Source organism: Mauremys reevesii, linkage group 12 (genome assembly GCF_016161935.1).
Source record: "Mauremys reevesii isolate NIE-2019 linkage group 12, ASM1616193v1, whole genome shotgun sequence".
Classification (NCBI taxonomy): domain Eukaryota; kingdom Metazoa; phylum Chordata; order Testudines; family Geoemydidae; genus Mauremys; species Mauremys reevesii.
The window spans coordinates 15,284,433-15,794,490 of NC_052634.1; the positions used below are offsets into that span (position 1 = coordinate 15,284,433).

At 48.5% G+C, this 510,058-nt stretch overlaps 2 protein-coding genes, 2 long non-coding RNA genes and 1 pseudogene across 21 annotated transcripts; 2 read left to right on the forward strand and 3 right to left on the reverse strand.

Moving 5' to 3' along the window:
- Positions 1-44,079: 44,079 nt before the first annotated feature.
- Positions 44,080-306,189, forward strand: KIRREL3 (kirre like nephrin family adhesion molecule 3). 4 transcript variants are annotated; one of them, XM_039496138.1, is made up of 14 exons: positions 44,080-44,205; positions 119,466-119,623; positions 127,289-127,439; positions 150,194-150,299; positions 213,555-213,703; positions 217,185-217,312; positions 229,640-229,766; positions 245,419-245,519; positions 248,669-248,867; positions 250,455-250,490; positions 261,923-262,030; positions 276,378-276,487; positions 302,153-302,239; positions 303,611-306,187. In XM_039496138.1, exons 2-14 carry the CDS (start codon positions 119,582-119,584, stop codon positions 304,052-304,054), a joined length of 1,788 nt encoding a protein of 595 aa, XP_039352072.1. In that variant the 5' UTR covers positions 44,080-44,205; positions 119,466-119,581; the 3' UTR covers positions 304,055-306,187. The 4 variants fall into 4 exon arrangements, with proteins under 4 accessions (XP_039352072.1, XP_039352075.1, XP_039352073.1 ...); XM_039496139.1 differs by lacking the exon at positions 44,080-44,205 and adding an exon at positions 110,777-110,908 and having other exon boundaries at positions 303,611-306,189; XM_039496141.1 differs by lacking the exon at positions 250,455-250,490.
- LOC120375490 lies at positions 285,018-326,676 on the reverse strand. Of its 2 annotated transcripts, none has more exons than XR_005586574.1 (4): positions 326,195-326,676; positions 296,422-296,562; positions 292,898-293,124; positions 285,018-285,650 (listed from the first exon to the last, which is right to left on the reverse strand). It is a non-coding gene; the product is annotated as an uncharacterized LOC120375490 (long non-coding RNA). The 2 variants fall into 2 exon arrangements; XR_005586575.1 differs by lacking the exon at positions 285,018-285,650 and adding an exon at positions 285,891-286,126.
- Positions 326,677-328,864: 2,188 nt separating this feature from the next.
- On the reverse strand, positions 328,865-486,763 carry ST3GAL4 (ST3 beta-galactoside alpha-2,3-sialyltransferase 4). Of its 14 annotated transcripts, XM_039496147.1 has the most exons (15): positions 486,635-486,716; positions 439,709-439,756; positions 395,015-395,090; positions 392,111-392,432; positions 388,264-388,367; positions 352,808-352,886; positions 349,183-349,264; positions 348,031-348,111; positions 347,720-347,817; positions 343,593-343,653; positions 339,661-339,756; positions 336,823-337,012; positions 336,552-336,695; positions 333,451-333,594; positions 328,865-331,271 (listed from the first exon to the last, which is right to left on the reverse strand). In XM_039496147.1, the coding sequence occupies exons 5-15, from the start codon at positions 388,297-388,299 to the stop codon at positions 331,185-331,187; spliced, it is 1,098 nt and encodes a 365-aa protein (XP_039352081.1). In that variant the 5' UTR covers positions 388,300-388,367; positions 392,111-392,432; positions 395,015-395,090; positions 439,709-439,756; positions 486,635-486,716; the 3' UTR covers positions 328,865-331,184. The 14 variants fall into 14 exon arrangements, with proteins under 14 accessions (XP_039352081.1, XP_039352082.1, XP_039352083.1 ...); XM_039496148.1 differs by lacking the exon at positions 392,111-392,432; XM_039496149.1 differs by lacking the exons at positions 439,709-439,756; positions 486,635-486,716 and adding an exon at positions 422,906-423,058.
- On the forward strand, positions 399,034-401,672 carry LOC120375492. Its single transcript, XR_005586576.1, has 3 exons — positions 399,034-399,575; positions 400,381-400,630; positions 401,398-401,672. It is a non-coding gene; the product is annotated as an uncharacterized LOC120375492 (long non-coding RNA).
- On the reverse strand, positions 435,899-469,667 carry LOC120375488 (annotated as a pseudogene).
- Positions 486,764-510,058: the final 23,295 nt, after the last annotated feature.

The window sequence follows — 510,058 nt, forward strand, 5'->3', positions numbered from 1 at the left end:
TTACTTCTATGGGCTTTATATATTTAAACAGTGTTAGATATTTTAGATAATTCCAACAGATAAATAGCTCTGTCTTGTTTGAGAGAGAGAGAGAGAGAGAGAGAGAGTTTTCAGCTAGGTGCTACCTATTCTAGTTGGCACCTTGTATTTGGAATGTAGCAGAGCTATTGAGTGAACAGCTCCTGGGGCTATCCTCCATTTGAAGCCACCAGACACTAGGGATAACCAATAGAAGTTAGCAGAAGGCATCTAATATTCCACTAATAACCACCCCATCTATTTTTTATTTACATTGGAATATTTTCTAAATACAAAGATAGCAATGACCAGCATGGCCTTGGTGTTGTGGTTTGGGGCTGGGATTGGGAGACAGGAGTGCCAGCTTCTAAGCCTTGCTGTGCTGCTGATTTACTGTGTAGCCAATACCGCTCTCAACTGCTAGGAAAGACCCCAGTTCAGGAAACCATCCAAGCATGTGCCTAACTCTAAACATTGATTTCAATGGGACTATTTTCATGCTTAAAGTTTGTTAAGTACCTTCCTGAAGTGGGGCCTATGGTAGCAAGAAGTGAAGATTCTCAGCCTCAGGATGAGGTACTATGTGACACTGGACAAATTGCTTCTGGGCCTGATCCAAAGTCCACTGAAGTCAATGGAATATCTTCCTACTGTATTTTCCACTGCATGCATCCGATGAAGTGGGTTTTAGCCCACGAAATCTTATGCTCAAATACATTTGTTAGTCTCTAAGGTGCCACAAGTGATCCTGTTCTTTTTGCTGATACAGACTAACACGGCTGCTACTCTGAAGTCAATGGGAGTCTTTCTATTGGTTTCATTGTGCTCTAGTTCAGATCGTCAATGTATTTAGATGGCGAACTCTCTATCGAATCACTTGCAATTAGGCACCTCAATACCACTGAGAATCTGTGACTTGGTTTCCTCTTTATCATCATACCTGTCCACCCACGGCACTGTGAAGCCCAATCAATTAGTGCCTGGGAAGCCCTTTGGATACTTGTACGGATGGTGCTGCATAAGTGCCACGTATCACTATGTACCACAAGTAAATGAGAAAGGTGCCCCTCATGGGTCGACTCTGTGATCCCTACCCAGGTTGCACAAGTCCAATGGGTTTATACACATAAGTAAGTGCTGCTCAGCAGGAGCAAGGGTTGCCTGTAAAAGGGGGATAATATCACTTCCCAACCTCAGGGGGGTTATGTGAGCATAGTGCATTAAAGATTGTGAGGTGCTCCAATACTACAGAAGTGGGGGTCCTGTGAGTACTGTAGGTGGATTGCTGTGTATAGTGCTCTCTGCTGTAAAGCTCCCAGCACCTGCAGCCATTGCGCTTTGCTGTCTTCCCTTTCTCATACCTACATCACTTTTGTGACATCAGAAGTGCTCTTCTGGTGACAAATGGGAGCTGTATGAAGGGACCACAGAGGCACTAAGTAAACATCAAAGGGGCTTTGAGCTGCATGGCTCTGTAGAATGGGGGAGCCCCCAAAGGCTCATGGTACCTTAATTTTCTCCACCGTGGCGCAAGATAATTTCTTTGAAGAATGAGGGCTTTTTGCTGTGCGGTGAAATAGACACATGGGGAGAAATGCACACGCACACACACACACACACCACAGTTCTGGAAAATCCATGCTCAGATGTGCTTCTCTGCTTTTTACTGATAGTCAGTAACCCCCTGTAAGAAATTGAGAGATCAAAGCAACAGGCTGCCTGGGGCCTTGGCATTGAGCCGCTGTGAGGGCCAGCTGTTTGTTTCGAAAGGGCAAGAAGCCTCAAGTCAGGTTTATCTCTCCTTCAAGGCCCCACGTTGCATTTTATCACACGGTTTGCGGAGCGAAAGGGATTAAGAGGCCGAGTCCTCGTCACTGCTGCACGTTATGGAAGGGCAGAGACACGTGGTACATTGCACCCAGCGTAGAGATAGTGTGAGAGGCAAACACCTGAGAGATGGGATGTGGAGGGAATGGTTTTCCCATCAGGGACGGGACGCTCAGACCCTTCTCTGGAGAAACTATTCAATCTGCTTTCCCTGGCCGCTTCCTTCTTCCACAGGAGATCTCCGCCTCAACGACCCCTTTGCATTGCACTGACGGCGGGGTCGGCGGGTGACACCCCCTTTGCCCTGTCCTGCCCACCGTGGGCACCTTTGGCTCTCTCCTGGCTGGCCTGCCAGCTAACGAGGTTGTTGCTCTTTCACTTTTAGAACTGGGTCTCCCGAGAAGAGGATGCTGCCTGGTCCTGGGGTTCATGTACAAGGAGAAGTATCGGAGAATGACTGAAGGTAAGTGACTGCCCCACATGGGCTCTCCCCACAACCCCTCACTTCTTGCACCTCCCACCTCTGCCAACTTTCTTTGACAGCTTCTACTTCTCCCCATCTCTTCCCCTCTCCCCCACATTATTATCCCCTCCTCTCCCTTTATTCCCCTTTCCCCGACACATCTTCTCCCCCCCAACCACTTCTTTTTCAACCCTTCCCCACGCAAGTTTCTAGATGAGTGATACAAATGCTTTCTGCTGTGTATGTTGCTATGCATACAGGGAAAATCCTTGTCCCCTCCTCAGTGATGGCAAAGATTCCTGACAGCAGCAGAACCAGAGCCCCTTCATGACCCAGTGCAGGAGGGCAGAGGGCGGACCAGTAGAGGAGTAGGTCTTCCACTCCACAGATCTACTGGTTGTGCTCTCCGCCCCATGGGGAGGACATGCAGGTGCCACATGGGCTGGTGAAGTTCTGAGATTGCAGAAGCAGAAACCAGATGGTTTGCTGCCATTCCACATAGAGCTTGTGAATAACAGATTTTTCAGTCCCCTGGCAATTCCAAAAAATCAGGGGAGGGGGAAATCATTTCAGAGGGAACTGAAAACAATTTTTTTTGTGGCAAAACAAAAGTCAAACAAAATATATTTTTCAGGTTGAATGAAACATTTCATTTCAATTTTGACCATTTTTCATTCCTTTTAAAAATAAAATTAAAGAAAGTCACTTGGAACAGAAAAATTAAAACATTTCATTTTTAATATGTCAAAACAAAATGTTTTGACTTTTTTGGAATTTGTTAAGGTTTTTTTTCTGATAGAAACAATTTGGCAGACCAACATGAATTTGTGAAATGTTTTGGTGTTGCCGAATCTGCATTCTTCATTGAAAAATGCTTTGCCCAGTTTTAGTTGCACAGCCAAATGTGGGGAATTACTCACGGACACTTACTTTGGCCAGATCCAAAAGATTTGGCTACACACTGGCATTAGGATTCATTAGATTGTGTCTTCTGAAACCCAAACTGTGACGATCCTTAGCCCTTACTAAGGCTTACACGTGTTTTGAGTCCATCAAGGGCCTGAGCCAGTGCTGACAATGACAAAGCTTATACTGATTTCTGTGGTTCAAGATTTGTTTTCTGATGTGGCAATCCAGTCTAGTAGTGAGACTAGGAAAGCGTGATATGAGTTCTAGTCCCAACTCTACTACTTACTCACTATAACCTTGGGCATGTCACTTTACATCTCTATGCCTCAGTTTCCTATCTGTAAAAGGGCTGCACTGATTAATCATTGTGTGTAAAAAGTACTTCCCTTGTGGAAAAGACAATAAGTGTGCTTAGTATTTTTATTTTATTCATACATCCCATTCCTGGAAGAGTCCTGTGCATAAGATGGCTGCTCTTCTGGGTAGCATAAGGACTTCTGACTCAGGAGAGCTGGGTTCAGATGACCCTGGGCAAATCATTTAGGATGCAATTTTCAAAAATGCCTGAATCCCATTTTCAAAAGCACCAGGCTAAGTTTCATTGAAAGTCAATGAAATTTAGGATCCAAGGCCCAGATCTTCAAAGGTATATAAATGCCTAACTCCTGTGGAAATCATAGGGGAGCTAGGCACCAAACCTGCTCTGGTGCTTTAGAAAATCCCACCCATCTGCATCTGGAGGCATCTAAATACCTTTGAAAATCTGATTCTTTGTGCCTCAGTTCCTCATCTTAAATTGGGGCTAATATTGCCTCCCAGTGAGGATGGCTTCTTTAATACATGCGAGGTGCTTGCACACTGCAAGAACCTAGAGAGAAGTGTAAAGTGTTGTTGTATATTCCATCCATCTCCAAAGTGCTGTTCTAGCAATGCTTAATCCATCCAAAAATGATGAATAATTATGAGTAGAAATGATTAAATAATAAAAAATATTTACACTCAAAAGTGTGACCATCCCAATTTCTGGCAGCTTCCGTGCTTGAGTTGTTTGTGAAGCACCCTCTGTGATTTATGCCAGGTCAGAGAATCAACAGAGAGGGATTAAGGTTCCTAAAGCAGCACCAAACAGGAGACTTTGGCCATAGCAGGATTACTGCTAGGGAAGGGATGGAACGGGTTGGGTTGAACAAGAACTGACCCAAATCCTCAACCTGCTAACTTGTGTGGAAATGACAAATTGCCTTGTCTTCACTAGGATTTTACATCGTGTTAGTTACCGTGTGTTAGCTAACACCTTTTTCCTTAGTGAAGACGCACCCTAGGGGCATACTCTATGGGAGTAAGGGTGGCAGAATCCGGAGCTTAGTTTGCCTGATTTCTACAATATTTTCATGCGACTTGGCCTTTCATACTAGTGTCTGGAACCAGAATCAGCAGTATAGAAACATTCTGAGAAGTATTTGAGGTACAACGGGAGCACTCGGGAATCTCCTAGGAGAACCTGATCCTGCATGATCAATAGTCCTCTGGATAAGCATCCAACTTCCAGAGAATTCCAGTTATGTTTCTCCCTAAGCAGCTAGCTAATTTCGGCCTCAATGTGGTTTTATGTTAGACTAAGAAAAGAGAAATGTGAAAGAACAAAAATAAACTCTTTGTGGGGGGGGGGGAGAGAGCACAGTGTGTTTGTCTCATTCTGCACAAGCAAATAGTTACCAATGTTTGCAGACAATAGGCTCCTTAGATTTAAAGATGCAGTAAAATAAAAACAAAGTCATAGGCTTTCCATAGCTACATACTCCACCATTGATCTATTTGTACTGAAAATGGTCCTGGATGAAAATTCCAGACCCAAACACCCCTAAACTTTGGTGAGTTCCAGATCCAAACTTTGCAGCTGGTTCCCATCTCTAATCTGAACCAAAGTGGACTTCTGAGATCTGGTCATCTTTACTAGAGCAGCTGGTACTTACTTCACTGGTCTCCAATTCTGATAGCTTGAGCCAGACTCTTTGGACCAAATACACCATAGGGATACATCGAGAGATGCTTTCCCTTTTGAATTTTGCCAAATAAAATATCTTCTTCTTTATTGCATTAGAACGCTAATGAATAGCCCTATCAATAATTATGGGGTGTCCAAAGGAATTAAAAACAGACACAGACAATGGAGCAATCTGCTAATTATGCTTCATGGGGTCTCCATCATTGTGGAAATGGGTAATTACATCCATCACTAGAACCATGCTGGCTCCTAACGATAATGCTTTTAAAGTGCAGCTGTAGTCAGAAAAATGTAGCCTTGCCTACACACAACAGTTGTATCACTTTAACAAGGCTCATAGGGGTACAATGCCCCCTAGTGTGCTCACAGTTATAAAAGTGCTTATACTTGTGTAGTTCATCCTGTGCAGGATGGGTATAAGTGCTACTGGCATAGATACTTTTATATTGGAATAACTGTGTCTACACTAGGGGTTGTACCAATATAACTAAATCAGTAAAAAAAATTACAACTCTAACTGATATAGTTATACCAGTACAAAATCTGCAGGTTTTACTCCTTCTCCCCCTACGTCAGCTCTAGAATGAGTATTCTATGGATTTGTCTAGACTAGAGTATTAATAGTGTTATAGCACATGTTAATTGATTGTCAGGTAACACATGTTAATTAACATGATTGTAAATACAAATGTAGATGCTTCTGAGATGTTTGTTCCCATCTGACACTCTAGAGTGTCCATGAACACACATTTGTGGAGTGTCTACATTAGCATTTCCAATGTTGTTAGTTAGCATGTGTTAACTGGCAATCAGTTAACACATGTTACAAAAGCTCCAGTCTAGACAAGGCCTTGGTGTCCCCCAGGAAAAGCTGGGAGCTTGGGATTCTGTAATGCAACCCAATGTCTGGCATTACAGAATCAAGTTTCAGTGCTCCTAACACCTGCGGTGATGCACAAAGAAGACTCAAGGGCTCTGATGCACAGGGCAGAAGAGAATCCAGCTCTCTGCCTCCGGCTATGTCAGACCTGCAAAGCTTATGTCAATAAAAGCCTGGTTGAGTTGGATACAACTCAAAGGCGTATGGGGAGCATGAGAAGGTGCCATTCTTACACAGTCACTTTCTGATCGTCCCCACACTCTGATTAATGATAGAGTGTTCTTTGTGCCTGGATCACTAGGTGGCACGTGGCTCTGAGTTGTAGTGGGGAATTAAGCTGGTGACAGTTGTAGTCAGAGAGAGAGCGCTGAGCTATCTGTAGTGACGGCCTTGCAATAAAGAAGCGTTAGAGTTAATCCTCTACCATCTGTCTTCATTCTGCTAATAACTCACTCAGTCAAACACTGCAGACTGTTTGTTAACATTCAGAAACAGATACATAATCAAGAGGAATGTGCCATTTAGTCATTAAAGGCCAGATCCTTTCTCCGGCAGAACTCCCCGTTGGCTTCAGTGGAGGTTCTGCCCGAGCAGGGACTAGGGGCAGCATTTCCAATCTTGAGTGCATAAAGCCAAGCACCTAAGCCATTGTATAGCATCCAACTGAATGCCCTGCAGCTCAGAGGTTCTGTGCTCTTGCAGCTTGTATTGACTTCAGGCCACTTACTTAGGAGCCATGATATGGACATAGATGGCTGATGTTAGGGTCCCATGTTTCAAAATTTTGGCTTAGGTAATAAGCTCCAGATCTGCCCTAAAATTAGAAAAACTGAATCCTCTCCCTCTGTTCAGTCCAACCCTCTTCCAAAGCCAAAGTTCTATAGTAAATCCCCAGTTCCAGCAATGAGGGAGCCCTTCAACCCAATGGCTGGTATGTGAGACCCCCTCCTTGGTTATGCCAGCAACTTATTCCCACATCAGCCTGGCATTATTCCCAACTGCCCCCTCCCTGTACTTTCCTTCCATTCACTCCTCGCCGGTCAAAAGCAGAAATTCAGGAGTGTTTTCCGCTCCCACTCTCTCTTCTCCTGCTTTTGTCATCTTGCCAGATCTATACTGAGTCATTAGCGGTCGTCGCTGCAACAATCATGGCATTTTTTGGCTGCCATTCATAAAGTGACTAGCGGGAGCTATTAAGCACTAGGAAGTGTCAGCCTACTCCTCCGCCACCTGTTCCGTCAAGCCGCTGGCTGCTAGATGGTGCCCGGGACTGCTTCCCATTTGCAGGAGAATGCGTATGCCATGCTCACTCTCCCGGCTTTCCTGTCTCATGCTCTGCTCAAGCCTTCTGCAGAGGGAGGCCTGTACGCTCCCTTCCGTAGTGGGGAGGGGAACACAGCTGTAGAAAGGCAGGCCAGGGCTCTGCAGAGGGCAGCGGCAGCTATGTGGAACCCTCCCCATGCTGTGAAGCTGCTGGCACCCCCTCGGCAGAACACTGTGTGCAGCTGACAGGCCTGGTGGTAAAAGGAGACGTGGCCGGGGAGAGAGGCAGCTAGTAAGTCAAGGAAGAGCCAGTCAGTGCAGCATGTTCCCCTGCCTGTGCAGATTGATTTCCATGAAACAAAGGTGCACACAGTAGGATGGAATACTGCTGCTCGGAGGAGCATGAACTCCTCCTCCATGCCTTGCTAGCCCCATCTCTAGTCAGGGCAAAACCTAACCATGTTGCTGTACAGTTCCCTATGAATCAGTGACTTCTAGTTAGAATATCCACTAGCACATCACTGGTGATCCCACCGCAGAGGTATTTACATTAGGTGCACAGGTCTCCAGCAGCTTTCTTCCCCCTACATGAAAGCCATGTAAAACTTGGTTTAAATAGCATCTTCTACACGTAAGGTATCTGAATGCACTATACAGAGCACTGAGTTAAACCGGGGCATTGCAGCCAGAGGCAGTCATTATGTGCTGACCAGTAGTCCCCATGTAGCAATGTACACTGCACCCTGTTTTACTGAGAGAATGAGGCCTATCAAATATTACCCACTAGCAAACATGTAAAGCAAGCTCTCATACTGAGGGTGTCATAGCCTACCAGAAGGGATTGTCACTAAAGACCACTCAGATATCATGGGGCTACCGGTCAGATTTACAAGTGGGTAACTAGTGATGGGAAAATCTCCAAAGATTGTGGGGTGTCAAGCACCCAGAAGGTTTAACTCATTATCTGAAGTCAATAAAACTCTCTCAGTTTGCCAAGATGGGGTAGATACCCAACCCATACCACCTGGCTCATGAGATCTGGAGTTCTTTCAGCAGGCCCCATGAAATACAGAGCTGGAAATCCCAGACTAGCATTTGCAGTTGGTTCCAGCTGGCCAACTACATTTAGGAATGGAACAACTGATTTACTGGGGTACAGATTTCTGGGATTATTGGTCCCCCAAGAGAAACCAATAGAGAAACTGGCAGAAACCTATTGAAGGTTTGTAATGGCATCTACTGGCATTTCTACCAGAATGAAAATAAAAACCGATTGGGAAAAGCAGTTAGCAGAATGCAGAGTGTGATTGCATGTGATTTTCGACATGGAAAGAGCGGCAACTTCAGGCTCAGCTAGAGTTTTGGGTGAAGCTTCAGTGTGGGGGAAGGATCTTATTTTAACTGAACTCCCCGCCCCAGCTGAATGCACACTGATGTTCCAGTGTAACGCTTTGAGAGGTGAATGACATTTCTTTAAAAACAACCTCTTGCCCTCTGTTCGCTGAGGACAATGAAGAGAGTGGTGGGGAGCAATCTGCTGTTGGCACGTGTGTGTCTTTTCAATCTGTCTCCGATGTTTTCTGGGAGCTTGTCTAAGGGGTTCAGATAACTAGGAGAGGGAGAGCCAGGGAAATAAACAAATTAAATGCCTCCTGGAGCCCTTTCTGGAGATAACCTCGTTTCGTGGCATTTCAGTGGCTGGATGATGTGCCGTGAGAAGACCACACTTTCTCATTTCCAACATTCTTACTGGAAGCTCCCAAACATGGCAAAAGAAGACCTGTGAAAGAAAAAAAAAGAGAGACAAATCCTTAGACATTTGGGTTTCTGGGGAGATGCAATGAGGTAAATTTCCACCCCTGCTAACCCAGGAAAATAGCTAGAAATCGGGACCCCACATACAAATTCATTTTGTGGTCTCATATCTTCATCTTAATTAAATATCTAGACCTCTTGAGATCCCTTCCAGTCTTACGATTCTATGATTCTAATTTTGGCTTTTTCTAGTCAGGGTGAGTGCAGGGCTCGAATAGCAGATGTGACTACAGGGCAGGATTGAGGTGCACTGGCAGAACTGAGGGAGGGCCTGGGACGGGAATAGCAAAGGGGCTGCAGATCGGGACTGAGGTGCATTCGCACCATTGCATGCTGGTCCAGAATTTTAATAGCAGAGGGGATGACAGATCAGGAATAAGGTACATTGGGCAGAGCTGAGTGAGTGCCCAGGACTTAGAATAGCAGTGGGGGTTATAGGTCAGGACTGAGGTGCACTGACAGACACCAGGACTGGAATAGCAGGGGATAGTACTGCTCAGAATGAAAGGAACATTGGCCAAGCTGCTCAGGATAGGAATAACAAGTCTGCTTCAGTTCAGGATGGACATGCATAGACATGGATGTGCAAGCGCCTGGGAATAGCAGAGCTGTTACAGATGAGAATGGAGATTGCCTGCCAGAAATGTGCAGCTGCCCCCGCTGCTCCCGTTTCTGGCTGGCATTATCAGCTCCACACTTTCATGAGCACCAAATCCACACAATGTGTCTAGATTTGCTATTTTTTTTAAGTGCATCATTCTGAACTCCTGCGTGTCTCCAGTTTACAGATAAGATTCAGATCCACAGCGGAAAGAAAAAGAAGGAAAAAAACCGAATTGTGCATGCAGATGAAAGCTGTTTTTATGGTTTATAATTATCTCATACCAGTCGTCAGAATAATTATAACTCCTGCGTATTAATAATTGAATTGGAATCTCAGCCTGCACCATAGATCACAGAACGGAAAGAAAGCTCATAATGCACCTTGGTCTAAATTGAACAATTGGTAAAATAGTAAAAAGTCATTAGTCCCCCTCCCTGATGCTGGAATTAGTGAGATATTAGTGCAATTAGTTGATTCTTCCATTTGAGGCTTCCATCATTTTATTTCTAATTTAGAATAAATATAAAAGCCCACTTGTGCTGCTGAGCAGATTATCTGTCCTGCTTAAGGGTAGCTAATATGGTGGCTGTCATCAAAGAGAGATACAGCTTACTCGTTTTCATTTGTTTCCCTGTTAATTTGGTATCTTTTTCTCTATGTACTTTTTTTTTAATTAAAAACTTGTAAAGGAAGTAAATGCACAAGAGAGACCAAAAGAGAGACGGAAGTGAATGGGAGCTTTATAGATCCAGACTTTATCATAAGCCAAAGTAACCTGAAGTCAAGGTTGCTCAACTGCACAAAGCAATAAAAGGAAAACGCTATTCAGAGATCATTTAAAGGGCCAAGTGGCTTGTCAATGAAAGGTTGCTCTATTGGACTGGTGCTTAATAGCTTCTCAAACAATCTGCAGCTCTTGCAGGAATGAAGGTTGCAGATAGCTTTGCAGCTCCACTCTGTGCAGGGAGAGGGATATTTGTGCCTGTTGAAGCTGGGACGTTCCAGTGTCAAGGACAAGAAGAAGAGGCGAGATCAAGTGACAAGATTCTGATCCAGAATCCAACAGACCAAAGTCCAAAGGGGGTTGGCTCCAAAGAGATTTGGTTTGGCCCATTGTAAAAAAGCAACCTGGAAAACTTGGATCTACCTTTGGGTTCTGAGGGCACTCTGACCCAGGGTGTGGCTCAACCCATCAGTGGTTGGCTGGATTGATTATTACGGCTCGGACTTGCACTGTGCAATAATTGCAATAAGTGTTTCCCAGCGTTTGATTCCATCCCATTCTGCTTCCCTTTATTCCGCCATGTACCCTCGACTCTCGGCAGGGAGCTGTGCTGCCAGAAGGACAATCAAGTTGTGTTCTGTAAGTTAAGGCATAAGTCGCCCATGGGGAAGTAAGCAGTTGGGAGAGGTGGATGATGTTGGGGAATTCTCAGCATGGTACAATCATAGTGTTCCTTTGTGAGGGCTAGAAGGTCCCTTCTGTGGCGTGGCCAGTCTCTCTCTGGTCTCAGGTCTCAGACACGTCCTGTCCGGCTGCCCCATGACACTGGGATTCTGAGGAGTCAGGAAAGGAACTTGCACTATTGGAGAGAATAGCTGGTTCATCCAGAAGGAGCTGGCTGTTGCTACACACCAACCCACGCACTCCTCTGATTAGGCCACAAAGCAACTGGACACAACCCCTTCAGCTTCAGCAGATGAACCTCTCACAGGGAAACATCCTGCTCTGATAACTGCTCTGGGACTCTCCCCCTCCACCTAATGTGCCACAATTTATACAGGCCACCAGCACCCGCCCTGGAAGGCAGCTACTCACCTCAAAGAATTATATGGCTTCATAGGGAGCATTGGCCTGAACTGGAGCCTTCTGAGCAGAATTCCATCCTGAAGAGAGGCAGTCTGGGTGGGAGTCCCAGCCCAAACCTCATGGAGGGATGACCTCTGGACAGTCAAACCCACAGCCTCTGCGATGCAAATCCCCTCAGCTCTAAGGGTCAGGCTGCTGGCCCCTAGGCACATGCCCCACAGCTGCAGGAACCTCAGTTCAGTCCAGTCATTGGGCACAACAGGGAAGAGTTGTCATTCATCACTAGTAACCTGAGTGTTGAAGGAATCAGAGCTTTTGTGTAGCCTCTACATTAAGAGCCACCAGGATCCACTGTGCTTGACCTGCTTTTAGATCTAATGGAACCTACCATGTCTGACAAAGAAGGGGCCCCACAGGAGCTGGTCTGGTCTCATACCTAAGCAGGTTAGTCACTCAGAACGTTCTTCATCCGTTTATGAAGGAGCAGGATCCGTGTGCTCCGTCTGCTGACGGGGGGTGGGATTCCCTGCAAAAGCAATGGGAACCCTAGCACGCAATCTGCTTGGAGCCATATTGTTCACAATCCCTTCATTAGCTGATCTCCAAAGCCAGCAGCAGGGCACAGTGCGAGCTTTGTCTATAAACCTTGCCACTATCATCAACCAAAAAAGGTCTGCCTTCTCTGCAGCTTGGCAGCTTCGTGATGGGAGAGCTCGCTTTACCCCAAGCATTGTCGCTTTCATCTTGCCGAGAAGACACAATTGCAAGTGATTAGGAAAGGCATCTCCTGTATAAACTGTGCTGAGCCTTTTGTTCTTTATCCACCAAAGGCATTTGCAAGAGGAGAAGAAGCAGTAAGCGCCAGAGAAGTTGCTTAAGATGCATCCTCATCTGTGGGGGCCTCACTGAAACATCTCTGATGCGTCCCTTGCATGTTAGGCAAATGAGGCAGTGATGGAAGTTAAACCTGAGAACAAACAAACAAGCCTGTGTTTTGTCAAGTGTCAGGCAGACATTTTGCTTCTGTCAGGCCAGCTGGAAAGCTGGGTAAAAAGCAGGCACCTCACTGGAAAAACAGATGCTGCTTCTGAGCTAAGCTTAAACCAATTACACACACAACTTACCCATGTGCACTTGCAATATATGTGCTGATGTGGGAGAGAATGCATGTGTGCGCCACTGCCATCTACTGGATAGAATTGGAACTGCTCCATTTTGTTTCATTGCACCTATAATGTTATTAGCATAGCAAGGTAGGTAAAAGCAGTAGGGACCTGTGCTTTTTGGAGCAGAAGGATCTGAATTTTATCCCTGATGCTCCTGAAGAGTGGACATGGTGTGCAGTATAGTGACACCTGTAAAGTCCTAGGGTGGCTACAGAATTGTTACAATATTTATGAATTGTATACATTGATTTGAGTTTAGGTTCCTCCGAAAATACAGAAAAAGATAGTGAACTATCTCTTAAATAATGTAATAGAATTTGATCATTTCCCCGTAATCTTAGATCCACAAGTATATATACGATAACCTGTGATCATGCAGTTAAAGGTTGTAGGTAAAATTTTTAAAAGGGACTTAGGAAACTACATACTATTTACTGTAATGGGACTTAGACTTCTAAATCACTTAGGGCCAGATTTTTAAAGTGGGATTTTCCAAAGTGTTTAAGAATGGGACTTCCTTCACGCCTATCTGCATCTGAGGTGCCTAAATACCTTTTAAAATCTGGCCTCTAGTCACATCTGAAAATGGGAGTTAGGGTCCTGAGTCGCATAGGTTATTCTGAAAACTTTACCTTGTATCATAATGCATACAAAAAGGAGGCAGAGTTAAGGTTATGTGTTCCACCTTAACATTGACACTTCCTGACTTTTAAGTGTTTAACTGTCCTTAATATTGTGTTCTTGGGGCTTTGGGCATTTAATTTCCTAGTTTAAAAAAATGTATGGGAAAGGGAAAAGAAAAGTGTGAGCCCTTTGTCAGACTAGCTACTCTTGGCACTGTAGGTTTATCACCAATACCCTGCTCCCAACCTACCTTCAGAATTATCCCCAAGAGCACGTTTATGGATTTCTCCTCTCCCTGAAGAGAGCTGTTGCAACGGACCTTAGCATCCTTTTGACATGTGGGGGGGATTCTACTTTCCCTCCTGTGTTTTTATGGGTATCAGGACAAAACATTTGCCAGCAGCTAATATATCATAAGCAGTGCAGGTCACTTCACTGACACAGTCTCCGCTAGACCAGAACCCAGCCATGCCGGTCTGTTTATACCATTAAGCCAGCTTCAAATGATGCCATAAATCCTCTAGCAAGTCCTCCGAGCATCAGTGATAGGACATTACTGTGCTCAAGCTCCCACTTCAGTTTCTTAATTTACCTTGAAGACATTGCTCCCAAGAAGGGAACTCCAGACTCTGGCTCATAAAGCTTATATATGCATGTGTGAGTGGGTGCATGTACCCTGTGAGAGACTGGGAAAGGACACACCAATTTCTCCAGAGTTTTGCAGGCCCCAGTGGGGACCAGCAATTGCATTGCAATGGAGATTTCCACAGGGTACTACAGCACCTGCAAACCTTCCCACCACAGCAAAAGAACTTCTAGCTTATGTCTGCCTGCATCTTGTATATATTCACTATGGCCCATATCCTCCTCTGGTGTAAATCGGTGTCACTGAAGTCAATGGGTATATGTATGTTCTCTCACACATACACGTAGAGATATACAGAGCAGATGGGATTGAAGTCACTGGAGCAATACCAGCTCGAGAGCTGCACTCAGAGACACCCCCTTTCTAGTGATAAATAGCAGGTGGCTCATGGGCCAACTTAAGCAAATCTACCTTGCAGTTGTGGCCAGAAACTCACTGCAGAATTCACACATATACACTAATAGAGTAGGGGTCAGCCAAAGCTGGAGGAACAGCAGCACTGGCAACAGCCGCACCTCTTCCTCCTCCTCTTCTGGCCAAAACTATTCATGTCAAATTCAAGAAGAGCTTTGGATTGACCGGAACTACATTGTTCATCAAATAAAATGTTTGTCCAAAAACTTTGCCCAGCTCTAATTATAAGGATAAAATCCCTATATCTGGAGGTGCCCCAGGATTAAGTTGGAGAAGGCCACATGAGCACTTAGCTGGCAAGGGGGCAGACGTGTAAGAAATGTAAATGATAGGGAGCTGGTACGTATGGGGATAGATGGAGTAAACTTCACCCCTGTTCAGAGGATCAACACATGCTTGTGCAGTAGTTAAGTCCTGTGCATACAGGTGAATTTAACCCGCAGAGAGTAGCATTTAACTATAGTGCAGCAATCCTGCCTCCAGTGCCCTATATGTGGGGGTGCATCATGTGCAGTATTTGATCATGTAGGTATATAATAATTCTATAAATATATTAATGGATCTAATACTGAAGCATATCAAGATTCATAACTTTTGATTACTTTTTCCCTTTGCAAAGACCTGGGTTTTATATAGATTGTGGGAGGAGGAGGGAAATGAAATATTCCATGACTAATAATTCTCATCAATATTCATAAAGGATGAGCTGCATGGCGCATGAGCCTCTAGCTTAAAAAAAAAAGGAAGGAAGAAATTGATATTTTTAGAAGCAAATGCTAAATGAAATATTTAGGGTGAACTGGAAATAAACGTCCCTGGACTTCCTCACCTTCAGTTCAGACCAGGATGTGCAGAGGAACTTTGAAAGAGCCACAGCAGAGATTGAAATTCTACTTGGAAGCAGAGAGGGCATTTTAGTTAGGGACGGGGTGTCGTGGTAGAGCTGGGACTGCTTTGCTGGAGGGGCTGGGCAGATCATTGTTGTTGTTAATTGTATTACAGGTGTGCCTAGTTTCCCCAACCCCAATTGTGCTGCGGGACACTGTCCAAACACACAGCTCCCCTGCCACCAAAGAATTTACCACCTGAACACCCAAGATAGGGAATGCAAACCAGAGGCAAAGTGGTTTGTCCCAGGTCACCAGCAGAGCCAGGATTAGAAGTGAGATAGCATAATTCCCAGCTTAGTTTCTTTCAGTCACAGGCTCCCATGTCCCTGTAGCTAGACTAAACTTAGTGTCCCTGGACCAATACAGGTGAGCCTGGTCCAGCCAATTAAAGAGGCAGGGCTACACCTGGGCCTATAAAGGGCTGCTGATTGAGACAGGCTGGGCCTGGGGAGGGAAAACCACATTGGTGTGGTGCTAATTCCTGTGGTGGTTTCCCCTCAAGCAAGGAGGGTGAGAGCTTGGGGAGATGCCCTGGGGCTGCTGTCTAGATAGGAAGCTGAACTGACCAGAAGTGGGAGCCTGCCAGAGGCTCCTGTGAAGGGTAAAGCTGGAACCTGAAGGTAAGCGGGGAGTGAGTGAGTGAAGACTGTTTGTTTTTGTTAAGAAAGTGACTGGGCCTGGCAGCTGAGCAGGAGCCCAGCCCATGACATTTACTTTCTAGCCTATGCTGCCTCTCCCACTACCCTCTTTCCACAAAACTCTTTCTGCTCCATTAATCCCCTTGGCAACTAGAACCCCATTTTGCCAAGGGTGATTCAAAAGCTGTAGGTCTGTAAAATGCCATGCACGTTGCTGGGTCCCCATTTGACTCTTTAGGTAAGGTCATGCAGGTGGCCCTCTCTGGTCCCCTTTCCATGTCATTAATCAGTATCACAGCTGGTTAGGCAAGACTAGAGCTGACCAGTTGTTGGCTGGGAGATCTCTGAGGAAAGCCCAGATGCTGGTATTTTAACATGAAATGCTTGTCCATCAGATTCAGCACTGAGCTAATGCCCCAGGATGATACATGGCTTAGAGCTGATCAAATAAGAATCCCAAATAATGAAAGACCAATCACATCCTGTTAGTTATCAGATAACTTATCTGCCAATAACTGTTTCCACTTTTTGTTCAGGTAGTCCAATAGAATGAATCAAATAAGCTACCCTCAATTCCTTTCCCCCTTGGTCAGTGAATACATTATCAAAAAACGTTTGGCTCCATTTGTTTGACCTGCTCTAGCGGTCACCTTCCACCTTTGTAAACTACCAGTACAATGTCCCCGGAGATGCTATTCTAGCAGAGTTGGGGCCGTGGTTTGTGTTGTGATGCAGGAGAGTCTGTGGCTGGCAGATGCTCAGCATGTTGTCATTGCGAAATGTTGTGCTGGGGATTGTGGAAATATCACCTGCCTTCTGAAGTTGGGTGAAGCAATTTAAGCCCTAGGAAACTAGCTGATCCCCAGATGCTATCTGATAGCTTGGAATAGAGGTGGCCCACTGTGGGGGAGTGCTGTACCAGATGGGGAGGATTGGTGGACATGGAAGGCTGGGCAGTACAGGAAAAACATATCCCACCTTGCCTCAAGCCCCCTCCGTCTCTCTTGCCTACTGTCTAGGCGTGACCAAATTCTCCTCCCTTTGGGTTCTCAATCTGCCTCACAGCCAGGGCATGTCACGAGGCCGGGCTGGGTGAATAGGGTATGGAGGCAGGGGGAAGGCTGGGCAGGCAGGACTGGAAATTGAGAGGCTCTGTGCCTGCTCTGAGCTAAGGCGGGGAGGGACAAAGACATTGTGGTGCTAAGCAGTGCGGCTAGAGATCTGAGGGGGCTGGGGAGTATGGAAGGAGCAAGGATGTGATTCTAAGAGGAGATGATTGTGTGGTTGGTGTTAGATTGGGGTACAGGAGATTATGAACTCTCCCACAGAGGTTCTGTCTGACTTTGGGCAAGAGAAACATGGTGAGAGGAAGGTCCAGATTTCAGAGAGATGTGAGCACCTGCCATTGGGGCCTGATCTCTTAAAAACTGAGCCCTTAGTCTACCTGTGCCTCTGTTCCCTGTCCGGGGCGGATAGTGACACTTCATACCCTGAGTGTTAGGGAAGAGGATAATGTCACTCGTGTCTGTGAGGTGCCCAGACAGTACGGCCATGGCAGCTAGGTACGTATGTACATAGGCTGAAGGTTAAGAGGCAGCTCAATAGCCTGAGGTAGTCAGGACAAATGGGCTCCTAAGAGTTAAAGCTGCTGTGTTGGGGTTCGGAGTGTCCCAGGTGACAGTGTTTCTGGTGGCAAAGGGGATGCCCAGAGAAAGATGTTCCCATTTTGTTGCCGTGAGCATTTCGCTTCAATGGATTCTGAGGCAATAAGGCATCAGTAATTTTGCTGCTCTACACGAGCTCTGGTGCAGCTGCTCCTGGAGTGGTGTGTGCAGAGCGGCTCCCCACAGTGTAGGGAAGATGTAGCAAAGCCAGAGAGAATACTAACAATGGCAACAGCAATGACACGAGGATTAGAGGGTAAGTCATATGAGGCGAGGCTGAGGGAGGTGAATGTATACAGTCTGGAGAAGGCTCAAGGGGAGACACGCTCCAAGTCTATAAATACCTGCAGCAGTAGAAATGAAGGGAAGGAATTATTCACGGTCTCAGAAGAAGGGAGGGCAAGGAACGATGGCCTGGAGTGAAGGAAGGAGTTTAGGTGGAGTGGAGTGGGGCGGGGGGAGGTGGGAGTTTGGAAGAGCCAAAGCTACTGAGGCCGTGGCATGAGCTCCCCATGGAGCTCATACCCCCAGCCCCATGACACAACAGTGCTGGAGGTGCAGAGACTCTGGAGCTGATGTTAGTGAACAGCCCTGCAGGGTGCAGTGGGTCAGGCTAAGTGACCCATTTGGTCTGCACTGGCCCTGTCTATCTGCAGTGGCATCCTATTAAATCCGTTGAAGGATGTGGCTTTCAGAAATGTAATTACCTGGTGATTTGTTTGGAGAGAGACAGCATTGCCAACCCCAGAAATCAAGGGTCAGCCCCCAAAAATCCTGAGATTGGCCCAAACTCCATGAGTTTCTCCTTAAGAATTATAAGGCTGACTCAGCTAGAGGGAAGGCCATGATGCACACTGGGAGGTGTAAGCTGGCTTTGGCACCAGATCCAGAGAGAATGGGGATACAAACACCCAATGCCCACAAGGCATTGCAGCGGCATTTCTGAAATGAAATTTTCAGCTTTTGGCCAGAAGTTTTCAGTTTTTACTTGACACTTTCAATGGAAATTTTTCTCTCATTTTTTTTATTTGTTATGCTTTTTTGGTCAACGTTTTCAGTGGGGGGGGGGGTGGAAACTTTTTTCCAAGCCTCTCTAGGAGGGCAGCATTTCCACACATACTGCTCTGCCAGAATTGCTCACACCCATACAGGTGGAATTTCCTCTAGGGGTAAGTGGTGTCATTTAGATTCTCTGGCCTGTGCTGATTTTGGCCTCTGTTCTGAGTATGCCAATTAGTGTGAGGCATGGTGTTGAGTTTGTCACGTGGACCGCGGGAAGTGTTAGTTTTGATGAATTTTTTGTTTAGGAAAAAAAAAACTGGGGAAAAGAGTTTAAAAAATGTCCCATTTCAACATCTTTGGAATGAAATGTTTTGACTTTTGATTTAGAAATGTATTTACAAAAAAATGAAAGGTCAAAATCTAAAAGAAACATCTCTAATTTATCAAAACAAAATGTTTTGATCGACATGAAACTATTTTTTTTTCTGGATCCTCATTTAGTAAAAAATGTTTGAGATTTTTTTCATCCTGATTCAGGATGCAGGAAAAAATTTAGAATCGTGAAATTATTCACAAATTGCAAAATCGCTTTCCTGTCCAGCTGTTTTATATAATGTTTGTATGGTACGTACACAGAGAGGCAGTGTGGCCCAGTCGATAATGCACTGCACTTGGACTCGGGGGACCTGGGTTGAATTCCTGGTTGTGCTATTGACTTGCTATGTAACCTTGGGTAAATCTCTCTCCTCTGCCAGATCTATTTTGACTTGAAACTCTTTGGGGCCGGGACAGTCTCTTATTTGTGTATATGCAGCCCCTAGCACAATGGGGCCTTGTCCTCATTTGTGCTAATCTAATATAAATTACAACAATGCCCTTCACAGTAAGCTCAGCACGTTCAACTGGCCCCTTCTCTGAGCTACAAAAAGTCCCCTCTTTCCTCCACACAGGTAGCATCAAGACCTAGTTTCATTGCCTGGCTCTGTCCGTCCTGGCATGCCTTTCATATAAACAGACCTAGAATTCCTCAGAAGGCTTAGTAAAACAGATGGGGTGGAATTTGGTCTTATGGCTTGACAACTAGTTCCCCTTGGATGGAAATATTTGCTTCCAGTGGGTGACAATGCTTTGAGCTCATAGCCTTAGGCTCTGGAGCTTATTGCTAGACCTCTCTCCAATGAATAATACAGAGACAGGAATATCTCTGTGCATACATCTTCCATTCCTACTGGATAATTTAATGTTATCTTTGGGCATCCTGCTCCTGAGATGAAGAGATCACTTCAAACCTGCAGCCCCCAAGCATAGTCATTGGTTTCAAATGCCATTAAGTTTCATTATAACAAATAAACACTGCAATGACATTTTTATAAGTTACCGAAGAGCCCAGAAACACAAATATGAGGCAGATAAAGTGCATTTGATCAAAATAATTACTGCAGGCAATATCGAGCTTAGTCTGAGCTGGCAGCCGGGTGCCAAGTAATTTATAGGATTGCATAAGGCAAAAGTAGTGCACGTTCCTTTTTTTAAATTATGATGCTTATGTCTTTCCTCTGTGGCCAAAATAGGTTAGGTTAGCACCTTGCTGAAGGCAGCAAACCTTTGCTGAAGCCAAAAGCAGTGGCACCACCATCTGAAAATGCTACTAATGACTAGTGATGGGCCAAAACTGGACACACTACTCCAGGTGTGGCTTCATCAGTGCCGAATAGAGGGGAATAATCACTTCCTTTGATCTGCTGGCGATGTTTCTACTAATACAGCCCAATATGCCGTTGGCCTTGTTGGCAACAAGAGCACATTGACTTGTATCCAGCTTTCCCGTCCACTATAATCCCCAGATGCTTTTCTGCAGAACCGCTGCTTAGCCAGTAGTCCCCAGTCTGTAGCGGTGCATGGGATTCTTACTTCCTAAGTGCAGGACTCTGCACTTGTCCTTGTTGGACCTCATCAGATTTCTTTTGGCCCAATCCTCCAATTTGTCTAGGTCACTCTGGACCCTATCCCTACCCTCCAGCATATCTACCTTTCCCTTCATCTTAGTGTCATCTGCAAACTTGCTCGGGGTGCAATTAATCCCATCTTCCAGTTCATTAATGAGGATGTTGAATAAAACCGGCCCCAGGACCAAAACCTGGGGCACTCTGCTTGATATCGGCTGCCAGCTAGACATCGAGCCATTGATCACTACCCATTGAGCCCGACAATCTAGACAGCTTTCTATCCAGCTTATAGTCCATTCATCCAATCCATACTTCTTTAACTTGCTCGCAAGAATACTGTGGGAGATCATATCAAAAGCTTTGCTAGAGTCAAGATATATCACATCCACCACTTTCCCCATATCCACAGAACCAGTTATCTCATCATAGAAGGCAATCAGGTTGGGCAGGCATGACTTGCCCTTGGTGAATCCATGTTGACTGTTCCTGATCACCTTCCTCTCCTTCAAATGCTTCAAAATGGATTCCTTGAGGACCTGCTCCATGATTTTGCTGGGGACTGAAGTGAGGCTGACCGGTCTGTAGTTCCTGGGTTCTCTTTCTTCCCTTTTTTTAAGTATGGGCACTATACTTGCCTTTTTCCAATCGTCCGGGACCTCCCCAGGTCACCACGTAGCCTCAGGAAGGGATCCTGTCTCCTGGAAGTGCAGTCCTTTCCCTACTATTCAGGGCACTGGCCGAATGCCCCATTTTACTCCTCTGAGAAGAGGGAGGCAGACTGGCCTGGAGCTCCAGAGACCTGGGCCAGACTCCTGGTATGGCTTTAAGCAAGTCCTTTCATGTGTCATAGGTTCCATGGTCAGAAGGGACCACTGTGGTCATCTAGTCTGACCTGCCATATAACACAGGCCAGAGCTTCCTAGAGCAGAGCTTTTAGGAAAACCTCCAATCTGGATTTAAAAAGTGTCCTGTCCTTTGGGTCCAAATGGAGCGATACCTCTATATCTCTGAGTCCGGGTGTAAAGATAACACCCATTAATGATTGACAGGTGTGTGTGGGGGGGGTGAGAGCAACATAGGGACATGCTGTTTGAACCATAAACTTTAGTGATGCTCAGATAGGATCCCTGAACTTCACTCTGGGCAATTCAGAGTTGGAGTTGACATGTGCTGTGATTTCAGCATCCTTAGACAAGCCAGACCCTGCTGCTTTTCCCCAGGCAAAACCTGCTTTGATGTTAAGCACAAGTGAAGGCAGAATCAGGCCTGCTGACTTCAGAGAGCTCACTCTTGAGTGACACTGGTAAGGTAGAGAAAGAGGAGAGCCAGGCCCCCCTCCTCGCCTTGCAACTCCTAGCATTACCCAAGATTGGTACATTAAGCGTGGATGCTCAGCAATCTTTCTCTAGTGCAGCCATCTGTAACTCTTGTCAGGGAAATTGTTGGTCTCTTGCTTGAACAGTAAGTGAGCACAGACAGCTGTCCTGGAGGTACAGACCCAGCAGGCAGAAGGGTATAGGTGCCATGCCAGTATCTGCTCAACCAAAGAAAAGCCACACATCATATCATCCCCATACCGTCTGCTGCACAGGGATGGCTTCAGTGGTTTTGTGCATTTGCAAAAGTTCCAGCAGGGAAGCTGGAAAGTGAGACCAAGGTGAGAGAGGCTCCAGGGGCATTTGTAGCTGCAAAGCACTCTCAGTAGAAAGGGGAGTGGGGGGTGGGGGGGGGAGGCAAGCAAAATCCACTTATCTCGCTCAGACCCAGCAGACTCGTGGGAGAAGCTTGTTTCTCCCAGAGCTGACAAGAGGGTTTGGAACCACCGTGCGAAGAGGGAAGAGAAACAGAGTTGAGCTTTTCTTGCTTACAAGCTGGGATATAAGAGCAGGGGTGCTGCTTCTCCTCTCTGGGATTTGGGACCACACTCTCCACTTGTGTAACTCCATTGATGGACTTTGCACTGGGCTTGCCTGCTACTTATTTGTATTTCTGTTGCCCCTAGAGGTCCCAACTGAGATCAGGGCTCCATTATGCTGGGCGCTGCATACACAGTGAGTAAGAGAGAATCTGTGCCCCCAAAAAACTTGTATACCGAGTAGCCAAAATAAATATCGCTATCACTAAATACAGACAAGAAACTGGTGAAATCCCTTCCCCATGGAGATACAGGAGACATGGGAACTGACCTCCAATCTCCTGAGTCCTACTCTAATGTTTTAGGCCATTCCCATTCTTTACCACTAATTTGGCTTTGGATAATGCTATCTTGTTGATTCACCTTAGGTTGCTGCTCACCCAAACTTCTCATAGACATCCCTGTTTTTCCAGTTCTTGATACCATTATGGTGACAAGGGGTGTGCGCAGGAATTTTAATTTTACCACTGGGGGGCGGGCACTGGTGGGGGATGCAGAACTCTTCCTGCTCCTGGGCTGTGGCGGACACAGCTCCTCCAGCCCCGGGGCTGTGGCGGGGAGGGTGGAGCTCGCAGCCCTGGGGCTGGAGGAGTTCTGCATTCCCCACTGATTACCCCTGCTTGCCCCCCTCCCCCACTCATGCCCCAGTGGTAACTTAATTTTAGGGTTTAAAAATGCATTATTCCAAAGAACAGCCTAAGCATGAAGCCCCACATTTAAAAAAAAATCACCTATTTACAATCATTTCCACTTGGAAAAAACACAAAACAATAAAAATCGCCGGCCGAGACCTGCTGCTGCAGGTCCGGGGTAGCAGCGGCAGGTCTCCAGCAGTGATTTATAGGGCCCAAGGCTCCCTGCAGCAGCCGGAGCCCAGGCCCTTTAAATCGCCGGCTGAGCCCCACTGCCGCAGCTCTGGGGTTACCGTGCTATATGCGAACCCGTGTTATATCAGGTCGTGTTACATCAGAATAGAGGTGTAATAGCAATTTGCTAATTCTCATGTTGCTTAACCCTCAAACCTAATGATTGTCTGCCTCTCTCTCTCTCTCTCTCTCTCTCTCTCTCACACACACACACACACACACACACACACACACACACACACACACACACACACACACACACGCGACTTGGAGCAATCTCACCCTACTCCTCAGCGTGGTTAAGCAGCAGGGTACTGCAATGACTTCTCTGATAATAATATTTCATTGCCTTTATGCTGTGCTGTAACTAATCCCTTTAAGGTTCCACTAGAAACACGCTTGAAACTTTTGCAAACTATGGCCTCTCAAAATGTAAATACATCAGCCAGGTTAGGTGTTGGATCCTCCTGCGTCAGCTCAAGAGGTAGGCACCTACACATCTGAGACAATCGCTGTTAGCAGGGCAGGACTTATAATACACATTGCAGTAACTTCTGATTCCATCCGGCAGAGGGTGCAGTGATGGTCTTGTAGCCTTAGAGTGAGTTAAGACACTGGAGCATGACTTGAGTCTTAAGAGACCTGGGTTCTCTTTCAGTTCTGCCACAGACTTCCAACAAGTCACTTAGTCTCTTGGTGCCTCAGTTCCTCACCTGTACAATGGGGATAAGAGCCCTGCCCTCCCTCTCAGGAGCACTGTGAGGATACATTCAGGTGAGAGGCTCAGATACTATGGTGGTGATGGGGGCATAAAAATGTCCAAAATCTGGAACTTGTCCTTGTCTTTTATCTGGCACTTCCTGCTCTTCCATAGATAAAGTCCTTCTGGTGTGATGCCATGCCAGAGTGGCTACACCACCCTGACTCCCAGGGATCGCATCCTTTGCTAGCAGTTTGAGTGCCACATCTCATCCAGGTTCAGGCCCTCAGAACTGGCTGTTAGCTAAGATGTTCAGGGATACAACCCTATGCTCTGGGTGTCCCTAGCCTCTGAATTCCAGAAGCTGGAGATGGCTGACAGGGGATTGATCACCTGGCTTTGGCCACTGTTGTAAGACAGGATATTGGGCTAGATGGACCATTGGTCTGAGCCAGTATGGCCATTCTTATGTTCAGGAGTTGCCATCTGCCCCTTGAGAAAGGAACAGCCAGTTAGGGTTAGGTGCTCCAAAAGCCATAGGAAATTTTCCCTAGGGAAAACTGATGACACATCGATAGCCAGCCATTTTTTAGAGGAAATATCAGGAACTTTTCCCACCCATCCATACAGACAGATGGACCTGTGGTCTGGCCCAGTATGGCCATTCTTATGACAGCAGCCAGATGGATTTGGGGCAGCCTATACTATTGACAAACCTTCCATCTTAAAGCCAAGGTCTCTGAGAGTTAGAGATCTAACATCTCTTAGATGAGCACTGCTGCTCAAGGGACTAGGAATGGGCTAAAGATGCTACAGAGCATTCTTTCAAATACAGTCCCAGCTGAGGACATCTGTGTGCAATGAGTTAGGAAGAGGTCTCAGCCCAATTTCTAGCAGACTGATCTGCATGACCCTCAATTGGGCCTTTGTTTCAGGCTCAGCAGAGGCACTGAATGGCGTCTGAAGAAAAAGGTACTGGGGAAAAGTCACCCAAAGAGATGGGCACTCCAGGTCAGGATGGAGGCATATTGCCTGGGGAGTCCTAGGAGACTGTTCTCTGGGAAGCTTGCATCACAGCTGTTTTCATCTTGTGAATGTCGAGCATGCCCATTCCACCAGTGCTTGCTTATTTTTTTTTTTAAAGCCTCTGGCTATTATCTTAGGGGGGAAGGATAGGGGTTGGCATATGGCTGTTTCCACTCCCAGATGTCTCTGAATGTCCTTGAGATGAGAAGGCCTTGCTCAGAGCTTCCAGGTACTGACTCATAAGCTAGAAACCCTTAAGATCAGGAAAGTGTCTGTAGCAGAAATGCAGAAGACCAACTTAACTGGAGTTATGGAAATAGCATCTGTTCTAACCCTAAGCTTCCAAGTGAGCCCTACAGCCTGGGAATTGTGGCATCCTGCCAGAATGGCTGCACTTTGACAGAATAGCACATGGTAATGTATTAGTCTGGGAGAGGTTACTTATGAGCACTGATGGCAATGACTGTAAAAAAATATTTAGCCAATTTCCAACTTGAGAGAGGGTTGTTGACTGAATCGATGTGAGAAAATATCTTCCCTTGTGCTAATGAGACAGAAGCATCTCCTCTTTCAGGTAAGGGATGCTGATCAGCATGATGCACAGGATTTATAGTGCCTTTGAAGTCACCCTGGGTTCCTGCAGCACCATTGTTTTTCATTATCGGCACAACAGGTGTGACCCATGTTCTCCAGGCAACCTTGGAAGAAGGATCATAGCCTGCTAGGCGTGCAGAGCTCAGAGATGCTTGTCTCTCCATGGAAAAATAGCCTCTCCCTGCCATCCTGCGATGACCAGGGAGCCTTGATGGGGTTACCGCAGTCTGAGAGCTCCTCCCAGTTGTGCTTCATCCTTGAAAGCCTGCATTAGCCATGATCCCTAGCTTAGGGAAGAGTCAAAATGAAACTGGCCATGAAAGCTGTTCACTGCAGATGCAGCCCCTTCCCTGCTCCCCATCTCTGCTCACTGTGTATCTCCCACTCCTACATCATCTGTATTATCGGAGCACCTAGAGGACCACCAGGTGAAATCAGGACCCATTGCACATACACAGATACTGTCCCAAAGAGCTTGAAGTTTAAATAGCCAAGACAGAGCAAAAGAAGTATTATCTCCATCCCCATTTCAGAAATGGGAAAGTGAGACAGAGAGGTTAAGCAACTCACAAGGGAACCATGAACTATTTCTTCAGTCCAGTCCACCACAAAACTACCCTTCCTGTCCTTCGGCCTTACTCCTGACTTTACTATGACCGACAGCCTTTTCCTCCAATTAAAACTGTAGTGCATTCAGGGCATCATATGGACAGCATAGCTGTGGGACAGCAAAGCTATGGAAAGACCATGACCACCAGGCCCTAACTATAGGGCTGGGGTACTGGCTCAGTGCTGACTCTGAGAGCAGACTGCCACCAAATGCATATAAAAGAAGAATAGGCTTAGATAGCAAGGCACAATGGTTTTTCAGCCTCCCCCTGAATTTCCAATGGGTGTTTTTGTCTTTTAGTCCAGTCCCTAAGGTCACTTTAATGTTGCTTTTGGGGGACTGGTTTATTTTTTTTCCTCCTGTGCAGCACATTAGCTTATTTTCTAGCAGAGCAGGTACAACGGAAACAGGCATTTAATTTCACAAGAGGTAATTCTCCAGGCCTGTGCTGCAAAGATGCTGGCAATAAATATCCCATGGTAAGTGTACTCCTACACCTTTCCCAATTGGTAGCTAATAACAGAGCGGATGATGACATTTAAGCCCTTTCTGCATGGCTGATCAAACTACTCACAGTGACTTTGAAAGCAGTGCTGGGACTCCATGCAGGTATCAAAGCAAGTGGAAGACTCAATAGTTCAGATCTCTTGCCTGTGTGACTAATAGATAAAAATATTTCTAAAAGGTCTAATATCTTATTCAAAATTTCCCTTTCTCATCTTTGAAGCAACTTAACAGACACAGTGGGATACTGATGTTGCTTCTGTAAGCACCGTTATGCAAATAGCTACCATCTTTGTGGTGTGATCATAACAGCTCTTTCAAGCTAAGTAAGGCTTGGTGGGGTCAATGCTTGGATGAGAGACTGAGTAGCTGTGTAAAGTGGAGCCCTTGTCAGAGCCCAAAGCTAGGGGGTGCTGTCTGTAGAATTAAATATCTGCTTAATTTTGGTACCCAGAAAGCTAATGGAGTAAACAAGCACCTAGAAGAAAATAAGGTGATAAGTAACAGTCAACATGGATCTGTCAAGAACAAACCATGTCAAACCAACCTAATATCCTTCTTTGACAGGGTAACACCCCTGGTAGATGGGGGAAGCAGTAGATGTTATATATCTTGACTTTAATAAGGCTTTTGATATTGTCTAACACAACCTTCTCACTCACAAACTAGGAACATGTAGCTGAGAGATGAACCTATTGTAAGGTGGGTGTTCAAGTGGTTGGAAGTGTACTCAGTAGTTGTCAATCAAGCTAGAAGGGCATATGCAGTGTGGTCCTGCATGGATCTGTGCTGGGTCTGGTGCTATTGAGTATCTTCATCAATGATTTGGATAATGGCATAGAGAGTACACTTGCAAAGTTTGTGAACACTACCAATCTGGGAAGGGTTGCAAGGGCTTTGGAGGACAGGATTAGAGTTTAAAATGGCCTGAAATATAAGATGAAATTCAATAAGGACAAATGCAAAGTATTCTACTTAGGAAGAAACAATCAATTGCACAAATACAAAATGGGAAATGACTGCCAAGGAAGGAGTACTGCGGAAAGGGATCTGGGATTGAACAAAATCCTTTCATTCTAAATTTTTAGCAAAAAAGAAGCAATTTTTCAACCAGCTTGACTTCTCAGCTGTTACTCTGTCTGTTGTCTTAACCAGCTGGGCCACTCAATAGCCCCAGTCAAGCTCCTTGCTCTGTAACTACCAGCTCCCCCTTTCACCTGTGTGACTCACCTGCTCTTGCTGGAAAGTTAGCATTCTTGCTTCTCTTGTCTTCTCTTTTCTTCCCAGTATTTGTAGTGTTAATCCTTGCTTTATAAGAAGGTTTTCCTAGCCTACTGACCTCCCTCAGCCCTCTGTTCCTATGGTGCACCATGCCTTGGATATCTGAGATAACCATGCATAGTGACTGCTGCTGCAGCTTACAATGTAGTGCACAATCAAAGTTGCATTTGGTGGTACTTGGTTACTGTGCAAGGTAATTGAAAGACTGAGAGGCAGGAGGATAATGTGAGAGGGAGAGTGCTATTGCCATCCACCCAGCTATTACCTGCTCTGCTCTCTCCCTGTTTGCACCATACTTTTCTCTGACGATTCCATGGAGCATTGTAAATAACGTACCATCTTTGTCTGCTTTTCTTTTCTGAGTCATCTGAAAAATTGATGAAGGCATATGTCTTAAAGTGCAACAGACCTTATTTGGGGAGCTCATTGTCCTTGGCCCTAAGAAAAGGGCTGATTTGATTGCCTCTAGGGAATGAGCCCATTCGTTTATCAGGTCCATAAAAGAAGACACACCTGGAAACCCAGCCATGAGTTCCTTCTCTCCTATTGCTGGAGGAGAGATGAGTCCAGTAGTGATCTCTTTCCTCCCCGGTCCATCTGATGGGATCTGCTCCTGGGAGGTGCAGCGCAGCTGAAATTTAGGGGGAGTCCCGGGTGCTTAGCCTCTGCCCGAGGAGAAAGGAGATACAGTTCACATAGCATGCACGGCCACATGCAGCTGCTTGTGTTTCTCCTGGGTCTTGCATCTAGGATCCCCCTCTTTCAGTTGGCTCATTCAGATAGTGGCCTGGGGGACATCAGCCTTGCTTTTGCCTGCCATGCAGTTTGCTCCGAGCACACAGCGCATTCCATCCTTGCACCTGCCAGAGTGGCCCACAGAGAAAGCATCACGGGGCTGCTCCCACCCATTTACTTCAGTTGGGGAGTTTCTACCATCTCTTTCCCTCGTGTAGGGCTAGATTCTGCTGCCCTGCAGCACACACAGGGTTCAGGCATGTCCTTACTCATCTAAACAGTGCCTCACGGTCTGCACTGCTATTTATCCCTGTGCTGGGGGGCACGCAGTGTACATGCTCCCTGTGGCCCCCCCCCAAGGAGTGTGCAGTGTAGACGTACCCTTTGAAAAGAGTTGATGCGTTACCAATAGGTGGTGCTCAGCTTAGTTCCTGGGTTTTGTAGGGCCAATAGCCCTTGGTAGTGTACTGCCAATGTACTGGTCCCCAGTAATGCCACTCTTCCTGCCCTCCAGAAGGAAGAGGTCCCACATGTGGAGGGGGGCCCCTGGCTAGTTCCAAACTCCAACCCCTCAGTTTGGATGATAGCCTTTGGGGAGGCAGAAGTTGACCCAGAAATCACCTCTCATCACGCGCAATCCCCTTCGGCAGCAGTCACCTTGTGGCACAAACACTGTGCCCCCGGCATCAGCCCTTCTATCTCTGATCAGTTGCCTCCTTCCTTCTGGGCTCTGGCCAATCCTCAAGTGTTGTATGGTCTCACAGGGGCCACATGCACCATTGGCTCACGAGGCCTGTCCCCCAGCCTGGAGCTCAGACTCTGCAGGGCCTGTGTTTGCAGTGGCACGTGCTGCTTTCTGGAACCCATGCAGTCTTTTCCTGATGGCATTCCCATCCTCTAGCTGGGGTACAGCTGGCAGCAGAGGTAGGGATGGGATTTCCTGCCAGCCTTCCTGGAGGAAGAGTGGAGAGGCCCGTTCCTCTTTTCTTCTCTTGATCAGGACTTGGGAGAAGGGCCATCGTTCACAGCACTGCTGCTGATCTCTGCAGCTGGGGCTTCCCATCCATTCAGCGGCTCGGTTTGCATGCCAGGATGTCAAAAGCTTTAGGGTAGGACAGTGACCCACAACACCCACTCGCCATTTAATTGTGTGTTTCTAAACAGTCCTGTTTAAACAGGAGACCCATCATCCTGCCCCCTTACCTCCACCTCCACTCCTACTCCCACTGGAGAACTGCTGCTTTTCAAATCACAATGAAAATTCAATGCTCCGCTCTCATCAAAGGAACCCTATTGTCTCAGTTTCTAATGAAAAATTGTTCCCTCTATAAGTCACTTGCTCCTTATTACAACCCCTGCTCCTCTTGAGTAATGAAAATTTAACTATCTGCTATTGCTGGCTGCCTGGCTGTTCTCTCTCTGTTGCTGACTGAAGCTTGGCAAGCTCCCCTAGCACATCAGATTCAGTCCATTCCCTCCCTCTTTCTCTGCTCAGTTGCCTTCATGCAGGGTGGTGTCAGGGGGAGGGGGGCAGGGGGGTTCTTACTTAATTTTTTTTTAAGTGTCTGTCCAAATTTTTCAACTAAGATCTCATGCAAGCAGACATTAATCCTCAGAAGGAGGGTCCTCACCTAAATCCTCAGAGGTTAGGGCCCTTACCTAAATTACAGGCACCCTGTGGTCAAATCTGTCATGGAGTGACTGTGGGTAAGTCTCTCGGTGCCTCGGTTTCTAGATATAAAAATGGGGCTTATGGCCTTACCTCACAGAGATGTTGACTAGCTAACTGCCCTGAAACCTTGTGAGGTGCTCAGATGCCCTGGTAACAGGAGTTGTAGAAGTAGCTAAGATGGCTAGGATTCCCACTTGCTGTGTTCACTAGCCTTAATTTTCTAAACTGACTCATTGTTTTGGGGCCTGACTTGAGAGGCTGCAGGCTTTCAGAAAGCAGGTGCTCAGCACTTTCAGGTCCTTTCGCCTTTAACCCCTAGTCATTGCAGAGTGCTTGTACGTACGTACGTACGTAGCCTGACAAGACCATCTTCTCCTCTCGTTCAAGTGGGACCTGTCTCCCTCCCAGAGTATTCCCTTTCTCCAGCCAGCTGTGAGTGCAGGGAGGCCCCCAGGGAAGGGAAACAGGTGGTCTAATCCCCCAGGCTCCTGGGGCTGGAGCCCTCTTTTATCTCTCCTACTTCTGGTGAGAAGTGAGACCGGCTTCCCCAGCCAAGCTTGTCCCTTAACACCACTGCCATTCATCTTTCATGACAGCTCCTTTGGGCGTGATTATATCAGTGCCTAGAAGCTCCCCTGTCCCCAAGAGCAGAGCCCTGTTGTGCTAGACACTGGGTCAGAACATAGCAAGAGATGATCGCCGTCCCAAAAAGTGGGAGGAAGAAAGGAGGTGAAGGGACTTGCTGAAGGTCACACAACAGGTCAATAGCAAAGCTGGGGCTAGAACCCAGGTCAGAGGCTAGCACTCTTGGACCTCTTTCATGCTCCATCTTTCCCCGCCCCACCCTCTCCCTTTTTACCTGCCTCTCCTCCTCCCAAGATGGCTGCCACACCACTTCCACCTTGGCCTGAATCCAGTTTAGTTTTATCACAAGGCGAAGGCCAGCTGTGAGCGCATAATTCATTTTCTACGAGCATCTGCACAAATCAAGTCTGTCTCACGCAAGCGTTTGGGAAAATGTAGTGCAAACTGGAGCAGGGAAAATGGAGAATCAGAATCGGGTTGCCATTCGCTGACATGTTCATGAACAATTGTTCCCTCAATTCACCCAACTTGAAGTTTTAGTTCTTCTGTTAAGAGTTGAACCATTTTTTTTTCCCACAAGGCAACTCAGATCCATTTTGAACTGCATCCTAGGAACTAGAAAGAATGTAATGGTGTATTTGCTCTTGTTAATAGAAGAGTTTATTCTTCCTTTTGTTTCAGGCATTTGGGATTTCAACAGTAGTAGAAAGTTCTGCTGATTTTGGTTTTATAGGGGCTACTTTCCTTAAGAAGGTGGAAGAACACCAACAGAGGAAGCAGGTTTTAGAATGACATGACTGTATAAATAGCTCTGCTGAGAAGTGTGCAAAGCCTACAAACAGGATAAGATGAAACTTGGATCAAGAGCCTCTCCAACTCTGACACCAAAACACTTCCTGCAATAGCAAATAGACCCATTCCTGACAACTGCACTCATCAAAAGGGCAGCTTGTGAGTGCAGATACCACATGGGCGCTGTGTTGGAAACTTGCCAAGCAGCATAGTTAGCATTACATTTGCATGTTGATTTGCATATTTTTTAATCCTAAACAAATGCACAAAATCCTAATATTGGTTTCTGCTTGCATCTTTCCTGCTGGATGAATTGAAATGGTTGGTGGTTCAAATTGTCTCTGGGGTCAGGTTGACTCCCAACTGTGCCAGCCAAACTTAAGCTAATGAAAGCTTATTTAAAAGTTTCCCAGCCCTTTGAGTTGTGAAGAAAAATGTCTGAATGTGGAACTGGAGCAGAACTGCTTATCAGTTTCCTGCCATTGCAGGGGCTTTGGCATTTTAGTCTCTCCTGTCCTCTGCCTGTGGCACACAACTGTTTAATCTCTTGGGGACTGAAATACTGTAATCTAACTGAAGTCTTGGGGCTCACTATAAGGGTATCTGGGTGAAATTTAAATGGCCAGTGATATAAAGGAGGTCACACTAGATAATCTAATGCTTTCTTGTGACAAACTCTAGGACATTATGAAAATGCCTTTCCAGGCTATAATGGTAAAAGTGCCTACATCCTATCTACAATGTCTTCCATGGTTGCTTCCATGGGTGCAGAGAGAGACTCTTGGGAACCCCTGCATAAGGAAGCAGAATGTTTTAGCAGTGACAATGTGGTCTGCAAGATTGATTGTTGCTTCTGAAAGACCTGGGACTGGATCACCTTGATTTACATCTGCTGAGATCTCCCTTGTCTTCAATAGAGGTATCCCCTATAGAAAGGTCTTAATTGAGTGCAGAAGAGCTACCCTCATTTAAACCGGTTGAGATCCTGGCCCCCAAACAGAGGGAATTCTGTCAATTTTAAGAAGCTGTGGCAATGTAAATAGTTTCGAAAGAATTAGTTCAATGTAAAATTCCAATTTCAACTTGAACTATTGTTTAACATTCCACTCTTTAAAAAAAAACAACCAGTTAGATTAGAACACATAGACAAGCCCATAAAACCGGACAGTTTTTTTCCAGCCCAGGGCTATAGAGGGAGATTGCCAACAGGTCCAACTGCCCTGTGTAGATCCTGTTGGCTCATGCTAAAGGTCCCAACATCACATTAGGACCATGTGCACAGCATTTTATACCCACTTTGCACCAGTGTAAATGGTGACAATCCAACGTACAGGGTAGCACTGAACTGGACCTATAGAGTGCTTGGTCCTCCATTTCCTAGAGAGGATTAGGGTGTGTTGTATGAGGGGCTGAACAAAAAGAGAGACTTCCAAACATGAGGCCACTTTCTAGCTGTCTTCAAAAGCCCATGGCATTGGTCTGGTCTCTCTTTGCTCCCAGAACACTGTCTACACTGTAGCTTCTACTGGTGCATAGCCCAGGCCTCTGAGTCTGCACCCAGCCAGCCTGAAGCAATAGCCCAGAGAGGTGTGGGCTGCTCCATTTGTTTCAGGGGGTGATAACTCTGGATCCTAGTGATGGCAGTATAAATGGCAATACCATTAAAACTTCTTCCACTGCTGATGGCTTTAATGGAAACATTCTGCTGAACCGAGGTCCTGGAGATTGGGGACAGTAGGAGCATATCTCTTCCTTGCACATCTATGACACACTGCCTTTGTCTGATCCTGGAGTTCACTAGCAATGAAACTAATCAGCCTTATCCCCAAGATGCACTGGCTGGGAAAATGCATCTCATTTTGAGGACTCTGCAGGCCACACTTGTTCAGTGGCTTTACTGGAGGCAACGTTGGCTTAGGCTCCATCCACTGAAGGACTCAGAATCAGGAAATTCATTTACAGCACACTTGTCACCTTGACCTTGTTAAAAGCTGTTATGTGGACTGGCCCCATAACCCAGCAATAACCCTGGACTGACCCCTACACTTTAACCTGCTTAGAGAGATACAGTTAAGTTCCATCTACCCTCCACCCTTCATCCATGTTGTTGTAACTGAATCCGTGAGTTGGTGATATTTGTAGTGTAGATGGGACCTTGGAAGAAAATTGGTTTCATGTAACAGTTTATCTGCATCAAACAAAACAGAAGGAGGAAAGACAGGAGCCATATGCTGAATTTTTCTCTCTAATTTTCCATGGATGTCAACCACCCTCTGAAACAAATCAAGAAACAAAGGGGTGGGGGAAGTGCTTCGTTTCTGATAGCAATTACCAAATGAAGTCTATGCTTAATGGACATTTTCAGAGGGCATGAATACCACTTTGTGTTTCTGCTTTCTCATTACAACTCTGGCAGCTCCCAGCTGACAACCTGATAATTCTTGCTGATAAAACAATCTTTTTTTGGTTATTGCCACGCTCCAGCCTATCCCCGGTCGACCGAGTTGGCTGGCGAATTGTTGAGATTAAGGAGCAAGCCATGAAATCGCAGTTAGCAGTGGGGAAAGAAGGAAAAAATTGCAAAACTATCACTTCCCTCCTCTCTCTTGCTTCCTCATTTACCCCCTTTTTTTTCCTTTGGTGCCAACGGTGCTTTTTCTATTCTGACACAGAAACCCAGGGAATAAGGGGGGGGGGGACAAAACCCAGAGCTGATTACAATTTCCTATGAAATCAAATTTGTAAAGCTTAAATCGGAATAAAAAATGTTACTAGCAGGATTCAAGGCCAATCTGATTGTTAATGAGACTCCTCGGAGACTGAACTGGAATCTCATCAGGTCAAGGAAATGTGATACTGTTGTGCAACAAATTTTCTGCTTCCTATTATGGGAGGCTCAGAAGTAGTCAAAGAGGTTTGTTTCCAAGGCCGCAATCTCATCCCTGTGCTCTGAGGTATGCTTGGATATTCCCTTGTCCCCGGGCTGCCAGCACTACAGATCAGCAAAGTCTCTCTCTCTCTCTCTCTCCCTTTAGAGACTCTCTGACTTTCTCTTGTAAAGGAGACTAACCACCTCATGAACTTCTAGGGAAAAACCTCATCTGATGATTGGCCTGCAGCAGCCTCATTAGAAAGTGAGACCGTAAGGAGCCTCTGGCTACCTGTACAGACATCATGGTTGATCAGCAGCCCAAATACATGCAATGCAGCATCAAGGTTAGAACCCAAGATCTTTGCCTTTAAAAACACAGGCTTGTGCAGTATGAGCAGAATAAGAGTCTCCATTAGGCATGCAGGTACCAAGGTGATATATGCCCTAGAAATACCTTGGAAAAGATGTTACCAGGGTCTTGTCTACACGCAAAAGTTGTACTGGTGTAGCTGAAGCCTTGTCTACATGGAAAAGTTGCACCAGTATAACCTAACGTGTGAAAATAAAACAAACTCCTGTGTGGATGGTCTGATTTTCATCTTGATGGTGGTTTTTATTTTTTCCTGTTTAGCTTGAGTCCATTGGGAACATATTTAACTTAATTTAAACAAGCTGTTTTTAAATTGAAATATCAGCAGCCACACTGTGGCTGTCACTGGCTTAACTATATCTGTTTAAAAACAGATTTGAATTAACTGATGCAGCTTTCCTCTGTAGGCAAGGCCTAAAAGCAGTTTGAAAACCAACTTAGCTGCAAAACCCTTGTCATCCCACTTAAATCTGGTTTATATAGATTTACCTGAAATCCTTACTGAATTAAGCTAAATCGATTTAAATCAATTAAAAACTGATTTATAAGTGTCCACAAAGAGGTTTACCCTGGTTTAACTAAATCAATTTAAAAAAAAAATCCTTTGTTACCCTGATGCACACAAGGCCTACAATTAGGATTTGTGTGGGCTTTGCCCTATGGCCTCAGGTCCATAGAGGGTAGTTTTGTATATTTCCTCTAGTCCTGGTCCATATAACTTCCAAGTAGACATGCAATCCACTCTGTAAGCTGGTCTCCCTTGCTTCCAGTCAATCTTCCTTCAGGTTATCCAGGCAACTTCAGTCCACCCCGCACACCAGCATTAGCAAAAAATCATAGAACTGGAAGGGCCCTCGAGAGGTCATCTAGTCCAGTCCTCTGCATTCAAGGCAGGACTATTATCTAGACCATCCCTGGCAGGTGTTTGTCTCATCTGCTCTTTAAAATCTCCAATAACGGAGATTCCACAACCTCCCTGGGCAATTTATTCCAGTGTTTAACCATCCTCACAGGAAGTTTTTCCTAATGTCCAACCTAAACCTCCCGTGCTGCAATGTAAGCCCATTGCTTCTTTCTCCTTCCTCCTTGTAACAACCTTTTACGAACTTGAAAAAGTATATTATTCTTATAAGTTGTTGTTATTCCTGATCATTTTTAATGGGGTAGTGCTGAAGGACCCCACACAGGGGCCTAGGGCCCTTATTGCTGTACAAATAAATAAAACAAGACAAATTTCACAATAGAGGAGACAGACCAGAATCTCCCATTGATTCCCATAGTGCAGGTTCAGGTCCCAGGTGAATAAACAGACAACCAAGAGAAGTGGGGAATGGCAGGACAAGGTAACAGCAGAGACGGGTGCATTGGAATAAACTGGCAGTTACTAGTCCATGAATGCCAGCTAGTAGCAATTTGTAGGTATTGTGGCAAAGGTAGGCCTGCTGGAGGGATTTACAAATAAATGAGGGAGGGAAAGTGCCCTAAACTAAAACTGTGACATTAAGGAGCTGTGTGCTGGACAGCACCACTCTCTGCTGCTTCCTTTCTATCTATTTAGATTTCTGACATGACAAGTGGCACCTGTCTGGCCACTCCAGGCACCTCTGACAAATACTGTATTTTAAAATACATCGACTCGGTATATCACCCTTAATCTATTGCCTGCCGAGAGTTGGAAACTGCTCAGAGCACAGACCTTGCATTTACATGTCTGTGAAGCACCTGGGCAACTTTCTGCACTCTAGAAAGAATCCTAATGGTAGACAAAGTTGATCCTCAAGCATATAGAGTTCACAAGAGTATGCTCCAGCCATCAGCTGGTAGTCCGTAATTGTGCTGCTACATAAATAAGGGGGCCTGATTCTCCCTGGTCTTCTATCTTGTACAGTCATTTACAGGCTGTTTTCTGATCTGGTAGCAATTTATACTCCCACTGAACAGATTTTGCACTGGTGCAAACCATTACACACAGTGCAGACTGTACATGTGTACCATTTGGGAATGCAACTGAGACCTCTTCCCATTCTAGTCTATTGTATTCTATATAGGTTATTATTTAGCACTAGTGCTGTTACCATAGTGCCTAGGAGTCCTAGTCATGGACCAGACACCCGCTTGTGTAAGGTGCTGTACAAACAAAGAATAAAAAGATGGTCCCTGCCCCAAAGAGCTAACAATCTAGATGGGAGATGGATAGAGACTGACGGAGGAACATAAGTAAACAAAGAGACAATATTGGTCACCATGACAGACAGTGGACTAACACAGTAGCAGCCTAACCATTGTCAGGGTTTTTGGAGGTATCACACCAAAGGAGAGTTGGGGCGAGGAATTTGGAAAAGGATAATGAGGTAATTTTGCAAATGTTTACGGGGGTGGTGGGCTCCACCCAGGTGTGAGGGGTAGCATGAGAGGAAGCTCCAAGGGCCATGTTTGAAAATGTAACATGGGTGATGAAGGCTGGCATCATGGGCCAATTAGAGGTGAGCATCGATAGCTCTCGTTTGCTACCAGGCTGATGGGTCGGGGGGATTGCCCATGAAGGGCCTTTAAAGTGAAGTCAAGCCATTTGTTTGATGTGACAGGGAGGAGGGAGCCAGTGGAGGGATGCAAAGAGAAGGATGATGCGGGCAAAGTGGCAGTCCAGGTGAATGATCTTTGCAGCAGCACTCTAAGAACACAGCTAGAACTCATACTGTCCTCATCACCGTAGTACCTGGAGACCTTCCAGAGATGCAGTAACCAGCATCTGTCACATGTGGTTTGTTCGATCATCATTGATTTCACTGGAACTTGCTGGCCTGAGTTTCGGAGATGCACTTGCATCTCCTGTTAAAGTCAGTGGGAGGTGCAAGTGTCCAAAACGTTTGAAAATCATGCCAAAAGCTTTGACCACCTTTGTAGACCTCCCTGCAGAATGATACATAAACACACCACAAACCCTGTCAGTACAAAGTCCCAAATATAGATTCCATTCAGGTCTACTTTGTCTGAACTTGTTTTTATTTTCACTTTTCCAATATGTTTTTTTCTTGCTCATATCTGGAAGTGAGACATGGTCTGATCCAAAACACCAAATGGGTGTTCTAATCTGGACCTGAGTTTATCACCAAAGGACCATCTGTAGAACCAAGCCATGCAACATTGTTACCATAATAATCTTCTGGAAATGTCTAATAGTAAAGTGGGTTTTACTAATAGGGCTCAATGTTATATAGATGGCCCTGATTCAGCAAAGCACTTAAGTGTGTGCTTAGCTTTAAGCATATACTTAAGTTCCATTAAAATCAAAGCACCTGAAGCTAAACCCATTCCACAGAAGATACGAGTCTGTTACAGCCCTAGTTATAGCGCTTAACTCAAACTATAGCAGCTTGTGCTATTAGCTCTGGAACTGCCCTGTTCAACATGGTGGCTGTCACATGCGCTAAAGTCCTCTGCTAAATAGGGAGAGGATTGTTCACAAATTTAAATTTAAGCACTTGCTTAACTGCTTTGTTGAACAGGGACCATTATTTCGGTCTGATTTCCGGTGTATGCAAAGACTCCAGCAGATGCTGATAGGTTCCAATCTGAAGCCAGCAGAAAAAGAGAGGATCATTGCTTAAACAATGGTGGTAAATTAGGGCTCTTGGTAGCTTTATTCCATAATTTGGTTCTCAATTGTGCATCCTGAATTAGAGAACAAGAGAGAAGTGGGAGCCTGGTATCTGCAGCAAAGATGACCAGGGTCCTCTAATATTAGGTATCAAGGTAGCTGCCTCTAATAATTGAGCGTTTTTTGCATTTATCTCTGGATACAAAGGGATGCTGTCTAGCTGTTAATGAGGCACTTATAGTCTCCCTCATGCATATTATCCCAGCAGTCCCAGTGCCTGTCAGGCTGAGCAGGGAGAATGTGTGCCGTTTTCTCTGCCCCCTGGTGATGCCATAGAGTGGGGTGAGGCCTCATTAGGCTGCTGAAATCTTAGCAGATGCCAACAGAGCATGTTCAGAGGAAACATTTCAATTGCTTTTAACTTTGGGATTTGTAATTATTCTCTCTGCTACTTCCCCCCCCCCCACACACACACACACTTTACCTGTGGGGTTGTGCCTCCAGGAAGTGCGGAGTGCTGGGTGGCTTATTTTCGGTCAGCCATTTGTGCAAAAATAAAGTTGGATTTATTTTTGAAGCTGAAAAAAGTGTGTGGTTGGGGTTCTCTCCCCCCACAACTCATTTCCCCTCCCCTTCTTTTAACGCAAAAAGAGCTGAAGAGATTTTCCTCCAGCCTTCGGCAATTAAAAAATACCCTCCATTGTATGCTGAGGCTAAGCATTAATTGTTCATGCCCATTGGAAGCAGTTTGGTGATGGATCCAATTAAGTGGAAAGAGGAGTTATTCTAATGGATGTAGCAACAGAATAAGGACAGTTTTCACTGTTGTGAAAGCTCTTGGATTGTTATGGCAATGGTGCTAATTCATAGATTCCAAAGCCAGAAGGGACCATTGTGACATCTAATCTGATCTCCTGCATAGCGCAGGCCAGAGATCTGCCCCCAAATGATTATATGAATTATGAAATGCCAGGTGCTGAATCAATGGGAGAAGAGCACAGTAAAAAGCAGTGGGCCCTAGATTTTTTTGTCTATAAACTTCCCATTAATTTCAGGTGCCAAGTTGAGTTACCTTGGGCAGTACTCTCAGATCCCATTGAAGTGTGGATGCCCAGCAGCTCAGAACATCAGATCCAAGGTGTCTCAAGGGAGAAACTCAGAATTAACAGGCACATCTTAAAACATAGAGCTAAATGCATTGAGCTGTGGCTAACCCCCCAATCTCCCCCCCCACACACACACACACACCTTTCAGAATATCGACCCAGAGCTGGCAGTCAATGGCACTTTCAGCAGGAGTTCTGAGTGCTTCAGTAGGTCTGAACATCTTTTTGCCTGGGTACCAAATCCAGACAAATACTCTATGTGGGCCAAATGGTTTTGGCACTGGATGAAATTCTTCTCTGTGCATAGGTGCCATTAAATCCTGAATGGAAAGCTAAAATGAGATTCTTCAAATGGTGCATAGGCCATGTGGGAGGTAATGTGTCTTTGGGCTAGGGATTTAGGGGGTCAGAGGTTCTAGAAGCAGTGAACAGGGTGCGCTGGCAGCAGCTGGTGAAGAGACTGGAGAATGGGTGTCATAGCTGGGGTTCAGTGAATGGAATTACCTGGGGAACTCTTTGCTGCTGGGTTTGCCAGCTCTGTTGAAAGTGAACAGGATGTGTGCAAACACTGAATAAAACAGGCCAGGAGGATACACCATGACATGAATTTCTCTCCCGCTCAGGAGCCAATCCATGCTTAACTCTGCCTGGGATTGTAAGTGGTTTGTACATAATCACAGCAGTAAGGGTCGCAGAATTTAGCCCTGGGTTGCAAATGAAGAGGATACATGATGTTGCATCCCAAGCCTCTGAATTGCATTTTAAACACAATACATCCTTGCAGGCTTTTGGGTGCAGCATGTGACCTTCTTGCTGTTTCTTGTCTCTCTTTCCAGGCCAAGCATCTTCCTTTACGCAGCAGCCGCAAGATCAGGTGGTGATAGCCGGACAGCCCGTGACTTTGCTGTGTGCAATCCCCGAGTACAATGGCATTGTGCTGTGGATTAAAGATGGACTCGCCCTAGGAGTAGGCCGGGATCTCTCAAGTAAGCCTTCCAAGATTCCTCTGTCCTCTTCCACTCAACGGATGAGCTGTCAGCACAGCCACCCACGGCTGCCCCGTGCCAGCTGACAGGCTAAGGGGACTGTTTAATTGTGGGGTAGATGTTTGGGCTCAGGCTAGAGACCAGGCTCTAGGACCTTGCAAGGCAGGAGGGTCCCAGAGCTCAGGCTGCAGTCCAAGCATCTACATCACAATTAAACATCCCCTTAGCTCAAGTCAGCTGGCATGGGGCTTCTGTGGGTGTCTAATTGTAGTGCAGCCATACCTTAGGCTCTTAGGCACTTAAAGCCTGGATGCACAGAGATGGTTAGCCACCTAACTCCCATTTAAGAATCCTTTTGAGGAACTGGGCCTAAGTCTCTTTGGAAAATGCCACTTAGGAGTCTTTGAATTTTTTACCCCTTCTTTAAATAGTGCACATTTCACCCTTGCATCAGTCTCAGTTTCCCCCTTGAGACACCTTGGGTCTGATGTTCTGAGACTTAGGGTATATATACAATGCAAACAGTCTTTCTCTACTTCCACAAGTTCTTGAGTGAACCATCCAATGACCACAAGCTCCGTTAAGGTACGAAGGCACCCAGCCAGTTTTATTGTTGATGAAGCATGGTAATAGCACCTGGCAGACTCTACAAGGATACTAAGACATGTATGCCCGTGACAATGGATGCAGCTCAGTCAGTGGCAGGACTTTCCACAGTACCCTAGATTGACCAAAGATACTCCCTCTTAGATGCATCTTTATACCCTGTTATGAACAAGTTACGTACTGTTATCCTGACCTTACCTTTTAGGAGGGATCAGTGTGTTTCTGTTATCCCTGGCAAATGCTTTTGTACCATCCTTGATACTGGGATGTGTTTGCATGAGTACTCTGTACTTCGCACTTAGGAATGTGTATTTCTGCAATATCAGTCCTGTTTTTGCCAGATTCTGTGAGTAGGTCCTGCCTCATAGCAGGCGTCTGATACAAAGGTTTATGTCTCAGGCTCTCTTCCTACTACAGGTGCCAAGAGAACTTTAACCCTGAAAATGCAGGCGCTGAGTGAGTTTAGATGCCTACCGGGTTCAGCAGGAGTTTTGTTGATTGCAGTGGAGCCAAAACTGAGTTTTTTGGCACCTAAACTCAAAACTTAGGTGCCCAAGTACCTTTGTAGATCTGAGCCCAAGCGCTTAACTTTAAGCATGGGCTTAAATCCCAGTGACACACAGAAATTACGCATGAGTTTAAAGTTAAGCATGTGCTTAAATGCTTTGCTAAATCAGTAGATAGTGCTGACCACTTTCTCCACCCATCCCTGACCACTATTCTCCATCCCTCCCACCCTCCAAGTAGACTCATCTGGCTGGGGCATATGTCTGACGTGCAGGTGCAAACCACTGCATCTTTACAAGCTGCTGCTGAAGAAAAATGAATGTTTATCCAGGTGTTGCCTGTAGCACATAGTGTTTGGGAAATATATATGCAAATGTTGCAAAACTGGCTGTCATTCATGATATCTGCATGGCAATTTCAGATACTGCCTATTTAAATGTTTTGTGTTTTTCCCATCAGTGTGTATTGCAAACACTGACCCATGTGATAATACTGAAAACTTTTCACACCAGAGAACACCATAAACAAAAGCAGCTAGTGATTTCACGTGTCTCCATTTTTGCATGCCAAATCTGAAACCCGTAGGGCCTGATTTCCAGAAGGGCTGAGCACCAACAGTTCCCACTGAGCTCCATGGAAGCTGTGGGTGCTCAGCGCCTGTGAAAATGAGTCCCTGGAGTGCACGAAAGCAGTGGCCACTTCTCATACTGGATAATCATTTCAGAGAGCAAGTTAGTGGAAGAGGTGGGACGCGAACCCACATTATCATTTTCGGTGACCTTAGACTAAGGTCTAATGCATGCTCCCTTCTTTCCTTAATAGCTGTTCTTTTCTCAGACTTGCCTGTGTGTGCAATCCCTTTTTTAAAAGCCATTTCAGAGCTTGATGCAATAGATTTCCATGTACATTAGAGATCTGTACTTTCCCTGCAAGACATTGCGTAGTGAACTGGTAACAACTCCACTGAAGCTCCCGGTTCGTGCGAACAACTTGGACAATTAGCAGATCTGGGTCTGCTTTAGCAAGAGAAATTGCAGCTCACATGATACCAGCTCAGCTAGTCACCTAATTAACTACAAACAAACCCATCATTTGTATTTCTTACAGTTCAGGACAGCAAATCCTGCTGTTGAGAGCTTGCAAAACAATGAAAACACAAGAGAGTGCCAAGATGCCTGCACTACATAGTGCATTAATCATCATCAGCTAGGGAAGACCTAGGCAATAGAATCTTTCACTCCAGCATAGCTCAGGCCACCAGCAAAATGAAGTTGGTGATGGTTATTACTCTCAATTCCTTACTAGGCCCTGCTCCAGCAAGCTCGTTAAGCACATGCTCCACTTTAAGCTCATTGAAAATAATGGAATTACTCGTGCTTCAAGTTAAACAGGTGCATCATTTGTATTGCATCAGGGCCCTTGTGCTTGCTGCTTTTAGCACCTTCAGTCTGAGCGCTTTGGAGACATTAATGAACTAGGTCACACAGCGGGGCAGCGGCAGAGCCAGGAACAGTGGGATTAGTGGAGTTGCTCACCTTGGAAGCCTTTTGCAGCATGATATTTCTAACCAATGCAAATATCAGGGCAACGACAGCAAGAGACAGAGATCATGGGAAAGGACTGCCTGTTACAAACACGGCACGCCCCAGGTTTGATTCGTTCCCATGTTTGGTTTCAATGACCTGAAAAGCACGAATTTGCTTCACTTTTCTGCTGAGACCTTCCTTCTCGGATACGCATTAAGTGTGATCCGTGAACCGATAAACTTCCAGTGTGGCCCTGTAAACAGCCATACTCGCAACACAGCTCAGTTGTTGCTTAAATCTCACCTCCTTTCTGGGGTGTTCCATTTTATTCCTTAGCTTGAGTTCCTTCCTGAACTCCCTGCAGCACCTGCTGTCCCCACATCTAGCTCTCCTTCATCTTAAAGGGATTCTCAATCTCCTACAATGAGACCCACGTGATCTGGCTACCAGGATGAGTCGTCAGAATGGCTCTGCACCTCTGTTAAGGTGCCTAGAACCTGATAGCTGGTTGCAGGCCCTTTGCTGGGGGAAGTCTGGGAATCCTGGTTTACATTACAAACTCTTCATTCTGTAGTTATTACTGCCTGGCTACAGCCTTACTTGTATTTTGCATTCTGCAGGCTATCCGCGCTATTTGGTTGTGGGGGACCATTTGTCAGGAGAACACCACCTGAAAATCCTGAGGGCAGATATCCAAGATGATGCTGTTTACGAGTGCCAGGCCATTCAGGCGGCCATCCGATCCAGACCAGCCCGGCTGACTGTTCTTGGTGAGTCCTCTCTCCATGCTGGCATGGGCACACTGGGGAGGTTTTGTTTTCTTCTTTGGGATTGTGCTGAGTGGCTTTTTCAAAATGTGTTTCTTTGGTAAACCAACTGGTTCAGAAAGGAACCCGTGGTCTGAGCTATCTGTGCAGCGTATTGATCTGAAGGGGGGAATGTATAAGGAGCCCATGAGCCATACACCACAGAAGTAATCTTAGGATAAATGACACACACAGGGCTAGAACCCTGGTATTTCAGCTCTGCAAATATAGGTGCCAGTTCAGCAAAGCACTAAGCGCACATATAACGTTAAGCACATGAGCAGTCCGTGACTTCAGTGAGACTGTGACAGCGCAAGGTCCCATCCTGTCTTCTCCTCTGTCTATAGAGACTATTCAGTTGTTAAACTACACAAAAGTGTTTATTTGTATTGTTCCTCCCACCACCTTTACTGATCCATACATCACATCTGCCCCTCCTCAGTCTTCTGTCCAGGAGAGGAAAGGGAAGAGCTCTTCCCACCCAGAGATCCTTCTTGGTTCTGGCTTCACTAGCTTGCCTCTCTCCCCACTACATCCTTCCTGTGCTGCCTTCTGCCCTCTGCGTTAAAATGTTAATTAGCTCTTTAGTCTTCTGCAGCCCATTCTAATCTGCTAATTAGGTCCACTCCCAGAGGAATTAATTGCTGTTTAAGTGATCAGAGTGCTGGCTCAGCTGTTGGTTCCCAGCGCTCTGTCACAGGGATCAATCACCTGCTTAAAGTTACATACATCATGCTTACCTGCTTGGCTGGATTGGGCCATAGGATTCTACCATTTCAGGTGAGAGATTTCTCAAGACTGGTGGTAGTAGTAGGTTCTTTACCCTCAGGTAATTCACAAGAGGTTGATCTCTCTCCCCCTAATGCACAGCCCACTGCTGAAGGGAATGTGCATTGTGGGATTGTAACGGAAGGACTTTCTGTACTGGTTCACTTGCACTGTGCCAATATACTGTGCTGGTGAGGGACTTGTGTTGCTCTGGGAACGGTAATAACTGCTGGTAAAAGTGGAGGGTGTTATTGGCAGGACACACAATGAAGTGTGGATGTGTGTCGGGGGAAGGTTTGCTAGTAAAACTTTCTAGTGCAGACTAGGCCTTAGTGACGCTGCTGAGGAAATGTAAGTATTTTGCCTGAAACATTTCAAAATAAATGTTTTGATTTGCCAAAAAAAAACCCAGAATGTTTCTAATTTTTTTCCCCAATGAAAAACCAAAACATTCCCAATTTTTTGGTTAAAATTTTCAGGTTTCAAAAACCAAATGCTTTTGGGATTTGAGTTGAAATCCTTTGGAAATTTTTCCTTTAGTTTTGGGGGGGGGAAAGATAATTTCTTTTTTTTTTTTTTAAAGCACTTCAATGGAAATTTTTTGATCAGCCCTAATTATTAGTGAACAAAAAAACTCACTTCATTAATAATGTTTGAAAGTGTGCATCAATGGAGTATATCTTCCAGAGAAAATTAGTTCTAATTTATAGATTATAATTTCCAAAGAATAATTCTTTGAACTGAAAAAGCCTCTAAAGCATGAAAGAAATCTGGAAATGAACAGGAAAGTAACACAGTCCTATTATTTGTGCCCTATAGGCCTCCTCCATTTACTATTCCCCCATGCTAGCTACTTCTCCACATCCTCCCTAATCTGTGTCTCCTTCTTGTGTTGTATAATAATAATATGTTACAGAAGACATACAAAAGAAATAATATGTTATTTAATTAGAACTAAAGATTCCAAAATGAATTTAGTCCCAGGGTGCATAAGCGTACGTCAGAACTGAGAGTTATTGCAACGTGTTGATTTGAGCAGTAAGATGTTTTTATGGATCAAAGGGAAATCGTTATTATCTGTGGGGTTATGGAATGTGTTGGATAGATGTTTAAGTGAATATACATAGTACTTGCTAATTGGTACATTTACCTAAGCTGTTCAGCCACTCACATTTGTAGTGTCTTTTTTTCTTGTAAGTACATTAAAGTTATAGCACATTGGAATATGAGATTTGCAAACCCCTGGCAACGTGTTCCTCTTAACTTTACATGTATTTATGCAGGTGGTCAGGGGAAATGTAAGGTTGACTAGGGAGGTGTATGTGGTAACTCTGGTGAATCATTAGCGGTTCAGGGACAACAGTTCGCATACCTTTGCATTAGGACACCCTATCCATCTATCTGTCATCACCAGGAATGAAGATGAAGCTAGCCAAAGGCTACATTTAGTGACTCTGGCCAGCCCTCAGTAGGGAAAGTCAGAGGGTGTGTAATGAGCAGGAGCCCTGTGTATTGAGAGAGAGGTCTGCTGCCTAACAATCAGTTGATAACATTTGGTGCACTGAGCTACAGGTACAATATACTGTACATTAGGGAAGCAAAGGGCATATTTATACAGGAAAATGGAGAGAAATTTCAGGTAGTTACCAGAGTGTGTAGTTACCAGAGTGTAATGCCACCAGCTGTGCAGATATTTCTGTTTAATTCGCATCTTGTTCATGCAGACTCAACTGGCCTGCTTTATTTCTGAGTTAAGTGAGCTCCACAGGCATCTCCATGATGAGATGGGTAAAGTTTCCCTCAATTACAGTGCACTGGGTGAGGGGAATGTGACAGGCTACATAAGAACAGCCAGACTGGATCAGACCAAAGGTCCATCTAGCCCAGTATCCTGTCTTACGACAGTGACCAATGCCAGTTGCCCCAGAGGGAATGAACAGAACAGGTAATCATCAAGTGATCCATCCTTTGTGACCCATTCCCAGCTTCTGGCAAACAGAGGCTAGGGACACCATTCCTGCCCATCTTGGCTAATAGCTATTGATGGACCTGTGCTCCATAAATTGTCTAGTTCTTTTTTGAACCCTGTTATATAGTCTTAGCCTTCACAGCTTCCTCTGGCAAAGAGTTCCATAGGTTGACTGTGTGTTGTGTGAAGAAATACTTCCTTTTGTTTGTTTTAAACCTGCTGCCTATTAATTTCATTTGGTGACCCCTAGTTCTTCTGTTTTGAGAAGGAGTAAATAACACTTCCTTATTTACTTTCTCCACACCAGTCATGATTTTATAGACCTCTATCATATCCTTCCTTAGTCGTCTCTTTTCCAAGCTGAAAAGTCCCAATCTTAGTAATCGCTCCTTGTATGGAAGCTGTTCCATACCTCTAATAATTTTTGTTGCCCTTTTCTGAACCTTTTCCAATTCCAATATCTTTTTTGAGGTGGGGCAACCACATCAGCATGCAGTATTGAAGATGTGGGCGTACCATGGATTTATATAGAGCCAATATGATATTTTCTGTCTTATCTCTCTCTTTCTTAATGGTTCCCAACATTCTGTTCACTTTTTTGACTGCCATTGGACATTGAGTGGCTGGTCTAGTTACTGCTTAAGTTGATGTAATTTACGTCATTTGGGGGTGTGAAAAAGATATCCCCCACCCAAGCGACATAAGTTACATCGACATAAGCACTGTCCACACTGGCACTGTGTCTGTGGGAGACCCTCTTCCACCAACATAACTTCCATCTCTTGAGGAGGTGGAGTAATTATGCCAAGGGGAGAGCGCTCTGCTGCTTTGAGTGTAGATCAGGGAGTCGAGTCTTGCTCTGACAAACAGCATGATCTTGGCTAAGTCACTAAGGAAGGAGATTTCAAAATGGGTGCCGTTACCACGTAGGCGAGCATCATCTCTGACAATCAGATCCCTTACTTAAGTGTTTAAATATGGATTAATACACCTAATTTTAATTTGTGAATGTTGTCCATAACTTCTCTGAGACAAATTCAGTGGGGTTGCACAATGGCTGTAAGTTATGGCAAAATCTGAAGAATCCAAATATCCCGCTCTGTAAAATACATGTAAAAATAGCTTCCCGTGTTTCTGTGTGCTTTGGGATCCTTACGTGGCAGACGCTATGGAAATGCCAAGTATCACAACTGGCAGTGAAGACTGCTGATTTGCCTGGTTAAGTGGAGGCAGGATGGAGAGTGAATCACTTTCGCTAGCTCTTTCCTGGTCCCTGTGTTACCCAGCTTAACATCCTGCCTGTAGAGGGCCCCATAAGGGCCAAAGGAAACAAAACGAAAATAGCATCCTAAGCTCGGAGGAGACTGGGTTGTGGGGAGAGCCAGAGGCTGCAAGGGAACCGGAGCAGTAGACTGGAGGCAGCAATGTGGGCACTGGGTGCAGAGAAGGCTGGGCCTTTGACAGCTATAGGACTGAAAGCCAGGCAGGGAAGCAGCCTATTGTGCTTTCTAGCAGGAGACCAGCAGTATCAGCAGCAGGAATGTAAAGGGAAACAGCTGCAGGAACTCATGGGGTGCTGTTACCATATTCCTTGTACTGCGCTGCCCCTAGGGGTTGGGAACTGGTGCTTTGATCTTTTTTTTTTTTGGTAGAGTTAGTTGGAAGATATCTTTATTTTTCCACAGAAAAATTCCAACGAAAAGGGGGGGAAAGCATTCAGGTTTTCTTGCTTTGGTTTCCATTTAACTGAAAAACAATTTTCTCCATTCCCCCCCCCCCCACACACACACACTCTTTTCCCCATTTTTTTTACACTTTTTTTTTAAATCAGAGAACTGGAAAATTTCTACCAAAATGATTTTTTTCCATGAAAATTGAAAAGCCATTTTTTGGTTGAAAATTTTTTGATGAGCTCTAGTTATTTGTAACTGAAAAAGATTGTGGCTTGGGGTATTTGCACCTTTTAGTTTCTGGCTGTTGTTTATAAAGGAATCCTCTTTTATACTCAAAGTCTGTGAGTGTGGCTGGGGGCCCACTAAGGGCAGGAGTCACAAGTCCCCAGTGCTTGGAGCATCTACAGCACCTGCCTCCCAGCCTATGGTACACAAACCGCCCTACCAGACATGTAGCGGGGATGGGAATACCACTGACATCCCACTGTTATAGTATGTTTACTTGCAGTATATTATTCAGCCACTAGATGTCTGTGTGCTATATAGCATTCCAGACAGGGTATGGTCTCTGGTAAACAAAGTAAGCACATCTGGGACTTGAGCTGTGTGGAAGCCTGTTTGTTGGTGTCTATTATTTTCAATTTTTGTTTAATAAATGCCTTTGATTTAAGATCTGTGATTCCATATACTGGAACACAGAGGTTACAGTTCCTACAGTACATGAGACCACAGATGCAAATTTGTGTTAGTAGATCCCTCCTACATTCCCAAACCCTTGACATATTTCAGCGCAGGTAGATCCTCGTTTGGGATTGGTTGTGCCTCCCCTTTACCTCCCAGATTGCAACATCACATGCCAAAATACACCAAGTAAATATCCTTAAATCAAACTCCAATAAGCTCTCAAGCAGCATTTTTCTTACAGTGCCTGTCTGCATTCCCATTATTATCGATGGAAATAATTTTGTGCTTGGTTGGGGGTGTGTGTGTGTGCAGTGAAATCAATGTCAGCAAATGTTTATTTCACTGGACACACACAAACCAACCACAAAATTATTTCCATTGATGATAATGGGAATGCAGACAGGCACTGTAAGAAAAATGCTGCTTGAGAGCTTATTGGAGTTTGATTTAAGGATATTTACTTGGTGTATTTTGGCATGTGATGTTGCAATTTTTTTAATTGTTAAGTTTTAACTTTTTTTAATCTCAGCATCTACTACTGTCATCAAAAATTGTCTGACCTTCCTCACATTTTCACCCAGTTTTGAGAGTTTAAATTGAAAAAAGTAGAAAAAAATGCTTAAAAATAAACATCAATATATGCCAAAATTCTAAAACAAAACTTGATTTCGGCCGAGCCTCCTTCTTTTCCCCCACTGCTGACCCAGCAGATCCACTCCACCAGCTTCCAGGCCTGTATTTCCCTTCAGACTTTTCTCATTGATCCGAGAGGTACATAAGTGTAATGAGTTTATAAAACACAGAAGCTGGAGCCTTTCAAGTGTATTAATAGTAAGCAGGCAATCTCTAAAAGTTGGAAGAAAGTTACCCTGAGGTTTATAGGAAGTGGTTGCCTTGGAAGTTTTATTACTGTTTATCTGGCTGCAGAGTCCATGATGCACTCCAAGAGATGTATTGCTTGGGCTTGCCTAAGGAAATAACCATTAACACAGTCACATTAAAGCAACAGGGTCCGGGTGGAGCTCCGCAGGTGGAGTGTTGAGAGTGAGGCTGGCAGTGTCGGAGAACTAATTGTCTTTCTCTCTGCTGGTGGTGGTGGTACGGACCCAGGCACCATGTGGGGACTGGTAATGAGACCAAGCCATTCGCTTCAATGGCAGTGATTTCTCTTTATTTACAGGGGTGCTTGCTGCATTTATAGAGGGAGGCAATGCTATTGCAGCTATTTTTTAGGCTTGCAATCCAATAAAACAGTGTACACAGCCACTATAGAACTATACCACTATACAAATAACCGGCAGCTCTGTACAATGACAAAAGACTTAGGCCGGCTCTAAAGCTCTTCTAAATAGTTTCACTGTACTGTGGTGACCCTTCCTTGCAGCGAGCTTGCCTCTGAATCCTCATCACCCCTGGGTTTTATACAGCTGTATCTCCTCCTAGAGAACTGTTCCATGATGCCAGGGGTGGTGCGTTTCCACACGCTGCTGGCATGTTTTACAATTTGCAGTACTGAAAGGAAAGGTGCTTCAAATTCCTTCCTAACTGAGAGTGTGGTGGTGCTGCATCCCACCTGCAGTGCACCTGATAGATCTGGATGCAGGGTAGTGGGCCAGATCTGCAGCTGCTAGAAATCAGCATAGCTCCATTGAGCTAATTTACACCAGTTGAGGGCCTGGATCATTATGTTGTAGTCAACTGGCTACTCTGTGGCTGTAGCAGTGCCTTCCATGGAATAGAATCCAAGCTGCTCAAACTGTGTGTCATAGGCCCTATACTGGTGACAGCTAATGGAGATTCACCTTTAGCTCAAGGCCCCTTAGGCCAGTCAGTTAGACTCCACCATGTGTCCCCAATCCCCCTTTGATTAGCCCATGCAAATAAGGTGAGGATTTTTCCTAAAGCTACATGGCCATGTTCTGTGATATGTGAGGTACTGTGTGCCCCTTGCTAGTAGACTGGATTACTCTACATACGTCAGTGGAAATCAATACAATCCCTAAAAGGAAAGGAAGGGAATAGACCTTTCCAAGATGTTTTGTGCCCACTCCCCTGAGCTCCTGGGATCTCTCTGGCTTCATATCAGGGGGCTGGTCTGCTCTAAAATTTTCTTTGGCTTCCATTAACCCTGGGCTGAGTTCTGAGGTTCAAACCAAGCCCATTGTGATGCTCGGCCCCCAAGCCTCTCAGTTTCACCTGGTTTTGTGCTGAGACTGCAGGTTCTACACAGCCAGGAGCCAGAACCATAAATCCTCCCCAGACTTGTGTAGGAGACAGGGAACCTGTTTGTTTGTCAGAGCCCCATCTGGGCTGAGTCTGTACTGACTCGGGCATGTATCACATCGTGCTGGGTTTCCTTGCAAACCCTTAAGATTGTCTCTCAGTGTCAGTCAGTTGGGGATGGGGTTTGCAATAATTGTCGTCTGTTTATCACCTCCACCATCATCTGGCTTTCTAAACTCCAGTCTCCCTCCATCTTCTGCTTTGTGAGCCATTCTGCCCTCTGAAAGTACTCCTGCTTGCCCCCTCCCATAGCTCAGCCTTGTATTTCCTGCTCGTGCAAGTCTGTGCTGTCTAATTCCACACTTAGAGGCTTTAACTTTATGCATCGTTGCTACCAGGAAATCCCCCAAATGCTGTCTAACTCATTTTTTAACTGCTGTCACTCATGTCTGACAACAGCTTTACGGGTCTGGTGCCTCCTACTTTCCCAGCTCCGCTGAAGAGCTTACACCATATTTTAATTAAATATTTAAGATTTTGTCACGTTGTTTTCAAATCTACACTGTTAAATGTAGTGGAACAGATCATTCCATAAGACTTGGAAGTCCAAACACTCAAACAGATGAGCCTGTTAGTATCACTTACTGCCACTTGCTTCTGGGATAAGAGTTTAGCTCCCAGAGAACGAAAAGGAAAATTTTCCCTACTACTCCCACTGATGCATCCATTCAAATACCTCTCAGCCCCTTATGCACCATATGCCTGTGTTGAGGACAGATGCCTGCACTGTGTTTCTGCAGCCTTACCTGGAACAATAGGGAACACTTCTACAGCACATTTCACCCCATTGGCTCCCAATGGCTTTTTCCAAACTTTACATAAACAGGAGTCATGTTGCTGACAATGATAGGGGGATGCTGGGCTTACTGGGGGCATCGCCTAGTGGCTAGGTCTCTGGGCTTCCACTTTCCTCCATCTCTGGTGTGTCTTGTCAGCAAGCACTCTGCCCCCATGGTGGCCCAGCTTGTGGTAGTCAGCGACTTGGCCCTCTGGCTGGGTTACCAGTTTAGTTTGTCCCCTTCCAGAGTAACAGAGTCCAAGGAAATATAGGCAGTAGCTTTAAAACCAACAAAAGGAAGATTTTTTCACCCAACACAGTCAACTTGTGGAATTCCTTGCCAGAGGATGTTGTGAAGGTCAAGACTATAACAGGTTTCAAAAAGAACTTTGATAAATTCATGGAGGATAGGTCCATCAATGGCTATTAGCCAGGATGGGCAGGGATGGTGTCCCTAGCGTCTGTTTGCCAGAAGCTGGGAATGGGCAACAAGGGATGGACCATTTGATGATTCCTTGTTCTGTTCATTCCCTCTGGGGCATCTGGCATTGGCCACTATCATAAGACAGGATACTGGGCTAGATGGACCTTTGGTCTGACCCAGTATAGCTGTTCTTATATAAAATCACATGTCCTCAGAACAGGGAGTGCCTTTGGTACACCTCCTGGTCCCTGTAGGTAGCTCACTCTGTCTCCAGGGCTTCCGGCATCTCTGCCCTCTTCTTACAGAGATTTATGCCCCCTCTGTAACAACAGTGGTTGGTAGGGGAGCCAGGGCCCTTGCATTCCACCAGGCTCCAACCCAGCACCCCATGAGAGGCAACAATGTTAAGCACGTTGGAGTTCTTCAAAGCTGCCTGCCTGGGCACTTCCTATCATCCACCTCCCCCAAAATGTCCAACATCAACATAAGATAGAAAAGAAAAACAACTCAACCTCCAGCCTGGCTGGGCTTAGCTGCTAGCCCCTTCCTGGCAGCGAAGGCTTCTGCAGCACCCTTGTTCAGGAGCTCTCAGGGTAAGTCTGTCCTCCTCTATCTGCCCCCTTCTGAATTGGCTGGCTCCCTTTTAAGCTCGGTCCGAAGCAAACTCTGCACATGCAGGGCGAGTCATCTGGGCCCAGAACTGCTCCTTAACCCCTTCAGTTCCAGTGTGGGCTTTATACATCCTATCACGCTGAGATGCAGCCACCTCTGCAGGGGAAGGGGGGACGGGACACAGCAGCTGTTTAATGGTGCACGTTACACAACACCTAGTTTAGGACAGGAAGTCAAGTCTCTCAGATCCAGCAGAAGACACATGGTGGAATGTATGATAGTAGGACATAACAACCCTAACAGGACCCTGGCCAGGACCATAATCTAGCAAGAGATGCCTCAAGATCCTTCATGAGTGCTAAGGTTCAGGACTCTGGTTTTAGCTCTCATCTGAACTTAGCCACCTCCCGCTGATCAGTCTTCCTAGACCTGTGCTGGATTATTAGGTCCATATTAACAGTCTAGAAGAGTGCCTCCTGCTGAGTCACAAATCCATGCGCAGGGCTCTGGCACCTTTGAGAACATGAGACATTAATTCAAACAGGGATCCGGCAGCCTCTTTTATTTTTTTTTCTGCTTTTGGAATATTCATGAGGGGGTTGTTGTTTCTGCAGCTTGATTTGAAAATCATAACCACTCCAAACATTTTGGCACTTTCTTTTATTAATTCTATAGATTGCTCATGGCCAGTTCTGTGCTGCTTGATCTGTATCCGGGATTTGCAATAGGTCAGATAAATCACATGGTATTTTTCTCTTCCTTGAATGGCTGAGCCCCCATCCAAACATTCGTGCCAGTAAAATGTGATCCCGCAGACAGTCAGGGAACGTATCCCCAGTTTGATCATCTTGCAGGTTTGAATTTGGAACCTATGGTTACAGGCTGAGCCAAAGGATCAGCTCTTAGCAGAAATTTGGAAGCAGCAAACTCATTAACACCAGTATGTTATCCACCCATTAGACAGGGACAGAGCCCCCCACTGTGTTAATGTGGGTTACACTTGCATGGTGGAAGCCAATGCCTATAAGTTCTTAGTGAAGTGAATGTTGGAGGGAAATTCTCTCTGTTTTGCGTTATTTCAAAAGTACCGGGGTTACTTTCCCCTGAAGCCTGGGGCGTGCATCGCCTGCTGGTATCATCTGGGCACATCTCACCTAATCAATTTGGTTCTAGCTCTCATCTGAAGGTAGCCACTTCCACCTGACCAGTCCTCCTAGCACCATGCTGGCTCATTGCAGGGGCTCAGGCAGTCAGGGCATCTTGGTCTCTCCTGGTCGCTGGCTGGGGCTAGAGTCTTTGGGGTCAAGATAGAGGTACCTGGGTGCAATTTAACGGCCTGCTCTATACAAGAGGTCAGACCAGCTGATCTAATGAGCCAAAAACCAGATCCAGCCCAGAAGATTGCATTGAGAGCACATGGTGCGGATTCTGGGTCTTGGGGTGGGTCCTGTGTGCAGCTGGAGCATGTATAAGGTGTGGGGGCGAATTTCCCTGGTGCAGGAATAACACAGAGCAGCTGTAGATGGTGGGAGCCCTGACCCAGGGGACATGCTGGGACAGGGTGGCCCGTAAGCCTGGCACTACAGGGAGTTCTGAGCAGAACCATGGCCTATCGGCAGCCTTCTGGGCCCTGTCCTAGATGAGAGCTGCTGTAATTTATGCCTGTGGCCACACCCCACCCTGCAGCAGTGTGTGGATGGCATAAAATCATTTTAGTTTTCCCCTCCTCCTGCCCTGTGCTTCCTCAGAATCTCAACCCGTCCCTCTGCTTGCGCACGCTACTGCTGTGGTGCTCTCTCCGTTCCCCCACTCCTCTCTTTAAGCCTCAGTGGCCCGTGCCCTACATCTGACACAGACTGGAACAGGCACAGGCGGGGAGGGAGGGGGGCAGGTTACACAAAATGAGGGCAAAAGGCAGCTTGATTCGCTGCTCATAAAACATCCCTGTAGTCTGCATGTACAAATCTGTACATTTGGTAGGAGGACCCAGCAACGCAGACTCCTGCAAGCCACTGGAGGGCTATTTGCTACCTGGCACATCTTTAATGTAAGAGCTTCCTAATTCATGATCTATTTAACTAAGATAGGGTATTAATTAAATAAAGTAAGAGCCTGATTAGGACTCGGAGAAATTTAAAAATAAAATCAGACGGCAATCGGGCAAAATTGCAAAGCAAACACTTTGGCTGTAACCGCTGGAGAGTTCCCTCCGGTCTTCCATCAAAGCGCAAAGCAGGGAGGGCAGATACAAGAGATTATATAGCCAACAGATGTGTGTTGTTAAAATATGCATCTGCCAGCCGTGCGGTTTAAGGAGCCAGAGGGCTAGCTTGTAGATCCTGCTGCACTCAGGGGACCATGAATGAATTCCAGTCCCTGCCAGCCCAACTGGGATTTGCAGACACATTAATTAGTGTTGAGTTTCCAGATCTCTAATGCAGCCAAGCGAGGAGAAACTTTGAACAGAGCAGTTGCTGCCCCAGGAGGAAGAGGAAGGGGGATGGAAGAGGCAAACCTCAGCTTGCTCCACTGATCTGGCAAAGGAGTTGTGAAGCATTAGCCCATGCTGGCCAGGGGCGTACCCAGAGCCTGTGGCAAGAGGGCGGAGGAATCCAGGTCAGGCAAGCCACGTTTCCAAATGAGTGACTAGACTGCGGGGAGCCCTGATGTTAGTGCTGCTGACTTCCTTCGCTGGCCTCATCAAAGGGACGTGGCAGGCTGGGAGAGGATTTTATTATCCCTGGCTTACATGAAGTTGAGGCTCTACCCATGACACATCCAGACATCACCTCCAAGTCCCGCACAGCGTGGGAGAACCAAGGATGAGGCCATTAGAAAAGGGAGCACAGAAGGGATGGTGGCAAGAATGGGCACTAGGGGATTATTACTTTCAGGAGCTCCTGTCTCTTAATTAGGCCTCACATCCGTGTTTTTCAGAGAGGTAAACTGAGGCATAGAGTGAGAGGAAGTGATTTGTCCTGGGTCATATCACAACTCCGTGACAATCTAGGAGTAGAACCTCAGGAGCCCTGGCCCCAGCCTCTCCACTCTGACCAAAGTCTGAGGAGAATCATGCTGCCCTAGTCAACAGCTTTCTTTTCCTTCTGACAGCAGATATTTGACAGCCTCAGACTGTGAGAGCCAGATCGCATTGAACTATAACGTTGCCCCAGTGTGACGGCTGCAGTGAGCGCAGCACAGATTCACTGCATTGGCCTGGGCAGTCGGAGAAACTCTCGTAAAAGGCCCCCGCTGATACTGGTAGGCCTGAAAGTAGATCTGCTGGCTTTGTCCTGTGCACATGAGCCCCCGTAGCCTGCCACTCTACTGCCCTCCCTGGGTCTCTTTTGCGAGCCAGTGGGCTCTTTTAATTGGCAAAAAGCTAGCCCAACTTTTTTGAAGTTCAGAAAGTTTAATTAAGGCCTCCATTGAGGCCACCATCACCCAGCCAGCCATCATACAACCTCCCTTCTCTGTGGCAGAGAGTCCCTGTCATGGCTTAAATTCTCATATAGCAGTTCCTGGAGCCCTGGGCCTCAGGGCTTCTGCCCCGCAGGAGGCACCGGGGCTTGGGGCTTCTGCCCTGCAGGTTTGAAAATATTTACTGGAGCTCTGCTCTGGACAACTCCAGCTGAATTTAAGCCTTGTCCCTGTAATGAATCTATGTCCTACAAACAACAGACATCAGTGTATAAACAACACACACAGCTGAGGCTAAAAATGAGCCCTGTCCCTTCAGATCCCATCGCATCGGCCTTGGCTATTTCACTGAATGGAAACTCCCCTAGTGAATGATCGTAGTAGGTCCCTTACCCTCTGGAAGGTGCCATCACACACACATACACACACAGCCCTCCAGCGTGGGGGCAGGCAAACAAGCCACATGTTTCATGGGGCTTTCAGGAAACAACTGGGTATTCCTCTGCTGCTGCAGGGTGGGAAGTGTCCTCTTTCTTGGATGGATCACTCAATAATTTCTTAGGAACACTCCCTGCCCTGTGGGTGGCACCCTACAAAGAGCCCTGATGCCAGAGGGAAAGGGTGAGCATCTCAGACATTCCCTGAGGAAGGAGAAACAGCCAGAAGGTGCTAGTACCCCGCATCCCAAACTAACCTAGTGCCCTGCCTCTGCCATTGGCTGTTGGCCTAGTGGACAAGCTGGGATCTTACACATGTTCTAGCCCTTGTTTGTTTAGACCCCTGCTTCATTCCCTGACCCTCCATTGCCAGTGTGGGTATCTCAGGAGAGCATCAGGCAGGGAGAATGCTGCCTTGGTCTAGGCACTCACAGGAACAAAAGCTTTCCTAGCTAGCTGACCCCCAGGTAGAGGTCAGCTGGAGACTGGCTGCTGAAAGACGTGTGTTTGTGGGCTCTCTGAATGACCTCTGGCCACTGGGAAGTGGGACTGTAAGAAGCACACTCCATCCTCTTCTTTCCCTCTGCTCCAGCCACCATGCAAGCTGTGCCAAATCCTGCCCACTCCAAGCTAGAGAAAGAAGGTGGCAGGTTGGCCCGTAGAAGTAGCTGAACATGGGATATCTGCCCTCGATTCTGTTACTGTCTTTTTTACATCATGTCCCAACGGGCTGGGGGGCAGCAGGTTGTGAGGACTAGGGAGTCATGGGAAGTCTGTATTTGCAGAAGGTAATAGGGGAGGACACAGGACCTAGGTGGGGGTGATGCTCATTTTGCGAGAGGGTTAAGGAGGAGAGGAGCCAGAGCTGGATCCCTCTGCCAGCCAGTAGTGCAGGAGCTCAGCATCTGGTGCCCATCAGCCTATGTTCAGCTGCGGTATTATAACTAATGAGAGCCACGTGTACTGAGTAAGGTCAAAGGCACCCATCCCCTTGGTCTCCAGTTGCCAATTCCCCCTTGATCAGTGATCCAACAGCGACCAGGAGGCAAGGAGTAATATCACAGTCTCCTCAGTAGCTCGGATAGCACATGTGAGATCCACATGAGCACCAAAGGATCTGCACTGTCAGGGACGGAAGGACTGCTTGCAGGGATCCCAGGGATTGGTGCCTCCAGCTCTGCCTTGTAACTAATGCTCAGCCGGAGACACAGCCCTGTTTGCAATGTTATTTCTGTGACTAGGAACAGGGAGAGGTTTCCTCTGGGTGAGGTGTTGCTAAGGGACTTGGCTAAGACCAAGACAGGGGCTGAAGAGGTCTGCTAAGGAGGGGAAAGAGTCAGTTTCAGAAATGTAGTCTTAATAATTGATATACAATTAATTTTTACATTCACCTTTTCTCATCCATTCCCCTGCCTCCCACTCCAAGGTCTCTTCTAATATTAACTCTGCCTTCTTGCAAGTCCCACTAGAAATAAAGCTTTCCTAAATCAACATGAATTATTTAATGCGACAGATTAAGTCAATTCAAACACGGAGCTGCTGTCTTTTAATATGACATCTAACCAGAAGCAGGCGAAGAAAGCGAGGGCTGCATGGGTGGTCAAGTGATTTCAAGTTAAACCGTGTCATTTGAATGTAGCTTTTTATCGAAACCTTAACAGGGTACTATGCACGAAGCATGCTGTTACTAAGCATTATTAGATTGATCATAACCATATATGGTGACGTTAGACTTCTGCCTTTTTACTTTTTAATACATCCGCTTCCTATCGATTCAACTGAATGTAAAACTAGAGTGGATTGGAAAATGCAATTTCCATCCCACGGCAAAGTCAGATGTTTCGACATTTGTTTTGTCCCAAATTGGGAGAAAATTTCAAACTATCAAATATTTTCACAGAATGAAAAAGTCAGAAAAATTTCCATTTGGAGATGTTCAAATGAACGTTTTGGACTGAAATGAAACATTTTGAATGAAAATTGTGACTGAAAAATGCCAGTGTTCGTGGAAGTAGCAGTTCAAAGCAAACATTTTCATTTTGATTTTTCCAGTTGGAAAATCAAAACTTTGCATTGAAATTGACATTTTATTCCCACAAAAAAAATTCAGTTTTGATAAACCACATTTTCCAGTGGGACAATTCTCCAGTGGAAAAATGTCAATCAGGTTTACTCAGAATGAAACTAAAATATCAAGCAACATAAAGACCGAACCCAAATAACTTCAAAATGTGATGCCCCGTCAACAGTGAAGTAGCAGTGAGACAATACTGGTCAGCATGTTCAGAGCGCCGGAGAACACACTGTAGGGAATAACTCTCCATTGGCAGGGGATTACCTGTGGCAGTGGGTGTTCTCCATTCCTTACATCTATGGACGGTAGCTTTGCTTTCTGTGCTGCACAGTTCAATCTGAACAAGGGCATCTCGCAGCCAGTGCGTTCATTTCTGTGCTTCAAAGGCCTGCTCCCTGAGAAGAGGATGAGAAGTGAAGCCAGCACATGCACATGCTCTGCTTTTCTTCTATCGGAAGAGAGAGATGAAATTGATTTACTTATATCCCTATTAAGTGCATCTTAGCCGGCCACATGGTACAAGCATGAAGTGCCATATTTCATTTATCCGGCAGCCCTATTCCCTGCCAAATTCATTACTGTGCAATAACACTTTACACAATGAGTGTGCAGTAAGTAAACTGGAAAGGAGGAAAGTAACGGAGTAAGGAATAAATGACAAAGATGGGCCATTTTCCAGCTCTGCTCCAGCTTAGGTCCCTTTTTGTTTAACATTAAAAATCCACCCTTCATTCTCAGGGCTGCTCCTTGCACCGTTTTACTTATTGCACGTGCAGTTCCAGAGCTGAGGCGACAGCAACTAGCATGGCGTGTCCAATTGCCATGAGAATGCAAAAAGCACTTGCTTGGAGAACCCCAGAGGGGCTTTTCCAGCATGAGATAGGGAAATCTGGAGCCTTTGCAGATAGAGACCAGCCTACGGGTTGCTTCCTACCGCACTGTGATGGGAGATAAAGATTGTCCTAGTCTGACAGTGAAACAGCCACAGTTAATCTGTCGTGTTTATGACTCAAAACTAAAAAATGGCTCCCAAGATCTTTATTAATCATATTAAAAAAATAATAAATTCCCTGCAAGGATGTCAGGGCGGTATCTAACATGCACCAAGCCAGCTGATCCTTCAGAGGGATGTTCAAATGGCTGCCCCACCATCAAGAGATGGAGGATATCTTGAAAGTAGTGATCCTGGAAAGTTTATAAGTGCCAAGCTGCAGGAGTCCTGGAACTCAGTTTCATTGTTGCTGACTCTTGTGATTTAATTGCAAGTCTTGTGATATTTGATGCTTTTCTTAAAGCCCCAGCCCCTGGAGTCATGTGATGATGAGACTCTCAGCTCAGTTATAAGCAGAATAAAGAGCCTTTCTGATTCTCATTTAAATAGTACCTTAGGACACAGTGGGAGCAGCAGCTCTTATCTCATTAATCTCTTCAGTTCCTACAATTCATCCATCCTTCCAGGTGGCAGGCATCTAGTTCCTGTGCACACCCTGGCATCCCTCGAAAAGGGGCTGCAGGGCAATTCTTCCTAGTGGTGATGGATGTGGTAGCTCTGCAATTAACTCGTGTCACCCTGTGCACCAAGTGTGAATCTAGATCTGTCCATGTCGGCCCTCACCAGCTTAAAAAGTGTGCTGTTTCACTGAGCTGGGAGGAGTCAGTGTGGCTGCCGCTGGTGCACAGATCCTGAGCTATCTGCAAGTGGTGGTGGAGGATCCGCTCACCTCTTACCCACTTTGCTCTGGAGGGGCTGGCAAATCTTTAATGAGGTTGTTGTGTTTTTTTTAAATGTCCATGACCGATGCTGACATTTTAGATCGTCTGGGCCCAGCTATGCTGCACAGCTAGAGGGGAGGGTGATTGAAGGCTCAGATGGGGGAGTATTTGCAAACATAAATAAGGGCTCCAGTACTTCCAAATTCACACAGCTTTAGCAAGAGAGAATCATTTACCATCTTGCATGGAAAAGCAAGAAGGAAGGAAGCAGGGGCTTCTAGCTGTCTGTGGAAATCCCTAAATCCCTTCTGTATTGCTCACTCAATAACCCCCTGCACTCGCACATGCAGACACAGGCAAGCCTTCCCTGTTTGCTGTGGACTACAGCATAACACGTCTGTGCGTCCCTGAGATTTGTGGAGGCCATAACCAGGGATCAGTCACTGTTAAGAACTTGGTGGGTTGTTAGTGACCTGACAGAAGTATTGACTCCCTCTACCCTTGTCAGGTGACAGAGAAGAATGAAGCCCTTGAAGTGTGACATCACCTGAGAGACAGCCCCCGCTTTCCTATTGATCCTGCCTAATGAAAAATGAAACAAAGGCTCAGAAGGGGCAGGAGCCGCTATGAAAAAAGAAAAGTAAATGGGACTAGGAGGGGCCATCACTCGGGCTTTTCTCCCTGGAAGCCTCTTTGCAAAGGCCTCCTGCTCCTGATCTCAGCTCTTGGCCTTTTGTGGGGGTGAATCTAGTGTCTGTGAAACTAACAAACTAGCAGCAAACTCGTTTCAGTCAGATGCAGTGAGGGCTGGCTTTGGGCAGGCTCTGCAGGGGCAGCTCTGCCAGTGCCGCTCAGTCAAGCTCCATAGCCCTGGGCCTCCCATTCAGCGCTACCCTGACCTGTAACCTATGTGCTGGTCCAGTTCAGGGCTCCACATACACACACAGCTCCACCAATGCTCCTCAGTCATCGCCTGCTAATCTGGTCCCGATGCCCACTCCTCCAGCCACAGCTCTGCCAATGCACCTCAGCCCTGGTCCCCCTGGCTATTCTAACCCATTAAAAAAGCTACTACAGTATTCTACAGTCATTGCTGCCATCCCCTTGACATCGCTGGGACTAACTCCTTGGAGCAAAGGACTCATATGCCGATGTTTTTTGTAGGGTCTGTATTTTATCTGAATCCTTCCCTTGCCATCCAACATTGCTTAGGGCACAAACAAGGCTTCACCACCCGTGTATTGTGGGCCATTCTTTGTACATCCTCTATATTGTTAAGTCCCGTACTGTTCCTGTCTCTGAGCAGTGTTCTTTCAGTCACTCTTTTTGCATGTTTCTCCAGCTGCTCCCTGGAATCCCTGCCACGGCATGCCAGCCTGACTTCATTTTGAACACATGTGCCCGATACTTCCATCCTCTTTTCTGGATAACTTTAGAGTGTTTGCTTTTGAAGGCACTCAGCTGTCTGTCTGCATCTAGGGTGGGTTTCCAGCTTTCACGTCCATAAATTAAGGTGGAAATAATATTTGCAATGAAGATTCACAGTTTGGTCTTTAATTTGTAGCGTTTCAACAACCAAATCTTGTTTAAGCTGGTGAATGAAGTTGCTGGTTTGCCAAATTAGGGCATTATTTCCTTCTGGGTATCCCTGTTGGCTTGCACACTGCTACCAGGGTTATGTGAATTGAATGACCTTTTGTATTCCTTTGCTTTCTCACATAATATCTGAGTTGGGAGTTGCTGGGCTTCTCATTAGGTTTGTTTTTTTCATACCTCATTATTAGCCTTTTTCGTGATGCTGGACAGTCTTCCAGTATTTGCATGATGGTTCAGCTGTCACTTAGAAGAGCTCTGGGGTAAGCAAAAGCTAGATCTAGTGTGCTGCTATTGCTGAGCCATGCAATGCCTGTGTTGTATCCATCTGTGCTTTTTTTCATCATGAAATCAATGGTAATGCCAAGCAGGAGAGGCGAGAGAATGCATCCTTGTTTGAGGCCAGTGTCTGTGTCAAACCATTCACTCAAGTCTGCGTTATGCAAAGCACAAATCTCAAGACAGTCCCAGCCTCCAAGAGCTTATGGTTTGGACAACAGGCCTGGAGGGACAAGATCAACTGCTCCTAACTCCCTACTGCCCTGCCCCACGTGCAAAGGGAGTGCAGAGTGCATGTGAAACATGACAATTCTGATCTGGGAGCATCTTGCACTTGCCTTGCATGGGTGTAAATTACAACTCAGGATGCAAGGCAGTGGAGGATCTGTGTGTGTGTGTGTGTGTGTACGCACATTAAAACTTGCTTTCTAGTTTCTAAAGCCAAGTCTACATTACAAACTTCCACCCGTATAGTAATGTCACTTAAGAATGTGATTTTTTTTGCATATTTTTATACCAGCCAAGACCTTACTGAAGATCCAGTTACAGCGATAGAAATTATTTCACTCAGGGAACCAGTATAAGCTATACCAGTAAAAGCACTCTTGCCCATACAAGCTGCATCTACACTAGAAGAGTTTGTTGGTATAGCTGTACTGACTAAGCTGTTCTAGTGCAGGCCTGACCCTAGTTATTGATAATGATTTCTATTACAGTAGCACCTAGAAATCTACCTACATAGTCTGTGGCAGTGAGCCTCCCAGCCTGGATTGATAGACTGAAAATAGCTGTGTAGTGGTTTGAAGTTGCAGCTTGGGCTGGAGTGAGGGCTCTGAAACCCACCCCTCCCTAAAGGGGGCCCCCTTCAGAACCTGAGCTCCATCCTCAGCTTCAAAGAGCTGTCTGCACAGCTGTTTTCAGAGCGCTAGCATGAGCCCCACAAACCCAAGTCTATCGACCCAGATTGGGAGGCTCACAGTCATGGGCAGGGTAGACCTACCCTCCAGTCTGCAAAAGATGATGGGGGTAGAGCTGAGCAGGAAACATTTGGCCCATCCCAGGATATTTTTGAGAGCTTGAAATTATTTTCTTATCTTGACTTGGGATGAAAAGTTGAAATCTAAAAAATATTTGCAAACCGAAAAACCCAAATGTTCCATTTTGATTATTTTGAACCATTTCATTTTGATTTCAACCTTATAGACTCATAGACATGAAGGCCAGAAGGGACCGTCCAATCTGACCTCCGGCACATTTCAGGCCACAGGACGTCCCCAATCCACTCCTGCAATAGACGTTTTTCTCTGTTTAAAATTAAAAAAAAAATCAGTCTAATTTGCTTGAATTTCAAAATGAAAAGTCATTTTGAACTGGAAAGCCGGAATGTTTCGTTTAGAAAATCAGACTTCCTTAACACACTCAACTCTGACCTCCGCAGAGAGAGAAAGAGAGAGAGAAGTGATTCATGGCAAATTATGGATTTAAAAGCTGCGATGAATCTCCATTACAGCATGAAATGAGAAAGGCAAACACAGCTAAATGGAAGACCTCCCCTGGGCAACAGGAGGCTGCAACTTACCAGAGTCTGGGGGGGGAAAAAGGAAAAGGGTTGTTTTATTTAACTAAATATTGCCGCAGTTTAGCAGGTGCAGGCAGGGTATGCTGCTCGTTTTAACAGCAACGCAGATTAAACGGGCAGGTTCCATTACCATCAGGTGGGGCAGCAAGTCCCACTGCTCTGCCAGAGCTCTTAGATTTCCAACACCCCCCTCACATGAGCCAAAGGAAATAGAACACGGTTAGTTAGAAGTTTTTGAACTGCTGTGATCTTCCTGGGCCATGTACCGGGGGCTGCTCATCCCCACAGCTGGAGCTTTGAGGCTGAGGTATCCTGAGCTGTTTGTCTGGGACTTGCCTTCAGTCCAGGTCCCATGGTAGGGCCGCGTGGTGGTTACCTGGGATCAGAAGCATTAGCTGGCATAGTATGGGTTTGCTGATAGGTGGGGCCATGCCTGGAGCTGCATGGCACTCATCGGGTTTAGTTGACAGTGGGATCCCACAAACTTTTTTACTAGGCTCAGGGGGTGGTTCTGAAGTGAGCGTTTGGGCCATGCAGTGAGGAGAGGCCTCGTTTAGTCGCCCGCTACCATGGAATAAGGCGTGGGGTCTTCAAACCCTTCCCATCCCCGCACCACTTAGCAGCAGTGGCATTCGTATTAGAGCACCTAGCGATCCCCGCTGAGATTGGGGGCCCATTGTGCTAGGTGCTGTACAGAGCCATAATAAGAGGCATTCCCTGCAGCCTAAGGGGTGAGAAGAGGAACAGAGGCAGGAAGTGACTTACCAGAGGCCAGACACAGAACCCTGGTGTCCTGAGTCCCACCCAGTGCCCTACTCACCTCCCTCATCTCTAACTGCTCTTCAGCTCAGTGCAGCATCACCCCTGGCAATGACTGTAGGACGTTTAAGCAGATGCATTTGTGCAATAGCCCATATGCTTGTGTGATGTGCTCCTGGACCACGTACTGCCTGTGAGTTGCAAGGTAACACAGTGCCACGGACAAGCCTCTTTGTGCTGCTCTGCCACTGGGCCTTATCAGCCTTCCTGCTTTCGGGTGTGGGGGCTGTTTGTTCTTCCGGGTTCATTCATTCTTTGACCCAAATGGGGAGAGTGTCACAGACTCAGATGTTGGAAGGTCAGAAGGGACCATTGTGATCATCTAACCTGAGCTCTTATCCCCATTTCATGAGGAACTGGGGCAACTTGCCCAGAATCGCATAGAAACGTGTGGTGGGGCTGGCAGTTGGATCCAGCTGCATAGGGCCTGTTCTGCAACCATAAGCTCATCCTTCCTCCATGAGGCACTGCCAATTGATTTCATTTGCAGATGTCGCTTTTGTGATGCGGACACCTGTTCAGTAGGCATTGGATTGAGACGGTCGCCACCCATCTAACTCATTTCACACCAGCTACTGCGCAGGCATCCTAGGGTAACAGCGCCTTCTAGTGGCTACCAGCCAACCCTGGGTTTGGCGGAGTGACTCAGGTAAAAGGTGCCAGTCCCCTGACTCATCCACTCTCCTGTTGCTGTGTGGCTGTCCTTCCACTGCTTGGGCTGCCCACATTCCAGTTTGGTGGCTGGAAAGGTGTAGATTTCAATGAGCTAGTCAATGCAGCCAGCTCCGCAGCGGTGACCGGAGAGCCTGTTGATATTTCTGAGGCTGCTATTAAGCTGTACACTGGAAGAGGAGGTGGTGCCCCAAGCAAAACCCTCGTGCTTGGCGTGGTGTGGCCTGAAGTTTGGGCCGCAATGGTGGAAGCGCCTCCCCGCTGAGACGACGCGCCAGTGTCGAGAGCAGCTGGCAGCAAAAGCCACCTGCTTGGAGAGAGAAAAATGAAAATCAGACTTACCGATTCAACTGTGAACGGGAAAACCAGGAAGTGTAGCCATGTACTCGGCATGCTGTCAGCATCCCCTGCCCATTTGATTGCAGGAGAGGAAGGATGGTCTAGTGGTTAGCACTCCAGCTTGAGGCTTGGAAGAGCTGGCTTTGTTTCCCTGCTCTTCCCCAGGCTTCCTGGGTGACCTTGGATAAGTCATTTGGTTTGTGTGTGGAATAACAGCACTTTCCTACCTCGCAGAGTTGTTGTGAGACTCTCTGGTACTGTATATAGATATGTCCTGCACCTATCAGCTCAGTTTGCCTTCACAGAGCTCTGCCTGGAGGTGGGCAAAGAGTAGCATTCAAATCTGTAGCAGCAGGGAAAATAAAGTATTTTATGCTATCGCATTTATTTGCTTAGAAAAAAAAGAAAAGAACAAATCCCACCTCCTTAATTTGGTTCAGTGACTAAATACCGGATACCAGCTGCCCTGCTTGCATTTTATTCCAACTGGTAGATTTTAAAGATGCAGAAGGTATTTAATGATAATGATAATGATTTACATTTATATAGCGCCTTTTATCCACCAGGATCACAAAGTGCTTTGTGTAGCTATCGATACAAATACACTGTACAGCACCCACGGCAGCCACCTCTCGAGCCAGACAGCAAGATGTTCCAGAGTACATCATAACTGCATCTATAAAGTACCCTTTCCTTCTCGGCGCCGGGGAACTTCGGGTGCTGTACAGTAATTTTGTCATCAAATCAGACGGTAAAAACACTTTAAAAACAACAATGCCGTAAAGATAACTGCACGGTGCTAAAACGACACACAATGCGGGGTAGGGGGAGGGAATTGAAAGGAGGAAGGTATTAAATATAAGGGGGATTGTAGTAACAGAAAAACAACATTGGAGGATGGAAGCCCTTTAGCTCGCGTTGTGTAGGAGTAGGGAGGGAATGAGCCGGATAGCAGAGGAGACAGCGCCACAGCCTAGGGCCCACTATAACAAAGCCAACCTCAGGGTCAATGGTGGGGTCCCTAAGAGGCATGGAGGGCAGAGCCCAAGTGCCCCCTTGGGATGGAGCCCATGAAGGAGGTCTCCAGGCCTTGCTGGTTAGCCTGGGAGTCAGAAACTTGTTTCTTTCTCTCACCCCCTAGGGAGATTTGAATTGAGCTGGAGAGTGGGTGAAGTGCAGGGTAGCATGAGCTGCAGAAGAGAAGGTTCTCATGCCAGTGCTTCAGTGAGCAGATGGTGTGGAGAGACTCCAGTGATGGAGGGTCCAGCTGTATGGACTCCATAGAAGCTCCAGTCTGAGCTGCCGCTTGACTAAATTGGGAGCCAGCACTGGTGTTTGAAGAAGGGGCGCAATGTGGTACATACGAGGAGGGCAGGCCCAGCATCCTGCACGTGCTAAAGGACCTCTGCTCAAGTCCTCCATCCCCTAGCAATGCAGAATCATTCCATATAGTAGGTTAAAAAGGTGTCTACTTTCCTCCACACTCCTGTCTGCCACAAAGCCTTTCCCACTCACTGTGGCCATGGAAAGGTCGTGAGGACTCTTTAAAGTGTCCCACTCTTCTGCAGTTCCTAAAGGGCCCCTCCACCTGCACTGAAGGACCCATGAGATAAGTGCTGTGGTCTCTCACAAGGCCCCAGATTTTATTCTAAATCCAGTGTCTAACTATCTTGACAGAATGACATTTCCTGCCGGGCCCTGAATGAGTTGGTGTCTTTTTTACCACTGGGATCTACTAGGCTGGAGAAGAGAGGCGAGGAAGGAAGAGAGAAGGAAATTGAGTCCTCACAAAAGGCACTTAGCGATATTCATTCAAAATTCATAGGCACAAAATTGCAGTCTGCATGGATTTGTTTCCTTTCGGAAATTACAGGAAACTACAGTCACGGAGAACTGTTATTCAAAGAGCCACTTTAGATGATTAGGCTTGCGGGAGGCTGTACTTACACATGCAGCCCCAATATAACCAGACTCATTCTGAAACAGGGAGGTGAGGCCCTGAAAATAGAGAGCTGGAGGAGCATCAGCAAATGGCAGGACGGCTCTGACTGAAGAGGCAAAGGGGTTGAGTCTAGCACCATTCTTGCAGTCACAGCTGGGTTTCTTCTATTAACTCCCCTCCGGCTGTAAGGCTAACAGGCCTGGGTCGAAGGGCACAGACAACAGAGGGGGCGATGTAGTTCAGTACCATATGGAGGAGAAGCATTGTCTGGGAAAAAAGACCCCATGCCTTTGTTTCTTCTTTTTCACGCTCTCAGGAGTGCTCAGTCCCCAAAATCTCCTTACGTTTAGGAGGATTTTAGGGGAATCTGCATGTTCATGCCATGGAGACACAAACCAACACACACACTTGTCTCCCTTCACACAAATACACTTATCCCCCCCAACACACACAACCTCATCTTCCTACACACATATGCTCCATCACTCACTGGCCAGAACCATGCACTGAAACACATTACCATTATCATCATGCAGTCCATGGAGTTTTACACATCCTCACACCAATCATGTGAGAAAGAAAGAAAGAAAAGGCAGGCAAGATTCTTTCTGCCTCCTTGAATTTGTAAAAAGCAAGAGCAAATGAGTTCTGGCCTAGGAGTTAGCAGTGAGACACTTGGGGTGGGATCCATGGAGGGACTTAGGTGTTGCAATGCTGTGTGTGTCACGGTGCCTAAATTGTAGGCCCCTAGAAAAAGCCCAAGAACAACTCTGTGATCCACAAAGCTTGCACTAAGCCCCATGGCAGTGGGTGAGTGCAGCACTCAAGAAGTGCCAGAACACGAAAACTGGAAGTACCATGAGACGCCGTTCCATCTCCCGTGGCATCCCAGCACAACTCAAATGTTGCATCTAGGCTTCTACACGATAAATGGGGAGAGAGAGGCATCTTAGACTGTGATCCAGCTAGGCAGGGAACTGCCTAAGCTAGCTAATGGCAGATGCCAACCAGAGGCAGATGTGCTAAACCCTGAACCTCTTACAGAGATAGGCACTCAAGTCTGGGCTGCAGGGAGGCACCTAGTTCTGCGGGAAGATGGGCATTCAGCCACCTACATTGTGTGTGGGGGCTGTATCAAAACGGCTAGCAGGCTCTCCCTCATAGCTTCCAGTTTAGTGTATTCAGCTAGGGTATAGGGGAACCCCAGTTCAAGTCCCCTCTCTGTCTGAAGGCAGAAGGGATGCTAGAAGAGATCCACCACTGCTCAAGGGATCACCCTACCCACTAGGCTACAGGTTGTTCTAATTAGTGCTCTGGTTCAATAATATCTGAGTATTCACTTGTTTAATTAAAGTGGAACAGCTTCGGTAGGGGAGGTTGAGGGCACCCTGCATCAGACTATTGCATAGCACAGTGGTTAGAGCACTCAGCTGAGAGGCAGCAGAAGCCTGTTTAATTCCCCTTTTCCCTCTCAGGAGGAGGGAGGACTTGAACTTGGGATCTCCCATAGCCCAGGCGAGCACCCTAGCCACTAAAGGTTATGAGTGAGGTTTGCCTTAGCCCCACCAGCTGTTTTGTGTGGACTCGCCTGAGGGACCGATCCAGTAGGTAGCCTCTGAGCATGCCTGCCGAATCGATCCCCACACACAACTTAGGTAGCTGAATGCCTGTCTTCCCTGGCTTGTGACTTGCACTGTGGCTTAGGCGGGAGATGGGCATCTCAGTGCCTAGAGAGGGGCAGCAGTGGGCATGCCCAGAGGCAGAAACATAGGCACCTAGGGATCCGTTACTGCAAAAACTTAGCCACTGAGTGAGTTTAGGGGCCTCTACTGGGTTTGTCAGCAGCCGAGAGAGAGTTTTGTGGATTGCAGTGGTGCCCAAAACCAGGATTTAGGCGCCTAAGCACCTTCGTGGTTCTTATCCTTGCAAACTGCCTGAGCTACTGAAGAAGGGAAATCTTATCCTACAACTAGACTCTGTGCAACAAATGCATAGAGAGAGAGAAACATCCTAGCATCTAATCCAAGGAGCTTTCTAATCTGTTTTTGAAATATTTACATAGACTATGTTGCTTTGCACAGGGCAGAATTACAAGGCACCAGCCAATCCAGTAGCAGCTCTGCCTCTCTTCTGTCCCCCTCACGCCAGCATCCACAGCCCAAACAGATCCGTTTTCCATCACATGAAGTCTCATTATCCTGGGGATTGACCCTTTGTTTTACTCTCGTCCACTTTGGGCTTGGTGCATTATTCTGACTGAATCTGTTCATGTTTTTCTTTTTGAACGGGAAACTCTTAGAAGCAAAAAAGGAACAAATAAAGAAGTGACCCCCCCACACACACACACACACAGAGCCGGCTTCCAAAAACCTGTTGTGCATTCACAAGTCGATCAAGGTGTTTGCAAATGTTTGTACACAAGCAGGCTTCCCATATGCAGGCGTGTGGGGCGAGCGTGGGCAGCTGAGAACATGCTGCTTGGCAGGGATTCTTCAGGCACTGTTACAGCAACCAGGGCCCCAGATCAAAGAGCTCTTGGCCTCTGTCAACATTTACACCTGGTTATCAATGCAAAAATGCCCCCTTTTATCTTCAACAGACCACAAAACACACCCCAAAACACAAACTCCCACCTCCCCCATCCAACTTTGAGGAAGGCTGGACCTGAATTTAACATCCAGCCCCTGTCTTTGTAAATGGGTCTGTGATAAGGCATCAAACGCAAGGGCACTATGTGGAGCTGCAGAGCTCTTCTGCTGACTCTACCTGGTAACTGGAACAGATGGGTCTCATTACCATCACTTAGGGAAAGGAAAAAGCCGAGTGGGTGGGATTTACAAGGGGCACTTAGGTGCATAGTTGCCACTTCAGGGGCTTAAGTCCAATATTTAGGAACCACCGGCATTCACAATGCCCTTGCTCACTGCCACCTAACCCTGTGGGTGGCTGAAATCCCTAGGCACCTACATTTTAACCCTTCCACTGGTAAAGTCCCCAAGGTACCTACATTTTAGCACCTGGGCTTGCACTCAGCTGCCTAAGTCTGACACTGGCTGCCCAGCAGCTCAGCATTGAACTCACACCTAAGCCCTGGAGGGGTTCACCTACTAGGCATTCCACTGCCTCTCTTGCCTTTGGGGCCTGATCTAGTAGGTGTGCTCTGAGCATGCCTAAACTAGCACCTGAGGAAAAGAACAGGCTGCCCCCTTGTGGTCTCCAGCCCAGTGGCTAGTGCGCTGATACAGACTGTGGGAAACACAGGTGCAAATCCTCATTTTGACTTATATGGTGAAGAAATTTGATTTTGGGTCTCCCACCTCCTAGCCAGGGCACTTTCCTATAGGGTATTCTGGCTCACATCTCTGTGAAGCTCTCCTGTTGGAGCTCTTCTACTGTGTGCAAATAATTAAATAGCTGGGGGGACAGAGAGGGAATCTATAGCCCAGTGGTGGTGGAGAACCACTCTGGCAGGTAATTATTCATACTCAGTGGAACAGCTCCAAGAGGAGAGTCCTGGGGCATTCTGGAGCTGGAGTTGACTCTGGCTCTGGCGTAACCCAGCAATTGGGGGATTCACCTGGGAGGCAGGAGACCCAGCTACAAATGTATGCTGCATAGCAGGCAGAGTGTGGATTTAAACCTGGTCTTCCCACATTCTGGGTGAGCGCTTTAACCATTGGGAACCACTGCTTGCTTTGTCTTGAGAAAGTTCTGTCTCGGCTTAGGCACCTAAGTCTAGGAGAAGGTTCTCTCTGACAGCTCTGATTCCTGAGTGGAAGGAGACACCTCCCTCCAGGCTGGACTTAGGTGTCTAACCTTTGAAGGGGAAATGGGGAGCTTAGGTCAGTGGTTCTCAAAGTAGAGCCGCCGCTTGTTCAGAGAAAGCCCCTGGAGCGCCGAGCCAGTTTGTTTACCTGCCATGTTCACAGGTTCGGCCGATCGTGACTCCCACTGGCCGCAGTTCGCCGCTCCAGGACAATGGGGGCAACAGAAAGCGGTGCGGGCTGAGGGACCTGCTGGCCGCCATCCTTGCAGCCCCCATTGGCCTGGAGCGGTGAACTGCGCCCAGTGGGAGTCGCAATCAACCGAACCTCCGGATGTGGCAGGTAAACAAACCGGCCTGGCCTGCCGGGGGCTTTCCCTGAACAAGCGGTGGCCCTAGTTTGAGAACCACTGGCTTAGGACATACCCCTCTCTGTGGCATTTCCTGCTCGCTAGCTTAGGTGGCTTCCAGCTCACCATGCTGGCTTTTGTGACTCCCATTCTCAGGTCCCTCTAGCAGCAATTCAAGAAGGAGCTTGGACATCTCATGTTAGCAGGGACAGCCCTGCCATAGGGTTTTCTGCACAGAAAAGTTGCATCACTTTTAGAAACCCAATTAATTAAATCAGTGGAACCCTCTGATATGGACACAAGTAAATTGCCTTATCAATGTCTGCAGTGTAATTGTAGCTGGGTCAATCCCAGGATGTTAGAGAGACCAAGTGGGAGAGGTAACAGCTCTTATTGGAGAGAATGGTCCCTTAGAAAATGTGCTAACTGCTTATGGTAAACAATCTGCTCCTCCTTGAATTTAGCTGGGATGCTCGGAAGAAGAATTTTGTGTGACTCTAAAGCTTGTCTCTCTCCAACAGAAGTTGGTCCAATAACAGATATTATAGCACCCGCTTTGTGTCTCTCATAGCCACGTAGCATAAGTCAGAAAGGAATCAACTGCCGAGCACAACGGAGCCCGGATCTCAGTTGGGGCCTGTAGGTGCTGCTTTAGAATAAATCTGAAAAAAATAAGGCAAAGTCCCAATTTTCCACTCACAATACTTGTTGGCATTGAAATAAGGATACTCGGGCCAAGCGCAACAGCGCACAGCATTTCTCTAATTGCTTTGGGCACAAATTTTGCAGCCTGTTTTTTTAATTGTTTTGTTTTCATGTTCATTAGTATTTTGCAAAACTTTACAAGTTCTGAAGTCCCAAGTCCGCTGCTGAGAAGCTGTGAGCAAATCCAGAGTAGATCTGAGAATAGCTTAAGTGCCAAATTCTCTTTGGTTACATTGGAAAAAGCTGCTTATCTGCTTACTAGAATAGAGGCCACTGCTCCTTATCCACGCTGAAATCTTATCTAAGCAGGTTCAGGTGGCAAGGCTGTAAGGGAGAATTAATTAAGGAAGAGACAGGTGAAATGCTGACATTATTATTACTTAAATGTCCTGAACCTTTTCTATATATTTTTAATGCCGGTGACACATAACAAGAGGCAAATCCGCTTTCCCAGATTATCTTCAACATGCACACACAAACCTGAGTCTTTTCATCTCACCAAAATAAATCGTGTTTAACTGGTTCCATTGGCAAGACAGAGAAATAATTAAGGTAAAGATGGTTGAAATGTTGATGTTATTACTATAATGCAACAGCCTGTTTAGTTTCTCCGCCGATGAAATGCAACCGGGGGGAAATCAGTTTTAAAGATTACCTCCCAGAGATGCAAATTGGGAAACGGAAACCATGTAGTCAGGAAGAAATAGTCTCAAACTAGGAAACATTTCAAAGTCAGCGACAGTCTCTTAGGGGCTTTTAAGACCACAATTTACCTTTTGACTGCATTCTATTTTCTCTAAAATCCTTTCTTTCCCTCTTATTTATTGACTGGAGAGACAGCACAAAAACTAGAAAGTGATTCTCCAGCCGCTGGTCGTAAAAATCCATAGAAGAAAATTATCCTCAAGAGGATTTTATTTTTCTCCCCTGGTTTTTAGCACTCTGTATGAACCAGGGTTTAATTGAATCACTTTACCTTGGAGGGGCCTTGAACTGGAGGGTGATAAAGATGGCACCATCTAAGTGATAGAGGCCCTTATCAGAGCAGGGGGAGCTGCAGTGATAATGCACTGGGAGTTGCTTCACCTTGAGAAAGTGCATTTAAACCCAGGCCACAACTGGAATGAATTTGGCGGGCCTCAGCTTGCTTGTTTGTGTGCAGACCCTATCTCGCTGATCGCTCTGTAGCAGTGTGCAGTTAAACCTGTCGATCCAATTGCAATGACACATGCTTCTCTGTGAAGACTGCCCCCTGGACCTCTGAGTAAAAAAAACACGTCTTTATTGCTTGAGCTGAAAGACTCTGGCCCTCTAGCTTGGAGGCAGCAGCAGACTTCAAAGCCTCTATACGTGGTCTCACCACCGGGGGGGACAAAAAGTTGTATTATGGGAGCGTAGTACATGTCTGTCTATATACTGGAGCTTATATTGGAGCTCATCACCATAGTAACTGAACCTCTCCATTGCACGAGAAACAAGAGGAAAGACGAGTGTCCTTTAGGAGGACCCTTCCCAGCAGGATCTTCAAGGCAGGGCTTCCCAGCCACTGCTAAGGGAATCAGGACTGAAAGGATGCTGCTTACGTGCCATCGAATACTGTGACTTAGTCCCCATCACAAGCAGGGCCGCCCAGAGGATTCCGGGGGCCCGGGGTCTTTGGCGGCGGGGGGCCCTTCTGTTCCGGGACCCGCCGCCGAAGTGCCCCGAAGACCCGCGGCGGGGCCCACTCCGCTGGCGAATTACCGCCGAAGCGGGACCCGCCGCCAAAGTTCAGCCCGGTCTTCGGCAGTAATTCTGTGGCGGGGGGTCCCCGCCGCGGGTCTTCGGGGCACTTCGGCGGCAGGTCCCGGAAGGGAAGGGCCCCCCACCGCCGAATTACCACCGAAGACCGGGCTGAACTTCGGCGGCGGGTCCCGCTCCGTCTTCGGCGGTAATTCGCCAGCGGGGGGTCCTTCCGCCCCGGAGCGGAAGGACCCCCCGCCGGCGAATGACCGGGAGCGAAGAAGCTCCTGCGCCCAGCCCCGCAAGAGTTTTCCGGGCCCCCCGGAGCGAGTGAGGGACCCCGCTCCAGGGGCCCCGAAAAACTCTCGTGGGGGCCCCTGTGGGGCTCGGGGCCTGGGGCAAATTGCCCCTCTTGCCCCCCCCCCGGGCGGCCCTGATCACAAGTCAGGCACATTGTCACTCAAGGCTAGGTCGGTACTTGAATAGGAAACCTCCATGGTGCTGCAGAGCGCAATGGGGTTGTGTCAGTAGAGGGCGCTCTTCTCTCGGTTGGCAGTATATAAGAACGGCCATACTGGGTCAGACCAAAGGTCCATCTAGCCCAGTATCCTGTCTACTGACAGTGGCCAATGCCAGGTGCCCCAGAGGGAGTGAACCTAACAGGCAATGATCAAGTGATCTTTCTCCTGCCATCCATCTCTGAAGTAGCCATGTATGAATGAGCGCTATGCTGCTAGAGACACTATCTTTCAAATCAGTAATAAAGTTGAGGTCCCTGACTCCTTGTGGTCTCCAAAGACCACATGGAACTTCCCGAAACAGTCCTGGTGTTAAGCCCATGCGGTGGCCAAAGTCCAGGACAAGTAATTGCCTTCATCTGGTAAAATTGCCTCATGTAGCTTTTTCACATCCTGTTCCTACACTGTTGTCTGGTATTGCCCTGTGCTGATGGACTGCTGCTTTGTTTTCCCCCAGAGGTGGCTGCGTTGGTAGGTGAAATGATCCTGTTGTACAGTTTTCAAAGTAGTTATTGTATTATTTTGCTGCTGGTCACCCTCCCCTCCTCTGTGCTTTACCATACAGCCCCTTTACCCTAGTGAACTCATGGGCACTTCCACTCCTGACCACCCTTGCACCTGGGCATGCTTTAGCCATCACTGGAGCTGAGGCCACGCCAAACCGCACAGTGGACCACAATGAAGACAGCTAAGGTTTGCAGCAGCTCCGGCAGATGACTCCTTGCCTTCTCTCTAACAGAGCATTCACACTCTGCTCCCTTTTACGCCTACTTTCCCTGCGCTCATTCATTCTACTCTGCTTTGTACCCTCTCCACCCCTCTCCTGAACCACCCTCTACAGAGGTTCCCTGTAACCTGCACCAACTAGTGGGATTTGCCTGACTAGACGGTAACCAGCTAAGACGTGTCTGTGACACCCATGTGAACATCATGGGCACTGTCTGCAGGGAAGTAATGCGAGCGCAACAAGAGACAGTGGAAGTTTAGATGAAATAAGAATGTGGGTGTATCCAGCTGAAAGTAGGGTGCTCTATGGACCTGGTGGGGGAGTCCCCTAGAAATAGGAGAGGGAAGAGAGCTTTTAGGTCACTTAGTCCATCCTCCATCTGGAACGTGATTATTTCATCATGTCCATATCCTGGGCTTTTGTCCCATTTTAAATATTCTAAGGGATCGGGACTCCACCACTTCTCTGGAGAGACGACTCCTCAGCCTGATCCACCTCAAAGTCAGCCAGTTTTCCCAGGCGCTCATTTTAAATTCCCCCCTTTTTTAATTTCAACCCATTCCTCACCTAGTCTGACCCCCTGTTTCACACTAAAGAATCCCTTTGCTTTGGTGCTGCCACCCTTCAGCTGTCTGCAGACTGTTATCCTGTGCTCCCAAACCTTCCCTTAGCCAGGCTAGCTGTATTTAGCTCTTTTTCATCTTTTCTCATCAGTCAGTTCCTCAGCCCCCTGATAATATTTTCTTGCTCTTGTCTGAACTCTCCTGCGTTTGTCAATATCTTGCTGGTTAGTTTCAGAGACAGTGCTAAAAAAACAAAAAAAATCTGTGTAGAGCAATAGGCCGACTGACCTGCCCTGTCCAACTGAGATGTCAGGTTTGCATGAGCAGTGAAAACTGAGCCGAATGTCCAAACTCCTCCTCCTTCTGGATGCCTTAATACTTCAGGCCATGTTCTGGCCTCAGTCCGTGACTCAGAATCATAGAATATCAGGGTTGGAAGGGACCTCAGGAGGTCATCTAGTCCAACCCCCTGCTCAAAGCAGGACCAATCCCCAGACAGATTTTTGCCTCAGCTCCCACTGCCACTCCCAGAAGCTTCATGCACAGCAGAAGGTCCCTTAGAGAGGATGTTCAGTGATTCCTCCAGCTTCTCCCAAAAACCCAACCATGCCCTCCTCCACGCAGCCCCCTGGGTATGATCTGACTTCCTGCTCTCCTCCACATGGCCCTTTCTCTGCTCGCAGTGGGAGGGACTCCCTTGTGCATTTCTGCCTACAGCTTGGTATAAACCTGAGCCAAAGCCCACTGAAGTCAGGGGGAGTCTTTCCGTTGTCTCCATGGCCTTCGGATCAGGCCTTGAGCGCAATTGAAATCTGCAAACCCAGTGATAGTAACTCAGAGTTGCACGAGTGGCTCTGCACACACAAGCCCCTTAATGAGACACATCACAGCCCCAGTACACAATCTAGCCCGCTCATGACAATGGCATAAAAGACTATTAGAAGAACTATGGGAATATTTAACTAAAAACAATTTCTAGACGAGATTGGTTATAATTACTAATTACATCTGATTATAATGATCTCTCTTTGCAATCCCATACCTGACACACAGAATAGCTCTGGTTCCTCCTAACAATTAACAGCAAAAGTCTTTTATGATACACTGGGTGATTAGATTGCAATTGCAGCCTCTGTGGAAAATTCTGACTTATTAAAGAAGGGCTGATATTTACAGAAGAAAGTTGTGATCAAATTAAGCTAAAATTAACTAGAGTAAATTAAGAATAGCATTTTCTCCCCCCTCCCTCTATTTCTCTTACTTTTCTTGCCTCTGGGTTTATTCCGAATACTCTCTGCTGGTTGCCTTCGTTTACTGGACAAGACCTACGGAAGCGATGGCAAATGGTTTATCAGCTTTGATTCACCTCTGTTTAGCTAGACTAATCAACATTCACCTTTCACTCCCAGTCAGCTCCCTCATTGGCTTTCCTCAGCTAACTCGCTAGCTGTTAAGGTCCAGAGCCACAAAGCTATAGGACAATATCCACCATGCACACCCTTATTCTGCCCTGAGCCTTCATAAACCCCTCATTCTGTTGATCTTCAGCTTTAATTAGCCTCTCAAAGACTCTGGCTGCAATTCATCCGTGTGCAAAGGGCAAGCTCAAGGTTTATGCACCACTTAATTCCTATTTAATACTTGGTGCATAGGACTCACCCTCGCACTCTGAACAGGAGTGAATTTCTCCCAATACCAACTACAATCACAGCAGTTTAGGGTAAGTTAGAAGGGCAATCAGTCCTAATGCATCAGGGTATAAACTGATCACCAGTGCAGGGCTAGGAAGAAATTTCCCACTCTGGAGCTAGAATTAACACGATGAGGTGCAATGTGGAGGTTTTACACTAGTTTTCACACCCACATCAATTTCCACTCGGTGGTGCCCAAAGAAAATCACCTCCCAAGGAGAGAAAGGGCATTAGGTTACTCTTATGCGATGGTTTGCAAAGAGATTTAAGGGAAGGAGGTATTGTCTAGTGGCTAGAGCACGCAGGCAGTGAGATCTAGGGTTTATTGGTGGCTCTACAAGCAGTTCACTATATGATGTGTCAACTGGAGAAGCATGTAGTTTGATATACTGTCTTCTAAGGTTTGTTTTGCTGAAGCCCACACAACCCTTTCTAGGAGTTCATTAATAAGCAACCCTACAATAACAAACCTGTATGTGCAGCCTAACCTTCCTGAACTACTGCATTTAGTATCTAGAGTGCATGGACAACAAACTAACAAAACAGATTTCACTGCCAAATGACTGATGGTGTCCAGGGACTAGTCCCCTAGGATTAGACTAATTGGCCACTAGGTGTCACCAATGCTTTAGGCAGACGGAACAGATAATGACATTTATCTGGCTGTCTCGCACATTAATTTTGCCAGGACATTTTTGGGTCCAGTGGGGAAAAAACCTTTTTGACTGAAATAAAATTTGTTGCAGAAAATGTTTGTTTTGGTCAAAATTTTATGGTTTTTTTTCCCCTTTTGATGAACAACTGAAAACTTTTGAAAACTTTTCAGTTGTAGGGTTTGGGTTTTTTTTTTTACCTTCTCTCCTTTTTTCTCCCTTTCCTTCCCCTTTTCCAGTGGAGAAAAAAGAGGGGGTATTGAAATGGATGGGGAGGAAGGAATAAATAAAACCCTCCAAATATGCAGTTTTTGTTTATTCAAAAAACAGAAAAAATTCATAAAAATGTTTGAACAAAATGATTTTGTTTTGTTTACTTTATTTTTTTCCTCTTGAAAACATGTAGCATCCTTTTGACTAGCTCTTCTGAACTTATGCTTTGTGATTCCATAATAGTCAGGTAAAACTTAAATGAGACTAATCTTGAGTTATTGGGACTGTGCCTTTAAGAGCAGAAATTCACCACACCTCATCCAGACTCTCTCCCTCTCTCCGGGATCTAGAATTCTTAAAGGCACAGACCCCAATACCATATCTTCCCGCCAAGCTAAAATTGGTATTGGGGACTGTGCCTTTAAGGGCTGAGCATACCAGAGTGAGAGTCTGGACAGGGCTCTGTGAAGCGCTTGTTGTTTCACACAACCAGTTGGAAATGGATCCAGAACAAAGCAGATTACTTGCAAGCTCTTAAGCACTGAGTGATCACTGAACACCAGGGATCTCTCATCTGGATATAGTGGGTGAAATCCTGCCCCCTTTGAAGTCCATGGCAAAACTCCACATTGACTTCAATGGGGGCAGGATTACGTCCGTTCTAAATAGGGGTGCATCAGAGTGGAGCTTATGCAAAGAGACAGCTAGGTGGTTAAATAATGATCCAGACCAAGCACCAGATTGAAATGCCCTTTGAAATGAACCCCTGCTATGGGTGTGAACCTCTTGGAAAGAACACATTTCCAGTGGCATCAAAAGGGTTAATACAGCGGTGAGGTGACCTGGTCACTTTTTTATCCAGATGCACCATTTGCTGTGCCCCACATCCCAGTTTCTTTCTTAGCTGGCAGACCCTGGCAAGACCAATTAAAGAGGCAGACCTCCAAGAGGACTGCAAATCATGGCTAACAGCTTTCCCTTTCTCAGAAAATCACAATCACACCACAGTGCCCCCTCACTTCCAGAGGGAAGGTGTCTGCTTACCCCCCTCAAAATTGTAGTAATTTTCCCATTTTTGTTGCCAGAAATAGCCAAATCCCTATGACAGCCAGACTGTCTGAAGCAGAGAAACCTCCAACTGTTTGTCTGGCTTTCAATCCTTCTTGCTTTTTGTGCTTTTTTATTCCACACTTTTTCTCACAGATATTTTCTTTCCTGATTTGTTCTCCTCTGGGTTTTTTTTCCTTTACCTTTAGAGGGTTTTTTTCCCCTCTTCTCTTTTCCCCAGCTGCATCTATCTGTCTGTCTGTGCCACACATACCCCTCTGTCTGATGCCATAGAAGCTCATCTATCTATCTATCTATCTATCTATCTATCTATCTATCTATCTATCTATCTATCTATCTATCCCTGCTCCGTTATGCAAGGAGTTTTGCCTGACTAATGTGGAATAACTTAAAAGACCAGGGTTCAAAATCCCAAAGCTGAAAGGAAGTTAACCACCTTTCAAAGGAATGGCTTATCCTTTCAAAGGAAAGGCAGTTGGTAATTCCAGAACCAGCTCCTGGCATGTGCAGATCCGGCCCTAGGAGAAGAATGGATCAGATCTGGAGAAGGGACGTGTTGGATTTGATATCGAGTAATAGTAGAAATACATTGCAGTTTATAGAGCCAAGTTGTGCCATCTTTACTAACATTGAGTAGTACCTTACCCTTCAAGTTGTCTTATTGAAATCAGTCGCAAATTGTCACTATTTTCTGGTTTGGCGACCTTTTTCATTGATTTCTATAGAAAACATCATTCTCCGATTTTTCAATGATCAAAAACACAGTTTTCAATCTGTAAATGTGAATTTTGGTGAATGAAAACTATTTCAATCTGAATTTCTGAAACAATTATTACCCTTTTGAAAACACACAGAAAATTGGTGATAAACAGGGCTGTTTCAAAGCCTGCAATACAGAAACAATTTGGAATATTTTCATGAAACCAGTTTCCCATGTTTCAGTCAGCTCTCCCATGAGCACATTGCATTTGGCAGGCATTTAAGAGTTAACTGAGCTAGAGTAAATAAGCTCAAGTTGAAGGCAGCGTGATCCTTTTGTCATTGTAACGAGTCACATGTTTTCATCCTGCAGTCCTGTTCCTTCTGCCACTGCCCTGACCTCTCAGCATCCTCAACATCCTGCTCCCAGTTAGGGTCCCCGGCAGGTCTTCATGGCACATTGTCAGCCTTAATTGCTTTCTGCATTGCTCTATAAGGTGTATCGTTCAGCAAAGCAGGGTGAGTAGAGAACAGAAGGGCAGAGAAATCAGTGTATTAATCCTGGTCTCTTTACAATACACACAGTGCCCGGCACTCCAACAGAGTTCATTGACATTTGGCCGCTTCCCTATGGAATGGCTTGGCAGCCAGAATGGAGGAAATTCTGAGTACCCGATGGTTGTGTTGGGCCCTTTCCATTCAGGAGCTGAGCTAATGGTTAAGGCTGAACTGATCGAGGAGAGGAATAGTTCTGAGCCAAGTATTGACTTGTATGGAGGTAGCAGCTCACAATCAAGGGGGTTCTGCTCCATTCTGAGCAGATAGATGTCTCTGAGACCTTGCAGAGAGATGCCAATATAGCCCTGAGAGCTCCATTAGCAATAATGTATCATGACACTGAAGCTACCAAAAGAGCCATTTACACTAAAGGAATGAATCCCGGGGCTTTTTCAGTTTCCTGTGTGAATAATTTTGTTAATTTGGCCTCTTTGTCATGCATCATGTTTTTGGGCTTTTGCAGGTTGAGGGGGTCTGTTTAAAGGAAATTGTGTGGGTGTGGGTGTGGTAAAAGGCTAGAAGACTTTTTCTAGGAATTTTCTTCCCTGGAAGAAACTGGCGGAGGCATGATTTTTCGCAGTTAGTTATTTGACTCGCTGAGATGTGCTTCTCCCCTAGATCTGCATTAACAAAGCTCAGGCACTAGACTCAGAATAACGTGTTTATTGTGACTCATCTAGTGTCAGAGACGCTGGTGAGGGGACAAAGGTGAGCTAGTGTACTGCATACATACAGTACAGCCCTCCGCTATTCTGCAGTGTGACTACATGGACATGCCATGTATAAGTAGAGAGAGAGAGCTTTCTACATGCAGACAATCCAGAAATAGAATGCCACAAAAGTGCGCATTCATGGAATTCTCCCACACATTCTGTGCACGTATTTCAGCTTAGGGTTCATTCACGAACTATCTGCCTACAGTGAACTTCACCTCTGTGCCAGGCTGACACAACACTTACGTTTCTTAAGACTTAAATTGCTCATAGGCCCTTTGCACAGGGGTGAACTTCACCCAGCGGGAGACCCAAGTCACGTGGTGGTGTTCCTGGTCCCTGACTGGATGATTGAGACTTGTATAAACAAGAGGAGGGAAACACAGGGGATTCCAAGTTGGCTGCCTATGCATATCCAGTACGAACCTTTCTGCAAACACACTTTGTTCTGGCTTGCCAGCTTCCAGCTCAGAGCAGTTTAGAGCAGCATCTTCTGAGATACAGCAATAATGTGCACAGTGGAGAGGCATATAAACAGTGGAACTGGCAACCCCAAGTGTTCAAAAATCATGTGATCATCTAGTCTGGCCTCCTGTAGAACGCAGGCCAAATAACCCCTTTAAGGTTCTTGTTATTTTTCTACCGATGTTGGAGCTGTATGGAGCCACTTTCTCAAGCTTTCTTTCCCAGCCATGAGGGCCAGAAACGTCCTTTGTATTTTCAAGGGAAGCTGAGATGGTCACGTAGCCACTAAATTGCTTTAAGAAAATTGCTTATTGATAACAGCTGCCTCTATTTGATCTGTTCATCTGCATGTCTGAGCATTTATACCACACTCCTCTGTGTAGTATCTCAGCCTGTCCGCCTGCATGACCCGCTGGAAGCTGAGCTAACCTGGCTTGAGCTGGATGTTTCCTCTGCCTAAGCCAGTCTGAAGCCACTGTAATGCAGCTTCTACTGGCTCAGCAAGGGGAGCTGAGACAAGCTCAGTGTAGCTCCTGCTAGCTCAGCCAGTGGAAAGTCATCTCAGCACAGCTCCAGCAGGGAGATGCAGCGTTTTGCCTTCCCTGGTAATGCTCCTTCCTAAGGACCAGGAGACCCCCCAACTGCAGGATGTGCACTGCAGAGTGATGGGGCCTTGGATGGGAGCCGTGGTGCTCTAGTCTGCTGTAGTCTCTGGGCCCGAGGGGCAGACACATGCTGCTGATCAGGGCGGTCCTGCTGTGTCTAGGATTAATTACTCCGACACTGGAGTGATGAGGGCCATGGAATAACCTAGATAGAGGCTGGTAGCCTGAAAACCAGAGGTGAGACTTGGGCTTTCCTGGCCATGCCTAATACAATCCACTCCTTGGAAAGGAAAAGGCTGGATAGCCCAGTGTCCTTAAGAGCTATGCAAAAGGCACAGGTAACCCTGACACTAACCCACCACTTTGGCTTTGGAAAGCAGGACCCAACTCGGAGGGGCTGATCAGACAGATTGTTGCTGTTTGACAACAGCCCAACATCATGCATTCGGCTGCTGCTATAGACCCTGAATGCCAACCTCTGTGAGTTCCTGGCCACCAGTCACAAGGGCTAGCACAATGCCTTGTGCTAGCAAACAAACTGAGAGCCAGCAATGTCGTGTTGAGCTCTCATGCAGCTGTAATCCAGCCCTCCCCACCCCAGCCCCTTCCATTCCATCACCCTTCCCCACCCATCCACCTCCCAGTCGGCAGGAGCTTAATGAAAAAGCAGCAGCTGTTCCTTTGATTTCAATTTACTTGAGACTTTAATCTAATGCAAAAGGTATTTTACATCCAGCTGTGCTGAGACAAATGCTATCAAGCACACGCACAGCTGCATTAGGGGTTAGGAAACAGCCCTGGGGTGGAATATTGCAGAAGTCCCTCCAGCTTCTCCAGGATACTGAAGGAGTTTCAGCAATGAACAGCTGAGTTTAGATGAAATCAGGTTACTGCGCTGCTCTGAAGTCCTAGGCATAGCTAGCCTGGCTCTGAACGTATGCACATTCTAGTGGTCCTAATCCTGAGCTCCTCCTCGCTTGAAAATAAAAGGATCAAAGTATCTGGGAATTGGAACATCATCTACAAATATCTGAAGAGTGTAAACAGTCAGAGGGAAGAGAAATTGTGTAGAGGGGATGGTTAGGAGTAATAGTAGGAGACTGAGCAAAGGGAAATGGAGGATGAGTATTGGGAAATATTTCATAATGGGGAGATCTTTCATGGGTGCAGTGTCAAGGGTGTGAGATTGAAAGTCAGGACTCCTAGATTCTCTTCTGAGCTCTACTACTGACATTCATGGGGTGACCTTAGAGGTGGAGTGACCCACCCCTGTGATTACACTTTCCCCTTTGGTAAAATAGGGATAATGCTATTACCACCTTTCTAAACCTCTTGGAGGTTCCCAGGTGGAAATTGCTCTAGGAAGCATTGCAGTCAGGCTGTGGGACAGTCTCCTAAGGGAAACAGTGGAGATCCCATTACTTCACTCATTTAAAACTAGATCAGACCAAGTAATGGTGAATACTACTGCAAGCAGTCCTGCCCTGGTCTGGGAGGTGGGAAAGTGATGGAGAAGAGAGCCCTGAGCAGTTTATTGCATCTCTGAGGCCCACGATCTGTTTCTACAACATAATTTTTAGAGCTGCCTGAAATGTTTAAAATTTTGCAATTTCAGCAGAAAGGAATAATTATTGAAAAAGTGAACAATTAGCAATTAATAATTCATCTAGCAGATTTAGTTTCATTTTTTGCCTATAGCATAGCAGTGATCCAACTGCAATTGTCTTGGCCTTATTTCTTATTTGAACAGATCAAAAATATTTTTTTTGGCATTCTTTATTCTATGAGTGGGGTTGCAAATATTCAGAATTGGAGCTATGCTGTTTCATTTATGACTGGTCAGACAAGACAATGGTGTTTTTCTCATTGCATCACTGGATTGGGTCTCCAGGATTTTTGTCAGGAATCCTTCCATTCCCACAAAGGCTTGAATGCCCAAGTGTACCAATTGGATTTATATTGTTTGAGAAGTTGCTCAGATCTGAAGGAGATGAGCATTGCAAGTCCAACCCACACTACCACTGTGTCTCTGTCCCCCTCTAGTGGTTAGACTGAGCATAGAGGTTTATGGATTTAGTACCTCTATTGTTTGGGCTAAAGGAGCACATCTGTTAGTTCACAGAAGGTAGCCAACTCATCAACCTCTACACAAGATCTAGTCTCTAAAGCAGGATAAAGATGTACTCTGTCTTAGCCTTAGTTACATAATGGGCACTTAGATGAGAGAGGCTCTAATTTCACATAGGCCACTGAATGGTCATCAAAAGTAAATTACTGCCCACCAGCTTGGATCATGTTTCAGTTGGCAGCCTAGAGGTGGAACATTCTATAGTCCATCACCAGATCTCTGAACCATGGATTCTCAAACTGGGGGGCATAGGGTATACGGTCCCAAGCAGGTTTCAGTGGGTTCTGACCATCGTCCCTTTTGTATGGATAGGTATGAGAGGGGTCCAGAGCCTTTGTTCTGTCACATAGGGTCAGTCTCTGGCATTGGTTGAGAACTTCAAACCATCTAGACCACCCCATAATCTTCTTGCTTGACCTTTGCCGCAGTCAATACACTAAGAAAGAAACTGCTCTTAGGGACGCAAAATCTCCAGAGAGGCCATGCCTCCAACATGCATTCAAGAGCATTGTTCCTTTCTCATGTCACACTTGCCACTCATATTCTGCAGCTGCCACTCCATCTTCCTTACCATGAAAATAATGGGGGGCGGTGAAGGAAATCATAATTTACTGGGAAAATATCCCAAAATTCCCAGCGGGGTAGGGAGTAGCAGGAAGAAACATAAAAGTTGTACATCCCATCAGAAATCACAGCCTCTCTGACACACAGCCTCATTAGTAATGCTGATCCCCTGACACACAGCTGTAATTTACAGGCATCATTAGCCCACGCTGGAGACGGAGGCAGAGAGAGAATGTTACATTTTCTGCACCTCCTGCGTGCCATACGGCTCACTAAGAATAAAAATAATTAGCCAGAGCAGCTCAGCAATGACTGGCAGACTATGAACTTCACGTTGAAATGCTATCTTATCGTCCCAAGTGTTTGAGAGAGAAAGAGAGAGAAAAAAACTTTCCCAAGAGGCAGGCTGAGAACTAGGGTGGCTCTGAGACCAAGTCTACACTACAAACTTTGGTTGACCTAAGTTATGTTAGCTGCCCCAGTTAGTATATCATTTGGGCATGTACATACTTGGTTGCTTGTGTTGGTGCTGCTCATACTCACCAGGAGTGCTTGGGTCCATGCAAAGTGTGGTGCACCATGCGTACATATCCCAGTGTGCCATGAACCACCATCCCGCACAATGCCTTTTGGGGAAATTTTCATGACGTGTTGTGAGATAGACAGGATTCGCTCTGAGATTTAGGGGTCAAGTTCCCAGAATGCAATGTTCTCCATCCGAAAATGCCATCCATAGCCCATAATTTTCGCACCTTTTTTTTCAAAAATGTTCCAAACCCAGGCAGCACTTGTTTCTGTCCTCCATCTGCATCTCCAACAGAAGCATGGAGTCCAATGAGTTCTGCACTGTTCTCATGAACGTTGCAAATACAGGAGTCCAGTTTTTCTGTATTTGCAGACCTGCAGGAAGTACCACACCAATAGGCGTCATGATGATTTCTTGAAGGACAGATTGCTGAAAGACATAGCAAAAAACAATTCAAGGTTGGTCTCAGTGTTGATGGAGCAGCTGCATATGGTAGAGTACTGCTTCTGGGCCCAAGAAATGAGCATCAACTGGTGGGATCACATCCTAATGCAGATTTGGGTGATGAGCAGTGGCTGCAGAACTTTTGGATGCGAAAGGTCACAAGCCTGCATCTGTGTGCCGAGCTCACCTCAGCCCTCCAGCACAGGGTCTCCAGAATGAGAGCTGCATTGACAGTGGAGAAGCGAGTGGTGATCACACTCTGAAAGCTTCAATAAAGTTAGAGAACTGGTAGGAAATGGTCCATGGGAACAAAATCTAAGGGGTAAAGGAGTTCAGGAGAGCTGTCAGTTTCTCAACGAGACGAAATTAAAGGCACAACTGCAAACTATCCTGATGCAAAGGAAAGATCGGAAGAATAGAGCTCTTTAATTACCTAAAAATCAAAAAGAAATCCTACAGAAAGTGGAAACATGAATGAATTGCTAAAGAGGAATACAAAAGAATAGCACAAGCCTATAGAGACAAAATCAGAAAGGCTAAGGCACAAAATGAGTTACTCATGGCAAGGGACATAAAAGGCAATAAGAGGTTCTTTGAATACATTAGGACAAGAGGAAGATGAAGGAAAGTGTAGGTCCTCTATGGAGCAGGGAAGGAGAGCTATAACTGATGACTTCAAGAAGGCTGAGGTATTGAATGCCTATTTTGCTTCAGTCTTCACTAAAAAAAGGTTAATGGTGACCAGATACTCAACACAATTAATGTTAACAGTAAGGGAGAAGGATCTCAAGTCAACATAGGGAAAGAAGAGGTTAAAGAATATTTAGATAAGTTAGATGCATTCAAGTCATTGGGGCTTGATGAAATTCATCCTAGGGTACGTCAGGAACTTGCTGAAACAATCTCAGAATCATTAGCAATTACCTTTGAGAACTCTAGGGTGAGGTCCTAGAATACTAGAGAAGGGCAAACATAGCACCTGTCTTTAAAAAGAGGAACAAAGAGGACCCAGGGAATTATAGCCCGGTCAGCCCAACTTCGATACCTGAAAAGATATTGGAACAAATTATTTACACAATCAATTTGTAAACGCCCAGAGGATAATATGGTTATAAGGAGTAGCCACATGAATTTGTCAAGAATAAATTATGCCAAACCAACCTAACTTCCTTCTTTGACAAGGTTTCTGGCCTGGTGGGTGAGGGGAAACTGTAGACTTGTATATATTCATTTTAGTAAGGCTTTTGACACAGTCCCACATAACCTTCTTATAAGGGAAACCAGGGAAATGTGGTCTAGATAAAATTACTATAAGGTGGGTGCCCACCTGATTGAAAGACCATACTCAACGAGTGGGATGGTGTATCTAGTAGGGTCCCACGGGGTCAGTCCTGGGTCAATATTTTCATTAATGGCTTGGCTAATAGAGTGGAGAGTATACTGATAAAATTTGCAGACGAAACAAAGTCGGGATGGGTTTCAACACTTTGGAGGACAGGATTAGAATTCAAACTGATCTTGACAAATTGAAGAGTTGGTCTGAATTCAACAAGATGAAATTCAATAAAGATAAGTGCATAGCTGGAGCAGAGAGAAACAATCCCGAAGTTGGGACTCTCCTTCCAGACGATGTCGTGGTTTCCTCTTGCATTCAGGATACCCTGACAGGGGAAAGGACCCCAGTTATTAGGAAGAGATAGGCAATAGTAATGGGGGATTTGACTATTAGAAATATAGTTAGTTGGGTTTGTGATGACCGGGAGACCCTCATGGTGAATTACCTGGAAGGAGCAAAGGTTGCAGATCTCTTGAGACATCTAGACAGACGTATGTTCAGTGCTGGGAAGGAGCCGGTGGTTGTAGTACATGTAGGAACAAATGACATAGGGAAACGTAGGAGAGAGATCCCTGGCGTCTAAATTTAGACTACTAAGTAAGAGATTAAAGTCCAGGACCTCCATGGTAGCATTCTCTGAAATGCTTCTAGTTCCACACTCCTGGCAGTTTGGAACTAGACAGGCAGAATTGTGGGGTCTCGATGTGTGGGTGATATGATGGTGTAGGGAGGAGGGGTTAGGATTATTAGGAAATGGGGAACCTTTTGGGAAAGGAGGAGTCTACACCAAAGAATGGGCTTCACCTACACCAAACCAGAACCAGCTTGCTGCATGTAAAATTAAAGAGGTAGTAGAGGAGTTTTTAAACTAAGATGTGAGAGAAAGCCAACAGGTGCAGAGGAGCCCACAGTTCAGATAGACACATCCCTTAGGGGAGGATTTATTAAGGGGAATACTCTACATCCTAGTAAAGAGGAGAGGACAGAAGTTGATGTAGTACTGATAGGAACTGAAGAGAAACAGTCACATGAAAAAGAATCCTATTCAGTTATATCACATGAAGTCAGACAACTAAATATTGACAAATTTTATAAGTGTTTGTGTACAAATACAAGAAGTCTAAATACTAAGATGGATGAATCTAGTGCCTGGTATTAAATGAGGATATTGATATAACAGGCATCACCAAAACTTTCTGGAACAATGATAATCATTGGGAACCAGTAATACCAGGGTACAAAATAGATAGGGTTGACAGAGCAGGTTGCACTAGTAGAGGAATGGCACTAGATGTGAAAGAAAGCATAGAATCAAATATAGTAAAAATATTAAATGAATCAAACTGTACCATAGAATTTCTATGGATAGAAATCCCATGCTTGAATAATAAGAGTGCCGCAGTAGGAGTATACTGTCGACCACCTGACCAGGATGGTGACAGTGATTGTGAAATGCTCAGGGAGATTACAGAGGCTGCAAAAATAGAAAACTCAGTAATAACAGGGGGATTCAACTATCTCCATATTGACTGGGATCACATCACTTCAGGATGGGATGCAGAGATAAAATTTCTAGACACCACTAATAACTACTTCTAGGAGCAGCTCGTCCTGGAACCCACAAGGGGAGAGGCAATTCTTGACTGAGTAATAAGTGGCATGCAGGGTCTAGTCCAAGAAGCGAATATAGCTGAACTGCTCAGTAATAGTGACCATAATATAATTAAATTTAACATCATGTAGGGGGGAAGATGCCAAGGAAAACCATCACAGTAGCATTTAACTTCGAAAAGGGGAACTACACAAAAATGAAGAGGCTAGTTAAATAGAAATTAAAAGGAACGGCCATGAAAGTGAAATGCCTGCATTTGCATGGAAACTTTTTAAAAACACCATAATAAAGGTTCAAATTGTATGTATGCAAAAAAACCAAACAAACAAACAAACAGTAAGAGGACCAGAAATGATCCCATGGCTAAGCAACAGAGTAAAGGAAGTGGTTAGAGGCAAAAAGCCATCCTTTAAAAATTGGAAGTCAAATCCTACTGAGGAAAATAGAAAGGAGCATAAACTCTGGCAAGTCACGTGTAAAAGTATAACTAGACAGGGATAAGAAGGAAGGTCCTCTCATGGACTGGTAGCTGGTTAAAAGCTAGCACACAAAAGGTAGGAATAAATGGTCAGTTTTCACAGTGGAGAAAAGCAAATAGCAGGGTCCCCCAGGGATCTGCACTGGCACCAGTGCTGTTTAACATATTCATAAATGATCTGGAAAAAGGGATAAACAGTGAGGTGGCAAAATTTGCAGATAACTCTCTTGAGTAACTTTTATTAAGTCCAAAGTGACTGCGAAGAGTTACAACGGGATCTCACAAAGCTGGGTGGTAGGGCAACAAAATGGGAGATGAAATTCAATGTTGATGAATGCAAAGTAATGTACTTTGGAAAACATAATCCCAAAAATACATACAAAATGATGGGGTCTATATTAGCTGTTACCACTAAAGAAAGAGATCTTGAAATCATCATGGATAGTTTTTTTTAAAACATCTGCTCAATGTGCAGCAGCAGTCAAAAAAGCTAACATAATATTAGTAACCATTAGGAAAGGGATAGATAATGAGACAGAAAGTATCATAATGCCACTATATAAAGCCATGGTACACCCACCCCTTGAATACTACGTGCAGTTCTGATCGTCCCCTTTCAAAAAAGCTATATTAGAATTGGAAAAAGTACAGAGAAGGGCAACAGAAATGATTAAGGGTATGGAACAGCTTACATTTGAGGAAAGACTGGGACTGTTGAGCTTAGTAAAGAGATGACTAAGAGGAGATATGTTAGACATCTGTACAATCATGAATGTTGTGAAGAAAGTGAATAAGGAAGTGTTATTTACCTCTTAACATAATGCAAGAACCAAGGGTCACCAGATGAAATTCATAGGCAGTAGGTTTAAAACAAACAAAAGGAAGTACTTCTTCACACAAGGCACAGTCAACCTGGGGAACTCGTTGCCAGGGGATGTTGTGAAGGCCAAAAGTATAAGTAGGTTCAAAAAAGAATTAGATAATTTCATGGAGGATCAATGGCTATTCACTGGTCAGGGATGCAACCCCAACCCCAAAGTACTTTATTTAGGAAGGGAAAAAAATCAAATACACAACGAATAAAAGGGAACTAGCTGGCTAGGCGGTAGTACTGCTGTGCATTTCTCTGATTCTATGGGGTGCTTTCTGTACATTTATAAATATAACTCTGTTTTGATGAAGATATGAATTGTACGGTACTTGCTGTACATTTATAATGATGAACCGGTGTTTTCCTGACCCTATGAGTTCTGGAGTGCTGTATATTTATAAGTACTGTTTGTTTTGAGTGCTGCTGTACATTCTGCACTATGTGTAGTGAAGTAATAAAGATCATTTTATTTTCAAAATACAGAAATTTACGGAGTAGGAAAAACAGTGCAGAGAAACAATGTGCAAAAAGAACAGGCAACACAATACAAACTTTTAACATAGATTAATGGAACGGAACTTTAAAATTGGAAATAGCAAATATTTCTGTCCATTTCCATGCACAACTGTAGACCCTTGTGACTACACGTACACTAGCCATGGCACTCACAGGTCAGTGTATGTGAAGCTGTGGTTTTCCTTACTGTTTCCTGGCATGGAGTGGTAGGAGTAAAGATGCAGCCCATGATACCATGTGATATGTAGGGTGGCGTAGGGAACTGCTACCATGGAGTTCTTTAAGAACTGCAGTGGGCAGGGAGTCTGCGATTTTTATACCTGAAGGTCAACCGGGGTCTGCAGGATTTGGGTCTGCTGCCTGAGAAGACCTATCTCCCTCTCCTCCTGCTGCTGGAGGTGCAGCTCCCTCTCCTCCTCCTGCTGGCACTCCTGGGCCTTTCTCCTCTCTGCTCTTTCCTTTTCCAGGCCCTCTGCCACTCTGGCCCTCCAGGCCCTTTGTTCATGGTCCGATGCAGCTCTGGCTTGCAGGATCTCACTGACACATCCCTCCCCATCTCCCTATCTCTCTCCTCATTAAGACAAAACAGTTTTTTTACACAGGAAACCATGCAAGGCTGCAGAGAGAGCCACTTAGCCCATGACCAGCGGGGTTTGCAAAGACAACCCCACCCACCCCCTTTACCCCAACCCCCATGCCCCCAGCTCTGCAATCAGAGATGCCACAGGCCAATGCCCACTTCCGTCACTTCAGTGTTCTTCCTCCCTTTTGCTTCCTCTTTATTTCTGAGGCTTGACTCGGGCTGGGCATGACCAAACAGAGCGATTAAAACCTCAGGAGGCAGGACGGGGACTTTGATCAATATTGTTGGTAATGCCGGTAGCTTCGTCTGTACAATCTCAGCCTGCCTGGGAAATCCCTCCTCTCACCATGTGAGAGCTATTGCAGTGTAATCTGGGGCCCTGGCCTCCCTCAGCATGACCCAGTAAAAGGATAGTGCCTGCAAGGCGACTGCTGGGACAATTTCTGCCTCTGTCAGTGGAAGGGGAGCGGGGCAGGGCTAGGAGGGGAACCGCACCTCTGCTGAGTGAGAAGGCTCTTTATACAGCAAAGGGAACACTGCGGTGGATTCTGCCATGCATTACCGGGGCTTGTCAGAGCAAAGCTGCGGTGAAAAGGACTCAGGGACCCCACATGTGCGGAGGAAATAACGGGAGAGGAAAATGCCTGACAAAGATTTCAGAGAGAGTGTTTCAAACAAACACGCGCTCCGAGCCCCCGGCAGGCTTTCATGTACCCAGATGCCATGCTAAGCACCCCTGATGTTTCACGTTCCAAACCCATAGCATGCCCTTCCCTGCACCGCGCTGAGGCCTCTCTCCCATAACTCCTCTCAGAGTCCCACAAGTCCCATCGGCCAAACTCTCCAGGAGTGGCCCCTGATTGTCAGTGTCTTCAGTTTTGGGTGCCCATCGTGAGGCACACTGGGGCCTGGGTTTCAAAGGCACTGAACACCTACCTGTGGCTTCCACTGAGCCCAACTGGTTTGCAGGCACCTCTGAACACCAGGCTCGAGGTGCTTCAAATTGGGTTTCCGAAAACAGAGGCCTTGGTGGGAAATTCAAAGGAATCCTGAGGCCCAGGCTGGCATCTGTCACTGGGAACAAACCGTGCCTCGTTCACCACTTTCCTGGCAGAACAAATGGACCTCGTGGAGATTCCCCAGGCAACACCCACAGCGGTTCATTGCCATGTTCCGCCATAGTGGGAAATGTGCCAGATAGGCTTGGAGATGAAGAGGGAGCATTCAAAGCAAATGCTGCTGTCACAAGCTCCCAGAGCATCTCAGCATTCTGAGTGTGTCACCTCCGGGCTGTAAGGACTCAGGCAATTCTGGGGATTGAGTATTTGTCTTTATTTCTCTGTTCATGTTTTAATGACTCAGGGAGCCAGTGATGGGCCAAATTAATTGAGAGCTGCTTTCCTCCAGCACTTTCTGTTTCTGAATGGTGGGAATAGTGTGAAAAGATCAGCTCTGGCCTTATTTTGGCCCTCAAAATGACTTCCCAGGGCAACAAAAAGCCAATAAACCATAAACACAAATAGCATCATATTCAAGCTTGTTCTGGGTCCTGTGAGAACTGAATGCCCAGACCTCGGAGGGTCACTCCTATGTGGTACTGAGCTGGAGATCAAATCACTAGCACTTTGGAATATCCCACCCCCACAATCTGCAGGTGCTGTGGTGGGGAGGGTCTTTTGTTTTACAGTTGTTTTGGGGGGCACAGTTTGTGAAAGCTGGTACCGTAGAACGAGCAGTGATATCACAGGGTCAGCCAATCCCTATGTCCTAACAGGAGTGATGGCATTTTGGGAGGTGTTGTTTTGGGGCACAGAAAGGATTCAGAGATATAGTACTGGAGATAGTAAAAAAAAAAAAAAAATGACTTTTTTAATAAAAATTTTCAATTTTCAGCAGAAATCTGAATACTGAAAAATTTCAGGTGAAAACAGAATAATTTTGAGTCTGAAATGCCTCGCAGTGCCTCCTGGGAATTGTAGTTCGAGCTTCTGTTCGTCTCAACTGGCCATGATTCCTGATCAGACTGCATCTCCCATGATGCATCATGGTCTCCCTTCTTGCAGAGGAGAGGTACTGCTTCATGGCAGTCCTTAGCCTTGCTATTTCCAAATCTAAATATTTTGGTTCTCGGGTATCTGGGTTTTTGATGAAAAATCCAAATTTTCCCCAGAAAACAAACAAGTTTTATTTAGCTAAAAATTGAGTTTGGTCAAAACCTCAATTTTCTGTCAAAACCAGGTTGAACTGAAAATTTTTCACCAGCTCTAGGCAGTACTTTGGTGAGCGAAAGTTTTGGAGAGAAGATGCTAACCACAGTTGGTTGGCACCTAACCTTGTGTGGGTGGCCAGATGGGCAAAGCCTGTAGAACATCCATGTATATTCAAATCCCTCAAAGTGTAATTGCAACCAATAGAAATGTCATCTCCTTAGGCTGGCAGAGGACTCCCGTGGTTAATGAATTATAGATCTTGCTGCAGCGAGACTAGGAGCACCTTTAGCATCTTGATATTTTACTATTAACAGTTGTTGAGCTGTAAACCACTTGTAAAGAAAGCACCTTTCAGAATCTATTTATCAGAGTTGATAGGAAACCACAACATGCTATTTTCTCCTGTGAGTGTCAGGGTCTGTCTGGCAGCGATCTGCTGAGAGGAGATTGTGTGCTGCTGAGTATCTGCAATTTGCACAACCATTCTCTCTCCTTGGGTTGCTTTATCTCACTTGTTCGCTTTATCACTCGCGCTCTGCCCCTCTTCCCATCTCTCTCTCTCTCTCTCTGTGTCTGCCACTTTTTGTCACCCCTCCTTTCCTCTTCTTATTTAGTTATTATTTATTGTTATTATCATAGCTCCTGGGAGCCTTTGTCATAGACCAGGGCTTCATTGTGCTAGGCCCTGTACAAACAGGCCCGGCTTCCAACAGCTTCCCAGCTTTCTTTTTCTTCTTCTCTCAGATCTTATTCACAGTAAACCCGGGGGGGGGGGGGGGAATCAACAGTTTGAACCCAGGCTTATTTAAAACCGAATTTGGAAAGAAATCCTGCCATTGTGACCCTTTTCATATCATGCAGTTTTGTAATAAGACTCATCACAAGCTTAGAATGAGGTGGGCCTGCCTGCAGAGGTGTGTGTCGTGGAGGGATTTAGAGACCACTGTGAGAAAAGGCCTGGAAAACGTCCCCTATGAAAAAAGATCGGGATTGTTTACCTTAGGCCTGGTCTATGCTGGGAGGGGGATCGATCTAAGTTACGCAACTTCAGCTACTTGAATAATGTAGCTGAAGTCGACGTACTTAGACCTACTCACTACGGTGTCTTCACTGTGGTGAGTCGACTGCTGCCACTGTCCCGTCGACTCTGCCTGCACCTCTCGCAGCGGTGGAGTGCAGGAGTCGACAGGAGAGCACTCGGGGGTTGATTTATCTCACCTAGCCTAGGTGTGATAAATTGACCTTTGTTGGATCAGTCGCTGCCCGCGATCCAGTGGGTAGTGTAGACATATCCTTAGAAAGGAAATGAATAAGTGGGGACATGATAAATATCTATACATAATTAACAGTACAAGAAAGGGAGATCGGACCTTCTGTTCTCCCTGTCTTATAACACAAAAGCAACAGGATATTCACTGAAATTAAAATTTAGGAAATTCAGAATCAATAAAAGGAAACACTTTTTTCACTCAGAGTGATTAGATTGTGGAACTCACTGGCACAGGAAAATCATTGAGGACAAAACTCAAAAAGGCATTGGACATCGCTGTGGATAACAAGAACATCGAGAGTTATAATTAATGACAATAATTTTTGGAAGGCATATTAAATCTCTTGCTTCAGAACTTAAAGCTAATCTCTAACTATTAGGAAGCAGGATGAGCCCTAATTTGGAGGTAGATTACTCCACAACTATTACTGTGGGGGCAAGGGAGTCTTATACCTGCTGTTGGCCACGTCAAAGACAGGATATTGGACTGGATGTACCACTGCTGTAGCCTGGCAGTGCCTATGTTCCTATCATAATGGTCCCGTCGGCCTTAAAATCTGCAAAGCTGGAGCCTGGAGATTGAGTTGGATCTCAAGGTTTAGGCTGGGAAATGAGTTTGGGTTTCAGGCTAAGTCATGGCTAAGGGTTGGGTTCAGGTAAAACTGATGTTAAATAATGCTGAGCTGTTCCCATGCCATGAGACTTTGATTGAACATGGTGGAAATTTCACAAGATCAGCTGGTCCCATGGGATTTCCACCATCTTGGGAAGTATCTGAACCAGATCCATAAAACAGTTCTTTCCATTTTTCTATCCAACCTAGGCCAAAACCAAAGAGGCGGCTTTGGTTCCAGAGGGTTGAGTAAGAATTTGAATAGGTTTGTAACTCTGGGAAGTATGTGACTCCGGGATTTCAGTCCCTGAAATCTAGAAGGATTTGAATCTGAGCTTCCGTTTGGGGCCCATTATTAGAATAAAATCATGTTTCTCTTGTTTTGTCTTAAAACAGGAATCTACCCATGGCACTTAAAATGTTGCATTTTTTTCTTCTTTTTTGTAGCATTTTGTCAGGTTGCAGTCACACTTGTGCCGAATAAAATCCCAATTGGGTTGACATAGTAGCATATTAACATGGACAACTTAAGAATTCCTGCTGTGCTGCAGATGTTCAGTTGCAATACCTCGGAGTAGCCAAGTAAATTATAATCAGTATAGACAAGGGGCTAGAATTTCATCTGCCGTAAACTCAGCAGATTCCCCAGCTAAGGATTCTCCAGTGTAAAGGAGTCCCTAGACAGACAACCAGCCAGGAGAACCCTACCCCTAGCTTCCAGTACAGTAGTCATATTGGTGGTGTGTATGGGGAGAAGACATGGCTGGAGCACAACTGCACACTGACTATTCCCAGCTGTTTCAGCTTTGCAGGGGCAATAGCCAGCTGGCATCATTTAGAGTTGCTTTGAAAATGCTCTGTAAAACACCAGAGATGGCATAGAACCAGCTCTAGGATCATGGAGCTGCCACCAGCTCCTTTGCAACACACTGCCTCCCTTGGTTGTGTCCAGTGGGTATTGGATGGAGCTGAGACCCTGAGCTCAGATGCTTTGCATGGTCACAGTAAAAGAGTGATGTTGGTTAAGGATACAGTCAATCAAATTATCAGCTTCATCCATAATGTTTATCTCCAGTTCCATCAGATTTGCTTGGATGGCCAGCAGTTATGGTTGTGGGAGGATTATTGTACTTCTGAGTACTTGCAATGTGCCCAGATAGTAGCTAACCCCAGAGGGAGAACCTACATGTTATCGTGATGGCATATTAACCTATGAGGGTGCAGCTGGAGTCAATGCAGCAATGCATTTCACTTCCAACCAGCCCGTATGCATTTTCTCAGTGCAGCCAATAGATAATCACAAAGTGACACATCTTCATTTTAGAGAGCCACGGTGGGTGAGGTAATATCTTTTGTTGGACCAACTTCTGTTGATGAAAGAGACAAGCTTTTGAGCTACACAGAGCTCTTCTTCAGGTCTGGGAAAGGTACTCAGAGTGTCATGGCTAAATACAAGGCGGGACAATTGTTTAGCATAAATACAATGAGGAGTCTGGTGGCACCTTAAAGACTAACAGATTTATTTGGGCATAAGCTTTTGTGGGTAAAAAACCCACTTCTTCACATGCATGGAGTGAATATTACAGATACAGGCATAAATATATATTGGCACATGAAGAGAAGGGAGTTACCTTTCAAGTGGAGAACCAATGTTGAAGGCCAATTTAGTCAGGGTGGATGTAGTCCACTCCCAATAATTGATGAGGAGGTGTCAATACCAAGAGAGAGTATTTGCTTTTGTGCAAATACTCACCAGCAACTACACACCACACCACAGAAACAATAACCCAGGAATCAATCCCTGTAACAAACCCCATTGCCTTCTCTGTCCCCATATCTACTTTAGCGACACCATCATAGGCCCTAAGCACACCAGCCACACCATCAGAGGCTCATTCACCTGCACATCTACTAATGTGATATATGCCATCATGTGCCAGCAATGCCCCTCTGCCATGTACATTGGCCAAACTGGACAGTCTCTACATAAAAGGATAAATGGACACTAATCAGACATCATAGTGTCCTTATTAAAACCATGATTTTAAGCATCTAGCAAAGTTATGAATTTAAGCTCCCGGGCTCATCTTTGGAAGGTGTTGTGCAGGTTTCCTTTGAGGATGAGGACTGAGAGGTCAGATATCGAGTGATTGTTTTGTGAAAAGTGTTCCCCCAGGGGTGATACAGAGATTTTGTCTTTTATAATTTTTCTGTGTGAGTTCATTTGTGAGCGAAGTGATTGTCTGGTTTCACCCACATAGTTGTTGTTGGGGCATTTAGGACATTGCATGAGCAGCACCACATGTTGTGATAGGCATGTGTAGGACCCACGGATCTTGAAATGTCTGTTGTGGGAAGTGTAGATCATTGTAGCAGTGGAGATACGTCTGAAAGTTTTGCATTTGTTGTTATGGCAGGGCTGATGCCGCTTTGGGATGGGGGGTCCTGGTCTGAGGGGAGCTGCTGCTTCTGATGAGCTTGGTGAGTTTGAGGGTTTATTTGAAGGCCAAAAGAGGGGGTTTGGGAAAGATTTCTTTCAGAGTATTGTCCCCATCAAGTCTGGGTTATAATTGTTTAATGATACCCCATATGGATTTCAGCGTGGGGTGGTAGGTGACAATTAGGGGTGTGCGGCTGAAGGGTTATTTTTCTGTATTGAAGCAGGTTTTCGTGGGGTATTTGCAGGGCCGGCTCCAGGCACCAGTGACCAAAGTAGGTGCTTGGGGCGGCCAGTGGAAAGGGGCGGCACATCCAGGTCTTTGGCAGCAATTCGGCGGTGGGTCCCTCATTCCCTCTTGGAGCAAAGGACCTGCCACCAAAGTGCCACCAATCATGGCGTTTTTTTTGTTTTGTTTTGTTTTGTTTTTTGTTTTGTTTTTTGTTTCGCTGCTTGGGGCAGCAAAAAAGCTGGAGCAGGCCCAGGGTAGTTGGGTAGCCCAATCCATGGTGTGATCTCCTTCTCTAGTGTAGTGTCCTTGTTTGGGGAAGGAAGTTTTAAATGTGTTAAAGTTCGTACCCTGGAGTTTCTTCTTGGAGCATATTCTGTGGTATCTGAGTGCCTGGCTATAGATAACAGATTTCTTGGTGGGCTTAGGTCAGTTACTGGATCTGTGAAGGTAAGTGTAGTGATCTGTGGGTTTCTCTCTGTAGGGTTCCATTGCTGAAGCTGATCATGGGGTCCAGGAATTTTATGCTAGTGTGGGAATGTTCTAAAGAGAGTTTGATGGATGGGTGGTGGTTGTTGAAGCTGTGGTGGAAATCTATGGGGGAGTTTAAATCGCCTGGCCAGAGAATGAAAATATCATCGATGTATCTTGGGTATCGATGCCACCGTTGTGAGGCTTGTGTTGGTGTATAGGAAAGTGACAAACATGGTGGCAAGGATGATGTTCTGAGGGAGGCTATTAATGTTGCAGAGTTTCTGGAGGAAGTTGGTTGTGTCCTGGAGGAAGTTGGTCCTTTGTCCAGAGCCAGCCCAAACACACCAAGAAATCTGCTGTCTACAGCCAGGCAGTTAGATACCACAGCACATACTCCAAAGAGAAAGTATGGGATATACAACTGATTCAAAACCCGCAGACATATCTCCACTACTATGATGATCAGTACCCCCCACAACACACCTTTCAAGTCTCATGGGTCCGACACATTCAGCATGTGGTGTACCTCATCCAGTGCATTAAATGGCCCAATAACAATTATATGGGTGAAACCAGACAATCACTATGTTCACAAATGAACTCACACAGAAAACTCATAAAGACAAAAACCCCATAGGCTAACACTTTTCACAAAACAATCACTCGATATCTGACCTCTCAGTCCTCATCCTCAAAGGAAACCTGCACAACACCTTCCAAAGATGAGCCTGGGAGCTTAAATTCATAACTTTGCTAGACACTAAAAATTATCGTCTTAATAAAGACACTGGACTTGCGGTTTATTACAACAATCTGTAACCCACTGACCTCCTTTTTGTCCTATGACTGCAATGATGTTAATGGGCCACTTCATCTTGAATGGTCCCTTAGAATATGTGTTAACTACTTATGCTAAACAATCTGTTCCACCTTGTTTTTAGCTGGGATACCCTAATACCTTTTCCAGATCTGAAGAAGAGCTCTGTGTAGCTCAAAAGCTTGTCTCTTTCACCAACAGAAGTTGGTCCAACAAAAGCTATTACCTCACCCAACTTGTCTCTCTCATATCCTGGGACCAACATAGCTATAACTGCACTGTGAACAACATATTCAATTTAACCAATACATACAGCATTTGTTGCTTGGATTTGTGAGCAGTGATAAAGACATATATTAAGCTGGAACCTACATCTCCATACCCAAACCAACACATGGGCACCTCAACCCAGCGCAATACAATACAATTGATTTTTTTTAGCGCATCCTTCATACGCAGGGGTTTTTCTGAGAGACTCAATCAAACACTAAAGTGAAAAGGCAAATTTTCAGATAGGATGGAAAGAAGGGAGGTGATTTATGGTTGGTTCATCAGCGATTTAAGCCCATGTTAGATGTGTAAAAATGTCACTTGCATCATGAGAAAGACTGGAAAAATAACCATTAACATTCAGTCCATAGGCCCCTAGCTGAGATTCTCCAAAGGCTTATAATCAAACAGGAGCGCTGGCCATGTCTAGATGAATGAACAGATGGCTAGGTAGACAGAAGCTGTAGGATGACAGCTCTTAAGTGTCTATATCCAGTTTCCAGCAGCTGTAAACTAGCAATGAACCTCAAACAAACCCCCAGGTCCAAACGCCCCAGAACTGCACAGCTGTCCTGATCTGAATCCAAATATTGTGGCACAAGCCCATCTCTTCTGCAGGCATCTGTGGCTCACTGATTCCAGGTGCTGAACTTTCCCACCTACTGCTAAGTGACCCCAAACCACCTTGAAGTTATTGAAAGTCAAGGGCACTCGGCACTTTGCTGGGCGGAGGCCCTGTTGAGGGCAGCTGCATAAAACAATGCGACTTCAGGCCAGTACTATTGTGATTGCTCTGGCCATAGAGGTGAGGCCAAGCTGTAAAGGACAGATTGGAGCTTTCCCAAAGTTCAGTGAGTCTTTTGATTGGCCCATTGCATAGATCAAAAGTTAGCAAGGGATGCTAAGGATGCAGTTCAGGCCCATCCCTGGATAAAGAACCCTCATGCTTTACCACCACACATAAAACAACCTCCTTGAGGGATGGGAATAGTTGCAGCCTCTGCTGGGCTTTTGCCCCCATGAGTCCATGGGGCACTGCCGGAACCACAGTAGGAGAAGACTTGACCTCTAAAGCTTGTCTTTTCCTTTCACTCTAGTTGCCTTGAGCAGGAGGAACTGCGGAAGGCAGGAGAAACTCAGGGTATGAGTCAAGGAGAGATGATTATTCAGCACATAATCTTTGTATAAGGAATAAATGCGAGAAAACCAGGTTTTCTTTGTGGACCAAGACCCCACATTCTTGGAATGAGGACTGGCCTGGTGAATCATTCCCCAGCCTGGTTTTAACACTGACTGGCCTGTTCCCACTACCTCTTCCATGTCCCTACAGCCAGAGCCAGACTTTCTGACTTTCTTTCAGGGTGCAGCTGAGAGAGAAGAGCAATAATAACTAGCCACTCCAGAGGGGTGAGGGTGATTTAGAGGAGAGCATGCGGCGCCTGTGCTTGTTTTTCAGATAAAGATTTGGCCTTTAAGAAAGAGAGAAGAGCGAAAAAGAAAAGCATCCTTTCACCTTTAAAAAAAAAATCAATCCTTCCATACTCAGAATAGAAGAAACTTATCTTGGAACTGAAGTCTAGGCTTGACACAGTGTGCCTGTGATTTCTCAATCTCCGAAAGTGACAGAGTACCCAATATCCATCAGTGCACACCGGGGCTCTTCTCATCTCAGGCCAGATCAGCCGGCTCAAACTGACTAGCTGCAAATCCCAGGGACGGGGAGCTGGGTGCTGGTGGGGGAGAGAGAGCCATTGAACACAGGGCTGTGTTACTGTTAATGCATTAGGACAGGTTGCAAGGAGGGGAAGGAGCTGGGACAATAACAGTGAAAGGATATCTGCTGAATTAGAGCCACATGGTCCTCTTGTGCTTTGCAAAATGAAGCAGCAGGACCCCTGCAGAATGAGGTCAGAGGATGCATAGAGACCCAGCATGCCGAATACTGCATAACCAGCGGTTGCCCTTTTACCCTGCCGGTGCTTCTTCCTGAGGATTTGGAGGTCGTGGCCAGGGTGGGTGGGGCAGAGCTAGGTATCCCCACTGGCCCGTGCATGGAAAACAGCTGGTTAGTCAGCGCTGCATGTTGCAGCATGAACTTCCATCCTGCCTCTTTGTCCATCTTTCCTGGAGGCACAGTGGAAAGCCTTTCCAGGCACCTCATCCCTAGTGATTGCTGAAGGGCCATGTGTTCCATCCTCGTGAGAGTGTCCGCAGAAGAGAGAAGAGTCTTTCCAACTGACTTCAAATGAACTGTGGCCAGGACTATGGTGAAGTTCATTTCCAGCCAGCAGATCTCGGTCCCCTTTCTTGCAGGAGGAACTGGGGTATCATCGGAAGACCCATCAGGAACATAGGAGTCACTGAACCACAATCTAGCAGGGTCCCCTCTCTCTCACAGTGTGCAGTACCTGCTGTTACAGGGTGCTCTGTGTGTGTGTGTATGTAAATAATTACTACATATGGTGCTAGTAAATGGCGCTCAAGCATATATAGCTTAGTTACTGGGTTTTGTCAGCTCAATAACACATCTATCCATCCTCCGTAGTTAGGTGGCCTCTGTTACTCTAATATCTGGGCACCTCCCAATCTCCAGTGCAGTTCTAATCTACAGCTTGCCAAGCCCTTTACAAAGATGCGTACCTGTCATCACCAACCTTTTACAGATGGGGAAACGGAGGCACCAAGCTTGAATGACTTGGACAATATAAGAATCAGTACTGGAACTTAATTCTAGCAGACTATTAAGCCCTCCCTATCCACTCAACCACACTACCACCTCTCCCCCATTCCTGCAGACAGAAGAGCGTGATGTGCTTTGCATTAAAGCAACCAGAGCCTGAGACGGGCTGCAGCCTACCACAGACTGATCTGTCCCTTCTGTGCAAACTGGAGAATGACCATTGGTCTATACAGCCGAACCCCACAGCGGTGACATCAGCTCCACCCAAAGTGCGTGGAAATATTATTGCATGTGTGCATTTCTTTTCAATTGTATTTAGTTCCGTAGATGTGCAAGCTAATTAGTTGCATCCCGGCAAGCGGCAAATGAGACCTTGAAGCAACAATATGTGAGCAGGGAGGGATGGGCTAAGTGGCACTGATGGGGCTCTTTGTCCTTCGAGTCTCATTAGAATATGCAGAAGCTCTCCCAACCTGCCAGCAAGAGAGGAGATCTAAAAGTGACTCCCAGGAGCAGCAGCCTGTTGGAGCGAGGGCTGGGAAGCAGGATTCATTTGAGATCTTTCTTTTTGTTCCGGTGAAAAATAATAAACCTTTTTCTTTTCTTCTTTTTCTTTTTAAAACAGTTTGAAAATGTTTGACATATGGAAAAAATAATGAATTCCATTTTTCTTTTCCTTTTTGCATTCTCTGATCTGTCAGTCTGCAACCAGGAGCCCTGCTTACTGGGAGGGGCTGTCACTCTATTTTATATAGATATCGCTCTTCTCACAAATTGCTCCCCCCCTGCTCAAGGATAAGGCTGAGAGTGAGTGGCTCCAGGTGTTGATGGTGGCTACAGGGGCCTTTTTCCTTACTTGGTCATTGGTTCAAGTCCAACCATATGCAGCCTAGATGGGCCCAAGCTATAAGTCAGCATTCGAGCCCATAGCATTGCCTGTAGCCGGAAAGACAGGATTTCTGATGAATGCAGAAGGGATTCTTTACTGAGACACACACAGCCTGTAATGATTGATAGCTGCCAGACTGCCTAATGCACTGTGTTGTCTTCTATCAGCATCACACCAGAGGGCTCCCTTGAAACCAGGCCTGTCCTGGAAAGTCACGGGATGGACTGCTGCCTGGGAGTCCAGCTCAGGATCTGAACTTACAGTTTGATCCTAGCTCCATGATGTGCCTGTGCCCCAGATCTGGCCTACCCATCAGTTCTAAGTGAGTACCACTTCCCTGGCTCAGGAGCACAGCAGTTTTTGGAGGTAGTATCTCAGTAATCAGAGCAGCTTCAGGGAACGTATGGTCTTGCAGGCAAGGCACTGGACTGGGCTTCAGGAGATTTCCGTTCAATTCCCAGCTCTGCCACACACTCCCTGTGTGATCTTGGGCTATCACTTAGTTACTCTGTGCCTCAGTTTCTCCTCTGTAAAATGGGGCTATTTATGCAACTACCTTCATTAACGCACGTGGGGTGCTCAGTGGCTGTGGAGATGGGACTATATACATACTTAGATGGACAGAGCCCATGGCTTTTTCTTGTTTACTCTCTCTCCATCCCTGCCAGATCTGGTTAGTTCTCTTCTCACCTTCTTGACAGCCAGAACTGGAGCCATCAGTTACAGTCACCGAGAGTCAGACACTGACCTCTCTCCTTAATAGCTGCCAGTACCCTGAAGTTTAGAGAGACCCACTCTGAGGGCATCTCACACACAAACAAAACAGAATGCGGCCAGGCACAAAGCCTCGTGCTGCGGAGAGGGTTTAACAGGCTCGGGGCTTTTTCAGAAGGTTCTCACAAGACCTAAGACAGGGGTTGGGGTAACTTTTTTCTGATCCACATGACAGAGATCAGCTCTGGGCTTGACTGAGCTAATATCTGGCAGCTCCAGAAATTTTCTGGGGTTAAGTTTCTTGCTCTTTTGTTTGCAGAGATAATATTCCAAATAAGAAATCATTAGCTAGCTATCAGCATGTGTACCATCTATCTAGCTATTGGGAATTCTAGACATTTTTTCCCAAAACCTTTTTTCAACAATAACTGGCTTTTCGATTAAATGGAAATGTTCAAAAAAATAAAACCAAACAAAAAAATCCCCTTCTCCCTTGTCAGAAAAAAAGAGGTGGCTTTATTCAAGTTTTTTGATTAAAACAAAAAAAAGTGACATTTTTGAGAGAGATGAAAAATGTAGTTTTTGTTAAAATTTTTGTGTGGGGGAAAAAATACTTCCCAACCAGCTCCTCTCCCCTCTCTGTCTCTCTCACTGGCTAGATAGATAGATGGATCGATGGAGATTTTCATATTGGGTTCTGAATTGATCGACTGCTGTCCCTCTTCCGACAGGCAGGCAGGAAAGAATTCTCTTTCCAACAGCATCTCAGCAAGCCCCACTCTCAGTGCTGTGCGACGTTTCCTTATGCCCTCTAGTGATGGAAATGCCACATCATTTTTGCTGACCCACCTACACACGCTCGCCCTCACAGAAAAACTGGAAATAGGGCCAAGAAAGAGATGCACTATGTAAACTGTCAGCGCTATTTTTCTCTGCTATCTCCTCGTTCCTTTTGATTTATTTTGTAGCGTGTTTCCCCCAGGCTGTGCTGTTTGCTCGCGTCTGTTTCTTCTCCCTTCTCCAGTCGACAGCAGCCACGCAGCTTTCTGAGGGCAGCAGCAGCTGCCCTGTGCTTCCCAGGCTGTGGCCAGCCTCAACCGCTGTTCCTTCGGGGGAGGTTGCAGAACTTAGCAGATGCAGCTGTGGAGCATCCAGCTGCAACAGCTCTTCATGCAGAGGAGAATCAGATGGGTCTGGCAAGAGGAATGCCCTGTGATGGCAGGGGGGTGGTGTTAGGTCCAATCCTGCTGCCCTTATTCAGTCAAAACGTACATTGACATTGACTGACGAGGCCCATGGACTGCACTACTCATCAACAAGAGACCCAAGTGGCAGTCCAACTTGTTCACCTGTTGTTATTGTGTAGGCTGCAAGGATCATGCAGTTCCTGTGCAATTACACATCAGTTAAGTGAACCCCACGCACTTCCTATATAAAAAGCAAGTGCTTCCATACTGCGTTTGTCCTGCAAAATAGCCTATTGTCCTTTCAGTTCTTTACCACGTTGCTAAGTGTGTAAAACTCAGAGCTCCCAACAACCAACAGTGCGTAGTTCAAACTGACCCGGTCCTTAGCATTAAGAAACAGGGCAAAGGTGATACAGCTGGTCTAATTCATTGGGCAGTCAAGGTTTCATTTGCATAATGTGGCATTGAAATGGGATCTGGTACAAAGGCCAAGACTGGTTTGCTGTGTGGGGAGCTTGGAGAGGAATAATATATTGTTTTAGTCTTTATGTGCTACATTTTATAATCATCTTCCAAATGAACGACCTGCAAGGCAGCTGTCACAGCGAGCGCCCACAACGCAGTAGTGAGGCTGACACCCGTTTGGGAAGGGCCGGGAGGGATTAGCAGTGCAAAGACAGGGGCTGCATAGAGTTAAGCGGTGCCAATACTTGCCTTGAAACCACAGCGGCCATTGGAGGTGTGCAGCACCCAGAGTGGGCTGGCATTTGTTACCATCCGTGTTATGTGGAGGGGAGGGGCACAGGTGGATATTTAAATTTGCCTTTTGATTTCTGACAAGCTCCGCTCAGTGACTTCTGCAGAGCAATGGTTCCCCAAGAAGGGAGGCAGATGAAAATCAGCCTGTTAGTTTACGAACTGTTTCTCGCTGGCCTTCGGTTCTGCTGGAACCAGGTATTGCAATGATGTGAGTAATGTGTGCTGCTGCCCTCTGCTGGAGGGAATAGAAACTACATAGCTGTGGGTCTTAGGCCTTACACTGCTAACTGCCTTTCTCCTCTATCTGAAGCAGTAGGAGCCTGTGCTTGTGAGGAGGGCACGCCTCCCAACATTTCAAGTGGCCTAAGCAGGCTGGGTCCTGTACCCATAAACTAGGAGGCCTGGGGGGAAGCAGAGTGAGCCCACCCCTCACTCACTGACCCACGGGGCTGGCTGGGCTCTGCTCCACGCTCCCTAATGAGCAGGCAGTCAGGTCAAATTTGTGTGAGTGGTGTTGCAACCCTGAGTGCCAGGAGCCAGTTTGCAATGCCCGGAGCAGGGAGCCGAGCCTAGCCAGCCCCATGGGACAGAAGCCACTTCAAGCAGGACAGTGTGTTGTGTGGGTCAAAGGGGGACAGTCCCATGAAAAGTCTGGAAAGGGGGCTGCCTTTCTGTTTTCTGCGAGCCATTCTGATATGTCAGTGCAATGGGTCTCTTCAATCTGATCAGGAGGGTTAACTTCAATATATGCATGGGATCACTTGACCTTAAAGGAACTGTCTTGTAAGCAAGCACCTGCAGAAGATTTGCTGCTTCTTACTGTGTGAGCAGATGCAGAGCCAGACACTGAAGCCGACCTGTCCAATGAGCAAAATTCCCCAAACAGCACTGAACCTACCGTGTGACTGTGGGGAATGTTATTGGCTTTAACAGGGGTTCTGGAAATCAGGACTCCTTGGGCAACTGACTCCCTGCGCGGTCTGCCTTGGGCGATACACCCACTCTCATTGTTGACCTGGATTCCAGCTGGGGGAGGAGAGGGACTGACTGGCTATTGAGATACTCAGACAGAAGGTTCTGTAGAAGTGCAACCTATTGTTAACTCAGCTGAGAATTCAGGGTTGCCAACTCTCACAGTTTTACTGAGAGTCTTGCAATATTTTGTGCTGTTCATAAAAGCTCTTGACCCTGGCGTCATTTAGGTACATCAGAATCTCAACTTTTGTTACACAGAAAAGTGAACTTCTGCTATCCCTCATGGTTCTGGAGAAATGCTGGAAACCATGAACCCTAAAGGTGCAGAACCCAGACGTCAGAAAGAATTCCCAATGCAGTATTTTTACATTCTCGTAATTTTGGGAGTCCTGACTCTTGAGTTTTGAACACTGGGTGTTGACCAGTGCTGCGAGTTTCAGATCAGACCCTCATAATCTATAGGCGTCAGCTCTCCCGGAAGGGAGCTGTCTCCTGTCCGAGCTGACAGCAGACCTGCTGATCCTGTCCCTGGTCAGTACCTGCTTGCATTCCCCTTTCCCTATTTTGTGCTAGTTGGATGAGTCACCTGACCTCACACTTCAGCTCCATAGGTCGCACGTAACCATAACCTGTACGCTGTGGTTGTGGTTTCCAGAGATGGCTCAACATGAGCATCCCCTCCTCCTCTTTTAATGCACTTGCCTAGCCCCTCGTTATGCTAATGGGAGTAGCAGCTGTTAGCTTCAAAGCAAAGTCAGACCTGTACAATTGCTAGGCAGTGAATAGGATGTGCCAGCCCCATGCTGTGTGAATGTGTGCATGGATCACAGAAAAAAGGTACATTAGCTAATTAATTCTTTGTTGCATTAAAGTTGTCATTAACATTGAGCTTATTGTGGAATTCACCCCAACAATCATGTTTACACTTGATCCCAAGCAGAGAACAAGTGGCTGCTTCCTTCCAAGCTATTCAGTGCCTTCCGCCGGAGGGGAGGAGGAGACGGTATAGCCTGCGGTTTAAAATCCCAGCTTTTCAAAAGTAATTTGATGTCAGGCAAGCCTGGTCCCAAAATGCACCGGGATGCACATGCAGTAGATTAGATTGGTTCATACTGGAGAATGCTCCTTGAAGAGACTTTAACACAGCAAGCGATTGTATGCAGATCAGGGGGGCATGTGAAAACAATCACCCACAGCAAGTGTACTAGGAGGCTTTCAAAAACTTGACTTATCTTCGGGAGACAAACATGCCTTGCTGACAAGCCCACAGTGCACTACGTGAATACACAAGCACATCGCCGGGGCCAGAGCAGAGCTCCCAAATCCTGATTCTGCCCAGCAATACTTGAGATCCTCCGGGAGAGAGGGTGGAGCTGGCAAGATTCATTCAAAATTAGCCCCTTTTTAGTTAGCACTATGGGGTTTCTTGCACTTTCTCCGAAGCATCCAGGACTGACCTCTCCACTTGGAGACAGGATACTGGATTAGATGGACCTCGGGTCTGATCCAGCTTGGCAGTTCCAAAGGAGCCTGTGGTAATACTTGTACTCACGCTCAGTAGCACCTCACTGCACAAGAAATCCATCAGAAAGTGCTCCTGCGGGATAGCTCATGTTATTATTGAGTATCTGTATTGTGATAGCACCTAGGAGCCCAGTCGTGGCCCAGGACCACACTATGCTAGGAGCTGTACAAACACACAACACAAAGATGGTCCCTGCCCGCAAAGAACTTACACTTGAAGCATGGTATCAAACCTGACCCTAGGTTAGCACGTAGTTTTCAGACCCATCCTGATGCACGTGTTGCTCATAAGGTTTTAGGAAGAGTTTAGCTGGGTAATTTTCAGTGTATGGGTTGTACAAGGCCGTTGACCTGGACTGTTTGCTTTTCCATGCTCCTGGTGCATGGTGGGAACCTAATTCACAAGTTTCTGCTCCCAGACTATGTGTAAACAGGAGACTTGCAGCCGGCTCGCTTCCCCAGACACATTTTTGGCCAGAGAATTGTCTGTGCTAAAGGGCAGAGAGCCATCGGGATTTGTGGATGTTTCCATGTGTAGCCAGAGACCAACTGTGTTCTCCAGGAGACAGTGTGTTGTCTAGTGGGACCTTGGGCAAGTCTTTGTGCCTCTGTTTCCCCTCCTACTGTTTGCCTGTCTTGTCTATTTAGATAGCAAGCTCTGTGGGACAGGGGCTGTCTTTTACTCGGTGTCTGGGACTCTGATCTCAATTGAGGTCTCGAGGTGCCATTATCATTGTGCTAATAATAATTCCCACAAATTTCAAATCCTCTTACCCTGTAAGTCTCAGAGCACTGAACATCCCACTCCCCTTCAGAACCACCCCCGCCTACCAATGAATCTTTGTCCTGGGAGCGTATCTTCAGCCCTTTCCATGCCAATAGGGCCTCCAGAGATGCTTGCTCAAAGTCTCACTTCATCTGTTTAGATATATATATTTACTCCTTGAAATCCACAGAGGCTGATATATTTGTACATTTCCACTCCAGCAGCCATGCGGCCTCTTCCCATTAGTGAGCATCTGGGATGATTCCGTTAATACTTTTTTCAAAAGAAAAGGCATGTTGCACAAATTGATAAATAATGTGATGCAAAAAAAAAAGGCAATCAAAATTAATTAGAGGGAGGTGGTTGTTTTTCTCTCTCCACTTTCAGGAGCTGGCTTCTCCCCAGGGAACTCTGCTATTCAGAGAAATATTGATAATAATTAAGGACATCTCTGATTGCAGCAACGACTTGCTAGTTAGTGGCCAAGAATGTTCAGGGACATCCTTTTTATGTCTTGTTCAAAGGATGGCTTCTCTAGCAGCCCTGTGTCCTAGCACTTGGCTGGGTGTAACAGGCTGGGGGCGGAGCTGAGCCAGCCTTGAGTACAGGATGAGCTGCACCTGGGTTGAATCAGGTGCTCCCAGGCAGCAGTAGGAAGCTGGGGCAATGAAGCTGTAGGAGAAGGCCTCCTGCACTGGTCCCTGAGGAAGGAACAGTCTCTCAGGTAGGAGGGATTCTGTCTAACTGAAGGTGGGGTGGAAGGTTATGTCTGTGTTTGCTTGAGAACTTTGTTAATGTAATATAAAGCCAGCCCCAAAGAAGGACTGTGGAGGTTGGTGAAGAGGAAAACAGGCCTAGGGCACAGCAGAAGCACCCCTGGCCACTAGCAGGTGCTTGGGTGGTGGCCAGCCCTGTTACATGGGGGATACTAATTCAGTCCTGGTCTGGCAAACATTTCTGGGTCTGAGTAACTGTACACATGTATGTAGCCCCATTGCCCACTCACATGTGTAAGAGTTTGCAGGGCTGGGGGCCGAGCAGGAAGACCTCTAGCTAATCAGTTAATTTATGATGGTGCCAAAAACATGGTCCCTGTACAATATGCATTTCTTCAGATGTGTCTTAAAATGTGCCTCTCCAAAGCTCGCTCTTTCTTCTCCCTGGCTCTGCAGACCATGGAGGTCCTTGGCTGTTTTCACTAGTTGCCCCCCGTCCCTTTCGGCCAAGGCCATGTTGTTCCCCTTGGTGGTAATTCACACTGGCAGTCTACCTACACTGCAGACAAGGGGTGTGATTGCAGCTTTGATAGACATACCCGAGCTAGCCTCACAGCTAACTTGAGTAACAATAGCCATGCTGTGTCTCTGCACAACTACCTCAAATATACCAAAGAGGAGGGATGATACTGAGCAAGAGCCAAGGGCTCTTAGGACAGTCTATTTAGGATATGTGATTGCAGCATGGATTAGCATTGCTACCGCTAGATCAGTGCTAGCTTGAGAATCCGTGCAGTGTAGCTGCAGCATCGGGGCAGTGATGCAGGCTAAGCTCTGGAGTACAGTACAGTGCCACTCAGGCCTGGGCCCTTACACTCCTGAAGCCCTAAAGGTGGGGGAGTCTCTTTACAGGAGCTCAGTGCTCTTCAGTAGAATGCCATTCTCACTCCATGACACTGCATTTCTGTGAGGGTGTCACGTCTGCACCTCTGTGTGTATGGGTTTGCACGTATGTTGTACATGTGCTTCTGTGTATGCAGGAGCATGTATGTATGTGCATATGTGTGCAGGTGTATGTCTGTGCATGCACATCTGTACCCAGGCTTGTGTCAGTAGGTGCATGCGTGTGAGTGCATGTGTAAACCTAAACACCCGTATTTGTGTAGGTGCAGAGTATTCCAGCTCAGCTAGCAGTAGGTACCAAACTCATCCTGTGATAAGTCCTTTTCATTTTTGTTTTTTTTAATTTTTTCAGACCCTTAATAGTTAATTCCATCCCTTTGCTGCCAAAAAACCCAACCCCTCCCTATTTTTATCTCCGAGTTCATCACAAAAGGCTCATACTTCCACCCTCTCTATGATTAAAAATTAGGAGACCAAATTCTACAGTGGTGTCTTATAATAATAACCAAATCTTGGGAGTGCAATGGATGAATAATGGATCACGGCTCTGTCTTAAAGGCTTCTCGCTCTCTTTTCTGTGCCGGAGTTTGAATGGCAAAGTAATGAGTCCTTCCTCATTTCATAAAAGTTACAGATGTTGAGAGCCACTGCTGATTTCTATTCATCAGGTCCGCCCCTCCCCAACCAGATCTCCCGGTTAATGAGCCGGGAGCCAATCAATAATTCATGGCTACATGAATAACCGGGGGATGATAACCGCTTATTTGGGAAGATGTAATCAGGACCCATTCTCTCTCTCTCTCTCTCGCTCTTTTTTTCTCCTCTTATCTCCTTATCAGTTCCCTGTGACTCACTGCTAATCCAATAGACTGAAGCAGGAGCCGAACAATAGATTAGAAAACAAGGTACTTACAGTATGTGGGAGAAAAGCAGTTCCATGCTTAGGTGTGTTTTTTCTCCCTCCCTCCCCCTCAATGACCTAGGTCCTTTTGTCAGGCAGCTCAGAGAGAGGATGGGCCACGTGGAGAGACTATGATTAGAACGCACGGCTGCTAAAAAGTTTTCAATTTCATCTCCTAGGATTGGCCTTGTACAGACATCAATGGGGAATATTCAGTGTCTGCATGTGACAGGTCCCCCATTTTGCCCTGCAAGCTTCCTATGGGAAAGAGGGGTTATTTTTTGTTCCAGGAGAACAGACTAGAGGAAACCTCCTTGCCTAAAAATGCCTTAGGTGTCTCCTTCACTGCACAGCTTTTTAGGAAAATGGGAGCCAGATAGACAGCTAGATACAGGTGAGGAATTATGGATGCGATCCACAAAGCAATTTGGGTACCTAAACTCCAGATTTAGGCATCTAAGTCCCTGTGCGTGTGGCACCACTGTGATCCACAAAACTCCTGCCTGGCTTCAGCTAAACCTGTAGGTGCCTAAATTCACTTGGCATCTGGCCTTTCCACTGCAAAAGTTCCTCACTGCTTACATTTTAGCCCTCAGCCATGAACCCTGCTGCCCACTCTAGGCCAGCCGTCAGCTTTTCCATCTGTAAAAGGAGGAATGATACTTTTTGTAAGCTTTAATAGACAGTTTGTAACATTTGTAAGCCTAAATTCATTACAGCACGTCAGACCCTTTGAAATCCTCACCTGAAAGATGCAGAAGAGTTAAGTGATTATGACTATTATTACTATTGTTCCAGTTAGGGGAGAGGATTGTTGCTGTAATTTAAATTGCTGGTGATTTCGAAGTCCTTGTTTCCTCCCCCTGGAAGAAAACCTGTCTTTGGGCTGTTTGTGTGTTCCATGAACCTCAGCGAGATCTCAGCACATTCCCTGTTTGATTCGCAGCCAGAGCAAGTGACCACACAGGGATTGTTCATGTATAGTCTCATTCCCATGCGGTCCCATTTCTATGGTACTGTATGTCTCTGCACATGCCTGGAATCCGTCCTACGAATAGCTGGAGAATGTGGATCCCTGTAGAATGAGAGGCACGAATAGTAAGGAGAGGTAGTTCAAACCTAAACCCCAGAGCCCCTAAACTTGGCATCTGTTTGAATAGGGGGCCAGTTTGGAACTTTGCCAATGAGCTGCCCTAAACCCCAAGAGGTGCTAGTTGAAATTTGGGATAGTTCAGGTATGTGGCTCTGACAGCACAGGCCAATCTGTAGACATAAGACGTGTGTGTAATGCGGTGCATAGTCACTGTCTATATGTGTGTGTAACTGTCTCAGGCTGGTTAGCCTTTAAGGCAGGGGTGGGCAAATTTTTTGGCCTGAGGGCCGCATTGGGTTTCAGAAATAGTATGGAGGGTGGGTTAGGGGAGGCTGTTCCTCCCCAAACAGCCAGGCATGGCCTGGCCCCTGCCCCCTATCTGACCCCCCCCCCTGCTTCTCACCCCCTGATGGCACCCCTGCCCCATCCACCCCCCCTGCTGTCTGTCCCCTACTGCCCCGGACCTCCTGCCCCTAACTGCTCCCTGCTGCCCCATCCAACCCCCTCCTTCTTGACTGCCCCCACCCCATCCAACCACCCCTTCTCCTGTCCTCCCCGCTGCCCCATCCAACCCCTTCTCCCTGACTGCCCCCGGAACCCCTGCCCCCATTCCACCCCTCTGTTTCCCGCCCGCTGGCCACCCCCCCCCCGATCCACAGCCCCGGTCCCTGACCACTCCCCTGCCCTCTATCCAACCCCCCTCCACTGTTCCCTGCCCCCTTACCACTCTGCCTGGAGCACCAGTGGCTGGCAGCGTGGCTGCACCAGGACAGGCAGCTGCGCCGCCTGGCTGGAGCCAGCCACGCAGCACAGAGCACCGGGGCAGGCTGGGCGCTGCAGCTGCATGACCCCAGGAGCTCACAGCCCCGCTTCCCAGAGCATTGCGCCCATGGCACAGTGAGCTGAGGCTGTGGGGTAACAGCGAGGGAGGGGCCAGGAGCTCAGGAGCTGGGCAGAATGGGCCCTCAGGCCATAGTTTGCCCACCTCTGCTGTAAGGCTTAACGTAGTTATTAGACCCAGCTGGGGATTTCCATCAAGAGCTGGGTGAGCCCAGCTGGAAAGAGGAGACCTGGAGGACAGTGCGGGGGAGAGCCCTGTCTGAGAAGCAGCCTGGAAGAAGGCTGAGAAGGAGAAAGGGGAGAGGAGCAGACAGGCTACTGCCAGCGTGAGCTGGAACGAGAGCCTGACCAGAGGCAGGCACCCTGCTGAGCAGCAGCCTGTCTGAACCCCTGGGTGAGGAGAGTGCCAACCTAGACAGTGGGGTTGTGGGAGGCACAGGAGCCTGGGGCTAGGTGTGTCGGTGAGGAAGGGCGGCTGGCTGGGCTGGGCTGAAGTTTCAGTTGTTTTGAGTATTCTGTTGTTCTTTTGTTAAAGGACTTTGTGGCCCTGGAGGGAGTGGTGGGGGGACGGGACGGGACTGAGGCAAGAGTTGCTGAGTGCCACAGCCAGACAGGAGGGGTGTGTTGGCAGGAGCAACTTGGCCACAGTAACCAATTCTGAGGTGTTGGGGAGCATGCTTCCCACCATCTCCTGACTTTAGCCCAGTGGCAGAGAAGCCAGCAAAGACTGCTGAGTACCTTCTTCTCAGCCCAAACGTACAGGAACCCCAGGCGCTGAAGCAGAGATGCCCATGTGGGTGCCAGACAGGGCTCAGTCTGCTTCAAACGTTCGCAGTCACATTGTTCAGCTGGTACCCACTAGCTCCCAGAGTGGGTCATAGCTGTGCCCCCCTCCCAAGCATAGTGAGCTCCCCTGTGTAACTGAGCAGCTTCCCTGCAGCAGCATCTGCTCCCCAAGGCATGGAGGTGAGGATGGCATTCACCGTCCACTCTGCCTGTCCAGTGGAGAAGGAATCTTACATCCCACCTTCCCTCCAGTCATCTGCCTGGGTGAGGCAATGACTCCCTTTCCTGTCTGTCTATAGATGGATCTGCCATCACCGGGGCATCTGAGCACCTTTCTCTCTTGTTCTAAATAAATCTTCTACTTGGGCCCAGGGAACAACACAACCCTCCCCACCCCCACAATGCACACACACCCATCCTCAAGCTCTGCCTGTCATAAGGGACTTCAAGCCAAATCCAAGGGCCATCTGAAATATGGTGGGGGTCCTTTTGCAATGAGAGGGCATTCAGTGCTCTTTGTGGCACGAGCCGCCTTTCCGATAAGCCCTGTTAGATGTCGGTTTGGAGCTGGGCAAAGGTGCTGGATTAGCAGCTGTGGAGAGCAAAGAACTCTGGTTATCTCCCCAGAGCAGGTCCAGGACACGGCGCACCTGGTCAATGAACCCAATACCTGAGCTGAGAGCTGCAAAATGCCACCTCACCCCCACACATGCGAGAGGGAGGGCAGTTCAGGGTCGATGGCCCATTCAGTTCTTGGCTTCTGGGCTGAAATCTCCAATTAGTGCCAATGTGCTGGTGGTGTTGGGAGATGCAGAGCTGGCCTGAGCCCCATGATGCTCGTGTCACTGCAGCCAGCAGATGGGAACAACCTCCGGCTGCCCCCTGTCTACCTCTGCCCACTTTCCATCACTCCACATCTCTGCTCAGAGAGGATTCCCAGCTCCAGAAGTGGCCGAATCCCTGCTGTGTGTGATACAGAGCTAGGCTGGGGCCCCTAATGAGAGGCACCCCTCGTAGCAAGCTGTCAGGATATGACAACTTGATTGATGGGAATTTCAAAGGAAGGCTGAGATCTGAAACGTCTCCTTGACACCCACAGCAAAATCTTTCTTCAGAGAGAGATGCTTGAAAACCCCCCTTCAAACGAATGCCAAATGAGGGCGTCTCCTTCTGGCTGCGTGGGACCTGGCAGCCCTATGCGTAATGAGAGGCAGAGAAGAGGCGGCAGTAACTTTGTCACATTAAAGCAACAGAGATACCATAAAGACAGTACCGCTCCCCTTCCCTGTGACTGGACTCTGCTCAGGGCTGCCTGCATCCAATTCCCCTCCTCAAATTCATTTGCCAGCATGATGTAAATTTTGTTTTGATTAGTCCAGCCATGCTGTGTGACCTACAGCTGCTTACACCAAGCCCCACTCTCCTAGGAGCTCTCGGCATGTAGGGAAATGTCTTTAGGATGGCACAGGACCCGCCTCAGCCCTGGCACAAATGGCTGTGCCTCTCGTTGATGTTTGTGGGAATTGCGCCTGCTCACACCACTGTCAGATCAGGACCGTGACGTCTGGTGATCTGCGTGGAGGTTATATGGCAAGGTTCTGGCTGAGGAGGAGCCAGCGCAAATCACTTTATACACCCCTGCCTCCCCATACCCCAGTGCAGCAGAGAGGAAGGATGCCCCAGGAGTTAGGGCAGCAGCCTAGAACTTGGCAAGCTGCGTTCAAGTTCCTGCTCTGGTGCAAACTTCCTGTTTGACCTTTGTCAAGTCACTTAGTCACTCTGTGCCTCAGTTTCCCATCTGTAAAACCGGGATAACAGCACTTCCCTGTCTCACAGGGGCATGTGAGGAGACATACATAGAAGACTGTGAGGTACTTAGGTACTAGGTTAATGGAGGCCTTCGGGTGCTTTAGATAGAACATATTTCTTGCTATAACCAGTCTATATCCAAACCCCCATAATCTAGCCCTCTCAATCTTTGGGGCATTTGAAATCTGAATGTAGAGATGAATTTTCCAGACCCCTGTCCATCACTTTAATGGGCTGAATCAAAACACCAGTTCTTAACACTCACCACACACTTTGCAGTGCTTAAAATCCACATCCAGATCAGCCCCTGGCTACTAGATACCATGGCGCTGAGTGAAGTATAAACACCCAGAAGTGTGAAGCAATCTTAATTTTGTGCCATGAGAAAGTTACTCTGGGTACTTGGCATTGGGGGGTAGGGGGACACAGTCTTAGACAGCTGGTATAAACTCCTGTGGACCTGATCCTCAGTGGGTGTAAATTGATGTAGTTCCACTGACTTTGACAAAGGAACATTGATTCTTATCATATCAGCTGAGGATCTCATCCCTGGTCACAGACAGAAATGTTGGGCCAGATTAATTTCTGGTGCATCTCCACTGACTGCAGTGAATTTGCAGCTAGGGATAAATTTGGCCCATAGTCTGATTATAAGAAGTCATTTCTCCTTGTCAGTGTGTAAAATGGACTGAAATTGTGTCTGCTCACTGCTCTTGTCTGTTCTATTAGACTGAGCACCTTGCATTGCTTTGCTCGTATCGCTCTTGAATGCAGTACGCTAGATTGCATGACAGTTCTTTCCCTGGGGCCCTCATAAAATGAGCGTTGTGTGTCTCACTAGGTGAGTGCAGTCAGCAACATCATAAATTAATAAATGGGGAAAACATGTTGGTGTTGGTTCCAGCATTTCGAGCCATTTGAGGCACGGTTGTTAATAAAGGTTTCAACACAGAGCCCTTCTTCTCCGCCAAATCCCTTCGCGACCGCTTAAACTCCTGCAAGACCCCAGACCCACTGTGATCTAGCAAACCAATCTCAGGTGCAAATAGCCATCTCTTCCCTGAGATCACACAGCTGTTGTGTTATTCCAAATTTCAAGTGGATGAGCTTCTGTAAACCTTTAACAGTTAACATATTAACCATTTCCAAGCACATGCCTTCCTCTCTGTCTGGCTGCAGAGACCTCAAGCTTCCAGGATCAAACTCTCTGGGAAGTTAAAATATTCATTTATATAAAAACTAGACACCATTACTGCATACTCAACAAGCCCCAGATCCCCACAGCATCAGGTGCTCTGCAACCCTCTGCCTCCCTCCCCACCCGCTTCCTGCAGACTGGGCATTAATCAGGCTTTTAAAGATAAGGAGGAAAAGTCTCCACATTTGCCAGCACAGCGCTGGGTTTTCAGTGGCCAGTCCTTTGGATTTCACATCTTGTTCTTTCTAGGTCGCGCTTCTAAACTCCCCTTCATGTGTTTAGAAGTCACCTGAGTGTGGTATGTCTAGTTCTGGAAGTGGTATGTCTTTGTTTTTTGTGGGCTGCCCTTTCAATTTCTAAGAACTCTTCCTACAAGCAGAGGTTAGAAGCCATTTTGTTCTCAGAGTTGTTGCAGACTGTTACCGAGGGGATGCACACACTGTGCTCTCTCCTTTCTTGTTAGGCTGAAAGTGCATGCGCTGCTCTTTTGTTTTGTAGCATAAGGTCATGGATTTATCCAAGCAACCTCACAGACCTTTGTCATTCTTTCTTGTTTAATCTCTGTCTCCCTCCTTTCTCTGTTGCCTTCATCCTAGTCTCTTTCCTTCTGGCTCCTGTTTTGTATGAGAGCCTTCGCCGCCGCTAACTCATGCTTTCCTGCATCTCACCATGCAATCAATTCTTCATCTCATTTCAAATCTCCACTGAAAACTTATCCCTTGTCTCCTTTGTCTATGCCTCTTAAATATTAGTCTGCCGGTGCTGACTCTGGGGCGCAGCTAATATGCAAGCAACAAAAGAAAATCAAGTTGTATGGTACTAAGATTGGGCTATATTCTGCCATCAGCAGTCAGCTTCAATCAGGCTGTGGCCTTGGGGTTCCATGAGTGTACCAGAGCATAGTTTAGCCTATGGTTGCCATTTTCCCCACATGTGCCCTGCTAAGTACCGCTGCAGGCACAGACTTTGCAAGCAAAGGGTAGCTTGGCTGAAGCTTGTAAACTGCGTTCTTTCTCTTGTCTGATTTCTTTGCAGTTCCTCCAGATGACCCAGTAATTACTGGGGGCCCGGTCATTAGCCTGAGAGCTGGGGATCCCCTGAACCTGACCTGCCATGCCGACAACGCCAAACCAGCAGCCTCCATCATCTGGATGCGGAATGGAGAAGTGATAAACGGAGCCACCTACTCCAAGGTCAGGCGGGGTGGAGTTTGGGATGGTGCCGGGGACATGGAACTGCTCTTTTGCTCACCTCACAGAGGTGTCTTTCACTGAATACTGTCCAGAGTGGAACTGTGGCTCCTCTTATGCATCAGGGCCATATCCTCACCTGGTCTCAATTGGCATAGCCCCATTGACTCAGTGGTGCTGTGTTGACTTACACCAGCAGATGATCTGATCCCACGTTTCTTGGTGCTGCTCCCTCAGCTTCTATACCCCTGGCTGCTGGGAGAGCAGAGATCAGCGGCGAGCCAGAAGGGCATATTCAGAGGGGACTCAAAGCTTCTCCTAGCCCTTCAGTGATTAATTTACACCAACTTAGGCTGACTTAGACTTACCCAATTATTAAGGTGTGACCTTACATGTCATCTCTGAACATGGCTTACTGGAGTGAACGCAACTGCCCTGCCAAGGGGCCAGCTGGGAGGAGTGGGGCAAGAAAAGCAGCTGCCAGAAGGGTGTAAGAAGCTGCAACAGTCAAGGGCGGGCTCAGCTCTGAATTTAACTTATTGGCTACCTCTGGCCCAGAGAGCTCCGTGCTCTGCCTCTCAGCAGTGCTGAGCAGGTCATCCATTCGATGTGCTCCTCACCAGGTGTCTAAAAGCACAGTGGCCCAATACCCAAAGGTATACAGGCGCCTAACTCCCATCTATTTCGGCCCGAGTTGTCCTTAGGGAAGTGCAAATGCGCCAGTGGAAGGCCGCCACCTATCAGAACACAAGAGCTCTCTGGTGCAGCCCTGAGGCCACAACTGGCCACAGCAGTGGCAGGCTCTGGGTCAAAACTGTCTAGAACAGGTCGCTCTCTCGGTGATGTTAAGAAGCCCGTTGGCAGGGCAATTTGGAGGAAACGAGTCTCTCAGGAGGGAAAGGGATTGTCTCTCTTGTGGCCTGAATAGCACATCAAATTGAACAAGTTCAGCAGCAACCTTTGGCAAGCGGAGAACAAAAGGTTCCTCTCTTAGCAGTTATGCTGGTGACACCGTGAGCCCTGGGCTGCACAGCTGGCTTGGAATTATTGTACGCTTGGATTGACAAGATTTCACTAAGAAGTGAAACAGAGAAAGGGTGGTTCCAGGTGGCTGAATGCAGCTCCAGGAGCCCAGAGGTGTGGGGTTCTACTTTCAGCTCTGTCCTTTGTGCCATGGGGTAGTTTGTGGCACCTAGCCCCAGGTTCCTGATCTCTAAAATGGGGTGACCATAGATACCTACAGCGCTGTGGGGGATGGGTTGTATTCGTTAAAATGACTTGAAGATGGAGGAAAGTGCTCAGTGTTAGTGCAACTTGGTTCTGAAACGTGGCTCATATGTTTGAACAGCTTTTACTTCATTAATATAGAATCAAGGGGTCAGAAGGGACCGCAAGGGTCATCTGGTCTAACCCCCTGCCAAGCTGCAGGATTTGTTGTGTCTAACCCCCATCCAAGGCAGTGGTCTGTGGTAACTTCGCTAGTCATCCAGTCACATGTTGTTTTTTGTGAGAAGACTAAAGCAAAGTAGGCATTGAGCAGCTCTGCCTTCCCATCATCTTCTGTTCCCAGCTCACCTTCTGCACTGAGCAGCGGACCCACACCATCCTTGATCTTTCTCTTTTTGTCTGACATATATTTGTACAACCCCTTCCTGTTGTCTCTAACATTCCTTGGCAGTTCTTTGCCTTGGCTTTCCTGATTGTTGTCCCCATGTTCTTTCGCTATTCCCATGTATGCTTCCTTGGTGACATGCCCCTCCTTCCATTTCTTGCACGTACCCCTTTTGGGTTTTAGATAGCTGAAAAGCTCCTTGTGCCTCCTGTGGCTCTTATATTTCCTCTGCGTTGGCAAGGTACAGAGCCAAACTCAACCCTGGTGCAATTCAGGAGTCACCTCAGGGATCACAGTGCTGCCAATACCTATAGGTATCTCTTCTCCCAAGATCAAATTATTTTACTATTTATTTTTACTATTTCACTTCATTGTGGAGCACCCGTAATGACTCCACAGTTAAGCCTACAAAACAATTCTTTTTCCATTATAATCCTGTTTTTCAAGTTCTTCTAGCTCCGTATACAAAGCTGATTTCCAGCTGAATTTGCTCATGCATATTCTCTAGGAAAAAGCTCATGCATCCAAGTGGTGTGGTTGTGTGGAAGGACAAGTCTGGGGTTTGGGGCCCTGTCCATTGATTTCAGTGGGATCTGGCCTGAAGTCATGACACTCTTGATGGCTCCTTTTACTGATCAGGTTCATGTCCACGCTCAGAACCTGCCATCTCACAGCAGCCACCATTTCAGCATAGCTGAAGGCTTTGTCTTGATTATGAGCTCTGCCATTGGCCACCATTTGGGATGCAATAGAGCTCGCTGTAACTCTTGTCCCAACTAGAATCTCCCCTCAATCTTGTAATAGTTTGCTAGGCTTTCAGACTGGGCTTTGTGAAATACAATTTGGAAAGCTTCTTTCCATCGCTCTTGCCTGGTTTGATCTAGAAGAGCTCTACTTTTTCAATAACCTGCTCGTTCTTGGTGGATTTAGATTCCTGGTATAATAGTCTGGTTGCATCAGATGACCATCCAGGAATGAATTGTTGACAAAATCCCTGAGGTATAGTTGTTGGTGTTTTGCAGTGGCCAGAGCTTGAAGGTAAAAGACTTGGTAGATGGCACTGATGCTTCGGACATACAGAAGCTGCAGGTTGATTGTTGACGCCCCTCCTATAGCCTTCCTCCATCTTGATGAGGGGAGTAGATAGACACGCATGCCGTTTTGGCTGGTTGGAGCAAGTCCAAGGTGAAAAAATAAGTATCGCTACATTTCTAAATGAAAAGTCAAAACGTTTTGTTTCAAAATGCTTGAAATTAACTCTTATGACTTTTCCTCAGTGGAAAAAAATAATTTTGTTTTTGGCCAAAACGGTTTGCCAAAATTCAACATGAATTTGCAGATTGTTTCAGTACCTCAAAAAAATGCGTTTTTCAGTGCATTTACTATTTGCTGAAAAAAAGTCACCCAGCTCTGCTACAGAGTCAGCGCTACTGCAACATCACCTGACAGTGCGGCCTCGGAGCCATTCCAGAATGGATCTTAGAGACCGGGCAGTAGGGTGACCAGATGCCCCTATTTTATAGGGACAAACCTGATTTTTTGGAACTTTTTCTTATATAGGCTCCTATTACCCCCTCACCCTCTGTCCTGATTTTTCACACTTGCTATCTGGTCACCCTACCGGGCAGAGAGCTATCACTGCTGCCCTTCCTAGGAAACAGCTGGGATGTAGAACATGCCACGGTGTATGGGGTCCCCTGAGAAGCTGGTTCTGCTGCTTCCTTCTCTCCATCATCCCCTTAGTCACCGTCTTGCCCAAAGCGATGGCTCCCAGACCAATAAAAGACACTGGGCTCTAGCAACAGGTAACAAGGAACCAAAAGCTGAGGGGTCCATGACCCATTAAATGCCATCACAGAGGGCAGTGTCAGCAGCAAGGCAAGGCGTTGCCTGGGCCATGGGAGCGATGAACTCCCTTGGGTCCTGGGGCCCAACTGTCCTTCAGAGCTACCCAACTAAGGCCAGGAGAAACCAGATCAGGGGAATAATTCTACTGGAGTCTCTTGGGATCTCAGCAGGGATAGTGAGGCACCAGAGGGCCAGTTCTGGAGTGAGCGCTGGGGCACGGCCTGTCAGGATGGTAGCGGTGACCTTGCCCTGACACACGCAGAGAGTCTCAGACGAGCAGGAAGGCAGCAATGTCAGGCGATGCCGTCAGGGTTCACAGCCAGCACGCAGTCTGTGGGGGAGAACAGCCTGCCATGCAAGCTGAGGTAGCGGGGATGCTACAGAGATCTAGATGAGGTGAGGAGAGGTGTCCAGTGCTGATGGTGAAAGCAGGGCTTAGATACCACAAGGAGATGCCCCATGGAAACCTGAGAGAGATAATAGAATATTGCTGTTGGAAGGGACCTCAGGTGGTCATCTAGTCCAACCCCCTGCTCAAAGCAGGACCATACCCAACTAAATTATCCCAGCCAGGGCTTTGTCAAGCCTGACCTTAAAGACCTCTAAGGAAGGAGATTCCACCACCTACCTAGGTAACGCATTCCAGTTCCTCACCACTCTACTAGTGAAAAAGTTTTTCCTAATGTCCAACCTAAACCTCCCCCTCTGCAACTTGAGACCATTACTCCTTGTTCTGTCATCTTCTACCACTGAGAACAGTCTAGATCCATCCCCTTTGGAACCCCCTTTCAGGTAGTTGAAAGCAGCTATCAAATCCCCCCTCATCCTTCTCTTCTGCAGACTAAACAATCCCAGTTCCCTCAGCCTCTCCTCATAAGTCTTGTGCTCCAGCCCTCTAATAATTTTTGTTGACTCTGTTGGACTCTTTCCAGTTTTTCCACATCCTTCTTGTAGTGTAGGGCCCAAAATTGGACACAGTACTCCAGATGAGGCCTCCATCAATGTTGAATAGAGGGGAATGATCACGTCCCTCGATCCGCTGGCAATGCCCCTACTTATACAGCCCAAAATGCGGTTAGCCTTCTTGGCAACAAGGGCACTCTCTTGAATCATATCCAGCTTCTCGGTCACTGTAACCCCAGGTCGTTTTCTGCAGAACTGCTGCCTAGCCATTTGGTCCCTAGTCTGTAGCCGTGCATGGGATTCTTCCGTCCTAAGTGCACGACTCTGCACTTGTCCTTGTTGAGCCTCATCAGATTTCTTTTGGCCCAATCCTCTAATTTGTCTAGGTCCCTCTGTATCCTATCCCTACCTTCCAATGTATCTACGACTCCTCCCAGTTGAGTGTCATCTGCAAACTTGCTGAGGGTGCAGATCCTCCAGATCTGGGCAGCTCCAGGGAGTGTTGGCCAGATGGAAAACAAATTTGCAAGACGCATGAACCATCATCCGGTTGCAGCCCCTAGGGAGATGCATCTCCCCTGTGCCCGGCTGCCTCCATCCTTGCCTGTAGCTCCCCCCAGATGAGCCAGCCTGGTCCTGTAGGCCATCTGGCGGCTACTGGAGAAGGCAGCATCTGATTTGCATAGGGAATATGACCTTTCTGTCCCTAGCTGCCATCTGATTTGCCTGCAGTGTCACAGAAGGATTCCTGCTTTATTGCACCCAAATACTGAGACGTTTCATTTCATTTCCCCTGCCGGCAGCAGTCTCTGGCAAGGAGCAAGCAGGCTGATGAGCACCACAGCTGTGAAGGGTTAACTTGCCAGCAACATATGCATCTGATCAAGGACAAATCCACGATCCTCATAACTCCCTACACATCCTCGTCCAGCCCCCATGGTAATATGACTGCCTCACTCTCCCTCTTGCAACGTGCCACCAGGACTGAGCAAAATTAAACGCACCACTAGCCCTTCCTGTCCCCACTTCCCAGGATGCCATGTGACAGCCGGCACTAATTAAAACCTGAAAGAACTGACCTCTCTCTGCACCAATTTGGGTGAAATTAATTAAAATCTAGGCCATTAACATGTAATCGTTTGTAACTAATTGCAGTCGCTCCAGATCTTCTTCTCCGCCATGGGCTGGGTCAGTCCCAGTGCTGGGGAAGAGAGAGTTAAGCCCTCTCCATTTCAGACCCGCCAATTGCTGTGGCAGGGAAGGAATATCAGCCCTTTTTCAAATATGTCTGTGTTTGTGTTTGTATTAATTCCAAAGCCCAAGTGCTCACGCTGCATACGAAATGTGGCCCCGTCTCAAATAAGATACTAAGCCTCCCAGTGTATCTTAAGCAGCTGGCATGGAAGGTCTTGGAGGAAGAGGACTGTCATACTGGGGATGCATCACGCAAGGATCTTTCCGTGCCAGATGGGGCCTGGTGGTGCCTACAGCCCTGTGGCCATGTCACCAGCTCTCATGATTTTATTACAAGTCTTGCGATATTTGGTGTTTTTTCTTAAGGCCCCAGCTCCTGGAGTCAGGTTTCTAGCATTCCCGGTTGCAAAGCCTTGAAACCATGACGTAAAGTGTATCCTAAAGGTTCAGAATCCAGAAGGCAAATAAAAGAATGGAATGTTTATTATTTTTGTAAAACCTCCTGATTTTTACGTCAGTCGCATGATTTTCTGGAGGCTTGATTTTTGCACATTTTGGTTGGCAATGCTGCTGGAGGGCCGTAAATCTGATCCACCCAGCAGGAGATTTCCACTCGCTACACCAAGTTCCTTTCACAAAGACCTTCCTCCCTACCCACAAATGGACAAATCCAAAGGTTGGGCCTGTGTGCGACATGGGATAACTGCAGCATTGGAATGGAGCATCATCAGCTGCTCACTAGCGCCTCTGATGGCCTCACCTGCTTCTTGGGGGTGATCAAGAGGAGGGTTATACATTATCACTCCTTATACAGTGCCAGAAGAGGGCAAGGAGAAAGGAAAGCCACAGGTATGCCTTGTGCCATGCTAGGGTGGAGAGCTAGATACAGGGCTTAATCCTCCATTGCCTTGCCAGCTTGGGTCACCATTTGAACCGGTGCAAAGTGGGTGTGTAACACTAGCAAATCCGAGTGGTTCCGATTTACACCCAGGGGTGTGGCACGAGAGTGCCGCTGCTGGTGGCTTCAACCCTTTCCAAACACATCGTCCACTGCAGAGCTCGCAAGGCAGCTCGTTAATGGCTTTTTAATATTCGCTCTCATGGCATGCATTACCTGTCTGATTAGCCTATATTAGAGGTTCAGAACGAAAGCAATCTCAGTAATAATAATTAATTAACGCAAGCATTAGTTCTCTTGATGGCTAGTGAGGTGGTGTGATTTCCCCCTGTAGAAATTCAGAGATGGATTCACAAAGGGCTGATTCTCCAAAGGCTACAGATTGAGCCCCAGGGAGACCCGAAAATAGAACCCAGGGGTCCTCAGGTCTGATTCTGACTTGAATGATGTTATGCCTGAGGTGGGTTTGGCCACTGGCACTCTGCCCTCTGCTCAAGCACTAGATCACACTGCTTTCTTCTTTCCTTCGCTCTAAGCAAACTTCACTGGAGGCAGAATTGCCATTTGCACAGCGCAATGCATTGCCGCAATTGGTGACTTTATGCTACTTCTCTAGGAATCATATGGTCCTTTGTAGTCTTCAGGGCCTGATCCCACACTGCCCGGCAGCATATGTGCTCATTTCCTGTTGTGCAAAGTGGGTGTGAAATGCTACTGGATTGGCATGGCAGCGTTTCACACTTGCTTGGCACACGTGTGTAAGGTGACACAAGGAACAAGAAGCAGGCCACCAGCTGGGAAACCCCTGATGGCTGCAAGGTCTTTTCAGTTGACAATATGAACGTCTCCCTGTTTAGGTTGGCGAGTGGGATGAATCTCACAAGAGCTGTCATCCTCGGGTGCAAGGCACTGCATGGTTTCAAAGGAGCCTATGGGAGTTAAGCACCAAACTCCCATTGAAACTCATTGGAATTTGTGCACCTAACCCCCATTAGCGCCTTTTCAAACCCCATAGGAATTGCTGTCTTTTAGATTGTAAGCTCTTCAGGCAAGGACTGTCTACCACTCTGTCTGTACGGTGCCTACCACTACCACAACCTGGCTTCATGCTTGTTGGTCCCTAAGCTCGAACATAATAAACACAGCCAAGAGTAAAGAATGTATTGCCCCTTTCAGGAGTAACCGAGTTTCGTCCCTGCTTCTCCCCCTGCAGACGCTTCTCCGAGATGGCAAAAGGGAGAGCATCGTGAGCACCCTTTTTATTGGCCCCTCCGACATCGAGAACGGGCAGAACATCATCTGCCGGGCCACCAACAAAGCCATTCCCAGCGGGAAGGAGACGTCCGTCACCATCGACATACAGCGTGAGTGTTTGGCCGGCCGGTCCAGCCATGTGTGTTTCTAATGCTGTGCTGCCCTGGGGATTCCCTGGCTCCTGAATGACTCCGTTTGGCTTGAGTGGAGCCCTAAGTACAAAGTTCTGAACCAGATCAGGCTCTGAGTTTGGGGTTTGGCTCCAGCCTATCTCTGTATTTGCAGTCATACGAGTAGCCGGTGGTGATCAGTTCAGGGCGCCGATCTGACGCAGTTCTCAGAAGTCCGGACATCTCCCCGGAACTTCTCCAGTCTCTTGAAAATCTTCGGAGCGGCAAAAATGATCTGAATGTTCCATGTAGACAGGCTGTCTCCTGAGAGTGGGGATCCCAGGCCAGATCACACCAGAAGGGCCATTCTCAGGGTATCCTGAGATTTCCGCAGAACCAACAACCGCAGAAGCAGCAAGAAAATGAACCAAATAATGTGTGTGGGGGTGGGGGAAAGGACCTTGATTGGCTGAGATTCAGCTTGGGAGCAAAGATTCTGATTCTACACAAACTGCTCAGCCTGTCCCTAGCTGTGGGAGTCCCTAGGTCTCCATGCTTATGCCATCCATAGTCTGTTTGTAGTGTTACCAGCACCCATGCCAATTATGCTGGTGGTTTTATTGACCGGACACCTGTCTGAGGCCACCAACCTATTACATGTAAGGCACAGGTGATAGAAGCAGGTTCATTCACCAGTGATACAGCATGATCTGGATTCGAACCAATGACTTACAGGCGGAGGGCTCTGTACCTGGATTTAAAGAAACATCTGGTCCATCATTGCTTATAGTTTAAAGGGTTAGAAAACCTGCCTTATAATAATAGAGTCTAGGACAGAGGTGGGCAAACTACGGCCCGGAGGGCCGCATCCGGCCCTCCAGGTGTTTTAATGTGGTCCTTGAGCTCCCGCCGGGGAGCAGGGTCTGAGGCTTGCCCCGCTTCACGTGGCTCCTGGAAGCAGTGGCATGTCCCCCCCTCAGGCTCATTCAGGTAGGGGCAGCAGGGGGCTCCGTATGCTGCCTCCGCCCAAAGCGCCGCCCCCGCAGCTCCCATTGGCCAGGAAATGCAGCCAATGGGAGCTGCAGGGGCGGCACTTGCGGACAGGGCAGCACGCAGAGCTGCCTGGCCACACCTTCACATAGGAGCCAGAGGGGGGACATGCTGCTGCTTTTGGGAGTTGCTTGAGGTAAGCACTGCCCAGAGCCTGCACCCTGACCCCCTCCCGACCCCTTAGTCCCAGCCCACACCCCAACCCCCAATTTTGTGAGCATTCATGGCCCGCCATACAATTTCCATACCCAGATGTGGCCCTCGGGCCAAAAAGTTTGCCCACCCCTGGTCTAGGAGCTCAACTTATTTAGCTTAACAAAGAGAAGGTTTGGGGTGACTTGATCACAGTCTGTAAGTACCTATGTGGGGAACAAAGATTTACTAATGGGCTCTTCAGTCTAGCAGAGAAAGGTTTAACACCATCCAATGGCTGGAAGTTGAAGCTAGACAAATTCAGACTGGAAATAAGGTGTAAATATTCAAGAGTGAGAGTGATCAACCATTGGGACAGTTTACCATAATACCCATCCCCATGACGAGGTGACCTAACACACAACTTCTGTAGCCATGTCTGTGATCCTCCACCTACAGCTTTTTAAAGGCTTGCAAAAATATCCCAGTCTCATTCAGTCCCAGTCTAATGTGACTAGTTTAAAACTCCAGCTGCTGCGAACAGGCACATGCAGGGAACAAGACTGGCCAAACTTTATATAGATCCCCTAAGTATAGGTTTTGGTCGGGGAGAATGCAGCTATCTGAGATGCACCCACCCTAACTCCTTTTCAATATCTGCTGCTGTCAGGCGCAGGCTGGCCCCTGCCAAACCCCTCTTCATCTGCACACACAATTCTTGCAGCTGCATTTGCCAACAATTTGCAATTGCAGGGTGTTAAATATTAGGCTGCCAGCTGCTTTCCACAGTCCAATTAAAACTTGCTGAGCAAAGTCGAGTGCAGCAGAAAATTCTCCATTTAAGACTCCCGGCTTTTCTGCTGGAAGATTAACAGGTTCTTGAGTCGCTCTGTAGTATGTCCTGACAGAATCGGTGAGATCAGATGAGATAATGGCACGGGTTATTTCACAGATAGCAATCGGCTACAACAGTTGCACACGCACACCCCACACGCACACTAATAACAAAAAGCCAGAGACATCATTAGACTGTGCTGTATAGAACAGGGCAGGCAACGTGATCTGAATCCCTGAGCATGGTGGAATCCATTTCAAAAGGGAGAGACCCAATAAAGAAGACCAATTTCTACTCCAAACCATTAAATACACCATGCTGTGAAAGTAATAATAATAATATCCCATCCAGCCATTAAAAGAATGTTGCCTTTAATGGGCTCTAATGAGGATATCAATTTAACAGCGCTGGATGGAAGATGGAGGGGTATAATAACAGCAAGACAGATTAATCAGCCTGCACTGGGGGTGAATTTCACCCCTGAAGACAGAGCGTACTCCAGCCTGTCTGCATCCCTTCAGCATGCACAGCCTGGTTCCCCACTGCCTTACACTCCGAGAGATGGATTTTCCACTTGGCTACATTCACTTTCCACTGAACTTAAATTGGCTGGAGATCCCCTTGGGGAATTGTCCCTATGTAGGTATTAAGCTGCTGGAGGCAGCATAACTGCCTCCTACACCCGCTCCTTTACTGGGATAAGCAGGAGGAGGGGGAATGCCAGTAGACAAAGTGGGGCCAAGATGGGAGGGGACATGGGGATGCCAAACTCTACTGTGCTTGGGTCTAGACTGGCTCCCTTATGGAGCTGACCTCAGCAGTGGAATTTAGAGTGGTCATCCTGCTGCTCCTAATGTCTGCCAGGACCAAGCGTCCAGGGACCACACCTGGCTACTTGCAGCCACCACTGGCCACTCAGATGTCGCGGGGCCTGTGTCATCATTTAAGTCCATCTAGCTGTCAAGCTACCTGCTCACGTACACTCATAGACTTTCAGATCAGAAGGGACCATTATGATCATCTAGTCTGACCTCCCTTTTCAGTCTGTCTACCTAGCTAGGTACTTTGTGACCCTCATTGTGATACCTGTGCGAAGCAGATGTGAAATGCTGCCCAGTTACAAGGGGAGTGTTGTATCCCACTGCCCAGCACTGGTGTCAGTAGCTTTGCATGGCAGTGCAGAAGCAAGCCCTAGGAGCTAAAGTGGGCGGATACATAGTGCATGAGGCTCTGGAAGGGCTCCCTGCAATGGGGAGGGGATGTCCAATCCCCCTGTGCAGAGCTAAGACTTCGATGGTGCATGAGCTTTGTGCTTCCCGGTCAGTTTCATGTGCATAGGGGTGTGTGCTGCAGCTGGTGCGTTAGTGACAGCTATTGCTAAAGTAGCATGAATGTTTCCATTTTAACCCCTTGTTTTCAATCATCCGCAACGTTCCAAACCTTTCATCTCCCAGGCTGACGCTCTCCAGGTACCGTCTCTGCCTGATTTCCCTCCCCCACCCCCCGGCAGTTTGAGCAAAAAATGTCTGGGCCTTTTTGAATGAGAGGACAGAAGAAAACATTCCCAGTCCCCCCTATAGAAACCAACAAATGCTTGGATCACTTTATTTAAACAGCTTCAGCATGAAAATGGCTGGGGTCTGAGAATTGAAATTTGGCTTGGAAATAGCCCGTATTGAAGAAAAGGGTTGCTGGGAAAATTGGGTTTGATTTGAGTGAGTTAAAGGGTTTGGATATCAAATTTCAAATATAGATGGTACTGTGGGCCTGATTCTCAGTTACAACAAGGCTCTTTTACAAACACCCCAGCAGTCTAAAGGAGCCTTAATGTGGGTGACCCTTCCTTCCTGAGCCTTTAGACTGCCACGTGTAAAGGGGTCTTAGTGCGACTGAGAAGCAGTCTGCAGTCTGTAGCCCAGTCCAGGCATGCATGGTACAATGAGCTAGGCAGCATCTCCTGCCCCACTCAGAGCTCCATCCCGCAAGGTGCTGAGTACTCTGCCCTGAAGCACCTGAGTTAATCTCATGGATTTTGATGAGTTCAGGGTCTGTGCACCCTACCCCTGGAAGAACTGAGTCTTTGCTGTCTAATATAATGAGCATTAACCTGTGCCGCTGAAAAAATTGTGCACCCGCCGCAGAAATTTTTCAGCATCCTGACAAGCAAAAGTCCTTGTGTTCACTGAGCACCTTGCGTGAGATTCTGTGCTGCGCCTGTTTTCCCTGGGGCAAGGGAGGGCTAAGGTGGCTTGATGCACCCTCCCAAGCCTGGACTGCTCTGAGGGCTGGAGGGCCCCCTGGCATATCCTAACACAGCTTTGGGAGCCTATCTGCATTGCCACAACCTGCCCAGATTGCCCTGCCAGTACTGCCCAGAATCCACACACTGTGCTGCAGACACATTCTCCCACCTCTAGCCCTACCCCCAGCATGTCCCCTCCATGTGGGCTTGCAAGGGGTTCCTCCAGTCAAAGGGCAATCTGATTATGGTCTTCCAGGATGCCTGCACTGGAGGAATCCTCCCCTGGCCAGTTATGGGGCTTTTAGGGCCCCTTTATACTAGTCCAGCTCTTTTTCATAGAATCATAGGTCATCTAGTCCAACCCCCTGCTCAAAGCAGGACCAATTCCCAACTAAATCATCCCAGACAGAGCTTTGTCAAGCCTGACCTTAAAAACCTCTAAGGAAGAAGATTCCACCACTTCCCTAAGTAACCCATTCCAGTGCTTCACTGCCCTCCTAGTGAAAAAGTTTTTCCTAATATCCAACCTAAACCTCCCCCTACTGCAACTTGAGACCATCGCTCCTTGTTCTGTCATCTGGTACCACTGAGAACATCCTCTTTGGAACCCCCTTTCAGGTAGTTGAAAGCAGCTATCAAATCCCCCCTTATTCTTCTCTTCTGCAGACTAAACAATCCCAGTTCCCTCAGCCTTTCCTCATAAGTCATGTGCTCCAGCCCCCTAATCATTTTTGTTGCCCTCCGCTGGACTCTGCAATTTTTCCACATCCTTCTTGTAGTGTGGGGCCAAAATAGATGTATAGGATCCCAGAGAGGAGGATCTCCCTGGAATATCCCGGGATGTCTAGAGAAATAAACCCATCTTATAGAACTGTTTTAACCTAGACAATTCCGTTAAGAAACTACATTAAAAGAATTTCACAGTTGCTGAATATGAGGGCTAAGCACTTAAAAGTCAGAAGATGCCAACATTACCAATTCCTTGCACCCTCCCCACACTCTGCCGCCTTGTGTGTATGCCATTATGTTACTGTCTGTTTGCACGGCCCCATCGGCTTCTCAGATAATACCATATAATAGCAGTGGAGCTGGCTGGAGATTTCCCGATGGAATGCTTTTCCTTTGGAATCATTTCGCGGTAATGTCAATTTTGACAACATTTTGTTGGGGGTGGGGGGAATGGAGCATTTTGATTTCCTGTTTAAAAAGACTCTTCATTTCAATTTTTTTATTTTTTATAATCCTAGAAATGTAGGACTGGAAGGGACCTTGACAGGTGTGAGGCAAAACTAAGTATTATCCAGACCATCCATGACAGGTGTTTGTCTAACCTGCTCTTTAAAAAGCTCCAATGACAGAGATTCCGCAACCTCCCTAGGCAATTTATTCCAGTGCTTAGCTACCCTGACATGTAAGAAGTTTTTCCCAATGTCCAACCTAAATCTCCCTTGGTGCAATTTAAACCCATTACTACTTCTCAGTGGTTAAGGAGAACAATTTATCACCCTCCTCTTTATAACAGTTTTTTTGGTACTTGAAGACTATTCCCCCGCCCCCCAGTCTTCTCTTCACCAGACTAAACAAATCCAATTTTCTTGCCTTGTAGGTCATGTTTTCTAGACCTTTAATCGTTTTTGTTGCTCTCCTCAGGACTTTCCTGAATTGGTCCACATATTTCCCAAACTGTAGTGCCCAGAACTGGACACAGTACTTCAGTTGAGGCTTTATCAGTGCTAAGTAAAGTGAAAGAATTACTTCTCGTGTCTTGCTTACAACACTCCTGCTAATACATCCCAGAATGATGGTTGCTTTTTTTGCAGAAGTATTACATTATTAACTCGTATTTAGTTTGTGATCCACTATGACCCCCAGATCCCTTTCTGCAGTACTCCTTCCTAGGAAGTCACTTCCCATTTTGTATTTGTTTAGTACTTTGCATTTGTCCTTATTGAATTTCATCCCATCTACTTCAAACCATTTCTCCAGTTTGTCAAGATCATTTCAAATTCTAATCCTGTCCTCCTAAGCACTTGCAACCCGTCCCATCTTGGTATCATCTGCAAACTTTACTCTCTAAGTATGCTCTATGGCATTATCCAAATCATTTATGAAGATATTGAATAGCACCGAACCCAGGACAGATCCTTGCAGGGCCACACTCAGTATGCCCTTCCAGCTTGAGTGTGAGCCACTGATAACTGCACTCTGAGTACGCTTTTCCAACCAGTTGTGCACCCACCGTATAGTAGGTTTGTCTAGGCTATATTTTCTCTAGTTTGTTTATAAAAAGGTCATGTGAGACAGTATCAAAAGCCTTATTCAAGTCAAGAGAGATCACATGTACTGCTTCCCTCTATCCACCAGGCTTGTTACCCTGTCAAAGAAGGATATTAGGTTGATTTGACATGGTTTGTTCTTGACAGATCCATGTTGACTGTTACTTACCTTATTTTCTTCTAGGTGCTTACATATTGATAGTTTGATTATTTGCTCCATTATCTTTCCAGGTACCAAAGTTAAGCTGACTGGTCTATAATTCCCTGGATTGTCCTTATTTCCCTTCTTATAGATAGGTCCTATATTAGCTCTTTTATCTGTCCTCTGGGATCTCTCCTGTCCTCCATGAGTTCACAAAGATAATCACTCATGGCTCAGAAATCTTTTCAGCCAGGTCTTCAAGTATTCTAGGACATATTTCATCAGGCTCTACTAACTTGTCTAAGAAATTCTTAACTTCTTCTTTTCCTAGTTTAGCTTCAGATCCTACCCCATTTACAGTGATGTTCACTGTGTTAGTCATCCATTCACTGCTATTTTTGTGTGTGTGAAAACTGAAACAAAACAAACATTTAACAGTTTGACCATTGCTGTGTTTTCTGTTATTGTCTTTCCGTTTTCATTGAGCAGTGGGCCTACCCAATCCTTGGTCTTCCTCTTGCTTGTCATGTATTTGTAAAATGTTTTCTTGTTACTCTTTATATCCCTAGCTAGTTTAATGTCATTATTTGCCTTTGCGTTTCTAATTTTGTCCCTACCTGCTTGCGTTAATTTTTTTTAATATTCATCCTTCATAATTCAACCTAGTTTCCACTTTTTGTATGACTCTCTTTTGACTTTCACATCATTGAAGATCTCCTGATTAAGCCAGGGTGGTCTCTTACCATACTTGATCTCTTTCCTGTGCATTAGGATATTTGCTGTTGTGCCCTTAATAATGTTTCTGTAAAAAACTGCCAACTCGCCTGAATTCTTTTTTTTCTCTTAGACTTGCTTCCCACGGGATCTTACCTACCAATTCTGAGTGTTCTGAAGTCTGCCGCCTTGAAGTCTGTTGTCTTTATTCAGCTGTTTTCCCTCCTACCATTCCTTAGAATAACGAACTCTATCATTTCGCGATCACGTTCACCCATGCTGCCTTCCACCTTCAAATTCTCAACCAGTTCCTCCCTGTTTGTCAGAATCAAATCTAGAACAGCCTCTCCCCTAGTCACTTTCTCCACCTTCTGTAATAAAAAGTTATCTCCAATGCATTGCAAGAACTTGTTGGATAATCTGAGCCCCGCTATGTTATTTTCCCAACAGGTGGCTGGGTAGTTGAAATCCTCCATCACCATCAAGTCCTGTACCTTGGATGATTTTGTTAGTTGTTTTAAAAACAGCTTCATCCATCTCTTCTTCCTGGTTAGGTGGTCGAAGTAGGCCCTACTGTGACATCACCCTTATTTTTTGCCCCTTTTATCTTTACCCTAAGACTCTCAAGAGGTATGCCTCCCACTTCTATCTCGACCAAAGTGTATACAACTTTGCTACCCAACACAATACCTCCTCCCTTTTCCCCTGCCTGTACATCCTGGACAAGCTGTACCCTTCTATAGCAATATTCCAGTCATGTGAATTATCCCACCAAGCCTCTGTGATGCCAATTATGTCATAATTGTGGTTATTCACTAGAATTTCTAGTTCTTCCTGTTTGTTCCCCATGCTTCTTGCATTAGTGTACAGACATCTACAATGTACATTATATTTCCCCTCTATAGTTTCTCCTTGCTCTTTCCCTGCTGTGATTGTCCATGTTCCCCCAGATTCTGATTCTTCACCCAGGTCTTCATGTTTTGGACTTACCTGTGAGCTTGTGTCTCCTGCCCCTGTTGAACCTAGTTTAAAGCCGGCCTCACTAAGTTAGCCAGTCTGTATCTAAAGATACTCTTCTTCTTCCTTGCTAGGTGGTCCCTATCTCTGCTCAGCAGTCCTTCTCGGAACAGCATCCCATGGCTGAGAAAGCCAAAGCCCTCCTGGCAACACCATCCACGCAGCCACTAATATATTATTAAAAAAAAAAAAGATAAAATTTGGAACAAAACCTTTTGATTGCTGTGAAATGATCCCCCCCCCCCCAAAAAAAAAAATTTTTGTTTCATGGCAAAGTTTGTATTTGTTTTGTTTTCATTCCAGTTTTGGAACAGGAAAAAAAATCCAAAATCTTGGAATTTCCCACAACGTGGAAAATCCAGTGTCCACCCTGCTTTAAATATCTGACTATTGTTCACCACACTTGCATGCATGGAGGAGACCAAGGAGAAAGAATATAGCGAGGTCACGGTAGCTGCAGAAGGCAGAAAGACTGGAGCCACTGGTCCATGTCTTACTCTTAAAGAGGCTAGTTCAGGCACCCAAGAAGAGGTCTGCATAGATCTGCCTCCTTATTTGCATAATAGGCAGGGCTAACTCAGTAGAAGCCACTAGTCACGGATTGGTGGATGGCTACTCCCAAAAGAATTGCTTTAAAAATAGGCATTTTCAGAGCATTAAAATGTAAACACTCCATGGGTGGAGATGCTGAGAATCTGGCTACCCCACACCTAAGCAGTGGGGGAAGGTTGGTGCTGCTCCCAGTGCTGGAACATTCCCCAGTGACCCTGCAAAAGCCTGTGTGGGAACCCCCATGGGGTTGGGGTGAGAATAGGCAGCCGCGTCCCTCCTTCCCATCAGCATTAATGTCCTGGGTTTCCCCTCTGCCTGGTAGAATCCCCCCCACCAGCACCACCACCACCACCACCACCAGTGGGCAGGGAGCAATGCCCTGACATCACAGCTTCACCATGAGAGCACAGCTCTTCCTGAAGCTAGAGAAAGCAAGGAGTCAGTGTGGGGGCTCAGAGCCTCCTTGCTGATGGCCCAGACCCCACAAGCACCACTCCCTGCTGCACGCTCTCTTCACAGCGGATTTGGCCAATACATCCACAGAGCTGCAGATCCCCAGCCTTATGGTCCCCGGCCCATCCCTAATCCTAACTGCTCAATGCATGCTATGGCCAGGGGAGGGCACATCTCCATAGCACACATCACTTTGAAACTCCTGAGCTCCCTCCTCGTAGACAGTCATTCCACTGAAACCCAGGCCTTCCATGGCCCCAATGTCACCCAGAGAATTTGGCCTGGCATCTGCGTAGTCCAGTTTCTACTGCACATGCTATGCTGAACGTTAGCTTTGATATAGCTGCATAGTAGTTACTGTCGCGGATTGAAAGACATTTCCTTTAACAATAAGCACTCCAAGGAACGAGTCCATCCTATGAACCAACAGCCCAATAAATCACTTAAATGCAAATCAACTTCTTACTTTTTTCGCTTAAAAGAGCATCAACAATGTTCTCACACCATAACAAGCCTACTCTCCCCAGCCAGTGACTGGGGGGGCGGGGGAGGGAGGCTAGGCTGTCTGATGGGAGAGAAAGTTTGCTTTAAATACAACACATCTGGATTCAGGATCTGCCTTCCAAATAAAATAGCTGAGTCATAAACCCCCTCCCCCCTTCCAAAAAACCAACCCAAAACCCCACCAGGGTTTGTAATGGAAACACTAAGTGACTCCAGCTGGAACATCTGTTCAATGTGATTTCCGTTCCACCAGCCACATCAAAGCCAGCCTCCTGTGAGTTATGCACTGAACATCACAAGTGGGATTAAAATCATGTTGAATAGTTTGATATGCCATAAACTATTTATACTGCCAGAGCCCAGTGGCTGTATTGAAATTCACATCCTGCGTGCCAGGATGGAGACGGGCTGGTTCGCTGCTTCACCAGACCCATTTGTGGAAGCTCAGTGTCTTCGCATACCAGGTGGTTGCTCATTTTGATGCCTTTTTTTAATGGGCCTAGAGGATTGTGCTTTTCTTTAAGTGAGATGGAGGTAAAGGAATGAGAATTCAGGGGAAGTCAGTGATAGCAAGGTCGGAGGTGGGTGGGATTTTAACTGATGTAACAGCAGCCCCTGGTACCACCGTATCTGAGGACTTCAGACCATATTTACACTCTCAATGTGCCTGGGGGGGCGGGGGCAGGCAGCAGGCTGCTTGTGTTCCCCATTGTACAGGAAAGAACTGATGCAGAAGAAGAACTACTTGGCAAGCAAGGCAGACATGCAAAGAAGAAAAAGAATTAAATCTTCTGAGTCCCAAGCTGTCACCTGGGCTGCCAGACTCTAGGCGAGAGGCGCAGAGAGGGAGGAGATGAGGGTTCCTGTCCTGGAGGGAGGAAGGAGGAAGGTGGGGTGGGAGAGGAGGATTAAGGTAGCTATGAGCCATCTTTCATGCAGGGATCTGTAAGCATTTCATGGACATTAGTGCGAGAGCTCTCCCACCGCCTTTGCCTCCTAACTGTTCCCAGTTTGCTGCGTCTCTAACTAGATCGCTGCTTTCCACACGTAAGCCATAGCATTGTAGGATGTAACAGAGGTGTAGATGAGGGCCTCAGCAAGACCGCTAAAGATGTCAGTGCTGCAATAGGGTGGAATAGGAGCTGCACCAGGCTCTCTGGTGAAACCATCTATCCCACAGGGAATCATGACGGCTTCCTTTGTTCCTCAGCCTACACTGGGGCACCACAGAGATTGCTTCCTCCTACTGATTAGCAGGGAACCTCCATCCACACTTCATAAACGCACGCGTCACTGACAGCTTCCACACACACACACTCTCTCTCTCTCTCCCCCCTCACCCACTGGCATGGCTGTTCAGAGCAAGGAGGTCTCACACACACACACTGGGATGGCTGTTTAGAACAAGGAGGACACACACACACACACACTCACACTTCTCACCCACTGGCCATGGCTGTTTAGAACAAGGAGGTCACACACCAAACTGCTGCAGGTGCATGGCACTGCAGAGGACTCCAGCTTTGGTCAGACACTGATATCCTTCTGTTTCACAGCACCTTACAAGGTACTGGTCAACAAGAACAAGGGCATGAGAGTCTGCCCCTCTGCTTGCACTTGCCCGGCTCCTTGGGTTCCTGGAGGCAGCATATATTTTCTTTTCCCCTGCTTCCAGCTCCAAGCATTCCCTGCGTGTGTAAGCTTTGATTCTCCCCCCAAAGCAGAGTAATGGAGTCAATGGAGATCCAGCAAGGTTCTTAAGCATGGATCTAAGGGTCTGCCTTCACTTCAGAGTTAACTCAGGTGATCAGCATCTAGGCTAGCCTAGCCTGAATGTGAGCAACCATCCTGCACCACCCTACCCCGCATGACTGCATCTTCATTGGTGCTGCTCTTCCCCCATGTGGGATACTAGGACTTCTGGTGCTTCTTAGAGCTGCCCTCAGCTGAGCAGCTCAGTTTCTTTTCCAAAGAATTGTGAGAGAACGTGTCTGTCCTTTTGAGCACAAGGGGAGAATTGGAGGACTACTGGCATGCAAGGCAGGGCTTTGGAGCTGTGCTCCAGCTCCAGGCAAAAACCTGTCGGAGATGCTCCATGCTCCAGCTCCGGGCTCCGCTCCAAAGCCCTGATGCAAGGGATGTAGCCTGTGTCCTCACTACTAGCCTTAAAGGAAGCAGCATCTGGGTTGTAGCCTATCCCCCAGCTGGCCTGAGTTTAAAGCACCACCAAACTCCAGTGAGAGGGGTCGGTGTGCAGACAGGAAGGGGATTAGGGACAACGCCCTTGCTAACTCTGCTGTAAAACATACCCCCCACATCATTGAAGCCAATGAGGAACTCAGGGACTCAAGATAGGCATTTGCCTTGATGAATCGGGACCTAGGCCAGTAGTCTTGATCCTGTTCATACCAAATAATGTTTGGCGAATGAGACTCTTCAATATGTGTGTGTGTGTGCATGCATGTGTGTATACGCTTCTCCCAGTTGGCTGTCGGCGGGGCAAGTCAATTCAATCATTCAAATTAATTACAAGCAGCCAGGAAGGAATTATAATTGTAACCGAATGGCATTACATTGTGATGAGTTATCATTTATGTAAATGTCTTTAAAAAAATATTTGCAGGTGTCTCCCTTTGTTATGGGGAATCTCTGGAACGTTACCGGAGCATTAGGCAACACAATCCCATTTGTGACGGGAAAGATCAAAGACTTTTTAATTCATTTTCTCCTTCTTTTTATCTACATTTTTTAAGTGCAGAATGGAGCTCTGCTCCTTTTAATACAAAGAGGCTCCTCTATAAATCCTAAACACAGCTACTAAACCATCAAACAATGGGGAAGCTACTAAAGAGAAGTGTGATTCATACTTAAAAAAGGAAGGTGATTAGCTGTTGTTGTATAACAATGGGGAAGTGTCAGGACACCTGCAAATGAATTAGGAGCGGGCTATATATCTCTGGGCTGTTGTGTTAGCACATCTCATTTATATTCTCAACTGCGCTGCCTTTATTGTCATTTGAATTGCACATTTTTAAATGAGATTAGGGTAAATTGAAAATACCTGTAATTTCCCATCAAGAAAGCAGGTGGCTGCGCTCACAACAAAGCAGGGAGCTGGCAGTGTAAATTCGCCCACCTAATGAGGTGGGAGCCTGGTGAAGGAGAAGGTAGCTCAGTATCCTGCTTTGCTGTCCAGATATTTATTCTTCTGTCTTACTCTCGTCTGTCCCTCTGAGATGGCCACCTCTCTGCGTGATCTCCCAACTGCTATGAATCCTGCCAAGCTCACTCACAGAGGCTAACACCCCACTCCCTTGTTTTGCTCCTCAGTGAGCTCAGCCCAGTGGGGTACCACAGACAGGACGTCTGCCTACCGAGGTGAGCTCCGCACAGCTCTGACTTGCTTGGTGTGCCCTAAGAAACCACCAGGGAGGGCCTGGAGCAGCACCTGGCTTACTTTGGACCCAATCCTGACGGCACCGAGGTCCAGCAATGCTTGTTTTTGCAGGAGAGCTTTCTTCCTCGCCAGCCTCTTCTCTGGCCTTCTGCCCACTATGGGTGCACTAGCCTCCGCTGCAGCTCTTATCACCTGAAAGTGCTGTCGGATGGGAGCTCAGTGGCTTAGGTGAAATGGGTTGTTCTCGTAATACCCGCCCTCCTGCCTGGGTCATTGGCAGCAGGAATTGGATCTGGGATCTCTGGTTGTAAGACCATAACCCTCTGTTGTCTGAGCTAGTAGCTCATGGCCTGCCAGGTGTGACCCAGCCACCACTAGGAGCCAGAGCACCACCCCAAGAGGAGCATGGAGAGTGGAATCTCTGATGTTCTTTAGCCTGGGGTCACCCAGGAGCTCACATTAACATGATCTGAATGGTCTCTTCTAGCCTCATAATCTATGAATCTCCCTGGGGAGGTACTCCCAGCTTGGGAACAAGGCAAGACAGTACAGTGGGGTGGGGTGGGGGTGAAACATGCTTATTCTGTACCTTTGTGTGGGTAGATGGAGGTGTGACATACTAAGGTACAATCTAGATTATTGAGCAGCTGCGTCACCCCTGTCCTGCAACCTTGGGTGCCTTTCAATGCCTTGCTGAAGTAGCTCCCACCTGGGCCACTCACAAACAGCCTCCCAGCATGCAAACCCTACCCTGAGTGTCTGGGTGTAACTGCAGCCTGCCAGCCACACTTGGGTTATACTCTGGCTGTCACCAGCCTTGGTTATACTTCAGGGTGACCCCAACACACCCCCAGTCCCAGGTTTCCCCCCAGCACTGTATGCCCTGTGCTGCCCAGCCCTCTCCTGGACAGTATAAAATATTTTAAGTTCATTATTCCTTTATGGGAACAATAAGCCAGCTCATTAATTCAAATAGTTATTCAGACACTTCAATTTACACACACTGGATTAGATAAAACAGTAAAACAAGTTTATTAACTACAAAGAAGGACATTTTAAATTAATACAAGTAATGAGGCATAACAGTCAGAAATGGTTACAAGAAAAATAAAGATAAGACGTTTACTAATACCTAGTTTAACAAACTGTATCAGATTCAAGCAAAGTTCCTCACCGCATGCTTTCAGCCATCTTCTGGCCAAACCCCGTAAGGCAGGATCCCACCCCCAGAGTCCAACGCTTGCTTCCTTTTTCTCTTTAGGTGCAGTGAATGCAATAGGCAGAGAGAAGGGGGTGTTTTGGGGCGCCGGTCCCCCTGCTGAGAAGCATTTCTAGCTGGGAGCAAGGCAACAGGCAGTCTGTGTGGACAGGAACTCCAGGCTGTTTCTTTGCTAAAATGTAAATGTTTTGCCCTGCCTCCTTTTCTGCCAAAGAATAGCCACCTAGCAGATAATGACCCATTAGCCTTGTTTATACCTGGCTGAGGCATCAGCTTGCCCTCTGTCTCTGAGGAACTGGTTTGGCCACTCCCCAGACTTCTCTGGAAAACATACTTTTAGTTGTGATCTCAGTTTATTTTTATAACTTCACACACAACACTGCTACGTGCATTTTGCCATGACATTGCTGATCAGCAAATTATGAGTTTTTAAATGATAGCTCACAAGGCATACCTTGGATAAACATTATTACAATAGTGTCTTTTAGGGCATGAACACGGGAATAGTCTATCACAGGAGGATATCGTTCTTCAAGGCTGCTAACCTTTCCACCACCATGAAGTTCACTGAAAAAGCTAAATTTAAAGAGAGAGGCTAGGGGAGGCAGCTTGTTGGATCCTTAAAGATGTCTCATTCTTCGTCTCCAAATTTCTGATGGGAACACGAAGCTGGGGAACATCTGTCTTGCATTATCTGACATCACCAGGAAGCTTCTGTGGTGGAATACAGGGCCTTGACATCCGTCTCACCGCCATCTGTTCTGTGCTGTGTGGTTCAGCTAGCCTGTCCCTATCACAAGAGACGTGCACTCGGGTTATTGCACATGTGAGAAATGCCCATAACTCAGCATCTCTGTAGATGCAGGAGCCTGTTAATTCACAAAGCGGAGGGGAACTGGTTACTCTGGGAGTTTTTCAATGAATCACTTTACGGCTGCTCCAGTCAGCCCACAGGACCACCGCACCTCCCCGCCCCCTCCAATGTACCTCTGCCCGGAAAAGGTGCCAGACTGGCATCCCTGGGAATGCAGAGCTGGTGCAGTGTCAATGACAGGTTTCCCCTGCCACTGTTCCTCAGGAAAGTCTCACGGATATCTAGCAGGGAAAGGGTGAGCTCAGGTTCCATGCACATTCAGGTCTCTCTGCTTAGCTACACCCTCTCATGTGCTCTGTGTAGATCTGAGCAGCGCAGGGGAAGCTTACAGGTGAAATCGTGGCCTCATTAAAGTCCCTCCTATTGCGTGCAATAGGGCCAGGATTTCACCCATGTGTGTTGTGAATAAAAGAAGTGCTGTAGCCTTCAGTGCTATCTAGAGGCCCTTTCACCAGCACTGTATTCTTTCACATGCACACATGTAAATCTCCTGTGGACAGATCCTAAATCCTTGATGGTCAGTAGCACTGTTCTGATTCGCACCGGCCCATGCTTTTCAGTTAACTCCTTTTTTTGGTGGCTCAAATTCAGCCTGATTTGTTTCCAGGATAAAAGTCCCAGGTGTTCTCATTAATTTCCCGTTAGAGTTGCTCTCATCTTCCGTTTTCCTCAGCAAAGGGTGCAAGAGGCCTGGTGTCTGTGCAACAGGTACCATTCCAAATGGCAGCACACACCAATATCAGCACAGATGCCTGATGCAGAACACACCATGCAAATCAGCCTCATTCTGCGGCACTGTGAAGGGGTTTTGTGTTTTCCTCTTTGCAAGCGAGGCAGGTATCTCATGAACAAATGACACCCCATTCGATGACAAGCTGGGGAGCTCTGAGCAATGAGACTCTGTTCCCACCTCCTGGAGATCTGCCACTTCTTTGGGGACTGATGCCCCTGATCACCACCACTAGCTCTGCCCACTCTGCTGATTAGCATTAATGAGAGGCAGCTATCAAGGTTGTCACCAAAAAGACTCCACCTGCATCCGTCCAGTGGAGTTCTGAACTGTTCTCTCTCTGAGCCCCATTTGGAAGAAGTACGACAGAAGGAGGCTAGAGAGAGCTAGTGAAACATGAGCTAAGGGGACAGCAAACAGAGTGGATGTGCTAGCCACCTGGATTATAATACCTTTGTGATACAGTCAGGACCAGACCATTGGACACCCTTGGGAGGGAGGATGGACTTGCGGTTCATAGATACATGGATGTGCAGAGTTTAAAGCCAAAAGGGACCATCAGATCCTCCTGTCTATAGAATTTCACGCACTTACTCTTGTACCAAGCCCCATTTCTTGTGTTTGGTTAAAGCTTCTTCCAGGAAGGCCTCCAGGCTTGATTTGAAAACAACAAGAGATGGGGAATCCCCCGCTTCCCTTGGTGGATTGTTCAAATGGTTAAATCACCATTACAGATTTGTACCTAATGTCCAGTTTGGCTAAGCCAATGGGCCTGCAGCCAGGAGACTGGCATTCTATTCCTGGCTTTTCTATTGACCATCATGCAAGAAGCAGCAGGGTCATGGCTTGAGCCATATGGAAGGACCTTTTGGGGAATCTAGACTCGTCTGGCCCTTGTGTGTGGGAGCACAATTATGGAGATGGTGTCTATCCCCCTCTACAAGGGGGAAGCTCCTTACGCCCTGCATATCCCTACAGGGTGAGGAGCAATCCAGGCTTTACTCTCTCCATGCCTGGGGTGAAATGTGGGGTTAGTACCGGCGCCTCCCTCCGTACAATGGGCTAGCTGTGCTCACCTGCATCAGCGGGCTGCTAGGTGGGAACAGTTAAGAAGCTCCTTGGATGGAAGCTGTATCATTGCAATTTGTTCTCATCAGCATTTAAAGGAAGCCAGTTTCTAGGTTCAGAAGAATTCAGCAAACTGCTCTTCCCTTTGTTACTTAGCATGTCCTGCTGCCTGGTTCCAGTGTGATCCACAAAGGCCAAAACCTTGCCATCTGGGTGACTAAAGCTAGGCTCCTAAATCCCCAGATTTAGGCACCTAAAATAAAAGCAGCCTTATTACCCAGGGTGCTGAGCATTCCCATGTCCCCACTCAAGTCAACAGGAGCTGTGGGAGCTCTGAAACTCATCCCACTTTTAGGTGCCACCCTGGTGAATAATGGAGCCACGAATGCTGGTGTAACCCGCTGGTGAGTGTGTGTTACAGATCCTTCTCTGTGCTAATCTACTGACAATACCAGTCTGTTACAGCCCCAGCTGTGGAGCCTTGGCTCAAGCTGCAGCAGCTCATGCTTATAGCTCTGGAAGTCCTCTATTCAAGCCCCAGTCTGTCGGCCAGGAGGGCAGCCATCACACTGAATGAGATTGGTCTGAAGGCTGAGACCATGGCTGAGAGAGACCGCAGCTGGGATTCTCAAAGCTGCATAGGGGATTTCAGCACCCAGTTCCCATTAATTTGAATAGGATCTTGGCATCCAAATCCCACAGGCAGCTTTGAGAATCCCAGCTGTGGTCTCTCTCAGCCATGCCTTCAGAACAAAGGTGGCCTCCCCTTGGGCAGCATCACTGATATTTCCCCACACAAGCATGGGTGCAACCTTAGAGCTCCTGCATTGGTCTCCAACAGGGCAGTGGGAGAATCCCCTGCTTTTAGCAGTAGGTCCTATAGGAAAATACTCTGCTAGTAGAGGATGAGGAATCTGCACATGGTGGTAATCGTCAGCTGGCTTCCCCTCTGTGATAGCAGCACATGAAGTTGGCTTGCAGAGCGCTGATTTCTAACCCCAGTGGAGGCTCCAGAGCATACACAGGAACTGACTTCCTGGCCATGCCTATCCCAGCATCCAGATCTATCCCGGATGGATGCCCCCCTGCGGACTTGCCTCTTCACAAAGGCAGCTGTACCTTCCTAGGGCTGATTGAACCTCTCCCTTACTGAGCTCTGAGTCATGAGCTCCTTTTGTATTTCTGGGTGACGCTTTTGTACTTAGATCACAGGGTAAGGAATCCATGTTCTGTAAACAGTCACTACACAAATCTTGGACCAGGGCCTGGATCCCTGCTTCTTCAGCCATAGGCCTCCACCATGTGAACTAAAGGAAAGCCTTTCATTGGAACTAGGAGTAGATCCCTCATCCTCTCTGTGGCCCAGCCACTAGCAGGCAACGTCACAGGCACACAGAGAACGCTAAGACATCACATCGGGAAATGCCTTGGCTTCCTAGAACACTTGTTGATAAAGCCAAGCTCTATTGAGCTTTTGCTAAGCAACATAAGACATGTTGAAGTGGATCAGACCCAAGGTCCTTGTAGTCCAATGTCCTGTCTCATACAGTGGCCAGATGCTTCAGTAGAAGATATAAGAACCCCACAGGAGTAGATGTGGGATCATCTTCCCCCATCCCGGTCTCAGTTCGCTAGAGATTGGCTTAAATCCTGAAGCCTGAGGTTTAATAACCCTGTCATTAATGATGATGAGTCTGGATAGTCTTTATAGCCATATATGTCCAACCCTTGCTGAAGCTTTCTTCTCTTTTCTTCACCTCTCTTCTAAATGTTGTTGGGCAGTAAGTATTTTAGATGCTTATCATATAAAAGGCAAAATACAGAGAATATCAGTCTAAAGAAAGGTCTGTGACACCAGTTAGGACTTGGCAGGGATGATTAGGCTGATGAAAGAGAGTAAATGCCACTTTCAAGGTAATAGATGCACAAAAAATCATCATTACAGAGTGCAATGTGAGACAGGAACATTTCAAAGCAAGACAGTTTATTCCCTTAAATGGGAGTCACAAGCCTCCCTTTATTTTTTGATGTGAAATGTCATGTCTGAGCTTGTATGTGCATTAAATTGTGGTAGATTTAAGAACTCCCAGCCAGCATGGGAATATTAGCAAGTACCATACAGGTAGGAATGTGATGGGCACAGCTGGCTTGGAAAGTGCTTCTGGATCCTTTGGGAGGAAAGGCACTAAAGAAATGCAAAGTGATGTCACTGTTTGTTAGAGGAGGCCCATCTAGCTAATAGGATGGTGGTTCTTCTATTCTAATCTAAATAGGTTCTTATCCCATGCTCATTACTGCAGCATCTGAGGCCCAGATCCTCAAAGATATTTAGCTGCCAAACTCCCATGGAAATCAGTGACAGTTAGGCACCTAAATACCGTTGCATATCTGGGCCTGAGTGCCTTCCAGTAGTGAAATAAGTGAGGTGCCCACATGTGTGTCATGTGTTTGTTTGTCTTCTCATCCTCTCCCCAGGGGGAGAAGCGCATGCAGGGGAGTGCTTTGTTTTGGAGGGGAAGGATATATAGCTGTTGCTCTACACTGACGTGGGAGAATTGCAGGTCAAAGAAATGTGCTTTTCCCTTCGATGGAAGGTGGGAAGCTTTGTGATGGGCCTTAGTGAGTTCATTCCAAAAGTCATGGGCCAACCCCCAAGTGCACTCTGTCTCACAGAGCTTTACCTTTCTTCTGCCAACAAAGGCTTGAAATTCCCTCCTGTCCAACAATGAAGGCCCTCAAGATAGAGAGACTTGGGTCAGTAGTGATCACTTTCTGTTGTTACTTTCCGTCTGCTCTTGGGTGGCTTGGTCACCTCCATCCCATTGCCAGTGAACAAGTGTCTAGATTACAAGATCACCATCCCCACTGGCACTCACTGGTTCTTCTGCTGGCCTTGACACAGAGAGGCTGAGATCTGAATGGGCCTTGGAAACAGAATTCCTCTAGAGCTAATTCTCCCAGGTCAAGGGTGGGGCCCACTAGTGAGACAATGAAGGAAGAGCTGGCCAGCTGCTGAAGTGTGCAGAGCATGTGTGAGGGATAAACAGAGGCCTTCAGTCTCGAGGGCTCTAATCCTGGGAATGGTGGTGGCAGCAGGATGGTCCCAGTCAGCCCCAGGCCTCCTGGGTTCTGTGCCCACCTCAGTGGGTACTTGCCCAAGTCACGTTTCCAATACTCCGGCTGAGTTTCCCTGCATGTAAAATGGGGATAATGACGCCTGTCTCCCAGCAGGATCCTGACGTGCTCCAAGGTTATGGGCTGTAAAAGACCTGAGCCATTGGCTTTAGAAATGAAAGCAAGCTAGTGAGTCCCCCTGCTGGGCCCTTAGCTGATTTTTGGTACAGTGCATAAGTTATTAACATGAACAATGTGAGAGCATGGGGTCTTGCCCCAGGCCATTAAACAGACCACTGAAAGTCTCCCTTGGAAAAGTCCCCATCCCACGTGGCTTAGATGGACCCCGCTGAAACCTCAGGGCTGATTTGCAGAGGTGCAGAACTCCAAGTAAAACCGATGGGAGCAGCAGTTGCTCAACACCTCTGTAAATCAGCCACCCGCCCCGAGGCCTTGGATAGAGCGGAGTGCCGGCGAACAGGAGCGGATGGTCCGTTTGGTGTGGTGTGGTAGTGGGCAAACATGTAAGCAGCAGATCAGCATGTGGACTCTGGGCCGTCTGGAATGCATCCTGGCTGCTTGTTGCCTTGGTTCTGTTATAGCAAGAGGATGCTGGTGCAGAGCACAAGTCCAATAAGAGTTTGATGTCTGCAATAACGTCTCCTCCTCCAGGGGGCCCCCCAAGGCACAGAGGTGGGAATGGGGAGAGGGTCAGGAGGGTATCATGCATACAGCACAGCTCAGCAGCTCTAGAGGAGCAACACATTTTCAGCACATGTTGCACAAGTCTGGCTCGCTGCCTTGTGAGTGGGTGCGTATGTTTCCTTGTGTGTGTCTATGCACAGTGTGCCTAGGAGTGAATATTGTGTGGCTGTATGTTAGGGTGCGGCACATGTCTTTGTGTGGGCCCCCGTGTATACATGCACATGTTGTTTGCCTGTGTATGAGAGAGAGAGAGAGATGTGTGTATGCTAGGTTTTGTGCGTGTCTGTGTGAGCTGTGATGTGTGCAGTGTGCGCATATCTGGGGGCGGGGTATGCGTGATGTGTGTATGCATTAGGATAATCACTGTGCCATGTCATTTAGCACTGGATGGCTCTAGTTTCTTCTCTGTCTTTCAGTTCTTTATCTTGAGTTGTCTCCAGCAGGGATGATCTCTGACTTATTAGCCATCAAAGCCAGGGGTCAGCCCCGTCTGCTAATGCCTCTGCCCCAGTGTTTGCCCAGATAACAGAGAGGAGAACAGAGAGAGGAGGAGGAGAGAGGGCAGGAGAAGAATGTCAGGCCTGAACTGGACTTTCACTGGCTGGAAGATCCAGTGAGCACTATGTCTCACCTCCTGGGGGAGTGCAAATGGTGATGAGTTACTGAGTGATCCCTGAGTGCGGCAGATAGATTGGTGATGTAGTCCAAGTACCTGTATGTAAGAGGCCTAACTGTTTGGGGTTCTTTTGCTAGTAGCCTCCTTACAGAGGAGCGAGAAATGGAGGAAACATTTAGGGGTGATACTGCCAAGAGCTGACCTGTTTTGTTGGGATCCCTGAGGTACATCCTCTTCAGCCAGAATTAGGAGGAGAAGGCTGGTCACAGACAAGCAGCTGCTGACGGGTGTGTTCCCAAAGCCAGGGCCGCAGTGTGATCCAGTGGCTAAGCGGGGGGCTGCCGAGACCTGGGTTCTGTTTGCCGTTCTGCTATGTGACCTTGGATAAGTTATTCCCTGCTCTGTTCTGTTTCCATTCCCTGTCTCGTCTATTTAGACTAAACACTTTAGGGTAAGAACTGTCTTGAACAGTTTATTTGTACAGCCCCTTGCACAATGGGGCCTGAGCTCCTGCTGCTATACAAATAATACTGCAATATAAATAATGAGGAGGGCAGAGTGTGTTTGTGAAGTAACCTCAATGCTGCAAATGGCCTCTGTGCTGCCTTTCACACCATCGTCACTGAACTCAGCACATGCCCCAGTGTTTGCTGGCACTTGCTCCATCCGAAGCATCCTCTTCAGCCCATCACTGAGCTGATCACCAGAAGAGCAGGCTTTGAACCTGGAAAAGGCCCCTTAATCCTTCTATCTCTCAGAGCAAAGAAAGAAGCCCCATGAGCCGCACTGTGGGTGGAAAGGTCCTGCATAGATTTGGGAGAGAGACCCTGAGATTCTTGCAGCAAATAAGTGGCTGAGTTGGGAACAGAGCCCGTGAGCCCCAACTCCCCAATCTTTGCTGTGTCCCAAAGAGCACATGGCTTCACCAAGTGCTTTGGGGACTCTGGACTTCTGGCCCGAAAGGGTTAAATCAATCACTGGGGTCACATATGTGCCAGTTAGCATTCACCCACTGCAGCAGAAGGCATGGCCGGAGTTGAGTGATGTGCGTTCTGCGGCAGTGAAATACACTTATCCGTGTGACAGCTGATGGATTGTCGATGTCTCCTTGCAGACCCACCTCTCGTCAACTTGTCCGTAGAGCCGCAGCCAGTGCTTGAGGACAACACAGTGAAGTTTCACTGCTCTGCCAAGGCTAACCCAGCAGCAACCCAGTACAGGTAAGATTGCCCGCAAGGAGCTGGCCTCTGTTCATTATGGAGTATGTTTAACACTGCCCCCTACTGGAGTTGTGCTCATGTTGGTGTGCTCTACTGGCTGGCCATATGGAGCTGCTTCCTGTAGCTTCCCTGTGCGCAGCCAGTGGTTTTGGAGCTGTTGTGTATTGCTGTGTTTATTACCATGGGTGGCTACAGACTGGCACCTGCTCTTGTGGATTGGATAAGATGGGCTTTGCCCCAGCTGCACTGACCATGCGATGTATTAGCTGGGTTATAGAGCTAGAACTGCTCCCTCCTGGACCGGAATGGACCAGCTCCTGCATACCCAGCCCCTCTCTGCTGCAGCCAGAGACCAGTGCTGCCTGGTGCTCCAGCCACAGTCTCTCCCATTGATAGTGATGTTGTATGTTAATGGACTCCATCTCTGCACGCACCAAACTCCTTGGTCAGAGATTCACTGGCACTTTAGAGAGGATTAGAGCCCTGGCAGCACAGTAGCATAACCATGTGTTTGGGGGCATAACTATCAAAACACACACTGAATGAACAGTCTATTATGGGAGAATTTGGGGGTTGTTTGTTTTTTACATAGTCTTTGAGAAAGATACAACTTCATTAGCATCTCTGGGCTTCTATTGCACTCTTGGTACCCATGGCAGAGGCTGTTTAATCAGAACAGTATAAGGCAAAATGCAGGATCACTGGAGGCCACATAGTGTAAAGTGGTGGTTCTCAACCAGGGATACGTGTACCCCTGGGTGTACACAGAGAGGTCTTCTAGGGGCTACATCAGCTCATCTAAATATTTGCCTAGTTTTACAACAGGCTACATAAAAAGCACTAGCAAAGACAGTACAAACTAAAATTTCATATAGACAATGACTTGTTTATACCGCTGTATATACCATACACTGAACTGTAAGTACAATATTGATATTCCAATCGATTTATTTTATAATTATATGGTAAAAATGTGAAAGGAAGCAATTTTTCAGTAACCGTGTGGCTGTGACACTTTTGTATTTTTATGTCTGATTTTTATAAGCAAATAGTTTTTGTTTGGTGAAACTTGGGGGTACGCAAGACAAATCAGCCCCCTGAAAGGGGTACAGTCATCTGGAAAGGTTGAGGGCCACTGGCGTAAAGTAGGGGTGTTCAGACTGACTGGGGATGCAGAACAGGGCTAGGGGTTCACTCAAGATGGGGGGCAGGAAATGTTTTTCCTCTCCTGAAAGAATTTTTGAGATTTCAACATTTTTTCGCATCCCAAAAAGTCAAAAAATCTCAAATATTTTTGCAAACTGGAAACAAAATTGTGTCAGGTCAATCGAAACCTATCATTTTGATCATTTCAGTTTCAACATGTTTCATTTTTATTTTCACTTTTTAAAACCTTTTTAAAATTTAAATGTAGTAAAAATTAGAATTGGAAAGTCCTTTCAATTCAAACAACAAAAAAAGTCAAAACAAAACATTTGGACAATTTCCAGACTTTCCTTTTCCAAAAAATTTTCGTTTCAAGGGATTCGTCACATCTGACCCTGTTTCATGACCAGTTTTAGAAAAATCGGCATTTTTTTGGTGGGGAAAAAAAGATTTCCTCAAAAATTTCCCAACCAGCACAACTCACGACCACCCTGCTCCAAATATGGGGAGGATCTTGGCCAGATCCAGCTAGATGAAGAAGGTTGCAGAGTCTGGGAGGCCAGAAAAAGTTGCTAATACCTGGACAAGAGGTTAGAGAGAAGGCTTGGGACCCAGGTCTACTGTGTTCCAGTCTTAAATTTGCCAATGACCTTGGAGAAAGTCATTGACTCTGTCTGCGCCTCAGAAATAATACTCTTTACCCAGGGGGTCTCTTAGTGGTAAATTAATGTTCACAAAAGTCGGGCTCAGGCTGGTTCAACACCACAGGTCACTTTTCTCGAGGGTCCATCTTGCACCCCAGAATCTAAGCTTTTGAATTAAAAAAAAATCTAAACCTTCTAGCCCTTATGACTGGATAGAAAATGCTCAGAATGTGACTGATTGCATCGCAGTGCTGTGGTGTCTGCCTTAATCTGCGGACAGCCTGCTACAATAGCTCTGAAAGAGGTGTGAGCAGACCTGTCTATCCTAGCCGAGTGTTAACGCTGAATCTCAATTGCGCTGATTTAAATGGCCAGAGTGGGGCAGCATGAGCGATGGAACGGGCACAGTTTGGGGAATCAAGAGGCTCTGAGTTCTAACCCAGCCTCTCACAGTGTGATGTTGAGCAAGTCATTTCACCTTCCTGTCTCAATTTCCTCTTCTGTAGAATAATACTTGCCTACCACTTGCATATGATTTGAGAATTAATTAGCCAATGACTAATTACAGTCCAGTGTTTTCCACATGTGACGCGATATACCATAGAACCTCCAAGTTCCGAACATGTTGGAATGGAGGTTGTTCATAATTCTGAAATGTTTGTAACTCTGAACAAAACTTCATGGTTGTTCTTTCAAAAGTTTACAACTGAACATTTGACTTAAGACAGCTTTGAAACTTTACTGTGCCGAAGAAAAATGCTGCTTTCCCTTTATTTTCTTTTCGTAGTTTACGTTTAACACAGTACTGTACTGTATTGCACTGTTTTGTCTCTGCTGCTGCCTGATTGCGCACTTCCGATTCCAAATGAGATGTGGGGTGGACTGGTCAGTTTGTAACTCTGGTGTTCGTAACTCTGAGGTGTTACTGTATAAATGTTATGCATTAGTGGTGTCATTAACCACTTCATTGATGATCAAAGCATAAGAGAAAGGAGAGGGCCAATCATATTATCAAGAACGGCAAAATCCGTTCCCAGTGGTAACTCGTTTTGGCATCGTGACTCAAGCAAGGGTTGGGGTGGAGCCTGGGACAGCACTATCAATTATTTTTTTTCCAGTCTGATCCCTGTGTCAAACATTTTGAGAGCCTCAAAAGGTGCCTAATAATTACCTCATCATCCATTCTCTACATGTGCTTCCCCAAACCAACCCAGGGTACCAAGGCTGGACGGGCTCCTCCCTAGGGATGCTGCATTTTGGATCAGCCCACATGCTGGACCTTGTGGTTTGACTCCTGTGTCTCGCCAAGCTGATCAGACATGTAAGAACTATAAAGATAAACTTCCAGTTGAGTCAAATTAATTTCAGCGACCCCCCCGGACATTACGTGTGTCATGCATGTGACTCCTTTTTGGTCCCCTAGCAGAGCTGATGCTTATAGACAACAGAGGTCTCTCAGTTGGAGTCTTGACTCCAGTATCTTGCAAGGACACGTAATGTCTAGCAGGATCTCTCTTCTAGTTTCTTGAGCAAGACGTTGGAACAACCAGGGCAGGGCTGCCCATCCAGAGAATCCCTCCTAGGTTTTATATTGAACCCAGTGCCAGCTGGGACAGGACTTTGGGAGTGTAGCCAGGGTGGTGTGCGTACCCATGAGTGTAAATCTGGTCAGTAAAACTCACAGTCCTGGAATCTGAGAACTCCGCTATTGGGTTGTGTGCATCTCTTGTAGTTGCCACAAGTCAACATGTGAGGAGAGAGGAGGAAGAGCTGTCTAAACAGTGGCCAGAACACACCCCACGTGTCTGGAAATCCGGTGACAGCCCCACCCCTGGCACATGGTGCTCTGTGCTCTGTCAATGGGGACTGTGACTGGATAGATAAGGGTGAGGAAAATGGAGACAGTGGAATCTGATTGCACATGCTTTGAACTGCTTCCCCCAGCTCTGATGCAGGCAGCTTACCCTCACTGCAAAGCTGTTGTGTACACACACCCGCTCTCCTGAGCTGCTGGCAGATCTAGCATCGCCATGGAAAATACAGGGCGGTCAGTTCTGAGGGGTGCTCTGATGGGCCACATGAGGGTTCAGAGGAGGGAAGTTGGGGAGCCTGTGTTTTAACCCACAACCCATCCCCCCTGCAACAAAATCTGCCCCAACCAAACATCAGGGCTTCCCAAATGAACCAATGTTGATCAGCCAAGGCTGGCAATGTCTCTCCATGCTGGGAGGAGTGTTTGGAGCTCTTGCTCCTGAGATAACAGTAGGCTAACCGTGGAAGAGGGACAGAAACACCTAGTATCCCCTCTGGCCAATGCAGAGAATGACTGTGCTATAGAAGAGCTAGGACTCAGCTGTAGTGAATCCAAAGGATTTCTTCATTGAGGCTGCAGGACACAGCCTCAAGTTGTGGAAGGAGCTGCTGAGTATGGCACAGTGGCACCGCCAGGCTCTGGAAGGAAAGATACACAGTGAAACATCTCTGCCACAAAGAATTTACAGTCTCAGTAGACAAAGGGTGGGAATGGAAGTACAGGCACACAGAGAGGAAGTGACAAAGTCACACAGCAGGATCAGGAACAAAACCTGGGTCTCCCGATCACCACTTCAGTGCCCGACCCATAGATCAGTGGTTGTCAACCTGTGCTCCGTGGACATAATCTGAGGAGTATGTCTAAGGGTTCCAGAAATGACTTAGACTAAAAACTGACTGTACAGAATTCAACTATATATACACACAGACAATAGATTTCCAAAGGGGTCCGCAAATGAAAAAAAAATTGAGAACCACTACACCAGACAACACCACTTCTCTTGTTGACCCTCCTTCAGCATTGCAGTGGCTTTCATATTCACAGCTGTAATCAGCTGCTCATCACTCCTCACTTGGTGTTATACACAGACGCACAATCGTTTATACTTTTACAAAAACAACCAGTTCATATTAACTGAGCAGCACCTCCGGGAACAGGTTATCATGACCTACCTCCTGTTAGACTTTTACAGCTTAATTAGCACAATCGAGTGTGCTGGTAGCAGCTATTCCTGCTGGCTGGAAATCTTGCCATCAGCGCAATAAAGCAATAATTGCATTCCTAGTTACAAAGAAGAGTTATTAATTTGAGAAGTCAATTAATGTCAAAGATACAAATAGCTCTGTTTTCATAAGTATGGTAAAAAAAAGATGAAGCAGCACATGCCAAGCTGGGCAAATAACTTTGGTGAACTTTCTCAGGAGATGTTACACCATGATGGATTCACTCGCACAGTCAAAGGGAAAACAACCCCTGTTGGCTGAGTGACAAGACATTGGCCGCAGCCTGACACAACCCCAGAGCTCAAGACTGCTTGAACTAGCCTTTTCCTCAGCTTCAGCTTAGTGCAGCTAAGGAGGGGCTGCTGAAATGGCTTTATGACGCCTTTGCACCTCAGTGGCCCTGGGGCACTCGGTGCTGGGCCAGATTCCATTCACCACTCGTGCATGTTAGAGCAGTCTGAGGGCTGCTCTAATTTGCATTGTCTCCCAGTGCCTCAGCCTCTGGTATCACCAGGGTGTAAGGGATGCCCAGCCATGGCCCCTTTCCTCTGGCCAGGCCCACTGCACTGGCCGCAGCATGGGGTGTGTGGCATAGGAGCTCCATTCCATTAAGGATTCTCCTACAGTGGGGACTCCCCCAGGGCAGGGGCTCAAACAGGTTTTAGGACAGCTTTGCTCCCTTGTAACAGCACAAAGAGCTGTCCTGTTCTTTAATCACCATGTTGTGTCTAGCTATCACACTCCACTTCCCCATTCCTGCCTCCTTCGTCATCCTCTCTGCAGCTGTAGCACTACTTCCCTAGCTCCACTGCTCTCCCTTTCCTTCTCCCCCAAGTCAGTGCCATTTGTCCTTTCACCCTCCCTAGTTGCCTCAGTGTCAGCATCCACAGTTCTATAAAGCTCTCTCGCTCTCTCTCGCTCTCTCTCACTCGCTCCAAAGCATTTTATGATCCATTGCATGAGGGACTTTCTAAAAAAAAATAATTGCTCATTTGATGGGTTGTATTTTTTGCATAGAAAATTGTTTGGTGGTTGTTTTGTTTTTCAAAGAAAAGGAGCCTGAAAAATGTGAGCACTTCATTTGTTTGAGTTTCTTAAGCTCCCTTAATGGATTAACATCACTCGACGCTTTTTTTTCACCACAATAACAAGCTAAGGGGATTTTGCCACCATTCCAGGGTTTCCTTTCATCTAACAGCTATGATTGATTTAGGGCTTTTCGGTTTCATGCCGAAGAATCCCAAAGCACTTGACAGACTATGCAAAAGGGTCAGTTCTCCCACTGCTGAAATGCAGCCATCTCTGGAGTGGAACACAGCAGCTGTCAGGACAGGACACAGCCGTTTAGGAGAGGATATGAATAAGAAGGGGGGAAAAATCCCAATAATATATCCATTTGAAACCGTAGGGAGAAGTGGACAGGCAAGAGGTACGTTCTAAAACTGGAATATCACTGGGGCCTTGGGATTGATGGCATTATGAGATTGTTAATGATAGTAAGCAGTCAGGACTTTGACCTTTTATCTCAACCAAACCTCAGTGACCAAGATTTTCAAAGCGCTTGTGTATTTTGGGTGTCCAACCTGAGACTCCTTAAAGGGGCCTAAATTTTCAGAAAGTGCCAAGCACTGGGTCACTTTAAGGTGCCTCGGGTTGTACAACCAAGTCCCTAGTCACGTGGCAGTTCCCACACCGTGGCCCCAACACCATGACAACATCTGGCCTTGGCTCCAGTTCACAGCAGTGGGTGAAAACATCCCTTTGCACAGCTCTAGACGTCATCTGCAAGCATTTCAGAGCCACCTGACCATCAGCCAAGCACAGGGATAAAAGATGTGGTGGCTCTCTGGGGCTCTCAGTAAGAGGAGAGTGTGTCACATTTTCTTATTACAAAAGTCAGCAGACTTTATCCAAGCAGTTCGTGCAGTCAGAGCTGTGAGCCTGGGAAGTACAAACAAACCAGCTTTCTGAACCTTGCCTCTGCTTTTGAAGGAAAACCATATTAAGGAATGGAACATGTGTAAGTCTTGGATGCAGACCGAGCCCATCAGAAAACAGACGAATATGAAATCAGCGCTTGGGTGAAATCCCAGAGTCCCCACGGCTGTGTGGTCTGTGTAATTCAATCCTCCCGAGAAAGAATAGACCTGGGCTGCAGAGGAGGTGCAAGACTCCTTAGGAGTCATGCAAGACCAGAGACAACGAGCATCCTGTTCTTTGAAATAAATAAATAAATGAAATCAAACTAGGATCAGGTGGAAGAAGAGCTATTTTTTTTTCCTCCAAGGGACTGAGCTGCTCTGATTTGTGTTATGGGGCTTCTCTCATCCTCTGATAGAAATATCAGGTCTTGGTCTCTGGCCAACATTTCTTTTTATACCTCCCAGAGTGTTTGTCGGTAAACAACTTTGAACGCAGAGGGAAATGTCTAAACAATACAAATGCCTTTTTCTGGGCAGGGGTCCACTGCAAACTCGGCACTGTCATCTTTGCCATGAATAACCTGTGCAAGCAGTCGCCTCTCTTGGCTTCACATTGGGACTCTGTATTGCAAAGCCAGTGTCTGCATTCTCTAAGCATGACGAGGTCACAAACACGCGTTTGCACCCGAGTGCATGCCATGCTGTGTCACGTGCACAAGCCTTGCAACATGCTGTGCATGTGACATGGAGCGTCACTCTGCACACATACCTGCACTAACAAACATCGGCACACTCTTGTGAGCAAATCCCTGCCACTTGCCTACTCATGCATGTTTTTACTTGCGTGCGTGCACATACACGCACATACACACTCTTGCACAGAAAAGGACACACATGCATCCTCATATATATTCCTGTTGCTGCATACACACACATCCTTCCAGTTGCAGGCATTCTATAGTACTTTCTGCATTGGAGTTGCCAGTTTGGGTTGGATGTGTTCCTGGAGGTTTCATCGCATGACATAATCTTTAATTAAAGACTAACCTTTAATTCTGGGAGACTCCAGGACAGTCCTGGAGGGTTGGCAACCCTATTCTGCATACACACATGGACTCTCGTATGCACCCTCATGGGGATACGGGGGCACATACACATGTAACGTGCTTGTAAAGAAGGTGTTGTTTCTCCCTCCAGAAGCTAGTCCTAATAGAAGATAACAGCCTACTACTACTGCCTGTTGACAGAGTTGCTGCTTTAGCTCAAGTTACGGAGGTCTGTGTCACAGTGTGGAGAGATGTAGGTTTGGAACCCCAGGGAGGGTTAACACATATCTACATCCCAAAGGTCACAGAAAGTGCTCTGAAATCTGCTCAGTCACGTGTATTGGCAGGGCAAAGCTTGGCTTCAAGTGTGGACACACTGAGGCGAGTGTCCTTTAGAGATGAGGATGATGGGAAATAGGGCATTGCCAAGTTCTGTCATTTTTTCCCCATGTGCTGTGAGATAAAATCCTCCCCTGGGCCACAGGGAGGCCGTTCTATGCCCGCTACTGCATTTTCAGCCCCGTGATCCCAGCTGGCATGCTTGCCCTCTTCTTTAAGTGCTTTGAGGTCCTCAGATGAAAGGCATCCATGAAGGGGGTATATTGTTAATAATAAGCCAGTAAACTTGCCCCCTGCTTTGTACAAGACAGCAGCACTCTTCAGTTATTCCAAAGGCCGGTGAGTAGAGCTCTGCAGGATCCAGAGTTTCCATTCCATTGTAAACTTCATGATTGCAAAAAAAAAAAATCTGTTCTAAAATGAAACAAAAACAAAAGATTCTGACGTTTCCCATGAAACGAAATTCCAGGGGAAAAAGCCATTTCAGGAACCATTTTGTTTTGATAAAATCAAAACCCTTTTTCTTATTTCTATTTTTAAATCTTTTACATTATTTTCTCTGATATGCAATTTTTTAAAAATGGAAAGGAAAAGTTGTTTCAAACTGGGCAATCAAAACACGCCATCCTGAAGAGGTCATCAGAGCGCTACGTTCTGATTTATTCAACAAAAACGTTATCGCAGTCAACGTTGCCACAAAATGTTTTGATGCCGATAAAAACCTCATTTACTGAAGGAAAACTTTCCATCGGAAACTTTCCAACTGGCTTTCCTGGTGAGTGCATTTTCTGTACCAGGGTGATGGGGTGAGAGTGGGGCTGGCTCTCTCTGAAGATGCTACTGCTCCGCTTGTGTTCCCACTTGGGGAGCCCCATCAGCTGACGGTCCTACCTGAGCTCAAATCCCGAGGATTTCCTACTTCAGAGAAAGTCATTTGCCAAAGGCAGCCTCCCCAGTCTGCTCCCCGCTACTCTCCCCAGTCTCAGTTTATACCAGGTCAGGCACGGAGCTGGAAGATGGGGCCGAAAGCAATGATGGCTTTAGTGACTATTTCAATTCCTGTGATTGGGTTGGAGGTTGAGGTGTCATTTTGGTTTGGTCTGGAGGGAGAGGCCTAAGCATCCCTGACAAGTGGCCCGGTTTTCTCCGCTGCGTATCACAGCAGTTCCTGGAGGGCAGCGAAGAACATGGCGGAAGGACGGCTCAGTGGTTGGGATGCTAGCCTGGGACTTGGCTTCAATGTCCTGCCCTGCCACTATATGACCTTGAGCCAGACACTTTGGCCCAGATCCTCCCAATGATTTCAATGGGCGTTAGGCACCTAAATACTCTGAGGGTCTGGGCCTTAGGCTGTCCGTGCCTAAATTCCCCAGCTGTGTCCTGGGAATTACAGCATTGCCCGACTGCACAGCAGGTGTCTGAGGATGAATATGTTTAAAGGTTGTGAGGTGCTCGAGCACTACGGTAACGGGGAACAGGTAGTTACTGAAGCTGGATAGGTTCGACTGGAGATCAGGGTCCCCCGTGCGAGGTGCCGCACAATTTGCACAGCACAAGGCAGTCTCTAGCCTGGAGATCTTATAAACTAATAAGACCAGAAGCCTTTTCGGCCACACTTACAAAGGGACTGATGAAGTGACTTGCCCGAGGTCTCCCAAGAAGTTTATAGCAGAGCTGGACCAAAGTCCTGTGAATATCAGCCGAGCGCCTTAACCTGGAGCCTTCGCGCCTTTGGAGGTGAGGCCTGGACCCTAGGTCAGAGGTTGGCAGTTTGGCAGGGCTGCCTGGGGAAGCTGTTCTGTGCACAAGCAAAGGCTGTCGTTCTCCTCCCGATGCTGCTAGCCTGCCGGAAGGATTAAAGAGGAACTATACTGTGTGGGCGGGATGGGCCAGCACTCCCTAGGGGCAGCGCTCCCTGCGGCCGGCGGCCCCCAGAGCATGTCCTGGGCTTATACTCCTCACGCAGTGATGTCGTGCAGCGGCACGAGCCCAGAAAACTAGACCAAATTGAACCAATCTGGGCCTTTCAACCCATTTAGTTTGAGCAAAGCAAACGGGCCTGAATGTTTTAGAGCTTCATGCATCTTACTTGGCGTCGCGTTGCGCCAATGAGGCGGGACTCTCTGGAAGGCGCGGGCTCTGCTCTGGCGTGCAGAATGGCCGTTACAGCTTTATGGAAAGCCCTGCTCAGTTAACAGAGACAAATGCCCTCTGCAAAGGGAGAAGGCTGCTACAACTTAACTTCGCGCGCGCCGCGCGCAGCGCTGCTAGCGCAGCCGCTTGAAGCTAGCGCGCAAGCGCAGCGCTGGCTGGCTCTCCCCCGCCGCTCCTCCCGCCCAGCCCTGTGGGGGGGGAGCCAGCGCTGCGGGAGCGGCTCCTGCTGGGGCTGGCTTCCCAGCGCTTGGGGCTTTTTAGCAGGCGCTGCAGCGCTGAGGTGTGTGACACCCTGCTGCTGCAGCTGCTGTGTAAGCAGCGTAAGAAGGAGCTGACAAGCAGGAAAGGTTGGCTCTCTATTCCTGAAGCTGGAGAAGTGGAACAAAAGCTCTCTCTTCTGCGCCTACACCCACGCCCACCCACCAGGGAGAGAAGCCAGGCTCCTGAAGGAATGAGATCAACTCTGAACACAAGGGGCTGGATTCTGCAAAACTTGCCTGGGCGCAGTAGGCAGGGCGAGGCTGCCGCACGGCAGCACCGGTGGGAGTGGAAGCTATAGGTGTTAAGCCACAAGTCCCTTGGCCCCTCCTCCTTTACTCACATGAGAGCAGGATGACAAGAGAACGGGAAATGGAAGTGGCCTAGTTACCTGGTCTCTAGGTACCCTGCTGGTCAGCGTGTGCTCTGTATCCCCCTTGGGGACAAATGCAGGGAGAATGTGAGGCCAGTGCTGGAGCTGAAGCTGTCGAGCTTGCGGTTTAGTGTTAGAGGTGCCCGGGTCCATCCCTGGTGGTAGCCGTAATACACAGGATATGTCTACACTGCAGCTGGGAGTGGGCTTCCCGGAGAGAGTAGATAACATAGCAGTGGAGCTGGGAGTCGCAGAGATGGCGGCTTGGGCTAGCCATCCCAGGACAAACCTGCCCAGCCCCCCAGGGACGTACCCAGGTGGCCACCAGGGCCACACCGCTATTTTCAGCATGACGGCTCAAGCAGTGCTGGTGCCTGTGTGTCTGTTTGGGCTGGGCAGCACGCTCCCAGCTGCCATGTGGATGTAGCCTTCAGGGCGCGTCTCCGCTGCATTTGGAAGGTGTGATTGCTGCACATGTAGACACCCCTGAGTTAGTGTTGATCTAGCTAAATCAAAGCTAGCTAGAGTCCCAAAGCTGCTCGGGCAGGTAGCCAGGGACCTGGGTGGGCTGCATTCAGGAGGCTAACCGAGAGCAAAGCTGGCTACAATCCCCCCTCCTGACTGCAGCGTGCTACACTAGCACCCAGTGTGCTACACGGCACTGGAGAGGTGGGTCTGTCTTGTTCCCCGGGGGCCGTGGGCACTATGGCTAGTCAGATCTCTGCTGGCTGCCCTTTCGCTCCCCTCATCGAAGCTTGTGCTGTTGGAACAGCGTTCAAATCCCAGCTCCTTGTCCTTGGGGGTTGGACAGTGCCTGTGGGTGCTACTTCAGATGCTTTGTTGTGAATAGTTCTTTTATTGTTATTAATTCTCTTTGAGGTGGCGGGAGGGGGTTCTAATTGGTTCTTATTGTCCCAAGAAATTGTGACATACCTCCGAACTGCCCCCCACTTCACTGTCTTCCCCACCCCCCTGGCCACCCTTCAGTGTCCTGCATTGCTAGTAGAGCGCCCTTCTTTCAGAGTGAGGACGAGACAGGACTCTTTTGGGTGCCCGTGAATACCATGCTGGCGCCAGCCAATGCAAGATCACCCTTCTGCTGGCTTTAGCACTGCACCAGGTAGGGCAGAATCTGGCTCCCATTGAAATCCATAGGAGTCTTTTCACTGACTCGGTGGGCTGCGTTGCTTTGGTGGCGTGGGGCCTCGCCATCCCCTTCCCTTCGTCTCCAGCGTTGGCTCCCTTATAAGTTGCCGTGTTGGAGGATAAAGTCCCAGGCAGAAGCAGTGTGGAAGGGTGGGTGTTGAGAGATCAGCTGCTGGGCCTGGGATCGAATAGTGAGAAGCTGTGGGAGGAGTGGTGTGGAGAAGCAATGGGAAATGGCTACTCCAGCGAGTCCAGGCAGGAAGCATATGAGTGCATAAATTACATAACTGATCATCCTCCAATACATTCCCCACGTGCTCCATTCCCTCAACGGACAATTCTGAGATTGGGGGCTGGAGGAGGATTTGGAATTTAGCTAGTTTATTTTGCTCCAAGCAAACAAGAGAAGAGAGAGAGTAATTAGCTGCCGTCGTTGTTCCACCACCTGTGATAGTGGGTAAAATTAATGGGAAACAACAGAAGTCAGAGCTACGTGAACTGACTCTCAACCGAGCCTCCTCTTTGCTCTCTTCAGATCTTTCTGTTTACCAATCTTCTCTTGGCTTTTGATGTCAGTTGTGTGTCTGTGGGGTGTTTTTCTGCTGTTATTATTTATCACTCACAGTAAGAAAGAGAAGCTTTAAAGTGGCAGAATAAAATGGGCAGGTTTAATATTGCAAGAGGCAGAGCCTTTTGGCTTGTTACAATTTTTATTATTTTTGTGAAGGGATGGGAAGTTGGTACCGACAGGGCAATAATAAATATCTCTCTCTCTCTCGCACTGATATAGTGCTTCCCATCCCCAAGGCTACCCGAGACCTTTAAAAACGACATTCTCTCTTTATACTTTGGGGGACCAGCAGCACCCACTGCTTCCATCAACGTCAGCCGGAGTTCTGGGTGCTTAGCATCTCTGAAAATAAGGCACTGAATAGAGAGAGATTTCACCTATTGCTGAAAGGCAGCTGTCTCTTCAGTGGAGTACAGCAGTTGCCCAATAGCACATTGCAACACTAGGTAACAGTTTAGGACAGGAAGTGATTAAGAAGATCCAGTTGAAACCACAGAGGGATTTAGGTCAGCGGAATGACGTAACTAAAACTGGAAGGACCCAGAAAGTGTGATGGGTTCTTTAAAGGCCACACAGGGACAGGACATGATCCCAGTAGTAATAGTACGAAAATTCTCCCTCTTCCGCCTGCAGCAGCCTATGAGGCATTGGTTCATTATTGACTCACAGGGATGGATGTTCCTAGTGACTCATCAGCACCACTCCCAGCAGCACCTGATGGTCTCCTCCAGCCTGGCTTGGTTTGTCCTATCAAAGCCCAAGCTATGTGGCTACAGGCCATGCATGTCTACCAGGGCCTCGAGCTCCTGCAGAATGCAACTCCACAGGACCATCAGTGGGGTGAGGTCAGAGAGATCCTCACTGGGTTGAAACCCAGCTTCCCAAGCTGATGAAGAAGGGACTTTCCTTTTGCATAGTCCCATCAGGGGAGACACTAGGGCTGATCCAGCAACATGTAGCTGCTGGGGTTCATCTCTGGCAAGAATACCCCACTGATGGGTCTCACCAGACCCCAGATGGCACCTGATTGGATGACCAGACTAATGCTAGAGCTGTAGAGGAGTGAAAAAAAGGCTCATAGCCCTCCTATGATGGCTCCCCTCAGCCCTTACTTTCATCCACAAAATGCCCCACCACATTGTATGTCCATGATTCATTGCACTTCCCAGCTGGCAGCAGGAGGGGGTAGGGGGTGAGGGGCTCCATTTGTTTGTTTGCTTAGGAAGCTACGTTCTGCACAGGGCCTTCTTCCAAGACACTGTCTACAAAACACTGTTTTATCTCTGAGCCAACAGAATGGTTGGCTCATTGAATATTAATAAAAAACTCAACTGCTTCTTAGGAGGTTTCCTTTAAAGTTAGTGGGGCTTGAATATGCTTCTGGCAGGAGATGATGTCCCTGCCCCCCTCTTCTTCCAATTGGCTTAGCGGACAACAAAAAAAGACATAATTGGCGGCTGTTAGCAAAAGGAACAGGCATGGTGCCGCCTTTGTCCTATGCACATCACCCAGGCTAGGATGCAGGACTGGCGGCCACCCCCCAGCTGCCTCTGAAGGAACATGTCTGGGACAAACAACCCAAAAGCAAAGGGCTGGCACATTAGACATCTCTATCTCAAGGAAGTTCTTGCTGAACAGTGCCCATCACTAAGGTGGGTTGGGATGGGCACAAGGCTAGTGGTGAGGCTACGTATGGAGGTTTATGAGTCTATCACAGTCACTGTTCCTTCAGCTGAAGCCAGAGATCCTGGATTCAATCCTTGTTGACTGCCCAGCCAGGGGCGTTGCAAAACCACTGGAGAGTTATTGATTTAATGCTTCCCTTGCACTGTTTGTTTACAAAAGTTGCTTGGATCTGGACTATGGTTCCTTATCAGAATTTCTCCTCCTTTCCTGTACCCATTAGTTAGTCCATTTGCGTTGCTGTCATACAGTTGTTCATGTGAGCTGGGCTGGACACATTATAACCCAAAATTTCAAAAATTTGACTCAATTTTGGGTGCCTCCATTCCTCGGTGAGTTTTGCCTGATTTTTCACCATTGCTAAGAACAAGCAACATCCAATGAAGTCAGTGGCAGTTCTGGGCACTCTGTAAATCAGTCCTTTGGACCCAAGTTTTCAAAAGTGGCCTCTGATTTGAGGTATCTCAAATTTTAGGTGCCCATGTCAAGATGCCCTGAGACTGATTTTCAGAAGTGCAGAATATTCAGCTCTCCCATTGACTTCAATGGAAATGCAGGTGCTCAGCACCTCTGAAAGCCAGATCTAAGGGATGTCAAGTCATTCACCCAATATTAGAGGCCAACTTTGGAACTGTGTCTATTTTCTTATTGTCGGACTGCTTATGAGTTCTGGACTGGGTGTGCTGCTTTGCTATGGTACTAGAGAGACAAGGTGGGGGAAGTCTTTTATTGGACCAACTTCTATTGGTGAGAGACAAGCTTCGAGTTTACACAGAGCTCTTGTTCAGGTTATGGTTATTGTAGTGTCATTCATGAGCACTGAATCTTTATTGTAGACTCATTAGCTAAATCCTGAACTGTGAGCATTTTGGCTGGTGGTGTTGGTGGGGTGGGGGGGGGAGAAACTAGATTGAGAGAAAAAGCTCACAAAGAAATTAGGAGCTTTGCACAAAGATCTAAAGTAAAAACATACATTGGTTGGGTTTTGACACAAGTGACTGCACTGTGTACCATATAAAACGTGCTCCTGCTGCTGGGTTTTGCTTCCACGTTTTGTTTTTGTGGATCCAGAGGAAAGCTCAAACTCCAAAGCTTTGCCTTTTTTTTCCTCCCCGAAACTTTTTGCAGAGTTCTTTTTTGGAGCCTGGTGGGAAAGAACACCTCAGCCAAAGGATTGGCTCTTCTGTATGTTGCTTACCCTTCTCCCCCACCGCCCCGCGCCCGTGGCAATTCACAAAATAAAAGCAAACATTTGTGTTGCTCCAGATCCCCTAATTGCTGGGACCATTACTAAATGGGCACCATTTTTTTTTGTTTCCCCCAGCAAGCTGTGCTAATTATGAGGGACCTGCTTTATTAGGCTCTTATTAAATAACAATCACACCTATATTAAAGTTTAAAGGGGCTGTCAAGGGTTCGGAACATGGACCAAAGCAGACTGAGACAACAGCACTGGGAGAGGTGTGAACTACACGCACCCCCCCCCCATTTTTTATTAGTAATGTGTTAACTTCAAAGCCGGCTGTATCTGTTTAACTGCTAACGCATTTGAGCATGGAGCCGAAATGCAAACTCCCAGCTTGAGACATTAAAATGTAATCACCAGAACAGCTGGCTTTGCAGATCAGGGCATCTGCATGAAACACAAAGAGAAAATATGCAAACCTAGCCCGGGCCGCATGGAAATGCAGGGGAAGGCAGCACCCGGCTGCGGCTGCCAGCGCTGCAGATTCCAGTCTCAAGGCTGCCATTGGGGGACTGCCCTGTCTAACTGATATAATCTCTTAGTTCGATGGACCTGGCTTCTTATCCTGCGCAGTTCTAAAGGAAGAGCTCTTGGAGTGGCTGGACCAGATTATGTCAATCCACACCTGTGTTTCTGCCAGTGGCTTTGCAGGATCTATTCCTGATTCACACCAACATAAAAGGAAAACTGGACTCACTGAGTGTGGGTTTCTTTGTTTGTTTTGCAGCAGGTGAGACAGGCATCTCTGCACTGTGATGGCACAAGGACCCTGTATACATACATGCATCGCTAGCCCAAGCCGGAGTCTGTGCTGCTGAATCTTCACTGCTATTTTTAAAGCTAGCTCAGGTCTCCCTGCCCGCACTGCAGTCACACCTCCGACTGCACTGTAGACATGCCCAGAGACATAGAGCTGAGCACATCTCAGCAGAACAGGAAGGCACAACGCCATCATGCCGGAACACCCAAATACAGTGTGCCAACCGCCTCTCGGGTACTGAGATCCCGGCACCAGCAAGGCAGAGGGGACGCTCACAGCCAGCGGTGGTGTCTAAAACCCACCCTGGGAGAGACAGAGTGAGTGACAGACTTCGAAAGACAAAGGCTGCAGTTTTGCCTTCCTCTATAGCTCATGAAAATATGCTCTTCGAGTTTTCCCTGCTGTTCCCAACTTGGCCAGCTGGGTGTGCCCACCCCCCAGCCAGCTACTTAGGGAGGGCCAGACCAGAAGTTCCTTAGTCGCTGCTCCAGACCAGAACCCTATTATGGGTTAGGAAATGCCATAGTATGGGCACTGCTCAGAGGAGAGACCGGCTGTTGGGGGGGTATTTTTATTTACAGCCACTTTCCACTGCTCTCATAAAGCGCTTTAGAAAGGGAGGTCATCGCTAGCTCCATTTTACAGATGGGGAAACTGAGGCATGGAGACTGCCCAAGATCTCTCCGCAGCAGAGCAGGATACAACCAAGGTCTCCCAAGTGACAGGCCAGTGTTTCATCCACTAGGCCACGCTGCCTCCCTACTGCACTGGTGACTTACTCACTCTTTAGAGAGCCCTTTACATTGCCAGAGCAGTGATTAGAGACACTCGGGTAAATGAGAATCCAGCCCATTATATCTAGAAGTAAGACCTGGGCAGGGAAGCAGTAGCTTTGGGGCATTCTGGCAGACAAGCTGTCTGTCTGCCACCCATCCTCTTTTATAGATTTTTGCTAGTGTCTGCATTGAACACTGGAGGCCTCAGAGACATTTGCTTTGTGTTTCCTGAGCGGTGGGTAGAACAGTGTATTTCTGTAAGTGGCCGTGTAGGGAGGGAATTGGTGCCAGGGCCCCCAGTGCTGTGGCCCAGCAGCACCCAGAAACACATCGTGTGCTGAGTTTTCCTGGAACAACACAGGGCAGAAGCTCAAGTCCCTCTTTGTCCCCAGCAATCTGAAGGGGGGAGCTCCCAGGCAGCAGGGTGGTATTCAGCCCGTCTTGTACCTTTCCTGAAAGGCAACAAGCCCCCAGACCCAGATCCCACTGTAAACCTGGAACAGCTCTGGCTTTCCAACTTACGTCAGCGTACCAGAGCTCAGCCCCGGCCCCTGTGAGCTGCATCCTTGCTGCCTCCCCAGTTCCCACACAATAGCAATGCTCCCATCTGGTTCCACCTCCTCTGAAGGCTGAGCCTGTCTTCTGTATAGTGCCAGGAAGCTACGTTGGCACTCCACCTATATGGCTATGTCACCTCTCCTGCTGCATCTCTGGCCAGCCACAGCCAGCAGCTAAGAGAACCAGTAGCACAGAAGGGGCCCTCAGGCATTTCGCGGCAGCCACAGAAGAAATCTAATGTATTGACACAGGCCAATGAAGCTAAAGCGGGAGTTCAAATAAATGCAAAACAGTCTGAGGTCTCCAGTTACAGGCATGGCAACATTTCCATGGCTGCCTTGCTATTTCCCAGCCCGGGTTTGTCTTTGTAGCTTCATCCCAGGCAACTGGACCTCTGCTCTGAAGTGAAAATGAAAGCCAGGGAAATAAAAAAATAAGCGGAACTGAATGTATCAGATCTCCTTTGTGATGCGTCGGCCCCATCTGCCAGTTCCCTAGGACAGGGAGCGGAGCGTGGGTGGGTGGCAGAAGCGAGATTGAGACAAGCTATAAAAAAAAACCAAAAGAAGCGAGTCTCTTCGCCACTGGGAAATGAGGCCAGGCTGCTGCAGGGAATCTGCCGGCACGGCTGGCTCCAGCTGCAGTCCAGGAGGATGGAGTTTGAAGAGCAGCGCCGCTCTCTATGCTTGGAGATGAAAGGTGTCAGGGATTTGTCGCCTCCTTACCCAGCTTGTCAGGGTAATGGGAACAAGCACGTGGGAGACATTCAGATGTGGTTCAAACTAATTAGGAGAGAGTGTCCAGGAGAGCGAATCTGATTCCTGGGAAGAGACTGAAAAAGGGAAAGTGCTTTCTTCCTGTGATCACCGTTTCCTGCTGCAAAAATGATTAACGGTACAAAATGAACCTGCTGTCAAACGAGCCAGCAACGTGATGGAGTCCCTCCCGCAAACGGGAAACAACAGAGCACACTGGACACAAACAGCCAGAGAGCCAAGCTACATCCTGAGTCCTTGCTAAGGCCAAGATGTGTCAGTGTATGGAGAGCGTTCAGAGTACCAGGGGCAAAGTGGGCTGCAAAGGGGCTACCATGCCAATGCCCATCTGGCCATGTCCCATCACATCTGTGATCTCTTGTCTCTCTGTGTTCCCCACTCCCTCATTGTCCACAACATGCCCCTCTGCTGTGCAAGCAGCTGTCCTAGGCACTAGTCCCACCTCTGCCCCCAACTCCACTTCATGACCCTGGGGAGTCACCAGTTCAGATTTTCAAAGGAGCCTCGAGGAGGCGCCCAGCCTGGAGTGAAATCCAGTGGAAGCTGGGAACCTACCTTCCCCAGATGAAAATGGCAGCCTGACTCTGGCCCGGCTCCCTTTATCCTGAAACGGGGATTAGAAGAGAGCAACCCTCACGAGTAGGCTGCCAGATTCAATTCATTCATGGGCAAAATCCGCCCCCATACAGAGGAGCAGCAAAAGGCGTAGGCTCCATCTAAGTCCTGCTCCGAGTGCTGCATGGGCCTTGTGCTGCCAAAGGTCACCCCAATATTTGTGCAGTGCTTTGAGATCCCCAGGTGGGAGGGGAAACCGGCTGCCACGTATTAGTAACAAAGGGCTATTGATTAAAACGCCGCCTCAGCCCTCACCTCTTGTGTGGCTCCGGCAATGAAGTGGGGCAGTCCCTCTACCAGTTCTCAGTGATCCCATCCTCTCCGGCCTCTAAGGTCTCTTGTCTTCCTGAAAGACCAGCCCTCACTCATCATAGGTTATGGGCTGGATGCAGGAATTGCCGGGTGAGGTTCTCTGACCTGTGTTCTGCAGAATATCAGCCTGAAGGATTATAATGGTCCCTTCTGGCCTTAAACCTATGGATACTTCTCCACTTCCCCCTGCGTGTCCTTACTGTAACATTAGCAGAGTGTCCGTCTCACTGAGACGTGGGCTGTTTGGGGTGGCTCGGCATGCTAAGTCTTGCTTTTGCAGCAGAGAGTGGAGCACTTGCCTGGGTTCCCTCTGCCTTCTGTCAGGCTAATGAAACCAGCAGCGGATGGTCCTTGATGCAGTGGTCAGAGGAATGATGCAGGACTGTGACACGCCAGGCAAACAGACAGACAAAGGAAACAACAACGAAACTGGGGGAAAATCCAATCCCATTTGTTTCCACCAAAAGAAGGAATGAGTAGGAATCTACAGGAAACTCCACTTGCTAAACAACACCTACCCCGACCCCTGCTCTTCCATCTATGGCTTTGCCAAGGATACTGGTGCTCAGGAGACTACGAAGGAAGCCAACGGCCTTTCCTGTAAAGAATCCACATAATCAGGTCAACTGGGCCACCGCTGATCAACCCAAAGAAACAAATTCACGTACAACAGCTGCACAGATGTGATATGGCCAATTTCACTTTTTAAACGAGTGATGGGGTGACACTTTCCTTCCTCTTCTCAGGCCCTTCAGTCACCGTCTCCTTTGGGCAAGAGATGCATCACATGGTCGGGGCAGCCCTCAACTATCCTCACTAGGTGGTTGAAGGGGAGAGCTCTTGACCATCTATGGTTTTCCTTTCTGTAGGAAGGGGACAATGGGGGTCCTAGCAGCCTTTAATCTAAATTATTCCAGGCTGCACTTTCCATTTCCTTCATGTGCTCCCGAAGGATGATGGACTGATTTTACAGAAGGAAAAGCCTTAAGCAAATCTTGTCACACAAGAAAATTGATTTTTCAAAACTGACTTTTACAAGATTACTGGGGGTTTTTTTCCCCTCATCTTTCTTCTATCTCGCTCCCTCACAGTCTCACAAGGCGCCCTTAGATCTACGGAATTAGAGATGCTGCGGCTAAATAGAAAATGTGAAAGCAAAAGCATCCACCGTTGAGTCCCTCCGCTCCTCTCGCCTGCCTGTCTCTGCATGACACAGCCCTGAACCTTTGTACTTGTGGAGTATCAAGCTTAGCTCCTTCAGCTCTCCTGCTGGCACAAGCCTGCACATCCAAGCCAGGGACCCAGGGCCAGGAGCTGTCCCCGAATTCCAGAGCAGTCTGAGTTCCAGCATTGTGCACACTTCCATTGATGGCAATAGGGAAGCAGTGAGATGCAGTGGCTAGCATGCTAGATGGGCACCCAAGACATCTGGGTTCTATTCTTAGCTTGACCACTGACCCATCACTTTGGGCAAATCCACCCTTCATCCACCTTGTTTATTTACATTCTTGTTCTTCAGGGCAGGGTCTGTCTCTTCCCTTGTGTTTCTCCAGCACCCAGCTTAATGGTTGGGGTCTCTAGGCACTACCATTCTAGTAAGAATAAATAGCATCTTCAAAAATAAGGCAAAGGCTGTCTGTGACACTGGAACAAGAATGTGCTCAACAGAAGGGTACAGTATCTGCATTGTTAATAGCCCGTTCTCTCCCACCCTGCTTGCCGTGAGTTTGTGGAGATGTGCAGGCCCAGACCATGCAAAATAGCAGACTCATATGGGGCCCATGTAACTGTTGCTCAGCATGAGCAGTGATCACTCCTATTAAGCTCAATGGAATTACTTCCATGAGTAGGTGTTGCTCAGCCTGAGTAAGTTTCAGAATGGGGTCAAACATCATTTGCCTTAGGGGTCTTCTCCATGAGCTGCTCCAGTACCTGTGAAAGTTCCCACTACAAAGCCGTAACATCATGACATTTGCACCAAGACGACCGAACGCTGCACGGTCACCATGCCATGCAATGCCACCACAAGGTGATCCAGAGATCACCAGGTTGCCGTCATCAGGTTACCCCACAGCGTCCTGAAGGCATTTGGGAGGCAGGGCGATGCCTAGCAAACCTACATTCGGGAACAGCCCCTCAAAATCAGATCCACACTGTAATCCTCAAGACAGGCGGTAAAGTCCATGACCTCCAGCCATCACTGACACAATGGCTACTTGCATACCTCCCCCTGTCCATTGCATTTCCACTGCACAGACCAGGTGTAGCTACTGCCTATGTCAACATGCCAGGGTGAAATCTCCAAACCTAGGCAGTGGTGGCATAGCAGTGACCCATGTGCTCTGATGGTCTAGGTCAGAGAGGAAGTACCAGGGAAGGAAAGAAGTGGGGACTGATTTGCCGAGCAAAGTGTGAAGGAGTCAAATCACCATTGATTTTACATGGAAAGTGCCCAGATACTACCATGACGGGCAGCTATGTAAAATCCTGCAATAAATAGAATTCTCACTTGCTCATTCATTCCATTTTGTGTGCCATTTCTGAATGGTTTCCTCCTTAGCTCGCTTCTGAGACATCTCAGCGTGTTTTGTAAAGAAGAGTGAACAAGGTTGCATTGAAATCGTTTCAGACAACTTAAAATATGCTAAGCTTTTTGTTACCGCAATATAAATAATTAATCCTCTTACAGCTGCTAAGCTGAAATTATACATTGATTTGGCATGGCTTCAGTACCAGTCTTTTTTGTGCAAAAGAGATGGGGGTGCTTCCTGGGGTGCGTGGAGGAAGGAGCGGGAGATGAAGATGGCTGAGGATGGGAGCGATCAAGGAGGGGATATTATTGGAGAGCCTCTCCCAGAACCCAGCTAGTTGCAAAACACTAAGGGCGGGGGGGTCTGTTTTTATTGGCAAATGTCAACGTTAGCAGCCATGCAAAATATTTCCATCAGATAGGAAAGTAAGAAAAATGCTACTTTCGAACTTATTAGAGTTGGATTGAAGTTTGTTTGTTGACGATTTGTGTTTTAGCAGATAGAAAGCTTTAACTTTGAATCTCATCCTCTATTGTCATTTAATAATTATTGTCTTAACCCCTCATTGTCTGAGGCTATGTCTACATTGCAGTATAGGGATGGGTTCTGCTGTCACTGTAGTAGATCCACCTCCCTGACAGGCAGTAGCTTGTTCAACAGAAGAATTCTTCCGTTGACCTACACAGGGACTTAGGTCAGCTTAATTACTCGCTCAGAGGTGTGGATTTTTCACACCCCTGAGCAGCGTAGCTGGGCGGATTTAATTTTCTAGTGTAGACCAGCCCTCACACACACACACACACACACACACACACACACACACACACACACACACACACACACACACACACACACACACACACACACACACACACACACACACACACACACAATTTCCTGCAACTGTGAACATTTAAATTCATAAAGCAAAAAGAAAAGCTTAAAAATAAACATCAATATTATCCTTTTTGCAGAACCATGCCCCAACCCACCCCTTTAAAATGCACCCTCCAGGTGGGATGTAATGTAAGCCGAATGAATTCTGACAAACCTGCAGACCGCTGCAAAGCTGCACAGAGCAGGGGTGGGCAAGTGCTCTGAGCTGGATTTGGATCTCAGGGACACGAGGGGCAACCTGGAGTAACTCCAGTGGGTTTGCATGCCCCTGTTGCTAGGTGGAACACATGAGCATTGACCATTTTCTCTCTGCATGCAACTTTGTGTTGGCCAGAGGCAGAAGGCCGGGTTCACTTTGCCATATGCACGCTGTTGACTTGTAGCTGTCGCTCTCTGCTTGGGCAAATATCACACAGACGCGCTGTAACTGGTTTGTCTGTTGGGGTCAGCCTGGAAACGCTTTATAAATAATGAATCCGGAGGTGGAAGGGCAGGAAAAAGGCTTGAGCAGCAGATGGCCCCATGCTTTGCAAACATCGAGGGCATCGCTGCACCAGCTGGGCTTTAAAAGAGGGCAGGAGTGGGGTCAGGGTGTAGCTTCCCTTAGGGATGTTTGACAAAGAAGGAAGAACATACTAGGCCAGATGCTCAGCTAGTGTAAACAACGTAACTCCACTACATCAGTTTACATCAGATTAGGCTTTGGCCTCACTTGCCTGATCCTTGAAAAGTCAGTGGGGCCAGATTCTGAGCTCACAGGAACTCGACCGCCTTCCACCCTCATTAGTACTCAGGCAAACTCCTAGAGAACTCATGGGCCACCAGAAAAACAAGCCACAAACTCAAGATTTTGGCCTTGGATTACAAGGGCATCGGGGCACGGGCCCCACATTCTCTGTAAGGCACCAGGCTCCCCTAAAGGAATAAGAAATACAGTAGCTTCTGCTGAATAGCACCCCAGATATTGACAACTTCCGGATAATAGCAACAGTTAGCTAGGAACCAATCCCTTCCCACTGACTTTAATGGGTTTCAGATATGCGCCATGGCATGCCGCTTATTAGCAACGTCTTTTGGAAGACAGGCCCCAGCTGCAGGCAGGTTTGCGAGGCTGCAGCTCCAGAAGGAAGCGCTGCAACATGACTTCCCTGGCTGCAGCCCCTCGACTCTGCCAGTGGTGCTCAGTGTGTCCCAGAAAGTCCTCGTGGGGCTGCAGCCCAGCAAACCTGCCTGCATACAGGGACCAAACAGGAGGGAAAGGGCTGCAGGCTGGGAGGAGAGGCTTTGGGCAAGGCAGTAGCAGGGAAGGGACTGAAGCCCGGATGCCAGAGCTACACAGACCGTCTCTGTGCTCTCTTCACGTAGTGCCTTGCTGCACCGAAGGAAGGAAGTGCTGGGACATGCTGAGGCCTGACCCCCAAAGAGTGCAGGGAGAGGTATGGTGGGCCCTCAGCACCCCCAACTCCCTAGAGAAAGCTACAGGATCTGGCCTGTAGCTCCCCTCCCCTCCCACAGGCAGGTTTGCAGGGCTGCAGACAGGGAAGACATGTCCCAGCACCTCCTTCCCCAGCGGCAGCCTAACAAACCTGCCTTCCGCTTACTGGCAACTGCCAGAGAAGAGCAAATTTTTGCTGGCAGCCTGAGGGGTTGCTAAGAAGCAGAACCTACTGTCGTATCTATACGTCCAAGGTCTGATCATTTAATCCAAATTGCTTCACTTGTTCCTGTTAAGGATGAAGGCTAAGCATGAGTCATCTGAGAAGCAGCATCTCTAATTGGATCCAAATTAATTCACCAGATGCATTTTCAATTTTAAGGTCTCCTTAGGCTGGTGGGGGCCAGACGTAACACAGAGGTAAAGTCCTCCATCCCCGGAGGTGGGAGGAGGTTGTTCTGCAGCAGTCTATGGCATTTCAGGCTTGCAGTGTCAAACTGATCATGTTCAACATAGAAAGCCCTAGCCAAAAGGTCTCAGAGCTCACCGCAGTCTCCTAGAAGAAGCACTTACTCAGTGCCCGGTACAACAGAGAGAAACTAGTTCCAACTAGATTCCATGGGATGAGCCCCTCTGGAGATCCATGAACCAAGGAGATGACAAAGTGACAAGCGAGAGACCCACATGGGTTCTGAGGAGCCGGGGGAGACACGAGGAATCGACAACCAAAAACGCCACCAAACCCACTGCCATGGGGAATCTTTAAAAGGTACAAGCTTCCAGCATGCTGTCCTGGGGGATCTAAGCCTCGGTCAGTAGTAGAAGGCTCTGGAGAAGCTGGGTTAAGACAGCAAGGAAGCTCTTGCTATGCCCTTTCAGTGGTTGTTGGAGCTACATCTTGACTGGATCAGTAGCGATGGAAATTAGTGATCGTGGGATGGCTGCTTGGTGGCCTATGTGACATGAGATGGGTGGTCCTGGTCCTATGTCTAGTGTAAAAGAGTCCCCATAATTTTAAAAAATACCCCAGTGACTGGCACTAATAGTCCTTTCTTGGCAGTTCCAGTAGAGAGGACATGAGATCAATGGTCCAAGGACGTGGAGCTCCTCACCTTGAGGATCCCCGACGGGTTGGAATTGAGGCACATCTACAGGGTGGGATGTAGAGGAATCTCATGATGCCACTACGTGTGTTGTGCCATTCTGTGGCTAGACAGAGAGCCACAGTGTCCAGGGCTGTGAGTCCCTTATGGCTCACATGCGCTAGGCATGTGTGCAGTCGGGATGGGTTAGTTTCTGTTTTGTTCACACTGTTACTTGGTGGTTAGTATTCTGTCCGGAAACCTTGGCTCAGGAAGCCTCTCCCCAGCCCCTCCACTGCCTCATGTTCCACAGAGGCATTCCCATGCACACTGGGTGCTTGCACATCAGCACAGAAGCTCAGACTTTATGCAGGATCCCTATGGCAACATCCTGTGGAATTTAACAGGAAGAAGCCAACAGGATTCTGTAGACATTAAAGCACATTCTACAGAGATTCTCCATAGGATGGTTCAAAAAATCTTATGCAGAAATTTTGGCCAAGATTTCCAAACCTAGAAGATTAAATTTAGGGCCCCTAAATCCATATTTAGGCTCCTAAATAAGTGGCCTAATTTGGCTCCTATTGACTTTGATAGGAGCTGTTGTGTGCTCAGCACTTTCTAAATCGGGTTATTTATTTAAGGTCTAAGGATTTAGGAGCCTTGACAGAACAAGAAGCAATGGTCTCAAGTTGCAGTGGGAGAGGTCTAGGTTGGATATTAGGAAACACTATTTCACTAGGAGGGTGGTGAAGCACTGGAATGGATTACCTAGGGAGATGGTGGAATCTCCATCCTTAGAGGTTTTTAAGGCCTGGCTTGAGAGAGCCTTGTCTGGGATGATTTAGTTGGTGTTGGTCCTGCTTTGAGCAGGAGGTTGGACTAGATGACCTCCTGAGGTCTCTTCCAACCCTAATCTTCTATGATTCTATGCCTACATCAAGTTAAATTATGAATCTCAGCATATGCAACTGTATTACAAAGCCCTCTGTCCAGTGGTGAATACTGGTCACTACTAATTATTTGGGAATCTTCTTTTAAGATAATGCCAAGAGCAGAGATTTATGGGTAATCCAAAAGGTCATCCTGTTTGTTGAGTAGGTAGCAACCTGAGTGACGGGGGAGGAGGGCTCGCAACTATTGGGCTGTAGTTATGAACTTATTTCCACACAATAGTTTCCCCAGCACTCTTCAGGCAATATAAGGCGAGATAAATGTGAGTTCACTGAAGACTGTCGTCACTGAAAAATTCTTAGGAATTTTTAAACTTGCACTTAAAATATTGACATCTCCCTTTTTGCAGACACACTTTTGATATTTATCAGGTGTTTACTATCCATCTATCTTACACTCCAAAGCCAAGGGCTGTTTTCAAATTGGAGTTTGGTTACATTAACTCCCCCAACACAGCTTGCAAAAGCACCAATGCTGGAGCATCTTCCAGAGCACACCAAACCCTACTGGGACCACACACTGCTCGCCAGAGCCATATCCCCTTTCATCTCTTCAGCACAGCTCAAATCTTGAAAGAGATGGGATGCAGGAGAATAACCCTGGCATTCCAGCCTCTACTACTTAACCAAAAAATTCACATTCACATGAAAATGCTCCAGCTTCCACACACATTCACTTCTGAGTGCTTCACTGTCACCTATATATAGACTTCAAGAGAAACTGAAAAGGGCCAACAGAACAAGGCATGGTTACACTCTGAATAATTACTGTTCTTGAAGGGCTTGACTGATATTCTGCCAAAGATGAAGCTATTTCTCACCCAAGTGGGGACTAGCCAAAGTCCAGGCAAAACAGATAGAAGCCAAAATGAGAGCTTATTTTGGGGCCCAGCAACTATACTATTCAGAGTAGACCGCAGCCCCTGCTATAGCTGAGAACTAGAGAGCCAGGAAGAACCACAGGTTCTGTGTTAGTCAGGCAACCTCAATAAGATAAGTAAAATAAAACCTCGGTAGTCTTCATTTCCAAGTCTGTTCATACTTCACTGTAAGGCTCAATTGATAAATACTTTATAAAGTGTTAATAAATGATTAATAGATGCTGTAATAAATTGTTAATCTGTTGTTATAGATTGTTGGAGAGTCCAACAGGTCTCTTATTTAGTTTGCTCGGCTTGTCACTGTCTCTGACACTTTCTAATGATATCCTTACAATCGTCTATACGAGATTGTTTATGGGTTGTAACACCCATTACTCATTTATTAACCCTTTATAAAGAATTTATGTATGCGCCATTAATATTAAATGTGACCCCCAAGTTCTGTCTCTTCTCTACCATATAAATGTCAATTTCCTAGCTCAAAAAGTGTTGCAGCCAACATGGGGGAACACATTATTTGATCTTGTCTTAACAGATAAAGAGGATCTGATCACAGAACTAAAATTAATGGTAGCGTAGCTTACAAATGATCATGATTGCATTGTGCAAGCAGAATAAAGTGCAGACCAGTAAAATATATATCTATATCTAATGTTTGGTGCTTCAGTAGGGCCAATTTCACATAGCTGAAAATAATTATGAGCCAAATCAGCTGAGAGGAAGAATTTAACAGAAAAATGTGTGTGATCATTGGGACACCTTATTAGATGCTCAAAATGGTACAATAAAGGAAGAAGGCCAACTTGGTTGAAAAACCTGTTTTAGATGGGAAAACTGTATAAAAATAGCTATAAAAATAATATATAACAGATGGAAGAAAGATGAAGTTGATAATGAATATAAATCAGAAGCTAGGAATTGTAGAAAATTGATATGGAAAGCAAAGGACACAAGGAAAAATTTATGGCCAGCAGAGTTCAGGACAATAAAGAGTTTTTAAAATATATTAGTAACAAAAATAATCCTGACATTGGTATTGGTCCATTACTAGATGGAAATGGTAGAATTATCAATAATAATGGAGAAAAGGTGAAAGTGTTCAATGAATATTTCTGTTCTGTATTTGGGGAAAAACAGAAGACATAGTCTTATATGGTGGTGATAACACACTTTCCATTCTACTAGTATCTCTGGAGGATGTTAATCAGAAGCTAATAAAGTCAGACATTTTTAAATCGGCAGGTCCAAACAGCTTGCTTCCAAGAGTTTTTAAAGAGCTGGCTCAGGAGCCCACTGGACCATTAATGTTAATTTTCAATAAGTCTTGGAGTACTGTGGAAGTTCCAGAAAACTGGAAGAAAGCAAATGCTTTGCCAGTTTTTAAAAAGATTAACTAGATGACCTGAATAATTATAGGCCTGTCAGCCTGACATCAATCCTGGGCAAGATAATGGTGCGGCTGATATGGGATTTGATTAATTAAGAATTAAAGGAGGGTAATGTAATTAATGCAAATTGACATCCTTTAGGGAAATTGATCCTGTCAAACTAACTAAATATATTTTTGATGAGATTACAGGGTTAGTGGATAAAGGTAATGGTGTTGACATAATATACTTATAAGTCTGTAAGGCATTGTTCTTGGTACCACATGCCATTTTGAGTAAAAAAAAAAAAAAACAACCTAGAACGATGTAAAATGAATGTGGCACATATGAAACTGATTAAAAACTGGCTAACTGATAGGTCTCAAAATGTAATTGTAAGCAGGGAATTGTCATTGTGTGGGTGTGTTTTCAGTGGTGTCCCGCAGGGGTTGGTTCTTGGCCCCAAGCTATTTAACATAAAATAATCACTGATAAAGGTTGCAGATAACACAGAAATTGGAGCAGTGGTAAATAATGAAGGGTTCAGGTCACTGGTTCAGAGTGATTTGGATCGCTTGGTAAACTGGGTGCAAGCAAACAATATGTGTTTTAATACGGCTAAATGTAAATGTATACATCTGGGAACAAAGAACGTAGGCCATGCGTACAGAATGGGGACCCTATCCTGGAAAGCAGTGACCCTGAGAAAGAATTGAGGGTCATGGTGGATAATCAGCTGAACATGAGCTCCAGGTGTGACACTGTGGCAAAAAGAGCTAATGCGATCGCGGGATGCATAAACGAGGAGTATGAATAGAGAGGTTATTTTGCTTCTGTGTTTGGCACTGGTATGACCAGTGCTGGAAAACTGTTCTGGTGTCCACAGTTCAAGAGGGATGTTGATCAGTTGCAGAGGGTTCAGAGAAGAGCCACGGAATAATTAAGGATTAGAAAGTCTGCCTGCTAGAGATGGACTGAAAGAGCTCAGTCTATTTAGCTCAACAAAGAGAAGGCTAAGGGGTAACTTGATTATAGTCTATAAGGATCTACATGGGGAACAAATATTTAATTAGGGGCTCTTCAATGTAGCAGAGGAAGGTCTAACATGATCCAATGGCTAGAAGTTGAAGGTAGACAAATTTAGACTGGAAATAAGACACAAAATTTTAATGGTGAGAGTCATTAACCATTGTAATAATTTACTGAGAGTCATGGTGGAGTCTCCATCTCTGGCAATTTTCAAATCAAAGTTGGCTGTTTTTCTAAAAGCTCTGCTCTAGGAATTATTATGGGGCAGGTCAGACTAGATGGTCACAATGTTCCCTTCTGGCCTTGGATCTATGCATCTGTGGAGCTGGTATTAACCACTGTTAGAGACAGGATACTGGGCAGCATGAATCATGAGACTGATCCACTAGGTCAATTTTTATCTTCCTGGAAATGGAGGAGAGAAGCAGCTGAAACTGCTAAGGCTAATTCTGCTATCAGAAGGAACCTGAGAACATCCCATCTGCTTTAATTCCCCTTAGGAGTCTTGGATCAGATACTCAGCACAGGGAAGTTCACTTAACTACACACTAAGCACAAGAATAAACGCGTTAGACGAATTAGTGGACTTACATGCCAGTCACAATAAATCTGACTAAACAAATTCAGTTAAGGGTGAGGGCGGGGGACCTAACTAAGGAGTAATCCTGTTATATGATTTTAAAACACATGCACCATGTGATGAAATGGGATTACCCAGTCTGTTTAAAGAAAATAAAATAAGCCTGTTAGAGAAGTCTATTGTATGGCATGTTAAGGCGACAGGATGTAGGCAGGAAGATCCCATTTCAGGGCCTACTTCCGTGTACTGTGCGGTGAAAAGGCCTGCGACACAGTTATCTCTGTTTGAAATTCACCTCTGGCCAGAGTGACAGCACAAAGCTGGTTGTAAGAGGTGCAACCTGTGGGGTGGGGTGAATGTCAGGTTGGCTTGAGGAATGGTTTCAAGGTAGAGCTGCTCAGTCCATTGCATTGTTGCAACCTCAAGCATTCAAAAAACATGAGTAAGGCTGGGGGGGAAATGGGTTCTCAGTTTTTCTACAAAAAAAAAACACACAAAATTCAGACACAAATTTTAGTGAAAATTAAAAATTTGTCATTTTTGTCACATTTTGGGGGGTGGGGTGGAAGATCTATGAATATGTGAATCTAAAATCATTTTTCAGACAGCTCTAATGGGAAAATGCATAAGGAAAGGTGAGACTATTTCAGATTCACAGCTTTGTCTGGGGCTGCCACTCCCTGTGATGTACTGATGCCAGTGGACGTAGTTGTGGCAAGCACAGGGATGATTTGAAGGCAGCCCTGTGCTTAGAGATAGATCGGGGATCTCATGGGCCCTTTGCATTTTATGTTAGGTGCACAGTTTGGAGCAAACCCAGTATGACTGATGGTGTGTCTCTGAAACCACGTGAGAATTACAGCTCGCAGGTTTTTGCTGTGAAACCAAGTGGGAAAACACAGGTGTTTGGACTGTTTCATGCTGATTTTGTGGCCAAATGGAACCTGAAACTTAGAGGTCATGAACTTCATCCACCGTGTTTCTCATCAATTTTGTAAGGGAAGGAGGAAAGGTGTCCTTGTGTCTAACGTCCAGGTGTTTTAGGTTCTATTCAAAGCTCTGCCTTGGGCAAGTCACTGTCCCACTCTCTGCCTCAGTTTCCCCATCTGTATAATGGGGGTAATACTGGTGCAGCTCACAAGGGTGCTGTGACACACATCTAGCTAATAGATCCTCAGATGGAGGGCATATGCAAAGAAATTAAACACCCGCAATGGATTCTGCCTAGAACACCAGGGCTAACATCCCAACTCCTGTGGAAAAAAATAGTGTGAGGTCTCAAATTCCTAGCAGCGACCTTATACCTCCTTAGGTAAAATCAGGATCACTGATCACCTTGTAACATGCTGGAGTGTTGGCCTGGGAGAGCAGCAACCAGCACCAGTTGCTGTAGCGGGATTGTCCTGGGAACTAGTCCATCTAACTGGAGACCTTGCTCAGCTTGTGAGATGGGGCCAGCCCACAGTTCATGGTGGCAGGGAGGCAGCTGGCACAGCTCTGTAGTTGGCTAGTTGGAGGTTGTGCATATAGAAATGTATATGCACCCAACAGATCAGCTTCTTTCTCTCTGTTCTAGCCACATGACTGATGTAAAATGGCAGAATTCGGTCCCAGTTGGCCCTCTCAGAATTCTCCTGGCTTAGCAGCTCTCAACTGGCACAAAATAGCAAAAGGATTGAAAACTCCCATCAAAACTTTTTTTAATAAAAAAAGTCTTTTTGATGCAATGGACATTTCTACCTAAAAAAATGACAGTTTCATCAAAAAAAAAAGCAAAGATAAAATGTTCTCAACAATGGTCTTTTTCATTGTCATTTGAAATTTTTCACAGGGAAAAAATAATTTCCCAACCACATCTAGTAAATGACTCCTGTACCAGCTGCCCTGCACCTTCCCACGCCCCGCACATGTGCTGATGGCAGAGCAGAGTGCATTTGTGCTCCGTCAGTCCTCAACTAGCATACAGGCTCCTGGGGACTTGAGCCAGCAGGTGTAAATTAGAGCTGCCCCGATGCTGCTCCGAATTACACTGGGACAGTTCGAGACTAGAGCTTGCCAAAACTCGGAATTTCCGGTTTGCAGGAATTCTCAAAATTTCCCACAAACTGGGAATTCTGTCAAATATTTGACTTGGAAACGCTGACTCATGAAATATGCTTCCCTGAAACTAGTGGGGGTGCCCCAGTGCCATGGACCATTGAAAGCCCATGGTCCTTAGCAGCCTGCCTGGTGAGCTGGCAAAAAACTTGGCAGGTTTCCATTAGAACCGGCCTGTGCTTCATTGAAAGTTCATCCAACCTGATAGGTTCCACAAGATGTTTTGGATTCAACCAATCAGCATCTACGAATAAAACCATGTTTCATCAGAAAATTCCCAACCAGCTCTACTTGAGAATCTGGAGTCCCCCCACTGCCTCCCGCTCCCCTCAAGCGCTGATAGGGTGGCGAGGAAATGAGTTAGGGCCTGTATATTTAATGCATTTGCCCCTTTAAGACTTGCCGGCTGATGAGCAATCAGAGCCATGCGAGCTCTCCTGGACTCACAGGAGGAGGAATTATCAAGTTTAGATTGCATGGGAAATCAAGACAGAGGGCTCTTCTGTACAGCAAGGAGTTATTATTATTATCATCAAAGCCTGAGCATGTTTAAAAACAATTGAGCACTGGAAGGAGCTGACATGTTGCGCAGCAGCCCATCAAACCCCAAACGTGTCCGCAGTTCTCGCATCTCCTGAAATTTAGAGAAAATTGCCATTTCTCTTTGTTTTCATGACAGGGAACTTGGAAAGGGAAACTTCCTCGCAGGCAGCTCTGCCAGTGTGAATGCAGTCAGGGGATGCAGCACCTCTGGGCTCCCCTTCACAATTCTGCCAGTGGGCCTCAAGCCCGACATGCAAAATCCACATGCGCTTGCATCATGATTTGTAACATCCCCACTCCCTCGCCCCAGCCCTGTTGCAAAAGAATGCAGGGAGTGGCTGCAGAGGGCTATATTGGAATGCAGAGCTCAGAGAGCTGCAGACTGCAGCTAAGGCCAGGCTCTGGCTTTTGTGGTATCTAGATATATATTATGCAAGAACAGAATAGTTAGTTAAATACAAGCTCTGCTTGCTTTAATGAGAACAGCCTCAAAAGTTCTGCGGAAAAGGACCTGGGTATTACGGTGGATGAGAAACGGGATATTAGTCAGCAGTGTGCCCTCGTTGCCAAGAAGGCCAACAGTGTATTGGGCTGTATTAGTAGGAGCATTACCAGCAGATGGAGGGAAGTGATTATTCCCCTCTATTCGGCACTGGTGAGGCCACACCTGGAGTATTGCATCAGTTTTGGTCCCCCCACTACAGAAGGGATGTGGACAAATTGGAGAGAGTCCAGTGGAGGGCAACGAAAATGATTAGGGGGTTGGGGCACATGACTTACAAGGAGAGGCTGAGAGAACTGGGGTTATTTAGTCTGCAGTAGAGAAGAGTGATGGAGGATTTGATAGCAGCCTTCTACTACCTGAAGGAGGATTCCAAAGAAGATGGAGCTCTGCTGTTCTCAGTGGTGGCAGATGGCAGAACAAGGAGCAATGGTCTCAAGTTGCAGTGGGGGAGGTCTAGGTTGGATATTAGGAAACACTATTTCACTAGGAGGGTGGTGAAGCACTGGAATCGGTTACCTAGGGAGGTGGTGGACTCTCCATCTGTAGAGGTTTTTAAGGCCCGGCTTGACAAAACCGTGGCTGGGATGATTTAGTTGGGAATTGGTCCTGCTTTGAGCAGGGGATTGTACTGGATGACCTCCTGAGATCTCTTCCAACCCCTAGTATTCTATGATTTTATGATTCTATGAAAAGCATCTCCTGAACATGTCTCATCCAGAGCTCTCAAAATGCTTCACAAAGGAACCTGAGCCTATGACTTGTAGTGTTGAGACTGCATATGTAGTATATAGTCAAGATCAACTTTATACACACACACACCCCTGGCATTCAGCTTGACTAGCTACATCAGGGTAAAAACCACAGAACCTTGTCTCCACTAATACTTTTCAGCATGAGAGCTCTCTAGCGTTTGTGATCTCAGCGTAAAAACAGAACTTTGGGGCAGTGAAGACATGGCCTGTGCAGCACAATCCGTACTCGACAGAGAGAGAGATGGAGCAGCGAGGAGGATGACTTGTAAAGGTTAGATGCAGGCATGACACAGTGCTGGACTTTTCAAGGGAATTCAGATCTGGAGGTTGTCTGACCCCATCTCTGACAGAGATACTGCAGTGGTGTGGGGCTGATGAGGGGCTAGGAACCAGGCCCTGCTGTGGACAGAACAGGGGGAGGTCCCAAGATCTCTCTTCACTGTCAGCCTAAGCCACAGGTGAACCCCTTTCCTTCATGAGGCCAGCCTGAGGCATTGACCCGCTGTTTCAGGCAGGTCCCTAGAGAGTTGTTTTTCTGAACCGTTGAGAGAGGATGTCAGATTCAGGCTCCAGCCAATGACACTAATAATCCAATTACTCTAGAATGTGGACTGTGAAGGTGTAAGGACAACAAAATGAGCGCAACAAATTCCCACCACTGCTGCTAACAAGCAAGATAGCATTTCCCCAGCAAAGTGCTGAAATCAGAGGAGCTCCACTCACTCCCGGTTCTTAATTTAACTTCAGAAATAGATCTGTGTGGCCCTTTATCCAAGGTGCTAATTGCTAATCAGCCCTGGGATGCAGCTGGCTCACTAGGCCCTGGCAAAACGCAGAAGAACCTCAGCTGGCTGGAAAACCCCATGAGATTCCCCGGCAATGTGCAAGAGGAGCCCACTGGGAGACAAGTGGCCTGAATTTCAGAGCTGCCAAGCACCCACAGCTGTCCTTGGAGTCAGCGGGAGCTCAGCCTCTTTGCAGAATCGGGCCAGAGGCTCTCAGAGCATTGGGAAGTTTCTAGTTAAGAGACATTTCCTGCCAACCATTCATACAAGAAACGGGAAGAGGGGAAGCTAAGCAGCTGCATTACCAGAGAGTTACTGGTAACGGACGTGTCAGCTCTGGGATAGGGTGCGCATTTGGGAGACCTCCAAACACAAGGCCCATGGTCATGGGAGGAGCTTCCCCTTCATATCAACATCAAGGAGCTCAGGGCAGTACGGTTAGCATGCCAAACTTTTCAGGCCCGTCTAGGCAGTGATGATGGACAACACCACTGCCATGTTTTACGTCAACAAGCAGGGGGGAGCCCATTCCTCCTCCCTATGTCAGAAAGCCCTCCAGCTGTGGGAGTGCTGCATAGTTCTCTCCATTCACCTGGAGGTGTCCTATCTCCCAGGAGTGCAAAACGCACTACCTGACTACTTCAACAGATCATTCTGTAATCATGAGTGGTCCATCCATCCAGATGTCATACACTCCATCTTCCAAAGCTGGGGGTTTCCCCAGGATGACCTGTTTGCCACCAGGAGCAACAGGAAGTGTCCAATGTTCTGCTCCTTGCAGAATCACAGTTCTGGCTCGATCACAGATGCGTTCCTGCCTCCTTGGGGAGGCTACCTGTTGTATACCTTTCCCCTAATCCCTCTCAGGCGCAGGGTACTTCTCAAGGTCCGCAGAGACAGAGCGTTTGTAATTCTGGTGACCCCAGCGTGGTCCCGACAACATGTGCACCACGCTCCTGGAATTGTCAGTGGACATTCCAATTGAGTTACCACTGCACTCCAATCTGATCACTCAGGACCATGGTCACCTTCACCAGCCAGACCTCCAGACCCTCCATCTCACGGCCTGGAAGCTTCATGTTTAAACTCCATGGAGCTTCTGTGTTTAGAACCAGTAAGGGAGGTCCTACTTGGCAGTAGGAAACCATCCAAGGCCACATATCTAACTAAGTGGAAAAGGTTCACTTGCTGGTGTGCCCAGCAGCGGACACACACCACTACAGGTGTCTATACCTTCTGTACCTGAAACATCAAGGCCTGGCAGCGTCATCAACCAAGGTACATCTGGCTGCTATCTCAGCCTTCCACCCAGGAGCATCTTTCAGATCCGTATTTGCTAACCCCATGGTAGGCCATTTCCTCAAGGGTCTGAAATGGCTGCATCGTCAAACTAGACAACCTGTCCCGGCTTGGGACCTCAATCTGGTCCTCTCCAAATTAATGAGGCCCCCTTTTGAACTGCTAGCAACTTGCTCCCTTCTCTATTTATCGTGGAAGGTAGCCTTCCCAGTCGCCATCACATCAGCCAGGAGGGTGTCAGTGCTAAAGGCTCTTACCTCCGATCCACCTTACACGGTCTTCCATAAGGTTAAGGTGCAACTCCAGCCTTATCTGGCCTTTCTCCCCAAGGTAGTGTCACACTTCCATACTAGCCAAGAAATTTTTCTACCTGTCTTTCATCCTAAGCCTCATGCTAGTAGCCGTGAGCAGAGGCTGCACTCATTGGATGTTCGGCAGGCGCTAGCATTCTACATCGAGCACACTAAGCCGTTCAGGTAGTCAAACAAGCTGTTCGTAGCAGTAACAGACCGGATGAAAGGACTCCCGGTCTTATCTCAAAGAATATCTTCCTGGATCATGTCCTGCTACGAGCTGGCCAAGATCCCAGCCCCGGCACTTACGGCACATTCCACGAGGGCATAGGCCTTGCCAGTGGCATTCCTGGCCCAGGTCCCAATATAAGAAATTTGCAGGGCAGCAACGTGGTCTTCAGTGCATACGTTCACCTCTCATTATGCTATTACCCATCACGACAGAGATGATGCAGCATTCGGCAGAGTGGTGCTCCAATCAGAGTTTCCTTAACTCCGACCCCACCTCTGGGGTGGAGCTTGGGACTCACTTGATTGGAATTGACATGAACAAGCACTCGGCCAAAAAAACCGGTTACTCACCTGCTCGTAACTGTTGTTCTTCGAGATGTGTTCTTCATGTCCATTCCAATACTCACCCCCGAACCCTCTGTTGGAGTAGCCGGCAAGAAGGAACTGAGGAGGGGCCCGTTCGGCAGGGTCATATATTGAGCACCATGAAGGCACCACTCCAGAGGGCTCCACAGCCGACCCGATGAGAGCTGCTAAGGGAAAACTTTCCTACGACTGTGCACACACCTGATTGGAATGGACATGAACAACGCATCTTGAAGAACAGCAGTTACAAGGAAGTGAGTAACCATTTTTTTCCACCTTCGAACTGTGCAGAAAAGCACTTAACATTGGCCTGTCTGCTCCCAGTGATGTCAACAGAGGTTTTAGCCTTGACTTGAATGGGAGCAGAGTTGGGCCAATGCTCTGCTGACTTCAGTGGGAGTAGAGGTGGACCAGTGCTGAACATCTTCTGAACCTCCAGCCCATGCTGAGGATAGGAAGGACAAGAGCCACTGCCACCCAGCTGGATCCTTCTATTAGAGGCTCAGGAGTGTCTCTTCTGGGCTATAACATCCGGGCCAGCTGACAGCAGGGGTGTATGCAGCAGCAATGCTACTCTGCTCTATGCAAGGAAACTAAGCTCTTACCGCCCCCCACCCCCCAATCCTACTTCCATACCCACCAGAGCCCAAATTCCCTGGGGAAGCAAGTTGGTGGCTGGGAACATAAGTGCTTTACTCAGGGCCTTGCCCTCCTGAACTTGATTAACGCTCTGATCTGGAAGGCCCAGCTGTGTAATTTAGATGGCGTGGAGATTACTTAAAGCCAGTACCAGCTGATAAATGAGCCCGGCTGCACTGGCACTGAGGGAACGAGTCTAACATATGGCTAAGGAACAATAGAGGGCTTTGCAGGGATCACATGTCTTCATTAGGAGGGAGGGAGGCAGGCAGGAGAAGAGGAGTGACACAATATATCACCATTATGGAAATTTACTCTTAATAAAGAAATAATTTGGGCAATGCATCACCCCGAATCCATTCAGGGGGAAGTGTGATGTGCACTTGGCCCCAGGTGCCTCGTCAATCATCTCCCGATAGCCTGTCACTCACAGGAGGTGCTCGGCAAGAACATATCCAACTGGCTTAGTGTGCCAGACATGGGGGCTGTGAAATGAAGCTCAGAGCACAGGGGTATCTGCTGAAGGGAAGAAAGGAAGAACGTCACAAGGCAAATGGCTTTAGGAGGAAGGGGACAATGAATTGACAATTCTAGCTCCAATGGAACAGCAGCTTTGTGACTTTCACACTAGACAGCTCCTTGCCATGCTGCAGGGGACGGTCTGAAAGCCGACACTGTAGTGTGGTGGCGCAGACCTAGCTGATGTCCTGGTGCTGCACACTGCTTGTTTGCCGTCAGTGATGTCCTCTGCTGGGGAAGCAGCCCCACAAGTAGGCAAGCTCTATCCCTCATCTCTGTGCCGGCTGCCAGAATATCCTGCTGCCTTCCTCCAACCTCGAACTAATCCCCACCACTGCCTGGCACTTGGGGTCGCTGTTTGCCCAAGGGCAGAGCAAATGCTATCGTGGGAGTACAGGAGTGGAAAAGTCTCCTCAGGAAGCATTTCGCACCCACTGAGCAATGGTATAAGTCAGGGGTCGGCAACCTTTCAGAAGTGCTGTGCCGAGTCTTCGTTTATTCACTCTAATTGAAGGTTTTGCGTGCCAGTAATTCATTTTAATGTTTTTTGGAAGGTCTCTTTCTATAAATCTATAATATATAACTAAACTATTGTTGTATGTAAAGTAAATAAGGTTTTTTAAATGTTTATGAAGCTTCATTTAAAATTAAATTGAAATGCAGAGCCCCCTGTACCGGTGGCCAGGACTCGGGCAGTGTGAGTGCCACTGAAAATCAGCTCGCGTGCAGCAGGTTGCCTACCCATGGTATAAGTGGTCACATGAGGAGCAGGACTGTGGATACTTCCAGACCACAGGTTTGAATGATAGCTGGCTCACCTCAGCCCTTGGTCCTCCTGATGGAGATCAGCTGTTTATGTGACGTGCGAGGCCTTTCTAGGGAGACGTTCCTGCACTGGTGCTCTGTGGGGATATTAAACACTGTTGAGTTGCACATCTTATGAGAGGTGGAGTTTGTACAGGTCCTCTTTGCTGAAATTCCCCCTGCCCCACTGCTGGGCAATGCGCCGTGTCTGATTTGGCCGCTGTCGTCCACCCCGGAAATGTCTGCACTGTCTCTATTACTTTACAGTTACGAAAGGCTTTGGGATTCTAGTTATAAAAGACACGACAGAAATGTTAGTGGTTACTAATAGAGAGACGAGATGGGTGAGGTAATATCTTTTATTGGACCAGCTTCTGTTGGTAAGTGAGACAAGCTTTTGAGCTACACAGAGCTCAGCTTCAGGTCTGGGAAACCAAGGCTGTGTCTACGCTGCCACTTATGTCCGCAGAATTTATATCACTCAGGGGTGTGAAAAAAACAGCCCCCTGAGCGATACAAGTTTCACTGGCATTAGTGGTAGCGTGCACAGTGCTATGTTGGAGGGAGAACTTCTCTCGCTGCTCCTTGGGGGTGGTTTAATTATGTCTGTGAGAGAGCCCTCTCCCGCCGGCAGAGAGCAGCTACACGAGAGGTCTTGCAGCTGCATCAGTGCAGGTGTTCTGCTGTAAGTTCTCCAGTGTAACCCTAGCCTAACTCGGAGTGTCACAGCTAAATACAAGGTGGAACAGATTGTTTAACACAAGTAGCTAACACATATTTCACGGGACCATTCAAGGCAAAGTGGCCCCTTACTACCCCGCCAGTCATAGGGAGGAAAGGAAGGGTGATGGGGAAAGCAGATAGGAGGAGGGGTTGTTAATGGGTTACAGCAGCGGCTCTCATCCTTCCCAGATGACTGTACCCTTTTCAGGAGGCTGATTTGTCTTCCATACCCTAAATTTCACCTCACTTATAAACTACTTGCTTACAAAATCTGACATCAAAATAGAAAAGTGTCACAGCACACTGGTACTGAACAATTGCTTCCTTTCTCACTTTACCATATAATTATAAAATAAATCAATTGGGATATAACTATTGTACTTACATCAGCGTTTAGTATATAGAGCAGTACAAACAAGTCATTGCCTGTTTGAAATTTTAGTTTGTCCTGACTTCACTAGTGCTTTTTAAGTAGCCTGTTGTAAAACTAAGGAAATATCTAGATGAGTTGACGTACCGGCCTGGAAGACCTCTGCATGCCCCCAGAGGTACATATACCCCTGATTGAGACCCACTGTGTTACAGATTGTTGCAAAATAAGCCATCAATCCAGTGTCTTGTTCAGTCTGTGATTTTTAGTGTCTAGCAGAGTAATGAATTTAAGCACCAGGCTTATCTTTTGAAAGTGTTGTGCTGGTTTCCTTTGAGGATGAGGACTGTGGTGTCAGATGGAGAGCGATCGCTTTGTGAAAAGTGTTCGCCCACAGGTGACTTGGTGTTTTTGTATTTTATCATTTTCCTGCATGAGTTCATCAGAGAGTGCAGTGATTGACTAGTTTCACTCACATCGTTGCTATTGGGGCATTTAGTGCACTGGATGAGGTACACCACATGTTGTGATAGGCATGTGTAGGACCCAGGGATCTTGAAAGGTGTGTTGTGGGGGGTGTTGATCATTACACCAGTGGAGATACATCTGCAGGTTTTTCATCTGTTGGTCTGGAAGGCTCTGGTGCTATTTTGAGTTGGTGTGTCCTGGTCTGTGGGGAGCTTGTTTCTGATGATGGGCTTGGAGAGGAGGTTGTTTGAAGGACGGAAGAAGAGGTTCAGGGATAATTTCTTTCAAGATGGGGTCCCAATCAAGCATGGGTTGTAGTTGTTTGAGGATACCCTGTATGGGTTTCAGTGTGGGGTGGCAGGTAACAGCTGGCATTGTGCAGTCAGAGGGGTATTTATTTCTGTATTGAAGCAGGTTCTCTCAGGGTATTTGGGTGATTACTATTGTTATTGTAGATTCAATGCTCAGTTCCCAGTAACTGATCACCTCTCATTGCAGCTAATAACAGACCAAGGTCTTGCCCTGCAGTGCTCAGTGTAACACTCTTGTAATGTGTGTGTTAGGTCCCGCTCTAGTGTCTAGTCCACACAGAGGATAACTGCCTAATACTGCTACCTGCTAATGGAGTTGCTCCTTCGGTTCTCATGAGAGAGGTCAGTGCTTTTGCTGCTGGGTTCCAAACCCTGCTGATACTCTGTGGTTCAGGTTGTTATCCCTAGAAAGTTATCAGCATCTCTGCTGTGAATGACTAATAATTATATGCCTTTGCTTCAAAGAGCTGAGCTTCTGGGGTGGGATTGGTTCAAACCCAGACTGTCACCATTTCTTGCACTGTGAGGTTTCTAAGGCCAAAAATGAAAGACTACAGTGATATAAACTGCATGATCCTTGGGGGACCCTGGGAAGGCTTCAAGTTTGAACTCTTCCACATGGATTAGAACCAGTCACTCTAGCAAGTCTGGGTGTTTTAGAAGCAGTGCTTGTAAAGTGTGTGTGTGTGTCATGTCTCCCTCTACTGACTACTCCACATAGAGGATAATAGCTTACTGTTACTGTTGGTGTAAAGAGTTAGAGCTAGATCCACAAAAGTATTTCTCCCTCTGGCCAAAGGCCTAGATCAGTGGGAGTTAGGAGCCCATGAACCTTGTGGATCTGAACGCTAAGTCCCACCCCTTTCCTTTGAATGTCATTCCTGGTTAGCATAGGGGGCTCCCTGCTCGGCTTGTTGGTGTCTGAAGATCCCTTGCTTAGGTACCTAACTCTCCCCATGCAATGCACTGGGAGCACGGGTGCCTACCTCGGGCTGTGAATTCCAACAGGTGGCAGGATGCCTAAGCATTGTACAGCACAGTGCTGACATCTCTTTATATCTCTGGTCATCTTTCAGCTGTAGTAGCAGAGGGCTATACTGTGGTAGAGAATGTCCCATGTTTAAGTCTTGCTGATGGCTGAGAGTTATTACATTTAGATGAAGCGCTCACCTCTTCATCCGGGGAGGAAGGACTTTCACATCACAATGCTAGTCATTGAAATTATTGCTGGTAATAAATCAACAAATGCATTCTACACTCAATTTGTAGCAATCAGCGGCCAGAGAACGGGATGTTCTCTGTACTTTCATTAAGCAATTAAAATGTGGCCAACAAAATATTTATTCGTTTTCCATCCTTCTGAGTAAACACAATTTATACAGCAAGCCACTGTTTTATTTTGTATTGTTAATTACAAATCACAGCGCGTTCCACTTAGCTGGAAAATGCTTAATCAGAATGGCCATTCTAGCGGGATGTCTGTCTTGGGTGTGTTGGCCAAAAAAGGAGGCTGTGATGTATGTGGGGGCTCATCCAGGACTGGAACATCTAGAGGCTTCAAAGGCTCAGGATGAGCTTCCTTTCTCTAGAGGGAGTGTGCAGCCTACTGGTGCGTGTGTGGTACAGGTGCCATTCTGCACCCGATCCACAGAAGCTGTGAGTTGTTCCAGCTCCCTAGCCTCGGAGGTCTAGCTCAAGCTGTGGCAGTGTATGCGTTTAGCTTGGGAGGTCTCTGGTTCAAGCCTTGCTGGGTTGGCCAAGCTAGCAGCCATCACCCAGCCACACGGTAAAAGGCTGGTGGTAACTCGTGGAGGAATCAGCTCCATAGCAGGAGCGTGAGGCGTTAGAGCTCTCATGCCCACTCTTTACCACAACGGTTGTACCTATAGAGTATGTGGGCAGTGTGTGTGTGTGTGTGTGTGTGTACACAGCTTGCTGCACAATGCAAGCCACAGGCACTGCCCCAGTAACTAACTCTACTAATGTCCCCTCTCACCCAATGACTTCAGTGCCTCACACGCATTAGTTGTTCAAGCTGGGAAGTGCTATTGCCCCATTTTACAGAGGACTGCACTGAAGCAGGGAGACGTTCAGTGGGGTGAATTCACCCTCATGCAGAGGCCCAGGTAGCCCTGCCTTTGCACAGGGGTGAATTTCACCCAAAGTGAGACAGGACAGAAGTGGGACTTGAACCCAGAATCCTGACACCCAGTTGCCTGCTGTGATCCTTACTGAGGCGAGTCACTTCATGGGACGATAAGTGCTCACTGTCTCCAGATTAGCAGATTTTCCACTGACTTCCATTTGCTTTAAGACTGAGCTTGATAAATTCATGGAGGGGGTGGTATGATGAGGTTGCCTACAATGGCATATGGCCCATCCACAACTGCTATTAGCCGATATCTCCAATGGCCAGAGATGGGACACTAGATGGGGAGTTATTACAGAGAATTCTTTCCCAGGTGTCTGCCTGGTGGGTCTTGCCCACATGCTCAGGATCTAACTGATCGCCATATTTGAGGTCAGGAAGGAGTTTTCCCCCTGGTCAGATTGGCAGAGACCCAGTGGGGTTTTCACCTTCCTTTGCAGTGTGGGGCACAGGTCACTTGCTGGTTTGAAGTAGAGTAAATGATGGATTCTCGGTAGCTTGAAGTCTTTAAACCATGATTTGAGTCTTTCAGTAACTCAGCCAGAGGTTAGGGGTCTATTGCAACAGTGGGTGCACGAGGTTCTGTGGCCTTAAAATCTATGAGCTTCAGATCAGGTAATTTTAGTCTTTATATGCTTGCATGAGTGCGAACTGCCCTTTATTTTGGTTTCAGAAATTGTACATTGATCAATTATTGTCTAGTCTGCCCAGCCTCAAACTCCAAAAGTAACCTTTGAGGCCTGAACAAGGAGACAGCTTTGAAGTGACTTTAGCTCCTGCTTAAGCAATGTCAGCCGATCAGAGAGACAGGCCTGGACTAGTTTTGCATTTATCTGCGGTGCAGTATTGATGACAACAAACTGAAATCAATATAATTGATGCAATTGCCAGCTAGTAGTTGATGAAGCGGGCGCCTCTGGAAGGAGCAATTACAAAACTGTACCAATTAGAACTCATTTTCGTTAAGGGATCGCTGACTGGAGGGGGGAGCTGGGATGAAGTTGGACAGAAGCCGAGCTTCGGTGGTACAGGTAGGGAACAGAAAACAGAGCCTGCTGAAGAAGTGTCCTGGAAAAAAAAAAACTTTCCAAGATTTTTTTTAAAATAAAGCCAGAGTATTAAAGTATTTGGTTTTGAGTTATCCAGGATGAGCTCCCAAATGCCAAGAAATTAAGAGGTGATTCAGAAGCTTGTAGGTTTAAAGCAGAGGAAAAGGGAATGGCTTAGCATGACTTCGGATACTTGGAAATAATGGGAGTTGCATCAGTGAGAAGTTGCCAGGCACAGAGAATTACTAAAAACCCCGTCATATCCTTGCAATATATAGAATAACCTAATAATAATAATAATTAGCATCTTCAGGTATCTGGCCTGCTTTTGTATTCTGTGGGAGCAGGGCTGGCTCCAGACCCCAGCACGCCAAGCGTGAGCTTGGGGCGGCATTTTTCCGGGAGGGCGGCAGGCGGCTCCGGCGGACCTCCCGCAGGCATGACTGCGGAGGGTCCGCTGGTCCCGCAGCTCCGGTGGAGCATCCGCAGGCATGCCTGCGGGAGGTCCACCGGAGCCGCGGGACCAGCGGACCCTCCGCAGGCACGTCTGCAAGAGGTCCCCCGGAGCTGCGGGACCGGCGACCGCCAGAGCGCGCCCCGCGGCGCGCCGCCCTGCTTGGGGTGGCAGAATTCCTAGAGCCGCCCCTGTGTGGGAGATAGAGAGAGAGAGGGATGTATTTACAAACATGTTCACTAAATTTGACTTGCAAACCTGGTCATGGCCCTTTTTGTTCACTTGCCTGTGAATGTTCATGCAGGTTTTTAGTCTCACAAATATTCAGGGAATGGTTGTGATGCAGAGGAGGTTTAGGGTGATCACCTTTTCAAAAGGCAAAAGCAGGACCCATGCAGGAGCCCCGCCCTCCTCTGTGGTCCTGCCCTTCCTCTTTTCTGGGGCCTCGCCCCCTGCTCCCCCTCTTCCTCCTAAGCACCACCCCCTGGCCAGACCAGAAGCTGGACCATGGTAAGAGTCACCCACGGAGCCCCAGACCTACCACCTGCCTTGAAATAAATAGATAAATAAGGTCAAAATTGTAAAGAAATGCTTTGAAGTAATCCAAAGGAAATGTTTGATTGACCCAACTGAAATTGGTTTTGGATTTTCAGTTCATGCCAATTTTTGAGATTCTGACTTTTGATCCTGATTCGAGATGGGAAAACACCCAGCTCTAGTGACATGTGGTGATATGCCCATGCCGTGTGATCTCAACTGCTCAGTCTAGCAGACAGAGCTGCCAGGCGTATTGATCGTGGCTTCCCAAGCTAAACACAAACATCTGACTAAAATCTATGGTGCTGAATAATGGATGCAACAATGAAAAATTTAAAGATTGTTGATACACACAAATAAGTTTAGGCCAGACAGACTTCGGTCAATGTAAACAGAGCTTTCCTGAGGGATTGGGGTCACGGGTTCTGAATGGCAGCACTTTAATGGACATTGCATTGCTGACTTGAAACAGTGGACTCAAATTGCTGTATAACTCCCCCTGTTTGGAAGCAGTTCTAGGCCATTCCAGCCCTGAGGGCTCACCAGAGGGGAGCAGATGTTAACGCTGGAGTAGCTAGGAGGAACAAAATGGTCTTGTTTAACTCTTTTGTAATGTGATTGTATGTATAGCTTATGCCAAAGGCATCTGGAGCATGAAAGAGGTGCTAGCTATCTGTCTGTGACGATGCAAATCAATCAATCTATCTTCCACAGCTCAGAGTAAATGCTTCATTTTTTTTCTGTCTCAGCAACATTTGTTTAGACTTTTTCAATAGTAAGGGCCTGCCCCACTCTGGGATTGGTAAAGATTGATGCAGTCTTTTGCTGGTAGGATGCTGATTCATGTGAAGCTTAGGGGGCCTGAGTCTCCTCTCACTGGCACTGGTGTAAATCCAGCATGACTCCATTTAACTCAGTAGGTTTACACGGGGGCCAAACTGATGTAGGTGAGAGAAGAGCCAGGCCCCAGGTCTGTGGAGTATGTAGCTATGTGACGGGAAGGAGAGACACCGTTCTGTTTCTGTGCGCTGTCTTCCTCCCTGCTACACGGAAGGGCTGCCAGTTTGTGTCTCAGGGGCAGAATGATGGGGGAGAAGGGGTGTGATAGAGACATTGTATTTGTACTTTTTTCCTTGTTGTTTTCCTGAGTCTGAAATGAAAGTCACTTAAACTGAAAAACGCCAGGGCCAGCTAGGGTAAATCTGTGTCGTTCCATTGACATCAGTAGATCTGTGCTCATGTATCCCTGCTGAGGGTCTGGCCCTACAGGTTTTGCTCTACATATGAGGGGAAAAGATAAAAAGTTTGGGTAGCAACGGGAAGATGCCACTGGATAGGGTATAAACTCCACTGAAGCAGCTTGGCCCCCAGCTAAGAGACGGCAGCAGCCAGCTGATTCCTGCATGCACTGGTGATGGAGGGGAGGATGCTTTGCATAGGGTACCTGGATCCATGGGGCGCTGTGTGGCCTCTGCCTGGCCCCAGCCCCAGCCCCGGCCCCAGCCCCAGCCCCATCATCAGCACTCGCTGAATCCCTAAAACAGGCCTCATCATGGTGGGGGTGGGCTCCTGATCTTTGGGTTGGGTGGGGCTGTGGGGTGCCCAGAAGCAAAGAGGAGCCACATGGGAGACCTCAGAAGTGGGTCCTGGGAGATCAGAGGGGAAGGCACCAGTCCACTCCCCAGCTCAGGAGAACCCCGTGCAGCCTGTGCGCTCCCAGCCCAGCCACTGGAGCAGGCAAAGACGGCCGTGTGCAGGAAACATTCCCCAGCTTCACCCTCTCCCCTGGCCCTTCCAATGAGGAATGCGAGGGTCAGAGCTAGCCCTGCCTCCAAGACTCACCAGTCCAAAAACCTCATTGCTCCCCTACCCATCTTTTAGCAGGTTCCCCAGCATTCGTGACGTAGTGGTGTAGTTATCACCAGGGACGGTCAAAGTGCTGCCACCTTGTGATGGATGCAAGGTCTGACAGCCTTCTGTATATAACTCAGAATTCAGCCTTGAGCTCAGTACTGGCGAGACAGACAACGTAGCACACAATGCAGTGGAATCATAGAATCATAGAATATCAGGGTTGGAAGGGACCTCAGGAGGTCATCTAGTCCAACCCCCTGCTCAAAGCAGGACCAACACCAACTAAATCATCCCAGCCAGAGCTTTGTCAAGCCTGACCTTAAAAACCTCTAAGGAAGGAGATTCCACCATCTCCCTGGGTAACCCATTCCAGTGCTTCACCACTCTCCTAGTGAAAAAGTTTTTCCTAAACTTTCATATCCAGCCTAAACCTCCCCCACTGCAACTTGAGACCATTACTCTTTGTTCTGGCATCTGCTACCACTGAGAATAGTCTAGATCCATCCTCTTTGGAACCTCCTTTCAGGTAGTTGAAAGCAGCTATCAAATCCCCCCTCATTCTTCTCTTCTGCAGGCTAAACAATCCCAGTTCCCTCAGTCTCTCCTCATAAGTCATGTGCTCCAGCCCCCTAATCATTTTTGTTGCCCTCCGCTGGACTCTCTCCAATTTTTCCACATCCTTCTTGTCTCTTGTGTTTGTCTCGCTGTTCTATACTAGTAGAGGGCAAGGCCTGGCATGCTGGAGTACACATGTGTTTTGGGAGGAGAAAATCCTGGATTCCATCCCACCCTTTCACCATGTGCATTTTTAACTTCTGCACAGATGTCTCTGCTAAGCACCTGCTCTGGGATTTCTTGCAGCTGTACTCGGGGCAATTGTTCATGGCACATCCTTGCCATTAGCACACCAGTTTGATTCCTGCTCAGGTTGGTCCTAGCCAAACACTGGCACCTTTCAGCAGCTGTTTGGGGGCCACTGTGAAGTTGTTTGTTGGCTCTCGGTCCAGGCCAGTGCCCACAGTAAAGAAAACCACCACTGTAATCATGTTGATTTCTCCCTTTGTTGCCAGAGAGGCCGAGGGCTCATTGGGTCATGGAGATCACACGCCTCTCCTTACAAGTAGACCTTCCAGGGTGAACAGAGAGCAAGTGTGAAAAACCAGAATGGGGGTAGGGGGTAATAAGACAAAGCCCCAAATATCGTGAGTGTCCCTATAAAATAGGGACATCTTGTCATCCTAGGCTTGAGGCACACTGGCATTGCTTCTACCTGGGCTATGCCGGTTCTGTGCATGCAGACCTCTTGAGTCTCCTAGGATCTTAGCATTAAAACACACAGAAGAAAGCAAAGACTCCTGATGCTGGATTTGGAATGTGCTCTTCCTGTGAGCCAGGAGTTCAGTCCTTTGGGATGTCATGCTCCGTGTTACATTCCCTTTAAATATCAGGCCCGGCTGCAGAAACAGAAATGACATGTTTTAAAAAGCCTTTATTCACAAGAAAACATCTCCCAGAATGGGGGGAGTGGGGGCGTTGTTTGCTTGCACTTTTAGCTGGAAAGTAATCAGTTCACCCAGAAAAATGCTGCTTCTCTGGAGAATATCTGCTTGTAGTTCTTTTTTCTCCTTATTTATAAGTGTTTAATACTTAAAAGGACCCAGCAAAGGTATTTTTCATATTTTTTTAATCATTGTTTTCTCCTTGCTGTCTGTAATAACCCCTTTGAAGCTTGGAACCGAAAATCTGTTTCCTGGTTGGAACTTGTTTTCCTCCATCATGCGGGCCAATTAAATTTGCAGAAGATACTGAATTGGGAGATGCCACATGCCACAGGGAGGACAGAGAAAATAACTGCAGAGGGGTTGAGAGAGGTTAGAAGTGTGGGCAGGAAAATAACAAAATGAAATTCAGCCTGGAGTGTGTGTGTGTCGGGGGGAGAATGCACATCTAGTGGATTGAGTTCAATTGGAGACTTTCTGCGGGACCCTGAGCAAATGACTTAATTGACCCACTAGGCTATTCTTCCCACCCTGGCCTTGGCCATTTTCACCAGAGATGAGAGGTGGGTTTCTTTCACTCAGGTTAAAACCACCCTGTCATCTTACCTAATGACCCCTTTTTTGCAACAGCAAAAAGCTTTCATTGGCAAGTATGGAAGTGAGGCATACATTTACACAGGACCTAACCCAAAGCCCACTAAAATCAATTTCTGTTTGTTGGACTCTCGATTGTCTCTTAACAAAAAGGCAAAATTTGTGTGCGGTTTTATGAAATGTTCTCGGGAACTTGGAAAACGTCATGGAAATGACTGTGAATTTGGAAGGAAATGTGAAAACTAATGCTAAATTAATCACTGCTCCCAAAATGTGTGAACATTAGCTGGTATCACGTTTTGCATCATGACACAGAAATACATTCTGTTCATTTAGCTCTGCCCGTGTTTCCACCTTCCAGATACAGCCTGTTTTTCAGAGATTGTCCATATCCTTCCATGCCCAGTCCTGCTCCTGAATGGCATATTATTAGTAACAGATGATCTATGAAAAATCTAGAGTTCAGGTCTGCTTCAGAGGCATGTTCAAAACCTCTGGGTCTGCAAACCCAGAATCCTGGTGTGTAAAAGTGCGTGAAAAAGTTGGTCAAATTGTTTTGAATTTCCTAAAAAATTAGTCACACTTTCTATTAAGGTTCCATATATAAATAGTTTATAAATTATTAATACATTATTAGTATATGTTAATAAATGGTTAGTCAGCTGCTATAGATTATTAAAAGGTCCAACAGGTTGTTTATACCCATGGCTCATAGCCACCTATACCACCTTCTACTGATGTGCTCATAGTCGTCTCTGACACAGACTAGTCATGCCTGTAACATGCTTATAACACCTATCAGTGATTTATTCACCTTTTATTAACTATTATAAATGATAAAACATAACAAAGTATGGCTGAGATGATGTTTGGGTTTAGTTCAAGTTTTGCTCAGAGGTCCTTTGTGTTTACCAAACCTGCTCCCTTCCTCACCTTTATTCAGTGTGCTTTGCATGAACAGATTTCCTGAGGTGAGGATGCTACTCAGGTGAGTCAGCCACCTCTTGGGAACTGATTTAGTTCTTTGCAAAGCCCTTATAGTCCCTCACATCAGTGAATACCGACAGATTCAAAAAGGCCATGAGATCATCTAGTCTGTCCTCCAGCAAACCACAGACCAGAGCATTTCACCCACTTACCCCTGTATTGAGCCCAATAACTTGTGTTTGACTAAAGCATCGTCCAGAAAGGCCTCCAGTCTTGAAGCCTTATATGGAACTATACTTGCATGTGCCTCATCTGATTTTTGATCACTTGTTCCCTCTTCAGAAATATTTTGGCTGAGGGCAAATTCTTTCCCCCTTATCCCTCAAGTGCTGCTGCTGGTTACATCCTCCAGAGCAGAAGAGAGAACCAATCTGTAACTTCAGGTCTTTCCTTTCCCCTGCCTACCTACCTAATCTGGGTCAGAAAAAGTTGTCTGAGCCCTCCAACCCAACTCCCTGTTTTCTGCAAGACTATCTCCTTCCATCATTCATGCCAGCATCTCCTCTAACCTGCTAGTGAACGTCTGCAGCAATGGTGCCTCGGCCGTCTCCCTTGGGAGTCTATTCCACTGTCACAATTGCTTTTGCGGTTAAGAACTTCTGCCTAATATCTAGCCAGCTTCAATATTTCCTCCCTTGGCATCAGGCCAATACTCCTTGTCCTACCATCTTCTGAGATTATGGACCATTCCCTCCTTTCATTTATAGTTTTACACTGAAGGTATTTATAGATTGTGATTGTGTTCCCCAGGGTCTTTTCTAGACTATATAAATTTACTTCCCTTAGTCTCTCCTCATATGATTTAGCCTCTAATCTGTGTGTCATTTCGGCTGCTCATTTTTCTACATCCTTCTGAAACTGAGCAATATCCCAGGTGCAGTAGCAACAGGGCTCTGTGCTCTTCAGAGGCACTCTTATCTCTCTAGTTTTATGTGTGGATCAGACTCGTGTAATCTCTCTCACCTCCATCAGTGCATTCTGGCCCTTACCCACCTGAAACCCCACCACGAGATGGGGCTATGAGATAGGGCTTCTTGAATACCCAGCTCAGGGCTGCCCAGAGGATTCAGGGGGCCCGGGGCAAAGCAATTTTGGGAGCCCCTTCCATTAAAAAAGTTGCAATACTATAGAATACTATATTCTCGTGGGGGCCCCTGCAAGGTCCCGGGGCAAATTGCCCCACTTGCCTCCTCCCCCTCCCCCCCCGGGCAGCCCTGACCCTGCTGAAATTTTCCATCTTGAATGGAATGGTGGCCATATTTTTGTAACAATTTCTGCCCTGCTGTAGCACTATCCAGAGTCTAGTCCAACCTGTCAGCCATACGACCCCTGGGAGATCACTCAACAGAGAGGCCCTGCATCATATCACACCCCAGCTTCTTGCTTTTCATGATGGAAATACATTGCTCACAGACTTTGTGTCTCTTGAGTTCTCAGGATTTGGGATTTGGCTCTTAGTCTTGTAGCTTCAAAACTAGATATAAATAAACCATTATTCACAACAATGTAAAATAACCGTGTACATAGCCTCCTGCTGAACCTCCTTGTGCTGTGGGCCAGCTAGACAGCCAAGCTTAGCAAGGACAGACAGGCTCCAGTAACTGGATGGGGGAAGCCGGTCTAAAGTAACAGATTGGTGATTCAGTAGTGGATGTTTGGGGGCCCTAGCAGGATAGATGGGTTATGGGAGGGGCCATCCCTTGTGTTTTTTTTCTTCTCATCAAACTAAGATCCATACTTCTTGTGTGCACTAGAGACCCATTTTATTTTTCCCAGGTGATGGGGTATGAACTCTGGTGTCCTGGACAAACTCCATCTTGAAGTATCATTTTCTGCCAGCCTCTGCAGTTTCTATTAGATATTAAGTATCAGAGGGGTAGCCGTGTTAGTCTGGATCTGTAAAAGCAGCAAAGAATCCTGTGGCACCTTATAGACTAACAGACATTTTGCAGCATGAGCTTTCGTGGGTGAATACCCACTTCGTCAGATGCAAGATTAGATATGCCTCTCATCCTGTGTTTCTGTTGCTGTTCAGGAGCAGCTTGGTTACACCCCAGAGGAGGCTGCATTTCAGTGGTAGATTATAAAATTACTCTATTAAAGGGTGGTCCAGCTGGTGCCTGTGGGTTGGAGCCAAGCTGTGAGACGATTCTATCCGGCCCCTGAACGCTATACATTGGAGATCACGCTGTATGGAAGATGCCATTTTGTAGAGCACATATATCTGTATGTGGCCTGCAGAGATGCCCCAAAGGTAGTGTAACATTGACAGTCCCTAGTCATCAGCAGGTGGGATCAAGCCTGGGGCCTCTGGAGCTTAGTGCATGAGCCTCTACTGCATAAGCTAAAAGCCACATGGCTGTTACCTAAGGCTGTAGCAGGTTCATTAGTCTCTCTCTAAGTCAGGGGTTCTCAAACTGGGGTCGGGACCCCTCAGGGGGTCACGAGGTTATTTCAGGGGGGGTCGCGAGCTGTCAGCCTCCACCCTAAACCCAGCTTTGCCTCCAGTATTTATAATGGTGTTAAATATATAAAAAAGTGTTTTTAATTCATAAGGGGGGTCGCACTCAGAGACTTGTTATGTCAAAGGGGTCACCAGTAAAAAAGTTTGAGAGCCACTGCTCTAAGTGGTCTTAGTGCCACTGGATGGGACAGAGCCCCACACCCAGGAGGTGTGTGGATAACACTAGCATACTGCCCAGAGCACTGCCAAAGGTTGAACCACTGGTGAGTCACGTGAACTGTCCATGCCCATAACCTGCAAGCCTAGGCACCGAGAAGCATTCAAGCAATGGGCTGGAGCAGCATCTGCACCATTTTAGAAGGTTGCCTGCCTGCCTGAGAAGATAGTGTGTAGCTTTATGGTCCTGTTGGATTCCTAGCTAGCAGCGGCACTCCCTAACACCTCTCATCATGTCTGGGGCTACGAGGCTGGGTCTCTTCCTTTGTAATGTGGAGCTCACCAAATTCATTCACACCTCACACATGCAGACCCCTCCAATATGCAAATATCTGCCTGGTCTTTACCCAACTTTATCCATTTAGCTTCCATATCCCATTGCAAATTAAGTCTTATGACTTAATTTACCCAGTGCCTCAGTCTGCACCTATTAAATCAGGATAATATTTCACTCCCTCGCAGAGGTGACATCAGAACATAAGAATGGCCATACTGGGTCAGACCAATGGTCCATCTAGCAGAGTATCTTGTCTTCTGACAGTGGCCAACACCAGGTGCTTCAGAGAGAATGAACAGAACAGGAAATCAAATGATCAGTCTCCTGTTGCCCATTCCCAGCTTCTGGCAAACAAAGGCTAGGGACACTTCAGAGCATGGTTTTGCATCCCTGCCCATCGAGGCTAATAGCCATTGACGGACCTATTCTCAAGGAACTTCTCTAGTTCTTTTTTGAACCCAGTTATAGTCTTGGCCTTCACAACATCCTCTGGCAAAGAGTTCCACAGGTTGGCTGTGTGTGGTGTGAAAAAAACACTTCCTTTTGTTTGTTTTAAACCTGCTGCCTATTAATTTTTATTTGGTGACCCCTAATTCTTGTGTTATGAGGAGTAAATAACACTTCCTTATTTACTTTCTCCACACCAGTCATCATTTTATAGACCTCTATCATAGCCCCCGTTAGTCATCTCTTTTCCAAGCTGAAAAGTCCAACTCTTATTAATCTCTCCTCATATGGAAGCCATTCCATACCCCTAATCATTTTTTTCCCTTTTCTCTACTTTTTCTAATTCCACTATATCTTTTTTTTTAAGATGGGGCGACCACATCTGCACACAGTATTCAAGAGGTGGGCGTGCCATGGATTTATATAGAGGCAATCTGATATTTTCTATCTTATCTATCCCTTTGCTAATGATTCCCAACATTCTGTTCATTTTTTTGACTGCCACTGCACATTCAGTGGATGTTTTCAGAGAACTATCCACAATGACTCCAAGATCTCCTTATGGAGTGGTAACAGCCAGTTGAGACCCCCCCCTCATTTTGTATGTATAGTTGGGATTATGTTTTCCAATGGGCATTACTTTGCATTTATCAACATTGAATTTCATCTGGTTAAAAATCCATTAATGGTTGTGAGCTGGTCTGGTGACAAGAGCCCTAAAGGTACCTGAATAGAACAGAAGTATTTAAGGCAAAACTACAAAATATTTCCAGGTTGCCAATACTGGTATTGTGAGTTGGTGGGTGGGTGTGGGTGATTTCTGCTGTGGTGAGGATTTGGGGTTTTGAACAACAGGATAAATGATGGGGAAATGAGGACTTATGTCAACTGAACAGAGAGAGCTACACAAAGCCTTGGTGAATTACAATCAGGGAAAACATCACAAATATATACCAGCCTCTCCTGGAGCAGTTGCTGGAGGAAGAAAAGCCCTCAGAAGACAGCTGCAGTGGGAGTGCCAGCAGATGTTCTCCTTTATGGACAATGATGAACCAGTAATTATATCAAGAAAGAGACGGCATCCAGCAGACAAGTGAAGAGTTATTCTGACAGCTCCACAAGAGTCACTGCTAAGCATGCAGAAGAGTTACAGGTAATAGAGTTGTATTGGTGACACGAGGAGCCCAAAATGAATGTGGGAGCAGAAGATCAGAGTTGGAAAAACCTCACTTTTGTTCAGGCAAGTGTCCTATAGATCAAATTCTTATCTGAATTTGTCTGGACTTACTTGGTCTCAAGAACCACCATGCTTGTGAGAATTCCCTGTTTACATCTGGGTCAGAAATGCTCTGTCTGAATAAGCTCTCGTGTAGCTTCAGGACCACACCAGGAAATGAGTAAGCAACATGAAATATATGCACAGATCTGGTGTAACAGAGTTGGGGAGGATGTGCCGACAAAGGCCAGATGGCTACACTTGCAAATTTGCAGCGCTGCAGCAGGGTGTGAAAACACACCCTCTGCAGCGCTGCAAATTGCGGCGCTGCAAAGCGCCAGTGTGGCCAAGTCCCAGCGCAGCTCCCAGCGCTGTACGTTATTCTCCACAGGGAGGTGGAGTACGGACAGCGCTGAGAGAGCTCTCTCCCAGCGCTGGCGCTTTGACTACACTTAGCGCTTCAAAGCGCTGCGGCGGCAGCGCTTTGAAGTGCAAGTGTAGCCATAGCCGAGTCCAAGAACATTTATGCCAGGGAAGAGGGCACTTAAAGAGATGATAACCTTAGGGTTGTATGTGTTTTGGGGGAAGGAAAAGAATGCGAGTCAGCGAGAACTGAGGTATGGGTGGTGACTAACGCCTCAATCCTGCAAGCCAATATAGATAGGCAGTCAACTAGGGACTGTTGCTATTGATTTTACATGAAAGGTACTCAGATGCTGCAGTGATGGGCAGCAGTATAAAAGTGATTGATCGATAGATAGATTCCTCAGCCACACTGACCTCCCTGAGGCTCAGCATGGGTAAGGGTCCCCACACACAGATCACTGGGGGGTGGAGGAACTTTGGCTAAGAGGAAAACCAGTTTGGGACATGTGACATCTCTTTCTGGGACCCTGAGCTGTATGGTGGTCCTTGAGCTGTGGCCCACTGAAAGGACTTCTTCAGCCATACCCCAGTAGTGTCAGTATCCTGTAACTCAAGCTTGTTGCCCTCCTTGTTGTATTTATAGCAGGGGAGTCTACAGTGTGTCTGTCTTTAAATGCCATGCATCTTGTAGCTTTATGTCTGTTTTTCTACTCTACCAGTGCAATCTGATTTTAAGACTTGGGACTTGGATAATGCAATGTGGGAGGGGGCGTGTCATTGGTTGGCACCTGAGGAAGTGGTCGGGCACAGAAGCAAGTAAGGGGCTGAGTGCACAGTCTTGTGCAAAGTGGACTCTGAGCTCTCTCTTCCCATGCAGAGCTGTTCGTAGTATTCATGGGGAGACCTGGATACCAGAACTTCCATTGACTTCAGTGAGGCCAGGATTTCACCACAGGTGCACTCAATTATGTCATCTGATTTCGTCTATGAAAACTGCTTGAACCTTCAAGTCACCATTAATCCCTTCTCGGCCAGAGCTAGATCTCAGTACACCTCCCCTCACTGACTGAGTCTGTTGGCACTTTCTTTACAGTGTAATTACAATGTAATAGTTGGGTGGATTCAAGGGTCCTTTCTTCCTAGGCTTGCAGACATGCATTTTAGGTGGGATGCAGCTTGGCAATAAACGTGCATGCCTGCCAGTTACTTAGTCCTCATGAAATGCTTTCTTCTAACTTAATAATCAAACATGGGACTTCCTGCACAATTAGGCACTCATCCCTCACAGCTTCTTAATTGCACCGAGAGGAATTAATTAAGCTGGGCTTTTCATTGTACGGCTTCCAGCTCTTCACTGTTACCCCCTTCCCCACGTTGAAGGGAAGGTGGGGAGGAGGAGTATATAATGGAAGGAAAGCAGCGTGAAAGTATAAGAGGATAGAAGGAGACTGTAGGGCAGATTTGCAGAGGAGCTCAGCCCCCATCCGGCACCAAAATAAGTGGCAAATTTTCCGAAAGAGCTGAGGCTGCTGGGTGGGTTTCAAGGACCTCCCCCCAGCTTTAGCCATCAAAATGTGCTTCAGTGGAGACGAGGTCATGCAGCTTCCCTTCCTCCCCCGTCTCCTCCATCCCAAACCCCCAAACACACAGAAAATAGCCAGTGTCCAATGGAACAGCGACTCCTGAGGAGCAGCTGGAGAGACAGCCCAGCATAGAGATGTAGACCCCCGGGGGGAGAGACTCAGGAAGGATGGAATAACTGGCTGTTCTGAACATGTTATAGAGGATGAGGAGGCAAAAGAGACCCTTGGGGATGACTTTAGTGACCTTGGTAAGAGCAGGCTCAGTGGAGTGGACAAAGCAGAAGCTGTGGTTGCAGAGAATCCAGGAGAGGGGAAAGGCAGTCAGGGCAACACGAATGGATGGGGTGCTCCAGGGGCTTTGAAAAGAGATAGGTGGGCAATAACTGGAGAGGTGAGAGGCAGGGAGGCCTGATCCGTGACTCCCCTGACTCCCTAGCTGGTGTCCAGTGAAGGTGTAGTAGTATGGTTAGCATAGGGGAATGGGAGTCAGGCCTTGTGGGCTCTGGTCCCAGCGCTGGCAGCGACTTGCTGTAGGATCTTTGGTAAGCCGCCTGCTTGTCTTCTCCAGCTGCAGTTTCCCCAGCGGTAGAGCATTGAAAATAATAGTGACCTGTGTTAATTAATTAACGATTCTCCATCACGTTGAGATGTTGAGGGAGATGGTGAGCTCTAGCAAGGCAAAGGGCTGGTATTCTTCTTCCTTATCTAGCAAGGAGCTGATTTCATCCTAAAGAGATGAGGGGCTTTGCTTATTAACAGCCTAAACACAGCCGCAGAAATAAAAGCAAAGTCACTTGATTAATTAGTGTAGGAGGGAGTGGGGAAGTTGATTTGAAAAACCCCTAACCCAGCAGGGCAGAGAAACTCAAGTGGCCAGTCAGCATCTGTTAGAGGCACGAAGATAAATGAGGTAAGAGAGCAAGTAAGTGCATACAAATAGGCTCACATGTGCACTGCTAATAACTCTTTCAAAATGCTTGTGTCATCAGACAGTGTGTGAAACCTCCTAGGTCATCCATCCTGGTTCAATGAGGTTCACTTAACCATGCACGGGTGGGCAGTGGACACTCCTACAGCAATTCTGCCAAAACATCTGCGGTCCCCACCCAGTAAAAGCCCCCACAGGAGTGAAGGTCACGTGACCCCCTCTCTGCTGAGCGGGCTGCCAGTGCAAGATACACCCAATCCCAATGTGACGCTCAGGGATCCGTCCATGTGAACATGTGAATTCCACCTGGACTGTATGAATTCTGTACATTCATGCTCTTGTGGTTGTCTTTCACTGCCTCCTTGCATTGTACATCTTCTGTTAAGGGGACAGGGTCAGGCCCCAGGATGTGTGGCCCTGGATGGGACAGACATTAGCAATTGAAGAATCTTGCCCCTTCATAAGAACATAAGAACATAAGAAAGGCCGTACCGGGTCAGACCAAAGGTCCATCTAGCCCAGTATCTGTCTACCAACAGTGGCCAATGCCAGGTGCCCCTGAGGGAGTGAACCTAACAGGCAATGATCAAGTGATCTCTCTCCTGCCATCCATCTCCATCCATCTCTCAGAGGACAGGGATGGGGACCATATTCTACCCCATCCTGGCCATTTATGAAACTTATGAACCCATACAATTCCTTTCCCCTTTTTTGTTTTAATTGTTATCCCTAGCCTCTTCTCCTCCTCTCAGGGGGGGTTTCACAGTTGACTGTGCTCTGCGTGAAGAAGAACTTCCTTTTTTTTTTTTTTGCTTTTTAACCTTTATTTTTTTTTTTTCCTTTGGTATCTAGTTATTATATTAAATAAATAACTTCTCTTCTCCACTTTCTCAACATCATCTCATCATTCATTATATATTATCATCCTCTCTCCCCTCTTTTTCCATTCTTCAGGACAATGGAGACTCCCTGGAAGGATATTAACTGGTAATGTCTCTTTTTGGCTCCACCCCTACTCCCCAAACTAAGCGGGTTGTGCAAATGACTGCAGCACAGCTGGGGGATGAGGTCTGCCACTGGGACTCAGGACCAGAACTGTGCTTATAAGCAAGAGGGCATCTGTGTGTGCTTGAGCAGAACTAGAAAAGACTGGGCAAGAGGAGGGGGTGTGCACAAGAGGCCAGGACTCTGGACGACACTAAGATCCACAGGGCTTTCAGGAAGAGGGAGGAAACTGAGGCAGAGTCTCACATTCAGGTGTTTGTTATTTTTCCAGAGATCTGTATCTCTCTTGTGCTTTCTCTGTGTGTAAAGTGTGTGCGTTTAGAAATTCCTTCCCAGAGTGCGTGTTACTCGCCTACACTGTCACAAAGCTCCCAAAGAGGGAAACAGCAAATCAGAGGGTCTCCAGCTTCATTGGAACTCTGGAGCATGCCACAGCAGCTAGGGAGCCAGCACTAGTTTCAGAGCCTAGGGGGTCTCCACTGCCAGGAGGGGTGTCAGACAAAGGGTCTGCCCCTGGAGGCCCACAGACAGGGCCTAAAGCCTGCCCAGCTCCCGCAAGCCAAGACCACCTGGGACCCAACACTTCAGTCTGGTTCAGCAGCCTGGTGAGCATCCTGGAGGGGAGCTCCTCCAGGGCTGTAACACTCAGAAATTCATCTCAGGTTCTCGCTTCACTCCCACTCAGGCCAGGCCGTCCAACGTGCTGGAATATCGGGGATGCTCCTAGTGCGGTTCTCCGTCCACCCTCGACTTGCTGTACGATCCGTTGTTGTTATAATGTCGCTGTCTGGGTCTGAGCTGCGGGGACAGGGGCATGCAGATGCTAGAAATGCCATCGAGGAAGAAGGGACACGCGTTGGCCAGCCTGGCTGGGAGGGCAGAAAGAAAGAGAGGAAGCAAAGACAACAACCCCCAAGAGAAGCACTTGAATGGAGTGGTGGGGGGGCAGCAGAGAGGTGGAAGAGGAGAGGACTTGGGAGGGAAGATCAGCTGCCCTTGCCCCAAGCTCAGACTCCTAGTACAGAAGCTACTGCAGAATCTCAGGTGATTGCACAGTCAGCTGTTCGAGGAGAGTGGGGTTGGTCATGGTATCCCCTGTCTGAGTGGATGAGAGGTGGATCCCCCAGAGATAATGAGAGTTGAGACTCATGGGAGGATTCTCACTGCCTTTGATTTAACTTTTTGGTTTTGGGTGTTTATTACTTTCCCTGCCGCTGAAGAGCCGCTGGAGTTTCAGACACCCCTTCCCCCACTCACTTTCCCAACAGCCCCCGGGTGGCAGGTAGCCAGATGGTGCCCTATTAGGTCACACTTGTTCATTGTTTGGCAAACAGCAGCTTAATTCAAGAGCTGAGTTGACAGCTTGTCCTCAAAGACAATGCAAGTTGCAGTATAGCAAATGCCAGCTTGGCTTTTCAGTGTAATGTTATTTCAACTGCCTTAAAGGGATAAAGTTCCCTTTGATTAAAAAAAGGGAGGGGGGTTTTAGTGTTTTTGATATTGGAAGACTGATCGCATTGATTGGCAGGCATTGCACAAACATCCCCCCACCCAGCTCTGCCAATGCACCGTGTTCCTGACCTGCATACCAGCCTCTGCTGTTCCAGCTCTGGCACAAACCTCTTCCAGTGCCACCAGTCCTACTCTGCAACATGCTGGCGCATCTCATGCCTGCACACTGACAACTCTGCTGTGGTGCTGCAATATGGGCAAATATTTACTAGAGATTACAAAACTGAGACCGCCAAACTCACTTCACCTGTGGCCCTGATGGTTTGTGCATTACAGTATGCCAAAAGCACACAAACAGGCACATTCTGCTGCACACACACACACACACACACACACTTGTCTAACAAATCTAATTGGTGCCTCTATGCCATAGTGCTGGGTGCCTTTAAAAACTTTGCTATCTTAAATTAACTTTGGGGACAGAAAGGTTCAGCTAACACAGCGTCGGTTCAGCTAACAGAGGCATGAACCTTACGGCTGACTTTGCAGGAGCCAGTGGTACAGATGGTCCAATCCCCCAGAGATTGGTTAGCAGCTTCCTCCACTGCTGACTCTTCAGTGTTTGCAAATTTGAAGCCGTTTGCATCCAAGTGAAAGGTGTTTCTCACTGCAAAACTTCCCCAGAGGAGTCCGCCCCGATAAAAGAGCACCAAGATGTTTGCTGGGACGCAGAGCAATGGTTTCAATCAGCACGCGTGGCAGGCAGTAATGTGTGGGCTGCACAGTAGTATGGGACAGCAGGCGATGGACAGGGATGCGTTCCTTTTGGCAAGGAATGAAGGGTCAGTGTGGTGCTGATGAAAGCTAGAGGTTAATGGCTCTTCCTGGAAGCAGGTGCAGCTCTGAACAAGTTTTCTACCTGTCCCCCGGATCTGCCAAGATACCTCAATCCTGGCCTGGATCCCCCCCTGCTATTTCTGTCCTGCACCCCCTCAACCCTGATCTGCAGCCTCCTTGTTATGGTCAGTCCCTTTAAGCAGAAGTGATGACTTGTGTTGCAGTTTTGTGATACAGAAAAATGTCTTGTTAAGGACTAGGATGAAATCCTCAAATTCATGATCCCAGTGATGACCTCATCAGGGCCTGAGGCCAGGTCCCCAAAGCAAGGCTGATGTTTTAACATCTGAACTACTCAAACCTTAGGGTGCCTTACATGCTGAGTATGATCATGTCCAAACACAGGATGTTCTTCTGCAAAAGGGCATTCTGTATTGCAAGAGTGCGACACAAGCAGCAAGCAACCAACAGCTAAGGTCTTCAGTCACTAGCCACTGAGCCGAGTTTTTCTCCCGACCCACCAGTCTACATCCTTGCTCAGACATGTCCACCTTAGGACTCGGTGCACAGCACTGGTTTGAAACCAGGGCAAATCGCAGTGGTGCAAGTCCTGCTTTGCACCAGTGCAGCACATTTATGTTGGAGGGGGAGGGGAGTTGTAACCATGTTGGTGCTAAAATCCCCACTGCAGACAGGCCCTCAGCTCCATAGCTGAAAATGCAGGGGAGCCCCGTGAACGCAGAGAGGGGAGGGAGGTGTGGGCTGGCCACTCCTGCCTGTGGGAATTGCTTTGAGAACAGGCAGAGGCCAGGGCTATTGTCCTCTGCTGCAGCCTGCAGTCCTGGTAACAGACACAGACTCAGCTAAGGATGCGAACTCCTGAACGTCTGTGTTGGACTCGGACTGTTCTGTGCCTGGGAGGAGGGGTTCTCCATTAACCGTATCCGTTGCTGCTGGGTTTCCATTGCACCTGTTGGCAGCCCGGTGTCATTGGCGGAAACGTAGGGGCTGTGGCACTCAGTGGCGTGGCTGAAGTGCAAAGGCTTAGCGGCAGCCAGGCGGTTAAACTCCTCGTGGGCCCCCACTGGTATTACAGGTGTGGTACCCAAATCCAGTCTGGCTTTGTCAATAGCAGAGCGATCCCAAGACTGTTGCAGTCAGTCGGAGTCTTTCCACACACTTCAGTGGGTTTTGGCTTAGGCACTGAACGAGCAGCCCTTTGGATAGTCAGATGCAGATTGTGTCTGTCGCTGCTATTGGCTTTCACATGCTATACAGGTTTATCCAGAGCAGTAACTGCATGAGACACTTCCAGGGAAATCCCAGGACGTGAGTTGGTGTCTCAGCAGGGAATGGAGGTTGGGATCGCTTACCCTTCTCTGTCAGTCCAGATTCAATACCCCAGCCTGGTGCTAGGGGACAATGGGGTCTCGGGGGTGCCCCCCCCCGATGTAAAATACAATTAGGCTTGACAGAATTCCATTTTCATTGTTTATCATTTCAATGGATAATGTCAATGTTTATCTTTAAGCATCTTTCTTCATTATGTCTATTTAAATGTTCATAGCTGTGGAGAATTATGAGAAGTCAGACGATAGAGGGGTCAGACAAATTATTTAACAACAGTAGACGTTTAGATTCAAAAAGTTAAATCTCTATGGCCATTAAAACACAACTTCAACGTCACATGTGAAAACATGCAAAGTAAATATCCTTAAATCCAACTCAAATAGGTTCTCACGCAGTATGTTTCTTACTTTGCCCGTCTGTACATTTCGATTATTATCGATGGGGATATTTCTCCATCGGTCTGGGTGCATGTAGTGGATGATAGGTTCACCAACATTTACTGATAAAAGATTGAATCGTTCAAACCTAAATACAACCAATGTCCTGACCACTTGTGAGCATTCAAGATTCTGTGGACCTTTATGTGTGTTAACCCTGATATCCTGACCCAGGAAATTAGAATCCCCGTTCCATCCCTGGTGTCATTCCTCTGGAAAGCATGGCCTATTCTGCTACCTAAAATCCCTCCATACCGAATTCTTCACACCTTCCTCTCCTAAATTGTTGCATAATGCAACAGCTGCTGCAGTCTTTGGGACAGTTGCATTTAAGTGCTGAGAGAAGCATGCTCTTGTACTGGCTTTGGGGTTCTTGTGACATGAAAAATGGCCTATAAAGGTCAGCTCTTCTTATTTATCAGAAGACGTGACTGGGGGTAGAGGAACTGATACTTTGTGAGGTTTTTCATTATTGTTTGCAGTGTTGTTATAGCCATGTTGGTCTCTAATATGAGAGACAAGGTGGGTGAAGTAAGGTCTTTTATTGGACCAGCTTCTGTTGGTGCAAGAGACATACTTACTAGCTACACAGAGCTCAGGAGACCTGAGGAAGAGCTCTGTGCAGCTCCAAAGCTTGTCTCTCTCCCCAAGAGAAGATCTCTGACCTCACCCACCTTGTCTCTCTAGGAGATCTGCCAGAATAAGGCAGCCCTGCTATTTTTTTATTCTACAGATGGGCAAAAAAAGGTCAAGTTATAAAGGAAGCATCGGGTGACTCCTATGAGACCATTGTGGACCACACCTTCTTCTTTGAGCCAGTATCCTGTGAGGTGACCAATGCTTTGGGCAGTACCAACATCAGCAGGACGGTGGATGTCTACTGTAAGTTCTTCTCTGCTTCTGCATAGACTCATAGAAAGTCAGGGTTGGAAGGAACCTCAGGAGGTCATCTAGTCCAACCTCCTGCTCAAAGCAGGACCAGTCGCAAGACAGATTTCTGCCCCAGATCCCTAAATGGCCCCCTCGAGGATTGAATTTACAACCCTGGGTTTAGCAGGCCAATGCTCAAACCACTGACCTATCCCTCCCCCTCAGGAACATAGACCAGCCCCAGAGGAACAGCTTAAAATCAGCTCCAAAGCGCACCCCCACATTGGTTAATTTTGCAACCAGTTCTGGGACTTTCAAAGTTGCCTAAAAATAATGGGAATTGGAAATCCCAATCTGCTAGATGGCCTTGGTAATCGCAGCCTGGAGTCAGAGAAAACGGGGCTTCCTTGGTGATTTAGCTATTAAGGTTTTTGTTAACACTGAGCTGAATTGTTGACTGAAGATTATTTTCTTACCTCTAATTTAATGGACCCAGTGGCTACTGTTACATGGGATACAGGCAGAGGCCTCTTTTCCTGGGGCTGTAGAACCAGGTTTCTAGTCCTGACTCTCCTGGCTTGTCAAAGAGATGTATTTATTAATCATGCTGGTTGGCTGCTGCCCGTATAGGCAATACAATACAACACTGGGTGGCATAGCCAACTTTGCATGATCTGCTGATGCACCTTTTGGTATAGGGAGCATAGTGGAGGGTAGGGGGTATGGTTAGAATGGATTGTGCTCCTGCAGTCCTGGACCAGTTGAACAGCCTCTAGGGACTGTTCTTGCAGGAAGTTACAGCAGCTGCTGATCGCTCCCAAGATCAGGGGAGGGAAGGTGGTAGAAATCCACCTATACCCATCCTCCTCTAAAGGTGCACCGAGCAGAGTTCAGGCACAGCTGAGCAGCTAACCTGTACAATTCAGAGCTGGATTAAAGCTCAGTGTGAACTTGAGCAAATCATGGGAAGAAAATCCAAGGGAAAAAGAAATTCAGGAGAGTTCCTTGAGGTGACAGTGTTAAAGGCACAGCAGAAAACTATGCCAGTGCAAAAGAACAATAGGAAGAATAGAAAGGGGCCAATATGGCTGCATCAGGAACTCTTTAGTGGCCTGATAATCAAAAAGGAATCCTACAGAAAGTGGAAACATGGACAAATTTGCTAATGCAGAATACAAAAGAATAGCACGAGCACGTGGGGACAAAATCAGAAAGGCTACGGCACAAAATGAGTTACACCTAGCAAGGGACATGAAAGGCAATAAGAAGAGGTTCTTTAAATATAATGGGAGCAAATGAAAGATAAAGACTACTTAGCAGGGAAGCTAAATACTTAGCTAATAACTGGTGACACGAAAAAGGCTGAGGTGTTTAATGCCTGTTTTGTTTGAGTCTTTGCTAAAAGGGTTAATGGTGACCAGATATTCAACACAATTAATGTTAACAAGGGAGGAAGGAACGCAAGCCAAAATAGGGAAAGAACAGGTTAAAGAATATTTAGACAAGTTAGATGTATCCAAGTCAGCAGGGCCTGGCGAAATTCATCCTAGGGTACCTAAGGAACTAGTTGAAGCAATCTTGGAACCGTTGGTAATTATCTTTGAGAACTCATGGAGGATGCATGATGTCCCAGGAGACTGAAGAAGAGCAGATGTAGTACCTGTCTTTCAGAAGGGGAACAAATTAGACTCAGAGAATTATAGCCCAATCAGCTTAACTTTGATACCTGGAAAGCTACTTAGGCCATGTCTGCACTACCACTCATGTTGACAAAACCTACATCGCTCAGGGGTGTGAAAAACACACCCCTGAGCAACATGGGTCTTGCTGGCATAAGTAGTAGTGTGCACAGTGCAATGTCAGCAGGAATGCTTCTCTTTGGGGATGGTTTAATCGTGTTGATGGGCGAGCTCTCTCCCGTTGACACAGTGAGGCTACACGAGAGATCTGGCAGCGGCGCAGCTGCATCAGTACAGCTGTGCCGCTTAAGGTCTCTAGCGTAGACATAGCCTAAGAAAAACTACTAACCATCAGTTTGTAATCACCTTGAGGGGTTTATGAGGAATAGCCAACATGGATTTGTCAAGATCAAATCATGCCAAACTAACCTAACTTCATTCTTCGACAGAGTTGTTGGCCTAGTGAATAGCAGGGAAGCTGTAGGCGTGATATATCTTCATTTTAGTAAAGCTTCTGATACAGTACCACATGGTATTCTGATAAGCAAACTAGTTGAAATTACAATAATGTGGATACAAAACTGGTTGAAAGATTGTACTCAAAGAATAGTTATGCTGTCAAACTGGCAGTATGAATCTAGTGAGGTCCCACAGGAATCAGTCTTGGGTCCGGTGCTATTCAATATTTTCATAAATGACTTGGCTAATGGAGTGGAGAGTATGTTTATAAAATTTGCAGATGACGCCAAGCTGAGAGAAGGTGCAAGCACTTCAGTGAACAGGATTAGAATTCAAAACGACCCTGACAAATTGGAGAATTGGTCTGAAATCAACAAGATGAAATTCAGTAAAGACAGGCAGCCCCAACCCCAACGTGCTTCACTTAGGAAGGAAAAATCAAATGCACAGCTACAAAATGAGGAATAACTAGCTAGGTGGTCGTACTGCTGGAAAGGATCTGGGGGTTACAGTGGATCATAAATTGAATATCGGTCAGCAATGTGGTACAGTTGCAAAAAAGGCTAATATCATTCTGGGGTGTATTAGCAGGGGTGTCGTATGTAAGACACGGGGGGTAATTGTCATCCTCTGCTCAGCACTGGTGAGGCCTCAGCTGGAATATTGGGTCCAGTTCTGGGAGCCACACTTTAAGTAAGATGTGGATAAATTGGAGAAAGTCCAGAAGAGAGCAAGAAAAATGATCAAAGGTTTTGAAAACCTGACTTAAGGGGAAAGGTTAAGAAATCTGGGCATGTTTAGTCAGAAGAAAAGATGACTGAGGGGGGACTTGATAACAGTCTTCAGCTATGTGAAGGGCTGTTAGAAAGACGACAGTGATCAATAGTTCTTCAGGTCTGCTGAAGGTAGGAAAAGAAGTAAGGGGCAGCAAGGGAGATTTAGGTTAGAAACGAGGGAAAACTTCATATATATATATAACTGTAGTTAAGCTCTGGGAGAGGCTTCCAAGGGAGGTTGTGGAATCCTCATCATTGGAGGTGTTTAAGAACAGGTTCCACATGCCAGTCTAGGTTTACTTGGTCCTGCTTCTGCACAGGGGGCTGGACCTGAGGACCTCCTGAGATTCTTTACAGCCCTACATTTCCATGAGTCTGTGAAAACAGAGCATGCTTCAAGGAGGGGGGAGATGATGGAAGCTCAGGGGCCTGCATCATCCTGAGAGCCCTTTTGGCCCAGGAGATTCTGATTGGTTGAACCTTTAGCCCATCACTGATCAGGCTGGGGATAGTGCTGGCCGGTGGATCTGTCTCTATTTCTCCACACAGTCACCTTCTCTGCTTGTCTCCTATGCACAGTTGGTCCCAGGATGGCAACAGAACCGCAGTCCCTCCTTGTCGACCTGGGGTCAGATGCAGTGTTCAGCTGCGCTTGGACTGGGAACCCATCACTGACCATCGTCTGGATGAAGCGGGGCTCAGGCGTGGTAAGAATCTCAGTCATCTGCACTACGTTCTGAATCAGGGGTGAGCCCTGGAGGGCCATGCTAGGCGAATGGACATGTCATTGGACTGGGATTCGGGAGAGCTGGGTTCGGGGCCAGTCTCTGCCACCGACCTAATGCGTGACCTTGGGCAAATCACATCCCTTCTGAGAGTCTGTTTCATCATAACTTCTTTGGGGGATGGACTGTCTCTTGCCAAGTGCAGGAGCTCCAATGGAGATTGGTGCTTACAGTAAAACCAGTAAAATGATAAACCACAATTCCGCAGGGAGGAGCACCAAAATCAGGGAGAGTTATGGGAACTCAGCACCTAGAATAGCTTAGTTATGGCCCGGTTCTGCAAGTTGTTCCCATTGACCTCAATGAGTGTGCAGGGTTCACAGGGTCAAACCCTCCTCTGGCTCCTGTATAACTGCCCTGATCCCCTGAAGAGTCCAGGAGACCCTGCTGTCCGTAGCTATGTAAGGAATTATCCCTTCGTGAAACAGGTGTCGTAGGCAAACATCCATCTCAGCTGTGGAACAGAGATCCACAAATATAGGACATCTGAAATATATACCCCAGTGCCATCCATACTCAATTTTGAGTCCATCCAACAAAAGCCTCAACTTTTGCCAGTGAAGTTCAACCAGTTCCCAAAGTGGCACAAGCCCTCTGCCGGTGTAGTTTTACCAACACCACGCCTGTGTAGATGCAGTAGTATCTGTACTGATATATAAGCAGTCCTCTAGCAACATGCCCACGATGCAACTGTCCCTACAGCAGTGACTGCTTTAGTTGAATAATACAATAATGAAAGGGGTTGGGTTGTGGACAATAGTGGTGAATTGGGGGCTATTCTATTCTATATAGGTTCTTATACTGTCCTCATCACCGGAGTATCTGAGCTCCAGCTGTGCATTAACATCTGTAACATACGGTTCATTCTTTTTCTCATCACCTTCCCAGGGGGAGGATTGTGTGTGCCATGGAGTTTGTTATTTTAGTAGGGGATTATTTACGTATTTGTTTGAATAAATGTCCATGCTGCTTTCTGGACCTGTGAGAAAAGGCAGGTCAGAGAAGTGCACCTTGCCCTTGCAATGAAGGGTGATGAGGTTTGTGGTAGTCCTTTGTTCCTATGGGAGATCATGCCAGTCTCAGAAAAACCCCCAAAAAGCTCTGTCTCCTGCACAGACGAGTTTTACCTTTATTGTAGAAAGTTCCACTGTGACAGGGGATTAGAATTGTTGACTACAGACTTCATGCTGGAGCTGTAGACAATCTTAAATATACACTGGACCCAGGCCATTGAGCACCTTGAAGATAAGGATCAAGACCCTGAACTTGACTCGATATTGGACCTCCTGATCCTTCTCTTGAGCTTCACCAATCCTTCTGGCTCCTCTCCCAGGCCTTTTCTTGTGAGAGTGCATATGTGGGGTACATATGCATTCCTCTAGCCCACCTGGCTAAATTCCCAGCTATCTCCAATGCTCTCCGGCTCCTCCTGGTCCCGCTTCAATACTCCCTTGGCCACTGTCATCTCACCATGCTCAGAGTCACCTCTGGCTGCTTTCCCACGAGTTCTTCCAGAGCAGTGTGAAGAGTGGGATGCATGCACTGCAAAACATCGGCAAAGCAGGGTGTGAAGCACAGATTGTCTCTCACCATCTTCCAAGTGGTCCTGAAGATTCGTCTGCTCAGTCCCTCCAGGGAAATCCGCATTTCCCCTCTGCCCTCCATCCTCCTGTCTCCAGCCTTTCATACGTCTATAAATCCTCCTCCTTGTGGGGGAGTAGCTAGTGCCATTTTAGGATGAGGGTAGATGGATTGGGATGTCTCTTTGCGGTAACTTGGGTCACTTTTGGACCATGACACCTTTCCCAGGTACAGAGTCCACAAGGGATGCTGCTTTCTTGCTTGTATACACAGTGCATTCTGCGCTCCCCTAACCCAGCTGGTCTAACTGGGTAGGGGATTATATGGTTCCCAGACTGGAGTCATTAGATTACAAGAAACAGCTGTGAGCATAGGCCTATGAAGCCATGCTATAGAGTCCACACCACTGCGGCATCCAGACCCCACAGCTCCATTGGCTTATGTGCCCATCCCATCCCACAGCAACCAGGCTGCAGGAAAATCAATCCACTTTAAAGAAAAGATGGGGAGAACCCCACAGCTTTAGCAGAAGACAAGGTGCTTGGTTTCTATAACTGGCCCAATCAAGTCTGAGTGACCAGGGCAAGACGCTGCAAGCGCTGGTTTCCATGGTGCACTCAGCACTTGCATGTTCTCTTGCCCACAGGAGATCTTCATAAAGTAGCCCTAATAGAAGCAGAATTGACTCCCATTATGAGCAGCATCTGGGTTAAGCAGAGGCCAAAACTGCAGTTAACCTCTCGCTGGCAGGTAGCACTTTATAAATCATCTACGTGTTTAACATTGTGATCACTCCTTCCCGGGCCTGGAAAGCCACGGCTAAGCCTCTACATGGCTGATGCTTCAAAGCTACAAACGGGCGCCTTAACCCTGGACTCTGGACAATGCAATAAATCCAGGCCGGCTGATGGGGGCAATGATGGAGCCCATCGTGATGTGATGTAGTTCCCCCCATCGTGTTGTGATGAAGCACTGGCTGTTTCTCTTGGTTGTGCTGTCCTAGGCGAGCGTGAAATCTCTAGGCCTTTAACAGTGTGGAGTCATATGGCCATCTGGCCACCTCCACACTCAGGTAGCTAGCGCAGTGGCGGTCTCTTTCTCTCTCTGGATTTCAGAAGGAGCCTCAGAGCAGATGTAATTTAAGACTAAGAAATACCTTTTTCCCTCCTCCACCTCTGGTCCAGTGATTGCTGACTATAATACTTAGTCCTGCCATGAGTGCAGGGGACTGAGCCAGATGACCTCTTGAGATCCCTTCCAGTCCTATGATTCTATTACTCCCCTGCCGTGTCTGGCTTTCAAGCCCTGAAACCTCATGTCAATGGGCAGTAGCCATCACCTTCCTGCTCCATACAGGGGGCATCTTCCAGCCAGGGACACAGAGAAGTGGAGTGAACCACATGAACAAAGAAAATCCCTCTGCCTGCTCCTGGGTAACAGACCCCTGAGGGCAGTGGTGAGATTTCACAAGCTGGTGTGGTGGCATTTGAGGAATAGCTCTTTCGATGGGATGCTCTAGCTCAGCCAGGCCTATGGACTGCAGCCAGGAGCAGCTGAGTGAAATTCAGTGGCGATCAGGCTGGATCATCAGAATTGCCCCATCTGGCCTCAAACCCTATGAACCTCATTCACCTCACAGCACTTATCTGAACACCTGCTACGAGGTGCTCCCAGGCCATCTCAGCTCTGCACAGCTCAGCTTTGCCTACTCCATTTTCTGAGCCGTTAACAGAGTTGCTGGAGTGACCCTTGCACACACCAATCAGCAAGCAGGGACCTGCCAACCTGGCTGGAGAAATGCTGGGAACCTCCACACAGAAAAGACCTGGGAGCAGCCTGGGAATTTGCCAACCTCCATTGGCAGCTCAGCCTGCAAGTTAACTATGTTCCAGACAGGATCTCATGCACAGGGCCAGCTCCAGGCACCAGCTAAAGAAGCAGGTGCTTGGGGCGGCCAATACCAAGGGGCGGCCTTCTGGCCGCTATCGGGGCGGCACGTCCGGGTCTTCAGCGACAATTTGGCGGCGGGTCCCTCTTGGAACGAAGGACCCGCCACTGAATTGCTGCCGAAGAGTGGAGTGATGCGATTGGGCTGCCACAGTGTTTTTTTTGTTGTTGTTTGTGTTTTCCGCTTGGAGCAGCAGAAAACCTGGAGCCAGCCCTGCTCTCACACTTTGGCTTCCAGAGGAACCATTCACCTTCCCAGCGTCGTCGGACCTCTTGCTCTGCGGGCATGCCAGTAAAACCTGAGCGCCCACTATTTGCCCAGCACTGCCAAGCGCTCTATGCCGGGGATAACTGATGAGCTGCAGGCTCACCCTGAATAGCTTCCAGTGTGGTCAGCCCGAGTATTTGCAGAAGCCAGCAAGGATAGCGTCTCCTCTGGGAGGACAAGTCCTTGAAGGAGTGCTGGGTTCTCCCACTGCTAATCATGCTACAAACTCCCCAGACCCACCAACTCAAAGACACCCCCGCTCCTTCTGCAGTGAAATCTAGGCCCCATTGAAGTCACTGGAGGATTGGCCATTGATTGCATTGAGTGCAAGATTTTCACCCCTAGTATTTAAAGGTGTAAAAGATGTTCAGCTGCTTCAGTGTTATTTAAAACTGCTCATTTGAGGATTCCTAGATAATTACCAGACACACAAGGGCATCTTGAGTTGAATTCATTCACCCCTTTGTATCTTGGGAACAACTCACCAAGGGCTATAGTGGATTCGCCATCCCTAGCAATTTTTACATTAGGATTGGATGGTTTTGGTTTTTTTTCTAAAAGATCTGCTCTAGTTCAAACAGGAAATATTCTGGTGCCGTTCTGTGGCCTGTGTTGTGCAGGAGGTCAGACTAGATGATCACAATGGTCCCTTCTGACCTTGGGATATCATCTGAATTTCTCATCATCAGGGATAGGAAACTTTAAGATTAAGGATCAAACACTGAAGTCCTGACTCCAGCCAAAGTCTTGCTTTGTCAGCTGGAGGTCTGAAAGTCAGGATCTGTCCCACTGTAAAAAGTTTAACATGCTGCATGAACACTAATCACGGCTGATCCAGCCTGGGGAGGTTGTAGGGATTGTTAGCCCTGCTTCGCAGCTGGGAAGGCTGATGCAGTGAAGCTAAAGAAGAAGCAGAAAGACATTAAAGCCACGTTTTCAAAGGTGATCACTGGCCCAGCTCAAATTATTATCGTTGTTAATCATGTTTATTAGAGCCGTGCCTAAGGGCCAACCGAGGGCCCATTGGGTTAGGTGCTGCACACTCACAGAGCAGTAGATGGCCCCCGCCCCCACCGAGCTTACAATCTAAATAGACAAGACGAAGGGGTGGCACACAGCTGCAGAGTGAGCAGTGAGATGGCAGCAAACTGCATGCTAGTGCCATCATTTTTTCCCCCAAGGTGCTGAGCGCTTGCATTTTCTGTTGACTTCAGCTGGCTTTGTGGGTTTGTGCTCGTGTCTCTGAAAATTAGTCCCAGAGAGGCTCAATCTGGGCACCTGGAAAATGAGACTCCCAAAAGCAGAAGGGTCTCTTCCGGAAATGTGGCTGAATGCAATTTGGCTCAGGTCAAACAGAGCCAGCAGCGCAGGTGGGGATAGAAACAAGAGTGCTGAGTCCCATTCTCTGGTACCGCTGTCAAGAATATCCAGAGCAATTGATAACAGCAAATTCAGGGAGGGATATTAAACCTCATCCTTCTGGGCTTCCGCAGATCTCTGACTAACAGAGACCAGGATGGGACCATGAGCAGGGGGAGATTATCCCACATCTGCTACTGTGGGGTTCTTACGCCTTCCTCTGAAGCTTCTGCTGTTGGCCACTGTCAGAGACAGGACGCTTAACTAGATGGGCTTTGGGTCTGATCCATGCTGGCAATGCCTGTGTCCCTATGACCCCTTACTGCTGCAGATGGAACGCTGCGTTTGCTAGTAAAACAGCCCTGAGAGCACACAAAAAAGCCATGGGCCAGTTACAGAGCGGGTGTAAACCAGCTTCATTGATGTCAATGGAGTAACACTGATTTACACCAGCCCAGCCCATAAAGACTGTGAGGTCAGCAGTCCTGGGCTATTAAAGACCCATCACAGGACACTTTTCCTCCACTCTATTGTCAGCAAGCTACCAGTGCACCAGAGGGAGAATGGCATGTGTATCTGCAGTGCATTCGTCACCGGGTGGACATCCGCACTCAGCATACGTTGGGATGTTTATTCGGCCAATAAGGACCACAACGCAGGCCATTGTCTGGAAAGCCATGACAGGCTTGGAAGACTGGATGGCCTGAGTCACAGCTGAAAAACCCCAGTCAGTCAATAATCACTAGGCAGTTTATCTGAAGCTGATATTATTATTATTATTTATCATTATTAGAACATAGGAAAAAAAGTAGTAATCTTGATTTTTTTTCTTTATCTTCTAAATGGGTAATGTAGTTTTCCATGGGGATGTATAGGTCATTTAGAGAACAAGCTATATGGAAGAAGCATCTATATATCTATGCATGACCATGCATGGCGAATATAAGCCTGTAAAGTAATAGTTTCAGGAAGTTATACGCAATGGAAAAGTGGTTAGAACTAAAACCATTACATGGCTTTAATTAGAGCAAGCACTGCCACTCCTGCTATAAACAAAAGAGCAGATTTTCAAAAGATCTCAGCTCCCACCTAGGCACCTACATAATGGGTAGATTTTCAAAACATGGATCAGCATGGAACTCTGCCCTAGATATATACAGGTCTATCTGATCCTGTCTCAGGCAGGGGGGTTCTTTCTGTTCTGGATTACACAGCACCCAGCCCTTTTTCGGTGCCCAATATTAATAAATATTGTGGAGGTGCAGGTAGAAACTCTGTAGCTGAGGTTACACTGAGATTTGCAGTCATCGTGGGGTTTAAATCCTTTTGCTATCAATTTGCAACCCTTAGCTGCCAGGCTGAGGAAGACAGCAGTAAATCTGTTCCGTGCATTAGGAGTTAGGAGAGTTAAAAACGGCTTGGTCCAGCAGTTCATACGTGCAGTCTCCCCTTTTCTTTGGCTCCCCCTTGATAACGAATGGCAGGTGTGGAGCATTTCAAGGCCCACACAGCTCTAGACATCATCTCAGGCTGGTTTAAACTAATACAGACATTAGCGTTATTTGTCAGAACTGCTTCCATTTACTCCAAGAGGAGCTGACAGGTGATGCTTCTTCAGACAGGCAGCCGGCTCCCGGCACCTGCAGTGAAATATGGAACCAGAGCTTCACGGCTTGCTCTGTATTGAGCCCCTCAGGTGCCTGGTTGGCCCAGTTCCCCACATCCCTGGATCCCCTGCCACACTGACCCACCTGCCTACTTGGCTACGACCACCAGCCAGACCCTCATGTCCACATGCAAATCCCCGTTGATCCCAGCTTCCCCAGGACCATAAGGTTCAACAGAGCGAGGCTGCCCAAGGAGCAGAGGTTTCAGCGGAGTTCCTAGGGTTCACCAGAGCAGCGCCCATGCTGAGGGCACTAACTGGGCCCATCAGACGAGGCTTCCTCTGGTGGGTCTTAGTGGGGGGCTGGGGCGTGGTGAACAACAGCGAGATCAGGAGCTGGGAGATCCGACACACCCGTGGGGCGGGGAAGCTTTCACTGCTGCTGCTCGTGCTCTATCCTTTGTGTGGATGGAGGACTCCAGACTCCAAGGCTGCCAGTCAAGCACCTTTTCCTGCAATCCTACTCACAAGCATGGGGGTGACTATGGGAGAGCTGGGAAGGGGAGCATTTCCCCCCAGCCTGCAGTCAGGGGGATGACAGTGTCTCTCCCCGCACCCACACACAAACTCTCAGCCCTGCCCTGGGGCAGGAGAGGAGAGCAGCAGTTCCCAGCGCCATCTTCCCTCACCCCACCTCACCCCACCACCAGTACAGCCACACAGCACAAGCCAGCAGCAGGGGAATGGCTGCTTCCCTCCAGCAAGGCTGAGCTTTGGGAGGGAATCTACCCCTTGGCTTGCGGTGCCGTGGGAGCAGAAGGAAGAAGATCCACACTCTCTCCCGAAGCTTGGGGGGAGAGAGACTGGAGAAAGGGGGCAGGAAATCCAGGAGAGGAGATTGGAGCCAGACGGAGAGGAGAAGGGAAAACAGGGAAGCCAGAAAGAGGGCAGTACAGAGCGAGCTCAGGGGGGAGCTGAGGGATTGCAAGGGAGCGGGGGTGTTGATGGATTTGTCAAAGGGGATGGATGGATTTGTGGGCTGGAGAGCGGGGGGAGCTGCGGGATTTGATGTGGAGGAACTGATGGAGGAGTGGAGAATTGATGGATTTGACAGAGGGGATTGTTGGTTCGTGTGCAGAGCTGCATTTGAAGGGATTTGAAGTGTTGAAAGGGCCCTCATGCGGAGCCAGCCAGCTGATAAAAGGAAACACTTTTTCACACAATGTGTGATTGGACTGTGGAACTCTCTGCCACAGGGTTAGAGCTGAGCAATTTTTTTTTCAGTGAACAGTAAATTGGCTGGAAAAGGTATTTTTGTGTCACCACAGCAGTTAGTGAATGTGGATTGAAACTGGCAAATCATTTGGGTCAAAAAATAAGACTGGAAAAAGTTGAAACGATTTGATTCAGGCATTTCAAAATTGAGCTTTATTTAATAAAAGGGGGAGGTTGAGTTTTGGGTTATTTTCTGATGTTTTTCAATGAAGAGCCAACAAAAAAATCATTTCAAGTCGAACAAAAAAAATTCAGTTTCAGTTCAAACCAAACTGACTTTTTTTTTTTAATTTTTCAGTTCCACCCCCAAACTGAGAAATCAGTTATTGTCACTGAGGCCAAGAATTCAGCAAGGTTCAAAGCGGGATTGGACATACACATTCAAGCAGGACTATCCAGCTTTAGAGTAATTAAAGCTAAAATAATGAGTCTGGGAAGAGACTAAATCTCATGCTTCAGGTATCTAACTATTAGGGGTCAGGATGTGACATTTACAGAGGGCAGGTTCTCCCACATCATCTACTGCAAGGCTCTCACTCTTTCCTTTCAAACAGCTGGGTCTGGTCACTCAGAGACAGGACACAGGGCTTGGTGAACCTTTGGTCTGATGCAGGCCAGTGATTTCTGTATTCCTATGTTCTTGTCCCACCCAAACTTTGGAACCAGAATTTCCCCACTGCTCACTGAGGTCATAGTGAGTACCCTCAACCTCAGTAAGGCTTTCAGAGTGAGGTGCGAAGTAGTCAACTCCTGCCCTACCCAAGCAGCTAGAGAGAACTGGAGATGTACAGCCAATGGACATGCTGCTCAGGGACACCTTGCACAGCTTTCAGACATGCTGCTGAATCTCATCGAAACCTCACACCCAGCCCGGGATTTTAAAGAAGACTAGTCTGATCTGGGCAGTTCCCCGAAACACGGAGGTTTGAAATGACGTGCCTTCGCTGTATGTATAACTGCTGCTAGGGGCATTAAGTGTTTTGCTAAGCAGCCGTGTAAATTCCCAGAACAACTGGAGGAGCTGGCTGTAAGATCAGACCCGCAGCAGTGGCAATAACTGATGTGCTGGATGTGCCCTCAAAGCAAACGCACCAAACCGGCAAAAAGAAACAAAGAAAGAGCTGACTGTCGGCAGGGAGAGCAGAACAGACACCGCATCTCTCCGGCCTGTGTGCGGAGGCCCCGCCCAGCTGCCGAGGAAAATTGTCACCAGTCCCCTTTGGCAACCTGCCCACCCTGACAGATTCGGTTGTATAGGTGGGAAATTAGCCATTGGCATGAGCTGCCTCCACAGGTAATTAGAAATACTTGACTCCAAAAGCCACTATTTGGTTTAGACTCATCACATTTCTAAATGCTGCAGGTGCTGGGATTTTGCTGATGGCCTGCATCATCCCGCTTTGCTTCAGCACTTTTCCAGTTTTAATAAACCTGCTAATTGCAGCGATGGGCAGTAGGGCAGTGCGTCGAACGTTCCAGCTTTCGGCATGTTTCTGGGGAAGGGTCAAAGACAGCAGGCTGATGCAAACCCCAAGTTGCCAGGAAAGAAGATCTCAAAACAACAGCACGTGATTCTGCTCTTCCTCTGACCCTGGGCTTTGGAATAGGTGGTTTAGTGGCAGCCCCACTCTTCCCCCAATATCTGAGAGTGTGGCCCTGTTTAGTTAGGGGGAGAGTGCAAGCTAGTGGTTAGAACAAGGCCTGAGAATCAAGGCTCCTGGGTTCTTTTCGCAGCTCTGCCATTGACGTTGTTATGTCGCGGTGTCCCAGTTCCACAATTTGCAAAATAGGGATAATAATCCCTCGCTCATAACCTGCCATCAGGCTGAGTCAGTGTTTGGAAGATGCTTTGAGATCCTTGGGTGAAAAGTTCTGTGACTGCATCTTGGCAAATGCATCAATGAACTCATTTAATTTCCCTCCTGCCTAGCTTCCAGAGTATTAAAGTGTCCCTATGACGTGACAGAAAGGGGCACGTTCTAAGGTCATTAGCTTGACCAGCAAAGCATGCACAATGCACGCTGGGGTTTGCTCTTTCCTCAGCACACTGGCCTCACTTGCATTAGCACTAATAGGAGTTACAGATCGTACAGAGAATATAAAACATAATTACATCTACTTGTTTGCTCTCACATCATCGGGGGAATAGACTCCTCTCCACATGTGGGACCTCCACTTCCCAAGAGTGCAGTTCATGCAATAACATTTCCACCTCAAGCAGCAAATGTTTCTAGTCATGTACCAAGAGTGCAGATTCTATGAACAGCCAATACCTACTGTGCTCATGCCTGCTGTTCCTACCAGCTCCGAGTTTGGGCAGGCACAGAGGTGTGGCGCTGCATGCTTTGTGCACATGCCTTGCCACAGGCCAGGCACACACGGGTAGCATGAAATCCTCCAGCTGGCATGCCTCTGACACAGGGCTTCCCCAGCTAAGGCCATCCATTATGTCTGGTGGCTCTTGTTGGCACTATATTGCAGTCAGTGAGCCTACCGTGGAAGGCATGGCCCTTGGTTTGTTGGAGCGCACTGAGCTATACCTGCCAGCTGTCACCTCTGCTTGTTGGGCAGCCAGTGCTAATGATAAAACACTAGGATAGCAATGGATGAACTAGCCTCTGGTAGACTAGCAAAGTCATCCTTACGTGATGACACCCATGCTCAGGTCATTTGTGGGATGGAACACAGGAGTGTAGGATCTAAAAGCATGAGCTGAAACACTAGTGTCTGAGTTGAGAGACAGTAGCAGACTAGTGGTCTGCTATCCATGGCCCAGCCACTAGAGGGGGACAAGGAGCCACACTCTGTTATTCTGGGTTATATTTATATCAGGCTTTGAATAGTAGTGTGGCAAAATACCTGTAAGGCCAACTGCTTCAAGGCAACAGGGCTGACTTTACTCTCAAGAAGGTGGGAGGTTGGCTGTTCACAGCCCAGGGACTGCCATTCAGGAATGCACTCCACTCTAATGCTCCCCAAAGTTCACGTGTGGCATCTTTCTAGTCAACATTGCAGACCTCTCTGATTCCTTTGTCAATTTGTGTTTTGTAGGGAGTACGTAGTATGGGTGGGGGGGGTTGCAAAGATTTTCTGAGTCTCAGACTAATTATTGAGTGATTAGTTCTTTGCAAATTTTCCTAGATTTAGTCATTCTTAAAATTAGTGGAAATGTTTCAGAGTTCGAAACGGTGACCATTTTGAATGATTAAATTTTAGGATAAAAAGAGGAACAAATTAAACAAAATATGTGCAAAACATTTCCCCCTGTGTCTTCACCAACTTTAGAGCTAATGGAAAGTTTTGAATTTTGAAATTTAAAAACTCAATTTTTGAAAAATGGGAAGACATTTCCCCGACCATTAAGAAATTGTGTATGCTTGTGTTGTTTTTCTCTCTTTCTGTTAACCAGTTCTAGTTATCGTTTCTATGCAGCACCCAAGCCTTTGGGCTTGAACACTTTTAAAAAAAAACTTTCTTTTTAGAATGATTCTGTGAATGAACCAATGACTAGTCTCTTTGCTGGGAGGCAGTAACAGAGTCTGTATATGTATATATGCTGTATATGGTCGAGTCACTAGAGGGGGACAGAGAGTTACACTATATTAGCATTAGTGCTGATCCAAAATGATTCAGTAAAACATTTGTTCATTGAAACATGCCAGCACTTTGAAACCAAAACTGTTTGTGAAACAGGGTCAATTTCAAAGAATCTCCTGACAAAACATTTTTGGAAAAAGAGTTTCAAAATTGTCAAAACAAAATGTTTTGACATTTTCTAAACAAAAAAATCTAGTTTTCCAGTCTGTAAATTACTTTTTATTTCCAAATCTCAGCTAATTAGACTGAAAACAATTGGGGGAGAAAGGTGTAAATTGAAAGAAAATATTTTGAAATTATCCAAACAAAACATTTTGAGTGACTTGAACTGAAGAAAAATTCAGTTCTTTGGTTTGTGAAAAGTTTTGAGACTTCAACTTTTTGTCCTGATTTGGGTTAAGAACAAATTTTGAACTCTCAAAAATGTATGTAAAAGGGAAAGCCATTTCCCACCCAGCTCTGATGAACAGGGTTACATTTATAGCAAACCTGGAGCACTGGGGCTGAACCCCTGAGCACTGGACTGTAAATGTTTCTCTGGTTTTTCACAACACATTCACGTTTCTGGACAAATTTGCATTGCCCTTCTTTAAAACATGCCTTTCCTCTCTTTCAGGTCCTGAGCAACGAGAACACTTTAACATTAAAAAGTGTCCGCCAGGAGGATGCGGGGAAATACGTCTGCCGAGCAGTGGTTCCGCGGGTGGGCGCCGGTGAACGGGAGGTGTCTCTGACTGTCAACGGTACCTGACATCTCTTTATCATTATTCTGTTGGAAAGTGATGAGATAGCCTTGCTGTTTTGTCCCTGTTAAATTAATAGCTCATGGTGTGCAGGTTTCACTCTGAGGGCAAATGCCACCCTGAGATAGACCTGCAAGGTTCCTAACCAGACATATTGCAATTGCTCCACTTCCTATGGACACTGTGTTGGTTGTACCTCAGAGGGACAAATGGATTCATGGTATTGTGGAAACACTGCTGAGTTCTTATCTAGGGGTGGGATGAGCCCGTGCAGGTAAGATAAATGTCCAGGCTGGAAGTTTGCCCCAAGGTCAAACTTCATTTTTCCTAACGATTGAAACAATATGATTCACTTTTTTGTCTGTGAATCTTCACCCTCTCATGCTACCTAGTTTGGGGTACCCAAGGAAATGCAGCTTGTTTAAGCACATAAAAATGGCCATACTGGGTCAGACTGGTTCTTTCTCCACCAGTGGCCAGTACCAGAGCCTCAGGGGGAGTTTACAGAATAGACCAGTTGGAGCGATCCATCCCTATCTTCCTCTCCTGGCTTCTGGCATTCAGAGATTTAGGATCACCTGAGCATGGGGTTGTATCCCTGACCATCTTGGCTAATAGCGATTGATAGGCCTATCCTCTATGAACTTATTTAGTTCTTTTTTTAACTCAGTTATACTTTGACCATCGCAACATCCCATGGCAACGAGTTCCACCAGTTAATTGTGTGTTGTGTGACAAAATGCTTCCTCTTGTTTGTATTAAGTCTGCTGCCTATTAATTTCATCACGTGACCCTGCTTTTGGTTTTGTGGGACAGGGTAAATAACACTTCCCTATTCACTGTTTCCACACCACTCATGATTTTATAGACCTCTATCATATCTCCCCTTCATCATCTCTTTTCTAAGCTGAATTGCCCTAATATTTTCACGCGGAAGCCGTTCCGTACTCTTCATCAGCTTTGTTGTCCTTCTCTGAACTTTCTCCAGTTCCACTCTATCCTTTTTGAGATGGAGCGATTGGAACTGGACACAGTATTCAAGGTGTGGGTGCACCATGGATTTATATAGTGGCATTATGATATTTTCTGTCTTATTTCCTATTCCTTTTTGTAATAGTTCCTAAACATTCTGCTAGCCTTTTTGACCGCTGCTGCACATTGAGCTGAAGTTTTCAGAAAACTATCCATGGTAACGCCAAGATCTCTTTCTAGAGTGGTAACGGCTAATTTAGTTGTTTGTGGGATGCTCCATGCAGGAGGCTAGAGAATATCACACAAGAAACCTGGTTCTGTTTCCAGCCCGGAGCAGTCGGGATCAGCCAATGATGCTTAGCCAATCACTGAACTTTCAAAATGCAGCAACAGCTATCCTGAGAATTCAGTGCTCGTGAAAGGTGCTGACTTGAGACGCGGAGACCTGAAATCAAATGGTATTTGGACATCTAACCCTCTTAGGCTTTTTTGAGAGTCCCAATCTGTATTTATCCTTCAAATCAAAGGAACACGAGCATCCCCCGACTCCATTATACTGTCAAGGCACCGCAACCTGCCCTCACTCGAGGAGTGGAAGAACTCAGACTCCATGGCCTTTCTGATCCTTCCAGCAACAGTTCTTACAGTGTGGACACTAGCTTCTAGGCTGAATCCTTTAAATGCATTTCCCATAGGCCACCAAACTGTTATCAGATGGTAACTGCTTTCTGTTGCTACCATCTAGGAATGGATTTCAGCCAGTGGCCTGGGAGTGAAAGGCACCTGTCTCATTGTCAATAATACTGATGATGATAATGGGGTGAGACTGAATTAATGTAGCCTCTGTAAAATAAGTGGAGATCCTTCGGTGAAAGTCTCTTCCGAATTGCAAAATGTACTTTTAGCTAAAAGAGGTTTATGTATCTATTAGCTGTGGGAGGTTTTTTCTTTCTATCTGCGTTACTTATCTGGTCCCCATCACCAGGATATCTGAGCCCCTCGCAATCTTTAATGTATTTATCCTCAATGTATTTAGCTGTGAGGATAACCGTTATCCTGGGAGGTAGCACAGTGCAATCTCTGTTGTACAGTGGGAAACTTAAACACTGAGGCTCAGATCCTCAAAGGTATTTAGGCGCCATAGTAACCAGTGAATTCTGGGCCTAACTGACTTGCCCATGGTCAAATAGGAAAAAGTGGCAGAGTCATGGACTGCAGAGCAGGGAATTGAACCTGGATCCCAGTCTAGACCATTCTCTAGCTCTTCTTCACTTTTCCGCACCCCGAAGTACTTGGGGAGTAGCTAGAGTCACAAGGGGGACTCAGGAAACTACCAAATCAACCCCCAAAAGTGAAATAGGCAGGGGAACGCCTACTTCATAAATCCCTCCAGGGCCTTGGTGTGCCGTAGGGGCCAAGCTGTTGGGTGGTGCCAGGACTTTGGTGGCTCTGCTCGTACCCAGGCACCTCTGGGACTTTAACGGTGGAAACTGCAGCACCACGGGTGCCTCCAGGGGTCGGAGTCAGCTGAGCAGGAGTTCTGTGAATGCCAGTGGTGCCTAAAATGGCAGTTAGGCACCCCCACCCCCTTGTGAATCTAGCCCTTGATGTAAGCGACAATAGCCCCAAAGAGAACTTAATAATCCCTAGCCCTTATACAGCCCTTTGTAACTCTTGTGTCTCAGTGCTTTACAAAGGAAAGGTAAGTCTCAGCGCCATTTTGTAAATGGAGAAACTGAGGCACATGGCGAGGACGTGCCTTGGCCAGGGTCACCCCACAGGTCCATGACAAGCTGGGTCTCCTGACTCCCAGTTTAATGCCCTGTCCACTGCATGGAGGATCAGCGCTGGGTTAACTGGGAACAGTGTAAAGAGAGCGTGAAATTTGCATAGTCTGTCACCTGTCTGGCAAAACAACAGGCTTCAGGCCCAATTCGCTGTCATGAAGAAAAGTGAGCTGGAAGGGAAGCAGCACAGCCAGCCACACAGTTTAATTTGAAATGCAGATAATGCTAAGAAGAAAACCCCAGGGCCACAGAAAGCCAACCACTCCCTTGACTTCCGCCCTGCCCACAGGCTCTCGCACTCTCCATCCCGGTTGGCGGCTGGAGTTTAATTACAATTAAAATTGCTTGCAGGACACAAAGCAGCAAATTAAAAAAACAGCAGAGAACCTTCTCGCCTCTTGCCACCAGTTACATACACCCCCTGAATTCAGATCAAGTGAGTAATGTGCCAAAGCCACGTGTGTGGGGAGCGGGATGGGAAATGCTTCCCCGATGTCCTCTGGAGCTGAAACCAGCTTTGATTTTTACATTGCAGTGCTTACAGGGGAACAAATAAAGTTGGTGCTACTCAGGAAATATCCCACCTCGGCTTCTTGACTTTGCAGACCTGCTGGGACTCGATTCCCTAGCCCGCTCCTTAGCATAAGCACACAAAATTAGGGGTGTACGTAGCAGCAAATCTGCTGTGTTTTACCTCTTTGTGAGCAGGTCTTTGAGAACAAATGGGGTTGACAGAATAAGAAGCTGCCACTGGAGGCACTTGTGTGTCACAGGGAAAGGTGGTCCTGAAGCAAAACTGCTGATCGGAAGGTCCCTGAACTTTAGAGGGGCTCCAGACCTGAACCTGGCTCTGACGTCTGCAAGTGGCCCCTCTCCGTACACGGTACCCAGATGCCACAGTAAGAACCACAAAAGAAAATAACAGCTGATGTCCCAGATCAAAACACCAGACCCAAGAACCCACAAGTGTGGGGCTATTTGAAATCTGTGTCCAGATCTGAATTTGGCAGCTTGAGCCTGCCTATCTATCTATTGATCGCCATACATCCCTTCTATCTATCTATCAATCTCTCACTCTTCTGAGCTCTTTGGAAAATCTGGCCCACTGTTATTTTTGACAGAAAATTGGCATCTCATATTTTTAATTGGATCCAAATCAGGATTATAATACAATCATCTCATTACTACCTTGGGCTCCCCTGCCTGCCCACCTGTTGTCTGATTGTAAACTCCTTGGGGCAGGGACTGTGGACTAGATCCACAACGAGGACTTAGGCTTAGCACTGCAACACCTAACATTTAGGTGCCCTGCTGCCCAGCAGAATCCACAGCCCCAAGTGAGTTACCCAGGCTCCCTAGATAATGTCAGGGCAGAGTTAGACACCTGAGAAAGGGATTCACTGAAGCCAGCATGCTGAGCCAGGAGCTGCCTGGGCTATTGGAACAGAAAATGCCATGGAAGGGGCGGGGCCTAAACCCTGCCACTCAAGTATAGTGAGACACGTAAGTCCTAGTTGGTGGGAGGCACCTCCCTTTGCTTGGGGTTCTGCGCCTGGAGAGAGGCACATACCCCCGGCCAGCCCTGTCTCACAACAAGCCAAGGAAGAGGTGGCTAGTGGTTAGTGCATTCACCTGCTACATGAGCGGCATGTGGTCAAATCCCTTCTCTGCCTGATTCAAAACAGGCACTTGGACCCAGATCCCCTACGGCAGCACCCTAGCCCCCCAGGCTAGCAGCTGCCATGTTGAAGCTGTCCCCTTTGTCCACACTGGGGCAGAGACCGCAGTCCAGGCGCCACTCGCTGGGGAGATAGGAGTACAAGTCCCTGCTCCAAATCCAGCAGAGGCTGGGTCTGGCTGAGTGTGCTCACCATTGGGCTATTGGGTATTTAGCGGGAGAGGAAGGTGAGATAGGGCCTATGTCCCGGCTGCAGGGAGCCCCTGCTCTCTGTTTGGGATTCACAGCTGGGAGAAGTTAGAGGGCAGCCTTCGTTATAACCTCTAGCACACTCTCCCTGCCTGTGGGAGACCCCCCAGTCAGTGCCCCATTGGTCGGCTGGAGAGCAGGGGAGTGTCATTCTCAGGGGAGTGCCCGAGGCACCGGAGGGTGCGATATTATGACGTGTGCATATCTGTCACTCCATCTCTCCTGCCGGAGCTGCTCCACTGTGGATAAATAACTAACTATGCATTGGGCCAACCAGAGACCAAGACTGCGTCTCTAGCGTGGTGGGTAGGGCTCGCACCAGCATGGTGGGAGACCGTTGTCCAAATCCCATTCTCACATCAGGCAGAGGGGAGAACTGAACGGGGGTCTCACCTCTTTTGTGAGTGGCCTGTGCTAAAGGTTACAAGGGATGCTGACGCCTCCTCCTTCCCTGCTGGCCGTTTTGAGTGGAGTCAGGCTCTCTCCGAGTATGCCCGATGGAGGGGCCCCACTGGCACGTTGGACAATGCAATGCCCAGGGTGTGACCCTGGGCGGACTTAGGAGTGAGATAGGCATTCAATTTCTGGGCAGGGCAGGACCAAGGTAGCTGTGTGCATGCCCGGCTGCCGAAACGTAGATGTCTTGGCAACGGTGGAAACTTCGGGCTTGTCTGCGCAGGACGTTCGTGCATGTTGGGCTGGTACACTATAGATTCACTGATGTCCTGGTAGACGGGCGCTCAGGGGCAGTTGAGCAAGGGTTCTGTGAATGACAATGCAGCCTGTATGCTAGGGAATCTTGCAGGGGCATAAGCATGCGCTAGGCAGCTTTGTGCACCAGCAGACATTCAGGGAACGTTACGGGTGGAAATGTAGGCATCTAGGGAATTCAGGCAGCAGTTGAGTAGGTGTTTTGAAGCTCTGACTTATGGACTTAGGTGCCCAAAGTGTCCGCTAGATGCATAAATCCCTTTGTGGATCTAACCCTGTCTTTCTGTGATGTGTTTGGACTGCATATTGCACAGTGGGGCTGGGGCTTCTAGGAACTATACTAGTGCTAATAAGCACTTAGCTCTTATCTAGCACTTTTCATATAGATCTCAAAGCACTTTACAAAGGAGGTCAGGTTCATTTTCTCCATTTTACAGATGGGGAAAGGCTCAGGGCGGGGAAATGACTTGACTTGCCAAAGATCGCCCAGCAAGCCAATGGCCAAGTCAGGTCTCCTGACTCCCCAGTCCAGTGTCCTGTCCACAAGACCTTTGAGGAGCAGTGATGGAGCCATTCCATCTCGCCATTCCTCCCCTCCCTCCCATTCCATGTCACTTTCCTGTGACCACGGCCTGGTCAGCAGTTCACTGAGTTTGGAGGCCACCGGGGAATCCTCCAGAAGCTGGAATCTCAGACCAAAGACAAGTAGGATTCAGAGCCTCTGCTAACAGAAGGGAGGATTATGCAGATTAGCAGCATTCAGCAGAGGCAAAAAGGGTGCCAGGAATCAGCAGCAACCAGACCCAGCCAAACGCCTCTCGAGCTTTCTGACCACCCTTACTGGCTGTGCCGCCACCACAACAGACTCTCCCAGTTCTTCTTCCTACAGCTCTTTTCGGGTTGCCTTTGCCTGCAACCACCATTTAAGAAATAGGTACCTAGTGGGCTGTGACCCTTCTGTATCAAAAACAAGCTAGGAAGACAGAACAGTGACACAGAAAAACTCTAGTCATGGGGCCCAATTTGGGGCTCATTGGGCAGCTTAGGGTAAGTCTCCAAACCGCTCCATGCCTCAGTTTCCCCACCTGGAAAATGGAAACCCCGCCTACCTCCCAGTGGTGTTACAAAGCATAACGTCTATTTGTAAAGTGTAGTGGCCCTGAATCAGGAAACCGTCACTCTTCAGGAGAGAAATTAACCATGTGCTTCATTTTAAACATGTGCTTAAGTGCCCCTGAAGCCCCGCCAAGCTCCAGTTCAGCCGGTTCACATGTGGTAAAACCAACACTGCTTTGTCTACACTAGAGAGCTGGAACGGACTAGCTGACATCTTCACCACACCTTTCAGCCTAGTCATGACAGACTCTGAGAGGTGCTACAGAGAGACAAGCACTCTTTCGAGCAGGGACTGACTTTTTTTTCCTCGTGTTTGTACAGCACCAAGCACAGCGGGGTCTGGACCCGGACTGGAGCTCCTAGGCACTACCGTGACCACAGGGAATAAATACAGATACTATTCTGTGCCAGGCATTGTCCTAGCCGCTCAGCACAAACCTGTTCCTCACAGGGAGGAAGCACATGCAATAAATCCTCTCTCTCTGAAAAACAATTCACAGCTCCAACAACAATTTGTTCTTCAGCTGCTGCCGGCCCCTGCTAGAGCGCGTCTCCTGCCTTCTGATGGGGCAGTCTTCTCAGGGAACGGGCCATTGCAATAATAAGGATAAATGAGCGAGCGGCTGGAAGGCGAGACACGGTGCAAACCAATCTGCAGGAGGGGCGACCGGCTGGCGACCTTGCCAGGCATCCCTGTCTATCTCGATCCCTTCTTCTCTTCATTACATTGCGGGCAGCAGATAGTAACATTTAACACAAGGGTCTGTGACTGCCCTGTGGCGCGAGCAGGCATCTGGAGCTCCCCTCCACCTTGATGGCATAGGAGCAGGAGACAAAATCTCCTTGTGGAGCAGCAGGGCAGTTCTTGATTCATCGGCCGCTAGTCCTAGCAGGCTGAGCCCCTGGAGCGAACACCTGCCATTTCTGGCAATGCAGCGGATCTGCAGGCCTGTATTACTTGAGCTTGGCATGGGGAACAACAGACCACAGCACCTGCAATGAGGGTTCCCTCTCATTACCCACGACTCACTGGGTGAGAGACCCAAGGAACCCTATAAGCCTAGCGTGGAGGGATCGACATCAGAGAGCTAGAATGGAAGACGCAGCTGTATTATAACTTGATAGTTCACTTTGTAACCTCTCTGCCTTTTCATCCCAGGAGCTGAGTTCAAGGTCTCCTCAGGTGAGAGACTAATGGTGAGAATAGGAGCCAGAAATGCCCCACATCCCCCTCTACTGATCTGCTGGGTGGCCTTGGGGCACTCGTGTCACCTCTCTGTGCCTCAGTTTCCTGAGATGTACATTTGGGGTGGTGTACTTGGCAGAGGGACCGGGTGGGTCCCCCGTGTTGGCTGTAATGCATAGTTATGCCTCGGTCAACACAACTTTATTGACAGCTGAGCAGCTGATGAAGGCCGGTGGGTCCAATGCTTAGGGATTTGGGAAATGCCAGCTCAATTCCCTGCACCGCCACAGACTTCCAATGTGACCGTGGCAAAGCCCCCTTGTGATCCGGCCCCATTCAAGTCAATGGGGGGAGTGGGTTGCTATTGACCTCAGTGGTTGTAGAATCAGGCCCTCTTCTCCTAAGTTTTCCAGCTGTCAAACAGGAGTAATAGCACTGCCCGCATCTGGCAGGCGTGTGGTGAAGATTAGTACATTAACAACCGTGAGGCGCTCAGTATTCCAGTAACAGGGGCCGTATCAGTAGCACGGATGGACTAAATGGTCTGTCTACCTGCCTTACTGCATCAAAATGAACCTTGCATTGCCGGTGCTTATTGCTGGGCATACCAGTGACTAATGCAACCCACTGGAATGGGACCTGCTATTTGCTCATCATCTAGAACTTCTGCTGAACGCAAGGAGTTAAAATGAAACCTCCCCCACCAAGAGATTTTAATGCTGCAAAGACCTCAAAGGAGAGGCGGATATTGACTCAGGTGCCCCAGGGAAGTTCGGACCTTCCTTTCATTCCTTAAAGGCTCCAGAGTCAGCAATCTGCCTTCTCTTTTGTGTGAGCCGCTGGGGCTGCACAAATAAATTGGCACTGCGATGCTAAAAATAACCACAACCGACAGCACCGCCATTTATATCCATAGCAACCCTGTTTAAAGCCTTTTACTGCCTGTGGGCTGTCTGACACTTTGCACTGAATCCCAAGCCAGGAGATTGGCAGCCTTCATGAGCAGCCACCTCCTGTTGGAGACTCAAACTCCAGTCCCAGATGCAAACAGGCTTCAACTTTACACTGTTATTTCACGAAATGGTCTTTAGCCGAATGCTGTTAGCATGATGCTAAGCCTCTGACTCCGAACTCCGGAAGCAATAATCAGACCCAAAGCTGATAATCCATTATCCAGGGGGAAAATGACCCTTTTATTATTATTTATTTTATTTATTATCATTAAGCCATTTTTCTCGACTTAGGCTTTTTTCTTGCTTTGATGTCCACGCAGCCTGGCAGTGCTCCCAGAACTTGGAACTAGCATTCAACTGCTGACTTATAGGGGCACACGAAGTCTGTAGTGAAAGCCCAGCCTGAAAAGCTGGGCTCTGTTCTTGGTTCTGCCGGTTGACCTTGTGTGTTTCATGAGCAACGAGTGATGCAGGCAGGCAAGTGGCGCTGCAGGGAAGCCATGGTGCCGGGAGGCCAGCGTGACACGCTGAGGCTCTGGGTGAAAAGCAGCCTAGCCCTGGCGTTTCAGAAGCCGTGTTGCCACACCCAGCTACGCCCCTCGGAGCTGAGCCTCTTTCTCCGGTTCCACTCATCACACTGCGTTGGGCCAGTCACTTGCAGCCACGTTTGCAAAAGTGGCCACCGAGTTGGGTGTCTCCATTGTTTGGATCCAAACCGGAGACGCCTGGGACCTGATTTTCAGAGGTGCTGCGTTCTCTCTGTTCCCAATGTGTGCGGAGGGGAGCCTCAGGAGCCCTTTGCATAGCTGAGGCAGGGGACATTTTTAAAACCACAAAACATTTTTTCACTCCCACTGAAAATCTCTCCTTCCTTCCTTTTGGAGGCTGAAATGACCTCTCCCCCCACCCTTTTAAACTCGGGTTTGTTTTTTATAAATGCCCATGCGTGGATGGTAGCCCTGGTGAAAGATGCCGGCTGGATAAGCCTGGAGATTGGTGCCCACAGAACAAGTCCAGGAACAGGTAGGGGCAGCTGTAAGTACCCCATATGCTGCAGCTGAGGCCAGAGCATCTATCCCGACATTCTACATGTCTACATGAAATTCCAATCAGCGCGGAGGCCTGAGCATCTCTTAAGTCCACACACAAGCCCTTTTTGAGGGCTTCAGTGGTGTAGAGGTGTCTTGCTGGCCCTTTGTATTAAAATGAGCTTCCCCTAATTGCATCCTTACTGGAAGATGATATCAAGCTGTGGGCAAAGTGCCTGCGCTGAATTTCAGACGCAGTGTGTCCAAGCCGTAGCAGCTTGTTCCCCGTCAGCATGACTGTAGATTAGTGAGCATAAAAAGAGACGTATCCAGGGCAAAATCACGTTGTGGGTTTATCGCATCCCACTTCCTTGGGGTCTTGTGACATTTTGGGATGCAATTCAGACCAGTGAGAGGTTGTGTCACCGCCTGCCCTGTAACCCTGGGTGCTTTAAATGCTCTGCTTCTGTGGCTCACAGCCTGGACGCCAAGAGCCAGCAAGCAGACATGCAGGTCCCTGTGTGCTGGGCAGCCCTGGTTCGGCGCTCTGACCCCAGCAGCCTGCCTACAGCACAGCAGCCCCATACTGGACTCCATCAGTCTGGCAAAAGTCCTAGTTTAGGTGCTGCTATACTGGGGGAAAAGTGCTTTTGCTGGTATATTTTGTTCACAGGACTGATATAAGCCAGTGTTTCTCAATGACTGGTCCGTGGACCAGCGCCGGTCCCAGAGATCTCCCTGAGACAGTTTAGGAAGGCAGCAAGCCGGTCCCTGGTATCAAAAAGCTAGAGAAACACTATAAGCTGTACTAGCAAAACAACATTATAGAGTTCTCAACGGAAACTCTGAAGAGATGTACCGCCAAGCCCTTTCTACTGTAGCCAAAGCCTCTGTTAAAGATGTCTACTCCATTTGGATAAAGCTGTGTTCTGTTTAGGAGTGACAAATCCCGCTCATCATTGGGTCCCTCACACTCATCATCTCTGAATAAGCAAAGGAATGCGTCCTTGTGTTTTGTTCACATCAAGCTTATTTCTTAACATGCCTTTCTAGGGCTCCCAGCACTATAGAGTGTGAGCACCCAACAGACATTGAGGAAGTTACTCTCACCGCCCCCTATGCTGGATTCTTTGTCCCCTATCAGTAAAAGGGGAAACTGAAGCACAGAGAGATTAAGGTCAAGGTTCTTCAAAATTGACCGATGATGTTCGGGAGCCCAACTCCAGACACCTTTCAGGGGCCTGAATCCCAGAGGCTGGGTGTTCATCGCTGCCTGAAAATCAAGTTGGGTGTCCAAAAATGGAGGTATCCCACACGACTGGTCATTATTTTTGAAAATCTTCACCTAAACCTGTGGCAGAGGCGCAGGCTAGTGCTGTGAAAAGACTATCCTTTGCCAGCTTGTAAGGAGTGAGGATGTATCTATGAAAGCATATGTGCCCGAAGGGGTGTGAATGTGTATGGAGGTGCAACTGCAGAGGTATATAGGTGAATGCAAGGGACTGATTATGTAAGAGCAGAGCTGGGAGAGTAATTTGGAACCAGACCTGGGCAGAAGATGTCAGTGAAAATTACTTCTCTGGAAAGTGTTGCAAAATAATGTTTTCCATTTTCTCTTATGAGTCATTCCGTGACTTTCACCTCTGCTTCAAAATTAGCCATCAACAAATCTTGACTTTCTCCAGTGTATTCTGTATTCAGAATTATTCATCAAATAATTTCTGTGAATAATTCTTAGGCTGGGGCTTGTTTGCATGCATTTTGTTCTGAGTCTTGAATAGGCGAGCTGTTTTGATTGGACAGTGTAGTCACATGATGTATTCCTGGTCTCTGGTTAAGAATTCAATAGTGGGGTAAATTTCACTCTACAGTTTTACAGGTTCTATAGAATCTAGCATTTTTTTATTAAATTCTGCAGGACTTTTCCATACGAGACATATTCATGTTTGCAAATTCAAAATGTGCTTGTTGCAAATATTCTGCAATATTTGCTTAAAAGTCTCCTTTTTATCAACCATTCCTTCCTTAGAATCTGTGTGGAAAGAGAATCCTAAAATGGTGCTAATTCAGCCAAAACGCAGTCTTCTGAAAATCCAAATGCGCGTATAGACTTTTCTTTTCAGATTGCAACTAGCTCTGTTCAAAAGCATGCTGTGGGAATGAGGCTTTCTGTGTGGTGAGTGTGAGAGAGAGACAGATGGAGAATATATATTTGAATGTGTGTATGTGCGCAAATATGTATGTTTGAGTGGGTGTGGGTATGTTTTCTGCATGCGTTATGCCAGTGTGTCTATGCACAAATCTATCTGTGAATTTGTGTGTGTGTGTATATATATGCATGCATATGTGTTTATGCATGAAAAGTGTGAATGTGCATGAATATTTGTGTTCATGTGTGTCTACACATGAAAAGGTGTGTGTGTGTGTATGTGTGTGTGCTGGGGGGAGAAGAAGTCTTCCAACGTAATCCACAGATGTGAATTCAAAACAAGGCTCAGCAGCCCAGTTGGTCATTAGGAGCAAAGTATGGCCCACCGGTCTTGCCTCTGCCAGTCCACTTTGCTACGCTTGGCAGAGCGGCCCCGCCATGCCATGGGCGTTCAGAGCACGTTCCAGCTCAGCTGGGAAAGAAGCGAGCGTGCAGAATGTTTAGTTCAGGGGCAGCCTGCATCCTGCCAACCGCAGCCCCTTTGCCTCATCCCCCCTGTCAGAGGAGCTAATTGCCTTTACCCTGATGCACAAACCATGCCTGCATCCTGGCTTGTTGCTGTTTTCCTGTCTGCCAGCAGCCGCAGCAGCAGCTCACAGAAATGTAAATCTATTATAATTAAGGAGCTAATAAACAGTAATTATGATGCCAGCACTTTTTCCGTTCCCCTGGAATCATTCCCCCTTGATCCCCGTTCATTCCCAGGTCCTCACTGGAAGAGCTAGGGGCCTGACCTCTCCCACCCTGAAGGTTAAATGCTCCAAAGGCAAACCACGCTCCGTCAAAGGGCGAGCCCCTTTCTTTCTAATCCGCACCTCAGAAAGTTAATTATGCGGTGGCAGCTCCAGAGCATAGCTGGTAGCCGTTCCCTCATTTGCATTTGCTTTTCCCGCACTGGCAAAGGAGCGCCATGAGAGTGGCAGGAAGCCTAACCTTCCCCTCCTCCCTATGCCACCCAGCAGACCAAACGCTGCCGGATTCCCGAGTTCTTGGCCTGACAGACAGCGGCGGTTCTGGCATGGCACAGACACTGGGGAGCAGTGGAGCGGGAGAGGGTGAAGTTCTAACCATGCCGTGCTTGGAGAGCCAGAGAGCGCGCCGCTCTGTGACACCCCACCGGGATGAGGCTGAGCCCACTACCACCTGCCCTGCAACCGTTTTGTAGCTCAGCTCCATCCCCACCTCCCACGCCCTTCCAGAGGTGACTGCACACATGAAGGGCCCTGATCCACCCCCCGTAGCAGGCAGCAAATGAAAAACGAGCCACCGAGTAAGCAGCCTAACCCCCAGCGTCCCCACGGAATGGCTCGCTCACCCCACAAGTAGTGTATATTTTTAATGCAAAGAAGTCAATAAAATGTTTTTCAGTCCCAAGGTTGAAATCTCCCTTGTTCTGATCAAAGGCACAAAACCAACCCGCTTCCTGTGAAAGATGTCAGGCCTGGTGTTTGCCCCTGGAGCTCCATCGAACAAATGGGCTGAGAAGAACCGGCTGTATCCAGTGAGCTCTGTCGTATGCAAGAGACAATCCCCTATACATATGAGTGCACTAGAAAAATGTGCTCTGGAGAACAATCCTGCACTGGCTGGGGATGGACTAGATGAACTCAGCTCTGTTTGTATAATAATCATGTAGCACCATTAAATAATACTCTGCGCTTCTGTAACCCCTTCTGCTGGAGGATCTCAAAACACTGTGCTAACAATTCTTATTGTATTACTGTGCCCATTTTCCATATGGGCAAATGAGGCACTGAAGGAAAGTGATTTAGAGTCAGAATCAGAACCCAGATCCCCACACCCAGACCTGTGCTTTAGTTACAAGATCTTCCATCTATCTCCGAGTGGCAGGTGGCTAAAATCAAAGAGAAGCCAGACTAGGGTAGGCCTATGCTTAAAGCTTAGGTTGGCATAGCGATGGTGCTCAGGGGTTTGAAAAATCCACACCCTCTGGCACGTAGCTATGCCAACCTAGCCCCCGATGTAGAAGCATTTTTCCATCGACCAGAAGCTGGGAACGGGCGACAGGGGATGGATCACTTGATGATTACCTGTTCTGTTCATTCCCTCTGGGGCACCTGGCATTGGCCACTATCAGAAGACAGGATACTGAGCTAGATGGCCCTTTGGTCTGACCCAATATGGCCGTTCTTATGTCCTTATGACCTAGCAACCAGCGCTTGAAGCAGGTGGTTTTCCTTCCCCAGTGAAAAAACTTGGCTGTAGGCTCTGGGGTTATGCCGGCAGAGCTATTACATCAGGGGTCGGCAACCTATGGCACGTGTGCCGATTTTTACTGGCACGCTGCTGCCAGCCGGGGTCCCAGCCTCGCTCAGCCCGCCGCCTGCCTGGGTGAATCCAGCCGCTGGCTCCTGCCAGCCAGGGTCTGGCCGGTGGCCCCGCTTAGCCCACTGCCAGTCTGGGGTTCTGTCAAGGGCCCCTGTAAATGTAAATTTTATTACTGACACGGGAAACCTTAAATTACTGAAGACTTGGCACGCCACTTCTCAAAGGTTGCCGACCCCTGTGCTACATCGTAGTGACACCACTAGAATCTCTCATCGAACTTTCAAAGACACCTAAGCAGGGTACAAGCCTAACTCCCATTGACCATTCTAACAATGGGAGTTAGGCATGGAACCTGCTTAGACATTCTGAAAGTTCCACTAGGCGCCTCGCTGCATTTTTAGGCACCTAAAGCCCTTTGTAAATCTGGTCTTATTGTTTCCAAGTGACACAGGAGGCATGGCCCGGGGACATGTTCTGCCTCTAGGCTGCATGCATGGCACATTCACTCTGTGTGACTGAAACTGATGAGTCCAGGCTCGCGAAGGAGGCATGGAGAGCCACGTGAGGGCAGTCGCCGAGCACGGGGTGGATCGTACGGTCTGCAGGACACTGACACCCCTCGCCGTTGGCGCTAGCAGCCCTTGCCAGCTTCCTCTGCATCTGGCTTGTTCAGCCGCCACCCCACAAGCCAACGGGGAGGAATTAGTGTAATCGGCCCCTAATGAATGCAGGCGCTGAGTCGTGGGAATAGCTGCTCAGGCGAGGCTGCCACTGCACTCCCTGAGCGACCTCATCACAGGGCCTTATTACAGGTGGGCATGTGCAAAGGGGAAACCTGTCTGAGAGCGAGAAATAATGAGGGGCTCAGAAGAGCCTGTGGGGCTTTCGCCTCTAGGGCGAGCAAGAGACAGGGTGCCTCTTGCATTGTGCATCAGCTCCCTCTGCTGGCCGCCCACAGGGAGACGGCAGAGAATTCAGAACGGAGCTTAGCACCGTGCGGGGGAAAGTGAGGGTCTCTTACAGTTTGTGTCAATGATTCCACTGTGGGCTTGGAGAGAGCTGGGGAGCAGTGTATCCACAATGCAGATCCCTGGGGTCTGTGTCACACCGCTCAGCAGAAACAGCACAGCCCTGATGCGTATCCCTACAAGGCCCACTGAAAGGGAAGAGTCTGGCCTGAAAGCAGAGCTTTAGGTCCCCATACAGGATCTTTGGTCAGCACTGTGTCCGTGTTGCAGATCTCTGCTCCCCTGGAGGTTTGATCTGAGATCTCTCTCTCCGGAGAAGAGTGCATCTGTAACACAGCATCTCTGATAGCACTCTCCCCACCCCCCCAAAAAACCTTCCCTGGAGGGGACACTGTGCTGCTTGCTCTTCATTAGCATCACGCAATATTTCCTGCTGTGGGGTCCCCCTGCATGTGGAAGGGGATGGGGGGAGTCAGCCGGGTTTCACCCCTTCTTCTCTCTTTCAGGCCCTCCCATCATTTCCAGCACTCAGACGCAGCACGCCCTGCATGGGGAGAAGGGACAGATCAAGTGTTTCATCCGCAGCACCCCTCCGCCAGACCGAATCGTGAGTAGGCCCCTCCCTGATCTCCATACTGAATGGGCTCGTGCAGCGGGGGAGAAGCTGGTGCCCCTCCCATCGTAGCGCCTGGGCAGCCCTGTGCTAGAGAAGGAGGTTAGGCTTGTGGGTCACACTCTAATCCTGTGTGAATTCATTAAAGGAGAAGTCCTGGTGGCATTTAATCACCTTGGTAATAAGCAAGCCGCTTCGGAGCCCCAGGCAGTGACTTTGCACATTTGACTGGCTGGGAAATTCACAAGGGTTTGCAAAGCCAGAAATGAAGCCTGTTCTGTAACCAGGGGATGAAAAAGCCCTTGGCTGCTTATGGAAAAAGGTTCTGGTGGAGCCCTGCATCCCATGCACTGAGAAACCGGGCTGCTCCTTCTTTGAGTATACTGTGCCCAGGGTCAAGACCTGAGGAAGAGCTCCGTGTAGCTCCAGAGCTTGTGTCTCTCCCCAGCAGAACCTGGTCCAATAAAAATGATTCCCTCCCCCACATTCTCTCTAATACACCTCTACCTCGATATAACGGGACCCGATGTAACACGAATTCGGATTTAACGCAGTAAAGCAGTGCTCCGGGGTGGGGGGGGGCTGCTCACTTCGGCAGATCAAAGCAAGTTCGATATAACACGGTATCACCTATAACGCAGTAAGATTTTTTGGCTCCCGAGGACAGCGTTATATCGAGGTAGAGGTGTACTAAACCCAATGTTACGTCGCCAAGGAAAACACCTTCGTCCAGCCTTTAAATCACAGCATCTGGGCATGCAACAGACCAGCATCCCTCACATGTACACTCCTTCAAACATGAAATAACTCACACACCTGCCCCCAAGCATGGAACAACCTAGCTGCATGCTTTCAGGCTATTCCCCAGAGCTGGTCAAAGACGAGCAGCACAGTTTGAACCCCAAATGGCTGTTGGATTCAACCACATCCTTGCAGTTTGCTGTGCAGGGCATTTGTGGCCATGGGTGGCTGTTGGGATGAAGGCTGCTCTTCACATCAACACCTGCGGTCACATGTGCTCAAAGGGATTGATGCATGAACATTGTTCACTGGTCGATGCTGGTTATTCACCATTCTGATTCTCCTGGTTTTAAAGCTTCCAGTTATTTAAACAGGGAGTAATACCATGTGACTCAGGGGAGCAATCGGGGAGCCATAAACCTACTACGTGACTTATGTGAGCAATCGCACATTGCAGATAATCGAAGTGAAGTTTGCAGTCACCCTGTCACGAACTGGGATATGGGCAGACTGGCCTCTGGACAGAGCGGAGGCGGTCAGGCCTAGTGGCTGGAGTTGGAGTCAGAGGCCAGGAAGAGTGCTGAAAATCAGAGCCAGAGGCAGGGACCAGGAGTCAGAGCCAAGGGTCAGAGCTGGAGGCAGGGACCAGGAGTCAGAGCCAAGGGTCAGAGGCAGGAACAAGCAGGGGAGCAAGGCTGGGAGCAAGGCAGAATCAGGGCTGGAGCCAGGCTAGGAAAAGGTCAAGCACAGGAGAGATTGCAGCTGCGGGGATGTGCACTGAGCAGCTGGAGATCAGTGGTTGGGTTTAAGAGCAGGCTTGCTGACTTCCTCAGCCAATCAGGAGGCCCAGCTGTGCTCATAGGCTGCAGACCGGGCCGACGCTGCTGCCAGCCCTGTTCCTGAACCCCCCGCAGCGGCTGACATTTGCTCACATAAACTGATTGGCAGAAATCAGAATGGGGTCACATACGACTTGTGACCAAACAGTGTAAACTAGCCGGAGAAGAAAGGCTGGTGCAGTGGTGAGACAGCTAGCGTCACAGAGGAACTTAGGCGCCCAGCTCCAGGATGTGGCTCATGGCTGAGAATGCCAAGCGGAGACAGGTGCCTGCCTCCGGCCTCTCATTCAGGAACCTAAGGCCCAGACCAAAGGAGTTAGGCACCTAAATATCATTGTGAATCTGGACCCTAAGACGCATCTCTTTCCTCTGCATTTCATTCCTGGTTGGCTCCGGCAGCTCCCCGCTCAGTGTGCTGGCTTCTGAGAATCCTTTTCTTAGGCACCTAACACCCCCCACCCCCCAGCCACCTCACAATGCATGGGGAGCCTGGCCATCTGACTCAGAGCTGAGAGATCCACTGGCAGCAGGGTGTCTAAATCCCTTTGTGAATCTAGCCCTTAGTCTCTCTGGGCCTCAGTTCCCCATCCACACAATGGGGATAACAGCACAGCCCTGCTGCACAGGGGTGCTGTGCGTGCTCCGATGCTATAGTTCTGGGAGTCATCGAAGCACCGAGTGTAGCCAACTTGCAATGAACAGTTTGACCAGGTCTCTGATCGCATTCACACCCACCCCGGCACAGAATGCCCCCACAGCTCCTAAAGCACCAGAATTCAGCTGCCACTGCAGCAAATGTAAGGATCTTGGTTGTGAGGCTCCATATTCGTCCCCACTCGTTGAGCCCAGACAGCGAGACACAGGTTACAAGTCAGGAATATTTGCTAACATTCAGGGCCAGTGCTACAAACTGCACCTGGGATCAGAAAATCCAGCGCCCGGGGATCCTTCTGCCCCCGACCCAGGAAAGAGTCTGAAGGCTGGAGTGAGCTGGCAGCTGGGTTGACGACGCATGAAGCAGAATAGAATCCAGCCGTGTCCCTCCCATTGAACGCGAATGCATTTTTACAGCATTGGAATCATTCCAGTCTCAAGCCAAGCTGTCTGTTCAATTTCCCCAGTATAGCAAACACAGGGCCTGCTGTAAAATTCTCTACACCACTTACCCTTAGTAGAACTGGACAAGAAGCGCCAGATCTGGGTATCTTGCTGATTGGCTTCTGAATTTCTGCCTCAGTTTACACCTAGAACAACTGCATTTGAACATTAGCGGCTGCATTGTAGCCACTGGCACTTCGATGTCCAGGGTGGAATTTTCCAAAGCACCTAAGTGACTTAGGAGCATAGGTTCCTGTGTCTTTCAGTGAGACTCATGCTCCTAAGTCTTGTAAACGCTTTTGAAAGTCCCACCCCTAACTGATTCCCCTTGCACATTAGACAGCCGCAGGCTACAGTCTGTGCCCACTTTTACTTAGGGGTGCAGACCCCAGGGCAAGTTGAGGCTCTTCTAAAAAAAAATCAGGCCCTAAATGAACACAACTAACCCCTCTTGTTGATTTGCAGGCCTGGTCCTGGAAGGAGAACGTGCTGGAGTCTGGGACCTCAGGGCGCTACACGGTGGAGACGGTCAGCACAGAGGAAGGCGTCATCTCGACGCTGACCATCAGCAACATTGTCCGAGCCGATTTCCAGACCATTTACAACTGTACCGCCTGGAACAGCTTCGGCTCAGACACTGAGATCATCCGGCTGAAAGAACAAGGTGGGAGCCACAGACACGGTGCTTAGAAACCAGCAGGGGCTCCTGGGCATTGGGAATTAGCAGCTGGCTGCTCCGGAAGACCAGGGAGGTGCTATGATATCCAGGAGACATTTCAAAGGGAAACTGGGACGTTTTAGGAAGACACTGGGAAGGCTTGTTGAATGGCCCTAGCTCCCAAAGCTTTAGGTCCCTGGGAGACTCTGCAGAGCCAATGCCGGCTGCACAATGTGACGACTGGGAGGTGTCAGTAGCTCACACTGGGTCCGAGTCTGTAAACGCCCTTTTCACTCATTGAAGTCAAGGGGTGTTGGCTCAGCGTTGAGCCCTCTCAAGTGAAGCAGAAGTGGAAGAGTAAAGACCATTGGGAGTTAATTGATGTGTGCACTGCTCAGAAGCCCCTGTTCCACCGCACAGTGCAATGCTGTTGCTGAGGACTGGAGGAGGCTACATGCTCCAGTGACCGTCCGCATAAAAGAGGGCCCAAAGCACAAATTTGTTGTGGCGGCAGAGCCTGCTAAGGAAACCTGGTCAGCAATTCTGACTGGGTCCACGCCATGCAAGCTGACAGCAGCTCAGTGCCCGCTATTGCATCTCGTTGCTCTGTGCCCACACAGTGAAGCAGGACACAGACCCAAGTGGGCCACCCTGCTGTACAAGCAGAGTGCCCATCGGCTGGTATGCCAGATGCAGGTTTGGGGAGGGCTGGACAGATGGAACCCACGGCAGCCAGAGTGGGAGGGAAGGGTAGCTCCTAGAAAAGGTTAAGCAGCTCTCTGAGTAATTCTGGGGCAGTTTGGAGGCTTCCACGTTGGGGGCTCTGCCTTTGTAGAGAATGTTTTGCTCCTGGAGGGACTCCAGTTCTAGTCTGTTATTAAATGCCCAGGCAGGCAGGTGGATTGTTCTCATTAAGCTCTGATTTATATGGGTAAAGCTGCCATCCAGATTAAATCAGAGCTAAATGAACCCCTCAAAATTAGCCTCGCGCTTCTTCCAGTGCAAACAGACAGTGTTTTTTCTGATCGTCTGGCAGTCAGAGCCTGTGCGTGGCAATGAGGTGAGTTCCCAGTGGGCATCTCTGCAGGGCAACGGGTCTGGGTCCCAGCCCGTGACACTGCACAGAGTGGAGCTGGACACCAGTAGGTGTGGGTGACCATTCAGGATGCTTTAGTTGGGTCCTACAAGGGCACTGATGACTCTGCTGGGGATGGAGAAGGGTTCTAGCAGGTGACATGGCAGCTGAGTTAGATCCCAGCCCAGGGGAGTGATTCCCAGTGATTGAACCTATAGGAAAGCAGAGATGAATCCTGGTGGTTGTCCCTACTGCACAACGGTGCTGAATCCATGAGGTGGGGTCTCTACACTACTCCGAAGTCATATCCCAGCAGCAATCTGCAGTGTAGTGCCAGATGGTAGCTCCCGGTCCCCATGCAGTGGAACCTCAGACTAGGTTGGAAGAGAATACTTATTTCAGGGGAACTTCCATGCACCATTGCATCCTCCAGCAGCAAAGAGCCTGCCTGCTCAGCAATACTGACACGTGCACTTGGGCTTGGCAAGGCTGTAGACGCTTGCTTTATTTTCAAACAGGTACGGAAATGAAATCAGGAGCTGGTATGGAAGCAGGTATGGAATCATGAGCTGAAGGTGAATATGTGACTTGCCCCCAGCTGCGTTATCACACCTTAGCATTCAGCAGCCTCCTTCTAGCTTTACCTTTCCTGAGACAGACAGCAGGAGGGCAGGAAGAGCTCTCTCAAAGGCTCTGAGAGACAGCATGCACCAGTGGACAAGGCACAGACTAGGAGTCAGGAGCCCTGGATTCTAGTCCCAGCTCTGCATGTGACCTCTTGGTGCCTCAGTTTCCTCATCTGTTAATACTTAGACCCTTTTGTAACGTGCTGTGGGGTTTACAGACAAGATGCTCTGTATAAATGCTAAGTATTATTATGGGGAAACACACAGGTAAACCAGTGAATTTTGAGAGGGGCAATGAACTTCCAGCCACCTTTCCCCACCTTAGTGGGAGGGAGTTAGCTACTGTCAGCATTAGGTGGGACAGGTATGGACCTGAAATGGGGCAGACAGTTGCAGGATGCATTGCCTTCATCACAAACTGTTGTTAGTTGTATTTCTCATCTCCCCGAGCCACAGCACCCTCCATGAAGTGTGGATTAGGCTTCCTGGGGGACTGGAGCTGCTGAGTCAGCAAATTGCAGCACTGGGCTCTTTGTCAGCTCTGTTCACTGTTACTGCTGGCCTACCCATTACCATCCCTGGCCACCTGACCATCTCACTGTGCCTTTCCATTGTAACTGTGTTTTCCATCCCAGGAGAGCCCTTGGCGTTATCTCTGCCAGGAGCCAGCTTTTCCCATTCCCTGTGTCCTGCTCCATCAGCTGCTGGCCACATCACTCATCTAGGACCAAACCCCATCATTAAGAGTCCCTCACTTGCCTCTGGATCTCACTCCCTGCTCCCTTGATGCTGAACTAGAAGGCATTGACAGTGTCTCCAGGCTCCCATCTCTCCACTCACCTGGCATTCCTTGTTTCTCTAGGAGGAACAAGTAATTGCAGAAGCTCTGTGATGTCTGCTCTTCACGATGAGTTTTCATCGTCTGCATGAGCTTTGCCTAGCACAAGATGTTCCCATTCAGGTTGCTCAAAGAAGTGAGTGACCAAACCTCCCTTCTAATTCTCCCTGGATGTCCATGGCTCACCCCTTACCCTCTCATGTTTCTAATCAGTTGACTTTCCCGTGCATTATTGCTTATATCAACCCACCCACAAGCTCTAATGGACACCATCCATCTAAGCGAAGGCACGAGCCTTCTCAGTGAAGGACACGGTGTACGTGCAGTAGAACATGGCGAGATGTGTCCGTGGTATTAGCAGGATCAATTCAAAGGCAGTTTGGTGCAATGTTACAAAGACTGGCTTGAGGGAGACAAGTTTGTCATAACTCTAAGAGTTTGCTCAAATTTGAAACCTCATTTGGTAAAACTGCTGCACACAGAACACAAGGGTGCCAGTTGGATATTGGGGATAGCAAAATGCAGGCTGCATGCACAGCAGAGCTGATGAGCGATAGATGGCCACCAGCAGGCAGAGTTGTCTGGAAGCAGAATGCTAGATAAGTAGCGGAAGAGAAGGTGGAGGCTTCAGCAGCCATATTTAGGAACTCACTGTAAACAAGGAAGCAGGGCTTGGGGAATTGAGTGTAGGGCATATGAGGAAGGCTCACAGGTGCTACCGGCCCATTAAGCTGGTTTCAGCAGCTTAAAGTAGCCATCTCAGATCTACCCAGGAGTCATGGAGGGGATAGAGTGCCACCAGCGGCTGTGTCGGGAGCAATCTGGAGCCCTTGACACAGCAAGTCACCCAGAAGGAACAGTGTCCAGCAAGGTGGTGAGATTTGCAGACACTGTGATTGTCCAGCAAAGGGCAAGTTAGCCGTGCCATATGTAAATTAGGGTTAAGAGAAGCGCTCGTCTCCAATATGCTTGCAATACAGTCTGGAAGGCTAGGAGTCTGGGAGTAAATCTGACTGATCCAAGTCAAGGTAGGGATCTGCTGTAGATGGGGACAAGCTGGATGTAACGTTCTCCGGGGCAGGTCCCTCTCAGTATTCTTGGACAGGATGTTAGAACAACCAGCAGGGAAGTTGTACACCAAATTTTGATGCATGCTGGGATATGATCAGTGATGAGCTGCCAAAATCTTAACAACCGGTTCCCTATAAAAAGTTCTGATTTAAGGGGGGGAGCGAGGGAGGGGCCAGGGGAGAGATCCTCGTGGGGCCGGGGGCCCCTGCAGGGCCTGGGACAATTGCCCCACTTGCCCCTTCCCCTCTGGCCAGTCCTGGAGCTTGCAGCAGCCCCCTCTCCCCCCCCCCCACACACACACCTTGCTGGGCCATTCAAAAAGTGGCAGCAGGACGACTCCAGAGCTCAGCTGAGCTGCTCAGCTGGTGCCGGTGGCTGGCTACGCTGCAGCTGGGGGGATGCGGGGGAAGGGACGGGGGAGCCTCAGCCTCCCCAGCTGGGAATCCTGGGAGCAACAGGATGGTCCGGCCCACGGACCAGAGTTCTTTGCCTACCCCCTGGCCCTTTAACAACCGGTTCTCCATGGAGGTCTAATTTTAACAACCGGTTCTTGAGAACCTGTGGGAACCTGCTCCAGCTCACCACTGGATATGATACTAGGGAGTGTTCTCTCCTGGCAAAGTGTGTCATAGCCCTCGCTTGTGGCTGGTCCACAAGAGGATGACAGCCTACTACTGCTACTGACAAAAGGAGCTTTACTGCTTTAGCTTGAGTGGTAGAGGACTGTGCTTTGGTGCTGAAGGGCCCTGGTTCAACCTGTATCGCTGACCCGTGCAAGGGGATGGTTACATTCAATGACTTCAGCTGCAAGCATTGAGCCCAGCTGGAAACATTCAGTAAAGTTGCTAGTCCTTGACCTTAACACCAGATCTTAGTGTGTATTCATTCAAAGCCCTCAGAGATGATCTCAGGTACAATTTTGTGGCATAGAGCTGGCTGGAAATGTTTGCAAACATCCATTCAAACAGTGACTGTAAATATACACCCGTGGATGGGCCTTGCAACCACTTTGTAGTGCTTTCCGTGAGCTTTGAGCAAGGTTTTATGGGCAAAAATATTTGCCAGAAGTGTCCCGGGCGCTCATGTGAATATGCATCTGCACAAGGAGTCTTGCTGGGAATGTTCTCACAGTCATTGGGGAAGCTCTTTGCAGGTTTGGCAGTCATCCAGGCAGGGAGCAGAAACAGTACCATGTGAATGAAGTGACCAATCACACAGCATGAATAGCAAATTACACATACGTGAATCAACATTCAGCAGACACCTTGCGAGCAAGCCAGGGGCTGAAATGCATTGTCATAAACCATGCACTTACTCATTTCAAACAAACACCTAAATAATGAAGATTAAATCTGTTTGCAGATAATCCGCAAACAGAAGAAACAGGCTCAATCCATCCAGTAAATTGCTTGTCCAGCCCTACTGAGGGCAAAAGAAAACAGGGGAATACACCTGTGATAGCTGGTGTATGCTCTAAAACAGTGAATGAGCTAAGGACCCTTGAAATAGCCAGAACTATTTGACCTTAAAGATGTAGATGGGATCAGTGACTGCTAGGTTTTTTCTCATGGGCATTTCTATAACACTTCTTGCCCTACCACCTTAGCACCCAAAGAGCAGTCAATGGAAACCAGTGTCCATGGTGAATAGTGCGTGTGTCTCCCCTAATCCCTTGGCTGCCCTGAATGGTCTCTCGTGTTATGCACCCCCGTGGCTCTGCCAAGACCAGCCTAGACTGGCAGTTGGAGGGAACTATCCACCCCTGTGTGGGCTGAGAACTACAACAAATGCCTAGGGGAGCCAGTGAGACAGGACAACCCCGCCTGGACATCCCCTTCTGCCCTCTTTACTTCTACAGGGAGGAGAGTGAAATATACAGAGGTGTCCAAGGGTTCTGAACAGATGGAGGCTTGACCTTGATCCCCTCCTAGACTAATAGTAACTGCAAGTCGCACCATGGGCCACTGGAAAGATCATTTCCCTGCTCAACTTGCAATAAGCTCTCGGCTTGGCCTCTGACCTTTTCAATTTGACCTTTGACCTAGATCAGTCAGAGGAGAACCCTTCCGACACTCTTAGTGGATGCTCACTCTTACCCTAAGTCACTTCCCTTGGGTTTCCAGGAAGGTCTGTTGTTCGATCTCATGTCCTCAATGTGCAAATCGATCTTTACATCAAGACTGGATGTTTTCCTAAAAAATCTGCTTTTATTCAAACAGGAATTAATTCAGGGAAGTCCTCTGGCCTCTGTTATGCAGAAGGTCAGACTCGGTGATCACAGTGGTCCATTCTGGTTTTATAATCTATGGATCTGTGTCCACCAGTATTAACAATCTCCATTTGCACAGGAGAGTGAACCATGGGGACATTTTTTTCCCCTAGACTTCCTAGCAAATTGTTCATTTACAAGGCAGACCCGCATGAGCAGAACCAATTTGCATCTAGAAAGTAACTTATTTTCACTGATTAATCCCTCCACTTCTTGAAAAGGGAGGGCTGTGAGGATTAGCTTCCACTTTACGTCGGTGCCAGAAATTCAAGATGAACTAGGGATGGGCAAAGATCTTTTTGCCTAACTCTGAGCCCACTCAAATGCCATGGATTTGAAAGTTCAGCCTGAACTTGGGTTAGTGGCACTGGGGCCGTGGTATTGGGTGTTGATCCATTTGGACGAGACTGAGGGCAGGTCTACACTTAAAATTTTGCATTGGCACAGCTGTAGCACTTCAGTGAAGACACTACGCTGATGGGAGGGCGTCTCAGTTCATCCACCTTCATGAGAGGGACTGTCTACCTGTGGTGTTAAGGTCGGTATAACTGTCACTCAGGGGTGTGGATTTTTCACAACCCTGAGCAACGTAGTTATACCAAAGTCATACTGTAGTGTAGATCGGGCCTGAGCAAAAGAGCGGAGAGGGGGAAAGAGACAGATCCTGGTGATATCAGTGGATTGGATATCAGTGCTTTGAGCGGGGGTTGGACTAGATGACCTCCTCCCTTCCAGCCCTGATATTCTATGATTCTATGATTGCACACACATTGTGATGGCACCATAGCCCAGGACAGAGTAAACAGGCCATTTAGAATGTGTCTGCATGAGAAAGTGGCACTAATTGGACTTCAGGCGTGTATTGAAACTGATTTCGCTTGCAGTTATTTAAACCGATGTCATGCAAACTACTAGGTGGACACTGATTTGGGTTTAAGAGTGGCATGTATTGATCTAGATTAAGTCTACTGCAAATCGGTTTTATCCAAACCAGAATAAATTATTCCTAACCCAAACTCATTAGGGCTGGACAGTTTAGATTGTCTTCACCAAAACTTCAACTCGGTCTGAGTGCAGATTTTCCCCTTGCCATGCTCCCTGTTCATACAGCCCCATGCCACGGTCATTGCCACGTGATGAAGCTGCCCTGAGCTACAGAGCAGAGCCCAGGGTTGCTGATAATATGTATTGCGGTGGAGACACGTAGCCACGGGCAGCCCATAAAATTGAGACACGATGGTCCTCCACTCCCATCCCATAAGCCCCTGGTTGGAAGTGGACTATCAATCCGGCCCTGCTAAGCTTCCTGCTTGCGGTTTCTCCAGGTTCCCCCCATCTCCTGTGTTTGAGACAGTAGAACAGCATGGTGGTGCTGTTACAGATGGGGCTACTCCAGATCAATTTACCATGTTACTGTTTACCCCATGCAACTCTCTCATGTCGCCACCATAAGCTTGGGGAGGTTTGATCAGTCCTTACACCGAGCACAGCCCTCCCCTTAGCTCCAGCTTGACTTGCTTCTGGGGAAAATGAAAGCGTCAGGTTTAGATTAGAGGAGAAGGTGTTTTGTGAGCCCAGTCTACGTTCTCCAAATCCAAACATCACCTGCGAGTGTCACAAACCCGCAGCCTCGAGGCAGCAGCTGATTTATGCAGGGAGCACTAAGGATTTCCAGTGGGTCCTGTAATAACAACAGACAGCGGTGACTGGGGAAAGCCCCCCAGGAGGGCGCACACAAAAGAGTCAAGGTGCAGCGAGAAGGAAGCGTTCCCAGTGGCACTGTGGCATTTCATATATTCATTCTCTCTCCGTGATTCCAGATCAAATTGGCTCATTTGCCAAGTCGAAGGGCCTTGTTTCCCTAACCGCTCCTCACATCAGCAGCAAGGAAAACCAACCCCACAGCTGGAGAGGAGCTGAGCATTCGGCTGCGTACAGGCCAGTAGTGGCGGCCACTTCTTACCAGTACGCCACAGCGGCCCACTTTCACCTCTGCCCCTAGGTTTCGGGGGCGGGGAGGGAGGGACATACATAAGAACGGCAATACTGGGTCAGACCAAAGATCCATCTAGCCCAGTATCCTGTCTTTCAACAGTGGCCAGTGCCAGGTGCCCCAGAGGGAATGAACAGAACAGGGAATCATCAAGTGATCCATCCCATCGCCCATTTCCAGCTTCTGGCCAACAGAGGCTTGGGACACCATCCCTGCCCATCCTGGCTAATAGCCATTGATGGACCTGTCCTCCCTGAATTTATCTAGGTCTGTTTTGAACCCTGTTATAGTCTTGGCCTTCACAACATCCTCTGGCAAAGAGTTCTACAGGTTGTGCGTTGTGTGAAGAAATAATTCCTTTTGTTTGTTTTAAACCTGCTGCCTATTAACTTCATTTGGTGACCCCTTGTTCTTGTGTTATGAGAAGGAGTAAATGACACTTCCTTATTTACTTTCTCCACACCAGTCATGATTTTATAGACCTCTATCATATCCCCCCTTATTTTAAAAGTCCCAATCTTATTAATCTCTCCTCATACAGAAGCTGTTCCATACCCCTAATCATTTTTGTTGCCCTTTTCTGAACCTTTTCCAATTCCAATATATCTTTTTTGAGATGGGGCTACCATATCTGCACACAGTATTCAAGGTGTGGGCGTGCCATGGATTTATATGGAGGCAATATGATATTTTCTGTCTTATTATCTATCCCTTTCTTAATGATGCTGTAGCAGGGTGAACAGCCGCTGCAGCCCGGAAGGGGTTGGAAAAGCCCTGCAGAGGGCTGGGGCTGGGCAAGGGAGTAAAACCCCGGCTGATTGGGAAAGTGGCTGCAGCTGGGGCCACGCCCCAAACTAAGCACCTGGGCCTTATAAGAAGGCAGGGAAGCCAGAGGGAGCAGTCTCTCTCTGCCTTTAGAGGGAGAAGGACCTGGCTATCAGGGAGTGTACCTGGGTACCTAAGGTGGAGCAGGGCTAGGGAAAGGCAAGAGGAGCTGGGGAGCTCTGGCCTGGAAACCTCCCCCAGGCTGCAGGCCTAGGGTAAGGCCAACTGGGTACTGGGGTTGCAAAGGTGCAGCCCATGGGTAGACAGAGGCAGCCGGTCCAAACCCCTTTGCCTATGATGAGTGGCTGATACAGTGCAGGCTGCCCCAGTGAATGGGGGCTAAGTGATGACTGGCAGTAGCCAAGACTGAGGCGAAGTGGGGATAGGGGGTGGGGGTTCCCCTGGGAGACCCAGAACTGTGGGGTTACTGCCGGGGGCAGCACTCCAGATAATGGGGCACCGGGTCCTGGGAGGGACACAGGGGGCCAGAGTGAGGTAAGGCGAATCACCAGCCTGCAAAGGGCGCTCTGGAGCTGGGATGAGCTAATTCCCTCAGATGACTAGTGAGAGGTGCTGCATGGGTGAGTCCACACCCTTACAGATGCCCAACATTCTGTTTGTTTTTTTGACTGCTGCTGCACATTGAGTGGATGTTTTCAGAGAACTATCCACAATGACTCCAAGATCTCTTTCTTGAGTGGTAAAAGCTAATTTAGACCCCATCATTTTATATGTATAGTTGGGATTATGTTTTCCAATGGGCATTACTTTGCATTTATCAACATTTAATTTCATCTGCTGTTTTGTGAGATCCTTCTGTAGCTCTTCGCAGTCTGCTTTGGATTTAACTATCTTGAGTAATTTTGTATCATCTGTAAATCTTGTCCCCTCACTGTTTACTCTTTTTCCAGATCATTTATGAATGTGTTGAATAGGACTGGTCCCAGTACAGACCCCTGGGGAACACACTATTTACCTCTCTCCATTCTGAAATCTGACCATTTATTCCTACCTTTTAACCAGTTACCAATCCATGAGAGGACCTTCCCTCTTATCCCATGACAGCTTACTTTGCTTAAGAGTCTTTGATGAGGGATCTTGCAAAGGCTGTCTGGAAATCTAAGTACACTATATCCACTGAATTCCCCCTTGTCCACATGCTTGTTGACCCCCTCAAAGAATTCTAGTAGATTGTGAGGCATGATTTCCCTTTACAAAAACCACATTGACTCTTCCCCAGCAATTTATGTTCATCTATGTGTCTGACAATTCTGTTCTTTACTATAGTTTCAACCAATTTGCCCAGTACTGAAGTCAGGCTTACTGGCCTGTAATTGCTGGGATCACTTCTGGAGCCCTTTTTAAAAATTGGCATCACGTCAGCTTCTGTACCAAATGATTGGAGGATGGCTAATTTAAATGATAGGTTCAAACTAGTTGGTAGTTCTGCAATCTCACATTTGAGTTCCTTCAGAACTCTTGGGTGAATACCATCTGCTCTTGATGACTTATTACTGTTTAGATTATTAATTTGTTCCAAAACCTCCAGTTCCTCAGATTTGTCATGTAAAAAGAATGGCTCAGGTTTGGGAATCTCCCTCATATCCTCAGCCGTGAAGACCGATGCAAAGAATTCATTGAGTTTCTCCAGAATGGCTTTATCGTCCTTGAGTGCTTCTTTAGCATCTCGGTCGTCCAGTGGCCTCACTGGTTGTTTAGCAGGCTTCCTGCTTCTGATGTACTTAAAAACAAATTTGCTATTACTTTTTGAGTCTTTGGCTAGCTGTTCTTCACATTCTTTTTTGACCTTCCTAATTATATTTTTACAATTCATTTCTATTTTCCTCACTAGGATTTAACTTCCACTTTTTAAAAGATGCCTTTTTGCCTCTCGCTGCTTCTTTTACTTTGTTGATTAGCCACAGTGGCACATTTTTGGTTCTCTTACTATGTTTTTAATGTGGGGTATACATTTAAGTTGAGCCTCTATTATGGTGTCTTTCAAAAGTTTCTATGCAGCTTGCAGGGATTTCACTTTTGGTGCTGTACCTTTTCATTTCTGTTTAACTAACCTCCTCATTTTTGTGTAGTTCCTTTTTCTGAAATTAAATGCTACTGTGTTAGGCTGTTCTGGTGCTTTACCCGCCACAGGGATGTTAAATTTAATTATATTATGGTCACTATTACCAAGCGGTCCAGCTATATTCACCTCTTGGGCCAGATCCTGTGCTCCACTTAGGTTCAAATCAAGAATTGCCCCTCCTCTGGTGATTTCCAGGACTAGCTGCTCCAAGAAGAAGTCATTTAAGGTGTCAAGAAACTTTATCTCTGCATCCCTTCCTGAAGTGACAGGTACCCAGTCAATATGGGGATAGCTGAAATCCCCCATTTTTATTGATTTTTTTTTTATAGCCTCTCTAATCTCCCTGAGCATTTCACAGTCACTGTCACCATTCTGGTCAGGTGGTAGGTACTATATCCCTACTGCTATATTCTTATTATTAAGCATGGAATTACTATCCATAGAGATTCTATGGTATAATTTGGTTCATTTAAGATTTTTTCTTCATTTGATTCTATGCTTTCTTTCACATATAGTGCCACTCCCCCCCCCAGCATGACCTTTACTGTCCTTCCGATATATTTTGTACCCTGGTATTACAGTGTCCCATTGATTATCCTCCTTTCTGTGATGCCTATTATACCAATATCCTCATTTAATACGAGGCACTCTAGTTCACCCATCTTCCTATTTAGACTTCCAGCATTTGTATGTAAGCACTTTAAAAACTTGTCACTTTTTAGCTGTCTGCCATTACATGATATAATTGAATTTGACTGTTTCTCAGCAGAGCCTATCTTTATTTTATCATCTTCCGTCCTCTCCTCCTTATGAGGACATAGAGAATCTCCATTAATAGATCCTCCCTTAAGGGATGTCTCTGCCCAAACCACGTGCTCCTCCGCACCTGTCGGCTTTCCCCCAGCCCTTAGTTTAAAAACTGCTCTGACCAAGTGCCAGCAATCTGGTTCTATTTTGGTTTAGGTGGAGCCTATGCTTCCTGTATAGGCTCCCCCTTTCCCAAACGTTTCCCCAGCTCCTAATAAACGTAGGGAAGAATGTGCTAAACCATAGTTTGGTTGGTTCCGTCTCTTAAAAAATAACAAGAAGAAAGGGACATAAATCTGACTCCAGCTTGGCTGTTTCTTTCTTGCAATAATTCTCCAGCTGCCTTCTTTTTTTTAATCCCCTCTGCTTGTCCTCTCCTGCCCTCTGCTGGGATCTTTGGCAGTAATAGGTAGCTAGTGTTTAAAATGGAACAAGCCCAGTGAAGTTAGCAGCATGCACAACATCTTTTCCCATGAAGGCAGAGTGATCTCTGGCAGTGGGGTCCCCAGAACGAGATGGAGCAGTCATCATTTTAGAAAAGAGCTTTGGTGGTGCGGCATGATGCCACTCCCAAGGAAATGGATCTCACTGCAAGGCTATGGACTCTACCATATACCTGCTATTTAGATGACCCCTTACCCAAAGCCCATTGATGTCAGTGGGAGTCTTTCCTCTGCCTTCAGTGAGGTTTGGGTCAGACCTGGGCAGCATTAAATGTAGACAACTAGATATAATTGTGTTAAATAATTGCGATATTAACATGGGCTATTCAGTAGAAGTGCTGGGGTGGTGATCTCGTTAGAGATTTGCCAGGGGATCACAAGATTGTTGGGACCAACTTACAAGCTTCCCTAAAAATGATTTGTTGTTTTTTTTTCTGTTGCAAAACGTGGTCTGGCACCGCTTCCAAAAATCAGCTTTGCAGGCTGAAAATCCCAGCAGGGAGCTAAAAAGCAAATTCCTCATGGGCATAAATACACAAGCATGGAGCAGCCTCTCCCCGATCACTCCACCAGCTCTGCTGTTCCAATCCAGAGCCCAGCCGAGGCACCTTCATCTTGAGTTGCAGCACCCTGCTCTTCCAGTCTTAGCCTCCCAATGCAGCTGACCTTACGTTTCGGAGGACTCTTTGGAATCCCACCCCCATCCCCATTTAGAGCAGAGCAACGGAGCTATCCAGGGGCCAGCGAAGCGAGTCATACTTGTACATGTCTGCTCTCCGACACCCTGTGTCCTCCCGAGGACAGTCAAGTTACAGTCAAGCTCATTTGTGTTGCACTATGCGTCATCCACCCGGTCCAAGACCAGCATCGTTATTGGGCGGGGATGGGCAGGAGAGCTAAGAAGCCAGTGCACAGACCCAACACTCGCCAGGAGTGGGGTTATGGCAGCCGGGGGGGGTTAGGCAGCGGGGCAGGGGAAGGTGATACTCAGACACTTCTGCACTTCACTGGCTCCCTCGTTCCTCTTGCAGAGTCGGTGCCGATGGCGGTGATCATAGGCGTCGCTGTGGGGGCTGGCGTGGCATTTCTGGTGCTGATGGCCACCATCGTAGCCTTCTGCTGTGCACGCTCGCAGAGAAGTAAGTGCCTTCCCTTTCTTTCATTTTAAACACAACCGCTGGGGCAGACAGAGTCCTGGAAACCGAGCTCACTTGTGTCTACAGGGGAGGGATGGCTCGATGGTTTGAGCATTGGCCTGCTAAACCCAGGGTTGTGAGCTCAATCCTCGAGGGGGCCATTTAGGGATTTGGGGCAAAAATCTGTCTGGGGATTGGTCCTGCTTTGAGCAGGGGGTTGGACCTAGGTGACCGGCTGAGGTCCCTTCCCACCCTGATATTCTGTGATTCTATGAGAGCACGGGGGACGGCAGCAGGAGCTTCCCAGGTGCTGTCCCTCCCTTGATCTCAGGATGAAAGGTGAGTGCAAATCCATGGCTCTGCCAGGTCTGTAGGCTGATGGGGACACCTGCCTGCTAAGAACTTGTCTGAGATCAGCCAAACGATCAATGGTAACAAACTCTTTGGGTCCCTCATCTCTGGGCTGAGCCTGTAGCAGCAACAAGTTGCCTATCCGTGAGCTAGCAGACTGTGCTAAACTCTTGTCTCAGGGAGATGTCGTGCAGAGGTGGTGGCAACCCGACCCAATCTGTTCATAGAGCAACACTGATGGTGGCTTCATCCAGCAGAGGGTCTGCAGGCCACTGGCCTGGTGGAGTCCTGGGGGCCTGAGGCTTGTCTACACTGCAGGGAATGCAGACTGCAATACCCACTTGTGCTGTGGGAGCCTTACCGGCACAAGGGATGAAAGCGCAGGCGGAGGAGAGAGGGTGACACTGGGCGAGTGGGTATGTAAGAAGCGAACAGGGTAATTCACAGAGGAATTCCATACTGAATTCACCAGCCTGACACCGAGGTAATATGTTTATCACACGTGGCTACAGAATGTTCCACACTACTCCGCACTCCCATGGTAAAGTTATGTCGTACAGGCAGGATACAAATCTTGAAGTAGTTTTGGCCTCTGATCTAGGAGCGGGTGCAAAGTGTGTTCCAGATTCTATTTTTTAGTCCACTTTATCATTCTAAAATATGCATGTTCATAATAAGAAATTCCAGTCTCTGGTGTTTATGTAGGGCCTAGGGTGTTATGTGCTTTGCTGCAGTGGGACTATAAATTAAAACGACATGAAAGGCGCAGGTAAAGGAATGAAGGGGTAAACAGCTCAGGATCATGTTGCCTCATTAAAAAAACCACAGAGAAATTAAAGCATGATTGTTGGCTAAATGAAAAAGGATCAAACCATCAGGGAAAGGAGCGTGATTGTTTTGAGCATCTAAAACAGCGTTGGAGAACAAGCAATCCTTGACGGTGCTTCCAGCTATAGGGACTCTGCAACAGAAACAGCCCCGCCAAAGCTGTTCATAAGCTCTTTGTTTAGTTGCCAGTGAAATGCAGTTGGTTTTCCTTTTTGATTATTTGCAAAGAAATCAAAGAGCTCCAATTCCTCCTGGACTTGGGTAACAAACGGCTGGCCTCGTACAGCAGCAACGCGTGGACTTTTAAGAGCAATAATGACGTCTGGTTTTGAACTCTCCCGACCCCATTAGCGGCTCTTGCAGATATTAGCAAATTAAATCTTGGGCAGTCATTCATCTTGCATTTTGGTAGCTAGTTGTGATGGACCGGAGACGAGCCAGTTCAGTTTTGCTGGAATCGTTCAGCAACGATGTGTGATTCAAGCAGCCCGACAGAAAATGGGCCAAATTGTTGTTACCATGTCAATGGTCAGACATAATCAGCCATGCTTTTCCCCGTCGCTTTTAGAAAGCCACACATGCACTGTATCATTCCAAGGAGGGAGGTGCATGTGGCTCATTATACGCTTCTTATTTGATGGAACCAGATGGTGCTGGGTTCTTTACGGGACATACACTCTAACATTAATGCGATGATGATAGATCAGATATGCAATGGAGGCCACCGAGGCTTAGAGTGGGAAGCAATGCCAGAGATTGAGCGTGTCAGTTACTCAAAGGCTCGACAGTTGGAATAGCAACTGGCGTGCTGCTGCCTGCTCTCGCAAACCTTTGGAGTAGAATTCAGAGGTTGCCTGCTGTCTGGCTCTCTGTGCTTTGGTAGGTCTGCTTGGCCTCATCAGCCTTAGCTCTCAAAGATTCCTCGTGCCCTTCAGCAAAGGAACATCTCCACTTTTTCCCACATCCTCAAAGGTGTTCAGGCACCTTCCACCCACTGGTTTCAACGGCACCTCCTGAGGATCTGGGTCTTCATCTCTCTGTGCCTCAGCGCCCTGTACGTATAACCGGGATAACAGCTGTTGTCACTGCCGGGGCAGTGGGCGGGGTTGCACTGCTGCTATGCTTGAGTGATTTTTAAACTTGGGTGCTCCAGACTAGGCACCTCAAGAAATGACGCAGTTCTGAACATACAACGCTTCCATGGATTTCAGTGGCGCGGCATGGCTGTAACCGAGAGCAGATCTTGGCCCCATGAGTGGCATGAAAAAAACAAGTGAGCACGAAGCAAGCTCCACTCAAAATGTATGTCTGTTGCCTTTTGGGGTGCAGTCCAGAGCAGTGAGGGCCTGTGTCACTACCTGCCTGTAACCCTGAGTGCCTTAAATGCTCCGCTGCTCTGGTCACAGCCAGCCAGCAGACAAGCATGCTAAATCCTGCATGTCTGTGCTGTGCAGCTGTGGGTCAGTGCTTCGGACCTCAGCAGCCTGCCTACCAAACAGCCCCAGCCTGCATCCACCAGTTTTGGTCACACCTGGCAGGATCATAGAATCTCAGGGTTGGAAGGGACCTCAGGAGGTCATCTAGTCCAACCCCCTGCTCAAAGCAGGACCAAACCCAACTAAATCATCCCAGCCAGGGCTTTGTCAAGCCTGACCTTAAAAACCTCTAAGGAAGGAGATTCCACCACCTCCCTAGGTAACCCATTCCAGTTCTTCACCACCCTCCTAATGAAATAGTTTTTCCTAATGTCCAACCTAAACCTCCCCCTCTGCAACTTGAGACCATTACTCCTTGTTCTGTCATCTTCTACCACTGAGAACAGTCTAGATCCATCCTCTTTGGAACCCCCTTTCAGGTAGTTGAAAGCAGCTATCAAATCCCCCCCCTCATTCTTCTCTTCTGCAGACTAAACAATCCCAGTTCCCTCAGCCTCTCCTCATAAGTCATGCGCTCCAGCCCCCTAATCATTTTTGTTGCCCTCCGCTGGACTCTCTCCAATTTATCCACACCCTTCTTGTAGTGTGGGGCCCAAAACTGGACACAGTACTCCAAATGAGGCCTCACCAGTGCTGAGTAGAGGGGAATGATCATATCCCTCGATCTGCTGGAAATGCCCCTACTTATACAACCCAAAATGCCATTAGCCTTCTTGGCAACAAGGGCACACTGTTGACTCATATTCAGCTTTTCGTCCACCGTAACCCCTAGGTCCTTTTCTGCAGAACTGCTGCCCAGCCATTCGGTCCCTAGTCTGTAACAGTGCATGGGATTCTTCTGACCTAAGTGCAGGACTCTGCACTTGTCCTTGTTGAACCTCATCATATTTCTTTTGGCCCAATCCTCTAATTTGTCTAGGTCCCTCTGTATCCTATCCCTACCCTCCAGCGTATCAACCACTCCTCCCAGTTTAGTGTCATCTGCAAACTTGCTAAGGGTGCAGTCCACACCATCCTCCAGATCGTTAATGAAGATATTGAATAAAACCGTCCCCAGCACCGACCCCTGGGGCACTCCACTTGATACCGGTTGCCAACTAGACACGGAACCATTGATCACTACCCGTTGAGCCCGACCATCTAGCCAGTTTTCTATCCACCTTACCGTCCATTCATCCAGCCCAGACTTCTTTAACTTGCTGGCAAGAATACTGTGGGAGACTGTATCAAAAGCTCTGCTAAAGTCCAGAAATAGCACATCCACTGCTTTCCCCTCATCCACAGAGCCGGTTATCTCATCATAGAAGGCAATTAGGTTAGTCAGGCATGACTTGCCCTTGGTGAATCCATGCTGACTGTTCCTGATCACTTTCCCCTCCTTTAAGTGGTTCAGGATTGATTCCTTGAGGACCTGTTCCATGATTTTTCCAGGGACTGAGGTGAGACTGACTGGCCTGTAGTTCCCTGGATCTTTAAAAAAGGGAAGAAGGAAGATGGGCACTGCATTAGCTTTTTTCCAGTCTTCCGGGTCCTCCCCCGATCGCCATGATTTTTCAAAGATAATGGCCAATGGCTCTGCAATCTCATCGGCCAACTCCTTTAGCACCCTCGGATGCAGCGCATCCAGCCTCATGGACTTGTGCTCGTCCAGCTTTCCTAAATAGTCCCGAACTACTTCTTTCTCCACAGAGAGCTGGTCACCTCCTCCCCATACCGTGCTGCAGAGTGCAGCTGTCTGGGAGCTGACTTGTCTGTGAAGACAGAGGCAAAAAAAGCATTGAGTACACTAGCTTTCTCCACATCCTCCATCACTAGGTTCCCTCCCTCATTCAGCAAGGGGCCCACACTTTCCTTGACTTGGGATGACCCCAACACACCACCAGTTCTGACTGTCCCCAAAATCACCTGTGTGAAAGTGGCCAGCCCCCCTCCTGGAGCACGCCGAGAAATAATAAGGTTTGCTTGCGCCTTAAAGAGACCATACCCAACAGTTTGCCACCTTAACGGGACTTAACAATTCCTTCATTTCAAACACAGCCCTGGGTTGGTTTAGATTAAAGTTTATTCACAACAGGCCATAGGTTAAGTGATGCCAAGTACAATAAATAACAGCAGAGCTGGTTACCAGCAAATAGAAGTGAAAACGCATCTAAAACTTAATGGAGGAAGCTACAGTCTTTGTTTAAGATGGTTTCGCTCACCAATTACTTTTGGTCCAGCATGGCTGACTGTCTATCTGTCAGGACCTTCCACAGAAGTATGAGGTGCTGGTTTCTCTCTTCTTCATAAGAAGATGAAGCTGGTATCTCTCTGTCCCTCATACTCGCAAAGAATTGCCTTTGTTCTCAAAGACAGGGAGGCCTCCTGGGAGCTCAGTCTCCCGGGCCTCTGTGGTGCAGGAGCCATGTTAATTTTCTGGCACTTGAGTTCGGGCTCAAAACAAACCCCACTAGTTTTACTTGCTTGCTTTGTTTATGGCTAATATGTAAATGGTCCTTTGTCTAGGACAGCCCTTATCACCTTTACCTAGGCGAGGCTGTCTTCTTAAACATGGTCTAGTTACATTGTACGGTGGGAATTCATAACTTCACATACAAGGCTAACGCATGCATTTTACAATATTAATGACTAGTGTGCTGTCAGTTTGAAGTGAGACCTCACAAGGCATAGTTTGTCCAAACATCACTGCAGTAGTGTGTGAATACAGGGGTGTAGAGGCGCAATAGCACATGCTGCATCGCCTCGGAAATATACAGCAAGGGAAAAGCAGAGGAATAAATATCCACCTCACTTATTAACAGATGGGAGCCCTGCACAGCAGAGCAGATCTTGTTGTTTAGCCCAGCAGACCAAGTGCTGAGGCCGGTAGTTGTAGGGTCTGTAGGCAGGGCCTGATTCCTGCCATCAAAAGCATTGCCCACATGAAACCAAGAAGAATAGGCAGTTGTGATTAAAGCACTGCACGCAGGAGAACTGGGCTCAGCTCCTGGTTCTGCCACTGAACTCTCTGTGTGACCTGGGGCAAGTCACGTCAGCTGGCCATGCCTCAGTTTCCCCATCTGTAAAAATGAGGGTGATAATGCTTCTCCATATCACAGGATAAAGCCATTGATGTTAGAGGCATGCAGTTAATACAATGACTGGGGGCATGTGTCAATAGATACTTTGCTCAACTGCAGGCAAACATCTAGGCAGGATTGGCACCCAACCTGGGCCTCCCATACTCTTAACTGGGTTAGGGTGCTCCTTGGTTTTAGGATTGGTGCAGGCCAGTTAGATCACAGAGCCTGTCCCCCTACAAAGCTAGGCAAGAGTCCCCTGGTGGAGGCCACATCAGAGATGTAATTGACCTTAGCCAAAAAGCGAGCTTTCCTTTCAATAACTTCAGTTTTAACGGGCCGAAGCCAAAAGAGGTTCAGATCGTGGTCCAAAATCAATAAATAAATGAGGAAAACAGATCAAACGCCCAAGCTCAGGGCAGGGCATTTGTTCCTGTGCAGCCATCTGTCACGCAGCCTGCCTTCCGTCTGGGAACCTGCTCCAGCAGTTCTGTTCCCCACTCAGACCGAAGGGAGCTCTCGCCACTTTGTTTAAACAGCTTTGTGGGGTCAAAGCCTGCTCAGGCAGCAGATGCTGTCGCAGGGACGCCGTTGGGCTGGCACTTGATAAACAATGTGTGCGGGAGGCAATTGTGCTAATGAAATGCGCCGCTCAGAATGCCAGAGGAAGGGCTGCGTGTAACCTTTTGCTTCGCGGCCACGCTTGAGGTAGCAGTGATGTGGCTGATGGTTGACTAGGCTGGCTTGCCTCATGGACAAAATGACACAGAGGGGTGGTTTAGAGCCAGAATTGGTTGTGAAACAGCTGAGCGTACAGGACCAGATTTTTCAAAAATCTCTATATCCCATTATAAATGGGCAGATTTTAAAAAGACTTGGGTGCACGTCTTCAGGAAATCTGGCCCAGTGTGTCATGATGGGAGCCTGGGTGCAGGGCACTGGATAACCTGTCCCTGATAGTGGCTGCTAAGCCCTGGCAAAGGTGGTCCAGTGTATGTCCCCTAAAGCTGTGCCTGGAGCCCCAGAATAGAGCGTCTCTGGGGGAGGGGTATTGGAACAAAGTGATTCTAGCATGCAAAAATGGCCCCTTCCTCCTCAACAGAGCTGCTTGGCTTGTATTCAGCATCAGAGCTGCTGCCTTTAGTGACACAGGTACATTTTATTGTGTTGTGCTGCCGTTAGTCCAGCAGAGCAAGTGAAGCTCTGGGACAGGTCACTAGGAGTCTGTTTGGTTTTGTGCATCAGCAACAGACTGGTTTACCAAGTTGCAATCAGTTACACCTGCAGGCAATGGGGGTCCCACAGGTGACATAATTTGAAGGCTCTAGTGTTTCATGGGCCTCACTGAGGGAAGGAGTTGGCACGTAGAACTTTTAGTACTGGTGATGAAACAAAAAAAAAACCACCAGCATGACTCTCAGATCCCAGGGGTAGTTTATAGGACTAGCAACAATTAATCATGTCAACTGGATACAGTTAAACTGGTGTCAATGAGAGACACTAAATATGGAATCTCCCTCTTCTTAGCATGTCATTTTTAGACAGCAGATGTTGCATGCACTTTGCAGATGCCCAGTTGAGGGCATTTGCCTCTGAAGGACTGAATCCATAGCTTCCGTGACAAACCTTAGTTAGCAAAGATACCATGAGCTAGACAGACAAATTTAGGCTGAATAGCAGCAGTAATTCCCTAACAATAAGGGGTTGTCTACAGTTAAAATGATACAGTGGCACCTCTGTAGCACTTCAGTGTAGACCAGGGGTGGGCAAACTTTTTGGCCTGCGGGCCACATCGGGATTCTGAAACTGTATGGAGGGCTGGGTAGGGCCCCAAACAGCCTGGCCCCTGCCCCCTATCTTCCCCCTCCCACTTGCTTCCCCCCTCAGACTCCCAGACCCATCCAATCCCCCCTGACTGCCCTGTCCCCTGACTGCCCTGACCCCTATCCACACCCCCTGACAGGCCCTCCATGACTCCCATGCCTATCCAGCCACCCCGTTCCCTGTCCCCTGACAGCCCCACACCCCCAGAACCTCCGCCTCATCCAACAGCCCCCTGTCTCCTGACTGCCACTCGGGACCCTCTGCCCCTTATCCAACTCCCCCGCTCCCTGCCCCCTTCCATGCCACTCAGAGCAGCAGGACTGGCCGTGGCACTGCCCGGCCGGAGCCAGCCATGCCGCTGCGCTGCCTGACAGGAGCTCACAGCTCCGCCGCCCAGAATGCTGGTGGCACGGCGAGCTGAGGCTGCAGGGCAGGGGAGGGGCTGGGGGCTAGCCTCCCTGGCTGGGAGCTCAAGGGCCAGGCAGGCTGGTCCCACGGGCCATAGTTTGCCCACCTGGGGTGTAGACCCTCACTACAGCGACGGGAGGGGATTTCCTGTTGGCATAGCTACCTCAACACCCAAAGAGGTGGTAGCTAGGTTGAGGGAAGAATTCCCCCGTTGGTTTTTTCAGACCCAAGTGACATAGCTGCACCAACCTCACTTTTTAGTGTAGACCAGGATGAAAATGGTAGATTAGTTTCTCCAGGAGGCTAATGAGGGGATCATTAGTTGAATCATTTAAAACAATAGTAGTGTGTGCTGCAGCAAACAATCCTGCGCTGCACCTCGCGGAAGGCACTAGGTGACCCAGTAATAAAGTCAGAGTTTCTCCATCGCAGAGCTGAGGCGCTCTTGAAATCTGCTAGTCAGACCCCATTTCTTCTCAAGAGAGCAGGAAAAGCCTGACACAGCTATGGCTTGTACAGCAGGGATTAGGGCAGGCAATTCCTGTTACTGCTTTACGCAGAAGCAGCAAAGCACGTCACAAACAAATTACAGAGACAGGAAGTGGAGAGTTACCCGGGAGGGCGATTCTTTTAAACTAGTTTTAATAAACCTCTGTTATTGTTTCTTTTATGACAAGACCAGTCCACAAGTTATTTAAGGGTAACCCCCTGAGAAATGGCTCTACAAGTTAGTAATTGGCTTTTCCTTGTGATTAAATGCGGTGGCCTCGACCCGAGGAACATTATTCTTAGTCTAGGACAGCAAAAAGGAAGCTACAAGAAACCGCAACAGAAAAAACAGAGCGAAATCATTCTTCTAGCATCTCAAGGCTTGGAACATTTCATGCTGCTGCTTTCAGGGGTTTATCTGTGTGCCTGCCTGAGGTGTGTGGGGGGGACTAGAGGGCCAGGTTTGGATTGAGAGGAATATGTTATCAGCAGAGGGTTAAAGGAAAGTAGTTCAGTAGTGGCCAAAAAATTCTGAGACCTGTTGAGTGCCCTGCGTCAAGTGGGTCTCAGCTGCTGATGGACACGTCAGTGCCCATAACAAGCTGCCCTTTGGCAGCGTCGGAAGGACAGCCAAAGGGGGCATGGGCCAAGCAGGTGCAAGTGCCCTCCGTTGCCCAGTGAAGACCCTTCCAGGGCCGTGCGGAGGATGGCTGCACTGTGCTGCCATTGTTGTGTAGTCTGAAGAATTTGGACCCCACACCTGTCAATCCAGCACATTTTGCCATTGCAGAAACTAAATGAGCAGTGAAGAAACACGGAGGGACTGGCCTGTGCAGTGATGGGACCTGCCCTGTTTCAGAAAAATCATTTCTCCAGGATTAATCCTAGAAATGTAGGGCTGGAAGTGGCAGGGAGAGGTCATCTAGACCAGCCTCATCTGCAAGGCAGGACCAAGTAAATGTAGACCAGCCCTGACAGGTGTCCAGCCTGATCTTTAAAAACCTCAAATGACCGGGATTCCACAACCTAACTTCCCTGGGTAATGCGTTCCAGAGCTTAACTGCTCTTGTAGTTAGAACATTTGTCCTAATATCTACCCTTAATCTCCCTTGTTGCAAATGGAGTCGGTTACTTCTTATCCTGCCTTCTGTGGACATGGAGAACAATTGATCCCCATCCTCTTTGTAACAAACCTTAATGCGTTTGAAGACTGTTCCCTCCTCGGTCTTCTCTTCTCTAGACCAAACGTGCTCAGTTCTTTCAAAATTTCCTGATAGGTCATTTTTCTGAATGTTTGATCATTCTTCTCTAGACTCTAATTTGTGTACATCTTCCTTGAAGCGTGGTGCCCCCAACTGGACACGGTAATCCAGCTGAGGCCCCACTCATGCCAAGTACAGCAGGACAACTACCCCCTGAGTCTTATATATGTCGCTCCTGTTAATGCACACCAGAATGCTAATAGCCCTTTTTACCACAGCGTTACACTGTTGACCCCGATTCAATTTGTGATCCACTATAACCCCCAAGTCCTTTTCAGCAGTGCTGCTGCCTAGCCACTTATTCCTCATCGTGTAGTCGTGTCTGGTTTTTTCCTTCCTAAGTTCAGTACTTTGCGCTTGTCTTTACTGAATTTCATCTAATTAATTTCAGACTGATTATCCAAAGCATTTTGAATCTAATCCTGCCCTTCAAAGTGCTTCCAACCCCTCCCAGCTCCCCTCCTACAAATTTTAAGCTTATTCTCCACTCCATCATCCAAGTCGTTAATGAAAAATTGAATAGTACCAGCCCCAAGACAGACCTTTGTGAAACACTACTTGAGAAGCTCTCCCAGTTTGACAGCAAACCATTGATCTACTGTTTGAGTTCAGTCTTTCAAGCAGTTGTGCACCCAATTTATAGTAGTTTTCTCTAGACCATATTTCCTTAGTTTGCTTGAATACGTCTAGCTGCTCTTCAGCTATGTCTGCCCTTAAACTGCTACAGTTGCCCAGCTGTATCTGCGCCGCTGTAGCGCTCCAATGTAGACACTAACTACATCGCTGCGGGTAACCCATCTCTCCAAGAGGCAGTAGCTAGGTTGATGGAAGAATTCTTCCATTGTCCTAGTTCTGATAAGAACAGATTTATACATTTATTAGAATTTTTTTTAAAAAGCCCTCTGAAGCCTAATATCAAGTAGCCATACATCCTTTTATAGTGTTAAGACATACAATTTATGATGGTATTAATCACTAGTGTGTATTAGGCTTTGATGAAATACCTCACGCTATACACTTTGTTACACAATATTACTGTATTAGAAATCAGTTGATTCATTAGCTTATCACTTGAGGTTCAGACCCCTGGGCTTTATAGCCCAGATATAGTTTCTCTTCCCTGCTGGAAGCTGTCTCCTCTGCTTGTTAGTTTTGTTTACCCACTATATCAATGGACCTTCATTGTCTCTGCCTGGCAATCAGGCTGGTCAGAGAAGCAAACACATTCCTTTGTCTAGGCAAAACTTTACCAACTCCCCCGGCATGCCTGCTTTACACACACAGTCATAATTCCAGTTTATAGCTATAATTCTTCATACACACCACGTACATACTTTCTGAAAGAAAATGAATGATCAGAGCATTATGTCTTAGGTGTAGTAAGTATGTCAGGCCTGACGAGAGTTGCTGACACAGAGTAGTGACCCACGAATGGGATTTAAGGAACTAATTGAAGCAATCTCAGAACCATTAGTGCTTATCTTTAGGAGCTCAGGGAGGTTGGGTGAGGGCCCAGTGGCCTGGAGAAAGGCAAACGTAACACCTGTCTTCAAAAAGGGGGGGGAAAAGAAGACCAGGAGCATTATAGACCCGTCAGCCTAACCTCGATACCTGGAAAGATATGGAACAAACTATCAGTTTGTTCAAACCTGGAGGATAATAGATTGGTTTGGTGTGATTTGTACTTAACAAATGCAGGTTGGTTATTTTGTATCGCCTAAATTCCTCCTCTGACAGAGTCATCAGCCTAGTGGATGTCGGGGGAGAAGCGGTTGTGATCTCTCTGGACTTCAGTAAGGCTGGTCCACGTGACATTCCAATAAGCAAACTAGGGAGTTAAGCCACCTTAGCAACATCACGCGGGGGTGTGGATTTAAAGCAAGCTCCTCAGCTGCATAGGGCCACTGAAGTAAGAATCCCAGCCTGTTAGCATAAGGGAAAAAATCAGTCACACCACATGGTGTCACAAAAATATGGCAAAATTCTCTGCCAGTTTCATCTGACCAGTTTTGGCTTGTTTGGAGGGAGCAGAGGCCCATGGATAAGGCACGGGGCTAGTGTCTAGTCCTGGCTCCGAGATTGACCTGTTGTATGACCTTGGGCAAATCGCTTCATGTCTTTATGCCTTTGTTTCTCCGTCTACATTCAGCCACCTGTGTAAAGTGTTTTGAGATCTATGGAGGAAAAGCACTAAGGTTTATAATTAGAGCGACGCAAACAACTGATTTTTTTTTTTTTAGATCAGCGGCTGAGCCAAAAAAAAAAAAAATCAAAATACAAATTTGTTACAGGTCTATTGAGTTTGACCTGAAATGAAACATTTGTTTTTATTTTGGAGGTGTTATTTAAACGGGGGGCGGGAATCAGACTGAAGTAAAAATTCAAACAAAAAAGGAGTGCAAATCAAAAAACTGAAAACTTCCATTTCAAAAATGTCAAAAGGGAGCATTTGGGGGGGGGGGGAAGAGGTGAGGTTGTTTCAGTTAAAAACACACACACACCCACCATCAGGCATATTCAACATGAATTCGCAAAAAGTTTCAGTTGGCCCAAATCTGCATTTGTCGCCTTGGGGAAGAAAAAAAGTTTTTGGCCAAACAATTTCACCCAGCTCTAATTATGAGAATTAGCTGCAGTTTTCCCACAGGCTTTTCTGACTGTACAGGGCCCAATCCTGTGAGCCACTGAGGGAGCTCAGCTTTGTCAGTGCTGCACAGCATCAGGCCATCCAGCACTTGTCTCTTTTAGCTCCTGAGGGGATCAGTGAGGAACCAAGAGATGTAGTATTATGGGACCCTGAGACTTTATCATCTGGCCCACTCCAAGGGAGAACTGTGCCCTAGCCACTTCCCCACCCCTTCCTGATCATGCACACACGTCGTCCCTCCCAGCTGCACACCTTGCCTGTGGCCAGTTACAGTAGCTGCACTCGTGGGAGAGCAGGGGATGTATTTTTAGCTTTCAAATGGGATCCAGACCCTGGCAAGTGCTTCACAGCCCACTGGCCAACAGTTTGAGAACAGTGGCATAAGACATTTAACTAAACAGATCTCTTTGGAACACCTTCAAAATCTAGTTGGCTCTAAATGTTTATTGTTAGAGGAGGCAGGAGCATGTTTGGGTGCAAAGTTTAGGTGGTGGTAGAACCTAGGGGTTTGGCTCAACCCATTGCAGAGACAAGAGCCAGTCCTGCTATGCAGACCCAGCTCTCAGTCTGGAGCCAAACGTCGAAGTTTAGGGCTGTTTGGCTCTGGCTGTTTAGATTCGTGTCCATCGCCGCTTGCCGTCTCAGCCTCGGCTTTCGTCTCTTGCAGGCCTGGCGGTTGGGGCTTTTGTTTTATTTTTCAACACAGCTTCTTCAAAGAGCTACTGCTGTCCTTCAGGAAACCAAAAGGAAGTAGTTGTTCCCGAAACAACCCTGCCGCTAAATCCCACTTCCCTTCCTAATGCATGTGGGGGCTGCAGGGCAATTGCACGTGCCTCAGTTGGGGTTCCCAAAACAGTGGTTGACTCTTTGTTCATTGCAAAGGCCTCTCCGTGCTCTAGTATCATCCAGGACCTGAAGAACTTTGGGAAGACTTTTCTCATGGGGTTCCCAACCCAAGCGAAAGGAGGATGTGCCAGAAGTAGCATGAAAATGTCTATTTTAACTCTCAGTTAGGGCCGGCTAGGAAACAAGAATTCTGTTTTGCGAAACACTGGGGTTTGGGAATTTGCTTTTGTTCTGCATCAGAACACAATTAGAGCTTCTGAAATCGGGTGTGGGGGGGGTGGATGGATGAGGGAAGCGGGGGGGGGGGGGTAACCATTCGGATATTGGCCATTCTGTAGTCTCTTGCTTCTTCGCTTTCACTGGCTTTGACCAGAAATTCCTTCACAGCAACATATAGTGATTTTGACACATCAGCTTTTTTCATTGAAAAACTCCTGCCCAGTTCTACTCCCAGTCCAGTGTTATAGGTGTCAGAGGTGTGAGTGAAAATATGCTACCAGAGAAAGTAAAAACTGAGGCTTGTCCTTTTGTAACCCCAGAGATTACTTTATTGCTGTGCCCACATTCCTCCAGCATCACACACTGGAGAGCTTCAGTGGCCCATCTGCATTCTGCGTCTTGCTGGTATTGTAGAGGTCACATTTTGATCCTTCAGGTCAACATGGCTGCACACACAGACTGCCTAGCTCCCAGATGCTCTACCCTTTTAGAATCACCATTATGAACCTTCCATTATTTCAAAGCTGATACCATGATAATCTCTCCCCCTCGCTCGTGAACAGAGACTGACCGTCTAATTCTAGGCTACAGGCCTCCGACACTTGATCTAAAGGATTATATTCAACTGGACACACTAAAATGCCTCACTTCCTGTCATTGAGAAGCTGTGCCGTGCGCTGTTAAGTAACTGCTATGCTCCACCTCAGAGGTGGCTGCATGTCAGTGGTGTACTAACCAACTTCTGCATATTATTTAAGTACCTTGTCAAATGTTGCAAAGCTCAATTAATGTTTGCAAAACATGTTGCAGTTCGCCAGTTGCAAATGGCAAACAAAGAACATGTCACTGAGACGGTCAATTTCTTTACTATAGGATCTATTAATGGTGACAGTTGTTATCAGTAATCACCTATGTCGGGAGGGGGTTTGCTCGGCTGTCACGACGGCATGCAAGTAACATCTTTGCCCTCTCTTTGCTCAGATCTGAAAGGCGTGGTTTCAGCCAAGAACGATATCCGCGTGGAGATTGTGCACAAGGAGCCCGCCTCAGGCAGGGAGACAGAAGAACACCCGACTATCAAGCAGCTCCTGGTAAGGATTTATTCCCTTTCACGTGTCACTCCGTGTAACCTTTGACAATAATGAGGGCAGGTGAGCGCACTAACACCTGCCGAAGGCAGTGGCCGCTCTGCCAAAATCTCTCGCCCGTCACGCCGACTTGTAAGTTTCACTGCCATAAAAACTCCTTGCGTGCAACTTTGCTAATGAAGAGGATGAGCCGGGAGACGTTTATTAGGATAGCTCAGCAGCCCACAGGGCTAATTGCAAGGAAAGTTTGCCACCTCACTAAGGAAATTGCTGCAAACTGCAAATGGAGGCACAGTAGGTTGAACAATATATAATAATCAACTAATTAGTGGGGAACAACTGTGCTAGGCTGAAAAGAAGCCTTGGAGATTTATATGCGCCCAAGAAGCGTATTTGCATGTAGTCATTTGCAGGTAGAGATTGTTAATTTTGGTAGCGTCCTGCCCTCCCAGCATGCCACTGGGCCATGTCGTGACCTGCAGGAGCCTCAGGCTCTCGCGTCTTAGGAGAGAGTTAGGAGAACTGCACAGTGATTTCCCTACACCCCCCCCCCCCCGCCAGTTTTGTGAGCTAGTTACATACCAATTTAGTGACTGTTTGGAAATCTGAATTTCAACTGAAACATTAAGACATACTTTAAAAGCTTATACAGTGTATGATAAAATATGTGTGTCTGAAAAAGTATAATAGATTTGAAAAGTATGAACATAGACTAGCTTCCTTGCTTCCTTATACAGCTGTTTTTCATGATGTCAGTGCATTCATTTCGGTGATGTTGGCCAACCTAATAATTTCAAATGATGGTTTGTAAGCAAAGTCTAAATGAGCTCTCCCTGACAGCTAGCGATGAGCCGGGGGCTAAGGCTTCAGGGCCAGATTATATTTACATTCACACCTAATCTACCTAGGGATCCAGCAAACAGAGCTGTGTTGTCCAAGTGATAGATTTTGGCTGGGGTTGGGTTACGTTACAAACCACTTGAATGTGGGGGGAAGGAATGTTGTTCTTATTGTATGAGTAAAGGGCAGTAGAAGTGTACTTAGTCTGTGACGATTTGAAGGCATCAAGAGAGAGGGTGGGGACCTGTCCCTCTCCACTGTTTAAAGACAGAGCTGATTAGGCTCCATAAATAGTCTTTTTTGTTCTGTTAAGTGACCACTGACAATCAGGTCTAAGTGCTTAGTCCTGTTGTGGGGACAGTGTTCCTGTGGGGACAGTGTTTTTTTGTGTAAGAGACAGCCCAGACCGCACTAGCAGCGAGGTTCCCGCACTGAGGGCTCAGCTGAAATCACTGAGAGCTGGTGGAACCTCAAGAGACCAACTCGCAGAGGTCACAGTGGTAGGTGACAGCAGAAGGTGACTGTGCAGGGCCATTGGCAACAGAGCGGTGGAGTGAACGGTGGCACAACGAACAGCTTTGGCCAGAGCAAACTGGGCCTTTTTGTCCACCACCTGGAAGGTGTACTCAACGTGAAAGCACCTCTGAACTCTGAGTCTCCACTGACCGAGGACAACACCGGTGAGTGGAGTGCGGTGGAGGGAAAAGCGAGGGGCACGTTAAATAAACATTTGTTTGTTGGACTATATTTTAGTCACTTTGCTCCAGAACGCGAGATTTGTAACTGGGAATGGAAACTGATATAAATGTTTCCCAGTAGGCCAAGATTTTTAAAATGCAGTATTTGCCAAGGTTGTTATCTCACATTGTTGGTATCTTGGGAGGTCATTATGTTGGGGAGTTTCTGTACTAAACATTTTTATTAAATTAATTTTTACATAAGAACGGTCATACTGGCTCAGACCCACGGTCCATATAGCCCAGTACCCTGTCTTACAACAGTGGTCAAGGCCAGGTGCTTCAGAGGGAATGAATAGAACAGGGAATCATCAAGTGATCCATCCCCTGTCGCCCATTCCCAGCTTCTGGCAAACAGGCTAGGGACACTCAGAGCATGGCATTGCATCCCTGTCATCCTGGCTAATAGCCACAGATGGACCTGTTCTCCAGGAATGTATCTAGTTCTTTTTAAAATCCTGTTATAGTTTTGGTCTTTACAGCATCCCCTGGCAAAGAGTTCCCTGGGTTGACTTTATATTGTGTGAAGAAATACTTCCTTTTGGTTTTTTTTAAATCTGCTGCCTATCAATTTCATTGGGTGACTGCTAGTTGTGTTCTGTGAAGGATTAAATAAAATTTCCTTATTCACTTTCTTCGCAGCAGTCAAGATTTTGTAGACCTCTATCCTATCCCCATTAGTCATCTCTTTTCTAAGCTGAAAATTCCCAGTCACTTTAATCTCTCCTCCTGTTTAATACCCCTCATCATTTTAGTTGCCCATCTCTGTACCTTTTCCAATTCCAATATATATATTTTTAGGATGTGTGACCAGGTCTACACACACTACTCAAGGTGTGCACGTACCATGGATTTATATAGAGGCGATATGATATTTTCTGTCTTATCTATCCCTTTCTTAATGATTCCCAACATTGTTTGCTTTTGTGACTGTTGCTGCACATGGAGTGGATGTTTTCAGAGATCTATCCACAATGACTCCAAGATCTCTTCCTTGAATGTTAACAGCTAATTCAGATGCCATCATTTTGTATATATAGTTGAGATTGCTTTCCAATGTGCATTACTTTGCATTTATCAACATTGAATTTAATTTGCCATTTTGTTGCCCAGTTACCCAGTTTTGTGAGATCGCTTTGTAGCTCTTTGCAGTCTGCCTGGGACTTACAAAACTATTGAAGATAGTTAAGTATCATCTGCAAATTTTGCCACCTCACTGTTTATCCATTTTTCCAGATGAATATGTTGAATAGGACTGGTCCAAGTACCGACCCCTCAAGGATACCACTATTTATCTCTCCCCTTTGTTTCCCATCTTTTAACCAGTTACTGATCCCCAAGAGGACTTTCCTCTTATCCCATGATGGCTTACTTTTCAAAAGTCAATTTAAATTAAATTTTTCTTTTTTAAATCTAGACCTGTTATGTGTTTTGGTGTAACTTGCATTATTCTTATGTTAGGATTATGCAAATTTAATAAAATGTTTACTTTATTCATATCTCTTTTATATATCTCATTGGTCCGAACACCCCCCCTAATTTCAATTCCTGGGGAAACCACTGGAACTGCATGGGCGAGTCAGGCGGTGGCGCACTCCTCTCGGCCAGTAGCGAGCCAATGCCCCACCATGATGCTAGACAGCCCTGGGCAGCTGGAGGTGCTGTCTTTCTGGGGACATGTGAATTTGGGTCCTCTGGGTCAATGGAGACCTTCAGGAGACCCTGGCCTTTTACCAATGGGGGTTAATACAGGCTGCATCTTTGTTCAGCGGCTCAGACCGGGGGTAGGCTCTGACCTCTAAGGGTGTGTCTGACCTGCAACAGAAATCCAGTGAGGGTGTTGGGTGTCAGAGCCCAAATTCCACTCCATGCAGGAATGGCTATTTTTAGCAGCCTAGCACAAATCTGAGCCGGTAGACCTGGGCTCGGAGTCTCCCTGCCACGGGTGGTTTTTGCAGTATAGACGTACCCTAAGTCGCCGGTTCCAAACCAGCCGGAGTCAGTCGCGATGGAACGTCCTTACCAACAGAAGGTTGTCGGGGAGCTTTGTGAAATGAGCTGGTGGGAATGGGCAGCTTAGTTTGGCTGAGGAAGAAAAGGGATTTGCACCTGACTTGCCAGTCTCAGCACAGGCCCAGTGTAGGGTTGGTTACAGAGACACGACTCTCCCTTTCCTCTCTCACATGGTTCATGGCTGGAGTATAGTGACTGGAATGGTATGGCATAAACCTTGAAGTAGCATGGTCTGTGCAGTCTGTGCCCCAGGGACTTGCTGGGTCTGTTAGTTCAACCACCTCAAATCAAGAATCCATAAGCCAATGTGACCGCACAGCAATCGGCACCTGATACGGGAGAATTATTGCTATTAAAAAGATCTTTGTAACTGAGGGCCAATGGCCAGCGTGTGGAGAGGAAACCTCCATCCACAGATCTTCCCCTGTTTGTGCAGAAATGGGGCAGGATAGGGTTTGGGGCTACAGCCACCTCTACTCCATTTGCCCAGGGGTGGAGATCCATGTGGTTGATCTAGGGATATGTATATCATGCTCCATGGGAATTGTGGGGGAAGTTACCCCAGTTTGAGTCTGTGCATCAGCGGGGAACCCACCAGCCTTGTGAAAAAGGTGGGAGAGAGGCAGTCACAGGAAACGCTGGGCGTTCATGGGCCTAATCCAAGATTTCTCCTGCAGGAGGGGTAAATGCCACTGCCAATGGAAAAACCCAGGGGAGCCTCCTAGATGAATTTCCTGGGCTCGACCCATCCTTTGCCATGGAAGGGTAGGATGAGCTCCTTCATGCCTCTGCTGTTGTCCGTATCCAGGAGCAGCTCGGTCATTCGATAGTGTCATGTTGTAACTGACTAACCAGCAAAACAAATGCAGAAAGAAAACTGACCCCCCACAGCCATCCTGCCATAAAAGCAGACTAGAGCAGGAGATAGAGGTAACTGTTTGCATTTTGTTTGTTGGATGTTTGCACAGTTGTTTGGTGAGGTGGGGTATTCCCCCACCCCCCATACTACTTTAAATATCCAGGCAGGGACAGTCACTGTGCATTTATTATCTGACTGATCAGTGAAAGCATGGGGAAGGAGAGTTTAGAGTTTAGAGTTTAGAGTTTAGAGTTTAGAGTTTAGAGTTTAGAGTTTAGAGTTTAGAGTTTAGAGTTTAGAGTTTAGAGTTTAGAGTTTAGAGTTTAGAGTTTAGAGTTTAGAGTTTAGAGTTTAGAGTTTAGAGTTTAGAGTTTAGTGTTTAGAGTTTAGAGTTTAGAGTTTAGAGTTTAGAGTTTAGAGTTTAGAGTTTAGAGTTTAGAGTTTAGAGTTTAGAGTTTAGAGTTTAGAGTTTAGAGTTTAGAGTTTAGAGTTTAGAGTTTGGGATTTAGAGTTTGAGTTTAGAGTTTAGAGTTTAGAGTTTAGAGTTTAGAGTTTAGAGTTTAGAGTTTAGAGTTTAGAGTTTAGAGTTTAGAATTTAGGAGTTTAGAGTTTAGAGTTTAGAGTTTAGGAGTTTATAGTTTATAGTTTAGAGTTTAGAGTTTAGAGTTTAGAGTTTAGAGTTTAGAGTTTAGAGTTTAGAGTTTAGGAGTTTAGAGTTTAGAGTTTAGAGTTTAGGAGTTTAGAGTTTGGGAGTTTAGAGTTTAGAGTTTAGAGTTTAGAGTTTAGAGTTTAGAGTTTAGAGTTTAGAGTTTAGAGTTTAGAGTTTAGAGTTCAGAGTTTAGAGTTTAGAGTATAGAGATTAGAGTTTAGAGTTTAGAGTTTAGAGTTTAGAGTTTAGAGTTTAGAGTTTAGAGTTTAGAGTTTAGGAGTTTAGAGTTTAGAGTTTAGAGTTTAGAGTTTAGGAGTTTAGAGTTTAGAGTTTAGAGTTTAGAGTTTAGGAGTTTAGAGTTTAGAGTTTGGGTTAGAGTTTAGAGTTTAGAGTTTAGAGTTTAGGAGTTTAGAGTTTAGGAGTTTAGAGTTTAGAGTTTAGGAGTTTAGAGTTTAGGAGTTTAGAGTTTAGAGTTTAGAGTTTAGAGTTTAGAGTTTAGAGTTTAGAGTTTAGAGTTTAGAGTTTAGAGTTTAGGAGTTTAGGAGTTTAGAGTTTAGAGTTTAGAGTTTAGAGTTTAGGAGTTTAGAGTTTAGAGTTTAGAGTTTAGGAGTTTAGGAGTTTAGAGTTTAGAGTTTAGAGTTTAGAGTTTAGGAGTTTAGAGTTTAGGAGTTTAGAGTTTAGAGTTTAGAGTTTAGAGTTTAGAGTTTAGAGTTTAGAGTTTAGAGTTTAGAGTTTAGAGTTTAGAGTTTAGAGTTTAGAGTTTAGAGTTTAGAGTTTAGAGTTTAGGAGTTTAGAGTTTAGAGTTTAGAGTTTAGAGTTTAGGAGTTTAGAGTTTAGAGTTTTAGAGTTTAGAGTTTAGAGTTTAGAGTTTAGAGTTTAGAGTTTAGCGTTTAGAGTTTAGAGTTTAGAGTTTAGAGTTTAGGAGTTTAGAGTTTAGAGTTTAGAGTTTAGAGTTTAGAGTTTAGAGTTTAGAGTTTAGAGTTTAGAGTTTAGAGTTTAGGAGTTTAGAGTTTAGAGTTTAGAGTTTAGAGTTTAGAGTTTAGAGTTTAGAGTTTAGAGTTTAGAGTTTAGAGTTTAGAGTTTAGAGTTTAGAGTTTAGAGTTTAGAGTTTAGAGTTTAGAGTTTAGAGTTTAGAGTTTAGAGTTTTTTTTTCTGGATGGAGGGAGAAGGCTCCAAGGTGCTAACACACTGTCCCCCATATGGAAGCACAGGAGGGAAGAGCTATGAGCAAACATAGAAAATACAAGCTACATCGAAAGATTTGGGTGTGGAGCAGCTATGGCTACACTTACAAACCTGCAGCGCTGGTAGTTGTAGTGCTGGTTGTCCAGCGCCAGTGCAGGTGTGTGGCCACATTTGCAGCGCTGTTGGAAGTGATGAATTATGGGCAGCTATCCCAGTAGCAGCAATGGGCTTTTCAAAAGAGGGGGGTGTGGGGCAGTGTGACAGGGACCAGGGGGGGGCAGAGTGGATTTTTGGAACCGACACTGCAAAATCAGAATTTTCCCACTCCCTTACTGTTAACTGCAAACAGCCTGCATCCAACATACTCCCTCTGCCCCCTCAAGCAAAGCAAATACTGTGAATGAGACAGGCATGGGGTTATTTCATTGTTGACAGTAGTTACAGATTGATGACAGCAACCAGGAGCTTGTTTGAAGCAGCTCTGGGTGCATGGAGTGGAGGACAAAACCCAGCCCCTTCTTCTTTAACTGCAAAAGCCTGCAGGCTGGATAAACAGCTGCCAACTCACTTTCGTGCTGCTGGTCAAGCAAAAAGCAAACACTCAACCCCTGTGAATCACGCAGGGAGGAGGATACGGATTGATCACAGCATAAGCAGCTCTGGTAGAGCAGCTCCAGCAGCAATAGGAGTTCACAACAAAACAGAGGCTGCATAAAAAAACAAAGGAAGTAATTTAGTTAAAAGCATTCTGGGATACATCCTTATACCCTGGAGGCCAACAACAGTGCTGGTGTGTGGCCACACTTGATCACCAGCGCTGCGATCCTTATTCCCCATGCTGAGCCAGGTGTATGGCCAGTGCTGCAGCCAGGGAGTTCTGGCACTGGATGTGCCCTGCAGGTGTGGACACTTACTTACTAATTGCAGCGCTGGAAAGCCTCCACTGGCGCTGCAACTTGCAAGTGTAGCCATACCCTAGGAGAAACAGCTTCCTCTGAGGGCACGACCGGGTGCCAGGGTTCTGTGCTGGGCTCTGTTGATGCGATATGGGGAAAGGCACGTTCCTGCTCAATGATTCCCTTACCTCTGTGAAGTGGAAGTAAAGCCTACTTTAAATGAATCAGGAACTAGATAATTGACAGATGTCAAAAGTAGCTGCTATTGGGGAATCACAAAGGGTGTTACTAGTGGAATTCCACAAAGATTGGTGCTGGTCCCTGATGCTTAACATTCTTATCCGCTCTCTGGAGATAAATAAATATAAGATCACGGATTACGCAGAGAATTGCAGAGTGGTAAAGAACGAGGAGGACGGTCAGAGATTGTTTTGTAAACTAGGCCCATTCCTACAAAATGTGTTTTCCTTAGGGTGACCGCACAGCAAATGTGGAAAATCAGGACAGGGGGTAATAGGAGCCTCTATAAGAAAAAGACCCAAAAATCAGGACTGTCCCTGTAAAACCAGGACATCTGATCACCCTCATTTTCTTACAGCCCAATACCGGGTCACCCAGCAAGGAAGAAGGAATGGGAGATTATAGCCTGGAAAAAATGATTCTAAAACAAGGTTTTGGGGGTCACGCAAGTGAACGTGAGCTCCCGGGGCAATGCTGTGGCCAAAAGGACTAGTGCGGGCCTTGGACGTATAAACAGGGCAGGGTTTTTACCTCTCTACACGGCATTAATGAGACCCATGCTGGAATACTGTGACCGGGTCTGGTGTCCCCCATTTTTAAACAACATGTTGACAAATTGGAAAGGGTGCAGAATAGAGCCACAAAAATTAAGACGTGGAAAAAAATGCCTTCTAGGAGAGAGTTAAAGAGCTCAATGTATGAGTTTATCAACAAGGCAGAGGTACCTTGATTATGTCTTCACACAGCAAAGTCTACCTGTGGAACTCACTGCCGGGGAATGTTGAAGGCCGAAACCATACCTGGATTTAAAACAAAAAAAAATAATTAGATACGTTCAGGGATGCATCAATGGCTATTAACCAAGATGGTCAGGGATGGGACCCCATGTTCTGGGTGTCCCTAAACCTCTGACTGCCAGAGCTGGGACGGCAAGACAGGGGACCGATCACAATAATGCCCTGTTCTGTTCATTCCCTCTGAAGCATCTGGCACCGGCCGCTGTCGGAAGACAGGATACTGGGGTGATGGACTATTGATCTGACCCGGTATGGCCGTTCTTATTACAGGGTTTCTGCGCCTTCGTTAGGAGAACGTACCAGGTACTAAAGTGTTCTTTAATCTAGAGGAGAGAGGCAAAACAAGAACTACTGGCTGGAAGTTAAAGCCAGACAAATTTAAATGAGACGGCGCAAGCTTTTACGTGAGGCGATTAACCGTTTGGAACAAACGAGGAAGAGAAGTGGCGGTTTCTCCAGCTCTTGAAGTTTTCAGGTCAACACTGGAGGCCTTTCTGGGTGATGCTTTAGTCAAAGACCAGTTATCGGGCTTAATACGGAAGTAACTGGGTGAAACGTAACGGCCTATGCTCCACAGGAAGCCAGGCTAGAGGATTTAACAAACAATCCCTTCTGGCCTTAACGATCTCAAACTCTATATGATATGGACCCTCCTTTATAAAAACATTTTAAGGCCTGTGTACGGACAGTGCTATAACAGTGCTAGGAGATTGGTCATTTTTCTTGACTACCGGCGTTTCAAATCCATTGTGGGCTCTGAAACGCTACCTGGGTACATCCTGCCTGTTAAATCGGCATCAGCGAAGACCGCATAAAGCGTAACGACTCTCCCGCAGCTGCCCGGAGCTAACTGTTTCAGTAGCTGTTATTGCTAGTAGCGTTACGGAGGCCTCAGCTGAGCTCGGGATCACGTTGCCTTGGGCGCCGTACGTCGGAAAGGCTCGGGCTAACTGGACGAGGCGGGGAAAAGAGAAGAGGTGATTTACTCCAGGTCGCTGAGAGAGTCAGGAGTTGAATCGAGGTTTCCCAAGTAAGTCCCTCTCCGGTTGCTAGCCCGCTAGACCGTGCTGCAGCCCCGAGACTCGGACAGAGGGAGTAGATGATACAGCATTAAGGCCGCACCCTTCGCCTCTGGACAGGGCAAAGTACAGTCTCTCCGCTGCTGTATATTCCTCCCTATTTGTCCGGCATTGTTCATGGCAGGCCATTTTCTGATGCTTTGTCCCTTGGGGAGACTATTCTCCAGCCTCTTGCTGTTATCAAATGTTTCCTTATCCTCCTTTGCTCACTCCCCTCCCAATGCAGCAGAGTTAGAGCCTCTGGTTCACCCACGAGGATTCCCCTGATGCCCTGGGCTTTCCGACAGCAGGCACCAGCTCCGCGCTCAGGCTATTTCACGGCCACGCTCCAGCTGCTAAAGAGGTTCCTAGCAAGAGACTCATAAGAATATGAGAGAGGCCGTACCGGGTCAGACCAAAGGTCCATCTAGCCCAGTATCTGTCTACCGACAGTGGCCGGTGCCAGGTGCCCCAGAGGGAGTGAACCTAACAGGCAATGATGGAGCGATCTCTCTCCTGCCGTCCGTCTCCATCCTCGGACAAACAGAGGCTAGGGACGCCATTCTTTACCCATCCTGGCTAATAGCCATTTATGGACTTAGCCAACATGAATTTATCCAGTCCCCTTTTAAACATTGTTACAGTCCTAGCCTTCGCAACCTCCTCGGGTAAGGAGTTCCTCCAAGTTTGTCAGTGGAACGACAGATAAGATTCATCCTTGCTAAGCTGCCGTGAGATGGGAAATAACAGGGAAACCAATCACTGTGCTCACACCTAGCGAGGTGGTTGTGGGTGGCAGAGGGGAGAAGGGGACGGCCATGAAATAGAGAGTTGCATGCCTATGGAGGCCTCTAGGGAAAATCTTGAGACAATGTAGGACAAGAGACGCCTACTCTGATTTCTCACCCAGAAAGGTTCCCATAAGCTTCCATTCTGTTTAGAGGCTTAGACAAAGTTGCCGTGATCAGTTTTAGGAGGGAATCGCTAGCTCAAAATCTAAGGGTAAAAACCTCCTGGATGTGGAAAAGGGCTCACGCGGGGTCTGATTTTTCAGGTGTTCAGCACCCGCAACTGGATGGCAATCTTCAGTAGAGCTCAGTTCCCATTAAGACGCTGAATTAAGGACCGGATTTTCAAAAGGGCCGAGTCAGCATCCACGCGCTGTGCCGAGCTCCTTTGAAAGTCCAGCCCGTAAGGCTGTGCAGGGAAAAGCGAGACCGTGCCCCCATCCAAACCAGTAGGAGCGAGTCAAACAGGGCAAGGGCGCTAAAACAGCTTTTACACGTCTATCGAGGCAAAGGCATAGTAGAGAGGAGGCGCTTTGGTAAATGAGGCAATGGATGAAATCAGTTATGTCTCTAAATATCAATGACGTCCTGAACTCCAGACTTAAAAATAAATCAATCTGTCTTTGACAAGAAAGAAAGAAAGTGGGGTAACTGAGAAGTAACGCAGCCTCTTAGTGCGTGTGTGTGTCAATCGGGAGAGTGAGTGTGTTACATGTTTACATAAATTGTACCGGTCCTGCGCCCGTATCACTTGAGCATGTGTAACGTTACTAACGGTGTTTCTGGCTCATATGTCCTTCTCCGCCACCCTTCATACAGTGCCTGTCTTCTTGAAGGGGGCTCTCTGCCTGCGGGGGCCTGGCCCATCGTAGGGGATACTGGAAAACGGCTAATATAACAATGCAGGGGAGGCAGGGCTTAGACAAGATGCACGGATGCAACTCGGACGGCATGATGGATAGCCTAAGATGGTAATGAACTTATAGACGCACGAGTAATTGTTTGTGAAACACCAAGGAAGAAATGTGGAGGGGGCAGACAGCTGGAGAATTACAAATGATACCAACTTTCAGGCAAAGGAAAAAGCATAATCCTGGCAATTGGTAGCCAGTCAGGGAATCCATAGCAAGAGAAAACGCTTAGAGAGGGCAAACTTTAAGGCGCGGCTCATAGCAGGCAAATGTGATTGCTTTGCTGAGAGAATTACAACTTAGCAAACAGAGGGGCTATGCTTGCTGTAATACATTTGGATTTGAGGCGAACATTTGACACGGCATCTCATGAAGTCTCATAGAAGTAATTCAGACAGGTCTGGACGTGCGCCCTGGCTGGCATGTGGATTGAAGGCCAGTAAGAAGGCTAATGATGAACAGCACTACATCCGGTGGGGTGCTCTGTTGTTGATGATGCAGTGAGAGTGGTTTTGTTTAAACATCTGCATTAATGAGCTCTATGGAGAGTACTCGGCACGTTGAAGAAATTCACAGCTTGTATTAGCTTGTGAGGTGTGAACATCAGGGAAGGCAGAGCGATAATTCAAAGGGACACAGAGGTTAGGCGTGTGGGGGGGAAATGCCATGAGGCTCAGCTTGGGGCGGGGGAGAGATAATTTGGGCTCTAGGGACTCCATGAGAGGGTGAGATTTTGGAAGCAGGAAGAACAAGCAAGACCTTAGGGTGACAGTTTGCAGTGAGAGACGGTAGGAGAAAAGGTCAATGCAATTCTGGGCAGAACTTCAGAGGCTTTGGGTCATAAGTTTGGGAGATGATTGTCGCCCCATACATTGCTCTGGGAGAGCTCATGGGGAATATGATGTCCGCAACCAGATAGCATTGAGAAGTGGGAATGCTCAGAGGGTGTTTAGAGAAGGGCCACACAGCATGGGGGAGCATGGACTTAAGAGGAGAGAATGAAAGAGGCAGCGTACGTTGGGACATCACAGCAGGGAGGCTGGCAGACCACCGAGAGTTGTTAGGGTGGCTATAGAGGTAGAACTAGGGGCAAAGGGATGAAATCAGAAAGGGCAAATAATTAACAATCGGGAACTGTTTCCAGATGGTGAAATGTTTCAGGCTGTGGAATTGTCTCGCAAGGGAAGAGGTGCAGCCTCATCAACATTTTAAATCCGGCCTGGACAAAGCACTGGGATGTCATGCATTGGGTTAGGGGGATCTACTAGGTAACCCGGTCTCTCTCTTCCAGCTCTAATACGGGGAGCAGCATAATCTAGTGCACAGAGGCAAGAGCCCTTAGTTCTGTTCCCATCTCTGGCACTGAGAACGTGTCCTTTCTGTGACAAAGTAACTCAGCCTCACCAGCTTTGCTTTACAGTGAAAGAGCCAGTCCTGTTCACTTGATGCCCCAGACCCGGCAGGGCCTCATCAATGTTTGGCACACCTAGGATACTGGCCATTCTGCCCAGTTAATGATTGTCCCTTCTGTTACCAAGAAAGCTGATCAGATTTGCAGATGACACAAAGCCGGGTGAAGGGGGTTGCCAATACTTGGAAGATAGAGCTAAAATTCAAAGGGAGAACTGGGCTAGAGAAAACAAAATGAAATTCAGCAAAGACAAATGTAAGGTGCTACACTTAGGGAGGAAAAACAAATGCAGAAATACAGCATGGGAGATAACTGGCTGAGAAGGATCTGGGAGTTGTGGTGGATCACAACCTCAACATGAGTCAGCAATGCCATGCTGTTGCCAAAAAAAAAAAAAAAAAGAGGCAAATCCTATTTTAGATTGCATTAACAGAGGCATAGCATGCAAGTCACAGGAGGTGAATAGTAACACTCTACTCAGCACTGGTTAGGCCTCAGCTGAAGTACCGTGTCCAATTTTGGTCGCCAATGTATAAAAAGAATGTAGAGAAACTGGAGAGGATCCAGAGGTGAGCACCTGGGGCGGCTCCACGCTCCTGCGGGAGGGCCACCAAAGCTGCGGGACCAGCAGAGCCTCCGCAGGCACGCCTGCGGGAGATCCACCGGAGCCGCCTGCCACCCTCCTGGCGACCGGCAGTGCGCCCCCCGCGGCATGCCGCCCTGCTTGGGGCGGCGAAATGTCTAGAGCCGCCCCTGGTGAGCGCCAAAGATGAACAAAGGGATGGAATACAAGCCATATGAGCAAAGGCTGAAGAAACTGGGTATGGTTAATTTGGAAAAGTGGAGCTTAGCTAGCGGTCTTCAGATACTTGAAAGGCTGCCATCAAAAGATGGAGAAAAATTGTGTTCTTTTGCCACAGAGGGCAGGACAAACAGCAATGGGTTCAAACTACAGCAGAGCACATTTAGATTAAGTCTCAGGAAAAACTTCCTAATTGCAAGAACAGTCTGCCGATGGATCAGACTGCCTAGGAAGGTCACGGAAGCTCCTTTACTGGAAGTTTTCAAAAAGAGGCTGGATGGCCGTCTGCCTTTGATGTTTAGACAACACATCCTGCAGCTTGACAGGGGAGTAGACCCGCCGGGCCCTTCTAACCCTACGATTCTGTGGAAACTAATGCATAGAGATCCACAAGATGACTTAGGCTCAGAATGGCACCCAGTTAGCGTTAGGTGCCCAGCCAAATCCTCAGCCGGAAGTCAGGCACCCAGGCTCCCTGTATGATGCCTGGGGAGACCTAAGAATGAGATCCACAAAAGAAAGCACACTGAGTGAGGAGCTGCCAGTAGCCTCAAAGGGGCTTAGGCCATATCCCTCGCCTAGCTCCACTTGGGATTTTCAGCCATGGACTGTCTCCTGGGGTTAGGGGCCTTTCTCCAAAAGAATAAGGAGCTGGAAGCCCCCTTTAGCCAAGTGATCAGAGCACTAACCCAAACTGTGGGAGACCCAGGTTCCCAGCCCTTCTCTGCCTCTGATTTAGAGGAGGGATTTGAACTCTCATTTATGGTCTCTAAAGACAGCACCCTAATCACAGGGCTTGGGAATTCCAAGGTTACCCTCCTTGTTGAAGAGATTCCACCTTGTATAAATTAAATAACCGCTGATAGAGAGAACTCAGCTTGGGCTGCCCACGTGCCAGGTGAGTCTCCTATCCCCTGGGCTATAGTACCGGTCTGGCTTTCTCTGTGGCCAAAGGCATATTTAACTATTTATAGAAAGAACTTTTCGTCCATCATGGAACCAGGGAACAAAGTGCTCACTTAAAAAAAAAATCAGCTTATTGCAGGACTTAATTTGTCCATCTGGATGTTGCTCTCGTGTTCCTGCATTCAACATAAGAAACACCAGGATCGGCCCCATGATCCATCTAGTGAGAAGATGTGGGATAACCCCCCCAAACCTTAAGAGTTAGGGGCTGGTTCATCGCCAAAGTAGGGTTTTTAATATCCCATCTAAGGCTTGGTTTTATTATTTACCATTCTAGCTTTGAATATCCTTGTTATCCACCCAACTGTCCAGATAAATCTCTAGCCGGCTTTGAAAAATCCCCACTGGGGGTTTTGTTTTGTTTGTTTGTTTGTACCGCTGCTAGTCCCAAAGTGAGCCCTCGTCAGGGAACCAGACAAAGCCGCAGCCTTGGGAATCTATTAACCAACATCCAGCCGCTCTGTTAGGTTTTGACCTGCACAAGTTTAAAGCCGCCAAGAAGTGTCATCCAATTATACTACAAGCAGGAAACATTATAATTAAATTCCAGGGGAAAAAAAATACATCTCAGGTCTCGGCAGGTGTGTAACTTTGAATGTGCCAATCTGGACGAATTCATCCCTTCCTATCGGCTAGGGACCTGACATGGCAATCTGCAGGGAGAACTCTTTTAAAAACATAGTCTTCAATAATGAAGCCAAAGAATTTAATATCCGGTCGGTTGAATTCAACACCCCAGATGAAAACTGCTTCATTTTGCAGCATTAAATGAGTGAATCCTTCAGCATGCGAAGGATTAGACTGCACATGGCTCAGGCAGGCAGGCAGCCTATAGCTAGCCTGGAAAGAGGCAGCAAGGGCCAGTGGTTAAGGCACTACCATGGGAGCCTGGATTCAACTTCCTGTTCCAGCCCATGCTGCGTACATGACCTTGATAGCTCAGTGGTTTGAGCATTGGCCTGCTAAACCCAGGGTTGTGAGTTAAACCCTTGAGGGGCCATTTAGGGATCTGGGGATTGGTCCTGCTTGGAGCAGGGGGTTTGACTAGTTGACTTCCTGAGGTCCCTTCCAACCCTGATATTCTATGATTCTACACTACACCGCATCGCCCGTGAAAGGGGGAATAATAGCACAGCCCTGCCCCTGTGAGGTGTGCTGATACAATGGTAATGATATATCAGATGACTAGACAGGAAGCAGGGTGATGGCTTATCTCAGGGGCTGCCTGCCTCCAGCCAAAGACCCCCAGAGGGATTCTAGCTGACTCAGCAAGAATTCATCCTGGGGCAGCCCCTCTCGAATGGGAGCTCTGCCTCCCTTGAAAAGTTCCTGAGACGAGAATGCTCTGTGCCTCTGTTACATACAGGGTCTCACTCGCCACTGTTGGGCCTCCTCATAGCCAGGTTATGGGACCGGCTCTCCTGCCCTTTAGTGCCCCCTTCCATCACTCACTCACATTGCAGCCCCTCTCACTCTCCAGGACTCACCCCTTTGAAATCTCGCCTGTCCAGATGCCATCTTCAGCAGTCCCGAGTCTCTTCCCACTGGCTGCTAGGGGAACCCAGGCCCATGGTTCCACCCCAGAGACCCTATAATCAGTAGCCAAAGTCTGCACAGTCTCAACCCTCCCTGATCTCTCCCAGGGCTTCCTCCACAGGCTTTCTTCCCTGAAACTCCTCTGGGCAAACCCTTTCCATCAAAGACAGGATCCCAGGGCTTTTGCCCACCGCTCTGTCTAGAGACACCAACTTCAGAATCTCTCCCTGCAGCCCCCTTCTGCTCACATCTTCCTGGCTTTATACTAGCCCCGCCTGTTCCTGCCCAGCTGGGCTTCGTCATCAATTAACCTTCATCAGGCCTAGCTCTCCCCCAGGTGCAGCCTACAAAGTTAATTGGCCCCTGCTGAGCAACTTTAACCCCTTCAGGGCTGGTGTGCAGCAAACAGCCCCAGCACGAGTGCTGATTAAAGTTGCTGACGCTTCCCGTTATAAGATGCCATTTTCAGTGGCATATAACTCTGCCAAACTTTACCATTTGCCCTGATGGTTCCCAAGCCATATGTTGTTTAGCCCATGTTAAATTCTGGCAACCTTTCTTTTGGGCAGTGCTACTGCCCTCGTGCTTTGGAGCGGGGACTTGAAATTTGGCAGGCGGGAGTCGCCCGGGTGTCCGGGATTGGCCTTTTGCCATTGCTGTGAAAACCCACCCAAATTATAAGCTTTTGAACTAGTGCAGTTCGCCCGTGCGCCACAGATACTTACTAGAGCTTCAGAGTTACAATTGCTGAAGTTTCCGTTTGCACCGAGAATGCTCCATCCTGGTGCTGAGCGAGACTTTCCGTACAATTGTAGCTCTGGGCTGCTCCAGGCTGGGTCCAGACACCAAAACTGAGACCGGGGAACCTGTTTCTCCTGTGCGCTCAATGATCCTCCCGCAACTGAGCCGAGAAAGCTGCCAGATTTGAATGCGGAGGAGACAAGAGCTGGACCTGGACCTGGGGTAAGAGGTGGGGGAGCAGGTTCAGATAAAGAGCATGTAGAGGGAAGAATGAGACCGGAGGGGAAGCCAGAGAGTTGGGCTGGGGAGAGACTGGGACTGGAAGCAGGCATGGGAAATGAGGGGGATTGGAAACCCATGGATGAGAAGGAGACTGGGAGTGGCTGGGAAGGAGACTGGGACTGTGGGAAATAGTATGAGGCCGGGTCCTATCATGGTGCATAGGCACAACGGGGGCCAAATGAAGGTCACCCAGGCCACCTTAATTCAGGCATTTGACTTTGCAGCCTTAAAAATGTTCTTTTCACGTAGTTTGTGTGTGACGTGTGTAAACAGTTAACAAATGGAAACCACGTCGCCTGGTGTCTGGCTTTGGTAGGAGCCTGTGAGTGACGGTGCTCTGAGCGCTCATCAGGTGCTAAGTCAACCCGAGAGCGTCACCACTTGCGCCCTATCCCTCCCTCCTCCTGGAGCAGTGTCCGTGCTACCCATGTGGCTTCAGCACAGGGACCCAACGGGAGGGGGTAGCTCTTTGCACCTTCTCCCCCATCCCTGCACATGCCCAGGCTCGGTTTGGTCCTACGCCGGCTCCTCTCAGCGGTTGCCTTAGTGGCAATGACACACCTGCCTCCCTCTCGGAGGAGCACCAGCCATTCCGTGGGTATTCTGCTTCCAGCAGCAGTCAGTCCAAAACCTCCCGCACGATGCACCTGGCCAAGTCCTCCCCGAAGCACTAGGCTCGGTTCGGCCAAAAGCTGTAAATTTCTCTAGCAAAAACAGATCCGACCAACAGCAGAGGCATCCGAGCTGGAAGGGGAAAATTGACACCAGCCGCCTCAAACGGCAACTGTTGCCTTGGCCGTGGGAACGCAAGCCGTGGGATGGCTCCCTGAGCAGCCGTGACTAGTCCCGAGAATACAGACAACAGCTGCTGGCAGACAGTGCTGCCAAGCAGAACTAGGGTCTGTCTTAGTGTTCCCAAGATCCAGCTATGCCCTTGAATTCAGCAGTCCAGGCAATAAGTTCATGGCAGCCACTCAGCTTTAACAGGTCTGTGGGTAGCTTTATCACCAGCCATCTGTGTGACAACAGCATGACCAAAGGACAAAAGCATATTGGTGTCTTAGTCCATATGGTGGCCAGGAACCCAGGCCCGGACACTGGCAGAGAGCTGGAACGCACAAAGCGTGTATTTAACTAACAGAGCAAAACTCCCACTCGCTGGCTCACAGAGAAAGCCCTTCTCCTGGTCATGGGAACAACAGAGGGCTGCGAGTCCAGCTGGGGCATTAGCACCCTGCAGGGCCGCTCTGTCAAAGCTCTCCCTTGCTGCCACCAAGGAGAGAATATTAGCTATTAAATAAAGCACATCCTAGCTCCCTGCTCCCTCTGCCCTGCAGACCCATCTACTCTGGGCTTGATTCCATCGTGAGCTCTCTCTCGGGTCACACGTGGGACCCAGCAGGAGTGAGACAGCTACAGACAAAGGAGTCCATCCTGAGTGTGAGTTCCAGCCTGCCAGCCCTGTATTTACCCACCTCCCAGAGCTAGCGCTGCAGCCAGAGCTGTGCCTCCACCCTCGACTCGCAAGAGTCATCATTAGGGTATGGAAGGGGGCTGCGTCTCCATGGCCTACGCTGTCCTTGGTTGAGTCTGCCCACTGGAACAACGCACGCCTGGAACTAGAGTAAGTAACCTCCAGTCAAGCCCAATACTGCAAATCCTGGCTTGCCCCGGCCCCCGGCCTACACTTGGGGGTGAGTATAGGATTGGAAGGGACCTCGAGAGGTCGTCTTAGTCCAGTCTCCCGCACTCAAGGCAGGACTGAGTATTACCTGCTTTATTCTGTATCTGCTTCCAACTAGCTGTGCATGACAAAAGCTTCACAGCACTCACCCCTTAAAGGCAAAGTCCTCAATACTATAGCATGGACACTGGCCTGGCTATTGTCTCCCAATGCAGAAAGAGAGGCAGTCTGAGGCACCATAATATTCTGGCCCAGATTCTGCCCTGCACTGAGATCCACTTGGTGCAGGAGATCAGAGGGCTGTCAGAGAACCAGTTCTGGCTCTCCAATTCTGTGGCCCGATCTATACCGTTCTCAACCCCGGCGTAAGATAGAGCAGCCTTGGGGGTTCCTATCATTCCCAAGCAATCCACGTGCTCACGACCTGTCCCCTACTACGCCAACGCATCCTGCACAGTCCAGGACGATTGGTGCAGAACCTGGTACACTTGATTCCCATCTCTTCACAATGAAAAGGACCGTGGGGGTCTCTAAAAGAGCTGAGCAAATAATTAAAATCCACACTTGTCAATTTCTTTGGAGGAAAAAATCCCTACCAAATGTCTCTCAGGGCGCTATCAGAGCATAAGCCAGGCCAGAGTTCCACCCGCTCATGGATGCGTACGATGAACCACCTAGGTCACCTCTCCATTGGACACACCCGGCATTCAACACAAAACCCGTCTGCCCAAGTTCCCCCAAGAGGTAACGCCACCAGACTCAGTGGAGTCGTGCCAGAGATGAGGCTGGTGCCTTAATGCGCCAGTGGAAAGCCTCTGCCCATGGGCCCAGCTCCAGCTTTATTCCTTTCTAGGCTTTTCATGACATTTCTTCAATATAAATGGTAACGTCGATGTTTTTGCCAGCACTTAATGCAGTTATTTCTGTCCCTGGCCCCGTGCCTCGTCTCCCCTTGACGACGCAGTAAGTCAAACTAGCACTTTCCAGCCTCATAAGACTAACATACCACTCTGCACTCAGATAGCGCCTTTCATCTGGGGATCCCAGGGGCTTGCCAAATATCAGCCCATTAACCACCCCACCCCCAGGATAGGAAGTATTAGCCCTCACTGACAGATGGGCAAACAGGGACACAGAGAGGACACGTGACTCACCCGGGGTCTCACAGGAGTCAGAGGCAGAGAACACAAAACTGCACCGCCAGTCCTGTGCTCTCACCACTACACCATACTCCCTCCCAGTGCTTTACAAGCCTGAATGTTTCCAGCATCTTTGGGCCAAGTGGGTAGGTGAGCAGTGTGATTGCCATTTTACAGGTAGGGAAACCAAGGAAGGGACGGTAAATCCCAAACCTGAACAGCCAGTCCTCAGTGCCAAAGCTAATGGAATTGAGGAGTTCCTGGCTCCCACGCCTGTGCTCAGACCATCTCTCGCTCTCTCTCATTCCCCTTCACCACATGGCCCCATATGGGCACAAATAATTCCCATGAATCGTAGGAATAAAATCAACGTCTAGCTCCATGTATTGATACATGTACCCACCTGTTTAAACTAAGCGTCTCCTCATTAACATGCTATTTATATACCGTCGCTCTGGATGGTGTTTGATATGCATGCAGCAGGCTGACTGCTGTTCACGCTGGCTCTGCAGCTCTCACACAATCTGCTCTTCTCCAGTCTGTGCTGTAGCAGATGGAAAAGAAATCGGAGCGGTTCGGTTAAAAGAGGGGGCTGGGTGTCATCGATTCCTGCCATCAAAGCACTGCCTGGCAAGCTTCCCTCCTGCAGCCTCCCAACACATGCCAGCCCTGCCCAGGGAGGGGATAGGGATCTAGGAGCCTGAGTGCTGGCTCCTTGGCCCGTTCCATCCATGCATTCGCTGGCAGGCCAGCACTGCCCACCCCAGGTTTGCTCGGTGGCTAAACGGAGGACTCCTTGCTCCGGGGCTGGCAATTCAGCTCCTTTCATCAGCGCACACAACATTCATTCTCTCAGTTCGGAGCTAGCCCGGCTGCGATTCTGATGCGGGGCAGGGGCAGGGCATCAGTTTGCTCCAGGGCCCAGTCAGGAATCGCTGAACCACATATTTACTGTCGGATGAAAGAGCGAGAAAGGAAAGCAAATGAATCCCCCCGCGCGACTGCTAATGATGAAGTGAGATTGCACTGAACTGAGCCACAGTGTAAACGTTAATAAAGGTCACATTAATGACTGGCTTAATTCAGGAATTATAAATTAGCTGATGTGAATTTGCTTTATGAACTGCTCCTTTCTGGTACTAACCCTCAGCTCTGTCACGGGTCTCTCCCTCGGTTTCATACACACCCACTCCCAAGCGGCTCTCGGCTAATGGGGGTGCACTGCCCCCTGGCAGCACTAGGAAGTCAGAGCAGCTAACAAGAGACAATATTACCACACTGGAGTGAAGAGCTGCCTCTCTTTGTAATTAATGTAGTGGACGTGGCACAGAATTGGACTTTGAGGATTTCATCAGCTGGCTAAGTCTCACTGTTGGAAACCGAGACCACAGCGACTCCTGGAAGAAGACTAAAGGGGACTGTTCCATAAGAAGGAAGTTGGGGGAACTGGCCAATAGGATGCCTGTGTGTACCCCCAACCCTGTCATGAAATCAGAGTGACTTTGGGAAGTCACTCAACTCCTCTGTGCCTCAGTTTACCCCCCAGGGTGATATGGCTTACCCAATCAGTGTTTGTAAAGCACGACTTCGGGGCAGGGCCTGTCTTTTTGCTCTGTGTTTGCATGGCAGGGTCCTAGTCTGTGATGGGAGCTCCGAGACGCTACCGCAGTAAAGGTAATAAATCTGTGTCTAAATCCTTCCTGTACGGTCAGACATCGCTCAGCATATGAACAAGGCTCCACCCTGCTGGACAGTTGTGCTCTTTGCTGCTGTTGTTTAAAGAATATATGGAGATATACCTATCTCGTAGAACCGGAAGGGACCTTGAAAGGTCATGGAGTCCAGTCCCCTGCCTTCACTAGCAGGACCAGGTACTGTCCTTGACTGGTTTTTTTGCCCCAGATCCCTAAATGGCCCCCTCAAGGACTGAACTGGGTTTAGCAGGCCAATGCTCAAACCACTGACCTATCCCACCCCCCTATAAAAGTCACTGTTTCACCAGAATAGGTTGTTGCTCTAGCACTTAACCCCCCACACCCTGGAGGGCCAATGGATGACAAGGAGTTAGAGCTCCCTACAGCACAGCTCTGAAGGTCAATGGAACTCACACGCCCTCCCACCATGGCACAGCACAACCCAGCCCCCAGGAAAGGACAGGGAATCCACGAGAAGAAGAGGGTCAGATGGAAAGCAGCAGGGAAAGATAAAGTGTTATCATCATTTGGTGTAAGCAGGTGCCACACCAGTGAAGCCAAGAGGCTCCTCAACATTCAGGCCAGAAGGGACCATCAAGATCATCTAGTCTGACTGCTGCACATTGCAGTCCACAGTCTCCACCTGGCGCCGAGCCGGCTGTGCTTATGGACCTGGGGGAAATGATGCTAATTCCCACCTCGGCATCACTCTGTGGCCAAGTGACCATATTCTTTATATTTGGAACCCTGGGACACCGCCTCGCTGGCTCAGAACAGTGCTACACCTCAAGAGAGCCATGTCCAATGGCCGCACCCCCCTCTCCAATCCGCCAGCAGGAGGTGCTCACATGGCAATGCAGCACCCATCGTCTTCCCCCTTGCCCTGTGCTGACGCCTGTGCCACCTCCAGCCCAGGCTGAGTGGGGCAGCATGAATTCCTCCCCAGCACCATCCACAGCTGCCTCGAAGCCACTGGGCAAGATGCTGGAGTCCACATTCCACATGGCACCTTAACACCATCACGTGCAAGCAAACGCCAATGCAAGCTGGAAATTAGATGATCACGAACCATCAGAGGACTGTGGTTCTAGAACAGCCTCCCAATGGGGGCAGTGAGGGGCAAACACCCTACTAGTTTTAAAATGGGCGTTTGATTAGTATCTGAACGGGATTCCACGACCAGGCTGCCTGTGATAGCAGGGGCTGGGACTCATTGACCCAGAGGTCTCACCCAGTCTTCTGTTCAAGGTAGCTGTCCTATATAAGGAGATCTCCAGCCTGTTCATTTTGCCAGCCACTTCACAGGGGAGAGATCATCACACGACACCACTGAGTCTCAGAATGAAAGAGTAAGTCAGATCTAGATCCTGTCACCCTAGGTTGCGAGTTCAAATCCAGCCTAGGGTCAAGATTTAAATATCTTGGGGCTGGAGGGATAAGCTCAGTGGTTTGAGCATTGGCCTGCTAAACCCAGGGTTGTGAGTTCAATCCTTGAGGGGGCCACTTAGGGATCTGGGGTAAAAATCTGTCTGGGGATTGGTCCTGCTTTGAGCAGGGGGTTGGACTAGATGACCTCCTGAGGTCCCGTCCAACCCTGATGTTCTATGAAAGAGCTCCATGTGGGGTGAAGAGTCAATACACTGCAGCTTATACACACATAAGAGCAAGTCACCAGTCCTTCTGTTCCTCTACCACATGAGCTATAGAAACTCTCCCATAACTGGTAGCACTAGAAGGTCCCTTACCCTCTCTTTGGCCAGCGACTACTGGGTAAAATCATACACAAAGTCCATTGCAACAGTCCAGAAACCAGTCTGAGAACTGCTGCTGTTTATTTAAAAGAACCCCCAAACGTGTGTTACTAATGGTGCCTCGGCTTCTTAATGTGGAAAAGTTAGTTTGTTGTTGTTTTTTTAAATCTGGTTTACAGTTCACCACCTATGCTGTTTGTTTGCTTTTTGCAGCTAGGCCAGCGTAGCTTGACTGGTCAGTTTCATCATATAGTCAGTTGCACTGCCGTGTCTCTCCTGCACTAGCAGTCTTTGGTTACAAACGCTGCAGGAGAATGGCTAAGCCCCACAAATTAAAGAAAAATAAACCCTGCACTTTCCGAAGTAGCAGAAAAACATGAAACATTTCGAGTAGGTTTATAAAGCTGTAACACAAACACGCTCTGAATGTGGAATCTAACGGTCCTAACAGCATCCTTTCAATTTAACATAAGAATTTAAGATGGCACTAAAGCCGACATGCAGCCAATAGAGCGAGCACTCCTCCTTTTGGTATTTTATCTGCCCTGAATTTAATACTTTGTGACACATGTATTTACCCTGGTAAATCAATGGAGGTTACAGGCTTTTTTCCAGCAAAACTCAGGTACCTTAATTTATTGCATTAAATGGCCATATCAAAGGCTTTTCAGAGATCAACAGAAAGTGCTGTAGGGTAAATTTCCACTACCACTTACCAGCGAAAAAAGACGACGAAGAAGAAGTCAGGTAATAATCAGCACTTTAGTGTAGATTTAGAATTGAGATTAGATTAGGCATTGAGTGGCAGTAATTCCACCAGAAGGTCTGGGCTACGGCAGCAAAGAGAAAACGTGAAGACTGTAGAGACTAAATCAATATCTCGGAAGATAAAAGGGAGCCGAGAAATTGGCTGATAATTATTCAGACCCACCTTGCTGAGGGAAGGGTAATTAAAGCCATATTCTCATTAATGCGTACCTTGCCCCAGCCGTTCTTCAAAGAAAACCTAATGAGGCTGTGAGAATAGACTCAGATTCCTCATGTCTCTCTCAGAAAGGGGTGCCTGTTTTGGGAGGGGATGGGGAGGGGCAGGAGGAGATCTTGGAGCAAGCAAAGGGGAGGTTTAAAAAAAGAATAATAATGATCTGTCCCATCTACCTTCCCTCCCCCTGTGGTACTTTGGCAAGTCAGATGTAGGCTGTCAAAGACGGGATCAGTAAAACCTCTGGGATTCAAACCTTCGAGAGGAGCCGGAGTCAGAAAAATCACAGGCTTTGGAGTTAATTACAGCACTAAGAAAATACCCAGACCGGCCTGGGATTTTGAAACGTTGTCGGCAGCCAAATTCAGATGAGCGAGGAGGTACATTGCGTTCCAATCTTTGCACAGACCGCTGCCGTTAGTTTAACCCTTAGCCTCTGGGTGGAAAAAGGCTGGAAAGCAAAGAGCCATTTAACTGTCCCTCGGGGGAAGCAGCATGGCCTGCTCAGAGGAGCTGGGTTTGAGTCCCCAGCTCGGCCACTGACCTGCAGGGTGACATCAGGTCCCCTCTCTGGGCCTTCGGCAGGGCTGCACGCGGCAGTTTGTTATTGTAGGGTCTGTTTTGACTGCCAGGTTGTATATGCCATTTGGTTAGCACAGAGTTTTTTCTCCTTTTAAAAGATTCGTGTTGAAGCCTATGTTTTGAAGTTAGCTCTTGAGCTGTGGGGTCGACAGGAGCGGATCAAATTCCAGGCCCATCAGTCTGGGCAGGGTCCCCTTCGCTACTCAACCAAAGACCACACGGTCTTCGGGCTGCCTTCCTGGGACAGTGTAGCCAGACACCTGCAATCCCTGACCGGCATTGGTTTGGACTAAGACATGCGAGGAGCCGTGTCCGGCCATTAGAAATCTCCTGACCTGCCTGTGCCATTTAAGGGCCTCCTCAATGGCCTTTCTCAAGAGCACAGAAACACCAGGGGGAAATTATCAGCTGTCTGATAGGTTTATTTATCTGAATGCACCAAGTTTTCTTTCTTCCTGAGCTCAGCCCCACCGGGCTCTGTGCCAAAGGCAGCTGCTGCTTACCCCACCATCAGTTATTAATGAGGTTCAAAGTCAGGAGAATTCCTCACTCCTCTGTGCCTGGAGCAATGCGTAGACTGAGTCATGAAGACTCATGAGTGAGGTTAAGATTTTGTGACCGGTATTTTTAGGAAAATTCAGGGACAGGTCGTGGGCAATAAACAAAAATTCAGGGAAGACAGTGACCCGTCCTTGACTTTTTCTAAAAGTACCCTGGGGTGGGGCTAGCAGTTGGAGCCCTGCCAGGGGCTGACTGCTGGCCACTGCTCCGGCTCCACCACCGCTCCTGCAGCAGGGGCTGGCCACCAGCCCCCGTGGCCACTGCTCCTGCTCTGGAGGTGAGTATGCAGTTCTCTCTTGCAGCCAGTGCTGCCTCCTCTAGGAGGCTGGTGGACATTTGGAGGAGCTCCCTACCTGAAGTGGGGTGATTAAGGACTTCCTGGGGGGTGAGAGAGGGAACAGCCCAGGGTGCAGGTGACAGTGCTCCACCTGCAGGTGAGGGACCAGGTTGCTGAGAGCAGGGAAGGTTTGTGGTATAACTCAGCCCTCTGGGCACTGCACTGACAGGGCTAGATCCACTGAGCCCCCACCATCAAACTCACTGGGACTTGGTCTTGTTTTGCAGATGGACAGAGGTGAGTTCCAGCAGGATTCTGTCCTCAAGCAGTTGGAGGTGCTCAAAGAGGAGGAGAAGGAGTTCCAGAACCTGAAGGTGAGCAGCGGCCTGGACCCAGCCTCAGGCACCTAAACCCCTTAGTATCATATGTGACTCGCAGTAGCCAACTGAGATCAGGGCCCCGGTGTGCTAGGTGCTGCACAAACACCTAGGCAGAGGCAGTCCCTGCCCTGAAGAGCTTACAGTGTGAACATACAAGACAGAAGGGAAACAGGCAGGGACTTCTCCAAGCTCCCAGGCACAGCCAGAAATAGAACAGATGTTTGCTGGCTGCCAACCCAGTGCCCTGCCCGCTGGGCCTCAGGCAGCAGCCACAAGAAGCTACATTTCAGAGCCCAGCTCCCAGGGAGCAGCTGCAATAAGCGATATAATAGGCAGGTGTAATAGCATCAGCTGGTTCATAGAATCTCAGGGTTGGAAGGGATCTCAGGAGGTCATCTAGTCCAACCCCCTGCTCAAAGCAAGACCAATCCCCAACTAAATCATCCCAGCCAGGGCTTTGTCAAGCTGGGCCTTAAAAACCTCTAAGGAAGGAGATTCCACCACCTCCCTAGGTAACCCATTCCAGTGCTTCACCACCCTCTTAGTGAAAAAGTTTTTCCTAATATCCAACCTAAACCCCCCAAACTGCAACTTGAGACCATTACTCCTTGTTCTGTCATCTGCTACCACTGAGAACAGTCTAGACCCATCATCTTTGGAACCCCCTTTCAGGTAGTTGAAAGCAGCTGTCAAATCCCCCCTCAATTCTTCTCTTCTGCAGACTAAACAATCCCAGTTCCCTCAGCCTCTCCTCATAAGTCATGTGCTCCAGTCCCCGAACCATGTTTGTTGCCCTCTGTGAAGTGAAACTTGGGGTACACAAGACAAATCGAACTATTGAAAGGAATACAGAAGTCTGGAAAGGTTGAGAGACAGTGATCTGAATCACTGTTGGGTTACAGGTTTTCATAAAAGACCTTACTCAGTACACTTGTACGGCACAGTAATATTGCATGCAATCAGCTGATTCAGTTGCTTATCACTAGAGGTGCAGACCCCCTGTCTTTATAGGTAAGAGGCTATCTGCCCAACTCGCTGGGTTGGTGGCTTTGTTTACCTTTTATGTAAATGTACTTTTGTTGTCCCTGCCCAACAACCAACCTGGTCAGAGAAGCAAATATCCACTCCTTTGTCTAGGGCAGACTGGGTTATTCCTTGTTTGCCAAACACATTTTAAGAACATAATTCTAGCGCATATCCATATACCACACAAGAATATTAATGAGCAGTGAGTTATTCGTTTCCCTATGCTATGTTGCATGCCGCCTTGTGGGTTTATAGTTAGGAGTTAGGTGTAGTGAGCATATCAGGCCTGACAGACCCCCAAAGGGCTGCTGTGTCACAGTAACTTATCTCTCCCCTCAGGATCCCACCAATGGCTATTACAGCGTGAACACCTTCAAGGACCACCACTCCACCCCCACCATCTCCCTCTCGGGCTGCCAGCCGGACCTGAGGCCCGCCAACAAGCAGCGGGTGCCCACGGGCATGTCCTTCACCAACATCTACACCACCCTGAGCGGGCAGAACCGGCTCTACGACTACAGCCAGCGCTTCGTGCTGGGCATGGGCAGCAGCTCCATCGAGCTGTGCGAGCGGGAGTTCCAGCGGGGCTCCATGAGCGACAGCAGCTCCTTCCTCGACACGCAGTGCGACAGCAGCGTCAGCAGCAGCGGCAAGCAGGATGGCTACGTCCAGTTCGACAAGGCCAGCAAGGCCTCGGCCTCCTCCTCCCACCACTCACAGTCCTCGTCCCAGAACTCAGACCCCAGCCGGCCCCTGCAGAGGAGAATGCAGACGCACGTGTGAGCGGCTGGGACGTGGCCAGCAGCGGGGGGTGGGCGGGGACAGATGGCCAGGGGCCGAGGCTTTGGATACTGGGGAGCCCCCAGCAGCTGGGAGCTGCAGAAGTGATCTTGGCCCAAGCTTTATTCTAGTTCTCATGAGTTTATTTTCCAAAGCACTTTTGTCCACAGTAAAACGACACCCCCTGGCTCCTGTGGGGTGCCTGGGGGAGGGAGGGGTGTCTTGGGCCGCTCTTCCCCCCTGCCCCTCCAACCTCCGAAGACTTGCAGTCTCCTTCCTAGCCCCATGGGGCAATGTCTAACCTGGGACCACTGCGGGGCGGGGAGACTACAGCAGCCAAGACCAAACCGATTCAAGCACAAACCACGAGGAAGGCTGGACCTGGAGACTGGCACTGTGGGGAGGGGAAGGGGCGCGCCTTGCCGTGACCTTGGCACCCAGCGCCCCCAGTCCCCCACCAGGAACCGGAAGCCTCTTCCAGGGCGTTTTCCTCGGTGCCCCCTTCGGGGAGAGAGACGCCTTCCAGGCATGCCCTGAAGAGTGCCAGGAGCCCTGCGGCACTCAGTGCACCCCTCTAGAGTTTTGTTTGGGCCAAGAACCACCCTGTGCCCACGGCCCCTCCTCACATGAGCCTTCCAGCCTTTCAGCACTTACTTCACTTAACGAGAACTGTCCGCGTCGGTCAGGCACAGGGGCAGCTTCCCACTGGCCCAGGGGCTAGCAGCACGGTGGCCTCCCCACACACGCTGACAGGGCCACACTGCTACAGCCCGTTGGTTCCCCCCGCAACACCTCGCCTTTCCTCTCCTCTGCAAGCCCTCCCACGGGGGCTGCTTTCCCTCTGGGAAGCCGACGAGGGAGTCGGCTCAGAGGTCTTCCCCCAGCGCCCTTCCTCTGACTTCCGTTGCATTGCCGCAGAACGATGCTCCAGGGAGCTTGCATCTCAGACCCATCGCCACTCGCGACCCCATGACTCTGAGCCGTGTTTTCTGACCACGAGAGGGCGTGGCTTCATTTAAGACAGCGCAACAGAAACATAACAGGCGGTGGTGTAACATAGGCGCACTGACGCTGCTAAATCTGGTTCTCTTATGTCATTTGGTGTTCAGTGTCCATCATATTACAGTGTGTCTGGGGATTGACACAGCGCGAGGGGGCCCGTCCTGCTGCTCCACAGCAGTTGTCATGCACCAGGGACTCTGCCGTGAGCCAGGAACTATTGTTGGACACAGCGCGGTGGAGGACTGTCTCTATCTGAGTTAGGTATGACAGTCACAGAGGACCCTCCCAAAGCCGGGGCGCACGCCAACAGAGAGCAATCTCTTACTGCTGCTTGTGTATAACCCCAATAGCACAACTGGAAGATTAATACAAGCGGTGTAACAAGCTCCTCTGCGTCTGGGCCCTTTCAGGTTATATCAAATAAACATGTCCGTTCCGGGAGGGCACCTACACCCAATTTCACTCTGCTTCTGTGCTTTCAAAATGGAGTCTCCTTAGGGCAGGCCTTGCTGATCCCGGCTGGGCCAGATTTGATACGGTCATTGCCAGCGTGACAATCTCATGCCAATAGGCCTGAGTGTGAGGTTGATTTAGCTGTGGGCATCTGGCCCGGCCCGTTCTCATTTAACTTTCATATTACAGGGCTTTGGCCCCAGTGTGCAGGGCGCTGTATGAACACAGAGGCTCCGAGCCAGAATTTGGGGGAGGTGGGGGAATTCAGGCCCACCCTAGGTCTGGACTCACATTAACACATCAGAGGCCATGGGGCACTTCAGAAGGGTCAGAGGTTTATTGCTATGGTGGTAACGGAGCAGAACTTAATCCATTTATACTATTGAGCCATATTTATTATGGTAGGATCTAGAGCCTCCCGTTGGACAGGGCACTGCCCAAACAGAATAAGAGACCAGACCAGCCCCTAAAATCTTGCAATCTAGATTAAAAATTAATTCTAGATGAAAAATCCTCCCTGGTTGTCAGTAAAACAGCTCTGTTTACTAAAACTGAGGCAGCCTGTGGAAAAAAAATCCACTTTGGTCTTTTCACCCTTTGTTTGCGTTTGGTCCCTATACTTCATCACTCAAGTCAAACTGAACAGGCTAAGGGTAAATTTTTCAAAAGCTCCTAAGTCACTTTAGAACCTAAATGTTATTGAAAGTCAATGGGACTTAGGTGCCTAGTAAGATTTGCAAAAGCATCCAGTTGCCTATCTGCATCTTTAGGCATCTTACTACCTTCACAAATCTGCCCCTAAATGCCTATACTTACCTGCCGGGTCAACGCGTAGCGTTCGACTTCTCGGAGTTCGAACTATCGCGTCTAATCTAGACGCGATAGTTCAAACTCCGAACGCGCTCCCGTCGACTCCGGAACTCCACCACCGCAAACGGCGGTGGCGGAGTCGACGGGGGAGCCGCGGACTTCGATCCCGCGGCGTCTGGACGGGTAAGAAGTTCGAACTAAGGTAGTTCGACTTCAGCTACGCTATTCGCGTAGCTGAAGTCGCGTACCTTAGTTCAGCCCCCCACCCTAGTGTAGACCAGGCCTAAGTTACTTCTGTAAATGCCATTTAAGCACTTAAGTCACTTAGGCACCTTTTAAAAAAAAACGTTACCCTCGGTCCTTTTCTGCGTCTCATTGGTGGGTTGCAAATGCCACTCTTTAAATCCAAACCACCATTAAAAACCAACCCCACACAAGCCTGGATTAGCTGGAATTGGGAAATAAATAAATACAAGTCATAGGAACAGTTCAGTTGACCCTAGGGGGTGTTAAAGGATTTGTCAAAAACAAGAACATTTATATTGGGGATTAAACTATCCCAGGAGCGTTTCCCTTTAATTGTAAAAAAGGCCAGATTCTGCTCTCCGTTCCCCCCGTGTAACTCCAAAGTAACTCCCTTGGCTTCAGAGGAGTTAGTCCTGATTTACACAGGTGTCGAGGAGAGAATATGGCTTTATGTGCAAATCCTCTCATGCATAAAGAAACCAGGGAACATTCCCAGGGCTCTGGAATGGATACCAGCTCTCAATAGCTAGAGATCACCGCACCCCACTGCACTGCTGCCCCCTACTATATAACAGAACACACGTGATTTTTGGGTGGCTGGCAGCCAGGCGATGGGACCAAGTCCATTGCCTCCAGCTCCCCAGCCCAGAGCTGGGGCAGGTTGGCAGCGCGGGGCTGAAGGAGTCGTCTGGCCACCTCCGGTTTCTTGTACCAAGTGTAAACGTCTTTGGGACATTCTCTGCTCAGGACTCGCTCCTGTCCCAGTCCACGGGGACAAGGCAGAGCCGTGAGGATTGAGGCATGTGGTTGGTGAAGGATTAAAGTGAAAATAAAGGCCTGAGAAGCAGAGGGATAAGAGTAATGGTTCCTAACTGCCGCCTGTAGAGCATTTGCTGGTGGTCTGTGGAGACACCCTCCCATATTTCCAACTACTACACCCTATTAGAGGTAGTAACCCCCTCCCCTCCACACACGCTTTCCCATGTAGCTGAGGGGAGGGGCCCGCCAGACAGGGGCCATTTACACGTTGAGCGGGAGGTGTAAATACCCACACTAGCTGTAATCGAACTAGCGCACTGAAAGAGCGCAGCCCCGGTGCGAGCAGTGAGCTGCCTGAGTACGTCCCTAGCACCTTGGATGGGCTCAGCTAACCCCTCCTGCTGCCACGGCTACGCTCTGTGTCTAGCGCACTCACTTGACCACAGCTAGTGCGGGTACGTCTCCTCGAGCTGGGAATTGCAGCTCCCGCCTGCAGTGGAGAAGGGCCCGCAGCGATCGACTGGTAGACCACGCTCTGGGCTGCAGCATCCAGGATCCGCTGGCCCCATCGACTGTAGAGATTGAAACACTTCACACAGCCCTGGAGCGTTTGCAGCTTTACAAACAGCCAGTAGTGAGTTCAGCTGTACCCCTATGGAGGCGAGTCAGGCTTATCCCCGAGTACGCATGGTTCTGTCCCCAGACCTAACCCGTAGACCACAAACCAAGTCTGGACAGCTCCAGGGCGAGACAGCTGGAGAGGACCTGGTGTCTCCACCCCCCTGCCAGCCAGAAAAGCACTCGGTCACCACGACAGACCCTTCTGGTAGCCTTAGTTTTGTCACCAGGCTCTCAGCATCTAGCCGGCCAGCCAGCAGACAAGCTCTGGGAATACTGGGGAAACTCGCTTCCTTCTCACACGCAGAGGCAAGGACCTAACACCCCTGGCCCTTTCTAAGAGCACTGAGATGGTCTCCACTTTTCCCAGTCTCCCTTCCACCACCCCACACCGCAGAGTCACCCCAGCCACCTGCTCGGCTTGGCGTCAAGCTCTAGGGTTAGCCAGCCCACCGAGAGAAGGATTCACAGTCAGTGCATCATTAGGGTTAGGGACCGCAAGGGTCATCTAGGCTAACCCCTAGCCAAGACGCGGGATCAGCCTCCTTTTGAAAACCTCCACTGAAGGAGCTTCCACGACCTCCCCATGGCTATGTTCTAAAGAAGTCTTTATGGGTTCCACAGCTGGAACTTGGCTGCATCCCAGGTGACAGGAGGCAAAGGCCGGTGAGAACGGGCCATGTCTAGAGAAGAGAATGCCAATAAGCCTGGATGGGAAGAACCTGGCTAGGCTGCAGGAGAGTCAGGGCTCTGGTGGATGCTGGCAATTTTGAAGCTGATAAGAGACTAACTGCTTGAAAACCAAACTCCTGGGTCTTTGTGGCCTCGATTGGTCAAATGTCTGTCCCGGTTTCCCCCTCAAATAGGCATGTTCTGCCCTGACTTCCACTAGAGATGGCCTAATCCCAGCCCTCCTTTGAGCAGCCCTGGAAACCCCTCCTGGCTTGTGAATTTGGGAGCTGCAGGCCAAAATTCCATTGATAAAGGTTCTGTTACAGAGACAGCTAGCAGGGGGCATTCTGCCTGGGGTGTGGCTAGGTGCCGGGGGGTTCTGGCTTTGGGCCTGATGGGACTCGTGCATCGAGAGTGGCTGCAGGAAGTTTGCCTAGAGGACAGTGATGGCTATAATTCTAATACCGTCCAAAGCAGTGCACAGGTGCAGCCCACCCCCAAGCATACATATCAGTCCTGCTTCCCTGGACAACCCATGTGTCAGGGACCATCCTCGGAGTGCTTCCACATGGGAGAGCTGGGCAATTCTTCTAGTCAGCTATTTCATTCATGTGAAATGCATGGGCAATATCCTTGTTCCCCAGTTCCTGGAATAAGAGGCCCTGGGCTCATTCCTGCTGATTTCCTGGGTACACAGGGTGGCTAATTCTCAGGATTTTGTCTGAGATTTCTCTCAAAGCTCCAACTGCTGGAGCGATTAGCTGAGAATCTTAGCTTTCCTTTTGTTAAAAAGTACATTGCGAGCGCTGGTGGTTAAAGGGAAAAGCTGGAAAACACAACCCAAAAGGCTCAGAAAGCAGAAAACAAGCCCAAAAGATATTTTTGAAAAGCCTCACGCTATTTAAACTGATCATGACTTTTCGAATGCCTGAGGTTGGCAATATGGTGTGCATTGGAGAATTTCAGCAGCATGGTACCACGTCCACACCCAGTGAGGGACAGAGTTGCAAAGAAAAACAAACAAACAAACGCACGCACAAACCAAAGCAGCAGAACAGAGCAAACTGAATATAAAATCAGGCCTCTCTCCCGCATTCTCTCTGTAAAGCCGCTGCTTAGGCAAGGCTTTTAAATGCATGCAGGTATACAGTGGATGCTATAGATAGACAAAGACACGATCCCACAGTCTGCACAGGGAGAGCTAATCAGAAGCTAAAGGGAAAACGTTAAAAAGCAGCTCAATGGCCAGAAGGCAGGGGAGGTTGAGAATCCGAACGCACCCTGTGTACACTGCACTGGGCAGAGCAGATGTCCTCCACAGTGACCCTAACCAAGTGTCTCAGAAAACCACCACTAGGAGTGAGAGACCAGTTCAGTGTCCATGGCTCTAGCCCTTGGCGTCTCTTGACCAGTCTCCCTAGTAGCAAAGTCCCCCAGCCCTCCGCAGAGGAGCCAGCATGGCTCACTCCAACCCAGGTTTAGCTCCCAGCAGCTCCTGCGTGGATCCAGAGCCGAGTACTGAGGCCCAGGGTGGGTGACGGGAGAGCTGGCAGGTAGCAGCTGTCCACATTGCAGTGCAAAGGGGCCCTCCAGCTACCTCCAGGCTGGGGCCTTCGGTCCACAACAGCAGGTCTGGGTCATTAGCTGGAGAGTAATTAAACGGCTCAGCGAGAGGCGCTGGGAGTCTCTTCCCCGGGCAATCAGGACCCAGTGGGAGAGGTGATTATGCAGCAATCTCCACTGAAACAGATCCGTCCTGCTGCTTCCTCTGCATCCCTCAGCTCCTTATCACCAGTGAAGGCAGATGCTGCTGAGCGAGACCCAGCAAGCTCTGACCACACAGTGCCCCGCAGGGCCTGGATACCTCAGGGGCTTGGCAATGGATTGTGGGTCTTCCACCCCCAAGAGGCCCAAAGCCTGGGAACGGGTCTGAGACCCCACAATGGGCCAGAGCTCACATCACAGCACCATTCCTGGCCGTCTCAGCAGAGAGGCAAGGATTGAATGGGCCACAGCAACTGAACTCCTGCCTGGAGCTGGTCCCTCCAGAGCAGGGGGCGCCATATTAAACAGGGGTAGGGCCATATTCTAGTATCACAGCAGCACGAGGAGCCCAACCGAGATCGGGGCCATGTTTGTCCACCAGCCTCCACCCAAAGAGCTCACAATCAAAACAGACCAAGGATCCGACACAGGGAGGGGCAATGACTTCCCAGAGATCACACAGCCCATCACTGACACTGCCAGGAACAGAGCCCTGGGCTCCAGAGAGAAGGTGCTCTATCCACTGGAACACACTACCTCCCCTTGTCTGTGCTGTGCCTGCTCTGGGTTGTCTCCCCAGGACATAGCAAAGCTGGCTCTGCTCTGAAATCGACAGCACTTGTGTCCAGCAACTGGAATCCAGTTGGTTAAATGTGCTGCAGAGGCCCCAAAGTGCAGGAAGTGTGTGGGAGCGGAAGGGGGCCGAAGCAGGACCATGGGGGGCCGACAGCGGGATGAGGGGATAGGCACTCTCACGGCACTAGAGGCACATGCCATAGGCAGCAGGGACTGAATCAGGCACCTCCAGCTCTTAAAGCAGGAGTGCCGGCGACCTGAGCGAGGGGACCTGGTTGGCTGTTAGCCAGGCTCCCCAAATGCTGTATGTGCTCCAGTCACCACTAGGGAGAGACGGGACACGTGGAGAAGGTGTTTGAATGACAAAGGGCAGCTCCAGCTATTGGAAGTTCCTGGCCACAGACCTCCAGGCCCCAACCCAGCTGGACTCCTACAGCCAGACCCACCTGCCCCTGACCGGCAGGGGTCTCGATGGGGCTATACGCTGACGGATGGGGGATTCCAAGGAGGCAGCTGTACTCTAATATTTGGCCACAAGGGGGCAGACAGGACCCATGGTGTGTAAAGTTCCCAGCAGCCTACCCCACACAATCATTAGCCTGATCCCTGCAGCCTCAGCTAGGCTGCCTGTGGGGCTGTTTATCAGCTCAAGCTGCAGCCTGGGGCTCAGGATCCAGACTGCAAACCCCAAAGGCTCTGGGCCCCCAGATTTTTTTTAAAGGATGTAGCTGCCTAACTCGCCCTGACAGCCTACAATATCTGGCCCAGGAGGGCTTCTTGGATCCAGGGCTTTGCATCAGCCAGTTACAGAGCGAGGGGCTGTTTGCAAAAAACTCAGCCCCAAATCCAGCAGGCTCGGGGGGTTCAAAGCAGGTGCTCTGCTTCAGGCTCCTCGCTAAAATAATCGCACCCTGCCACAGCAGCAGCCTCCTTGCCCAGGGCCTTTGTGAACCAGGCACCGACAGGAACGGCAGTGCTGGCCGGTGTCGGGATACTGGGCTAGACGGAGCAGGGGCCCTGCTCCCGCCTGGCCGTCCCTACGTTCCTGTGCTAGCATCCCACACCTGAGCAGGGGAAAACATGCAGAATGCCGAGGACCGCAGGTTTCTCTCCCCTTCCTGCCAGCCTGCCCCCCCTCCACACTACCAGCCCTTGGGGCGGGCCCTGGATTTTCTGTGATATGTCAGCACTGACTGCTGAGAGCATCAATGTGTGGCTGCTTCTAACACTGCAGGGCCAGCGAGGGAACTCTGTGGTTGGGACAAGGAAATACCCATCAGTCTCTTACTATCCACTAGGCAGTATGAGCTAGTGGATAGAGCAACGGCCTGCTACTGCTGCGCGACCTTGGGCAAATCACTTCCCACGCTCCGTGCCTCAATTTCTCTATCTGTACAATGGGGATAATGAGACTGAGCGACCTCCTCTGTAAAGCGCTCTGAGGTCTACAGCCGAGAAGAGCTCAGCATTAGTATTGTTTCTCCAGCGCGTACCACGTGTTGTAACAGAAACGTACCCTCAAGGGGGGCCAGGGGATGCTCGTGGCCCAGGAGCCCCGCAAATCTCCCTGCCTCTGGGAAACAGAAACCACATTATTTCTGCTGAGATTCAGAGCCCGACTGCAGCACTAGGGCCTTAGCGTGTTTGCCAGCTCTGCCTCAGACCCTGGCGGGGGGGGCGGGGGGGAATCCATCACTGGCTGGAGCCCATCCTGCTGCCCCCAAGATCACCCCACCTCCAACACCGCACAGGCCAAACGCCTTCAGTGCAGCTCCAGGGCAGAGCCCTGGGGATGGATGGAAGCCGGCTGACGAGAAAAAAGGCCCAAGTGACAACCTTGCAGTTCTCCCTGCAAGGGAGAAGTGGGGCCAAACGTGACAAGGGAAAAATCAAGCCATTTGCTCCCTTAGGGGAGGATATATTACCGGGGATTCTCTATATCCTGGTAAAGAGGAGAGGACAGAAGTTGATGAAGTGCAGGTTAGAACTGAAGAGCCCCATTCAGTTACATCACACAAATGCAGACAGCTAAATACGGACACATTTCAGTAAGTGTTTGTGTACAAATGCAAGACGTCTAAATATTAATATGGGCGAACCTGAGTGCCTGGTATTAAATGGGAATATTGTTATAACAGGCATCACAGAAACTTGGCGGAATGATGATAATCAATGGGACACAGTAATACCAGGGTATGAAACACACAGGAATGACAAATTAGGTCGTTCTAGTGGGGGAATGGCACTAGATGTGAAAGAAACCAGAGAGACAAATAATAATAATCTTAAATGAATTAAACTGTACCACAGAATCTCTATGGATAGGAATTCCATGCTTGGATAATAAAGAGGGAAATACCACAAATATGAGCAGGCCAGTTAAATAGAAATTAAAAGAAACAGTCACCAGAATGAAATGCCTGCAAACTGCATGGAAACTATTTAAAAACATTGTAATAGAGGTTCAAATTAAATGTATACTCCCGCCGCCCTCCCCCCCCCCCCCAAAAAAAAAAACACAGTAAGAGGACCAAAAAAAAAATGCCACAGAGGATAAACAGAGTAAAATTGGTAGAGACAAAATGACATCTTTTAAAAATTGGAAGTCAAATCCTACTGAGGAAAACAGAAAGGAGCATAAACTCTGGCAAGTCAAGTGTAAAAGTATAATTAGGCAGGCCAATAAAGAATTTGCAGAGCAACTAGCAAAATACACAAAAACAAACAGCAAAAATAAGCACATCAGAAGCAGGAAGTCTGCCAAACAATCAGCGGGGCCCTTGGACAATCAGGGTACAAAAGGAGCACTCAAGGAAGACAAGGTTGTTGCTGAGAAACTAATAGAATTCTTTGCCAGTGGTCTTCACTGCAGAGGCTGAGAGGGAGATTCCCACACCTGAGTCATTCTCTTTAGGTGACAAATCTGAGGAACTGTCCCAGATTGAGGTGTCAATAGAGGTGATTTTGCAACAAATTAATAAATTAAACAGTAATACATCACCAAGACCAGATGGTATTCACCCAAGAGTTCCTGAAGGAACTCAAATATGAAACTGCAGAACTACTAACTGTGGTATGTAACCTATCACTTAAATGAGCCTCTGTATCAGATGAGTAACATAACACAGTTTTTAAAAAGGCTCCAGAGGTGATCCTTGCAATTACATGCTGGTAAGCCTAACTTCCAGTACCAGGCAAATTGCTTGAAACTATAGTAAAGAACAGCATTATCAGACACATAGATGATAATGTGCTAGGGAAGAGTCAACATGGCTTTTGTAAAGGGAAATCATGCACCCCCAATCTATTGGAATTCTTTGAGTGGGTCAACAAGCATGTGGACAAGGGTGAGCCAGTGGATATAGTATACTTTGACTTTCAGAAAGCCATTGACAATCGTTCAAGACAGTTACATCCAAAGCTAACTGTGAAGAGTTACAAAGGATCTCACAAAATTGGGTGACAGGACAACAAAATGGCAGGTGAATTTCAATGTTGATAAATGCACATTGGAAAACATAATCCCAGCTATACATATAAATTGATGGGATCTAAATTAGCTGTTACCACTCAAGAAAGATTTTTGGAGTTCATAGTTCTCTGAAAACATCTGCTCAATGAACAGCAACAGTCATAAAAGCTAACAATATTAGGAACCATTAGGAAAGGACTAGATAATGAGACAGTAAATATAATGCCACCATATAAATCCATGGTACGCCCACACCTTGAATACGGCATGCAGTTCTGGTCGCCCTGTCTCAAGAAAGTTATATTAGAATTGGAAAGGTACAGAGAAGGGCAACAAAAGTGATCAGGGGGATGGAACAGCTTCCATATGAGGAGAGATGAAAAAGTCTGGGAGTGCTCAGCTTGGAAAAGAGACGACTGAGGGTCGATATGACAGAGGTCTATAAAATCATGACTGGGGTGGAGAAAGTCAATAAGGAAGTGTTATTTACTCCTTCTCATAACACAAGAACTAGGGGTCACCCAACGAAATTAATAGGCAACAAGTTTAAAACAAACAAAAGGAAGTATTTCTTCACACAACGCACAATCGACCTGTGGAACTCTTTGCCAGAGGGTGTTGTGAAGGCCAAGACTATAACAGGGTTCAAAAAAAGAACTAGACAAGAGCATGGAGGATAGGTCCATCGATTAGCCAACCCCAGTCCCTCAGCCTCTGACTGGCAGATGCAGGGACTGAATGACAGGGGATGGATCACTTGATAGTTTCCCCGTTCTGTTCACTCCCTCTGGGGCACCTGGCATCGGCCACTGTCGGTAGACAGGATACTGGGCTAGATGGACCTTTGGTCTGACCCGGTACGGCCGTTCTTATGTTCTCATGCTATGTGGCATAAGCTAAACATCACCAAGGTGCTGGAGGCAGGGCCGGCTCCAGCGATTTTGCCGCCCCAAGCGCTCACCAAAAAAAACCCCACAAGATCAGCGGCACCTTGGCAGCTCTATTGCTGCCGCTTCATTCTTCGGCGGCAATTCGGCAGCAGGTCCTTTCCTCCGAGAGGGACTGAGGGATCTGCCGCCGAATTTCCACCGAAGAGCCGTACGTGCCACCCTTCCCATTGTCCACCTCAAGCACCTGCTTGCTGCGCTGGTGCCTGGAGCCGGGCCTGGCTGGAGGAATCACGCCCCCTCCCCTGGTGCAACACATGGGGGTGGGGAGAGGTGGAGGGCGGGTTTTCAGACACTGCCCAGTATCAGACCTCACAGAGCAATGGGCCAACCCAACCTCCTCTGAGCCCCAGGGACCCACCTGGAGGTTGAACAGGCTTTGCCCCTCTTACCTCTATATCCCTCCCCGTCCCCCGTTTACCTGGGCCGCTGAGCCGACCCAGATATACCCTACTAGATACACCAGCCCTTCCAACGCTGGCCAGGGGCTGCCCACTCACAGGTCAGGGAAGAACAATGCTCCCGAGCGTTTCTGTAGCACTCACAATCTCTACCGCCCGAGCAGCTGGGGAAGGAGCTCAAACCGGCCCATCTAGCCTGGCCCCTGGGTCAGCGTCAGGTCATTGCCAGCGATTTGTCTAGTCAGACCCCCCCAGTGATGGGACTTCCCCATTTCCATCCCATGGACTCCCCTACCCAGTACATTGGCCTCCCAGGATACTGTTCCATCAGGGCCGGCTTTAGGCCAATTCAACCAATTCCCCCGAATCGGGCCCCGCACCTAAGAGGGCCCCGCACCCAAGCCCTGCCAGTGCGCTGTACCGGGGTGGCCCAGCTTCCCCAGGGGGCAATTTAAAGGGCCTGGGGCTCCCAGCAGGGACTGGAGCCTCAGGCCCTTTAAAGTGCCACCAGAGCCCCTGGAGCCTGAGGGGGCTATTTAAAAGTCTGGGGCTCCTGCTGCTTCTCCTGCCCGGCCCTTAAAATGCCCCCACCCCCCCCCCAGGGCTCCTGTGGCTATTTAAAGGGCCGGTGGTGGTAGAGCAGCCCCAGGCCCTTTAAATAACCCCCAGAGTCCTGGGGTAGCAGGGGCCCAGCTGCCTCTGGCCGCTTCCCAGGGCTCCCATGGCTATTTAAAGGGCTAGGCGGTGGAAGCAGGAGCCCTGGGCCCTTTAAATAGCCCCGGGCTGCTGCTGCTACCCTGGTGGGGGAGGGAGGAGGAGGAGGCACTTACCGTACAGGGTGGGCTGTACCCCCTGCCTGCACCCACACCCCCTGCCTGCACCCACACCCCCTGCCTGCAGCCAGCCCCTGCCCGCACCAGCCCCGCACCCCCTGCCCTGTCTCCAGACAACCCCTGCCGCACGCCCCTGCCTGAAGCCAGCCAGTCCCGCACTCCTCTGTCTCCAGGCCTGCCAACCCTTGCTGCACCCCCCTGCGGCCCTGCCTGAAACCAGCCAGCCCACCCCACATCCCCCTGTCTCCAGCCAGCCCCACACTCCTTGCCCTGCTTGCAGGCCGACCCTACCTCCAGTCAGCCCCTGCCCTCCTGCAGCCAGCCCCATGTCCACTGGTGCCCTGCAGTTCCCAGGGCAGTAACCCTGCACACCTGCTTCAATGAGAGGGCAGGGAACAGCTAGGACCCACACATGTGCACACCCTAGGGTGACCAGACTGCAAGTGTGAAAAATTGGAACAGGGGTGGGGGGTAGTAGGACCCTACATGAAAAAGAACCCCAAATCGGGCCTGTCCTATAAAATCTGGACATCTGGTCACCCTAGCACACCCCCAGGGAGTGGTGGGGACCCACACATGTGAAACAGAGCTCATTTCTAGTTCAGGCCCATCTTTTTAAAAAAGAACTTTAGGTAGGGTTAACGTACATCCGTATTTTCCCAGACATGTCCAGCTTTTTGGTTCTTAAATCGCCATCTGGGAGGAATTTTTAAAAATACGGACGGATGGTAACCCTATTGGTACAAAAAATACATAATGTGGCACATTCCTAAAGCAACTTTTTTTGGGAACCGGTTGCTAAGAAATGAAAGGCTTTTTTTTTTACATTTTTTTTCATCCCCTATCCAGTACATTGGCCTCCCAGGATACTGTTCCCGAGATCCACATTAACACACTCGCTCCCGCTTTCTTAACTTCACTCCTCCCTTCAAGTTCACACCCTCGACGTGTCACTGTCTCCCCCTCCCTCACTCTCAGGCGCTCGTCACATCCCCCTGCTCCCCCAGTCTGCTCTTTCCATCTTTCCTACCAGCTGGGTGAAAATTAACCAGGCTTGTTGGAAAGGGGACAGCCCGGGTGGGCCCCTGGCCCGATGGCACAGGAGGGGTTACGCTAGGAGGTGACCTGAGTCCAAGTCTCATATCGTGTCCTGGGAAACAGAAAAGCCTAGTCCCTGGGCCAGCCAAGAATCAGGAGCGTGTGGGTGTCACTAAGCTCGCAGCGCCACGGATGAAAAGCTCTGCGTAGGGCTCAACCTTCGATGAGTATTTGCAATCCCACCTTTGCAAAATTAGAAGCCGCCGGCAAGAAACGCGGGTGCCTCCCTGGCACAGCTTTGCAGGGGCTTAGGCCATTCTCCTGCAGCAGCCAAAGAGCGGCAGGCTGGGATTTAACATGCAGAGCAGGAGATTTTCCTTTTCACACTGACACACTGGCAAACAAAAAAGCCATTAAATGCTGCTCCCATTTCCAGGGAAATGCTGTTGCTGCCACCTGCTGGCCCTGTCCTGTAACTGCAGTTGCACCCCTTTCCATTTCACACCCCCTGCCCACACAGCTGCTGCCTGAGGAGGACCCCACCTCATCCCCCACACATAATTCATGAAGTTTGATTAATATGCAAATACTTGGCAGCCGATTGCCCCTCGCGAGCAGTTAATGGTTTGTTCAGAGGCCCAGCTGCCTGCCAGTATATTTCGGAGGCCTCTGTCTATGGCAGGAGCTTTTCCAACCATCTGTTCATTAATATGTAACAAGCAACAGTGATGAGCAATTAAACTGGCTGCAAATTAACCAATTTGCTTGGGGAGCTGCCTTTTGAGCGCTTGTTTGTTTCATTAAACCTTACATTCTTCAGGACCCCGAAGAAACGTGATTCCAGGCGTGGCGCTCGGAGGCTGGGCCCTGCCCGGGCTGCTCAGCCTGGCTAGAGGTGGAGTCTCCCCCAGAAAAACAGTCATTTCCAATGATCCAAGCTCTGGAGAGACACCTGGGTCCGCACTGGCATCAGGGAGCCTTGGTAGCACCTGGAGCTATCGATCACAGCTTTTGTGATTGTGCGTTATTTGTATTTTATTAGCACCTGGCAGCCCCAGGCATTGGCCACTACACTAGGACAGCTCCGTGCAACATAAGTAAGTCGCCTGGCAGGACTGCAGGCTGGGAACTGGCTGCTTTAGCTAATGGCATCGTCACATGAGAGTGGGAACTCCCACTGCCTAACCAGAAAGTGAGGGAAGGGGTGGAGTATAGATCCATCCTATAACACTCTGGCTAACCCAGTTAACCGGTCATGACCACTTCACCACACTAGATGTACAATGATACAGTCCCTGCCCCCAAAGAACAGTCTAAGACAAGAGACTATAGGTGGATCCAGACGCCAGGTAGCACAAGGAAACAAGAGAGTACCGGGCAGTGTGATACTCCTGACAAAACACAACTAATGAGTCCGTCCAGGGAGAATCAGCCAAAAGAACTGGGGGCTTGTAACAAAAGCACCCAGTTTAAAACAAAAAAGTCCTGGCTGGAATTCACACACACGTGCACAAACCAATGGTGAGGAAATGATTGTATCCACTTAATCCAGGGCAATCATCATGCTTCGTGGACAGTCCAAATTTCACCTCCCTCCAAGCCAGGGATTTCTGTGCTAGGGCAAACTGGGGAGCAGGGCAACGGCGCGTACAGCAGCAGGCTGGAGCAGTGTGGGGCTTGTTCTCATTTCACGTACTGTGAATAAGACCGTCAGTCCCTCGTGGGTTCTCCTTAACCCTGTTGCTTCTTGCTTAGAGTGGTCAGGGCACTAGCCCCCGCTTCAGTTCCCTGCTCTGCCGCAGATCACCCAGGTGTGCGGGGCAAGTCACTTGGCCTCTCTGTGCCTCAGTTTCCCCGCTGTACAATGGGGAGAGTAGCCCTGCCCTGCTTCCCAGGGGTGCTGGCAGTTAAATGCATTAAATACTGTGTGGCACTCAGGTGTCGTGGTGAGGGGGGCCAGATGAATACCTTATACTATTGGTACGACAGCAGGGTGGTAGCACCTGGTGGCTCTAACTGAAGGGGTGTGCTAGGTGCAGTACAGAGACAGCCCCTACCCTGAAGAACCAGTGCCTAGAACAGACAAAGGGAGGCTCATTACCCCTCTGACCCAGTTGGGAAACTGAGGCAGGGAAATGTAAGTGTGGCAGCGCCAGGCCTTGAACCCAGAGTCTCCTGAGTCAGAGGCCACAAGACAGATCCACCCCACCCCCCTTCCTTCCCTGGCATCAGTCTCTGGGCATGGAGAATGCTAGAAATAGCCTCCCATTGCGCATTTCTGCTCCAGCTCGCCACAGAGACCCGGATCTGGGTCTCAGGGCCACCTCTGCTGCAGACGGGGTCCCCGCCCGGCTGCCCACAAGAGCCCAGGAGGAAGAGCTGTGCGGAGGGGAAGGAGTTAGGACCTTTGTCAGAGCTTCAAGGCGACTGTGCTGGACCCAGCTCTTTCCTTGCAGCCCCACTCGGATGATGTTGCTCCTTGTCCGGCGGGGACACCTGCGTCCGGACAGAGGCCAGAGCTGCTAGACAACCAGCAGACCGTGGCTTTGAACCTGGGACCTAGAGAGGAGGGCGCCATAGACCCAAGGCCCCCATGCCAGTCATCCCCCTGCTGTGCACTTGACAAAGGAAGTCGGATGGCGGCAGCCCGGCGGGCGGGGCTGGCGCTGAGCAGCTCCTAGGGCTGGGATTGCTGGGGAGGCAGTTCTCAAGGGAGCCGCTCTGCCCATAACAGGGAGGGGGAGTCAAGAATCTAGGAGGAGGAGCTTCAATCAGATGAACGGCAGATGGTAGGACAGGGGTGGGCAAACTACGGCTCGGGGGGCACATCCGGCCCTTCAGATGTTTTAATCCGGCCCTCAAGCTCCCGCCGGGGAGCAGGGTCTGGGGTTTGCCAATGGGAGCTGCAGGGGTCGTGCCTGTGCACAGGGCAACACGCAGAGCTGCCTGGCTGTGCCTCTGCGTAGGAGCCAGAGAGGGGACGTGCTGCTGCTTCTGGAAGCTGCTTGAGGTAAGCACCATCCAGAACCTGCACCCTGACCCTCTCCCAGGCCCCAAATCCCTGCCACAGCCCTGATCCCCCTCCCACCCTCCAAACCCCTCGGTTCCAGCCTGGGGCACCCTCCTGTACCCCCAACTCCTCATTCCCCACCCCACCCCAGAGCCTGCACCCCTTCCCACACCCCAACCCCCAATTTCATGAGCATTTGTGACCCACCATACAATTTCCATACCCAGATGCGACACTCAGGCCACAAAGTTTCCCCCCCCCGCCCCCGCATTAGGGTCAGGTTTGGCCTCAGCCCAGGGGATACAGGGCGGGGGCATCTCCATGACGTGCAGGAATTGGAGCAGAATGCAGACTGCTCCCAGGGGAGGACCAGCTGCCACCATTGCTACCACCCCGTGGATAGATGCTGCAGCCTCCTGCCATGGTAGCCTGAGAGAGCCACTAGCCATCATGTCCCAGCATCCAGGAAGCAATCTCAGCCATGGTACTCTGCAGCAACCACCCAAGGAGCTGCTCCAACAACCGAGAGAGCGACAGTAACACGCTCGCACGCTGCGGCGCTTAGGGACATCACAGCCGAACACTGGGGCAATGGGATTTTATGGAGAGAACATGTTAGATGAGAAACAAGCGCACGGGGCTGAGGGCTGCTTGTTTCTTTACAAAAATAGAAAAGAATTCTCTGGACAGCTGGCCAGACAACGGTTTTCCTACCCCATGAATGTGTTAGAGATTTCCAAACATTTCCCACTGCACACCAGGATGAACCGGAGCCCTTTTCGACATGCATCACTAAACGTCACAGAGTAAGCCCAGAGTAGCCATAAGAACAGCTTCACCAGATCAGATCAGGTCCATCTAACCCAATATCCTGTCTTCTGACAGCAGCCAGTGCCAGCTGCTTCAGAGGGAATGAACGGACAGGGCAATCTGCAGGCCAATCGCCTTCTGCTCAGGGCCCTCACTGGTGGAACAAGGCAAAGGTTTTTTGGACTAACCGTTATTTCAATCGAAAGTATGCAGATTTGGGCCGACCAAAACATTTTGCAAATTTGTGCTGATTTTGCTGAATTGTTTCAGCCTGAAAAAAAAAAATATGGCATAAAAGTCTCCCATCCCCAAATTCCTGACACATTTTCCTGTGAAACGTTTCAGTTTAGCTGAATCTGCTTTTTCTGTTGGCTGGGCGGGGGGGAGGCAGTTTTGGTGACAAAATCCCAAGCAGCTGTCTCAGGGCTTTCTCTAGTTAAACTTTTTATTCCTGGGGTGGGGTGGGGGGGTACTTTGTGGCACTGAGGGAGGGGGAAAGGCGCACTGTCTCTCACACACAGACATACGGCAGAGTTGGAGCAGAAGGCAGGCAGGTCCAATCCCAGTGCCAATGGGGCTAAGCTTTGCTCCCTCCCAGAGAAAAGCAGCCACCAATCTGTCACTTCCCACTGATTTATTTTGAAAGCGGAGAAGTGAAAGAATAAAAAAAAACCTACCCAACCATTGGAAAACTGGCAAACTCTGTGCGTACTGATCTAATGCCGGGTGGAAGGAGGGAGAACGCAGACTCTCCCCTTTGGGGATCACAGATTGGCAGCTCTGTGCTTCTACGGGAGAGCTGAACTGGGGGTGCGGGGGAATGGGCCCATTGCCCCAACCCCTTCCCTTGGGGGTGAATGTATTTTTAGTGGACTAGACAGGCCAGAAGAGAATAGACCCTGTGAAGAGCTAAAGAGCCATCATTCCAGGGCAGCGCTTTCCTGGGATAGGCAGCAATAATTTTAAAATACATGAGACTGAGGAAGGATTCACAGGTGGCAGGGCGAGAGGCGGCTTCTGTTTGTTATGCCCTTTCACAGCAAGCTCTGGGCCTGTCCCCCACAGCTGGCCTCCGAAAGCAGCCTTGCAAAAGTCTACTGCAGGGGTGTGCAACCTATGGTCCGCGTGCCAAAGGCGGCACGCGAGCTGATTTTCAGTGGCAGTCACACTGCCCAGATCCTGGCCACCGGTCCGGGGGGGGCTCTGCATTTTAATTTAAGCTTCTTAAAACATTTTAAAACCCTTTTTACTTTACATACAACAATAGTTTAGTTATATATTATAGACATAGAAAGAGACCTTCTAAGAACGTTAAAATGTATTACTGGCACGTGAAACCTTAAATTAGAGTGAATGAATGAAGACTCGGCACAGCACTTCTGAAAGGTTGCCGACCCCGGTCTACTCCCTTAAAGAGCCAGAGTTTGTTTGACAGGTGAGTAAGTTGCTCATCATAAGAAGGGCAGGCTAATTAGTCCTGTCCCTTAGCTGGTAAATTTCATGTGATGAATTGGCCAGGACACACTAGGCCTCCAACGTTTAGAATCAATGGCAACTTGGTTCCTGAGTTCCACGGGCCCTTACAGAGAAACGCACTATGGAAAAAATGACCCTAATTTCTGAGCCAAAGATAATTTTCTAGATAATCGTCATATCCACAAATATTTTCCACTCCAGAAGCTGCGGGAGGTCTAGGCAGGCCTTGCAATCTGGTCAGCAGACTGCCTACATCCAGGTAAATGAAATAGATGCTGCGGTTACAGCTGAGAGATGTCCGCACGGACAGATAAATATACCCCTGGCTGGAATTTCCCCTAGCAGAGAATGGATTCTCACATCACAAGCCATCAGAAAATACACACATCAAAATGAGAAAGGGCTCATGGGTGGGAGGGTTGCAGGGGTTGCACAGCTGAAACCTGGAGCCCCAAGCCCTGGCGTTCCCCCTGGGCAGAAGCCATGAACCCATAGGCGGAGTGGGGGGGCGCGCGCACAAGGCTGGAGCCCACCAAACTGCAGTGCCTTTCCCAGAGGGGGCAGTCCATGGTCTGCTCCACCCACACCACCTCCTCTCCCGCAGCTCACAGAATCACAGGGTTGGAAGTGACTTCAGGAGGTCATCTAGTCCAACCCCCTGCTCAAAGCAGGACCCATCCCCAGACAGATTTTTACCCCAGGTCCCTAAATGGTCCCCTCGAGGTTTGAACTCACAACCCTGGGTTTAGCAGGCCAATGCTCAAACCACTGAGCACTCCCCCTCCCATAAACTTTCGGATCACAGAAGCAGCATTTAGAGGGCAGAGAGGAAGAAGGGTTACAATGTCATGAAACCTTTACAGAGAAGAGATCCCGGAAACATCCCGGAAAACATATAAGGATTGGAGACTCAAAGCTGTACAGAAGTGGGGAAAAAAGGCAGAAAATATGGAGCAAATAACTGGAAAAAGGGTGGGGGGAAGACGAGACAGAGCTAAGAAGGTGACGGGTCTACCTTTAAAGGCTGAGTTTATGACTGTCAATCAGTAGCCAAATAATTCAGAACATACTCAAAGTCCAAAACTCTTGGGTAAGAAAAGCATAGTCACTGAGGCACTAAGTTTACAAGCCAAGATTTCTAACATATACAGGCAAATAGGTAAGAAGATATAAGTTTTCATGATTACACCACATGACAAAGTGTAAGCAAGCCTTAATCAAAATATTTCAACTTACACAGCACCCACTGAAATCTGATTTATACGCTATATTTTTGCCAGGGACTGTTCCTGATCTCTTCTTGGAAGGTGGGTTTTTCTTTTTTAAAGATTAATCACTTCTGACTCCTCAGGCCCAGCCCTCTGGCCAGGTGGGAGGTGGGAAGCCAGAGCCAGGCAGTGCAGGATAGCTGCTCCTCTGGCGGGTGGTACCATGGAGCGGGCAGCCTCAGCATTCCTCCACCTGCTGCTGGTACCCAGGGCTGCGGCTACTCTTCAGCTCCCAGCTCCCTTTGCTCATGCAGCCAGTCAGAGCCGCCCGCGTGAGGAACCCAGCAGAGCCCTTGGGGAGCAGCCACCGTAGGGGGAGCCCTCCCAGCACAGAGCCCCAAGCTACCCTAGGGTACCCCCTGTGCCCTGAGCTACCCCCCGCCTGCACATGGCCCTAGCTACCCCCCTCCCTGCACCCTGAGCTACCCTTGTCTGCACACAGCCCCCAGCTACCCCTCCCCGCACCCTGAGCTACCCCCCCGTCTGCACACAGCCCCCAGCTACCCCTCCCCGCACCCTGAGCTACCCCCATCTGCACACAGCCCCCGGCTACCCCTCCATCTGCACCCTGAGCTACCCCACATCTGCACACAGCCCCAGCTACCCCTCCCTGCACCCTGAGCTACCCCCCCATCTGCACACAGCCCCCAGCTACCCCTCCCTGCACCCTGAGCTACCCCCCCCATCTGCACACAGCCCCCAGCTACCCATCCCTGCACCCTGAGCTGCCCTCAGCTACCCCTCCCTGCACCCTGAGCTGCCCCCCCATCTTCACACAGCCCCTAGCTACCCTAGGGTACCCTCTGTGCCTTGAGCTACCCTCCACCTGCACACAGCCCCCAGCTACCCCTCCCTGCACCCTGAGCTACCCCTCCATCTGCACACAGCCCCCAGCTACCCCTCCCTGCACCCTGAGCTACCCCACCAACAGCACACAGCCCCCAGCTACCCCGCCCTGCACCCTGAGCTACCCCCCCATCTGCACACAGCCCCTAGCTACCCTAGGGTACCCTCTGTGCCTTGAGCTACCCCCTCCCTACACACAGCCCCCAGCTACCCCTCCCTGCACCCTGAGTGGTTTTCAAACTCTTTGAGCTGAGCCCTCCCCCCCACCTTCAAATTATCATTTTTGGTTGCGTCCCCCCACAACCCAGACAGGTGTGTGGCCTGCTGGGGTGAGTCGGGGGAGGGGGTGGCGCTCCCTCCCAGGACCGTACCATGTGGAGCTGGCCCAAGCCCCGCCAGCCCTTGCTCCCCAAAATAGAAGTCAAACTGCACCTATACCCAAGGGTGTGTCCCCCCCACCCTGTCCCGCACCGGGCCCTGGAGTTTTTCATTGCATGTTGAGGGGGGCTCCAAAAGAAAAAGGTTGTGGGGTGAACAGGCCTTTTCCTTTCTCAGCAATAGAGAGTTTCTCCAGAGCCCCATGCCCGTGTTGTCTCCCCCCGCCCCGGTTAAAGTGACAGTCACACACTCAGCCTGGAACTGGGGGGCAGGCTTAGGCCTGGGGGTTGTGGTTGTGTCAGCGGGCGAAGTCCCAGGGCAGTTCTAAGGCGGCAGCGTTGACACCCGGCTCCGTGCCTGGGTCGTTCCATTGGGCTCTTTCCCCATTTCCAACGGCCAAGGCCAGCCACCAAGACACACAACTGCAACGCTCCACGCACGTCCGCTCCCTCCACCCTGGCCGGGAACCGCAGCAGCCTGGCGAGCAGGGCTGTGGCTAGGGCATGGCCTGTCAGCAGCAGATAACTGCAGGGGGTGCTCTCATGCCACCAGTCAATGGGGGTGCAGTCCTCTAGGGGTGCTGCTTAGCCAAGCCAGAGAGAAGGGGCAAGAGGCCCACCCGCCAGCTACCTAAATGCCCCCCAGCCTGCGATCCCTGGCCCCGGTCACTGCCGCACGCTACACAAGCTGGGATATTGGGCTGCCTGGGCACCGCCCAAACCTACAAGAGAACAAGGGCCCCTGACGGCAAAGGGGTCACTCACCGCAGGAGCCGGGGGTGGCGTAGCAGCTCTCGCCCCGTACAGTGCACGCTGCCGATGGTCGTTCCGGTGCTGCGACGGCCTCGCTTCCTGCCAGCCAGGCAACGATATTTGTCGATATTCGGTGACAAAGTCCAACAAGTAATTCCTAGGCGTTGTGTCAGGTCTCCTGCCCGGGCTCTGGGCTCATGCCTCTTTGGTCAGTGGCTGGTAAGGAAGCCAGGCCCTCCCTTTATACAGGGGTCCAGCCCAGGGAGCCTATAACCAGCAGCCAAGGTCTGCCCCCATCCCCCTCCTGCTGCTGTTTCCCTGGGCTCCTTCCTACCCAGCCTCTCCCAGGCTCCCTTTCCCCACAAGTTCTCTGGGTTGGCCCTTCTTCCAGGGCTAGGATTCAGGGTTTCTTCACCCCCTGGTTTCCTCCTCACCACTCGTCTGCTCCCAGATGGTGGCTGCAGACACCCCCTTCATAGCCCCTTTCTGCTACAAACTTCTTCTCCTTCTACAAGCCAGGCTGCTTCTGCCCAGCTGGGCCTCATAAGCAATTGAGCCTAGCTCTGCCTCCAGGTGCAGCCCGCTAACAGAATTGGCCTCACAGCCACATTTAACCCAGGCATAGCCTGTGTAGGGTACACACTCCATCCCACCAACGCACACAGTGGGCAGTGTAAGTGCTGCTTCCCTTCAGCAGAGCACTACCCCTAGGCAGTGGTTTGCAAAGCTTTTATATTATGATGGCATTTGTTTTATGTGGGAAAATGATGGATTTGTTGCCATTTTTCCAACCAGCTTGACATCTCTGCCCCTCTCTGCCTCAGTTTGCCCACCTGTACGATGGGATAACACTCACATAGCTGAGACTGGTTGCAAAACGTTTTGAGGGTTAAAAGCATGGTAAACATTTCTATCCTTCTTTACAGATTGATTAGTTTGTACTTTTATTATTTCATTCTAATTTTGAAATAGACAAATTCTAATTTTCTTAACAGTGGTTTGACTGTTTCTGAAGCCATATTGGCTGTTCCTATTATCCAGAAGGCAGTGCTAAATGTGTCCCACTAACCAATTTGAAAGTTGACGTATGGATAAGTACCGGGCTGCTGGCCTGGCATCTCTCTCTCTCACACACACACACTCTCTCTCTCTCAAAGAAAAATGAAACTTGGCCACCAAACACCTTTTTTAGTGTTTTATCCACAAATGAAGTTCTTTGTTTTGCCTTTTTTAAACATATGTTTCATTCTTCACACCAGATTTTTTTTTTTTTAAACTGCAATCTAGATTTACAATATATACAATCTAGACGGTAAGGGACAATCAGCACATCTTGCAGATTTACCTATGTACAGTCTTTGGAGCAAGAATTCTTTTATAAAAAAAACTCTTTAAAAAAAAGTCTTTACAATAGAACCATGGTGTAATACATCAGTCATCTTCGGAGGAAACTGGGATTCTGAGATCGCTAGCATTCCAAAGACCAGTGAGTGTGACGGAGTTTAGAGTTGACACATACTAGACGGTAAATATTTCAATGTTCCGCCCCCAGGGGGGGTCAGGTCTGGACACACAGGCATCACCTGTCTTGCTGAAGTTCAGGAACAGCTCCACCAGGCCCAGGGAGGACCACACTGTGCCATCGCTCCTGTGGTACATGAGTCTCGGAGAGCAGGGAGAGAAGTTGTCTCTCGTGATTTCCTTCCACACCTCCCTCTCCCCTTCCACACCTCCCTCCACCTAAAAAACCTGTGCAAATGCCAAATGCTTTGGAAACCCAGCGGCGGAGGCCTGCACTTTCGGAGCAGGGGCACATGGGTTTCATCACTGCTGTCACTGCAAGGTACCAAGCAGCCGAGATACCCAGTGGCACGGGCCACCGAGACACCGGGGACAAGCCCAAAGAGGCAACTGAGAAATCTCCCACCACCCTTCAGAGCTCAACAAAGGGAGCTGGGGGGGGATCCCCTTCCTTGCCTGCCTGAGCATGGGATTCAGCAGCACTCTGCAGTTTCTGCAGTGCATGTAGTGCAGGAATGAGAGCGGGGACGCTCTGCTGAGACCGCAAGCCCTGTGCCCATCCTCAGATGTGTCCACACGGCGCCCACTGTGCTGGAGGGGCACTGGCCCTGCAGAGGGCAGCTACAGCCATTGGGCTGCCATAGTCACCCTGCAGCCATTCCACGGTCTAGGGAGGGCTGAGCTGTTCTCCCCACCTAGCAACACCCAGTGTCCAGCCTGCTTCTCACCCTGGTCCCTGCATCAGCTCCCACCTATCCCTGCTTGTCCCCACTACACCCAGCCCTCAGCCACCTCCTCTAAGATGGCCCCTTGGACTGGGGCTCTCGGATTAGGAGCCTGTAGGTGGGGTTCCCGAAGAGGCAGGGGCAGGACACACAATACCCTGGGCCATCCAGCACTGTGCCCATTCGACAGGCTGGGCTTCCAGGCAGGGATTTCCTGGCTTCCCTCAGCGGGCGATAGCTGGCTGCAGAGAGTACTGAGAACCAAGCAGCCCTGGGAGATGTATGTATATATATACACACACACACACACACCCCTCCAGCAGGGACAGGGATGGACACACACACACACAGCAAGGATGGGGACACACACATACACACCCCCACCAACCCCTTCAGCAGGGGGCAGCAGGAACGGACACACACACACACACCCCTCCAGCAGGGGGCAGCAGGGATGGACACAACACATACACACACTCCTCCAGCAGGGGGCAGCAGGGATGGGCACACAAACACACCCCTCCAGCAGGGACGAACACAACACACACACACACATGCCCCCTAGTGGCACCAGCCATGTTACACGCACCTGACTGTGCTACAAGGGAGAAGGGGTGCAGTGGTAGGAAGAGCTCTGGGCCCCGATCCAGCACTCGCTAAGTCAACGGGAGTCCTTCAGTGGGGTTAGATGCTTAGTGATGAAGTCAAAGCCCTACAGACACCTGGGGCACAACCCTGCTACCCCAAGCCTGTGCCGCTATGGAGGATAAGAGGGGGCTGGGTACTTGCCCTGCATTGGAGCTGGGTTAGGAAGGAGTATCCCCAAAGGTCACTCCCCCTTCAGGCAAAGCAGAAGGATGATACAGTTTCAACCCCACTGCTCCTTAGCTGCCCCACAGGGCAATTCAATGGAAACAACATTACACTCATTCTGCAATAGACACTGACGCGTCTCAGATAAATAATCATTTAAATTAGTTAAATTAGCATTGAGCCACAGCACTGCCTGCTCAGGAGAGACATTTCTGCTCTGTCCCACCGAGTCCAAGCCCCTTTGGGTCAGCACCTTGAAGAAGAACCTTTCCCCCTATTCCCCCACCCCAGTGAGAGGTCTGGGCTTTAGCAGCATGTGTGCCCCCAGCCCCCCCTTCAGGATCTCAAGGACCGGCTCCCAGGGAACGTGTGCCCAGAGCCCGATGGCTGGGAGTCTCGGCGGAGAGGAGACGGCTTGCAGGGCGGGCTATGGAGAGACACCTCCCGTCTGAGCCCTGCAAGTTTAGGGCCAAAATACGTTGGCTAGGAGCCTGTGTGGTACCCAATGGGTGGTGGGTGTCATAAGCCAGGGGAGGCTAAGCCTCCCCTAACCCAGGTCATGGTCCTGCCCACGTGCCGCCCCCTGGACGGGGCTTCCTCCTCTCCCTGAAGCCGGCAGGGGCTCAGCTCGGGCCGGTGGGTCAGGGTGGTGCGGCTGAGGCCCCTCCAGCTGCGGTTGGTGGTGGGGCACGCTTGGGGCTCCGGTGGGGAAGGGGAGCAGGGGGAGGCCTCGGGCGGAAGGGGCGGGGCTGGGGCCTAGCCTCCCTGAAGGGGGTCTTCACTCACTGCCCACGGTGGTACCTGTTTTATAGATAAACTGAGGGCTGCAATCCCCAGGGTGTCAGTCTGGCCCCTCTTCTCTGCAAGAAACGCACTTGCAATTGAAGGGGGGGAGGGGGGAAAAACAACCAGAATTTGATCAAAAGTTTTTAAAAAGGAAAAGAAAACCCTATTTATTCCTACTTCAGATCCTTGAGCGCGGCCGAGCAGAGGGCATCCCTGGACCAATCTCTGCCCCACAGCGGAGGCGGCCCTGGGGACAGCTCATTCCGGGAGCGGCCACGATTCCTTCTCCAAACCTTAGCTCCCCACGCTAGGCCCTCTTACAGAACAGAATTCAAACTCCTCCCCTTCACTGCAGGGGGGGTGAGGCAGGCAGCTGTGCTCTGTCAGTGAAGAATAATTTAACGCTCCCACCACTCTGCCTCCCTGCCCCCACTTTGATCGCCAGCTCCCCATTCCCAGGGAAGCAGCACTGGGGGGGGTCTAAAACCCCATCAGCAAAATACTGCACGGGACCCCTCCCCCCCCATAAACGTTTAAAAAAGGACACCATTACAGCTTCCACCTACAGCAGCATTCCCATGTGCCGCACCCCCAGAGCCAGCCCCACCCCGGGGGGGGTGTCAAACCAGTCCCGCTGCCTCATTCGGACTGAGCACAAACCGATCTGGCGAGAAGTTGACAATTCTTCCGCTGTCCAGGGTTCCGTTCAAGAGCGCAGCAAACAACCCCAGTCCCCTACGTGGAGCAGACAGGCCAAAGAGATGGGCGCAGCAGCAAGCCACAAGGGTCCCTCCCACAGGGGCACCCTCTGCGCCACCCTGAAGGCCAGCAAGTCAGCGTTGGCTCGGCCGCAAAGGGATCCAGCCACCCCACGACTGTAAGGATCTCAGATGCTCTGCTTCTGAGCCTTGACACGACGTGGCCAAAAGCCACCTCAGTCTGGCCGAGGGGGACTCCGCAGCCCTCTCCTCTCTGTCTACCTCCTCCAGGACCAGCGCTGTCCCCAGCAGCCGGCCCCCACCACGAGCAAGGAGCCCACTCGGGGCCCTGCGGCGAAGCAGTGGTGTCTCCGGCCCGGTGGATGTTGGGACACGCTGGGTGACAGGCAGCCAAGGCGGAGGCCACGGCAATTCAGGGAAATTCTAGTCCACGTCCCCTCAGAAGTGCGTAAGGTTCTTGATGACACCTAATTCAAGCATCCTTTTGATTGCTAATGCCTCGTGCGAGACATTGTGCTCCGACGCCTGCGAGACAGACAAAAGAGAGCTCGTTAGGCCAGATGCCATGGCGACAGGCCCCCTGATAAAAGCCTAGCTAGATGGGAAAGGCTGCGAGTACAGCTCCACTCCACCCTGCCCTGTCACGGTTCGCCCTCCGTGATGCTCGAGGTTGGGGGGGGGGGGGCAGGGGCTGCAGCTTTAAAAGGGGACTGTCATTGTTTTAAGAGTTTAATATTTAATGCCTACAACTGCAAAGCAGCGTTTCAGGAATCCACACAATAAGTCACCCGGCCTCACTGCACCCACTGATAAAACTAGTCCATTAGTTAATTAGCCACCTTGTGGCTGAGAAAGCTGGAAGCTTGGTCAGCAAGAACGGGGATTGTTCATTTTGCATTGATTCAATAGGCCGGCCTCTCCTCCTTTGTCTACTTAGCGGCTCACAAACCAAATTCTTCTCTGGGTTGGGGAAATCTTTGCCGTTCTACCTACCACCCAACAAATTCTACCAGGCTGGCAGTGTTTGCATAGGTTAGTCCCACCGGGAAAGGGGTAAGTGGATTTGGCTGACTCCCTCAGGCAGATAACTCCTATCTAGAGGGGGTAGTAAGGGAGCTCTCTGGGGATGAAGGATCTAGGGTGTGAGCTGAGCAGCCCTGAAGGAGGAGCCTTAGGAGCAGCCCAGTGTGGAGAGATGTGTCGAGCTGAGCTGTGTATTAGGTTATTGCTAATGTCTGTGCTCGTCAAGCTAAAGGAAGGAGGCAGGGATTATGTGCAAAAACACTTGTTCCGAGGTTTTTACACAGACTTGTTCTCCGAATTTCTGTGTTACTGTAACACGTGGCAGCTGGGGAATGGCGTGTGTGCTTTCTTGTCTGTGTAGATGCGTCTGTGTCACAGGGAAACTCACGCTCAGTAACACACCACCGAGATTCAGCCTGGCTTCATGTTGCACTTGTGCTTTAGATCAGTGGTTCTCAACCTTTTTTGGGCTCAGGACCTATTTGTAAATGTTTATGGCCTGTCGTGACCCAGTAAATAGTCTGGGGGTGGAGGCCCTGGGGTGGTTTTGGTCGGGTCCTGCCCGGCACTCCCCCCACAGTGGCGGCTCCTGCACCTCCTGTGCTGTGGGGCTGGCTGGGCTTGGCTCTCCACTCTGAGCGTTGCAACTTGTGGGGTCACAGCGCTGCTCTGGCTTGGCCCCATCCCTCTGACTGGACCAAATTTGTGCGAGTGGAGTTGTGACCTGGTTCAAGGGGTGGCAGTGCCACTCCCTCAAATTTAGCCTCCCTGGGCTCCCGTCATCATGACGGCTGGGCCAAACCTCGGTGGTGCTGAGACCCCAGAGTTGCAGAGCCTGGAACCAGCCAGCCCTGTGGGATAGGAGCCGCAAGAGCTGCCGCGTGACCCTTTGAAACGTTCCGGTGACCCAATTTTGGGTCCCGACCCACGGGTTGAGAAACCCTGCTTTAGATGACACCATCTCTCTGACGAGGGACTATCTTCATTAGCTATTTATTAATTGTATTGCAGTAGCACCTAAGAGCTCCATTGTGGACCTAGATCCTGGTGTGCAAGGCACTGTACAGACAGAATGAAAAGATGGTCCTTGTCCCAAGGATATGGCAAGCCAAGCGTTCGGCTGTCTGTACAGGGCCTAACGCATGGGGGCCCTGATCCTTGCTTGCTGTTCCTAGACACTACCATAATACAGATAGTGCTACTACCTAGAGTACTTCCTAGGTATCCTCGGTGCTTACTCTGGGAAATACTCCAAATGCCAAGGGAATGGAAGAGTTTTTATGGATCATCACTGTCATATGCACCGCTGCTCTCTAGTGGATGGAATGCATCATGGGTATGACCAAGGGTAGTGGCCACAGCATATGGAGGGGCGGGATAACCCCTAGTTCTACTACATACCGAATCCAGACAACTTACCGCTAGGCTGACCAGCAGCAAGTGTGAAAAATCGGGACAGGGGGTGGGGGGGTAATAGGAGCCTATATAAGAAAAAGACCTAAAAAAATCGGGACTGTCCCTATAAAATCGGGACATCTGGTCACCCTACTTACCGCTAATACGTTAATAACACAATTCCCGCTGGTGCCGTTTGTAAAGCCCAGAGATTCGCCCAGGAAAGGTGCTGTGTAACAGCAAAACATGATCACCACTAGAGGGGAAAGAGCGCACGGTCACTTACGGCCATTGACTTTAGTGTGATTTGCTCGTAGTAGTGTATAGTCTGTTTCTTATTGGCAGAATCGGGGTATCCAAAGCCTGCGATATGTACCAGGTCACAGAAGTGCAATGCCAAGGTGATGGCTAATAATCCCGTCGTTGGTTTCTAGAGGGAGAGAGATGAAAGGGCTCAGGGTGATTAAAAAAAAAACAACATACATGCTGGGTTCAGTTCAGAGAGGTTTTCTCCCCCCTTCTCTCTTTGGGGACAGGTCCTGTGTATAACACAGAGGCTTGGTATGCGTGATCATTAGAGCCGCGCGAACACTGGGTCTAAGCTCACCGATGACCATGGTGCCTTGTGATACGTGGACGCCGTTCGTCACATACGCGTGACTTAGAATGAAGGTTCCCCACTTAGGAAGGGCAGCTGCTAGCTATAGGGCTGCCGCCATTACGAAGTGGGACTCTCGGGTTTGTCCTGCGTATATCATCACCTGCCTTACGGGGTATAAAACATCTGGACTAGACAAGCGAGGGAATATTGGGTCATGAACTCCAAGACACACATGGATTTTCCAAGTTGCTCCTTGAAAAATCTCCAGATGGGGAGGACCCCCATGACTGTGTGCCAGGTCATTAGGATCTGCCATAGATCAAGGCACTGAGAATGGATAGTTTAAAGAAAGCTTTATTGCCCATGACTGCAATGCATGAGTATCTAAACAGCACTGCTTAACCTCCTGTCCCAGCATGCACTGGTCTCAGTGTGAATCTGGGACAAATTCTCTTCTTTGGTTAATCCAAAGCCCCAGTAAGGAACCTGGAGGGGTGATCCCTGGGACATTATACCCTCCCCTCCCAAAGTAGCACATGCTGGACACAATGTTGAGGACAATGGAGACGCCTGTGTGGAAATCCATTTATGGGAACAAGGAGAAAGTCATACTAACAGTTTCTCTGGTCGTGGCAACACTACAGCCAAGTGCACACCTCCCTTCAAACAGCCAGCTGCTCTGGAAGGAGCTTCCACCCAGCTAAGCTGGAAGGAGCCATGCTGAGCTGGTCTCAGTTGGAAATGATCTTCCCCTACCAAGCTGGTCTGGGAATCTCTCTTTGCAGATCTTTTAGTAAGTTACTTCTACCCTAACCTATAAGATTTCCATGCTTGGGACATTTCTCTCTGCTTGACATAGCTTGGAGGATGTGAGCCTTGATAGAAAGAGACCAGAGAACAGAAGAATAACTTATTGTCTCTTCAGCCAACTTCTATTTCCTTCCAGGGAGAGGAAGCTATTCCTCTCTGGCCGTGGCAGCCCCCCCCATCCCCGAATGACACTGTTCCATTTGGCCATCTGCTCGCTCCGATCCCCCACATTGCTAGATTTAGAGTCACTGTGGCTCTGCACAGGTTTACTCATTCCTCAGTTATATGCTGTTCCATCCTTAGAATTCAACAACATCAACATGAGGTCAGTGTATGCCAAAGATTTGCTCCTAGGAAGCAGCTATTTTGAAAAGGACATGGGGGCTGTGGGGGATAATCACTGAACATGAGCTCCCCGTGTGATGCTGTGGCCCGAAGGCCTAATGCGATCTTTGGATATATAAACAGGGGAATATTGAATAGGAGGGGTTCTATTACCTCTTTGTTTGGCACTGGTGCAACTGCTACTGGAATACTGGCTCCAGTTCTGGTGTCCACCATTCAAGAAGGATGCTGATAAATTGGAGAGGGGTCAGAGAAGAGCCACGAGAAGGATTAAAGGATTAGAAAACCTGCCTTCTAGTGATAGAGCCAAGCAGCTCACATGATTTCGTTTATCAAAGATAAGGTTAAAAGGTGACTCGAGCACCTACATGGGAAACAGAACTTTGATAACAGCAGGCTCTCCGCTCTAGCAGACAAAGGTCTCCAGTGGCTGGAAGTTGAAGTTGGACAAATGAAGGCTAGAAATAAGGCAGAGGTTTTTAACACTAAAGGTAATTAAGCATTGGAACAACTGTGGGGGAGTCTCCATCATGGTAAATTTTCAAATCAAGATTGGATGTTTTTCTAGAAAATCTGCTGTAGTTCAAACAGGAATGAATTTAGAGCAGTTCTCTGGCCTACGCGGGTGGTCAGCCTGGATGATCATAGTGGACTCTTCTAGCCTTACAGTCTATGAAGCTATAACATAATTTGTGAAACAGTGACGGGCTCTGGGACATTTAAACCTCTGCACCTCTCCCCTTCTCGAGCTATAAACGAGAACCCCACCACATCTCTTGTAGGTCTGCGGGGAAATTCACTAGTCAACCATTCCCAAGTGTTTTGAAGATGCAACGTGCTACGGTGTTACAGCACTACTACAGAAAAGGATGAGAAGAGAATTCCACTCTGAACTCCGCAGACCTTCAGAACTTCCACCAAACGTTATGGGTTTGTCTGATTTCTCACAAGTAATGGATAACAAGGCAAATCTATTCAGCGATTTCTTGAGTTCTAGATGCACACGCAAAAGGCCATCCACAGCTTTAAAACAACAAAAGAAATCGGATAACTCAAAACCAGCTTTGTGCGCGCGCACATACAGACACACTTATAATTTGACTGCACTGGCCAAACAAACAATAGAAGGATTCAGTGCAGAAAGATCTTCATCCTTGAGCAGAAGCCGCTTGCTAGCTTCTCCCTCCAGAAGAGCAGCTTTAGACTCGAGTCACAATCACTTCCCAACAGTGACCAACTTGCCCCCCCCAACAAAGCAGTGTGACTATAATCTCAAGGATGCAGGGAAACAGAGGTGAGCGGGTGGAGAGCATCTCCCCACACCCGGGAGGCACCGTACTGCGGGCAGATGGATCACATAGCATTTTATCTACAAAGCACCGTAAGAATCACCCAAGTGGCCTTCACCTCGATCTCCTCCTACCTGGAAAAGGGCAGTAATTTTCCAAACCGTGTTGAGCAGCCCAGGGCTGGGTCAATAAGTCGATGGGGCACGAAGGGGAAAAGGGTGGGCACAGTGCAGCGGAATGGCACCATGCCCCCTTAGCGAGTCCCAGTTGGGACTGCCCTGTGATCCGGGGCACTGTGAGTCTGTCTCGCTCTCTCTGCCCCCAGCACACCGGCTCCCTTACCTGTTTAATCTTCCGCGGTTGCTTCATGGAAAGATTAAGCAATTTAGCAGCAGTAATTTCCATAAAGTAAGGGTTCAGAATCCGCACTTGCTCGGGATTGGCATCCCAGATTAAAGGGGGCTGCTTCCAGAACCCCTTGCGAACCTGGAAAAGGACAACAGGAAAGTCAGGGGCTGTTCTCTCCCCACTAGGGCTGCACCAGGCTTGCCTCCAGTGGCGAGAGCAAAGCAAGGCAGAGAAGAGGCCAGCCATAGCCCCCCGCGGCACTTACTCGCTTCTTGTCATTGAGGATCATCTCCAGCCATTGGAAATCCATGGGTTTAAACGGCACCAGCACCAGCAGAGTATCCGGGTTGTTTTCCCGTCTGGGGTCGAAGTGCGCGGACTCTGGGTAAAACAGGCGCATGGTGGTTTTGGAGCCCACGTCCGCCTCGTACCCATGAACCGGCGCGTTGTTCAACCTGAGGGGAGGGAGCGCAAGATGAGGCAGGGGATATTGCATACGGGTTCCATTTTCCCCATGACTTGTCCCATTAGCATCTCGCTTCCCGTCCCCAGCGGAGACCCTTTCGAGGATTCGAGCCACCTGCTCGCCACACTTTGACGTGATAGATGTTAGGTTAGGGGATGTGGCGACAGGATCCTTTGGGAATGAACTCCCCCCGGGAAGTAAGGCCAGTCCCACTCTGGGAGCCAGGTGCATTGCTTTGAGCTGCCTTCTCTAACAAACCCCGAGCAATGTGAGTGTAACATTTCCACAAAACCATCCAAACCAAACCCCTCCCCTGCACACACACCTCTCCCTGGGACAGGATGAGAGACCAAACACAGGACAAATGTTAGTCACCCTGCAAGGCAGGGTGGATAAAAATCAATTATTTAAAAAAAATTGGATTTTTTTTTAATTTAAATCAGATTTTTTTGATAAAATGCTTTTTGAGGAAAAAACCTATCTAAAGATAAGCTTTAATTAAGATACATTATAGCTCAAAGCTATCTCATCATGGAATAGGGATTATAAATTCTAATTCTATAGTATGAGACAATATAGTCATGTCATGTTTAAGAAAAGTTTTGTAAATGAGTTCCAATAGTTCATGGATTAGGGACCCAATTTTATGGGGTTCCAGGGGCTTCTGTATAGATTATTTACGTTAATTTTTCTATCTACCCAATGGGACTCAGGGCTCAGTCTAGAAGATTCCATCAGAGATGTTTAGTTTTGCAGTTCTCCAACTGTGGATTTGTGTCTCCAGAGGAAACATGCTTGTAAACAGCAAAAATGTTTTTAAATAAATAATATATAGAGGTGAGAAATAACAGACCTCAACCCTATTGTCCCTCTGTTACCTCTCTCTAAAAGTGCAAAGTTCAATGAAGAGAAGATAGTTGGGGGCGGAATAGCTCTGGACAAGGAGAAGATGTCTGGAGATAAACATGAGAAGCGAGGGACATATGCTTGTTTTGTTAAAATATTATATGTTTGTTGTTGAAGGAAAAAAATCCAGAATACATAACGTTGTTGTTTTAGTTAAATAAAACAATTTAAGTGTCTGTCTGGTGACCTTCTCCTCCTAATACAGCCTGGCAAGAAAATCCTCCAAATATTAATGATTAACCTGTTGAACTGGAGATAGTTCACCTCCCAATGACTTCATAAATATCTGCTTCAATTATCTTTGGTAAATGAAATCACCAAACAATCATTCATTTTCTGATATAGCTGTAAAACTAATCTGAAAAGTTTTCAAAATAAATCCCCATTTAAAAATGTATAGTGTGTACCTTCTAAAAATGAAACCTACATCTATCTCTGAGTTGTGAAGAATATGTATTAAGGTTATAACAGGGGTTCTCAAACTGGGGGGTCAGGAACCCTCAGGGGGTCACGAGGGTATTACATGGAGGGGTTAAGAGCTGTCAGTCTCCACCCCAAACCCCGCTTTGCCTCCAGCATTTATAAGGGTGTTAAATATATTAAAAAGTGGTTTTAATTTATAAGGGGGGGTCGCACTCAGAGGCTTCCTATGTGAAAGGGGTCACCAGTACAAAAGTTTGAGAACTACTGGGTTATAACAACCAGCAAGAATGCACTTTTATGTAGAAAACCATGATTAAGTCGAGTCTTCCTGACTATTTGAATTAAATCAAATCCACCCTGCTGCAAGTTGCTCACACACTACAGTGATGAGAGTGGTAGAAAGGCCTGAATAGGCTAGAATTTCCAGGTAGGACTAACCTGGATCTCTCACATCCCTTGTGTAAATCTGTGCATTTCCATTCAAATCAGAGCTGAGGAACTGGCCTAAGGAGTCTGAGCACTTGCTTCTCGCTGGTGCTGGCAATTCCAGCTCCAGGAAAGCACAAAGCATCCCCACTACATGGGCTGCCCCAGGGACCCGAGTGTCTCAAAGGCAGCCCTGCTATGTCAGGGCTTCCGGGCTGCCTGTCATGGAGCCAGGACCATGCGGGCTCTCTGGACTTCCAAGCTCTCTGCTGTGGTGCCAAGCACCTGGCACTCTTGAAAGCCCTGACTCTAACTCGAGCTTGGCTCCTAGATCCGCAGCCTGGAGTCTGGAAATCCTGGGGTCTCTCAGGGTCACTGCCATCAAGCTAATAGCCTGGAGCTCCTGGAACAGGCTTCCCCATATGAGCTGTCCAGGGACCCCAGATTTCCAGGCTCTGCAGCTCAAAGGGTAGCCCCAGGGCCAGGGACCCCAGAGCTCTCAGACTCCCGGGCCACATTTCCATGTTGCTGAGACAAATTTTTGTTCGGGATTTCCCATTCACCAGCAATTGTGTCTGGGCCAGCTCTCATCCGTGCTAGCCCTGCTCCAAGGCTCTGCCTCCTTTCACGCACGCCAAAGCTAAGTCAAAGGAAAAGGGAACGATACGAGGCTCACATGCCGCATCAATTCCGGTCTCTCAACACGAAAAGAATGCATTCCGGTTTCCTCCATCCCATTAACGTAGCATGGATCCCAGAGCGTTTATCTCAGCCGGTCCCCAGGTATCTGTGAACATACTCCGCTGTGTCTAAACTGATGTGATGGGTCCCTGGGGGGAGGAAGACTAACCCTCACTCTACTGAATCTCCATAGTGCCTTACCTGATCACCACGTCATATTTGTTGATTGCTCCCCCCATGGAGCTGTTTCGGAGCCGGTGTCCGTTCCCCACCACTGCACATCTTCGGCACTTCATGCTGCAAAAGAAAACAACCTCAACCAAACGCACTCACCATCCTTTTCATCTCTGGGGGACTGTCTCCCCGTTTACATTGAACCGTTTAGTTCATTACACATTTTTAGAAGCAACAAAACCAGCCTCGACTCCTTGGCGCCCTCTAGGGTTGAGCTTCCTGCTGCCCCGGGGGGTGAAGTTTTGCACGTAATGGCTTTGCGATGCAGGAGGTCAGACAAGATGGAAATGGACCCTTCTGCCTTGAGATCTATGAATCTGAAAGCATGGCATTTTTACCAGTGGATTCCAGGGGAAATGCAGCTGTGAATTCCCATTGCTGCTCTCCCTTGGCCTAGTCAGTAGGGCCATTTGTCTGATGTAGACACTTGCCTCCTCCCACCCACTAGGAACCAAACTGAAATCACAAAACCAATTCACACAGACCCCTGAATAGCAATGAGGCCCCAGTCACTACCAACACAGCTAGATTCCAACTGGAGACCCAGAGACAAGAGATACCCTTTATCAGCACATTAGAATGCAAACAACACATGTTAACACCCAAATAAGGTGGCAGGTGCATACAATAAGCCCCCTGCTCAGTGGACAGCAGGGATTGAATTTGAGACCTTCATCACTAAAAGCAAGAGCCCTTACCGCTTGAGCTACAGGAGTAGCTCCTCTAAATTGGCACAGAAGTAGACTCTTATCCTTAGGTGAACTACACTCTTAGCATGGCTTACATATTGTTCAGCAGGAAAGGCACTGGGCTGGGATTCAGGAGATCTGGATTCTGTTCCCTGCTGTGGCACTGACTCCGTGTGTGACCCTGGGTAAGTCTCCTTCTCTCTATGCCCCAGTTTTCTCATGTGTGAGCTGGGGATGGCACCCCAGCAGCACAGGGAGGTTGTGAGGTCTAAAGAAGCTCTCGAGCCCGTCAGACGGGTGATTCTACAGAAGTGCGGAGGCAGCATCCTTCCGCAGGCCCCAGGCACCATTCTGACAGTAATAGCTGAGGTCGGCAGGTGAAAACAAAGTGCCCAGCTGTCTGATGTCTGGGCCTATAGATAGTGCACTGAAATGCAAGCAAACACAGGGGCTGAGCCGGTCAGCACACTGCACCTCCCCTAGCAAACCACAAACAGCCCTGTATTGCGCCAACAGCCTCACGCTCCAGCTCGCCAGGGAGGTGGCTGCTGCTGCTCTGAAGCCGGCAGTGTGGCCTAGCGACTCGAGCGCCCCACTGGGTCGCAGGGATCCTTGGTCCTATTCCCAACTCAGCTGCCGGGTGACCTTGGGCAAGTCATGTCTCTCTGTGCCTCAGTTTCCCTGTCTGATGCTAATGACACTGATCTCCTTTGTAGAGCTCATGGATATTTATGGAAGAGACGAGCCAGGCATTACTGTTTTATTAAAGGGACAGGCCTTTAACTGGCCCAGCGACAGCCTCTGCAGCATGTTCCATAAGCCCTGGCTTGATGCCAGGTTTGTTTTTTCCTTCTGTCCTAGGGACAGCAGCCTCTGCCCTACAGCCCAGCTGCTGGAGACGACAGCCACACGAGGAAGGGCCTGGTTACACTGTTCAGCCCTGCATGGGAGTTTTGTTGGGCCTCCTGAGATCTGGTTCTTGTTCCTGATTCTAGGTGGGCTGGGTCAGTGGATCCTGTTCCTTTGCTCTGCTACAACAGTGCCCCAAATCTGCTGGGGCTGTAGGAAGGGGGGTGGGGGGTCACTCGCCCTGTATTTCTGACCCACGCCTCGCATGGTCCGTGCTTGACTAGCTCAGACAAGCAGACAGACCAGAGCGAGAGAGAGCCAGTGCTCGGCTGTCAGACGGAATCACGGGCACCGCAAACTGACACTGCAGCTCGTTACCCGCCTGCCAAAAATCAACGGCTCGTTTTGCCGTATGTCCCCAGAGAGAGCCCAGCAATTTACGTCATTTTAGTGCAAACAAACAGCCAGGCCGCTGGCTGGGGCTGCAGCACCATGACATCATGTCCTGGAGCACGTCTGTCAACACCGCAAGTCTACCAGGGGCTGGGAAATCCAATCCTGCCCCTGGCTGCAGGGAGGCAGCACACTGGGGGTGGGGGCGGGTCTCATCCAACCAACTCCCTTGTGCACATGATAAATCTGCCCATCAGCCTGGCATGCAGTTTGGCAACCTCGGCTCACAAGGGGCCCAAGGACTGGAACAGCAGGGGGGCTGCAGGGCAGGACTGAGGGGCGTCGGCAGAGACCCCTGCACTGGCAAGGCAGGGGGGCTGAGCCACATGGAGAAACTTGCCAGTGCTGGGCTTGACTCTGTCCACCCCTCCCTCTCTCTCCTCTTACAGTTTACAAGGGGAGAGGAAGCAGTAGGAGAGTGGGCGTCTTTGGGACAATGCCAGGGAGGGGAGGAGAGATGGGGCAGGGCTACAGATGGGGGAGGGATCTGGGCAAAGCCCCACATACAAACCAAGGGAGGGGCAGTTCAGGGATGATAGTGATCCAGAGGGCACTGGGCCGTCCAGCAGGGCGGGGTGGGGTTTGGCGATGCACTCCCAACACACACAGAAGGCCAGGGTCTCTGACAGTCAAACACCCCAGCACATGCATTCACGCGCCAGAGGTGGTTGTGAAATGGCACCGCTCAGGGCAAGGGCAGCTCTTCAGGAGGGCAGGGCAGGCTATGTAGGAGATGGAAAACTCAGACTTCAAACCCCCCTCCATGGGTTAAATGAAGCCGTTCCACGTGCTGGCGGTCCACCAGATCGACGGCAAGACGGTGGGGAGACAGGGGGCACGTGCTTAGTTCAAGCGGGGAGATGCCCTCTCACTGCGGTGTAAGTCAGGGACACCGACTGATACGCTGAGTCTGCTGGTGCAAGGGAACCAAGTCTATGCAAGCAGTTTCTTCCTTTTGGCAAGTTCCCAAAGGGCAGTAGTAGATGTTGGTTCTAAGGAGAGGTGACAGCGACTTGTATGCTTCTCTGCCAGGAACTAAGGATGGGAGGACATCTCAGCCCTAGGGCAGGAGTTCACCCACCTGGCTGCTGGATTTTCGGGCAGCCAGCACCTGAGCTGTCCTCCAGAGGGTTGGGGACTGGCGGTCAATTTAGGATGAATGACAAGAACCTGATGACGATGGCAGGGGGAGAGAGGGTGGTAGGAAAGAGACTCCCAGGAAAGAGGAGGAAGAGATGGATTGTACTCAAGAAGATGGTAAACATGTGGACCTTCGCGCTGTCTCAGACAGACACAGTTGGTGGATGTTTGCATGATAACCCTACCCCAGCTGATGGGGAAGAAGACTCCATTGTCTCTTTGTCTTGATCCAGAGCCTGGCCAGATGATTTATCAACATCCACAAGGGGACCAAGAAGGAGAACGAGACACACAAAGGCCAATATAAATGGACTTCAGCCTCCTTGGCATTCAGGCCAAGAGCTTCCTGTGTTCATTCAGAGAGGGGGCTCTGCTGGGTTTAAATCCAATTTTGGGTTCATCAAAACCTTTGCTAGGGATCTTCTCATCCAGCATGGGTACAGGCTGGCAGTGACTGAATGTCTCCAAATGCCACCTGAACTCCAGTGACCTACATGAAGTGACTGAAAACTCAAGGCCCTAGCCAAATCCCATGACTCACAGATGGCTCTAACTGACCCAGCAGAGAAGTCAAGGGCCGGATGGGCTGTGGGGCCTGAACCCATCACAAGGGCACACTGCTATTAGACAACACATGGGGGGGCAGAGGGGTGCTAGCTGTGCTCTCAGTCCAGCCCCTTCCACAGCTCTGTGACGAGCATTCGCCTGACAATGGCAGCACATGCAATCAGATGCACTGGGAGGAAACGTTAGATGCACTGAAATTACCTTTGGATGCTTTCGGGCACCGAGTAGCTGGTGATCGCTAACACCCGGAGGAGAATGTCTTCTGCAAAGGAATGCAAGGGGGCAGTTAGTGAGGTCAGTCCTCCCCAGAAGCCATGAGATCCCCATGTCAGGCACAAGACCCCAGGCTACCCTCATGCACCACATGGAAACCAGAGAGGGAATTCTTCTCTTGAAGGGCTGTTTCCCTGGGATCATCCCCTTTCCCACCATCAAAGGCTCCACTCCCATCCTCCCTCTGGCCAAAGGCAATTGGGCCTGGCCACCTTCCATGTGCTGACTGGCCAGGCTGGGGAGGACAGGTAGAGAGAGGGGTCAGTGCAAGTAGCAAAGATGCTCTGACCTCTGCCCAGGTCTTTCCCAGTGGACGGACCCTGCAGCACACCCATGCTGGAGCATCCTCCTAGAGGCTGTGGCAGCCACGCGAGACAGAGAACGAGCCGTGTAGCAGGAAGGAAAGCGTGTAGTAACTTAACAAGAATGGTTCAGTGCCTCTGGGGCTGGCGGGGGACACAGAGGCGGCCACGTATTTATTGATCAGGCAACGGTTGGAATAAACAACATGCACTTAGGTGCCTCGAAGCAGGAGCACTGAGCAAGACTGGGTAGAGCCTTCCTCAGCAGCTGTCCTGTTAACCTGTCCTCTCTGTGTCAGCACTTCCCAGCCCCAGGGCTGCTCCCAAATGGACTCTGTGCAGAACCCTGCTTCCTTGGGCACCCTTGTCTGTCTGCATCCACCTGTTGTTTCTTGTCTTAGACTTAGATTGTAAGTGTTTTGGGGCAGTTTGCACAGTACCCGACAAAATGGGGTGTTGGGCCACGACTGGGTGCTACAAATCAACAATGACAGTAACAACAGACGACTCTCGCGCTCTCCAGAGGAGCCTGCATCTGCACCAGCAGATCTCCTACCCACTATTAACACATAGCACTGCCCAGAACTTCCTCCAGCACCTATACACCTCCCAGCTGCAATGGGGTTCACCACACACGTCAACGACCATGGGGCAGGCAGGCAAGGAGAGGCTGGGAGCAACCGGCCACCATCTGCCAGTGAACATGAAGTCTCACACATGCTCAGTGGTTTGAGCATTGGCCTGCTAAACCCAGGGTTGTGAGTTCAATCCTTGAGGGGGCCACTTAGGGATCTGGGGCAAAAATTGGTCCTGCTAGTGAAGGCAGGGGGCTGGACTTGATGACCTTTCAAGGTGCCTTCCAGTTCTAGGAGACTGGTATATCTCCAAATATTATCTCCACCATCGGACCTCTCCCTGCCATCCACACCCCCGAAGTGAACTGCTCCTGCCAAGATTGAGGACTTGGGTAGACGTTCAGGAGAGCTGGCAGGTTCTCAAGGGGACAATATTGAATGCACAATTGCAAACTATGCCAGTGTGAAGGAAAGACAGGAAGAATGGGAAGAGACCAATATGGCTCCATCAGGAGCCCTTTGATGACCTGAAAATCAGAAAAGAATCCTACAAAAAGGGGAAACATAACCGAATTGCTAAGGAAGAGTGCAAAAGAACAGCACAGGCATGTAGGGACAAAATCAGAAAGGCTAAGACACAAAATGAGCATCACCTCGCCAGAGACATGAAAGGCAATAAGAAGAGGTTCTTTAAATACATTAGGAGCAAGAGAAAGACAGCGGCGAGCATAGGTCCCCTGCTTGGCAGGGAAGGAGAGCTAATAACTGATGACATGAAGAAGGCTGAGATGTTGAATGCCCATTTTGCTTCAGTCTTCACTAAAAAGGTTAATGGTGACTAGACACTCAAAACAATTAATATTCACAAGAGGGAAGGAACGTAAGCCAAAATAGGGAAAGAACAAGTTAAGGACTATTTCGATAGCCAAGTCAGCAGGGCCTGATGAAATTCGTCCTAGATACTTAAGCAATGAGCTGAAGCAATCTTGGAACCATTAATAATTATCTTCAAGAATCCACAGAGGATGGGTGAGTCCCAGAAGCTGGAGAAGGATAAACATAGTTCCTATTTTTAAACAGGGGAACCAGGAGAACATGGGGAACCACAGACCGGACAGACTAACTTCAATATCTGAAAAATACTGGAACAAATGATTAAACAATCAATTTGTAAGCACCTAGAGGATAATAAGGAACAGCTAGCATGGACCGGTCAAGAATAAATCATGCCAAACCAACCTGATTCCCTTCTTTGAAAGAGTTTCTGGCCTAATGAATGGGGGAAGCAGTAGATGTGATAGATCTTGACTTTAGGCTTTTGACACAGTCCCACACGACATTCTCATAAGCAAACTAGGGAAATGTGGTCTAGATGAAATTACTATAAGGTGGGTGCACAACCGGTTGAAAGACCATACGCAGAGAGTTGTTATCAATGGTTCACTGTCCAACTGGGAGGGTATATCTAGCTGGGTCCCGCAAGGGTCAGTCCTGGGTCTGGTATTATTTTTTTAATTACTTTGCTAATGGAGTAAAAGGTATGCTTATAAAATTTTCAGATGACATCAAGCTGGGAGGGGTTGCAAGCACTTTGGAGAACAGGATTAGAATTCAAAACCACCCTGACAAATTGGAGAACTGGTCTGAATTCAACAGGATGAAATTCAGTGCAGACAAGTGCAAAGTACTTCACTTGGGAAGGAAAAATCAAATGCACAACTACAACAATGGGAAATAACTGGCTAGGTGGTCGTACTGCTGAAAAGGATCTGGGGGCTATAGTGGATCACAAACTGAATATGTCAACAATGTGATGCCGTTGCAAAAAAGGCTAATAGCATTCTGGGGTGTGTTAACAGAAATGTACGTAAGACACGGAAGGTAACTGTCTCACTCTAGTTGGCACTGGTGACACCTCAGCTGCAATACTGTGTCCAAATCCGGGCGCCACGCTAGGAGTGAAGTGGACAAACTGGAGAGAGTCCAGAGGAGAACAACAAGTATGATTAAAGGTTTAGAAAACCTGACTGATGAGGAAAAGCTAAAAATCTGGGCATGTTTGGTCTTGAGAAAAGAAGACTGAGAGGGGACCTGATAACAGAATTCAACTACGTTAACAGCTGTTACAAAGAGGACGGTGATCAATTGTCCTACCTTCAGTGGACATGGAAAAAGTAGTAATGGGCTTAATCTGCCACAAGAGAGATTTACGTTAGATCATAGGAAAATCTTTCGAACTCTAAGGCCAGTTAGGCTCTGGGATAGACATCCAAAGAAGGCTGTGGAATCCCCCTCATTGAAGGTTTTTAAAACCAGGTTCGACAAATCCCTGTCAGGGATGGTGGGTCTGTCACAACACAGGAGGCTGGACTTGATGACCTCTCGAGGTCCCTTCCAGCCCCGTGTTTCTATGATCCTATCTGTCCCTGCTGGAGGAGGGCCCACCAGCTGCCAAAAGCCAGGAGGAGGGGGAGGGGGATGACTGCTGCCATCTCCCAGCAGCAAGAGCGAGGGGATAAAAGACATCCACATCTGCTGTGGCTTGTGCTCAAAGAGGGACCCACTGCACACAGGAACCAGTGGGGTATACACAACCAAAAGCAATCACTATTACTTCAGCGTTGCCAGACTTTGCTGTGTTATGAACGGCGTTAAGGCTCCGATAGCTTGGGACAGGCATCTTTTTACTGTTTTTAATCCAGATAAAATAGTCTTTATTCTCCTTTTTAGAAAGAGACTCCGTCGTCCAGTTAGGGATCAGAAACAGTATCATGCGACTCTGACAACCAATCGCGCATCATGAGCAACAAGCTGTTGCTAACCATTTGTGTCCGCCCGACTGGCTGAAAGTTTTTCCTCACAACCTGGTCAAGCAACCACAAACACCTTTGTAAGAATTCATCCGTTTGTGGGCAATTCCCTAACCGAAAACAGGGGTCAGCTGACGAGAAGTTATTCGCAGCATGCCCACGGAAGGGCCTTGCAAACCATAAGCAAGTCCAGGACAGAGCCAAGAGGCCACAGGAGAGAGCAGATCAAGCCACATTGGTTAGATTGCAAGTAAGAAATAGAAAAAGCAGGTGCAAAGGAGAATCTATTTCCTTTATTGTGTGCCATGCTGCAATTAACCAAACCCCAGGGATCGGTGCTGCAGAGCAGAGAAAGCAGGGCTGCTTACCGCTTCCTTTAGTCCCATATGGCAGCTCATATGGCGACCGGTTCTTCACCCAAAAGTAATCGTTTAGGTGTAAAAACATTGGATGATCCCGTGTGTAACTGCAAGGAACACAGAGCCCGGTTAGCCAGAGGCACGTGCAAACCTGAACTGAACTGACATCTTCAGCTGACTTCACTATCTATTCTCTGCCCTTTCCCTCACCCCTAGAGCCCACAGTGCCAATCCTCCCCCAGCTCCCACATGCCACCCGCCCCCTGGGAGCAAAGAACAGCCCTGCAAAGGCCCAGCTCCTGCTTGGGACAGTTACTCACTTTCCTATGAGCAGCGTGACTTTCTTTTCCATCTCTCCTTGGGGACACGTCATTCGGACATCTTGCACGGGGAAAGAAAAACTGTAAGGCAAACAGCAGAGAGGGTGATTTCCCCAGCCTGGGCCCCGCTTGCATGATGAGACTTCCTTTCCACGTCCGGCGAGCAGTCACGAGTCCAAGTGAGAGACTGCCAGACAGTAACTGAAGGCTTGGGTCCCATGTCACCTCCAGGCCATGTGCCACTAGCAGAGCTTATTGCAGGTCATCCTAGTGACAAGTTGCCAGAGGAGTTATGGCAGAGCCTGAGGGAATCTCAAAGTCGGTAAAATCCCCCCTCTCTCTACTGACTGCTATATGCTCAAATACTAGGCTCTTAAGCCCACCCTAGAGAGAGAGCAGCATGCAGAGACCAGAGACATCACTCACGTCTTCAGCTCTAGGCACAAGCACCAAAGAAAACTGCCTAACTTCTTTTTTCGACTGCTTATCCTCTGCACTTCTCCTCTAACCCTTCAGGTGCGTCGTCAAGTAGAGAAAAAGGTGTATTCTTATAACCTATGAACTAACCACGTCATCTAACTCGGCCTGCTAACACGCATTTAAAACTACAAACAGCCTTCTCTGGGATTCTACTTCATGTAAGTTACCAAGTATTAGCTAACATGGTAAGAATGCATCTCTTAGTGAAGACAAGGCTTAGATGCTCACTCACCATCATCTATGGCCCAGATTTTGCAGGATCATCCCAAATTCACCTTGGACAAGCACTGAGCTGTCCCCCCAAAATCATGACAGGCTTGGGCGGGGGAACCCCCAATGCATTCTTATGCAATGTCATCACAACAAGATGGCACTTACTGGAGTCCTTCACTTGTTGTGCGGCTGCATTATAATCATGTTTATCCTGTAGGATGAACTGAGGAGGTGAATCTCACCAGCTGATCCAGACTCGATAGGCCCCCCTCTTATCTGGCCAGAAGTGGTGTCATTTAGCTACCCCTGCCTCCAGCTCCACACGGTTCCTGAGATCGAGAGCGTGTCCCTTGCACGCACTGTGTCTTAGTCTCAGAGCGGGGCAGCCCAAAACCATCAGGAAAGGGCAGAAGAGAAAAGGGACTTGCCCCCACTAAAACTTTAAAAAAAGACACTCACAGATGTATGTACCTTTCTTCGCGGGATATATAGTACCAGGCCATCACCAGAAAGAACGCCAGCCCTAAGATCACCTTCCATCCTATGAGAGACAGAGAACATGCTATAATACTAGGACCATGGAGCTGTGACCGCACAACATGCAGCCCTCCCATCAGCTCAATACATGGACCTTGGTTTACAACCTCTTAGCCGGATCTCAATTCACAAGGCAAAGCCCTGTGTCAAAGCCAATTTTAATTCATTTTTCGAATAAGGTTTCATGAGGCAGTTTGTCAAATGCTTTAATGGTGTGCCGATCAGTTCTCCTCCTTCCCTCCCACCCCTAGTGTCTATGGTATAACGCCAGTTCCAAAGTAAACCACGGGAACGTACAGGGCCAGATTCACACCAGTCCTAACTAACACTTCCCAAAAATTAACATGTGAAGAAACTGCAGCCGCATTCCAAAGGAAGAGGAGATGCAATTTCTGGATCAAATTCTCTCCTTCACTGACATGGGTGGAGTTTTGCCCATTTACACTAGCAGGGAATTTGGCCCTCTGGCAGTGGTTTCTCATTAACCCTGCTTTCTCCAGAGCAGCAGCTGTTCCATTTTCTTGCTGTGCCTGTATGAGAATGCAACTGACCCTTTCTTTCATTTCGTAGATTTTTTTTAAGGCCAGAAGGGACCATTGTGATCCTCCTCCTGCACAACACAGGCCAGAAATTTCTCTCCCTCATTATTGCATCGAGCCCAGTTCTAGTGGTTGAGCTGGAGCAGGATTTTAGAAAAAGTCATCCAATCTTTGTTTAAAGACTTCAGTATTATGGCAAACCCACCACAACCAGTGGTTAATTGCTTTCCACTTAAAAGTTTGCATCTAATTTCTAGCCTGGATTTATCTCGCTTCAGCTCACAGCCCACAACAGATCTTGTTATGTCTGCTAGATTAAAGAGCTCTCTGTTAGCAGAATTTTTCTCCCCACAATGGGGAATTGCCTGAGGTGATGTTACTGGGATTTGAACTTTTGGTTCCAATGGGTCTGGCCAACCAACAGCTCAGCCCACCAGCTCAGCACCTCCCTCCTTCTGCTGGCACCGTTAAACATCTAAGGAGCCTGCCCTTCTGCAGGGAGCAGTTGCCATTGTGTGATGCACGGTTCATGCAGCACGTTACAGAGGGTGGCGCATGCTGCGCCCTCTCTCTCTCATACAGAGATTGTACCTTTAGTTTCTTTTTGTTTTGAGATTTCTCAAATTAGAATAAAAGTCATTCAGGCTCAAAGTGCTTGTTCACTGGGTGTGTGGAAAAGCAAAATTCATAATGGCAAAGTCCAATGCATAGTCAATCACTCGGGGAAAAATAAATAAAGTTTGACAAGTCTGTATTTCAGCGCAAGATGCAGTAATACAGAAACCAACGTGTCTGCTCCATCAGTGACTGATGGGAGACTGAAAGTCCAATCCTGCAATTTAGGAGACTGAACTCCTCCATGATTTGAGGTCAACCTGTAGCTAGAATATAATATAATATATAATAAAGATATGGAACTGTTATTAAGAGCATCAGCGCTTAACGTTAAAGAAAACTGTTACGATTCATCAGGCGAATGAGTTAACTTCAATGCAAATTACTCTGACTGGGTGACTGGTTGTCAGACCAGAGACCAGACTTGGGTTGGTGCAACAGGAGAAGAAAAAGAAGCCAAATGCACAGGGAACAGCAGCACGGAGCCCAGAGTTTGCAGTGGCACATGATGCAAAAGGAAATGTCTACCCAAGCAGCATCCGGCATGCGAAACATACTAGAGAGGTGTGTGTCACACAAGAAGGTGACAGAGAGGAAGCTATGCTCACTGGTATAATGATGAAGTGCAGAGGCCGTTAGCACCCATCAGCAGGGAGTCCCAGAAATGGCACACCTGACCAGGAAAGGCTGGGGACAGGAGCACACCGCTGAGTTATGAAAGATAAAGCAGCTGATGAAGTGTGGCTATCTGAGTCACGACCACCGGTCCCACACAGCACTGAAGTCCTGGAGGGCGCCACTGAATAACCTCAGCCAAAGAAATTTGCATCGGAGATAAATTTATCGTTTCTGTGGAACAGACACTTCCTGCTCAGCGGCTCCTGCTCACATGTAGTGAATCAGAGCTATCTGCCAAGCCCCTTAGCTGGCCCAGACTCTCATATCCGAGTGCGGCTAGTGATATGTCCATCACAGGCGGGGCTGTTTTATTTAGCTTTATTGGTCTTTACAACCAGACTAGACTTGATCTGCCTGCCCTGCTTAGCCCTTGCGTTCACTCATCCAGAGTCGCCTAACCAATCACAAGCTGATCCCGGCCGATGCACCTTGCCCCAGCCTGCCACAACCCCTTCCCTGGCTCAGCGTCCCCTGCCTGCCACTGGCCAGCCACAACAGTCTCCTCACGTCTCTTCCCGCTGCCCTGCTGTCCACCTAAGATGGAAGGATTCACAGTATTCCCCCATCACCTTCCACCTGCCCCACTTACTACCTGTTTATATTTGCCCATCACTATAACATGTAGGTACCAAGTACATGGAGTAGAAGCTCCAGCAGAGACCTCTGGGAACTACATCCTAGTCCAGTCTCATATGGGCTGTAGATTCACAGGGGGGTGTTGTCTGATTTCCCCTTCTCCAACCCCCTACCCCCACCCATATACACATATTAGCCCAGCCTAAGGAGGAGGGAGGTGGGAAAAGACAGCCAGACCAGATACAGTGACAACTGTACATATCATGAGACCATAAGAATGGCCATAATGGGTCAGACCAAAGGTCCATCTAGCCCAGTGTCCTGTCTTCCAACAATGGCCAATGCCAGGTGCCCCAGAGGGAATTAACAGAACAGGTAATCATCAAGTGATCCATCCTCTGTCATCCAGTCCCTGCATCTGCCAGTCAGAGGTTTAGGGACACTCAGAGCATGGGGCTACATCCCTGACTAATAGCCATTGATGGAGCTATCCTCACTCTCCCACCACCCTCCTGGAGAAGACAAAAAGCTCCCTTCATCCTTCTGACCCCTTCTTTGCGCCACCTCATCATAGCGTGCACAACCCTCCACACACTGGCTGATCCTCCAGAGCCACCGTGAAGGACAGAATGAGATCACGTCCCTGAGCCCACTGGGAAGGTGATGAGTCATCCCTGAACTAGAGCCTGGTTCAACGGTCACTCCTGTGCTAGGCTCCAGCCAATCCAGGAGCCAGGAGCTGGTCTGGTGACTCTCAGGGCAGGTATATAAACTGCTTGGGAGACAGAGCTGCTCCGTTTGCCCAGCTCACTTCATGGCTTGGAACTCTCCCCTGCCCGACAGTGGGGACAGACTCCACAGGCCTCAGCCTGCTCCAGCCCTGCTCTGGCTCCAGCCTGGGTCCCAGCCCTGCTCCGATCCTGCTCTTGACTCCTGATTCTGGCTCTGACCCCTGGCTCCGACCGTTGGGCCAAGCCATCCTTGCCTTGGTTTCTGACACCCACCTTGTCCCTTCCCCACTTTGGGGGTCCCCATGGCACTACTGGTCGGTATTAGTTTTAAACACTGCTCTGTACATGAATCATCCGTGACCCTGCAAACCCGTCTCAGGGAAAGAACGCAAAGTGACAAGGACTTACGGAACTTGTTGATCATTTTTATCAGCAGGTGAGGCGCCACCCGGTGGCTATTGCTCTCATCGCGGCCACTGCTGGTCACCTAGAGTGGGAAGAGGAAGACGCTTTGAGTCGTACCTGCCAGGCAGAACATCTGGTCACCCTGCACACATCCCTTCCCCTCCACGCTGCCTGGCACTGAAAGTCCTGCCTACAGGTATTCAGTGCCATAGAAGCACCTCCATTAGTGTGGCCAGTGTGACAGTGATGCTAGCAGTTAAGATTATATGTTAGCGATCACTCTCTCTCTCTCTCTCACACACACACACACAGGGGCAAATGCTGATCATATATATCATCTAGTCACACACTCAGGGATTCAGAAGTGCCTCCGTGAATTAGGAGCGTAAGTCACCGTTGCAAATGAGACTTTGGAAGATTTCTATGCAGAGAGATTACAGGTAGGTGTTTAAATTATACATGCCCTCAGTAAGAAAAAAATCAAAACCATTGAAATTTCTGTTTGAAAAAATATGTTTTGTTCCATATGAACGAAATGTATTACGTTACAGAACTAGGACTTCAGCTGTCTTACAGATGAGCTTACGTTTCCAGGTACAGATCACCAACGTTATATGCCATGCAATGCTGTAGGTCAATTGTTAAGCACTTTCACAGTACTAAAAAAACCTAACTATACATATGTGCTTCTAATCCATATTCACATAGCATTATATTTATGCAGCTGCATATTATTCCATAGGGTATTGCAGATAAAGACTAATAACTGTACTTCACTTCCCATGGAATCCCTGATGCATAGTACAACTAAACATAGATTAATAGGTTCTGAGTTAAAAACATGAAGAGTCATAAGTTCAGGCTGCACAGAGAAAGTTTTCCCCATTGAAGAGCTCTATCCATGTTATCATCAACATAAATTAGATGCAAATACTTTTCCTTGCCGTAACTTTGCAAGATGGGGTATGCATAGTGATAAGCCACCTTCATTTTCAATTCACATTTTTTAAAAATAATTCTGCACACACACACGCGTAAAGTGAGAGACAGCGACCACTCAGACTGACAACCGCTGGGTCTGCACCATGCACCAGATGTGCTTTGCAGCTCCTGAACCAAGTAGACAGCTGCAATGCTGACACATCACCAAGAAGCCAAGCAGATCAGGCAGGTATTAAAGCAGCACACATCATGTCGGATGCCACGTACTTGGAAAGAACCAGATTCCATTGATCCAGCCATCTACTTGGAAGGAAGCTTGGCTGGTGCTGTGTGTTTTCTAAAGACTTCTACACTCACAGTAGTCTGAGCTCCCAAATATGTCTGCTCCAGAAGCCGCTCTGCGACGCATCAGGTGACTGCACCAGGGTGGAAGATCTCGGGAAAGGTTTGAAACCACCTTCCTGATTATCTCTTTGTGGTTAATTAAGGAAATATAATGAGCAGGCCTTCCCCGCCCATCTACAGTATGTTTACTTCTTTCAGAGCAGGTGTCTGCAAGCTGAGTGATTTTCAACAGCTCAGTCACTTGGTTTATTACTTGGGTTCCTGAACGATTCCATAATTAAGTCATGTTTCCTTGAAATCTTTAGGCTGCCGCAGATCTCTGCAGAGGCAGACACCCCTCTGGAGAAGCAGGGAAGGGTGCCAGCAAACCGGGCCAGGACATTCTTCCAAAATGACCCTGGCTCCACGCATCCGTCTTGCGGCTCTTTAGTCATTGGCCAGACAATCCTCAGAGCGTTCTCACGTTCCTGAGCAGTCTAAAACTCTTCCAGGGCACTGGGAGCCAGTGGTTAAGCTTTCACCACTCCCTGACCACTCCAAGGTCAATGTTTACTTTGCCACACAATCCTCATTTCACTCCCCTCCCCACCCTCAGTGGTCACCATCTTGGCCAGCGAAAGTCAAACAAAACTAATCTAAAGCCACCTTTATTCCAGGGGGGCAGTGGGGGAGACACAGCTCGTTAAGAGCAATTCCGTTCCTGAGTTGCTGGGATACGCCATGAATCATTACAGGACGGAACAAATTAATTTCATAACCATGCGGTTCCTCAGAGCCGTAACACGCCCTGGGACTTATTCCTTCCCTAAGTGAATGTAAGTGCTGGGGAACAGGTGCCAAAAGAACAGGCTTAGAGAGGCTTTGTTCTTCTGTTTATCCCTGCATTGCCCTGTCAACGTGTCTTATCCCGGATCTAGAACCACCATACGCAGGGGAAGAGGATACTTCACTTGCCAGGACCCAATCAATTGGGGTGCTGTGACTATTGCCTGTCACCAATATTGCCTCATTGTTTCTATGTTCTCCCCTGCCTGCCTGTATTCAGCCATTCTCTCCTGCCTTGTACTTAAATCGTAATCTTTCTGGGGCAGGGCCTGGATCTTTGCCCTGTGTTCAAGAATCGCAGCGTTTAAGACCAGAAGTGATCACTAGATCATCTTGTCTGACCTCCTGTATTTCACAGGCCATCATCAGCTCCAGACAGTCTCTGCAGATAAATATGCCCTGGAGGAAGTTTCCGTCTTCACACCCACCTTGGACTGGAGTTTAACGCCAGCAATTGTCTCCGTCTGACTCTCCCTACTCCCTACCTACCTGGATTCCAAGGCCAAAAGGGACCATTGTAGCCATCTAAGTCTGATAAAAGGCCACGCTGCTCCATCAGGATTGGAACCCACGCCCTCCAGTATCAAAGGCTACAGCCTTACCCCTGTGCCACCACACCCCCTACACCTGTGCTGTGAGGCCACTTTGCAGGTCAACATGGTGCATGCCTACCTTCTTTCCTGCCCAGATGGAGCAGACATGACTCTCTTCATAGCCCATAAGCTCCATTCTACATATCAACTGGAGGGAGCACTGCTGAGCAATGCGATACTCCACGGCGGAGCTGCCCAAAACCAAGGATTTCTGGTTCCTGGGAAACGTCGATATTTTGGTTGCTTTCGTTCCACACTTTGGAATTAAACTATTTTTTCAAAATTTCCCATGAACCACAAATCTCAAAAAAAATCAAATTGTTTCGGCAACACCGACCCCGAACGAGACCTGCTCCCCAGGACCAGGGCAGCCGCTGACTGACAGTCTAGACGGTTTCACTAGGGCTGTGAACCTGACAAGAAATTTCAGTTAGCAGCTGCTGGGGCTCCTGGGATCTGCAACTCTGGGGCAGGGAGTCTGAAAGTCCTGAGAGTCCCCAGGCTCCCTGCTGCAGATCTGGGAGTCAATCCTGATTAGAGCCGGGACTTTCAGGCACCCGGCTCCACAGCAGTGAGCCTGGAAACCCTGACATGGCAGGGCTGCCCTGCAGCTCTGGATTCTAGGAAGGTCTGGGGTCTCCAGCCTGCCACTACCCACAAGACTAGGCTGCCCTGGAGCGGTGGACCCAGGAAGCGCTGGTTCCCCAGCAGCCTGCTATGCAAGCTGGCAGCAAAGGATAGAATCCTGCTTGGCAGGCAGGTTTCTGATAGACCCAAACCATTTTCACAGGCCATTTGGAGATCAACACATGTGCATTTGCCAATGAAAAAGTTCAGAGAGGAAGTTCAGACCTGGGCCTTCTGGCTGACGTTACAACTAAGCCACCACGGACAGGAAGTGCATTTCTGGAGGGGCAGGGGTTCACTGCCAGTGAGTTTAATCTCAGCTGATTAAACTCACCGGGCATTCAGCTGTGTGCCTCTGGACCCCACCCAAAAGGGTGTGCTCTAATTACCCATAATGTCACTGCCCATCTGTCTCATTGCCCAATGAAGCCACTCAGCTGGAGGGAGTCTTTGCAGCTGGGTTGGGTGCACCCTGAGCACCAGGGTGTATCATCCACCTAAATTGCTCACCAGGTGAGGAGATCTTAAAACAATACAGAACATTGGCACTTTTCTTTGCTAGGAACTCATAGTGCTAACCAAACCCTAATTCTACCTCAGCCCATCCTCAACGGTAGGTCAGCAGGAGTGTCCCCATTTTACAGACAGGGAAAGTGAGGCATAGAAGTCAAGTGACTAGCTCTAAGTCAGTGGAAGATCTAGGGACAGAACCTGGATCCTTGCCTTCCAGCTCCATGCTTTGGTCACTAGACCAGAGTCTTCCTCTGTAATCCCAACCACCCACACACTGCACCTGCTAATCTACAGCCATGGCAAAAAATGCTTCAAAATGAAGAACGGTATCAAAAAAGATTGAGGGATGTGTGAGGTTTGTTTTGTAAGTCGCTGTGCTACACAATAACCAGTGATCGCTGAACCTCGCCATCTAGCACACTGGGTTCAACTGAACCTCTACACGTTCAGCTGCTTTGCACAACATACCTGTTACCCACACCCACCTGGGATGGAACGCTCACAAGAGCCAGGTTCAGCTTGCAAAATATCCCCTCCTCTCACAGAGGCTGGAGATGCCACCAGGCACAAACCTTTCCACGGGATTCCACCTTCCTAAGAAAACCGAGTTCATGGAGCTGTCTCAAATGTCCCGTTTCCCACTCCCCAAAAGACCCAGTAGAGTTGGGTTCTTATTGTCCCAGCCTGGATTGTTCCCAACCCAATGCTTCCTCCACTGGATGGGATAAGGGCAGCTCCCGAAAGACAAGAACATAAAAATAGCATCCAGCTCTGCTGCACTGTAGCAGGTTTGAGATCCATGCACTCTGGGGGCGTCCTAACCAGACCTTCACACGCCAATACATAGGACTGAAAACTTGGCTGCAGCTCAGAACGTCCAGCATGGCCGTTCAGTGGTCTACGTGAAATGAGTTTGTTGGGTCTCAATTTTGCCCCCATTTCCCACACGCACAATTGGCAGCAGCCGGCCGTCTCTGCAGATAAGTCGAGGGCTGGCTGTATCGGGGGTCTGACACCTAGGGCTGGTCCCTAGAGCAGCACAGAAGCATCCTTTGCAGTATCTGCACAGCAGCTGTGCTGTGGGTAAACAGAACACTTTGGTCTCCAGGGTGGTCCATCTGGCCCCTTCTCCGCTCTCATCTCTTTGGAAACCCTTCACAAAGAAAGAAAAGAGTAACCAAGAGAAAATCAGCACCCAAGATGGACCCGCACCACACACAGACGTGTGGTGTATACAAATACCTGTGTCTACAGGTGACTATACTGGTGCTGCCACTGGTGAAAATCATGATTAACTCCACTGACTTCATTGGAGTGACACTGGTCTAAGCAAGAGCAGAATTAGGCCAATTTATTGAAGAAGGCGCACTCATAACTTCATTGTTTTGTTAAATTTCCCCAGCTGTAGGATTAGCATATCACCTGCTTCCCAGGGGTAGGAAGGAATTAATGGCTTGTGGGCTGGAAAGCGTTTTGTAGGTGAGAAGTGCTACATAGTAGCAATGTCAAGAATTATTGTGGTTAGCAACAGGCCTGTGAAGGATTCCTGCGCTCTTTCAGGGCCTCCATCCTCTGTCTTTGTTTAGTCATGTCATATAAATTTGATTGATTCTTTAAAAGCAACCCTATAATCATGAATCAAGGAAACATTTAACAAGAGAGAACATTCATAGCACATAAAATAGAGAGTAAACACAGTTAAACAGTAAAGCAAATGAACAAATTAACTAGAGTATTGGATGAAAGGAATCTGAAGAACACACACAGAGCATGAAATAAGGAGTGACAATTAGTCCTTTTGTTCGTAGTGTTGCTCCAGACGTGTTGGTCCCAGGATGTGACTCACACCAAGTGGGTGAGGGAATAGCTTTTATCGGACCAACTTCCACCGGTAAGCTTTCGTTTGACCTGAAGAAGAGCTCTGTGGAGCTCCAAAACGCTTCTCTGCCAACAGAACTTGGGCCAATAGAAGATATTACCTCACCTACTAGAATCATACGAACATAGGACTGGAAGGGGCCTCTTGCATCATCAAGTCTGGTCTCCTGCTATCCTAGGCCACCCCATCAAATAATCGCCTTCATAAACATAGCATGCTGCACCTTAAAACCAGTCCGGTTTGTTGCCCCCACTGCTCCTCGTAGGAAGCTGTGCCAGAGCCTCTCTCCTCTGACGGTTAGAAACCTGCCTCTAATTCCCAGCATAAATTTACTCATGGCCACTTTAGCCCGATTTGTCATTGTGCCGACACTGTCCTTCAGCTTCAGTAGCTTTTCTGCCTGCCTGGTGTGTACCCCCAATGTACTTATAGAGAGCAATCAGATCCCCTCTGACTCTCTGCTTTGCTAGGCTAAATAAGCCCAGCTCTTAGTTTCCTCTCAGAAGATAAGCTCTCCATTCCCCTGACCAACTTCGTAGCCCTCTTCTGCGCCTGCGCTAGTTTGAATTCATCTTTCTTGAACATGGATGACCAGAACTGTAGCCAGTATTCCAGATGAGATCTCACCAGTGTCTCTTACAATGGCATTAATACGTCCCTATTTCTACTGGAAATACCTCACGGGATGCATCCTCGGAACACATTTGCCTTTTTCACGGCCACATTGCATTGGTAGCTCATTGCCACCTTGTCAATACACCCATTGGAGTGGGCTCTGGACAGTGAATCTGGAGACCTGAATCTATTCCAGACTCGCAGGGGGACCTTCGGGAAGTCACATCACCCATCTGTAAAATGGGGCTGATATTCTGACTTGCTTCTGTAAAGTGTTTTGACATCCATGGGTGAGAAGGGCAAAGTATTAATAACAAACAGGGAGGAGAGGAACATGTAGAGCAGGCATTGGTAGAGCATCATACTGCATCTCAGTACCCACCCCTGCAGTATCCAAGCTCTTCCCAAGTAACTAATGGCTACATCTCGAGATCCCTAGTGGACTTTATGTCTTCTGCTCTTCTCCCTGTCCTGTGGAAGGAGAGGGCTAGGCTTGGGGTATACACGTTTGGAGGCGGGGTGGATCTGTCCTCTGTAGTGGGACAGCTTTGCAGAGCATCCGAATGCAGCCAGCATCAGGGTTAGTCTGAACTCCACTGGAAGCTAATTTCACAGTCAAACCCTTTCGATTCAGAGACATTTGGCCCAATCAATTGGGCAATCAAATGGCTTTGGGTCATTCTGTGATCTCTGTTCACAGAGGACGCTGGATGCAGTTCATGTAATAGCTGTCCCACCTCCTCCCGCAGCTTGCTACACCCACATGGGCAGTCCCTTGCCCCTGTACATTGCCCCACTGATTTTGCTGGGACTATATGGGTATTAGGGTCTACACATGAGTGCAGGATCAGGACCTTCCATTGTGAACTCTTCGGGGCAGGCGATGTCTCCTAACGTCGATACTGCATGCATGCAGATACACACAGTGCCTTGCACAATGGGGTCCTGCGTAAAGCTGGGTGAAGGTAGTTTTCCCATCCCTTAAATAGTCAAGAGTTCAATTTTTTTTTCCCCTCTCAAATTGGGACAAAGTCAAAATCTCAAATATTCGGGAACTAAAAAGCCAAACAAAATTTTGGCTTGGGTCCAATGAAATGCTTCATTTCAAAATGTTGTGTTTTGGTGTTGCCTCTGTGTGTGTGTGTGTGTGTGTGTGTGTGTGTGTGTGTGTGTGTGTGTGTGTGTGTGTGTGTGTGTGTGTGTGTGTGTGTGTGTGTGTGTGTGAGAGAGAGAGATTCACTGAAATTTCTGAATGAGGCATAGTTTCAAATCAGAAAAACAGAATTTTTCATTTCAAAAATATCAGAAAGAAACATTTCAACAATTTCAAAATTTTCAAGGTTTTTTTTCAGGTCGGGAGATTCAAATCCAGCCGTTTGGTGAACAGCTTCGGTTTTGATGCATTGGGAGCTTTTGACAAAAAATGACTAGTCGAAATAGAATTTCTATGGAATTGAAATTCCACGCTTGAATAATAAGAGTATAGCAGTCAGAATATACTACCAACCATCTAACGAGGATGGTGACTATGACCATGAAATGCTCATGGAGACCAGAGGGGCTACAGAAACAGAAAACTCAATGATAATAGGGGTTTTCAACTATCCCCATATTGACTGGGAACATGTCACCTCAGGACAGGATGCAGAGATAAAATTTCCACACACCATTAATGACTGCTTCTTGGAGCAGCTAGTCCTGGAACCCACAAGGGGAGAGGCAATGCTTGATTTAGTCTTAAGTGGAGCAGAGGTTCTGGTCCAAGAGGTGAAAAAACTGAACCACTCGGTAATAACGACCACAATGTAATTAAATTTAATACCAAAAAACCCATCATCATTGCATTTAACTTCAAGAAGAACTATGCAAATATGAGGAAGATAGTTAAATGGAAATTAAAAGGAACACTCACAAGAGTGTAAAACCTGCAAGTTGCATGAAAACTATTTAAAAACACCATAAGAGAGGCTCACATTAAATGTATACCCCAAATTTAAAATAAACAGTAATAGGACCAAAAAAATGTCACCATGGCTAAACAGAGTAAAAAAGAGGCAGTTAGGGGCAAAAAGGAATCTTTTTTTAAATTGGAAGTCAAATCCTACTGAGGAAAATAGAAAGGAGCATAAACTCTGGCAAGTAAAAGTATAATGAGGCAAGCCAAAAAAGAATTTGCAGTGCAACTAGACACAAAAGACACAAAAACTAACAGCAAAAAAAAAAAAAAAAAAAAAAAAGTACACCAGAAACAAGTAACCTGCCAAATATTCCGCAGTTTCATATTTGAGTTCCTTCAGAACTCTTGGGTGAATTCCATTTGGTCCTGGTGATGTATTACTAGATGAACGGGGTACAAAAGGAGCACTCAAGACAGACCAGGCTGTTGCTGAGAAACTAAATGAATTCTTTGTGTCGGTCTTCACTGCAGAGGCTGAGAGGGAGATTCCAACACCTAAGCCATGCTTGTTAGGTGACAAATCTGAGGAACTGTCCCTGATTGAGGTGTCAGTAGAGGTGGTTTTGGAACAAATTGATAAACTAAAAAGTAATACATCACCAGGACCAAATGGAATTTACCCAAGAGTTCTGAAGGAACTCAAATATGAAATCGCAGAACTGTGGTGTGTAACCTATTGCTTAACTCAGCCTCTGTATCAGACGACTAGAGGATAGCTATGTAAAGGTTCCATAGGCGATCCTGGCAATTAGAGGCTGGTAAGCCTAATTTCAGTACTGTGGTTTAAATATATAGATATATAAATATATAGATGAACATGATATGTTGGGGAAGAGTCAACATGGCTTTTGTAAAGGGAAATCATGCCTCACCAATCTATTAGAATTCTTCGTGGGTATCAACAAGCATGTGATCCAGTGATATAGCGTACCTGGACTTTCAGAAAGCATTTGACAAGGTCCTTAACCAAAGGCTCTTAAGCAAAGTAGGCAGTCATGGGATAAGAGGGAAGGTTCTTTCATGGATTAGTAACTTGTTAAAAGTTAAGAAACAAAGGGTAGGAATAAATGATCAGTTTTCACAATGGAAAAAGCAGTAAATAGCAGGGTCACCCAAGGATCTGTACTGGGATCTGTGCTGTTCAACATATTTATAAATGATCTGGAAAAGGAGGTAAACAGTGAGGTGGCAAATTTGCGATGATGTAAAATTACTCAAGACGGTTAAGTCCAAAGCAGACTGTGAAGAGTTACAAAGGCATCTGACAAAACTGGGTGACTGGGCAACAAAATGGCAGATGAAATTCAATTTTGATATATGAAAGTAATGCACATTGGAAAACATAATCCCAACTAAGCATACAAAATGAGGAGGATCTAAATTGGCTGTCACCACTCCAGAAGGAGATCTTGGAGCCATCATGGATAGTTTTCTGAAAACATCTGCCCAATGCGAAGCAGCAGTCAAAAAGTGAACAGAATGTTAGGAACCATTAGAAAAGAAATAGATACTCACTGCCATATTATCATAATGTCATTATATAAATCAGGTACGCCCACACCTTGAATACTGTGTGCCATTCTGGTGGCCCATCTCAAAAAAGATAGATTAGAAATGGAAAAGGTGCCGAGAAGGGCAACAAAAATGATTGGGGGTATGGAACAGCTTCCATATGAGGAGAGGTTAATAAGACTGGGATTGTTCAGCCTACAATAGAGATGACTAAAGAAGATATGATAGAGGTCTAAAAAATCATGACTGGTGTGAAGAAATGAATAGGGAAGTGTTGATTACCCTTCTCATACCCCAAGAACCAGGAGTCACCCAATGAAATTATTAGGTAGAAGGTTTAAAACAAACATAAGGACCCACAACGCACAGTCGACCTGTGGAATTTGTTGCCAGGGGATGTTGTGAAGGCCACAAAAATAACTGGGCTCAAAAAAGGATTAGGAGGATAGATCTATCAATGGCTATTAGCCAAGATAGTAAGAGACACAGACCCATGCTCTGGGTGGCTCTAAACCTCTGATTGCCTGAAGTTGGGAATGAATGGCACAGGGGATGGATCACTTGACTGCCCTGCTCTGTTCATTCCCTCTGAAGCATCTGGCACCAGCCACTGTTGGAAGACAAGATGCTGGGAGAGATGAACTGGTCTGACCCAGTGTGGCCGTTCTAAGCTTCTTAAGAAAATATCCCAACAAGCTCCAGCACAGCTTCCTGATGGGGACCTCCTGCACTGCCCTGGTACAAACACCACAACAACACTGCCCATTCTTTCGGAACCTGTGGATTCACTGTAATATAACCTGGCCTCTCTCTTACACTTCCCACCCTGCTGCTTTTCTTCTTGATTTTGATGCCTCTCCTCCTCCTCAAGGAAAGGAGGAGATCCTGCCCATCCACTTTTTGAAACAAGAGGTTTCATATGGCATAATACCTTGGGTTACCAGCCCTGACTGCACTCCTTGCCATAAAGCAGTTTCATCTGTTTGTAACAGGTATGCAGAGCCACATATAATCCTGTTAACGCAAATCAGACAGTTAGATATATGAGTATTTCAAGAAATCAATCAGCCAAAAAAACACACAACAACTATTCAGAGACTTCCCCTCCCAAATACACCCTCTAGTTCCCAGTTAAGATGGCCAGCTAGCACTTATGTTGGATAGCATCTTCCATGGGAAGGATTCCATAAAGCAGGGCCTGGATTGTGTCCCAGAAAAGGATGCAGAAGGTGAACAAAAAAGCCCGCTAAGTGGGACTTCATTGATGCACAGGCCTGATGTTGATCCTCAGCTCGGGGGGCCAGTTCCAGAGGAGGCACAGCACAGTTATGCATGGGAGACAGGTAAACTGTGTCCATGTAGGAGCATGTACATGAGCTCCTGCTTCAGCTGTTTATTTGGATTTGTTTAAAGAGCACCTTGAGTAATCCGATTTATGATAAGGATAACCCAGTGTGCCAGGGCAAACAACCGCTTGTTTGCCACACACTAAAATCCTGTGGGTGCAACTGACGGGCACTTCTGACGGAAAAAAAACAACAAAAGTTAATCCTCAAAAGAAAAAAGCCTTCATGCGACTAAGCAGCAAGAGTAATTGAATCAATGCAGAAGAGCACAGCTCAGGTTTCCCACGGCCTGGTGGACTCTGGAAACTAGCCCGTGTGCATATCCAAAGATCACCGGGAGGTCAATGATGATTCTTCTCTGTATTGTGGTAACACCTACCCTACTCATAGGCCAGCAGCCCACTGTGCTAGATGCTCTACAAACAAAGCAAAAAGGTAGTCCCTGCCCCAAAGAGCTGTCAATCTAAAATCATATCATATCGTCAGGGCACTTTTCTTTATGGTCTTCTTGGGCATCTCAATTAAAAGTCTCTCTTATTTTTCAAGTCTGTAAGAAGTCTGCCTAGGCGTATGTACAACCACCCCTACTACTTCTGTGAGAAATATGCCCATTACGTTCCTCAGTACATCTGACCCCAATGAAAGACTTGGTGCCAAACCAACAGCATGCAACCAGCGGGTTAAACATACAGGCCCAGATCTGCCGCTGGCGTCATTCAAAGTAGCTCTACTGGTGGCTCAGACTCCTGCGTCAGCGGGGGCTAAGTTCAAAACTGGATGCCTTTCTGAAGCTCTGCCCTCGTGACCGCAACTGAGTAGATGATCACCATGGTGATCTGGCCTTAAAACCTAGGAAAATTGATAACCATTTATCTTCTTGTGGCACAGAAGCCATGAGCTCTGCAGCTGCATTGATTCAACCAGTCCTCTTGCATCCCACACTGCAGTGCTTCAGATTGGGAAGGTATACACCATACCTGCTGCAACTCAGCCACAGTGTTGGGAACTATGAGATAGATGCTTCTAGAGTCTCTGCCTGCACCGGCCCAGTCACAGGTGCACATCACCAGCGGCTGAGCTGTTAAGGGCACAGCTGCACTGATCAGCCAACAAGGGTGACTTTAACAAAGCAAAGCAAATTCCACCTCAGCAATGCAGCACAGCAATCACCAGTCAACCATAGGCGCTGACTCCGTGGGTGCTCCGGGGCTGGAGCACCCGCGGAAAAAAAATGGTGGGTGCTCAGCACCCACCGGCAGCTCCCCATGGCCCTGCCCTGCCCCCCTGCTCCAGCTTACCTCTGCCTCCTCCACGAGCACGCCACCACATCCTGCTTCTCCCCACTCCCTCCCAGTGCTTGCGCCGCAACACAGCTGAGTCGCGGGGCAGAGAGGGAGGGGGGAGGAGAGGGAACGCGGCATGCTGGGGGAAGAGGCAGGGCCAGGGCGGGGATTTGGGGAAGAGATCCAATAGGAGCAGGGAGGTGGGGAGTTAGGGCGGGGACTTTGGGTGAGGGGGTGGAGTCGGGGCGGGGGCACCCACCGGCACCGAGAAAGTTGGCACCTATGTAGTCAACTGAAGGCAAAGCTAGTGCATCCGACGAAGTGGGTATTCACCCACGAAAGCTCATGCTCCAAAACGTCTGTTAGTCTATAAGGTGCCACAAGACTCTTTGCTGCTTCTAGTCAGCACAGATTCAGGTAGGCATGCGGAGCAGACATCTGAAGGGTGGAAGTGCAAAGGAGGAAGAGGAGACCTGTTTCGGGTGGGATAAAGGGGTAGAACTAGGCTGCGGGAGCACAGTAAATGGTGAAATCCTGCTCTTTGCAGAAGGGCACAAGGACTAGCTAGATGTCACAAGGCCTCTTGCACTAGCAGGAATTTCATCCAATGTCTAAATAAAAGTACTTTGGTAAAAAGGAAGAGTTATGTTTGAGAGCACGTCCAGCTAGCACCCAGAACATGGTATGACACCACTAAAATTCGACAGCTTCAAGGAAAAAATCCCCACTAACATTAAAATGCCTGGAATTAAACAGAAGAGAGCCGGCCAATTCCTACTGCAAGGGAATCCCTCTGGATTTATGGCTCACTAGGACAATCTGTAATCCACTCACCCCCACCCTTTGGTGCTATGACTACAGGGGTGTGAACGGGCCACTTCACCTTGAATGATCCCTTTAGCGGTGACTTCTTCTCAGCCATGAAGAAGAGCTCTGTGTAAGCTCGAAAGCTTCTCTCTCTCACCAACAGAAATTGGTCCCACCCACCTTGTGTCTCTAATGTCATTGACCTTCATCACTGGGACCTTCATCACTCTTTGCCAAACCCATCCAACCTTAACTCTGACCCCTGAAACTTGCACAAATACAGCAAATTAGTGATTTCAAAAGGAAAACATTAAAACTTGGGAGGGGGGGGAAAAATCAGTCTAGCTTGAAAATAAAAACAAACAAAAAGTGTTTGCCAAATCCTCATCAAACTTCTTTTTTTTCCACCAGTTCTATTTGTAGACCCCATATTGTTAGGAGCGAATGGAGATTCTCTTCAGTGAGACAGACCTCTGCTTTGTGGAGAGGGAAGGGGATCTGACCCCCTGCAGTGCTGAGTCGGCAGGGCATGTGGCACAGTGACACCTATGACATGCCAGCCTGTCAGCAGAGATGTTTACCAAGGCTGATTTCTACAGTAAAATAAGGGAGCAGGTAAGTGTCTGGTTATGGCTATGCAGCAAGGGCAGGGCCTGTGCGTCACAAGAGCAGCACAAGGATACAACACACCTAAGGGACTTATCAGCCCCACCACTTTCTGTGGGCTCCCACCCAGCCAGGAAGCAGAGCTGCCAGGGGAATGCTGGGTTTGTTGACTAAGCAATACCTTGAAGAGAGCTGCTAGGGGCAGGTATGCAAAAAGCAAATAGATTTTACTGCAAGCTTCACCCTGGCTCTGTGCTCTGGTCTCCTGAAATGGGGAGAGGAAGGGCCACCAGACAAAGCAGGCATTAGTCTGCACCAGGAGCGCAAGCATAGGGTCCAGCTGTAACTCATGCCCTCACCCAGGAAGGGAGCATATAGACATGTCAGCTACCACCTCTTGCACCTTCTCTAACACCCAGGCGATGTTCTGTGTAGCCCACAGCTCTAGGATTCCTATGTCCCATGGATCCTTCCATGCCACCCTCCCATTCTGTAGTGAGCTCACAAGGGGCCCGTGTATGGCATTTAACTTGTAAGCTCCCGCAGTTGTTAGCTGCCTCCTCTTGGCCACTTGGGGTTTAGCTGGCAGCATTCCACTCCGCAGTCCCCATTTTAAAGGGCGTGTCGAAGGCCAAGAGTCAGCCAATCAATGGGAGCTTTGCCGTTGACATCAATGAGTTCTGGATCAGGCCCACTCTAAAGACTCCCATCTCCTCCAGTGCCAGCGCTGTGCTGGGCTTCACCCCGCAAGGTGTGGAGTGCCTCTGGTGGGACGCTGGCCATCCTCCAGGGTGGAGCTCTAGGTACAGAAGGAAATAGAGTGCTGGGAAATGCAGTATTATGGCCAGGACGTGACAGTGTGCTGCACCTTTTCATTCTCTGTTTGCACTACTCTTATTTAAAATACACTTTCCTAGCTGATAAAAATCAAACACCTTTGTGTTTTTTTAAATGCTAATAAAAACAATGCCCTACGTCAGCCTGCAGAACAACCAGGCGGGTAATTAGCTTTAAACTCATATTTTAAGTCTCTCGCATATGCAGAGGGAACGATCAGCTCGGCACTGTTCCTTACCATCCAAAACCACGCCGGTTTCATCCCTGCAGAAGGTCATGCACTGAGACACTAACACCCATCACGAGGGTAGCTCTCTATTCCTGTGGTGCGTCCGACATATCCCTTTCCCCATCCAGGGGCCAGGTTCACCCCCTTTTAACAGGAGTTAGGGAGATGTGGGAGACCACATTTCAAATCCCTGCTTTACCTCAGGCGGTACCTCAGGCGGGGGGGAATTGAACCAGGGTCTCCCACATCCCTAGGTGAGTGCTCTAACCACTTGGCAAAAAGTCCTAAGCCCATTTGTGAATCTAGCCTTTTAAACGTGCCCAGAAACACAGGACTGCTGCTCAAACAATATGTTTCCTTTCATAGAATCATAGAAGATCAGGGTTGGAAGAGACCTCAGGAGGTCATCTAGTCTCACCCCCTGCACAAAGCAGGACCAACACCAACTTTGAGCAGGGGATTCTTTGAGCTCAAACACACATTTTCAATTCACTAGAAAACGTCAGAACGTTTGGATTTGGTTCAGGTTGAATTGAACTGTTTTGCTGATTCTTCAGAACAGCCACTGAAGCTATAAATTAGTTATTCACCCAGCTCCGGTCACAGTGATTAAGCATGCTGCTCTCAGAACTTGAGCTGACAGCTCTACTGATCACAGAACAGATTCGGATAAGAAATAATGGGAAGCATTAGGCAGAGTGGAGTCCAGTTTACCCTCCCCTAGCAGTGTCAGCTCCTGAAGAGCTTCTGTGGGTTAAGGAAGAGCAGATGCAAAGGGATCAGAGACAAAGCATGACAATGGGAAAGCCAGAGAATCCTCAAAACCACATGGCAACTTCACACTGCGCTATTGTCTCAGGGGAGCTGTTGTTTGTTTCCCTCTCCCGAGAATGTCTCTCTCAGTTGGGTGGCGAAGAGGAGGGAGAAACAGATGAGGGGAAGATTTAACATTAAAATGACAGGGCCTGAAATGCTCTGGTGACCCCAAAGAGCAAAGGGTTCTGCAGGAGTCCTTTCCCCACCAACCCTCATAAGAGACGGGGTGCTGCAGGAGGGCAGATGTGGGACGCGGAAGTCGTCTGCTTTCTATACATTAGCCAAAACCTCTGCTTTCTATAATCTGGAAATTCTCACATTATCTCTCATCTGCTTTAAATTGGGGGTTCATTCATGGGAGCGCTGGAGTGATTAAGGGCAGATCAGCTATCAGAAATGACTCCTGCACATCACTTTAATTGAACAACACAAGATTCCGGGTCCAGACTGCGGTCTAATTTCAGATCAGAATGTGGGGACGGCAAAAGCCCTCCAGATTGCAAAGGACTGGAATTGTCCCTGCGCACACAATAATATTCCACTCAAGACACAAACCACAAAAGCAACAGCTGCTATTTTAGTAGGACCTACAAAAATATGTTTCTATGCCAAATTTAAGAGAGTGTGCGCCTTTTAATCTTTAGCAAAGTTAAAAGCTTGAAGTGACGGGGATAAGGCTTGGGCACGTGGCAAAGGTAGAGACGGAGGAGAGCAAGGGGACCAGAGAAAGCAGCTGCGGGGTGCGGCATGGAGCAGGACTGAGAGCAGAGAGTGCAGACTTTGGGGTGCATGAGCACAGAGCAAGGCTGCGGTACACATAACTGATGAATCCCCACGGAGTGCTTGTACGCAGAGCGAGGGGCAGGTGGGATGCAGAGCTAAAGAGCACTGTACACAGAGCAAAGTCAGGATCAAACTCCAATGAGCAGCAATCCAACAAGTTGCCTGAACCAAAAAGCGTTACTGCAAATTAGATCCACCTTCCCACTGGCAGAGAGGACACAGAGCAGCCCCTTGGCTGGAGAAACCCCTTCCCCACAGGGAGTTTGTGAGGAAGGAAAAGAACCTAGCAAGTCGCTGCAGGTATCTGCATCTCCAGCCCCTCCAAGGTGCAAAGTACTTTGGAGGTAGGAACTTCACCTCGACCCTCTTGCCTTTCCAAATTTCAAATTGCAGTGCTCTCCGAGGGGCATGCCCTGGGAATTACTGATACATGGACACAACCACCAGAGGGGGAGCTCAGTGGTAAACCCAGGGTTGTGAGTTCAATCCTTGAGGCGGCCACTTAGGGAACTGGGGTAAAAATCTGTCTGGGGACTGGTCCTGCTTTAAGCAGCAGGTTGGACTAGATGACCTGCTGAGGTCCCTTCCAAGCCTGATATTCTATGATCAATCCTGCTGTCCTTACAGAAACAGTCCCACTAGCTGCAATACAGCTCATCATCTGAGTAAGGCAAACCGGGGGTCAGCTGCCCTCGATTCCAGTTTCACAAATTTTTCCCCACCCAGTGACAGGCATTGCCCTCACTCTAGCAGAAAGCAGAACCAAGCATGAAGCCCCCTGTTACATGCTGGCAGTTATTTTACATTTGGGGCTTTTAATGAAAAAAACAGACAATTTTAACAAAGCCAGTAGTAAGAGACATCGCTCACCATCCACTATTTTGGATTGCCCAGCCCGCAACCAAGCAATTATTTTAATATGAACAACAGTGTAGAGTATATTCGACGACATAACCCCAGTTTGTAAATGCAGAGAATTCTACTATTGCAGGTATATAGATCAGCTACCCGAAGGCTGCAACCAACAAAGGTCGTGGAAGCAATCTAGACACAATCATTGCAGACTAGGAGAGCTTTTCATTATTACGGACACCAGGAAGTGTGTTTTTGTTGGGTTTTACCTCCTCTTTCACCTCTGTTTCACTTACGTCTCCCTTGGGGGAGAAACGGGTCAATTTCTATTTGGTTTTCAGTTGTGAAGCTTCAAGGGATTGATTTTCTACTGTAACAGAAAACAGACGTGTCATTTTACGTGTTTCCTTGTATTGTGCTGTGTCATTCCACTAGGAGCATTCAGACACACAAGAGACATCACACACAGATCTTTAGAGTTACGGCTCCATGATCCTCAAATCATGGATTCCTTCCTCCCGCTTCGCCAGCGGCCATGTTCTCTTTCCTCATCGTATCTGTTTATTATGGGATTACATTAGGCATCTGCGGGGTTTGGGAAATAGGACATATTGTAAGTGCATCTTTATTAGTGGAACTTTCCTGATGATTATTAATTTTGCATTATTGTAGTCTAGAACAGCTCCATAAGGGATCAGGCCCCGCTAGCCAATATTCATGCATATAATGAAAAATTCATGCATATAAGGAAAATATAATCCATGCATACAAGGGGAAAACTGCCCCGCCCCAAACCAATTACAATCTTAATATCTGACGAAAGAGACAGACAGAGCCCAAGGGAACAGAGACACAATGATTCTGAGCTATTAGAGTTGGGAGTTGGATTAAACCTCATTTAAACTGGGAGGTGCGACTGCCAATCCTCATTTTAAGATAGCGGCAAGAGACATGTAATCAGCCCCTCTTCTAAAACAAAGGCATATGAGAGTCCACCCAGGAGCTAGAATTAGGTGCGTGGAAGGTTTGGTTGAGTTTTGTTTTCGGGGTATGGGGGTGCGTGTGAGCGAGTGAGAGAGATAGGATGAGCTGAAGAAGCAAGATCAAGCCAAGCAGACAGAAACAGATGGCTGATAATGTGGCCCTGGAAGAAAGTTGAGAAAACAGCTCTTTGGGCTCAGTGCTGAGTGGAAGAAGGCTTGGAACGGTAAACCAAGGAGCAGTCTCCTGCTGGGTGTTTCCTACTGGGTTCAAGGAACGAGGATGTGGCACATCCTTTGTAAATCAACAAAACTGCGTCAAAGAAATACCTGACCCTCCTCAATTTCTCCTCCTATCTGAAACAATCTATAGCCTATCAGGCTTCAAATTTTTTGGCCAACTCCTGGATAAAACGGGGTAACATCACTGTTTGGATGACCGTCACACCTCATAGCCCAAGACCTGGATCAGGACCCCATCGGGCTAGGCGATGCACAAACACAGAACCAAAAGACAGTCCCTGTCCCAAGAAGCTTGCAATCTAAGCATAAAGCAAGAGACATCAGATGGAAATAGATGGGGGAGAATAAGACAACTGTGAGGTAATACTGGCCAGCATGACGGGCAGTGGCCTCGGCACACCCACGGGCCTCACTAATTTAAAGTTTTTTTGTAGGCATCGTGGCAAAGGAGGCGGACACCAGAGGACAAGATAGCGTAACTATCAGCACTCAAAGCAGTCCAGCCAGCTGCAGCATGCAGGGACCTTGGCAGACACTCTAGCACACTCCCCATCCATCAGCTTTTAAAAATTAAATTAATACACCTACACTCCTGCAATGTTGCTATGTGCTGTTAAACAGCTACTGTGTTCCACCCCAGAAGTAGCTTCAATTCATTGGTGGATTAAATCATTCTAGCTCGGGATTCTCGGGAATGAAAGGCACTAGGAAAAACATCAGTGGATTTATCTAAGGACTTGTCTACTTTGAAAGTGGGCTAAGCTAAACAGGAACAAGACATTCTTATTCTGGGATAAAAGTATCCAGACATGGGGTTATTCTAGAATAGTTGTTCCCAAACAATTCATGTGCGGACAAACCCAAGTACCCCATGGACCGACACAGGCCAAAGCATCAAGGGAGACATATTGTGCCTGCCTCTCCAAAACCCACACGTGGGTGTATAAATGCAGGTATGCAGGGGTAACGTTATTTTGTGGCCGCAACTCAGGCCCTGTCCTTTGGGAAATCTGCCCTAAGTTCAAACCAAACATAAGGATTGGCTTTCTATCGTCTCCCTTTCTGGAGTAGTTGATAGTCCGAAGCAGTGAATTTCAAAATGTCAAAATAGCATATGTGAGATACCATTACATAGGTGCCCAGGACACTATTGTATGCCTGATTGATTAGATCCCTCTTAAGAGGAAGGACAATCATAGAATGTCAGGCTTGGAAGGCACCTCAGGAGGTCATCTAGTCCAACCCCCTGCTCAAGGCAGGACCAGTCCCCAGACAGATTTTTACCCCAGTTCCCTAAATGGCCCCCTCAAGGATTGAACTCACAACCCTGGGTTTAGCAGGCCAATGCTCAAAACACTGAGCCATCCCTCCACCCCTTCCCATCCAGCAGTTAGGGTGATAGACTAAAATTTGAGAGAGCAGGGTTCAATTCCCAGCTCTAACGAAGGCGTTCTGTCCAACCTTGTGTACATCACATAGGCCACATCTGCACCAGGAGAACTTTACCCTACCGCTATGGGTACACTGGGATTCCGGCAGCACCGTAGTCCAGTCACAGAGCAGGACCCCGTTGTGCCCGGTGACGTACACACACAGAACAAAGTGATGGCATGCTACACTAGCGAAGTGCTCCTAGTACGGACGTAGCTTATACTAAGCAAGCTGCACTTTCACCAGTTCCCTTTCCCCTGCAAACCAAGTAAGCAATACCGACAAAAGTGCCCTCCTGCTGGTACAGCCGCATCGCCGTCAGGCGCTTTGCTTGCACAGGCTTCACACTTCTTCCCGCCCCTGCCCGACACAGCTATGCCAGCAGAAATCTGCAGTGTAGACACAGCCTTAGTCTCTCTCTGGCTTCGTTTCCCCACCTGTATCCTGGGGATCAGAGCACTGGGGGTGCGTGAGGCACTCAGATGCCACAGTAACGTGGCCCGAGAAGCGCTGCAGAGAGAGAAGATTGAAACAGCCAGAAATGCAAGCATCCTATTGGAGTTTCTGCCCACCAGTGACAGCACAGTGCTCCCCTGGGTAAGAGGATCACTCCAATATTAAAGCCAAGCCCAGTTTTTTTCTAATAAACAAAAATCCCTTTTGAACCTGGCAGGGTAAGAATTGCTTGAAAATTGTCGTCCCTCTTACCATAATCTCCGGAAAGGTTCCCACAGCCTCAGCCCTCCGCTATCAAAGCCACGGTGGTCAGTGCATAGCTCCCATTCTATATTCGCTGGGTCTGCAGCTCCAGGCCCAGAGCACTGTCGGGCCAGAGAGGGGAGGAGCGGGCTGTCATTTTCAATCATGTTCTGTGGCTGTGTCCCTGCTTCTGTTCTTTTAAAAGCTGGTTTGGGGTGGGGGGGAGGAGAGCTGATCAGCTTGCTAGGGATGGGCACGTCTGACTAATAAAGGCTTCCACCGTGCAGTTACACGCACAAATCAACAGTCTCCTCTCGCTGCAGTGGCTGGAGCGGTGCCAGCTGAATACAGTTACCTGGAAAAGGGCGTGGGGAGGGAGTCTGTCATGTCTGAGGTGGCCATTAGCCACAAACTGAGGGCACTGGATGATAACAGCAGGGCAAACACTTGGGCTTTCCTGCTCTAGAACGTGCTGCATGTTGTTAGACAAGGGGCGAAGGGACCTGCTTGTCTGAGCATGAGACTGGGAGCCGGGAACTCCCGAGTGCCATCCCTGGTTCGGCCACAAAGGGTATGTCTCCACTAGAGTGGGAAGATGCAACTTTCCCTGCTTGAGGAGACAGCTCTGGTCCAGCTAGTGTGATAACAGAACATAGCCAGAGCACCACGAGCAGCGCGAGGGGCTAACCGTCCTGAGGCCGGTGCAGTCCAGGATACTAAGTACATACTCAGCATAGTCAGCCCCTCCCGCCACTCATGCTGCAGTAGCTACGCTCTATTTTTGGTGTCCCCTTGCTCACGATGGGCCTGATTTTCAGTGACTTCAACTGAGGTACTCATCCTCTCCACCAATCTGACCTCATGTGCTCCTTGCTAGCCAGTGCAGGGCTGGCTTTATGAACTGCGGGGCCCAATTCGAATATCCAGCAGCGGTCTGGGGCTTCGGCGGCATTTCAGTGGCAGGGGGTCCACTTCGGGCCTTCCATGGCACGAAGGACCCCTCACCGCCGAAATGCCGAAGGCCCAGAGCGGACCCCACCCCCGGCCGCCGAAGACCTGGAGCGGATCCCCCTGCCGCCAAAATGCCGCCAAAGACCCAGTGCAGACCGGGTGAGTAAAAAATAAATTAAAAAATTAAAAATGCGCCTAAGGTGCGGGGCCCGATTCTGGGGAATCGGCCTAAAGCCAGCCCTGAGCCAGTGCATGCCCATACACCACACTGGCACCGCTCTGAAGAGACCACCTTGTTCTCCAGAACCTCCACTTTCATATCAACATCTCTGCAGTGGTAATGGCTGCATAAAGCCTTCAAAAATATAAGCAGAGCATAACCAATGCAGAGATGACTCTGCAGCCAGTCTAGAATAATAGTTCAGAGGCGTGACCTGCCCCATTCTTTGCAGCGTGGTGTTAGCTCTGACGGGCCATGCGAACTCATTATCATTCCTCCAGTAAGAAGGCAGAGGAAGAGAGTCACTGATCTGCACCATTTACTGCAAGCGGTGTCTCATTTTCGTGCCACAGGTGAGTGGCATTTGGGAGATGCCACTACTTCTTTTTCTTCTTCCAACCACAAAGGATCCAAGCCAGAGAGAACCCATGCCTACCGATAGTGGGCAGGAGGGGGGCAGGGAAGGGCAGAGTGAGGACTTCAGCAGCATGACGGAGCATGCTCAGTACAAGGCAAGCAGCAAATCAGAGGGGAAGGGCATGTGCCCCTTCCCCTCCTCCCTTCTGATCCAAGCCCAAGGAGCCTAGCTGGGGCCATGGGCATAGTGAAGCAGGGAAACCAAGCCCAAGGAAAGCAGCGGAGGTCAGAGTACATCTGCACAATCTACAGTGAGCAGCATCTCCATTTGGCAAATCACAGGGGGTGATAAATAAAAATAAATAAAATATCCTTTATTATGCTTGGAGAACCACCACCTTCCTCCCCAGACCCAGTCTGACTCCCAGATACAATCCCCCCATCCCAGTTTTCCCCTTCTGTAAAACTGGGGTTGATGATACTTCTCTCCCTCACAAAAGGCTGCACAACTTGACCGATGCTTTGAAGAGACAAGTATTCAACATTTTTTCTCTCTCGATTCTCTTTCATCGGGTTAGTTTTACTCTTCTCAATTCTGTTCCTGGGTCAGCAACCGCATCCCCACTTGTGGCATTTACACTTCACCCAGGATCTGCTCCACATCCATTTCCTTTCTTGCCCTTTGATTTCCAGTGAACCATGATTTATCCCCACCAGATGAAACACCATAACTTCCCAGCCTACAACAACAGCTCGTCGTCCTGTTTGTGCTCATACCACTGTACTGGTTTTATGGAAAGCCAAGAGAGCAACAGAACTTCCCTCATCTTGGATGCCTCAGAACAGCCAAGGAGACCGGATGAGGAGGAGGAACCAGGAATGTTCATCCTCAGATGTTGCTCCTCTCTCCGGATTGGTCATTGCCTGCCCGACTGATGAAGAATCATCGAATCATAGAATCTCAGGGTTGGAAGGGACCTCAGGAGATCATCTAGTCCAGCCCCCTGCTCAAAGCAGGACCAATCCCCAACTAAATCATCCCAGCCAGGGCTTTGTCAAGCCTGACCTTAAAAACCTCTAAGGAAGGAGATTCCACCACCTCCCTAGGTAACCCATTCCAGTGCTTCACCACCCTACTAGTGAAAAAGTTTTTCCTAATATCCAACCTAAACCTCCCCCTCTGCAACTTGAGACCATTACTCCTTGTTGTGTAGAGCTGGGAAAGCACATGGAAAGAAAACACACACATACACACACACACACACACACACACAAGCCAACTGATAACAGCCATCAAGTGGTCACCAGCAGTGGATCTGGAGACACCTGACAGGGAAAGGAACAGGAACAAACACCCTGGGATGCCAGCTCACACTTGCGTCCCCGAGTTGTCCTGAAGACAGCTATGGTGACCATGGTTCTCTCCCTAGGGCAGGTCCTGCATGGGCAGCAGTGCTAGCTAACCCAGCAGCGTGCCTCAGCCCCAGACGGGAGCTTCCCTTCACCCCACAAGGCACGGCTAGCTCTTCACGCTCTAGTCGGTATCTATGGAAATCGCCAATGAGGGGGTACTGCCAGTGCCAGCTGTGGGGTGCAGGGATGGGGGCTGTGATGTAAACATCTGACTGGAAACTGGACTAAGACATTATTTCATGAAGGCCAATAAGCAGCCATCGTAGGAGAGAGAGAGCCTGGAGCACTGGGCCTGGTGCAAGAATTGAGGCCGGAACCAGAGGCTGTGAACCAAAGTCAGACCATGTATTAAAGCAGATGGTCACAAGATCACTGTCCCGTGTACGAACTGGCAAAGCTGCTGGTATTTATCTTGGCACTAGATATTTACATAAATATATTCCAGCTAGTACTAGATTGGGACGTATTTGTACAAGATAAAATGGTCTGACAACACAATGAAGAGGGCTGTTTATTCAAACTGCCAAGACCAAGGAGAGGTAACAAGCAGATGTCGGGAGCTACGTAAGGTGAAGTGTAAGTTGTGCCTGGTTAGCTGTTTGCTTTGGCCTATAATGTCTGGGTTCTTCCCCTTAGTTCTTTGTGGAGAGCCCTGCTGCTGACCGAGCCGTTCCTTGCCACGGGGCACTCAGGTGTTAGCGTACCTGTAACCATGGAGCCAGAGTGCTAGGACTGTGTCTTGGAGGCAATGAACCTGGCCTGGTGCCTTTGGCACTGAACTGTGCTTTATGAGTAATATCGAAGCCTGAAGAACTAACTCGCTGCCCTATCTACTAACAACACTGAAGCTTCAAGGACAGACTCACTGAGCAGCCTGAACAGCACTACAAAGGCAACGACTTTCCAGCCGCCAACACTTAACCACACTGGGTAGTACTCTCAAGGGCTGCTGAACCAGCCATCTGCGTAGAGCTGGGAAAGAACACACACACACACACACACACACACACACGCCAACTGACAACAGCCATCCAGTGGTCACCAGCAGTGGATCTGGAGACACCTGACAGGGAAAGGGATCACAGGTGACAGCGGCATGTGAAGTGTAGGAGGACAGGGAATTACGGAAGATTTTGTTACGGCCTAGCTTAGGCAGTTTTGCTTTCTCAGCGCCCGGTTATTGTAGGGCATGACATGCTAGTTCCCAACCTGCCATAACCGGTTGGAACCGCTGCGTGGAAAGCCCCTAGGCTGTTGGCCAAGGAGGGCGGCCCCGGAGGGTGGAAAGTCGCTATTGCATTATGCATAAGCTGCTTTGCTGCTGTTTATATAAATATGAGCATGATTTGTGCTTGCTTTTGGACTCCGTACCAGGCCGAGCTCCGGGGCGCTGGGTTCCCCGCCTCCGTGACAGCAACGCTTGGAGTCCCCGTTGCAGGTGTGTCACTTTACCTTCATTAAAGCCAATAACTCACACTGTGTGTGGGCCTCGTTCTTGCAGAGCACCTTAGGAGGGCCTACAGCCTCCACAGAACCCAACATGAAGATAAAATGCATCCAGCTTCCAGACTCGGCTTCACAGCTGAATTCAGGATGCACCTGCCGGCACCCAGCCTGCAATCAGCATGGAAAGGGACAGTTGTGGGGGAGTTGCAAAGCACAGCCCGGCATGAGGATGGCGCTGATTAAAAGCCTTCATTGCATTTCCCTTCCCATCACAATAAACCAAAAAGGGCTGTTAAAAAATACTGCTAGGATCTCAAAGCCAAGAGAGAGCCAGACAGAGAAAGACGCAATTGTGCCAATGCCAGGGGAGTGAGGTGTCACTCGCTCAGTGGAGATATAATCACAGACCCATAGGGTTCGAAGGGACCACAAGGATTATCTCATCTAGGCTGCCAAGCTGCATGATTTGTTGTGTCTAAACCCTCCAAGGCAGAGGGCTATCCAGCCTCCTTTTGACAACCTCCAGTGAGGGAGCTTCCATGACCTCCCACGGCATCTCTTCCACCGGCCTACTTTGCTTACAATTAGGAAGGTTTTCCTGAGATTTAATCTAAATCTGCCACTTGTCCTGCCCACTGTAGCAAGATAGAACATTTTTTTAATCAAGGGAAGGAATTAATTCCACGTTCACTTACCCGCCCGGCCGCTCCCGTTCCTCCTGCACCAGTTGATGGAGACATTTCCAACCCTTTGCCGGCACTCCCTGCTCTGCTTTACCTGCCTCTGATTAGCTGCGTCAAAGGAAACGCAGACTCCTGAGAACCAGTTGGCTTAGCCCCCAAAATCAAGAGATCGTGTGCACGGTTTAAGTGCACAATGTATTTTGTTGCTAATCCTCAGCAACTAGTTTTCAATATGGATTTAGAGCAGGGGTTGGCAACCTATGGCACGCGTGCCGAAGGCAGCACGCAAGCTGATTTTCAGTGGCACTCACACTACCCGGGTCCTGGCCACCGGTCCGGGGGGCTCTGCATTTTAATTTAATTTTAAATGACGCTTCTAAAACATTTTAAAAACCTTATTTACTTTACATACAACAATAGTTTAGTTATAGACTTATAGAAAGAGACCTTCTAAAAACGTGAAAATGTTTTACTGGCACGTGAAACCTTAAATCAGAGTGAATAAATGAAGACTCGGCACAGCACTTCTGAAAGGTTGCTGACCTCTGCTTTAGAGCTTTGCCACTGAAGGACTCATACCCTGGCCATTACAAACAGCCCCAATGCAACAGAAGCTCAGTCACTATTCTCACTGAGGACGGTCACCAAGGCCGTGCACGCGTTAAAAGATCACATACAATGAGTCTGTGGCAGAACCAGAAATGTTACCAAGCTCCCCAGGAGACCTGACTCTCAGAGCCACACCTTACCTCACACCATCTTTCTTCATTATAACTTCACTGCAAGACCAAGCATAACGGGAAAGTTAGCAGTGACGGACCAACCCCTCCACACACCGACACTCACACAAAGGGCCCGATTCTGCCACCCTTACTCATGCTGAGTAGTACTCACTTGTGTAGTCCCATGAATTTCAACAGAACCTCTTGCAGTTCTACTGAACACGAGTATTGCTGGCAGACTCCGGCAAAGTCTACAGTAATCACAAAAGGAAGGGAGAAGTTCCGGCCAAGCCCGTCTTCACCCGGGGAAAAGCTCTCAAGTTAACTCCAGTGTCAGAGCTATCCTTCGAGAAAACTCTCTCTATTGTTTTTCCATTTAGTGAGCAGTCGGAGACATTTAGCGCTCCCGTCGTGTGTCCAGTTTACAAGAAATTGGAAGAGACCTTTACAGTGCAGCTAAGGCCTCAGCAGAAGAGGGAACATTAGGTGAGACATGTCTAAAAAAGCAATTAATGAGCTCCCATAACTCAATTAGGTACCTGTTAGACCAATTCTAAATGAAAAGGCAATGCCTCCTCGTTCACCTATGCTCTAGCCAAGCCTAGTAAGTGCTCTTGTATCATATCCAATTGAGAGTATATCACTTCATCCTCGGATATAGCTGAGATATGACCGAGACAGAAAATACACTGGTGCTTTGCTAGACTCGGATACAATGTTATTACTAGTTTAGAGACATACCAAACAATCCAAGATCAAGTAAAAGCAATATAATCATACAGCCTGAAAATATGCCAATAATATACATAACGGGTTGACCTGGGGGATCAGATTTATCAGTAAACATCAAGTTCACTATACGCACACAAACCAATGAAAAGAATATTCCCACTGATGAGAATCAAAATTTAAAAAGAGGCAAAGAAAGAAACATGCTGCTTGAGAACGTATGAGAGCTCGATTTAAAGCTAAAATTCTGACATGTGATGATGACAGTTGGGTTTGAACGGTTATAAAGCTTTAACTTTTTGAATCTCAGCATCTTCTGTCGTTAAATAATAACTGTCTGACCCCTCCATTGTCTGACGCTCCATAAATCCCCACAACTGAGAGAATTTAAAATCAATACAAATCTTAAAAAAAAAAAAAAAAAAAGCTTAAAGCAATAATTTTGCACAACTGTGACCATTTTAAAATCAATCAAAATAAAAATAAATGCTTAAAAATCAATATTATCTGTCAAGCTCAATCATAAAAATTGAATTCTGACAAGCCTAATCACGGGCCACATACTCAGCTGGCGCAAACCAGCATCACTCCATGCCAATTTACATCATCTGAGGGTTTGTATATTACCCACCCACAAGCAAAGTGTCTAAAGTTAGCCACGTAAATCCACATTTCGCCATCTGTTCAGTAGTCGGAGCACCCACAGACCACCGCTGTCAGATGGGGTGCGGAAGTTTTGGGAACATATGCAGCTAGAAATTACAATCATCTCTCACTGTTCTTGCTGTGATTTTTTTGACAGTCTCAATCACTAGACATGAGAGCAGGGAGCAGAGAAACATCAGCGACCATCTTGAACTGTCAGAACAACAGATTTTCTGCATAGGAGACCGAACGCCAGAGGTGTAAGCGAAAGCCATTTCCATGCAATAGGTTTCTGCATTTCAGCCGCCTCCCCCCTGACTTTCCTGAGACAAGCCACAGACCAATTCAACAGCCCGTCCTTAAACGCAGCATGTCCCTTTCATACTAGCCCGACCTAGTAGTTCTGTCTGACCGCGCTCTTTTAGCCAAACCGCGCCTAGCAGTGCGTTTTGGGGACAAGAATCAAATTGTTTGGTTGTTTAATCTCTCGACAGCAGGAAGAAACGAGAATGGAGGCTGCAGGCGCCAAGGCAGGAACTAGGAGTGACACGGGGAAATGGAGCAAAGCAGAATTTTACACTCGGCATAAATCAGATTGCCCAAGAGCGAGAGGCATCAGGCAGGGGAGGGGACACCTGCGGGAACCAGGAGATGCCACCGTCACAGAGTAGATTCCAGCGGCCAAAGCGGCAACCGTGCAATCCAAACACAACCAGAGCGCAAGTGTGATCAAAGAGCTAATTAAAGATAATTAGCTAATTTGTAGGCGGGATGGGGGCAATTATAGGGAATTAATTAAGTGAAACAAATGCATGGCTGAACATTCTGTATCCCAGGGACTATTTACTTTTCAAAACATTCAAAGCAGCTGAATTTCACACCCAATCCCAACTCCTACCATGATCCAGTGATGCGCAGTCCTCATTCAGAGCCACAGCGCTCACTTCTGCTTAGCTCACCCTGCGAGCCAAGTGCACTTTCCCCTCCAACGTTCACCGGCCTGCAGCGCTGGCTTTGGTACCATGCGACACCAGCAGGCTTGGAAACCAATGCAACTCATTTCCTTCAGCAGATCAGGCCAGTCCCGGTGACAGAGGCGGATGGCCAGTTAGTGCCCTGGGGAAAGCGGTAGTGAAGGAGCTGGGAGCGTAATGGGAAGCCTGGAGGAATTCCGCATGTGGGTGACCAGCAAGGTCAGCTGAGAGTCTGGCTTCAAGTGGAGAAGGCCATGTTTCAGCTCCTATTGTGTGGGAAGGAGGTCTGCTGCCTCTGAAAGTACAACTAGGGGGCTGGAGCACATGACTTATGAGGAGAGGCTGAGGGAACTGGGATTGTTTAGTCTGCAGAAGAGAAGAATGACGGGGGATTTGATAGCTGCTTTCAACTACCTGAAAGGGGGTTCCAAAGAGGATGGATCTAGACTGTTCTCAGTGGTAGAAGATGACAGAACAAGGAGTAATGGTCTCAAGTTGCAGAGTGGGAGGCTTAGGTTGGACATTAGGAAAAACTTTTTCACTAGTAGGGTGGTGAAGAACTGGAATGGTTTACCTAGGGAGGTGGCGGATTCTCCTTCCTTAGAGGTTTTTAAGGTCAGGCTTGACAAAGCCCTGGCTGGGATGATTTAGTTGGGTTTGGTCTTGCTTTGAGCAGGGGGTTGGACTAGATGACCTCCTGAGGTCCCTTCCAACCCTGAGATTCTATGATTCTAACTCCTCTCCAGTACCATGCAAGGAAAGGAAGAGTGCTCAGGGTTCAAACCATCTGGGAGACACACACCAGGAGAGGAGGACTGTGCGATCTGTGAAACAGTCTGGTTGGGTCCTGCTACACTTCAAGCTTCAATACCGAAATGGACCAAGAAGTGTTTAATGCCACTAAGAGGAGCTCATAGCTTTACTGGTACATCCAGGGGAAAAAAGACTCCACTAATGCACACACGGCTCCTGCTCGCCACACATCTGTTGCATTGATTCAGTCTGTAGCACTAAAAGGTACTGTTGTTTTATCTCCCTAACCTTTTGATTGGTACTTGCTAGCTATTTAAACAAGAAAACAGGGAAGGACTGAACCCAATAGCAAAGCACTATTAGCACATGTCAGCACAGGAATCCTTTGCCAGGAACAATGTATCCATAAGGGACTGGGGATGGGACGGTGCAGAACAAATGTAAAAGTTCCTGACTAGAGAGAACTCCGACATTCATTACAGTCTTGTTTGGCTACAAACAGCCAGCCCAGACAGAGCCACAGTCTGGGGGGAGATATGCAGCAGCCCTAGCAATACTAACACTAATCTCTTGGGCATAGCCCAGCCAAGAAATTAGCACTTAGGCATGTAGACAAACAGCCGAGAGAGGGGACAACAGGGCACATGCGACAGGAGATTTAACCCTAGGGGGTTAGAAAGGATTTAGGGTGCATCGTCACTAGGAACAAAGGTGTTTTCTTACTGCGTGTGAGCTAATGCACGGTAACAAGAGGTAAAACCCTAGTGAACACCAGGCAGCGTGTGGTTTCCCCACACATAGTAGCAGGTCGAGGCTGTTGTCAGTTGGCTTGTGTGTGAGTGTTCTTTTCATGTGCTGTCCCAGCAGGTAGCTGGCTCAGCAGACTGTGATAGTACTGCACAGTGTTAAGTGATGAAGGGTGGAATATTGTTGCCACAGTAACATTGCTTAGGCTGCCCAGTGCCTCTGTCCTTGAGCTTCCATTTTATCACTATTAACAGCAGATAAGGCAGCCTCGAAGCTACTGGTGCAGTTCGGCGGCAAAGGCACTCGGCCAGGTTTATTGCCCCCTAGGCACAGTTTTAGTGCCTGGCAGCAAGGATTGGTTCAGTCCGCAGCGGGAATTTCTGCTGTCCCCAAGGCCACACAAAAGATTATGTTGAAGTACCCCGACCTTTATAGGCTAAAACAAACAACTGGAATACACAACTTACACACCACCTTACGTATTTCATGATGTCTCTTTGTTACCATTTTTTGGTTTTGATATTTTGGACACAACATTTTTATTTATGATGTTATTGAAGCATCTTATTTTGTACCAAACTAAAATGTATTTGTCATCATCATCATGTTCCTATTACTCCTCTGGCGTTTAGGGCAGTGACGAAGCTCCTCCACTCCTGTGTGTTTCTGGCAAGTCTTTCAATGGTTCCCCAGCTGTGCCCCAGGTTTTTCAGCTCGGCTTCCACAGCTTTTCGCCATGTTGTTTTCGGGTAGCCTCATTTTCGCTTGCCTTCAGGTGTCCGTCTTATTGCTACTCTGGTGACAGAATCAGTTTCCATCCAAAGCACGACTGATCCATCGCCAACACCATCTGCCAATGTCCTCTTGGCTGCACTGTGTCAATAGATCTTGGTTTGAGATTGTTCTGGGCCAAAAGATACAGAGGATTTTTCTGAGGCAGGTTGTATGGAATGGAGACAGTTTGGACATGTCATACTTTCTCATTCCCCAGCATTCTGCACTATAAAGTCGTGTTGAAAGTACGCAGCTCTGATAAACCTTGAGTTTGGTTTTGGTGTTGTATTTTGATGATTTCCAGACTGTATTTAGGCTCCTGAAGGTGTTCCTGGCTTTACTGATTTTGTTCCAGATGTCCTGGCTTGGTCCACTGTCCTGGCTGATGGTGCTGCCCAAGTATATGAATGTTTCTACTTTGGTGAGAATATAATCCTCTATCCATACTGGTGATGGCGAGGCAATATTAAAGGTCATGATATCGGTCTTATTGCGTTTGATTTTCAGTCCAATTTGCTGGCTGAATGTGCGGAGTCAAATTCTTTTTTCTTGTATATGGTGTTGGGTTGTGATAGGAGAGCGATATCATCTGCAAAGTCCAGGGATGAGAAAGGTGTCCATTTAATGCCTCTTGGCATGTCTTCTGTTGTACACTGCATTATCCAGTCGATGGCAATGCTGAAGAGGATTGCAGACATGACACACCCCTGACATACTCCTGTTTTGACTTCAAAACTGAGCTCACTGTGATCAACACAGCATGTAAAGTTGAAATAGAAGCTTTTGATGACATTGATTATATGGAAACGAATTCCATGCACCCGCAGAATGTGCCATAGGCACATAAAATCAAGATCTTCTTCTGCCTCCTGGACGTTTGCTTCCTCTTTGGGTGGCTCCCTGTTCAGCAATTCTTTGAAATGCTCTGTCCAGCGCATTTCTTGTTCTCTTTCGGTTGTTAATAGGTGTCCTTGTTTGTTCCTGATGAGAGTGTTCGTTGGTGTCTGCCATTTACCACTGATAAGCTGCATCATTTTGTAGAAGGTTCCTTGTTTACCATGAGCAGCTGCATCCTCTGCTTATGTTGCCAGATCATCAATATGATGCCGTTTGTCTGCTATCACAAGGCGTTTGACCCCTCGGTTGTGCCTTGCTATACTACTCGTGGTATTTGTCCTTTAGCTTCTGGGATTTTGTCTCAAACTTTTTTCTTCAGAGCTCATCTGGTTTCTATGGTGTTCCATGTGCTGGGTGTAATCCACTCCTCCTATTCTGCCTGTAGTCTAGACAGGCTTCACTGCTCTGTTTATAAATTGCTGTTACTTTGTTCCACTTGGTGTTGATCTCCTTATCTGCATTCCCCTCCTCTTCATCCAGGGCTGCAAGTGCCTGAAACCTGTTCTTTAAAAGCAGCAAAGAATCCTGTGGCACCTTATAGACTAACAGACATTTTGCAGCATGAGCTTTCGTGGGTGAATACCCACTTCTTCAGATGCAAGTAGTGGACTACTTCACCCACGAAAGCTCATGCTGCAAAACATCTGTTAGTCTATAAGGTGCCACAGGATTCTTTGCTGCTTCTACAGAACCAGACTAACACGGCTACCCCTCTGATACTGTTCTTTAACTGCAGAGTGAAGGCTTTCTGTGTTTCAAGGGACTTTAGCTTGTCAATATCATAACAGCTATGTCCCTTGTTTGGTGGACCCACACTTCTCAGTGTTAGCTTGAGTCTTATTTTGTACTAAATTAAAATGGATTTGTACTAGCTAAAATACATTTATGGAAATATTTAGTGCCTAGTACACTAGCAACAACTTTGCCAAGTTTAAGGCCAATGCTGAGGAGGTGGTATGTGGAAGGGAAGGTCTGTAGGAAGCATTTTATATTTGCCAAGGGTGTTGGGGTAGTTTGGGGAGGGGGAAGAAAGGGTTCCCTTTCCCCTTCTTAGAAAACAAACTCCTTTTCTAGTCTTATACTCAGTCAAAGGGGTGTGTGAATTCCCTCTCTCTCCCTATAGGCTCGTATTACAGTAGGAGGATGAACTGTGCTTTTCCACAGGTAGAAAGAGCATGAGAACAGTCTACTTATTACAGCAGAAGTAGCCACACCTCCTAGCAACTTCTAATCCCAGCTGTACCCTTCATGTCTCTGACTTCAGGCCCCACGTTTTGGATCACGCTTCCAGAAGTGCCCACTCATTTTGGGTGCACCATTGGAGGCATCCAAGGGCTAATTTGCAGAGACTTTGAGCACCCACAATTCTGACCAAAGTCAGCAAGAGCTGAGAGTGCTCAGCACTGCTGAAAGTCAGGCTCCAGGTGTCTCAGGTTGGGCATCCAGAATCAGTGGCCACTTCGGGCCGTAAGCCCTCTTTGCTTCAGCTTACCAGTCTCTAAAATGAGGATAATACCTACATCACCAGGCAGAGAGAAGGAGAGTGAGAATTACTGTTTGTAGAACGCTCTGAGATCCTCAGACAAAAGGGCCACGTACACAGTTTCATTATGTGATTTGGGCACACGTGAGAACATGTATTGCCTAACCAATATATCACCATCCAAGGATTTAGGGGACGTGATTTAGGGTCCAAGTAAAAATCCCGCCACTACATCTTGAGTAAAGATGACTGGAAGGCTTAGTCATGCTCTGAGGACCTTTCACAGCCAGTTTTCACTGAGAAGTGACCGCACCTGGCAGGAGAAGTGAATCACTAGGTTTAGTTATTGGTGCAACATTTTCACAGATTATTTTCACTTCTGTATGTTATTGCATGCATTAAACAAACATGCAACGTTTATATCTGTACAAAGGGCTACGTGCCAGTGGCCACCTCTATAGCATAGAGAAGTAAACTGCATTATTCTGTTGTAATTTTCAACCCTCCTACAAAGTCTCGATGAACTGGTTTCCAAATCAGGAAAGCGACAATCATCTATATGCCCAATTTTCAGAACACCTGCTAATAAAACTACCACCTTCCTCGCTGTTGTTTTCAAAGACTCAGATTTTAAGACGAGAAGAAACCATTCTGACCCTTTATTTAGTCAGTCGTCCTAGCATTTCACCCAGTGATTCCTGCATGACGCCCATAACTTCTGGCTGAATTGGAGTGCAGCTTTTTGAAGATTTTAAGCAATGGAGGATCCATCACATCCCTGGGAAAATTGTTCTAATGGTTAATCATCTTTGCTGTTAAAAATCCACACCTTATTTCTAGTCTGATTTTATCCACTGGATCTCACTCTGCATTTGCTAGATTAAAGCATTCTCCGCTATCAGAAATCATCTCCCCATCAAGGTGCATAGAGATTAAATTACCTCAAACTTCTTTATTAAGCGAAATAGATTGAGCTCCCTTAGTCTTTCACTGTAAGGGAGGATTCCCAGACCTCAAATCATTTTTGTAGCTCTTTTCTGATCCTTTTCCAATTTGTCAAAATCCTTTTCACAGCATGGACGCAGCCCTCTAGTACTGAACTTGCTTGTATATTTTTACTACTCAAAGAGCAGCCATCATTCTACAGTTTTCTGTTCACATCTTTCAGATTCAGGACAATAACAGAACCAGAACGGGTGAGCATGCACGCAGCCTGCAAGTCTCCCCTTTGCAATAAGCTGCATCAACTCTGCCTCACACCATCCGAACTGCCTCTGAAGAAAGCAGACTCCTAGGAATTAAATGCTGCAATACCGAGAAAACAAGCTCCTAACAATTCCAGAGCTGCATACATCCAGGCTAGTAGATTTCTCCCTAATTCTCTAGTAGCCACTCTCACAAGTGAAAGGAGTTGGTGAGTGGAATTCACTGCTGTATAACAGCAAGGGGCAGATATACACAGAGGGGGATCCGAAGATGAACAGAGGCTGCTTGGTTTAATCCACTGGAACATTCCAATGCTGGAGTGCTGAGGCTAACCCTGCACCGCAGGGTGAAGGACACAGATGAGGCTACTGGAATGGGGATCTGGTCTCTCCAGTCTCTGTGATTCGATAACTCCTGCACGGGGGGCGGGCACTGCAGAATAACTGGCTCTCCCAAAGGTGTTCACTCCTGCTGCCAGTTGTAAAAGCACCTGGGCAGGTGGGAGGAGCCAATGTCCCATTTACCTTTCCTGACAAATTCATCCCAGGTACAGGCAGGCCAAGCTGCTCAAGTGTGCCTCGTTATTGACCATGTCCCAAGTCAGACACCCAGTTACCGAGACGCCCCAAATCGCTGGTCACCTTCTAAAGTCAAAGTCTACAAGCACCACTGTCAACAAGCACAGCTCCTTTATAACAAAACCAAGTAGTTCTAATAATAAAAACCCATCTGAGCTTACCTCACACGAATCCTGAGCATTTCCCGAGTCTGCCATGCCTTCAGATGCTGAGCTCAATTTCCCAGGTCCTAAACTAGCTCTGCAGAATGGCAAGGTGGCAGCTCCTGTTTGATTAATTAGTCTGTTGTTACGTTTCAGAGATTGGAATGTACCCACGTCTTTCTTTGCACGATAATTGGACCTTGTTATTAAGACACAATTTGGATTTTGTTGCTATTCTCCCTCTGCTATATATCCTACCAGGGATGTATTTTTATATATTCCCATTGCACACGCGTAGGATTGTTAAATTTAGTTATTTAGTCAGGACGGACACCCAGTGCTCCCCAAACAAACCACAATTCTTTGTTTCCCATTCACCCCGTTTGAGATAACATGTGGTGGGGTAGCCGTGCCGGTCCCCGGATATTAGCGAGACAAGGTGGGGGAGGGAAGTGCGTGGCTCGAAAGCATCTCTCTCTCACCAACAGAAGTTGGCCCAATAGAAGCTGTTACCTCCCCCACCTTGGTTCTGTGAGCGTTACAGAAGAGGTGATGCTGTAGTGTGGGAGCCAGCGTGGGACCCCAATTCCCTGCCCGGACCTTGGGCCAGATGTTCAAAGGCATTTAGGAGCCTCGGGTGATTTTCAACAGTGCCTATCTGCCTCTTTAGAGGCCTTAGAAGATCTGGCTCTTACATCCCTCTCTGCCTTGTTCTGTATCAAGTGGGGAGCTAATACTTCCCTGCTCGTGGGGGCGTGATGAGAAGGCACTTCCATCTAATGGCCAGACCAACCCTGGTCTCTGGGACAGGGTATTCAGGCTGTTTCTCATTCCAGCTCTGCCAGTGTTTACATACCTGCTATTGACTGCGGAGGGACTCTACCGAGTGGGTTTGGAGGATCAGGGCCGTTATTAGGACTCCAGCCAGGGAACATTAAGCAATGAGTGGGAGACACGTGGAATGTGATTTTCAGGGCAGGGCCACTCAGAGGATCCAGGGGGCCTGGGGCAAAGCAATTTCAGGGACCCCTTCCATAAAAAAAAGTTGCAATACTATAAAATCCTGTATTCTTGGGGGGGCCCCTGCAGGGCCCGGGGGAAATTGCCCCACTTGCCCCCCCACTCCCACCCCAGGGCGGCCCTTGGAAAAATAAACATTTAAAAACCTTCCACATCTCGGCACAAACCCAGTTTTGAAAAAACGTCTTTTCAAGTCACCTTTACAAGGTATCACTGGTTCTCAGCATCAGCTTGTGCTAAAAGGCACTAAAGCTCATTAAAAGGGCCGGCCAAATATTTTCCGTCAAGACTTTTTTTGGATCGAAAACTAGGGGTTTTTAAAAAGCAGAAAAAAAATCATGGACATTGTCTGTTTTCCTTCAAAATGTGTTGTGGTTTTTTTTAATTGAAAAGCTGAAATTAGTCTGCCAAAACCTGAACATGGTTTGGGGTTTCAGAAGTGTGTCGCCAAATATTTGCTGCTTGCTGTGTTTGATTGTTTAAAGAAACAATAAAAAAATTCTGCTAAAAAAAAAAATCCCAAACTTTTGAACCACCTCAGCTTGTGACCAAACGCCTGAGCCCATCCAATCAGAGATTTTTCCAGGTTTCTGATACTCTGCTGGCTTCCTTGACTCATATCTGTCTCCATAACTTTGGGTTCATTTAGGTTAGAACATAAGAATGGCCATACTAGATCAGACCAAAGGTACATCCAGCCCAGTATCCTGTCTACCAACAGTGGCCAATGCCAAGTGCCCCAGAGGGAGTGAACCTAACAGGTAATGATCAAGTGATCTCTCTCCTGCCATTCATCTCCACCCTCTGACAAACAGAGGCTAGGGACACCATTCCTCACCTATCCTGGCTGATAGCCATTAATGGACTTAACCTCCAGGAATTTATCTGTTTCCTAGAGACTGGCTCCATGGAGTCCCTCACAAACTGGAGACAGTTACTGTGGGTTTGTCTTTAGTATAGTTTATGTACATACTCCACGAACTGAGCATTCGAGCTTGTTCCAGAATCTGGGATGAGCCTACGTTGTGAAATCTGAAATGCTCAAAATAGCACATGCATGTGAATGGACACAGGGTGCTAAAATTAGATTAACACATGGGGTCTCAAACTGGGAGTCGGGACCCCTCAGAGGGTCACGAGGTTATTACTGGGGGTCGCGAGCTGTCAGCCTCCACCTCAAACCCTGCTTTGCCTCCAGCATTTATAATAGTGTTAAATATATTTAAAAAAAAATTATTTATACGGGGAGGTCACACTCAGAGGTTTGCTATATGAAAGGGGTCACCAGTACAAAAGTTTGAGAACCACTGAATTAACCCTTCTGGAGCCTCGGGGAATGCAGAGGCCGGGGGGGGGTCTCTCTCTTTGTAGGGTTGGGAAGGAGGTAGGTGGTGTAGGATATTGCTCTTCTCATGTGATCTCTCCCCCATGGTTCTCTTGGCTCTATCATTGTTAATCTAAAGTGGCTAATTTTAAATGAAGCTACCCTCCCCTGACATGAATCTCCCTGTGGCACTGAAATTAAATGTAGACTATAATTTGGCATTTGAGAAGTGAAAGGGATGGTAGCCCTAAGGGAAAAGATAACAGCTTGGCTCTTTGTGTTAAATAGCTGTTTGCAAGCCTCAAACTGCTGAATGAGCTTTAGGGTTGGGAAGGCTGTGCCTCTCCAAACAGCCTGGCCCTACCCCCATCCGACCCCCACCCACTTCCTGCCCCCCGACTGCCACCCTCAGAATCCCCGATCCATCCTGCTCCTTGTCCCCTGACTGCCCCCCCCAGACCTCCCAACCACCATCCTGGGACCCCATCCCCCAAGAACCCCCCCCGCTCCCTGTCCCCTGACTGCCCCGACCCCTATCCACCCCCCCGCCAAGTCCTGACAGACCCCCAGAACGCCCACAATCCAAACTCCCCATCCCCTGACCGCCTCCCCCCAGAACCTCTGCCCCCTTCCCTGTCCCCTTACTGTCCCCGGGACTCCCTGCCCCTTATCCAACCCCGCCGGTCCCAGCCCCCTTACCATGCCACTTACCCCGCCTCTCCCCTCTCCCAGAGCCTCAGCGCGCCACGCCCAGGAGCGTCCCTGGACAGCTCTGCTGCGGCGTTGCTCCGGCGGGACCTGAGGTCCTTCCACTCGGCCACAGCTCGCAGCCCCACCCCCCTACCACGTGGCTCTGAGCGGGAGCAGCTCAGGCCCCACTGGAGCCACGCCACGTTAGCTCTGTCCAGGGCCGCTCCTGGGCGCGGTGCGCTGAGGCACCGGGGGATGGGGGAAGGTGGAGGTAGGGGGAAGCCTCCAACATTCTCAGGGGGGACCCTGTGGGGCCTGGGGCAAATTGCCCCACTTGCCGCCCCCCCGGGCAGCCCTGTTTCAGGGCACTGAACGCCCTGCCACTCCAGATGAAGTCACTGGGAAATGCAGGTGCTCAGCACCTCACAGAGGGATCTCAAGCTGGGCTCCCCAAATCAGAGGCCACTTTTAAAAGTGTGGCTGATTAGTCCTTACCAGGCGTAAACTCTTTGGGGGTAGGGTCATGGGCTAACAGACCCTGGCACACGGGTCATACTCAAGGATTAGGTTAGAGAATGACTAATTTAGCCCTTGGATTGGGGGGGAGGAGGGTCTACAGAGCACATACAGAGACCTGGCCACCTGACGAAAAGCAGATCGAGGTGATCCCTACTATAAAGCTGCCCCTCCCGCACTACCTGGGGTTTTGTAACTGCGTGGATTTCCTACAGCTCCAAGCCAGGGTCTGGCCTTCACAATCACCATCCCATCTCCCTGCCGCCCACAGCGATCCCCTGCAGCACTCCTAGACAGACGTGTGGTTTCTCCTACCTGTGGCTTTCACCACCTGCACCTCAAACACCACTAATCCTGAGGGATGTCCTCTTAATCGCCGCACGCCTCCAGCCAGGCAGGTGTTTACGCAGGGACTCCGGTTACCTTGTCTCTCCACCTGCCCCTGGAGACTCCCTTTGTGTTTATCACTGTTGCCTTGTTGCCCTGTTTACAGGCTGGCCTGTACGGCTTTGGGAGTCATCCACTGGGGATATTTCACAGCAGAGAGACACACACAGCGATTTGAACAGGCCTGTGTGGATTGGCCGCAGCAGCTTGTCTGTAGCAGACGGGCGGACACGACCCCCCAGTTCCGGATCTGTGGACCAAGGATGCCAAACATTTATCCTCCCCGCAAAGAAGGAACAGCTGGTGTTTAACCCTCACAATGCTGGCATTCTCCAGCTTGTAACGCAACGGAATACTCGGGATGGCAGCAAGAGAGATTGTTACTGAGCTGGGTTTAAGCCCTGACAGAAAAGCCTTTACACTTAACACCGCATGCCTCAGGGATCAGAAAGACACACGCCAGATCAGTTTCACTCCGTGGGATGGCAGGAGATAGCTAGGTGGGAGCCTGACCTCCAAGCAAGTTGGGAACCAGGGACTGAGCTGAACTTGCCTCAGTTCAGAGGGAGAGGGCTGGTGGCAAAAGAACCAGGAGGCCCGGCCAGCTCCAAGGAAGAATGCTCCCATCCTGAGTTCACAGCCCTTCTCCCTGATGCTACGTGAGGGTAAGAAGGATGCTCACTGGGTGGAACCCAGGAGATTTCTGTGGGGAGGGAATCAGCGACACCCTAAGGTTGGGCTTTCAAAGGTAGCGTCTTCTGGAGAAGCATCAAGGAGACAACATTTATCCCGGAGTAGTTTATATGGGCAAGCGGCAGCTTTAATAAATGCAAACTTACCCTTTAAAGAGAACAAGTCAATTAAAAAAAAAAAGATATTTCTACTGTCCCGCCTCATGTCAGGTACATATAATTAAACTGATCTGGCAAGAACATACATCTCCTCCACTCCTCCCAACCTTGTACAGGTTTGAGTCAAGAGTACACGATGCTGCTTACAGGTGTCAGGAAGTCAAAACATCCTTCCATTGCATTTCATTGCTAAGTTAATTCCCAGAAGATCGCAGCTTTCCAAACCAGAGATAAATGCTAGGACCCTTCATGGATCACATCCCTCCTCTCCAAGCCCAACACACCCAGACCTTACATTCATTCTCTTTTAAGGAGAAAGAGGAATACCCAAGTCATCTCCACCTACCCTTTAGACTCCTCTCTCTGCTCACAGTTCTCAGTGCACTACGTCACATGTCAAAAGCAGGGGACCTTCCCCAAAATAACAAGAGAGAGCACTCCCTTATACCACCTCCACTTGGGTGGTGGTGCAGGCATCAGCTAACACAATTGCACAGCCACAGACATGGTGCATTTCACCCCTTCTTGTGAGCATTTCATCTCATGCAAGCAGCAAAGAGATCCAGTACGAGGGTGACCAGATGTCCCGATTTTATAGGGACAGTCCCAATATTTGGGGCTTGGTCTTATATAGGCATCTAATACCCCCCACTCCCGATTTTTCACACTTGCTGTCTGGTCATCCTATCCAGTACAGACTAGCAGCCGTGTTAGTCTGTATCCACAAAAAGAACAGGAGCACTTGTGGCACCTTAGAGACTAACAAATGTATTTGAGCATAAGCTTTCGTGGGCTACAGCCCACTTCATCGGATGCACAGAATGGAACATACAGCAAGAAGATATTTATACATACAGAGAACATGAAAAGGTGGAAGTAGCCATACCAACTGTCAGAGGCCAATCAATTGAGATGAGCTATCATCAGCAGGAGAAACAAAAAACAACTTTTGAAGTGATAATTGAGATGACCCATAGAAGGTGTGAGGACACTTAACACAGGGACATAGATTCAAATAGTGTAATGGCCCAACCATTCCCAGTCTCTGTTCAAACCTAAGTTAATTGTATCTTCCAGAACGGAAGGACCCCCTGCTGCCGAATTGCCGCCAAAGACCCAGAGCAGAAGAAGCTCCTGGGGCCCGGGCCCCATGAGAGTTTTCCGGGGTCCCCGGAGCAAGTGAAGGACCCTACTCCAGGGGCCCCGAAAAACTCTCCTGGGGGCCCCTGCAGGGCCTGGGGCAAATTGCCCCACTTCCCCCCGCCCCCGCCCCGGCAGCCCTGAACAAGATTCGTGGTTTACGTTTCCCAGCAAGTCACTAATCTGACCTGAAATTGCATAGAACACTCACGTATGCATCCTCAAGGGGCAGCTCTGTGATCCTGTTACTCAGAAACAGACCATGCAGCCTGCACAGAATCTGACTACACCCCACACAGAGCAAAACATGTAAAATCACTTTCACGTGGAACAGGCCGGGGGGGGGGGGGGTGTCTCTGCGGTCACATGTGAACATAGCCGTACCTGCACCAGCGGGTCAATGCATGGGCATTGGATCAAATCCAGGTTAGATCAGCCTGGAGTTCGGAGGGAGGGTTGAGGGCAGGGCTGGCTTTCACGCCCCACAGACCCAGAGCCCATGTTTGAAGAGGATCAAAAGTTACTGGAAGAAAAGCATGCGGTTGGGATGCTCTCTTTGCAGGACATATGGGTCTTTGTTCCAGGTAACACAATTACTGGCTATTCCCCAGTGCAGGGGTTCTCAACCCAAGGGGTCCATGAACAGGAGTCATGACCTCCTGGCCCTTCCCATAGCGTTAAGAGAGAACAGGGTCCCTTACAGAACCACTGTCCTAGCACTCAGCGCACACAGTGGCCAATAGTGACAGCTGAATCGCTCTGCCCTCCTTTCCTTTGGAGAAAAGTAAAAGAATACAAGGAACAGTTGGGGGGGGTGGGGTGGAAAAAGGACTCTACTTACATCCGTCCCCTCATTCCAAAGCCGAGATGGCAGCACCTCCGCAGGGTGGGGCTTTGCAATCCCACTCTTCCTTCCCCTATCAAAGGAAGACAAGAGACAGAAGAAGGACTTAGTACAGTGGCATATGGGGAATTGTTACTCCTGGGGGAATTCTGTGCCACTGCAGTGCACAGAATTCATGTCCTCTGTAGATTTCTTTGCTTCCCTGCAGAAAACTGACTTTCTGACAGGGAAGCTGCAAGAGCAGTCATGCACCATTCTCTCTAATAGAGAGGCACCCAGAACAGCCGGTGGAGAGGTAAAACACTGTGGGGCTGGGGACACCCCAGCCAGTGACTCCTATCCTGAGCCGGGATCAGCTGCTAGTTCCGGCTGAGCTGGAGGCAGGAGAGGACAGGACTTCCTCTTCCCCTGAAAGGAGTGGCTGGGGCTGTGTTAGACCTCCCCCAGCTGCAGGAAGCACAGCATCCACCCCTGCTTCTTGCCCCCATCGCTCCTCACCTGTGGGAGGAGGGATCACTGTACCAGGAGCTGCTCCCTCATCCATCTAATCCCCGTGTATCCAGACCTCCCATACCCAGACACCCCCGCCAAGCCTCACCCCATACCCCAACCCCACTGAACCTCAACCCCTGCATGTGGAGCCCCCTGCACCCAGACCCCCTGCCTCCAGAGCCCCACCTCTTTACCCAAACTACCCCCACTGATCTCCCCACCCTGACGAGTCCCACCTCCCTGCACCACCCTGAGCCCCCACATCCAGACCCCCATGCCACTGACCTCTAACTAGCTGTACCCAGACCCCGACCCAGCCCCACTCCCTCAGCACCCAGACCTCCCAGCTGAGCCCCCCACACCCAGTCCCCTCCGCTGAGCCCCAACCACCTTCACCTGGAAGCCCCTGCCGGGTCTCATTGCCCTACCCGCAATGAGCCTCTGTGCATCCAGATCTTCCCACACCTTGACCCCACATTGAGTTGCCTGCATCCAGATTGTCCCACACAGAACCATCTCACCCCACACCTGGATCCCCCCACACTGAACCCCTCCACACTTGGATCCTGCTTGGTTGAGTCTGCCTGCCCCACACCTGGTGCAGAGGCACAGGGCCCCAGGGTGTTTCCGGGGCAGGCCCAGGTCTTGTGCTGTGTCAGGGTCGGGTGCAGCCTCACCGCTGAGTCTGTGTCCCAGGGGTGGGTGGTAGGGGGGCTGCAGGGTGATCTCCCACTTTCATGCAGCCAGTGGCCTATGCTCCCCACTGCCATGCTGGAGCCTCTGCATTTATTTATTGACAAATAAAACTTGCAGAATTTTAAAATATTGTGAGCAGAATTTTTAACGTTTTGGTGCAGAACCCCCTCAGGAGTAAATTGTGCATCACTTAATTGCTTCTTGAAGTCCATCTACACTACCCACCAGATAGGCGGGTAGCGAGCGATCTATCGGGGAATCGATTTATCGCATGTAGTGTAGACGCGATAAATCGATCCCGATCGCTCTTCTGTCAACTGCTGAACTTCAGCTCGGTGAGAGGCGGAAGAAAAGTCGACAGGGAAGCCACAGCCGTCGATCCCGCGCCGCGAGGATGCAAAGTAAGTAATTCTAAGTCAATCTAAGATACGTCGACTTCAGCTACGCTATTCTCGTAGCTGAAGTTGCGTGTCTTAGATCGATTCCCCCCTCCCCCTCAGTGTAGACCAGGCCTTGTATTCAGAGCCATTAGAACCCACTGTGCTGAGTCTGGGGAGTTATAGGACACGAATGTCCCCATGCATCTCACCGCACACCGGCTGAGCTGTGAATTCAACCTCTGAACAGATCATTCCCCCTCCATCTCTTCCATTGCTCCTGCTACCGTGATCTAGTATTGTTCAACTAAGAGCCATCCCATCAGAACCCACACGCAGGGCTTGTAATTTCACCCTGGACGATGCTACCAATCCCAGCTCTTGAGCAGAAACAGAAGCTGCTACTTGAGATTAGCAGGGGGGCATCTGGTGCCTGAAACTCAAAGCCATTTGTGCTGCTGGTGAGATGCAGCATCCCCACCCGTAAGCAGCAAGCTGCAAGACTCACTGACTGATTTGGAAAATGTCCAGCCCGGGATGGCTTAGCCTAGTCTTCTCAAGAGGATGTTTACGTATATTAATCTGTCACAGCAATAACTACACGTCCTGCTGTGCCTCCTGGCTGCTTAGATTCCAACAAACAGGGCGGGTGCTCTGCCGTACCTAGTTCATCAAAGGGGCACGGCACATTTAACAGCCCCAAGGAAAAACAAATTGAACTGAATTTCCTGGATTCTTCTGGTAAGTTTCGGGTCTTGGCCCGTGGGGCTTCCTCTAGCTGACACAGACCTCTGCTGCTCTGGGACGTTTAAGAGAGGATATAAAAGAACCAGATCCTAGGCATAAAACTTTACCCACACGCACCCCTCCTTTCCCTGCACCCACAGGCTGCTCTTGCGGAGACCTGCAGGCCCAGTCCCGGTGCAGCGTCTGCTGCGTCTCTGGTAATGTATTAGCATCTCAGTGCATGGAGCGTCAGTGATGCTGTGTGGATCCTGATGCTAAGATCCCCCCGCAAGGCAATCAGTTAATAGCCATGGCACTAGAGAGGATGGGGACCTGTCCGGACTGCTGGCCTCAGCTGATTGCTGCTTTTATGGAACACAAGGTTCCTGGTCAAAGAGTCTTGTGGCACCTTATAGATTAACAGACGTATTGGAGCATGAGCTTTCGTGGGTGAATACCCACTTTGTCGGATGCATGTGTTCCATAGGCATCCATTGTGAGTCCTGGCAAAGGTACAGCAGGGTCTATTTGGACTGGAACTTAGCCTGCTAAGGGAAACCACGGAAGCCCTGTTGCTCTGGAGATTACAAACCAGTGAGGGAGAAAGCATCTTTCAGTAGGCCAAGGTTCCCCCTAACTACCATCCACAGCCATCTTGTCTCACCTTCCTCATCTCTGATGGGGTTGCTATAACGACCTCATGAGCCATTCCAGCTTTAGCTGACCTCCAGGAGGAGTTCCGAACTCCTATTGCTCTGCGTCCTCCCCTTGGAGTCTGATGGGACATGCAACATCGCTTCCCACTTTTAGATTTTCGTAAGACTTGCAACCCCACTTACATGCTATTGCATGCTGTTCTTGTCAGCAACTGAAGGCAGTAACCCCTAGTAATTAGAGCAAGACTCCTGCACCCAGCTGGCCACTGAATCACTTTGGACCAGTCTTTTAACCATTCTTTGCCTCTGGCTCCCCATCTGTAAAACAGATCCAACAAACAACATCATCATCATCGCGTACCTACTTCAGAGGGTGTTGCATGACCCGATGAGTCTGAGGCATGCAAAGCTCATCAGATGCTAATCTAGAGGTCACGTTCATCACAGAGCTGTTACTGCAAGAGCCAGTTTAGAAACACAGGTAAGAGCCAAAGAAGAACCAGCAGGTGTCTCCTCTGCAGGGAGGGTTGAGCAGCCCAGGTGCAGCATGAAAAGAGGCCAGCTTCTCACAGCGGTATCTGGCCTTTCCAGAAGAGAAGCGGTGGGATGCAGTCAGTTTATTGCCCATCACCATCCTCATTCTCCTTGGGAGTGGAGCTCTGGATGACTCTAATCCTATGTCTCCGCTGAGAGCTGTTCTTTCCCTGGCTCACTCCTCCCCATCAAACCTTATCTCCCTGCTCCGAATGGGGTGCCACTGCAGTGTCTCCCCTCCCCGGATTTTTAAATAGAATCATCTATGTTTACTACACCGCCCTGCTTGAAGAGTGCCAGAAACATAGTTCGCCTTCAAGGTCATTAGACAAGTATGTGAATCCTGAGCCACCTGACACATCCTCCCAATCCAACAACCTGTTTGTGAGCCAGCCATTTATCCACCCTACTAGGCAGCGCTCCTCGGATCACTCAGCAAGCTTCCCCCGCTCTACAATCCAGTACCTTTGTGACAGTCATGATTAGAATGAGATCTGTTGCATTGCCATCAGCTGCCCATTCCGTCAGGAGGTCAAAGAGAGGATGATCTTGTTAACCAGGCCCCCTGCCCAGGCTAGCCATTACCCCACAGCTTAGCTCTTCTCCAGTGGCTCTCGCATAGCAGATTTTCACCTGGCAGGGAAGCTTATTTATTCTGCTGGAATGTTTCAGAGTGACATCACTGGAGTTTAATTGTCCTATGGATGGACAGAGAGCAATGAAAGCCAGAAAGCCTCAGCAGTGCCAGCTTCCACCTCCCCGCCCCCACAAAGCCCTGCTCTAATATGTTTCAATCCAGCCCGGGAGGGACCCCAATCTGGAGGAGTTCCGAACACACAACTCATTCCTTTTGGTCTTCCTGCCAAGACTGGAGTGAAGGGAGGCAAAGGAGAAGGACGTGGACCTGTGCCACTAGAAGAAAGAAACCCATTAGTTTCACATGAACACCAAACAGCCATCAAAGTAAAGAGTCTATAACAAGGGGGTGACCAGATCACCGGTAAGCCCTTAAGGGAAACGTGCAGCCATCCAGGTCTCAATGGCAAACAACTCAGGAGTGCAACATACACGTGGAAGGTACGTATCCATAGAGCACTGTTTGCAAGGATTCCAGATAAATACAACAACGTGAGCAAAGCAACCTGAGCCGGCCTCCTTTGCCTACTCCTCAGAGCAGGGCCGGCTTTAGGCCGATTCACCCGATTCCCCTCAATCGGGCCCCGCACCCAAGCCCCGGTACCGTGTACCGGCAAGAGCCTGTGTGCCGCACCGGGGTGGCCCGGCTTCTCCAGGGGGCAATTTAAAGGGCCTGGGGCTCCCAGCAGGGACTGGAGCCACAGGCCCTTTAAATTGCCACCAGAGCCCCACTGCTGGAGCCCTGGGGTAGGGCTGCGGGGCTCTGGGGGCTATTTAAAAAGTCCAGGACTCCCGTTGCCTCTACTGCCCCGGCCCTTTAAATAGTCGCTGGAGCCCCACTGCTTCCCTAGGGCACCCTCGGCTATTTAAAGGGCCAGGGAGGTAGAAGCAGGCGAGCCCCGGGCCCGTTAAATAGCCCCCGAGCCCCAGGCTGCTGCTGCTACCCCGGTGGAGGAGGGAAGAGAAGGGGGCACTTACCGTACAAGGTGGGCCGTACCCCCTGTATCCCCTGCCTGCACCAGCCCCGCACCCCCTGCCCTTCCCACAGCCAGCCCGTCTCCAGCCAGCCCCACACCCCCTGCCCTGCCTGAGGTGTACAATAAGTTCCTCTTAACCAACTTGATATTTATAATATATGATGCAATGTACATAATATATAATTGTGTTATTATTTATATAGTTATGGAAAGTAAATAATACATGGAAGAAATGAAAGGCGCTTTTTTTACTTTTTGGTTTTTTTAAGGTCATCCCTGCTGGGGCCTCACCGAAAATGTTCGAATTGGGCCCCGCACTTCCCAAAGCCGGCCCTGCCTCAGAGTACAGCAGCCGTTCCCCCTAGCAAATCCCAGCTTCACCCCGACAAATATGAACGCCTTAGAACACCGGAGGAAGCAGATAGCAGGAGTTCCATCAGAGCAGCCCAGGGCAGGTTTGGCTCGAGTCTCCACCGCAGCACTGCAGGAGAGGAAATGTTACCTAATAGCATATAACAGGTATGAGACACCTCCTGTGTTGTATATAGTCAGTGTACCACGACCAGGCAGAGGGAACAGACTCATTCCAACTGGGCTCTGCTTTTTACCCACTCAAATCAAACTCGGCAGGACTCAAATCCTCAAACACAGAGGCTGTTCCATAAACTCTGATCACACGTCGCTCCCAGAGGCAGCTGCGAGCCACCTCCAGCTCTGGCGTGTGTGTGTTACCTAAGTGACAGGCTACAAGATGCATGTTCCCCAGACCAGCACCTGATGCAGTAGCATGTGTGGAATGCAATGAGGACCCCATCTGGGTGCACATATCAAAGAACAAATAGCCGGCCTGCACACACCGCATGGGAAAATGCAGAACATGACCTCATCCCTGTAGCACTGGGATTTGCTAACAGAGAGGCAGTGGGGTAAATGACAAGAGAATCCAAAGCATGTAGGGCGAGGATGAGGAAGAAGGATGTGGAGGAGGACAGAACAAGGAGTAATGGTCTCAAGTTGCAGAGGGGGAGGTTTAGGTTGGACATTAGGAAAAACTTTTTCACTAGTAGGGTGGTGAAGAACTGGAATGGGTTACCTAGGGAGGTGGTGGAATCTCCTTCCTTAGAGGTTTTTAAGGTCAGGCTTGACAAAGCCCTGGCTGGGATGATTTAGTTGGGTTTGGTCCTGCTTTGAGCAGGGGGTTGGACTAGATGACCTCCTGAGGTCCCTTCCAACCCTGAGATTCTATGATTCTATGAATAAGCACTTATCACATTTTTCATCCTTAGGTCTCAAAGCAAAGGTAGCATTATCCCCATTTTACAAAGAGAGAAACCAAGAAAGAGAAACGTGCAGCAACATGGCCAAGGTGACAGCAAATCACTAGCAGAGCCAGGATTAGAATCCAAGCCCTCAGCCTGAAGCCCCACCCAAGAACACGTGTATCGCAGCTGCAAGCTGGCAATCAGCTGACATGATCCATCGCAGAAGCGGCTGCATTTCATTGGTCAGTGAAGAGCGTCAGCAGGCAAGGACACATCATCATGGCTTTATCAGCAGGAAATCAGACAAACAGTTATGCAAATATTGTCAAGGAAGGGTCAATAAAACCTTTTATTGCACGACACCAATAAATATCCTAGGACAAATTTCAACACAACATTATTCTTCAGCTGTTCCTCTGAGTCTCCTGGGTTCTGTAGTTCCAGCCTTTGCGTTTTACATATCTGCCAAGATGGAAGCACAGCACCTCTCCCCGCCATGTCATAGGCTCCCTGCATACAGTACAGGCTCAGAAGGAAAGAGTGCCACTTAGCACATACCAACCGGAGGCTAGACATGTTTCTTCAAGGTTCCCTCTGCAGCACTGACCAAGCTGGACTCTGCTTACCTTGGGAGGAGCTAATAAAACAGGAGCCCAAGGGGAGCTAACGTTTGCATTCAAACCCAACTTTCTCTCACACATCACATTACGCCGTGTCTTATGACTGTCATGCAATGAAAGATCCCATTGTAACATCCAGGTGCGCCGAGTTACAGCTGCTCTGGGAACCTCATATGACTTCCGAGAAGCTCCAATCTCAACCTCAGCGTGGCATTAATAAATACAGCCCACGAATACATTCCCAGCACATGCACACACATGTGAGATCCGCTATGAGGACTTCTTGGACTGGGCTGCAGCAAAAACAGTCCCCAAACAGGTTACACATCTGGAATACTGAAGTAGCAAGATTCCATTATACAACAGCTGATCCACACCATCAACATTAAGGTCTCAGTCCTGCTAGTGGCCCCATTAGCAAGGACACACCACACTGTGGCTGATTGCTAACAGCTCCTCTGGAGCACACTCTGCTCTCTTACTCCAGAACTATTTTATGAAGAGGGGAAGAGGCTATGCATACAAGGGCCACACTAGCTCCCATTACGTTTTGGAGAGCGAGTTAACGCTCTCTCTTCCACTGCATGCCGCAGCAGCCTGTCCGCACTCCCAGTTCCTGTTTGCAATGCTTGTCTCAGAGGAGTTGAAATCGTTCAGAGGGCTGGAGGGTAACAACCAGCTGTGGAGGTCATGGCCCATCACTGCGAATGGGCTAGTCCCACAGAGAAGACATGTTTTGCAGTATCCCATGGTTACGTACTGTCTAATGGTCAAAGCAGAGCACTGGAGTCAGAACGCCTGGGTCCTATTCCTGGCTCTGCACAGACTCACTTTGTGCCCTTGGGCTGCCCACTGAGGGAAACTGAGGCACTCTAGCCTCCCCAAGTGTAGTTCTCCTTGATGTTAATGTTGCTCCGGTTACTAACCCTCCGCAAGCACCCAGCCTCAGTGGGAATTGGGGTCAGGGTACAGGTGCTGCTGCTGCAAGCAGAATGCGGCCTGGCATCTTTATTGGCTACACTGGTACAGCTAGACGAGCTAGAAGAAAATAAATCAGCTTAGCATAATGGATTTACAGTCGGAAATCCAGCTCAGCCCTCATCAATGCCCCCATCTCTACCCAGCACCAGCCATGCTCGCTTGGCAGGCAGAAAGGAGCAGCTCTCTTAGGACCACCACTCATCTTTTCTGCTCCAGCAGAGGTCACCAGTGCTCACACATACACACACAAGCCAGCGCATGGGAGTGCAGACTGCACTGTCTCCGGCATGCTGTAAGGCATGAGTTCAAAGTGGCTGTGAAGAGAGAAATCTCCTACTTGTGCATTTCCAGTTCAGGCATTGCAAGTGCAAAACTGGGGTCCTCGCTGTCTCTAGAGGAGGTTGCAATGTTAAGAAGTGCATGGAGGCGCTCTCAAGAGATTTTTAACTCATTCCATCACACATTACTGTAGCTTCTAAACCAGGGGCTCTCAACCTTTCCAGATGACTGTACTCCTTTCAGGAGTCTGATTTGTCTCGCGTACCCCCAAGTTTCACCTCACTTAAAAACCACTTGCCTACAAAATCAGACTTAAAAATTTGTACACACATTTCAGTGTATAGTATATAGAGCAGTACAAACAAGTCATCGTCTGTATGACATTTTAGTTTGTACCGACTTCACTAGTGCTTTTTACGTAGCCTGTTGTAAAACGAGGCAAATCTCTAGATGAGCTGATGTAGCCCCGGAAGACCTGTGTGCATACCCGTGGTTGCGAACCACTGCTCTAAAGCCTTTGCTTTCATGCATTTCTAGAGGAGAAGCGGAAAAGGAAATGCAAAAACATGCATTAGCAAGAAAAATGTGTAGGCATTCTCCAGAGAATGCAACACAAGCGTAAAGGCAGGTTAACGTTGTCATGTTTTACTCTGCATTAATTCTGGTTAATTTCAGATCATCACTTGACTAAAATAGATTTGCCTTTCCAAGGGAAAAAGCCCTTCTGTTTGCTGCGGAAGCGGTTCTTAGAACTAAATGACAAGGCAGGTATTTTTAGACAGAAATAAGTACAAATTCCAGACTGCACCTGACATACAGGTTGTGTTAATGCTACCGAAACGTCTGTGGTGTCAGGAGAGACTTGTTTAGGGAACGTTCCCCTTAAAAACAGGCTAAGTAACACATGGTGCGCAGCATCCCGTGGGCAGACACTGCATCTCTTGCACTGAAGATCAGAGAGGCCCTGCCTAGAGGGCTGGTTGACCTTTGCCTTGATCCAAAGCACACACACTATACATACAGCAGATAGGCTGGGAGTCTCCAACCCCCATGGGTAACCACCTGTGATAAATAAAGGATGGGGGGATAGCTCCCTTTTATGGACACTCAGCCAGCTGGCTATAAAATCCCGGTTAGTAGCTGTTCTCTACTTGCTTTACCGGTAAAGGGTTAAAAAGTCCATAGATAAACGGGAGGGAGTGGGCACCTGACCAAAAGAGCCAATGGGAAGGCCAGAACTTTTTAAAATTGGGGAAAAACTTCCCCTTTGTCTGCCTGTCCGTTGTTCTCCCGGAGAGCAGAGACAGAGCTGGAGCTAGGCTGTAAACACTTGGGCTAGGTATGAAAATCATCAGATCCTACCTAGAAACTACTCATTTGGAACCCCAGATATGTAAGTAGATCAGGAAATGTCTAGGAAGATGCAGTTAGGTTTGTGTCTCTTCTTTCTTTATGGCTTGTGGATCCTTCTGTGCTAACCCCAGGTGCTTTTGTTTTGTTTGTAACCTTTAAGCTGGACCTCAAGAAGCTACCTTGATGCTTAATCCTTGTAATTATTTTTTTAAAACCTAGCAAAAGGCCTACACTCCAGATGTATTTTCTTTCCTTTTGTTTTTAATAAAATGTACCTTTTTTAAGAACAGAATTGGATTTGTGTGTCCCCAAGAGGTTTGTGCATGTTGTTTAATTAGCTGGTGGCAACAGCTGTTTTCTTTTGTTTTCTTTCTCAGCTCTTCGGGGAGGGGGAGGTAAAAGGGCTTGATAGAACCCCACAGGAAGGAATTCCCAAGTGCTCCTTCCAGGGTTCTCAAAGGGGTTTTTGCACTTGGGTGATGGCAGCATCTACCCATCCAAGGTCAGAGAAAAGCTGGGACCTTGGGAATTGAATACAAGCCTGAAGTGGCCAGTATTAATTTTTAGAATCCTTGTGGGCCTCCACCTTCTGCACTCAAAGTGCCAGAGTGGGGACTCAGCCTTGACATGGTGGCAGCGGTGGGATCATTTTGAACCAGAAGCACAGACCTCAGGATTTTAAAAGGACACATTTTTCCTTTTGGCAGCCTGCAAAGCCAGGGAGGGGTTTTTTTTTTCTTTCTTTTCTTTTCTTTGCTGCCTGATGGGGAACAGGTAGGCAAAGGGTTCAGCCTGCCAAGCCAGGGAGTCCAACAAGCAGTTTATTTTTTTTCTAGCTTCATGGCAATGAAATAGCTAGGCTAGAGCAGGGCAGCCCTGTGCATGAGGCTGCGGTTGGGCACCGAAACCCTAGAGCAACCAGTCTTCCCAAAGCAGCACGCCACGGAAAAGACAGATCTAGCCCAGACATCCAGCTCCGTGACAGAAATGCAGAGAGGGGATGGGGGACAGGAGATTTCCCAGGAGGGAAGGGTCAGCCGTCCCCAATCCGGGATCCAGATGCCAGGATGGAGGGATGCCCTTAACCCAGGCCAAGTTCGAACTGCGGAAGAAAGGAATTTCTTCCTAGAGATGAAGCGCAGGGAGGCGGAAGTGGAGGCGAGGAGAGAGGTGAAGCGCTTGGAGGTGGAAAAGGCTAAGCTGGATCAATCAGGTAGCCCTAACAGTCCTTCTCCAGCTACCGCACCCCATTCCAAGAAATTCCCCACAGACAAGGTAGGCGATGATACAGAGGCCTTCTTAGAAAATTTTGAAAGATCCTGCCTTGGGTATAACCTCCCTCCAGACCAGTATACGGTGGAGCTGAGGCCACCACTCAGTGGACCCTTAGCAGAGGTGGCAGCTGAAATGCCTAAAGAACACATGAACAAGTATGAACTTTTTAAACAAAAGGCCAGAATTAGGATGGGGCTAATCCCCGAGCATGCCCGTCGGCAGTTCAGAGCCCTAAGGTGGAAACCAGACGTGGCATTTTCCTGACACGCCTACCACATTGTAAAAAATTGGGATGCCTGGATATCAGGAGCAGATGTTAAGGCTCTGGGAGATCTCTCTCCCCTCATACAAATGGAGCAGTTCTTAGAGGGTGTTCCTGAGGAAGTAGAAAGGTACATCCTAGGTGGGAAGCCCAAACCTGTGATCGAGGCAGAGAAGAAGAAAGCTAGTAGCAGTTGGTGTGAATACCAAAAGGGGCAACCAACTTCTCAACGCTTTCAGGACAGCAGCTGCATTCTAACCAGATATACTCAGCACTGCTCTAACGGCAGCGTGACGGGTGGCGTTCTGCCCCACAGCAAGTGCTTTGTCCCAGGCAGCTGAGGGGCTAAGTCCTGGATGTTGTTACAGGACCTCACAGTCTGTTTCTTAGCCAGGCCCAGGCCCTGGCATAACGATGCAGGTGGAACTCCGGAAGCAGAACCACAGTCATTTATCCCTGGCAGAAGGCACAACGGCACCTGCCCTCCTGCTGCTGGCGTGGCTGTACAGCAGTGTCTACCCCGTCCCTGTAGGATGCATCTCCCTACCGTGGACTTCCTTGCAGAGTAGCTACCTGAGAAAAGGATCTCCCCTCCCCGCAATCTGGGAGGAGACATGCTTTTTAGGGGCTGCCTATGCAGAGTGCCAACAGCCACCAAGCCTGCTGCACCGGCTCACCTGGCTCAAGAGATGTTTGGTTGGGGGAGGGAGGGGTGGAGTCTGCAATGTCTAAGAGGAGCTCCCCTCGCCCAGCCCCGGATGAAAGGAGCTGGCAGGCAGGCTGGGTGATGTAGTTTTAGTGGGGATATTGATTTAGTGGGCGTTGGTCCTGCTTTGAGCAGGGGGTTGGACTAGATGACCTCCTGAGGTCTCTTCCAACCCTAATCTTCTCTGATTCTATGTAACATTACAGAATCCAGGCTGAGCTAGCAGAGACGTTTTTGGGTTTTTTTGAGGCGGGGGGGGATTTTATTTTATTTTATTTCTGATGTTTGTTCAGCTGCTTAAGAACTATATTTGTACAGCTGCTGCAGGGGAGAAGGGGGGGTGGGAATTAAAGCATGAAGTTTGAATGAATTTCTCTCTCCCACAGCTTAAGTGGAGAAAAAATAGAAACATTCAACGATGGAAAAGAGAGGAGAGACTTGGTTCAATATTTAAAGAGTTCAGAGACACTCCAGAAGGAGTTTTTAGTTTCAGCCCCTCAAGTTTGAGTCCGGGATCTGCGGGGGAGGCGATTTCACAAGTACAAGCTTCAACAGCTATTGTTAAACATTCAAAAATGCTTTTAATAGTCATGGATTCCAAGGCCAGCAGGGACCATGGTGATCATCTGTCCCACCTCCTGTATGACACAGGCCAGAGAACAGCCCCAAAATAATTCCTAGAGCAGAGCTTTCAGCCAGACCTCCAATCTGGATTTTAAAATGGCCAGTGACGGAGAATAGACATAGTGACACATTCATCTCCAAGGGAACAACAAAGCTAGTGGCAAGGTACAAGAGTGCGGGCCTCCCCCAACAGAGGGGGGGTTCATTTGTAACAGGACACAATGGGATGGAACAGGCAGGATCCGTCTGACCTGGAGTTGATACTGCACAGCTGAATTGACGCACAGGAGCAGAGCTGCATGGAAGGGAGGGGGCAGGACTGAACTAGCAGGGATGTGGCAGGTCAAGATTGCGGGGCATCGGCAGAGCTGCGGGGGGAGCTCAGGACAGGATTCAGAGCTGTACCGAAGAGCAGGGGACTGGGACAGCAGAGGGGGCTGTGGGTGAGATGTGACAAACTACAGCCGAGCTGTGTGGGAACCAGTCACTCTCCCACTGATGTTGTCTTCCCCATCGCTCCTTTCTTTACATTCCTTTACCCTTCCTGATCAGAGCTAGCCTCAAGTCCTCCGGAGAGTTTGGCTGCCCTCCCTTCGAACCTCTCCTCCTGGTCTCTTTGGCACTGAGTCATCAGCAAGGCCGTGCCCAGCATTCCGGGTGCGGGCTCGACACAGATACGGATTGATTTGGAGCTCATCGGTGCCAGCTGCAAAAGGGCAGCCAAGGAGACACAGAGAGTTTAGAACTCCGGCAGGTTTGCCACTTTGCCAAGGAGAAAGCCACACGCAACATCCAACCTTCCCCATGGGTTTTCGGGTACCTAACTCCCATTGGAGTTGGACACTTAAATACCTTTGAGGATCTGGGCCTTAGTCTCCAGATGTTAACCCCACCCTTTATACTTGGTCTGACTACGAAGGAAATATGCTGGCTCTTCGGTAACACATTTCCAGTTGGACTCTTCTTCTAGTTGGAGGCTGCTGCGTATCGGAATTACCTGCAGGGCGGGTTCCTGGAATTGGACATGCAAAATAGGCTCATTTGGTTCCCAAACAGCAAGCTCCTGGATCCTGTGGGAGGATCAGGGATGGAAGGAGAGATCAGGGACCGGCATTACACACAGGCTGTTCGCCCCAAGGAGGGGCCTACGGTGGCCTCAGGAAGGAGGGCCTGTGGCTGAGGCTTTGAACTGGGTTGGGTTCACAGCCCAGCCAGACGCTCCTTGTGAAACCTTGATGGAGCCTGCAGTTGGGGACAGGTTTTCAGAAGAGTTCAGCACCCATCAGCTCTTTTGAAGAGACCTCTCTTAATTGGTGTGATGGATCTGTAAAACCGGGATAACAAGCCTGTCCTACTTCACCGGATTGTTGGAAACAATCACACACAGTAAGGAGTGCAGCGTGCAAATACCAAAGTGACAGAGGCCACATAAGATCCCCACAGGGGTTGGGAGGAGACCAGAGACCTGCATAATTTTGGTTTTTCCCTTGGGGGGAAAAATTTGTTTGCTCAAAGCAAAAAAAATAAAAAATTTAAAAAAAAAGGGTGTGGGTGTGGGTGCAGATTTTATAGGTCAGAACCAAAACTGACCCAGTGAAATGTGTTTATGATCAACCATACGAGAGAGTCGAAAGGTTACAGCACACACCTAAAGAAAAATTTCCACTCACTTTTCAGTTTGTTAGACTTGGTGCTATGGAAAATTCCAACAATGAAGAAGGGGAGTTCTTTTCAAGCAAGTTTCAATAAAATCAACATAATCGAACAGCCCCACCATCATTTCCACCACAGCTTTAGCATGCTAGGGAGCAGGAACAGTTGCTCCGTGAGCGGGTGAAACTGATGTTACAAAAAAACCACATCTGCACCAATAGGAAAAGAATAATATACATAAAACCGAAATGTGGTGCCAACACAAATCCCCCAGCTGACACCTGGAAACTTGAGCTAGTTATCTCAGACTTGGTAAGCTCGCTTCTTATCTACAAGGACAACCCGAAACAAATCAACGGAAAGGTGGATCATTTCTACAGACATTCAACCTTGAGGTCCAGACTAGATCGCCTCTCATCCCACAGCCTGGGCTTTGTACACAGATGACAAATCTAAACACACACACACACACACACACACACACACCTCAGCATGGGACACAAGCTTCTGAACACGTCTAGAACATCCTGAACTCTCCGAGAATCTGCAAGGTCTCTACCATATTGTTTCCACCCGCACAAAAATACTTTACACTGCCATACTCTTTGGGTATGTCAACAGCTGGAGCGGAGGCTGTGATTCCCAGTCTCAAATGTAATGCCCTTCCTTCCTCCCCAGTTCTGAAATATTTCTGCATAAACATTGCATAGCACTCTATGTTTATGAATCGCTAAGCTGCGGTGTGAACTACGTTGCTCAGCTGTGGTGCCAGCTATAAATAGAACAGCTGTATCTTTCTTGCCCTGAAGTGCTTTAGGTTGTCTGGCAAAAGAAATAAAAAGAGATGATACAAAAAGCACACATTCCGGAATTTTTCCTATCCAAACGGTTTTGTTCATCTGAGTTCATTTTGCTGCGTAGATGCAGTTTCACCAGTTTTATACCCCTGCACTTAGCATTCCTGCAGAGCGTGGAAAAAGGAATCGCTCAGGCCTTGCCCAGGGGACCGGCACACTAAGACAACTGCAACACTCCTCAGATCTGGAAGGTGTCCCATGCTTGCCTGCCAGACAACCATCACATTCCCTTCCCTCCGTCAGACCAAGCCCACATTCTGATTTTCCCCCAGCACCGGGCAAGGTCTTCAGGTTTGTGAAGCCAACGGAACTACACCAATTTACATCAGCTGAGGGTCTGGCCCCTGGATTCCAAGCCCTGTTTGCACAAAGCTCAGCACTGGCAGAAAGTTTGAATTTCACATTGTTTAGGGAGATTTTAGGCTTTGCACAACAGATGGTCAATTTCCCGTCTTCCAGGAAATCGGCAGTGACTGTGGACAGCACTGTGAATGCAGCCTCCCCCTTGCAGATCCTGCAAGGGAAAAGGCAATCAGAGATCTGTGTTTTCAATAACGCAGCTCCCGGGAGAGAGGGGCCAGACTTTGTAGTCACCCCAGCAAGGCAAACAAATTCTTAAGCCCTAATTGGTGAAAATGGTTTAAAAGGAAAATAAAGTTACTGTTTCTGGAGCCTCGTTTATTTCCATTTTACTAGACAACATTGGGACCGTGTCTTTACTAGCAATGAAGTCATTATACCCATAAATCAAGAAACAAAATCACAGGAGGGCTCTGGATTGGCTCTTTTTTTTTTAGTTAATATAAGCAATTCTATAAAAGTGTCCTCGTAAATACAGGGGAATCTTTGTTGTAAACAATAAAAGATAACAATAATATGCATTAGGAGGCTGTTAATTAGCAAATGCAGCTGTTTGCATGGCCTTGCTTCCTGACCAGCTTAGTCTGTAGCAAGTTATCAGCCAGGTCGGAACAGGAGAATCCAGTGGTTTGCGGCTGCTCAGCAGAGACTGGTTAAAATTAAGACAACACACCACTTCGCTCGACCCTGAAAGCCATGATACTGCAGCTTGTAGGGCACACAATCCTGAGCCAAAGATTCTCTGGGTTATCCCGTTTCCTACTGTTGGCCCTTCTGACACCAGGGTCTGTTCCCTGTGCTGAGCAATACAAGGCCACAGTCACCTACCTGCTAGTCAGCTTCCTGGTGGAAAAGAAATCAGTAGTGTGGAATCTGGACTTATTCTAAGTATAGCTTGTCTTATTTACACCCATCCAACAGCCCTGGAAGGAGATGGTCAAACAGCATGCAGGGCAATCCGCTCTACCGGGAATCACAGCCTAGCACCAATGCCGTGTTCCTAGGAAGCAGCTCTGCCCCAAGAATTTACTCTAGTTACATCCTAAAACAAAATGCAAACTCTCCTGCAGCTGACACAGCTCTTTCTATGCAGAAATGTATACAATAAAAACTAAACAAAGCATGTCTTCACAGGGATGAACATTTGCTCACATGCTAAGGCCTGGTCTACACTGGGGGGAGGAATCGATCTAAGTTACGCAACTTCAGCTATGTGAATAATGCAGCTGAAGTCGACGTACTTAGATCCACTTACTGTGCCGCTCCCTCTCGCCAAGCTGGAGTACAGGAGTCGATGGGAGAGCGCTCGGGGATCGATTTATCACGTTTAGACTAGACGCGATAAATTGACCCCCTGCTGGATCGATCGCTGCCCTCCGAACCGGCGGGTAGTGTAGACATATCTCAAGAAAGAACTTGGAAGACTGTAACAGCGCCACCCGGTGATGCCTTCTATAACTACGGATGACAATATTTCAAACGTCTTTATGCCATGTAAGCACCCCAAAGCGGTTCACAGATATTCATCTGAGAGACAGGCCCTAACTAGAATCTGGACCCTCCCAACATGACCTTAGGTAGGAGATATAGATCCCAATTTGTGGCTCGTGAATTCAGATGTAAAATTGTCCAGTGAAGTAGAGCCTGCTCTGTGCTGCTCCTCTCCAATAGGCTGGGGGTACAGCTGGCTCCTCACCGTGCTTGGCCACTGAGGGAAACAAAGACTCCTCAATGATGGACCACCCCCAACCTTGCCCTGAGGGTGAGGTCTGTGATCCAGCAGCTCCAGCTCCATGCTCTGGTGCTACGTAGCAGCTCTGGACTTGCGTCTCAGATGGCCGCTGTAGAGCATCGCTTAGCGTGCATGCGGTAGCTTTCATCCCAAGCAATGCAAAGCTCAAATAGCGAGGCTCCATTTATTGGTCAATCAGTTGGTGCACGTGCTCCATAAACAGACTGAAGAGCAGTTTGTCTGGCCTATTTAACTATGTGATCAACGCATTTTCACATGGCAACGTCAGCATGCTCAAACAGCCACCGGACAATTTACTTAGCAGGGATTGGCACTGCGGTGTAAATGAAACGTGTCCTGAAAAGTGTGGCTTGGAAGCTTCAACACATCCAAGAAGTGTATGCCAGCTGAAAACAGCACAACTAGTTCTCTCTCGTACACACACACCCCTTTGTAAACCTCAGGTACGTCAATGCAATGAACACATCAAATGAGAGGAATCTGAGAGGGTGGAGACACTGGTGGAGCCACCGTGGAGTTATGAAGATCGTGCCAGTATCAACATCATTCTACCCCACTCAGTGACATGATTTATGACACCCCAACAGGGAAACGCAGCCACCTCTGCCGGGAATTGCAGCCGCTCTCAGGTACATGACATGGGAGTTTAGGGCAGTAAGTGAAGAAGAAACCCAAATCCACTTGAAACTGCAAGGGGAAGCTAAGAGGGAGCAAGCAGGGATTTGGCCAGGACCCTGGGGCAAGCCCCCCATCACTCATGAAACATGCCATTGGATCCTTAATGTCACAGGTGGTCAAGGCCTGAATGTTACATTTCATCCTAAAGGGGATCAGAAGGGAAATTGGGGCTGGGGGGCAGGTGAACCAGTTGGACTCAATACATCCCACCCAGAAAGGGTCTTGAATCTGTCATTAGCAGCTGGTAAGTGCATCCGGAGTAAGCAGCCCCCGGGGCATGGGGATCTATTCTACTCCCTTGTACATCCTGAGCGCCTGTACCCAGACCCCACTGACAAGAGCGTTTGCTGGGAGATCTTGCACATCATCCTGCACCAGAGGCGTTTCCCCTGCCCCTGGTGACTCTGGACAAACAACAGTTTGGCATTTTGAGCCTGGTTTGGGGGCTATTTTGATGGACACACTAAGCTGACAAATGTCTGGTCCTGCTCCGAGATGCTGGCCTTGCCCCACGTGCCCTCACCCTCTGCCGAGCAGGTCAGGGCCACTCGGAACAACTCGGGGACCAGTCTCATTCTGCGAGGACCCAGGAGAGCACAGAAACATCTCTCCATTGCCGAGGGGATTCCAGCCGCCTCTGGGAGGGGGGTTGCCACGGCTCCCTGGCTCGCTCAGCACTGGAGGACAGGGGACTGGCTCCACCTCCCATCTGAAACCCAGCTTCTGCCCTCTCCTTAAACGTACAGGTGCCTCCAGGAGCAGCATACAAAGGGAGGAGTGAGGGAAACAAAACGTAATCATGCAGAAAGCACAGGGGACAGATGGATGCACAAACGCACGGGCGTGCGCGCACATACACAAGAACTGTTGACGGAGAGCCAAAGTCCACTAAGAATAAATTGCCTAGGGAGGTTGTGGAATCTCCATCTCTGGAGATATTTAAGAGTAGGTTAGATAAATGTCTATCAGGGACGGTCTAGACAGTATTTGGTCCTGCCATGAGGGCAGGGGACTGGACTCGATGACCTCCCGAGGTCCCTTCCAGTCCTAGAATCTATGAATCTATAAGCAATACCAACCTGAGGCAAGCCAGCAACAAGGCAGGCATAGACTATTTCCCCACAGTACCACCCATTCCTACAAAGACTTTGGCTCCAACCAGCCAGATACGCCAACACCTGCAGAAAACTCCCAAGAAGATAATTCAGCAAGCCAAAGATACAATGAAACTGGATTCCCCAGCAGGGGCATGCCCTTTATACACCTCACTTCCGGCTGTTTCTTCTGACGATCCTACCATCCTTGCTCACGGGACTCCAGAGACCAATCACATCTCGCTCAGAAAACCATGTCACATTGGAACGGAGCACCTCGATGTTACCCAGCTACTTCACAACCCGGCACGACGACGCCAAGTGGAGTCTGCCACAAGATCGCCACATTCCTCTGGCATAGTGGGCCTTGCACAGCTAGCGATCTCACGTCTGCTTCGGCATCCACGCATATCAGCACAACACAAACCTCCAAGGCACAGCCTTAACATTACAGGGTGGTGGGGGGCCATTTGAGGCTTAACAGCACCTCCTAAATGCCTCCAGCTGGCACAGTCACTACAAAAGGTACCACGCACGGTCATTCTCCGAGACTGGAGAGAACCCCAGTATGACCGAGTGAAGCTCTGAGATCAGTTAGACTGAAGTCGTTGCCAACACAAAGCCTTGTGATTTAAAGCCATGGATCACAGGATTCCTTAATGAGGCTAAATGCTCCCCCAAGCCAGCATAATGGGCTTTTAACTTCCTGGCACGGCTGCTCTCACATGATCCTGGCGCTGTTTTGCCCACACGCTGCTGGGGCCACCGCCCTGTGGGGAAAGCACAACCTGGAGGACAATCCCATGGAAGGCCGGGTAGCAGGAGCACAAGAGGAGGTTAGGAAAAGGCTGGATCCTGCTGTTTTGAATGAAGGACTAGAATTTCCCACTAGGGCTACTGAACCTCTCCGGGGCCTTTCTACTTAGCACTTAAACTCCCTGGCTTTCTGTATCTTCAGAGCACGTACAGACACTACATCAGGGGTCGGCAACCTATGGCACGCGTACCAAAGACGGCATGCGAGCCAATTTTTAACGGTACGCTGTTGCCTGCCGGAGTCCCGAGGACACATAGCCAGTGAGGAGCAGAGCCCGTGCCCCCCGAGAGAGGAGCCGCCTCAGCGGCCTGCCCGGGGGCTCCCGCGTCCCCTCACCCGGCGAGGAGCCCTGCCCGGGGGCGCAGAGGGGCCCGCTCACCTGGGCCGCCTTGGTATAGCTGGCCATGGCAGATTGGCGGCCCGCCGGGGGAGCGGGTTTGTGGCGGGACCTGGTCCCGACCCCCGGCGGCAGTACACGGGGGCGGTGGAGGCGGGAGAAGCTGGCAGCGGCAGCAGCGCCGGCTGCTGAGCGTCCCGGGGAGGAGGCCCCCGGCTGCGGCCATGGATCGGTACCTGCTGTTTGAGAGTTGGGAGGAGCGGAGAGCCCCGCGGCCCGGTGGAACTCAGCGTGTAGCAGGTGTGGGCGAGCAGGAATCAGTGGTGGGCAGAGAGCCCTGGGGCGAGGAGCTCGCATACCGCGGGGTCATGCGCCGCCTGGAGCGGCTCCTCCAGACACAGCCAGAGGGGACTCCCTTGCCGGGGGGCGCTAATTGCGCTCGTGCAGTGCGCCACGGGGCCCCGAGTGGGTGAGCTGGCTGGGGGGCCACAGGAGGGGGGGGGCTCTGCCCTGACCCCCCCACACACACACACACACCCAGCCCTCTGCCCTGAGCCCCACAGCCCCGCACCCCCCCCAGGCCTGTGCCCTGAGCCCTGTACCCCACCCTCACACACACTCATCCCTCTGCTTGACTCCTTCACCCCCCCTCCACAACCCCAGCCCTGACTCTGGCACCCGCACACATACCCAGCGCCCCCCTGCCCTGACACCTGCACCCCCCTCACATGCCCCCAGCCCTCTGCCCTGACTCTTGCACCCCCCTCACATACCCAGCTCCCCGACCCCCCATGCACCCCCCACATCCCCACCCTGGGCACCAAATGGGAGCTCTTGCACCCCCCCACCACATTCCCACCTGCACCCCTCGCCCCAGATGGGAGCTGCCCAGATAAGTACCCCACACCCAAACCTCCTGCCCCAACCCTGAGCCCCCTCCCTCATTCTAGTTCCTGGCCAGACCCTTCACCTCCAGTCTTGTGCTCAGTGCACTCCCACCCTCAGCTCAGTGCAGAGAGAGGAAGAGAATGGCCAGAACCAGGGAGAAGGTAGGTACCCACTGTATGTGGGTAGGGGCAGGACCCCAGACTGGCAGCGGGCTGAGAGAGTCTGGCAGCCAGGATCCCGGCTGGCAGGAGCCGGCGGATGGAACCCCTGAGCAGCAGTGGGCTGAGCCACTCAGCCCACTGCCAGTCTGGGATCCCGGCTGCTGGCCCCGCATAGCCTGCTGCCAGTCTGGGGTCCTGGCTGCCGGACCTTTGCCAGCCGAGGTCCTGGCCACAGGCCCCACTCAGCCCGCTGCTAGCCCAGGTGAACAAAACCCCAGACCAGCAGCGGCCGGAGTGGGCCGGCGGCATAAGATCAACATTTTAATTTAATTTTAAAAGAAGCTTCTTAAACATTTTGAAAACCTTGTTTATTTTACAATACAACAATAGTTTAGTTATATAATAGACTTACAGAGAGAGACCTTCTAAAAAACATTAAAATGTATTACTGGCACGCAAAACCTTAAATTAGAATGAATAAATGAAGACTCGGCACACCGCTTCTGAAAGGTTGCCGACCCCTGCACTACACCCAACACCCTGCGGGGAAGGAAATGGAGGCACAAGTCATATGCGTAAGATCACCCACAGAGGCAGTGGCAGAACCTGGATGAGAACCCAGCCAGATTACACCTGGCACAATGCACTGTGCTCATGGGACTCCCACGATGTGCCTCCATGGCTCATCCATGGGGGAGCCCATGGTGCACCACAGTCCAGACAGGAAACCAGGCACCTGGGAGAACTGGGGGGACACGGTACCATGGCAGCCCAGGCTGACATTGGTTAATTTGACATTAATTGACCCAAAAAGTTTCATTCTGAAACCAAAAGTTTTGATGATAGATAGATAGATAGATAGATAGATAGATAGATAGATAGATAGATAGATAGATAGATAGATATTCCCCCAATGGAAAATTTAAATTTTACAGAAACCACATTTTCTGTAAAAGAGAAAAAAGAAAGAAAAATTCTTGAACTGCTCTAGTAGCATCACAACATCCAGGCATCACCACAAGAGAGCCTCAGTCCACGCACAGGTTTTGTGCCTTCTAGAGCTGGCGTGTTTATCAGAGATTAATTAGCTGGAACTGTGTTTGTTTTAGATGCCTAATTGTAGCCTAAAGGACTTTTGCACTCTTCAACCTACTAGCAAGCATTTTATCAATAGTCAAGTGGTTTATTGGGAGAGCGGGCCATGGGAAGGGTTATTAATGGACCAATCGATGTCCTGAATGCTGCCATAAAACAATGAGATCATTCCCTCCTATATCTTTTCTGAGCATTAGCTCGTTTCATCACAACGTATAGGAAGCAAGGAATAACTCCATCCACCAGCCGCAGCGGGAGGAGAGCACACGATGAGACGTCTAGAATACTGCCCTTGGCTGGGTGGAGTACGACTGGGGGTCTCTGGTATACGTCTTCCCCTTATCCGTGGTTTCACATATTTGTCGCTCATCAATAGGGGAACAGTACTGTCCTGAAGGTTGCAAACGACGGATACGCGGATCGGGACTGAGGTGAATTGAAATATGTTTCCCTATTGTATAGCGTGTACTTTTGTCTTCCAGTGGCCTGCAGGGCCGTCAATCAACTCCCTCCTCCACCCCCAGTGCCTCCTGCCTGCCGCAATCAGCTGTTCAGCAGCATTTAGGAAGTGCAGGGGGGAGAGGGCAGTGGCACTGGAACCCTTTGATGGGGGTGCTGAAAGCTAGCTCCATTACCCCTATCCCCCACCCCTAGCTGGGGCTGGGAGCAGTGCTGTGTCTCCAGTACGGGGGGGACCCGACAGAGGTAAGGAGGCAAAGGCTGGGGGTGGGCACGGGGCCCGGAGTGGAGCCCAGGACACGCAGCCAGAACCCCGCGAGCAGGGCCAGGGGCAGACCCCTGGCCGTGGGGGGCCAGTGGCCAGGACCCCAGGAGCAGAGCCCTAGGAGTGGGGGGCTGGGTGCGGGGCCCCAGACATGGTGCCAGGGAGCGGGGCCAGCGCCACAAGAGCAGAGCCCTGGGCGCGGCAGCTGGGAAGCGGGGCCAGCAGCCAGGACCCGAGCCCCAGGTGCAGGGCCAGGGAACAGAGTCCCGGGCACAGGGCCCCAGGCATGGGGCCAGCAGCCAAAGAGCAGGGCTGGTGGCCGGGACCCAAGCCCCGGGCTGGGCAGTGGAAGCCTGGGCGTGGGGCCAGCAGCCCCGTGTAAAACCTGAGGGTGCTGCAGCATCCCCCGGACCCCTAGTCCCCGTGCCTATAGGAGAGGGAGGAGCAGGGACAGGGCACTCTCAGAGGAGTACTGTACAGAACTGAACTGGTGGGTCCCTGGTATACATCCATTGCCCTTTTCAAGAACACAACCCTGACATATACCGGGGACCAGCTGTATGTTTCCTTGGCCTGCTCTGCTAGCAGAGCAGCTGTTCTAGGGACTGGGTAGAATTGAGCCCAGTCCTGTTCAATATATTCATAAATGATCTGGAAAAAGGGGTAAACAGTGAGGTGGCAAAATTTGCAGATGATACAAAATTGCTCAAGATAGTCAACTCCCAGGCAGACTGTGAAGAGCTACAAAGGGATCTCACAAAACTCGGTAACAAAACGGCAGATGAAATTCAATGTTGAGAAATGCAAAGTGATGCACGTTGGAAAACAATCCCAACTATACATAAAAAATGATGGAGTCTAAATTAGCTGTTACCACTCAAGAAAGAGATCTTGGAGTCATTGTGGATAGTTCTCTGAAAACATCCACTCAATATTCAGCAGCAGTCAAAAAAGCTAAGAGAATGTTAGGCATCATTAAGAGAGGGCTAGATAATAAGATAGAAAATATCATATTGCCTTCACAGAAATCCATGGCAGCCCACATCTGGAATTCTGCATGCAGATGTGGTCGTCCCATCTCAAAAAATATGTATTGGAATTGGAAAAGGTTCAGAAAAGGGCAACTAAAATTATTAGGGGTATGGAACGGCTGCCATACAAGGAGAAATTAATAAGACTGGGACTTTTCAGCTTGGAAAAGAGACAAGGGGATATGATAGAGGTCTATAAAATCATGACTGGGGTGGAGGTGTCACCAAATGAAATTAATAGGCAACAGGTTTAAAACAAACAAAAGGACGTATTTCTTCCCACAACACACAGTCAGCCTGTGGAACTAGATGGACCTTTGGTCTGACCCAGCATAGCCGTTCTCATGTTCGTATGTACCTGCCTCCCGCAGTTCAGCCTTTTTTCCTCAGTTCCTCTCCTGAGCTGTGGTGCAGAGCTGAGTGCTGTTGAGCAGCTGCGACATCCCACTCCAGAAATGGCCACATTTCATTGCCGGATGAAGTGATTTCTGTGGGTGCCTCTTGGAGATGCAGCACAAACCTGGAATCCCAGACCCTTACGGCCCTACTCCTAGCACACCACTGACAGCGGAGCTTGCCTATGGCCACCCTACTCTGCCCCTGCCCCGTGGGAATTCTCCCCTGGCCTGACGCAGCCTTTGATGGGCTGCAGAGCGAAGGAGCCAGAGCCTGTATTTTAGATAGACACAGACAGAGAGGCAGGCTGCAAAGACCATCCTCAGGGCTACGGAGCACTACATGAAGTAAGAGAATACTGAATATCTACCGGCTAGGCGTTACCAGCCTAGGAATTATTGCACTGCAGTGACTCTTGCTTTCATTAAGAGCAGTGCATTCATCTTGCGCACCGGACAAATCCCAGCCACCAGAGTAGAAAGTCCCCGTTTCCCACCCTTCACTTGGTACCATTGCTGATTTCAGACACAACCCACCCACAGAGCAGAGGGCACCTTCTCCTGTTATCTTCTATCCATTCCAGCCTGATTGGTCACTCCAAATCCCCTCTCACATGTGCTGTATAAGCACCAGGCAGCCAGCGGCTGCGTTCAGTGAGGCAAGGCTCCCTCTGGGCGGCTTAACGAAAACCAGGTATGTTTTCTTAGGGAAAGCTCGATGCGGTCTCCTTCCCCAGCCAGCCTCGGAGCACACGCACCCCAGCCCTGCACTGAGAACCCTTACAGATTTCCCGGGACAAAAAAGGGGACGATCCTGGGAAAATCTGGACAGGTGGCACTGCTCTCCCCTGCTGCCCTATATACCCATCTTGCCAAAATCTAACGTCCCACCAGCAAGGGGTTAAGTGCGGCAGACGGAGGGAGGGCCCCACTACTCCTCTCTCCAGCGGGAAAAGATTCAAGTTGACTCAATTGTTACACAACTCTGAGCAGGAGAAACTGGGAACATCTGGAACCGCAAGAGCCGCAGGTTTGAAGCCCACGAGGTGCTCCCCTGTGTATTTCCGAGGCCTCTCTGGGAATCCCAGCGGAAGGGCAGTTCGGTGAGCTGGAGCCAGCACACCTGGCTGTCCCTGGCTCGCTGCAGGGCAGGAGGAGGGGAACGCAGCCTCATGCTGCTGGCCAGAGACACCAAGAATCCTGGACGGGGGAAAAGGGCTCTAAGAAAGAGGACGACAGCTTGGCAGTGAGTGAAGGGCCACCTGCTTGCAACCCCACTGAATGCAGAGCCCCGCTGCTAACACAGCAGGCAACAGCTCAGTAAATCTGCTCCCAATGGGTGCCTGTGTGCCCAATGCACCGCCGCCAGCCCCTCCAACCCTGCCACCTTCCCGGCTCTTTGGGACAGGGCCGTCTTCCGTTTCCCGAGTCCAGCGCCTAGAGCAATGGGATGCTACCCTGACTGGGGCCTCCAGGCACATCTGCAATACAACTGGAAGTAACCCATAGCCCATACCATGGCCTCCTAGCTCTCTGTTCGGCTGCCTCCGTAGGAAAGGCCAGCACCCGAAGGGTTAAGAGAAAAAACAGCCTGCGCGTCTCTTGCTGAAAAGTTCTCCTACATTTCTGAGAACCACAAGTTCCTGCAGAAGGGGGAGCCCTGAGGGTGGCTCCTGCAGAAATCAGGGGATACGGAATCACCGTTAATCCCTGTAAGCACAGGAGCACAGACAGTGAGAGAGAGGCAGGCAGGAAGCGAAATGGGAGTCTAGCAGGCAGAGGGATTCCCTCCCGACCCTCCCTGGCCCAGAGCTGCCAGGGTTAGAACCACCACCAACTCTGAGCGAGGTGGGGCGGGGGGGGGGGGGCGGACACAGGGCAGGAGACAGGATTCTGGTGTGGAAGTGGAGCATTATTCAAAGTCTCCCACCTCCCTGACACCTACACGAGTCCAGCACTGATCTGGAGCCCGCCTTGCCCAGACTGAGGACTGGTCAGCACGAGTGGTCTCACTCCCACCGGAAATGGACGAGCACCCATATCAAAGACCCCCCCCAGCCGGCCCCTCAATGGCCATCTCAGCAGAGACTCCCCTCTCGCTGCTAGAGCGCTCCCCACCCGCCAGCGGGGTGGAGCTCCAGGGGCAGAAATCGCTGCTATCCATGCTGCACCCATTCCATGCACAAAGCACGTCTGCTGCCAGGTTGCCACGCGCTCTCCTCCTCCTTCCCTTCCGCCCCAGGGCCACACCCCTTGGAGCACCACAGCCTCCCTGGGAGGCAGGCGAGCGTCCCGCCCATCGGGTCAGTGGCACAGTGGGAACAGAACCCAGGGGGTCTGACTCCTTGTCACCGCTCACAACCACCAGAACCTGCTCCAGGGGTCTGCAGAGATGGAACACGAGCACAGTTCGGCGGCCTGGAGGCTAGCGCTTCCTACTGCACACGGGCTACCCGGGCCATCCCCAGCAGTCAGTGCAGCCATTCCCACTAGCTTCATTTGCTGGCATATGCACTTCCCACTGGCCCTCCAACACCTCTCTCCCGCTATGCCTGTTCCTGTGCCCAGGGCTGTCCCCTGCCCCCCGCCCCCGCCCCACACACACACTTCACCTGACTGCTGCATACGGCATGGGGGACCTAGCATGCAGAATCATCAGGCTGCGATCACCATGGGAGATCCCACAGGCCCAGCCGGTTCCCACCTTGTACAGGGCACCGAGGGCAACCAGACTGGTCTGAGGGTTGTGGACTCCTGTGCAGCTTGGCAGCACCTCGATCCAGCCCAGAGGGAGGGAGCACACGCAGGTGTCACGGAGTGTGGGGGAGACAAGGCCCTGCACCCCCGGCTTCCTGCGATTCACCGTGACTCTCAGCCAGCCAGTAAAACAGAGGTTTATTTAGACGACAGGAACACAGTCCAAAACAGGGCTTGCCGGTACAGACAACAGGACCCCTTTTAGTTAGGTCCACCTGGGGGCCCCACAGAGGCCACAGCCCCATTGGGAAGCCCACGCCCCATCGGGGCACCCTTCTCCTTTTCCCAGCCAGCTCCAAACTGAAACTCCCTCCAGCCGTCTCACTCAGCCTCCCCTCAGCTCCTCCCCCAGCCTTTGTGTCCTTTGTCCATTTTCCTGGTCAGAGGTGTTACCTGGCCTCCAACCCCGCTCCTGGGTTCTCATGTTACACGCTCAGATATCCTCCCTTCCCCAAAGCAGACAGTCCCAGCCAAACTCCCCTGCAACCTTCCCAGGTCAATACTCCCCACTCAGTATTCAAAGAACACATCAAGAACATTCCCACTTCGTCACAGCAGGTCACTGCCTAGGCAGCACAGTGCTGGCTTTACTGTGCAGGACCAGACAGCACAGCAGAGTGCCAGGCGCCTGAGACCAACGCGATCGGCTCCACCCCACTGTGAGAGCTTGGGAAGGCTGCCACATTGAGGGCAGGGCAGGAGCCTCCATGCAGCACTGATGGGTGTTAGCTCGGTGTGGGCTGGTGGGGCGAAGGTGTGGAATTTCTCTGGCCGTCCACCCCAAGTGCAGTCCCCACCACGCTCTTCCCGCAGTTGGACTGGCTTCACTCACCCTTACCCAGCAGCCTCAGCAGCTGCTACCGCAGGGATTTCCAACCCAAAGAAACTGTCACCGTCTCACTCCTAATTCCTGCCATCTGTTGACTGGCTCAGACGCAGAATTTGGTCTTTGCTCCCACTGGCGTACTCAGCACTGCTGGCTTTCCAGGAGCTGGGCGGCACTGGGCAGCCGGCTCCCTGAGCTCAGCAGATTAGTGCATGTGGTTAATATCACATGCCATCACACAGGCAGGGGAGGACTAAGACCTGGATCAGCTGATAGCAGGGGCCCCAAGCAAATGTGTTTCCAGCAGCAGCTTCTGCATGGAGGGCTCTCTCGCAGCTCCGTTCTGGTACATAAGCAGAGAGGGGTATGAGTCACAGAGGGCTGCCCTGTGACTAGGGTGACCAGATGTCCCAATTTTATAGGGACAGTCCCGATTTTGGGGTCTTTTTCTTATATAGGCTCCTATATAACTGTGTCCAGTTTTGGGCCCCACACTACAAGAAGGATGTGGATAAATTGGAAGAGAGAGAGAGAAGGACAAGGCAAAAAAAATGATTAGGGGGCTGGATGAGGGATGATGATGAGGAGGGGGGACTGGGGAACTGGGATCTTGAGAAGAGAGAAGAAGAAGGGGGAGGGATTGCTAGCTGCTTTCACCTAAGGGGGGGGGGTTCCAGATGGGATGGGACTGTTCTCTAGAAGAGAGGAAGATGACAGAACAACAAAATGGTCTCAAGTCTGAAGGGGGAAGGTTTAGGTTGGGAATAGGAAAAACTTTCACTAGTAGGGTGGGGTTAAACTGAAAAATGGTTAACTAGGGGGTGTGGTGGACCTTCCTTGAGGGCTTTTTTCTGGGTCTTGACACAAAGGTCAGGGGGGAGATTTAGGGATTTAGATGACCTCTTGAGGTTTCTTATAGAGGCTCCTATTACCCCCCACCCCCTGTCCCGATTTTTCACACTTGCTGTCTGGTCACCCTGCCTGTGACTAACTCTGTTCTTCCACCATGAGCATTAGCTGCCCTGCCCAGCACAGCGTCTCTCCCACTTGTAGGGATCAGCATTGCTGCCAGGTGGTCGAGACTTGACTGGGCAGTGGAGAGGGCACTGGACGGGGAGTAAGGAGATATAGGTTCTATCCCTGCTCTGCCATTGACCTGCTGTGCGACTGCCTCGCTCTCCCACCCTCTCTCAGTGGAAGGGGCATGTCAAAGAGCTCCCTTCACCCCTGCTCTGAGAGTTACCGCGGATAATGCACAGGCGAGGGGAAGTGGCCCTAGGACACTGGACATGACCAGATGTTACACACAGCTGTATGTGGCCCTCTCAAGGTATCACTTCCGGTTGTTCACCATCCTCCGATGTACCCATTCATGAAAGCCGGGCTCCCAGAGAGTCTGCACACCTGCAAGGAGCAGGCAGAAGTTACTAGAATGATGGGAAGAGCCAAAGTTGTCCTCTCATTTTCCCCAGGTTTCTATGTGTAGCTATGCACATCCTCCACGAGACCCACAAAAACGCGTCCAGGATCTTTTCCAAAGTCAGCCCTTACGCGTGAGCCTACAAACTGCAGCACTAGCGCCTCCCCGTCCCAACCACCTCATGAGTGATCCAACGCCAACGAGCCAAGGGGATAAACGGCAGCACAGAAACACTTCACCTTCAGAGATCAATGACTTATTAAAAGAGGGGACAAAAACCATCTCTAAAGAGAGATCCCTTGCTGCTGGGGCTCTGCACCCCCAGAATCCATGCCCCGTTGGGAGCAAGCTTCCTAGCAAGCAAGAGGGGGTCAGCATCTGCCATTCGTGGGTTAATGTTTACAGATGCAGCAGGCCCATGTGCCAATGACAATAAGCCAGCGGAAGCGCCACAGCAGCACAGCTCAGCCTGTACTGGTGGGTTTCTCACCCAGGAGGCTTTGAACAGGCGACATCAAAGCAATAACAAAGTCTACTTGAGTCAAACAATATTTACTGGACTCTTTATTTGAATTTTCAACAGCTCAGACTGCAGCTCAGCATGACACAGACCGCCCAGGAGGATGCCATGTGGAGCATCAGACGACGCAGATCATCACTCCCACGCCACCAACCACATGCAGACGGAAACCAGAACCACAGGCAGGCTAGAGGGTGCTGCAGACCAGCAGCAGGGAGACAATTTACAGACAAGCCTCAACCCCCTTCTGGAGTAGTTCTCTGTATTTACAGATGGGGAAACTGACTTGTAGGAAGGTCAGGGGTCTTGCCTGAGGTGACACAGCGACTAGACTGTAAGATCCTTGGAGAAAGAAGGGGCTATCTTTTTGCTTCGTGTTTGTACAGCACCCAGGATAATGGGGTCCTGATCTATAACAGGGCTCCTCCTACACACTATGAAAATAAGTAGTAATAAACTCTGCAGCAAAGCAAGGAACACAAACAAGAGTCCTGCTTCAGAGTCTACTATGGTAGCTATTAGATCAGGGTGGGCAAACCTTTTGGCCCGAGGGTATGGAAATTGCAAAATTAGGGGTTGGGGTGCAGGAGGGTGCTCCAGGCTGGGACCGGAGGGGTCAGAGGGCGGGAGAAGGAATAGGGCTGGGGCAGGGGGTTGGGGCATGGGAAGGGGTCAAGGATGCAGTCTCCTGGGCGGTGTTTACCTCAAGCAGCTTCCAGAAGCAGCAGCATGTCCCCCCTCCAGCTCCTACATGGAGGCGTGGCCAGGCGGCTCTGCGCACTGCCCTGTCCGCAGGCGCCACCCCTGTAGCTTCCATTGGCCATGGTTCCCAGCCAATGGGAGCTGCGGGGGCAGCACTTGGGGTGAGGACAGAGTGCAGAGCCCCCAGGCTGCCCCTATGCATGGGAGCCGCAGGGGGGACATGCCACTGCTTCCGGGAGCCACACTGAGTGGTATAAGCCCCTGTCCCTGCTCCCCAGTGAGAGCTCGAGGGCCAGATTAAAATGTCTTGAGGGCCAGATGCGGCCCCCGGGCCGTAGTTTGCCCACCCCTGTATTAGATCATTAATCCTTTTTATTTATCTTTTCCCTGATCACTCTAGGATGGTTTAAAAACATTTCAAGAGATCTGTTAATATCACCCTAAAGAGTGTGAAAACCAAAATAATTTCTAGGTCCACACTGGAGTTCTCTTACACCAGCACGGCCCTGCAAAGTCTGGGTTGCAGGCACTGCAGGGGAATGCTTCTTAACTTCAGTACCGTCACTGGAACTTTAAAGAGAAGAGCACACAAATGATTCAGAGATACAGTTTTAGTTGTCTGGGCTGGGGTAAAACAGGGACTGGTCAACAAATTAAAAATCTACGGAAACTCTTACTCATGTACATGAGATTTCCTTGTGTAGCCAATCAGCGCAATTATCCCTGGCTCTCATTCAAACCAGCACTTAAGCATTCATCACAATCAACGGAATTTAAGCAGGAGCTTACATTTTAAACTTCAGTGTCTTGCTGAATCAGGGCCCACTTGAATAAGGATTTGCAGAACTGAGCCCTACATATGGAGATAAATTTAACCCAAAAGTCCCTCTAGAGTTTTTCCTACTCACTGAAAGCAAGCATTGTTCAGTCAGCAATTCAGCTCCGGGTAGCTGCAACCTACCAGAAGGAGCAAGGAAGAGACAGTGCATTGCAGTGAATACACTGGAGAAAGAAACAAAGAATGAACACTGCTGCCAGTCATCAGCAATGTCACACTCGTAAATGGGCACTACCAGTAAGGCTTAAAATTCAACCCATATTGCTATTGTTCTAATCTAGACAAGAAATGAAGGTCCTTTAGATTCCAAAGGGTTCCCCGTCTTTAATTTAACTTTAATTAAAAAATAATAGAACTCCACCCTGCTGTCAGAGAATTCTATACAAAAATGAAAGTTGTAGCAATCAAGTGATTAGAACCTGGGTTCCTTCTCTCCGGGCGGCAACATCTAATGCTTGAAACGGACAAATGAGCAGGGCTCGCTGGGTCTATTCCTGGCTCTGCCACTGCCTCACTGCAGCCTTGGGCCAGCAACTCAACCACCGTGCCTCAGTTTTCCCACCCATTAAAATAGGAACCCCATTCATCTGCCAGCTGGAGAGCACTGAGAGATTTAATTACAGATTTACACAGTGCTTTGAGACAGGTTTCAGAGTGGTAGCCGTGTTAGTCTGTATCAGCAAAAGGAATGAGGAGTACTTGTGGCACCTTAGAGACCAACAAATTTATTTTAGCATAAGCTTTCGTGGGCTAAAGCCCAGTTCATCAGATACATGCAGTGGAAAATACAGTAACAAATTTATTAAAGCCCACAGCCCAACTTAATCAATTAGTCTCATTAGAGTTAGCATGGCAACCCCCATCTTTTCATGTTCTCTGTATATATCAGGGGTCGGCAACCTTTCAGAAGTGGTGTGCCGAGTCTTCATTTATTCACTCTGATTTAAGGTTTCGCATGCCAGTAATACATTTTAACATTTTGAGAAGACCTCTTTCTAGAAGTCTATAATATATAACTAAACTATTGTTATATGTAAAGTAAATAAGGTTTTTCAAATGTTTAAGCAGCTTCATTTAAAATTAAATAAAAATGCAAAGCCGCCCAGACTGGTGGCCAGGACCCGGGCAGCGTGAGTGCCACTGAAAAATCAGTGCCATAGGTAGCCTACCCTGGTATATATCATCTTCCTACTGTATTTTCCACTGCATTCATCTGATGAAATGCTTTGAGATCCTCTAATAAAAAGGTGCTCTGGAAGTGCAATAAGATTTTTCCATCTGAATGCACAAGTTTGCCATATGGGAGACATTAGGATCATACTGAAAATAAAATCTCACACAATTGAACAAGCTGAGATGATAATCACATTAGAGATCGATCAAAAGCCTGGGAAATAAACATACAAGTAACAACTCTCTGAAAGACCAACAGAAACTTCCTGGAAGAAAGTCTGAATGGGATAAAGCTTTTCACTAAAAAGCAGCGCTTGCATCGTCCTTGTTAAGGCAGGATTATGGGATCTGGGCTCTCAGGAAGCGAGGCCGATTTTATAGCGTAGAGATTAATTGCAATTTCTAGCACTGCAGCTATTCAGGGCTGCTGCTGCCACCATAGCACCAGTAACAATCCAGGATTTCCTACAGAAGAGTGATCTGGGTCTCCCTGTAAATTTCACACCTTAGCCTGATAGAAGCTCCAGGCCTGTGCACCGAAGGTACATGCGCTTACCCGCAAAGGCAGAGATGGACTGAGGAATGGATTGGTTTCTTCTCTCTGTTTCAAGGCAAATGCTCTCAATTATTATCCAAGGAGGGAAAGCAGGAGCACTTGAAAACACACACGAGTTAAGGACACTATGCTGGAAGCCCATGTACTCTGTACCTGAACGCACTCACTGAGCATGTGGAGAACGCAGCCCAGGGAGCAGCGGGAGACATTTGAAATTTGGGGGCGGGAAGAAGAGGGAACATCAGGGTTATTGCTCATCACCTGCCCAGAAGATTATTTTTGAGCACGCCCAACAGCATGTTCAAGTGTGCCATGGTAAGTAAGCCATGTCTTCCTCTGGCCACCGATCCACACCATATGGTCAGAGCCTGCTACAGCTACCAGCTAATGGAGTTACTCTTTTAGCTCAAGTGCCAGCATGATTTTCCTGCCAAAGGACCAGAGTTCAGTCCTTGCTGATGACCTGTAACTGAGCCATCACAGAATGAGGGTCTGAGCTCGCAAATAGGGTATTATCACGCCGGAGCACGGGCCCCTATGGCTAACAAGTAACACTGCCAGTGAGCAACAGTAGAAGGCTCTGATGCTCATCTGTGATCTTGCACAGCTTACCTGTATATGCATCCCCAGAGCCAAGCAATGGAAGGCCAGGTCCAAGGAGAAGTCACCACACTGGAAAGCTGGAACCCCGCTCCACTAGCACCAGTAAGTGCATGAGACGGAGAATGAATAACTTCCCCCATCTCACTAACCTGATTCCCAGCTCTTCTCGCTGTACCTAGCGGTGCCCCACTGGCCGCATACTGGAAGGAACTGCCAGTCCCTACCTCCCAACAGGAATTCCCCTCCCCCCCTCAGAGCTCCACAACCATCCACCCTGGAATGTGTCCCCATCACTGAAGCAATGCTGCTCAGTTCTTTATCATGCAAGAGTTTCTCAGACCTCTCCCCTACTCACTGCCCTGGCTATGAACCTGTTTAACTAGAAGAGCCAGCAGGGGCACTTTAGCTTCTGCAAGGCAAGAAACTCAACCTCTGTGCCTGGGTTCCCCCACCAATTAAAATGGGAACACTACTCATCTACCACCTGGAGAGTGCTGAGAGCTTTAATTACACATTTGCAAAGTGCTTTGAGATCCTCTAATAAAAAAGTGCAATGGAATTGCTGTATGTTTTTTCCCTCTGGATGCACAAGTCTGCCACATGGGAGACATTAGGAGAAGTATAATAGCCCTGGCATCATACAGTAATTTAAAAAAAAACCCACAAGCTGAGAGGATAATTACATTAGAGACAGATCAAAGGCCTGGAAAATAAATTCACAGGTAACAACTCTCTGAAAGACCAATAGGAACTTCTTGGAAAGCCTCAATGCGATAAAGCATTTCATTAAGAAAGTGGACCATGCACGGTGCCCCACACCCCTCCATCCAGACCTGGCGCTACGGGGGCTAAGGGGACACTCTCTCTCTCTCTTTCACACACACACACACACACACACACAAACGATTTTCAGGGGCTCCAAATTATTGTTCCAAAGCGCCAAATATGTGCCAAGTTATCCCATGTTAGGCAGTGGAAGTGGCAATGACATAGTACTGGCACAGTAATCAAATTTTGCCTTTTTAAACTCAAAACCCAAGATTTGCCAGGGATCCTACTACCTGCTGAACTCCTGGAAGGTTGTTGGTTTTTTAAATAGCAACATCCAAGGCTCCAAAATACCCACTTGCCCCACAATAACGGGACCCTAGAACAGACCCTGCCTCCATTCCCTCATTATCTCCACATAGACAACTCTGGTGTTCTGCTAAAAGACCATTCCAGCTGAAAACATCTGGATGTGCCAGGGACATTGCATGGCATGCGGGCTACCCAGGCATTTTCCAGATGCACCCACTGCGTTCAGCAGCTGCAAAATAATTAACGTGAGAGTGGACGTACCCTTGCTCAATAGGCAGAAGCTATTGGATTCCTCCCTATCTGACCAGAGAGTTTCCAAGAGACAGATTCCTCTGCCATCCCAAATGCTCCCAGCCCACAGGAGCTCCTTGCAAGGGGTGTGTACACTCACCACCACACACAGTCTCCTCTGCCCAGCAAACGTCCTGAGTAAGCCAATCTTTCACTATCCCCAATTCTCCGTGTCCCACCCAGGGGAAGCCGGAGAGATAGGTAAAGGCAGCTGCAGAGCCAGTGAATGACAAACACCTCAATAGAAAGGAAAGGAGGAGGGAGGTGCAAGACGCCCCTACAGCTGAGCGAAATTTTTCATCCAAAACCTTTTCCTTTCCCTGCCCCGTCCAAATTTTTCTTCTTCATTTTTTTTCAGACTGGCCAGCGAACTGAAAAATCCATTATTTGCTCCACTCTCCTCCTCACTGCCCCACCAATTGCGTTAAGACCCCCACCCCCTCTGAGATGATGCTAGCGCTGAACAGCAGTTTTGCTTCAAGGCTGACAGGATCCACATCGAACCCTGAGGAAACCAAGCCCGGCTGAGGCTTTCTGCTCAGACGCTGCCAAGCCCGGCCCTCGGCCCTCCCTGTGCTGCTTCAGGGGGAGAATCGCCACTGAGACCTGCCACAAGGTGGCTCGGAGCACGCCCCTCACTGCCCTCCGAGAGCTGGCAAGCTACGATATGCCATCAAAAGAGCAAACCTCTCCCATGGAATCTCTCTGCGAGCTGAGCAAGAAGTGGGGCTCCCTGCTGGACTTCACTCGGCTGCCTGCCAAAAGGCAGAACTCTCAAGCGCAGAGCCAGCACAGCCTGGGCTGCTGCCGGGCGCCCCCTCCGAGCTGGGGCTGCCAGACACACGACGTCTGCCTCCTACCAGTGTTTCACTTGTGCCAAGCTTTGCCAGGCACCTCTGGGCTTGGACGTTCATAGCCCCAGCACATCTGGGCTTGCTGCATCAGTTAGGAAAGTAAAAAAAATTGCTTGCGCCCCAGCACCTCTTTCATTACAAATTAAGCACTGCCTCCTACCCAAGTTACACCCTGGGTTCCGGGTGACGTGCCAGGAAATGCGCCAGGCTCTTTAACGCCTTGTTCACCAAGATCTTTCATGCCAGAGAGAAGGGAAAAGGCTACAGGATCCAGGGCAGCCAGAAAGAGCACCCTGAAAAGCAGGACACAGCACCCCATTTCCACCGGGATCTCTCTCCCTCCCCCCTCCACACACACACACACTCCAGCTAATCATAGAATCATAGAATCTCAGGGTTGGAAGGGACCTCAGGAGGTATCTAGTCCAACCCCTGCTCAAAGCAGGATCAAACCCAACTACATCATCCCAGCCAGGGCTTTGTCAAGCCTGACCTTAAAAACCTCTAAGGATGGAGATTCCACCACCTCCCTAGGTAACCCATTCCAGTGCTTCACCACCCTCCTAGTGAAATAGTGTCTCCTAATATCCAACCTAGACCTCCCCCACGGCAACTTGAGACCATTGCTCCTTGTTCTGTCATCTGCCACCACTGAGAACAGCCAAGCTCCATCCTCTTTGGAACCCCCCTTCAGGTAGTTGAAGGCTGCTTTCAAATTCCCCCTCATTCTTCTCTTCTGCAGACTAAAAAATCCCAGTTCCCTCAGCCTCTCCTCATAAGTCAAGTGCCCCAGCCCCCTAATCATTTTCGTTGCCCTCCGCTGGCCTCTCTTCAATTTGTCCACATACTTTCTGTAGTGGGCGGCCCAAAACTGCACGCAATACTCCAGATGTGGCCTCACCAGTGCTGAATAGAGGGGAATGATCACATCCCTTGATCTGCTGGAAATGCCCCTAATCTGGTTCATTAAGCAAGGAGTCCCCTCGTTTACTGATGGCCTCATGCTATGGTACCGCAAAAGGAATCTGTGACACCACTGACATGGTTGGGCCATGATGCAGCCACCCCCTTGGAACAACTTATCCGGGGTTGGGATGGATTATCCATCACTGGCAACCGGGAAATCAAGATTAGATGTTTTTCAGAGATCTGCTCTAGTTCAACAGGAATTCAGGGGGGTCCTCTGTGATACACAGGGCCCTACCAAATTCACAGCTGTGAAAAACACAGCACGGACCATGAAATCTGGTGTTCCCGGTGAAATCTGGCTATTGTCAGGGGGTTGCAGTATTGACACCCTTACTTCTGCACTGCTTCAGAGCTGGGCGGGCAGAGAGTGGCGGCTGCTGTCCAGGTGCCCAGCTCTGAAAGCAGCATTGCTGCCAGCAGCAGCACAGAAGTGAGGATGGCAATATCGCGACCACTCGGCAATAGCCTTGCAACCCGCCCACGACATTCTTTTGGGCTGGGATTCCCACCGTTACAACACCGCGAAATTTCAGATTTAAACATTGGAAACCATGACATTTAAGATTTTAAAAATCCTGTGACTGTGAAATTGACCAAAATGGACCGTGAATTTCGTAGGGTCCTGGTTATACAGCAGGTCTGACCAGATGGCGCCGACGGCCTTGGAATCTATGAAATTCCCACACATCCAAAGTGAATCATGATCAAAGCCTCCCATTTAGTCACGATTCTGCAGTGCAGCAAGTGTCACAGCTGGGTGGTGAGCAGCCAGACCCTGAGTCCTCAGTCACAAGACAGGAGTCAGCTGGGTCAAGATAGGAGGAGACAAACTGGAGGTCAGAACCACCAATCCGATGCCAGGAGTCAGGCCGGGTCAGGATGCCAGGAAAATCAAGCCGTGGGAGCAGGAAGCACAAGGTGCACAGTCCAGAGCAGGCTGGAGCTCAGGTGTTCAGACCAGTTCCTGTGCTGATGGCTGGCCCAACTTAAGCCAGCAGCAGATCAGCTGCTTTGAGACTTCACCAATAGAACTGCAGGGGCTTCGTGGGTCCTAGGTAGGCAAGCGTTAGCAGGCTGCCAGGTGGAGGGCTGGAGCGTACAGACCCAGCTTCGAAACCTGTGGGTCAGGACAGCGAGGGCGTCACCCCCAGCCAATGGCTCCAGTGGCTCTGCACACACCCGTGTAGAACATTGCCGTGCACCTGGGGCGGGGGGATACTGGGGTAAGGAGGGTGGGTTTGCTCTTCATCCATGCAAGGTCTAGGACTGCTCTTCCCACAGGAGGGCAGCTCTGGTATTGCGCGGGATGGGGAGCTCCCTACTTTCCCCCTGCACACCCAGGAGGCCCATCTGCTCAATGGCCTATTCCTCTCTTTCTCAAGGGTCACTGGCAGGTCCCATCTACTCTCCAAGGTGCCAGGGGACGAGCACTAACAAACATGACCTGACCGAGGCTGTCACATAGATGGGCCCACAGCAAGGGACTGGGGACAGTGCTATTTTAAAAGGAACTGAGAGGAAGACCCTGGATCAGCTGGTGTCCTCCTGAAGAGGATGGCGCTGGAACACCCTTCGGCCTTGGGATGTATGAGTCAGATAGCAGCATTCCCTATCTCCCGACCACAGTAATGAACAGGATCCTGGGCTAGACGGACCTTTGGTCTGACCCAGTCTAACTGTTCTTGTGTTATTTATCTATTAGAGACCAACAGCCAGGCCAATTCCTGCTGCCCTGCCTCAGTACACAAATCAGCTGCTGTGGATTCAGCAAAACCACCAGCTCCCCAGCTGCTGATCAGCACGTTAAGTCACAGGAAGGTTCTGGCCTCACATAACTTCTCACAACCCTTTCTAGCATAAAAATATCCTCCAAATGGCTGTCGTTGTAGAAAGAGATCACCGCAGAGCTGCTGAGCAGTGACAGTTTGAAAGATGGAGCTCTTTTAAGAAGAAATGATGAGCGAGATTTTCAAGACCTGGTTGGAACAAATGGCAAAATACTTCAACCCAGGACAGAGCCTTTTTTTCCTTTTTCCTTTTTTTAAAAGTAGGGTTTTTTTTTCTCTTTTTTTGAAAGTATGAGATCCCAGGTTCTTGGGAAATGTTGGCTGATATTGAAAGCTTTTGCACATGGTCTGACAAAAAGCTCTCCAGCCCTAGCATGTCATGAGGCATAAGAGTCACATCATTCTGATTACCTTCACGCCTGGATAGACATGATGGTGATGGAGACATTATATACATAGGAGATCAGATCACATTAAATAGCAGCTGAGATGAATAAAGATCCTTGCTGCGTCCTAAACTCCACTCTTGAGCCATGGAATTAATTCCAGCTTTGGCTCAAATCTCTGATAGATGCTGAGACTGGTTCTGATTTTACCCAGACAGGTTTTCCTCCTCGACCATGGCTGGCATCTCCAGGAAGAGAGGAGACCCCAATGGCCTCCATGGAGATGAATTAGGATGTCTCTCACTGCACGAGTCAGGTAGGAGAGAAATGACGGTGAGGGAGAGGAGACAGTGTCTGCTTCATGCACAAACATCTTGGAAAATCAGCCATGCAAGGGAAAAGTAAAAAGGGTAACAGTTCAGCAGGCTTTCTGTGACCCATTGCCATTTGCAATATTTGTCAGAACTTAGCAGCGCTTTAAAAGTATTTTACACAACTCCCACAAAGGATAGAGCACAGAACAAAAACACCCTCCCTCCTCAGTCGGCATTCCGGAGCCAGATGGGAAGGTCTGAGGCTGCAACTGATCTAAAGACGGATGCTGGCTACTTAAAGAACCTCTCTGGATGGCTGTAAGAGGACCTGGTTGTCCCAAATGAGCATGAGGGGAGAGATGGAACAAGAGTTAAGGACAGCAGAGCATGAATGCCTTGCAATGCTGCATGGAGAATTTCAGAGCAGATTGCAGGAACGGCACTGGTGTCTGCGGGGGCAATTTTAACAGGAAGGGGGAGCACACTTTAATGTCACAGAAGGTTAATTCTAGTTACATCGCCCCCCACGAAGTGGCTGAATCATTAGCGTTTAAAAGTTCCTGCCCGCAAGCTGTAATGCAGGATCAAAAGATAGGCATGATCAAAAGCCTCAGAAGAGCCATTTTCTTTAGCCAATAGTTCAGTCGTAAACACTGTAATTAAGGGCTCAGGAGAAAGCCTGTGGAACACTACTGTGTTTGGAACAAGCCTGTTCCATTAAAGGCACATACATGGGAAATGCACATGTCAGATCTTCAGTCCTTTCTGGGCATCGCACAGAACCAGCCTATCACACCAGAGCCATTTGGCTGCCTGTGACACGTGCAGAGCTGGGGACATCTGGAAGGCAGAAAACACTGGCGCGATTGTTTGCAAGCAACGCAATCAACAGGGTGAGTCGTCCCATGAAAAGCAAAAAGGTCTCCTTTGTTCTCATGCGGGTTCATCAGAAGCTTCTTGTTCAGGCGGCTTTTAGGCCCTTCCGTCCTTAATCACAGGCTCATCATAGAATCATAGACGATCAGGGTTGGAAGGGACCTCAGGAGGTCATCTAGTCCCACCCCCTGCTCAAAGCAGGACCAATCCCCAGATGGATTTTTGCCCCAAATCTCTAAATGGCCCCTCAAGGATTAAACTCACAACCCTGGGTTTAGCAGGCCAATGCTCAAACCACTGAGCTATCCTTCCTCCTCCCCCTATCCTCTTTTATACAGTGGCTGTGCCCACAGTTCAGGGCTATCACTTCAAAGGTCTGTTGGGCTCCCTCCCTAAGCAATGAGAAACTTCTGTTTAAGGGCATAGGAGGATGGGAACTGTTGCTGCCTTATGTTTTGTATTATTTTTGTATCTTATACTTCCCTGAGTTGATTCTCTTACAGAATTAAAGCCCAAACCAAAACGAGTTATGTGACAAACAGGCACTCAAAAGTTTCAAAAAATTGGTCAAAGTTTTTCCCTGTGATTGAAACGCTTCGTAATTGGATCCTAAAAAGCCGTAGACTTTCTTCAACTGTAATCTGCAGTGGGCTGAATAGGCAAAAATCTGGCCATGCTCGTTCGTCTTCACTGGACAGCCACAAATAAGGCAAAAGAAAATCTGCCGCATTGCCTTGCTCGGATTCAAAGCAGAATGAATGGTCACCAAGGCGATAAACCAGTCGGGCTTGCAGAAATGGCACACTGTTTTACTTTGCAAGCTACATCTAGGAGCAACAGAACAACAACGGAGACCAACAGGCAATGAATAAGCCGACTACAATCACAAATGTCCTAAGCAGTGCCATAGATCTCCGAGTTATTATGCATAGTGACATTATGGCGATGGGACTTTACCAGTAAATAAGTGCATAAATGATAACAATTGTCACCGGAATGATTATAAAGATACTGATGAAAAATGCAACATATTTCTTGGAATAAAGAGGCAACGCTGCTGAGCAGTCTGGTAAGCTGTTAGTACAGTTCCAGTTGAAGATTGGTAAGGTACCCAGGCAAACTGAGATAAACCAATAAGAAGGAAAACCTTGTACTTTTTATTGGCACCTTAAGGCCTCCTTTTAATCATAGTCAAATACCTCTCGATGGCTCTGGCTAACAAACGAAACGTGGAAGCTCCTAGCGCTACAAACAAACCGCCGTCCTTAATAAACTGGAGTGTGTGCAACAGGATCAATGTTTTCTCTCCATACATCAGAAAGTTTACTTTGTAAACTATTCCAGATAATAATTCACAAAGAGTTGGATCGCCAATAAAAAAAGGCACATACGGGTTGTGAAATTTGTTATTTTTCCATAGGGCAATCAAAATCCTCAAGCTCCCCAGGACCATGAAACTACATGTAATCAAAAAGGCAACATTTGCTAACTCCACATGATCAGTTGCCTTTTCTCTTAGAACACGTTTTCCTGTATAATTAGAATATAGCATTGTGAGCACATAGGCCCTCTTCATTTCCTTGAGGGGTGAAATCAGGTCCTTCCATCTTTAATCAACAGGTCTGTTTGAACGGCTCATCCTCTTTTACACAACGGCTGCAGAAACTTCTCTCTGTGTTCAAGTAGGATAAGGACGGGTCGTTGTCAAAAGGGAAGTAGCTTGCACCCTTAGTTTTGTATTATACTTGTTAGGTTACAGATTGCCAACAACGAAGGCATATGGCTGGCCTGTTCCTCTGACAAGGGTCCCTTGTGAATACAGGCAGTAGAACATCTAGGCCAGTGACTCTCAACCTTTCCAGACGACTGTCCCCCACTTTCAGGAGGCTGATTTGTCTTGTGTACCCCCAGGTTTCACCTCACTTAAAAACGACTTGCCTACAAAATCAGACACAAAAATACAAAAAAGTGTCCCAGCGCACTAGTACTGAAAAGGTGCGTCCTTTCTCATTTTTATCATATAACTATCATATAAATCAATTGGCACGTAAATATTGTACTTACAGTTCAGTGTATGGCATATACGGTGGTATGAACAAGTCATTGTCCGTATGAAAGTTTAGTTTATACTGACTACACTAGTGCTCTTTATGTCGCCTGTTGTAAAACTAGGCAACTATCTAGATGAGTTGATGTACCCGTCAGCTGACTGGGGAAATGGCCACAGCTGGGGCCACACCTAATCAGGCCACAGCAGGCCCTGATAAAAGGGTTAAGGGAGGCGCTGAGAGTCTCTCTCTAGCCTTGGAGGGAGAAGGGCCTGGCTGCCTGGGAACAGAGGGTACCTAACACAGAGCAGGGCTGGGGAAAGGCAAGAGGAGCTGGGGAGCTCCAGCCTGGCAATGCCACAGGCTGAGGCCTTGTTTAAAAAGCCTAAAGAGGTACCAGGACTGAAGAGGTGCAGCCCAGGGATAGGCAGAGGCAGCTGGTCCAACCCCCTTGCCAATGATGAGTGGCCATTACAGACCGCAGTCTGCCCAGGGGCAGCTCTAGCTTTTTTGCAGCCCCGAGCAGGGCAGGCAGGCTGCCTTCCGCGGCTTGCCTGCGGGAGGTTCCCAGCCCCGCGGATTCGGCGGCATGCCTGCGGGAGGTCCGCCGGTCCCGCGGCTTTGGCGTACCCGCCGCCGAATCGCCGCCTAATCCATGGGACCGGCAGAGCTCCCGCAGGCAGGGCGCCAACCGCGGCTTGCTGCCCCAGGCACGCGCTTGGAGTGCTGGTGCCTGGAGCTGCCACTGAGTCTGCCCCAGTGAGTGGGAGCTAGATGACGACTGGCAGTAGCCACTGAGGCAAGGTGGGCACAGGGGATTGGGGGTTCTCCTGGAAGGGAAGACCCAGAGTATGGGGGTACTGCTGGGGGCAGAACCCCAAGGTAAAGGGCACTGGGGTCCAGGATGGACATGGGGGCCTGAGGCAGGAGAGACGTCGGCCGACAGGAGGCGCTCCAAGACTGAAAAGAGCGAATTCCCAGATGACCGGCACACCTTTATGTATCCCCGGGGGTAGCTATACCCTTGGTTGTGAGCCACTGATCTAGGCCATCCAAAAGTAGCCCTTGAATCCCTCTTCAATCATTCCCTCCTCCACTGGGCCTTTTACTTTCTCCCCAGGCCCTCTGCATTAGGGCTTTAACCACCGGAACAGCAGTAATTACTCATTATTCCATGTTGAAAAGCATCTCGGGTTACAGCTTGTATAAAAGTTAAATGTCAAGTGTTATATAAACACACAAATAATTCTTCAGGTCCCCTCCAATGTAATGAGAAACAACACCAAAATCCAAACAAATGTAACTGTGCTTTGGCAATATTTTTCAGCTGTCCCTCCAAAACATGTAAACAACCCCCGCCCCAATGTTTTGGTTAATTTTGTTGATCATTTCTGAAGCCCATTGTATGGGGGAAATAATTCCTCACAGTGGGAAAAAGTATTTCTGGATGACAAACGCGCTTGCTCCCGACACCTAACAAAGAATGTCTACCTACAAACCTGTTTCACTGAAAAAGAAAACATTTCATTAGTCAGTTCTCACTATTCCCCTAAAATCCAGGACAGTTCTCTGATCCCCATGTCCCGGTTTACATGTTAAACTTTTTAAAGTTTATTTCATATGATGGAAAAACTTTGTGTTTAGCAAAAGAACGTGACCAAAAAATGACAATTTTAAACTGAGAAAAGAAAGTCAGGAAAGGAGGTGGGCGGAATGGGGAGGGAGTGAACTTGGCACTGCTTCTGCAGCGGCTACAGCCTTATCTCTGAACTTCGGCTGTCACAAAGCTATGGATTTTGTTGTTTAACATTTTTATTTTCTTTATTGGAAAAGCCATTAATTGTGGGGTTCATGCTGTGCCTTAAATATTAAAGCTTTCTTTACATTTAAAAGTCGAGCGGTCTTTGGTTGTTTGTTTGTTTGTATTCTAGTCAATTCATTTAGGCAAAAAACTCTAAAAAGCAAACAAACAAACTTATCTTGGGATAAGTCTCCAACTCAAGAGCAATTCTCTTGCAGCAGCAAATGTTATAAGTTTTTCCATTGGCAGTTGCTGCTGTAGCAAAAAGGTTTTTGACCTGACGTTTAAGTAACACATATTCCATAAATTTCAATCTCTAAGAAATTAAAAGCCACAAAGAATCGTTTCAGAGGTGCTACAGGGAGGGGTGAGAGGAAGGATGACTCCACACCTCTTCCCCTCTCAAGCCTATAGTGAAGATAGTTCCGTACAAACATTGAACTGGCTTCAATTCATTAAGGAGAGCGCCATGGAAAAGCCCATGAGGAAATTAATCATTCTGTAGTCAAGGCCGGTTTGGATGGTAGACAGTAAATAATGCATGGGGCCACACAGTGAATGAGGAGGATAAAAAGAAATATAAATAGTTACCCAGTCAGTGAGCACTGTCCATCCTGTGCAGTGAAGGAGGCAGAGGACCTGTGGGGCAGAAAAACAGTATGCAATCATGTAATTAAAACCGCATCACAATGCATACACACAAGAGTGGCAAATTAAGGCAGCACAAGCAACCTTTATTCTGGCATGTGACTTTTCAGAGGTTGACTCTGCAACCTAAACATTCCTTTAACATATTTTTATTACATACAAAAACTAAGCGAGACAGCCAATATCTCTCTCTCAAAATTCAGCCCAAACATCAGTGCTGCCTAGTGGACTTTAAGTCTGGAGATTTGCAACTGTGCCACTGTCTTTCTGCGTGATCTTGTGCAAGTCTCACTGTTACCCTGTGCCTCGGTTTCCCATCTGTATTTCAGGGATAATGAGGTTTACTTCCTTTGTAAAGCCCTCTGAGATCCATGGATAAGAGCTCCATGGATAAGAGCATTATTATTAGAGAAGATGTTGTATCAATGTATTCCACCCTGTTTAGGAATGAAAGCACAGACTAAGGCCTGGTTCTACGCGATGAAACTAGGTCAGTATAACTATATCATTCGGGGTGTGAAAAATCCACACCCCCTGAGTGATGCAGTTAAACCAATCTCACCCCACCCCTAGTGTACATGCAATCATGTAATTAAAACCGCATCAAAATGCATACACACAAGAGTGGCAAATTAAGGCAGCACAAGCAACCTTTATTCTGGCATGTGACTTTTCAGAGGTTGACTCTGCAACCTAAACATTCCTTTAACATATTTTTATTACATACAAAAACTAAGCGAGACAGCCAATATCTCTCTCTCTCAAAATTCAGCCCAAACATCAGTGCTGCCTAGTGGACTTTAAGTCTGGAGATTTGCAGCTGTGCCACTGGCTTTCTGCGTGATCTTGTGCAAGTCTCACTGTTACCCTGTGCCTCGGTTTCCCATCTGTATTTCAGGGATAATGAGGTTTACTTCCTTTGTAAAGCCCTCTGAGATCCATGGATAAGAGCTCCATGGATAAGAGCATTATTATTAGAGAAGATGTTGTATCAATGTATTCCACCCTGTTTAGGAATGAAAGCACAGACTAAGGCCTGGTCCTACGCGATGAAACTAGGTCAGTATAACTATATCATTCGGGGTGTGAAAAATCCACACCCCCTGAGTGATGCAGTTAAACCAACCTCACCCCACCCCTAGTGTTGACAGCACTAGAATTCTCCCGTCGACCCAGCTACTGCCTCTCGGGGAGGTGGAGTACCTATGCCAACTGGAGAACCTCTCCCACTGGCATAGGTAGCTTCTTCAATGCAGCATCTGAAGTGTAGACAAGCCCTTAGTAGCTGAAGCACAAGACTAGGCAAAGTCATTTAGTCCCTGTACCTCACTCACTTGCTCATTTGTAAACTGGGGATAACACAAGCCTCCCATGGACAATTGGGAGGCTTGGGTCATTTATGTCTGTAGCCATTTTAAGATCTCATGAAGGTGCTACACATGACAGATACTTCCTGTCCCCTCCCCCACAACTAGATCAAAAGCTTTACATGTCTGGGGGCTCTACATGGAGGAATCCGGTCAAAACCACATCTGACATGAGCCCCTTATGTCAATGGAGCTACAAGCAGGGCTGAACTTAGCCCATGAAGTTTGAATTCCCCTTATACACACCGGGCCTGCACTTGGAGATGGAACAATGCAGCTGCTGCTTCCTGGGGGAAGGGTGGGGGGTGGTTTAAAGCCTTTATCTGCAGTGGGAAATGGGATCGGTCTACACTTGGCAACTCACAGCAGGTACAAGTGCTGGCGCCCAGGGAAAGTCCTGGTTTACAGAGTCTATCTAGGAACCATTTCATGCTCTGTGAGACCAAGTCTCAAGCCGCCCTCTTTTATGAGTGAGCAGCACCCACCTGCCCTGTAGGGTGAAAAGAAGCCGCTCTAAAGGAGCATTCCCGGGCTACATGTGCCATGGATATCTCCAGCCTTAAAATAACCCCACCTGGATGCCTCAAGCCTTTCCTGCTAGGGCAGGAAGCAGAAATACAGATATTTCACCAAATAGCCCCGTCCCCTGTATTTCCAATCCAATTTTCACAGCAAAGCGATTCAGGAAACACGACTGAACATTCCAACTGCTCCTTCTCTCCTCAGCATTCAAGGCAGCTCACAAACAGGAGCTGGTTTCATCCTACAACCACCACTGCAAATTAAAATGGGGAATCTGGCCTAAATCCCTTCACTTCTGTGCTTCAAAGTGACACAGGGAGCCAGGGAAAGGAAGCCCAGTCTTCCAGCTCTCCCCAGTCGTCTTCTTCCACTGCTGCATCATGCCACCTTAAGGCTTGAATTCGGCAGCGTATCCCTTGAGGGTCTCCAGTCAAAGCCCTATTCTGAGAACACCAGCCTGCATTGCCTGGGAAGAACGGCATGGGCTATCGCGCTGGTACTGAGCCGCTGGTCACCAGCACAGTCGTGACCAGCAAGGAGGCTGTAGGGTAAAATAATCCCAACTCTAGCCATCCAGGATTAAAATGCATGATGGGAGGAGGTGAACTCTGGGGGAAGGTAGGGTGGGGGTGTTTGGGGTTCAGATCCTCGGCAGCATTTGCCATAAAGCATTTGAGAGGGACAGTCAGTCCCAAGAGAACTAGTCTTCAGGGGGACAGACAGTGAAGTAACATCAGCCTGACTATTAGTACCACTCAGCTCTGTTAAGTGAGGCACACCCATCACACAGCCTGGAGAGACGGCAGGCAGCCTGCCCCCTTCTGGGCCAACGCTGGATAGTTCTTTAGTGGACTGGCATTTTCCAGGGCTTTGCCCAGCTAGGTTTTCAAGGCCCCGAAAGACAGGCCTTTCCCTCAGCAGACAATGCCACAGGCTCATACTGTCCCTGTACAGTCAGCGAGCAGGGAAAACCGCAATGAGGAACAAGAAGCGTGTGCTGAGTGACCCACTAGTGCCGTAATGGCATAACCCTCCCTCTCCCCCGCCTCTCGGCGCAGCAGGCAGGGGGACGGAGAGGGAGGAAAAAACAAAACCCTCAACATAACCACAGAACGGGAATAATGTGAAGCAACCGGTTTTACGCAGCAAGCGCCCAGAGGAGCAGTCACCCAGGAACTCCACTGCTCCGCAGACTCCCTCCCTCCTCCCTGCAGAGGCGGGGGACCAGGGCCTGGGCGTGTGGGACATACAAACCTGTCCAAAGAGGCAGCCGGGGGCCACGGATGGGCAATGGGCTACCAACTCCAACACAACCCAGCTGAGGACCGGCTTTGTTCAGCACCTAGCACAAGGGCAGCTTGGTCCATGGCTCAGGCTCCTCGCCACTGATTACAAAGCCCTGGCTGGGATGATTTAGTTGGGTTTGGTCCTGCTTTGAACAGGGGGTTGGACTAGACGACCTCCTGAGGTCCCTTCCAACCCTGATACTCTATCATTCTACGTTGCAATACAAGTAATACTACTACTACACCTGCCCCCAGCAGGTCTCTGGCCCGAGACACAAATTAAGGGGGCTCAGGACACTGAAAGTACCAGAATTAGACCTCCGGGTTACGCCTTGACATCCCCAGTATGTCCCCTCTGCAGGCCCGTGGCATCCAGACACATTAAAAAAAACCACACAGATAAATCAGCCATTATTGGCAGCCCTGGCACAGAGCCAAGGGAGATGCACAGAACTAGTGAATGCAGGGGGGCAGGCGTGACTGGCAACATCTGACTGCAGCAACTCTCACCACCTGCTGCCTGAAGCCATTTCACAGCAACGGCTAAAATCACACCGTGCCCGGCTCAGGGCAGGCCAGGGACCGAGAGCTCTCCAGGGGAGAGTCCTTGCACAGACCTTTGGCATTGCGCCTCAATGGAAACACCAAAGCCTCAAAGTCTCACTGCTGAAGAATCCAGCCCCGGGCAGGGTCTGACCTTCCCTCAGCCATTGGCTGGATGAGGCCCAATCCTCTCCCAAGCAGTAACCACCAGGCAGGGGGAGAGGGGCCTGGAGTCCTGGGCAGGGAACTGAACGCGGCTGAGGGAAATAATCTCCTTACAACTGCCACAATTAGCAGGTGTTTTATGAGCAGCTTAACTGTCCCTGCCCAGGCTTTCGGCTGTTAAGTTTGGCTCTTAAAAAGGGAGAGAGATTTGTAGGCCAAGGCCCAAAACAAACTAAGGATTGGTGGCATTTCATATAGAGGAGAGTAAAATAAAGCAGGTTCAGAGGAAGGGGGATGAGAGTTCTACCAGGCTCCAGGAACCCAGCTCCACCACCGCTCTGACAAGGGGCAGACAGAGAGCTGTGGACGGAGAAATTTATCGTCCACTGCATTACATGCAAAACCCAGCTGGTAACCACAGGGCCTGGGCTGGATCCTCCCTCTGGAGGAGACACGACACTGCTGACAGCGAACATATTTCTGGCTGGTACCTACATTCTCTGTGGCCTGTCGGGCTTCCAAGGGAACCCCAGGATTCGGGGAACCACACCCGGCATGCAAGATTAGGACCAGGAAGGGCTAAGCACTTCGTTCCAAGTCTTCAGTCAGCAAAAAATGTATATTGTGGGATGCTGCTCGCAGACCGCGAGAATGTAAGGGCAGACGCCCAGCTGCTGTAAATAGGAATAGCTGCACTGAAGTCCAGCTAGCTTTGGTACTTACATAGTCCCCATTACCATAGGGTTGCCGGTCGAAAAGGGACCCTGGTGGCTGCGGTCCGCACTGCTGACCGGGCTGTTAGAAGTCCGGTTGGTGGCACAGGCAGGCTCCCTACCCGGCTCCATGCGACTCCCAGGAAGCTGCTGGCATCCCCCTCTGGCTCCTAGGCGGAGGGACAACCACGGGAGTGCTGCACACTGCCCCCAGCACCAGCTCAGCAGCTCCCATTGGCCAGGAACGGTGGCCAACGGGAGCCAAGGGGGTGGTACCTATAGGCGCGGACAGCGCTCAGAGCCATGTGATCGTGCCTCCGCTTAGGAGCCGGAGGAAGATGTTGCTGCTTCCCGGGAGCCGCCTGAGGGAAGCCCCACCCAGAGCCTGCACCCTGCACCCCAGCCCCCTGCTCCAGCCCCCTCCTAAACCCCAAACCACAGCCCCACCCAGAGCCCACACCCCGAGCCCAGAGCCCTCACTCCCCAGCACCTGAAGCCCCTGCTCCAGCCCAGAGTTCCCTCCTGCACTCCAAACCCCAGCCCTACCCCAGAGCCCACACCCCCAGCAAGAGCCCTCAATCCCCCCGCTTCCCAACCCAGATCCCCCTCTTATACCCTGAACCCCTCATTTCTGGCCCCACCCTGGAGCCCACACCCCCAGCCCAGAGCCCATCCCTCCCTCCCATGCCCCAACCCCCTGCCCCAGCCTGGAGCCCTCTTCTGCACCCCAAACTCCTCATTTCCAGCCCCACCCCAGAGCCTGCACCTGCATTGGAGCCCTCACCCCCTATCGCACCCCAGTGAAAATGAGTGAGCGAGGGTGGGGGAGAGGGGGATGGAGTGAGCAGGGCAGGGCCTCGGAGAAGGGGCGGGGCACAGCAAGGGTGTTGGGTTTTCTGCTAATACAAAGTTGGCAACCCTAATTACCACAGCATCTGAGTGCCCCGCAATCTTTACTGTACTTAGCCTCACAACAGCCCTGTGAGGTAGGTCCTGGCTATTAACCCCTTTTTACAGCTGGAGAACTCAGGCACGGAATGACTAAGGCAGCAGCTAGACAACCGTGGGGCTGGTCTGCGCTAGCCAACTCAGGCTCGCGGCTGGGCTGTTTCATTGCTGTGTAGTCTCCTGGGCTCGGACGGGCACCCAGGCTCTAGGACACTGCAGAGTGGGAGAGTCCCAGAGCTCGGGCTCCAACCCAAGCCCCAGAGTCTACACAGGAATTAAACATCCCAGCAGCCCGAGCCCTGCAAACCCAAGGCAGCTAGTATCAGCCAGACGTGGGTTTTTCTGTGCTGCGTAGACATACCCTAAGTGGCTTTCCCCAGGTCACATAGAGAGTATGTGACAGAACCCAGTCTCCTGAATGATCAGTTAGGACCTCAGCCATTGGACCGACTTCCCTCTTTCGTAATTCAGCCGAGTTAGACCAGCTTACATCAGCTGGGGGTCTGAGACACAGAGCCCAGGGACAACAAGGAGTTTGCACATTAGGGATTAAAAGCCTCTAATTTGGAGCACGGGTAACAGTGGCTGGAGACTATGCGCTAAGGAGTTTATACCCATAATAGTTTAGAGGTGAACGAAGATTCCCACCATCTGATGGGCTGTTGGAGGTGTCTATGTCAATTGAGCTAAGGAGGGTTCCCTAGGAGAGCTGGGGGAAAATATGATTTTTTTTTTGCATCTGTTTCTTCTCAATTTCTGCAAACAAGTTTTCATTTTCCGCTGAAAAACCAAACCATGAACATTTCCGGTTTTGGCTTTATGGGTTCCTTCCCCTCTTCCCCCCATCTTTTCCAGTGGCAAAATGGAGAAAAGGGAGAAGAATACACACACACACTTTTCAGGGTTTGTTTTTTTTTAAATATCTAGCTATGTTTTTCAGGGAAAAAACAGAACAATTCCTTTCTTCGGAAAGAGGCAGCATAATGTTGAAAAATATCTGAGCAAAGCACATCAAGCAGCTCTGCCACCTAGTGGCCAGGTATCCACGCCCTAGCTGGCAGGCTCAACAGGGAGGCCAAGTTATGAGGAGTAAACTCCCCATCTCACTCCCTCAGGTTGGAGGGCTCCATTCGGAGCTGCAGAAGTGGGTGAGGTGCACTGCAGTTGGGGGGGAAGCTTGTCCTGCCGCTGCCTGGGTTGTACCACTCCCCTGGCCAGGGGCGGCTCCAGGCCCCAGCACGCCAAGCGCGTGCTTGGGGCGGCATGCCGCGGGGGGCACTCTGCCGGTCGCCGGGAGGGCGGCAGGCGGCTCCGGTGGACCTCCCGCAGGCGTGCCTGCAGAGGGTACGCTGGTCCCGTGGCTCCGGTGGACCTCCCGCAGGTGGACCGCGGGACCACTGGACCCTCCACAGACACGCCTGCGGGAGGTTCACCGGAGCCGCCTGCCGTCCTCCCGGCGACCGGCAGAGCGCCCCCCGCGGCATGCCGCCGTGCTTGGGGCGGCGAAATGTCTAGAGCGGCCCCTGCCCCTGGCTACACACAGGACTTTGGATCTTCAGTGCTTCGTTAGAAATGAATGATGCAAGCTGGCAGGCAGAGTCGTAGGAGAGAGATCTTTATTATGCATGCCAAGAGGCCAACACGCAGAAGCTCTCCCAAAACCCGACCTTCTCTCTTTCCAGTTCCACTCATCATGCTACAACCAGGGCTTCTGAGCCCGCACACCGTGGCCAGCACAAAATTCACTTAGAGGAACTAAGAAGCAGCCTGCAGTAGCCATAACCCCAGTCGATAAGTTTCTCCAGAATACAGAAATCTGATTTACAGCCTGTAAACTCTGGGTGCCCCGCAAGTGACATTTGCACCACCACCACCCATGCTGGGATGTGGCATAAAAAGATTCAGGGGAGTGGGGAGATGGGAGTGTTGGGAGAAGTAGGTTGGGCAAATAATGAGAGAAGGGGCATTTGTGATATTGCACAGTCTTACCAGGTCTCCAGTGCGCGAAGCTGCTGTGCAACTGGAGGTGGCAGGAGAAGATGCTGCACACTCCCCTACCACCTGCACCTTTCTCCCCACGCCTGGCGTGTTTTCCCAAATTCATCCTGCAGGAGGCACTCTTGTTCTTTGTGGGTCTCTTAAGGATCTAGTGGACCCTGCAGCCTAACCCATAGGAAGCTCTTACCCTGCATTCAACACAGCCAAAAAACCCTCGTTTCACACCCTTCACCACAGCACAGATAAAACAACAAGGGATGCTTACCAGCTCTCCCCCACCCTCCCAGTGTTTGTTTCTAATCAGCCCTCTGACCTCCGTGCAAGCAAGGCCACTTCACAGCTCCAAAGGAAGGCGCCCGTGATCTAAAGGGCTCTGCTCCCTGCTCCAGGGATGGGATTTGCCAGCTGCACACAATGAACTCTGATGAAGATGATAAATCTTCTTGAAGGAAAGTGTGGGGGGGGGGGAGCCTGCACAGATTAGAATCATGCAGGGGCCTTTGCAGTCTAGCACTGGGGGAATGAGAAGTGAAACAGAGACTGACCAAAATGGGGAAGCCAGTGAGGCGGGGGGCTGCTTCCTGGCCTAGCAACACAGGAGAGGAGAACCTAAACTGGGGTTTCTGTTGCCTTGTGCCCCCTGAACCAGAGAGACCATTTATTGAGTTCTCTTCCCCCACCAACAATGCTTCTTTGTCCTTCAATACAACACCGCCTTTCCAGTGATCTCTACATTGGGAAAGCAACTGGCCCAAGGTCACACAGCAGAGCAGTGGCAGGATCTCTGGCTCCCAATCCCCCTTGCTCTAGCCACTAGGTAGCACTTCCACCAGCTACTGCCTGGAAAGAGGAATGAACAGAACGCAAGAAGCAGGCTCAGAGGGTATTTTCACCTGCAGGGACTGAGGCCCCCATGGCATCCAGAGAACAGGCACAACACGGCTCACTTCCCCCACTCACTGCTCCCTACTGCCATAAGTCATTGCCCTGGAGGGACCGTCTGTAGGGGGAGAGGGGATTCAGGTGCCACTTCCCTCTTGGTCTCCCTTGCTGAGAGGACCCCATTAGTGCCACAGATACCTGACCTCGGGGAGCCAGAGTCCTGTCACATCACAGCTATGAGATGCTTGAGGCCATCTGCTCACTACTAGCCTGAGCTAGATCGAACCCCTAGCCTGCAGTAGGGGTCAGAGACTACCCTAGTCTCCGGGGACTAGGGCTCAGGTGGGGTCTCATCTGTGGGCTTCACGAGCAGGTCTTAATGAGGGTGTGAGGGAGTGGATGTGCCACTGCCAGCAACCGCAGCCCACGACCCCTCCCCCCATGACCTCCCTTCCTCTCCTGCCACAGCAGGTACTGAGCCTGGTGCCAGAGCCCCACCGACATTGTGAACGAGACCGACACCAGCGGGAGAGCACGAAGAGCTGGGCAGGCGCCAGCAACATTCTGGCCTTGCGCGCCATGGAGCTGGAGGGAGCAGCTGGCACAGAGGCTGCTGGACCCTTAGCTCCTCCCAGGTGCGCTGCAGGCAGGAAGCCCCATGGTCCATTCATCAGGCCAAGTAGGCAGGGCGCAGGGAAGGGGATCTCACTACACTCAGAGGGAGCCAAGAGAGCTCAGAGACTCCATACTGCTTGGGTCAGGCCCCACATGACCGTACTGCCAGCCCTACGCGTTCATAAAGCATGAGACAAGGGTCCTCCCACACAAACCTTGGCATTGGCTTAAAAATCATGAGATTTTAAAGTGTATTGATACATTTGAGGATACATGTGGGAAAAGAAGTCCAGCTGGGGAGCCCGGCCCACAGAGGAGAACGGAAGCATGAGGCATCTGAACTACAACTCCCATGAGGCACCACAGCAGTATTACAGAAACTAAATATTTGGGGTTTGGGATGAAAATTGAGGATTTTTTTGGCTTTCAGACATTCCATTTTTGACCCCTCAAAAGTTCCCTTTAGAAAGCAACACCATGCTGTTCCCATGGTGGCATTCAGAGACGGGACGCCGTTCCACTGGCTAGGGCACGAGCCTACAAATTGGAAGATGCAGATTCAATTCCTTGTTCTGTCACTGACTCCCTGTGTGACTTTAGACAAGTCACTGAGTCTCTCTGTGCCTCAGTTCCCCATCTGTACAATAGGGACAACAGCACGGCCCTACCTCACAGGGATGTTGTGAAGATAAATACAGTAAAGATTATGTAAAATACTACTAGGATGAGGATTGGGAATTCGGGAATTTCTCAACAAAACAGTCCGTCAGAAAACAGCTGATTCGTTGAAAACAGAACTTTTTGCGGTGTTGACACTTTCTTCAGGGAGGTTTCTCAAATCCAGTAAGGAATTAAGGTCTAAACCAGGGAGAGACCACCTCAGAATAGCCAATATACTGGTGGTTTGGGCATTCACAGGGGAAATCCAGGTTCAGATCCCTACTTTGCCCAATTTGGAGCAGGGATCTAACCTAGGTCTCCTATGTAGCATGTGAGTAGCCCAACCACTAGGTTTTCTGGGGGTGAATCAGTCTCTCTCTTAGGGCTTGGCTACACTTACAAATTTGCAGCTCTCTCTCCTGATGCAAAACAGGAAATGTTTCAAAATGTCAAATGCTGCAGGACAGTAACAGTTTCCTGCCTAAGTGTAGATAAAAGTATATGCTAGATTTCTAGATCCTAGAGTCTTCATGGTGTTTTCCCATTCTCGCTGGTGGAATACCCACCCCCACCCCAATTAGATAACACATATGTGTCAAAGCATTAACACTTACAGATATGTGTGTGTCTCAATCTCCAGGCTCCTCCTCACCCCCTGGAAACCCTCTGCATAGGCTGTTAAATTGTTTAATCCCATTTACGTGAAATAAGAGACAGAGGGTAACACCTGCTGATTACGTGCATGAGAGCTCTCGCAATGAAATCACAGCACGCTTTCTGCATGTCACCGCATTAATTCTGTTGTGGTGCTAGCACAGACCACTTGGGAAGTCAGCAAGTGAAATGGTGACAAGGGCCGTACAACGCAGTGGAGTGATTTGTGAGAGACAGGGGTAGAGCAGGCCAATAGACTGGAGACACCCCTAAGGCAGGTCCCAGCTCCCTCTGCGCCTCAGTTTCTCCACACAGATATTTGCCTTCCACACATAGCTACTGAGCAGCTTAATTTGTGCTTGCTTATGAAGCGCTTTCAGATCTTTTCAAGGAAGCAGACAGGGGAAGTATTTTACCCGCAAACCAAATTCAGTTTATTGGTGCTAAATACCCAGACAGCAGATGGTTGAATCCAAGCAGTCCCTGGCAAAGCTGCCATCCAAAATAGATTTCAGAAGCACAGACCTAAGCCTACAGTGTTCGGACCTATTCACACCCTTCGCAAAGGTGTTAAGCGTTCTCAGGGGGTGAGGCCAGCTTATTTAAAGGGATCTTATATTTGTACAACCACGGAATGGCGCGTGGCAGCCAGAGCAGTCGGGTAGTTCTTACTGGCCACCCAGATTAGACCTTTTTTAGATCCGAAACGCTACCTAGAAAACCTTAGTGATCTGAATGCTGAGTTACACCAGGGCCCCTGTGGCGCACACTTCACACTTCTGCCGTAATAATGCTGGGGAGCGGGTGATTTCTTTAATAACATTTCTATACCAGCAAAGGCCCCGCCGTTGACCGTTGCCACTACAGCATATCGCATTTGGAAAACTGGTCTAAGTCATTCTGGCATAAGCTCTCTTCTGCCTGTCTCAACGGCGTCTCCACTAGGAGGATTTGCCAGTATAGCTTATACCAGGCAGGGGCAGCTCTATGTATTTTGCCGCCCCAAGCACAGCAGTCAGGTGGCTTTTGGCGGCACGGAACCTGCGGGAGGTCCGCTGGTAATGCGGATTCGGCAGCATGCCTGCGGGAGGTCCGCCGGTCCTGCGCCTTCAGCGTACCCGCTGCCGAAACCGTGGGACCGGCGGACCTCCCGCAGAAACGCCACCAAAGGAAGCCTGGCTGCCTCCCTCACAGCAACCAGCAGGCCGTCCTCCGTGGCTTGCCGCCCCAGGCATGCACTGGTGCCTGGAGCCACCCCTGATACCAGGATAGTTACGCCAGCACATCTTTTCTAGGGTAGACCAGGTCTATGCCCCCTCTACTCCCATTCTGGCAGTTCCAGTGGGCATAACTGTAACGTGGCTCCCTTAAGGCCCTTTTACACAGCAAGAGTGATGGGGGGAGGAGGGAGGGTTGGCATATGACAGACTCAGACCTAATTTCTATTTACTCTAAATACAAATGGCACCTTCCAATTCAGCAGATCTGTGCCCTGCGTGCACTAGACACTGAAGTGAAGGTTTAATGTTCGCTACTTCAATTAGCCCTGCAGAGCAGACAGATGGCATGTCTACACTGGAGCGGGATATAATTTCCAGTTCGGGAACACTCTGATCGAGCTAGCGGGCTATAAATAGCCATGTAGCTGCAGCTGCATGGGTTGTGGGAGGGCTAGCTGTCCCGAGTATACCCATGGGGTTTCATATGGGATTGTACTCAGAGCACCTAGCAGGGGTGGGAGGGATAGCTCAGTGGTTTGAGTTCAGGGTTGTGAGTTCAGTCCTTGAGGAGGCCATTTAGGGATCTGGGGCAAAAACAAAAATAGTTGGGGATTGGTCCTGCTTTGAGCAGGGGGTTGGACTAGATGACCTCCTGAGGTCCCTTTCAACCCTGACATTCTATGATTCTATGACACATGTCCCACCACAGTTTTTAGCTCACTAATGTGGGTATGTCTACCCAAGCTAGAAATAACACCTCTAGCATAGACTACCCTCAGCTCCAGGGTGCAGAAGCCAGAATCTGCTCCTTCTTGAACATTATCAGAAGAGTTCCAACCCATCACACCCATGAAAACCCATTGAAGGCACCAAGGGTGGCACCAGAATCACTGAAGTCAACATAAGGAAAGAAAGAGGGTTGCATGAGTGTCCCTGAGGGCACTGCCGGACTGACAGTGGAAAGTTCTTCACTTGTAAACTGAGCACAGCTGAATCTGGAGACAGCACCGCTACAAAAGCCACAATGCCATTTTTAGCAGAGCCACACTTTAACGCTCACTGTATCATTGAACTCTGCTCCGATCAGGTCTAAATCACACAAGGTTTGGAATGCCAGCAGTCACTAGTCATCTGTCTACTCTACAGCTCCCCCTATTGTTCTCCCCAGTGGAGCTGCATTGATGCTACAGCAATGGTGGGAGATTTTCCCCCTGTGAAAGTAGAATGAATTATATTGTAAAAATAAGAATGGATTAAAGAAATGTTGTATGTACCTTTAAGCAGAAATAAGAAATGTTGAAATACAGGTGCCAGGAAAAGAAACATTAGGCATAAACAATGGTGCTAATGGCGAAACATTAACAGAAGATGGGTAATAATTAGTTAGTAAGGAAATAAGATATGCATGCCTAGCCCAGGTAAACTTATCTGAAGTTGCATCCGAAGAAGTGAGCTGCAGCTCACGAAAGCTCATGCTAAAATAAATTTGTTAGTCTTTAAGGTGCCACAAGTACTCCTGTTCTTTTATCTGATTCTGCTTCCTTTGTTATCTTGTTAAGTTCTCACCCTTTTATCTGTATAAATAAGATAGTTTGTGTCTTGCATGGTGCTCACATTATCTGGGTGTTATTAGCAGAGCGCTGTGCTAATAAAACAGAGTGGTCTGACAAACTGTGAGTCCTGAGTCTAACTTTGACACCCCAAAAGTTCTGGGGAGACAAAGCCATAGCATTCCTGGTTCCTCAGCCAGAACTGGAGGAGGGTGCACAGTGCAAAATAAGACCTTTCTGGTCTCTTAACACCACCTCTCTCACCCTGGGGGAAGGCTGCCATGATTAGCACATAGGACAGTTTCCCACAAAGTGCACCGTGAGCAGGCTAAGGAGTAATCCAGTAACAACAGCTTGCAATTTTGAGCACTTTTCCTCCCAAAGGATTTCAGGGAAACTTTAGAGGAAGGATATCTGTCACACCTGGAATGCAGCCTCCTCTAGGGTGGAGCACAGCAGCTCGCTAAACAGTGCCCAGCAACCAGAATAAAAAATAATTGAGGGAAAATGAGTTAACTGAAGTTTTCCATAGGAAAAAAAATGTCAATTTCAATTAAGTTTCTCGTGTTAACATTGTGAAGCAAAATGAAACATTCCAGGTCCAAGTGTCGATTCAAACCAAAACATTTCAGTTCAAATTGACATTCTGACATCGACAAACTTGGAATTTTTTTGTTCCACAAAAAGGCCAGGGCACTGAGGCTACCACAGATCCCATGTGTGGCCAAGACTCTGGTTTGATGGCTCGTTTGTAAGAGGAACCTCCACAAATTAACCAGGCGATTCCTTAGGGGGTTCTGCACAGAGTGTGAAGGCACTTCCTCTAACCCCTTCAGCACAGCTCCTCCCCCCTCCCCACGCAGGGGAGGTAAAAAAACCGAAACAGCACCTCCAGTAGGTTTATCCTAATTTCCTTCCCGCCTACTGCCTGTCCCAGCTTGTTTGCTGCATCGAAGAGGGTTGACTGATACGGTCAGATCAGGAGCCAAAGGCCTTGGCTACGCTTGCGAGTTACAGCGCAATAAAGCAGCCCCGGGCGCCCTAGCTCACTCCCCGTCCACACCGGCAAGGCACGTACAGCGCTCTGACGCCGCAGCTACAGCGCTGCTGGTACTCCACCTCGGCGAGTGGAATAATGTTTGCTGGGCCCCCGCTGGAGCGCCGCGGTGCCAGTGTGAACGAGGTGTTGCGTTAGTGCGCTGTGATTGGCCTCCAGAAACGTTCCATAATCCCCTGAAGTCAAGTGGCCCCTCTTGTCATTGTTGTGAAATCGGCTGCAGGAATGGGAAAATGCCCTTTCAAAGCTCCGTTTGGAGAAGCCGTCTGCAGCAGCCGAGAAAAGCAAACATTTACTGTTTGCTTTGAGTGAGTGAGAGAGAGGCAGGGAGGGGGGATCTGAACTTACAAGACAGCATACTAACACACTCTCAGCACCCCAAAACCCACTCTCTCTCCCCCTACATACACGCAACACACTCCCTGTCACACTCCACCCCCATTTGAAAAGCATGTTGCAGCCACTTGCATGCTGGGATAGCTGCCCATAATGCACCGCTCCCAATGCCGCTGCAAGTGCTGCAAACGTGGCCACGCCAGTGCGCTTGAAGCTGTCAGTGTGGACAGATTGCAGCGCTTTCCGTACTGCGCTGTACGAAGGTGGGTTCACCTCACAGCACTCTACATCTGCAAGTGTAGCCATGCCCAAAGCCCCAGCACGTGGACAGAACCTCCCCATACCTGCGGTACTTCTGCAGCTGGTGCTATGGAGTGGGAATCTCAGCACAACTCGCTATTGTCCCCAATGTCTTTTCACCACCGTAGTTCACCTTCCCCGATCCCCTGCCCGTCCCCTCAAAGCGCCACACCAGCCGCTCTGCTGAGTTTGTCTCATCTGTGCCAGTCTGATCTCCGTCATTCACACCCCAGCATTCCTCCTACGTTCAAACTGCACCAGGGCTGGCTCCACCTTTTTTGCCGTCCCAAAGATTGAGCTGCCGCAGAAGTGCCGCCGAACAGGAAGAGACGGAGTGAAGGCCCCACCGCCGAATTTCCGCCGAAGACTAGAACGGAGCGCTGAAGCGGTGGACGTGCCGCCCCGATAACGGACGGAGTGCCGCCCCTTTCTATTGGCCGCCCCAGGCACCTGCTTCCTTCACTGGTGCCTGGAGCCGGCCCTGCACTGCACTCTGCCCTGAGCGGATGCTGGGAAGGAGAAGAGCAGGGGGAGACAAAAAAGCATATAGAGGGCAGGCAAATAGAGACAGGCTAGGTCAGCAAAGTGCCTTAGACAGAGGGTTTCAGCAGGAGGAGAAGAAAGCCAAGAAGAAAGGTCTCAGAGAAATTAAACCAAGTGAAACATGCCAAGAGTATTGCGAAAGACAAAATGCATCGAGATACAGAACAGAGCCAGCAGCAGGAAGAGTGGTTTGGAATTTTACAGACAGATGGTTTCCTCCAGCATTTCCACTCTGCTTTCACAAGGAGTTGATTTTCTAAGCCCCAAATGGACAGGGAAAGGGTCACCTCTCCCCTCCCACTCCAATCCCTTTTGGATGCTGCAGACCCAATCTTGACAATCCCGTGATTTTATCACGAATCTCGCGATATTTGGTGTTCCGCTGCTGAAAGCCCCCTGCTGGAGACAGGCAAAGATGGGGAAATTTCAGCTTTCATTTAATAAATAACTAAAATCTACCCTGCGTGGCTCCAGAGAACAGCTTCAAAATGTGACGCCTAAGAGCTAAAAAAAACAGGAGGTTTTTAAAATCTCCTGACTTGGGGCTGGCAGCGCTCATTCCATTTCCGACGTCCCTTGGCTATCTTTCCCTGCCCTGCTCGGCTCCTTCCCTCTCCTCATCCTCTACCACCCGCCTGACCGAAGGCGAGAGGTCTAGGAGAACCCAGGCTCTCCTAGCTAACATTGGCACGACCTCCAGATTTGAGCAACACCGTCCAAAAAACAGTTATGGCTTTGGATGAGGCAAACCTGCAAGACGACAGGACAGAACGATCCGGCGGGGGTCCGCAACCTCAAAACAGCACCAGGCCGTTGAAGTTTCCCAGAGCAGGCGTGCAGATCACGCTTGGCTGAACCACGCACAGCTGAGCAGGCATGCAGCAGATGCCCTGCCAAAGACACCCAGCAGCAAGAAAACTGAGATCTGCAACGGCAGCTTCAAATATCCCCCTGCACGGGTGGAAAGAGAGAAGCCCAGTGTCGAGAACTACAGAATTAGGTTTTATTTATAGCACAGGGGATACTGCTTCCCTAGCAGGCCCTGCTGCCCGTTGTGGTATCCGCTCTCCAGTGCTGGCAGTGCTTTGGAAGAATGCAGCAGACACGGCAGCTCTGACTCCCAGCCCCGGGGATGGCAGCACGTTTCCTCCATTTATTTATTCCTTTTTAAAAGGTTTAATGTCTTCCCACAGTGATGCTCTGGCAGAGAGGCTCCAGCTAAAGGGCCAGGCATTTTGCCGCCTCAAGCACGGCAGGCAGGCTGCCTTCGGTGGCTTGCCTGCGGAGGGTCCGCTGGTCCCGCGGCTTCGGTGGACGCCTGCGGGAGGGCGCTTGGCGTGCTGAGGCCTGGAGCCGCCCCTGACTGCACTACAGAGGCTGCAAGAGTAACTGTTAAAGGGCACGGGTGAGACAAGGTGGGCGAGGTACCCTCTCTTATCAGGCCAACTTCTGCTGGGGAGAGAGACAAGCTTTTGAGCTTACACAGAGCTCATCTCCAGGGCTAGGAAAAGTAGGGCAGGTCTACCCTTAAAACGCTGTCGCACTGAAGTGAAGATGTTCCTATGGCAACTGCAGAGCTTCTCCCATCAGCGTAATTATTCCACCTCCCTGAGCGGCAGTAGCTAAGACCTGGCGCTGTCTACACAGGGGCGTTCGGCTGGACTTGGTATAACTACGTCGCTCCTGGGGGGGTGGATTTTCACACCCCTGAGCAATGTAGTTATATCGCGATAGGTCTGATGCTCAGAGTGGCACAGCTAACTACAAGGTGGGAGTTTGGAACAGATTGTTTAGCATAAGGAGTGGACATGTAAGAGACTAATCAAGGTGAAAGGGGCAGTTAACACCACTGCAGTGGTAGGACAAAGGAGGGTGAGTGGGTTATAGATTGCTGCACTGAGCCATAAATCCAGTCAGGACAACCCAGGGAGGCTGCGCTAGCTGAAGACAAATAGCAGGGTAGCCGTGGCAGCACAGGCGGGCCAGCTGAGTACACACCTAGCGTCCCGGGCAGGACTGTACGCTGGTGGCGAGCCCACGCCACCACATCTGCATTGCTCCCTTCAGTGAGCGAGCTCAAAGCTACCGCGGGCAGCCTCCGAACCCTGCCCTCCCCCTGCCCCGAGAGGCAGCCCCAGCACCAGCAGCGGCAGTTTCTATCTTCACTGCCCTTATCCGTCCCCTTTTGTGCGTGTCTCTTGCTTTGTCTTCACGGAAGCAGGACTGGACTTCGAGAACAGCTCCAGACTGTCTCAACTCCCCTCTTTTCTTTCCCCCCCCCCCAACAGGATGGCTGTCGAGGGAATAAGGGATATTGTTAAACAGAGCGCCTTGCTGAATACAGGACATGGCAAATGCTTTAACTCTTCCTCCTTTTCCTTGATCTTTAATGAAAGGTTGAAGAGATTTTTAACGGCGATTGTTTGTCATGGGACTAAGCAGGCCAAGGTCTCTGTACCTGAAACCCCGAACAGAAAAGGGAAACCCAGTCCCATTTAAAATGAAGCACTGGACATCGAGGCTAGAGTGGGGGCTGGGGTTAGATTTAGGCCCACTAAATAGCAACTAGTCACAGCATGTTGTTACAGCAGGCAGTGCTGACGCTGTTCCAAGGTCATTTTCTTAGTCTATGAGCAAGTTTTGACTCTTGAGAAGACGTGCTGTGGTAGCTCTGACTTTTGCAAGGTTTTGGCATAGAGGCAGTTTGGGGAGAGGAGAAGCTGTGTGAACAGCAGGACAGTTCACTCGCTGCCGGGGTCTTTGATGAGAGTCAAACCCTGAGCCACAGCTGCTCCCTGGGAAGTGGGCCCTGGCGCAGAGATTCGTGGCAGCAGGGTCTGCCCTGCATGCTGGTTGACCACCTCATTCCAGGACTGGTGCTTTATTCACACACATACAAGTTATGTCTATATATACACATCCAGACTCCACATCACTGATTTCTCCTCCACCAGCTGCAAGGCCAGAGACACCTGCTACTACATGGCAGAAAGGTGACACTGGCATCAGAACGGCGACAACTGATTGGATGGCTCGGACACGGGACCTGCCCCTTCTAGGCTGCTGGTGGGCGAGTTTCAGGGTAAGGTTCTGGATGCGTGGGTGTTTTTGGAGCGGACCTTTAGCAACTGGGCCTAGAGAGACTAAAAGGCCCCGCTCCTACAGTCAGCTAAGAGTGATCTCCTTCAGCTCAAGGGGAGGGGGCCTGTGGGCTCTGAAGATGAAGGACCCGGGGTCGAGCTTGGGGATTCCCTATGTGGATGGGTTTTCTCATCTGTCCATGCGCTTGCAGAATGAGCATGTTCCATCTGATCTGCCGAATACGCTGCAAGTGGAATGAGATGACTTCCCCGACTCCAGTTCCTAGTGGGCGTGTCCACATCACAATTGCTATCAAAAGACAGGCCAAGGCCACTTGGGCTATGCAGATACCTCCCCTGAAGGTGGTTCCAATAGAGCTGGGAAAAGGCCCATTTTCAGTGTCCTGCCACTGCCCACGCTCTACCTGCTCTGTGGCTAGAGAACGGCTGTCGGCCCCTGGGCTTGCCACCAGCCACTTTGAAAAGCCATGCACTGATGCTAAAATAAAAACCAAAATGCATGCCTCAAGCTACCACGCTCCTGACAGCCCATCGGCATTCGACATAAACGCCCTACGCCGGAACTAAACAGGGAGCGAAGTGTGTCCGGGAGAAGGGATGCTTAATTTAACGTGCTAGCAAAAATTGGCCCGCTTGCCTGAGATGGGGACGAGCTGATGAGGAAGAATCAAACTAGCATGGATAAATGGCACATTTGCGTGACACCTAGGTGGAAGCAGGAGGCCAGCAGCAACCCAGCCTCCGAGATAGCCAAAACAAGCTTAGGAGACGGGCCCGGCACTCTCAGGTTTCAGCTCAGCACAGATGTGAACTGAGAGAACAGCACAGTAAATCTAGGGCCCATCTGTGCAGGAAGGGGAACGCGAGCGGCACCCAGTCAGGATTGCTGTTAAAGGAGCCATACATCGAAACATCCCGGTCCGTGGGTCATCCGTAGGGGAATCGGGAGCACGGGGGTTGGGAAATGTGTGCGTAGGGACTGACACCAGCTAGAGCCGCAGAATGGAAATGAAATGCTGCCTACATCCATGCACAAGAGAGGTGTGTATCACATAGAATGGGAGGGACCATCTTTTTGTTCTGGGCTTGTACAGAACCCAGACCAATGGGTTCCTGGCCCATGACTGGGGATGGAAGGTGCTGGGAAGGGAAAACCACTATACAGAGAAGGAAACTTCAGCATAGAAGTTTCCCAAGGTCAATCAGCTAGTCAGAGGTGGAGCTGGGAGTCCAGACTCCCAGTTCTCTGTTCCACATTCCTCCCTTTCAGTCTGAGCACTAGCAAGGGTTTACAGCCAAACCTTCCCCTAAAGGGCTTGGTGTTTACAACGGCACAGGCTTTAGTCATTACGACACTGAACCATACGTAATGCTAAAGATGCATGAACTGAGAGATCTGGCACTGTCCCGAGACTGTGCAGTCAGTCATGACCGGGATGCAGCTGGGATAGGCCCCAATCCAATGACTTAATCCTTGATCTGCACTGCAGAAATGCCCTGCGTTGTAATGACTTGGCAGGCCACTGCCCTCTACTGAAGGGAATCAGAGCTGTTTCGCTGTGTGTCTCTGGCCCTGCACAGCTGAGGGCTATTCCCTTGAGCTCCTGTGGCAGCAGCACATGCTTTTTGAAGAAGATCTGGATTCGACTGCTGTTGTAAGCGTGATGCTTCCATTGGCCGCAGCGTGTAGCCCAGGGACGGTGAGGGCTAGATTCACAAAGGGCTTAGGTGCCTAAAGCAGTTGTTAGGTCCCAGATTCAAGTACCACTGGTTTTCCCAGAACTCCCGCTCAGTTGCGGCCGAACGCTGCATGCGCCTACATTTTGCAATAAAAGTTCCCTCAGTACTGATGTTTCTGCTTCGGGGCCTGCGCACTCACTCCAGCCAGCCAGCCCCTTAGCCCCAGAGCAATTCACCAACTGAGGAAGACAGGGTGTTCCTCTGCTTAACCTGCCTGCGGGGCCCAGTCCAGTAGAGCACACCTAGCTCCACGCAAAACCAGAGTGTGATGGGGGGACCCCCCTTATAACTTTAGCCCAGTGGTGAGGGTACTCACCCAGGATGTTGGAGACCCTCAGCCTGATGAGGAGAAGGGATTTGACAGGGATCTACCACTCGGGTGAGTGCTCTAACCACTGGGCTATTGGACAGCAAGATGCGGCTAAATCTCTCCCGTGGAAGCTGTTAATAATCTGGATAATTAAAGAGTCATTGGGCCAGGGAGAGAATGACTCTGTTGCCTGGTGGGGCGGGCATGCCCGGGGGAGAGCCAGGCTCCAATGGCTATTTATTTGTTTAGCCACAAGGGAACAGCATCAACAGGAGATACGGATACGGAAGAAGCCCCACATCCAACTGTCCCATAGCTCTGTGAGTAGGACCCTCACCTGTTCACCTGAGCCCAGTTCAAATCCCATCTCGGAGAGGGGACTCAAACGTGGGGTCTCCCCCATCCTGGGTAAGTCCCCTAACTCCTGGGTTACAAGAAATTCTTTAGGCGCCTGAGGCCAGAAGAGGGTTCACAGCTGAGGATCCCAAGCAGAAGGCAGCTCCAGCTTAATTTAGGCACTGAACTTATTGAGAGGGGCCAGAGCTTAGGTCATACCCTTCTCTTTGGCATCTCCCACTGGCTAGCCTAGGCGGCTGTCTGCTCAGTGTCCTGGCTTCCGTGAATCCCATTCTGAGGTGCCGATCTCCCTCCATTCACCAGATAGGCAGTGTGAGCACCTAACTCAGGTTGTGCGAATCCCAGGGATTTCCTGGGCACTAAAGCCCTTCGTGAATCTAAATTCCTACAAGCAGCACAGCTCCATTACCGTATCATTCATTCATGCCCGTCACCCCAACCGGGGTATGGGCCGCCAACCACAGATCTCCATACTCTGGGGAAAACAGTAGAGGAGGCTCAGCCATCACTGAACAGCTGCATGCTGGCCTGTCCGTCAGCCCCTGCACTGCTAGTCTCCCAGATCCTCCCACGAAATGCACAGAGAAGATTCTGGTTGGGCAGAGACTGCAGAAAACCTGATGTCAAGCAATACATACATCATGGACAAGCCACCTGGGTCCCTCTGCCCAACATACACAGCCCCAGCCACTTCCCAGGACCTGGAAGAGGCTCCACAGTTTGGAGGAGAAAGCTTTGGGACCGGAAGGGAGCAATGGATTATTTCAGCAATGTAGAGGCCCAGGGGAAAAGCAAACAGGTGCCGGGAGACACTCACAGCAGTTGGACACAAGACTGTTTGTCTGACAGAGGGGAACAGAAGCAGATTGGAAGAGAACTCACTTGCCCATGTCCCAAAGAGAGTGAAAACCCTGGATCAAAGCCCAGGATATCCTGGCAAATATCTCAAAGAAGAATCAAATGGGGAAGAGCTACACTTATTTTTTGGTGGGGCAGAGAAGATCCCAGGAGCTAGTTGCTTCAACACAAACAATAGTTTTCTCATCAGCAGCCAAGGCTTACACCAACCTCCAGAACAGTATATATTGGCCAAGAGAATGGTCCTGATAACTTGATAGGCAGCAGATGGTACTAAATCCAGAGCATGCCATGTGAACGTCTTATCACTTAGGATCCATTTGTCCATATTTCACAAGCTGTACATTCTCCCTTTTCCCTCTAAAGAGGAGTTGTGGGAGAGAATGAAAAGCATTGCGCTAGATGGCAAGTTATCTAGGAAGCACACACTGCACTGCCAGTTTGTCTAAATGATCCCAGCTCCAAAAGAAGAGCTACAGCCTATTATTACAGCAGCACCATACTTCCAGCCGTGAGGACAGACGCCCGAGGTGGATTCACATACTACCATGATGAATGCCACATTGATGGCTAGAGAGAAGTGAAACATCAGCATTCTAGGATCAGGTGGCTCCACGAAGATAATTCCTTCTGGAAGATGTGATCCAGTTAAGATCTTGTTTCCTGCCAATTATGACGCCGCCAACAAGTGCGACAATTGAACGCACTGGACTAAGAGCCAGAGATTAGCCGACAACATTGTTAAAGCCTGGAATGCTGAGAATCAAGCCAACAGTATTTCAGTAGCTGCATTCAGTCTTGCACCTGTTGCTTCGGTCTCCCAGACTATTATGATATGTTCCAGGGAGGTTCCACAGGAATATGCAGGCATCTCCACATCATCACTCATTTTGAGTCGACTACTATTACTGCAGCCAAAGAATTTGCACCAGTTAAGAGGAAAGCTTGCGTCTTTCACCCATTCAGAAGTGTTGTGGTGTTTAAGGTACCTACACAAGGAGGTAGTGGATAGCTAAGAGGACTGATAATGAGCTAAGTGGCAGTAGTTTATCACTTTAAATCCCATATCAGGACACTAGGGAGTTGAAGGTGTTGCAGGGGCTGGCCTCTGCATGAAATGAATTGGGCAGATAGGTGAATTATGTTATGTGAATACACATTTATTCACGAATTTGAAAGCCAAATCGGATTCATTGTATTTTTGGTTCTGTCCACAAAGACGAGTGTTTCTCCGTTACTGGTGCAAACACTCAGAGCTAATTTTATGCTTGAATATTTGCCAGAAATGAATGTCAAATTGTAAGTGAGACTGTAAAATTCCCAGGCCATGGGACATTGGCTAGTTAAATGGGTCTGTTTCTGTTCCCTTGACCGCATGAGTTATGGGACCACCCAACCCACAACATTTCATCCCAAGAATGTCTGCTGACAAAAATCAGAAGTAATTTTGAATGAGAAATGAAATCAGGAATTTTGCAATCAGTTCACAGACAATTCATGAGCAGGGAAAAAGGCAAAATTTGGTAAGTAAATTATTGATTCTGCACAACTCAGAAGACTCAGTCCACTCGGTACTGGCTAAGCATCCAAGTCAAAAAGTCACCATCACTAATGGACTACCTTCTTTGCCGGCTCAGAGACAACAAGGCTTGAATGGGCCTCGGAGACTGAAGTCCCCTCATTCCTAGAGCAGCACCTCCAAGTCCAGGAGAGGGCATTTCCAGCAGGGAAGGTGAGGGAAGCTTGCAGAGCAGCTGCCTATGAGATCCCTGTTCTGGTCCCAACATAGCAAAGTACTTCAGCATATGTTTAACGTTAAGCATGTGCTTAAGTCCCATTGACTTCAAATGCTTAAAGTTAACACCATGCTCAAGTGCTTTGCTAATCTGTGCCTATGGTTACAGGCCCATCAATCTGGGCCAGACTGACTGCTGCTACCGTTCAGCCTTAAGCTCATCAATGATTTTATTTGTAAAAGGAAATTAAAAATATGCCCCGTTGGCACTTTGGTATGGAAAGGGCCTAGGAATGTCTGAAGTTACACAGGACCTGCCTGCATGAGCTTTTCTGCGCTCTGGGAAGACGCCAAATGGCTTACGTTCACTAGAGGGGGTGTTTGGCTCTGTGTCAGAATTGGGCTTGGTCGAGGGACTGAAGCGGAATCAGACTTAGGGGTAGAATTCAACAGTGCGAAATTCTCACCAAACTTCGGCACGAGACTCGCGAGATCAGCTGTGCTTATAGTTTGGCCACATCCAAACTGAAACTGGGAACAGAAAATTCTCTGGATCAAACCTAAGCAGAGCCAGAGGGGTAGGTTCAGAACCAGGGATGTAAATCAGACCTTCGCTTCTCCGTTTTTAAGATTCAAGGCTCTAGTTTTGACCTCTCTCTAGCAACATAAGGGATCAAATTAATCCCCAATATTACTCCATTGACGTTAGATCAGGGATGAATTGGCTTCATGTGCCATACCCCTGTGGAAAATCAGTATTGTACACAGTTTGGAGGGCCTCAGGGGAGATCACACACAGAGAAATAGAGCCATACAAGTCCACAACCAAAACACATACACTCTCTGCTACAATGGTGGTCAACACATGAGCCACATGGATGATTCTCAACACTCTAATCCCAGCCATAGCCACTGGGTCATTTACAGCTGGAGAGATTAACTGCAAAGGATGGACTTTGCCAGATTTTCAGGGTGGGAGAGGCATTGGAGAAATGTTGCAAGAGGAACAACAGAAGAGAGAGTTACAGATGGAAATAATTGTGGTCAATGAGCCTCACCCATCCACAGAAGTGAATTCCAACATTGTGAGCTCAGGTTAAAGACTCGTTTGGAAGGCAAACAAAAAAATATTTACCTAAAAAAATATTTTTTTTAAACATACAAAACAAAATTTTCCCCATAAGAAAGTAAATGCTCCTCTCATTCCAGACACAAGTTTTCAGTTACAAAGATTTAGTAAGTGACCCTTCTTTACTACCCGTTCTGTATATAAATTTGAGGAGGAGGAAGAGAATACTGTTTTCTTGATTTTGGTGTATTTTCTTTAAAAAAAAATCAGTGCTTTTATTTATAGGTAGAATATATATTTTAATCTCTATAAAACACCATGAAAATTAGAAATCAGTGTTGCAGAGAGTATGGCTTAAAGATTTAACCACGTTTGTGTTGGTACAGCACCTAGAACAGTGGGACTCTGTTTTTTTATTGGAGCCTCTTGGCACTACTGCAATACAAATAATTACCACCACCAACACCACTACTGTCTTCCTAGGACTAAAAGTTCAAAATTCATCAGGGTCAGCTTCAGTGTTTGCAAAGAAAATGGTTAAGGAACTCCCATGGCAGCAGAACATTCTGTGCCCAGGTTAGGTTGCATCTCACTCTGTTTCGGAGACTGCCCGTCATCGGTGCTGTTGTCCACGCAGCAGCTTTGTGGTGCTGATGCCTAAGCAGCAAAGCACCGCGCGAAACTTAGGCCAGCAGGTCTACCTCTGAATCCAGCAAAGACGTAGCAACTTCCAAAAGTGAGTTTCATTTGTGAAGGGCTTGGCCACAGAGATCCCCTTGGGACTGTCACCTGATGTACTGAAATTACCTCTGAGCCCATTTTCCCTGTCAGCTTGGGACTCCAGAACCCTGCCTTGTTGAGCCAGACACACCAGCCTGCTGCAACACAGACCCAGGGTCTGGGCCATGCCCCCAAAGCTGCAGACTTTAACTAAAATAGCTCAGCAGGTTACCTGACTCCAGCACCCAGACACCCAGCACCCAATGGGATCCAACCCCCAAATAAATCTGTTTTACTCTGTATAAAACTTATACAGGGTAAATTCATAAATTGTTCACCCTCTATATCACCGATAGAGAGATATGCACAGCTGTTTGCTCCCCCAGATATTAATCACTCATTCTGGGTTTATTAATAAACAAAAGTGATTTTATTCAGTATAAAAAGTAGGATTTAAGTGGTTTCAAGTAATAACAGCCAGAACAAAGTAAGTCACAGAGCAAAATAAAACAAAAAACATGCAAGTCTAAGCCTAATAGATTAAGAAACTGATTACAGGTAATATCTCAAAGATGTTCCCATAAGCTTCTTTCACAGACTAGATTTCTTCTAACCCTGCATATAAACAACTTCCCCACAGGATAGCCTCTTCATCACAGGATGGGCAGGAAAACAGGCAAGTGGGCCACTCTCACCTTCGCAGGGAGGTCTTCAGCTCCCTGCCACCACGTCCTCCAATACAGCCATCATCAGCCCTTCCTGCTTCTATGTTTGCTGTCCGCCTACACTTGCACCTTCTGATCGGGACATTCTCAGGGCTCAAAACTTCCATGCAAAGGTCAGGATACTTTTCCATATGAACAACAAAATGGAAGGGACCTATCTTGTATGTAGGTGCTAAGGGGACCCTACAGTGCCATCAAGCAGGTGGCATTCCCCTTCTTCCTGCAACGCTGGGGCTGGGAACGGCCCCAGAGCCAGTTACTAAAAGCCAGGTACCTGTAAAAGTTGGCTAGCCAACAGCCCCCTCCAGCAAACTAGTTAGGCTGGATAGGCAAACTGTGAGCAACGCAATGTGACTATCCCTCCACTGTAAAAATCAAAGAGTGTCTACACACATTCCCTGTCTCCAGCCACACACTGCTCAAGACTGTTGCCTTGCTGCTGTGGACAGGATAAGCCATGTTTAACACCTGCTGTGCATGAGATCCCACCTTCTGCCAGGTGTGTAGCATCATCTGCTAGAACAGTGGTTCTCAAACTTTTGTACCGGTGACCCCTTTCACACAGCAAGCCTCTAAGTGCGACCCCCCCGCCCGAATAAATTAAAAACACTTTTTAATATAGTTAACACCATTATAAATGCTGGAGGCAAAGCAGGGTTTGGGGCGGAGGCTGACAGCTCATGAACCCCCAGGTAATAAACTCATGACCCCCTGAGGGGTCCCGACCCCCAGTTTGAGAACCCCTGTGCTAGAACAAGGGTTAAACACACCTTGTTTCTGCAGGGCAGACAGTGCCTCCCCGGCGCGTAGTGAGCACACTGCAAGCAGCTCACCGAGTTTCACTCCCAAGGAGCAGCTGAGCTGGGTAACTCCGCTAATGTGCACTCCTCTCCACCGCCAACAGGACTGAGACCTGCCAAACTCATCTCACAGCTCCAGCAACTGTAGATGGTGATGCCCCCAAGGGTGCCTCAAATGGTTCATGGAGCCACCTGAAAAAATCCTGAGGCAGGAGCCAAATGCTCCTAATTATAGAAAACAAAGACGTTTCCACAACCAGCGGAAGAAGAGATCGCGAATTGTTACCCAACCCTGGGAAGAAAGCCATTCCTGCCCCACCTGGGAGTGCGGACTACAGAAGGCAGATAATTGCTTCTCCATTTCTCTTCACTGGATTGAGTTTAAGGCATGTGACAATTCGCAGCAGAGCAACCCAGTCTGGGATGATCTGTCCGTCAGGCCTTGACCTCTCAGCACCGGCTTTAAGAGGTTACCGATGTGCCAGGAGCCCCCACCTTACCCCTCCAGGGCAGGAACTGAAAGACACTCATGACCACAACAGCTGACGAAATATGCTCTCCCCCAGGGATGCCAATTTTGGTTGGAGGTTTCATCATCTGACATAATCTTTAATTAAAGATTAATCTTTAATTTCTGGAGATTCCAGGACAATCCTCGAGGGCTGGCAACTCCATCTCCCACTCTTACACTGGGGGGCCATGAGGAGGTCTGGTAGATCGGTCGACATAGGGTCTGATGTGGCTCCATCCCCCGCCCCCTCCCCCCCAAAGCAGCCTGCAGGAAGCGCTTCACAACTGGCATGTTCATGTCCTAAACGAAGGCCCTCTCAAAAGATCTCCCCCACCCCCACCATCCCCTAGCAGCCCAACCTCCATCCCCACATGCAGGAACCCACCTCACGCCTCTCAAGCTGCACCCCAACCTCCCCTCCTCTCTCCCTAGCCACAGTTCAGAGCCCCAGGCTGCAATCAATCGATCTTGGACACGTTCTCAGCTCAGCCACGTAAGGATCCACCTTAATGGATGGATTAACCTGACCAGTCTCCCTGCCAGAGCCCACACCCCCCGGTGACGAGAGCAGCAGAACAGACCCAGTCGGGGTGGCATAGGTCAGCCACAGACCCTTCCGCTCCCAGCTTTCCCCGTGCCTGGGGAGCTGCGTTTCACCTAACAAACTAACCTAATTCTTAGTCCTAGAGATGTCAGAACCTGCCTACCCCAAACCAAAGCAGTCTGTTAGGTGGGCACTCTTTGCAGTGTCTGTCTCTTTAAGAGCATGATACACACACCCCAGCTTCGTTCCCAAACAAGGCACATGTCTATTGTTCCCTAATGAAGACATGCCTGCACTATTGGGGGGTGGGAGGGGATAGTCTTCTAGAGCAGTGTTTCTCAACAATCGGTCCACGGGCTGGCGCTGGTCTCCCTGGCAGTTTAGAAAGACAGCAAGCAGGTCTCTGGTATCGAAACGCTGCTCTAGAGGATCAAGAGAATCTAGTCACTCAGGAATCTTAAAGGAGGGGTGGGTTCTTCCCAGCATTTCATTTTTACGATTCTGGCTCTGACCTGGATCCTCGCTGCAATGTGAAAGGATCCGACAGCACCCCTACATAATGCTCCCAGGATCAGGGACAGGGCTATTAGACAGAGGGAGCTCTTGGGTTGACAAAACCCCTCCTAGCGACTAGGCCAATTTGCGGATTCATCACATGTTCCCCTGCCGCTTTATACTGTTTCCCTCACACAACTGCATTGAGACTTGGAAGCAAATAATTCACCACTGGCACTGTCTTGCAGTGAGGTTTGGCTGAGGGGTGCAGAGCATCCCCATAGCCAATGGGCATTAGGAGCAGCCCAGGACATGCTGCAGCTTGCAGGATCCAGCCGAACGGATCGTTTACTGTACACGTCTAGCTCCATAGGTGTAGCTGACATTTCACAACCATGTGGGAAGACAATGTTCCTGGCCCCAGGCATTGACAGTCTAAGTTAGATATTAATTACTGGGGATTATGAGCAGGCTGTAGGCGATAAACAAGGAGAATACTTGTCAGTTGCACTGAGCTTTACAGATATCACCCAATTAATCCTCAAAGCCCTCCGTGACCTAGGTCTAATCCCAAATTTATATGTATTCCTCTCTCCATGGCTTAATGAGCTGCAGAAATACCTCCCCCCACCCCCCGCAGCTGCAGAATGCATTAGGAGACTCATCTCATCCCATCAGTAAGAATTCTCACAGACTCCCTCCAACACAATGTGGTTCTGGCCTCTTGCCTCCAGTACTAGAGGGGACAAGAGCAGAAAGATTCCAGCCCGCAGGAGATGGGTTGCCCATAGAGAGACAGCGTGGGCCAGTGAGCACGCTGTGGTCAGAATGAGGAGACCCAGATTCTATTTCTAGTGTTATCACCCACCTCCTGTGTGACTGAGGCACATCTGCCCACCTGTAAAATGTGGGGAAATGCTCTAAAAAGAATGACTTTTCAAACAGTAAGATGTTTTAACAAAGCACTACCCCCATTTTGCAGATATAGAAGCAGGGGACGGCAGCCTTTGGGAAGTGGTGTGCCAAGTCTTCATTCATTTAAGATTTTGCGTGCCAGTAAAAGGTTGCGTGTGCCAGACCAGCAGCATGGGTGGCAGACGGAACCCCAGACCTGCTGAGCCACTGAGCCTAGCTGTCCTGCTGCAGATCTGTCCGTCCGCCAGCCCCTGCCAGCCAGATCTGCAGCAGAACAGCTAGACTGCTCTGTGGTTGCCTTCAGCACACTGGTGACGGAAATTATTAAGTGGATCCACACAGCAAGAACAATGTAGCAGGCCCTCCTCTCTCTGACCTCTGTGCAGTACAACATCCCCGAGTGCTTTGCCTCTGATGCACGCCCCTCAAGGACTCTACATTCTGCCAAGATGCTATGACACTGCAGCCCAGATTTACCCAGAATACAATCCGTGGTTAGGCAGCATGCTTGAGTCACAGCTGTGATGGCAAAAAAGCTGCTGTGAGTACACAGTCTGAACTACGGTACTTGAATCAAACTGGTTACATCGACCACGTCTCTCACCCGCTAAAATCACTGTTGCAGCTGTAGTGTGGACGGGAATTCTCCCCACCTTCCAATGCCTCAATCAAGAAGCCCCCAAAGAGTTCAGTCCTTGGTCCAGGTGCTTTCAGGCCATGCTCAGTTCATCTAGGAGCCAGAACCAGTCAGCAAAGGGGAGAAAAATTGCAAACATTTTAAAGACGTTATTTATTCTTAGTCAGTCACTATGGCTACACTTACAAATCTGCAGCGCTGGTAGTTGCAGCGCTGGTCGTCCAGCTGTGCAGGGCCAGCGCTGGTGTGTGGCCACACTCACAGCTACCAGCGCTGCAGTGTGGCCACATTTGTAGCATTTGCAGCGCTGTTGGGAGTGATGAATTATGGGCAGCTATCCCAGCATTCAAGTGGCAGCAATGTGCTTTTCAAAAGAGGGGGGTGTGGGGCAGTGTGACAGGGACGGGGGGGGAGAGAGAGAGAGTGGATTTTTGGAACCGACACTGGGCAAAATCAGAAAATTTTCCCACCCCCTTACTGTTAACTGCAAACAACCTGCATCCAACATACTCCCTTTTCCCCCTCTGCCCCTCCCCGTTTCTCTCAAGCAAAGCAAACACTCAACCCCTGCAGGGGTTATCTCATTTCATTGTTGACAGTAGTTACAGATTAATGACAGCAAACAGGAGCTATGTTTGAAGCAGCTCCCGGTGCCGTGCACGGAGCCCGGAGCTCCGAATTGACAACAAAACAAAGAGAGGCTGCATAACAAAACAAAGGGAATAATTTAGTTAAAAGCATTCTGGGATACTCCTTATTCCCTGGAGGCCAACAACAGCGCTGGTGAGTGTCCACACTTGATGACCAGCGCTGCAGAACCAGCGCTGCAACCCTTATACCCCAAGCAGACCTGGGTGTACGGCCAGCGCTGCAGCCAGGGAGTTGCAGCGCTGGTTGTGCCCTGCAAGTGTGGACAGGATGTAATTGCAGCGCTGGAAAGCCTCTACCAGCGCTGCAACTTGCAAGTGTAGCCAAGCCAACTGTACCTTCAAACGCCGCAGCAGGAATGCATTTTACCAGAGGGAAAATACACGAGTTAGCTTTGTAAAGGGAAAACAAAGCCGTTTAACCCTTTGATTGCAGGCATTTTCCAAAACAGCTTAGGAGAACGTGTGATGTTTTTATTGTACAACTGCAACTCAAAAGATAGAAGTGTGATGCACTGTAATTGGGTGATACCGGAACAAAGATATTGCTCAGACTCTAGAAAGAGAGGTCTGGGGGGAGGGAGAGAAGTAAATGGATTTCTTGTTTCAAAACTATCTCCAGGATTGCAACAAGTTAAACAGACAAGCAGCGAAGAAGTGTTCATTAACAGAGAGAGCTCATTTAAAAACAATCTCAGGGAATGCGGTTCTCAGAGAGGAGTACATAGAGGCAGCAAAAGCACATGATAGGACTCCTGGGTTCCATTCCTGGCTCTCCTCCTGAGACTCTGGCCAAGACACTTTTAAAAATAACTTCCCCTTCACTAGCATCTTTCACAGGACGCTCTCAAGGAGAAGTCACAAACACTAATGAATGACACCTCAGCCCCCAGGAGGCAAGTATATCCTGTAGGATAAGAGACTACAGACCAGTCGGACTCCACTGCAGGAAGACAGATAAGAGACTGCAGAGAACTGGCGTACCCAGAGCTTGCCAGGCACTTGCAGAACACAACTCAAAGGCAAGATCACTAGTGTAAAAGCCATACACAAAGAAACAAAAGCAGAGTGAATACCACTCGGCGCTTGGCTTGTTTAGCCTAGCACAATGAAGGCTCGGAGGGGATACGGTGGTTTTGCGGCAATACATCAGAAGAGTCCATTTCAGGGACAGTGAGGAGCTAGTTAAGCTGAAGGATCATGCTGGCTCAAGAACAGATGGGGCAAACTGACCATGTGTAAATTCAGGCTGGAAATTGGAAGCCGGGAGGCAGGCTCTGGAACAGTCTCCCAAGAGGAGCAGTGGGGGCAAAAAACCCTCACTTGTTTTAAGCTGGAGCCGGATATATTTATGAAGGGGATCATACCACGGGGTTGCCTGTGATAGCAGGGGCCTGGACTTGATAACCCAGGGAGTCTCTTCCACTCCTGTGGATAGTCTAGGTTTCCCCACCCTCATCTCCTGTGGGGAAAGTCTGGGCGAAAACAATGCATCCATCACAGCCTTCAGGTGTGCACTCGTATGTAGCCTTTTTTAAAGCTCCCCAAAGCTGTGACGAAGGGCCCGATCCTGTAACCACTACCAGGCATAGTGCTTAGTCCCTGTGGGTGGAACTCCAGAGTAAGTGATACACTCTGTAGCGGAGCGTTCACAGTTCAGGTCCTCAGTAGGTCACAGAACAGGAAAACAAGACTTTCCCCCAAAGGAATCCAGCCTTCAGATACACAGACACGTGACCCGGACAAGTAGGGTGTGCGCACACCTCAGAGGGCAGAATTGGGCCCAAGGGGTGAATGATCACCACACCAAGAGGGACAGAGTTGGAGGAGAACCCAGACGGCTGCAGACATCGTCCCTCCTGGGACACCCTAACCCAGCCAGGCGATGTGAGAGGTCACAGGAGGGAGTCGATCATTTTAAAGAGAAAAAGGCTAATGTGACAACTGGCACCTTTGTCGTGGCTGGGGACTGAACAGAGGACCTCCAGGGCTAACAACATGTTACAGTTTGTGTTGAAGGAGTGAGTTGCCTAATCTAGGAGCTGTAACAGATTGATAGCCTCTATGGATCAGGCTCAAAGAGGGACACACTGAGCGGTGGCACCAGAGATGCTGACGCTGCTCAGAAAATAAAACCCTAGTCATTCCACTAAAAACAGACGTGGGAATCTCTCTGCAAATGAGGCTTTGATGTCAGAACCAGCACCTTCGAGCCACGTGCGGGGGCAGCGAGCTCGCTGCAGTGGGGGAGAGGCAGAGAGAAGAGGAATGAGAAGTGAGCCCAGGTCAGACCAAAACTCAGTTCCCTTTTTTCTGTTGTTGGCAGCTGGAGAGTCCTGCCTACTGTAAATGCTAGGAGAGCTAAAGAACACTCAAGAAACTGACAGCACAGAACCCACCCCCCTAAGAGGAGATGCCAATGCACAGAGTCAGAGCACACTGGCTTTCCGCCCTGGAAACCTTTATCAGCTTTATTTCCTTATAATCTTTAACCAGACTGAAAGTTCAACAGCCTCTCAAGGAGCCACTTAAGCTGCCTCCTTCCATAGAGGCATTTGTTTGGGTGGGAGGAAGGGAGCCATTTCAAGGTGGAGACACAACTTTCCTGGCCTTAGTCCCATGAGCACGGCCATTTTGAAGGCCGTTCTCCACAGTACGAACCCGAGACCCATTTAGTTTTTTCTCCCGTAGAAAGACAAAGCCATGAACACTTGGGAAACACACTCCTATGTTTCAGGGAGTCTGATTCATTCCATCCAGGCAGGTACTTCCCCTGCCTGGTTGGAATGAATCCGACTCCCCAAAACATAGGGGTCTTTCCTTCTGTTGCCTGGAGGTTTGAAGAGAAGTTATTGTATCCCAGCACTACTGATGTTTAAGGGAAATTCCCAGCCCCATGATCATAGAACCATAGGACTGGAAGGGACCCCAAGAGGTCATCTAGTCCAGTCCCCTGCACTCGTGGCAGGACTATGTAATAACTAGACCATTCCTGGCAGGTGTTTGTCCAACCTGCTCCAATGATGGAGATTCCACAACCTCCCTGGGCAATTTATTCCAGTGCTTAACCACCCTGACAGTTAGGAAGTTTTTCCTAATGTCCAACCTAAACCTCCCTTGCTGCAATTGAAGCCCATTGCTGCTTGTCCTATCCTCAGAGGTTAAGGAGAACAATTTTTCTCCCTCCTCCTTGTAACAACCTTTGGATTGGAAACATTCAGTTATATCACAACAGCAGCCGCAATCGGCACAGCACCTTCCACGTGAGCAGGTGCCAGGGCTCTTTCACAGCAGTGCAGCGTGAAAAGAGAGACGAGCTCATCTCGCACGGCTTCAGAGAACGTGGCTGCACACCTCCAGCGGGTGAGACGGGTGGAAAGTGCCTGCTGAAGGCTTAGTCTTTTGCTGTCTTTCTCCAATACCTTGGCAACCGGACTGGAGACAGACTGAATGGCTCCGACTCCTCCCGCGCTGTCGCCGTAAAGTGGCCTCTCACTCTCTGGCTGTTTGAAGGGCTGAAGTACCTTTGTCATTTCTCACTTCCTTGCTCCAAGAGGAGGACTGCGAGTGGTAATTGTCTGTATGGTCCAGAATTTAGGTTAATGCATGTCAGGCACTTCTGATACCCCCAACCTTTACACTGACATTTCTACTACTCTTCAGTGGTTCACGTACCGGGTCTTGGGTAGTAACCTGAGAGGACCCCACATTTCTAGAATTCACCTGGCTCTTTATTAAGAAAACTAGTTACAGAGATTATGCAACTGCAGCTAGCACTGTAGCCATGTGCACAGAGACTGACTTCTCGGTGCCTCTTCCAACCTCTTCCCTTCGGCACCTGTGCACCTCCTTCCACGTTCCACGCAGGCTGCTACGCTTAGTAGCACTGCTCCTTTGGCCTGAGAGCTTAGCCAATATTCAGAGCCTTGCAAGATTGGCAGGGGGAGGAGAAATGGATGATGTGAGTCAGGTACGTTATTTAACTCCACCCTGTTTATTTACAACAAGGAATGTCCACAAACTCCTGTTTCCAGTGAAACCAAACAGCAGGAAGTTCCCTTGCTCAGAAATCCCCATGCCTCCCTTTGCACCGAGCTCTGTGCCCAAGGAGCTCTGCCACTCTGCACAGTTTCAGACCATGCTCACAATTGCTTCTCTGTCTGTCTGCTGGCTTTCTGCCTCACCCACATACCTTGCCAAACGATCTCCTAACCCCTTCATTTGCAATCAGCCCACACAGCTATAGCTTCTGATCAGGCCTTGTCATGAGGCCATGCGAGTTGCATCTCATTTCCAACTATCACCACCTAACAGATTTAATTGCTCCTGTTGTTTAGCCTGAAAGCAAGATTCTTAGCATAGCCATGGGCACTAACCAGGTCTGCAATTGTCTATAGATAAAAGACCATCTTGATGGCGGACATTTCCGGGGGGGGGTAGGGTAGCTCAGTGGTTTGAGCATTGGCGTGCTAAACCCAGGGTTGTGAGTTCAATCCTTGAGGAGGCCGCTTAGGGATCTGGGGCAAAAATTGGTCCTGCTAGTGAAGGCAGGGGGCTGGACTCAATGACCTTTCAAGGTCCCTTCCAGTTCTAGGAGATTGGTATATCTCCAATTATTACCCATTACCTTTATTACCTGACAGCAAAACAGTAGTTCCCTTCACACCTGCCCTCTGCTTCACCCACTCTAGATACCTGCCTCTTCTCTGTGCCATCCGGGTGGAACTTTTTGGCAGGGGAGAAGATCAGACATCACTGTATTGCCCTCCATACCAACATGTATATTTTGTAGCTGCCTCACTAGATGCCACTTTTCAGCACCCAGTCATGAATGCAATTCTTTCATTCACCAAAATGGAAAAAATTCAGTGGTCAGGGAGCAATCTTAGCCACACACAGCATAACCCTATTTTGCTAAGGCGTTTACAGGGAAAAGATCCAGGAACCGGGATGAATTCACAGGACTCCTGGGAAATAAGACCAACCTTCAGCGACGCAGAGGTCAGATACGTGGGATTACATCACAATTTTGTTTTCACAACAAAACCCATTGCACAGCATCACTTTAGGAAATAAGAGATTGCAAAACAATGCCGGTACAATAAGATTGCTCAGGGAGTTCCCAGTGAGAGGTAGAGCTCTGCCAGTCTAAAGAAACCCAAATCGCTGCACTTGGAGCAAAGTCTTATCAGGGACACGTACCAAGCTTTCAAGTATCAGAGGGGTAGCCGTGTTAGTCTGGATCTGTAAAAGCAGCTAAGAGTCCTGTGGCACCTATAGACTAACAGAAGTTTTGGAGCATGAGCTTTCGTGGGTGAATATCCACTTCGTCGGATGCATGTAGTGGAAATTTCCAGGGGCAGGTATATATATGCAAGCAAGAAGCAGGCTGGAGATAACGAGGTTAGTTCAATCAGGGAGGATGAGGCCCTCTTCTAGCAGTTGAGGTGTGAAAACCAAGGGAGGAGAAACTGCTTTTGTAGTTGGCAAGCCAAGCTTTGTCTTTCAGTGATGGAAATGAGACCAGAGCGACAGGGAGGCATCTGAATTCCGGAGGCACACGGTAATCAACACACACAGTAAGCACCCCGGAGCCGCCAGCAGGGAGAGCACCAAGGCTGGGCTGGAGGCCAAAGGGAGGAGGACCGTTTAGTGCAATCAAAGCAGAAAGTAGCAGCGAGGTATGTGAGCAATCCACCGCCGGTAGAAGAGCAGCACACAAGGACAGGCTAGACACGGAAGTGAATAGTATTCTCCAGAAAAAGGGCTACCACTGAATCAGAGGGGCAAGTTTGCTCACCTGCGCTTCACAGGCACAAAGCCAGTCCAGGCTGGCAGTGTCTCCAGCTAAGGGCTGACCGGCAGCCTACCTGAAATGAGTCGGGCAGCTCTCAGTCAGGTCCCTGGCAGACAGGCATCTACCGTGGGCGGCGGGAATAATAAGACAGGGGAGGCTAAGCCACTGACTCCACCCATGCAGCGTCCTCTCCCCCAAGCTGAGTTGGCGAGCGACCCTGAGCTGGGGCCGGCAAGCAGACCAGGGCTGTTGGGCTGGGGCTACTCCAGCTGCAGGGTGGCTCGGGGATCCAGCGAGCATTGGGGGGGCTTTGCTGAGAAGGGCTTCGGCAGAAGGGGTGCGGCTGTGTGGCCAGCCTCCCTGAAGTGGGGGGCTCATGTACTGCCCATGGCCATCTACCCTATATCGCTCAAGCCACCAATCACAAGTGACATCCCCTGCAGGCAGGCTAAGCAGAGGCAGAGGATTGAACGGGCCGTAGACACTGCATTATGCCCCTGCTCCTCAGGGTGACAGGACTGAGGCCTACGGAGGTTTGTCTACACTGCTGCTGGGAATGACAGCAGCCCGGGAAGACACACTCACGCTGGCGCACTAAAAATAGCGGTGTGGACACTGGCGGAGACTCAGGATAGCCACCCAAGCTCAGACCCAGGGAGTCGGGTGAGCCTGAGCCGCAGCGTCTACATTGCTGTTTTTAGTGCACTCGCTCGAGTGCATCTGCCCAGGCCGGGAGACTCGTTCCCAGCTGTAGTGCAGACGTACACGACTGCCTGGAGGACGCCGAGGTGGCACTTCCAAGAAAGTCAGTGGCAGGGCTAGAGATGGAACCCAGCAGCTCCTAGCTCCCGGTCTCCTGCTCAGACCCCTCCCGCTCTGATCACAGTTCAAACACCTAGCGCGTGCCAGCAACACCGCACCAAGCAGAAACTGACTCCCGCAGAACACAGGGAAAAAGGAAAAAACAAAAAACCATGCAAGAGGAGTTAAAACCAGCGCGAGATCGAGATCGAGACATAGCAACACGTCACTACTGCCAGGACTAAGAGGAACATGAAAGACAAGCACACGCCTCTGATCAACCCCTATTAAGAAATTAAACAAGAAACTGAACCAAAAGAGACCCTTTCCCCCCAACATATCAAAGGGCAGTTTTACTCGAACACTACTGCTAAGGTCTGTCTGGAATACATCCTGAGCCAGGGTCTAGATTCATTTTAACTGTCAGTTTCAGTGTGTTACTCCCAATTTATACTGGCATCCCAAGAGGAGAATCAGTGCCCCGGTTTCTAAAAGTTCAGCAATCAGTGATTTCGCCAAAAATGGTAGCTCTGGGAGACAGCTTTTAAGTTTCTGATCAGTTACCTACCTGTTCCTTAAACAAATGTAGAAAGAGAAAGTTGCTTCGATGCGATTACATAATCCGCTCCACTGTGTATGCAGAAAAATTTAGTCACCGTCCAGTAACTGGAGCTCAAAGCCTTTGACCCTCATGCACAATGAACCATGGAGACGGGACACTAGATGGGGAGGGCTCCAAGTTATTATAGAGAATACTTTCCTAGGTGTCTGGCTGGTGGGTCTTGCCCACATGCTCAGGGTCTAACTGATCACCATATTTGGGGTCAGGAAGGAATTTTCCCCCAGGTCAGACTGTCAGAGATCTTGGAGGTTCCTCTGTAGCGTGTGGCTCAGGTCACTTACAGGTTTAAACTCGTGTAAACGGTGAATTCTCTATAGCTTGAAGTCTTTAAACCATGACATAAGGACATCAGTAACTCTGCAAAGAGGTGAGGGGGCTATTTCAGGAGTGGGTGGGTGAGGTTCTGTGGCCTGCAAGGTGCAGGAGGTCAGACTAGATGACAAACCTGCCGCACCCCCAGGTTTGAAGTGATTTCCATCATATCCAAGGTTTACAGTTTAGGTTTACAGCACCCCTCACTATACAAATTGTTCCAGCACCCTTACTAGTTTGCAGTGTGAATGGCAGAGCAGTTGACAACGTTTGTGATTTGCCTTCTTTTGAAAAGCCACTCGATTTTTAAAAAAAGAGTTGTAGCATTACAGAGATCCTACCACCATTGCCCGTTAGAGAAGAAACTAATTTCTAGAAATTAATCATCTCATCTTCATTATTAGAGCTAGCTAGGAAATGATTTCCCCATCCCAGGAGAGTTTGAGATTTCAAAACATTTTCTCTGTCCCAAATCAGGATAATCTCAAAAATATTCATGAACCAATAACAACAAACGTGTTAGGTCAGGTCAGGCAGAACATTTTATTTTAATAACTGCACAATGTTTTGTTTTGACGTTGACCTTTTTATATTGAACCTTTTTTTTTTAGTAAGAGGTAACTAAAATATAAAAATAAAAAAATATCAGTTGAAACCAAAACACAAAACACTTTTCAGGTTGATAATGTGGAAACAGGATGTGCCACTAATTTCAAAAGTTTCAGCAAGACCAACCCTTTCCTGCAAACAGCTTCAAGAATCCCCAGCAGCTCTGTTAATGCTTGGCTGAGATTCAGAAGAAGTGGCAAATGCTAGTCACTGTATTCTCAAGAACGTTAGCACCTCAACACTACAGCTGTATCTATGGGCAACGCAGGAGCCACTTACCCTGCCTAGGGAGAGGAAGCCTGGCCCAGGCACCCGCTGGCTACTGGGCGCTATTTCTGGAACCATCACTATCACAGGCAGCTGGCTGGGTTCGAACCCAGGGCTTTCCACACAGAGTTCTCCCCACTGAGCTCAAGGACAAGTCCATTTTAGCGGTGGGCAGAAGCAGGTGGGCAGACCAACCACAGAAGGGGCCCATGCAAAGACACTGAACAGAGGTTTGCATACAAACTAGCAACCGGTGCTGCTCCACCAGCGTGGGCACAAGTGAAGACAAGGCGCTGATCTTTTTTAATCGCCGCGTCGTCTCACCCTGCTCACGGGCAGCCAGGCAAATTGTGCAGATTTTGCACAGTTCCAAGACAGAGCCAGGTGCGGCCCCCCCAGCTTAGGCTGAGTTTTCTTTGACATTTTGGGTTAATTCCAGCCCAAAACGTGGAGGAAAAGTTTCAGGGAGGTGCAAAAATGGCATGCATTGAAAGCCAAGGAACATTAGCCCATCTCCGTCCCAGACCACATGCTGCAGCTACAGTAGTCACCACCAGGAAACCTCCTCCTGGTGGCAGCAACAACGGGAATGCTACAGCAGGTGGGACAAGGGCATTTTTACCGCTGTACTGGCTAACCAGATGAGGAAACTGAGGCACACAGGGATTTAAGGCCAGGGTTTTCCAAAATTAGCCACTTGAACCTAGTCTCCTAAATCTGTATTTAGCCCTAAATAAGTGACCTGATTTTCCAAGACGCTGAACACCCAGCAGCTCCCATTAAACACTAATAATTAGAATTACGTTATTCGTCCCGAAGAAACCCGATCAGAGACCAAGACCCCACTGTGCTAGACATTCTACCTCCCATTCCAGATACTTTTCATCGGCGCGAACTGGCTGCACAGCAAGTCCACGGCAGAGCTCAGAAGAGACCCCAGCACTGAAGACTTCATCATGCATTACTCTAACCCAGTGGTTCTTAATGTATTTACCACTGGAGGCTACATATGCGGCCCACAATGTGTTCTGTAGGCTGCATCCAATACTACCTGTACGGCCCTGAGGATGTCACATGGGCTGCAGGTCTGTGCTGATTAGGCCGCAAGCAACCCGCTGGTTGAGAACCACTGGCATATGCGGCAAATCGATTGAATCTGCATCCGCGTACCTCAGGACAGAATTGTAAGATCTGTAGGTAAAAGTCACGGCACTTACTCAGTTCTCTATTGACTTAGAAGCAAATGGCAAATGTCTCTTGGCGGGGAGCAGCTCCCATCTAGCAGTGGAAGATCGTGTCAGGGGGACCACAGCACTAGTCCATATCTATCCTGGGAGCGAGTGATCCGCTTGGGGTGGAGTGTAACTGCACACTGCCTGTGCTAAGAGGCTGGTTACTTGGGTTAGTTAGTGGGAGGGAGGGAGGGGTGTTGGTTGGTTCTGTGAAGCATGATGCTGTCAGTGACAACAATCAGGAAAATACTTGGCGGAAGCTGCAAAGCCACAAATGGAAAGAGGCTGAGCCCAGGGCTCACTGCACCAGAAACGGTAGTTCTGTTCTGCGTGAGAACACACCGCCGCAGTTCTTGCTGCTGAATCAAGACCAGCTTAAATGACAACCAGGGACTCTGGCCCAGCCCCACAAAGAATCAGCAGCAAAGTTAGCAGGGATGCTGCTAATGGTTTTGCAGCCAACCCAGAAGCTCCGGCTGGTGCAGAAGGTGGCCACCTACTTGCTCAGTGGTGGAGGGCGGGAGAAAGGGAGGGGGGGTGCATTAGGCCACTGCTGAGTACTACAGGGGGGCATTCCACCACCCCAACCCAGCCTGCTCCTAGACCTGATTGCCTGGGGGCAGGGCTCTCAGCTCTGGAACTCACGCCCCTCAGCCAGCCCCACTGGTCCAGCACAGCCAGAGTTGCGGCCCTCCACAAGGCCTGTTTGCTCCGGCTCTCGCAGAGGGCCTTGAGAGTTTGGGGAAGGTCCTGGTCACCTGGAGGGGAGGGCATCTGGAGGCTGTGCTCTTTCCAGCCACCGCTGTCAGTTTGGGGGTCTCCTTTAACGCAGCTAAATGCCCCGATGGGGTTCTGAACGTAGGGAGAGTTTAAGCGTACCTGCACTGCAAGGTGTAGGCAGACACTTCAGATCCAGTGACCCTACCGGCCCAAACCACCACATGCACAGCTGGGCTTTCTGGGACACGCCTGCCATCCCGAGTGTAACGTTCCCCTGGTGTTATCTGGACCGGTCACGCCAATCCTTGACTCTGGGAGGCAGCCTTACCCTGCTCTGCTGTGAGAACCCCACTCCCGGACTGTGCAACCGAATGACACTAGCCAATATTTCCGGTCCCAGACACAACCCTAGGAACCTCCGTCTTGCAGTGCCCAGTTATGCCCGCTGGACTCTGCAAGCTTATATGAGTTTGTCAATTTAACAAAGAAATTGATAGGTACCAGGCTTGTTATCCCAAGGGGAGTCTCTGACACGCTTCAAACCAAACGCGCTGCTTCAAGTAGAATAAACAAACAAATTTACTAACTATGAAAGGCAGATTTTAAGTGATTATAAGTCAAAGCACAATAAGTTGGATTTGGTCAAATAAAATAAAACCAAACGCATTCTAAGCTGATCTTAACACTTCCGGTGCCCTTACAAATTTAGATGTTTCTCGCCACAGGCTGGCTGGTTGCCCTTCAACCAGGCTCTCCCCTTTGATCAGCGCTTCAGACGCTGGGTGGGGGTGTCTGTAGATGTAGGTGGAAGAGAGAGGAAGAGCACGGCAAACGTCTCTCCCTTTTATCATGTTCTTTCTTCCCTCTTGGCTTTGCTCCCCCCTTCAGGATCAGGTGAGCATTACCTCATCGCAGTCCCAAACTCATCCAGGGAATGGGGATGACTCACTCAAATCCAACAGATCCTTTGTTGCTGCCTAGGCCAGTGTCCTTTATTCCTGTGAGGCTGAGCTGGGTTTGTTTCATACATGTCCTGATGAGGTGTGAACTGCCCCTCTGTCCCTGGAGAGTTTTGATGGGCTTATTTTAAGCCATAAGGACACACTTTCAGTCTCATAACTATAGACGTGAAATTACAACTTATAACATTACTATAACAACAATGCTCAGTGCATCATGAGCCTTCCGAAGACACCCGACATGACATGCGCACTGAATACCACAGAATCATATTATAAGGATGAACATGGGGGGTGCAGGGTGTTCCCCCAAGATACAGAGTGTTACACCAAGCCCTTAGAAGCCCCCTGCCTCCATTTAGCTAGACAGTCACCCAATCTGTCTGCTCCATTTTCTTTTGGCTCCCTCCCCGTCTCCTTCCAACACCCTCGCCAGGTCTCCCATTGTGCACGCCCCCTGCAGATCTCATTAGAGCACCCAGGAAAGGGCTCCAAGACCCAGCTGACCAGCTTGGCCCCACGGAGCGTTCCACCATCCAGGCATGCCCAGCTCAAAGCAGCAGGATCGTCCCCTACACCAGTGGTTCTCAACCAGGAGTACATGTATCCCTGGGGGCATGCAGAGGCCTTCCAGGGGGTAGGTCAACCCATCTAGATATTTGCCTAGTTTTACGACAGGCTGCATAAAAAGCACTAGCAAAGTCAGTAGAAACTAAAATTTCATACCGGCAATGCCTTGTTTGTACTGCTCTATATACTCTACACTGATGCAAGTACAATATTTATATTAAATTGATTTATTTTATAGTTATATGGTAAAAATGAGAAAGTCAGTATTTTTTCAGTACTAGTGCGCTGGGACACTCTTGTATTTTGATGTCTGATTTTGTAAGCAAGTAAATTTTTAAATGAGGTGAAACTTGGGGGTACGCAAGAGAAATCAACCTCCTGGAAGGAGCACTGTAGCCTGGAAAAGTTGAGAGCCACTGATCTACACATCGCAAACTAAATAAAGCCCTGGGCAGTGAATGACTAACGTCTAGCAACCCGGATTCTACGTCTTACCCCTGGGACACCAATTCCACAGTGCGACTGACCTCGGCATGAGGAAATGGTTCCTCTCCTCCACCCCAGCCAGAGGTTTCCTTCGTTCAGTCTCATCCCATTCCCCTAAGCTCTTCCTTTCCAAAGTGCAATCCCTGTGCAATCCGTCTCTTTAACCAGCATGCATGGCACTTGCTAACATGCTACGGGCACAGCGGAGACAGGCCAGGGCCCTGAATACCTGCATTGTTGAGATTTGGCACGGAGCTTGCGGTTTGTTTTCTTGTAAGGAAGAGAGAACAAAAGGCGGATGGCTTGGAGGAGGGAGACGCTGGTAGGCTGGTCCAGACAGAAAGCAGCAAGCAAAGAGAAGTGGGGGCATGAAGAGGTGGATAATGGAGGCATAAGGGGTTCGAGTCTACCCATGAGTTGGGTCAGAGTTGGACATCAGGACTGTTATAGGAAAGGACAGCAGCAGCATGCAAGGCATGAAGGCAACGGCAGCCTGTCACATGGGGCAGCATGAGCTAGTGGTTAGAGCACAGGGTCAGGAGACCTGGGCTCCAGACCCAGTTCTATTGCTGGGTGACCTTCGGAAGCCACTTTGCTCTCTGCATGCCCAAGATCACAGCCCCCTGCGTGAGGTGCTTTGGGAAGATCAGACTAGAGGCACTAGATGTGGCCTGTATTCTGAGCATGCAGACGCTGCTCCCCATCCACCACCGAGGCTCTCTCCTTTGTCAGGAGCCCCTCTCCCCTGGCAGGACTATCCTGGCGCGCGAGTTACCCAGATCTTTACGCATTGTTCCCAACGCAACGCTGTCGGGGGCAGCCCTTCCTGCCACACGGCAAGTTCCCGTCTCGTCTGCACTCCACAACCACCCCAAGATCGCTTCTCCACCTCACCGCCTCCAAAGCATCTTCCTCCCTGCACATCCCGTTACTCCTCACACCCACCCCACCCCACCACCATCCCACATACTAGCTTGGAGTTCTCACTGTTTGCATCCCTAACCAATTCCCCCAGCATCTCTATCCCGCAGCACCTATCAGCGAGCTTTGCCCCGCTGCTTTGTCCAAACTATTAGCCCTACATCAGTCAGACTCCTCAGGCAAGTCATTTCCTCTGGAGTTTGTACCACACTGTGCACCACTCAGCAAAGCAATAATAATGCCAAGGGAGACATCTAACAAAACAAAACCCAACAGTGACCCCTGCAAGTCCCCGATGGGCACTTCGCATGTCACTACCTGGGTATTCTTTGCTTCCAGCCCATCAGCTGGCGTTGGAGCCATTTAACAGGGCGCTTGCTGGTAATGCAGTCAGCAGGTCCATGACTATATAATTCAGGCCAGGACTTTGGGAGAGCCTATTGGGATCACCACTCAGGCGCTCCCGAAGTCCTGATGGTAGGTGGTACAGCCAGCCTGGGAGCTAGAGAGGATGACAAGATCTGTCTGCATCCAGCAGCCTCCATAAAACACGCCCTTTATATTCATTACAGCCAGAGCCTATCGCCAGGGACCACTCCATTGCCCAAACCAATTTTAAGTGTGTTTGTTGAGAGGAAAATGCCACACTGGACATAGCAGGTGACAGCTCATTGCCTGGGTCCCAACAGGCCATGTGTTTTTTCAATTGCCCATTAGAGGAAAAACCTGTAGAGCAGCGGAAAGATACTCCCCCATCAGCAATAACAGCGGGTCAAGCCTTTCTCAGCAAGGCTGCACCGGCTCCTGAGGAGCAGCAAGCTGGAGTGTGCAGCCTGAATGAGGAAGCCTTCCCTGGCTGCCACGGGGAGGATGCACATGCCTTTGGTGGGAGGTCGGGACTGCCCGATTGATCAGTCCAATGTGGGGGCTGCCTACATCACAGGGCAGAGCCACCAGTTGAAATTAAAAACAAACACAAACCGTTGCCCCTGACGGCAACCTCACAAGGAGGTGACCTACTTCCCTTTCCTTCTCGGTTCTCTTCACCTCCAGGCTCCACCCACAAACCATTTCCCTCATCAGTTCAGTCCCAGGAGCCGCACACATGACTGAGCAGGCTCAGCAGGAGAGTGGGACTCAGGACACCTGGGTTCCATTCCCAGCTGGTACTGGTTTGCTGCTTGGCCTTGAGCACGTCACTGATCACTGCCCCAGATGCCCCACAGGGGAAGGGACCATTATGAACTTGTGCCAAGCAAAAAGGCGCTATAGAAGCACAGGCAAGGAAACCTCTCAGGAACTGCAGTCAGAGGCAGTTCTGAGAAGGGTTGGGGCCTTGTAAAGGAAGCTGGTTTGATTTACAAATCAATCACGCTTAGTGTTTGCTACTATGTTATCGGTACATTCCAAACACACATGTATCCGTGCTCCCAAAATAGGAAGCCACGGAGGGAGGCAAGACAGATTAGCTCATGTCGCCAACAAGTCAGCAGGTTGCTGTGCTGGACTGTTATTGGTGGTGTGGGAGGATTCTAATGCACATACACCGGGTTGAATCCTCGCACGGTTATACGCACAGCTGTGTGCCTGCATTGAATCGAGTCCATTCAAACCTCCTCCCAGATGGTCTGAACCCTAAATTCGCCATGCCCTCTTCCTGACAGACCCAGCCCACGCAAGACCCCAAGGGACAACTTTGGATACTTTCTTCTTCCCCACCCACGTCCCAAGATTTCGGAATGTCCAATGGCTCTTAAGCGTTTCTTCTGCAGTGGAGCATTTAGAGCTCATTTATGCGTGTGCATTACAGTGTTCTGAACCCTCGGTAGAGACACCCCTTTGCAACGCAACAAGTAAACAGGAAGAAACTAAAACGCAAAAGCCAAATTGTATTTGCATCAGCGCCTACACCACAGAGCTGAGGGGCTATTTGCTGACATACAGATCTGCAATGCCCAAGTGCGACTATTAGCCATACACTTAAAGATGTGACACATTTAGAAAGACAAGGTGGGGGAGGTGACATCTTTTACTGGACCAACTTCTGTTGGTGAGAGCGACAAGCTTTCAAGCTACACAGAGCTCTTCTTCAGGTCACGTTTAGAGGCACCCAAATTAATCTCTGTCCTGGTTTTAGGGTTCCTTTTCCCTGATAAGCACTGACCTACAAAATCAATGCAAGACCTGCTTAAATAATAACATTGATCTATTGCCAATATTCTAATCCAGCAAGATCCGGGTTTTTTGAGTGCCAGAACCTAATGCAAACCAAACTCGTGTGTCCGTCCGTCCCCGTCCATCCGTCCCATTCCTGTGATTTTCTTTTGGCAGTAAGTTCCACTAACTCAGCATTCATTTAGTTGTTGTCACAGGCCTTCTACTAGCTCTCCCATGATACCTTAACGTCAGATTCAGAACCACTGGGAGCTCTTTCGCTCGCCAAGCAGCCAGCGATGCGGTGCGCAGATTAAACACATGCCAATACATCACCCTTTCTGAGTCTCATCTTTTCCAAGTCTGAAGTTTGGTGGTGGCTGTTTGTTTATTCACCACCACCACCCTTAAGAAGTCTAGATAACCAGATACCCCAAACGAGCCGATCAAAAAGACCTGCGGTATTCCTCACCAGATCCTTCTGGTCTTAAAATCAGAAAAGCAGAGAGAGAGAGAGAGGCTGGAGTCCAAGTTCAAACACGTCCAGAACATCTCAGGCACAAGAGGCTTGTTCCCTGCAGTGCTTTAAAGGTGGATTCTGGATCGGCGGTGGACAAGAGCCCAGTTTATGGGCGTCTTTTGTTGCAGCCTTTAAATCGGCTTTAATTTTATTTTTAGCTCAGGAGCAAACCAAAACAAAGGCAAAACAAAAGCCCCTCCTGGGTTTGCCCCAGGCAGCATGTCAATTACACACACACACACAACGCAAGGCTGCAGCCGGAGGAATGCAATTGACCAACGCCCCCCTTTAAAACCACTAGAGCTTGGGGTGGGTTCGGGTACAGGGACATATACGCATCCCCCCCACCCCAGGTCTGCTCAGCTGCTAAACTCACCATCAAGCAGCCATCCGGGTGCCGAGGGGGAGGGGGGTTTCCGATCCGCTATTTGCTGGCCAAAGCCGTCTGCAAAGGGAAGGAAGGATTGTAATCCGAATGGTGCGCGGGCTGCCGATCGGAGCCGCTTTGCAAGGAAGGGAAGGATGCGAATTAAGGGCACGGTGTAAAGTTAGCATGAGCTGGGAAGAGAGGAGTGTGCGTTGGGGCAAACAGAGGAGGGCGGTCCGCCCCTGCTGACCACGCTTGCGCACAGAGCAGCTGGCAGCCCAGGCCAGCTGTGTGTGTGAAGGGGTGGGGGGAGCAGGAGGGAGATGCCAGGAGGAGGTGGGGGAAGGGGATTGATCCCGGGGAGGTTGGAGCACAGAAGGGTTCCTTCCCCCAGCATCTCCTGCTGCTGTGCTGGGTGCATGAATGAACAGTAGGCGCCCAGGGAGAGGGCTGCTGCCAGGATAAGAATAGCCCCATTCATAACTGTCTCCCTTTCCCAAGGTCTCCGTTTACCTCTCTCCCAAGGGAGCCGAGGGGGAGGGGGAGTGTTGATTTTGTTTCCCTGCTTTGGGGTTGAAAAAAAAAAGATAAATCTTTAAAATGCATCTGATCTGAAGAGGGGGGGTGGGGCTCCCAGAAATCCCCTGCTCTAAGGCCTGTCTCTTTGTTTCCCTATGTCCTTCTCCCCTCGCCCCCCGAGATACGGGCCCCTCCGAGGAGACAGCCCTGGTTGCATGCAATCTCCTAGTGCAGCACAGCCTGGGGGCAGTTCACCAGGGGAAAGCATCTCCTCCCCCACCCCTCAGGTGCGCTCCTGCCCCCCTCTGGCAACCCTGCCGCTGTTCTGGAAGAGCCCGTGGGGGTCTGGCACTGGCCCGACATGTCAAGGCATAGGCCCTGTGCTGGGCAGCTTGCAGTCGAAAATTAGGGCTACGCAGCAGAAGAGGAAATTGCCTGGGCTGCCTTTGTATAACAAGCCCCCCACAAAGAGCCTAAAATTCAAGGGCAGCTCTGATGGTCTCCTCCTGGCTCCAGGATCTCAGTGCACTTCACCGCCTCACAGGCCCCGCACTGAGATCAATGAGGGTCTTTATCCCCATTGTACAGAGGGCGAAACTGAGGCACAGAAAAGCACAAGGTCTTGGCCAAAGCCCCAAGGTGAATGCAAAGCTGCTGGGGGGAGGTATTTGCTAAAGGGGTTCCCCCATGTCTGCACCTGAAGAGCTCCCATCCTTGCTCACCTAAAGAGGGGAGTTGTCCTGGAGAGCTCAGTGAGGAACGATGGTCCAGCAGTGGGACACCAGGGTACAGTTCTCTGCTCCACCACAGCTTTCCCTTTCTGAGCCTGGGCAAGTCTCTTTGGCTCAGGTTCACACAGGTATTTAAGCTCCTAACTTCATGGAAACCAATGGGAGTTAGATGCTTAAATACCTTTGAGGATCTGTGTCTGTTCCCCATCCGTACAATGGGGATAATAGCACTGCCCTACCGCACAAGGTTATGGTGAGGTGCTCAGATACTATGCTCACGGGGGCCAGATAGGTACCTTAGAGAGATCAGGGAGCAGTTCCTTTCTGAGATATTTCTCAATGTCCAAGGAACAAGTTCCAGGCGGGGGTCCTTGCATAGAGCCCAGGCAGCGAGGCAGTGACTCAGAGAACTGGCCGAGTTCTAAGGCAGCACTGATGGGAAGCTGGCAGACAAAGCATTCTTCATCGGGGATTTATCCTGCAGTGACCTTCTCCGTGACCCGTTCGCCATTGACAAATGAATGAAACCGTGGGTATAACAACTGGTACCATGACACCAATCAACCAGTCTGGTCTGGCTTCCGGTTCTGTCCAATATCCCCCCTTCTGACAAATCCTCGTGCAGAGTCTGCTCCTTATGTTGCAAAACATGCCACATCTACCCTGGGTTAAAGATGTGCCTAACACACTAGTCTACCATTTTAGCCCAAGCCATCCCCGTTTGGACAATTCCTTTAACGAGACTCGATGTCATCTCCAGGTGCCATTGGAGCCAATGCTTATCTTATGACAGATCCAACAGCCCTGCCCACGGGTTTTGACCTTGTGGGCCAAGCTTAATCTCTTGAAATGTAGAGTGATCGGATGTGCTGCAAGTGACTATAAGTGGGACTTTCACAACTCTCCCTTTTGCTGCTGTGGCCAGTCCGAAGATGCAGGCCACCTACTCGCAGGCTGCACCCTGGTTCCCCCATGGGCTTGCACCGTGCTCTCCCCTCAGCAACTGAACGGCCAAGACTCAGACCTATGTGTCCAATGACAACCAGCTTCATTGACAAACCTATCAACAGTCACCGGAACGGTTATGATTAGCAGTGTCAATAAAACAAACATTATCATATCAGTACTTTAGAAAGATAATGGAGCAAATAATCAAGCAACCAATTTGCAAACACCTAGAAGATAATAAGGTGATACGTAACAGTCAGCATGGATTTGTCAGGAATAAATCATACCCAACCAACCTAATGGCTTTCTTTGACAGGCCAACAAACCTTGTGGATATGGAGAAGTGGTAGACGTGGTATATCTTGACTTTAGTAAGGGTTTTGATACTGTCCTGCACGACCTTCTCATAAACAAACCTAGATGGAGCTACAATAAGGTGGGTGCATAAGTGATTGGAAAATTGTTCCCAGACAGTAGTTATCAGTGGTTCATAGTCAAGCTGGAAGGGAATAACGAGTGGGGTCCCGCAGGAATCAGCTTTGGGTCCAGTTCCGTAGGCGCCGACTCCATGGGTGCTCCAGGGCTGGAGCACCTCTGGGGAAAAATTAGTGGGTGCTCTGCACCCACTAGTTGCCAAGCTCTCCTCACCCCTTGTCTATCCTCCCCTGAGCATGCTGCATCCTCGCTCCTTTGCCTACCTCCCAGCACTTCCCGCCCGGCCGCCACCAAACAGCACGCTCCAGGAGGGAGGGGGAGAAGTGGGAATCTGGCACGCTCAGGGGAGGAGGCAGGACCGGGGCGGAGGGGGCGGAGTTGGGGCATGGACTTTGGGGAAAGGGTTGGAATGGGGGCAGCGGAGGGGTGGAGTGGGGGCGAGGCCATGGGCAGAGGGGGGGTCAAGCACCCACGGGAAAGAGGGGAAGTCGGCACCTATGTCCAGTTCTGTTCAATACCTTCATCAGTTATTTAGCTAATGGCATGGAGAGTACACTTATAAAGTTTGTGGATGATACCGAGCTGTGGGCGGGGGGAGGGTTTGCAAGTGCTTTGGAGAATAGGATTAAAATTCAAAATGCTCTGGACAAACTGGAGAAATGGTGTGAAGTAAATAGGAAATTTGTGAAATCAACAAGGGCAAATACACTTAGGAAGGAACAATCAGTTGCACACATACAAATGGGAAATGACTGCCTAGGAAGGAGAACTGCAGAAAGGGATCTGGTGGTCATAGTGGATAAAAGGGTAAATATAAGTCAACAGTGTAAGACTTGCAAAAAAAGCGAATATCATTCTGAGATATATTAAGAACATAAGAACGGCCGTACCGGGTCAGACCAAAGGTCCATCTAGCCCAGTATCTGTCTACCGACAGTGGCCAATGCCAGGTGCCCCTGAGGGAGTGAACCTAACAGGCAATGATCAAGTGATCTCTCTCCTGCCATCCAGCTCCATCCTCTGACGAACAGAGGCTAGGGACACCATTCTGACCCATCCTGGCTAATAGCCATTTATGGACTTAGCCACCATGAATTTATCCAGTCCCCTTTTAAACATTGTTATAGTCCTAGCCTTCACAACCTCCTCAGGTAAGGAGTTCCACAAGTTGACTGTGCGCTGCGTGAAGAAGAACTTCCTTTTATTTGTTTTAAACCTGCTGCCTATTAGCAGGAGTGTTGTGAGCAAGACACAAGAAGTCATTCTTCCGCTGTGCTCTGTGCTGATTAGGCCTCAACCGGAGTATTGTGTCCAGTTCTGGGTACCGCATTTCAGGAAAGATGTGGACAAACTGGAGAAAGTCCAGAGAAGAGCAACAGAAATGATGAAAGGTCTAGAAAACACGATGTATGAGGGAAGATTGAAAACACTGGGTTTGTTTAGTCTGGAGAAGAGAAGACTGAGAGGGGACATGATAACAGTTTTCAAGTACAGGAAAGGTTCTTACAAGGAGGAGGGAGAAAAATTGTTCTTCTTAACCTCTGAGGCTAGGACAAGCAGCAATGGGCTTCAATTGCAGCAAGGGCGGTTTAGGTTGGACATTAGGAAAAACTTCCTAACTGTCAAGAGTGGTTAAGCACTGGAATAAAGTGCCCAGGGGGTTGTGGAATCTCCCTCATTGGAGATCTTTAAGAGCAGGTTAGACAAACAGCATTCAGGGATGGTCTAGATGATACTTAGTTCTGCCACAAGTGCAGGGGAACTGAGAGATGATCCTGAGCTGCAGCGCCCCTGCCATTGCAGTCCTGAGCTTCCCTTCAGCAGAGACCACAAGTCAAGTGGAATTATGCCAAGGGGTGTGTTGTTTCTGGGATGGTTACTCATAGGGATGGTCTCACAACCAGTTCCTGTGGCCAACATCAGCAGCTCTTCCTGATCATCTCTACTTTATAAAGGTTCCACTCCCTAGAGTAAGAGACGGTGCCGTCCCCTGTGGGCCGCTATATCAGTGACCACAGTGCCTCTGTCAAGCACAGTAATATCTGTGTGACTTCTGCTAAAGCTAGGGCTTTATCCATGAAGCTACTTATTCCCCATGTCTGGTATTTCAGCATACCTGGTGCTAGGGTTTTCTTTGTGGCAAGACATGAGGTGAGGGGAGGGACGGCTCAGTGGTTTGAGCAGTGGCCTGTTAAACCCAGCATTATAAGCTCAATCCTTGAGGGGGCCATTTAGGGAACTGAGGTAAAAATCTGTCTGGGGATTGGTCCTGCTTTGAGCAGGGGGTTGGACTAGATGGCCTCCTGAGGTCCTTTCCAACCCAGGTATTCTATGAATAAGTGAGGCAACAGGTTGGCTCAGGGGCGGCTCTATAAATTAGGCTGCCCCAAGCAGCGCGGTGCGCTGCGCCGCCCTTCCCCGGTCCCGCGGCGGGTGCCGTGGTCCCGCGGCTCCAGTTGAGCTGCCGCAGGCATGCCTGCGGCAGGTCCGCTCGTCCCGGGCTCCGGTGGACCTCCCGCAGTCATGCCTACGGGAGCTCAACCGGAGCCGCGGGAAGAGGGGACCCGCCGCAGGCATGACTGTGGCAGGTCCACTCATCCCGGGCTCCGGCGGACCTCCCGCAGGCATGCCTGCGGAAGGTCCGCCGGAGCCAAATGCCGCCCCCCCGGGAAAGGGCCGCCCCACGCGCCTGCTTGGCGCGCTGGGGTCTGGAGCCGGCCCTGGGTTGGCTTCATCCATGGCAACAAGCAAACTACAGCTGTAACAAGAAGATCCAGTGGTAATAAATGGGCCCCCAATCCCACATGGGGAGTTAGGACCCAGCTGAATGGTGTCCCAAGCTAAATATTTAGTTGCTTGGGTTCCTCACTGGCAACTTTTGTGGTGCCTGAAAATAACAACACTCAATACAATTGTAATCATGACACTTCCTCTACCAGGGGTATTTCTCCATACAAAAATACTAGATCAAAAGAGCAGACAGCTTGCAAAGGTGAGCATGGAAAAACAAAACAACTCCAGGAAGTTCCAAAGCCCAGGTAACCTTATCCCCACCCCTCCTGTGTCTGCAGTGCAACACCATTTATAAATGGCAGGAGCACGTACCATTATTTCGGCAGCTCTGGCTCATTCAGGGTGCGTTTGGCCCCCATAGAGAAGGCCAGCACTGGGCCTATATACGGACACCATCGCCATGGCTGAGCCCAGAGTGAAAGTGCTCCAGCTGTTGCTACTGTAGGAGTACAGGGCTAATGCTCAGTGCCACCCTCACGGCTCTGCCAGCAGCTCCTCCCAGAGGCTGCAGTGGCAGCGGCAGCTGCTGATTGGTTGGGAGGTAGCACAGCTTAGTGGATAGCACACTAGCTTGGGACCTAGGAGTCCTGACTTCTATTCCTGGCTCTGCTGCAGCATGGCCTTGGGCAAGTCATGGCCCTGCTCTGTGCCTCAGTTTCCCCACCTGTAAAATGATGTTGACCTCATGGATTAAACGCTTTTAGATCTACTGGTGAAAAGTGCCAGGTGGTGGTGCTATTCTCCCTCACCCTGCTCTGTGCAGGGGCAGGCATCTTGAACCCATCCCAGAACCACAGCTCCATGGCTCTTACCCAACAGACCAGCCCCCGCCCCGTGTCTCTTCGGCGTCCTAGCTGCCAACTCTTGTGAGGAGGCTAAAATGCAACCGCTCTGGATTGCTGGTTAGCCCTGAGGAGGTAACACAGCTCTGCAGTTTAATCTGGACACAGGATTCTTCTTTTCCTGCTCTGAACTGTTGCGCAGAGAGTTCTGCATATCCCCGCCCTACCTCACAGGGGCAGGCTGAGGTTTAATTAAGAAATTTCGGGCAAGATCCTCAGACGGAAGGAGTGTTGTATCTGATCATTCCACTCTCCCCAGAGACCCTGACACACCTGATTCTCACTGGAGTTTAGCCCTGGAAATAGCCATTTGTCTATGGCGTTGACATCTGCCACGAGACCACACGACAAGGGAAGCCGCAGCTCAATTCAACAGGCTGACATCTGAGGAGATAAAAAAAAAACCCTGACCCTTGTCCTTTGAACTCAGTGCAGAAACTCGCCAGGGGGAGAGAATTGGCAAAAGATTAAAAGAAATTCCAGGCAGGAGAGATGTGGGAAAGGGTCCGTCATGGATCCAGGAGCATTGAGGGAATTCTACACGAATATTGTGCGACTTCCAACTTGTAGAGGGGACCCTGAAAAGAGCCAGCAAAGTCCAAGCAACAATCGAAGCAGACAGTGCAGCCTGCAAGGGTGATTCTGTGCAGATCAGGAAATCTAGGTTAATCTGATATGCTAATGCTAATTCTTGGTCAGATATTTTGTCCTTCTTCCCTGGAATAATCCGATTTGCAGATGTGATACAGTAACTGTGGCAATATAAGCAACAGCAATCCATAAATGCATCAGATACTCCAGAGCCCAAACCATGGTAGTGTCACCAGGAGCGGAATGTGATGCTTTTAATTTTGAGGCTGGAAATGCCAGTTCACAGCAACGACTATGGGGCTTCATACACATAAAGAAAAAAATCACTTGTGTCGTAATGTGCACAACACTTTACAAGCAGAGAGCAATACCCGTTCCCTGCCCTCAAGAGCTTAAATCCCGTTGGCAGATGCTTGGGAAAGCCTAAAAAGAAGACATTGGAGTAAATTTGCTAGTTGCATCCATATGTTCTATAATAATAAATGGAGATATACCTATCTCATAGAACTGGAAGGGACCCTGAAAGGTCATTGAGTCCAGCCCCCTGCCTTTACTAGGCAAGACCAAGTACTGATTTTGCCCCAGATCCCTAAGTGGCCCTCCTCAAGGATTGAGCTCACAACCCTGGCTTTAGGAGGCCAATGCTCAAACCACTGAGCTATCCCTTCCCACTTCTATGCAGTATCCAACTCAACCTGAAGTTCTACTCCCAAGAGCGACTGTAGACTAGCATCCTTGTGAAAGCAACAAAGAATCCTGTGGCACCTTATAGACTAACAGACGTTTTGCAGCATGAGCTTTCGTGGGTGAATACTTGCATCCGAAGAAGTGGGTATTCACCCACGAAAGCTCATGCTGCAAAACGTCTGTTAGTCTATAAGGTGCCACAGGATTCTTTGTTGCTTTTACAGATCCAGACTAACATGGCTACCCCTCTGATACTTAGCATCCTTGTGGTAACCTGCTCAAAGGGGCGTTCCTTCAGCCCCCTTAATTAGTCAGAGCTTTGATCGTTTTCAGAGGCAGCAGGATTCACACACCTTCCAAAACTGCTGTCACTTTGGATGTTGTCATCGAAACGTTCAAATCCTTCAAAGCCCATATCCCACCACATTATCTTGTGGTGGCGGTGAGATCCACTGTGTGAAATAATAGTGCCTTCTATCAGGACAAAGTCTGCTGCCTTCCGAGGCCACATAATAGGCTAGCTTGCGGAGATCCAGCCGAGGAGCCAGTGGTGATTGCACTACACTTGACTAGGGTGGAGGGACAAGGCATCATGCTAAGGGAACAACGGCAGAGCAGTATAGGGAGGGGATGCGTGCACGGAAAAGAGAACAGCTTTGACTCAGTGGGAAAGGTGACCAATAGACGAACGTGCCAGTGAACCTCAGAGGCCAGTTGTACTTATCATTGCTGGGGGATGCCTACCAGTTTCTGGGGGCTCAGACAGGATAGAAGCTAGTCCCTCTTGGAGATGTTAAGCAGGGACTGTGTTAAGATGGCCTGGTTTCTCTTTTCATTTGTTGCCTGCTGTGCTCTCCCTCGTTCTGCATTGATTGCCTCTGAATGCTATTACCCTGGGGCTTGTTATGAAGCAAGCTGTTGGAGACAACACTCCCTGTTTGCTGTCAGAGAGCTTCCCACTTAATGCCCTGCAAGGATGCTTTAGTGCTTCCTCTGCTTGGCTTTCCACCATGTTTCACACCTGCACTTGCCTTGAAATCAAAATGGATTGGCTGCTGGCCCAGCCACAGAGCTCAGGCGAGGCAGCCTTGGTTATATCCAGGTGACCCTGGGGTCATGACCAGTCAGCAAGGTACTTTTGGGAACGACTAAATGGCGGTTTAGATGAACGCCAGCGCAGCTTCTATCCGAATTGGCAATCTTTGCTTCTTGCTCAGCCGGCATAACAACAGTAATGATTTTACACTGCTATTCATATTTACTACTGGGCCCACTGCCATGCTGCCCGAGGGCCCGTATAGCTCCTTTCATCCTATGGTGTTCGCAATCCAGCTCCGTCCAGTGCAGTCAGCTCTGGGGAGAAGACTGGGTTGCCCCCAATATCTCCACACTTCTGGCTGCAGGGGAGAGGAGAATGGGGGATGTTTGGCCAGGATGCCGTAGGGAGCAGCCCCTATTTTAGGATCTCTAAGGCCTGATTTTCCAAACGGGTGTGTGTGTGTGTGTGTGTGTGTGTGTGTGTGTGTGTGTGTGTGTGTGTGTGTGTGTGTGTGTGTGTGTGTGTGTGTGTGTGTACATCCGACGAAGTGGGTATTCACCCACGAAAGCTCTGCTCCAATACATCTGTTAGTCTATAAGGTGCCACAGGACTCTTTGCTGCTTTTACTCGGTTACAGTCAGCCAGGGATTTTGCTATCCATCTTGACAAGAGTACTCATATTTCAAATTGTGCAATACTGTTATTTTATGGGAGGTATGGATGTCTTTATGGAAGATTTGCTGTGTTGTTTGACTTTACCAAGAAATACAGCAGGAGCACAGATATTTGAAGCACTGCATGACTGCGTAGTCGGAAAATACAAATTGGACTCGGCAAATTGCAAAGGAATTACAAGTGATGGGGCAGCACAAATGACAGGTAGAAATAGCAGAGGTGTGAAAAAACACCCGAGGCAGGTGGTAATGATGTTTGAAATCACGGTTTCATTCCCCGCGAAGCTTTGGTGTCCAAGAGTATTTCCCCTGATCTTATGGCAGCGCTGAAGGAAGTAGTGAAAACTGTCACTTTGTAAAGGAAGCTCACTGAACAGGAGGCTTTAGAAGTGCAAGCAGAGCACAGTCATTTCCTGTTTCACACTGATCTCCAGCGGCTGTCATGGGGCAGGGCGCTGACAAGGGTGTTTGAACTCAGGAAAGGAGATTTACACCCCAGCTTGCTACCCACTAACTGTTCCTCCACTAGAGTCTAGACCAGCCCTCAGGAAACGAACACGTAGGAGTATGTGTAACAGCGCCACCTGGTGACTCCTGCCAGAACAATCTTTGTATTTTTAAGGTCTTATTCAAAAAGACGCGCACACAAAAAGCTGCTTAGATTTTGATCCAGCTGCTTCAGAAGCATAAATTGAATTAACCCGGCCAGGATTTAAACTTGTGCTTCTAGTATCTATCTGAAGCATGCAGGTATCTCCTCTAGGGGGAGGGAGATGGAAGCTGGATGGCCCTTTCGTACCAGGCTCTCACCCACCCATGAATTCTATCGTCATCGCTCTTGAGGAGGATGGTAGCTTCGCTTTTTCCCCTTGGAGAGGGGAAAGGAGGCAGGATACAGATCATACTGGCTCCTCCTAAAGGAAAGCCCCCTGTTGGGGCGTAGGGTTTGCAAGTCGGGAAGGACCAGTTGCATCATATCTCATAGAGCAGAGCTCAGCTGAGTTCCAAACAGATCATACAGCACCAGAGTGGTTGTTCCTGAGCCCAGACAGCACCTTCACTGCACTTCAAGAGCATTAAACAAGCCTCACAACCCCCCTTTCAGCAATGTGACTACACAGCTGTTGTGTGTCCTCCCCTCTCCCGGGAGCAGTTTGCGCAGGGGAGGGTTTTGTTTTGATTCACACTCTGTTGCAGTTCTTGGCTGCTGCCAGGCACCTCCAACTGGGCCGGCACTGCAAAGTCCTAAGGCCCCCCGCCCATCCGCCGGAGTGATACCAAATTTGCTGAACAGGCCTTTTGTGTTGATCGGTGTGGGGCACTTGGCTCCCACTCCCTGAGTCCCTTGTGTATGTTCTCAGATTCCCTAGCCCTGAAGGGCTGGAGGTCAGGAGCACAGGATGCAACAAGATGGATGCAATAGGGTCACAGGAGCAACGAGAGGGAAAACAGTGGGGGAATCTGCTCAACATTGTAACTGTCTATACACAAATGCAAGGAGTATGGGGGATGAACAGGAAGACTGGAAGTCTTAGTCCATAAAACTAAATTATGACTTAATTGCTATCACAGAGACTTGGTGGGGTAGATCTCATGACTGGAGGGTTATAACCTGTTCAGGAAGGACAGGCAGGGGAAAAAAGGGGAGGAGGTGTTGCATTATACATCAAGAATACATACACTTGTTCTGAGGTCCAGAAGGAAGGGAGGGGCAGACCAGCTGAAATTCTCTGGGTAAAGATAAAAAGGCAGGGGATGGGGACAGGTGGGACATGAAGTAACCAGCTTAATCTGCAGCAGGGGTGATTTAGGTTAGATACTGGGAAAATCATTCTAACTCTAGAAGTAATTAAGTACTGGGAAAGGATACGGATAGTTAAGGACTGGAATAGTTTACCAAGAGAGGTTCTGGAATGTCCATCAATGGAGGTTTTTAAGAAGTTAGACAAACACATGTCAGGGATGGTCTAGGTTAACTTGGTCCTGCCTCTGCACAAGAGGGTGGACTTGATGACCTCCTGAGGTTCCCTCCAGACCCTCATTTCTATGACTCATGCTCAGCTATATCACATTGCTGAAGAGGAGGCGAAGGCATGAATAACTAAGATCAGGTAATTGCCAGTATGGGATGGAGTGTCTTAGCTGATCAGAGATGGTAGAAAGCACTGCTCATGGATGGTGCTATGTGAGAGCTTAGGTTCATCAAGAAATCCAGGAGCATGCCTGAACTATGGACTGAATTAACCAGTGGTGCACGTGTACCTTCAACCAACACACCATGGCTGAAAACTCTTTAAACTGCTGTCCTTTGCCCACCAGCATCACCTCTGTCTTGCTTGGGTTCAGCATCAACCAGCTGTTTGTCATCCATGAACTGATCTCATCCGAGCACTGGACCATCTTGGTGGTAGTGTTGTGGTTGTATGTGGTGAAGGATAGGTAGAGCCATGTGTCTCCTTCATACTGTTGGCACCCGAGTCCGTGTCATCTGTGATAGATGTTGAATAGGACCAGAGAAAGAATTGTTTCTTGTGGCACTCCACAAGAGAAGGATCTAGTGGTGGAGGTGGAGAACTAGGGGCCAGCAAATGAAATTAATGAGCAGCAGGTTTAAAACAAATAAAAGGAAGTTCTTCTTTACACAGCACACAGTCAACCTGTGGAACTCCTTGCCTGAGGAGGTTGTGACGGCTAGGACTATAACAGGGTTTAAAAGAGAACTGGATAAACTCATGGAGGTTAAGTCCATTAATGGCTATTAGCCAGGATAGGTAAGGAATGGTGTCTCTAGCCTCTGTTTGTCAGAGGGTGGAGCTGGATGGCAGGAGAGAGATCACTTGATCATTACCTGTTAGGTTCACTCCCTCTGGGCCACCTGGCATTGGCCACTGTCGGTAAACAGGATACTGGGCTGGATGGACCTTTGGTGTGACCCAGTATGGCCGTTCTTATGTTCCTAGATGCAGTTTTCCATCACTACTCATTGGGTGCGTTCCTCCAGGAAGGACTCAAACCATTTTAGCATGCTATCCTGAAACCCTGCCACCTCTCTCAGATGAGCCAGCAAATTCTTATGGTTGACAGTGCTGCAGAGAGTCCAGGAGGTTCTGTTGTGAAAGGCTGATGGTTCTTTTTTCTACCCCTTCAAAAACAGGTGAGTGGATATTGCCTAGTCACCTTCAAAATATTTTCCTTGGAGGTGAGACCGGGCATAGGAATTCTCAGCAGAAACGGAGAATTTCTGTAAAAACGGAGTTATAAAGACTGCCTGAAAGTAGCCCTAACTAAGGAGCATTGGCCTGCTAAACCTAGGGTTGTGAGTTCAATCTTTGAGGGGTCTGGGGCAAAAAATCTGTCTGGGAATTGGTCCTGCTTTGAGCAGGGGGTTGAACTAGATGAGCTCCTGAGGTCCCTTCCAACTATGAACAACTCTCTATGTTTGATAGAAGAAGCAATTATAATTACCTATAATAATTCTAATAGATGGTGCATTTTAAAAAATCATTGTCATGACAGACTGTGATCCATTATTTAGAAAACCTGTACAAAGATTACCTTTACATTGATAATACATATTTTTTAAACATATTTCCTGTGCTAGTTGATTGCCAGTAGCATTCTTGATAAAGTCAGTCGTTTCTAACTAATCCACACTGCTCTAATATTTAATTTACAAAGCACACAAAGGGAAGATTTGCCAGTAAGATTAATTCAGCACGATCACAGAGAAGTAATTTAAAGAGAGAGAAAACATCTGAAAAATGAATTCATAATAAGCACCATCTCACTGCCTTTAAAGCTATCTGTCCCAGCCATACAAGAAGAGTTCACCATAATAAAATTGCTTAAAAATTAAAATGTTCAATCTGACTCCACTGAATACAGTGCTATTTTTTCCACCCTCCACACATGATTTTGAATTCCTTCTGAACGGCCGCCCTGATGGAGGTTAGCTAGGGCCGGCCGATGGAAATTGCATTTTGTTTCAGTTGTGTGTGAACTTTGAAATATAGAAAACATGCAGCCGGGCGTATGTGTACGCGGCAGGAATGAATGGTCTTGGGTTTTAGTGGGGTTTTACCATTTCTGCCACATAAAGCGTGGATAAAAACACAAAACAAAGAGCCAGTGTTCCTAACTTAATTCTGTCCCCTTCAGCCTTTCGGTTTCCCCTCCGTTCCAATTGGATACAGGACTCTTCACTTCCTATCCCAAACTTTTATTCAGTGCTGCTGTGCACTGTTAAACAGAGGCTGTGCATGACATGACTGCAAAGGCCTTTGGAAACCTGCAGCATGCTACATACATTTAAGGGGTTATTAGGTGAAAATCAGAGACGTGGAACGAGTAGCTCTTACTTTCTCCAGTTTCCATTGGTGTTTCCACAGTGTAGTTGTCCCACAGCGCAGTAAAACAGATTAGCAGCCTAGGGCATTCCTTTCTTTCCAGCTGGCCCCCAGGAAACCCCTTGGGGCTATCAGCAGGTAAAATGGATGCTGCGTCAAATTGAAATTATAGGAGGAATTTCAGAAAGGCAGAATGAAATTTCCTAACTAGGAACTTGGCCAGAACACTGCTAGCGCCCTGACTCTTGTGAAAAATACCAAGGGACCTTTAATGATCACTATCAGTCAGACACCTCCATCTACACTGCACCTCTTACCCCCATGCCAAAATAGTAGTAGTATTGATTTGTATTGGAGTGGCATCTAGAGGCACTAGGCCCATTGTGCTCCGTGCTGAACAAACATAGCATTAGGCTGCAACGTGCTAATGGCTGCCAGCATGGATCCAATACAATCACAAGCGCTCTCTTTTAGGCTGAGCAGAAGGAGCAGTTAAGCCCTGTTATGTTGTAAAAAGAGCTGGAGGCTGTGGGGATACAGCCCAAGGAGCTAGGCCCCATGGCAAGTCAGAATTAAGCCATGGTGACTGAGGGGTTTCTCTGGTTGCCAAGGCAGAGATGAGGCTGTGCGTGTTGGAGGCAGGAAGCCACGAGATGGAGTTGTAAGTGTGATCCTGAGAAGAAACAGAGAGACAAAGCTTCTTAGGCACAGAGCTTGTTGGAGGAACAGATTTGCGGATTTCTGAGCAAGGAAACTGCTTGCTGTTGTTTGTTTCTCCTGTGTTCAGAGAAACAGGACTTTATGCCTATTCTTTGTAAATAAATGATGTTATACCAGATTGAGGCCTCATTTGGATCTTCGACTTTTCTTCCTACCAGAAACAACCCCGAAAGGCCCCGAATTCTAGCTACCTGCTCAGGCTGAAGGGGCAACACTATAACAAAAACCTCTTGTGAGGTCTAACAGGAATCAGCTGAAGGAAAAAGAAGTGGGGGGGATCAGGAGCAAAGAAATAACGTGTTGATATTTGTTAAATGGCGTGAGAGCCATCTGCTGTATCTTGGAGTCTCTCATCAGAATGCTGCCATCTCCAGAGATGCTGTGTCTGCTAAAGTTCTGCATCCATTTGCGCATTGGGAGGTGCCACTGGAGAAAAAATAAGTTTGTGGATATTTCAGCATCATGCAGATGCTATATTTCTTATACAGAGGCACACTGTACAGTCTATCTATAGGGCATACCAAAGACCTGCTACAGTATTTAATAAACATAGTTTGTTCCTGCCAATAGCTGCCTGTTCTGCATGGCTGACACTCACTGAGCGTGGCTTGATCTTGGCTCCTTCTCGGCAATGTGAGTCCGTTGGTAACACAGGCAACAATTGCGGTGTTTCACAGACTGCAAGACCAGAAGGAATCACTGGGATCATCTAGTCAGGCCTGAGAACTTCCCCCAAAAGGGAAACCAGAGTATCCCCGGGAAGACAATTTTAACAACCTCGATATTTTGCACACAATACATTTTGAACTTTAACAAATGAAGGCATCAAATACATTTGAAAATTAAATTGAAATACTGCTGAGAGATCATCTCCAGGTTGGTCTTTTTTTCACAGTATGTTTTATATGAATGCTTATAGATGGATAGGCTTGTCAGAATTTTTATTTTTTTTTAAATTTTGATGGATAATATCAACATTTATTTTCAATTTTTATCTATTTAAATTTTCACAGTTGTGGGAAATTATGGGAGGATCAGACAAAAAATATTTAATGACAGTAGACTTGGGATTCAAAAAGTTGAAGCTTTATAAGCATTAAGACACAAATTGTCAACATCACATGTCAAAATAGACAAAGTAAATATCCTAAATCAAACTCTAATAAGATTTCAAGCAGCATTTTTCTTATTTTGCCTATCTGTACATTTCAATGATCATTGATGGAAATAGATTTTTGTTTGTTTGTGCATGTGAGACAAAAAAAAACCATTTATCGACATTTACTGATAAAATTCTAATCCTTCCAAGCCTATAGATGGAGCTTGTTCCACATACTTTGCGAGGTTTCTTATCAAACTGCTCTGTGAAATCTCTTTACTACAGAGTTGAGACTCATTCAAAAGCTGGACTTGAAGCAAATGACTTTTGGGAACAATAAAAGCCAAGATATAACATTCCTAAATTGTAGCACAAGCAAAGAGTAGTAAGATATCCACAAAGTGAAAGCACCACATACCCCTTAATTATACACGTGTTTGAACTCTTCTAAAACGAGTAGAAGAGGTACCATTATCTGCACTTGAATTGCCAGCAGCGGTAATATCAGCAGACCCAAACGATATCATACAAAGTCATCAGAGTTCTCCCTTACAGCTTTATGGTGAGAAGATCTGCTCTATTTCTTTAAAAGGGGTTGGTTGGATATCCTCCTAAAGCTATCAAGCATGTGATGTCCAAAAAGCTGTCAACCCTATTGCAGGAAATACGCATTAATTAAGGCTCATTACTATCAGATTCTCCCCTGGAGCCGATGCTATTAGTTTGGTTGGAATACTTGTTCACAGGCCACTTTAGTCACGTTCAGATTACATGGCTGGGAGGCTAGAGTATCAAGTGCTTCTCCCCTGGGTGATATCACTCCACTCACCAGACAACGGCAGATCCTCCCTGGTACAAGGGTTATTACTGATCAGTCCCTATTCCCTTAAGGCGTCTAGATTAGCCAGCTTACTCCAGATCACCATCCCTAAGGGTATGTCTACACTACCCGCCAGATCGGCGGGTAGGGATTGATTTATTGGGGATCGATTTATCACATGTAGTGTAGACGCGATAAATTGATCCCCGATCACTCTCCCATCGACTGCTGAACTCCAGCTCGGCGACAGGCGGAAGCAAAGTCGACGGGGGAGCCGCGGCTGTCGATCCCGCGCCACGAGGACGCGAAGTAAGTGATTCTAAGTCAGTCAATCTAAGATATGTCGACTTCTGCTACACTATTCTCGTAAAATCCTCTAAGGAAGGAGATTCCACCATCTCCCTAGGTAACCCATTCCAGTGCTTCACCACCCTCCCAGTGAAAAAGTCTTTCCTAATATCCAACCTAAACCTCCCCCACTGCAACTTGAGACATTACTCCTTGTTCTGTCATCTGCTACCACTGAGAGCAGCAGATCCATCCTCTTTGGAACCTCCTTTCAGGTAGTTGAAAGCAACTATCAAATCCCCCCTCATTCTTCTTTTCTGCAGACTAAACAATCCCAGTTCCCTCAGCCTCTCCTCATAAGTCATGTGCTCCAGCCCCCTAATCATTTTTGTTGCCCTCTGCTGGACTCTTTCCACATCCTTCTTGTAGTGTGGTGCTCAAAACTGGACACAGTACTCCAGATGAGGCCTCACCAATGTCGAATAGAGGGGAATGATCACGTCCCTCGATCTGCTGGCAATGCCCTTACTTATACAGCCCAAAATGTTGTTAGCCTTCTTGGCAACAAGGGCACACTTTTGACTCATATCCAGCTTCTCGTCCACTGTAACCCGTAGGTCCTTTTCTGTAGAACTGCTGCCTAGTCATTCCGTCCCTAGTCTGTAGCAGTGCATGGGATTCTTCCTTCCTAAGTGCAGGACTCTGCACTTGTCCTTGTTGAACCTCATCAGGTTTCTTTTGGCCCAATCCTCTAATTTGTCTAGGTCCCTCTGTATCCTATCCCTACCCTCCAGCATATCTACCACTCCTCCGAGTTTAGTGTCATCTGCAAACTTGCTGAGGGTGCAGTCCACGCCATCTTCCAGATCATTAATGAAGGTATTGAACAAAACCGGCCCCAGGACCGACCTTTGGGGCACTCCACTTGATACCGGCTGCCAACTAGACATGGAGCCATTGATCACTACCTGTTCATAGAATCATAGAATCTCAGGGTTGGAAGGGACCTCAGGAGGTCATCTAGTCCAATCCCCTGCTCAAAGCAGGACCAAACCCAACTAAATCATCCCAGCCAGGGCTTTGTCAAGCCTGACCTTAAAAACCTCTAAGGAAGGAGATTCCACTACCTCCCTAGGTAACCCATTCCAGTTCTTCACCACCCTACTGTTGAGCCCGATGATCTAGCTAGCTTTCTATCCACCTTATAGTCCATGCATCCAGCCCATACTTCTTTAACTTGCTGGCAAAAATACTGTGGGAGACCATAATTCTCAGTGGGCAAGTCCTAAAAATCTACTGCTGCCCATCCATGCCACCAATCCCATGGATGCTGGGACAAATCTGAGCCAGTGTCCAGAATGCCCCTCGAGACCCCAGGAAATGTTAGCAGTGGTTAGCTCCTACAGTCATTAGAGGCTGCTGCTAGGGCTGCCTGCATCATGTGCTCTGCCCTGGCTTCGCACACCAGCTGCAGCATTGTCATGAGGACCAATGCAGCTAAGAAGATTCCAGTTTCATACTCCCCCTGAGCAGAAATGGGAGTATAAAGGGGAGATGGCACATGCAGGTGCTGGATGGAGGAACAGACCAGGTCACCATCCTTGGAGGGAAATGAGCCTGCTGTCTGACCCACACATAGTGGTGGGGACAGGAGGCCACTAGACTTATCTGCTCCCTCAAGAAAATGGCTGCAGGCTGTGTGAGAGGATGGTAGGTCTCCAGGGGTTTGGAGGCGCATCCAGGCTTCTTCCACATTGGCCCTGAACCCTGAGGGGAATTATACAGATTGTGGCGCGGGAAGAACAGCTACTAAGGCTCTGACGAATTATGTTATTGGGCTGAAACCTCCTTGCTTGTTGCCACAGCCCAGGAGCAGTATGGTCTTGACTCTAGCACACAGGGCACTGGGCTAGGACTTGAGACACCTGGGTTCTGTTCCCGGCACTGTCTCTGCTGTGTGACCTTGGGCCAATCACTGCCTGTCCCTCTCTTGCCCCTCCCACCCACTACCTCTCCTCTATTTTGCTCAGTGACAAGACCTCAGTGGTTCAGGAGCTGAAATAGGCATCAGCATTACCCAAAAAAGCCACAGTCATGTGAGTTCATTGTGTCATCTATTATAGTACTATTCATATTTAAACAGTATGATGGGCGAAATATTTAGTTTTGCCGTGAGAATTAATATATAACAGTGCAAGTTGATAACTTAATTGGTTAATAACATAATAAAAGCATCCTGACTGGTTAATAACATAGGTTAGTTAATAATTAAATCACACAGTGTTTTAGTACCATGTGCTGCAAAGAGCTGCAGGAGAGACATTAAAGAGCCACTTGTGACCCACAGTCCAAGTATCCAATTAGCTGCATGTACTGTGCCAAGCAGAGTAGGAGCCCAATCTTGGTTGGGCTATCCCTATTTCAGGGTTCGCTTCTTTGAGGCACACAGCAAGGAAGTGAGTTGGCCAACATCACATCTGTGATGGAGCAGAACTCATGTTGCTAGAGTCCTACTCCAGCACATTATCCCCTACCCCAAGCTGAACAGCCTGAAAACTGCACTCGTTTGGGTGTCCTGATTGTTTCAAATCAACAAAGTTAAACTCCATCTAGGACCTGGAGTTACAGACGCCTACATAAGCTAAAGGTACATGAAAAGAGGGCTCATGAAAGAGCTAATGAATCTTTAGGGAATGGTTGGGTCATTACACCAATTGAATCTATTTCCCTATGTTAAGTTCTCCTCACACCTTCTATGGGCCATCTTTATTATCACACTTCAAAAGTTTTTTTCCCTCCTGCTAACGCTCATCTCTCTTGATTTTACTCTGCCTGTTGTGTGTTGCATACCACCTTTCTTCTTGTTCTCTCTGTATATATATATATGTCTGTGTGTGTGTTCCTCTTCTATGCCCAGAAGAAGTTAGCTAGCTTCTCACTCACTCAAAAAAAAAAAAATTTGTTGTTAGTCTTACAACAAGTACTCCTGTTTTTTTTTTTTAAACTGAGGTACGTGAGCTCTCCTTGGGGTACACGAGAAAACTCCTGTAATGACGGACAACGCACTTTATTTAGTAAGGCTTGGCAATCTAATCATAGGTATGTTAGGACCCTATCTCAGATGGGGGTATGTGGTAGACTACACTATTGACTTTAGCAAAGCTTTTGATACGGTCTCCCACAGTATTCTTGCCGGCAAGTTAAAGTATGGGCTGGATGAATGGATTATAAGGTGGATAGAAAGCTGGCTAAATCATCGGGCTCAATGGGTAGTGATCAATGGCTGCTACCTCTTCACAATAGTTTTCTGTCTCTTAAAGCATCCCTTGATCAGTATGTATTCTGCTCAGGCTGTATAGGACTGATTAATCTGAAAATACCCATAGCAGATCATGCAACATTCTATTTATTTAGATGCATCACGTGCACTGCATTTCTGTTGTGAAATAAGTGGATCTTATGAGAAGGCCATATTTAGTCTCTTTCTCTATTTCTTCCAAATCTGTGAGAAGGTACTGTAATCTGAATAATCATTAATCAGATGACAGAGTGGAATAAAGTCCTGGGGCAGCAGTGACTCTTCTGTCCATGTGACAGTGTGTTGTTGTATTGTTCTTGTGCCACTCCCAGTGCAGAACTGTTGTTCACAGCATAGAGTAATTGTCAGAAAAATGAATTCCATGTATTTATTACAATAGCAGGAAACAGAGACGGAATCAAACAGACAAGGCCACTTGGCTCCATCTATGGTTTTTCCAAGGAGATTCATGCTCCGGTCAGTTGCACAAAATAAACCACCAGCCTTCCTAGAAAGAAAGCTGCATGAATCTGACAGTTACGTCAAAGGTCACCAACAGACAAGCCAAAGACCCTTTTAGCATCTTCAGCTCACGAGCTTTCAAGTTGTTTGCAGCACATCCAGGTCAGTTCAGCCAGAAAAACAATGGAAAGACAGGCAGATATGCCTTTGACCCTGAAGGATCCCAAGGCCTTTACACATACACAGAAATCATTTTGCCCAACAATCAAATGCAGCCACCACTGAGTGGGAACACTGCAGCTATTTAACAGCACACAGCAATGCTAATTCCGACAGGAAGAGAATTAAAATACTGCATCCAACAGGAACCGCAGGAGGGAATTTTCCTGATGCGGGAAGCAATGAACAAAATTGGAATGGTCAGAACCAAGTTTGGAGTCACATGTGGAAGAAGACAAGAGTGCGTGAATGGCTTTGCACTCTCTGGTTTATACCCGTTCAAAATCCAAATAGGCCAGACCTGTAACTACTTTTAGTGAAAAGCTGTTCTGCAGTTGTACCGGCATAAAGATGCCTTATACTGGTATAGCTTGTTTTCTTTCCTGTATGGAAATAAATTAGAGCCGAATAAGCACCTTTAGACTGGTATCTCTGCATCCAAACAGGTGGCATGGGTTGTGCCAGTAAACTATTCCAGTACAGTATCAGAGAGGTAGCCGTGTCAGTCTGGTTCTGTAAAAGCAGCAAAGAATCCTGTGGCACCTTATAGACTAACAGACGTTTTGCAGCATGAGCTTTCGTGGGTGAATGCCCACTTCGTCGGATGCAAGTACAGTTAAGCCGTACAATGTGTGTGTGTAGACAAGGCCTTAATAAATCAGGAAGTGAGAGCACTGTCATTCAAAGCACTGCTGGTTCAGAGAGCTAGAGGGTGAGTAGACACTGGGGGTTGAATGGCAGGGGATCCATAACAAGCTAGAAAACTTTTCACTTCTAGATCACCTGGTCCATACAGGTTCTTTATCCCTCCCTCTTCACTCTAGTATCTGGGCACCTGCCAGAAGTGCATTAAGCCATGTGGCCAACATCTGACACATGGAGTTCATTCTCTCTCAGTTCAGGAGTAGCTCAGTTCCTTTCAGCTGCGGGGTGACTCATTGCTCTCAGTCCAGCAGAGGAGCAACGGCTTCAATGGACCAGGGGAAGCAAATTCCTCTCACCTTTAGAGGGAGTCCCTTTAGGTCAGAGTTAAGTTATAATGGTGGGGAGTGGCAGTGAAAGAGGATGAGATGGAGCTACCTGAGTTGTACTTGTTCTGGAAAGAGAGGGAGGATTTCAGTGACCAGTGCTGTCAAGACACCGTTTTTCAAAGCACTAAAATCACACACAGCGTATAAGGAGAGTCACAGTTCAGGGCACCCGCTCTAAGCTCCAGCCTCTGTTGGGTAGAGACCCACATCTCTTTCCCTCCTGTCTGGGGTATTTCCAGGCTGCCCAGTTCCCTGCCTACATTGTGAGTTCCCTAGTAAGGGCATGGCTACACTTGCAGATGTAGAGCCCTGTGAGTTAAACCCGCCTTCGTGCAGCGCAGTAGGGAAAGCACTGCAGTCTGTCCATGCTGACAGCTGACAGCGCACTGGCGTGGCCACATTAGCAGCACTTGCAGCGGCATTGGGAGCGGTGCATTATGGGCAACTATCCCAGCATGCAAGTGGCTGCAGCGTGCTTTTCAAATGGGGGTGAGGTGGGGTGGAGTGTGACAGGGAGTGTGCGGGGAGAGAGAGTGGGTTTTTGGAGTGCTGAGTGTGTCAGCACAGTGTCTTGTAAGTTCAGACTCCCCTCCCTCCTCCACCCCCTCTCACTCACTGAAAGCAAACAGCAGCTGTTTCTTTTTTTCTCATAGACCAGATAAGCAGCCTCTGGCCAAAACGGACCCCAACCCCCCTTCCCCCCTTGTGGCCTCTCTCTTCAAGCAAACATTAGCTGTGGGTACTCCAAACGGAGCCCCCTGCCTGCCTCTCACTCATTCAAAGCAAACAGTAGCTGTGTTTGGGTTTTTTTGATAAGCAGCCCCCAAATGGAGCTTTGAAAGGGCACTTCCCCTCCAGAGTTCACAACCAAACAAGAGAGGATGCGTCAGTTAAAAGGATTATGGGGAGTTTCTGGAGATCAATCAGTGCGTAATAACGTTTACACTGGAGCGGCAGCATCTCAGCCAATACGCAACAGCTGTTATTCCTCTCGGGGAGGTGGAGTACCAGCGGCGCTGTAACCACGGAGAGACAGCGCTGTACGTGCCTTGCCAGTGTGGATGGGGAGTGAGGTACAGCGCTCTGGGAGGCTTTATTGCGCCTAAGTCAGACTGCCTAAGTGGGCCTGCTTTGCCTTCCACGCAGAGGCTACCGCATAAATGCCCACAGTTAAATTACCAGACAGCTCTGTCTAAGCAAGCACATTTATTCTTAAAACAAAAGCATTACACAGAAAACATTCTGAAACAATAAAAGCACCTACACACATGCTGACAGCTTACCAGAGATCAGCTCAGCTCCAGCAGGGCTCTGGTAGGTGAACAGTCCGTCAAACTCCACCAAGGGGTTTTTCTGTGGTCACAACTTGGGAACAGCTGTTAGCTCAGAACAAGCACCCCCACAGCTCTGTCATTCCTTTCAACAGGTGGGGCCTTGGGGAACAGGTGATCAGCAGACGATGGGTTGCTCCTCAGGGCGTAGCTTCAAAGGCTGGGTCCGGAGGTGAGAAGCTGCCTTCCCCTCCTCCCAAGTATTTTTTAGGAAACCCACTGAACCAGAACTGCACTCTTACCTGGCACATTGTTTAAAAGAGTTTGCTGAAGCTCATAACACTTCCCAGGGTTGACATGAGCCATGTCTCCCTCCCAGAGATGTTACATACAATCCCACTATAATACGTGAACATTTGCATTTTTAATACAAGAACTCCTGGGATACTTATTTCAATAAGGTTTGTCCTGGATATTGCAGGAAATTACCGTAGCAGTCATAAGGGGATTTGAGTTGGCAATTCCACCCTCCCGTAGCTCTGCTGCTTGATAGCAAGTTGCCCTGTCCTCCCCACAGACTATTGGGTTTGCTACCTTCAGATTTTCACTCTGGACATTGC

Bases quoted from the DNA above. Each gene is read 5' to 3' on its own strand.
- KIRREL3 (XM_039496138.1), top strand. From the start codon at position 119,582: ATGCGGAATGGAGAAGTGATAAACGGAGCCACCTACTCCAAG. The intron at 213,704-217,184 runs GTAAGTTCTTCT...TCCTATGCACAG, and splicing joins CAGGACGGTGGATGTCTACT to TTGGTCCCAGGATGGCAACA. The intron at 250,491-261,922 runs GTATGGAATCAT...TTCCTCTTGCAG, and splicing joins AGGAGCTGGTATGGAAGCAG to AGTCGGTGCCGATGGCGGTG.
- ST3GAL4 (XM_039496143.1), bottom strand. From the start codon at position 398,367: ATGCCTCAGACTCATCGGGTCATGCAACACCCTCTGAA. The intron at 339,757-343,592 runs GTAATTTCAGTG...TTTCTTTTGCAG, and splicing joins GTGCCCGAAAGCATCCAAAG to CATGAAGTGCCGAAGATGTG. The intron at 331,272-333,450 runs GTAAGTGACCGT...TCTGTCTCGCAG, and splicing joins TCACACTAAAGTCAATGGCC to GCGTCGGAGCACAATGTCTC.